General features: G+C 39.6%; 1 protein-coding gene across 1 annotated transcript; it reads left to right on the forward strand.

Moving 5' to 3' along the window:
• Nucleotides 1-3625: 3625 nt before the first annotated feature.
• Nucleotides 3626-485872, forward strand: LOC124721530 (protein purity of essence). The gene is made up of 83 exons (XM_047246550.1): nt 3626-3884; nt 26077-26174; nt 40791-41036; nt 52563-52765; nt 66580-66761; nt 97589-97779; nt 99092-99225; nt 106055-106203; nt 108531-108774; nt 112183-112381; nt 116922-117097; nt 136680-136854; nt 148598-148812; nt 149000-149123; nt 149236-149462; nt 149575-149775; nt 151150-151322; nt 158450-158591; nt 158925-159069; nt 170707-170839; nt 170949-171047; nt 180314-180527; nt 180621-180778; nt 182954-183184; nt 187928-188148; nt 193303-193726; nt 194536-194727; nt 194876-195128; nt 197842-198060; nt 217134-217323; nt 220504-220706; nt 222266-222425; nt 225109-225290; nt 231186-231431; nt 234716-234868; nt 238808-239075; nt 244701-244898; nt 245740-245829; nt 247360-247485; nt 259381-259514; nt 259725-259882; nt 265972-266118; nt 267980-268184; nt 268370-268547; nt 271966-272088; nt 287069-287302; nt 311145-311276; nt 322839-322987; nt 324187-324330; nt 347376-347558; nt 351790-351964; nt 352105-352255; nt 352351-352591; nt 354626-354778; nt 358785-359051; nt 371614-373388; nt 379311-379455; nt 382219-382416; nt 382511-382685; nt 383985-384219; nt 389071-389290; nt 389402-389569; nt 389888-390238; nt 390920-391131; nt 392851-392986; nt 406261-406419; nt 408031-408231; nt 416056-416275; nt 425211-425408; nt 425634-425824; nt 430390-430566; nt 430709-430900; nt 443359-443574; nt 446834-447115; nt 447252-447365; nt 447466-447600; nt 449907-450143; nt 450606-450838; nt 454287-454448; nt 455531-455689; nt 455997-456321; nt 462529-462688; nt 485189-485872. The coding sequence occupies exons 1-83, from the start codon at nt 3766-3768 to the stop codon at nt 485254-485256; spliced, it is 17121 nt and encodes a 5706-aa protein (XP_047102506.1). The 5' UTR covers nt 3626-3765; the 3' UTR covers nt 485257-485872.
• Nucleotides 485873-510599: the final 24727 nt, after the last annotated feature.

The raw sequence follows: 510599 nt of genomic DNA on the forward strand, positions 1-510599 counted from the left end.
ATCAGTGGATGTAAGATCCGGTGAACGTGCTGGCCATGGTATGGTGCTTTGATGACCAATCCACCTGTCATGAAATATGCTATTCAATACCGCTTCAACCGCTCACGAGCTGTGTGCCGGACATCCATCATGTTGGAAGTAAAAATGGCTCTGAGCACTATGGGACTTAAGATCTGTGGTCATCAGTCCCCTAGAACTTAGAACTACTTAAACCTAACTAACCTAAGGACATCACACACATCCATGCCCGAGGCAGGATTCGAACCTATGTTGGAAGTACATCACCATTCTGTTATGCAGTGAAATATCTTGTAGTAACATCGATAGAACATTATGTATGAAATCAGCATACATTGCACCATTTAGATTGCCATCGATAAAATAGGGGCCAATTATCCTTCCTCCCATAATGCCGCACCATACGTTAACCCGTCAAGGTTGCTGATGTTCCACTTGTCGCAGCCATCGTGGATTTTCCGTTGTCCAATAGTGCATATTATGCCGGTTTACGTTACCTCTGTTGGTGAAATAGAATGCGTGCAAAAAATCTGTCATCGTCACGTAACTTCTCTCGTGCCCAGTGGCAGAACTGTACACGACGTTCAAAGTCGTCGCCATGCAATTCCTGGTGCATAGAAATATGGTACGGGTGCAATCGATGTTGATGTAGCATTCTCAACACCGTCGTTTTTGAGATTCCCGATCCTCGCGCAATTTGTCTGCTACTGATGTGCGGATTAGCCGCGACAGCAGCTAAAACACCTACTTGTGCATAATCATTTGTTGCAAGTCGTGGTTGACGATTCACATGTGGTTGAACACTTCCTGTTTCCTTAAATAACGTAACTATCCGGCGAACGGGTCGGACACTTGGATGATGTCGTCCAGGATACCGAGCAGCACACATAGCACACGCCCGTTGGGCATTTTGATCACAATAGTCATACACCAACACGATATCGACCTTTTCCGCAATTGGTAAACGGTCCATTTTAACACAGGTAATGTATCACGAAGCCAATACCGTCCGCATTGGAGGAATGTTACGTGATACCACATACTTATACGTTTATGCCTATTACAGCGCAATCTATCACAAAGCGAAAAAAAGTGATCCAACTAAAACATTCATATTTCTTTACGTACTACACGAATATGTAATAAAAAAATGGTGGTTCCTATTAAAAAAAAAATGCAGTTGGTAGCCGTTTGACCTATGGCAGCGCCATCTAGCAGGCCAATCATAGCACCATCTGGTTTCCCCCTTCAAGCTAGACAAGTTTCGTGCTTTGTAGTTTTTTCGTTTGACGCTTATTTCGTGAGATATTTGGCACGGTCACGATCAGTTTACCACCCTGTATACAAATTGATTACAGTTTCAACTTTTAAGGGCGAGTATTTATAGTGTTATACGGCCACAAAATGTACATGTTAGCATGGCATCAGGTCCCCATTCTTGTGGATAGAAGCATCCAGAGATCACAGCATGGAGTTGTTCAGGATTCAGACGTAATCCTGTGGTATTTCATCCCATGCTGCTTGCACCTGAGTCTTCAGTTCCTGGCTATGGCTGGTTATCCACATCTGCAAAGCATGCTCGATAGATGGCAGCAGATGAGGACAAATGTTGTCCTGTTGAAATAGAGCATAGGCGCATATGTTTATGAATAGTAGAGCCAATGGTTGTATGACCTCCTCCAGTACCATTTGGCTGTCACAGACCCCATTAAGAATAGTAATGATGTACAAGCACCATAGAATACTGCTTGACACACCATCACACCAGGCTGACCAGACGCGTGATGAGAGACCATAAACCACTCTTCACTATGCTCTGCTCTGTGCATAGAGACACAGACCTGATTGTCATTGTTCCCAAGGTAGAAACAGGACTCGTCATTAAAGATGACCCACTGACGATCTGCAGTGCCTCATGTCCATAGCTGCTCACACGGAGTGAGTCGGGCACAGTGGTGTGTTGTTGACAGTGGCAGGAATGAAAATCGTCGGCATTTGATGAGCCCTACATCATGTAACCGCCTGCCAATGACACTAACACATATGGTGTGTTATGTACAAGACAAGACAGTCCACGAATTGCCGCTGCCATTGCCAGTCGATCTCTTTGCATGTGGTGGTGTCTGTATGGTTGGTGTGGGGCACAGTAAAATGATAAGACCACCCAGCCTTCCACAGCCCCAAAGTGCGGACGCTCTCAAACTTATCTAGATGGTCAACCTGCTGCTGTACACGTTGCCTGGGCATAGTGCACATTCAGGTGATGCTCTGGTGATACTGCCCACTGTTGTACTGATCGCCATGGCTGTTTGGGGACCTCTTATACCAACCAGTGCTCCCAATGTCATTTCCCTCTCATGAATGCTAAGTACAGAGCCAACTCTGCGGAAGTAATCATTGACATAGCTGATAGTGTACAACATACCCTCACAATTTGCAGTGGACTGGCTGGGTCCTTCTGAGAGAAGTTCTTTTTTATGATTATCAGTGTACTTGTTTTCAACATAGATTTTGAGACTTATGTATGATCAATATGAAATTGTCTGTTGTTGAATCTCTAGTAAAGTATTTTTTTTCTGAAATACTACTGCTCAATAATTATGGCTTTAATTTTGACATTGGTGTGTATTGTGAATAATAGGTAACACGTTTAATGGCAGAACAACTATTCACTGAGAAGTATTCACTGTCAATTAACGGCAGCTGTGTGTAATATATTGATTATTTGGACACTAAATCAGGAGACTTTTTAAATTAAGTGTACTTATCGCACACTATGGCTTGCAAATTCAAATTAGGTTCAAATGGTTCAGATGGCTCTGAGCACTATGGAGCTTAACATCTGAGGTCATCAGTCCCCTAGAACTTGGAACTACTTAAACCTAACTAACCTAAGGCCGTCACACACATCCATGCCCGAGGCAGGTTCGAACCTGCGACCGTAGCAGTCGAGTGGTTCCAGACTGATCGAGAATATCCGCTATGACGTTTGTCTTGGCCATTAATAAATTTCATTGTTGTTAGTTCCTCAAATCCGATAATATAATTCGAGTTTTGAATTACGGATGGTAATTCATAACATAATTACACCTTGTGGTACTGGGCTAAGCAAACTACGTGACGTGATATGGCGTAATATAACGTGACGTCCAGTGTGAATACACCATGAAGTTGACGAGGCGTGTACTGAAATAACGGTCTAGTCTGAATCAGCTTTTTCTTTGTGACATTTTGTTTACATTTGAGTGGTGTCTACTGATTTAAGTAAATAATCCAATATCTTACGGGGTACGTAGCAGTATGTTATACAGTCCCATTAGTGGATTGTATTTATTTTTACATTATACACAAATTATTCTAGTATTTGTTACAGTGAATTTCCTTCTATGAAGTCGAGTGCATTAGAGATTAATGTTTCTTACATTGTATTTGTATATTGATATAAAACATCACATTTTCGCTCACAGTTTTTGGAAACGTATAATTTGTTGTGGAGGGGCATTTGGCATTTGGTTACAGTGGATGATCTTTGCCGTTTTTGATAGATGTGTCTTTGGTGAAGATCTTTGATGAACAGTTAGTGCGATGACGGCAAGCTTTGTGGGAATGGTGGTTTAAGAATGCGATATGTGAGGTGAAATGTAATCGTTAATACGTTGATGTGAAAGTTTGATGTGATGCAGTATGGAAGGAAAGTAAAGAGTTCGCAAGATTCATTACAGAGTTTCATTTGATTCAGGAGAGACCATGGCATCAAAGAGCGGCGGCGGCTTTGATTTTCCAGGGATGAGGAAAACCGTTCTGGATTTAAGGGAACACCCTAACAAAAATGACGTAGTCGAACTTACGAAACATATTAAAAAAAGGTATGGCTTTATGTTTATTTTTGATGTCGTGTTCATCTGTTGTGTATGTTGTCATGATGAATAACAAGTTGCCTAGAACCGATAATTGTTTGTGCGCGTAGTTTGTCAGGTTAATGGAAAGACTTTAAACATGGTTGTGCTCTGTATTAATGCTACGTCCGATATATGTGACACTGCAGAACGAAGTAACATCATACTATAATTTCTGGGTTGTATCGTTGCAAACATTTGTTACCATATAGAACATATCTTATGTTAAAATGCAGTACTCGCAGTAGTTGCACATTGTGTAAATTGTACGTTGATTGTTATCGATTCCCATCTTTGCATGTAACTGGCGACCATTCTGTAGGACCACCCAGCTAAAATAAATGCCATACAAATCATTTTTCACTCCTTAAAAATTAAAAGTGCCGGACTTTCATGTATAACGCGTAATGTCTACATGTAGATGTTGTCAAAAATGCTCGCGCTTGTTCTGCTTTTTACCATCCAAGTATTAAACCTGAACTTGTAACTATTTAACTATGTTTTCGGAAGGAAAGTTATAGATCTAGTGAAGAGGAAAGTGCCTCTTTCCCCCAAAGAACATTTCTCAACCCGGGTGCGGTCAATTCATGGAAGTGTTATTTAGCGTGTTTTGAATCTTAGAGAAATAGAATGAGAATAAAAGTTAATTTTGTATGGTCGTTTTGGAGCTAACAATGGTAAGGTAAATGTATGTAGCTATGTCTTCATGTTTTTCCATAGGCAAGTGGGAGAGTCAATATATTTTATTGTATTACTTCATGCAGGCTTCATATATTATGTATAATAGTAGCACCATACTTTGTTAGTTTTTTTTGTGTTGCATGGATCATGTTGTGTATGATAAATTGTAATAATGTAGAACGAGTTGGATGTGAGTTAGTAATCCCTGTCTACCACCCTTTTCTCATTGCAGTAATAGAAATTCTTCTATGTAGCCCTTTTCTCATTGCAGTAATAGAAATTCTTCTATGTAGGAGTTGTCAATGAGAAACTTTTTCAGTTTGTTTTAAATTTTACTTTCCTGTCTGTAATACATTTTATATCAGTTGTTGTTGGTTGGTCGGTTCGATTTTTAAAGGAGCCAAACTACATGGTCATCGGTCCCTCAGTTGTTGTCAATGGGATGTTAAACCCCAGTTTTCGTTCCTTGTATCATGATGGATTTAACTGCAAATAGTAATTAGCAGTTGCTACTTTTATCATATATATGGTTGTAAAAAATGTTTTGGCTGTGCAACTTACATTTGGGAGTCTTAACGACTTCTTGTGTTTAGGGTCCTGTTCATGGAATATATGCACAACAGCAGATCATTGTGACTTCATGAGAAAGTACAGTAGTGTCGTGAACATTCTGTATCACATGTTTGGGTACCACAATTGACTCTTCTATTAAGACAATGTTGAGTAGCCCTGATCTGAGCAGTCACAGTGTTTGATATTGTGGCCTTTTATGGGAGGAGTGGACACTCAACTCCTTGTTCAACCATTGTGCTTTGTTGGTTGGTTGGTTTGGGGAAGGAGACAAGACAGCGTGGTCATCTGTCTCATCGGATTAGGGAAGGATGGGGTAGGAAATCGGCCGTGCCCTTTCAGAGGAACCATCCCCGCATTTGCTTGGAGTGATTTAGGGAAATCACGGAAAACCTAAATCAGGATGGCCGGACGCGGGGTTGAACCGTCGTCCTCCCGAATGCGAGTCCAGTGCCTAACCACTGCGCCACCTCGCTCGGTTGTGCTTTGTATTGCCTGTATTGTGCGTAAATCACTGTGACTTTTGGAATGGTTCGTTTGTGAAGTACATTGTTAGTTTCTTCCATTGCCCTAGTCCAATATGTGCTTGTGCTCCATCTGTAATTACCTAAGAAGTGGTGCAATATTAAAATCTAATCTTTCTTTTCTGGGAGCCTGTTTCCTCTGTTAAGGTAAGAACTGAGAAAAGCATTTGGTTAGATCATTGTGCAAACTTTGATCCTGTTGTAAGAAGTCCCAACATTTAATTGTTAATTTGACACCTTATTGTTAGCTGTGAATTGGACATTGTGAGCAGAAATGAAATGAAAACAGAATAATTTCTTTTGAACATAGTTCTTTCTGGTTCTGCCTGCCAAGACAGTTTATTGGTTACAAGTAATTGCCGTTATCAGGCATACATAATGAGTGCTATTGCATACAATGGCAATATTACAAAGTATTTGTTATGCAACTGCCACAGTGGTGTGTTAGTGACAAAATTCAGGCATTGGGTTAATTCTGAGAGTCGTTTCTTTGGAATCATTTATTAGGATTTGGCGCATGTAGTTTACTTGTATCATTATCAGTGTGCTATGGCACCCATTGCGTTTGCCTATTAATGACAGTTCAAATTAGTGCAACCAGTAAAATTTGTGGAAATATTGAACCTATGAGTACCGCCCCTCTTTTACCCATGGTGTCAAAAAATGGTGGATGTAAACCACTCATTGAAATCAAATGTGTTGTGAGAAGAACTGTAGTTACTGTCATGATATCACTTTCACTGGCTGTGTCATCTCGCAGCCAAAGTTCACCTTTTAAACTAATCTGTGCTTTGGACTACATTACACATCTGCCAGTCACCACAACATGCATTCAAAAAAATGAAATAGAAGCAAAATAAATATTGTCAGTGTGCTGTTTTATTTATTATTTTGCACATGAGGACACATGCCACATCATTGTCTTGGGTCAGAGCTGAAGTTGGGTATCAGTAGATTCAACCCACCCTAATTTGTTGGCAGCCATAAGTGAAAATGATCATTTTCTAAAGTTATATAATGTCTATATGCCCATTCCTCATTAAACTAGTAGAATAACTGCTGTTTAGAATAGAAATGTGACAGTAATTGTAGTTGTGATAATCTCTTTCTTAGTCTGTGATTCATGTTGTAGGCCTACTTCTGAAGTCTCTTTTTTTTTTATTTAATATTTGTGTTATATATTTTGTGTCTTTTGGGAGATTAGTTTGCTGTTGTGATATTACAGTCTCTTACTTGAAGATTTGTTGCCCCATTTGTGTTAACAGTTAGTATTTAGTGTTTCTCACTGCCACTTATATACTGTGTATGGTTTGGTGGTTTAGTGTGTTAGTCAGATTGCAAATTCAGATTTCATCGAATCAGTTATCTGTTGGTCCTAGGCTTTTATCTGTCACTTATCATTTCTTTGCCCTTTGGAAATGAGAGGTGTTTGTAATAAATTTCATATTACACCATGATTATGAATTAACTTCCAACTGTAGGTCTCCCTGTAACTTGCTGTGTACATCAGTTCAAAAGTCAGAGAAAAGCAAAGGCACACGACTTCCATAGGACTGCACTGTGATGTTAAAACCAACCTTCCAGTCAAGGAGGGATTTTCTTTATCTATATCTCATATTACAGAGAGTATTTGCATTTACTCTCTTTTTGTGAGCCACACTGGGGAGGGTTCACAGGCATCAGCGTACGAATTTTCTTGTCTGTTCAGACTCTTAGTGCACTCAAGCACTTCACCAGATGTATCCAGTAGACCTGCTGATTCAGCTCATCCATGACTCCTTATGGCGGCTCCAACACCGTGGCAAGGATGTGAGCTTTTGCTGGGTACCTGGCCACATTGGGATCCAGGGTAACGACAAGGCTGACAAAGCTGCCAAGGAAGCATGTTGTGAAAGCGCTGTCCATCGATGTCCCATCCCACTGCACGCCATCATCTTATTTTCTGACAGATGCATCATGCGTCAGTGGGAGACTGAATGGTTGCAGGTGACAGACAACAAACTGAGGTTGCTCAAATTGACCACAAAGGCTTGGTGGAATACATGTCAGCTTTGCTGCCGGAAGGAGGTTTTGCTTACCAGACTGTGCATTAGGCGTAGCCCTATCACACATTACTTCCTCCTCCGGCGGGAGGTTCCACCACTCTGTGAAGTGCCACTTTCAGTTCAGCATATTGTGGCTATGTGTCATCTCTATAATATTAGGGCAGTCCTTTGTCTCACTGGAGATCTGCCCACTATCCTCACAGGTACAAGTGTTACGAAAGTGGTGAAATTTTGTGAACTGTCAGGCCCATCCCTAAATTGGTAGGGAAGGGTGGCAGACTTTAGTATGTTATAAACTTCCCTGCATGTGGGTACAGCCTTTGTGCCCACCCATGAGATTTGCATGCTGATGACAATGATGTTGAGCACTCCCTCAACCCAAATAATAATAATCATCATCATTTGTGACCCATAATGGTAGACTAACTGGCATGTTGTATTGCTGTTGTGCTCATTTTTTTGTAATGATTCTTATATGTAATGTTAAAGTGAAATTGAGACAGCAGGATTACGTTTATGTGGAGCTGAGGACCTTGCTTTAATTTATATATGGTTTTCCTAAATTACTAGGAGCCTTTTAAGACAGGCAAGTCAGATTTCATGTTTACCAATGTTATCAACTGATACGGTAGGTTGGGAGATGTTTTTGCTGTCATACTGATATCTTACAGAAGGGGGGGGGGGGGGAACTAATCGTGAGAGGCTTTTGAATTGACTAGTTCGTTTTTCAGTGATGCAGGAGACTGTTTACCATGAACAATATGCATCCTTTCTGAGTTTAACACTGCTAATTTTTGCTAAATTAACTTCTGTAATGAGCTTACCAGTAATTGTATACCACAGTGTTGTTAATACTTATTTAAATCACATTTTCTGGAAAACTTGTACTTATTGTGGTTTATTATCTAAAACTGTAGAACAACTGTGGATTAAAGTGTGATAGTGGCCCTCCCCCTCTCCCTGAAATCTTGGTTGTGGTGATGGACTGATCTGTAGCACAGCCCGACGTTCAGGTTAGGTTGGGAAGTGACAAACTGACTGACAATGAGTTGACGAAACCAATGAATGTGAAAGCCAAATAAAGGTTGTGGTAACAAATTGACCAGTAATACAGCCTAATGTTTAGGTCCGTGCCATATTGAAAAGTATGTAACTTTTACAGAGTTGTTGATCTTAGTGAAGTGAGTTATTGCTTAGTTTTGTATTTTTACAGACATTTATCATTCTGTGCAGTTTGTTCATATGAAGCAACTAGTTTCAGTTGATTATTTCTGTTAAGATATTGATAGTTAGTAGCATGGATTACTTAATGCCATGTGCTAGCTTTTTTAATTGATATATCTTTGTTGTCACTTCGGAAATACAGCTGTAGTGCATTTTGTATTTGTTTTCATACTCAAAACACAATAAGATATTGCAGTGGTAAGACACAGGACTGGCTTTTGGTGCAAATTATTGTCTGGCATCCACATTTAGATTTTCAATGGTTTCTCCAAACTGCGTAAGGAAAAGGCTGAGATGGTTCTATTGAAAAGGACATGGTCATTTCTTCCCTCCCCCCCTCCCCCCCCCCCCCCCCATCTTTTGCCATCTGAGCGTGTATTTTAATTACCTCATTGTTGATAGGGTCTTAAACTCAAACGTTCAGTTCTCTATATATATTTGTGTCTGCTGTTGGACATAATGTCCGTTCTTTTATAGTTCTAGCAACATTTATGAAATCCTCATAGAAAATTAATGATAGGAACTTTAAAACTGAATGAAATACATTCTTTCTTTTGTGACTATTTAAGACTTTACTCTTAACTTACTTTCTTTACTTATGGTGCTAGTTTTTCGAATCAGGAATGAGTTACCTGTTTTGTAAGTGTTGCTTATGGAGTAATAGTAATTCTGAACTTTTGAGTGTGATTGTTTTTCTGCTAGACTAAAACCATGTTTCAGAAAGAAACATGAACTGTACAGTCAGTAGGTAGTGCCCAGAGATTTGATAGTGAAGTTTTGTGTTTGGGGTGCCTTTTTTTTTTTTAATACTTTGTCAAAATTTGTTTTATGTGTAACTGTGTAATGTAAATAGCACTAAAAGGGACAGATTTGGTTCACAAGTCCGTGATTGTGTTTAAGAATGGAGCTACACTTCAGAAGAATGTCCATAACACAAACTAATCATCAGTACTAAGAGATGGTGTTCTTGGGCCTTAAGACACTTTGCAGAAGTTGTAAATCTAATATGTTAATCAGTGTAAACTTCTAGCGGATTTTGCTGCATCATTACAGAGGCATATGAGGGTCTTCCCTCTTCGGGCGAAATGTACAGCCCGTCTCCTCATATAGACATCAGTGACGGTGGACATTTAACTCTCCACAACAAACACTTCATAATTGTTTAACTGCAATGACTGTGTCTTTGCATGGCTGACAGATTGTGCTTGCTGTCTCGTGAACTGCAGCATCATGTAGAGAACATCATATCACATACAACACAGCTTGCGCTCTCTCTCTCTCTCTCTCTCTCTCTCTCTCTCTCTCTCTCTCTCACAATACCATATTTTTGTGTTTCAGATTGTCTTTCCTTTGGCTTTCTTGTCCTAATGTGGCAATAAAGCTGATGCCCAGTTCTCAATGATGTTCGTTCCTTCTACCACTCCAGAGGATTTCTTTCTGCAGCTCAGTAGAACTGTGATATATTAGTTCATATTCTCAATGTTTTCAGTATCTCTTAGAATTTTTTCCATGCAGGCTGAAGTTAAGGTCCTATTGACTGAATGAGTGTCACCTAAGTGGAAACGTTGTATGGTTATGATTTTTGATTCTGAAAGCCAAGTACAAAATCTTATCATAATCATATATTGTCTGGATGTTGGAGTTTACTACTTATGAAATGATATGAAAAGGGAAAAAACAATTTTGAAGGTTTTCTGCTGCACCTTCTAGAAGACAATATAATTTACTTGATTGGTCAGTGTGACAGGGAACATTAAATACATACCGCCACAGTGGCCTCTTGTAGAATTGTGCAGTAATGCTCATTTTAGACAAGGGCAAGTTTTGCACTTAATTTTGGAAAGTTTGGGCGACCACACATACTTTTCCTGTAGATTATTGTACTGCACAACATTTATTTAGTGTCCTTCATATACTTCTATACTTGTGCTGACATGTAATTTAAATTCACATTCCTGACAGAAATTGAAGGTATTACAAATTACAAAATGTTTCAAAATGAATACAAGGTATTCTATCTAAAAGTTTTATACTTCATCTGGAACACTGTATTAGTTTCACAGAGAACGTGATTTTTGAATAATTTCGCAACACTAAGGCCAAGACTGTCAAAATATATCCTTTGAGATTTGACTTGGCAATAATGTGATGACTTTGAAGGAAACTGGTCCCAGTGAGATCAGACCATTTTCCATATTTTCATTGCTACTTTATGTGGTCTGTTAGCTGTTTTTCCCTGTATTATCTTCTACAATAAGAGAAACAGCTTTTAACTCCTTTAAAACTGGATTTAAACAACTCTCAATAACTTGCCGAACTCTTTGGGATAATAATTTATAGACTACAGTGTTATTCTTGTTGCATTTTAGATGTTAAATGTATGAAGAGCTACAGTTCCGACAAGGCTTAGTTTCACTAGCTGTCCTAGATATCTTTTTATTTTTAATCAAACTTAAAATCAATGTGTCTTGCCTGTTCTTTTTGCCTGTAGTGCAGAATCTTTGGAAATACAAAAGAGTCCAATTCCACCCGTCTACTTTGACCCACGATGTCACCAGTAGGGTTGAAACGACCATTCACAACTACTCCAATATCACACCTATGATGTCATTGCGTGGACATGACAACAAACACAAAAATAGATCAAAAAACCATCACACACATCTTCCTCCAAAAATATAGTCAAACTGACAGGACAAGCGTGGGAAATTGGGGGTTTTTGGGTGGGGACAAACTAAATATAAACACACATCACTGTACCAAATGACACAAAACAACAAAATTCCCAAATTCCACTACACACAATACCCTCTTGAATTGGTCACTTCCCTTCACCTATATAGCTCAACCGCAGTTGTTGATACCACATTATAAAACTCCAAAAATTACACCACCACCACAACTATTGGTACCACAAAAACAAACAAAACTGGAATGAACACTTCCCTTGACCTGTATAGGTCAACAGCAGCTCACAATATCAAAACATCCATAGCTACAGCCGCACATTGGAATCGAACACTTCACCTGTATAGGTCAACAGCAACTCACAAAGGCAAATCACCGATACCACCAACCAAACAACTCAGAAGTACCCCACCAACCATCATAACACGCAAAAAATACACTGAAAAGAACGACTACTTACCACAAAAAAAGTTCCGGCGCTGTACTCTAGGTCAGATATACAGCAAACAGCACTTCTATAACTTAGAAACAACAAAAACTAAATTGTTAACTCACTGAAACTAATTCCTGTCGAAGCACAGTCAAAAACAATACCTCACGGGTCAAGCAGTAACACGAAAATGAACCCAATACACCACATAACATGCAACCTATAAACACACCACCAAAGGGCACCACCAACCGCAACAAAACGACCCCTATAAATGCCCCCCACTCACAAACTAAACTCCGTGACGTCACACACCATAAAAGCTGCCGGGTGGAATCAGGCGCTGCTGTTGACCTGAATCTTTCGTGGATCTCGTCTTAATCTTTTGAGTTTATTTTCATAAAACATTCCTTTTTATAACGTTCTTTGCTGAACTCAGATTTTCAGAGAAACATATCATTGCCCAGAATTTTTCTTCTTCTTCTTCTTCTTCTTCTTCTTCTTCTTTGCAATCTCTTTTTTCCACTCCCCTTTTTGAATTTTTCATTTGTGTCAAATAGAGTGGTTCTCATGTTCTCTCTCTGCTCAGGATGTATTACCATAATCGTGTCCTATATATACACGTGTGTGTGTGTGTGTGTGTGTGTGTGTGTGTGTGTGTGTGTACGTACACATACACTATAGACAACCAACTTAGGTGCTGCCTGAAATGATATATATTTTAAAGTTTCTGTTAGCTTCCATTGTGATTTATCAAAAGTGTATAACATGTTAAAGATATCACACCATAATAAATAAGCAGAGCACACATGAAACACAGGTTTGAGCGGCATGTAAGTTGTTTGTCTGCTGTCTGTTGCAGTCTGTGGAATAACAACGTGGCGCTGCACAGCAGTCAATGTTTTTGGAGGATGCTATGTCTGTTGGAGACTTGTTGGTACAAATTCAGTATTTGCAGGAAATGAAAAAAACTCATTGGGCTTAAAGTTTTTGTTCCAGACAACACTCAGTTTTTGTAATATCCATCGCATAGTTCTAATGTGCGTGCCATATCACAATCCAACTTTGAATGACACAGTCGTAAGTTTCAGATCTTCGTTATGTCAGATTCATTGTATTTGATGCATGTGTCTTGCTCAGAAACTTGAGCCTCTATGTGCCCATCATATGCTCTGAACTTAGGGACTGATTAACTTCATTGTATGTTTGTTGTTGTCCCCAATAGTATATGGGGTGGATATGCTGTATGCTCATAAATAGCATGAATATTTCACATACTGTTCCGTTTATCAGGCACTTAAGTTTTCTGAACAAAAATCATCTTGGAATCTTCAGATTATTTTAGCCGTGTCTGACTGTCTTTACTAGACATTTTTACCTTTCAGTGTAGTGTACCTTGTTTTCACCTACTGTCTCCCACTTTGATTAGTAAATTTTCTCTGCAGTTATTATCCCATACATTATCAAAGATTGCTTGCAGGTAAAAGTGATTAAAGTTGTTTAGCATGAAATGACTGGGAAACCCCAAGGGCAGATTTAGCTGTGTAACTTTCACAAGCGCTACTACTTCGTGATCGTAGAAACACTGTGTTGTATAAGAGAACCAACTTTACACCTTATTGTAAGCCTTACCTTTGCTGTATGTTTGTCACATTTGTTACTTCATTGTCACACATTCTCACCATACCATTATGCTTAATTTGCAAGTCCTTTACTTAACTTATATATATATATAACTTATATATATATATATATATATATATATATATATATATATATATATATATATATATATATATATATATATATATATATATATATATATATATATATATATATATATCTCTGTGTGTGTGTGTGTTTTTAGAAACAGTTCCTTTAAATACCTATTAGAGCAGTTTGTTTTAAGATTCTCATTGTATACCCGAATTATTTGCATCTGAAGCTGGGATGATTTCTACAACAAGATCAGAGATTCCTTCCTTATCTTTCTCTTCCTACATCTACAGGACTACTATGCAATTCACATTTAACCCTATGATGCAATATTTCCACTGCAGTGGACAGCTTTTGATGGTCCCTTCTTTGGCATTTCCAATCAATCATGACACTGCAAATGCACGCAGAACACAAAACTTGGTGAGTACTCACTGCAGTGGGCTATGTGCATTTGCACTGTCAGGACTGAAGGACTGCCTGATAACACCAATGAAGTGACCATCAACTGCTGTCAACTTTAGTGAACTCTGTACGCCGCAAGGTTAAGTTCAAGCTCTGATTCTTCGCGCATTTGGAGGAGAAGTTAGTGCCTGAAATTTCATGAAAAAATATTGATTCAAGAAAAATGTCTATGTTTTAATAATTGCTGTCCCCAACTTGTGTATCACAGCCATGACAGGGTCGACAGAAGCGTCCGATCCCACGCGCAGGCTTTGACCCGTGACGTAAGGCTGCTGTGGTGTGTCACGTCACGACGGTGCGGAATTTAGTTTGTGAGAGTGGCATGTTTGTAGGTGTCATTTTGATGCGATCGGTGGTGCTCTCTGGTGGTGTGTTAGGTGATGTTTTTGGTTTAGTTTGCGAGTGTGGCGTCGTGTGTAAATTTTTGTAAATTGCTTTTTTTATGTCTTTGGTAGGTATGGATATGACTGACAGGGTCAACAGTTTTCGGTTGTCGGCTATGATAGGGGACAGTGCGTTGTCTCTAATAAAATTTCTTCAACTATTCGGATTTTTGGATGAAGTCGTGAAGTGTTCAGTATGTCGTGAAGAAATGAGGCTTACTTAAAGTTCCGCCGTCTCGGACCAGGGACGGCTGTATTTGGAGACGCCATAAGGATAACAGGTCAAGGGAAGTGTTCTATCCAAATTTATGGGATCGGGAGCTGCTGTGGAGCTATGTAGGTCAAGGGAAGTGTCAGATTCCAGATGACATTGTGTTTTGTGATGTCTTTTTATCGTCGTTTTGCGTGGGTTTGTATGGGGGCGGGTGTCTAACTTTGTTTATATTTAGTTTGTCCCCACCCAAAAACCCCCTATTTGCCGCGCTTGTCCCGTTAGTGTCATTAGGCTTTTTGTGGAATGTGTGTATGTTTGTTTTTCGATGTATTTTCGTCCTCATAATGTGTACGTAACGACTTTATATGCACCATAATGGAATCGTGGTTTATGGTCGTTTCTGCCATGTTTGTGATATCATGGGTCAAAGCAGACGGGCGGGATCGGACACTTCGTATTTCCCCATGACACTTTCTTCCCTATACAAAACAAGCTGCACTTCTCTGAACTTTTTTGATGTCCATCAGTCCTATCTGGTAACGATCCTATACTACACAGCAATAATCCAGAAGAGGATGGACGAGTTTAGTGTAGGCAGTAGATTAGCTGTATTCTCTAGGTGTTCAAAACTTTTCCCACACATTCTCTTCATTTTATGTTAGATACACTTTCCACATTACTCTGTTCTCATATGTATTAACTTAAATGAAACACTTATTTATCCTTGTTTCACAAGCTTTATCATTACAGTGCAACCTAGGTTTTGGGTTGTAAACCCATTTTCTAATAAGTAACTGGTCTCAAAGATGAGAACCGAGCAAAGAGAAACATGTCTACTTTTTAAACTATTGATTTTTTACTTAAACAGTAAAAGTTACCTCTGTTGACAATTTTGACAAAATTATTTATGAATTTACAAAATTCATTAGGACAGCACTGATGATAACTATGGTTAACCATACTTAGGAGTACAGTTATGCACAGGAATGGAATTTATGTGAATGAGGGCACCAAGGTTCTTCGGTGTAGGGGTTGCAGTATTGTCTAGAAGGGCCTAGTAATTGAACTGAGTTTGTTCATTCGGCAATAAATGTGGGGATACATGCATGTTTCTTAATTTCTGAAATTTCTAACTGAGTTAGTTTTTCACCCTGTCCTTCTATGTATAGGACTTCTGTATCTATAGATTGTGTGTCTGTAATTTTAATTTATGCAGTGTTTGGCAATGGATGAATCTGTCTTCTTTAATTGCAAAATTCTGTGGTATTCTCTGAGCAGATTGACCTCCCTGTCTGTCCAAAATAGCGATGCTGCCACTCTCAGCAAATGATCTTACAAATCCCTTCCTTTGTTTCATGGTGTCTATTTGTTTATCTTTTGAAATGTAGACACAACTACCTACTGTCTCTGGGACATAGAAAAGTAGAGGAAAATTCTTTTCTTTTAAAACTTTGTGCTTGTCCTGTTTGAAGTTTCACCTATAAAAGGTAAATTGCACCAATTCATTTTTGATCTCTGGTGTTCACTGGGTACAGTAGCGGTCTGGTTTGCTTCTTCTGTTTTTATTGAGAATTTTGTCAGTAATGGTGGAATCAAATTCATTATTTGTGCCTATTGTTCTCATTGTATTGAGTTCCTGCTCGCCGTCTTCTTATATAGTGGGGATAGAAAGGAGACAGTGGATCATGTCGTGGAATGCTGCATGTTTGTAGTATGTTGAGAGGAAGGTGGGAATGTGTTAGTGAAAACATCATTTCCTCTAAATTTCAAATTTATGGTTGCTGTTTCCTATCTGTAAGCTGATATCCAGGAAATTAATACTGAAACTTACTAATTCCACATTGACCTCTTTGCTAGTTGCTATTGATTCTTATTGTCCAAGATCTTATGAAGTTGTCTAGTGGAATCTTTCCACATACAGAGAATATCCTAGACATATATATACACCTATACAAGAAATTTTTATGTGGCCTTTTTGTGTTATCCAACATCAATGCTTCATTTATTGTATTGTACTGTATTTATCAGACCATGCCATGCATATTGTTTTAAATTTGTGGTTTTACTGTGCCTTATCCATCTGTTCATTGTGTTCTTTGTTAATACCTCCTTTTCTCACGTTTATTCCCTAAATATTCTTTTCCTATCTGTTTGTCAACTAATGTCTTACTTATACAGTGCTATTTCATAAAGTCATTTGAAGCTATTTGAGCTGGCTGCTATTACCTTATGCCTGTAGTGGCTACCTTCATACCAGTGAAGCCAATTTTAGACCCAGTTTTTATATATTTCATTTTTCTGTTAAACATCAAAAGTTTGGAAACCTGACTTACACACGTATCAACTGCTGAACATCAAATCTATAGAGTGAATAGTCCTCTTTACTCATTCCATTGTTGGTATGGCACTGAGAATATTCACTATCAGAACAATCTTTTTAGTATTTGATGAATGGGAGCAACATTGAGTATGTTCTGAGACAATATTGTGACTTTTTCTTTGACCATGGGAATTAAGTTGTATTTGCTTTATCACCTTTCAGTTACTATATTAAATATTTATTCTATCTCACCATTCACGAACGTCGATGTATGCAACAGTATGACCCATATTGTTACAGGGATTTCAAATGTTTTTCTTTCATAGAATATGGTATGGCACCAGCTCTGGTCTCTAAAAACTTCTTAAGTTTCGATGATTGACATATATACATCTGAATGGTAGTCATTGGGATTTTATACGTTCTGCCCGTAGAAAATTTTCTGCTAAACTATTTTTCAGTATGAACCACAGTGTTAAAAAATACGTGCACACATTATGCCCAAAAAACCAGTTGGTATGAAATATAGAGATGGCAGAAATTGGTGGCTAGGTTTATACACAAAAATACGTATTGAAATTGCATATTCTCCTGAATTAGCCCTTTTATCTATGTCAGAATGTTATGCAACAGATACTGGGAAAGCCATGCATATTTTTTTATTCATAAACAAATAGAGTAGCATACATGGTAGAGTACAAGAATTAAATATGATATTAACTTAGCTAGTACATATTCAGGATGATTTAGCTGAGTTGTTCACCTTAAATATTTCTGGAACCATTTACACTTTCGTAATTCTGTTTTCACTCATGTTGTGAGAAAGTCCTCACTAAATGGCATTTAGTCTCTTTTCGCAGTTATACACTACTGACATTAAAATTGCTACACCACGAAGATGACGTGCTACAGACGCGAAATTTAACCAACAGGAAGAAGATGCTGTGATATGCAAATGATTAGCTTTCCAAAGCATTCACGCAAGGTGCCTTTCTGGATACAGAAAATGTTCAACTGCTGCCCTGGCCAGCACATTCTCCAGATCTCTCACCAATTGAAAAAATCTGGTCAATGATGGCCGAGAAACTGGCTTGTCGCAATACGCCAGTCACTGCTCTTGATGAACTGTGGTATTGTGTTGAAGCTGCATGGGCAGCTGTACCTGTACATGCCATCCAAGCTATATTTGATTCAATACCCAGGTGTATCAAGGCCGTTACTACGGCAAGAGGTGGTTGTTCTGGGTACTTATTTCTCAGGATCTATGCACCCAAATTGCGTGAAAATGCAATCACATGTCAGTTCTAGTGTAATATATTTGTCCAATGAATACTCGTTTATCATCTGCATTTCTTTTGGGTGTAGCAATTTTAATGGCCAGTAGTGTATTAATTACACAGAGATCTTTATCAGCTTTGCTTTTTTGAATTGAAGTATAGCGATTTCTGCTATTATTGTATTTGTAAAATAGATGGATTTAGCGACTTTTCACTCTTCAAAATCTGAATACTTGTTTCGGAGTAATTCCAATATTTAGAACTTAGGCTATATAAACATCAAACCGATTGCTGTCTTATGCAGCAGTTCATGATTTCATGTCCAATCAAGGAAATAAGTTGCGTCCAGTAAGGGGGAAACAATTCCGTCCTTTTCCAAATAGTATGTCTTTCAATCTGGAGTAATACTGGTGCGTTAACGTGTAGAGAATAGAGAGACATAGTAATACACTAACTGACAAAAGGAATGAAGCATCCAGAAGGCGTAGTCACATGTCATTGTAACTATGTACATGTATGCACCTCCAGTGGATATGTAAATGATGAGAGTTTCAATTGCCTGTGACAGGTAGAACGGCCACCAGGGTGCATTAGTGGTGTTAAAGTTTAGTGTTATCAGACCCGATAAGGCATATAGGGGGTATGAACAGCATCAGATGTTTAGTGATTACCATGAAAAACATAAATATGCCATATGCTTATGTGAAACATAATTATCAACAAGTGATATACACTATGTGATCAAAAGTATCCGGACACCTTGCTGAAAATGACTTACAAGTTTGTGGCGCCTACCATCGGTGATGCTGGAATTCAGTATGGTGTTGGCCCACCCTTAGCCTTGATGACAGCTTCCACTTCCGCAGGCATACGTTCAGTCAGATGCTGGAAGCTTTCTTGGGGAATGGCAGACCATTCTTCACAGATTGCTGCACAGAGGAGAGGTATCGATGTCAGTAGATGAGGCCTGACACGAAGTCGGCACTCCAAAACATCCCAAAGGTGTTCTATAGAATTCGGGTGAGGACTCTATGCAGGTCAGTCCATTATAGGGATGTTATTGTTGTGTAACCATTCCGCCACAGACTGTGCATTATGAACAGGTGCTCGATCGTGTTTGGAGGTGCATTCGCCATCCCCGAATTGCTCTTCAACAATGGGAAGCAAGAAAGTGCTTAAAACATCAATGTAGGCATGTGCTGTGATGGTGCCACACTAAACAACCAGGGCTGCAAGACCCCTCCATGAAAAACACGACCACACCATAACACCACTGGGTCATTCCATGTCAGTTCAACCAGGGGCTCCAGCTCATAGTCTCAGATTTGACTGAAATTTAGTACACTAATTCTACCATGTGTGGAACACTCGTGTACAAAGTATTAGTTTCCCCTGCCAGTTAGTTCCAGAATTATGACTTGTGAAAGAAGATGGTGTGACCCGGAAATTGCAACTCGCATCTGGCAATGTATCTTCAGACCCAACTTCACGTCTTAATAACTTTGGAACTATTCCACACATTCCAGTGAAATTTTTACAACCCAGTAACATCCATTTAGAGAACACATCATGAATCAAAACACCAACAACATATTTCTGAGGGGAAAATAAAAAATTCCAAAATGTTATTAAAAAAATGTAATACGTTAAAAGGTACATATTGTAGGTGCCCTCTATGCCAAACATAATTCACTCAAAAAGGGTACAAATTTTTTTGTGGTTAGCTTAATGAGGCCTAAACACACACAGAACTCATCTTTCCAATATCAGTCACAAAAACTGAGTTACATGCACACAAAAATACAAAAATTTGAAAAATTACCTGAAAACATGGATTTTTGAAGTGTGGTAGCACAAAAGGGACAAGTGGTATCCAAGCCAAATTTCACACACTGCGTAAGTAGACCATAATGATACACATCTCAAAATTTCAGCATGTTATTGCAAGACATTTGTGTACAATGGAAGTTGACAGATGTATTTGGTGATGTGGCCATTGTTCCACAACACAATTTTGTAAAAACATATCGTAAACTGTTCCGCCTCTTCTTATCCTCTCCCACAACTGTTTAATCACTAAGCAACAACATAGAGACAGATTAACACAGCCTATCATTAATGTTTACTGCACCTTAACTTCTAAAAACCAGTCGATTGTGCTTCGAACAGAAGTTCTCCCACACTTTAACAACTGTACTCTGAACATTGAGTGGCAAATTGTACTCTCTTCCTGACACTGTGGTAGGAACTGGAACTGTCATAAGAATATGTTCGAAAGGAATTCAACATTTGTCTGCCAAGCGTGTCCAATGAAATGATCTTGCTGGTCCTGCTGTTGCCATGAATTTCACAAATACATCACCTTCTGCTTCACAGCACTCTGCAACACATCCTAAGTACCATTAGTCATCATAAACAGCAATAACATAGCAACCTGGTTGTATGGTGCTGCTTTTGCTTCTGAATCCTGTGTCAGACACACTGTGAAGACACATGTTGTGCATAAACCTATAGTTATAACCAGACAGTCTGCTCATCTGCACATCGTCAGAGTCCGCTGGAGAGAAGTGATGATGGCTCCTTGTGCCTGCAACAGTTTTAACGTGTTCTAGTCTGCTTTTTAGCAACCTTTCATCTGATTTCACCTCATCTTTCGAAACATAGAATGATTGTATGTCAGAGATATTTTTCTGTACCCAGGTAAATAATTGAAGAGGTGTTAGAATGTGACCTTCTGTGGGGTGCTGCAGACTAGCTCGTGATGACATGTACTTAATGGTAGCACCAATACCATCACATACATTTCTACCATGACATGTTGCGAAAAAATTCCATTCTGCGTGAATCTGAAAATCATGGTAAAGCATGCATAAATTTTCGAGATTTTTACAGTTTTTGTATTGACTAGTTGCCCCATCACTGAAGTATTTCGCAAAATGTATGTAAGGCAGCTTGTTTTTCACATATGCCCTGACAGTGCGAATGTGGGCATGAACTGCAATGGCATCATGAATTAAACAGTCACTAAAAATGCACAGGTTCGTGACAGACACATCACCTGATTCACTTCTATAGTAAATCGCAAATGGTTGGAGAGTTGCTTGACTTGTCCCAATGATATCCTTGGATGGCATCTTGAACTATAAATGCGTAATTTTCAGAAAAGTCTAGTATTGCTATAATTTCATCTTGTTTCAAATTATCCTTACAAAACTGGAGATAAGCCGATTGTGCTGTTGCTGTGAAGCTGTGTGTGGTCAGTTTGTCCGTTTTTTGACAACACATTTCAAAAAAATCTTCCACTGTACTTTGCTTTGTTTCAAGACTTGTGCGATCCATATGTGTCCATTGTTTATAAGAAACAAGTTGATCGTCATCCATAAGGAGTTCACCATACAGTTTGTTATTCATGTGTTCTGCAAGATTTGCCTTACCAGGACACTTTTCACACCTGTGTATCATGCACTGGTAGGAACTGCTGTCACACACTAGCAGCTTCATTGCATCTTTGTAATCCAGACCAGAATCCTTTATAGCAGCAAACATCAGCTTAGCATTTTGATGGGTCTCACATACACAAGCATTGTGTGTGCCCCTTGCACTTACAGGCACAACCCATTCTGGCCAAAGATTGAAAAACGATGATAAACCTACTTTGGTATTGGGATACTTTTCCTTGAATTCTGCATATAGTTCTGATATGTTGCATAGCAACAGTCTTTTTTGCATCTGTACACGTACATTTTCCATTTTCACTGTTACATAGTCTTTTTTTTTTTCAGGCATTATTCAGCTCTAGTCATTATTTTCATAGAACTCCAACACTAGCGCCTTTATTTCTGAACTCAATTGTTTACCCTGAGCCTGCTGACGTTGTGGAAGCACTCCTTGGGTTGCTTTTATTTTCCTAGCTTGCTTTACCATATATGTAGAAACTTTGAATTCCTTTGCCGTGTAGTCAATAGACCAGCTGGAAGGTGCAAGGGTAAGAATAGCTACTTTTTTCTGGCGTGTGGATATGGCACATTTTTCTTTCAAATCATACACAATTTTGTCCAAATCAGAGCATTTTTGGCACGATTTCTGTTCCTTTGGAACAGATAGTTCTTCCTATTTTATGTTTTAATTCCATTTGAGCGTCTTGTAGTTTTCGTCTACCATAGCTGGGCCTGTCTCTCTTCCCAACTTTGTGCGTCTTCATGGGAGACAAACCAAGAGCAGTCACTGAAGTATTTAATTGCTCATCCGCTGTGGTTGTAGGTGACTGGTACTCTTCATCACTGTCATGTAAATTATCAGAATATTCATCATTTTTTAGCAGTGTAACACACCTGGAACATAACCTTTGTCCTGGTTTCATGTTAAGTCCCATGCACTGATTCACTTTCAATACTGATTTTACATCAATTTCTCTGAGGCTACATTTCACTGTCTTCTTATGAATCTGAAATGGATCAAAACAACTTCTTTGTAAGAAAGAATACTTATCCAGAAACACTTTCATATGATGATAACAAACACTAAAGTTTCCTGGAACTGTACTTCTTGTGCCCACAGGGTGTATCTCAGATCTCCATAGCAACAAATCTTGGTCCGATTCATCCAGATCATACAGTACAAAGCGAATGCCGCATTTTGTTCCATACATTGTTTTATGACATTCAGATGCTTGTGCTCTACCAATACTGCAACTTGTTTGAACAAAAGCACCACTAGTACACTCTTCTGCCTCCGTACTGACTTTCCACAACAGTACTGACCAGTCTGAACTAGAAACTTAAAAACATGAGTAACCTGTAATTGTTACTTGTTTCCTTTGTTGTTCCTGCCTAATAATGACTCATTCTGTCCCTGAAAACTACCATTGTTTAACTTTGTTGCCTAATGGTTCCCAACAATTGCTGCAGCTTTATCTGAAACAATCTGTCTGCATCATCACTATTACTTGCTAAATCGTGTTAAAAGAAACATATCCAAATACATATGTCACCTTTTATTGTACACAAATGCCTTGCAATAACAAGTTGAAATTTTGCCACATATTATATTATGGTCTACTTATGCTGTGTGAAATTTGGCTTGGATATCACTTGTCCCTTTTGTGCTACCACACTTCGAAAATCCATGTTTTTCAGGTAATTTTTCAAATTTTTGTATTTTCGTGTGCATGTAACTCTGTTTTTGTGGCTGATATGGGCAAGATGAGTTCTGTGTGTGTGTTTAGGCCACATTAAGCTTAGCACAAAAAAATTTATACCCATTTCGAGTGAATTATATTTTGCATAGAGGGCACCTACAGCATGTACCTTTTACCGTATTGCATTTTTTTAATAACATTTTGGAATTTTTTATTCTCCCTCAGAAATATGTTGTTGGTGTTTTGATTCATAGAGTGTGTTCTCTAAATTGATGTTATTGGGTTGTAAAAATTTCACTGGACTGTGTGGAAAGTTCCAAAGTTATTAAGATCTGAAGCTGGGTCTGAAGATAGATTGCCAGATGAGGGTTGCAGTTTCTGGTTCACGCCACCTTCTTTCACAATCCATAATTCTGGAACTAATTTGCAGGGGAACTTAAAATTTTGTACATGAGTGTTCCACACTTGGTAGCATTGGTGTGCTAAGTTTCAGCCAAATCTGAGACTATCAGCTGGAACATTTTCTCAAATTGGTTGAATTGACATGGAATGACCCCACTGCCACCTAATTTTACTGTTGGTTCTGCACACGCTGGCAGATGACGTTCACCAGGCATTCGCCATACCCACACCCTGCCATCGGATCGCCACATTGTGTACCGTGATTTGTCACTCCACACAATGTTTTTCTGCTGTTCAGTCGTTCAATGTGCACGCTCCTTACACCAAGCGAGACGTCGTTTTGCGTTCACCGTCGTGATGTGTGGCTTATGAGCAGCTTCTCGACCATCCAAGTTTTCTCACCTCCCGACTAACTGTCATAGTACTTGTAGGAGATCCTGATGCAGTTTGGAATTTCTGTGTGTTGGTCTGGATAGATGTCTGCCTTTTACACATTATGACCTTCTTCAAATGTTGGCAGTGTGTCAGTCAACAGACGATGTCGGCTTGTAAGCTTTTGTGCTGTATGTGTCTCTTCACGTTTCCACTACACTGTCACATAGGAAACAGTGGACCTAGGGATGCTTAATAGTGTGGAAATCTCGCGTACAGACGTATGACGCAAGTGATACCCAATCACATGACCACGTTCAAAGTCTCTGAGTTCAGTGGAGCACCCCATTCTACTCTCACGGTGTCTAATGACTACTGAGGTTGCTGATGTGGAGTACCTGGCAGTAGGTGGCAGCACAATGCACCTAATATGAAAAACTTGTGTATTTGGGGGTGTCCAGATACTTTTGATCACATAGTGTAGTTTGAAAGGTGCCTAATTATGTTTCATTATTTGGCCCAGCTGGTCAAATTGTGCAATATCCGGATTTTTAGGAGCATTTAGATTTTACAATGGCTCGATGTTGAACTGCATGGGAATGTGGAACCAGGCATACTAGTTGTCAAGGTTTTTGTTTACCACATCTGACCACAGCAAGGAAGGATTGTTGTATTGTGCACCAAACACATTGTAACACCTTCGCTTTTACGCCTGTCATCAAAGAACAAGTAATGGACCCTGTGCAATATTCTGTGTCATCTCACCATTGGTTGGAAACTAGCAGCAGCAGGACTAGTGAATTGCCACCCCTGGTGTAGGCTGCTGTTGACATCACTGCACAGATTGCAGCATTTGAAGGGGTGCTGTGACTGGGATATGTGGACTGCTGACAAATAGCATCACATTGTGTTCAGTCATCAAACATGGCTGTGTACTACTCTGGATGACCAACATCAGAGTGCAGGGGGGTGACCTAGAGAAAGGAACCATTTTCCTTACCTCTTGGTGAGGCCCAACGTTATTAATCGTGGCATGATGGTGTGAGGAGCCATTGGGTATGATGTGAGGTCACAACTGGCAGTGAGTGAGGAAACTTTGATGGCATAGTGGTACGTCACAGACATCCTGCATCATCATACGTTACATCTTGTGCGACAGTATTGTGATGCCATTTTTCAACAGAGCAATGCTCGTCCCTGCTTGGCAAGTGTTTGAACTGTCTGCATTATGTTTAGGTACTCCTGTAGCCAGCAAGATCACCAGATTTGTCCGTGATAGTGTGTGTGGGCTAGCTTGTACTTCTACTCTGACCTAGTGCTAGTATCCTCGATAACCAGGATCAATTACAACATTTGTGGGGCATTTTGTCTCAGGAGACAATTCAGTGGCTTTATTGCATCCTTCCCAACCAAATCAGTGCATACATCTAGGCCATGGGGGGGTGGTAACTGAATTCATTCTGCCAGGTTATTTGTCTCTGCGATAATGACAGATACCATCTCAAACATGTAAGTTCCATTTTGTGTGCTCTTTCCCTTCTGAGAGCTTCACTATTTTGTCAGACAGTATATTTCAAGGGATACGTTTGAAACTTACCGTTAAAACACTGTTTTTGAGACTGTCCTCACTAAACCTTCACAAAAAATCTAATGAATAGTGGTAATTTCTGCAATAGTTTTTCTTAATTTACCCTTTCTTGTTTATTTTTTTCAGTGAGATAGTCTTCATGAACCCTGATCCAGACGATGAACCTTTCCTGACCTCATTCACCGTATTGGCAGCAGATGGCTTTTCTACTGCCATATCAACAGGTTAGTGTCGATAACAAAAATACAATTACTTTTTTGCTCCAATTAGAGGTATGTTTTTCTTGAAAGACGATTTTGTGTGCCATATTACGCTGTAGAATTTTTAAATTATGATTCTCTATCTTGGCGAAAGATGTTTGAGGCATAAGAAATTATTTGTACTGTAGTATTTATGATAATAAAAGCTGTATATTTGGTAAATCACTCGTGACATGAGGGTTTGCTTCCGTGGGGTGGTACAGTTCCACAGAGTAATGTAATTATACAGGGTGATTAAAAAAGAATACCACAACTTTAAAAATGTGTATTTAATGAAATAAACATGATATAACCTACTGTTATACATCATTACAAAGAGTATTTAAAAAGGTTTTTTTTCACTCAAAAACAAGTTCAGAGATGTTCAATATGGCCCCTTCCAGACACTCGAGCAATATCAACCCGATACTCCAACTCGTTCCACACTCTCTGTAGCATATCAGGTGTAACAGTTTGGATAGCTGCTGTTATTTCTCGTTTCAAATCATCAATGGTGGCTGGGAGAGGTGGCCGAAACACCATATCCTTAACATACCCCCATAAGAAAAAATCGCAGGGGGTAAGATCAGGGCTTCTTGGAGGCCAGTGATGAAGTGCTCTGTCATGGGCTGCCTGGCGGCCGATCCATCGCCTCGGGTAGTTGACGTTCAGGTAGTTACGGACAGATAAGTGCCAATGTGGTGGCGCTCCATCCTGCTGAAATATGAATTGTTGTGCTTCTTGTTCGAGCTGAGGGAACAGCCAATTCTCTAACATCTCCAGATACTGTAGTCCAGTTACAGTAGCACCTTCGAAGAAAAAGGGACCAAAAACTTTATTGGCTGAAATGGCACAGAAAACGTTCACCTTAAGCGAGTCACGTTCATACTGAGTTGTTTCCTGCGGATTCTCAGTGCCCCATATACAGACATTGTGACGGTTGACTTTCCCGTTAGTGTGGAAAGTTGCTTCATCACTAAACACAATCTTCGAAACGAAAGATTCATCTGTTTCCATTTGAACAAGGATAAAATCACAGAAATCGATTCTTTTAATCTTATCAGCTGCAGACAGTGCTTGAACCAATTTCAGACGATAAGGTTTCATAACTAACCTTTTTCGTAGGACTCTCCATACAGTTGATTGTGGAATTTGCAGCTATCTGCTAGCTCTGCGAGTCGATTTTCCTGGGCTGCGAACAAATGCTTGCTGGATGCGTGCTACATTTTCATCACTCGTTCTCGGCCGTCCAGAACTTTTCCCTTTGCACAAACACCCATTCTCTGTAAACTGTTTATACCAACGTTTAATACACCACCTATCAGGAGGTTTAACACCATACTTCGTTCGAAATGCACGCTGAACAACTGTCGTCAATTCACTTCTGCCGTACTCAATAACACAAAAAGCTTTCTGTTGAGTGGTCGCCATCTTAGCATCAACTGACGCTGACGCCTAGTCAACAGCGCCTCAAGCGAACAAATGTACAACTAAATGAAACTTTATAGCTCCCTTAATTCGCCGACAGATAGTGCTTAGCTCTGCCTTTTGTCGTTGCAGAGTTTTAAATTCCTAAAGTTGTGGTATTCTTTTTGAATCACCCTGTATTATTTTACCTGGTGGTGATTGGTTGGTCAAAACTGGTGGAGAATAAAGGTTTATTGCATCAGCAGCTCTTGGTGGTACTTAACATTCTAAAATATTTATGGCGCGTGTGTGTGTGTGTGTGTGTGTGTGTGTGTGTGTGTGTGTGTGTGTGTGTGTGTGTGTGTGTGGTACCACCAGCACAATAGATGTTGCTCAAAGTTAGCAAATTTTGGAAATCGGAGTTGTTGGTTTTGTGTCACAGCCTGACATAAACTAAGCAGTTCAAAGTTGTGAACAACATAGTGTATGGAAACCCTGATGCTAAGTTGACAGCCAAAAACATGGTGGAGTGAACATTACTGCAGTTGGCGACAGCATTAATGGTCTATAGTCGCACAGCATACCAGGAATGCTGCATTGTCAACTCAGCTGGAAGTGTGTAAACGGTAACTATGTTACAGACAGCTGCAATAGTGAAAGTTTAATCTATGTTGCTACAGTCTGGTTCATAGTGTGCTACAAACCGTCTTGCGATAAATGTAGTAAGTGTACCTGATAAATAAGTGATACATGTTGTTGTTGTCTTCAGTCCTGAGACTGGTTTGTTGCAGCTCTCCATGCTACTCTATCCTGTGCAAGCGTCTTCATCTCCCAGTACCTACTGCAACCTACAGCCTTTTGAATTTGTTTAATGTATTCATCTCTTGGTCTCCCTCTACAATTTTTACCCTCCACGCTGCCCTCCAATGCTAAATTTGTGATCCCTTGATGCCTCAGAACATGTCTTACCAACCGGTCCCTTCTTCTTGTCAAGTTGTGCCACAAACTCCTCTTCTCCCCAATTCTATTCAATACCTCCTCATTAGTTATGTGATCTACCCATCTAATGTTCAGCATTCTTCTGTAGGACCACATTTCGAAAGCTTCCATTCTCTTCTTGTCCAAACTATTTGTCGTCCATGTTTCACTTCCATACATGGCTACACTCCATACAAATACTTTCAGAAACGACTTCCTGACACTTAAATCTATACTCGATGTTAACAAATTTCTCTTCTTCAGAATCGCTTACCTTGCCATTGCCAGTCTACATTTTATATCCTCTCTACTTCGACCATCATGAGTTATTTTGCTCCCCAAATAGCAAAACTCCTTTACTACTTTAAGTGTCTCATTTCCTAATCTAATTCCCTCAGCATCACCCGACTTAATTCGACTACATTCCATTATCCTCGTTTTGCTTTTGTTGATGTTCATCTTATACCCTCCTTTCAAGACACTGTCCATTCTGTTCGACTTCTTCCAAGTCCTTTGTTGTCTCTGACAGAATTACAATGTCATCGGCGAATCTCAATGTTTTTATTTCTTCTCCATGGATTTTAATACCTACTCCGAATTTTTCTTTTGTTTCCTTTACTGCTTGTTCAATATACAGATTGAATAACATTGGGGATAGGCTACAACCCTGTCTTACTCCCTTCCCAACAACTGCTTTCCTTTCATGTCCCTTGGCTCATATAACTACCTTCTGGTTTCTGTACAAATTGTAAATAGCTTTTCACTCCCTGTATTTTACCCCTGCCACCTTTAGAATTTGAAAGAGAGTATTCCAGTCAACATTGTCAAAAGCTTTCTCTAAGTCTACAAATGCTAGAAATGTAGGTTTGCCTTTCCTTACTCTATTTTCTAAGATAAGTCATAGGGTCAGTATTGCCTCACGTGTTCCAACATTTCTGCGGAATCCAAACTGATCTTCGCCGAGGTTGGCTTCTACCAGTTTTTCCTTTCGTCTGTAAAGAATTCGCGTTAGTATTTTGCAGCTGTGACTTATTAAACTGATAGTTCGGTAATTTTCACATCTGTCAACACCTGCTTTCTTTGGGATTGGAATTATTATATTCTTCTTGAAGTCTGAGGGTATTTCGCCTGTCTCATACACCTTGCTCACCAGATGGTAAAGTTTTGTCTGGGCCATCAGTAGTTCCAATGGAATGTTGTCTACTCCCGGGGCCTTGTTTCGACTCAGGTCTTTCAGTGCTCTGTCAAACTCTTCACGCAGTATCTTATCTCCCATTTCATCTTCATCTACATCCTCTTCCATTTCCATAATATTGTCCTCAAGTACATCGCCCTTGTATAGACCCTCTATATACTACTTCCACCTTTCTGCTTTCCCTTCTGTGCTTAGAACTGGGTTTCCATCTGAGCTCTTGATATTCATGCAAGTGGCTCTCTTTTCTCCAAAGGTCTCTTTAATTTTCCTGTAGGCAGTATCTATCTTACCCCTAGTGAGATAAGCCTCTACATTCTTACATTTGTCCTCTAGCCATCCCTGCTTAGTCATTTTGCACTTCCTGTCGATCTCATTTTTGAGACGTTTGTATTCCCTTTTGCCTGCTTCATTTACTGTGTTTTTGTATTTTCTCCTTTCGTCAATTAAATTCAATATTTCTTCTGTTACCCAAGGATTTCTACTAGCCCTCGTCTTTTTACCTACTTGATCCTCTGCTACCTTCACTACTTCATCCCTCAAAGCTACCCATTCTTCTTCTACTGTATTTCTTTCCCCCATTCTTGTCAATTGTTCCCTTATGCTCTCCCTGAAACTCTGTACAACCTCTGGTTTATTCAGTTTATCCAGGTCCCATCTCCTTAAATTACCACATTTTTGCAGTTTCTTCAGTTTTAATCTACAGTTCATAACCAATAGATTGTGGTCAGAGTCCATATCTGCCCCTGAAAATGTCTTACAATTTAAAACCTGGTTCCTAAATCTCTGTCTTACCATTATATAATCTATCAGATACCTTCTAGTATCTCCAGGATTCTTCCATGTATACAACCTTCTTTTATGATTCTTGAACCAAGTGTTAGCTATGATTGAGTTAGGCTCTGTGCAAAATTCTACCAGACGGCTATCTCTTTCATTTCTTACCACTAATCCATATTCACCTACTTTGTTTCCTTCTCTCCCGTTTCCTACTCTCGAATTCCAGTCACCCATGACTATTAAATTTTCATCTCCCTTCACTACCTGAAAAATTTCTTTTATCTCATCATACATTTCATCAATTTCTTCATCATCTGCAGAGCTAGTTGGCATATAAACTTGTACTACTGTAGTAGGCGTGGGCTTCGTGTCTATCTTGGCCACAATAACGCGTTCACTATGCTGTTGGTAGTAGCTTACCCGCATTCCTATTTTCCTATTCATTATTAAACCTACTCCTGCATTACCCCTATTTGATATTGTGTTTATAACCCTGTAGGCATGTGACCAGAAGTCTTGTTCCTTCTGCCACCGAACTTCGCTAATTCCCACTATATCTAACTTTAGCCTATCCATTTCCCTTTTTCAATTTTCTAACCTACCTGTCTGATTAAGTGATCTGACATTCCACGCTCCGATCCCTAGAACGCCAGTTTTCTTTCTCATGATAACGACGTCCTCCTGAGTAGTCCCCGCCTGGAGATCCGAATGGGGGACTATTTTACCTCCGGAATATTTTACCCAAGAGGACGCCATCATCATTTAACCATACAGTAAAGCTGCATGCCCTCGGGAAAAATTACGGCTGTAGTTTCCCCTTGCTTTCAGCCGTTCGTGATACACATTACAGAATGGAATATGTATTCAATCTTTTGCAACCATAGTGAGATGAAGATAAACCGGTGATACAGATTCTTGCACAGCAGAATGGATTCTATAATAATGTTCAGAACTACTTTCTACTTTACAAACAGCTTGACAAGAAGGTAAACGTAGTGAGAAATGTACAAAATAAATTTACATTCCATTCACATACCTTTTTATTCAGATGTTTCTCTGCCACTGTCTTCAGAAATGGAGTCACTAGATGTGGGTGCCAGATTGATAATTAATGAATCCATTATTTCATCACTAACAGCTTCTTTCCAGTAATTTTTATGCAGTTTTTCTGTGTTACATACACACACTTCCCAGTCATTCATAACTTCACACATAAAACACAATAGAACACGCAGTTGTGACGGAACATTACACAGTACGAAATATGGAAACAGACTGAGTGCTGAGTGGCTAGCTGTGCAGCTGATAACAGTTCGCCGGTCCAGAGGCCACAAATACCATCGCGGACTATGATACAAGTAATGTGACCTTAAATCGGTACCAAGGAACAAAGCCAAAATTGTCTTAAACACATGCACAATTAGAGGTCAAAATCGAAGTTGAAGTCCGGAAAAGCAACCTAACTGTTTTATTCAGGATATCTGTGTAGCAAAGGTTTCAGATGAGATACAAACTAATGGTCCATCTGCTGCCCCAGGTATTTAGTTACTGTAACAGGCTGCTTAGAATACTGTGTGTACCATATTTCACAGACTATTAGGGGCACTTTAATTTTTAAACAATTTTTTGAAAATAATATTTTTACCATTTTTATTATTAGATTGCAAAATCAGACTACAAAAATTCTTAGTTTATATGACCCTTAAAAATCTTTGAAAATTGTCATTTGAACCTCCTCCTCCTCCCCCCTCCTCCTTCTTCTTTTTCTTCTTCCTCTTCATCATAGTTGTTCTCTTCATATATATGATATGATCTTCACTGCCATCAAGAGCATTACTTATGTTGCACTTCTTGAAAGATTTGAGGATAATGTCTTCTCTCGCTCTAGACAATGAATGTTTTATCTTCTGACACACTTGTTTGATTGTAGATTGTTTTAAAGCTTCCTTCAGTGTTAATACATGTTGTGTTTCATCTATAATTGATTTGTTCCATTCCTCTCTCATATAAACTTTAAATTGTTTATTGAGACGTCAAGAGGTTGCAGTTGTGAAGCAAGTCATCCTGGAATAACAGCAAGCTCTATCTTTCCCTGTCTCAATTTCTCTTTCACAGAATTTTTCAAATGGCTTCTAAACTGATCTTGCACAGGAAGAGAACTCTTCTTTAATAAAGTACCTTTCCTTCTCTCCCACCCTCTGTTAATCCATAAGTTCATACTAGCCTCATCCATCCAACCCTTGTCATTTACGTGAACAATATTGGCGGTATTTCAGAAGGTTTTGTCATTGTTTTGTGCTTGAAAATTATGGTTTGGTTTTTGTTTGCATTCCAAGTCCATGACGCTTCATAAACCTGTAGCATTAACCAATTTCACTCTTATAGTCTGTTAAGTTCCATTGTAGTGCTAGCTTACAAGCGTATATTTGACATTGTCCTTGAGTCCATTTCAATATGTCATCTTATAGTTTGTCATTTTGCATTCAATCATCTGTTTGCACATTTAGTCTTTCTCAGTTTTTTCAGTTCTGCTTTACTAGCCCACCAGCCATGAATAGTTTTTTCTGTTGATGGAGGTTCGAAATGCCACTTAGCTGCTCTTTTTCCACGTTCTGCATATGCTATTACTTGCAGTTCCTAGCCTATACTGTATGATACCTTTTATTGGTAGCTAGTTTCTTAATGGAAAAAATAAAAGTATTGTATTATTACCAGTAACACACATCACTTTCAGTTCAAGTTCATTGGCACTGTAGATTGCAATGACACATGGGCTACACAGTTTTCTGGGTTTTTGATGGCAGAGTGGGAGGGGGCAGTGTTAGAAAGCTTGTGAATCCTTGCAACTCATGTTCATCACATTGGTGCACTGGTGCTGCCAGTTGAATCCAGTATTGCCAGATACAGAGAGGTTTCCCGTATCATCAAATATAGGCCATTTTTAAAACTGGCAGGAATTTTAAATCAAACACTGGACATCTTTATATTAATTTTGAGTATGACGCATCTGAATTTTGGAGGCAATTTTTCTGAGAAAAAAGTGTGTTTTATAGTCCGTAAAATACAGTAATGTCTGTATTTGTCTGTGCTGTTAAAAATCAATATTCTGTATTAGAGTTGACACCAGCTTTCAACTGTGAAGCACAAGCAGCAGCAGATGAAAATAGTCTCCGAAAACCCATATTGATAATGTTTCGTTGAATGGTTGTAGATGACCCAGCATTGAAATCTGCAGCAATTTATGGTAGGGTCATACTTCTGTCACACTGGACGATTCTCTTCAGTCATTGTTGGTTTCATTCTTCCAGGGTGTTTTTCTGGCCGCAGCAATGTGTGAGATTTGATATTTTACCAGATTCCTGATGTTCACGGTACACTCATGAAATGGTTGTATTGGAAATCCACTCTTCATCACTACCTCGGAGATGCTGTGTCCCATCGCTCGTGTGCCATCTATAACACCACATTCAAACTCACTTAAATCTGGATAACCTGCCAGTGTAGCAGCAGTAACTGATCTAACAACTGCGCTAGACTCTTGTTGTCTTATATAGATGTTGCTGACCACAGCACCGTATTGTGCCTGTTTAGATATCTCTGTACTTGAATATGCGTGCCTATACCAGTTTCTTTGGCACTTCATTGTATATTTAACATATCAGACATTGACACACATGGTCCCCTAATTATTTTGAGCAATTTGTGTGTGTGTGTGTGTGTGTGTGTGTGTGTGTGTGTTCCCTCATTCTTGGTAGTATCAGCTTTCATTATATCCAGAAAGGCTAACCACAGCCCTCAGTTGCGTTCATAGTATTTTTACATTAATTGGCAGTGAGCAAATATTAAATCAGTTGTTGATCTTCCCTTTCTGAATCCATGGCGTACATAGCCTTGGACAACTGGGAAATTCAGGAAAAACCCTGTAATTTTTGCATCCAGGAAAAAGTGGGAATTTTTTGTTGTTTTAGTTTTCAATTAAATGTTTGTAATTTTGACAGGTAAGAACTGATAGTCTAACAAAGAATTTTACTTTAGCCTGCTACTGCAGAATAATACTGCAGCAGTAAAACGTAAATGAGAGAAGAATGCCAAAATGAAAGAGTAGTTGCAAAGAAAATGTGCCATGTTCAACAATAGAACACAGTGCACACACAAGCGTCTTCCAACAGCAAAATGTATTAAATGCTTTAGGACGAAGACTGTGCAATACTTCTCAACAATAAATTGCATTCTATGAACATGGCATCACAACTGTTGGCGCTTCTAACAGCTTGAGATAATATTGTGAATAATGGTTTGAGAAGTGTTGTACTTTCGAAGTAAGTTTCCTTTTACAGGAGACGAATTATGTTACGTGTGAGAACAATCACAGTGTGTTTGACCCTCATCCAAAACTTACCGCTTTGGGGGCAAGTCACATAGAATAATTTTCAGGTCCAGAAGAGCAGCCATTCATGCCATTATTTAAAATTTTACCGGCTCATTTGTGTTTGATGTATCTTGAAGGGTAACACAGACTAAAAAAGACCAGGCTTTGAGATTGGTCTTTCATATTTATTTTAGTTCTTTCGTAGATTACAAATTATGCAATAATTGTCAGAAAGTGTAATTATCCTTCAGAACAGTGTAAGGTGAGTTCTTGAGCAATGTCACACATAATTGGCTGTTCTCTTGAAAGATTGGAGTGCTCAATGGAATATGTATTCAGCCAGGTAACCACAAACCGTTCAGTGCACAGCAGTGAAATTTATAATCATGCTTGTCAAAAATATTCGGCTGCTGCAATTTAAGCTGTGCTCTTTTGGGTCCTAATTTTTGATGACCAATATTGCATGTGAAAGCTTTCCTTGTAGCAATACTGTATGTATATTAATTTAAACCATAAACTTGGCATATTTGTGTGTCCGTGCTTTTTATCAGTGATGTTGCTATTGGCTGACTACTACACATGTCCTGTGCTCTGAATATCTGCTGTCATTAGCTGGCGAGAGCGTGGGACATACGCTATGATTGACTAACAAAAGTGCTTCACACAATGCAATCTCAATTTCAGTGCTATGGAAGCTACCGTGCTGTATTTGGTGGAATTTGTATTTATACATAATATGAAAATATGCAGTGTACATGTTGTCACACGTCAGAAGTCTTTCCAAGATGCGGTGTTTTTTGCTGGGTTTCATTTCCTAAAGTGCTGGGAAGTTATATGCTAGTATGTAAAACTTTTATCATTCAGAGGATTTATAAGTTTTATAGCTCCAATGAAAAGTATACTATCACTTAACATGGAAAAAAATGTATGTTCACCAAGGGTGTAGTGTATTTTCACCCGACAAAAATGTATTTTTAACTGGGAAATTGGGGAATTTATTTTCTTTGTCTGCATATACACCTTGTGAATCTATACTCTTGTTCCAGGAGTTTTTCTTCCATGAGGGTTCTGATCATATGCTCTATAATTCTTTCATTAAGTTAAACCACTGGAAATGTTGAGATGATACCTCAAATTACAGCATTTCTATCTATATCCTCTCTTCACATTTGGGATTGTGATGTTCATTTTCCAATCAGCAGGTATCTTCCCTCCTTTCCATACCTTACGAAAGAGTAGATCGATTGTTTTCCCACAACTTCCATGGATTTGATCATTTCTCCATTCCTTGACCGCTTGACTGTGAGTGGCTTGTCAAATTATAGATCAGTGCATCCTGTACAGGGAAGACAGGGACCAGGGATTGCTCAGAGTATTAACCGATCCTCCTAACTGACAAGTTCGAGGTTCTGTCTTTCACTGAAATTGATACTGTGCCATTGATACTTACTTCACGTTTTGGGGAAACCTCCTTTTTCGTGCGTCATGAGGAGACAAATGCAGAAAGGGTAGGGGCCTATTAATTGTTGGCTGTTCAAACATACGGCGAATACTGGTATCCCTTAGTGAAATGGCAGGAAGGAACACCAGGTGCACTCTCTATGTATGGCTGGGAGCCTAATTTAACATATTGAAGAGGCTATCACGGCAGCCGTTGAGGAAACAAATGCTGGCAACTGCAGATTATGGTTCATGTTGGAACAAATGATGGCTGTTGTCTGGACTGTGACGTTATATTTGGATCATCCCAGTGTCTGGCAGAGAAGGTTGAGAAGACCAGCGTTGCGGACAGAGTTTCAACAAAGCTCACAATTTGCAGTAGAACAGTTCATAATGGAGAGGGGGGGCTCTCCTTGGTATAAAGTCACTGTAAAGAAGTTTGTGAAGAAAGACTATTGCATAGTAGGTGTGATACAGAGCATAGGGCTATAAGTAGGGAGATGCCAAATAAAATGTGTTTAGCTGTCAAGAGAGCAGTGCATATCGCCTTCAGTGAATACCCTAGTAAAGTATTGTTGAACAATCTACCACAACACCGTAACAAATTCGTAGCATATGTAAAGGCTGTTAGCGGCACCAAAGTTAGTATCCAGATACTCATGGATGAGACAGGAACTGAAAATTAGAGTTGCAAAGCAAAAGCAGAAATGCTTAACTCCATTTTCAAATGTGCCTTTATGAAGCAAAGCATATGAGAATCCCCCAAATTTAATCATCATACCACTGAAATATGAGTGAAATAATTGTTACGCTCCGTTGTGTTGAGGAACAGTTGAAGTTGTTAAAACGGAACAAAGCTCCAGGGCCTGATGAAATCCCTACCAGATTATATACAAACAAAAACCTGTGCTCCACAGTAGTAAAAAAGCACAGGTCATAACTGTTTACAAGAAGGGTAGTCGAAGTGATCCACAAAACTACCATCCAGTATCCTTCACATTGTTCGTTATGGAATCTTAGAACATATTCGGAGCATAAACATAGTGATGATGATATATTTCGAACAGAATGACCTCCTCCATGCCAACCGGCATGGATTCCAAAAACAATGATCATGTGAAACAAAACTTACACTCTTCTCACATGACATACTTTTCAGCGTTGGATCAGTGCAGTCAGATAGATCCGTAATTCTTGATGTCTGGAAAGCATTTGACTCAGTACAACATTCACACATATTTTCAAAAATAAGACAGGGTATCAAGCAATAAACTGTCCCTGGAAAGCCTACTTACAAAGTTTCGAGAACCAGCCTTAAATGATGACTCGAGGAATACAGTACAACCCCCTATGTATCACTCACATATGAATTGTGAGGGCAAGATTAGATTAATGACAGCATGCAGAGAGGCATTTAAACAATCATTCTTCCTGTGCTGCATATGTGAATGGAATGGGAAGAAAACCTAATAACTGGTATAGTGGGACGTATTCTGTGCCATGCACTTCAGTGGTTTGCAGCATATAGATGTAGATGTATATTCAACATCATTGCAAGTTATGTATGTCCCATTGCGTGAGTCAGATGGATGTAACACAACACTGTCTTCTTGTGTACACTGTATATAATGTACATTTAACATCTCATCAAAGTAAGACTTCAAAGTTTCTTTAATCATATAACATCCACAACGAAATTTCCATTATTGCCTGTTAGATATTTGGAATGTTCTAGTTTTCATCATCCCATATATCATTTTCTTATTTCCGTTAACTATCTCTCTCAGTTCATCATTCTTTGTGTTGGCCACTTCTCTTGTTCCTCTGGAACAACTAGCCTTGCTTGATTCTTATTGATTCTGGATTGTTCCTTATTATGATCAGTCTTGTCTCTAAAGTGTTTTCTAAACGTGTTGTTCTTATTCAGGACCACAGTTCTAGTTCTGTCATTCCACCATCGAGTTTCCTTCCATTTTCTTGTGCCACTGGTTCACCCACAGACCTTCCAGGTTATTGGAACAAGATTTCCTTTCAGATCTTTCCATTCCTCTTTGGCTGTTTTTGTGTTTGACCTTGGAAATAGTCTTGACATTGTCTTGGAATGTTACCACTTTATCACTGGCCTTCAGTTTCCATGTCCTGATTTTTTTTTTTTTTTTTTTTTTTTTTTTTTTTTTTTTTTTTTTTTTTTTTTTTTTGTGTCCTTCTTACTTATTTTAGCTTATTGAACATGATGTGGCCAATGAGGAGTCTTTGATCTCTTTCCATGGAAACACTAGAGGTCACTTTACCATCCAACAGTCTATTTTGCTTTCGTTTCTCTATCAGAATACATCTATAAGATATATGTGGTGTCTCTTTTGGACATGTTCGAATGTTCAAATCCCAGTCTGTCAAAAAATTTTCAGCTAGCCCCATTGGTACAAATCAATGCCGACTGGCAACTAATGTCTTTAGGTTTAATGATCTTATGGCTTTTTTAATTTTGAAACAGAGTTCCCTACCACAAAGTTCTTTTTCGTACTGAAGTAATGGAGTGTATTATCTTTAGGGTTCCCTGGACCACCATCCATGTTAGTCTAGAATATTCTCATACCCACCTATTGCAGTCCCCACTTGGGCATTCATATCACCCATGATAATTGAAAAACAAGCTCAAGCTGTAAAGAGTTCAAGACAAAAAACCTCATAGCATCTGAGATGGTATTGACATACGTGACTCATGGATACTACCAGCTATCGAGAGTAACATATGATTTAAAACTCTGAGACAGTTTCAGGTACAAGTGTAGGGTGATATCTGACATTGAGCAGAAAGGACATATGTGGACAGCTTCAAAGAGGCAGAGTAGTTGAATTGTAATTGCTGGAGGAGCCTCATTCGCCAACCCATCAAATAATATGGAACTACTTGGAATGGGGCAGTGGTGATGATGGTGGCATCAGCGCAATATGTGAATACTATCCTTTGTGGAAACATGACAACTGATGGGAACAGTCTTCTCTTGTTTGAAACAGCAGGATAATCCTACAGGCTAGACATCTTTTATTACTCTTCGTGATCAAATAACTTAGTTTCAACATGAAATTTAAGAATTTCCTAATATATTTACTGTTTTACAAGCTTGGAGTATAGTTGGCTGTAATTGTCAAAAACTGGCTGTATTTCAGTAAGCAAAATGTATTTCTCCCTTCAAGGCTTGAACTGTAAGTGTGACTTCTAGTGGTGTGTAGAACTTCATACTGTACCTGGACTATAATAACAGTCATTGACAGCTAGTAGCTAACATACCAACAAACAATCAGAATACAAGCATTGTGACACCTTCTGGTCTCTTCACTGTTTTTTATTTTCCTCCACTAACTCGGGTGCCAGTTAACATAATCAGTTGCTGATACTGCTTACAGCTGCTAACCTAATCATTAGAATTGTTTTCATTATTTCTCTGTGCTGCTCTGAGCAGAATGTCTGAAGCTATCACAGGAAAAGTACAAAAGAGTGATGAACTACTGTGATCTTAAGTAGTGAACTTAATAGTGCACATTCACAGGGGGCTGAGTAAAACTAACAAACATGGATCCACTTTGCACATGAGAGTACTGGTAAACTATAACTTCCTGCCACTTGCTCTATCATAATTTTCAAAAGTAAGTGTCATAGTGTTAACTATGCAGCTATTTGGTTTGCCTTAAAAATATTCCTCTGTGGTCACCATAATGGTCTTAAATGGGCTATTTTGGTGGTTGTCAGGGTAGGCAAAATCGGACGGTGCATTTCATCTGGGTGTGACTATTGCAACGGGGAATCATGAAAGTTTTGGGGCACCATTTGAGTCTGTAAGTGGGGGGACTCTTTATATGCGTAAGGAAAGACGACGAAGGAATCGCAGGAAAGAAATTGATAGAAAATGGGAGACACTAGTGAAGGACAGAAGTCGTATGGTTTCGGGATGGAAAGGAAATTGTTCAAAAACTTTTAAGCTAATGAATTCTCTCTCTCTCTCTCTCTCTCTCTCTCTCTCTCTCTCTCTCTGTGTGTGTGTGTGTGTGTGTGTGTGTGTGTGTGTGTGTGTGTGTGTGTGTGTGTACATGTACTTCCTAGTTTTAAAGTTAGTGAGGAAACAGTATGAGGCTGGCAATGGAATCGCATGAAAGATGATGGGTAGGGTTATCCTTTCTTTTTTCTTTTTTTTTATAATGGCCACATGAAGTTTTTTTCAAGTATAAAAAGTCATCGTAAGCATAATTCTTAGCAGACATGTATAGTGTGTATTCCCTGTGTGTGTTGAAAAGCTTAAGGGGGGAAATGTAATTTTTTGCAGTTTTATTGATTAATGTTTAGAAGTAATTAAGACTCATATATTTAGGTGATATGTAAGATGTACTTCAGCTTAAAACAAAACTTTGTAAAAGTACTTTCCTTTCCTATTTACAGGAGCAGTTTCTCAAACAAATTATGTGTTCCGCTCTACGCTCGTGTTAATCCAGTATTTGGTGCAATACCTGCGAAAACAAATTGACAATCCATCTGTCACACTCACATTGCCTTCGAAAAGAGTACTACAGACAATACGGACTATGTGCACTTTAGAATTTCCAGCAAATTGTGCTGAAGAGAGTGAAGGCATTACTGCTATTTTGTCATCATCAAAGGTGCCCGAGGCAACTGTGAAACATTTGAGTAAGTAATTTTCCCACAGTTTTAATATATATATATATATATATATATATATTTGTGTGTGTTTGTGGGGGGGGGGGGTGTGGAGGGGGGGGGGGTGGATGTGCGAGTTTGTGTGGATTGGTTTTTTGGACCTTTTTGTGACGCCATAATTTACGACCTTTGTAGTTTATTGCTCTGATGTCAAATGAAAACAAAACAGATTTCTGTGGCTGGGAACTATCGAGTGAATTAAAATCCATTCGTATAATTACCGAAGGATGAAATATGTTATTAGTTTCAGATTTTATTTTATTTCCACCTTTCTGACAGTCGAGCATCAATTGCCTTGCAGAAAAATGAAGTTATTTTTGTCGTTTTGCTAAAGTAATTTGGCTTTTATTAATCTTTCCCGCTGAGGCAGTCAATTTATTTGAAATGAAGTATTTAATTCCTCACTATTGGTTGGCTTCTACCGTTTTCTGCATTTCAGGTGCAAGTTTTTATCTTCTAGCACTATGGCACTATGCCATAATAAAGAACCAAACATGAGATAATACACTACTATTACTCCCAGAAAATCTACATCCGAATCTGGACGTACAAATGTACATTTTAAGCCGAATTATGCATTTTAGTATGGTTCACAAAATTCTGATGATCTTTGAATATCTTCCAATGTCTTGTTTCTTTTATGACATAATTTAAGATCTTTTAATGTTTTACACGTACAAACATATGGGCTTCCTGCATCGTCGTAGCTGTGGAAGCCTGGTGACACCTGTTATCTGGAGCTCTCTGGCAGCTGCTGAAACAAACTTATTTCTAACAGGCCGCAGGAAAATATTGCAAATTGTTGTTTGAAAAGCATTACTTTCAAAGCAAATTTCCTTTTACGCAAGGTAAACTGTGTGCAAGAATGTACGATGAATTTCTTAAATCAGAGCATTTGAGTCTCATTTAAAAATCAACTTTTTGAGGATGACTATTTAGAATAATTTTGAGCCCAGATGATCAGACTTTTTTGCCATTGTTAAAGATTTTACTGGCACATTTGTGTGATGTACCTTAAAGTGTACCACGCGCAAAAAAAAAAAAAAAAAAAAAAAAATCAAAATTATATGTGAAAGCTTAGCTTCTCTTGAAGCTTCTTAATCCCAGAGACTAATATTATATGTGAAAGCTTTTCTTTTCTTATAGCAACACTATGTATATTAATTTAAACCATTAACTTTTCTTATTTGTGTGTTCATGCTACTTGACAGTGATGTTGCTATTGACTCACTACTTCACGTGTCCTATACTCTGAATATCCACTGCAATCGGCTGGCAAGATCACATGACATGAGCTATCACTGACTTACTTCAAAGTGCATCGCAATCTTGATTTCAATGCTTCAGAAAGTAACATGGGGTGTTTGGTGGAATTTGAATTTATGCTTTCATAATACAAAAATATGCAGTGTACGTGTTTTTTTTTCCCCCTGAGTTTCATTTTCTAAAGTGCATTCTATGTCATTGTATAAAACCATAACCAGTCAAAGGATTGATAAGTTTTACAGTTTAGAGGAAAAGTATACTGTCACTTAACATGGAAAAAGTGTATTTTCATCTGAGAAACAGTGTATTTCTAACCAGGAAATCAGGGAAAAATCCAGGAACTCTTTTTTTTTCTTCCTCATCCACGTATACACCCTAGATTAACAAAAACATTGATGGCTGTTAATACATTAGAATTAATGGCTGTTAATACATTAGAATGTCTTAAACTACTTCCAAGAGCGGAACAACCCTAATGTATGAGAACTACTGCTACTGACCAATCATCGTGTTTTTTATGAACAAAGTACAGTTTTTAGGTTTTTTAGATCATGATCTTTCTACTGAAAATGGTTTAAAAGAGTTTGTAGAAGACCTCTTTTTTTTTTGCGTCGAAAATTCTACTTTCAGAAAAACTGTCAACATTGCCCTCAGCGTGGGAGCTATTGGAAAGCAGTAGGAGAATTAATTTTTTTATTCTAAGATCCTGTTTTGGTAAGTTTATATGTGCAGAGTTTCAAGTTTATCCCGCAATTTCTTTTGGAAATATAAAGAGGTAAATTTCACATTTTTTCATGTATATTTTTTTGACCAACCTTGCTTCAAATTATTCACATCAAAAATGGTCAGGTAATCCTTTTTTCTTTGTTATTTTACATAAGAGAGCTTAAAAGTTGTACAAGATGGCCTAGTTTTGTTTCTTTCGAGATAATATTGCCAGAAATATTATTTCTCAACTTGCAGGTGCACTGTCGATAGCTGTGCTATTGAGTCACACAAATGACTATATATCCGAAAGAATTCAATTAGTGATAGTAAAACTTTACCAATGCTCACTGGGAACATGTGCAAATGTTAACACACAATTTCAGGAACTTTCTGAAATTAAACCACTTGGCATGCAATGGCCCAAATGTGAAATAACCGACAAACATAAACCTATGGCTAAAAATAGATTCTAAGTATTATCTTTACTTGTGAAGGGCTGGTACTTATGGTAGCAGACAAATCCACATAATTATTTCCAGAATTTAAATATCCTGGTGTACAAGTTGCATGTAATAGTTTCAGAGTTCCCTTCTCCATGATGTGATATTACATGGCACACATCTACCACACAAATGCCTCATTAGAGAGGAATTAAAGAACATAACCCCAGTCACCACCATAAGTGTTACATAATGTAAATAGACATCAATTTTATTTTGCACACATAATGTGAAGTAACATTAAGAGCTATTGCCCATCTTTAATGATCTGGATATTGAGGATACATCTGTCCACATTCTTGTGCAACACGTTCCAAATTTGCACATATTCACCTATTAAAGTTTGGGTGTGCTGATACTTCACAGAAAAATATCTTAGGGCAGATACCAAGTTCTGGGCAGTTTCATTACACTGTTGCTACAGCAGCTTTTGGCCATTCCATAAGTGCAACACATAGTGAAATTGAGGCAGCAACTCCATTTTTTCATCAACTTTTGTGGAAGCAAACTAGATTGCTAGCACAGTTGACTTCTATGCAGGAGAAGTTCGACTCAAATTCCCATTTGGCAATAAAGATTTAGATTTCCTTAAATTGATCAGGGTAAATGCTGGGACAGCTCGTTTGGTCGGGAAGGGAAATGTCTAATTTCCTGCCATCTAGGGAGTATTTTTGTGAGTATGTGTGTAGTGAGATGGGTCCCCAAGCCATTTAGTACTTCTTCCATTCTTGTGCTGTAATTTTACACTCTGACCGCATCATTTCTCCACATTATTCTCTTGGACACATTCCCTGCTGACAACCTACCTCATTTGTGGGACATCAATTCTGCCGTATCCCTCCTCCCTCTTTGTTCCCTTATTTTACACCACATATTTTGGTTAACTTATGTTCAGTCCCCTTATCTGGTTTTGTGCTGCATCGTTTCAGTATTTTTTTTTTTTATTGTGGAGGCCCTGTGAGAAAGGTTGTTCAGTACACAGTGAGGTGTAAAGCCTGTGTGTGGGGTCATCAGATAACCTTATGGTAGTAGTCTGCTGACCCCACAGGTAGCACTATTTATGCCTGAGCTGTCACTTGACCGTGCATGCTGCGGAGTAGATGTCTGTTTTTGTAGAGGCATTAGGACTCTGGGCACTGGCCACTGCACTAGCTTGCCTTTGCTCTGCCTGGGTGGCACCCATGGGGAGACACTTTATTCGGAGCAGGCAGATATTTGGTATTGTGAAATGACTAAACTTATCAGATGGTGGCAGTGAAGCCCTGGCAGTCTCTTCAGACTGACGACAATTCGGTGTCAATTGCTACAACTCTAGAAACCTTCCCCCTTTGGCTACAACATGGCAGAAAAACAAAACAAAGTGACTTGCAGACAGTTATTCCCCTCAGCTCCTGGTTTGCACCTGAACATTTGGAGGGTCCTTTCCCTCTACTAACCCAATATTTTTTGTGGAGAATATGGGAGATGTGTTTGGCAAAATCTCTTCCCTCTGCAATTTATGAAGTAATCCCGTTTTGATTAAGAGGATAAATCGTGCCAAGTCCCAGGTGTTACTCTTGAAAACAACTTACTGACATATGTTACCATTGCATTCCGTAAGAACCTCAGCATGGTTCAGGGATTAATTTTTCACCAGGAAATAACACTGCAGACAGATGAAGACAAACATGTGGAGAGGTGAAGGATCAACTTGTTGAGACCCGCCAGATAACAAGGCAAACCTCAGTGAATTCATCCTCACTTCTTAGGGAGATTGGCTTCCAGAAAAGACCTAAATCATGTGTTACTGCTGCAATGTGAAACCATATTTCCTACCCCTGTAGAGGTGTATTTAATGCCAGCACTTCAGTCATGTGTGCCTGGGGTACATACTGATTTGTGGAGGCTGTGCTCGTCCACTTGACAAAAGTTCACCATGTGCGCTACCACCTGTCTGTAGCAACTGTGTGAACAACCAACCCACGTGATCCTTAAAGCCTTCTAACGTACGGAGGGAACCCAAAATCCAGAAGTTGATGGTCACGGGTCACCTCTCATATTTTGAAGCTTGGAGAAAATGATTTTTTAAAATCTTGTATTGATGATATTGACCAAATCAGAGTTGGCAGTAGCTGGTGTATTTACTCCCTCATCATTGATGTCCAGTTGTTGTGCAAATAGAATTGACCATATGGGCAATAGACCTTCCTCTCATGGTTCCTGTGGCATCATGTGTGGGAATCATTCCGTGCATCCAGTTGGAGAGGCAGCATCCTTGTCCAGTATATTGATGACAAGGCTCTCTTTTTGGGAATCCTCTCTTCAGATTCACACAGATTAGATATCCACACTAGCCATTGGCTGAAGAAGGAGCCACAGCTTGTGGGGTCACAGGGCTTCCTGCTCTTCTTCTGTCCATGCACTCACAGCAGATAAGCCCTCACAAGAATCTCTGCTGCTAAAAGTTGTGAAAGAGGGGGAGGAGGAGGATGTTCATTGACATTGTTCCATTCCCACATGTGACAAACACTGAAGTTGGGGTGTGACCTGCCAGGTCTCTTCAGGCCACACACCTTCAGGTGGCTTGCGGAGTATGGATGTAGATGTAGAACCCGAACACTGTCAGTTTCATGATCCAGTGGATCTGCAATGGATGTTACTGTCACCTGCCAGAACTACAAAAACTAATTTCCTCTTGGTCTGCGATCTGTGTTGCTATCCAAGAAACACAATTCAGCAATGATCATTCCCTAACTCTTCTCAAGGTTACTGTGGTTTCTTTCAGAACCTCCGAACCATACTTGGCCCTAGAGAGCATCAGAAGGGGTCTGTACATTGGTTTGTGCAGATTAATCAGTGAGTGTGCGGCGGGGCGGGTTGTTATCTCGCTATCCTTTAAACAATTAGTCCACCAACCGAGGTAGGTTTCAAGTTGTCTGTCCCTTCACTCTGCGATGTAGATACTGGTTTAGCCGACAAATGCAGTGTTGACAAAAACTCGACTAAATACCTACCACACACAAGCCACACAACTCCAGTCCATGGGCAGTAGCTGAAAGTTAGTTAAACAATCAAGTGTTCGGGATTCTTGCATGACTCGTGTGAAAAAATGTCTGAAATTTCCTTTTAGGTGGTTTATTATTTCTAAAACAAGGAAAATGTCTATCAAATCCGTATTTAATACCCGGACACTAATTATGCAATTTTACTGTCTTTGTAACAAGTTCACGCCCAAAAGCAGGCAGAAGGGATTTTTCATCAATTACACGAGAACTGATCAAACTTGCAGGTTTGTTCCTTTTGGTACAAATTTGATCAGTGCGATTTAACACAGAAGACGACTCCTGAATGACTATATTGACTGTCAAGGCAGCTTCATTGGGGAAGCCATTAAAAGTATCTTGCATTGAAGTCCGCACTAAATTTTGTGCTTCAGTAAAACATTGCCAATCTTGGAGATTTTGTGGTCTTTTAAATTTGGCACACTTTTTTCTTTGCTTCATCTACAAAAATGAGAAGAAAGATTAAGGCGTAATGTCTTACATAACTCACATAGGGCAAGCCTGGTGAAGGAAGTTAGGTTTGTTGGTGGTTAAGGGACTAAATAGCGAGGTCATCAGACCCTCAAGCAAGGGATAGTTTATTATGCTGTCTTGTTATCTTGTTGTAGCTTGCAATGGAGCCGGGAGGAGAGCAGGTTTCGGTTTTCACGCTTGCACAGCTGACACTGGCCACTGGGCCGAGCAAGCCGTTGTACTTGCTTAATGCTGTGTGCAGTATGTTACACGTACTCTGTGGATTTGAAGAAGTACTATTAAATATTAAGCGATCTTTTTCATTCTTAGTGTATCAAATTCTAAGGATAATAGAACCATACTGCTAAAATTTCAAATTGATAACTTCACATTTTTCAGCAGTATAAATTTTTACCTTAAACACACAATAAGCATTCTGTCATTGTGAAACCGAGTTAAGTATTGTAATGTATTCATCTATAGCATCAACTGAAACTATAACCTAGAGGATAGGCTCATGAATCAAATTTTCTGGAATTTTCTTTAGTTTTATTACTATAGATTTCTGACTTAATTAACAGTACATTGAAAAATTATTATTTCATTGTGTTTTCAGAGAGACAGAAAGTGAATGGAGGACATAAGTAAAGTGAGAATGTGACATTTGATTACAACTCACAAGGGAACCTCCCCATCGCACCCCCCTCAGATTTAGTTATAAGTTGGCACAGTGGATAGGCCTTGAAAAACTGAACACAGATCAATCGAGAAAACAGGAAGAAGTTGTGTGGAACTATGAAAAAAATAAGCAAAATATACAAAGTGAGTAGTCCATGCGCAAAATAGGCAACATACAGGATAGTGTGAGCTCAGGAGCGCCGCGGTCCCGTGGTTAGCGTGAGCAGCTGCGGAACGAGAGGTCTTTGGTTCAAGTCTTCCCTTGACTGAAAAGTTTAATTTTTTATTTTCAGACAATTATTATCTGTCTGTCGATCCATCCGATGCGAGGTAACTGCGCCGTAGTATGGGGACGCTACACCTAAACAAACGTCGAAACACATGTCAGTCGACTACAGGGCAGAAGGATCAGGCATTGTACAATTTTAGTGTGGGAGTAGACGTGATTACCATTCCTCCAGGTTGTACACCTCTTGTGTTACCGTTAGATGTGTTTGGTTTTCGGCAAGTGAAATACTTTGTGAAAAGATTCTATGATTTTGCGAAGCTGCAAAGGTACACAGAGCAGTATTGTTTACGTGATCGTGTGTCAATTATCAAAGTTCAGGCATAATCAACTTCGCTCTCCAAAATTCCAGGACATTTTCAGATTTGCTGGGACATATGCAGGATTTGATGACACACGGAAAAATTTGAAAATGTTAAAAACCTATGTTTTGACAGAGCACAGGGAAAACTGTGTGTCTGTGAAACTGTTACATTCATTTGTTGCAGTTTATGCGACAAACTCTTACGTTTTCATCACTTTTTTGGGAGTGATTATCACATCCACAAGAAAGCCTAAATCAGGCAAGGTAGAAGAATCTTTTTACCCATTTGCCAAGTGTACAAGTTAGGTGGGTTGACAGCATATTCCTGTCATGTGACACACATGCCGTCACCAGTGTCATATAGAATATATGAGACGTGTTTTCCTGTGGAGGAATCAGTTGACCTATGACCTTGCAATCAAATGTTTTCGGTTCCCATTGGAGAGGCACGTCCTTTCGTCTACTAATCGCACGGTTTTGCGGTGCGGTCGCAAAACACAGACACTAAACTTATTACATTGAACAGAGATTGAACAGAGATGTCAATGAACGAACGGACAGATCATAACTTTGCGAAAATAAAATAACTAAACTTTTCACTCGAGGGAAGACTTGAACCAAGGACCTCTAGTTCCGCAGCTGCTCACGCTAACCATGGGACCACGGCACTCCTTAATGAAATGAACCAAGATGATGTGTTTGGGTTTTTGTGCAGATTTGTCTTGGAACTTTATATTTTCACCTTAAGTAATTAATTTAGCTGTTCAATCGATTAGTGATTTTTGTGAAATCTTTATTCTACTAGGTCTTTCTCAGCTTTTCTAAACCAGTTGGGTTTTGTTTTGCAGTTGAGGAAAAAGTCAGATTTGTGTAATTAATATGTTAAGGGTTCATTCTGAGAAGATGCCCATAAAAATTTATCCTTCTTTTTTCCATTGTATCTGAAAATTTTTAGATTTTCTTGTAGAGAGTTTCATTTTTGATGTATATTATCTTATCTTGGAATTTTGGTTCTATGATTTTCCTTAAAATGTTTCTTTCTGCTATCTCAAGTTTCTCCATTTGACCTTTGATGTTTATGTTTAGTGTTTCCACTGCATACAGTGCTTCTGGGTTAATTACTGTCTTGTAAAGTGTAATTTTAAACCCCCATGAAAGGGATTTTTTGTTATACCTATCTTCCATTAGTTGGAAGGCCAGTTCAAGTCTATTTTTTCTGGATTCCATTACTGTGCTTTCCACAGAATTCCGACTAATTCATTCTCTGAGATATTTAAATTCTTTTTCTATTTCACTCTTTTGTTCTTGAACTTTGAGATGTTTATGCGAGTTCTTGATGTTTGTCATGGTCTTAGTTTTTTCGAAGGAGATGTGAAGACCTATTTTAGCTGCTTGTTTGTTTAATTCAAAGATTTACTCCTGTGCTTCTTCCATTGTTTCAGCAAACAGGGCCATATCATTTGCAAAGGCAATGTTCTTCTTTTTGCAACCCAATCTTATACCATGCTTTATATTTGTGTTACATTCTCTGAATACTTTCTCAAGTGCACAGTTGAACAGCAGTGGTCAGAGCCCATCTCCCTGTCACACCCTCATTTATATTTCGAAGGGTTCTGATAGTTCACCAATGAATTTAACTTTCAAAAATGTATTTGTAAGGGTCACTTCTATTATATTAATTGATTTGCTATCCAAACTCATTTCTTCCAGGACTCCTGACAGAGATTCTCTGTCAATCGAATCATGTGCTTTTTTCTAAATCAGTGAAGGAGATTACATAGGTCTTTGCCCTTTATTTTTGGTATGTCATAACGTTTTCGAGGTGTAGTATTTGTTCCGCACATGACTTGCCCTTTCTAAAACCTCCCTGATATTCCCCAATTTGTGGGCCCAATTGGGGCTGTGCTCTGTTCAAAAGGACTTTAGAAGAATCTTGTATGTTGTATACAGCAGTGATATTCTTCTGTAATTGTTGGGGTGGATAGGGCGGATGAGTTATTCTCCATTCTGCTGAGATCTCTTCTTCTTTCCAGATTTGATCAAAAACACATGGAAGGGATGCAGTTACAGTTTTGTAAGCTTTTTTTCCATAGTTCGGCCACTATTTGCTTTTCTCCAGGCGCTTTGCTGTTTTTTCAAGTCTGAAGTTACCTTTAGTAGTTCCTCAGTCATTGGTGGTTCTGAATCTGGCTTCTCACTGTTATTTGCGATGGATTCAAAATTTTCAAAGACTGGTTCTCAATTCAGGAGCTTGTCAAAGTAGCCTGCTTGTATCTTGCAGATTTCCGTGTTGTAGCGAGCGATGGTCTTATTTACATCTCGAAATTGGAGGGTGTGAGCTTTTTATCTTGATAACCTCTGTTTGAACACTGCGTTAAAGCTTCTTGTGTTGTTTTTAGTAAATTCTACATCAATTTGGAGAAGAGTTCCAATCTTCAACAATGAGTTTACATTAGAAGTTGCTGAGTACGTTGATTGTTTATGTTGAAATTTGGACTTGTCTTTGTGCAATGTTGCAGACTCCCCAGAGTCTGAATGTCTACTGACGTAATTGGATTGTCCATCTGGGGTAAAATAGTTTACATCACACACTTCCACGATTGATGAAAGTTATTTTGGGAGTAGCCTGAGGATCACAAGAAAATAAAACAAAGATTGAGAGCCCTGGAGGTAGTTCTTCTGTTCTCTCTCTCTCTGCCACTGGGAATCTTGAATTTCCTCTTCCGCCTTTGAGACAGTTGACCAGATTTCACCTAGTAACCCCAGGCAGAGACCCTTACCGGGTGCTACCATCCAGAGCTGAGTGGACCCAGATTTGTTCATGAAGTGTTATTCCTCCCCCCTCTTCCCTCATAACTTATGAGACGAGGCCCCAGACTTCAGGCCCAGCAATGATGGAGTTAATTTTTGTTTTATTGAGTATAAAATCATTTAGTATGGAGGCAAACTTTTCCAGTTAATTTGCTGTTATTGTAACATTTAATGATTTCCCTTATCTATTTCATTCTTTTATTTCTAAAATTTAAAAAGTGTCACCAAATATTAATTGAAATTGTTTGGTGGTGTCTAAATGATTTATTGAAAACAATGAAATAGCAAATCAATACATTTTGTATCAAAATTGGTGTCTCCATAAAGTAAGACCTTTTTATTCTACTGCCACCACTGTATTATTGTCGCAGTTCCGCACATTTGCACTCGTCTCTCTGGTTCATTGTCTTTCCACTGACGCCATTACAGCCAGATTGTTTAGTGTTTACATTTGTTCATGATTGTTCAAAATGCTTAAGAAAATCTCTCAGTAGACCGATTTTGAAGTGCATTCTGTAATATGGTGTTTGAATGCAAAGAATGTTAAGCCAATTGAAATTTACTGTTAACTTTTAAAGATTGATGGTGAAAACTTAATGACAGGTGGAATGGTGAAAAAGTAGGTGATAGAATTAAATGATGGATGAACCAATTTTAGTGACAAAGCACGGAGTGGGTAGGACTCTGTGTCAGTGATGGTTTCATTGAGAAAGTGAATGAGGAAATTTGTGAAAAAGATGCTATGAAGACACGATGCAGAAACTGCGACATGCCATAAAGTCAAAATACCCAGGAATGTTGTTGGACGGAATCATCCTGTTGTGCAGTAATGCCCACCCCATACTGCCAATCAGATGAAGGATATGCTTCAGCAGTTTGGTTGGGAAACAATGCAACATTTTCCATCCAGCCTTAATCTTTCACTGTGTGATTTTAACTTCTTTGGCGGCTTAAGAAATATGTATATGGATGCCAGTTTGTTGGATGAGGAAATGCGGGAATGGATGCAGTTGTGGATCCGTCAGTGGCCGATTGCATTCAACAAAATGGGAATTGATCATCTAGTCTCGCAGTGGGGCAAATGTTTTAACACATATTGTGATTACTGTTGTATGGAACTATTCCATGGTCCCATTGTGGTGGGTATTCAGTTTTGATTTGACTGCGTGTTATAGTTCTGAGATTAGCCTTCACGGATAGATAGACAGATGTGGTGGGGAATTTAATTTATAATATGTATAGATGACAGAAAAGTTCTATAGCGCTCTGATCATGATATTTCAGAAGCAGAAAGTTTATTCCCCTGTACTTACTATTTTTGGTGGAGTAGTGCTGTTACATTTTGATTCAGCTGTGGTATTACTCATAATATTTCCAAATAGTGTGTAATCTGGATGGTGGTTATTATTGGTTTTTACTTTTATACTTATTCTGTGTACTCTTTTGCAGCTGTTCCTGATTCTAATAGTGGAGGTTTTGCATTAACCAGACTCGATAAATCAAGACTGATTTTGGAGCAGCTCACTACCCCACAGTTTGATACAATGGAGGATCGTATAGAGTCCCCCAGTGCAGATACTAAAACATCTCCAGGAGGCTCTGCTGGTGGCTTGGCAGATGCACCACCACCTGATACCACAGCAAATTTACAGGTATGTCAGTATTTAAAGCAACAGTTCTGTCTAAATATGTCCAGAATGTGGTGGTGGTGGTGGTGGTGGTGGTGCAGGTGCAGGTGATGATTGGTATTCTTGAGCACCAGATGCTGTTACATGTTCCATGATTTCCAAATGTGACTGCTATGTTGGCTGTCATTTTTACCTGTTAGGCATCAGTAGTGTTTGCTAACCTAAAAAAAAATATAAGTTTTCCAAGTGTCACTTGTGGAACATAAATGGTGTTCCATCAAGTGAGGTGATTTTGGACACCAGGTGGGTTTTGGACAGTATGGTTTACTTGATCTTTCCTGCTGCAAAACACTGAATTTCCACTCATTTTCACTTCTGTGCACAAGTTATTTTAAGCACGAGATTGTATTTGTTGCATTCTGTGACTTTTATTTTGGGTTGATTGTTTACCTAAGTAAATGCAAATGTATTTGATGAACAGCCCCATTGTTGAAAGCTATGCAGTATCATCAAGTGAAAACTTTCAATTGTTGTGACTAGCACTAAAGTATTATGACTGCAGTTTTCAATGAGCTCAGTAGCCTGTGGCATTGACATGATTCCTGTACAAGTTTGTTGAGTTTTTCATGTAACGTTATAAATAGCAGTGGTTTTTACAAAACTATGTACTGCCTGGGGTGATTTCAGACAATGCCGAGAACACACAAAAGCAGAAAGGTGCTAAAGTACAGTGTAATTATGACTCGGAACTTTTAGATAAAGCTGTTCATGATATTCAGGGTCATAAATTATTGTCTAGAAAAGTGTGTTATTTATACGGTATACCCATATTGATCCTACAATATAAAGTACGGGAAATACATTCAAAAAACTTGGGAGGCCAACCAGTACCAAATAGGAAGAAGAAGAAATGTTGAAGCAAGACATCTTCAGGGCTGCACATTGGGGACTCCCTTTCCCTAAATTGGGTATTAGATATTTAGTGAAAGGCTACCTTCATAAATCTGACCAAAAAGAGAAAAAAATTCTTAACTGTTTACCAGGAGGAGAATGAGCTCATTTATTCCTCAATTGGCATTCAGATCATCTCTCCATTTGATTAAGTGAATATATTAAAAGAGCTCACGTGGAAGTGACAATAGACAATTGAGATGCATTTCTCCAACATCCAGCAAATGCTGGAAAATCTCCCACGTAGCATCTTAATCAACTATGACAAAACCAATGTGTCGTATGATCTGGACAGGCAGCAGATAATTACAAAATGAGGAAGTAAGGAAGCCGAAAAAGTGATGGATTCATCGAAATTTAGTGTTTTGATAATGAGAGCAGCAAGTGCCAATGGTAAACAGTTTCCTTCACATGTCTTTTATAAATCTGAGCATTTGTGGGACATGGTGCAAGAAGGTGGCCCACAAGGAGCCCGTTTCAATAGGAATAAGTGTGTATGGTTTGATCTTCCGGTATTTAAAGACACTTTCCTTAGAATCACATTGCCCTATTTGAAGAAGCATAATGTGCCAACAGTGATGATCAGGTCAGTTTATCCTGTCACATAGCTTTATGTTTCGTCGAAGAGTGTGAGCGGAACAATATTTCATTCTTTCTCTTTCTCTCTACTATCATCCACCTCCTTTAACCATTGGATTTAAGCTTGTTCAGACCAATGAAAGCAGCATGGCGAGTCATATTAACTGAATGGAGGTAGTACACTCGTGGGACCATTTCCAAGGATGTTTTTCCATTTATCCTGGAACAGACACTGACTAAGATTTCAGCAAATTCTGTTGAAAACATCAAGAGTGGATTTCACACCATAGGCTAATCCCAATTGATCCAGATCATGTCTTACAAAAATTGCCTGCTATCGAGGAGGACCAGCGAAGCAACACAGAGATATGGACTTCCAGTTTTGAAGAAATGCTCAAAGAAGTTAGTTATCCTCCAAATAAGCTTTGTTGTTCCTGCTGCCGCAAACTAGACATTCCTCCTGGGGAATCAGTTACGGGCTGTGACTTCGAGGAAAATAGTGTGGAAACAAGTGATAGTGTGTGTAGTAAGAGTGAAAGTGAAAACAACTCGTCATCCAATGAGGTTTTACTGTTGAAATGGTAAGGCTCCAGGACGACGATGACCTTCCTCCAGACATATGGAAAATTCAGGGACTTAACGACAAAGTGACCAACTGGCTGGCAGAGTTTTTTTAGCTCCATCATGGTCCTGTACCTACCGATTTGTCATATAGTATCACAGTAGCAATTTTTAAGGGTAAAGGTGACTGGTGAATGTACCAACTACAGCCCAATCTGGCTTCTCTCCCACATTGTGAAGATATTCAAATGAATGTGGAGAAAATGATATGATATCCTGTGAAAAACCAGATATGAGGCTGATCAGCAACCATCTTCATGAATTTCTGTCATTAAGAGATGGCCATTGCACCCACTGAAGGCAGCTGAATGTATGCATATTGACCCCACCCTACCAGTAGCTTTGCATGTCTGATTGGATACTGCCTATCTTTGTGTAGTGCAGTGTACCATGATAGTCTGATTCGTAGTGGAAATACTGCACAGTTCATTCAGCACTGTAAAGGTCAGAAATATGTGGAGCCCTGCTATTTTTCTCACCGAATTTAATGCCCATTTCGAACAGAAACGAGACTTACAGTATCTATCTCACATTAGTGCTCGTGAAGCTTTAGTGTCAGTATCTATAGAGCTACCTTCCATACGATGTTTTCTGTGGCGGCAAAAGCATCAGCCATCATTTCCTTTTTTTTCTCTTCCCCCCAACCCCAGCTAAAAGCATAATGTCCCTGATAAATGTAGACTACAAATATTATTTCTTGCAATATTACAGTTTAAATCTAATGACAAATGTTTGTATTGATCTGGCTCATGATGTGTGTTTTTATTACACAGCCAGAACTGTATTTCACATTTTAAGTAACTGGACGATGATGGTTTATTCTCCTGATTATTGTGATATGGAGTATTATCAAAAAGGTTATTTTTTGGAGCTAATACTAGAATAAGCTGTGATGCTACATAGTTTTGAAAATTTTTGATGTCAATTTCTGGATGATATGAAATTTTTCTTTTTGAGTCATATGGGGAGTGCACCTGGAATGAAACCTATGTCATCACCTGTACTCATAACAATTAATTGTTGACTCGCAGTTTTGTTTGTCTGCACTCGTAGCACACTGACTGCACCGGGGTGTATACATAGACAAGGAGAAAAAATTCCTGGATTTTTACTGGATCTCCCGGGTGAAAATATGCTTTTGCCATGTTAAGTGACAGTATACTTTCCCTCGGAAATGAAAAATTTATCCTTTGATAGGATATGGTTTTATAAAGCAACGTAGAATTTCCCAGCACTTTAGAAAACGATACTTGGGGAAAAAAACACGTTTTGGAAATATCTTTGATGTGCAGGAACATGTACGCTGCATATTTTCGTATTACGAAAGTATAAATTCGAATTCCAACAACAGGAAAAGTTAATGGTTTAAATTAATATACATAGGGTTGCTACAAGAAAAGAAAAGCTGTCGCATATAATATTTGTCTCGAAGATTAATAAGCTACAAGAGAAGCTAAGCTTTCACTTATAATGTTGATCTGTTTAGCACATGTTATACTTTAAGATACCTCACATAAATACGCCAGCAAAATTTTTAATACCGACATAAATCTCTGGTCTCCTGGGCTCAATTCTTTTAAGTGGCTCGTCATCAAAGAGCTGATTTTTAAGAGACCAAACACTATGTGATTTAAGAAATCCGTCGTACATTCTCGCACATAGTTCACCTTGCGTAAAATTAAATTTACTTTGAAAGTAATGCTTTTCAAACAACAATTTGCAATATTTTCCTGCGGCCTGTTAGAAATAAGTTTGTTTCAGCAGCTGCCAGAGAGCTCCAGATAACAGGTGTCACCAGGCTTCCACAGCTATGACGATGCAGGAAACCCATATGTTTGTACGTGTAAAACATTAAAAGATCTTACATTCTGTCATAAAAGAAACAAGACACCAGAGGATGCTCCAAGAGTGTCAAATTTCGTGAACCATACTAAAATGCATAGTTCGCCTTGCTGTGCACTTTCGTATGTCCAGATTCTCAGTGACGTAGGCCTCGACTAGATATGAAGCTTTTCAGTGTGGTTTTCGGGATGTAAATTTTCTTGGAGTACCAGTACTGTATTATCTCGTGTTTGGTTCTTTATTATGGCATAATGCCATATGTGCCAGAAAATGAAAACGTGCACCTGAAATGCGGTGAATAGTTGAAACTAGCCAATAGTTCATTTTGTAGCGCACATCTTTCTGAAGAATCTGATACATAAAAGATATATATTCGAGGAAAAAACGTGTGTATTTTGTAATGCATGCCATCAAACTATTTCAGGACAGTGCAAATTAAAATGTCCTGTGGCACCTCTCCTGCTTCCAGTCGGCCATTTTGACATTTGACATCCTGCCCCCCCCCCCCCCCCTTTATTTATTTATTTATTTTTTTTAACCCTCGCAATTAATACTGGATAGGATTATTTGTAACCAGGAGAACAAGAACTCTTCAGAAAAACTGGACTCTTTATTGCCTATTACCTAATAACTTGCTCTTCTGTGTGACATAAAATTAAATATAGGACAACTAAAACCAGTAAAGACAAGGGACAGGCAAGACAGTACACATTTCTTCAATTCTTGGGTCCTAGCGATTTTTCTCTCTAATCTTGCTACAGCTTTACATGGCGTGCTTTCATTTCTGCGAAAGGACTATTACCTAGTTCATCAAACGTTTTGCTACATGAAAAATAGAAATGTTGTCTAATACTGAAAAAGCTGTTAATACAATAGTACCCAAGACTGGTGTGGTTTCTTGATCCAATTAAGTCTATTTTGTCACTGTGTGCTGGAGAAAACAAAATAGGCCTTTCTTATATTTCAGCAATTGTAACACACACAAAAAAGCGAGACTGTTTTGGTAATAATGATCATTTTTATAATACGTCAGAATATAATTCACGAAGTACCAATACGAAATACCTATTTGGCCTGCTACAAGCAAAAAGCTTTACGTTAGGAAATAGTTTCACATTTAATTCATACACTCCAGTTTCTCAGGCACGAGACCGATAAGTAGTAGGACGAAATTTTTGTATAAATTTGGAATCGTCATATTCTTCCATAATTTGTGTGATGTCCTCGTTTCTTCTCCTTCCTAACAAACAGTCTTGTCATCACTAATTCTGTAACTGTTGCTACCACTGTCAAAACTCATTTTCTGGTTAACTTCACTAACCCTGCCACAATCACCGGTTTAGTTATCCAGCGATTATTCTCCGGTTAGGTGTTAATACGTGTGCGTCCAATGCGTTTTCCACGCTGCTACTAGAATGGAACTGAGGTGACTGCAAGCCAGGGACTACAACTGGCCCTGTCTCATGTAGTGATCTGGCCAAATCATTTCTGTCAAAATTTCACTTTCTTGGATACACCGAGAAGATAATACGTTATCTTTCTTACCTGCTAGTCGTTTATTTCCACTCTGGTAGTCTGAATCTATGGATTTCACTAGTAATTATAACAACGCTGAACATTCGCAAACCGAATCAACCACATAAACAAGCAGCACTGGGCATTCACTGGTTCGGCTTTATTCCGCTCAGCTCGTATAGCCCTGTCCCGTTTTGTCTGCAGGAAAGCTTATTTCTAGATGTGACAAGGATTCCCCAGGCAGAGACATCACATACACTATGCACGCATTCAAGAATCAACTTATAATTGATTCAGAAATCAACTTATAATGTGTTCAAAAACCAGCTGGGGTGCGTTTCAAAATCATATGAATAATTGATAGACCGACTGCTATGGATGCTAGGTGCTTTGTGAAACAAGGTTTTTTTTTTTTTTTTTTTTTTTTTTTTCCCCTCAAGAATATGAATTTGCCCCTCCTCCCCGAAATTGCTGCCCAGTTCAGATACCCTGGTTTGCCCTCACTCTCCACTAGATCTGGGCCTGCTGCACACGTGTGAATCTGCCAGCTTGGGCGCACCAGTAAAATTTTTCCGGGTACAATGTGGCTGGTTGCTGCTACTGCTGCTTACACAGCCAACAGCAACATTTCTGTAGCCATAAGTGGGAGAAGGTACTACCCATGCGCGACTCAACTGCGCGTGTGCATGAGCCCGCTCGTAACTGATTAAACAGTTGTGACGACACGCTCATCAAAGGCAATTTGTTGTTATGAAGCATTGCATAGTCTTCCGAAAGCCTTTGACACATTTTTCTGTTGGCAGATGCTTGTACAAGCACTGTGTGGTTTTATATGGTGCATTTCCTTTGCAATTCAAGTTTTATTTTTGTTTTTTTTTTTCTCTCTTTCATGTTTTAATGCTGCAGTATTATTCTGCAGTTGCGGGGTACAATAATATCCTTTGTTAGAGTAACGGTTCTTTCCAGTCAAAATTACAATAATATCCTTTGTTAGAGTAACGGTTCTTTCCAGTCAAAATTACAAAAATTTAACTGAAAACTAAAACAACGAAAAATTCCCGGAATTCTAAAAAATTCCAGGATTTTTCCCGATTTTCTCCCGGATGAAAAAATTCCCGGGTTTTTCCGGATCTCCCGGTTATCCCGGATCGTATACACCCTGCTGTACTCGTAGCACACTGTCACTTTGCCATCATTAATTTACAGTATAATATAGATTAAATTTAATCTATATAACTACTGCCGATCTAAATCTGATGTTTCATTCTTCTTAAAAACTGTGTCCCTTTTTCAACTGTCTCTGCTCATCTGCATATAAAGACTTATTTATTCTGGCACCTGCAAAACTATTTTGCCCTCTTTTTGGATGCTTGCTTTAAATCAAGATGCCAGTTACATCTTTCATGTAACTGGAAAAAAGAGAACCTGTTGATTTGATGCGAAGGTACTTTTTTCTTTTTAATTTTTCAGCATATTGTGAATTTGTGATAATAGAGTACTTACATGACTTAGTGTTCCAGTGGATATTCGGAGTCTTCATCAGTGTAATTGAGCTAAACAGCCATTTAAAGGAAAAAAAGCCGTTCACATCCCCTGAGATTTTTTTTAATAAGAGGTTTGACTGTATATTGTTTTCCTCAGATCTCTTTCGAAGTGAAGATATAGTCAGACTCTCTTTGGGGAGATATATTTAGCCAGTTGCTTCTTCAGGTATTTACATATACAGGTTGAACAGTTGTCTTTCTTGCCAAATTTAACAGCTGATCTACACAGATATATGCTTAAAAAATTCAAATCATTAACTCTCCCTTAAATGAAAAACAGTAGTTTAATGCTGTCAGAACTTTGAGACTTTTACAGATATCAGACACACAAAAAGCATCTCTCTTCTTTATTTGCATTTCTTTTCAGCTGTGATTTTTCTGACAAGAATGCAGTGAAGCACCAGCATTACAGTAGATAGGATTTTTGTTGACATATAATTAGTGAATAAACTATGTTTGATGCAGTTACTAAAGGGGTTATCAAATAATGGGACCTGATCTTGACATTTGCAGGAATTGCAAAAGAAACAAGGAGAATGTAGCTGTTCAAGAAATTTAAAATCACATACCCACTTGCCTATTAAACTTTTTAGCAGTAGTGCAATGCAATCAGCTTGAATGATACATTGTTGTTGTTGTGGTCTTCAGTCCAGAGACTGGTTTGATGCAGCTCTCCATGGAACTCTATCCTGTGCAAGCTTCATCATCTCCCAGAACCTACTGCAACCTACATCCTTCTGAATCTTCTTAGTGTATTCATCTCTTGGTCTCCCTCTACGATTTTTACCCTACACACTGCCCTTCAATACTAAATTGGTCATCCCTTGATGCCTCAGAACATGTCCTACCAACCGATCCCCTCTCCTTGTCATGTTGTGCCACAAACTCCTCTTCTCCCCAATTCTATTAAATACCTCACTGGGTTTCCATCTGAGCTCTTGATATTCATACAAGTGGTTCTATTTTTCCAAAGGTCTCTTTAATTTTCCTGTAGGCAGTATCTATCTTACCCTAGTGAGATAAGCCTCTATATTATTACATTTGTCCTCTAGCCATCCCTGCTTAGCCATTTTGCACTTGGTTCAAGAATCATGAAAGAAGGTTGTATACATGGAAGAACCCTGGAGGTACTAGAAGGTTTCAGATAGATTATATAATGGCAAGACAGAGACTTAGGAACCAGGTTTTAAATTGTAAGACATTTCCAGGGGCAGATGTGGACTCTGACCACAATCTATTGGTTATGAAATGTAGATTAAAACTGAAGAAATTGCAAAAAGGTGGTAATTTAAGGAGATGGGACCTGGATAAACTGAATAAACCAGAGATTGTACAGAATTCTACCAGGCAGCTTCCTCTTTCATTTCTTACCACCAATCCATATTCACCTACTATGTTTCCTTCTCTTCCTTTTCCTACTGTCGAATTCCAGTCACCCATGACTATTAAATTTTTGTCTCCCTTAGCTATCTGAATAATTTCTTTTATCTCATCATACATTTCATCAATTTCTTCGTCATCTGCAGAGCTAGTTGGCATATAAACTTGTACTACTGTAGTAGGCGTGGGCTTCGTGTCTATCTTGGCCACAATAACGCGTTCACTATGCTGTTTGTAGTAGCTTACCCGCATTCCTATTTTTTTATTCATTATTAAACCTACTCCTGCATTACCCCTATTTGATTTTGTATTTATAACCCTGTATTCACCTGAAAAAAAATTGTCTTGTTCCTCCTGCCACTGAACTTCGCTAATTCCCACTATATCTAACTTTAACTTATACATTTCCCTTTTTAAATTTTCTAACCTACCTGTCTGATTAAGGGATCTGACATTCCACGCTCCAGTCCGTAGAATGCCAGTTTTCTTTCTCCTGATAACGACGTCCTCTTGAGTAGTCCCCGCCTGGAGATCTGAATGGGGGAATATTTTACCTCTGGAATATTATACCCAAGAGGATGCCATCACCATTTAACCATACAGTAACACTGCATGCCCTCGGGAAAAGTTATGGCTGTAGTTTCCCCTTGCTTTCAGCCGTTTGCAGTTCCAGCACAGCAAGGCCGTTTTGGTTCATGTTACAAGGCCAGATCAGTCAAACATCCAGACTGTTGCCCCTGCAATTATTGGAAAGGCTGCTGCCCCTCTTCAGGAACTACACGTTTGTCTGGCCTCTCAACAGATACCCCTCTGTTGTGGTTGCACCTATGGTATGGCTATCTGTATCGCTGAGGCACGCAAGCCTTCCCACCTTCGGCAAGGTCCATGGTTCATGGTGGGGGGGGGGGGGGGGTGGTACATATCACACATTAATACAGATTTCTATCCCGATTTATGAAAGCTATTTCAAATTATAGTACTCACAGGTGACCTGCACTTGCTTTGCATGGGTAATACTAAATATCTATCGCTGGATGACTCACCTGGTGCAGCAGTAAATTTGTTGATGAGCCACAACATATAGTTATGATTAAAGGTCAGACAACAATGTTAGGTAACTGAACATCATCGCTTTCATATAAATTAAATGAAATAAACTGCAGATGCCACTTGCTGGCGTACTGCAACACTTATAGGTGTGAACGGGCTGCCCAACCGTAACCTGCTAATAATGCAACCTGTGCATCAGTGGAATTATAGCTCCACAGCCACTCAGCTGCATGTCTTGTACAAGATCGTTGTCTCTTTCTTTTCCTATGTCTCGGTATTCAGCAGAGATCTCCCTTGGTCTATCTACCATCAATTTGCCTACCAGGGAACATGTTCCGCAAACCTCATTTCATCTTAATTGTATTGTCCTAGTCTGTTCCTCAATCTCTATAGTTTCCTATCTTTCCTATTAAGTCCAGCATGCATCTGTGCATTGCTTAGTGAGCATCATTCAGTTTTTGAGTGGTTTTTGCATTAAATGTCCATGCATCATTGTCCAAGTCAAAATTACGAATTCGTACTGTTTGTAAATGTTCCTTTTCAGATGCCTAGATTATTTTACTCATTTAATAACTGATTTTCAGACATAGTTTCAAACTTTAAATTTTTGCATTTGCTGTCAAAGCTTATCTGCACTAGAAGCAATGCCATCAGCAAAATGTAGGTGGTTGAAGTACATTCCATTAACCTTTATCCATTCCTTGTTTTATCTGTTTATATGTGTAAAATGTTCTCAAAGGTTGTTGAGATAGTTTCAGTGAAATGAGATCTCTTAGCCGGACCCCCCCCCCCCCCCCTCCCACCCTATCTACATCCATACTCTGCAAGCCACCTGACGGTGTGTGGCGGAGGGTACCTTGAGTACCGCTATTGGTTCTCCCTTCTATTCCAGTCTTGTATTGTTCGTGGAAAAAAGGATTGTCTGTATGCCCCTGTGTGGGCTCTAATCTCTCTGATTTTATTGTCATGGTCTCTCCACGAGATATATGTAGGAGGGAGCAATATACTGCTTGACTCCTCAGTGAAGGTATGTTCTTGAAACTTCAACAAAAGCCCATACCGAGCTACTGAACGTCTCTCCTGCAGATTCTTCCACTGGAGTTGTTTTCGGATTGCATTTCCTTAGGATTCTTCCAATGAATCTGTCTGGCTTCTGCTTTACCGGTGATCAAATTTATATGATCATTCCATTTTAAGTCACTCCTAATGCGTACTCCCAGATAATTTATGGAATTAACTGCTTCCAGCTGCTGACCTGCTATGTTGTAGCTTAATGATAAGGGATCTTTCTTTCTATGTACTCGCAGCACATTACACTTGTCTACATCGAGATTAAATTGCCATTCCCTGCACTATGCGTCAATTCGCTGCAGATCCTCTTGCAATTCAGTACAATTTTCCATTGTTACAACCTCTCGATATACCACAGCATCATCCGCAAAAAGCCTCAGTGAACTTCTGATGTTATCGACAAGGTCATTTATGTATATTGTGAAAAGCAACGGTCCTATGAGACTCCCCTGCGGCACACCTGAAATCACTCTTACTTTGAAAGACTTCTCTCCATTGAGAATGACATGCTGCGTTCTGTTATCTAGGAACTCTTCAATCCAATCACACACTTGGTGTGTTAGTCCATATACTCTTACTTTGTTCATTAAACAACTGTGGTTCACTGAATCGAACACCTTGCGGAAGTCAAGAAACACGGCATCTACCTGGGAACCCGTGTCTATGGCGCTCTGAGTCTCGTGGAAGAATAGCGCGAGCTGGGTTTCACACGATCGTCTTTTTCGAAACCCGTGCCGATTCCTATAGAGTAGATTTTCTTACCTGGATTTTTTTTCCTCATTAAAAGATAGGTCACTGATAAGGTTGAAAATCAAAAACATTTGACACACATTCTTCTTGCCTTGACACATTAGCTGGAAGAGGCTCTCTGTGTTCTATGTTTGTTACTATCCTGGTGAAGTCTAATTGAAGATGTAGTAGCATTGATGACATCTTCTTCAGTGTAATAACATGTGTTGAATAAGTGTCTGGTTTCTCAAAGGATGCTAGTACAGATTTTACTGAAATTGCACTCAACATTCTCAAAACCTAGAAATTGCAGACAAAGCAGGCATTGTCATCGTTCCAATCTGTATTTTCATTTATGACTTCCAAAGAGTCTGGTGTACTATATCCACTTCTAAAGCCCAGTTATTCCTTTATCTGATTAAAATCAAACATTTTTTCTATGTGGTTGTGATAATTTTTGTGAATATCTTGTTCATTATTGAGAGGAGACTAATAGGTTTGTAATTTTTATTATTTCTCCTATCCTATGAATTTGAATAAATTGTTCCAGTTTGTGGAGGGGTTTCCACCACAGACATTGTGTAAACAGTTATACAAATTTCTTTTTTTACCTCTTTTTTTCTTTAACTGTAATCCTTTGTATTGAAACGTCATCTCCACGTGTACTTCCTTTCTCCATACCTCAAATGGCCTTATGCACCTTGTTTGTCACTGTTTTTGCACCATCATTATTTTTGTTGTTAACTATGCATGTTTCTTATTCATCTAGTGTATTATGCTAACATGTAAAGAAATCTTTGAATTCTTAACAATTTTATTTCTTTGTTAATCACAGTGCAATCTTCCAGCTTAACAGATTAAATGTGATATCTGTAGACCATAAATTTGTAATGGTTTTTTGTCTGTATCCATATTGATTTCAGTTCATTCTATTAGCAAATTTTCATCATACTTGCTCACAGCCTCTTGAAAGCATTTCCAAATAGTGTTATTAAATTCTGAATATTCTATCATGTTCTTGTTAATATTTCTTCAAAACTCTCACCGACATGATCACATGTTGGAAGTGAGCTGGCATATAACTGGGGAAGTATAATATGGGATGTTCCTCAGGGTTTTGCACTTAGTAAATTTTGTTTCCTGTTTTACATTAATAATTTGGTTTGTATAATATTAAGAACTGCAAAGAGAATTCTGTTCTTATGAAGGGTGTACTGTTATTATTAGTGTTTTTACTTGTATCATTTTAATTTTGTAGTTTCATTATGCCAACTTTTCTTATCTGGATTTTTTTTTACTCATTAAAAGGTAGGTCACTGATAAGGTTGAAAATCAAAAAATGGTTGACACACATTCTTCTTGCCTTGGCACATTATCTGGAAGAGACTAGATTGCAGTGTCTCTTCTGTGCATCCAGCTCTTACAGATGTTAAGTAATCCTAAACCTCATTTATATGCTCTGCATTTAGTTGCTTCCACAGTATATATTGGTGACCACTGAGGTTTCCAAGTACATTGATTCCTATATCTAGTGCAGCAATAATGATACGAGGGTTGCCCAGAAAATAGTGCACCGCATTTTTTTACTTGAACAATTCTTTATTGAACGTAATGAGAATCACATAAATGAAAGAATGGTGTTTTATCTACACACCCTATTTTCCCACGTAACCTCCATCCAGTTCTATGGCCTTCCTCCAGCACGAAACAAGGGTGTGTATGCCCTGTCGGTACCAATCCTTGTCCTGGTGGCGGAGCCAGTGCTTCACTGTGTGGTTCAAATGGCTCTGAGCACTATGGGACTTAACATCTGAGCTCATCAGTCCCCTAGAACTTAGAGCTAATGAAATCTAACTAACCTAAGGACATCACACACATAGATGCCCGAGGCAGGATTCGAACCTGCAACCGTAGCGGTCGCGCGGTTCCAGACTGAAGCGCCTAGAACCGCTCGGCCACACTGGCCGGCTTCACTGTGTGAATCACCTCCTCATCGTCCTCAAAATGTCTTCCACGAATGGCACCCTTTAATGGCGAATGACAATATCAGTCATCTGCAACATAACAGATGTGACAGCTGTGGATGATCTCCCCAAACGCCGCAAATAGTGGAACTCCACCGAACCGCCTTCTGATGACCTCATCCTCCGTGCCCAGCGACTAACTGTACTTCTGTCGACAGCAGACGCTCCGTAGACTTTATACAAGCGTTTGTGAATATTCCCCACAGTTTCTTTCCCTCCAGTGAGAAATTCAATGACATCACATTGCTTTTAATACATATCATCTACAGACGCCATTTTGAAACTGTCCTGCAACTATGCTATCTGTCGGGAGTGACGAAAACTTGGCGCGCTCACTCAGGAGACTTCGAATAATACATACGTAACGTTTCACATCCGTAGCATTGCTTTCGGCTGAGAGAAAAAAATGCGGTGCATTACCTTCTGGGCAACCCTCGTACAATGTTGTTTAATTTTCTTAAGGTACATATTTACCCATTAAGTTTTGATACGTCTTAAATTTCATTGTTGAATTTTAAATACTTTGTTACAGGCCTTTTACACTGACAGAAATATATGGATTTTGAGATCGCTGGGGGCTGGTGAAGTTTTGATTGATGTTTGCATGGCACTGCCTCACATCAATCGTTACGTTTTGAAAGCTAAGGAGTCTTTGAGCAGAAATACAATTTTGTTACCATTTTTGCCTAATGAGACTCTGCTAATTCGACAGAGGTAAGTTTCTGTGTATTTCATTGGAGCAGGAGACTGAAAAGTCGTAGTAATATGGCATGATTACAGTCAATTGTTGTTCATCAAAACAAAATTATTATTAGCCAAGCCTAGTCACAGACCCACTAAAAGACGTTTTGTCATAAGTAACGGAAAATCATTTTAGTTGCTATGGCACTTCAAGATTGCTTAAATTATGGGGAAAAACTGACTTAACTTTCTTCATCAAATTAGCATAAAATTTTAAGATGTTTACCATTTCCTACAGTCATGCAGAAAGGCACACTACTTTCACCAAGATGGTGGAAAACCACAAATATGAAGGCTGTAAATGTGCTTTGGGTGCCCAGAGATCACACCAAAAGCCATTGATGTCACTTGCAGCAATATGGTAGACATCATGATGCACACTGTGCAGCATATTCTCTGTATTTCCAACTTCAGTCTTCCATTATCTCTTAGTCCCAGTAATTTTATGTGTGTCCCTGAATCTGTCTGCTCAAATAAAACCTTGCGCCTGTTTATAAAGAGATGTTCAGCCAAGGCAGATTTTTCCAGATTTGTGTGCTTGATGCAAGACTGGTAATTTGGTGCAGTGCTGGGAAACACTTTTAATAGATTTCCCCACAAAACTTTTACCGTATTCACATGGATTCTAAATAACCATAACTGAGTCTGTGACCGTCCTTCAGAAAATTCCCTCATATTTTAATGGGGATGGGGGGGGGGGGGGGGGGGGACAAAAACAGGTTTTGATCAGTTAACTGTTCAAGCTTTGTTCTATTTTACTGGTGATTGTTGCTCCACAGGATGACTGTATACTGAATATCTTGTTTTGATTGAGTAGGTGAATATCTGTGTTTCCCAGAGACTGCTGACCTGATATGATTTGTCTGATAGCCATTATCATAGGAGCAGACAGATTGCGTATATCCTTTTGTAGAAAAAGTGATAATTATATAATACGGTTTTTGCTCGGTGTGTCATATGCTCACAGTTCTCAGAGCCAGCACCATATCAGACAACAACCATCTTGGCTCCAAACGGAACTTTTTCGTAGCTTTGTTAAGAGAGCTAGTGCTCTCTGGAAAATGCACAAGACTATCTTGAGTAACAGGAGAGGATCAATGTACAGAATTCAGTTATTCTCTGGAGCACAAACCAGTAAAGTAGGATGGATCTTAGATACAGTTTCACCTTAGGAAAATGAGATGATGTGCCTTGTGAAGGATAGTCATGGATTCAGAGCAATAGGTATATGTAATTTTCTATGTAAATTTGTTGGTGGTTACATGATGAATTTCTCGAATCATTTTCCAACACTGCACTATAAAAAAGTGCCATGCAAGTACAGAAATTTAGGAAAATAAGGAGTGATTAAATACAGCCTTGTGAATAAACACAAGATTATATTTGGGCAGATGCGGGTTCTGCCCCACTCTGTGAATTACTGGAACTAGGTCATCATGAAGACCATAGAAATTGGAATGTACATTAACAAGTTGAAAAGATATAAAGATTTAGAATTAAAATTCCTTATGGAGTAAGACTACGTACATGTGCACTTACGAGCCAAAAGCTTAATAGCTTGTTTGCCAGTCTTTTGAATGAAATAAATCCCTGTTCTGCATACGCTATGTGATCAGAAGTATCCAGACACCTGGATGAAAATGACTTAAAAGTTCGTGGTGCCCTCCATTGGTAATGCTGGAATCCAATTTGGTGTTGGCCCACCCTTAGCCTTGATGACAGCTTGCAACAAGTTCAATGAGGGGCTGGAAGGTTTCTTGGGGAATGGCAGCCCATTCTTCAGAGTGCTACACTGAGGAGAGGTATCGATGTCACTTGGTGAGACCTGGCATGAAGTCGGTGTTCCAAAACGTCCCAGAGGTGTTCTATAGGATTCAGGTCAGGTCACTCCATTACAGGGATGTTATTGTTGTATAACCACTCTGTCACAGGCCTTGCATTATGAACAGGTGCTCGATCGAGTTGAAAGATGGTCAATGTGGGGGGTGGCCGGCTGGCCTCGGCCATTCATCCTGTCAGTGGGGAGGTGGCCATTCTTTCAGCAGGGCCTGAGCAGGCTCATGGGGGCAAAGGCTTGCTGGTTATTGGGAGCTCCAACGTTAGGCGGGTGATGGAGCCCCTTAGGGAAATAGTGTACAGTGCTGGAAAGAATTCCAATGTGTACTTGGTTTGTCTGCCAGGGGGGCCTCATCCAAGATGTGGAGGCGGCCTTGCCTGCGGCTATCGAGCATACGCTGTGCAGTCGTCTGCAAGTAGCTGCTCACGTCGGCACCAATCATGCCTGTCGCTTGGGTTCTGAGGCGATCGTCAGTTCGTACAGATAGCTGGCGGATTTGTTGAAGATCGCTGGCCTCACATGTGGCATGCAAGAAGAGCTCTCTATTTGCAGCATCGTTCCCAGAGTGGACCGGGGTCCTTTGGTTTGGATCAAAGTGGAGGGTCTCAACCAGAGGTTTTGTCGACTCTGTGCCGGTCTTGGCTGCAGATTTCTAGACTTGCACTATTGGGTGCGGAATTGTAGGATGCCCCTAGATAGGTCAGTGGTGCACTACACAAAGGAAGCAGCTACTCAGGTAGCAGAGTACTTGTGGCGTGCACATGGGGTTTTTTTAGGCTAGGCAGTAGTGTGAGGTGTCCTGATGAACACTCAGCAGTCAACGTGCAGGCAGGGAAATCAGGACGCGCTCAGTGTACAGAAGTTAATAAAGTTAATTGTTGGGTGTTATGCTATCGAGATATTTGCAGTAAATTTTCAGTGTGTTCGGAATAAAGTTCCTGATTTTACTGCCCTCCAGGAAGTGTGTGGCTCGCAAATTATTCTCGGGACGGAGACCTGGCTGAACCCTGAGATAGGAAGTTCTGAAATATTTAGTGAGGGTTGGAACGTGTATCGGAAAGGTAGATTAGACACCGTAGGAGGTGGTGTCTTCATTGCAGTCGACAAAAATATTGTGTCTACTGAGGTCGAAGTAGAGTGTGATTGTGAAGTTATCTGGACACGTTTAGCAGGGCTAGGAGAAATAAAGTTAATTGTTGGGTGTTATTACCGGCCACCAGGTTCCACCGTGACAGTTCTAGAATCATTCAAAGGGAGTCTACACTCTGTATCGCAGAAGTATCCGGATCATGCTATATTAGTCTGAGGCGACTTCAACCTACCTAGTATAGACTGGGATGTCTATGGATTCATTACAGGTGGTACAGGCAAGCCGTCGTGGGAATTACTTTTGAACACATTATCCGAAAACTGTCTTGAGCAGCTAAATCGACAGCCAACACGTAATGGAAATATTTTAGATCTGGTAACCACGAACAGACCAGACCTCATTGATGGTGTCAGTGTTGAGACAGAGATTAGTGATCATGATGTTGTCATTACGACTATGGTTACGCAAGTTAAAAAGTCCGTCAAGAAGGCTAGGAGAGTATTCTTACTAGAAAGAGCAGATAAGCAGTTGTTAGCATCCCACTTAGTAAATGAATAGACTTTTTTACTTCCGGTACGATGGACGTGGAAGAATTATGGGCAAATTGTAAACACATTATAAATCACGCATTGGAGAAGTATGTGCCGAAAAAGTGGGTTATGGACGGAAAAGATCCACCGTGGTTTAACAGCGCAATTCCGAGAATGCTCAGGAAGCAAAGACAGTTGCACTCGCGGTACAAGAAACATCGGGAGAATGAGGACAGGCAAAAGTTAGTAGAGGTTCATGCTGCTGTAAAAAGAGCGATGCGTGAAGCATTCAACCACTACCACTGCCATACCTTAGCAAAAGATCTTGCTAAAAACCCAAGGAAATTCTGGTCTTACGTAAAATCGGTAAGCGGGTAGTAGGCTTCCATCCACTCACTCACTGATCAGTCTGGCCTGGCATCGGAAGACAGCAAAACGAAAGCTGGAATTTTAAATTTAGCTTTTGAGAAATCTCTCACGCAGGAGGATCGTGCAAACATACCGCCATTTGAGTCTCGTACAGATTCTCTTATGGAGGACATAGTGATAGTCATCCCTGGGGTTGTGAAGCAGCTGAATGGGTTGAAGATAAATAAATCACCAGGTCCTGATGGGATTCCAATTCGGTTTTACAGAGAGTACTTTACTGCATTGGCTCCTTACTTAGCTTGCATTTATCGCGAATCTCTTGCCCAACGTAAAGTCCCGAGTGACTGGAAAAAAGCACAGGTGATGCCTGTATATAAGAAGGGTAGAAGGACAGATCCTCAAAATTTCAGACCAGTATCCTTAACATCAGTTTGTTGCAGGATTCTCAAACATATTCTCAGTTCGAATATAATGAATTTCCTTGAGACAGAGAAGTTGCTGTCCATGCATTAGCACGGCTTTAGAAAGCATTGCTCCTGCGAAACGCAACTCACCCTTTTTTCACATGATATCTTGTGAACCATGGATGAAGGGCATCAGACGGATGCCATATTCCTTGACTTCCAGAAAGCATTTAACTCGGTGCCCCACAGCAGACTCCTAACTAAGGTATGAGCATATGGGATTGGTTCCCGAATATGTGAGTGGCTCGAAGACTTCTTAAGTAAGAGAACCCAGTACATTGTCCTCGATGGTGAGTGTTCATCGGAGTTGAGGGTGTCATCTGGAGTGCCCCAGGGAAGTGTGGTGGGTCTGCTGTTGTTTTCTATCTACATAACTGATCTTTTGGATAGGGTGGATGGCAATGTGCGGCTGTTTGCTGTTGATGCTGTGGTGTACGGGAAAGTGTCGTTGTTGAGTAACTGTAGGAGGATACAAGATGATTTGGACAGGATTTGTGATTGGTATAAAGAATGGCAGCTAACTCTAAATATAGATAAATGTAAATTAATGCAGATGAATAGGAAAAAGAACCCCGTAATGTTTGAATACTCCATTAGTAGTGTAGCGCTTGACAGTCACGTCGATTACATATTTGGGCATAACATTGCAGAGCGATATGAAGTGGGACAAGCATGTAATAGCAATTGTGGGAAAGGTTGATAGTCGTCTTCGGTTCATTCGTAGAATTTTGGGAAGATGTGGTTCATCTGTAAAGGAGACCGCTTATAAAACACTAATACGACCTATTCCTGAGTACTGCTAGAGTGTTTGGGATCCCTGTCAGGTCGGATTGAGGGAGGACATAGAAGCTAGATTTGTTACTGGAAGGTTTGATCATCACGCGAGTGTTACAGAAATGCTTCAGGAGGAAAGGAGGCATTCCTCTCGTGAATCGCTACTGAGGAAATTTAGAGAACCAGCATTTGAGACTGACTGCAGTACAATTTTACTGCCGCCAACATATATTTCACGGAAAGACCACAAAGATAAGAGAGATTAGGGCTCGTACAGAGGCATATAGGCAGTCATTTTTTCCTTCGTACTGTTTGGAAGTGAAACAGGGAGAGAAGATGCTAGTTGTGGTACGAGGTACCCTCTGCCACATACCGTATGGTGGATTGCGGAGTATGTATGTAGATGTACATGATGCAGTCGCAATCCCCGAATTGCTCTTCAACAGAGGGAAGCAAGAAGGTGCTTAAACATCAATGTAAGCGTATGCTGTGATAGTGTCACGCAAAACAATAAGGGGTGCAAGCCCCCTTCATGAAAAACCCGACTACACCATAACACCACCGCCTCCGAATTTTACTGTTGGCACTACACATGCTGGCAGACGACGTTTACTGGGCATTCACCATACCCACACCCTGGCCTTTGTTCGCCACATTGTGTTCCGTGATTCATCACTCCACACAATGTTTTTCCACTGTTCAATTGCCCAGTGTGTTTATGCTCCTTACACCATGCAAAGCAATCATTTGGCATTTACCGGTATGATGTGTGGCTTATGAGCAGCAGCTCAATCATGAAATCTAAGTTTTCTCACCTCCCGACTAACTGTCATAGTACTTGCAGTGGTTCCAGATGCAGTTTGGAATTCCTGTGTGATAGTCTGGATAGATGTCTGCCTATTACACATTACGACCCTCTTCAACTGTCGGCGGTCTTTGTCAGTCAGCAGGTGAGGTCGGCCTGTATGCTTTTGTGCTGTATGTGCCTCTTCACATTAACAATTCACTGTCACGTTGGAAACAGTGGACCTAGGGATGTTTAGGAGTGTGGAAATCTTGTGTACAGACTTATGATGCAAGTGACGCCCAATCACCTGACCACGTTCGAAGTCCGTGAGTTCTGCGGACTGCACCATTCTGCTCTCTCACGGTGTCTAATGACTACTGAGGTAACTGATATGGAATACCTGGCAGTAGGTCTCACCTAATATGAAAAACGTATATTTTTGGGGGTGTCCAGATACTTTTGATCACATAGTGTATAAGGGAGCTGACATTTAGTTGATAGGTTTATGGAGCCATGTGGCATTAGATCTCAATGCATAGTTCATGTAATTCACTTAAATAACAGGCCGCTGATTTGCACACTCAGTAATAGCGCCCGATAAGGACCCAGATCGGTTCAATAGGATTTACATCTGGCGAATTTGGTAGCTGAGTCATCATGAGTTCACTATAACGCTCGTCAAACCACTGTAGGATGGTTCTGGCTCCAAGACATGGACAATTATACTGCTGGAACACGACGTTGTTGTCAGGGAAGACATCGAGCATGAAGAGATGCAGATGTTTCCCAGCTGTCAGTGTGTCTTCAGTTGCTACCACATGTGCCATGCACCCACAGGACAATGTCTCCCATAGCCCAGCTCTTTCCGTGTAGGCTCACAACAGTAGCACATGAACGTTCAACCAACTTCCCCGTTTTCGAGATATTCACTCACAGGCCCTGTGTAATGATGATCTGCTCTCTGTCAGAGTCGCTTATTTCAGTAGATTTCCCCATTTGGAGCCCATATCCTCACTAGGGTGATCCTCCGTCTGTGTCTGCTCTGCTTACGTACTTTTGTTACCATTTCATGTGCCTGCAGTTCCACCAACTGCCACCCAACATTGCGGTGGGCAGTGGTTGTAATGTTTTGGCTTATTAGTTTATGTTCTCAGTTAATATCGTAATGAGAACCAAGATATTGGGGCCAGTGCGGGGGAACCTGAACAATGTTCCCATCTGTGAATTCCAAACATCTCTTGACAGCCTTTTTTTCCTGTCGAACTCAACTGCGGTACTTTGTAGTTACTAAATTCTGTTATCTGTAATGGTTATGATATTACTTCAGATTTTTGGCTGTCTGCTGTTACAGACATGCACACAGAAACTGTAATCTCATAAGCATTAAAACTGTTTGTTGTTGTACAGAATACTGTACTGCAAATAGAGGGATAGAAATTGAAATATTGGTGAAGAACTAAGTTGAAATTCTGCTCTTATTTTTGGTTCAGTGTGTTTTCTCTATAAATGTCTTGATGACTTCATCAGAATTGCCACAAGTATACCCTTTCTCATCAGTAGTGTTGTAATGCTCTACCTGTAATTTATTTATTGGCTGTAATACATGAAACTCCCAATAAAAAGAATATAGGAAGAAATTATTTTCAGCAGAGTCAGTATGATGGAACTAAAATGGAAACGCCAAAGATTATTGAACGAGTCAAATATGTTTGCAAAATAGTAAAGAAAAGATATTGAATAGTTGGAAGTATATGAAACATAAGAATAAAGGGTGATTGTTAATGTATTGACCACATTCCTTTATTGTGCAGGTTGAAAGGTTCATGGATTGAGAACAAATGAAAGAAAAGTAGAAGGAATTAAACATTTGTTTGTAATCTTCTGAAAAAATTTGGGCTGTAACTTCGGAATAGTAGAAGGCACTGAAAAAGAATGATGGTTGTACATTGGCCAGCACAATGATGACATGTGAAAAAAGGGCAGTTTGTTATTATCTAGTAGGTTTTCATGATTTGCATAACAGAATTAAATGTTTGATATGTTTCAGATTACCCTACATCTACATATGTAATTCACAAGCCACCATAGTGTGTGTGGTGGAGGGTATCTTGTAACACTGAATGTCATTTCCTTTCCTGTTCCACTTGCAAGGAGAGTGATAGAAAAATGACTGCCTATAAACTTCTGTACGAGCCCTAATTTCTCTTATCTTCACGATCCTAATCCAAAAAGTACATTAGCGGCAGTAGAGTCATTCTGCAGTCAGCTTCAAGTGTTAGTTCTCTACATTTTCTCGGTAGTGTTCCGAGGAAAGAATGTCATCTTCTTTCCAGAGATTCTCATTTCTGATTGCTTTGCAACATTACTCCTGGATATTTAATTGATCTGACTTTGTCAAGGAGTACACTGGTTGTTTTTCCTACTCATCTGCATTAACTTACATTTTTCTGCATTTAGAACAAGCTGACATTTATTGCATTAACTAGAAATTTTGTTGTCTCATATCCTCCTACAGTCACTCAATGGTGAAATCTTCTCACGCACCACAGCATCGTCAGCCGACAGTTGCAGATTGCTTTTTACCCTAACTGTCAGATCATTTATATACATAAAGAGCAAGAGCAGTTCTACCACATGTCCCTGTGGTACGCCTAATGGTACTCTTGTCTCTGATGAATGCTCGACATTGAGGACAGTTTGCTGGGTTCTTCTACTTCTGAAGTCTTTCACCCACTCACATATCTGGCAACCTATTCCGTATGCTCGTACCGTCATTAAGTCTGCAGTGGGGTACTGTATCCAGAAATGTAGGAACTGGAATCGACCTGTAGCCCTTCATCCGTGGTCCGCAAGATTCCAAATCTCTTCTGATTTGTGGAAAGAAACTCTTTTGCCTGAAGGAAATTCGTTATATTCGAACTGAGAATATGTTCAAGAATTCTGCAGCAAACTGATGTTAAAGATACTCTTGTGTAATTTTGTGGATCTATTCTTCTACCCTTTGTAGGTACAGGAGTCACTTGAGCTTTTTTCTAGTCACTCGGGATTTTGCACTGAACAATAGATTTGCGATAAATGCAAGCTAAGTATGATGCCAATGCCATAGGAGGCTCTTTCTAAAACCGAATTGGGATTACGTCCTGATGTGGCAAGTTAATTGTTTTCAACTCTTTCAGTTGCTTCTCCATACCTGGGATGCATATTACTGTGTTCTCCTGTGGCCTGCTCCTCTTGCGTCCACACACAGCATTTTCACATCTCATCTATCCTAGTACTATTAATGTAAAAATTAACTATTATAGCACACGTGGAAAGTTAAATATCCAACTTGCTACATTCCTGATATGTCACCAATGGAGGCTGCCACCTCACTGAGCTGTGTTGCTGGCAGTTTGAAAGAAAAGGCAGCTGTGCCACAGACTGCGCAATTCTACACTATACAATTATTAAAATGTGATATTGCACCTTGTAAATGCAAAAACACATTCAGAATTTAAGAATTAAACTATGAAAACCACAGAAAAAGCTAAATATGTAATTGCAGGTGTCCTAGTTTGTCACAGGCAGCAGCTGGAAACTGACTAGGGAGAAGGAAACGGTTGGAGACAAAGAACAGTTTAATTGATGTTTGTGATTAAACACATTGAGTAGCATTTAAAGAAACTTTCAGGGATCTGTTTCCTTTGTAGGAGGAGCACAAGGAAGTTATGTTTAATTCTGCTTCATGTGGTAAGGAAAAGAGATACATAACAAGAAGTCTAGGTTAAGTTAAAAGTGGTAAAATATGAGGATATTAATGATATGCTGTTCAAGCAAAAGTATAAAACATCTCATAACATGTAGGTGATGGAATTAATAGTATCCATTAGAGCCCTGTAATGGCGTGGCCCATCCGCGTGGCCCGCACGCTCCTATGGTGTGCGATAGAGAGTGCCAGTACACATCTCCAACACCTTGGGCCGCCATTTTGCAGAAATTTTGAGCTCTTCCCATTATCACCCTGCCTTCCTCCATCAGAAACAAGCAGAAAGGCCTGGGTGATACCCTTATCTTCTCAGAATCGTGAGTGCTACAATCCCAACTTTACTATAAGGGAGCTGGATCATGATCTGTTCATCCCGATCCTCTGCACCAGGGCCATACGCTGTCAACATTCAGATGTTGCAGCACCTTTCTCTTGGGAGCAAGCACTTTCTGCTTAATACATACAATCACATCTGGGCAGAGGGCGTATTTCCCAGATGTTGGTGTGAAGCCACCGTCATATCTGTACCTAAGGCTTGTAAGGACCACCCCATCTCTCTCACCAGCTGGGTTTGCAAGGTGGTGGCACATATGATTCATGCCCGGCTGGTATGGTGGCTCGAGTCTCGCAATTTACTAACGACTGCACAGTGTGTATTTCGAGTGCGCCATTCTCGTTACTTTGTCCACCCTCATTCACTTCCTAAGGACACTATTCCAGCCTCGCTCTATCACCTTCAGTTTCACGACCTTCGCATAGAATTTCGCGATAGTACAATTGTGTACACTGGTGGCTCTCGGACTGACCATGGTGTCAGGTGTGCCTTTGTCATTGGAGCCCACGTCTTTAGATATCGGTGTCCGGCACACTGCTCAGTATTTACAGCTGAGCTCTTTGCCTGTATCAGACCACAGAGTACATCTGGTGACACAGCCTTTTCAGTTGTGTCCTCTGCTCAGACTCTCTCAGCACCCTGCAAAGTCTGTGTGTGCTGTACACTGCCCATCCCTTAGTGCAACTGGTCCAGGAAAACTGTCACTTGCTCACTCTTGGTGGAGTCACTGTGAAGTTTATGTGGGTTCCTGGTCATGTTTGTCTGCCAGGAAACAAGGTTACTGATGCTGCTGCCAAGGCTGCAGTCCTTGTGCCTCAGCCCACTAGTTCCTATATTCCCTCTCTGTGTTGCTGTCTGCCAGCAGGTGGTGTCCCTTTGGCATCGCCATTGGTCCTCCCTTCATGGGAATAAGCTCAGGATTTTTAAGCCTCTCCCAGCGGCTTGGATGACATCCTCTTGGCCCTCCTGCTGGGAGGAGGTCATTTTAACTACGTTACGTATTGGGCACTGCCTTTTTAGCCATCATCATGTGATAAGTGGTGCTCCCCCACCACTTTGTACACATTGTGGACAAGTTTTAACTGTCCGCCACTTCCTGAGGGAATGTCCGTTTTTTAACCATTTATGTTCCCGCTTGGGTTTGCCGTCTGAGTTATCGGCCATTTCAGCAAATGACGTATGGGCTGTCGACTGCGTTTTACTTTTTATCTGTCAAAGCAATATGGTGAAGGCCATTTAATTTTTAGTTTTGGACTTCCATTTTTGTGTGGTGTCTTTTGTAGCCCTTTCTCCACATCCCTGTTTTTAGCTGTCTTCTCTTACATCAATTGTTGATGTTTAGCCATTCTTAACTCCTCTCTGTCTTCGTGTTCTGTAGTTTTGATGTGGGCATGTATGACCCCAGTTGGGTTTGCACCCTAAAACAAAACAAAACAAAACAAAAAAACAATTGCAAATTTCTCTTGAGTGTCCATTGAATGATGATAAATTCTCTGTTCGTCATTTATATGCCAGAGTGTATTCTATAAACAGGCTATTGCTAGACATTTGGCTTTTAAATACTCTTTCTTCTTGTGTGTTAAACTCCTTCCTCCATAAGGACGCATTAAAATGTCAGAAACACCAAATGTCTCGTCTCTGGCAGTGATGCATGGCACTCCCTTCACAGCTGATTACCTTCCCCTTCCTTCCCTAATGCGAACTTGTGCTCAGTCTCTAATGACCTCGTTGTCGATGGGATGTTAAACAGTAATCTCTTCCTCCTCCTCCATCGGTACTCCTTTGTTTGATATGGCGCTTTTCTCCAATATTTATAAATTTTTACTAACAAAATATTCATGCAAAACTGATCGCTTCAAGATAGATGAGTCACTATATTTTCTATGTGCTCCAACATCTATGGAAGTGAAATTATAATGCACAGTGTATAAAGCAAGTAAAATGTGGAAAAATTATTTTTATAATTATAGTAAAGTAAGTTTATTATGAGAAAAAAAAGGGGCGTAACATATTTTATGTCTATCTTGCGTGGCTGGTTGGTCATGAGTGACCGTCAGCTGCCTGACTAAATTGGCTGCTTAACGTTGTGGCTGCCTAGCACATTATAGCCCAAACTGCTAAAGCTGTCTGCCTATAAGCATTTTTTCGTTTCATTTGTTATGCTGTAAATCAAGTAAGGCAGTGCTCAACTTAAATGGCTTCAGTACTGCAGTGCTTTTGCTAGGTATGGTGGTGTGCCTGTGATTTCTCCCACTTCTGACAGATAAAGCCAGTCAGAGGAGGATCTATATTTCAACATGTACTCCAAAATAAGGTACAACTTTAGATTATTGTCATTGTTATAGGTGAAAGAAGCAATGAGAACAGAGAAATCGCAGGACCAACCAGGGATCGAATCCAAAGCCTAAGTTTTGTAGTATGGGACTTAAGCCACTGAGCCACAAAGGTCCATTTCCGAACAAACATTAATAAGTTATATATAAAACACAAACTCTACTTAGCCAAGGAAACAAATAATTATTCTGTATAAGTAAAAAAGCAAATGCGGTGGTATTATATGTTGTTTGTTATTTAATTTATTAGCGAATAAATTTGTTTGAATGCCCTACTTATTCAGATAATTATCCAGACAGAAATGTATTCAAATAATACTCATTTCTTTCCACCACTTCACATTTAACTTTTTAGTTAATTATGAACAAAGTTGATAATTATAGTCTGTTGAAACACTCTAACATAAATATTTTTAATTTGCCCTCTTCAAAATATGTCTAAATGGCAGTGAAATTTTAGCAGCTGACTGAAAGTGAGCATTAATTCATCAGCTGTTATTTCATGCCACAACTGAAACAACGAACTTCAATAACATTCAATATTCGATTATCACTTTAATTTTTGTTATACTGTGGTAACACTTGGTGAATCTTAGATATACGTTGCACACCATCTCCATAGGAAATGTGGGAAATTGACAGATAAAAATAAGTTCTAATACTAAATGCACCGTGAGTGAAGGCCATGTAATAGGGAGTGAACTGCCAGTTGCGTAGTACCGCATGCGTGTGGATGGCGAGTGATGTAGACGAGTGCTGTTCACATGGATTTGCTACATGGCTGCAGTGCTCTAGTATCTGCAATAAGAATTTAAACTTTTATTTATTAGGTACAAGAGTTGTTGAGATGCACAAGAAGTAATAAACATTCTTTTTAGGTAGTGTAGACAGACTGAATAGCAATAATGTGTAAAAACAAAATTACCATTGTTATCAGTATATATCTATTATCGCTGCATGCCATGTAAGCCAGAGGAGGTGTTTAATGTTTAGTGCATAATATTAGGGAGAAACTCATTGTGGTGTTGCAAGACTACAAAGATGATGTCTGGAATCATTTGGAAAATGTGGCTGATGTGTCAACTTTGCATAAATGCATCATATTACAGTGTGATTAAAAGTAACCAAACCTCCACTTGGCTTACACCTCCACTTCAAATAAGGAATTGCTATGTGGCTCATTGTTTGTTAGCATTGGTTGGCTGGCTGATTGATTTGTGTAGGAAGACAAAACAATAGTGGTCGTAGCAGAAACTCAGCTTATTGCACGGTTTATCTTCCTGTGATTCTAGTAAAGCCATCCAGTACACTTAGTGAGTAGCAGGAGACCCTTTACTAGTTCTTTATTGGACACAGTTTCTTAAGGAATTAATTACCAAATATTCTGTGCCTTTTGATCTCCGATGCTTCACGTTGGAAGATCAAGTGTGGTTGCAGTTTCATCTCCCTCACTGCGTAGTTGACACTTAGGGATTTCTTCCTCTATACCCATTGTGTGTAAGCATTTCTTAAAGTTTCTATGGTCAGTTATTATTCCTTCCGTCTTTTTAATTTGTCTCCTGTTCAAACCCATGATTACAGAACTTCTCTTGGAATATGGCTTTTGCATCATTAGCTTGCCATGTTTTTGTTTTTATATCTTAGTCCAGTACTCTAGGTGCTGCATTCTGATCCAGCTACATAGTTTTGATTTTACCGTTGCCTTAGTTAACAGGTTACAGTCCAACAAATGGAATCATAGCGCCTGTCCTGGCCAGCCTTTCAGCTTGTTCATTGCCACTAATTCTTGAGTGCCAAGGACTCATAGCAGGTTTACCCTGTCGCTTTCCCCTAGCCTCAAGAGTCATTCTGCAATGATCTTTGATCTTGTTACAGGGTCTGGCAGAGATTTCAGAGCCATTTGACTGACCAAATGACTGTACATGGCATAATTCTTGCAGCACCTACACATATTTTCCTGAGTGCATACACTCATAGCAGATACTTCCACCTAGAACACTGTGGCCATGGCACCCATCTAGTGCATATAAGAGCTCCTTTCACCTTGTGACATACATTCTTTTTGTCAGGAGTCTTTGATAGTTTAACTTCTCTGCCCACTCTACTAGTGTAGTTTCATTAAAAAGCTTGAGATTCCAGAACATGCCCTAGATATGTTTCCTTGTGGACACTACTACAACAGTTTCGTTGGATTGACCCTTAGATCCTCTTTCCTGCACCAGTTTCGCACAATGTGCATTGTTCTAACGGTACTTGCAAATTTGCCAAGTATTACTATGACTAAATCATCTGTGTATCCTTGGCAAAATTAACCTCTAACCTCTAGTATATCTACATCTACGTACATACTCCGCAATCCACCATACGGTGCGTGGCGGAGGGTACCTCGTACAACAACTAGCATCTTCTCTCCCTGTTCCATTCCCAAACAGAACGAGGGAAAAATGACTGCCTATATGCCTCTGTACAAGCCCTAATCTCTCTTATATTATCTTTGTGGTCTTTTCACGAAATGTACGTTGGCGGCAGTAAAATTATACTGCAGTCAGCCTCAAATGCTGGTTCTCTAAATTTCCTCAGTAGCGATTCACGAAAAGAACGCCTCCTTTCCTCTAGAGACTCCCACCCGAGTTCCTGAAGCATTTCTCGCATATCAAACCTACCAGTAACAAATCTAGCAGCCCACCTCTGAATTGCTTCTATGTCCTCCCTCAATCCGACCTGATAGGGATCCCAAACGCTTGAGCAGTACTCAAGAATAGGTCGTATTAGCGTTTTATAAGCGGTCTCCTTTACAGACGAACCACATCTTCCCAAAATTCTACCAATGAATCGAAGATGACTATCCGCCTTCCCCACAACTGCCATTACATGCTTGTCCCACTTCATATCGCTCTGCAATGTTATGCCCAAATATTTAATCAACGTGACTGTGTCAAACGCTACACTACTAATGGAGTATTCAAACATTACAGGATTCTTTTTCCTATTCAGTACAGTGCTTTTCAAACTTGTTGAGCTTTGGGCGCATTTAAAAGGCCGCAAATAATTGTTGGTGCTCTATATACACATTTGTGAAGAATATTTTACAACAGTCAATACAGGAAATAAATACTGTGATAAAATAACAAGTCATTTTATTTTGAATTTTGCATCCAGACTACAGAAAATACAACTTATATGAATGAAAAACATGCTACAATATGAACAAATAATTTTTGTATAAAAAAATGTGAGAGTTCATGAAGCACAATTGTCACCCAAATGCGATGGCCGAGCGCCGTGTTGCCTCCTACCCTGCTAAGACGAAAGGCAAGAGAAGCTATTAAGTGAAATGTATTGAATTGAAATAATACAATAAAACTAATGATTAATTGAGATTGCAGAGAAAACTAATAAATGAACTGTACCTTACGTGTACTCTTTCTAGTGTTTAAGAGAAACATGAGCCTGATGTGTCCTCGCAATTTCTTCAATGTTTGGTGATAAATTTGAAAGACAAACTCTCATTTCCTCATCAATACATTGAAAAGTTCCTCTCTTTTTACATTTAATTGTAATGATGCCAGAAAATCCTAATTCACATAAACATAATGTCAAAAATTGAAGTAAAAGGTTGTCATTTTAGATATTGACAATATTCTTCTTTTATATAAATCCAAAAGGCTTCAAGAGACAATTCCTTATGCTTAATCACCAGTCCATGATTATAGTTCAATTCTTTTATCTTGGCGGCTCACGCATGCCCGCCCAGACGCGGGAGGTTGCTGCGTTGTCAGTTCCACACGACGCACGCATCAAGAGAAGCAGTGCCATAGTATAGCGTAGTTCGCAAGCTTACGTTTAGGGGGGAGCGCGCAGTTCATGAAGTAAAGCCATCACAGCCGCATTAACCCTTTCGCTGCTACAAAGACGTGTGCGCCCTGCATTCCGCACTATGCGCAATTTTGTCACTGCACTGCTCGCCTGTGCAGACACATGGTGTTCCGACTGCTTTGACACTTATCATTCGATCCCACAAAAACTATTTGGCCCAAAAATTTGATTTTTACACATCTTCTTGACTGATAACTTCCCCCATAAATGACTTAATTTTGTTTCGATGTTCAACACGGTTATTATGCAGCATTAAATATAGTAAACCATTGCACGAAATTTTGAAGAGTTTGCAGAGGTAAAAGTCCATAGCGTATACTTTCCATATGGTCGATTTTAGTTGCCACAATGTTGAGAATGAAATGTGGACAAGTGCTTTAAAATAAAGCCAAAGGCGCACGGTGTAAATAAAACTTTTATTACAGTCGCGAAAGACGGAATATTTCTCAATATTACATACGACACCTATGTGGTACTTAAATTAAATGAGATATTGTTATACAGTAAATTTTATATGAAATTTAGGTATCTTGTCCACATTTCATTCTCAACATTGTAGCAACTAAAATCGACCATACGGAAAGTATACGCTATGGACTTTTACCTCTGCAAACTCTTCAAAATTTCGTGCAATGGTTTACTACATTTAATGCTGCACAATAACTGCGTTGAACATCGAAACAAAATTGTCATTTATGGGGGGAAGGTATCAGTCAAGAAGATGTGTAAAAATCAAATTTTTGGGCCAAATAGTTTTTGTGAAATCGTATGATAAGTGTGTCAAAGCAGTGGGAACACCATGTGTCTGCACAGGCGAGCAGTGCAGAGATGACAAAATCGCGCACAGCGCGGAATGCGGGGAGCACGTGTCTGCACCAGCGAAAGGATTAATGAAGAGACAAAGTACTAGAAATTTCAAAAAGCTGCATTCAAACGAATAAAATTCGTGAAGTAAGACACTTCGATATTGTTTTTAAATAAAGAAAATATTTTGCACCACAGAAGGTTTGAACTCATAACCTTTCGCTTAGTGGCCCAATACCTTAACCGTTACGCTAACGAAGCTCGTCTGGCAGTATAAGTCCATGAGGAATGTAACATGTCACGCAAAATACTGACAAACACAATTGCTACGACTATGAATTACTCATAGTCAAAGTACAATAGGAAATAAACAATTACCGCTGTTCTTTATTTCGAAAAAGCAGTTCGTGAGATTGATACAAACACCTTTCCTTACTATCGCCTGAATTAGGAGTCTTATTGCTTGTTTGGTTTAATTAATTAATAGAATATGAAGCAATTGATATAAAGAATGCTTTTTCCAAACTTTCTATAAAAGAAAGTCTGCTACCAAGACATTGCTTTTGTTCTATTACTTTAGTTATGACTGAACGTTTTTAAAACTGGAGACTCTCGTCCGAGCTCTGCAGTGCAGTCGAGATCTGGCAACGTCGTTCTCTGTTCATTGGCTGACTGTGTTTTGTGGCGTCAGATGCGCAGAACGAACTTAGACTCGGCCGCCAACATAAATGACGCGCACTTTAGTAGATGTAGCTGCCAGTTCTTCTTCTTCTTCTTCTTCTTCTTCTTCTTCTGTTAATGTTAAGCCGAAATCACCTGAGGTTTCCATGAATGGGTTTCGAATCCAGTCGTACTGTTTTGTATTGAGAGATGGAAAATATGAACTCAGTTTCTTTTTTAAACTTATTAATGATCTATAACTATTGGAAGTATTTCATTTATCCAAGTGCTCCTTACCAATGGGAACATTTCCAAGTTACCTGAAACAGCTTTTCTTTTCCATATTTGTAGTTTTCTGTGAAACACTTTAATTTTTTTGGTGGATGTGAGAATATTTTCTTCTTTCCCTTGCATATTAGTGTTCAAAATATTGAACTGCTGAAATATATCGGCCAAATACAGCAATCTGGCAGACCAAAATTCACTCGGAAGGAGGTAGCAAAAAGTAAATGTTTCATTTCTTCGAAAAACACGAAGTTCTTGTCGTACCTCATGCACACATGTAAGTACTTTCCCCCTCGACAACCACGTGACTTCTGTGTGTAAAACCAACCGTCTGTGTTCTGACTCCACATTGATACAAAGTTTTTCGAATAAACGTGTTTTGACAGGTCTTGTTTTAATGAAATTTACCATAAGAACAACTTGCTGTAAGACTTCTCTCAATTTTTCTCCCAATGTTTTTGCTATTAAGGCCTCCCTGTGAAGGGGGCAGTGAGTTACGATAACATCTTCATTTATTTTAATTTTTTAATTTTTACACAAAACAAATAATGCTCTTAACACAGCCTACCATTGAAGGGGCGTGACCTGTACAAAGGACTGTACACGACTTCCATATTAACTGCCATTTATTAAGATAATTATTTAAAATGTTGAAAATGTCCTCACCTTTAGTAGACACACTTAATTCTTTGCAAAAAAGAAACTGATTTACTGTTTGATCTTGATTAATGAAACGGACAAATGCTAATAGTTGTGATTGGTTGGTAATGTCTGTTGATTCATCAACTTGCAATGCAAAGTTTGAGTGCTTGAGTTTATTACAGCATACATTTTTCTCAATATTAGTAGACATTCCTATAATACACCTGTTAACTGTATCGTTCAACAAAGGAATCGTGCTTATTTTCGTAGCTGCTTCATTTCCTAGCATCGCCATGCTCATTTTTTTGCAAGCAGACAAAATAAGCGACTCGCCTATGATATGAGTTTTCATACTCTTTACTATTAGTTCAGGTACTTGGTAGGAAGTGATCAAAACTTTATCAGAGACAGACATTACACTTTTAAAACAATTTGCTGCCCTTGTTTGCTGTTAAGACAATCTCTTGAAACAGCTTACAGGTTTATCTTGTCAATAAGAATGAAATGTTTTAAAATGTTTGCTCAGTTCACTAAGAAGCAGAGATTCATTTGCTATTTTATACCCACATAATAAGCCTAGTGGTAAAGGATAACCCTCACTCCCAGCTCAAGTGGAACTATAGCTTAAGTAGCTTTCATTGTACTTACAAGTAGGCCGCTCTTTTGCAGTTTTCCTTGCACTTAGCATTTATTCATTTCCAGAATCAGTTTCTTCAATGGCATGTGCTTGTTTTTCAGAAATCTGCCCATTTTATATGATTGTATTTTGCATATAAGATTCGCTTCTAGTGCTTTGAAAATAAGCAGTACACTGTACACAAATCATGAGCCCCACGTACAGCATGACACCTCACTGACACATCACCTGAAAGCTCTGCGATAATGTGGAGCACACACCAGTGGAAACATGTTTTCCTTCTGGGCATGGAATCTTGTGCCTCCAAGGGTTAACAGTGCTGCCAACGATAATTTTCAAGTTCTGTTAACCTTGCTGGAAGCTTCTGTCTTGAATCCACTGGAGATCACTAAACTGCAGTGGAAATGAAGCTCAGAAGCAAGGCTTCATGAACAGTGATGATCATGTTCACATGTACTACTCATCTGCAGCAAAGAACATGAAATGAAATTCTTTTAGTCATGGATAGCTCGAGATCAAATAGTAAGCAGCTCTCATACATAATTTCCTCTCCCAGTTTCTCATTTCAATAATATTTTATTGACAACAGGAAGGCATCCATTTTCAATAAAATATTATTAAAAAGTGACTGGTTGTGTATGTTGTTTATAATTTTTTTATACTCTGTCACGGTACCTCAATAGGTCATAATGACCAATAATAATAATAATAATAATAATAATATGCAATTCACTTCCTACGTACTGTTGCAATGCCACTTGGAGTTAGGTGGAATAGGTTTGCAGTCATTGGGAACAAGAAACCTTCCGAATTCTGTGGACAACTCGTGATCACATATGTAGCACACAAGGCTCAATTTCAGCATGCCTACCGTCATAAAAGAAAAACATCCATACTCAAATCAACTGCTAAACAAAAGTACGACACAATCAGATAATATTCGTAAGAGTTTCCGTCGGAAAAATCCGTCAGTCCTCAAATATTTTTTCAGCCTTTTCTCCTGATTCTGAACATTTTTCTCTCATCAGAAATCCATTAATACTCGACAACACTGTGGATTAACTCAATGTTTATTTACAAATTTCAAGAGCGACACATGTTTCATACTGTTCGGTTATGGAAAGAAAGCTTGGAATGAGGCGTGCGAAAATAATTTGCACAGCGCCTACAGGGCGAGGGGTGGTGAGAGTGGGTATGGTTAGGAAAATTTCACAACCAGTGCTAGTCATCTTCCATCCACAGATGCCTGTGCACCTGGTACTGACCAGTGACTAAGATAGTTATATTTCACACACAAAAATGAAAAGGGTTCGCTAAAAGCACATTATTTCTATCAAAAATTGTGAAATTAAGTTCATGCTGTTGTAGTGCAGTTATAGTGCAAGGAGTTGAAGAAATTGGCATGTGAGGTATTTATTAATTATGAATGACCATGAAGCATTATATTGTAAGAAACTTGCAGTCCATGGTTGCAGTCTTGGACTGCAAGTTTTTTTGCAATGTATCAAATAAGTTACTGTGTTGGCCACGCCAAACTTTACCATGGATGAAGTGTTACATTTATAAATGCAGTTACAGTCATTATTAAATGCATTAATCACTCCCACTACTGCATATTGTTATGATTGTAGCAATGTGAAAATTATCTAACCATTCTGTTTCTCCAGACCACAGCATTGTGCCATCTGAATAATTATTTTTCTCGCCCCACTGCGAATTACACTTTCCCTAGAATTCCTTACACTTCTCGGTGGTGTAAGGGATGACCTCGATTGGCTAGCAATGGCTTTATCATCACTCATTATTTTGAAATACCTTTGCCCAGTACCCAAACATGTGCTACTGTTAGATAGCTAAGATCAGCAGCAATGGAAGAGAGAAGACAGTCGGTATGAAACGTTCTGAATACTGTCGACACTGCAAGAAGAATAAGCTACCTTATTTCTTAAGCAAACTGAACTATTCGACATAACTTAAGGACTCGTTCCATATTATACCTGTTGTGAAATGGATAAAACTGAGTAGCTATATGTTCTTTTATATAGCCATATGTTTTCCTAAAATATTGTAGGGCGCACCCTTAAGTGTTTTAGGGCACACCAGTGCACCCTGGCGCACACTTTGAGAACCACTGCTTTAGTATTTAATGTTTCGATGAATTGATTCACCAATAGGTTCCACTGTAGTGGGGACAAAACCTCTCCTTGGGGACATTCTCTGGAGGTGTTGATCACCAATAGCATGTTCTTCTGCATCTCTAACCATAGATTCCAAAGTCATATTATTAAAGCACCTCTCGCTATAGAGGAAATGTAGCGAGCAATTTCATGAAAGTTTAGAACTTTTTCCACCTTCCCAATGAGTTGAAGTTTGGCGTGGCCAACACAGTAACTTATTTGATACATTGCAAAAAAACTTGCAGTCCAAGACTGCAACCATGGACTGCAAGTGTCACATGGTTTGCCTGGTTGATGTGTGTGTTGGTTTGCATGTGAAGGAACCTCAGTTAACCTCCTTTCACTAACATGCACATTAACCAGTTTTTCTAAGGTCTTTAGGAGAAGGGAGGACAGATTGGTTAGTTTTGTATCCTTAGCCTTGGTATGAATAATTGTCCCTGGCTTTGGAATGAAAACTACCGTCACTGTTCTCCAACAGATAGGAATGACTCCTGCTGTTAAGCTGACTCCAAACCCTGTTCCTAATAAATTAATTAATCCCTGTCATTTGGGTTGCAGTAAAGCTGGGTCTAGTGAACTGACTGGTTGAAACATCCACCCAACCATTTGATTTTTTAAAAATCAACACCTTCTTTGGCAGACTCCCAGCTCTTCCTTTGGTTACTTGTAAACCAGTACCTTCCAGGGAGGTCTGTGTTATCTGCCACAGTGCATTGAGGGCAGTGAGTATTGAGGAGCACATCCAGTGTCTCAATTGCTGTTCTTGTTTACCCACCATCATGTCTCCTTAGAGTGCCTTCTGTCTTTAGCTGAACCTTCCAGGGTGATAGTTTTGCTTGCTTCATCACAAGGTTGTATTTGCAAGGGTATCCCAGTATACTACCCATTGTTCTTTCCTTCTTGCAGTGCTGAACAGTCTTCTTACACGCTTTTTTAAGAAGTTTCAGTATCCAAATTAATATCTCTGCAGCCTTGAAGAGTTCAGCTGGTTCAGCTGCTGTCTTGACCAGAAACTTCGCCTCCTCCCATGGAGATATTTGGGTCACTATTGCTTTGAGCCAATCCAGTCTGCTGTTCCCATCCCCTCAGGAAGAGTAGAGCACCTTCGTCCAGATAGACCTTTCTGATTATGGGGCCTGTACTAACCCCCCCCTCCCCCAATCTTATCAAAGAGAGCATCTGAACTAGTGCCTCATGCTGTGGGGTGATGTTGACTAGTGGATGATAATTGCTATCCTAAAAACAGGGACTGCAGTACTGCTTGTACACAATAACCGGACAATTTTAATGGTGCTGCCAGAAGTGGAGAAAATTGGCACTAGCTGAAAGATCTTGGTTTATCTCGGAGCACTGCCAATGTTAAGCTGCTCCCAGTTACAAAATATTACTGCAAATATTGTTAGGGATAAGGGTAACAATGCCAGCACTGTACCAAGGAGGCTACACTACCTTCCCCTCACCCTGCCTTTCACCTTGGTAGTCTTAATGTGGGGGTAGGGCGTGCTTCCTGTCATTCCTGACATCCGTAGCACAAATTGCCAGCTTCTCATGGACAAACAGTACGTATTATGTCTGATGTAATTGATACTCTGAATCTAAACTGGGAAAACGATGAATGCACATAGTTCTGAGCATAAAACTAAACATTAACAACAACAACAACAATGCAAAAGATGCTTCTTCAAGTGTCTTCCAAAACTTATCAATTAGCACCATAGAAATTAAACACTTCTTTAGAAAAATTACTGTGGCAAATCTTCTTGAACACTGTGGTAAACAGCACAGTCTTACAAAAGTCAGTAACTGGAAAATAAATAATGAATGAAATTACAATGAAATCAGACCATTAGCTGCTTGCAGGTGTTGATAAATATCAACGGGGACAGTTGAAAATGTGTGCCCCGACTGGAGCTCAAACCCGAGATCTCATGCTTACATGGCAGACGCTCTATCCGACTGAGCCATCAAGGACACAGAGGATAGTGCGACTGCAGGGACTTATCTCTGGCATGCTCCCCATGAGACCCACATTTCCAACTTACTGTCCACACACACATCATTTGTAGTGCCCCTGGCCACTATACTCATTACTCGCGGCAGTCAATTTACCGATTACCGTAAGAGTTTGAGCAATGTGAGTGCATCTGCACTGAAGAAGATAATTGGCTGGTAAACCTTATCTATATGAAGATATATCTGTTCTTTCGGACATGCCCGAAAGAAAAGATACCATTGGTGATCTTGCAGCTCTCGAAGAATGTAATCCAGACCATTAACTGCTTACAGGCATTGATAAATATCAATTGGGACACCTGTAAGCAGCTAATGGTTGGGATTTCATTGTACTTTCATTCTTCGAGAGCTGCAAGGTCACCAATGTTATCTGTTCTTTGGTACATGTCCGAAAGAACAGGTACCATATTCAGATAATGAATAATGAAGTCGCTTGCTGGATGTTATAACAGGTAGAACAAAAGTTAAAGTTCAGACAATCCACTGTAGAGCGCATTTGTCGTGAATGAATGCTAAGTCTGTGCTGAGCACAAGTAATGAAAAAGTGAATGTTCCTAGTTACAGTCAATGAAACAATGACAATCTAGACATGCTAAGCTGGCAGAGTCTGGTCCCTGGGGGCGCATTGTCTTGGTTGAAGAGAGCGGTGGATGGTGGACTAGACAGCGACAAAGGCAGTGGCTCTAGTGAAGTTCATCACTTCCGGGCTGGCGGTGTGCCTGCTGCCTGCTGTCCTGGTGCGAGCTTAAATCCTCGATGTAAGGAGTACTGCATTTTTGTGCTTGGCTGGGCCGCGGAAGCAGAACATAGTCTTGAATGATGCACTTTGCGCATGATGATTGAGATTTTGATGTGGCTGCCAGTGTTGCTTTTTACTGGTCTACTCCAGAGGTTCCCAAACTTTTGTTTGTCACGCCCCCCCTTCTGCCGAAAAGAAAACTTCCGTACCCCCCCCCCCCCCCCGCCCCCCCACACACAAAAAAAGAGATTTTTATTAATTATCAAGAAACTATTGAAAAATTTGTGATGGTGACGTCATGTAACATGGTGGGCTGTTAATGTATGGAGTCGCAGTTATTACATCATCAGTCTAGTCTTGTGATTATAAGCCACTCCGAAAGTAAAGAAAGTCCTTGGTAAACAAGGAAAAATATTTGCGACGTTTGCAGATTAGTGGATGCGGCTATTATTTTAAGTTGAGTGTAGCTTATTACTTTCACTCATTATCAAAAATAGTCACTCAGTCACGGTGTTAACGAACATCACTGATTTGTACGCCTATAGCGCTCCCCATTGTCACTGCGCATAGGTTGGCATTTATGTCAATGACGACAGCAACCGAACGGCGACAAAGGCCCAGTTCCCAGAACCAGACAAAAAATAAAAAAATTAGTTTTACGCAATAATCGTGCAGACTACACAGAACTTTAAAAAATATGAATAAAACAACTTCCTTACCTTGATTACATTCACTTGCTGCACACCATTTCTTCACCCATATACGATTTTAGGACTACTCTTCGCTTGCCATATCTAGGATAAACTTTCGCTGTGTCTTCATGCAGAAGAAATACTATTATTAGTTGAAATAACATACCACACGTAACATCAGAATCCATAAGGATCACACGCAGTATTTATATTTAAATCAGATTCACTATGTTTATTTTATATTGTTTCTTCGAAATAATTTTTTATAATTTTACAGTATTACCTACATGTAAGGATAGTTAGGAGGAAAATAACAAGTTCTCTTATAATGTGACGTATTTATTATAAAAATATTATTTCCACACACATATGGCAAGAAACAAACAAATAAATCAGTGTGAAGGATGAGCTTGCATATTTTTTACAAGATTTTGATTTCTTGGCTGAATAGTAGAAACTGCGCAACATAAATCTTTGGCAATACTGAGTTTGCTTCTAAACTTATTTTTTATCGCCACTACTGCTGAAAATGCTCTTTCGCACAAATAAGTAGTTGAAAATGGTAAATACAGTTTCAGTGCTTGTTCTGCTGTGCTGGGATACACCATGAGATATTTCACCCAAAGTAAAGGCTTATCCATTTTCTCAAAGTCATACTTCGCTGCAGAATCATTTTTAATTTCTAAGACTTCCCCTTGTAGTCTGTCTGGCAACACATCCATGCCAACGTGAAATGGATCCGTCGCTAACCTATAATAAATTTTATCATCACAACTGTTAGGGAAGTATCGTTCAAATTCATCAGTGAGGTGCTGCAAATGGTTTGATATTTTACTCTTAGTATCAGTATCCTTAAAATCGTTTTGAAATCAGGCTTCTTCCACGATTCCAAACAATCTGGGAAAGCAGGAATAATTGCAGGCTAAAATTTTACGTTTCCATAGTTGCAACTTATCAGTAAACGCTTTGATGGCATCCCGATGAAAAATTATGTTTGACTCTCCACCTTGTAATTTCAGATTCAATGTGTTTAAAGATTCGAAAATATCTGACAGATAAGTCAATGCAACATGAACACCGAGCTTTCTAAATTCCACATACAATTCAGTTTGTTTGTTATTTTCCAAAATCTGCGTCACTTCATCTCGAAGTTCAAATAATCTTCCTAGCATATTTCCTTTTGGGAGCCAGCGTACTTCTGTATGAAGTACTCTGCTCAGAACGAACACTTGTACTAGTTTCACACTCATGTCGTGCACATTTTTCTGGTGACAAAGGGCATAACCCTGGCGTCCAAATTACGAACCCGCCAGTTCATTTGAAGCGTATACAGTCTATTAAAGTCACTGTAATCACATCACATGGGTATCCGCGGGTTGACAGGATAATAAAACGGCATTTTTGCAGTTACGCAGTATAAGTGATTATTACTCTGATGAACATAGCCTACTACGGCTAAAAGTTATAACATGATTACGTTCAGTTCATGTGTACAAATGTGCGGAATAGTTAATACCTGACTTTCCTGTTTTCCAATTGTCAGAAGTAAGTTGTTTACAAATCTGATATATTAGAATTAACGCATATCGCCTTCGTAATTTTGAGAATTTCTGTGTGTGACATTCTAAACGTGACATTCTAAATGTGATCTTCAGAAGCTGTATGTTCTAGGATAGGTTATTGAGATAGGATTGCAGGAAGTGGGATGCCAAACGATTGCATTTAGCACCATAATCTATCATTAATACCTGCTCATTCATTTTTATTAAAATATCGATCTTAGAAGAAAGATTAAGGAAAGGCAAACCTACGTTTCTAGCATTTGTAGACTTAGAGAAAGCTTTTGACAATGTTGACTGGAATACTCTCTTTCAAATTCTAAAGGTAGCAGGGGTAAAATACAGGGAGCGAAAGGCTATTTACAATTTGTACAGAAACCAGATGGCAGTTATAAGAGTCGAGGGACATGAAAGGGAAGCAGTGGTTGGGAAGGGAGTAAGACAGGGTTGTAGCCTCTCCCCGATGTTGTTCAATTTGTATATTGAGCAAGCAGTAAAGGAAACAAAAGAAAAATTCGGAATAGGTATTAAAATTCATGGAGAAGAAATAAAAACTTTGATGTTCGCCGATGACATTGTAATTCTGTCAGAGACAGCAAAGGACTTGGAAGAGCAGTTGAACGGAATGGACAGTGTCTTGAAAGGAGGATATAAGATGAACATCAACAAAAGCAAAACAAGGATAATGGAATGTAGTCTAATTAAGTCGGGTGATGCTGAGGGAATTAGATTAGGAAATGAGGCACTTAAAGTAGTAAAGGAGTTTTGCTATTTGGGGAGCAAAATAACTGATGATGGTCGAAGCAGAGAGGATATAAAATGTAGGCTGGCAATGGCAAGGAAAGCGTTTCTGAAGAAGAGAAATTTGTTAACATCCAGTATTGATTTAAGTGTCAGGAAGTCATTTCTGAAAGTATTCGTATGGAGTGTAGCCATGTATGGAAGTGAAACATGGACGATAAATAGTTTGGACAAGAAGAGAATAGAAGCTTTCGAGCTACAGAAGAATGCTGAAGATTAGATGGGTAGATCACATAACTAATGAGGAAGTATTGAATAGGATTGGGGAGAAGAGAAGTTTGTGGCACAACTTGACCAGAAGAAGGGATCGGTTGGTAGGACATGTTCTGAGGCATCAAGGGATCACCAATTTAGTATTGGAGGGCAGCGTGGAGGGTAAAAATCGTAGAGGGAGACCAAGAGATGAATACACTAAGCAGATTCAGAAGGATGTAGGTTGCAGTAGGTACTGGGAGATGAAAAAGCTTGCACAGGATAGAGTAGCATGGAGAGCTGCATCAAACCAGTCTCAGGACTGAAGACCACAACAACAACAACATCGATACTAAAAAGAAATATTAGGTTTATACTGCTAACTCCACCCGCAACCCCCTTGCAACATCATCACGCCCCCCCACAGGGGGGCGCGCCCCCCAGTTTGGGAACCTCTGGTCTACTCACTGACTTCTTGGCCCTGCCACAGTTTAAAAGGAGCTGCGAGCATTTGAATCATGTGGCTGGCAGACATGCAGCTGCTGGTGTTCTTTGTTAGGAATGCCACAGTAGTACTATAGATCTGTTTTGCCATTTATCACCTCGGATTTTTCTGTATCCAAATATTTTGAGTATTGGGAGTATTTAACTTCTCCCTTGTTCTCTTGTTCCTTTTCTTTTAAGTGGAAGGGGTCTGTATACCCCCTTAATTCTGAAGCACTCTCTTTCCTGGAGGTCTTAGGTTTGAGTCCTTTCAATTCCTTCCATTTATGTTTTGGAAGGTTTCTTTTTCTTTTTATTCTTTGAGAAATTTTCTCTTCTGAACCCCAGTCATATATTTGATCTTGATCCGGTCCAGTTTGTGGAGTGGTCTGTCACCCAATCTGGCTGTTGAAACAGTTTCCATCAGTTCGAGCCCTGATGCTTGGGTGCTTGAGGTCTCATCAAGTCCGTCAGTTTTTGTTTTGTCTTCTGTGTTTACCATTTTGGTCCCACAAGAATTGAGGAAATACGGGTCAACACTAGCAAAGCCCCGTGCAGTTCAAGGCTAATTACTCAGGCAGGTTGCCTGGTATCCCTGAGCATCTATTCACAATACATCTTCCCATGTGCCACACACCCCTCGCCGGCCGGGGTAGCCGAGCGGTTCTAGGCGCTACAGTCTGGAACCGCATGACCGCTACGGTCGCAGGTTCGAATCCTGCCTCGGGCATGGATGTTTGTGATGTCCTTAGGGGACTTATGACCTCAGCAGTTGAGTCCCATAGTGCTCAGAGCCAAGCCACACACCCATCGGCATGGATCACATCATACTTTGGGAATGGATGTGGGAGAGATGGGGCATTGTGGGACATGTTCCATCTGGTTCATCCACTCGGACCTGTCGAGGGAGAGAGACCTTGGCAGTAACTGCTCTACAGCTGGCATAGCCCTCAGATTCATACGAATAAGCAAGTATCTTCATCCGTACAGCCGATGCTGAGACAATTCGGTGTACCCAGGAGAGGGTTTGTTGCCATACTAAGGATTTGAGTGTCAAATGTTTTCTGGGGGGTAAGTTTATCCCTCTTGCATGGATACGTTCAGTGGGCAAAGGCAGTGAATCTCTTTTGGATCTGACACTAAATTGATAATTTCTAGTAACCAATGAACTATTTTTATTAGAGTTCAATTAATATTTAGTTTGATTCACTGGCCAGTGAACTACAATTTATTATTATTTTCATGTTGCTATTATAGGAGGTGGAATCCAAAATTTTCGGGACTGGTGCTGCCATCTGGAAAGTGGTAGTAGTAGTAGTAGTAGTAGTAGTAGTAGTAGATCTTTGCACTGCTAGGTGGTGAAAGCTGCATATCTGGTGAGTCAGTGTGCGGAGTGGCATTCAGCTGGGAGGACATATTGTGTGTCCTCAGCGATTTCCGTAATACTCTATGTATGGTGTGTGGCGATTTTACGATGGATCCGGGAACAGAACAGTGTGTGTGTGTTGTAACAAATTCTGTGCGAATCTCGGGAAAAGTACTACGGAGAACCTTGCAATGATTCAACTGGATTTACGGTTATGAGCCAGACACAAAGCAACATTCGTCCCAGTGGAAGAGCCTGGGCTCTCCAAGACCCAAAAAAAGCGAGACGTGCAGAGCATGATCATCGTTTTCTTTGGTACCAAGGGAATTGTGCGCGAAGAATTACTCAGGTTGTTACAGTCTGTTCACCAAATGTTTTCCAAAATGACATGCAGTTATCAGAATTCAATGTACACAAGGAATTACTTGACTGTGATGCATGTGTTATGTAAGAGTAGTTACAAACAATTTTCTATGTGTAGACATGTTCTTCATACAAGCTGTGATAAAATACATAACTTCATAGAACATTCTGTTAGTGTGTGGAATATTTCAACATTATTAACCAAAATGGCAAAACAGTTTAAATGAGTATGCTCTGAGAGTTAAACAACTTTCTTACTGTCTGGATGCCACCTGTATTGTGCTCAGTGCTGCAGCACACAGGCTAAAAGCTAGTTATTGCTCAAAAAAGATATCTGAAAGTAGATTTTCAGTTCTTAAGATAGAGCTATTCTTTTTTATGCTACAACCTATACTTTAGGGTGTCATAATTTAGTAACAGTTGAACACTTTGTGAAGAGCTTGATTTCCAGCTTTTCGTGAGCAGATGCTGTACCGTTAGACACACTTAACAGCCTGACTCAAAGTCTGTGTCCCTCAATATTCTCTCCCACATGCTGACCATGTATATCCAGAGGTTTTCCCATCAAGGGCAAAAATTGAGTGTTTGAAAGTTGTTGCTAAGTTATTAATTTTGATGTGCTCCTCTAGTAATTCAAATCTACGCAGCCCCTACTCCACATAATTAACTTGATGGTGTGTTTTAGTGTAATTTGGCACCTCTGTATTTCTGTAAGATACTGTAAATGATACCAAGTATTCATATTTGGTGTAATTATTAGAGGTATTCTGATTAATATTGGAGAATATATTGAAAAACTGTCTTCATTCATATGGCAAACATTCTATACATGAAAAACTTTATTTTGAACACATTTTAAATTTAATTTATTGAGGACTTGCACAAATTATAAATTATTCAGTAGAACAAAAAACCAGTCCATGTTGCAAATCATTACTTTTTATTCATTCGGTGACTTGTTTTGGACTGAGACCCATTTTCAAATCAACAATTCCTGAAGATGCCAAAACTGTACACACATTTGGCATCTTCAGAAATGCCATTTTTGATTTTGTTGTGATGATTTGAAAATGGGTCTCACCTCGAAACTAGTCATCAAATGAATAAAAAATAATAACTTGCAACTTAGTCTGGTTTTTTGTTCTACTGACTAACAGAAGTTGCTGGCCCAAGCTACTTCAGCATGTTGGAAGTTTTTATAAATTGTAGTTTATGAACTAATATGAAATATAAAATATTTTACAGTTTGAGTTTACTGGAGAACGATTTGAATGTGTTACATAGTACACTGCAGTTACCACTCCTGGAGCCACTGACTCCTGACAAACTTGAAAAATTAACTATTCTGACAATGGCAAGTTTGTACATAGCTGTATCTGTAGCAACTGCTGCAACAATACATGGGATAATGATGTCTTCAGTTCCAAAGCAGTCTGGTAAGAATTTATGTTGGAAAAAAACTAAATTATTAGTAAATTCAAGACACTTATCTGAGTACTTTTTTTTCATCAGATTTGTTTTATGGTGTACATACATATATTCTTTTGTATTAATTTTGACTTTGAGTTGGAACACAAAAATAGTGTAACCTCACAGGACAAAAAATTAATCACCCCATTGCGCACGCACATGCGAATCATTAAGTACAGATGATGCAGTGATCGCGTCACATGCTTGACCTTGTTTGCATTGCCCCTATGTGAGTACAGGGAAGTAGAAGTCATCAGTGAGACATTTATGTTTCCAGTGGACATCGTATGTTAGCATGGGTAAATTTAAGGACTGACAGAGTGACAAACAAGGGCTGTGTCCATGGCTATATGGTTTGTGAAGTTGTTGGATTTGTTGGTGTTTCGTGGTGGACTGTTCAATGTGTCTACAAGCACTGGTTTACCACGCATGGCCACAAAACATGTTAGAATTATAATTGTGGTCAGAATAAGATATTGACTGAGAGGAACCGAAGACACATTCCACGGCTTGTGAATCAAAATTCCTTCCAAACCTGACAGGACATTGTGACGGGAACTGCATGCAATGAACGTTTGGAGTCAGTCACCTCACAAGAGGTGATTGCTCACATAGGCACATAAAGCTGTGTGTCTTCAGTGAGCCAGAAATCATCAAACATGTACAGTAGCTGACTGGTGGAATGTAATGTGATTCAACGAATCATGTTTTTGCCTATATTCAAATGACATACGTCATCGTGTTCTCCAAAGGCCAAATTAAGTATTTCACCCTGTGTGTGTGTGTGTGTGTGTGTGTGTGTGTGTGTGTGTGTGTGTGTGTGTGTGTAAGGTCAAGTTCAACCCGGAGGTGGGTCTGTGGTGCTTTGTGGGTGTGTTTCTTTCCATGAATTGGACCCCACTCAGGTGACCACTAACATGAACCAGCATGTTTATTTAAACATTCAGAATGATCAGACATTTTCTTCCAGTCAACATGTGTGTGATGAGTATGCTATTGATACCCCTGTTTTTCAAGGTGACGATAACAACAACAATCAAGTCCAGGGCAGAATTACGCACTGTTAAATGATGCTTGTTACACTTTCTCCAGTGGTGACTAATTTTTTTGTTCAGTGAGCTTCTATAATTTTTTCATGCCCGTTTCCTTTTACGATTTGTCTGTCACTTGTAGATTATACTGTTGTTTTAACAGTTATTCATCTTATTTGAACCTGTTGCAAAATCTGTTTAAAACCAATTTGGAAAAATTTAATATTTTCTGTGACTGTTATTTCAGGAACTGGCACGCAGAGACCTAATGATGATGAAATTGCGACTGATAAACATGCTGTGGCGATTGTGGAGAGAGCACTGGATTTCTTCAATTATGTGTCATCTTTGATGAAAAATTCATCTAAAGCTGGTGGGAATGTAAGTATTGAGATTCTGATTAATACTCTGCACCCTTTTTGAATAAACATCTGAATCAGTGGTTTTGTTTTACAGTGCTTCTGAACTATGGCAAGGTATCCTTGGATTTATTGTCTGTATCCCTTAATTTAAGGTCTACTATACAGAAACTTAAAGTAAATTTGTAATAATTTCTTTTGTTGGGACTTGAATGTCACCTGATAATTCTGTCAGATTTACGTGACTCTTCCAGATTACAGGCTCTTGTTAAGGATCTTTCCATGGGCTTTGGATGTCTTGTTACTGGAGTGTCTGGAAAGCAAATTATTGGAGGTTTCTCCTGTTTGGTCCTCTTTGTATTTGGAGCTACCTTTAATTTAATATAAGCTGGAGCTAACTTTAGTTGTTGGTAGACTTTGTGGACCCTACCTGAGTCTCTTGTCTGTATATATTGTCAAGGCTGAGATGACATTCATATTAAGTTTTACAAATACAGCAATGCCATTCCTCAAGCAGCAGCTTCCTGCAATGTATCTTACGTCTTGCTTTGCCCGTGTCCCTTGTTCAATAATGAAATCTCATTTACATTCTTTGGACATTTCAGTTAGTAAAACTGTCTTATCTCTGTACATTTCCTCAATAATCATCAGGGGCACAACAAAGCCCACTTTGGTAATCACTTCATACTTTTGACTAATAATGGAAAAATTAAACACTGACAATTTTTTTGGCCAAGATTTGACAGAAAGCTGGGAAAGACCAAAGAACCCGCTGAGACTGGATCGACCAGCCAGATGTCACCAACAGCGGTTCGCCAAGTGCAAACAAGAAGCTGATGACAAGAGGAACACAGACAGTGGAGATGTCACAGCAGAATAACAAAGCCCAAATGAGTAATCATAGAGTTGAAAACCTAAGACGCAGGGAAATCTGAGATCAAATAAACAATGTGCTGGTAGAAGAGCACTATGAATATATTACAGTGGTGCTGCTTTCTTTATAGTACATCCACAAGCACGAATTGACCAGCACTGCAGTGGTGATACTAGTGCTCAAAGATGTAACAGTGCTCTCTAGTGGCCATCATTGAGTTCCATGCCCTCCGACAGGCTTAAAGATCACTGGGTCGTCATACCACATCCTCCCCCAGAAACACGTGCATAGGAACGGATGGGACTTGGGCAGTGTTTCTGATGGAGAACTGGTGACACAGTAAGTGTCCTGACATGAAAGCCAGCTGTCTGGTGTGAGTAACTGGTAGCATCATTAAATGTGCTGGGATGCGTCAACATGGGCGACAGTAGTAAAGACCTCAACCCCCATGTCTGTGTTCACAGAAACTCTCGCTGGTGTACAGGACCGAAAGTCATACTTGTGTTGTTGTGGGACTAGCTAAGGTCGGCTTTCCAGGTTTGTTTTCACCACCGGTGGTGGCACAGTCAGCTGGCGCGGGTGGAGTTGGTTGCTATGACAGCGTTCCAAACCACTTGGGAGTGTAAACAGTTGTAAGGTGCTGCCCATGGATGGTAACCACTGTAGCTAATGTCCACCCATCTCTTGCCCCATACAAGCATGCCCACATTGGATATGTTTGATTCTGCTTGAGGTACAGAATTGTTCAGAATCTGCCACTGTCATCTGGGGCCCATTGTTTGACATGCTTCATGGAGGCCCTTCAGTGGAAAGAATGTGAAGGAGTGCAGTAATTGTTGCATCTTGTGTACACCATACTGATCACATAGGGGTAGTTAGGTTAAGCCTCCATCACAGCAGCCACATAAAGTAAAGAAATGGACCCACAAAATCCAAATGAGTTTGGTCACTGGAGGTGGGCCAGGGAGTGAAAGATTGGTGTGTATCAGCCTGATGGGTTACTCCCAGTGCTCGTGATGGAGGAGTTGTAAAACTTTAGGCCTCAGGGCAATTGGGATGATGACTTGGTGAGTATATATATGCCTCAGCGTCAATCAGGAGAACATTGGTGATGACTGACAGATGGTGAGAAAGGTGAGCCCACACCCAGAGCTCCAGATTGACTTTTTTTGAAAAGTATGTGGCCCACTCATAGAGAATGTAGTGCATAACACACCATAAGACAGGATTACAGCACACAGTTGCAGCAGGATGAGCAGCCATAATAGAAAACCCATCCAAGGTTTGTTGCCATTCCATGTCTATGTGGAAGCAGGAGATTTCCAGCCACTGGAACCATCGTGACGTCCGTTCCAGAAGACTGAACCGTAGTCTGACTAGTGCTACCAGCATTTGTGGTCCATCATTAAAGTGAACTTTGTCCTGAAAAGGTAAATGTGGAACTGTTTAATGGGAAACACAATTGCCAAAGCTGCTTCTTCAACCTGCAAGTAGTTTTTTTGAGTGGATGTTAGTGTCTTTGACACATAGGCAATTGGTTGCTCACTACTATCATCATTCCTATGCACTAACACTGCATGGATGCAATACATAGAGGCTTCCGTGACTAGAACCATTGGACATGATAGTGAGAAAGGGTGTAAAGTGTGGTGCTGAATGTAGAATATGCTTCAGCTGCATAAAAGCATGCTTACAGGCAGCTGTCCACTCGTACTTGGAACACCTTTCTTCCACATTTGGTTTCCCGGATGCTTGATATGGATCACTTGTGGAAGGAACTTAAAATAATAATTTACCTTCCCCAAAAAAGCTTGCCTCTTCTTTAAGTTTTGGGGGCAGGGTAGAGAGTTAACAGCTGTGACATTGTGGTCAATAGGATGGATCCCTTCTTTGTTGTGCAGGGGCCCAAGATACTCCTCTGGCTACTGATAAAACTGGTATTTGTGTAAATGACACATTGGGTCAGCATCATATGCTGTCGCAAATAGGGTGCAAAGGCTTCGCAGGTGGTCCTGACATTTAATGTTCGTGACAGTAAGTCATCAAGAAAGTTCAAGCTGGTAAGGATGGGGTTAATTGTTCCAGGTATCTACGAAAAATTACTGGAGCAGAAGAGATGCCAAAAGGCAAGCACTTTTATTTGTATAAGCCGCAGGTAGTGTTGGTAACCATGATGCATTGTGACTCTTCATTGAGCAGGATCTGCAAATATGCATCGGCAAGGTCTGTCGTAGAAAAATATGCGCCTCCAACAAGCTCTGTGAGGTAGCATTCAGGATGTTGTATAGGGTAGGTTTCCACTTATGCCAGTGTGTTGGTGATTGGTCTGAAGCAGGCCTGGAAAAGAGAGGCTTGCGAGCCATTCTCCTCCAGTGAGTGCTTCCCTGTTCAACTCTACTCGCACAGCTTACGGTTCACTTATTTATCAGCAATCAAGTGGCGCAGCCTCTCTTAGACTATTTCCTCAATGCATAGGCTCTCACACCTTCACTCACTGTCAGATTTTGTAGAGGCATTGCTGTTTTGGTAGTCAACTTGCTCTTGATGTTTATTCAGATTTACTCACCTTAACATTGTCCTATTGCTCAGGTTGTTAGTTTGGTTATTACTGTGGTTATTATTCTGGTTTTGTTTCCGGCTCTTATTGTGTTTTCTGTGACAAGAATTTAGGAAAGAAAGAATTCTGAAAAATATTTTCAGTGGGAGATTTTATTGTACACTATTCCTTTGAACAACCTCAATACTTAATATGTAAAAAATGCTGTAGTCAAAACAAAGGTAGTAATCTTGCTCAGTGTTTCTCTTGACTCCCTGAAGCAACACACAGACGTTACACCCATAACGACCAATGTACTTTAGTGGTTAAGAAGAAAGGGAGTTTATCTGCATCATATGCAGTATGCTTAAAGTTAGCAAATGGTCAGAAATGCTTCAGTGACAGAATGAATGTCCAGTAGAAATGGCAAAATCATTTGGTTATGATGATGCCGCTAAACATTTTAAAACAGCAGATTTGTTTATGAATATTAATGGATTCTAGTGTAAACTAATGTAGAAAGTCAAATTCTTGATATGGGACACAGCATAAACAATTTAGTTGCAAAGTCTCTGTATCAGGCTTTGTGTGTGGATGAGAGTACTCATTGAACAGATTTCAGCCAACTACCAATTTTTATGTGTTGTTATGGACGACTTTTCTATATATGAAGAGTTTTTCACTTTGGTTCACTGCTTAGAACAGCAGGTTTGGGTACTTTTAATGTAGTTAAAACTGGGTTTACAAAATTGGTGGTTTTAAAAAATGCCCTGTAATTTGTACCAATGGTGCACCAGTTTCATGGGTAGGATAAACGACTACATTGGTCAGTTAAGGTAAAATGAGATTAACTGTTTAACTTTCTGTTGCGACAAAAAGTGTCCACAGTGAAAGAGGTAATGAAAACTAAAATTATAATACATGCAGGAAATTGATTAAAATCTCACCGAAAATTGAAACAATTTTAAGGAAGAAGTTGAGGCAGAATACACACACACACACACACACACACACACACACACACTTCTTCAGTCTGAAATTCATGTGTTGAGTGCAGGAAAATGTTTGTTGTTTCCTGCTCTTAGAAAAGAACTTTTGAAGTCTGAATAAAGAAGTAAAACCTGGAATTTGAAGATAAGCTGAAGGACTCACTTTTCTAAAATCAGAATTAGGATTTCTGACAGATTTTACAGCTCATTTAACTAATTTTAATTTACATTTGCAAGGAAAGGAAAACATTATTTCTTACATGCTTATAGACATTGAAGGATTCCCATGTGATTCCCCCCCCCCCCCCCCCCCCCCTCTCCAATAAAGTACATTAAATCAGCTCAGTATAATGCAGTGATGAATGACTTGTTGGAGCTTCAGCTTCATTCCGCTAAAACCCAAATTAATGTTATAGACCATGTTGACACCAAGTTAAATAAATCTACCTAAATATTTAAATATATCATTAACGTATGTACAAGTGTTTGAGACAAATAGAACTATAAGTCTCAAAGTTTTAGCAATTAATATCTTACGAAGTTTGCGTGTAGGAAGTAGCTAAGGCTTACGATCCACGATGACTGACATTCTCCCCTGAAATTGGCCGGTGTGGCTGTTGCAGGCTGTGACAGCACCACACCAGTGGAGTTGGTGGGGGAAGCACTCGCTGGAGAGGAATACTTCACGACCATGCTTTGGCAGGACTGGTTTAAAGTGTCTGCATAGCTGGGGCAAGCCATTTGGTTTTGTTACTACTATCAGGGGCAGGACTTAAGTGCTGGATTTAACAAGTTTAATCACCCCAGACTTTTGAAGGCTATAGTTGATGCTTAATGGCCATCTGTAAGGAGACTGGAATAGGTTGTACCTGGCACAAACATGGCATAGTGTCTGAATGCAAGGAGATATGAACCTGCAGATCTATGGCAAACTCAGGCCAGGTATGAATAGATATGCAAAAGTGGCACAAAAATCATAGTTCTTGGAAGGGAACTGTGTCAGAGATAACCTGAACCTCATCAATAATGGAGAATCCAAACAACGAGAAGGCATTCAAACCCCAGCTGTTGCTGGCTGAGTGCTTATTGGCATCAAACAGTGGGACCAGCTGTAGGACCTTCTAGTGGATGGCAGTGATTTTGAATTGACTCCGGAGGAGAATCGAACTGTCACTATATGCGACCAACATATGGGAAGGTGGGTGGGGCTAGCTCTGGGGACTCTAGACAGGCGTACAGCTGTTGGTAGGTTCACCATGGAAATGGTTAGCTCCCATGTCCACATGGAAATGGATATCTTGGTTCGCATTTGAGAGGTATCAAAAGAAAATTTTGCTGAGAAAACTGAGAAATATGAGATAGAATTGTTGGCCAGTACTTACCTTCAGGAGGATAAATGTTTAATACTTCTGGCAGATGCAAATAAAAGTGATGACATTATCTTAGCTTTTGGAACTACTTTGTTTCTTCCTCAGAGAGGTGAGATTGATGGGGTGGGAAAGGTTAGAAAGGAAAGGCAAGTCACTCAGACCCCAGGACAAGAGGTATTATCCACCTGTAGTCCTCACTCAGTCAGTCTCTATCGATCAAATTCAGCAGTTTATTAATTAAGAGTACTGTGATATTATGTGATATATCCCTGATTTCCTGAATTTCAAAACCACAGGTCTCTTATTATATTCCATTTCAAACATTATGTTCCTGGAGAACAAAGATTTGTAAGTTTGTAAATAACATAGAACATAATATGCCATGATGTTGTCAAAGATGAAATAATTTATCTAGTAACCTTTGCGCCAAAGAAACCTGAATGAATGCAATTATGAAATGAAATGGATGGATGGATTTGGGGGGGGGGGGGGGAGGGGGGGTAGCATTGTGTAGAGAGATTAGAATAATGTAAATGGTATAATTTTATGGTGGTAGCAGAAGCTGTTACAAAGTACATGGACATAACTGGAGCATGTTCATGGCAAAAATGAGTATTTTACTCTCAAGGAGGAAAGCATTGCTACTTTGTGGGAATCGGTTATCAACATCCATGTTACACCAGTTAATGCTTAAAAATGTGAGGGACCCTTGTAATTGACCCAATTGTTGGCCTGAAACATGATCTGTGAGCAAGGACAAGAATGATGCAGTGAAAATTCAAGACTACGAAAATTAGATTCTTCCAAGCAGGGAGATAACATTGAAAATACAAAGAGAGAGAGAGAGAGAGAGAGAGAGAGAGAGAGAGAGAGAGAGAGAGAGAGAACTAGTCTCATGAAGACTACTGCTTATTTTCATAGTAGATTGATTGCATTTTCCCCAAATTTCTGAAGTTAAACATCTTGAATTGGTGATATTGAAGAATGTAATCTTCACACAGCAGTGAATATGATTGGCTTGTCCTGTTGCTCAGGATCCTTTTAACAGGAATAATTTATTTGTCTAATTTTACATGTTGCAGATACCAAGTAATCATGCCATGATAGGTATTATGGTCCTGCTAACAGGACTTCACCATCAGCTACATGTCTCAAACAATTTCCCACTTCCTAAAGAAGAAAGAGGGAAGTCACCCAGAAAAGCAGCTGAAAAAATGAACTTGACTAAACTGTAAGTAGGCCTAAGTTGTAAAAGTTGTAGCTGTAGTTAAAATGGATAAAGGAACATTATCTTTAAGGTCACTGGTCATAATTGTAGTAGTTCATAGATGTGTTTGATCATGTGTGTAACCTAAAGAATATGGTGAAATTTTTTCGTCTCACATTGGGTACCTATGTTGATGGTAACTTGATACTGTTCAGTAGGGAAGTCTCTCAGTAGAATGTTGAAGTGATACAGATACTGTGTTCAGGGAAAGACACTCGTGACTCGTGTTTCTGGAACTATAAACAGTGAAGTAATGAAATTTTGATGAACATGTTACTGTGTGAAAAAACTATATCAAGGTTGGCAAACTTCCATCATTGTTCATAAATTTACTGGAAAGTTCTGGTAGTCTGTAAATATCTTAGGAGTAAAGGAGATCACTCATCAAATAGCAGAGGTGTAGAGTCATCAACATGCTTACATAAGAGATGAGCAAAACTTGCTAGTCCTCAGAAGTAGATCGTTTCTCAAGTTAGAGGCACGTGCCCCCCCCCCCCCCCCCCTCCCCCCCTACACACCATACAAAGCCTATCTTGGATTTATTTCCGAAAACAGCAACTCCTTTCTCTTTTGTGTCTGCCAGTCAATGACTATTCGGCTAGTGGTCTCCTTTACTCCTAAATTATTTGCAACATTAAGGACTTAATCACTAACTTAAACCTCTCAGTAATGTCTTTGGTATTTGAATGTTGACATAAAGTGGCTGTCTTGAATTTGTGCTGCAAACTCTTTTGGCCTTTTAGAGCTCCTGGTGTGTAAATAATTTGCACCAACAAGTGAAGGTGTTATAACACATGTTACACACTCAGTGGAGGTGTAATAGCATGTGTATAGTTGCATACTCCAGTCCATAAAATTGTGTGAATGTTTGTCGGTGCTCAGCTATTGCACCGTTTTTGTATCCACTTGTCTTATGGTAGACATTTTAACAGATATATTTTACCATCATACAACAGTTTTACAGCTCCACTTAAACAGTGCACAGGAATATTAAAATTTTTGTGGAAGATTAAATTTTTTTGAGGTGTAATTTCTGTACCAATATTTCAGTTGGGAACAGTTGAGCCATTGTCAAGGCAGTTGTTTAAATCAAAATGAAATGCAAGCAAACTGTTATGTACTGTAACCAGCATATTTCTTGTTTCTCTAAGATTAACATTGTGTTTCACTCTAGTGTAATTTTCCAGTGTATCTGAAAATTTGATCTGACACACACAGCTCAAATACTCTGTTGCAGGGGTTGATATTGATTTAACCTTGTCCCATGTGTGTTTGAAGGCTGGGAACTATTACTAATGAACTGAAGCAATAAAGGAGTGGTCAACTTTACCAGACCTGGCATTAAGTAATATTTATAATCTTTATTAATGTAGAGGAAACTTAATAAGCTCTATAATAATCAGTTTACATACTGTGTTCTTACTTAATAAACTGCTGGTTGACTGGCTAGGTCATTACATAGTATGGTTGGAACACTAAAGGGCAGCAGATGTGAGTGAAGTGTTTGGTTGCAGTAAATACATTTCTGACTGGACTTCCTTTCTTGTGCACTTCTGTGTGGCATTAATGTGTGAATTTGCCAGGTAAATCGTTGTTTTCACTAAAATTGGAAGTAAAAACCATGAAGAATGTGTAATGTTTTCTCTACATCTATATGAAAATGGCATAAAAACAAAGATGATGTAACTTAACAAAAGAAAGCGTTGGTATGTTGATAGAGACACTAACACACACACACACACACACACACACACACACACACACACACACACACACACGTCTGCTTGTGTCTGTATATGTGTAGATGGATATGTGTGTGTGTGTGTGTGTGTGTGTGTGTGTGTGTGTGTGTGTGTGTGTGTGCGTGCGAGTGTACACCTGTCCCTTTATCCCTATAGGGTAAGTCTTTCCGCTCCCGGGATTGGAATGACTCCTTACCCTCTCCCTTAAAACCCACATCCTTTCGTCTTTCCCTCTCCTTCCCTCTTTTCTGATGAAGCAACCATGGGTTGCGAAAGCCTGAATTTGTGTGTGTGTGTGTGTGTGTGTGTGTGTGTGTGTGTGTGTGTGTGTCTCTATCTCTATCAACATACCAACACTTTCGTTTGGTAAGTTACATCATCTTTGTTTTTAGATATATTTTTCCTACGTGGAATGTTGGAATATTTCTCTCTCTCTCTCTCTCTCTCTCTCTCTCTCTCTCTCTCTCTATATATATATATATATATATATATATATATACACACAACAGTTATTTTGGGATCTGAATTGTTTTCTCCTTTCTGTTCCAGACAACAAGGTTTCAATGTACTGTCTGTGGCTGTAACAAGTTCATTGTTGAAATTCATGAAGTCACTAATGAGTGATATGATGACAGAGTGCTTGTCTTTGGAGGATGACACTGGATCTGATCAGCAACCAGCAAATCTAAATATTATGGGAAATTACACAGCATTGCAAAGAGTCCTTCGTCTCCTGTGTGGCGTTCCTGTTGCCCAGTTATTACTTAACTTGGCAACTGTTAGTTACAGAAAGGTAAAATAAGTTTTAAACATTTTTGGAAGGTTACTGTCAACAGCCGTTAAGTAATGTATAAAATGTATATTTGAACCAACAGCTGTTTTTATTTTACACCCAAACATCTACCAGTTTCGGTCTTCGACCATCTTCATGGATGAAGGGTTAAAATGGTTTAAGCCACCGTATTGCATTGGTCATTACTTACAATGTGTAGTGTATGCCATGAATGTAAATATATGACACAGGACTTTAAAAGCAAACATATACATTCTAAATGTATACAATGCAGTGTCGTATCGCTCGTGTGCTGACTATGATACCACATTCAAACATGCTTAAATATTGATAACCTTCCATTGTGGCAGCAGTAAGCAACCTAACAACTGCACCAGACACTTGTTGTCTTATATAGGTGTTGCCAACCACAGTGCCGTGTTTTGCCTGTTTACATATCTCTGTATTTGAATATGCATGCCTATACCAGTTTCTTCGATGCTTCAGTGTATATATTTATCCTCCCAAATTGGTATATATAATAACTACAACATTTCCAGCATGTCACCATTAAGTCCCTTCCTTTTAACAATTGCAAAAATGTGAAATAGTACTGAAATGTTCCAAATATATATTTTGTGTGTACCATGAGTGTCCAATTAAGAATGAAATTTGACAACTATTTGTAGACATTTTTTGACAAAAATGGATCAGAATTATGAATGAATTGGGCCTCATGCTGATATGTTTTGAGGAGTGCCATGCATATTTAATCAGATTTTGGAAATGAGGAGAAGAAAACTTTTCTACTAGTGATTGCAACTTGAGAACATTGTCACGGTGGTGGACTGGAAACTGCAATGATATGCCCATACTAATTTTCTCTGTGAATGTTCTTTAAAATGCTTTCCGTTGATGGAAAAATTCTCTCAGTTCATTTATCATATGAGCTTGGATCTGAAGTCTCTCTACCTCCTAGTCAGGATGAGCTTGAAATGCAGCAATTAATGATTCAGAACTTGTATAACTTGACAAGGGTGTAGGAGGAGGATGGCTTGTGTCCACGAAATGGAAGAGATGTGTGACACATTAAAAGTATTTTTCATCTTCAATTTTCCTGGTTTTGATGGGTTTACCCAAAGTACATCAGTGAAGAACATTGATATTTTCTCACGTAGTCGAAAATTTCCTTTCAGTTCTTGAAGGCAAAAATATATGCACAGATAGCAATGAACCAACCACACTGATTATGGACATCATGTGTGGATGTGTGAGTGCAACTGTGGACTGTGCAGTCACTGCTGTATAGTTTCTCCCTTCAGTGAAAACATCCTTTGAGCTCCCATTCCTTTTTCAAAATTAGACTTAGGTGCAATGTAAATGCAAGATTCTGGAACCCTAAAAATGTTCTACTGTGAGTTTGTAATAAAATCATTGACCACTTTAGTTACAGTCACTTCATTTTTGGTCTGTCTCTCAATAAAATTTTGTAATTTTTCCTGACACAATTTTATGCCATCATTTTGAAGTGTCCAGTTCCACTATCAGAAGCCGTAAATTCTTTTGTACCTATGTTGTTAGCAATATCTGGAATGTAGTCGCGCCTGATGGTATTGCTGAATCTTACTGACCACCCTAGAAGCTTCTTCCTCTGTGTCATGCACCTATGGAATAATCAGAGGCCTACAATTTTCCACCTCATAATGCTGGTCCAGAAATCTGTGACCGAGTCTTAGAATCAGTAGATCTACTGGTTGAAGTCTTCTAGTTAGATCTACATCAAAGGACTTCAATCACCTCTGCAAATTGCAAGCTCTGCTTGCACCTTGCAAGCAAGGCTGGCAGGCTTCATCTGTTCCACCAGCCACGTAGTGGACCTGATGATGGCCACAGAACCTAAGCAACAGGAGTCATTGGTGCCGACATGGGCCACAACTTGAAGATGATTACACATTGCGCACTTGGTTGCTGCAGGCAGGGCCGCCGCCTCATCTCGGGATGCATCCCCTCTGCAGACATATCAAGCTCACATTGCACCTCTTTCTAGCTCTGTCCTCTGTTCCCCTAAGGGGCTCCGTAAGGTGCCTAGCATTGTAACTCCCCCTGTTTGCCTGCCTGGACCCTGCTGATGGAGCAATCCTTTGTCCACTCTTAGGGCAAATGCATGAGGGCAGATGGGCAGTCTCCACATTCACCCTCCACCTCTAGTACTGCGAACGAGTTGCACACTGCCAGTGACCTTGACTTGAGCACTGGTCCCTTCAGTTGGATATGCTCTAAGGTGCCTCAGCAGCAGAACTCGTGGCTGAACTGAGTGACGCTTGTGGTGCATTTTGCAGTGCGTCAGTATCTCTGCCACCACTACACCCCAAGGCAGCAGCCTGCAGATGGCTGAGCATGGCCAACAGCATCTTCACCTGTTAATGTTTCAATGTTGATTGAACGAAATGAAGTAAACTTTTTGTTCTTGTGTGTGCCATTTTTATCGTCATACATGCTGTGTATTAAGGACAAGTTTTTGTTAATGGCTGCCCTGTACAAGGGATGCACAGCTTATTCTCTCTGTACGCCCTATCACCTTGTAACAGTCAGTTTGGTATGAGCTCTCTTCCTCTGCTCCTTGCACTTCCATATTGCAGCTCCAGAATGAATGTTTTAAAAAATCTTAACCCTTTGACAAGGGTATGCAGTAGGTGAAGGCACTGCAGGTACAGAATTTAGGCATGGCGCATTTCAGCTACTGTGGCAGTCCACCACACTCATAGCGTTAAACAAACCCTGCATTTTGATTCTCTTAACAACTCAGTTGTGTGACTAATGAAAAACTTTAAACAAACGAAAGGAGAAATCTCTTTGGGATCATTTTATGATTTTTTTTTCTCCTTTACAGTAAGCAGAAGAAAGTAAACATGTACATTATAATAACAGTTGCAGTATGCTATTACATATACAATACTGGTGACACAAGAAAGAGAAAATGTTGTTAAACAGAGGGTGGACAAATAAATATTATGATTTAAAAATATGTTATTAGTGTTAACAAAGAATGTAATAGCAGGGCAAATAATGACAAATTAAGGAAATTGCTAAAGCAGTTCCAAATGAAATCAAATGTAATAGGGAAAAGAGAGTGAGGAAAGGGGTGGACAGAAAGGGGAGGGGAAGAAGGAAGACCATGGTTTAAGAAGGTGGAGAGGGTCCAGTAAGGTTGTGAAAATGAAATTAAGGAAAATGCATTACTTAGTCGGGAGTGGAGGAAAGTAGAATATAACATGGGGTTCAGGGTATGTGAAGGAAGAATGATGTTGAGGGAGAGGAAATTAAGTGTGCTGAGCCAGGGCTATAAGGGAAGGGCTGAAAGAGTTACGTTAACATGTCTCATTTGAGTGTAATTTATATGTTTTGTAACACTCTGGTTTTCTTTTTAAGGCATGTGCTTTGAAGAGAGTTACATCTGTTGCAAACCAGGAGGAATTTGTACCTGTGGACGCATCTACAGATTATGATGATGATTTTTCTGCGGAGAGTGGTGAGCAGCCACAAGCCGACAGATCTAATGAAGAATCATCTCAGAGAGATGAAACAAACAGGGAGGACACTCAGCATGATAACCGTCGTGGAGAAGAAGGTATTTTCATGAAACGTGATAAAAATTTAAATCTGTACAATTTAAGATATTTATATTTTTGCTTAGGGGATTCAGATTAATGCTTTTTATTTCATCATTTTGTGGACTTAAGCAGCGAAATTTTATTTGGATAGTTGCCATGCTGGCTTTATTACCCTACAGATATACAGTATAGCTTAGCAAGAATTCAAAAGGTTGTCATTTTTAAGTACAGATAAAAATACCAGTTTGTATTGTGATTTAAAGAAAATATCAAAAATGTGTTATTTGACAAATGCAACAGGATGACCATACAGGAAACTAAAGACGATTCCTTGAATAATGTCTTTTGTTGCACAAAAAAAAAAACTGAAAAAAAATAGTTTCTTGCTTTTGGCCAATACAATGTACTGAGAGGTGGTGTTGCTACATCTGGTTGATATTGCAGAAACTGACTAAACTGGTGAAAAATAGTTCATTACGGTATCAAGTTCTTGCACAGCTACAGAAAAACTTCTTGCAGGTGAATCCTCCTTTTCATCATCATTGTCGACACCTGTGCCATAATATATTTTATCTGGTCCGTATACAAAAGAATTCAAATCTCACTTTTATCTATCTTGCATATGGAAGTCAAACTCCCATTATGAGAAACAGTCCTACACATTGTCTCCTTTGCTAAAATATCTGTGATGAGTTTCCATTCTGTACAGAAATCTACTTCAACTGCAAATAGTTTTATACCAAATCCAGAATTTACAAAACAGCTCAATGCTGTCTGTTCAGTCTCAACATAGTGTGTAGCCTGTAAAATGCTCATTTTCTTGACTGTCTTTCTCTCAAAGTATGAAATTCTGTGTTATGCAGCAATCAAAATTGCTTTCACAGATTGGAATACCCTCCTGATGTGCAGGTGACTTGGGCTGTTATGATAGCACGAAAAACACAAAATTAATGTTCATGATAAATGAGATTGCCTTGTGGTGTAGAGTCATAAAAACAGTGTTTTTTGCTCTGCTCCATTCTTGTCACCTAAACTGTTGGGCAGTCTTCCAAAAATGTCTGCAGTCATCTGTACATTACATTACAGCTCGAGTGAAAGGTAGTGTTTACGTAGTCTTATAGCATCTGATTGTACAGTTTCCCATTCTTTATTAATGGCCACAACTTTTAATTTCTGTCAATAGCATCACTTTTTCTCTGCGCATTTTGCCTCCTTCACATATTTCCTATTTGAAAAGAATAGATTTCTGAGAGAAACAAACTGTAAAAAACCCCAGTGAAACAAAATGTTTGTATCATCAGTAGCAAAATATTGTTCTTCCAGTATTCCACAGCGTCACGTTTTCTACGTAAATCTGACTTTTTTTGAACTGATCTACCCTTTCATTCAGTGGTCTTAATCTTCAGTTGCGAACTGGAACATGGTTTCTTGCACCTTTTCCTGCAATAAATTGCCACCTGTAGAAATGTTTCACTCCCTGTTTTGTGGAACCTGTTTAGGAGAATGGAAATCTCTGAGTGATGACTCACAAACATTTTTAGTTTTCAGAATGTTGAATTTCAGTATTTGTAAATGCATTTCAGTAGACTGCATAAAAAAAGGTGATGACAATTTGCACTTCTCTGCAATGGTAGTGAGTTTAAAATCATAACTGTCCTCAACATCAGGAATCTATATGTGCAGAACAGTACATTTTCTTCATTTACTGACATTATTATATCTCAGGTGCTGCATGACTGAACATTTTAATGAACAATAGACTGTGATAATTGTTTCATTTGTACCATAAAATTGTTTGATACTGCTGGACATTATTTTACTTTAATTTTTCTTATATCTGCTGCATTTCAGAAAATGATTCCCATTTCCAAAAGAATTTTTTGATACATTATGGTGAGTTAAATATTGTACTTCATGTGTGAGCTGTTGCTTCATTATTGAAAATTCATTGTAATATAAGCAAGTGAAAATTTATAGTTACTGATGCCCTACAGATTTGCACCCTCGGAAATGTGTAAGAAATTTTACTTTACAGTATCTTTAGAACAAAAAGCAATAATTTTTTGCATTTTTGGGTTAGAATGAAGTTTCCACGATGATGCAGTGCAGCAGTTCACACACAGCAAGAATTAAATTTAAATTGTGGCTTAATGAAAAATACATTTGAAATTTTGATTGTCTCCTGAAACACATTGTACATGAATTAAATAAAAATTACGACTCGCTGAAGCAAGTCTTTTTGATATTAAAAATGAAACTGTTGTTTCTAATAGCAGATTTCAATAAACAGAATGTATTGCAGTCACACGATTATTTTTCAAGGCAACATCTGTGATATTAGATTATGTGGTTACATCACACAGTACATTCAGGCGTAAGCAGCAGGTTTTGTGTGTGTTTTTGCATTCTGATTGTGTAAAAAAAAGAAATCAATTTTCGCCATTGTTACTTGGGATTGTGTGGAAAAAAAAAAAAAATTTTCGCCATTGTTACTTGGTCTCGTCTCTCTCTCTCTCTCTCTCTCTCTCTCTCTCTCTCTATATATATATATATATATATATATATATATATATATATATATATATATATATATATATATATATATATATCTCCACACTTAGTTCTTTGTTCCAACAGAAGGATGTTGATGAGTTTTGAAGTATCTCCAAACAGCATTTATGCTGTACAAATATGCATATTTCATGTTCAAACCTTAATGTGCAGTTACCTGCAAAAACAAATAATTCATACCCTGATGATTGTGCAACTGTTTAATGTGGTCTTATTAATTCACAAAGACTGATTTGGTCACTCTACTCCAGTTGAACTCACTGGGATGGAGTATGAAAATATTGACCAAAACACCTATGACCTACCTTTCACCTGAAAGAATAAACTTCAGATACTGCCATTTGCTTTGAATATGACCTGTTCAAAAATGTAAAAGGAAACCCTTCCAGCCGTGTTAGGAATTTTGAAAAATTTGGCTTTAATTTCTAAATTGTTTCATATTTATTTCTTAAAAGCAAAATTTCTCACCAAAGTCGTGTTTGTTAGAAACAAGTTTATGAATATTGTTCGTATGGCAGTAACACACAGACTGAAGGAACCAGTTGTCAAATCTGGGAATTTATTGAAAATACATTTGTTCATTTGGAGTTTTACGATAGTTGAGAATACCGTGAACTTTGGAACATGATAGATTTTTCATAATAGCACGTGTTAACATTTAAATAATTGTCTGCTGACCGAATTGAGCTGTAGTGTTAGTTGGCTCTGAGGAAGGACATTGTACAAAAACTTGACTGTACATGAACTATCACTAATCCTTCTGTTGTTTGTATTCCACTCAGAATTTTGGAAAGTTGCCAATGATCCATGTTTAAAATGCTCCTTTATCTGTAACTTAAGCTTCAAGGGTAAATATTTCTGGTCCTGTGCTGAGATACTACACACATACATTGCCTTTGTTTCTTGGTATTATTGAGCTAATCCCACTGCAAGTTTTCCCATATCATATTAGTCACACTTAAGCAAAGTAGACATGACTTGGGACGACGATCATCCCACTCCTCCTCCCCCACTATCTTGAGTGTTCCATTGTTATAGTTTGCCCACTTACCTTTGGGTTGTTCTTTGTTTTCCTTTCCTAGATTATTTGTTCTCTTCCTTTTTCACGTTGTTTGTGTTTAATTTTTCCTTCTAGTTTTCTTACAGGATTTTAGTTTTTTGTTGTCCTTAACTATATGATTCTTCTTGCCTTGTTTGATTTATTTGTCCATCTTTGCCTGATCTACTCTTCTGTAGTCATGCTCTTCTACCCTTTTCTCAACTGCTTGTCTACCGTTTCTGCCATTCCTTAAGCTCTAGAGGTTCAACTGTTGTTCTTCCCAATGCTGATTTTCCTTCCCATACCTTCATTTAACATTATGTTCATGTTGTTTTCCCTCTCATAGCACTCAATGTAGATGCCAACTTTCATAGTCAGTCTCCTGTTTTCCTGCACTCACTGTTTACCATGCATCTGCCAGGCAGTTGACAGAATGTTCGTGTGATCGTCATGTTCCAGAATTTTCCTTTAATGTTACTTAAGATAACTAGACTCATTAAGTCATGATACTGGCACAACTGTGTGGGGATTTTTTTATGAAGACTCTTAGTAGTGTAATTTGATCATCTTTCACCAAAACCATTTGTGACCTAATAAACATGCATCAAAACTGCTGTGGTGGTTTCTGATGAATATTAGCAAGTAAAAGCTGTGGAGCTCAAGATGATGAACATCAATTTCTTCTCCATCTATTGTTATTCCTCTATGGTCATGCCATTTTCCTTGTAGATACTTTGCTGGTAAACTAGATGTATAAAAACCTCATAGATGTTTCTATGTATGCAGTGGTGAATGAATAATTGTGTTGGATGAAATCTGAAGCCTATTTGCTGAGGATGATTGATATTAGTATGAAAATATTTAATTTAGAGTTTTAGCTGGGTCAGCCAAAAGAGCCATGGTTTCACTTTTCTTTTACTCTTCCTTCGTTTGCTGTTATTTTCCAGATGAAGACAGTGAACCTATATTGGGTCTTTGGCTTGAGGAAACCTTGGCCCCTGAATCTTCAGTTGCTGCTTTGTCAGAAAGCAGTAGAGAGAAACAAGATGGACCAGGTGCAACTGGTACAGGAGGGACAGGTGGCCCATGTCACACACACATTCCATCAAAGGGACCTGATGCTGTAAGTGACTTCTAATGCCAAAAAATATAACTGATATTATTTGTTGGATTGTTGGCTCATTGATTTAAGCATGAAACTACAAATCCAAAGGTTCAGTATACAATATTGGTTGAGCTAGTTCACAGTCGAAGGAAGACAGGTCCTTCCCACCTCTAATAGGACTGTGCTAAGTAAAACTATAGTGATGTTGCAGACATTGTAGGATACAAAATTGGGAGTATGTTTAATAATCATGTGCTCCTATGATATGGACTAGTGGGTAGTACATATATTTAAACCTTACTTACACAAGTGGCAGCTAAGGTAAAGTAATGCGAATTCATTACTATTTCTTGATATTATAGTAGCAATTTAATATGCAACAAAATATTCTCTCTCTTATGTTTACTGTAAGTAGTTGGTTCCTCAGTCACATCTGTTTTGTGATGTTTCTTATATTTCTCACTGCAATTAGCCCAACCACAAGTAGAGTTTTAGCTAAGATAGTTCTTATTAGTGTTCATTGCTTTATGAGTACAAGGATTTGTGAAAAGTTTTACCTTAGCGTTTTCTCTTTCTTGTATTTGGTAATATTACACCTGATTATGGGCATATGTTAGCCTGAAACTGGTCTTGATACTGAAAAAATAAAAACTTTTTACAGCTGAAGTGATTTGTTTTCAAATTCACTAAAATGCTCAGTTGTGGATGTCCATTCAACAGGATTAACCTGTGACTACAGATGTGAAACTACAGACGCAGAGTCAAATTGACTCCGTATATTCTGTGTGTCTTTTACTCCTTACTATCACAACTTTTCTTTATTTTATGTATTATTAGAAGAGTTAAGAAGACTTAGGGAAGGAAGTTACCACATTTGGTAAATCAAAGCCTATTTAACACCAAAATATTCCTAAGGCATAAAAACTGTTGCTAGTGTTATAAAAATATGCAGTTATCAGAGAGGAACTTCACATAATGAATCATTCATTCCTTAGAAAGCAGTAAGCATTCTTTGTCACTATATCAGGTATAAATAATGAAAAATAATACTCTGTTAGAAAAAAAATGTTATATCAGATACAATCGTGACACACAGGTGATTAGCACTGTCCACAGATTAGATGATTATAACATTTTCGTGTTGTATGTGTTTCCCTTTTTAGTTTCTTGGGACATATCGTGCAATATTTTTTAGTTCCATCTTATCTCCAGCTGATACTGTTTGCTCCTCTTCTTGATGAAGAATCTTCATGATTGATGATCTCACATCATCGTGAATATGAGGTTTAGTGGTTAAAAGATATTTTGTTGTGTTTAAATAATTAAAATCTTTCCCTAAGGAAATAAATTAAGCATGAGTCTTTACAGTTTTTTGTTATGCAATCAAAGATGTGGAGTTAAACTGACTCTGTAAAATACCAAGTGATCAAAAAGTCAGTATAAATTTGAAAACTTAATAAACCATGGAATAATGTAGATAAAGAGGTAAAAATTGACACACATGCTTGGAATGACATGGAGTTTTATTAGAGGGAAAAAAAACACACAAAATGTCCGAAAGATGGTGCTGGACAGCAAAATGTCAGTGACTGCGCATGACAATCGTATATAAAAGAAGCGGTAATGAGAGAGAAAATCAGATGCGCCAGCAGTCACAGCATGTTGACGTTACCTGAAAAGGCGCTTTTAGTGAAGCTGTATTATCAGAATGGGGAATGTGCTAGTTCAGCGTTATGATCCTATCGCCATACGAAGGGGATTCGAATGGGTAAAGGTCTGTTGACAGATGCAGCTGTGGCGAGAATGATCTCGAAGTTCGAAGCCACGGGTTGTTTAGACGATAGACCCTGTAGTGGCCGACCGAGCACAAGGCGTAATGCTGCTGAGACAGTTCAAATGGCTCTGAGCACTATGGGACTCAACTGCTGAGGTCATTAGTCCCCTAGAACTTAGAACTAGTTAAACCTAACTAATCTAAGGACATCACAAACATCCATGCCTGAGGCAGGATTCAAACCTGCGACCGTAGCGGTCTTACGGTTCCAGACTGCAGCGCCTCTAACTGCATGGCCACTTCGGCCGGCGCTGAGACAGTTCAGGAAGAAATGGAGACTGTAGCGGGTTCGTATATGCACGGGGAAGTCAGCGCTCGTGCAGTCACACATCCCACCGGCATTCCATACACTACTGTTTGGTTGGCACTGAGGCGCACCCTCCGATGCTATCTGTACAAAATCCATCAGCATCATGAACTGTTACCTGGCGATTTAGTGAAGCGGAGGGCATTTGCGGTGTGTGGGCGTTTCAAAAGATGGCGGAAGATGACGATTGGTTGAGTAACGTGTTGTGGACCAACGAAGCTCATTACACGCTCCGAGGGTCTGTCAACGCCCACAACTGCAGAATTTGGGCTATCGAAAATCCTAGAACTGTCGTGGAAACTGCATTGCATGACGAGAAAGTCACGGTATGGGTTGGATTTACCACATCTATTGTTATCAGGCCACTTTTCTTCGAGGAAATGCGTGATTCTGGTTTTGTAACTGCTACCATGACGGATGAGAGGTATGCCAATATGTTACAGAATTGCATCATCCCCAGCCTGGCTGATAAACGCCTTCTGGAACGTACGGTATTTATGCAGGATGGCGCACCACCCCATATTGCTAGACGCATGAAAGATCTCTTGGGCGCGTCGCTTGGTGATGATCGTGTGCTCAGCCGCCACTTTCATCATGCTTGGCCTGCCAGGTCCCTAGACCTACGTCCATGCGATTATTGGCTTTGGGGTTACCTGAAGTCGCAAGTGTATCGTGATCGACCGACATCTCTAGGGATGCTGAAAGACAACATCCAATGACAATGCCTCACGATAAATCTGGACATGCTTTACAGTGCTGTTCACAACATTATTTCTAGACTACAGCTATTGTTGAGGAATGATGGTGGACATATTGAGCATTTCCTGTAAAGATCATCATCTTTGCTTTGTCTTGCTTTTTTATGCTAATTATTGCTATTCTGATCAGATGAAGCGCCATCTGTCGGGCATTTTTTGAACTTTTGTATTTTTTTGGTTCTAATAAAACCCCATGTCATTCCAAGCATGTGTGTCAATTTGTACCTCTCTCTCTACATTATTCAGTTTTTAAATTTATACTGACTTTTTGATCACCTGGGACATCACTAAATTCAGCAACAAAAAACCCACTAAGAAACAGGTACCGAACCTCGTTGCTGCACAGTGCAGACTGAGAAAAGATTAATTTGAAGGTACTGATAGCAAGGTGTGGTTGACGTAAGTACAGCAATGTGAATCCGAGGAACAATGTGGAGTCAATTTGACTCCCATCTGTAGATACTGGCTAATATGACAGTATTTGCTTTTCACTATTTGGGGGAATTAGTGCAATCTTATTTGTTCTCTCTGAGTTACTGACTTCATTACGCCAGTAGTCCACTTAATTTTGTATTTTGTTGCAATTCCCTTCCCCCATGCATGATGATCATACTACATAATATTTCTTGTAGGCCACAAACAGAAAGTATGACTCATAGTGGTGCCACAGTGTATATATTTACTTTATAATTAATAAGCCGCCATATAAAATCTCTCCTCCTCGCCTTGCTCTTGGCCACACCCAAGCAACTGCGCGCGCGCGTGCACACACACACACACACACACACACACACACACACACACACACACACACAGAAAGAACCACTGTATCTGTGTCTGCAAGATTACACAAATGAAAAAGATGATTTGCACTGTTGAAGGAACTTACTTTTCCGTCAGGCAAGATAACCTTGGTGGTGACAAAGCTATGGTTGGGGTGGCATTATTCTTTAGTAACACATACCACTTCTTACCTGTCTCCCACACAACTGGCTTGAAGGCAGCACCTGTTGTCATTCTGCTGAAAATCACCTCTGCTAAGTGTGCTTCCCACCTAATTAACCACCTCCCCAGACTATTCCTGCTTATTGAGGATTTTAAGGTACATCATGTGATGTGCTTTCGGGTTCTTACACATGTACCCCAGGGGTCACTATTTTGAGAGCCTCATTGTATCAGAAGACACCATTTGTGAACAGGATTCAAGCAGCACATTTCAGATTCACCACAGGCACATTCCTGGTGATTGAGTGTACTTTCTGTCCCCTACCCTTACAGATAAGTGGAGGAGAGTGGGAAGTGGACACTTGCTGCACTCAAATGATCACATCCCTTTCTGGATATATTTTCCAGACAGAAGAGAACCCAAAAGGTAGTCGCCAAAATAGCTCAGCTTAGTGTACTGGAAACTGTTGCCAGTTAGTAAGTTTGAACAGAGAGACAGCATCTAGGAGTGGGCGGATCATGTTAAAAGTGTTAGCACTCGTGCAGCTAAGGTATCTGTACCAAAGACTGTAGAACTCCCTAATGCCAACATTCAGTTAGGATCACATGAGAAGCACTGTAAAGATTTAAGGTCAGACCATCAGGAGTGAACCTAACAGCCTTTTGGGTTGAGAAAGCAAAGGTATGGTGAACAATTAACGTCAACAGGAAGAGATTGTAGCAGGAGTTCATGAAATACATTCCACACCAGCCTCAAGAATATGGAAGTTGATAACGAGGGTTTCTAATAAAGTAAGTTTGATGTTTTTTCTTGCCAGAATGAATAATGGGATTATTTTGGTTTCTCAACCTGACACACACTATGTGATCAAAAGTATCTGGACACCCCCAAAAACATACGTTTTTCATATTAGGTGCATTGTGCTGCCACCTATTGCCAGGTACTCCATATCAGCAACTTCAGTTGTCATTAGACATCGTGAGAGAGCAGAATGGGCACTCCACGGAACTCAAGGACTTTGAATGTGGTCAGGTGATTGGATGTCACTTGTGTCATACATCTGTACGCAAGATTTACACACTCCTAAACACTCCTAGGTCCACTGTTTCTGATGTGATAGTAAAGTGGAAACATGAAGGGACACGTAGAGCACAAAAGCGTACAGACCGACCTCGTCTGTTGACTGGCAGAGACTGCTGACAGTTGAAGATGGTTGTAATGTGTAGTAGGCAGACATCTATCCAGACCATCACACAGGAATTCTAAACTGCATCATGATCCACTGCAAGTACTATGAAAGTTAGGTGGGAGGTGAGAAAACTTGGATTTCATGGTCGAGCGGCTGCTCGTAAGCCACACATCATACTGGTAAATGCCAAATGACGCTTCACTTGGAGTAAGGAGCATAAACATTGGATGATTGAACAGTGGAAAAACGTCGTGTGGAGTGATGAACCACGGTACACACTGTGGCAAACCAATGATAGGGTGTGGGTATGGCGTATGCCCGGTGAATGTCATCTGCCAGTGTGTGTAGTGCCAACGGTAAAATTCAGAGGCAGTGGTGTTATGGTGTGGCTGTGTTTTTCATGGATGGGGCTTGCGCCCCTTACTGTTTTGTGTGGCACTATCACAGCAGAGGCTTACATCGATGTTTTAAACACCTTCTGCTTCCCACTGTTGAAGAGCAATTCAGGGAAGGCAGTTGCATCTTTCAACATGATCAAGCACCTGTTCATAATGCATGGCGTGTGGCGGAGTGTTTACACGACAATAACATCCCTGTAATGGACTGGCCTGCAGAGTCCTGATCTGAATCCTATAGAAGACCTTTGGGATGTTTTGGAATGCCGACTTTGTGCCAGACCTCACTGATGGAAATCGATACCTCTTCTCAGTGCAGCACTCTGTGAAGAATGGGCTGCCATTCCCCAAGAAACCTTCCAGAACTTGATTGAATGTATACCTGCAAGAGTGGAGGCTGTCATCAAGGCTAAGGGTGGGCCAACACCATATTGAATTCCAGCATTGCCGATGGAGAGCACCGTGAACTTGGAAGTCATTTTCAACAAGGTTTCTGGATACTTTTGATCACATAGTGTAGCACAGACATAATTTAACATCTAGTCACAAAAGAGAGCCTACATTCCTTCAGAAAGAAGCCCCAGGACAAGATGCTGTTATGTATAGCATGTTCAGACAATGGTATATGGTCATAGGGACTATGCCCTCATTCATGGAAGGAATCTTGTAAGTGTACCTCTCCTAAAACTAGGAAAGGCATGTATGAGGGGACTTCAAAAAGTAAGTTACACTTGTTGTCCCATGCTAAGACTGCTGTGCAGCAAGAATATTGCATTGTCAGAAGAGTGTGCATGGTCAGTTTCCTGCAGACAGTTCTGTTATGGTATGGATATAGGTACATCACATTGTAGGAGTGAAATGACATGGCAGGTGAAAATGTTATCCAAAGTTGAAGTATACGGGACAGTATGATACTTGTGGGGAGCAGTATCTGAATTGCACACAGATTCATCATGAAATTCTGGTGATACAGTGGAATCTCATTAGTATATTCCTCATAATTGTATTTTCCTTCATGTTATGGCCAATTTTGGTGGTTCCAGTTCTTTAAATGTATGTTAAATGATTCGGTTTCATGCTTTCCCTCACCGCTGTGTGTTTTCAAGTTTGGTGGTATTGGTGCTGTTTGGCTGCTACAATGTTTGCTGCTGAGAGTTCTGCGAGTGGTGGGAATAAGATGTTTGTGGCCACGGGAAGCAGAAATGTACATGGAGAGGTGTTGTTCAGTGCTGGCAACTTCATGAGTCGTACAAAACTTTTGCTACTGTACAAATGTTTTGTATAGATTGGCAGTAGCTCTGTCTACTTCAGACTTTTGTTGCGACCAAACAGTAAACCAAATAGTGCGTAATTCAGTCAGTATTCAGAAAGTGGTCAAATATCCTCACATGAAATGTGTTCACATTATGTGAAAATTCATCATTTGTCCATCAACATCAAATATAATAGTCAGAAAATGATAAATAATTGAAGCAGCACGTTTGAAAGGATAACGTTCCAAATGAAAACGAGTACATGACAGTCACTTTTACTGAAATGGTGAAAACAAGCTCTTGTTTCGAATATTCCAGTTGATGGCACTGTGCTCTGTGCTAAGGCAATATACACTCCTGGAAATGGAAAAAAGAACACATTGACACCGGTGTGTCAGACCCACCATACTTGCTCCGGACACTGCGAGAGGGCTGTACAAGCAATGATCACACGCACGGCACAGCGGACACACCAGGAACCGCGGTGTTGGCCGTCGAATGGCGCTAGCTGCGCAGCATTTGTGCACCGCCGCCGTCAGTGTCAGCCAGTTTGCCGTGGCATACGGAGCTCCATCGCAGTCTTTAACACTGGTAGCATGCCGCGACAGCATGGACGTGAACCGTATGTGCAGTTGACGGACTTTGAGCAGGGCGTATAGTGGGCATGCGGGAGGCCGGGTGGACGTACCGCCGAATTGCTCAACACGTGGGGCGTGAGGTCTCCACAGTACATCGATGTTGTCGCCAGTGGTCGGCGGAAGGTGCACGTGCCCGTCGACCTGGGACCGGACCGCAGCGACGCACGGATGCACGCCAAGACCGTAGGATCCTACGCAGTGCCATAGGGGACCGCACCGCCACTTCCCAGCAAATTAGGGACACTGTTGCTCCTGGGGTATCGGCGAGGACCATTCGCAACCGTCTCCATGAAGCTGGGATACGGTCCCGCACACCGTTAGGCCGTCTTCCGCTCACGCCCCAACATCGTGCAGCCCGCCTCCAGTGGTGTCGCGACAGGCGTGAATGGAGGGACGAATGGAGACGTGTCGTCTTCAGCGATGAGAGTCGCTTCTGCCTTGGTGCCAATGATGGTCGTATGCGTGTTTGGCGCCGTGCAGGTGAGCGCCACAATCAGGACTGCATACGACCGAGGCACACAGGGCCAACACCCGGCATCATGGTGTGGAGAGCGATCTCCTACACTGGCCGTACACCACTGGTGATCGCCGAGGGGACACTGAATAGTGCACGGTACATCCAAACCGTCATCGAACCCATCGTTCTACCATTCCTAGACCGGCAAGGGAACTTGCTGTTCCAACAGGACAATGCACGTCCGCATGTATCCCGTGCCACCCAACGTGCTCTAGAAGGTGTAAGTCAACTACCCTGGCCAGCAAGATCTCCGGATCTGTCCCCCATTGAGCATGTTTGGGACTGGATGAAGTGTCGTCTCACGCGGTCTGCACGTCCAGCACGAACGCTGGTCCAACTGAGGCGCCAGGTGGAAATGGCATGGCAAGCCGTTCCACAGGACTACATCCAGCATCTCTACGATCGTCTCCATGGGAGAATAGCAGCCTGCATTGCTGCGAAAGGTGGATATACACTGTACTAGTGCCGACATTGTGCATGCTCTGTTGCCTGTGTCTATGTGCCTGTGGTTCTGTCAGTGTGATCATGTGATGTATCTGAGCCCAGGAATGTGTCAATAAAGTTTCCCCTTCCTGGGACAATGAATTCACGGTGTTCTTATTTCAATTTCCAGGAGTGTATTTGGCACAAAAGTTGGGACACTCAGATTTCAAAACATCCAGTAGTTGGATCAGAAGGTTCAAAAAACAGATATAATTTAGTGTATAAATTTGTTGGAGGTGAGGCTGGAAGCATGAGCATGACACTGTTCAGTCATGGAAAAATAAGTGTTCCATCAATCATAGAAAATTATAGCCCCAATGATGTTTTCAATGCCCATGAAATTGATGTATTTTTTCACCTTCTGCTTGACAAAGTTCTTGAGTTTAAACGAGGAAAATGCCATGGCAGAAAATTTGTTGCCACTAATAAGTGGAAAGACAAAAGAGTCCAAGATGCTTGAAAAGTGTGCAGACATTTCCATGTAAATATATGTCTAATGTGAACTCATGGGTAATAACTACTGTACTCGAACAATTCATGCTTGCCTAGGAGGCGAGGTTGTGTGTTAGGAATAGGAAAATCTCCCTGTTTATTGACCATTGTGCAGTGCACCCCAAGATATGTCGTACCTGTGTAATATAAATTTAGTGTTTCTTCCTCCCAAATATACAAGCCACCTTCAGCAACTTGACCAAGGCATTATAAAATGCTCGAAACAAAAATAGACAATGTTACTTGTACAGCAGAGGCAGACCTGTCTTGATACTATGATGAGAAAGGCTACAAACTTACATGCTATGCATATTGTAAGAGATGCTTGGAATGCTGTACAAATAAAGCACAATCTTGAGCTGCTTCAAGAAAGCTGGCTTTTATTGGATACTTACAGAAGATGCAGGAATTGCAGCAAATGATGCCGAAAGAAGAAAAGACTGACTACCTGACCTACAATATTCATGTTTAATGTGATGGTGTTTCTGTCTGTTATTCAGTCATACTTGATGGAGTCGTGCAGGAACAGATGGCAGAGATACAAGAAGAAATTGAAGACATGGACGAATCAGAACCTTTTCCAGTTCCTAAAATGTCAGAAGCTGTCAAAGCAATAGACACAGTGAAGCCTATGTTTTGAGTTTTGCAGTCGTCGAAGAAGCGATGAATGTATTTACTAAGCTGGACAATACATCATTAAAATTAATACAAAAGGAACAGTCAGCTCTTGATATATTTTTTAAACTTGTATCTTTTACCTTACTGTGTTATGTAATTAGGCTAATGTGATGTATGATATAATAGTAGTTTGCTGAAATGACGACCCCTATTCAGTTACTATACTGATTCACTAATGGAGTGATGCTAAATGAATGACTTTGGTTTGTTTTCAGAAGTGTAATAAAAATTGCAATTTTAGCATATTTTATTCTTTCTGCATCACATACCAGGTATGTACATATTTTGGATGGTGGAGGTTACATTCTTGTGCCACATGACATTCCTACACTTTGGTTGGCTGAGGGCAGAAGTATATATAAAAAATATTGTATCGTATAGGATTTAGTCAGTGCTGCCGTATTTAACATATTTTTGCCTCTAGCATAGTAACAAGTAATTCTGAGAGTTTCTGGGTGCAATATTCTGAATGTGTTCTTGAAAAGTGCCTTTTGAATCATAATTTATTGAGGTGCCGTGTCAGAAAGTGAGTGTTATGTGATGGCACATTACTCCAACTATGGTACCCGTAATTCTGCGTTTTCACTGACAAAATCGAATCATTACAAAAATATGCATGTTTTGGAAGTATGTTTTCTTGCTTATGGCATTCAAAATGTGTGGTCCTTTCAAAAACGTGTTAATGAGATTCCACTGTATATGGACCAAATGCAGTGTCGACTCCATCTGTCGTGAAATGGTTCCCACAATTTGATCAGGGCTGTACAGATGTGGGTGATACTGATCAGGAGGTAAAGCCATAGACATCAAACCAAAAACGACAATTTCCAGACATTCACGGAATTGATTTGCAGCAGTCTCAGATTTTCTGACAGTGAGGATGTTCATACAGCAGTACTCAAATGGCTCTGTGACCAAGGAGTGGATTTCTGTCATTGAGAATTTGAGCAATTGGTATAATGTTCCAGCCATTGTTTACAGAGACTAATGACTACACTGAAAAACAGTGTTGTGATGTATCTGTGTCACTTATAAGTATTGTGCCTAATTCAATAAAAGCTAATTAGCCAGCCATAATAAAGTGTAACGTACTTCCACAAGCAGTTTTCTTAGCGCTGTCCTTATAAACGGCATAGAAAAAAACCCATGAACAGATAGTTAGTGACTGTCTGTTTTGCTACATGGATAGTACCTTGTAGGGTTATTCTTTGATATTGAAAAGGCATATGACACAGCCTGGAGGTCCAGCATACTCAGCCAGCTTCATAACTGGAGCTTCCATGGAAGATTGTTAATTTTATTGAATCTTTCCATACAGAGCAATCAGTTTATTACCAAATAGGAGAGCATGGTCAAGAAATTTTTATATAGGAGAATGGTGTCCCTCAAGGGAGCATTTTAAGTGTAACCGTGTTCACCATTGCTATTACAGTAAAACTCCATATTAACAAACCCGCTTTTAAGGAAATCCCACTTTTAAGGAATACTTTCATTGGTCCCGGCAATAACACCATAAAAAAACAGTGTTCCTGAAATTCGGATTTAATGAATCGCTCTTTCTTTTAAATCCCGCTTTTAAGGAATATGTGTGTTACAATTCGCAAATTAAAATACGGTCTGCAGCTGCACTTCTAGTTTTCGGACATTAAATCGTAACGTTAGGCTTTGATCATTTGCATTCTTAAAATCGATGTCCGCATTAGCGTTCGGACATTGGTCTCATATCAATAGTTTTGAAGTTATCGTGATTGGTGAATGTTAAACTGATCATTTGAAAACACAATTCTTCCGCACTACCACGCTCCAGCTGTTGTGTCTGACGTTATAAAGTGAAAGCATGAAGTGTATACTGTAGTTGTGTAGTATACTTACAGTACTGTTTTTGTACGTGTAATATGGCCAGCAAACGAAGAAAAGTGACGATACAGCAGAAGCTGATAATTATTTGGTATTTTGAAGAGAATCGCAATGCCTGTATGAAATTATGCAACATTGCAAAGAAGTACGATTTGATGCCATCGTCTTTGTGCGGAATAATAAAAAATAAGTAGGCTTTATTAAATTTAGAAGCACAAGGTTCATGTTCATCAAAAAGGAAGAATATTTGTGAGTCGTCTTTCAAAGCCGTAGAAACTGCTCTGTTAGACTGGTTTCAGGGAATAAGAGCTGCAAATATTCCCATAGGTGGAAATGTGTTGCGTGAGAAGGTGCGAGAAATTGCACTGAGGATGGGATATGAGAACTTCAGTTCATCTGACGGGTGGCTAGATCGTTTTAAAAAAACGTCACAATCTCTCAACCCAAAATTTAAGTGGAGAAAGTGCGTCTGTGGACAATGAAAGTGTGGAGCATTGGAGAAGTTGTACTTTGCCACGTCTGATTCAAAGGTATGATTCCAAAAATATTTTTAATTCCGATGATACTGGTGTATTTTATAACCTCCTTCCATCTAAAACACTTTCAATTAAGGGTGAAAAATGTCATGGGGGACAAAAAAGTAGAGAGAGAATGACAGCATTATTGTGCGTAAACAATGACAGAAGTGAAAAGTTGCCATCATTAATTATTGGTAAATTTAAAACTCTGAGGTGTTTTAAGAACATAAAGACACTTCCGTGCAAATATGAGTTTAACAAAAATGCCTGGATGATGACAGATATTTTTATGAGGTTTCTGAGGAGCTTGGACTCAAAGATGGGTGCAGCAGGAAGAAATATTGTACTTATGGTAGATAGATGCCCTGCTCATCCCAAAGATACCTCATTTTTAAGAAATATAAATGTTGTGTACCTTCCTGCTAACTGCACAAGTCACTTGAAACCACTGGACTTAGGCACAATCCATTCAGTTAAAGCTAAATATAGAATGGCTGTAGTGCAGAAATCAATTTCATTCGTGTAGAGGAAGCAAGTTATGAAATTGAATATTTTACAGGCCATGCATATGTTTGTTGCTGCCTGGAATGCAGTCACACAGCAGACTGTCATAAACTGCTTTGCAAATGTTGGCTGTGGTGCAACATTGTTTGTGGAGGACGATATTCCTGAAGAAGATTGGAATGTTATAGATGTTCCTGAGACTTTGAAATTACAAGATTTTATTTCGTGTGATGATAATGTACTTACTTCTACACCCACTATGGACATGAGTGAGCTGTTTGCTGCTGATATTGGTGACAAAACTGAAATTGGTGGTGACAGTGGTGGTGACGAGGATGATGATGATGATGATGATGATGCTGCTGATGATGATGATGATGATGATGATGATGATGATGATGATGATGAAGATGTGGACTCACCAACACCAAGTTTTTCTGCAGCTGTGGAAGGACTTGAGACTGTTAGAAGGTATTTCTCATCCTTCGTTGTGGATGAGTCAGTTCTTAACAGTATTAACCAGCTGGAACGACAACTTCTAGGAGTACGCTGTGCTGGAGGGAAGCAGCAGACTACTCTTCTAGATTCTTTTTCATAAATAATGACAGTATAGCAGTTTTATTCATTATTGTGATATCTAATTCATTGAGTGCCATTGGCTAAATAAAATTTTCTCCTTTTAAATCAAGATACCAGTTGATGACTTTTGATGTGACCTAACATCCAAAATATCTTAAAAAAAAAAAAAAAAAAAAAAAAAAAAAAAAAAAAAAGTATTATAAATATATAGAGTATTTTAAATTTGCCAAGAAACATCTTCATGTTCACTGTATTTTTGTATGCAGCACAAGGTGAGTTTGTGATTATGGAGTATTTATATGTCCTAAATAGCCTAGGTTCCAATTTTGATTCTGGAACACTTATTTAGTGCATTTTGACCTAAACCCTTATTTAAGGAAAACCCTCTTTTAAGGAACAAATTTTTTGGTCCCCTGAGATTCGTTAAAAAGGGGTTTTACTGTAATAGCATACCAACAAAGTGAAGAGTAAAGTGAAAACTTATTTGTTTGTTGGTGATCTTACGCTTTACTTTTCCTCCTCCCATCACACTTAACAGCTCGTCAGTCACAGTTGACAAATCAGGAACTGAAAGATTGTACACAAAGGACAGGTTTTAAGTTTTCAGTGGATAAAACAGTATGTGTTTGTTTTAATTATATTTGTCACACTTTTAATGAGTCAGAACACCAATTTAATGATACCATTCTCCACTTTAGTCAGTCTTTCAGGTTCCTGGAATGAAAGTAAATCTAATCTAAACCTGGGGCACATATTTCATCAAAGGCTCATGTGATTCCACTCTTTATGAACTTCTTAGTAAAAGCATTTAGCTTTAGGCATTTTAAAGTGTCTCAGTGGGTAAGTCCTATGTGCAGGCAGTTCCAAGCTACAACTATTTTATAAAGCAATTGTCTCATCCAGTATAGACCAAAGGTGTAACATTTATGGTTCAGCCCAGCCTGCACGTTTACAGATGTTGTGTGCAGTACACCTCGTGGATAACAGACTGACAACAAGAACAAGCCTGTCCTTAGCCTTTGTGCCAAAGCTCGTGAGCCACCACTTTCTATCTAGTTGCAGCTCCTGACTGTGCAACGTGGGTTTAGAACTAAGTCAGTCAAATAATCTTTAACCCCCACCATCATTGCTTTATCTCCAGCCACAGAACTATACACAAATCGCAGAACATTAAGGAGTTGGGCAAATCAGCATTCATTATATTGTATTTTAGTAAGTCACGGTGGAGTGTGATAACATCTCAGTTTTTTTTTTAAATTCGTGTCAGAAGCACCATGGATACAGGAATATAAAAAAATGAATAGCACACAGCAAAAAAAAATTAATTACAGGCATATGAAAATATATATACAAATGTGTGTGCACAGAAACAAAATGTTATAGGCATTTGGCCCATAAGCGGGCTACGTCGACAGCATTTGGGGTTGTCAACATCAGATCCTCTAAAGTGCAATGTGAAGGACATTCAGGGCAGTTATACATGTGCTGGGTCGTCTGCACCTCTCCACAGTCGCAGAGATTAGATGTAGTAGAATATCCCCACTTCAGAAGGTTATCTCTTGACCGTGCAGTGTTGGTGCATAGCCTGTTTAGTGATCTCCAGACCACCCAGTCCTCATCGTAACCTGGTGCCAATTCTTCATTTGGTTCCATCCAGTGCCCTTTTCTAGACCGCTTCCATCTCTCCACCCTAGATCCAGGTTGGTCGCTAAAATCTTCGGTTGCTCTGAGAAAACTGCATCTAGATTTCAAGCGTTTGGTGGCTGGCTGAGTTTTGTGGAGGGGGTGGCTCTCTGCCATCTCAGCCCTCGCTCTTTCACTATAGGCTGCCGCTTCTCTTCGCACTGCAGGAGGTGCAATCCCAGCAAGATGGTAGAGCTTGTCTGTTGGCGTCAGTTTCAGACATCCAGTGACGAGCCTGCAGGTCTCGTTCAGAGCAATGTCGACCTGTTTAGCGTGGGTAGAGTTGTACCAGACACTGCTTGCATATTCGCCTGCTGGGAAGCAAACTGCTCTGGCATTGCGCCCCAGGAGGAGTTCGTTATTTTCCGAAGAATATTATTTCTGCCGCTCACCTTCATTTTGGTGTTAATACAGTGCTGTTTATATGTCAGAGCCCTGTCTAGGGTTACTCCTAGGTATTTGGGGTTAGCGCAGTGTTCGAGGAGTGTGTCCTTCCAGAAGACACGCAGCTTACGGGATGCCTGCTTGTTACGGAGATGGAAGGCGCAAACTTGTGTTTTGCTAGGGTTCGGCTTGAGTTGATTGTCGGCGTAGTACTGACAGAGCATGTCTAGCGCATCCGTGAGCTTTGTCTCAACATCCTCAAAGGAGTCACCCTGTACGGCCATAGCACGGTCATCGGCGTAGATATAGTTTCCCGTACCAGCTGGCTGTGGTTGATCGTTGGTGTATATGTTAAAAAGTAAGGGTGCCAGTACGCTGCCCTGAGGGAGACCATTTTTCTGGGCCCGCCACCTGCTATGCATCCCTTGGAATTCCACAGAGAACCTACAGTTCTCTAACAGACTTCTAACTGTGGATGTGAATTTAAAGTCCCTGGTAATGGCATACAGCTTCTTCATTAGCAGACGTAAGTTGACGGTGTCATATGCGGCTGTCAAGTCTATAAAGGCGACACCGGTTATTTTCCGGTTCTCATAGCCGTCTTCAATCAGCTGCGTGACGTTAATTACCTGAGATGTAGTGCTTTTCCCTGGGCGGAAACCTGCTTGATGGGGGATTAGGTAGGGTTCTATGGCACTGGAGAGGCGATCCTGGAGTGTTCTTTCAAAGATTTTAAAGATGTGGCAGAGAAGTGATACGGGTCGGAAATTTCTGGGGTCATCAGCATTTTTGCCTGGTTTTAAAATGGCAATAACTTTAGCCTTCCTCCAGATTGTGGGAATCTGACCTGTTTCCATGCAATTGTTAAACAGTTTCAGTAGCCATTGTTTATCGTTGGGACCAAAGTGTTTAATCTGTTCAACAAAAATCCCGTCCAGGCCCGGGGCCTTCCTTGGCTTGCATTTCGCTATGGCTTTGTCCAGATCTGCCATTGTGAGAGGGGTGACCAGAGTTGAATTTTCTTGGTGTTCAATCCTGTCTATTTTGGTCTCCGACTTCCTGATTTTGGTGTCGGGTTTCCCATTCTTGAGAAGCTGGTGGGCTATTTGGTCGGCTGTGACGGGTGCATGTCCTGGAGAGAAAGTCGGGTCATTGTTGAGACGTTTAAGGAGTGTCCAGGCTTTCTGACTGCTCCTTTTCATGTCCAATTCCTCTATTGTCCTAAGCCATTTCTCTCTCCTGGTTTTAGCTAGTGACTCGGTTAGCTGCTCGCCCGCAGTGATAGTTTCCGCGGATAGAGGGAACAGTGTCAGGTATTGCTGCAACTGATCCTCTAATTCTGGCGTAAGGCCTTCAACATAATTGCTTCTGCATCCACTAGGGATCGATTGCTTGGAACACCACTGCACAGCCTTCACGAAATTGTCATAGAATCTTGGTTCAAGTGGTAGGTTGTTTACAGAATCTTCCATGAGGTTTTGAAAGGTTGACCATTCTGCTTTCTTAAAATTGTACCTACGGCGAAAAGGTACGCTATGGGGTTTAACAACAGATGTGATCTGGCACATTATTGGACGGTGCTGGGTGTTTGGTATTGGTGAGCAAACTCCTTTTGAGCATTGGGACGTTACTTGATGGCTAACGAAGATGAGGTCCGGGTTATAACCTCTCCCCCATCTGCCACTGTTGTAGGAAGCAGGCAGTTTATTGTCATGTATCAGTTTTAGGTTGTTTAGCTCGGTCCAGCAGATCACAGCTGTGCCATTGTCGTCGTCTTCTTGGTAGCCCCACTGCGTACTGTGGCTGTTGAAATCACCGATTACAAAATTAATTCTGTCTTTATTAAAATTGTTTACGTTGGAGCTGGAAAAGTCCACAGTTGGTGGTTTGTACACTGATGTAACAGTGCAGTCACTAAGTTCAATGGTTAGCACTTCAGTATCATTGATGTCGTTTATACTGCTTGAAAGGATCTGTATGTTTGGCCTGGTAAAGATTGCGCTGCCATACTGTCGGTGTGGCCTTTCAGCTACTAGTCGCATGCCGTTTATGTTGGGTCTTTTGAGTGTGCTATCTCTGTGAGTTTCTTGTAGACACATGACGTCACATTTCTCTTTCTGACAGAGGTCTTGTAGTAGATGTTCTTTGCATGCAGACAGGCCTTCAATATTTACAGAGATAATTGTCAGTGCTGGGCCTGATAAGGCCCTTTTCTGTAGGATTGTCGTGTTGCTTCTGGAGTGAAAGGATCAGCCTGTATACAACCGCCCAGGGGACGCCCGAGTATGTGTATTGCATTCACATAGTCTTCGTGGAGGCTTCTTTCTTATCCCCCAACATCTCAGTAACAATGACTAACACTCCATGTGTTAACATCTCAGTAACACATGGAGTGTTAGTCATTGACAGTTGGTGACCGGTATCATCCTTAGTGTTGAACCATCACAGAAGACATAATACAATAGGTGTCAGTCAAATTAGGTTGCCACTTGAACATGTTATGAGGTGGAAACCAGACACACAAGCATTTGTAGTGAGATATGCTGAGAGATTTAAACTATACACCAGACCTATCCAGGCACAATTCATGATCCACATTCACAGTATCATTTCTGCCACTAACAATATCCTATATTCAAAATAATTATAATGTTCTGACTAAAATCTGAATGGTTTCCATTTATTTACATCATTCGTTTTGTGGAACATCAATGATATGAAAGCAAGTGAAACAACTTACTAGTCATACAGATTCAGCAGCCATTGATTGCATAACATGCAGTTTTTTTTTTGTGACACCTGGACACCTGAGTGACACATTCTCTTGAGTACCTTTGTAGCAAACAGTGTTGGTAACAATAGCTGAATTATTTATTGCCCAACTCCAGTGATTTTCTGACACTGGCACTGCTGTTGTAAATATTATGAATGTGTATGTGTATGCCTGTTTTCTGATGTCTGCATATTTGTTCCATCCCTTAGAATTTATTGCAGTATGGCATCTTGGGTTAAATATCAAGCAGTCGGTCAGAAGAGTGTTAGCTTATATCAGTTTGGCCCTTTTAGTGCAAATGTTGTCTTTTACTACTGAAATTAGTCCCATCCATATGATTTTGACTCTTAAGATACTGGGTCATTTGCTTGAAGAAGCTGATAAACACGCAGACAATGGGGAATTTAGAGACAAGAAAAATTTTCTGTGTACAGATAACAGTGATGTAGACCCAGGCTTTAAAGGAACAAATGATGAAAATGAGAAACTAGAAGAAGAATCCTTGGGTGAATGTGGAAGAAACACTGAGCTAGGTCTTGCTTAGATTATAATAATAGCATCTAAAGCAGAATACTCTACTCGTTCTGTGTAAAATATTCTTGGAGTTGTCGTAATTATAATAATTTGTAACTACGGTGAAATATAAATAATGACTTCTTTTCCAATAATATTTCGAGCTGTAAAATTGTCATTATAGCGTATGAAACAGGATATTTTGTACTTATTTTGAATGTATCACCATTGGAAATCTAATAATTGTAATTAACTGGTGCATAAAATATAAATGACGACTTCCTTTGAATAAAATTTTGAGTAGTGTAATCTAAGATTGTTTAGTAGCAATGTAACTTTCCCCCTTCGGTGCTCAAGGGGTAACTACAGATTCCCTGACCAACCATGTATTTCATATACCAAATATTGTTATGATACTACAGATGTTTACAATTTTAAAGGTGTTGTATGTTTTACACCACATCTAGCCAAGATTTGTTAAACATAGCAACTGTGCAATTTTCACATGAGATGTGTTTAATTTTGTAGAACTTGTGACTATCTCTAATAAAAATCGTCGATTAGCAGATCGGAATGTTTGTACAGTCATTCTGTAAAGGAATATACAATGTCAAGACAAAAGATTCTAAAATTATTCTTAAAATGACTGTGATTGATATTAGGCATTCTAATGAAGATAGTCACAGAACCAGTCTCCATACACACATCAAATAGACCTGAAGTCCAGAAATCCCATTGAATGAGCCGGTCTAATTCCTTATACAGTTTCATTGACTGTCGGGGTGTTCCTTAAACTAGGTAATGCTGCTGTGTCCACAATGCTCTTTTTACATATTATTCACACACATTGTGTCAGTGTATAACAGAGAACAACATTATTGCTTCTAGGACTTACTCAAATATATTTCAGTTCTTGTTTTTGAATTATCCATTTAACCATTTTCATATTTCTATGAGGGTACACACCTGGCATATTGTTAGTCAATAGTGTTCCAGTGAACTATGCAATAGTGTGATGGATATTTTTCATGGCTGTTGCTGCAAAGCTTTAAATATTATACAAATGAAGTGACAACATTTCAGTGACTTAACTGGTCTCATACAGATATGTATATAGACTGAAGCAGCAAGTGAAAATTTGTATGAAGGCTGGGAATTGAACCCACCCGTGGTACAAATTTTAACTCACCTCTTCAGTCTATATACATTTAAATATTATGCTTGCAGAAGCATGATACTTTAAGAAATTGTTTCCTGTAATTTTTTTATTTTTATTTTATTTTATTTTATTTTTTTCAGTTCCTGTCATTGGGATTACAAATTATACGATTCCTCAACAAATATATGGTCAATGTAGAAACACCTAGGCCATTGGTACCTAGCATTCAGGAAGGAATTGGAGAGCAACAATTGGCCTCAATATGTGGTATAATTAGGGACTTGGATAGAGAGTCCAGCAAGAGCAGCACACAAGGTGAGTTCCGGTGTTGTTTTGTAGTTACATTTTCGAATAATGTCTGTTTATTTTCCACAATTTCCCATTGACATTATCACGACTTTTAACATTGATTTTTAAACACATTTCTACAAAAGTGCATCATATTCCTGCTTAAAGTCAGCCTTGCAACAAAGCAGAAAATTCAGACTATGAGCAAAGTTGTTGATCATATAAGGTAGCATTAGCGCAGTAAGCAAGATTTTCATTGTTGGCATGTTGGGTCATGGATGCCTGTGTAATAGTTCTGCAGTGTTTGGAAAAACTTCCTTCTGTTCATTGTGTTGTATTAAAACAGCTGTAATTTAATTGCACAGTCGTTTATGTGGATTAACACAACTGTTGAAGATGACGGTCTCTGTAATAGGCATTCATGAATAGTTGTTACTTCCACATGAAATATGCTAATCCGCATTAGGCATGCAGTCTTAGGTTGGTACAACCCGATATCAGATGTAAGCATTCCTCCTCAAGGTGCTTTGTAACACAACAATAATTTCTGCCCTCTTTCTTGCCCAGAACCAGCTGACCTCCTTGTCAGCAGCAAGCTGTAGATTTCATGCCTATTGTTCTCTGTTTACGAAGGCTGCCAACTTTAGTGTTTTATCAATTTTGTGTTTCAAATTTTATGTAACATAATTTTGTAATGATTATGAATAATAAGTTTCACAGTAGGACACAAATATGTTTTTAATGTGGTTTAATGAGCGACTTCTACTTCTGTGCTTTATTTACACCATTGGACACAGTTGGGCCGAAGAGGGAAACCCACATGCACGTTCGTGTGTGTCAGTGTTCAGCCACTGCCTTTGTGATTGATGCTTCGTATACTGTGGACGGCATGTAGAGCTAATTGCTATTAAAAAGAAACAAAAACAATTAACTGATGTAATAACATTTCCCTTGAGACATATGAGTCTCAACTGCTAGTGACACGCTCTGGCTTCAGTATCTACGACTGGGTGACTCATCTGACTTAGCAGTAATAGATTATATACACATACCTTCCTTGTCAATCAGTCTATCAATTAGTGAAAATGCTTTAAAAATCCCTAAAGTAGTTTCTGACATTATCTTTTACTTGGGCAGAAAAACACAGAGGGAAGGCTGTAATTTACTAATATGTTCAGGCACACTACTGAAATAGTGTTTATTCAAGAAAATACTTAGGACAATGTTGTAATATGATAAAGCAAAGTTCCTGCATGATTATTGAATTCCACAGCTGTTGATACTGTTCTTGCCACTGTCTCATAATATGTTCAAGTGTTCTACAGCTTGCATTGACCTATGATATGAAATTCTCTTTCCATGGAAGAGCAGTGATGCATCCACAGATACCCAGGTAATGGTGAGGCATGACTTGTGGATAAATTGTACCCAGAAGTAAGGTTGTGCAGTAATCTCCTATTGAGTCATGACCTGTCACAGAGCGAATGAGTCATGCACAGATAACTCACCAGATTTGACTTTCATTCTTTGCAGCAGGATAATTCTATTATATGTGGGATAGTGTGTAATGTGCAACATCGTTTTGTAATAAATCGCTCCAAAATACTATTTCAGTTCATGTGATGAGTTCTAATACAGGAGTTAAGCATTTTATCTCTGTAAATTAGTCTATACAGACTATTGATACAATGAAAATGCTGAATATAGTGTGCTGATTTGCCCTTTTTCATCAATAATAATTCTCGCTATTCCTGATAGAAGTCGGGAGCTGCAATCATTTATATTGTTACTGCTGCGGAAGTCACCCTTCTTGATATCTAGCCAAAAATAGCATCATCTTGACTGTGAGGAAATTAGCTTCACTGTTTTACAATTTATGGTGTATTTAATGTATATTGAAATTAATAGATATCCAATTCTAACGCCAGACTTATTTGTGATTGGGAGGAGTTGAGCCTGAGATTCTTGTCATGACCCCACTAAACATTGACCAGCTATAGAAATTACCACTGAAAGGGAACCCCAAGCCCACTAATTCAGTTGTTATGCAGGGTGCTGTAAATAGTGATCACACATTCCATTTGCAGAAAAATTTTGTGCCATGTTGTCATACTGACAGGCATTTTTGTGTGATGTTGACGTAATAATACTCATTCTGTATCACGCCAAATAAATTGACTACCTGAATTGTGGCATTTCATATTTATAGTGCGGTAGTGGTCATGAATTATGGCATTGATATTTGCCAGCAAATTTTTGTAACAGAGTGGGATGTGCAATGGTTAACACACTGGAGTGGCATTCAGGACGACAATGACTATTCAATTTGCCATCTGGCCATGTAAATTTCTGTTCTCTGTGATTGCCCTAAATTGATCCAGGCAAACAAAGGGTATGATTGATTTCCTTCTGCATCCTTTTGCAATCAGAGCTTGTTTGCATCTCCAATAATCGTGCTGTCGATGGAATTTTAAACTCCTTCCTTCTTTCATTCAGTAAATTTTGCGCTGTTAGTGTATGCATGGTGTATGTGGAATTGATAACAAGAAGTCAGTACACATTTTACACAGGACCATTGTCATACAGAACCAAATAGTGTTGGTTATGGGGGGCCAGGCATGGGTTCAGAATGTATAAAATGAAATTTCTTCACTGTCACTAATCACCTGATTGAACTCTGTAGCAGGTCAGGTAGGTGAACCGCCGTGTAATTTAATCACCAAATGTCAGTCCCTTGATTTCCCCTGTGGCCGCTCCCTCCACCACCATGTCTTCCTGTTGGTTGAGAATACAGAGAAAGAGGTATAGGTTTCATACTACTTGTCTGAATGAAACGGACTATGTATGAAATAAATTGTTAAAAAGAACATACAGTTTCATGTACAATAGGTTTTGGTAAATGAAACACTTTCAATGTGGATAAGATGCACTGTTGGTTGTCTTTTGAACTTCAGTGATAATGTTCCTAATTTTGAATTTTGAATTAATTTTGAATTTCTCTGGTACTGGCAGTGTTTTAATTGAAATTGATCACATGCAGATTTTTCCCATGAGCCATGAGAAGAAGTTGTCAATGAAGCAAGGCAGAGTTTCCTATTCCATGTCTCTCCATTCTGACAACCAAGAATACAAAGATTTTGGCAGATTTGCATGTTTATGAATAAAATACATTGGATTCAGTTGCTATAAATAACATCAGGTGTTACGTTATAACTTCCATGGAAGATGACCATTACCTGCTTGACACTTGAATACAGAAGTCAAATCATGAGATGCACAAGGAAATGGACGAAAATCGTTTTTTCTCAATAAAGCATGTCATTAAAACATGCTTCTTTCTCGAGAGTTTGCTGGCTGCGGTGGCCGAGTGGTTCTAGGCGCTTCAGTCTGTAACCACGCTACCGCTACGGTCGCAGGTTTGAATCCTGCCTCGGGCATGGATGTGTGTGATGTCCTTAGGTTAGTTAGGTTTAGGTAGTTCTAAGTTCTTGGGGACTGATGACCTCAGATGTTAAGTCCCATAGTGCTCAGAGCCATGTGAACTTTTTTTTTCTCGAGAGTTTCAAATCTCTATCAGATTATGAACAGTTATCAGCTAACTCTGTTGAACAAATAGTGGTCTAATATAACAATAAAAATAATCAATGTTTCAAAATATAATAAAATGTGGATAGATAAAAAAAATCTACTCAACATGAAGTGGCAGGAGAAAATGCACAAGAGATGTGTAAATGTGAACCTGTGGCTCGTCTTCCTGGGAAAAGGGTTCAATGGAAATGAAGAGGGATGAAGGAAAAGGACTGGTTAAGTTTAGGAAATGGGAAGATTTATGGAAAACTCTGGGTTCTGGGTGGCTTTCTCGTTACGCTTTCCATTTCCTAGACCTCACAGTCCTTTTCCTTTATCCCTCTTCCTTTCTTTTCTGCCAGAAGCAGGAGTGACTGGTTTCAAAAGCTCACTTCCACATCATTTGTCTTTTTTTTCCTGCCACTGCTGTTTGAGGAGATTTTTTTTATCTACAATACATTTTACTGTGTTTTCGAATGGTGGTCTCTATGCTTTCTGAAGTTTGTGGTTCAGAACTCTAACTTTAGGATTCTATGGAAGAGCATCACAATTTTTGATGCTGAAAACTAGGTCTCAGTGTCATGCCTATTATCTGTAGCATTTCACCATCTATGCAAGTTGACAGTCTTATAGAAACTGAAATAAGTACTCTATTGCCTCCCTTCCAGGGACTCCCATTTGAGCTCCTGAAGCACGTCCATAACACATGCATGTTATGTGAATCAACCAGTAACAAATCTAACAGTCCGCCTCTGATTTGCTTTGATGTCTTCCTTTAATCTGACCTGCTACCTATACCAAACACTCCAGCAATACTAAAGAGTAGATCACATTAGCATCCTATTCGTGGTTTCCTTTACAGATGAACCACACTTCCCTGGAGTTCTCCAATTGCAGTTGACTATTCACGTTCCCTACCACAATCCTCAGATGCTCATTCCATTTCATATCGCTTTGCAACATTACACCCAGATATTCAAATGATGTGACTGAGTCAAGCAGGACACAACTAATGCTGTACCTGAACATTATGGGTTTGTTTATCCTTTTCATCTACATTAACTTACATTTTTCCACATACAGAACTAGCCGACATTCATCACACCAACGAGAAATTTGATGTAAGTCATTTTGTATCTTCCTATAGTCATAATAGCTGTGCTGTCACACTTCCCTGGTGCACTGTTGATGATACGCTTGTCTCTGATGAACACTCGCCGTCGAGGGCATTATACTGGGACCTATTACTTAAGAAGTCTTCGACCACTCACATATCTTGGAAATTATTCCATATGCTCATACCTAATTTAACAGCCTCCAGTGGGATGCCGTCTCCGATGCTTTCCGGAAATCTAGAAATATGGAATATACCTGTTGCCCTTCATCCATAGTTCGCAGTATGTCGTGTAAGGAAAGGACAAGCTGAGTTTCGCAGGAGTGATGCTTTCTAAAACTATTCTTATTTGTGGACATAAGATTGTCAGTCAAGAACATTTATTGCATTCCAACTGAGAATGTGTTCAAGGATTCTGCAGCAAACCGATGTTAGATATATTGGTCTGTAGTTTTGCGGGTCCTTTCATTTGCCCTTCTTATATACAGGAGTGACCTGCACTTTTCTGCAGTCGCTTGTGACTGTGCGCTAGGTGGTAGATCTGCAATAAATGCAAGCTAGGTAAGGGACCAGTGCTGTAGAGTACTCTTTGAAAAAGCAAATTTGGATTCCATCCGGACCTGGTGACTTATTTGTTTTCAACTATTTTTAGTTGTTTCTCTACACCATTGATGCTTATTACTATGTTGTCCATACTGGAGTCTGCTTGATGCTCAAACAATGGTATGTTTGTACAATTTTCCAGTGTCAGTGATTTCTTAAACGTGAAATTTATTTATTTATTTATTTTCCTATCTTCAACTGCCACCCTAGAGTGATCAAGAAGTAACTGGATGGAATCCTTAGGCCCACTTAGCAATTTTACATAGGCCCAGAATTTTCTCGTGTTCCCTGCCGGATCTTTGGCTAAGGTATGATGCTGGTAATTGCATGATAAATGACTTTCTGCAAATAAATGTTGCAACATTGATATGATACTTTACAATTGGCTTAATATTGCGAAAATATAAAATTTTCAGTGAATATTAATGTACCAAAAGGGATACACAAAATGTGAAGTTAACATATTTAGCATATTTTCATAATCTGATGAACCATTCTGTGCAACTATGAGGTAGCGCTCTCTCTCTCTCTCTCTCTCTCTCTCTCTCTCTCTCTCTCTCTCTCTCTTTAAGAATATTGATGTAATTAACAAATACCAAACTTCTGACAGAAGTTATGAATCCCTTACTGTGTTTCAGTGGGTATGGAAAACATAACCGTGAAATTATTTGGTCCACTAACCAAGGAAATCTCTCTCTGCAGACATTTGAAGCATGTTTAAAAAGAAGGTTACAGATGAGTTGTTTGGCAGGTGCAAATATAGTCAGTTTCATAATTTCCACTAGTAGATACAGAGCCATGTACAATGCTCAGGGTGTCTACAAAAAAACTTGTAGGAACAGTAGCTCTCAGAGAGAATGTTTTTTTGTCTAGAAAAAGTGCCTGTTTTGACACTTTGTCTTTCAGTTGTGCAGCCCCATGTGAGGCAGCTGAGATCAGTTTTGTCATTACATTACATTTAACTTGTTTGAATTTGTCTCAATCAAATCGGGTCAGGTCTTGGGTATCATAACATATTTTATAGTAATGTGGAATAAAACTACACAACATGTACACTTACATGTTTCTGGTATTAATGTACACAGAGTCAGACATAGCACCATTTTCAAACAAAACTTGTTTATGAGCAGTACAGCACTGAAGAGAAGACAGTCCTATTAACATAATAAAATTAAATACATTGTAGGTTCATTCCTCAAGTATCATTAGAATATTTTACAGAATGTTTTCAAAGTTTCTGCCCTGAAAATCATTAACAATTATCTCATAGCAGTTTTGTATACTCTGTTGAGGAAATGAGGTTAAATATAATAATATTTTTAATTCTCTTGTTCTAACATTTCCTGCTGAATTCATAGGCAGTTATTTCAGAAACGTTTTTCTGTAGTGTATCTTGTTTGAAAACTCATATGTATTTTTTTCTATCCCCCCCCTCAAACTGAAGTGATAGTCTCGAAATGTAGCATTGTTTTTGGGTTGTTTCCTGGCGTGACATTACTTTTTGATTATCATTAAACTATATCTGTTCAGTGATTACAAATTTCAGTTTCCCTGCATGCTATGTTACAGATTCTCTTCAAACTGTATGAAAAGTTCGTGTTCTTTCTGTTTAATGTAAAATCCATCCTGAATATGTATAAATAAATATAAAATTAAGTCATATAACAAATATAATTTTACGGTAATACTGCAAGAGATGGTTTCATTCACCTGAATAAGCTCAACACATTCTTTATAATGACCTAGGACATCACAAAGTTCTTCAGCCAACAAAAAGTTGTGAAAAACTATGACTGCAATGCGTGAGTCCCTGTCGGCACTACTCCCTTTGAAATAGCCAAAAATTCAGTATAGGTTCGGGATTAGGTTCTACTACTCGAAATAAGGACTGTAAAGAAGAAATGATGTCCCTAATGTACCTGTGTATAATATGTGGTTTTCCCCTGAAATTAGTCATTTGAAAAATACAGGGTCATCTTACATTTGCAGATTAAACTGTTGCTGCTGAGGTTAATGTTTTTATGTTGTTTAATAGATTAATATAGGTGGTTTTTTTCCCAGATGAAGCTTTGGTAATTGAGGTCATATGCAACTTTATTTTGAAGACTTTGGAAAGCTTGGAGAGGGAACAGTGACACTATCTTAGCTGAGAGCTAGGATGTGTGTGGCGAGAGAAGTGGTGAGCGAGCAACATATTTTGTTGTGCTGCTAACAACAAGGATGTGTACCACATACCATGGCTTTTATCAACACCTATCACACTTAAATTGCAGTGTGCCAGAATCTGTTTGCAGTCAGAATTGAAGTCTGTAATCAGATGATCCAAAGCATTATAAACCCCTACATAAAAGTGTGTTGGTTCAATTCTGGAATGCAATTCAGCAGTGATTCTGCGTGCCGTGGATTCAGCAAATGCTTGATACGTTTCCAGAGGTTTGTGGCATGAGGTGCTTACCCACAGGTCACACACTTCCCGTAATTTATGGGCAGTTGGTTTGTTAGTGTGGAGCTAGTGCCAGATAGCATCCCAGTTGGGTTTCAACAGACTCAGATAATTTGAATTTGATGGCCAAGACATCAGTGTGAGTTTGCTATCATGCTCCTCGAACCGTTGCACCACGATTCTGGCCTTGTGACATGGACACTTATTCTGCTGGAAGATGCCATCACTGGTGAGGAAGACGTCAAACATAAGGGTTTACAGGTGGTCCCTAATAATGTTCACGTAGTCCACAGCTATCGTGGCGCTTTCGATGACTACTGCAGGTCGCATGGAAGGCCAGATGACTGTTCCTCATAACGTAATACTGCCCCCTGTGGCCTGCGTCCACGGTACGCTGCATGCTTCAAGCAGTCATTTATCTGGATGACAGCTTATCTGGACATGACCATTGACCGAGTTTAACAGTAAACGGGATTCATCTGACCGAGAGTATGGGCAAGCCTCTGATCTCTATGTTGTGCACTTGAGGCATGGATGTTCAACTTCTTGCCACCTACTCGTGGTTTCAGCATTCTTCAACCACTTTCCATAGATGCTCAAGACAGTAGCATGCTAACAGCCAACCAGCATTACCATTTCCGAGATACTTGCCCGTAGGCACTGGACTAAAACAATGTGGCTTTGTCACTTATATCAGCAGATTTCCACATGTGTGCCTCTTATCATTGCTAGAATGATTCCCCATTCGTCTCTGCTCCACTCATATACTTCTCTTACTGCGTCATATGCCTTCAGTGCCACCAGGCAGCATGCAACTTCGTGGCGGCCATTGGTCATAATGTTTTGGCCCATCAGTGTACATTTCTGCACGAGACGGTAAAAGTTTACCTAGGGGTCAGTGGTGTACTTCTGTGTTTTGTGCAGCAATGTTGGAAATGCTCACTGGGGAAAAAGAGGTGTGTCAGCTGCATGGCTCTTCACCCCCATGGTGGTCTATGAGGAGGCTGGGCTTGCTTCATGCACTCTCTACAATCCTCCTCAGGCATTGGCTAAGTTACAGTCAACACACTGTAAAAATACATTGCGTCTGTTCTCACTTGTCATTAGTTAGATGAAACTATCAACTCAGATAATGATATCAGTGCTGTTGCTGCTGCTGCTGCTGCTGCTGCTGCTGCTAATGATGATGATGATGATGATGATGATGATGATGATGATGATGATGATGATGATGATCATAATTAGAAGTAGTGGTACTACAGATGGCTAGCCTATATAGTAAGCAAAAAAGGAAGCGAAGATAAAAGTTGATGTAAACCATTACTTTTTGTTTATTTTATTTCTCTGTGTATTATTTTAATTCAGAGTTACAGTAAAACCCTACTTTTACACCTTTCAAGGTACTTGAAAGAATGTGGGGAAAATGTAAAATGTGGGAAATAATGTTTTAAGTGTTAAAATTTACATATAGGATCCCCCCTTACATTTTTGTTGTTTATGTATGATGTACGTACATAATAGGCGTCAAAATACTCATAAAGGACTAATTAATTATCTAATAAAGTTTATCGGCATTTTATGCTATGCTTAGTCACTTACATGTCATTTACCAAACTTTAGCACAACAAATCACACTAAAAATTAGGCATTGTGGAGAGAGCAAACTGAGCAGCTGTCATGTTGATTTATTGGCTTGCAAAGTGAAGACGCCATATTGCAGCTTTTGTATTTATGTTTGCAGCCTATTAAAATGCAGTTAGTGTATGCTACATTAAAGATCTCTCCAAAAGATATCAGTTTTTCTGTAACGTGTCCTGCAAAAAAGATGCCAATGGGTGAACATAATACATTGAATTTATGTAGTGGTTTTTGATTGTGTAATGGAAAGCACTTGAAAAATTGTTAAGTGCATTGCATGTAGCACTACACTGTAGATCAGTCTTTCATCGTACCCTTTATTTCAGTCACTGGCTTCACCAACTCGCAACCAAATTGCAACCTTCAAATCATTGTAGACCTCGGCTAGGACACAGATCAGTCTGTCACTGCAGCTAAAATTTTAGGGGGAGGGTGCCATATCACACTTCATAAAACATTATAAGCCATTTTTTTATGGAATTTTTCATTATGGTTTTCTAGTTCGTAAACACAGCGTACAGCTTTGATATCTACATTTTCAGCAGAAATATTGTTTCTATTGCCTTCACTGCTGCTTTTACAACTGTGATGGAGGGAACACCACTATAGTCATCACTATCACTTTCTGCACTATCATTGTTTTCCTGTATATGACAGTCAATCACATCTTTAACAGATTTGCTTCAAACACTGAAAACATTTATTTCTCAGGTCTTCTGTGTCAGATTCATTTCCTTCATCTACTTGAATGAATCACACTTTTCGAAAGCATTTGGATTTGGTGGACTCCTTAACCTCTGTCCATGCCTTGGTAATATAGTGCAAAGCAGCTAAAATTTATGCTTCAAAAGAGACTGGTTCTTTTCCAGGTTCTGTCAAAGTTAATGCCTTATGCACAATGGCTTTCCTGTAGTAGGTTTTGACCCCATGGATAATAACCACTTCTCTTTACTGTGTTTCCCACCATGACTATTTTCACTTTTGAAGGCATGTGTTCTGTTTGGAAGGATGCTGAAAGACCAGTATCATATGTATTGAAAATATCCTTCAGTTTATGTTGATTTATAAGTTGTTATAATTTGTTATAATCTGCCATTCACTAGCAGTTTTTAGATTTACACTGTCTCCTTTACAACATACAGTTTAGTACACTACATTGTACCACATCTTGATCCTGTCACTCCCCCAATTAGGTGCGGAGAAATCATGGTTTTCAAGCACATTGTCCATGTTCACCACCTTTTCACACATCACACTATTCATAGGGATGTTCAAAGCACATGCTGTCTGAAACCAGTTCTTCGTAATTTCTTTCAGTTCTGTTTATTTAGAATAACCGAGATACTTAATTTTTTTTTCAATTTAATTTGTTCCACTGTTATTTACAATTTCCACAGTGGTCTTTGTTTTTGACAATGGTGTTCCGTGTAGACACAGATATTCCTAAACTCTGTGCTAATGCAATGCATGTTCCATGATGAACTTCAACTATTTCGGGAGAATTTTTACTTTCTCTTCCATCAAAAGGGTTTTCCCACCTTGTTTGGTAATACCTGTATTTTCCATCTTAACATTGCGACAGGATAAGACTAAACTTCTGCTTGAAGGAAATAACAAACAACACCATACTTCGATCATTTATGGAAGGCTACACACAATGCTACACAATACACACAATTAACACTTGGCATGACATTTGATGAGAGCAGCTGTGTGTCGATTGAAATTGAAAAGGGGGGGGGGGGGCAGGCTAACCAAATCACAAAACCGCTTCAATGCCTTTGCTTTAATTGTAACTACAAGTGTGTGGTGCACTATTCAAAAATTACTGTTCGGAGTTCTGCTGCAATAGCATATGTGACTTTCCCACTAGCATTCCGTAGTTACTTCATGTTTATGACCTGTTATTAAACAGTCCAAATTTCACTTGATTGTAAATATGTTGTTATGCATGGCAAAATATGTTACTTAGTTTCTGAGCAACTTATGCGTAATTTGCCACACAGAATTGTGACATGCAGTTATGAAGGTCTGTTTTACTTCATCAAAGTAACTTGTCAGAACAGTCATCCAAATGAGAGATCATTATATATGTCCAGTTTTTACTATTAGTGTCTTTCTCAACAGAGCCAATGCATACACAACTTTACACCATAGCGATAGATTCCAACTCGCTATTGTAGCTCATGCATACCTCTCCCATCTCCAGAATATGAGAACACACTCTTCTCTGACTGAGAACTGGTGGCAAATGAGTGTTTTTCCTTGTTGCATGTAACTAAGAAAATCCCCCAAATGAGCAGCCAGAACTGTTAATGTAATTAATGTTAATTGCCAAACCATTATTTCCAAATATTGAATATGCTTCAGACAACCGTATCTTTACTTGTCTTTCATTTTTACAGAAGATTCTGCAACTGAAACAATATATTCTAATTTGGAAGTGCTGTACAATCGTTTCTCAGGAGCTTTCTCTCAATTCACACATAATATGGTGATGAGCCGCATTCTGACTGACACAATGCAGAAGCAGTTTCTAAATCTTCTGGTGAAGGATCACAGTAATCCCAGCATGTGGCCACTCTTACTACATTGTCGCTCTTTGGCAGTTGTAGCGCAGGTGTGTACTATAAGTTCTGTCATGGACTGGGTATCCACTTTGACTCCCTTATGTCTTTCAATAATAATAATAATAATAATAATTACAGTGTTGATCATGTTGTCAGACTGAAAATATTTGAGTTTTTATTTTTTATTGTCATAATTATTAATGATAATTTTTTGTTGTTTTGTTTTTCAATTTTTAGATGATTATGTTAAAGCCTCTGCAGGAAAGAACAAATGCAGTATTAAATGTTTGGAAACGATTGATAAATACAATAGTAGAAAGTGTCACACGTCCAATTGGTGTGTATGAACCAGACTCTGAAGGTAAGATGTTTCAGTTTGCCACTATATGTCAATGTCTCACTTAAGAACATGTTCCTTATGATTAGGTCCTTATGATTAATCTGAACTGCTTGTATCTTTTCAATATTTGCAGATTTAAACATTGAACATGCTTATGTTCTCTTATATTTGTTTCACTCCCTGAACTTAATACCAAGGAAATCAGTTATGTTAATGACTGCCAGTGCAGCTATTCGTTGTGCTGATGCAGTCAAGCAGCAAATGAGTGACTTGCAAATCTTATATCTTTCAAGACTGATTCTTCTCTTTGAATATCAGCTGAAATATCTGTACGAAGCTCCACAGTCACTTTTGGAACGGGTAAGACCCTGCTGACTGATTTAGTTAAACAGTAAACTTATTTCACCTTTCATTTGCAGGAGACCTGCTTATTTTAGTGTATTAGAAATTCTTGAGTCTTTCATGCTTATAGGTTGACTGGATACTGTTTAGAGCACCAGCTGTTGTATATGATAATAGCAGAAATAAATCAGAGCATGCATTCATTGCTGCTGAAGTTGAAGCAACATTCCAAAGACTTGCAAACCAACAAGATAGCCAGTTCCGCCCAAGATTCTATTTCCTGACCATGCCAGAGGGAAGCAATCAAGATGTACCGAAATTGGATGGACTGGTAAGATATGAAGGGCTAAATATGTTACTTCAGCTGCTGTTTGTTCTTAAAGTTGACTGGAAGTCACATCAGTTTTCTTGAAAGACCACTTCCCTAGTAATGACAACATAATGCAACCTATGTATTAAGTCATTCTCTGTTACATTCTAGATATGACATTTGTTTTCAGGTAATAACCTTCTGTTTAGTACATTATATTGAGCTCTGCCTCTCAAGGAAAGCCCATCTAGTCTACTTTGTGGGGTCCTAGTGGAGGTGTGTTTTCCCTTAGAAACTCTGAACATTCTCTGTAAACACAGGAAAAATGCTTTCATTCGATGTAGTAGATGCTGTTTCAATTTATATTTTCCATGTCAGTATGCAAACACTGTCCTGCAGTGTGTGATGTTGAGAGCACATCTGACGAGTAATTGTACATTACCTGTTGTGGTCTGGCACATTGTGACTCACTGTATTACTGAATAACGTGATTCACATAATTATTTATTGAAGTTTCATGTGGGCTTTCCAAGACTGTCACTAGTTCTTGAAAATTTAATTAAAAATAATAATCAAATAGCACATGAAATTCACTACATCATCATGAAAATGCGCAGATCGTCCGTTTCCCCCCCCCTCCCGTTATATTACCCCTCAAATGTCATATAAATTAATTTGAACAGCGACCAAAAAAAAAAAGAGATTAAAAAATAAAAGGTGCCAAGATTCGAACCATCACCTTGTCCACAACCTCTTGCATTGCGCGAACGCTAACATCTGGACCACAATGACTTCTTATAAGTACCTGCTTCGCACAGGTACATAATAGATGTGTAAAACTTCTCTTGTGATTTTCTTGGAATTGCTGGAGTAGTGCACCTTACTACTTGCACATTATGTTGTTTTAATGGCCTACTAAAAGTGTACAAAGTTTGATGATGTAAATCCGTGGTCCCAGTGTCGTGGCCTCCCCTTGCTAGTTGTTGTTACTGCTGGATGGCAGTATTGCTAGGATATTCTTTCTAGGCTATAAATAATATATACTCATGAAAGTGTACATTTTCTTAATTCTAGAACTTGATCGCTGTTGCAAAACACTGTTAGAGTGTACCAGTGGACCATTTCTCCCAGCTCACCGTAATTAGTGGATGATTAGATTGACAGCAATTTGTTGTTGTGGATTCCTTTCTTCTAACAGATTTGCATTTATTTCTACTATTTGTGGTGGCTACCATAAATTGGGTTACTTGTTTGCTATCAATTCTGGCTTACTTTTTGCTAAAATAATACGCATTTCTTGTTGTACATTATATCAATTAAGTGTTATTTTAAACCATCCTGACACATCAAAATTGATACAAAATATTGATATTTCTTTTTGTTTTTTGTTTATAGGCATGTAACTTCATTGTTGGTTCACCTGGAAAGTGGAGTTATGACTCTCTTTTGAATTCAGTGATTGAAATTCTTAATGTAGCTGATCAGTTGTGCCCAGCAATGAAACGGGAGAAGGAAATGTCTGTTATTGGACATTGTTCAGTGAGATATTGCTTCACTGTCTGCTGGAGGTAGCTATACTAGATCAAATTCCTTGTTATAACTTTTACTAGGATTATTTTAAGTTAAAAGATGGTGAAAGGGATGATTGAAAGGACATTGTGGGGACAAGTAGAAAAATTAACATGGTGTTAGGTAACCTGAGCCTTACTCTGGGGATCTCTTGAAGACTAGTCAGTCGGATATGGAAATAATCAAGGACATACATTTCATTTAAGTGCAGTGCAAGTATGAAGTATTGTGGTGTTGCAGAACTGGAATTAGTTGTATTATAATGTAATACTTTAATATAATGGAAGGAAACATTCCACGTGGGAAAAATTATATATAAAAACAAAGATGAGGTGACTTACCGAACAAAAGCGCTGGCAGGTCGATAGACACACAAACAAACACAATATTTTGTATGTGTGGATGGATATGTGCGTGTGTGCGAGTGTATACCTGTCCTTTTTCCCCCTAAGGTAAGTCTTTCCGCTCCCGGGATTGGAATGACTCCTTACCCTCTCCCTTAATACCCACTTCCTTTCGTCTTCCTCTCTCCTTCCCTCTTTCCTGATGAGGCAACAGTTTGTTGCGAAAGCTTGAATTTTGTGTGTATGTTTGTGTTTGTTTGTGTGTCTATCGACCTGCCAGCGCTTTTGTTCGGTAAGTCACCTCATCTTTGTTTTTATATATAATGTAATACTTTAAGTTTATATGTCATTGTGAAGACACTCTTCAATTGATGATGAGTTGCCCAACAATGTTTTTTGGAGGTTATAGTCAAGGTCATTTTCCTTCCTAATATTACCATCCTACATCGTACTACTGCAGGATGTTCCAGTACTAACACCAAATACTTTTTATAACGTGTTACCCTGTAAGCAGCCCAAGTTTGCCGAAAATTGTTCCATAACTCATTATGGTGTAGAAGATCTAGAATAAACTTTGTTTTATCATTTTAAAATAAATCATCATTGCTGAAGGTGTAGTTGAATGGAGGCATTTGATTAATTCTGGGGTATGGGTTTTCCTAAATGGGTTGTGATCTATCTGTAGTCCCGAAACTGAACACTATATGCAATTTGTATGTCATTGTTTGAATGGACTTTGGTCATGGGTTGTGGAGTTCTGTGAGAAGTGTTGACGTATACATTATTAGTTTTATAAAAAATCTGGTAAGATCCACTTGCCTTGAATCATTTGCTGATGTTTTCAAATTTTTTATTAGCTCCACTTAGTGAGAGGACTAGTACCTCTTACTTAAGTCCTAAATTGGTATCATCTGCAGACAGAAAGGATATGGATTCTTCTGACAGTGCAAGTGGAAGGTTATTTACTGCCTACTGCCTATTGCTACATAATTAACATGAAACTGATACTGCTTTTGATCATTCAAATAAAATTAACTTCTCTGGATCTGCTGTGTGTATACATAATACTTTAAAATAATTTTTGATTTATTGATTCTAAATCCTTTGTGTGTAGAGAGAGAGAACCTGTTGACAGTCCATTTTGAAGTCTGTTTGTCGCTAATAATGTTTCTCTTCTTGACAGTACTGAGATGGGCCAGTAATTGTTTACTTTTGCGTTATTTTTTTTTCTTAATTTTCTTTTATTACTCTTCAGGTTTTCTACTTCGTGTTTATATCATAAATAATTATATTTAATGTCAGGGTTTTGGTTTCATGATCTAAGAGAAAATTATCTGTAGAATTGAAGCTATGGCCATATCAGTATGATCATAACAAGAATGTAAATAGAAGTGTTGCTGGTTCCCATAATGCTGATTTCAAATTGTGTGAGATGAGTTAAATAATATGAATTGGCAAAGGATTCCAGTATGGCTCTAGAATAGGTCTGCCCTAAAAAAATATAATTTAAAACTTTGCTGTAGTCTGGTAAACCTTCACAGTACATCCATATTGGTTTAACCCTTTCGTGACTATGGTCATACATGTATGCCCAGCAGTTAGTGCCCAAATGGCTTTGAATGCATTCATTTAAACCTGGCAGGTAGAACTTTCAGACAGCTATAGGCATTTATGTAAACCCATCAGATAGGAAGGTCTGGTGGCTAACGGTATTCATGTATGCCTGGGCATGGGAGCAGGTAAAAGTGCACAATAGAATGGCAACACTCTGCTTTCTGCATTTCAACATTCCTGCCAACTCTGCCATTGTCTTCTCTTATTTGTATTGTCAGAAAGTGCTACAGTATACACCTGCTCTTATCTCCTTTCTGCTTAAGAGTCAATCTAGTAGATAAAATTTGATTTCCTGACCTACACAAGACAAATGTCAGCAACATATATAATCTGAAGGGAATAAATTATCCTAATGAGCATACGTATCAAATATTACAAAAGGAGAACAGAGCAGTAGATACATGCAGATTCTCACCAACATTCGCAGCCATGTAGAACAGAAAATGGCACACATACATGGCCAAGTAAATGTAATTTGATTTCCTATTTTTCAAAGTACACACACACACACACACACACACACACACAGTGTGAAAGGGCATGAATTATCCTACAGAACTGCCATATTGGATGGTTAATAAAGGTGAACAGGGGAGCAAAATATGTGCCATTTCTCATCAACACTTACTGTCGTGTGGAACACAAGATGGTCCCAGTTTTGCAGGTCTTCACTAGGAACTGTTCACTTTTAAAACTATATCTTGAAAATTCTTGTCATTTTTCGGAAATAACTTCCTCAGCCAGGATGAATTTACAACAGAAACCATGTGTTAGTTTTGAAGTTCTCTTTCATCGTTATCAGAAACTGCATCCACTGTGACCACACATTGTGGTACTGATTGTTCTATAAGGTAGTATTGAAGAGTGGTTCTATGTAAGCTGGAATTTGTGGTTAGTCCACAGTGGCTGTAGCCTGCAGCAGTTGTGTGGCTGTGTAACCCACCTGCTGGTGAGGTGCACAATACGTTCACCCTTTTCAACCGGCTGGCAAGACAGGATGCTTGGTCCTTGCAGCCATGAAAGGGTTAATGTAGCACATCTTTGAGTGCCATCGTTTTGCAATATTAAATTTAAAGGAATTTAATTATATTCTACTTCGTTTTACTAACCAGACTGTAATTCAGTTTAGCTGCTGCTTTTAACTGTTAGTTGAATGCAGGCAATAATGTACTTACATTACCATCTATTTTCTAAGATGATCAGTTGCAGAGATTGAATCTGATAGTTGATGTAATAAATCATGGTGATCTAAATGGAAGATTGGAAGTGAGTTGTGTGTGTGTGTGTGTGTGTGTGGTGTGTGTGTGTTACATTGGTGTATCGTAAGACACATGAATGTAATGTAATCGTTAGTACTGGGGGGGGGGGGGGGGGGGAGAGAGAGAGAGAGAGAGAGAGAGAGAGAGAGGAGAGAGAGAGACAACCTCTTTGTCAGTTTCCATACTTAACCGATCGTTGTTATGAATGATGCTGAGTTGATGAAGAAACTCTATTAATAATCTTTTCCATGAGACCACACTATAAAAATGTGGTTTCACGGCAGCTGATTCAAGTGTTCTCTCCTTGAAATCCTCCATAAAAAGGTGGCCAGTAAGGGAGACAAAGGATGTCCATGGTCATGCCGTCAATCTGTTCAAAATATTCTTTGTTGAAATAAAATAGTTCAAGGAAAGAGCATGCCCAAAACAAACCAGTGACGTTCTTCATCTGAAACTTATTACTAATTTGTGCCAAAGAATTTGCAAGCGGGACTCTTGTAAAAATTCCCACATCAAGGCTAACTAAACAATCCAGACTGCACGGAAACAGAGCCCTCAGGCTGTTGATACAGTCATCTGAGTTAAGGTCTGAGCGAAAAAGCTAGGCGTTTGGCTAAACTGTATGAGCTCCATTGTTGCTCACTGTTGGATGTAAAGGTAGAGCTGTGAGTTTTTGGAAGGCCATACAGTCTTCGTGGTACACAAACATGTGGCCTTAACATCCTGATGAACTCTTGAGATTAGAAGGAATTCTGGAGTGCAGGAGTTTCTGTTTCACACATCCTGTTAGGTCGTAATCAGTGCCTCCATAGGTAGAATCACTTAGTAGTCCATATATCCTTGTCATTGTACAAATTAAGAGGTAATGAATATGTTTACTTTCCTTTGTCAGCCTTCAGTACTACATCAGAATCCTTTTGTAGATTTCGTAAGTACTGCGTTTTGTGCAGAGGCTGAGTTACTATTTTGAGGAACAGTTTTCAAAAAAGTGTGGCAAGTTTCCTGTCTTATTTGTTTTTGCAACATTCAAAGGAAGGTGTTGTATGGCTTCTTCGACACTACTCGCAAAACTTATTAAAGGTGGTGCTGTAGGTGTTGGTGCAAAATTGAATCACTTGCTTAATACATACAGCAGACCATTGTCCAAATTTTTCTCTGTGAAATTGACAACAGAATGTTGAGCATTTACTCTTTGTTGTGATGTGTGGCAACAGGTGATCAGATTTTGATATAATAATAAGTAGTTTTGTGAATGGTGTTGAAAAAGCCATACAACACCATCTTTTGAAAGCTGTACTTACAGTTTTTTCATTTTTTGATTATGTAAAATCTCTCTTTATGTGACTGTTGTTACTGTTTTTTGTGCACACTGAAGGCTTTGTCTTCATTTTATGAATGTAGGAATATCAAGAGTAGTACACCATGAAATATGTTTCTGTATCACAGTATATAATAATAAGTATGTTATAAATGTGTTATATGAAGCATAGCTACAGGATTAAACAGCTTTTATTTTTGTAAATTCCAGTATTAACAACACGTTTTTATGGTATCTAAGCCACAAACATTTCTCTCAAATTATACTGATTAACTATGTTAGTTAATTGACAGTTCCTTTCTTGACTCATTTATGATGCTTAGGTTGGTTTTTTGTGGATTGATATATTTATTTTGATGTAAATTATTTCACAAAATATGTCTTAACAATTTTATGGTATGCTTTCCCCTCTTCCTGCCTAGGCTGATTGTTTCCTTTCCTGTTTCACTATGCAATGCTTTGCAGGCAATTGTAACTGCATTTCGTAGAGATGAAGTGATGGATAATTCCATATACAGTTCAATATATCGGTAGGAGACACCACATTTAACTTGGTTTTATAATCTCTGCAGCAGTGTAGTTCTCTGTTGTAATACAGGAAGCAAAAGGCTATTTACAACTTGTACAGAAACTAGGCAGAAGTTACAAGAGTCGAGGGGACATGAAAGGGAATAGGTTGAGAATGTAGCGGGCAGGTTTGTATTGTAATCCCCATGTTGTTCACAGTCTGTACATTGAGCAAGCAGTAAAGGAAAGCAAAGAAAAATTTGGAGAAGGAATCAAAATTCAGGACGAAGAAATAAAAACTTTGAGGTTTGCCAACGACATTGTAATTCTGTTGGAGACGGCAAAGGACTTGGAAGAGCAAGTGTTTTGAAAAAGAGGATGTAAGATGAACATTAATAAAAGCAGAACAAGGGTAATGGAATGTATTTGAATTGAATTAGGTGATGCTAATGGAATTAGAGTAGGAAATGGCACTCTAAAAGCAGCAGATGAGTTTTGCCATTTGGGAAGGAAAATAACTGATGAAAGTCGAAGAAGAGAGGATATAAAACATAGATTAGCAATGGCAAGAAAAGTGCTTTTGAAGAAGAGAAGTTTGTTAACTTTGACTATAGGTTTGTGTGTTAGGATGTCTTTTTCTAAAGGTATTTGTTTGAAGTGTAGCCTTGTATGGAAGTGAAACATTGGCGATAAACAGTTTACACTAGAAGAGAATAGAAGCTTTTGCAATGTGGTACTACAGAAGAATGCTGAAGATTAGAGTGGTGGATTATGTAACTAATGAGGAGGTGCTCAGTGGAAATTGGAAGAAAAGAAATTTGTGTTATAGCTTTACTAATATATATAATAATCAGTTGATAAGACATTTTTGAGACATCAAGGGATCATCAGTTTGGTATTGGAAGGAAGTGTGGTGGGAGGGGAGGGGGGGATAAAAATTGTAGAGGGTGTGGTGGGAGGGGAGGGGGGGATAAAAATTGTAGAGGGAGATCAAGAGATAAATACAGTAAGGCAAGTGCAAATGGATGTAGGTTGCAACAGTTATTTGCAGGTGAAGAAGCTTGCGTAGGATAGGGTAGCATGGAGAGCCGCATCAGACCAGTCTTTGGACCGAAGACTGTAACACACAACACATTGTATTTATTTTTATTGCAGTTCATGAATATAGCTGCTATGCAGGAGCATCTACACAAGAACAATCTACATAGGAAATATTGAATGTCTAATATGGTTAGCAATATTAAAATCCATGCACTAGGTCATGGAAGGTGTACTTCGTTGATTCCATAAGAAATGAAAATGTTCTGCTGACTTGTTTGATTCTTACATTAAAGCTTCTTTGTTCGATTCTGATCCTCCTGTATGGAGGGCTTAGTAATAGTTAAACATGGTGCAGAGAAGCAACTGAAAGAGTTTAAAACAAATAAGTTGCCAGTTCTGCTTTGAATTCCTGTATGATTTTACAGGGAGTACTCTACAGCACTGCCCTGTAGGTTTGAACAACACACAAGTATTATGGAGATGCTTGGAGGAAGGTGATGTTCTTTTTGAACAACACTATTGAGAAAATTTGGAGAATTGGTATAATGATTCTGCTGCTGTTGACGCAAATTTTGTGTATGGATTGCAAAGACAAGATAAGAGAGGTTAGGGTTTGTACGGAAGCATATAGATGGTCATTTGTATGTCGTTCTGTTTGCTAGTGGAACAGGAAAGAAAATGACTTAATAGTGGTAGAAGGCCCACCATGCACCATGTGGCTTGCAGAATATGCATGCAGTAGTAGATCACAGTGTTCATTTTTGCACGAGTACTTGGAAAATGTAATACATTTTGAAGTCTTTTGACCTATTATTGCCTTCCAAAATAAGTCTATTTGAAATTAACTCCCCAACCCCAACCCCCACCCTCCCTCTCTCTCTCTCCCTCTCCCTCTCTCTCTCTCTCTCTCTCTCTCTCTCTCTCTCTCTCTCTCTCTCTCTCTCTGTCTGTCTGTCTGTCTGTCTGCATGCGTGCGTAGGGGAAGGAGATTGTTGTTGTTTCCCTTGTGGTGAATATTTTTTACCTAGTGTTGTTGTTTCCAGGATAGTTCAGATGCTGCCACCATCTATACAATTTATGGAGAGATTAACTAGAGCACAAGATAAATGTTGTGCTTCTCATGGACTTCACCATACGTTGTGGGCACCACGTTTGAGCGCACGGAACTTTAATACATGGATACTGGTATGATAAAATCCTCAATTTATTACAAGCAACCATTTTTTTTCCATTGACTTAACTATAGTGCTGTTAATGATAATTTCAGCATGGAATTTGAGGGGGGGGGGGGGGGGGGGGGAGGAAGTTAATCATTTTTATTTGAGAGGTTAGCATTACACCATAAAAGGATCCTAGCGTAGAGCAGACAGTTTGTGTGTGTGGGCACGGGCATTGCTTTAGTGGCCTACATTAGAAGCAACCTTGACAATTTTCACATAGTTTTATATCTGTATTGATCATGATGTTTTTGATAGTTTCTGAATTTCCACTTCCACATCATTTTTATTTTATTTCCAGGAATACCTTCTGAAACAGACAGCAAATGGTCAAATTTTGGAAGATGTTATTCAAAATGTAAATGTAAACATGACTACAACAAAACTGGATATTTCACTTGTGAAAGAATTTATTGCAAGATTTACACCCAAAGTCACTAATGCAAGTAAGTTATTCACGCAAAAAAATCATTTGTGTGAGTTTTGGTAACTTTTTTTTGCTAATATACTTTTACATAATATACTTCTATATTTCATCTTTAATTTTACTTTTCAACACACAATTGCTACATCTTGCCACTCCCTAGTTTTTGGTTAAGTCAGTCTATCTTTCTGGGTTTATGCTTGTTGGGCTCATTATAATTTTTCTTACATTCCTGTTTCTATTTGTACATTATTTATTCCTTTCTCAGTTCACTATATGCTTCTTGTTATGTTTTCTACCATTTCACTGCGTCTTGTCAGAAATCCTTTTGAAGATTTTTGTCTCTGATAAGTGCCTAGTTTCACATTCACTAATCTGCCCGCACATGTGCCTCCAGCTAACTCGCACAAAATGGAACCTTCCCAAATTTACACTGTACCATGTTTTAACTCTGCCCAGGTACCCAAGTAATTGCTTATGGTGTTATTAGTTATCATTTTCTTCAGATAGTCAGCCTTCTCAATGGTTTTTCCACTATGCTGTTTCTTAGATGTGTTAACAGTCCAAAATGGCGTCACTGTTTTAATGTCGCAGAGAATGTATAGTGACCAGAATAGTACAAGACCAGGAATGACTCAAGTACTAGTAAAAAGAGCCTGACCTGCCAAGGGACTCGCAGTAAGTCTCCTGAGAGTAAACAAGTGGGCAACAAGGAGAGGAAGACATACGATGGAGACAGCATACCAGAGTACAAAGGCTAGCAAGTAAACCCAATGATATGCTGGGAGAGCAGTACAGTAGTGCATAGAAATCCTGACTGTCTGCAGAGCTGCTGCGCTGCTGGCTTTAAAGGACAGCTGCAGGTGCTCCTAGGCCAGCAAGATGGGCATGTTCTGGTGGTGGCACTTGCATCAATGACACCAGTGTCCGCAGAGGTGCTGCACGGTCTAGTGGCTGTTGTCGAGTTTCATACCCTGTGGTGGGCCTTCAAGCTCACCCAGCCAAGATACTAGATCCCTTCCCCCTGAAATGGGCACATAGGGCTGGAAGTGCTTTGGACAGTGCATGGGAAGGCGAACTGTTGCATGGGTGGAGTCTTGGCACAGAAACCCACTGGCCTGTAGAAAGGAACCAGGGCATCTGGCAATGTGCTGGGGCACTGTGGTATGGGCAACAATGTTGTGGGTGGTGATGGACAAGAGGGTGAAGTGTGCTCTGAAACCACCACCTCTATGCCTACACCTACAGGAACTGCCTCTGGTGCTCTGGAGCACTATTGATACCTGTGCGGCTGTGGGAGCAGGAAGGGCAGGCGTTCCAGGGCCGACCAACTGTGCAACTGTGATGCAATTGGTAGGCACAGGCAGAGATGGTTGATATGCTGGCTCTCCAAAACCCTTGGAGTGTCCACTGTTGCAAGGCATCACCCATGGGTGGCAGCAACTGTGGCCTGCACCCATTAGCATTTTGCCCCATATTACCCTGCCCACAGAGCTGAACCCAGCAGAAAGCACCTGGAATGTCGAATCCATTATTTCGTGGGACAGGAGATGGGGGAAAGTACACGGCTTCCACTCACTCATGGAACAGTTATGCCTAGTTACGGTTGTGGACAAGGGTAGTCCTGTACGGGCTCAGTAAAATCATGACCACAGATTTGGCAGTGGAAGTGCTCACCATCTTTAACATTTGCTGTTTGTCTTCACATCATATGCTTTGCTACTCCATTGGAGGACGGGTAAATGGTGGGTTAAATGGGAGCTTCATGCTATTGGAGACACAAAACTGTTCAGAAGCTGTCACTGTGACTTGAGGCCCGTTGTCAGACACAGTGGTGCTGGCAAGAACTTTGATTCATAGAATCTGGATGAGTGTATTGAGGGTGTCGTCAGTGATGGTGGACACCATGGTGACCACATAGGGGTAATTAGAATGAACGTCAATGACAAGGCCACATAGACAACAAAGTCCAGACGAATGCATACCCAGGGGGTGACAGGGTGGGGGCTTGGGCCTTGGGGTGAAAGGCTGGGGTGGAGCAACATAGTGCTAGGTGCAAGCAGAGCAGCTGCACATTATGGCCTCAACATTCTTGTTCAGTCCTGCTCAATAGGCATGGCACCTTGCAAGGGCTTTCATCTGTGGCATACCCCAATGCCCATGATGGAGGAGTTGCAAAATATGAGGGTGCAGGGTAAGCAGGGTGACAACATTGTGATTATACGCTGCTGTGTGAAGCAAGAGAACATCAGAGATGATTGACAGGTGGTGTGAGAGGGGAGCCAAGGCCCAGAGTTCTGGATCAGTAGACATGAAAAAATGTCAGCCACACATGGAGCACATAGTGCATGACACACCAGAAGATAGGATTGTGGCATGTGTCTGCAGCAGTGTGGATGTGTAATAGGAAATCCTTCCAAGCCATGCTGCCATTCAACATCAGTGTGAAAATGGGATATTTCTCATTGGTCAAGTGCGGGGTCTGCTCCTGAGGGCAGGTAAGAGACAGAATCCACTTCTGCATGTTGTGCTGTAGACTTATACTTATTGGTGTAATTTTAGGAGCTGAGCAAAAGTGCCCAACACGAGCCATTTAGCTGTCCACTCGGGAAACCGAGAGTAGGGTCTAAAGACTGCTACCAATGATATGCGGTCTGTCATGAATGTAAACTTAGTCCTGGAAAGGTAAACATAGAACTTCTTAATAGCGAAGATAATCACTAAAGCTATATTTTTCAATCTAGGAGTAGCTCTTTTGAGCAGGTATCAGGGACTCTGGTGCAGTACTGTTATCACTCCTATGAGCCAGCACTGCACAAGTGTCATAAGGGGAAGTATCAGCAGCCAAAACCAGGGGACATCTGAGAACAGTGCACAAGGCAGGGCGCTGAGCACAGCAGATGCTTCAGTTGTGTGATGGATCCCTTCTTTGTTGAGAAAGTGTTCTAGGCATTCCACCTGCTCCTGAAGAAAAAAAAAAAAAAGCATTTGTATAGGCTGCACTTGAGCCCTGCTTCACGCAAAATAGTAGGGAGGGCACATAGGGTCTGCAACTGATTCTGAGACGAAGTGCTCATGACAATTGAGTCGTCAAAGTAATTGGTACATGCAATGGTAGAACCTACTAACTGTTCCAGGTATCTCTGGAAGATTGCTGGCGCGGAAGAGATCTCAAAGGGTAAGTGCTCATATTTGTATATTCTAAAGGGAGTGTTGATGACTAATGTGTTGTCATTCCTCATCCAGTGTGATATGCAAATAGGAGTCAGCAGGATCTTCGAAAAATATTAATCTCCAACAAACTTTATGAGGTGGTCCTGTGGGCATGGTATTGGTTAGATTTCCTCATGCGACTGCGCATTGATTGCCAATTTAAAACCTCCACATAGCCGGAGGGAGCCATTGGGATCCTTTACACAAGTGTGGCCGAAGCATTGGTTTTTACACGTTAAATAACCCTAGCTTCATGGGGATGAAAGAGTGCCTGCTTAATGGCTGTCTATAGGGAGACAGGAATAGGATGAGCTCATTAGAAATGGGGCACTGCATCTAATGTTAAGGAGATATGAGTCTGTAGATGTGTGGTACACCTCGGGCCAGGTATGAAAAAAGGCATGAATGCAGAGTTCGTAGAGTTTCTGGAAGGAAACTATATCAGAGACAACCTGAACCTCATCAGTGATGGAAATCCAAACTGTGACAAGACAACCAGACCGAAAATGGTGCCAGCAGAGTGACGATTGACCACAAACAGTGTTACTGTTCGTGTGGCATATCCTTAGGCCGTGATGATCGTGAATTGACCACGGAGAGGAATCAAACAGTCACCATATGCAACCAGTGCACAGGAAGGTAGGTCCAAGTCGGGGAACACTGATGAGCATATATTTGGAGGTTTATCAAGGATTAAAAATTGTTAGATTGCTAAACATCTTGGTAGCAGAAGGATCACCATGAGAAACAGCCACCTGAAGTCCATTCTTAGTTTCTTGGCACTTGTGGGGACTGGGATCTAACCGTCTCAATGCTTTATCATGGACTGTTCAGAGAAGCCCATGTCTCACACACAATGGTTGCAGTGCACCCAACATTCTGGACAGTCTGCATGCGAGTGTCCCATGAAGCAGTCGGGGCCACAATGGGAGACCCTGCTGCATACTGGCTGTTCAGAGGCCATTGACATGTCTGAAAGTGAAGAATCACAACTCCGCCTTTGGGTAAAAGACTTAAAGATAATTCCACCCCCAAGGCAGTAGCTGGATCCTGTGACCTGGGGACAAGCCATGAGGCATTTGCAATCTCAAAAGCGTACACAATTTTCAAGATATCGTACAAGGAAGGGTTGTCCACTTTCAAATTTGCAGTGTGTACTTTCGGGTGGGGAGGTATTTGGATCACTAAATTGTCAATCAAAGAATCTGCATACGAGGTTTTACAAGTCAGTTTCACGATAGTGAAATCTCAATGTTGAATCAACCTTTGCAAATCCATTGCCCACATTGTTAGGGGCTCTGCATTCGTTTGCTGGGCACGAGCTTGCCAACCCTAGGGCTCTGGAGCTGAGGACTGGTAAGTGTCGCTAGTCCTCTGTCACCTTAAGCTTTGGGCATGCTTCAGTGACCACCTGGATTGTGAGGATTGTAAAAACCTCTATAAAAAGCTCTTCAATCTCAAGGTGTGCTGCGCACTGATGAGATGCATGACTGTTGAGATGGAAAGTCACTAGTGGGCAACCTCTAAAGAATCTGCCACAACTCAGTTTTATTAGGTTTACCTAGGCATGCCTGGGGGGTGGGGGTCTCTGTTCTAGGTGGACCTTTATTTCCCTAGCAGGACTGAGATGGATCCTTCGAAATTTTCTCTTCATCTACCGAGCGGAAAGGGTGGACCACTGGTAGTCACCAACCCTCAATCTAACAAGTGAGCTCATGTAGCCAGTCTTCCAGATGCAGGATGTTCGCAGATTTCTTCTGTCAATAGTAACAGAATGAATGCTACTGGTCAGAATGCGTTTTTGATCATGAAATGGAAGGAGAGCAACTTTGAGAAGGTCTTACTTTTTAAATTCAGAAAGGTTCAGACAGCATTACAGGGACATTGAAATCAGTCAAGAGATTGCATAGTGGCACCCTATTGGTTGAAACTGCTAGTTTCCAACATGTCACCAACTTCCGGAAAGCTAAGTGGCTTGGGGAATATGCCACAGAAATGGAGCTCCACGACACCTTGAATTACAGCAAAGGTGTTGTGTTGAGGTCTGGTCGACATTCCCAAGGAGGAAATGAAAGCTGAAATGGCTCAAGAAGGAGTCGTTGATGTGGAAAAATATTTTGAAAAGGGCGGATGGGGATCTTGTACAATCTGACACATTCATCTTTACCTTCAGTAGCACAAAACTCCCAAAGTGTATCAAGGCAGGTTTCCTTCGCCTAAGCATACGGCCCTATGTCCCCAACCCAATGTGCTGATTTAAATGCCAGTGGGCACACCATCCTAGGATGTAAAGAAGGAGCCACTTGTGACAAATGTGACAAGGCCACCCATGATGAAGTTGGTTGCTCCTCTCTTCCAAAGTGTGTAAATTGCTCTAGGGATCACCCGTTCTGGAGTGGAGAATGCAGGATCTTCATTGAAGAAAGGAAGAAAAAAGGAAATTAAAACATCGAAACGCGACCCATATGGTGAGGCCAAGAAGATATATAAGGCCACATAGCCTCCCACATTCACTACATCTTTAGCTTCGACCCTTAAAAATCCTATTTTGACAACCAACACTTCTACACAAATGGAGTTTGCTAGTATCAGCAGTAGTACCTGCATTTGTCAGTGCACTTGTCAAGCTGCATTCGTTTCAGAGCCCATAGCACTCCTGAGAACATCAGATAAAGCCACAGTTGCCACCATTGTTGAGCTCCCAGTACCTGTAAAGTTTGTCTGGCAAAAAAAAGTCTGGCTTTGCCTCCACTGCTGCTGTGGTAGCTCCTAAAAAGTCCTCCCAGACTGAAAAAGCAAATGAGGAACTTCCACCACAGGTGAAAACAGGTCATGTCAACGTCATTCAACTTGATGATTCTGCTGCTTCTACCTCAGAGGCAATGGATTGCGAAGTCTGTCCAGGGCAACCATCTTGCGCCAAGGCTGAATCTCTACCTGTTGTGGGCTCCACACCCCAGTGGAAAGACAGTGTGAAAGTGCAACCCCCATGGTAAATGGCTTGCATACTACAGTAGAACATAATTGGGTTCAGGACTCATGTGGAGGAACTGAAACTCCTGACACAAGCATACCCCATGTGCTTGTGTTTACAGAAAACATGTTTCAAACCCACTGATGCCCCTATGCGACAGGGCTATACTCTCCACTGATAGGATGACCTGACTGGGGGGAAGAGCCAGTGGAGGGATTGCTGTGTTTGTTAATAACACACACCAATCTGCTGCTCTCTCCTTGGTTACTGACCTCCAAGCAGTAGCTGCTGCTGTTCATGTAGGTCAGAAGATCACTATCTGCTCCCTGTATTTAGCTCCACAGATGCGATAGACTCAGAGGCCCTACTGCACAACTCCTCCACCTGTTTCTCCTCATGAGTGATTTCAATGTCCACAATGTATTATGGGCCTTGAACTATACTTGTTCCATAGGTCAAGTTTTGGAGAATTTAACGGTGTCTCAGGAATTGTGCAGTGGGCAGTCCCAATCATTTCTCAGCTGCTACTAGGTCATCTTCAGCCATCAACCTCTCTTTCTTCTCTCCAGCCCTTGCTGATGCAGCACAGTGGGAAGCAACTGATGACCTTCATTCCCTCTGAAGACTAAGGACTCTCATGGATATGATGGAGTGCCTAGCAGAATATTAAAGTACTGTGCTGCACATGTTAGGCCTGTATTTAGCCATATTTGTAATTTTTCCTTTAGGAATGGTCAGTTTCCTGAATGATTACAGTACTCAGTAGTAAAGCCACTTTATAAAAGAGGAGGAAGGGACAGTGTAGACAATTTTAGACCTATTTCTATGCCAACATTGTTTGCTAAAGTTATTGAAAAGGTTGTGTATGTAAGGATAATTGATCATTTTATATCACGCGATTTGCTATCAAATGTACAGTTCAGCTTTAGAAGTTGTTTAGCAACTGAAAATACTATATTCTCTTTTCTCTGTGAAGTGCTAGATGGGTTAAACAAAAGGTTTTGAACACTAGGCATATTGTTTGATTTAACTAAGGCATTTGATTGTCTTGGTCACAAAACATGTCTCCAGAAGTTGGACCATTATGGAATACGGGAAGTATCTCACAATTGGTTCACCTCTTACTTTAGCAACAGACAGCAAAAGGTTATTTTTAACAATGTTGAGAATGGCTGTGATGTGGGGTCTGAGTGAGGTACAATCAAGTGGGAGGTGCTGCAGGGATGAGTGGTTGGAGCCACTCCTGTTCCTTATTTATATAAATGATATGCCCTCTAGTATTATGGGTAACTCTAAAATATTTCTGTTTGCTGATGACACTAGCTTGGTAGTAAGGGATGTTGTATGCAACATTGGCTCGGTTTCAAATAGTGCAGTTCATGGCTTGTAGAAAATAAACTAACGCTAAATCACAGTAACACTCAGTTTTTACAGTTTCGAACACACAATTCAACAAAACCTGATGTTTTAATTTCACAGAATTGGCATATGATTAGTGAAACTAAACAGTTCAAATTTCTAGGTGTTTCAGATAGTTAGTAAACTGTTGTGGAAAGCCACATTCAGGATCTTGTTCAAAGACTTAATGCAGCCATTTTTACTATTTGGTGTCTGGAGTGAGTGATCATTTGACACGAAAATTAGTCTGCTTTGCTTATTTTCATTCGCTTATGTCGTATGGTATTATATTGTGGGGTAACTCTTCCCATTCTAAAAGGATATTTTTGGCTCAGAAACAGGCGGTTCGGGCAATAAGTGGTGTAAGTTCACGAACCTCTTGCCAACCCCTGTTCACGAGTCTGAGTATTTTGACATTGGCCTCTCAATATATGTATTCCTTACTGTCATTTCTTGTTAATAATATTAGCTTATTCCCAAGAATAAACAGCTTTCACTCAGTTAATACTTAGCAGAAATCAAACCTGCATTTGGATTGAATTTCCATAACTCTTGTGCAGAAGGGTGTGCAGTACACTGCTGCGTCCATTTTCAATAAGCTACGACTCGAATTCAAAAATCTGAGCAGTTATCCATGCACTTTCAAATTGAAACTGAAGAATTTCTTCATGGATCGCTCCTATTCTGTTGAGGAGTTCCTTGAAAAATTAAGCTGATTCTTGTTGTATTGTTGATAGCATTTACTTAAACTCATGGATAGACTTTTTTGGGTTCATAAACATTTTATTTTTATTTGTTATTATTTTTATGTTGTAATTTCATGTACTGACATGTTCCATGGCCTTGGAGTTTTGCTCCTCAATTTGGTCCTATGGAACTTGATGTGTAAATAAATAAATAAATAAAATTTAGTGTAGTACAGGAGAGATAGCACTCCTGCAAATGTTGTAATACTCTGTTTTGTGCCATTTTAACTGAACATCACAACTCTACAGCTGTCTTTACGGATAGGTCAAAACAGGGGGGACTCTATTGGTTGCTCTGTTGTTTTCCCTGATTGTGTCCTCAAGGCCCGACTGCCTTGAGACTTTACTGTCTTTGATGCAGAGCTGTATTTAATCTTGCGGGCACTGGAGCAGATGGGGCATGCTTTGTGTGTTAAATTACTTGTTTTTTCCTATTCTATGAGTGCACTTTACTCTCTACAATGCTTGCACCCAGCAGATAAAGTAGTCCAGAATCCAGGGTGCCCTCTTTCAGCTACAACGTCTGGAGACGGAGGTGTCATTCTGCAGCATTCCAGGACACATGGATATTGCGGGGAACAGAAGGGTGGATCTCGCAGCCAAGGAGGCGTGTCCTGATCCTCAGTTATTTCAGTGTGCCATCCTCCTACATGCTATCACCTCGCTGTTGATGCACAGAGTCGTGTCGATTGGAAGAAGACTGACTGGAAGGGACTGATAATAAGCTATGTGTTGTAAATCGCATTCTGCGACCATGGTGTACCTCCTTTCGGTCACAAAGATGGATGAGGCCCTGCTTAATTGTCTTCACATAGGCCACAGTCTTCTAACCACATGGCTTCTTGCTCCAGTGAGAGGATCCTCCAATGTGTGGTGCTTGTGACATACAATCTGTGTGCACCAAATTTTACTAGATTTTGTTTTATTTTTGTCCAGAGGGCAGTGACAGATTTACTGGCAGATCTGCCCTCTATTTTAAATGATGTTGAAATGAATGTGGTTATAGTGTTAAGATTTTGTAGTGTGTCCAACTTGTTGTTTCCAAAAATTTTATGCTAATGTTCGTAATGTGTTAACTGGGTGACTGACTCACCAATGTGTTTTTTTGTAAGAAGTCAGCTAGTCACATTTCCCTGTGCTTTTCTTTTCGCTCTTCTGTGGTTTTACTTCTTTTTTAATCCCAGGAATAGCACCTTTCACTCTCCTTTGTTGTATTAAAGCTTGTGAGATAGTGTGATCGTGTGTGTCAATGCGAGTTGGGTGGGAGTGAGTGAATGATTGTCATTTTATAGGTTCCCTCCTCGTTTTATTGACATTTATTTCTTTTAATGTGTGCAAAGACAATTTTAGACATTTTATCGGCATTCATTTCTTGTGTAATATGTGTGAGGGAGCTGATAACCTAAGTGTTGGGCACCCATAAACTGTGCTTTCTTTTAATACGAGTAAAGACAATTTTAGACATTTTATCGGCATTAATTTCTTTTAATATGTGTAAGGGAGCTTATAACCTCAGTGTTAGGCGCCCATAAACTATGCGTGCGCTCTCCCCCCCCCCCCCCCCCCCTCTCTCTCTCACCCACGAGCATTATCACTACCCCAGCTGTGTGTGGTATTGATGGAACTCGAAATGTGATCTGACTGCATGGAATCATTACTAATAATAATTTGACTGCATCAATCACATCTCCTCAAACATGAGCACAACTTGATTCTAGAATGTAGCCAACTTCTTCAACAAGAAAAATGTCTCTGAGGAAACCCAAGAAAGGAAAAGCATCTCTTTGAGAGTTTCGTTGGAAACCTAAAAGTGGCAAAGTAATGTTTGAACCACTGTGAATACATGCCCCAATCCTCTTTGCTATCATTAAGCAGCAAAAGCACAGGTGGCCAGGTTTCCACCTTATAGTGACCACAGCCTGGAGGGGTTAGGTACCCCGAGCCTGCTGAATATCCTGACAGAGCAACGATGTCTGTAGCTGTTGTAATAGCTGTTGGAACTGTTGTTGGAACTACTGCTGCAGCTGCTGCTGTTCCATGAGTTGCATGAGTTTTCCATCACTGGAGCACCACTAACCTTTTACCTTATCGTCTATTATGTTGATCAGTGGAATTGGACAAGGCTGGAAACGACCCAAGACCCAGTAGTAACAGACCGACTGGCTGAGGGTATCACAGCAAGTCACTTGACAGTAAACAGGTGGACAACAGTGAGAGGAAGGCAAACAGCGGGAACGGCACAGCAGAATAACATGTCCAGCAAGTAAAGAATGTAAGACGTACCACTTTCAGAACAAAGACATCAGTGCGTAACAAGATCAATGCAGCAGTCCATATAAATCATGTGTGACTAGAGATGCTGTGCTGCTGGCTTTAAAGGGCAGTTGTGGATTCTGATAGACCAGCAAGGCGGGCATGTCCTTGTGGTGACAATCACAACGGCAACACCAACACCCATAGGTGTTGCAGTGCTGTCTAACAGCTGTCCTAGAGTTCCATACGCTCTGGTGGGCTTTCAAACTTGCCTGGCCAGGATACAAGAGAAACATTTACTTTCATACTCAATCAGCCATTTTGAACAAGATACACTTTTGTAAGGGATGGGTATATAGTTTCAGAAAATAAGCAAAACCACTGATTTACATGGCCATATTATTTCAGTATCTGACTTTTCAGAACTGTTTTTCTTGCTGGAAAGAAAAATAATCTGTGACTGCATTTTTTTTTGTCAGAATACCACAAAAAACTGAGACTCACAACAGTATAGTTACGAGTAAGCTCCTGAATAAGATCTTTCTGTCAATCATGGCTCATTATTTTGCTCGAATTAAAACTGATGTTTGGGTGAGGCAGATCTAGTTGTAATAGGAGAAAATATGAAACTTACTTTTTACATTTAAGAGAACTTTCTTTGCGGGATAGTTATTTCATAAACATATGACATGTATTGCATAAATTTTGCTACTATAGTTACAGTTTGACGCTAATTGTAGTTGTAGAAGAGATTGTTTGCTAATTGCAGCTATATTTCATTAATTAATATAAAATATGTGTAAATTTTCTTTTTTTTTGTTCTGTGTGTAGTAAGGTCTCCACAATTTATTTTGTAGTTATTCCTTATCCACTAGTAAATGTAAGACTTCTTATAGCATGTGTGTCCTAATGAATATAATGTAAAACATGTGCAATGCCTTGCCAGATGTTACTCAGGGCCTGGTGACCTTAATTTTACCTGGAAAAATAAATAAATAAAATATTGACAGTCAGAGATCTTTTTATGTAGAAAGTGAAATATGAAACTGTTAATGTCGCATTTCTTTTGTTATAGAGCAACTTGTTCCCAAGTCCAGTATGCCAAAATTGACAGATGTGTTCTTATTAGATGTTTTGATGACAAGGCTTCATGTTACTGTTGAAGATGGTTTCCTCGAAAATGAAGACTCTGATTCAGACACACAAGGGTAAACAGACTTTTAAAAATGAAGAGCAAACATGCATACTTTGTCTTAAGACATTAGTCACATTGTTTTATTTTTTTAGATTTTTATATATAATCTATCATTTTTCCAGCCCAGAGTCAGTTGCTGTAGCTACTGCTGCTGCACTGTATACTGAAGAGTTATTGCCACACATTTTTAAGCTTCTGGACTGTGTACTAGCCTGCATGAGGTAAAAACTAAATTCTCCACATATTACAGCAATCATTATGAAATATGTTGATTAATTTAATGTCCTACTGAAATCAGATATGCTTGAACATTGAATTTAGTCAATATTGAATTACTCCCCAAAAAGGGCCTGTAAACGTAGGGTAGTAATCCGTATTTAAATTTGTAAATTTTTTATGGTTTATGTAAATGACGTTAAATAAATGCTTAGTGTGCTGCTTTTCACATTCTTGTCTAAATTGAATATACACATTGTTTATAACAGCCTCCACAGTTAATGGGATAGCCTGACAAAAATAAATTTTCAAACATTATCTGGGATGCATTAAATATTATACAATCGATGTATATGTCATTAGTATTTGCTAAATTGTATTTATACAATTGTAAATTATAGAAAGACTCCTGAATATGAGAAACAGCCTGAAATTTTTTGATGTAGCGAAGTCTGGTTTTCCAAAAATTTTGTTTTACGCCTTCTAAATGTACACCTCTTAAGTTTTATGCACAGTCTCTTAAACTGTTTAATGGATACAGAAATAAGAAAAATCCCACTCAGAAATAATTAAATTCACAGGAGACAGGTGTATTGGCCATCACTTACCTACAGCTAGCATAACTCTCAATCCTGCTGATAAAACATGTAAGAAAATAGATAACAGCAGTAGTAACTTTTGGGACCACAGATGTCTTCTCTATGGAGGAAAGAGGAATTGGTTCAGGGAAGATACCCTGCCTCCTCCTTATTACAAGATGGAGCCCTCTTAGCTTGTGTTATATCTTGCGTAGTGAGATAATAGCATCTACAAAAATTACGCAGGATGAGCCCGGCATACCACAACACTTGGTGTCAGCAAAAACCCTGGGAGCCAACCTAATTGGCAAGTGAAGAGTCCAAAAGCATGATAAAAAAAACCTCGGAAACTGTAAGAGCGCAAAAGCAAGAAGAATTCACAACGCTAATGCAAGCGAGGGAAGGTCGAGTTAGCAGGATCTGTGGCAGCACTTGTGTGTGACGATTTGGAGTACACGTCTTTGAACCAGGAAGATTGCAACTCAAGAGGGACTGCCAAATGCAAGCAACACTCACCCCGCGTACGGTGGAGCCACAGAGCAGATATTTTGACCACAAGCAATTCCTTGCCCAACATATGTGCGTCTGATGGTGATACGGAAGCTGGATTTGGAATGACCTCAGATCCTTCCTTGTCAGACTGCTGAAGGGGATGCAGAATCATCTGGACTTTGTGCTCTTCAAGGAATAGTTGCATTTTGGGCACCTTTCAAAGAATACATTGAGTAGAATGATGTCCTAAGTTGATTTTCCTTTAACCACTTCTCCTTTATTCTTTGAAGAGGGTGTACTCAGGCACCTCATTCAGGTATGATTGTAGAATTATTTTCATGTTCCTTGCTCTCTCCACTTTTGTGAGATGTGCATTCTTGTTCGAGATCAATATGCATAACTTCTATTTCGTTTCCTGGGCAATTTGGCAATGGCTTCAATAATTGGGACTTTTACTGGCTGTATGAACGAACTTTGATCTTACAGGGAATTTCTTCTGCTTGAATTTGTTGGTCCAGTGTTGTCTGTTTTCATGGAATTGGCATAATGCTCGAATGAAAATTCAGTTATTCAACAAACCAATTCCCTGTCAAGCCCACTTTAAAGTCATAAAATTATTGTATGGAAGTGCCCCAATCGTAGCTTCATTGCTGACTGAATCTTGTGTTGATAGTGACAGTAGAGCCTCTATTGGTGTTATCAGTGGTAACACAAAATATTTTATTGAATGCTGTTTTTTTTTTTTTTTAAGTGAGTCAAGGAACCTGAATCCTTGAAAAATTTGGTAATTTATTATCTTCCAAGTGTTAATTGAGGCATTCTCTGGAATGATGACTTGACTGAAATCCAACTTATATATTACACAATCACATCTTTTATTCTGAAACCACAATATTTTGTTTATATTTGACAGAAATTTAGACCATGTAGCAGAGTTTAAAACAAATAAAAAAACTATTTAAAACATTTTATAATCTGTATCTCAGTCTCTGTATATTTAAGTGGTTGTTCCGAAGAACACCCAAATACTGGGAGAGGGTTAGGGTTGCACCATGCAGTAATTCATATTTCGTTATCTGTGGCTGCAACTACGTCTTGAAATTGCTTATTATCAAAAAGTTCCATCACCTAGTAGCTCACTTATATACTGACTTTCAGTGTGTTCTGCTTCTTGTTCATCTAGACTTGATTATTGTGTCATCAAAGAGGGTGTTTCCTGACATGGTTTCACTTCCACACATTTTTTTACTGTTTGTCTCTTTTGAACAAAATTGTCTTTTAATTTCTCCGTGTACACATTGGTGACCCTCTGCTTTGTTTTCTGCTTGCCTGTGATGTTCAGAGTCCGAATCTCACCTGCATGCACTCTTATTTCTTGTCCCCTTCATTGTTTTGACATTATCCAGGCTTCCCCAGTGCCCTTGCCAGTATTGTAATAGACTTTTACGCCTGGCAGGTCATTATCAAGATTTTTTCACTACCTCTTTGTGTTGCATTTTGTTGAAATGTTAATAATGTTTCAGTTTAATTTAGGGCTAAGCAGTTTAAATTTCAGTCTCTCGTGTTTAACTAGTGGGACATGATCATAATCTGTATATGTTCCAGGATGTATTGTTACGCATTTTAAGATATTGTTAAGTCTTTCCTTAACAGTGACGTCAGTCTGATGCTCTTGTAACTCTCCCAGGCTTAATTTCTTCCAGTGGGATCCATGTGCATAATCACTGTTTCTGGAGGGACATCAAAATTTCAGACACCTAGCCCTTTTCTCTGGCAAAATGGGTATAGCCTCTCTGATTTGGTTGACTTCGCACAATCCATAGTCTACTGTGAAATCAAATCCCTTACTTTCTCTAGTTTTGGCATTAGAGTTATTTACTATAGTATTAAAAATATACTTTTGTTCTTTACTTTGCTGCATACAACATACTAATCAAAAATGCAAGTGAGGTGGTGCAGTTGTTTGTACACTAGTCTTTCATTCGGGGAGAGCTAGTTTTGGGCCATAGACGACGGAGTATTGTCATCTTCCTGAATAGATCAAGGCATATATGAAGATGGTTCTTTTGAAATGCACATGGCCAGTTTTCTTTCCTGCCCTTGATCTGAGCCTGTGCTTCACAACTGAACATACTCCCTCCTTTCCTGTTGTTCATAAAATATTTCCAATGTTGTCTTCTTTGGTTCTGTTAAGGATGTGTGTTTATTTCTAGTAGCACTAGACAGCTTTTTGTGTAAGAAAAGTTGTGAACCACAACATAAACAAGATTCTCATGCATTAACTGGAATTGACTCTGGCTGAAATCCAAGATGAAAGTGAGATGATGATCCTACTCAAATTCCCAGATGTGATCTGTAGGCTAAACATGTGCTGAAGTTCCAGCAGTGTGAATGATACGGAACCACGAGTGGTCTAACACTTCCATCCTCGCATACAAACTATGATTTGTATCTGGACAAACCATTGAGAACTAGGCACTAAAGCAAGATGGTGACCTCGGAGAAACAGCAGTAGGCAATAGAAGAACTGTTAGCGCACAGCCAGAGGCTGGACAGGAAGCTAAAGGCACGCACAGACTCTGCCCACCTGAAGCCAGCTCAGGGAAACTTAAGTGCGCAAAGCACAGCCACACTGACACTTCCCACTGTTGCAGGAGATTGTCTTTAGGAGTTTCACAAGGCTCAGTCTTATACACTATGTGATCAAAAGTATACAGGCACCTCAAAAAACATACGTTTTCATATTAGGTGTGTTATGCTGCCACCTACTGCCAGGTACTCCATACCAGCAACCTCAGTAGTAATTAGACATTGTGGGAGAGCAGAATGGGATGATCTGCGGAACTCACGGTCTTCGAACGTGGTCAGGTGATAGGAAGTGAGAAAACTTGGATTTCACGATCGAGCGGCTGCTCATATGCCACACATTACGCCGGTAAATGCCAAACGACGCTTCACTTGGTGTAAGGAGCGTAAACATTGGACGATTGAAAGTGGAAAAACATTGCGTGGAGTGAAAATCACAGTACACAATGTGGCGATCTGTTGGCCGGGTGTGGGAATGGCGAATGCCCAGTGAACATCATCTGCCTGTGTGTGTAGTGCCAACAGTAAAATTCGGAGGTGGTGGTGTTATGGTGTGGTCGTGGTTTACATGGAGGGGGCTTGCACCCCTTGTTGTTTTGCATGGCACTACCACAGCAGAGGCCTACATTGAAAGCTTAAGCACCTTCTTGCTACCTGCTGTTGAAGAGCAATTCAGGGATGGTGACTGCACCTTTCAGCATGACAACATCCCTATAATGGACTGGCCTGCACAGAGTTCTGACCTCAATCCTATAGAAGACCTTTGGGATGTTTTGGAACGTCGACTTTGTGCCAGGCCTCACCAACAGACATCAATACTTCTCCTCAGTGCAGCACTCCGTGAAGAATGGGTTGCCATTCCCCAAAAAACCTTCCAGCACCTTATTGAACGTATGCCTGCTAGAGTGGAAGCTGTCATCAAGGATAAGGGTGGGTCAAGACCGTATTGAATTCCAGAATTACTGATGGAGTGCGCCACGAACTTGTAAGTCATTTTCAGCCAGGTGTCAGAATACTTTTGATCCATAGTGTATATGTCAACAGTCTTCTGTCTAATATACAAGAAACTGAAGTAATTCTTTTGCAGGTGACACTAGTATTGTAATCAGTCCACACATACATAAAGCAACTGAATAAAAGGTTGATAATGTTCTTAAAAGTATTATTTAGTAGTTGTTTGCAAATGATCTCTCTCAACTTCAAAAAGACACATGTTCAGTTCAACACATGTAAAGGTACTGCAGCGATGATAAATATAACGCATGGTGAGGAAATAATAACTCTATTGGAAACTGTGAAAATTTAAATGGGAAAAACAACATTTTTAACTCCTGAAACAACTCAGTTCGGCTCCATTTGCACTTCATATCATTGCAAGCAAATAACTAAGTTGCCATACTTTGCACATTTTCTTTTAATAATGTTGTATGGAATAATGTTCTGGATAATTCATCTTTCACACTAGGATGCCCAGCCTTTTCCTGTCCCCTCTAAGGCCCAGAGGAGTCATTTTGACCCCCACTCTGTGACAGTAATGTTTTGAATTATTATTTCAAACTGTCTGCAATTATTACATTTTAATGTTTTTACATGATTTGTAACCGTTTAAGATACAGAATTGTAAATGAAATTTAACAGATCACGAATAATATCAGTGTCCAAAAGAACATACACCATCTTAATATAGTCAAGGCTAACCGGCCATTGACCTCATCCTTCTGTGCTGGAAGCACACACATTGCCCGAACACATACGGGACTCGGTAAGATTGTCTGCCACGAGTAATGAGTGTAATGGGCAGGGGCACAACGAATGTAGTGTGTGGACATTAAGTTGGGAATGTGGGTCTCATGGGGAGCATGCAAGGGATAAATCCCTGCAGTCGCATTATCCTCTGTGCCCTCAGTGGCTCAGATGGCTATAGTGTTTGCCATGGAAGCAGGAGATCCTGAGTTTGTGTCTCGGTCAGGGCACACATTTTCAACTGTCTCCGTGGATGTATATTGACGCCTTTTGACAGCTTAGGGTCTTGATTTAATTATCATTTCAATAACATCATTTGTTAAAAAATAATCAAATTGGACTGGAACCTGTAAAACTCAAACAAGAGTTAAGCAAGTGAGGGGCATTTATGAAGTTTTAAATGCTTAGAAAAGTTGAATTATTCATGTTTACAGTAATTTAGCTATTCATACTTCCATACAATTGATACATGTCTATTCAGTTTTCTTGTCTATTTTCCACAAACCATCTTGTTACAAACAGTGAACTTGGAAATAGTTTCATTACACTCACTAAGTTTAAGAGTGTGACATTTTTTTGATGTTTCTGTACTATTTTGTCTCAGTTTTCATTTCCATTATTTTCATAATAATCTGTTGTCCCACAAAGTGAGTGACTCTTCAGACACTTGGTGTGTAGCTCCTGTGCAAGTTGCTGAATAAAATTTCTTCTTTTGATCTTCTTCCCAGTAACAGCCCTGAATACTACAGATGGATTTATTCCTACTGGATCAAGAGTGTTGTAGAATGGGTGTACTGGCTATCTTGTTGAGGAGACCTTGACTGAATACAGCCTGGCCATGTATTTACAATATCAACTGCTAACTTTGTCTTGTTATAATAACTTACAGTTTCTGAAGTTGTAGGATGAAAGGAACTCATTAAAAGCACATTTTTTTACTTTCATTCCTTGATAACACCACCAAGGAAACACCACCACATTTTAAGAATGTTGCCTAATGCAGACAGGCCTTCAAAGACTTAAGAGCATGTGGTATTTCTCTTCTTGCTCTACTTACTGTTCCTACAATGGAGATTGACTATTATGTCAATTTCTTGGTGAGTTTGACGGAAGTGAAGTAATTAACTATAGTGACATTTCCGTCTTTGGATGGAAATGGTTCCATAGGATGCATCACTACATAATCTGGAACCCTTTCATCTTTGGATTGTGCATTGTCCTTACTGAGATGAGGGAAACCATTGAGAAGGTACTTGCTATCAACATTTATCCAGTACTTTTGTCCAAACTTGTCAGGCTTTGAAGCCATGAATTGTACGGATGGACACACAGTTAGTTTTGTTGGGGAAGAGTTGCTTGTCTATCATTACGTCAGATCCGGCTGTGTAACACATGCAGTTTTCTACGAATTTGTTTCAGGCTACTGGAACCAATGCTAATTTATCAGTCTGTAAACATATAGAGTGTGTTGACTTCTCCTCTAACCTCATAAATCTCATAATTTCACAGAACCTCTCTCTACTCAGGGTTTCCACACGAAAAGGTAGGACCCAAGACACACTGTTGTTGTCCATTCATACATCAATATTATGAACAGAAGTTAATTATTGCAGCATAGAGTAAAATAGTTGAAATCTGGAAGTGCCTGAAATAAATGTAAGGCACACCAATAAACAAAATTATAGTATTGTCATAAAGGGTTCAGTATGAGCACTATGGGTGTTACAGGTGAAAGCTGGAAAATATCATAATCATTGTGCAAAATACATTGTTTTTCAATATATTGTTAATACATTCCAAATATATAAATTTTGTGAAAGGAAATGTTGCTCCAGTCATTTTGACCCCTCTGGGTGTTCTACTGTTGAGAAAGTAAGTTTTTATATTTCATAAACATTCAGTAAGAATTTCATGCTCACAAGCAATCACCTTGTAGGCATCTGTTTCAGGAATTAGGCATTTTGACTACTGCTTCACAGTATATTTATTCACTCACGAATTCTGTTGCAAATAACCCACAACAGTTCAACTGGAACAGTGATATACATAATTACAATACCAGAAGAAAAAATGATCATTATTCCACATTAAGGTTGTCTATAGCACTAGAAGGGGTGCACAGTGCTGCCACCAAAAGTTTTAATCACTTAGTTAGTGATATAAAATGTGTAATAGACAGCACAACTACATTTGAAAACAAATTAACGAAGTTTCTTTTTCCCAATTACTGCTGCTCAGTAGAAGAATATCTGTCTATGTAATCTGTTTCCATCAAGGGCTTATTTTTCACCCTGATGGATGTGGTTGGTAGGCAGTCATATTTTGCTGAGGATGCAAACAAGGGTTTATATTTGTCTCCAGCTGCTGCAGGCAGCATATCTTGATACAATAGAACCACTAGACCTGTTCCACTCTTATTATCTGTCACTTGCACTACTACTCAATCTGGAGTAAGTTTTGCACGAGTGGAAAGATTCTAATAGCTACAGTTCGGGACTTGTTTGTTTAAATTTTAGGCAAATGATGGCTCTCTTCACTGACACTTTCCAACTTTCGGCTGATATTTCTATAATTTAGTACCGTCTGTGTAGTTGGATGAAACACCTACATGTTTTGTCAAACTCCTATATACAGACTCGCTCAAATACAGACTTGCTCAATGGAGATCAGTGCCACACTTTATTATTGTTGCTGTTAGTAAGCTATGAGATCCTTTGATACATTTTTTGCCAATTTTTTCATGTGAATTTCCAGTATAGATCTCCCATCTCTTAATATTAGTTCTGGTGTTTAATTTTGAGTAATAAGGACCATAATCCAATGTATTTATTTCAAGTTTCATGTGCCATATTATTACAAATGTAGTCTTTTGCTGTCAGTATGGTTGGTCTTGAAGAGTATTGTTAATAAATTTGACATTTCGTTACTGGATCATATTAAAATACATAAATTTTGTCTCTAGTAGCTGATGGTTCAAACAATTGCCTTTAAAATTAATCATAACACACAGTGCAGTACAGTATTATATTCAGAAATTCCTGTACGGAGTAGGAACTATCAAGCAGTCATGATTTCAACGTATGTTTGAAGAGAATTCTATCGTCAGTCAAGAGTCATTGCATCAATGGATAAGTCATCTAAAATTTTAATGGCTGATACATTCATACATTCACTCCTTTTCGCGCCTCAATAAGGTTCAGGGACACATGGACTGTAATTTGTCGCAAAAGGTAGACTCCTTTCCTGTCTTTTTGTTGCTGATGAAGGTGTTTCAACCAGTTTTGAACAGCTCTCATCCTCCTCATTTCATTTACTAAAATCTGAAAAGTGTAGGTATGAGTGAAACTCAGTTATTTGCCAGGCAACTGATTATTCAAAAAATAAAAAGCTGTTACCTGATAGTTGGAGCATATGAGATCCCTGATGTGGACATTTTCTTCTTTTCATGAAATAGATATTTAATTCCAACATAGTGTTTTAGGTTCATCTCCAGTCACAATACAGGTAAATATTTATTGATTAGTATCCTTTAAAACTTAGTCTTTTGTGTTAACAAAGGAATGGTAAATTTTTCATTGTTTTTGTTCAACAGTTTTTGTCTTTTGTGTTTGTAAGCCATGTTTCCTTGTTTAAAGGTTGGTAATAAAGTAAACACTCTTACTTGTCAGTAATTTAAAAAATGAAGTACCTTATATTACGAGAAATCTGTAACAATGTATACACTTCATTTTCACAATTTTTCTGTGCTTGTTGTGAATGTGTTCCTTATTTCAAGAGTTGATATCTTGTGATTAAAAAAATGGAATTGTATTTTGTATTTTTGGCACACTAATAATTTTTAAAATTTGTCTGTAATTTCTTTCTCTTTTTAGGTCAGGCATTTTATATCAGATTGAACACATGATGAGCTCTGTAACTGATCGATTTTACCTACAGGATCTTTCAACCATTGGAGAAATGTTATTCATTAGCACAAACAGAAATGTGAAAACATTTGCAATTTCAGCAACGCTATTGGGTCTTCTACCTCACACAGTAATAAGCTTCTTGGACAAATGGGGACAAGACATTGTTAAATATGATTGGGTAATGATACATTTTATCCATTCTTATTACATTATGTAGTTCCCTAATTTACATTTGTCATAATTGTTTAAAATTTTGCATTTTATTTTGCAGGTGAAATACCGTGGTGACATCATCCCTTCTGAGAGTTTTATGATGGAAATATTAGGAAATCATGTCACAGCCCTCTCATGTGAACTGTCTTCTAGCCTTAATATGTCACTGAAATATTTAACAAATTCACTTGTGACTTTTATCACTAAACATATACAGTAAGTGACATTATCACAGTTGTAATTCCAAATCTCTCATTGTGTGAAGTGCAGCTATTATATTGTCACCTTTGTTAGATAAACACAAGGACAACTCAATTAAATTTCAGTATTTGGAGCTGGTTATCGTTTACTTCCAAGTACACTCTTTTGGGTGTTATTGAACAGTCATCTTCATGTGAGTCAACAAATACTGATGCAGCATTTCTGTGTTGTGCTGTTTATTAATGTATTGTATGTAATTTGTATATTGTTGATGAATGTAATAATGAGACTGACTGTGCTGTTCAGTGACATGGTCAGCACCATCAATGGTCAAAGTGCTAAACTGAGCTGTCTGATGGCCTTGGCTTTTGATGTTTTGTATAATTTGTGCTGAGAGCAGACAGTAGAAATAACATATTTTGTGTATTATGGAACTGATAACCACTGACATGGTTAATATAGTTTTGTAAAATGCTTATCTCAATAGAATCGCTACACATGGAACCCGAAGAATGTTGCTGTAACCAAAATTGGTGTTCGGTCATATTTCTCTTTGCACTGATCATTTTAAATTCTGTATTGTATGTTTAAGTATCTGTATTACCATTTGTATTATTGACTGGTTGTTCCATGCATGCATAACTGAATTCAATGACTTCCAAATGCAACGTACAACAGTACTCCAACCATTTATTTCATTTAAGCTAATGTTGCGGCCCTACTTCACCTTCCACATATCGGAGATCAGCAAACAAGTATTTACAGTACAACGACTGTTTGCAGTGGGTGATTTCAACTTATAATGTGTGTGTTCTTACGATAAACCGGATGCCCCAAAGAGCCATCATTCCTTTGCCAGCTGAGAATGTCCAGGAATTTCAAACAGTGATCTTTTTCTGTGTGTGTTTTGAGCTGGGTATTCTGATCAATAGAGTTAAGATTCTATTAGAACTCTATTCATTTCCGTTCTCCATGAGGCTGTACTGTGAAAGTATCAGCAGAGCTCCAAAACAAAGGTTCATTCAAGGCCTCTCCTCAAAGTTCACTGCTGCAAAAGTTGGCTGTGTTGGGAGACAGAGGACTTCCTGTGGTGATTCACTCATCTATTTAAAAAAATCATGTATAAACACGAAATATGTTGAGGAAATTCCATACAAGAACAAAGCAGACATGCCTGCTGTAAATGTATTGACAAAGACCCTGTAGGTGAAACTGCTGTGAAAAGCAACACCACATCAAATCCAAGTAAGTCATTGGCATTACAGGGATAGAGTTCCATTTACTACATGAGCGAAGTTTACAGTGTGCTTGTCCGCAGCTCGTGGTCTTGTGGTAGCGTTATTGCTTCCCATGCACGGGATGCCGGGTTCAATTACTGGCAGGGTCAGGGATTTTCCCTGCTTGGAGATGACTGGGTGGTGTTGTGTCGTCTGCATCGTCATCATCATTTATCCCCATTATGGTCGGAGGAAGGCAATGGCAAACCACATCTGCTAGGACCTTGCCTAGTCGGAGGTGAAGGTCTCCCACATCGTCCCCTACACTCCTCAGAGTATGGGACCCATCATCATCATCAATAAATACTGCAGTATGTATAGTTTGTTGGTCATTGCTAACTCATCTGAAGATGACTGGCAAGTGTCAAGTTGAAATATTGTGCTTGAAAGTAAGCAGCAGTTGGCTGCTGTCTAGAGACTTCATCAAATATTCAGGAAAATTTAAAGCTCAACAATAATGACAATTTTTATTCTGTAATTTTACATGGCAAAATCTGTAATTGAATTTGAGATTCAGTGATGATGTGTTGGTACTTGAATATACGCTAGTAATAAGCGTTTCTCCTATTCTCAGTTTAGTTGTAAAGAAAACAATACAATTTTAAAACCAATGATGTGTAATTTCTTGTGGTAGGGCAGTATGTTTAATTTTTAATGGATATAACTTTCGCCTTTTTGTATCTCATTATAAAATGCAAATACAAAAATTTCAGTATTGTGCAGTGTGTGCATCATCAGGTAGTCAAAACATTAATAACTGTGGGTGTGAAATCATTTCTTCTTTTCTATTATTAAGTTTTCTGAGCACTGTAGGAGTAAGAGTGATAAGGGATTCAATTTCTGACACTTAGTATGACAATTAATTCTGGGTTGATGAGAGGATAAGTGATATTTACTACTTTGTTTGTTGCAGGAGATGTCCATATAAAGGAGATCTGCAACGTCAGGGTGCAAAAATACTCATGCCGCTGACACTAGATATCCGCACAGAATATGTTGTGCGTGAAGTTCTTCCAATTCTCGAAGATATTGATGGTCCAAGTGATAATGAACAATTTTTAGTTCACTGTTACACCATTGTATTGGAGCATTGTGAAAATCTAATGAAACTGGTCGACCGTCGCATTAAAAACGGGGAGCAAATGTTAGTTCAATAAATATGTAGTTATAGTATTACTCATCTCCCCCCTCCCCCTCCCTTGTGTGTGTGTGTGTGTGTGTGTGTGTGTGTGTGTGTGTGTGTGTGTGTGTGTGTGTGTGTGTGTGTCCTGTTACTTTTTCAAAGGGTGATAGATAGAAAATGTCGTACATCCAGGATTTTTTAAAGAGGAAAAATATATGAAAAAGATCAGCTAAAATGTAAAAATGAAAATAGTGATGACAATAATAATCAAGCATTGGAATATGAAATTTTACAAGTTAAATAATAGGCTAGAATTTGAGGTAGATGTTGGCAATCTCCTCTACACAGGATACATCATGGCGTTCTCATAGAAGGATTTGAGAAAACCATAGAAAATACAAGTCAAGATGGTCCGGTAAAATAAACAAACCTGAATGCTCTTCACTTGAGAAGTGTTTCATACTTTTAAATTCATCCAACTATGGTAATTTCTTTCAGATGTGAAATCTGTGTAACTGGTGTTATGAGAGAGCTTTTAGGGTAATTTATATGCAAGAACTTTAGAGTCAGTTTATAACAAGAGTCAAGGAATGATCATTAAAGGTTATGCTTTTTATATATATATATATATCTTCATTCTCCCCTTTCAGTGACTTTACTGTTTGCATTCCTGGCATTGTCCTCACTGTATTCTGTAGTGTTCTCATTTTGGTTTGAGAAACATATACCTTACCTGCAAAGAACCTATTCTATCCCACTCTAATAGCATTCCTGTAGCTTTACTGTATTATCTATTGTGATCTGCAACAGATGGTTTGATAATTCTGTAAGCCATGCCCTTGTCCAATTAGTGCTTTCTTTTTACTTGAGATTAGAGTTCTTTTTCCCCCTGAAAGTTTTTGTTTTAAACAATACATTAAGATTTTTGTGGTTTGTAATGTTGTATTGTGAAATTTAGAATTTTTTCGGTTACTGAGAGGGTAAATTAATATTAAGGGCAGCAGTTAATGTTGGGTTTGTGGTTTGCAATATGTGGCAATCATTACGTCTCATAATTTGAAGCAGCATGTATTGAATTAGATCTCCATCACTTACTCAATTGAAAGTATTAAATTTAGCCATATTGTGTACAAATAAACTACTAGTACTGGAAAATGACGTGTCGACACCTGTAGGTAGGTGTGAAAAGATACCATGTAGAAAATGAAACCCTTCTTCCACCATGGAAGTTTGATTATTAATTTGCGATTGATATATAACTTTAAAGGTTGGTTCAGACTCGGTGGCACATTAGTGAAATGGAATGTCAATGTCAAATATCTTTTCATGAAATGTGAGTAATGAATTTCACACTGACTATCAACATAATTTGAAAAATTTAACTGTTGAAATAATTGGAAAAATTTGCCCATTGAGCATTCTTAGTAAGAGTATGATGTTAAGTCAGGTCCCAGTCATTATTGTGCATGTAACTCTCTGTTTAATGTAAAATTATTCCAGCCACTCTAATTTTGCTATTCATAAGTCAATTGAAGTCATCCCCGTGATACAAGGAAATGTTGTTATTTTCGTAAAGTAACAGATGACAAAAGCGCTTTTTTCCAGCTTGATGTTACAGTAATGAAGGCAGTTTGGCTCCCATGTTCATATATAAACAATAAGGACCTATTTTCCCAGTGCAGTGTGTTGATGGATGAATAGCACAATCTCGTGGAAGACTGCTCTCTTATTTTAAAAAAATAAATAAATAGTGTAGTTGAACTCCTTGCTTAAAATGACATCTTCTTTTTTAGGTTTAGCATTATCTTTTAGGTTCTCAGTTAACTATACTAAATGCAATGTTTAATACATGTAATGTAAACCAACAAAGGGAGAAAGGTGGAACATAAGTATCCTCTGTTACATGATACCATGACAAGGAGTGTAGATATAGACTTTTTTCAAGATACCTGAGAAAAATGCACAAAGAATGACCCAAAATGAAAATACATTATTGGAAAAAAAACCATTGTAACCAAAAAAAAGGATACACCACCATAATCTAAAAAAAGTTTTAAAGAAAGTGATATTTTCTTCTACTTACCAAAATTTCACAGTGCTCAGATCAGTGCTCCATCAGTAATATCACTTAAAAAGGTATAGGATCTATAGCTGTGCTGTTACTTTCCTATTTTCTTTTTAAGAAAAACAGTACTGTTGTAGAAATTTTATTCTTGTAAGTAGAACTTAGAATTTCAAGCTTGCTCAGATGAATCCTAAAGTTGGAGTTAGGGTATATATAAATTACGGTCACTGAAGGTAAGATTTAAGAGCACAAAGAAAACCGGTAGTATGTGTGCTGACTCACCATGGGGTCCTGTGCAGCTATGTGTGCCTGCAGATACATGCAGAAAATTACTGGTTAACTTACCGCTCAAGGTGCAGAAGTACCAGTACATCAGCTGCTTTACAATATGTGTCAAATGATTTAAGAAAACTGCTTTCCAAAATAATTTGATTATTTTGCATCTTGGACCATTTGTGAAATATGGTGGATGTTATGAAAAGTTAACACTCACTGCATAGTTGTGTGTGGCTGGGCAGATGTAATTGAGCTATATGTTATCTATTTTATTGAGATTGGAAATAGAAATATATGTCCCCCAAGTTAAAAAATAATATTAATATGTTAGCTACATACCGTACGTAGCAATGTATGACCTAAAGTGAACCGTATGCGAACTGATGTTGACTTGTAGATTGCAAACCATTCAAATTGTTTTCAGTGGGTTACATAATTTCGAAGTATTCTCAGTAGCTATGACCATTAATGGGAATATGGGCAGTTCACCATGTGACGTTATAAGATGCGAGTTTTTTTTGTTTCCCCAATTAATTTCTTTAAAGTAACCTGTGCATGAACATACTGCTCACCCAGGGTATTCTCTTGGCCACTGGCTGTGCTCAAATCAGCAAAAAGTGTTTTCAGCTAACAGTTCAGTGGCTCTGAGCAGCTGTCAGTGCTGGCACCTGACTGCCACTGTGTGTTTCGTATTTATAACTTGAATGTTCTTCCCATCGCTTCAGGATGATTCAAGTTGTCACCCAACATGCCAGTAACCTACTTTCTTTGTGTGTGAACCCTAACACCTGTTAAAACTCTACATTTTATTGACTAAGATTGTATGTACAAGGGCTGTTCAAAAAGTATCTGACTTTTATTTTTAAAATCAATCTTGATTCACATACAACTGTCTGACCCTAGTCACCTTAAAAGTAAGTCCCATTCAGCTTCTACAGACCTCTCCCAAGGCTGCTGCCACTGCTGAAAACATAGCTGGGAAGCTTCTTTTGATATGGTGTGCAGCTGCTCTGTGAAATTCTGCATACTGTCGTGCCTGTTCAGAAATATGGTCCTTTTGAGTCTTGGGAAAAGCCAGAAGTCACTTAGTGCTAGGTCAGGGGAATAGGGTAGCTGAAAAACCACAGCCTTGTTGTGTTTGCCCAAAAAACTCTGAATTAGTTGCGAACAATGAGCTTGTCCATTATCATGGTGAAAATGCCAAGCGTCCATTGCCCCACAAGTCTAGCCATTTGACCTCACTGCTACCCAAAGTCGATGCAGAACCTCTTGGTAGTACTCTTTATTGATATTAGTACCTTGTATGCCATATTCATGATGGACCATGCCATTAGAGTAAAAAAAAGATGGTCAGCATGAGTTTCACATTGCTGCAGAGTTATGTCACTTTTTTTTGGGTCTCTAGGGTTGATGGAAGCTTCCTTTGTGATGGCTAGAACTTTGTTTCTGGATCATACCCGTAACCCAGGACTTATCACTCACTAGTGATCACTGTATCAAGGAAGTTGGAATTACTGTTCACAGTATTCAATGTGGATGCCCAACCAAAGTTGCTTCTGATGTGCTGGTAGCAACTGTGGCAAACATTTTGATGAGATCTTCCTGAGGTCCAAATGTTCCATTAAAATGGAATAATGGGTTCAGTACTAATTTTAACCTCCTCCTGCAAATTCTCTGATCATGATTCGTCTATCTTGCATCAAGAGGGCCCTTACACGATCAATATCATCATCATTTGCAGATGTTGAGGGCCTACTGAATGTGTTTCACTCTTCACTAATGAGGGGATATCTTTGAAACAGTTGTACTATTCTTTTAACTGTGTGATACCCATTGCTTCGTCCCCAAACACTTGTCAAATCTTGTGGATTGTTTCAACAAGAAAATTAAGCATAAAACAAAATTTGATGCAATAAAATTACTCCGCTTTTTCTGTTATTTTGTCCACAACACAAAATCCAATGACTACCACATACATGTGTTGACTTGTTAGTGGCTAATCTGTGACTGGTTGTTTCCCTGGTAGGGAAAGAAATCATGTGTGTGCACTATGTATGCTTACAAACATAGAGAGTGTGCCTGCCCTGATACCATCTTTGGTTTTAACTGTAAAAAAATAGGATCGGATACTTTTTGAACAGCCCCAGAAACAGTAATATTTTGCTCTGTTTTTATAAATGCTAGTTTTACATACCATTATCCATGGAGCAGGATTTCAGCCTTGCATTTGAGAATTTCTGATATTTTCAGTGGTAGAGGGCTTTCATATGGTCTGTGGAACTACTTGTTAAGTCTGGGTAAATGTAATTTATATTGTTTTAATTGTGGCTTACTGAAAGAACATTAAATTGACACTCTGAGTTCTCTGTGGATGTAACTTCGTAGATTATTCTAATTTTTGCAAACATTAATTTGGATTTCAGATTACCAGCTGATGAAGTTGCATTAATAGAATGCCTTAAATTTATTGAAGTTTTGTTGGAGAAACCTTATGGTATAAGAACGTTAAACAAGTTCTTTTTTGAAGAAAGTTCAAAACATCCATTTTTGGACTTATTTCAATTTGTACCAACATCGCAAGGAACTCTGTCAACAACATATATAATGTTTAGTCTCAGGATGTTACAGAAAATGTGTGCTGGAGGTAAGAGCAGAATTTTGCCAGCTTTTCTTGAATGAAAATTTTCTTTCTGGAAGACAGAAATATGGTTTACATTATGTACAATGCAGACTGTGAAATTTTCATTGAGATGTTGGAAGTGAATATTTGGTTTTGTAAATGTATGTTAATTTTTTTGTATGAAGCATTCTAAAACTTCATTGCATCTATGGCAGTAATGCAAGAGTCATTTCCTGCTACTAACTGAAACATTTGTTGAGGGGGAGGTAGCAGGGGGGGGGGGGGGGGGTGACATGAAGGAGATGAGAATGGAGGAGGAGAGAAGGAAGTGAAGATGGAAGAGGAAGAGACAAAGGTGGAGGCAGAGAAGTTGTATGGTGGAAAGAGGATAAGAATATTTTGTGCTTAAAGCAACTGTGAAATTTAATGAGAGAGTTGTAGATGTTGAAGAATAATAAAGTTGTGGTAAATGCTTGTAGAAGTAGTTGCAAGATTACCCTACCTACCTAGTAAACCCCACTGTATTTACATAAATGATAATTTATAACAATCCATATGTTCAAAAATGGTTCAAATGTCTCTGAGCACTATGGGACATAACATCTGAGGTCATCAGTCCCCTAGAACTTAGAACTACTTAAACCTAACTAACCTAAGGACATCACACACATCCATGCCTGAGGCAGGATTCGAACCAGCGACCGTAGAGGTCGCGCGGTTCCAGACTGCAGTGCCTAGAACCGCTCGGCCACTTCGGCCGGCTAATCCATATGTTACTAGCAAAAAAATATGTGCCTCCATAGCAGAGGCTGTGAATACACATCTGGTGTCAGTCACCTTGTAAGGTTGCCATTTTAAGTAATACTGGAGAAATGGAGAAAAAATTTCATTTGCCAGTCACTGCTCAGCAAGGAGTGGCGTGGTGGTGGTGGTGGTGGTGGTGGTGGTGGTGGTGGTGTGCACACTTAATGATCACCACACACTAGACATTGACTGGAGTTAAATTTTGAATCTGTCTGCAGTGTGCCATAGAAAGACGGCATGTGAAGCTGTTGATGGTAATCTGTCCATCACATAAAGACATTCAGATAAGTGAGGTGCTCTCTTGGAGTTATTCAAGAAGCAGCAGCCACTCTTTTCTCTGATTGTTAACATCAGCAAGACAAACATAATATTTAACTCCACACTTACACTCTTCAAGTCACCTGAGTTGTCATATACACGTGACACAAAAATGCAAATGCAATGAAGGTTGCTCCCCCCTCCCCTCCCCTCTCTGGGGTCTCACGGCCAACAATTTGGGAAAACTGCCAACTTTCTATTGTAACAATAAAAAGGAAAAAAATACATCTGCCTAGAAGTGTAACTTTAACCATAAAGGTCATTACATCTGATTTTAAATGGTCTGAGAAAAGCTAATTGTGGAAATTTCAATGATATATGAAGTTGTGAAAATGACTGTCACTATACTTGGTAAGAGAGTATCTGGAAATGTAATATCAACCTGTCATTTTCTTTCTGCCTCTTGTGACTGGTGTCAATGGGATGTTAAACCCTGATCTTCCTTCGTTTCTTGTTGCATTCTTTCGCATGATCAAGCTAGACGGTGTAGGTGAGATAACAGCCCACTGATTTATCCTGGGTTACCACTGAAATCCCCCCCATGAACTATGGACCTTGCCGTTGGTGGGGAGGCTTGCTTGCCTCACCGATACAGATAGCCGTACCGTAGGTACAACCACAACGGAGGGGTATCTGTTGAGAGGCCAGACAAACGTGTGGTTCCTGAAGAGGGGCAGCAGCCTTTTCAGTAGTTGCAGTGGCAACATTCTGGATGATTGACTGATCTGGCCTTGTAACAATAACCAAAACGGCCTTGCTGTGCTGGTACTGCGAACGGCTGAAAGCAGGGGGAAACTACAGCCGTAACTTTTCCCGAGGGCATGCAGCTTTACTGTATGATTAAATGATGATGGTGTCCTCTTGGGTAAAATATTCCAGAGGTAAAATAGTCTCCCATTCGGATCTCCGGGCGGGGACTACTCAAGAGGATGTCGTTATCAGGAGAAAGAAAACTGGCGTTCTACGGATCGGAGCGTGGAATGTCAGGTCCGTTAATCGGGCAGGTAGGTTAGAAAATTTGAAAAGGGAAATGGATAGGTTAAAGTTATAGTGGGAATTAGTGAAGTTCGGTAACAGGAGGAACAAGACTTCTGGTCAGGTGACTACAGGGTTATAAACACAAAGTCAAATAGGGGTAATGCAGGAGTAGGTTTAATAATGAATAGGAAAATAGGAATGAGGGTAAGCTACTACAAACAGCACAGTGAACGCATTATTGTGGCCAAGATAGATACGAAGCCCACACCTACTACAGTAGTACAAGTTTATATGCCAGCTAGCTCTGCAGATGACGAAGAAATTGAAGAAATGTATGATGATATAAAAGAAATTATTCAGATAGTGAAGGGAGACGAAAATTTAATAGTCATGGGTGACTGGAATTCGAGTGTAGGAAAAGGGAGAGAAGGAAACGTAGTAGGTGAATATGAATTGGGGCTAAGAAATGAAAGAGGAAGCCGCCTGGTAGAATTTTGCACAGAGCACAACTTAATCATAGCTAACACTTGGTTTAAGAATCATGAAAGAAAGTTGTATACATGGAAGAACCCTGGAGATACTAAAAGGTATCAGATAGATTATATAATGGTAAAACAGATTTAGGAACCAGGTTTTAAATAGTAAGACATTTCCAGGGGCAGATGTGGACTCTGACCACAATCTATTGGTTATGACCTGTAGATTAAAACTGAAGAAACTGCAAAAAGGTGGGAATTTAAGGAGATGGGACCTGGATAAACTGAAAGAACCAGAGGTTGTACAGAGTTTCAGGGAGAGCATAAGGGAACAATTGACAGGAATGGGGGAAAGAAATACAGTAGAAGAAGAATGGGTAGCTTTGAGGGATGAAGTAGTGAAGGCAGTAGAGGATCAAGTAGGTAAAAAGATGAGGGCTAGTAGTAATCCTTGGGTAACAAAAGAAATATTGAATTTAATTGATGAAAGGAGAAAATATAAAAATGCAGTAAATGAAGCAGGCAAAAAGAAATACAAACGTCTCAAAAATGAGATCGACAGGAAGTGCAAAATGGCTAAGCAGGGATGGCTAGAGGACAAATGTAAGGATGTAGAGGCTTATCTTACTAGGGGTAAGATAGATACTGCCTACAGGAAAATTAAAGAGACCTTTGGAGATAAGAGAACCACTTGTATGAACATCAAGAGCTCAGATGGAAACCCAGTTCTAAGCAAAGAAGGGAAAGCAGAAAGGTGGAAGGAGTATATAGAGGGTCTATACAAGGGCGATGTACTTGAGGACAATATTATGGAAATGGAAGAGGATGTAGATGAAGATGAAATGCGAGATATGATACTGCGTGAAGTGTTTGACAGAGCACTGAAAGACCTGAGTTGAAACAAGGCCCCCGGAGTAGACAACATTCCATTAGAACTACTGGCGGCCTTGGGAGAGCCAGTCCTCACAAAACTCTACCATCTGGTGAGCAAGATGTATGAAACAGGCGAAATACCCTCAGACTTCAAGAAGAATATAATAATTCCAATCCCAAAGAAAGCAGGTGTTGACAGATGTGAAAATTACCGAACTATCAGTTTAATAAGCCACGGCTGCAAAGTACTAACGCGAATTCTTCACAGACGAATGGTAAAACTAGTAGAAGCCGACCTCGGGGAAGATCAGTTTGGATTCCGTAGAATTACGGGAACACGTGAGGCAATACTGACCTTACGACTTATCTTAGAAGAAAGATTAAGGAAAGGCAAACCTACGTTTCTAGCATTTGTAGACTTAGAGAAAGCTTTTGACAATGTTAACTGGAATACTCTCTTTCAAATTCTAAAGGTGGCAGGGGTAAAATACAGGGAGTGAAAGGCTATTTACAATTTGTACAGAAACCAGATGGCAGTTATAAGAGTCGAGGGACATGAAAGGGAAGCAGTGGTTGGGAAGGGAGTAAGACAGGGTTGTAGCCTCTCCCCGATGTTATTCAATCTGTATATTGAGCAAGCAGTAAAGGAAACAAAAGAAAAATTCGGAGTAGGTATTAAAATCCATGGAGAAGAAATAAAAACATTGAGGTTCGCCGATGACATTGTAATTCTGTCAGAGACAGCAAAGGACTTGGAAGAGCAGTTGAACGGAATGGATGGTGTCTTGAAGGGAGGATATAAGATGAACATCAACAAAAGCAAAACGAGGATAATGGAATGTAGTCGAATTAAGTCGGGTGATGTTGAGGGTATTAGATTAGGAAATGAGACACTTAAAGTAGTAAAGGAGTTTTGCTATTTGGGGAGCAAAATAACTGATGATGGTCGAAGTAGAGAGGATATAAAATGTAGACTGGCAATGGCAGGGAAAGCGTTTCTGAAGAAGAGAAATTTGTTAACATCGAGTATAGATTTAAGTGTCAGGAAGTCATTTCTGAAAGTATTTGTATGGAGTTTAGCCATGTATGGAAGTGAAACATGGACGGTAAATAGTTTGGACAAGAAGAGAATAGAAGCTTTCGAAATGTGGTGCTACAGAAGAATGCTGAAGATTAGATGGGTAGATCGCATAATTAATGAGGAGGTACTGAATAGGATTGGGGAGAAGAGGAGTTTGTGGCACAACTTGACCAGAAGAAGGGATCGGTTGGTAGGACATGTTCTGAGGCATCAAGGGATCACCAATTTAGTATTGGAGGGTAAAAATCGTAGGGGGAGACCAAGAGATGAATACACTAAGCAGATTCAGAAGGATGTAGGTTGCAGTAGGTACTGGGAGATGAAGAAGCTTGCACAGGATAGAGTAGCATGGAGAGCTGCATCAAACCAGTCTCAGGACTGAAGACTACAACAACAACAATCACTGAAATACTCGTAGTGACTATCTTTGCAATATGGAACACAAAATTTTGAAAGTTTTGTATTCCTTTACATTGTCAGTAATGTCTAATAATTATGACATAACTTTTAAAAGATGGGAGCTGTAGAGATTGATTGACTTATATTTTAAAAAAGTGACACATTAATATCATAGTGGCAAAATAAAATAATCACTGATTATTGGGGGTTTTCAAGGAATTTAAAACGTATTACATTTTTAAATTGCAGAATCTCCAGCCCACACCACTCTGTACTCAAGTGTGAAAGGAGTGATAGGCACTTTCTCCGAAATCACCAAGGTGAACAGTGCAGTTCTTCATGGCTGGCTGATGCATCTGTTAACAGGGCCTAGCAGTGATGAAATAGCGGATTTAGCAATGCAGCCAGTCGTAATAATGCCAAGTGTACAACCAAGTTCTACACAGGCTACACAGCCATCCACAAACTATGCCCCGGCAGATTGGAAAACACTGTCTCCCATTGGAGATTCACTATCAGCAGGCCAGTCATCAACACCTCAGAACAAATCTTCCACAGATGCAGCTCCACCTGACCCAGATGTCCCAGCCACAACTGAAGAACAAAGGAATCTTGTGAAGGAAAATTATACGCTCCTACAAAGTCTGTGTGCCTACTTTGTAAAAGAAGACAGGTAAGTTGGAATACTTACTCATCTTGGGTTTTGTTTGTGGTAGTGATGTTGCTATCACCACCTCTCTTGGGTGATAAAAAAGGAGATGTATAATTCCTCTTTAGGGCAGAAACTTTATACAAATAATAATAATAATAATAATAATAATAATAATAATAATAATAATAATAATAATAATAAATTCTTATTATTGTGAATATGTAATATCCTTATATTCCTCATTACTTTGTTGAATATTTCTTTCATAAAAAATTAGAATGGAAATAATTTTATAGATTCATTTTAACAACTTTTTACCTGGCAAGCAAACCACAATTAAACATTGGAATAGTTTAGTGTGAATGACTTTGGTTATTGTTCTACTAAGGTTCGGGTGTGCAGCTACAAGAATTCTCCTTCTTCCTCTAATATTTCGCCTGTATAACGTTCAGTCATCTTCAGAGTGAGCCACAAGACTGCTGCTCCAGTGCTAGCTTCGTCCCTTTATACTTATGTACCACGCGTTATACAGCCGAAATATTAGAGGGAGAAGGAGAATTCTTGTGGCTGCACACCTGAAACTTCATGGAACAGTCTTTACGCCGCCAGAATCTGAAAATTCACAACTTTGGTTTTGCTTTATTTAATACTTACATTTCAGTATTTTTATTTATTTATAACAGTAAATTACTATGCTATCATAACTTACGTGGTCATATTTAACATTGTTAGTATGTAATCTTGTTGCGTGCTCTTGGAGTCTTCATATCGTTTAGTAGTCTTGTATGTAGAGTACTAAAGAAATACTGTCTACAAGTTATATTTTGCAGTGGTATATCAGAAGAGGTTGCCATAACTTTATTAAAAGCGCTCATAAAAGTTACATCTACATTTTTGACATCTCCTTATGATGGCCAAGGTTTTGCCGATCTTATGGTCACGATGAGGACGCTTGCTGAAAGTGGCACTGGAAATGGATTCATTCTGCTCTTCAAAGCTGCTACGGATTGGCTTGACATATGGTATAGTATTCATCCTTTATGTTACTTATTGGTTTGCGGGTGTGAGCGTGCGTGCGTGCGCCCGCACGCACGCACGCACACACACTCGCACACATGCACACGCTCTTCACACTTAACCAACTTAATATTATTTATATTTTGCTTTCAGCAAGTCTTATTTAAACCTCTGGGAAATACAACAAGTGTTAGAAAAGGAACAATCACCTCTGAAGCACAAAGGAATGTGTGAGGCAGCATGTGGTATTATGAATTTTATGAGCTGTGTTTTTGAGGCAATCAGCCCTCCAAGCCTAGGACTGCAGAATCAAACGCCTTGGGATGATGATATGACATCAGATAGAGAGTCTGACCTCATTGAAGACATGGAACCAGAAGACGATGAAAGTGAAGAAGATGATTCTGTGAGTTATAGAATAATCTTTCTTCAGTACTTTAAAATTTCAAGCTTTGTATGGAAATTAATTGGTAAGGTAATAAAATGTATAACAGGCATGGAACAGTGTGATTATGAAGCAAACTAAACTACATCTTGATGCTGCTGGTGTGCTGTACCCCCAGGGACAATTATTTGGGGAACCACAATTCTTCTTCTTCTTCTTCTTCTTCTTCTTCCCTGTGACTTTTCCTTTGCCTCCATCATACCCCTCCCCTTGACCCTGCCTCACTCCTGTTCTTCCCCTAACCCCCATGTTACTCTCCTCTCTCCATAAGTCTTCCATTAGCCTCACTTGGCAGTCCTCTGACTCCAGTATTTCTCTCTTGATCTCTGTTATTAACAGAAGTGGCCTAATTGTAACCTGAGATCAGTATTGGAGATCAGAATGAGACTGAATAAATGTGTCATAACCCTTCCTCCCACCATGTCAATGGAGAATGAAATAACAAAAATGTATTTTAAGGGTGTATAAGACTCAACACCTCTCATGTGTAAGTCGTTAAAAATGATTTTGTGTTTTATATAAATAATATATATTGTGTTTTATATATATAATATTAAATATAATTTTTTCTCATCTGCCATATTTACCCAATTATAAGATGAGGTTTTTTCCCGAATGTGCCATTCGAAAAATACAGAGTTGTCTTATATGTGTAGATTAAACCTTTGCTGCTGAGAGCAACATTTTTGCGTAGTTTAATAGATTATTATAAAGATCGTCTTACACTTACAAATGAAGGTTTGACTATTTATTTTGAAGAATTTTGAGTGATTGAGCATAGCAATGCTTTCATCAAATAGGCTTGAGGTTTCTCAATGCGCCAAAGCACTTGATACAATATCAACCTTACTTGAACAATCATCTGACTGTCGACTTGCAGTGCTAGTGCAAGGGACATGCAAGAGACTACGAACTATCCACTACAACAATATGCTAAAAAATTGATGGGTTTGTGAAACGCAGGAGGAAATAGCATTAAATTCTATCATTTTGCAAACTTTTGTTGTATTTGAACAGGTTTGCAATAAAAATTCTCATTAATGTATGGATACCATATGCACACAGTTGCGTTCCTTTTTAAATAAAGGTGACATTCAAAGGCGAAAATCATGCCCTTCAAAAACCATTACTTCATTCTGAACTCAAATCAGTATGTTATTTGCTTATGAGAAACAGTAATGATTTCCCAAGTGCGTTGCAAGTGAGAGATTCGGTCACTGTTCACGTATTAGAACTCTGGGAAAAAATGTCACGAGCTTGTTAACCCACTTTAGAACAAGATGGTGGCATTCAAATGAAACTAGAAAGAAAGTTAATCTAGAATTAGATATTGTACAAGAGAAATCGACTGCTATTGTTATCACAAGAATAAATTACAACAGAAAGACCTGTTGTGGATATAGTACCACAGGTGTTAGTCGATTGCAGGATGAGCGAAACTTCGAGAATTGGACTGAATTGTGATTGCTGTATTTTATTTATGTATTATTTGCTGTTGTTGTGTACGACCTGTACCCCAGAAGATATTACCGTCTGTGGTTCACTGTGAAAGACACCATCTAGGCTGAGAAAGTTTCATCATGCAGCCACCCACGGGAATGTATATTGGATAGTTAGGCTTTTATGAACATCTACCATGTTTAAACTATAGTTTGCCTGAATCCATTTGCACTCTGAATCAAATTTACTTTCAAATTGGCAAATACTCAGCAACAGCATACATTTCTGGAGGAGATGCTAAAAATCTAGATTGGGACCAGTGGTGTACTTACAAATTTTTTTTAGCACTCTTGTCAGTGTTCACCATGAGGTATGACGAGGATGATAGGGGTGTCTCAGCTACCAATTCTACACAGCCAATGAGAGAGCAGCTGGCAGTCTATTTGTTTGGAAGCAAGAGAAATTGTAACTTTCTCATGTCAGTATAGAAGGAAAATCTGCTGTGTGTTCAAAAATAAAAAAATGGGTTTAACCACAACCTCAGAAATCACAACACATTCTGAAGAACTAGCCAAATATTTGTGACAGCAAAGGTACATATTTCCAGCTGTCCTATTAGAATGATGACATTCATGATTAAAAATAGTGATACCACCGACGACAGTAAACAAAACACAGTAAAAATAAAAATGGATTTTTGTTTATTTTATTTGTGCATGTTTTATCAAAATATAGACAACAATAAATGGCATAAATTTAGAATAGAGGCATTGTTAACTTTTTAGGCAGATATGTGACATCCATAAAAGTTTGTAATTTTGATTAGCCAGAATGTTAAAAATAAATTTTTCTCATGGATTTTCTTACAAAATGGGGTCGTCTTATATTTTGGGTCATCTCATACATGGATAGTATAGCAGCACATGTTCATTGAAGACAGTAAAGCCACTTGTGTTAGTGTTTCAAATAGTGTAGATTTTACCTTCGAGAGGTACTCACTGATTAAATTCAAAGAGGCAGTCTCTTTGCCATGCCAGAAAAGAAGTTATTTTCATAATTTCACCAGTTTGTGCAAATTCTTAACCTAATTTCACTAGGGGACAATAACTACATATAATTAAAGTAACAGTACATAATAACAGTTGCTATAAATTCATAGTTGTAAATGTAATAATTTAGTTTTAGTGGTTTATCTTGTCTGCTGCCAAAAAAATAACATAGATTTTATTTTCAGGATGAAGATAGTTTGTGTAACAGATTATGCACATTTACGATTACTCAGCGAGAATTTATGAACCAGCACTGGTATCACTGTCACACATGCAAGATGGTTGATGGTGTGGGTGTTTGCTCAGTTTGTGCCCGTGTATGCCATAAGGGACATGATGTTACTTACGCCAAGTATGGCAATTTCTTTTGTGATTGTGGTGCTCAAGAGGACAACTCGTGCATTGTAAGTTTTTGCATTTATTTGGACCAGGAGCTGATTAATTTACCTTGTACAGATATTGCTTTTCATAGGTGTATAAAAACGAAAATGGCCCAAGGTTCTAAAGGAAAAGATCCAGTTATTCAGTCATTGAATGATAACTGTTGGAGTATTATATACAACGAAGGGAACATTTTTCATTAAATAATTATATAGTGTATTATCATACTTGACCATACATTTGGAATTAGCTCTGACAGTTCTGATTTTTTAGTGATGTCCAGTTTAATGCTGGGGGTTTGAGGATTTTGACTGCCGAGGACATTTTTCTCTTACAGCCATGCCTCTCTCAGCCAATCATGGAACAAGCACTGTTGCCGGTGGTGAGGCATGGCTATTGCTTGTGTCACAACTTTTCAGTTAAACGTTTGCCAACAAAATGAGGACAATGACTTTATGTTGTTTTCATGTGTGAAGTTCCTAAGTTATCTATACGTTTCAGATCATTTAATCTCTATTTGTTTTTGTTTCATCGTTTGGCAACAGGCCAAAGAGATTGTGTGTTTAATTTTAACCTGCAACAGGAATGCATATTTCTGAAGTTGTATAATGACAGCAACAATGAATGTGTCTGTTGCACACTGTCTACTGTAGAATTTTCCATTGCACATAAAGGAAAGATTATTATTAAAGACTGATATTTATGTTGCAGTACTTCTAAAATGGTTGAGTTTATCAGGAACACCTGTTCCAGTTGAGAGGGTTTTAGGGTATTTTCCCTTTATGGGAAATATTTGCTCTATGGAAGCAGGTAAAACCTCTGTCAAATGTTAGAATTAATTCTGAACTTTCTTGTTGCAAATTTTATGATATAATTAAAACAAACTAACTTTTTTTGAAAAAAGTCATGTATAATGAAAAAAATGAAAAATACTACTGAAAAAAAAGTTCAATGTTTCAGGAAAGTTTTAAATTTCTAAGTAATTTCAGAATCATGTCCTGGGTTGCACCCAAAAAAATATTCTAATATGTCCGAGGTTGGCCAGTAAAACATAATTCTCATTACAGCATTTTAGACAATTATCAAAGCATTTTTCCCGAAGTAAATATACACAAAGAAGTTTAAGAGGTTATTGCAGTAGCCACCAGAAAGATCGCGGGAGGCGCACATCGGCACGGCGCATCACGGACGGTAGTTGCCCCAAGTAGAGTCCCGTCCACCAGAGGGCATGTGAGAATTCGGACGCGACCTCTGCCGGCGTAACAACAACAACAACAACAACAACAACAACAACAACAACAACTCAGGCAGCACGGGCCGTGCCCAGTCAGTTAACATCGGGCATGCCTAGGACACAGTCCCGGTCTATGCTAAGTGAAGTGCTACGTAAACGCGAACAGTGTTACTACACAATTGTCGACGAGTAGGGTCGCTCTTTCGCGTGTTGCGTCGTTGTTCCGGTTTCGCAGCTTCTCCACGGCATGGAGGATTTAGTGCGGGTTTTGGTTGAGCAGCAGACGGAGCTCATGGCCACCATGAAACAAGTGCTTCCGGCGTTGCTGTCCACACAGTCTGCTCCAGCGCCGTTCCCTCCTCCCTTCCCCCGTATGACTTGACGGCGGAGGATTGGGACGCATATGAACATCGCCTTCGGCAACATTTCCAGGCGTTTCATGTTGCCGATGCGGAGGTATGTCATGCTCTCTTCTTGTCTTGGATATCTCCCTCGCTGTATCACGTTTTGCGTCAGCTAGCGCCGTTGCAGGAACCCTCGTCCTTGTCTTTTGACGCATTGTGTTCATTGCTGTCTTCATATTATCGCCGCCGCACGCATGTTGTGGCAGCTAGGGTCGAGTTCTATCAATGCAAGAAACAGCCCCATCAGTCTTACTGGGCGTGGACTGCTACCCTGCACGGTCTTAGTCGCAAGTGTCATTTTGTCATGGAGCAGTCGCGAGAGTCGTATGCCCACGTTATGGTACGCGACGTCATTGTTCGTTCGGCCCCTGATAGGGAGGTCCGGCAGCGGGTCCTGCAGTTAGAAGACCCTTCCCTGGAGGAAGTCCTGTCCATTGCTCAATCGTATGAAGTCTCTCACGCCACAGATCAACAGCTGGAAGCGTGGTGCGATGTCGCGGCGGTTCAGGGCGGCGCGTCCACGTCCACTGTGTCCGGGGTGGACGACGTGCGAGCGGTACAATCCGGCCGTTATGGCAGCTCCCGCACGGCGTGTAAACAGAATTCTGGCTGCCGGCCCCTGTTGCCGTCCTGTGCGTCGTGCTATATACATCATGATCGGTCAGAGTGCCCCCAGCGTTGGGCCGTTTGTCGCAAATGTAATAAAAAAGGTCACATTGCTAAAGTTTGCCGCTCAGCCTCAAAAGAATCGAAGGAAGCAGGTACAGAGGACATGGACGTAGACATTCAGGAAGATTCATGGGGCCAGGCTCCCGGCGCATCGGCACGCAAACTCTTTATCGAGGTGTCGGTTCGGTCGCGCCGGTTACAACTGCAAGTAGATACAGGCGTGGCAGTTTCGTTGTTGAATGCACAAAGTTATTCCGACCTTGGATCGCCCCCGTTGGCGCGAATTTACCGGCGTCTACGCGGTTATGGTAAACAGTTCATTCCCCTACTGGGTCAATTCACTACCGACGTGACTTACAAATCAGTCACTCGGCCTATTACTTTTATTATTGTCAGTGATGCAAGCTCTGCTAACCTTTTTGGCCTGGATGCCTTTCAAGCTTTCGGTTTTTCTATCGCTGACACCATACAGTTGGTCTCCGAAGACGTTCCCTATCAATCATTGGAATCTTTGATCTCAGACTTTCCAGATATCTTTGAGGAGGGCCTAGGGCGTGTTTCAGATTTTGAAGCTCACTTAACGTTGAAGGCGTCGGCTCGCCCGCGTTTTCTACGCGCGAGGCAGATCCCCTTGGCTCTCCGCCCTCAGGTAAAGGAAGAGCTAGACCGGCTGACGGCCCTAGGGGTCGTTCTTCCCATTTCTTCTAGTGAGTGGGCTTCGCCCCTCGTTATTGTAAGGAAGCCCTCGGGAAAATTATGTCTTTGTGGCGATTTCAAGGCCACCATTAATTCCCAATTGGTGGTGAACACCTATCCTTTGCCTCGTGCTGATTGTTCTCCGCTGTGGCGGGAAGCCAATATTTTTCGAAAATAGATCTTTCGGAGGCTTATCATCAGATACCACTTGATGAGGACTCCAAACAGCTGGCGGTTGTCAACACCCCGTTTGGCCTTTACCAATACCAGCGGTTGGCCTTCGGAATATCCAGTGCCCCGTCAATATTCCAGCGTTATCTTGAGCACGTCACGTCGACAATCCCTCATTGTATTAATTACCTGGATGACATAATTGTCACAGGCCGCAGCACGAAAGAACACTTGCACAACCCTCGCACCCTCTTTCTCAAATTCAGGTCTGTGGGCTTGCGTTGCAACCTGCATAAGTCAAACTTCTTCCAACAGTCCATTGAGTATGTGGGCTACACCATCTCTCGGCATGGCATCCAGCCACTAGGAAGTTTGGTCCAAGGTATCGTCGACCATCCTCAGCCCGCTTGGTTGAAAGAGTTACAAGCTTTTTTAGGCAAGATAGCCTATTACCACCGGTTTATTCCCAGGGCTTCCACCATAGCCCGCCCCCTGTACTGCCTTCTGCGCAAGGGTGTTCCTTTTGATTGGTCGCCTGCATGCGAGCAAGCGTTCACCTCGTTGAAGGGCCTCCTCACGTCAGCGTCTTGTTTGGCTACTTCTGACCCCCATAAGCCGTTGGTCCTGGCTACAGATGCTTCGCAGTATGGGGTGGGGGCGGTCCTGGCCCATCGCAACGCAGATGGTTCCAAGCAACCACTGGCGTTTGCGTCTAAAACTCTTAGTCCCGCACAGGCCCATTACTCCCAGGTGGAAAAAGAGGCTTTGGTCATTGTCTACGCTCTTACCAAGTTTCACCCTTTCTTGTATGGCACGAAGTTTCAGTTAATCACTGACCATAAGCCGTTAATATCGTTATTTGGCCCCGCCTCTCAGATTCCGGATAGGGTGGCCCACAGACTACAGCACTGGGCCTTGTTCCTCTCTAAGTACCATTATGACATTCATTTTCGCCTACTGGACAGCATGCCAACGCCGACGCTCTTTCCCGTCTTCCGGTGGGCCCGGATCCTACGTTCGATCGAGAGGAGATTATGTGTTTTCATTTGGATGTGGTGTCCCGCCAAGCAGTTGACGGCTTCTCGATTACTAGTTCTCGAGCCGCCAGGGAAACGGCAGCTGACCCGGTTCTCCGGCAAGTAGTTCGCCTCATTCAGCAGGGGTGGTCATCCCGCCCTCCAGGCCGGGCCTCAGACCCTCTTTGTAATTATTTTATTCTACGAGACCGCCTCTCGGTCTTGGAAGGAGTTCTCCTTCTGGCTGCCGATGATACAGCTCCTCGCGTGGTTGTTCCTGCAAGTTTACGAAGGGAGGTTCTCACGTTATTACATGCGGGGCACTGGGGTGTTTCCAGTACTAAAACTTTGGCTCGCAGACATGTGTACTGGCCCGGTATTGACAGAGAAATTGAGCACTTGGTGGCCGCCTGTTCCCAGTGTGCGAGCCAACAGGCATCTCCCAGGGCAGCGTTCTCTTCATGGCCGCCGGCAACCCAAGCATGGGAACGTGTTCACATCGATTTTGCGGGCCCGTTTCTCAATAGCTTTTGGCTCATTGTCATTGATGCTTATTCCCGATTCCCATATGTGGTTCACTGCTCCTCAACCACTTCAGAAGTTACAATCCAGGCACTAGCAAAACTCTTTTCTGTGGAAGGTCTGCCAATCACCCTGGTCTCGGACAATGGACCGCAGTTTATTTCGCAGACCTTCCGGGATTTTTGTGGGCGCTTCGGTATTCGGCACGTTTGCTCTCCCCCCTTCCATCCACAATCGAATGGGGAAGCCGAGCGCATGGTGCACACATTTAAGACACAGATGAAAAAGTATGTGCACGAATTTCCTGCGGAGGAAGCATTGACGTTTTTCCTGACGGCATACCGGACCACACCAATGGGAGAACGCAGCCCCGCAGAGCTCCTCCATGGGGGCCAACCTAGGACTCTGCTGCACCTCCTTCGGCCTGGTCCTCGCCAGTCTTCGCAAAACGGAGTACCTGGCTTTCCACTGGGTATGTCGGTCTGGGCCCGTGGGTTTGGTCGCAATCCACATTTGATACCTGTGGTGGTCCTTCACCGAAATGGCCGCTGGCTCTATACCTTCCAGGCTGGGGACTGGGTCGTACGTCGTCACCAAAACCAGCCATGTCCACGTTTGGGCACCCACCCTCCAACCTCTCGGACACCGGCTTCCCCATTGCCGGCACCCGTGTTGGTTTCTCAGGGGACGTTAACGCCTCTCCCCGCTGTGACTCTACCGCACTACGATGGTTCTCAGCCTTGGCAGCCTCCAGTAGCTCCAGCACCGGCATCGCCATCGTTCGAGATGCCCCAGCGCGAGCCGGCCCCCCTCGCAGGCCCGGTTTCTCAGGAGGCTGGTTCACCTGTGGTCGTCCCTTCCCCATCGTCCCCGCCACTGGGTCTTGCCCCTCCCGAGGTGGAACAGGATCCGGAGTTCGACAGCTTGTCCCCGTTCTGTCCCGGGCTCTGGTGGTGGGACGACGGGGGCCTCTTCGTATGGGTCACTTCCAGCCGTATTCGAAGGTTCCGGCAGATCCCCTCGACTCTGGCCTTTCAATGGATGTGGAGGTCATCGCTCCTGCCCGACGCTCCACCTTCCGACACAGTGGATCACAGTGGCTTCACCCCCCCCCCCCCCCCCCCCCCCCCCCGAAGGAGGAGGAGTGCAGTAGCCACCAGAAAGATCGCGGGAGGCGCACATCGGCACGGTGCGTCACGGACGGTAGTTGCCGCAAGTAGAGTCCCGTCCACCAGAGGGCATGCGAGAATTCGGACGCGACGTCTGCCGGCATAACAACAACAACAACAACTCAGGCAGCATGGGCTGTGCCCAGTCAGTTAACATCGGGCATGCCTAGGACACGGTCCCAGTCTATGCTAAATGAAGTGCTACGTAAACGTGAACAGTGTTACTACAGTTATACAACCACCTTAAGCAAGTTAATGGCAATAAATCTCTCTCCAAATAAGTTAAATCAGTTTTTAGACCAACTGCCATTGTCTGTTGATTTTGTTCCTGTCCTCTCTTCTCCACATCTTTAAAATTTACATCTTATAAACTGGGAATTTTAAATGCTATTAGAGAATCAGCAATATAACATGATCTCTGTTGCAAAAATTGTATCTCTCTCTGCCTGCATTTCTGTCTAGCTCTAGCTGCAGTTTTGTTGTATGTAATTACCATATAGACAGTGAATTTGTAAGAAAAGACGCTGTTTTACAGGAACTAGATAATTTTCAATTAATCTTACTATCCAGATTATATTGTATGCCATTTTCCTTGGGAGTAGAATATGCAGAAAAAACGGTATTTGTAGAATTGATACTGTAAATTGAGAATGGAAAAGCAGGTGCTGCTTCAGCTGTTTTAAGGCCAGTTCACACCAGTTGCCACATCACATCAAAACATTCCACAATGCATTTCAAATAGTAGCATCCATAGTGACTGTCACATCTCATCACGGTTTCTTGGGAAGAAAGTTTTGATGGTTTCATCGTCTGATAACATCGGAAGTTGTCCTATGTTCACCACACTCACTCATGTTACAGCAGTGCTTTTGTGTCTTCTTAATATTTACTTTATTATTGCGCTTTGTTTTCACGACAAATTGCAAATGATCCGTGGTGACTTTGATATATTTTCCACTGAGTGTTCTTCGACAAGTGGGGTCAGATATCTGAAAGTGAAAAAATTATTTAAATTTTACAATAACAGAACAGAGCTGACATCCACATTTATGTAAATAAGAACATAAATTCATGAAGCAATTTTCATTAAATAATGTTTTAAGTGTACATGTCAGCTATAATGAAGGAGAGAAATACAGTTGTTTATGACATTATTAGTAATGTGAGGGGAAAAAAAATATAGGTAAGGTAGTCTGGATCTATTTATTTCCATATAAATATTGTTTGATGAGTTTGTACGTACTGTGGAATCTAGGTAGCATGTTTTTAAAGGACCACAGGTTCTGAACATTATAAGCGGAGAACATACTACCAAAAAATAACTAATTCTGTAACAATTTGATTTTTTTGTAATTAAAAATACTGAATTAAGGGTGCATATTAGGGGTAATATGCGAATTCATAACGCCACACTTCGTGCACCCTATCTCGATCAGTTATGATTGAGAATGTGCTTTTTCAAGAACAGGTTCAGAATATCGCACCCAGAATCCCTAAAAATTATGTATTAGAATACGAGAAGCAGAGATGTGTTAAGTACGGCGACATTGCTTGAATCCAGTATATTGAACATGTGACACTACTTCCGGTCGCACACTTTATCTTGGCCTCTCTGTGATTGGTGATAGTTGAACAATTTTATGCCACTTTGGAATATTTACTTTCTTTACCAACCTTAGCTATGAAACAATATTATGTGCCATAGCTGTTGTGATTGTAGTGTTGATTCGAGTGCTGTGTTGTGCGAAGTGATTGTGAATATTATTTTAAAAAATGAACGAAGAAGCTGTACCAGGTCCTTCTATTGACTCACCATCAACTTTCATGTCACTTCTATGACGCAGTAATCCATTACATGTTTGTTTCTTTTATAAGCTATAAGCTGGCAGCCCTGAGAGGAGGAGGCTGGCCTTTAATCAGCAGCCAGTTGCAGCCAATCAAATGATTTCGCTCTCAGCATCGTCCGTTAAGGTGCTAAGCAAAACTGTGGAATCTGTACCATCAGCCAGTTGGAATGCAGGAAAGTCATGAGATTCGAGATCAGAACCTCTAGTGTCCAAAATGTTTACGTGGCTTGTGATGCAGAAAAAAACTAAAATTGCAATTTAAAAAACTAAAATACACTAAAATTCAATTTTTATTACACTTTTCAAAACAAATGAACTTTGTTCATCTAGTGTCTCTCCATTGGTAAATCGCTACTGGTAACTGAATAGGAGATGTCATTTCAACAAACTATTGTTATATTTTACATCTTGTTAGTCTACCTACACTGTAACACAATAAGGTAAAGTGCATGGCCCTGTCTTCAGAAAGGTGTGGGAACATATCGATAGTTAATTATGTCGTTTGTCATAATTTTAATATTTTATTGTCCATCTTAGTTAATATATTCAACAACGAGTCTGGAAAAGGTTCTGGATTATCCTAGTATTCACTTCTTGTTTTTATGCCATCTATTCAACAACGAGTCTGGAAAAGGTTCTGGATTATCCTAGTATTCACTTCTTGTTTTTATGCCATCTATTCCCTCAAGGTTTCATTAATTGTCATGGACTGACAAACGGCACATTCAAAATATTCATTGAAGCTAAGTTAATCAGCATTTTCTTCATGCTCCAGTATTTGCTGCCATTATTCAGTTGCAATTTCTTCCTTTCCAGGTGTGAATTCTTCTGTAAGTTACCAGTGAAAGACAGCCTTCTTGAAGCGGTTTGAGATTGTACTTTCTTGGCCAGAATTGCAGATACTTCTTACAAAATGCACAGCTTTTAAGATCATAACTTTTCTCATAGTTAGCCAGGTCTGCCTCTTCTGTACAAGTTTCATCCTATATTTTTGTTCGACATTTTATAATGCCTTGGTGAAGTGGCTGAATGTGGCTTGTGCAATTGGGAGGAAAAATACACTAAATTTATGCTATGTACATATGACATATCTTGGGATGCACTGCACATTGGTCAATAAACAGGAGGATTTTCCAATTTCTAACACACAACCTTGCATCCCAGACACACATGAATTGTTCAGATATGGTAGTTGTCACAAATGCGTTCACATTAGAGTTATATTTACATGGAAATGTTCACTTATTTTTAAAGAATTGTGGGTTCTTTGTATCCCCAATTATTAGCTACTCCAACGTTTCTGTTCCACTTTCATTACAACATAATAAAACAGTTAGCCTCTCTATATTAAATTTTCTGCCATGGCAGTTTTCTCCTTTAAATTCAAGAGAAGGTGAAAAAATAAGCCCGTTTCATGTGCATTAGAAACATTGATGGAAGAGTATTTTTCCATGACTGAACAGTGTCAGTGTTTACAATTCTAGCTTCACCTAAAACACGTTTATACACTAAATTATGTCTGTTTTTTAACCTTTCAATCCAACCATTGGAAGGTGTGAAATCTGCGAGTCCGAGCTCTAGTGCCAAATACTTTGCTTTAGCATGAACCACATTGCGATCAGCTGGAATACTCAAAACACAAGCTTATTTTATCCGCTTCAGTAGCACATTTTCCAGTTGTGGAAGCTGACGATTGTGCATTCATTTTCATTGGCCATTTCCTCCTTCCAAACATGCTGCTTAAATTATTTTTCATTTGGGGAATATTGTATTTAATGTTGATGGAGGAATGTTGACTTCCACACACTATCAACACATTTCATGTGAAGATTTTTTTACCCTTTCCTGATTAATGTTCCACTTTCCTTCATTTGTTAACTGTCTCACTGACTTTATCCATGATTTATTGGTATACCATCCAACACGAAAAAATCACAGACCGAGAGTCAGTCGAATGCTAAACACCAACAAAGAACATCAGTGACAGAATTAAATGCTATTTGTTTTACTGTTAGGCCACTAAGAAGTCATCAGAACTACAACCAACCTATAAAAATTACTTCTGCACGTCATTTCTACCATAGCAAACAAAGTTGCTGGCACTAAACAACACTGTCTCCGTGCACATTTCTGCATCCTGCAGCTACAAACACTGCTACTCCCACCACTTTCAGAAGTCATGGCAGCAAAAGTTGCTATGGGCAGACAGTAATGGTACCAGTGCTGCCGAGTTTGTACACACTAATAGAGAAGCGATAATGTACAAACAAATTGTTTAAGATAACTGGGACTTTCAAAACTGGATGCACTAAGCTAGAAAACATGGTAATTAGGAATGTGCCAATGAGATTTCACGTAATATATTTTTGCTAGCAAATAATTGTTGATGTTTTGAAATGTTATTTCACTTCTCAGTGCAGTATCATATGAAATTGATGAAGGTCATACGTTACGAAGTTTGCTTTGGCCCTTGATAAACTTCTTCACCGTTAGTTCCTCAATTCTGCTACCACCCTTGGACATTTGATATCACAGATGGTAACTCATAACCTCACATTTGCAGTTGGGAATGGGCTAAACGAAATGATGTGACATGACAGACAGTATGAACACACCCGACATAACAGTGACAGTGCCTTGATGTGACAGCCAGTGTGATTTGGCCTACCCTGTTGCAGTGAGGCACATCCAAAAGACTCAGTGTTGAACTTTTAGTTTAATCATTGCTGTGGTGGATAATAATTCCAATTATGACATTAGTTAGGAAATCTTGTTACAAATATGCTGGCCCACTTGTATTTCTACAAAAGTTGAAGAAATTAAGTTTGCATCAGATTTATCAGTCATCTCTACAGAAATATGTCGATTGATAGAAATAATCAAGAAATTGCTACCTACTGTGTTTACTTCTAATATGTTTGCTGTTTTACTCACCATATAGCAGAGGTACTGAGTCACAGATAGGTACAACAATTATAGCATTTGGCCATTAAGGCACATACACAGGTGTGTGTGTGTGTGTGTGTGTGTGTGTGTGTGTGTGTGTGTTGACCACTGTAGTGTGGTTTCAGTTGCCTGAGACTGCAGGCGCACGCGTGCGTGCGTGTGTGTATGTTGTATGTGCGCGCGCGTGTGCGTGTGCGTGTGCGTGTGCGTGTGTGTGTGTGTGTGTGTGTGTGTGTGTGGAGAGAGAGAGAGAGAGAGAGAGAGAGAGAGAGAGATGTCCTCTTTTTTTTGACGAAGGCCTTAATGGCCGAATGCCATAATTGTGAGAGTCTTTATGTTGTGCCTATCTGCGACTCAGCATCTCCACTATATGGTGAGTAGCTACTTTGCTTCTCATAATATGGTTACATTCCATCCCGGGTTTCCATTGTTTGATTTTTGCCCTTTTACTAGAAACCAAATCCATGGTCTCACCTTACAAGACTGAATGTGGATGGTGATGCAGAACATTCTATTTCACTTTGCAATAACTGTCAGGTTTGGCAAAAGTAAGGAACATTGCTAATATCTCTTACAACTTGATACTGAGAGATTTATGGCTGGCCTTTGTGAGGTATTCTTGTAAGTAAAGGCATCAACAGGCCCTTGAGGGAACTCAACAGATAATATTTGATATTTCACATACATTGTCTGATATACCTATGCTGTGGAGGCGTGACATATTCCAATGCAGAGTTATTTGAAGTGGTTTTACTACAGATGGAGCCATGGAGCCTTCAGAGAGATAGGAGTTAACATTGAAGAAGTTGATAAGTTTATGTGGAGAGGATCAGGTGAAATGCATTAAAAAAAATGGTGCCAACACAAGAAGTTGAGAGACCATGATGATGATACTAGTGAATCTGAAGCAGATAAAATTTTGGAACACATATGACAATTACTATAAGGTGCTAAAACAGTTAAATGTATGTGAGTGCAGCATGTATACATGTGACAGTGGTCTAGGTTTGTTTGTAAGCAGGGTGGTATTATGTTTTAAGCACAAGAATGTAGAATTTGACACATTTTGTAATTGGGTACCTGTGATAATTATGACCAATGGTTGGTCCTTAACAGATGTTGTATGTTAGTAATTTTTGTATGTTCTTCTTAATTAGTGTGTGTAGTGAGTGAAATGTTATGTAACAGTGTGTGTATAGTGTGTGCAGTGACTGATAGTGAGATATGAGTGAACAGTGTGGCATTACATTATTTAAAAAGTTATTTGTAAAAAAAAAAAAAGTATTGTATATCAGGAGTAAATCTAATGATTGTCTCTAACTAGAAGTCTGTAAATATATGTGTATACGAATTAGTTTATTTTAAATTGATATAAACTTGTAAATATTTTGACATGTCCTATATCCTTGTAAAAAGAGATCTACGGATTAAGAAGACTACTACTACTACTACTACTACTACTACTACTACTAATAATAATAATAATAATAATAATAATAATAATAATAATAATAGTAATAATGATAATGATAATAATTACTTAATGAGTCCCAAAATGGGTTGCCAGAGATCAATTTCAAGGGAAAATGTCTTTGGATTATTAAAATTTGTTGTCAACTTTCCATTATACATCACTATTAATAATAAATTTTCTGAATGACCATATACAATGATCAACATACTCAGTCTGCAGATTTTAGTGCTAGATCCTCTGTCTGTCTACAGTTTCAGGAGACAAGTAAATCTTTTATCATGGTATTATAAATCATCTGCAGAATTCACAAGCCCCTCTGAATCTGATATAATTTAAGAGAACAGTAGAAACTGTTAATCAAAAAGTTCAGGCAGAAGTTAATTGTCAGAGAACACAGCTGCCCAAGATACACTATGACCAACCATTAGTGTATAGTCCACATATTGTGTGATGATTACTTTTTATCTGTTCTTTTGGTTCACATTTGTGTTTGTTTACATATCATAGAATTGGGTGAGATTGATATTACACGATAAGAATGGTGACTATATAGTTGTCTGTGGGGCAATTAATTTCCAGATAATATGAAGACAAATGTTTGCTCTCTTCATGTTGGCAGAGACTTACATGGCTTCAAAGGGGATTCCCATTGGTGAGCAAATCTAGTATTGACCTGTGCAGTCTGTTAAAAGGATAAAATTTGCTTACAATTTTACCCATTTTTGTGGTGCAAAATACTTTTGAATATAAGTTAGAATTGTTTTTGTGTGTTATTGTCTGGACATAGTATTTTATATTATTGTTTTCTGTCTATTTTAGTAGTCTTCATTATCTGCAGTGTGGTACAATTTCTTAGCTAAAACCATATAAGTCCAACAGGGTGAGACGGACCACACTGTAGTGCTATACAAGTAATGCAATACGTAGTCGTATAGCTAGTAATAAATTTTAAAGATAACCTTGCTAGTGTCCCTCCATGTATTGTGTTAGATTATGATTAAACCAACGTCAGTGTCGATCTTGGAAAATCATTTGTTACTGATAGACATGGTAAGAAATGCCATGAACAGATATCCAGTCACTATAAGTCTGAAACAAGCATCATTATCTTTGGGGTCAGCTGCTGGTGACTTACTCCCTCTCTATGTGATAGACAGAGGTATGAGTATTTTCAGAAACTGTGGTTGGAAAATGTTCACAAAGGCCAACCTTTGCTGCAACAAATCATGGTGTGCTGCTACGGCTTGATATAATTGTGCTTCACATAGTTGAATTTGAATGCCAACATTTATGGACTGGTTTGAAAAAACTTTTCTTTCACATGCCTAGCATCTGGAAGGTGTTAAAGTTATTCTGGGAGACTATTTACTATTTCACCTCAGTCCAGATGTTCGTTCTCTCTCTCTCTCTCTCTCTCTCTCTCTCTCTCTCTCTTTGTAGTGTTCATAGTGTAATATATTTGAATGCCACCAAATACAAAAAATCTGTCACTTTCTTCAGGTCTAGAAGAGATGTGTACTCAGAAGGGTCTTAGGGGGAGGTGGTGTCAACAAGTAAAGTGAACATAATGTGCAGGATCTTGCAGAAGCAGTTGTAGACAATTTATAGAAATGTTCATTTGTACCTGTGAATTTTTTTTTGAGAAAGCTATAGAAAATACCCACAGATTACAGATTTGCGTGTGTAGTGCCAGAAATTCTGGAAGACTGGGAAATCGAGGTACTCGGAATGAGACAAATTGGTGAGTCTCACAAATTGTTTAGAGTTGAAGAAACTGACATCTCAGTACAGCCTGTGCAGGTCATCTTATGCATCTTACCATTACCTTCTATCGAAGGATGTGATTGTTTAAAGTATGCATTTCCAAAGGCTACTGATGTTAAGGAATGCTAAACATTCATAGCCATAAACATCTCAGTTTTTCTCATTTTAATTTTGATATTATTTCTACAACACAATTGAAATAAAAAATCTGTTGTTGTTGTTGTGGTCTTCAGTCCTGAGACTGGTTTGATGCAGCTCTCCATGCTACTCTATCCTGTGCAAGCTTCTTCATCTCCCAGTACCTACTGCAACCTACATCCTTCTGAATCTGCTTAGTGTATTCATCTCTTGGTCTCCCTCTACGATTTTTACCCTCCACGCTGCCCTCCAATACTAAATTGGTGATCCCTTGATGCCTCAGAACATGTCCTACCAACCGATCCCTTCTTCTGGTCAAGTTGTGCCACAAACTTCTCTTCTCCCCGATCCTATTCAATACTTCCTCATTAGTTATGTGATCTACCCATCTAATCTTCAGCATTCTTCTGTAGCACCACATTTCGAAAGCTTCTATTCTCTTCTTGTCCAAACTATTTATCGTCCATGTTTCACTTCCATACATGGCTACACTCCATACGAATACTTTCAGAAATGACTTCCTGACACTTAAATCAATACTGGATGTTAACAAATTTCTCTTCTTCAGAAACGCTTTCCTTGCCATTGCCAGCCTACATTTTATATCCTCTCTACTTCGACCATCATCAGTTATTTTGCTCCCCAAATAGCAAAACTCCTTTACTACTTTAAGTGCCTCATTTCCTAATCTAATTCCCTCAGCATCACCTGACTTAATTAGACTACATTCCATTATCCTTGTTTTGCTTTTGTTGATGTTCATCTTATATCCTCCTTTCAAGACACTGTCCATTCCATTCAACTGCTCTTCCAAGTCCTTTGCTGTCTCTGACAGAATTACAATGTCATCGGCGAACCTCAAAGTTTTTATTTCTTCTCCATGAATTTTAATACCTACTCCAAATATTTCTTTTGTTTCCTTTACTGCTTGCTCAATATACAGATTGAACAACATCGGGGAGAGGCTACAACCCTGTCTTACTCCCTTCCCAACCACTGCTTCCCTTTCATGTCCCTCGACTCTTATAACTGCCATCTGGTTTCTGTACAAATTGTAAATAGCTTTTCGCTCCCTGTATTTTACCCCTGCCACCTTTAGAATTTGAAAGAGAGTATTCCAGTCAACATTGTCAAAAGCTTTCTCTAAGTCTACAAATGCTAGAAACGTAGGTTTGCCTTTCCTTAATCTTTCTTCTAAGATAAGTCTTAAGGTCAGTATTGCCTCACGTGTTCCAGTGTTTCTACGGAATCCAAACTGATCTTCCCCGAGGTTGGCTTCTACTAGTTTTTCCATTCGTCTGTAAAGAATTCGTGTTAGTATTTTGCAGCTGTGACTTATTAAGCTGATAGTTCGGTAATTTTCACATCTGTCAACACCTGCTTTCTTTGGGATTGGAATTATTATATTCTTCTTGAAGTCTGAGGGTATTTCGCCTGTTTCATACATCTTGCTCACCAGATGGTAAAGTTTTGTCAGGACTGGCTCTCCCACGGCCGTCAGTAGTTCCAATGGAATATTGTCTACTCCGGGGGCCTTGTTTCGACTCAGGTCTTTCAGTGCTCTGTCAAACTCTTCACGCAGTATCATATCTCCCATTTCATCTTCATCTACATCCTCTTCCATTTCCATAATATTGTCCTCCAGTACATCGCCCTTGTGTAGACCCTCTATATACTCCTCCCACCTTTCTGCTTTCCCTTCTTTGCTTAGAACTGGGTTTCCATCTGAGCTCTTGATATTCATACAAGTCGTTCTCTTATCTCCAAAGGTCTCTTTAATTTTCCTGTAGGCGGTATCTATCTTACCCCTAGTGAGATAGGCCTCTACATCCTTACATTTGTCCTCTAGCCATCCCTGCTTAGCCATTTTGCACTTCCTGACGATCTCATTTTTGAGACGTTTGTATTCCTTTTTGCCTGTTTCACTTACTGCATTTTTATATTTTCTCCTTTCATCAATTAAATTCAATATTTCTTCTGTTACCCAAGGATTTCTACTAGCCCTCGTCTTTTTACCTACTTGATCCTCTGCTGCCTTCACTACTTCATCCCTCAAAGCTACCCATTCTTCTTCTACTGTATTTATTTCCCCCATTCCTGTCAATTGCTCCCTTATGCTCTCCCTGAATCTCTGTACAACCTCTGGTTCTTTTAGTTTATCCAGGTCCCATCTCCTTAAATTCCCACCTTTTTGCAGTTTCTTCAGTTTTAATCTACAGGTCATAACCAATAGATTGTGGTCAGAGTCCACATCTGCCCCTGGAAATGTCTTACAATTTAAAACCTGGTTCCTAAATCTCTGTCTTACCATTATATAATCTATCTGATACCTTTTAGTATCTCCAGGGTTCTTCCATGTATACAACCTTCTTTCATGATTCTTAAACCAAGTGTTAGTTATGATTATGTTGTGCTCTGTGCAAAATTCGACCAGGCGGCTTCCTCTTTCATTTCTGTCCCCCAATCCATATTCACCTACTATGTTTCCTTCTCTCCCTTTTCCTACACTCGAATTCCAGTCACCCATGACTATTAAATTTTCGTCTCCCTTCACAATCTGAATAATTTCTTTTATTTCATCATACATTTCTTCAATTTCTTCGTCATCTGCAGAGCTAGTTGGCATATAAACTTGTACTACTGTAGTAGGCGTGGGCTTCGTATCTATCTTGGCCACAATAATGCGTTCACTATGCTGTTTGTAGTAGCTTACCCGCATTCCTATTTTCCTATTCATTATTAAACCTACTCCTGCATTACCCCTATTTGATTTTGTGTTTATAACCCTGTAGTCACCTGACCAGAAGTCTTGTTCCTCCTGCCACCGAACTTCACTAATTCCCACTATATCTAACTTCAACCTATCCATTTCCCTTTTTAAATTTTCTAACCTACCTGCCCGATTAAGGGATCTGACATTCCACGCTCCGATCCGTAGAACGCCAGTTTTCTTTCTCCTGATAACGACATCCTCTTGAGTAGTCCCCGCCCGGAGATCCGAATGGGGGACTATTTTACCTCCGGAATATTTTACCCAAGAGGACGCCATCATCATGTAATCATACAGTAAAGCTGCATGCCCTCGGGAAAAATTACGGCTGTAGTTTCCCCTTGCTTTCAGCCGTTCGCAGTACCAGCACAGCAAGGCCGTTTTGGTTATTGTTACAAGGCCAGATCAGTCAATCATCCAGACTGTTGCCCTTGCAACTACTGAAAAGGCTGCTGCCCCTCTTCAGGAACCACACGTTTGTCTGGCCTCTCAACAGATACCCCTCCGTTGTGGTTGCACCTACGGTACGGCTATCTGTATCGCTGAGGCACACAAGCCTCCCCACCAACGGCAAGGTCCATGGTTCATGGGGGGGGATAAAAAATCTAGAACAATTTATTATTCTAATTCATCAACCCCCACTTAATTTTCTGTATAATCTCAAAAATGGCTTAACCAAAGTTCCCAAGATATTTGAGGAATCACTTGTGGTTGCTGTAACAAGAAATAGATATGATCAGTCTCACTCCAAAATAAGCAAAAGATTGATGACTCATTTTATTTTTTTATGGTACTCTGATTAGGTGGAAAAGTATTGTAACACATTTTTCTGATGCCTTTTGTTTGGGCTCTTTGTGTGTTAAAATTTGTTTTACCATAACTAAGCATCATTAGTGGCTAGAAACAAAAATCTTTTAAAAGAAATTATCAGTCTCCTCTCATTTATGACTTGTTTTTGGTGGCAAGTTTTGTTAACCCATCTGATGGACACAGAGTCTCCTTTCTCGGGCTAGCACCACATTAAATCAGTTAGCATTTGTGTTCTGTACAGACTGGGCATTCAAATTACGTGTCATATTCTTTGTGAGGTTAACTTGTGCATGCTGGGCTTCTTAATGCCATAATTAAGATATTAATGACATGACATAGTGATTAACACCCTAGTTTTGAATTTGGGAGGACTGAGGGTCAAATTCCCATCTGACCACACAGTTCAATGTTTGATGTGATTTCCCTGAGTCGTTAAGTCAAATGTTGAAATGGTGTTTTTGAATAGCACATGACCATTTTCCTTCCCTACCCCACCATCCACCATCAAGTTTGTATTCCATCATCATCATCATCAACAACTGGATGTTAAACCCTAATTTTCCTTTTTCCACCTTTATGTTGGTATAAGTTTCTGTGCATATTGACAGTAACCTTTTTATTTGAGATTGTCATCTAATTACTTTTATTGTTATTATTATTATTATTATTATTATTAGTAGTAGTAGTAGTAGTAGTAGTAGTATTTCATTGTACCACAGATGTGGGTGATGGTGAATTTACAGCAATATGTACATAATTACTGAATTGCTGAACACAGTAATTGCTGATCTTTGCCAATATTCCATGTCTTGTGTGATTGTCTGTGTACTAATAAAACTTATTATTGATAAATAACAATATCTCAATCTTTTTGCTGTAGAAGTATTATCCACCACGTATCCAGCCTAGTGAAGTTGCCCCCTTCCAAAGCCTCCTCACCCTAGGCGTATTTCAAAAAAAGGCAGTCACATAAGAAACCTGGGCAGACATGCAGAAACATAAAAGCAAGGAGTATTGTGCTGCTGTGCATAATTAGGAGTTTTATAGAGCTAAACCATGTATTAAAAAGCTGAGTACAGAAATGTTACAAAAAAAATAATTCCAGTGCCAGGAACACATCTGAGGGCTTGGGTGAAGTGTGCTTATTGTAGAGCCAACAAGTCACTAAATTGTAAGCAATATCAAAATTGTTTAAAGTGACTGTTGCTGTTTTTGTTCTGAAATAAAATGACACCCATTTTGTTGAATTAGACTTATTGCAGGTGTGAGAGGGATCATCAAGATATTCCATTCTTGTATGATAACATTCTAGACCACAGTAAACATTCTGATTGAATCCACTTTCTGTTTTCCACAGTATTGATCGAAACACAAAGATGTAACATGAAGATTTGAATTATGTAAAGGTTATATATGAAAATAACTTGACAAAGGCAGTAAAATATGCTGTTTCCAAATTATTTCAGGCTTTATCAAAACGTAGCCGTCTGGCAAGTGAGGATGCCCATACACAGAACATGCCCTCGGCTGATCAGCCATTGTCATCCACTCCAATGCAGCAGCGGAATGTCTCTCCTGTTCATGTGGAATCTGGTACAGAAGGAACTGCTAATGCAGAAGCAGCAAAGCAGTCTCATCATACTTCAAAAATAATTGGTAAGTGTGTCATTTCTGTTTGACGACACTAAACATGTTTTACAAGGCTAAATATTCCATCCTCTCCTTTGTACTGCTTTTTAAAGTTTCAAAATAAGCCTTCTCCAAAGGGATGTTAGTTGTCACAAATGATTATATATTTGCTTTTGAAGTTTCAGACACTACCAAAGCTGTGATTCTTAGTTACATTGCTCCATCTTATGTTTCTGCCCTAAGCATCTTAATAGGATTTTGAGGATTATTTGGCAGTCATTTCAATAGTGCAGGTGTATATTTTAAAATGGCATTGATGCTGTTGAGTTCATCTTGTAGAGTAAATTAGTGAGGTTTTGTCAGAACTCGTGTGATAAGGATGGTTGATTGTAAAAAATGGATTTGTTCATTCAGAATTATAACGATCACATTTCTATTCATTATTATAGCAATAGAAATTTCATTACATTCAGGAAGTGTTAAAAGAAACATTATTTCTCATTGTCTGTGTAGAATTTCTGAAGTTATACATGCCTTGTGGCTGTTACCTTGGGGTGAGCTCCCTGGGAAATATGTCCCACATTGAGTGAGCATACAGTTGGCAAATACAGGGTCCTGGGATGAGAATTGGGAAGCATTATTAGGCTCAAAATGTGGCAAGTTCTGTCTGTGCTCATGGCTGTCCCTCATAATTTTGGCCTGTGGTAATTCCACAGTATTTAGGTGATAATTGAAACTGTAGCAGTCAGTCAGATTTTATAGCGTTTAGTGTTGCTGTGCTACTGTAGCTTTCAACATACATTATTTTTGAGAAGGCGATGGTCAGTTTACCATATTATTATCACAGGGGGTTTCATGACTCTTCTCAACTCATTTTCATACTGTGATGGCACTTACTCCATTTGAAACTGGTCATTCAAAATAGTGAAATGTATCAACAGTTATTAGCTACTGCTTTGTCTGTACACAAAGTATTTGCCAGGAATGATGCTGGCATTTTATATGATTGTCAGGAGAGATAGGTGGGCATAAGAATTCTGTTGGTGAGCTGTTGCTAATGAGTTCAAAAGTGGTTGCTAAACGCAAAAGAAGTAGCATATAGAGAAGATTAGAGGGGGAATAGTAGTTAGGAATGAAGTGGTGGTGTTCAGGGGAAGGGGATGGTGAAGTAAAAATAGACATAAATGAATATGTGTACACACAAACAAAAAATGATTAAACAATTTGAAACTTAAGAGACCTTGTACAGTATCAGTGGTGAAAGCACCTATGTCATATTTTCCAGTTAGGGTTTAGAAATCTGCCAGTGCTGGGTATATAGTGACTGCTTTTGCTTGTGTGTTCAGATATTCCAAAGTCATGAATATCTGGTCTTCTTCTGTCTGACACATTGCTATTGTGCCCCACTACTCTCCTGCTACTCCATTTCAAAAAATTTTCACATGGTATCTACATTTAATTCAAAAATCAAATATTTTGTAGCTCCTTGTTCTTTCTCCTTTATCATTCTTGTATCTTTCTATATTTTTGCATATTCTTGTAAACCACTTTTATTAACCTATTAGATTGAAAAATATGTACAAACTGCATATGGTTTGCCATATTTGCAGCTTTAATTATCATGGAGTGTGAGTGTGAGTGTGAGTGTGAGTTTGAGTGTGTGTGTGTGTGTGTGTGTGTGTGTGTGTGTGTGTGTGTGTCAGGCAGACAAACTTTCGAAATTACAGTAGTTACAATTTTCAACAACAGATGGCGCTGCGGTCTGGGAAACTCTATAGTACGATATTTTCCACATATCCACCATGCGTAGCAATAATATGGCGTAGTCTCTGAATGAAATTACCCGAAACCTTTGACAACGTGTCTGGCGGAATGGCTTCACATGCAGATGAGATGTACTGCTTCAGCTGTTCAATTGTTTCTGGATTCTGGCGGTACACCTGGTCTTTCAAGTGTCCCCACAGAAAGAAGTCACAGGGGTTCATGTCTGGCGAATAGGGAGGCCAATCCATGCCGCATCCTGTATGTTTCGGATAGCCCAAAGCAATCACACGATCATCGAAATATTCATTCAGGAAATTAAAGACGTCGGCCGTGCGATGTGGCCGGGCACCATCTTGCATAAACCACGAGGTGTTCGCAGTGTCGTCTAAGGCAGTTTGTACCGCCACAAATTCACGAAGAATGTCCAGATAGCGTGATGCAGTAATCGTTTCGGATCTGAAAAATGGGCCAATGATTCCTTTGGAAGAAATGGCGGCCCAGACCAGTACTTTTTGAGGATGCAGGGACGATGGGACTGCAACATGGGGCTTTTTGGTTCCCCATATGCGCCAGTTCTGTTTATTGACGAAGCCGTCCAGGTAAAAATACGCTTCGTCAGTAAACCAAATGCTGCCCACATGCATATTGCCGTCATCAATCCTGTGCGCTATATCGTTAGCGAATGTCTCTCGTGCAGCAATGGTAGCGGCGCTGAGGGGTTTCCGCGTTTGAATTTTGTATGGATAGAGGTGTAAACTCTGGCGCATGCGATGATACGTGGACGTTGGTGTCATTTGGACCGCAGCTCCAACACGGCGAACGGAAACCTGAGGCCGCTGTTGGATCACCTGCTGCACTAGCTGCGCGTTGCCCTCTGTGGTTGCCGTACGCGGTCGCCCTACCTTTCCAGCACGTTCATCCGTCACGTTCCCAGTCCGTTGAAATTTTTCAAACAGATCCTTTATTGTATCGCTTTTCGGTCCTTTGGTTACATTAAACCCCCGTTGAAAACTTCGTCTTGTTGCACATGCTTACAGCAGAAAGACGACGTACAGAATGGCGCACCCACAGACTGTGTTGTCTTCTATATCTTTCACATCACTTGCAGCGCCATCTGTTGTTGAAAATTGTAACTACTGTAATTTCGTAAGTTTGTCCGCCTGAAAATGTACTGTTGTCCCAAGCATATTGCAACAAATGGTGTATTTCTATAGCTGCTTGTTTAGTTTTTATTGCCGTTTCAAATATACCGGTCATTTTTGAAACACCCTGTAGTTATTATGTTATTTGACATTTATATTATCAAACCGTCCTGAAGTAACTAGCAAATTAAAACTTTTGCTCAGCAGATAAAAATATGTGTAGTTGAACGAAGTTGCTTTATCAGTGCTCTTTTATTGTAAAATCTTTGTTGCTTATAAAAATGAAATTTGTGTGTTCCAGCTAACCATAGAGAAGAAATTCTTCGTGAACTTAATGACAACCGTGTTATGTCATGCCTAATGGATTTATTGATTGGGTTTGTGCCAGCTATGCAATGTGCCTGTAGAACAAGCAAAGTTGTTGGCAGCTACAAAAGAGCAAGAGATTCTTTATTTACTCTGCATCTGACCCCAAAGAAATTTGAATTGACAGAGATGTTAATGGTAAGCAGTCAGGAGAAAAATTTTTGCTGGAATAAGAAATAGTTTAGAAGCTAAAGTAGCAGATAATAGTTTCATTTTGTAGTGCTGAACTCTTCAGGTGCCAAATATTGATGCCTTCTTACAGCTCTAACAACAGAATATTTATGTATTTGCTCCCAAAGATACAGAGTAGTATCTCTTCTCTGCAAATATAAATTGAAGTCCTCTGCTTGCTTCTTTCTGTGTGCTCAGATTAATCTCAAGAAATACTGTAGTGATTTTGATATGATTTTTAAAAATGGGTGGACTGATTTTCAAGGAAGGGTCGTGTATATAATTTATAAATATTTCATGCAGATTGGCTTTACTGTGGTGAATTAGTCGACTGCCACTGTGAAAACAAAGGCATAGCCATCAAGCATTGAATGGCAGAACTCGGACCCACAGCTCTCCACAGCATGACTCTTCCTTTCATTTATCAACAATTGGCAAAATGTGTTCAGCACTGTGTGTTCAGTGTGCATGTGCCTTAACTTATTAAGATAGTATTTGTTTGGACACGTCCATACTATACAGAACACTGGTAAAGGAATTTCTGCTGGCAAAAAGGAGATTTAGGTATTTTAAAGATCGTAAAGATGTGGACACGATCTTCTTGGATGGGATTCAGAAATTATTTGAGGTTGACGACAGAAGATTTCACAATGGTTTAACAGATGGTTGATGGACACACGTCAAAAAATGATAATTTCAGAGTACCGATTTCTGCTTCCCTCACATTAACAATCACAATTCACTCTTGTAATTCACTGCAAGTTTTTTGAACATACCATACCAAATATGACCTGGAGTGAAAAGAGTACCACCTCATAATCAGGCTGTGAAGTTTGACTTAAAATGTGAGTGAACCAGATATTTTTATCCAATAGTTTCCTTGCTATCATTTGAGAACAATTGTGTACTGAAAAAAAGTGAATCAAAAATCTGTGGGTTTTAATTTTTTATACTAAGAGTGAAAAGTTTTCCAAAAAACTGCCTCAGCAATGTATGCAGCTTTGCTTCATTTACATACAGTACTTCTTTCAGCAGCATAGCAGATGATTCAACTTTCAGCTCCCTGAACTCCTTGAATCATACCCATATGCGGTCATGATTCTTTGAGTGATGAAGTCTGCTGCAAAACGTTCGCAACAAAGAGTTCCAGTCCTTAGTCTGAACAGGGCATCAGTGCATACTTAACTTCACAAGAGGAGTGCTGTTACGGGCCACATAGCAACATCATTCTTGTTTCTGTTTATCTGGTGTTTCTTTTTGTACCCTCAGCCAGTGTCCTGTACATATCAAATCTCTCTCTCTCTCTCTCTCTCTCTCTCTCTCTCTCTCTCTCTCTCTCTCTCTCTGTGTGTGTGTGTGTGTGTGTGTGTGTGTGTGTGTGTGTGTGTGGTGTGTGTGTGTGAGAGAGAGGGGGGGGGGGGTTGCTCACAAATGCACATGTGTATGGACACTAGAACATTGCAAATGTACTATTCTGCTGAGCATTCATTGCAGTACATTGAAATCTTGCTTGAATTATTGTTCAGGTTCCAACACTTGGCTCTCAAGAAGGTGCTTTTGAGAATGTGCGTATGACATATTCTGGAGAGCAAGGTCAAACTATCAGACAGCTGTTATCTGCACAGATGATCAGGAGGGTAGCAATGTGCTGTATGTCATCCCCTCATGGGAAGAGACATCATCTTGGTAAGTGTTGTAACATTCCTTCATTTTCCATTAGATTCACTGAAAGAACATTTCATTTGCGTGTTGCATGAAATGTGGTGTTCCCGTCAGCATTGGGTTTTACTGTAACTGGAGAAGTGCGGGTGTTGTTTCCTGTGTAATGTAATGCACATAAATCTTCTCTCTGCAGTAGATGAGTGAAACAGTTATAGATGATAGCATGTGCGAAGTGCCAGCAGAAACTTGGATATGTGTTTCAGCACTCAGGCCATTATTAAATAATAATTTCTAGCATATCAGTAAGCAAATTTATTTACATCATCCACCTTAACTTTTGTTTAGCGAACTCGCTGAAGATGTGCTGTAATCTGTTTGAGGCTTTTGATGTATTGGACAGAATTTACTGTCCATCCTTGCTCCAGAAAGTCAGCCATAATCACATCCTCGGCATCACAAAATACTAGAGCTGAACTTTCTCTAACGATCACACAGTTTTGAACTTTTGTTTCTGTGGCGAGTTTTGTGATGCCATTCCATTGACTGCCTCTTTGATTGTAGTTCAAAAAAATGAATCCATGTTGCACCTCCAGTCACAGTTTTTTTTTTCCGGTAGACTGCAGAAGAAACCTTGCAGAATACTACCAAATTCAAATTTTGTACTTAACAAACTTAAGGTAAGGAGAAAAAAGGAGGTATTGCTTTTTGACTGACTCTTGTATGACAAGGTTATAAGTGCAGTGGTTTCTTATCTAATCTGCCTCAGACTTTTTATTGGCACTCTCTCTTCAAAGAACACTTTATGGAATAATGGAAAAATCGATGGATGATGATGTAGAAGCTAGTGTCTTCTGCTTTCACTTCTGCATATAATTCCTCATTACTTTCTCCCTCCCTTACAATGTTTCACACCATAACAATGTGCAGGGTGGCACAGATAAATGATAAAATTTGAAATAATTACAAAAAATGGAATAAACATTCAAAACTTTATTTGATGCTGAAATGTGTATTGTAAAAAAGTGGAAATTTTATTAGGCTTTACATTTTAAAAAATTACATCATTTAAGTGCTGCCCATTCTGTCACAACCATTCAGGAAGTCTATTCTAGAGATATGCACAGCATGGCACAATATGTTCTGTGGTAGGTTGATGATTTTGCCTTCAGTCTTGGTCTTGAGCAGGGCAAGGTTTATTGGTCAATTCAGGTACACAACGCTCTTCAGCTGTCACCGTAAAATATAGTCACAGGCAGAGGTCTGGAGATTGGCGCAGCCACAGGATGTCAGCATTCATAGAAATTACATGATCCACAAACAGATGTTACGCTGTAGCCATAGACAGTCAGGCAGTGTGTAAGGGGACTCTATCCTGTTTAAACCAGTATGCTGACTGTCAAGATTTGGAAGAGAATGGAGACTTTAAGTTAAAATTTGTTTATTATGTTGACATAGCATTGAAATGCCACACCAATAGTGGAGCTTTCCTCATCTTCAAAGAAGTAAGAGCCTATCACCCCATGACACAACAGTCCGCCCAGTAACGCATGTTCTGCTTATTCCTGTATCATCTTAAAGTGAAAATAGGCTCATCTGACATCCAAAAAATTTTAATGAATTAGTATTCTCATTGATTTTAGCTGACAGATTTTCTCATAATTATACACACAATCATTTGGTTTCAGTTCTTGATCAAGTTGATGTTTGTAAGTATGAAATTGAAGGCTATGGAGTTTTCTTGCATGCCCCAGTGATTGAGCGCAGTTGACAAGACAGTTTTTCACACCAAACAACAAGGATTCTTTACACATCATTGTTTTCTGGCTTCCATGCAGACAGTACTCACCATCTAGGACTACCCCCCCCCCCCCCCCCCCCCAAAAAAAAAAAAGAAGAAGAAGAAGAAGAACCAGTCTCTACAAAGTTACATATCCCCCATTTTGATTGTGTGAGAAGAAAAAAAACTTGATTTTGAGACGAGATCTTATAGTGATGCCAAAACAGTCTTTGTGCAGCTGTCACTACGTTGGTAATAAGCACTCACAGCAACAGCATTCTCTGCACTGCCTCACTACTCCATTACAGTGTCCATTACTACTCAGCAGTTTTTAATTTTCCCCCACTTCTTGAACATTTACAGGACTGCCAACATCAACTTCAAATGTTCCCATATCTCTATGCAAACCTGTATCACAAATATGGTCCATGAAACACGAAAATCACTAACTACGTTTCTGCTTCTCATGTTTTATCCACCTGCCACTTCCACATGTTGTTATACTGACACTTCTGTTTTGAGCAGTTTGCCTTTTCTCACAGTTTCTCTTATTGGGGAAGGTACCTATGCATAGCGATTTATTATGTTGCTGTCAGCATAAATCTTTCTGAATGTTTTGTAGTTAAAATTTACAGTCAAGTTATATAAAGTGTACTTTCATATACAGATTTGTACATGTACACAGGAAATCACAGGTTCATTAGTATTTGGTTAAATTACAGTTTTCTTTGTTTTGGGAATGCTAGACATAATTGTTTGGGGCTTTCATATTCACTAACCATATATCTATGTAATGTAACAAATATTACTGTTGAAAATGTAAAGATAATCCATATTAAGTTTAAATATATTGAAAACTAAAAAGATTATAGCCATTTAATTTTCGAGAATATGTTTCAATTTTTATGTTCGTAATACTACTTTTTCCAGCGGTTTCTCATGAGAAAGGAAAAATAACTGTTTTACAGTTAAGTGCATTGTTGAAACAACCAGAGGCTTCTAAGAGGAAACTGACTCTAACTCGTTTATCCTCTGCACCAGTTCCATTTACAGTTTTGTCAATAACAGGCAATCCATGCAATGAAGACTTTCTAGCAGTATGTGGACTTAAGGTAAGTAAATTAACTAATGTTATACATTACATTATTTTTTGTTTCATTTGTATAATATTCTGTAACACTCCCGTTTTCTAATTTTTTTATTTTATTTTTGAAACTGTGTTGAAATTCTTTTATTGTTCTTTATATGATATTCTTTATTATGTGTCTTATAAATAATGTTTTGATGTTGTTGTAGCACTTTGTGTCAGTAATTGTATGAGGTGAATGTTACATGGTTGTCACCTGTATTAAATACAGGCACAGGTCAGTCTGTTGTTGTTCAGTGCTCTTAAATTGGGCTTTAATTTGTTACACAACATAACATTTCTGTGAGAGTGATTTGATAATGCAAAAATCCAAAAAGTTGCTATTTTCAGAATCTCAAAAACGCTCCTTCTGATTTTTTTCAGAAAAGTGTGTGTTTTCTAATTGTGTTTTTGTTTGCTTTTGTTAAAATTTGAAGATAAAGGAAATAATGGATTGAAAGCGAAACTGATTTCTAATATAGAATTGCATTTTTCTTGTCAGCTCATATTGCAAGTAATGATTAGCAGTTAAAACATTTGGAATTTTTGTAGGAGCTTTTATTGTACATTTGGATGATAGTGTCTCCTCTGCAGTTTTTACAGATAAAAAGTATATTAGATTTGCTTAACCTCTCAGGGGTGGGTTAGTCCATTAAAGTACAAGATTCACCTGAGTATAAAATGACCCCCTGCCCCCCCCCCCCTTTTTTTAGAAAAAGATGATGATGTCTCCTTGAGAAAAATTTATTTTTAATATATGTATGCTGACTAAGCAAAGTTACAAACTGTTTTATTGACATAAAGTATCTGCCTAAAAAATTTATATTATACCACTTACTGATTGTGTATATTTTGATAATACAAAATTAATTTTTATAATAATTGCCTTTTTTGCTCACTAAGCCTGACATCTGTAGTATCACTATTTTTAATCATCACCATAGTTGTATAATTGTTATCTTTGTTGTCACAAATATTTGACTGTTTCTTGCAAAGACACTATGTGATCAAAAGTATTGGGACACCCCCAAAAACATACATTTTTCATATTAGGTGCATTGTGCTGCCACCTACTGCCAGGTACTCCATATCAGTGACCTCAGTAGTCATTAGACATCATGAGAGAGCAGAATGGGGCACTCCGCGGAACTCACGGACTTCGAACTTGATCAGGTGATTGGGTGTCACTTGTGTCGTATGTCTGTACATGAGATTTCCACACTCCTAAACATCCCTAGGTTTACTGTTTTCGATGTGATAGTGAAGTGGAAACATGAAGGGACACGTACAGCACAAAAGTGAACAGGCTGACCTAGTCTATCTATCCAGACCATTACACAGGATCTACTGCAGGTACTAAGACAGTTAGCTGGGAGGTGAGAAAACTTGGATTTCATGGTCGAGCAGCTGCTCATAAGCCACACATCATGCTGGTAAATGCCAAACGATGTCTTGCGTGGTGTAAGGAGCGTAAACATTGGACCATTGAACAGTGGAAAAACATTGTGAGGAGTGATGAATCATGGTACACAATGTGGTGATCCGATGGCCGGGTGTGGGTATGGCGAATGCCCGGTGAACATCATCTGCCAGCGTGTGTAGTGCCAACAGTACAATTAGGAGGCAGTGGTATTATGGTATTATGGTGTGATGGTGTGGTCGTGTTTTTCATGGAGGGGGCTTGCACCTCTTATTGTTTTGTGTGGCACTATCGCAGCACAGTGCTGCATTGATGTTTCAAGCACCTTATTGCTTGCCACTGTTGAATAGCAATTCGAGGATGGCGATTGCATCTTTCAACACAATCGAGCACATGTTCATAACGCATGGCCTGTGGCAGAGTGGTTACACAATAACAACATCCCTGTAATCGGCTGTCCTGCACAGAGTCCTGACCTGAATTCTATAGGACCTTTGGGATGTTTTGGAACATCGACTTCATGCCAGGCCCCACCGACCAACATCAATGCCCCTCCTCTGTGCAGCACTGTGTGAAGAATGGGCTATCATTCCCCAAGAAACCTTCCAGCACCTGATTGAACATATGCCTGCGAGAGTGGAAGCTGTCATCCAGGCTGAGGGTGGACCAACACCATATTGAATTTCGGCATTACTGATGGAGGACACCACAAACTTGTCCGAATACTTTAGATCACATAATGTATATTGTGATTTCTGAGGTGTTGGTTATGGTGAGAACTGAAAACTGAGCTTTTTTTCCTGAATACATAGAGGATTTTGCTTCTATACTCAAGTGAAAATATTCCCATCACACCTCACGGTGATCCTCGACAACATTGCTGCACGAAACATGTAAGCAATGCCACTGGCCCTAATCTATAGTTTTACCGTCTCCTGCAGCAATGTATGCTATTGTTGCGTATTTGTCCAAGTTCAAAGTCATTTCAATTCTATCTACAAATTGATTCAGACAAACTGCAGCTTAAACGTGGTAGATGTTCATAAAAATTCAAAGTACATGATATAGATTCCCATGGTTGGCAGCACAACAAAATTTGCTGCTCACTCACCACTCCCATTTCTGCACTCATCCTAGTTCTCAGCCAAACTGGTATCCCAGTTCCATCCCCAACCCTTTCATAGTACTGTGGTTGAGCAAGTGTGAAACATAGACTGCAGTGTCTTCTAGGTTTTGGGATCTATGTAACAACAGCAACTAATAAATAAATAAAAGATAGTAATCATGATTCAGTCCAGTTTGTGAACTTTCACTCATACAGGGATCTAGTGATGTCTGTTGGTACTATTTCCGTGACAGGTCTTGCCTCTGTAATTTTTTCTCACAATAACAATTATACCGAGTTTAATATGATTTATTTTGTTTGTTAGACAATTAATTCTGGCTTAGTTTGCATTCTTGTTTCACCTGAATGTCACCATGTTGTTGTAAAGCTGATTAAAAGCTAGTAATGTTTTTATGGTACTGTAACATGTGGACAGCAGCCGATTCATTTGCAACCCACTTGGGAAATCATTACAGTCTCTCATCATCAAATAAAATACTGAATTTGGTTTAGAATTGAGTAATGTTTTCTGAAGGACAACATTTTCCCCTTTCAGTGTTACCCCTACTTAAAAAGCGGCATAAGTATTTGTACGCAGTATCGATAGGTGTATGAGAAATTTCATTGTAAACCTGTTCAGATACAACAAGAGTTTGTAAGATGATAGAATTTAATGCTATTTTGTCTCATGTTTCAAAAAATCCTCAAATTTTAAGCAGAGCACTATATCATTGTAGTGGCTAGCTCATAGTGTCCCATGCATCTCTTGCACGAGCGTCATGTGAGTCAAAAGTCACATGATTGTTTGAGCAAGGTCAGTACTGTATCAAGCACTTTGGTGTATCAGAAAATTTTGATCCCGTTCAAATGAGAGAATTGTTTGCCCAGTTCTGCTCTTCAGAATTTTTCAAAATAAATCTGCAAGTGACCTCGGAAGCAAAGGCTTCATCAGTAAATGTAAGACGAATGCTATAGTAATGTATTAAGCTACTCAAAAATATTGACCTCTTCAGCAATAGTTTAATCTGTAACCATAAGATGACTATGTTTTTCGAATGACAAATTTGGGGAAAAAACCTCGTCTTCGAATCAGGTAAAGACAACTTACTAATGATGTTAGTCCCCCACAGAAACTTCTTTTGAAAAAAATAAGTCACAGCTCCTTTGATGGTTCATATTTAATGTACAAAATGTGATGAACCAGTTTTCTGGTTGTATAAAATAACTTAAAGGAGAAAGTTCTTCTAATCTATGATTTCGGTGCAAATTGCTCATTTGTGATTCAAGATCTGAATTACGTCTTTATTCCTGACTGCTTAGAACATGATAAAGTGACATTTAATATTTTCCATTCAAAGCTTATGTTAGTATTGAAAAAAAATGCCTAACATACAAAAGAGGTTTTCCTTTTCTAGTGGTAATGTTACACAATATGCACTCAGGAAAAAATTCTAAACATATACCTTACACAAGAATTACAAAACTTGCGCAGAATGGCACTATTTTGCCATACACATGGTGAAAGTGCATAGAATGGACATGGGGTAACTGTCAAGACCTGCTGCTAAAGCAAGCCTGGAAAAGCCATTCATTCCTGGTATCAAATGTAAATTGTTACAACTGACAAATACTAACAAAGTGAAATAAATTTACTATCCATATTCAGTAATTCACCCACCTGGCTATCCGTGTGTGTTTGCTTGGCGCTTTCGGGATTTGGGCAGGCACACAGGCCCGAAATTGAATTCGTATGACGTGTTAATGACAAGGGGCAGTGTGCCAGCCAGCCTGGATTGTGGTTTTTAGGCGTCACACGACATCAGACTAGGTGAATAGCAGGCTGGTACCCACATCCAGCCGCAGTGACATCATCCACAAACATTTAGAGAAGTTTCACGCAGACAACTGGTTTACTCAATTTCTCTTTCAAGGGGTAAGGGGTTGGTGAGACAAAGGGCATCCAGCCACACACTTAACATTAATAATCCAAATTCGATAATAACCATGCTGACCCTGTGTGTAAGTACAGGGTAAAAGCAAAAGAAAAAGGCGCTCCATATTGAGTAATTCAAAAAATCATCTCTAGGACTTGTACTACACACTCACAATCCAGTATGTGAATAACACATTGAAATTAAGCCTTAATCCTTGAGTGGAAAATAAAATATCCAAATTGATTGTAAACAGCATACTTCCTAAGATGATGTGAGTATCATGTAAATTGGATTGGTTACAATTGCCTTAAGCAGTGACACACAAAAGTTATGTAGTTAAACTGCTACACCAAAGCTGCATGATTGTGCAGACCAATGTGAAAAGGGATATAAAACATGAAACCTTAAATGTGCTAGCTGATCATATCTTCAGTAATGTTGAGCCCAGGATGCCTACTGGAAGAGGCTCTACATTGACCATGGATGAGGTATTATCAGTTCTTAAAAACAGGCCAAAATGAAAGGTATCATATGAGTGATACTTTAAGTATCATACTGCAAGTGATTCCTTTGTGGAGCTTTTATATTTAATTTTACTCTCTGTATCAGAATAAAGATAGCTTAAAATTCTTGTGACAAAAAATTAAAATGCTGTTATTTAAGGTTGTTCTTAAAAAATTGTTTCTTTTTCATGTAAGTTTTGTTATTTAAATATCTTATGGTGTTTATACTGTATGGCTAGATCTTAATAAGCCTAATATTGGAGCTTGGGTTTTTCAAGGTAAATGCCGATTTTATAATTTGTTACTAAAATCTCTTAGATTACATTATGTTCTTAATTTTATGTTTCAAAAAATCATGTTTTCTCCATCTTGACATTTAAACCACTGCATTTGTAAACACACATATGGAAAAAAAATATTCTTTATCAAGAAACAAAAGGGATGTTTTTGAGATTTTCAAAATTTATGTTTTCTCAGAATGTAGTAAAATCAACCAAATGTTACAACATTGTTGTGTTATGCAGCAAATCGAGGCTTAAACCAAACCACTGACACCAGTTTCATCTTCATAGTATCAATTGTTTTCAAGTTACAGACACGTCTGTTTTGTGGTACACTCACGTAAGTTGAATATTTTCATACCTTAAAAGTTGAAAAGCAAATGATTTGCGCATCAAAAGAGTAAAAAATTGTTCTTTTTTTTTGCTCTTTGGGTACATAAACTATACAAAGATATATATATATATATATATATATATATTAAAAAACCAGATATGAGGAATGTATTGTGGCTGTTATATACGAATTTTGTGTATTTTACTGATATTGAGGCAAATATTTTGTACTCCACTGAATATCAAATAATTTTTTGACTTTTATTTCACACTTAGCGCACACATTTTCATAATTATTTTTACAGGACTGCCATGTTCTGACATTTAGCAGCAGTGGAACTGTTGTTGATCATTTGGTTCTTCATCCTCAACTAGAGACTGGAAATTTCATCATAAGAGCCATATGGCTGCCAGGATCACAAACAAAGTTGGCATTGGTTACAGCTGATTTTGTTAAAATCTATGACTTAAGCAAAGACGCTCTTAGCCCACAGTACTTTTTCCTAATTCCTGCGGGGAAAGTTAGGGATTGCACTTTTGTCTCATCACAGGTGAGTGTCATATCTGTTAGTGTCATTGAAATTTTGTAATTTTGCACTGAAATAGTAATTGTGACTTACAGACTACCTTTCCTTACTTGTGTCAAATGTGAACTGACGTACAAAGAAAATACTAATAAGGATGCAAAGTACCTTTCATCCCAAACTCTGCAGCTTTGAAGAATACATACGTAAATTTTGTTTATGTAGTATTTCAGGTTGATGACAGAAAGTAGTACTCTTCTGAACTCGTTGTGCTTTTCAAATGTCCTGCTTAAAATAAATATACCAGAACTGAGCACTGTGATCTCCGTGGTTCCATCATGTTATCTTTCTCTGTAGCCCTTTAATGAGTTACTATGTGTTAATAATTCCCCCTTCTTAAACTTCACTCTACCCGTCTTTTTTTCAGTGCTGTGGCACACCATGACACTTCAAATTATATTCTAAATGTAAGGTTTAAGCTGTAAAGCAAGGTTGGAAATTCCGTATATGCTAAAAACAATTTAAATTTTTTATGAGAATTCAAACGTGACATTGAGTCTTACCAATAATTTCATATTCATGGACATTCATATACTAAAAATCAACATATTGAATATTCCATTTTTCCAGTCATTAGTGGCTTGTTGAATAATTTTCTGGGATCATTCATTGATTGCTGGAAGGTCAACCATGAGAAGCTGTCAGTGGTGATCCACATTCATATATTTTGGAAGAACCAGACCTGTTCAATTTCAATTTTGAATGCAGTTCATCATAAATAATCTATCGATAATTTCAGAAAAATCTTTATATATATGATTTTCGGTTACCACCACGACAGATTCTCACGGTTTAATTTCAAGCAATCAATGAAATACCCCAGGAACATCAACTTCCCTTATTTGTACAATAACATTAAAATTTTTTTAAGGTAGCAAAGTAAATTTTAAATCTAATTTCTTTTAATGTAAATTACCAGCACCTATGTACACAAACACATTAAGTACCTGTATCAATTACACGTACACTGTGTGATCAAAAGTATCTGGACACCCATAAAAACATACATTTTTCATATTAGGTGCATTGTGCTGCCAGGTACTCCATGTCAGCAACCTCAGTAGTCATTAGACATTGTGAGAGAGCAGAATGGGATGTTTTGCGGAACTCATGGACTTCGAACGTGGTCAGGTGATTGGGTGTCACTTATGTTATACGTCTGTATGTGAGATTTCCACACACCTAAACAACCCTAGGTCCACTGTTTCCGATGTGATAGTGAAGTGGAAACATGAAGGGGCACGTACAGCACAAAAATGTACAGGCCGACCTCGGCTGTTGACTGTCACAGACCACCACCAGCTGAAGAGGCAGACATCTATCCAGACCATCACACAGGAATTCCAAACTGCATCAGGATCCACTGCAAGTACTATGACAGTTAGGCGGGAGGTGAGAAAACCTCGAGTTCATGGTCGAGCGGCTGCTCATAACCCACACATCGCGCCGGTAAATGCCAAATGACGCCTCACTTGGTGTAAGGAGCGTAAACATTGGACAATTGAGCGGTGGAAAAACGTTGTGTAGAGTGACGAATCACAGTACACAATGTGTTGATCCAATGGCATGGTGTGGGTATGGCGAATGCCCGGTGAACATCATCTGCCAGCGTGTGTATTGCCAACAGTAAAATTCAGAGGCGGTGGTGTTATGGTGTGGTCGTGTTTTTCATGGAGAGCGCTTGCACCCCGTGTTATTTTGTGTGGCAATATCACAGCACAGGCCTACATTGATGTTTAAGCACCTTCTTGCATCCCACTGTTGAAGAGCAATTCAAGAATGGTGACTGCATCTTTCAACACGATTTAGCACCTGTTCATAATGCATGGCCTGTGGCAGAGTGGTTACATGACAATCACATCCCTATAATTGACCGGCCTGCGCTGAGTCCTGACCTGAATCCTGTAGATCACCTTCGGGGTGGTTTGTAACGCCGACTTCGTGCTAGGCCTCACCGACTGATATTGATACCTTTCCTCTGTGTGGTCATTCCCCAAGAAACCTTCCAGTACCTGATTGAACATGTACCTGTGAGAGTGGAAGCTGTCATCCAGGTTAAGGGTGGACCAACGCTATATTGAATTCCAGCATTATCGATGGAGGGTGCCATGAACTTGTAAGTCATTTTCAGCCAGGTGTCCGGACACTTTTGATCATGTAGTGTGTATGGATACTCTGCGTATCTCTCTCAAGTTCCTGGGAGATGGTTCGTCAAACCACCTTCACAATAATTCTCAATTATTCAAATCTCGAACAGCGTGCAGGAAAAATGAACATCTATATCTTTTCCTGCGAGCCCTGATTTCCCTTATTTTATTTTACTGATCGTTTCTCCTTATGTAGGTTGGCATCAACAAAATATTTTTTGCATTCGGATGAGAAAGTTGGTGATTGACATTTCATGAGAAGATTTCACCGCAACAAAAAACGCCATTGTTTCATTGATGTCCACTCCAAACCCTGTATCATGTCAGTGACACTCTCCCCCCTATTTCTCGATAATGCAAAACGCCCCGCCATTCTTTGAAGTTTCTTGATGTACTCTGTGAATCTTATGTGGTAAGGATCCCACACTGTGCAGCAGTATTCCAAAAGAGGACAGACAAGTGTAGTGTAGGCAGTCTCTTTAGTAGCTGTGTTACCTCTTCTAGGCATTCCACCAATATAAAGCGGTCTTTGGTTCGCCTTCCCCATGACATTATTTGTGTATTCTTTCCAATTTAAGTTGTTTGTAATTCCTAGGTATTTAGTTGAATTTACAGCATTTCTAAATCGTTTTGAAATTTGTTTCCCTCATCTGATGACTTTATTAACGATAAATGTCATCTTGAAACAATGTAAGACGGCTGCACACATTGTCTCCTAAGTCGTATATATAGATAAAGAACAGCAGAGGGTTTATAACACTGTGACCTCTCTGACAGGAAATCATGAATCCCTTCACATAACTGAGACAATATTCAGTCAGAGATTATAGTCCTCCCTCGGGCATGGGTGTGTGTTTTGTCCTTTGGTACCATAGGATCTTTCCACAAATTTCCCATTTCCTATTAAATGCAACTTTTTAAATGTAGGCTACAAATTTCCGTAGTATTCCTGGTATTAAAGTTCAGTGGTAAGGGAAGCACTTAATTTAACCAAACTGAGAAATTCTTTATATAGTTTGTAGTAATATAACTTTTTGTATTGCTTTAACTGGATTGTGTATGTAGAAAGGTAATTTGTTTCGTGTTTTCTCTAATTATTTTCAGTATTTGGAGAGAAATCCAGATGGCTGTGATCATATGCTTCTGATGTGTTCAAATGGTCATATATATGATCAGGTTATGAATGAGGAAAGCTCTGCACTGAATGGTCCGTTCTATGTTACCAATACATTGACACTTTGTCATCCAGAAATTGGCGTGAGTAATTACAGCTTATTGAAAGAAATTTCTGCACACTTTTTCTGTGCTTTTCTTAAAATTTACAAGTAGCATACAAGAATTTTGTGTATTATATATTGTTGCCTGCATATATTTATTAACACCTCAGTTTAGACTTAGGTTAAATGTTGAGTGTGTGTCTGTTTAGTGTCATGCAACTGGATCACAGGGAGCGCTAAGAGAAAGAAGTACTGCACATTATTTTTACCTGGAAATTACACTCGGGGATTAGGTGAAAAATGAAATGATTTTTAATGATACTCCCCTTAGTTTTCCTGGGTATGTAATAAATTTGCATTATGGTAGCTTGAGAAATTAAGTAGATGCGTGATTTCAAATCCGTTTTATTACAATTTATAACTGTGGAAAGCAAAATTTAAATCTGCCCTGGATAGAAGCATCTTCAATTCCTGTTTGTGTCCCATGCATCCGCTGAGGACATATTCCATGTGTGTCTTGAATTTTTTTGGTGGCTAAAATATTCCATCATCTTTTGGACATGCATCTGGAATAGTACTGTGTCAATTAGTTTAAATTCTGCCAGTGACTCACTTTGAAGATGCCCGTAAGGTTATCAGTCGAAATATTGGAAGAAGAAAAAATACAATCCCAGATGCACACCCAAAAGATGAAATAACATACCCCAGCAGTCCAAAAAGTATTGAGACTGAATTGATAAAAAAAAAATAGAAAAGTGTTAATATTGTGGTTTTAATGCTTCGAGTCCTACATAGTCCTTCTCCACTTAATTGTAGTGTGCACTTCCCATCAGAAAAGTCCTTTCGAATGTTTTTCAACTCCAGCATCACATTACTTTGAATGACAGTTATGTTGTCGAAGTGTTGACCCATCATATGAATTTCTACACTAGGTTTTTGTTGATAATGCCAAGTCTTGTCACCAGTGATGAATTTTTCCAGAAAATAAATGTCCACATTATGCATTTTAGTCAAGTCACTTCAGGCATCTGAGTGTCATCGTTTTTGTTCGGCAGTCAAGGTGTGTGGGACAAATCTTGCACACACTTGTCTTCTTCAAAACATTCTGGAGAATGTCTTGAACAAATGATTTTAGAAATGGTGCTCCATTGTGATTTGTGACACCACAATGTTGACACATTACTGTCACACATCTGCTGCGTAACACTGCTTCCTTACAACTGATTGGCTGAATGCACATCCGCTCCATGAGCTAGAACCAATATATTTCGGTGATGTAAAGTTCCAGTCCTACCCCCCTGTGACCATTTGGTGTCTGTTCCTTTCAGTTTTTTCAGGAGTATCAAAGTTTTACCATTATTTACGTTGATGGTTCTAAAAAAGTGGATAGGATTGGATATGCTTCTACATCTCCTGCTTACCAGGAAGTACATTTGTTTCTAGAAACATTTAGTGTTTTTGTGGAGGAGGTTGTAGCCATTAAAAGAGCTCTTCATTTTAGTGAACAAACCTCCCTTGACCATGTTTTAATTTGTACTGACTCAGTAAGCTGATTCCAGGCTGTTGTTGATGTTAATCTTCTCACTCTGTAATATCTGTTACTCACAATCCTCTCTCTGACCTTAGTCGAAATAGCTGCTCAGTTGTCTTTCTCTGGGACGTATGTCATGGGTATCCCGGGAATGAACTCGCTGCCCACTTGCTGATTACTTGTCCAGCTGTGACTTTGACAATGTGAAGTGCAGAATTTTGGATGCAGATAAAGCCTTTACTCACTCAGAGTTTAAAAGCACCTGGTGGGCTTCTGACTCCTCTAATAAATTTGGCACTAACAAGGAGACTAAGGCTGCATGGTGTTTCTCCTTCCAGGAGAAATTTCTGTTTTGCCTCTGTATCAGTTGTACCAGATTAACTCATTGCTTTATCTTACATATTATGGCCACGGAGCAAAGACAGTAACCTCCTCCTGGCTCTCCACACGGAGCCCCTAGTATTGGTGCATGACTTATGAGTAGTTGAACTAGTGATGTGGTGTCCCCCCCCCCCCCCCCCCCCCCCCCATTGAGAAAGCCATTTTCATTCTCAGACCTGACATTTTAAAATGCTTTTGGGATGGTTGGACATTGTCATCACCTGCCATGTGCTAGACCCGGGGATCCTTGACATTATCTCCTCTGTCAGCTGCCCTGGTCATTCGTTTTTTAATTACCTTTAGATGTGATTAGTCTTTTTTCTCCAGTACCTTGTTTTACTTCGTTAGGAGTGCCCTTTCATATAACACTCTTGACCGTAAGTATTCATTATCCCTCGTGTGCACGTAAGGCAGCTTGAGGGGCAGTGCGCAGTGGCAAGGAACAGTGTACAACGTAACACTCCAGCCAATAGTCGTTCTGCCATGCCGGCATGTAACATGTGCTTCTGGGTCTCTGTAGAACATATAGCACTCATTTTCTTGTTTAGACGTGGTGAGGTTACTTAGCCAGTGTAGTGTTCATTATGGGAGGCATAAAGTGAACACAACAAGTATTACATTACGAAGAGACTGAGTGAGTTTTCTGAGCATGTAAATTCTATGAGGGCAAGTCAGAAGCAGAAATAGCAGTCCAGTGCAGCTCTTACCGAGTGTTGTCAGTTATCAGGGTAGGCAATGAGTGGAATGGGAGGTGTGGGGGAGAGACAGAGAACACACTAACAATGCTGTAAAGCATTATTTCATGCTTCCTGCAAGAGAGTGTATTCTATTCACATTTATAACTCTTTTATTATATTGCATCTGGGCTGGGACAGTTGTGGGAGTGACACCTCCCGCCACATTCTGAGCCCCAGTGGCTCTTGACTGCACCCACCCACCCAGCTACCAGCCTGATTATTTCTCTCACCCATTCTTCCCCAGCTATAGAAATATAAATTGCACCAATTGTAGTTTATGAAAGAAGTTTGGTGTAAAAGTTTTGACTAACATTTACAGAATTTTCCCAAATTTATGCTTTCCTTCAGTTTAACATTGTGGGAAGCTGCTGTACATATAATACATTCCAGAAGGAAAGGTCAGTATTCAGGGGTAGGACACAAATTATTCATTCAAAGCAAAAAGTTGAGTAAACATGGGCTCTAAGTGCATACATTAAGAGCTATGAACACTTCTTCATATTTGATACTATGAAACAAATCTCTTCTACAGCAAGCTCTTTGGTTTCCATATTTTTTGAGGAAGTAGTATGTATCAAAACAAGGAAAATAATGTCTAATAAACATGGGCTCTAAATTGCACACCCTAAAAGCTATGAGCACTTGTTCAGTAGAAGAGATATTTCACAGTAACAAAGATGAACAAGTACTCACAGCTTTTAAGGTACGCATTTTAGAGTGCATATTTACTGGACATGGTTTTTTGTTTGTTTTTGTTCTATACTTCCCAAAATATGGGAAGCAAAGAGCTTGCAGTAGAAGAGATTTGTTTCACAATATGAAAGATGAAGTAGTGGCTCGTAGGTCTTATTGTATGCTTTTTGGAGCCCATGTTTAGTAAACAGTTTTGCTTTGCATAAGTGTGCCTGTCATGTCCCTCATTACTCCTGGGACACCGCGTATAAAAATGTATCGGAGATTGTGAGACTGTAACTTGAGTAATGCAATTTAGAACCGAGTGTATGTGTGGTGATTCTTTTAAATCTATTGTGGTAAGGTAACAAGGTGCTTTAGATGATTATGTTGCCATTTCCTCAGTAATCCATATTAATTACATTTGTTGCCAATTATTATGACGTGCTATTGTGACAATATGAGTTGCTAAGTTTTTTCAATCAGCATAATGTACCTCTTTTGGAACGAGGTGCTTGTTGCGTGGTGTCTACACCATACTCCAATTTAAAAAACTGAAATGTATAATTTCGGCAGATAACAATTTCTTCTATTTTTGTTTATCATCTTGTGCAATTTTTCCCTGCTGTAATAATTTGTTTCTTCTGTGTTAATTTAGGAAGTTGTTGGACAAATCGCATCCCAAGGTGGAGTTTCTGTTTACTACTCTCATAGCCTACAGATGTTATTTTGGAGCTACGTAAATGGAAAGAGCTTTATGGCACCATTGCGCTGTTTAGCTGACTGTGTTACAGCTGTATTTCCAATCCAGTTTGGAAAACAAACAACAAATGGCAATAAAGCAAATAATTCTCAACCTCAGCCTTTGTGCCAGTGGACAGAAGTGCCAAATCACCCCGGACTTGTTTGCAGCCTCATGCAAGGAAGTAAGTATAAATTCAGAAATATTTATTAAAGTACACATCATGAATGCAATTCCTTCACATCTCCACTGATTTTAATTTTAGTTTCTGTGTGTATTTCACTTCCATATATGGTTATTTTTAAAAAAAAGTTATGTTATTTAGTTCTTTGCCTGTCTCAAGTCTGTTTCCTTACCTATGAAGAATGCATTGGTGCAGTTTATGCCAATGTGTAAAAGGTATTCAAATTGAGAAATTCCAGTAGGTTAATGGCATTTATTACTCAATTTTATTTTTACGAACATATTATGATTTATTGGCTATCACAATCTTGTTTCATCTCTGGCAGAAATATTGTATTGAGTTGTGGCATTACATGTCCTGTGTAACATGGCAAAAAACACTACGTAAAATATAAATAAGTGATGTCAGTACAAATTCTTATGTAAGTACCAGCCATAAAGAGATTCCATAGCGTAAAATTAGAAAGGTATAGACAATAACTTTTTCCAGTAATAGAGTGGCAATGCAGATTTCCATCTTTTATAAAGTGAAATAAGCCATTGACAAGTATAAAACTAGTTATTATGATTGCAGCAGAGCTTGGTTGGGTGGACAATTGTAAATGACAACTGGCAGAAGTCAGTAGAGATTCGTGCATCTGTAAAAAGATTTATGCACAGATCATACAACTACTACCACTGTTGTACCTCAGTAAAAGATCTTGCTGAGAACCTGAGAAAATTCTGGTCCTATGTAAAATAACTAAGTGGGTCTAAGGCTTCTGGTCAGTCACTGGACCAATCTGGTGTGGCAGTGGAAGATAGCAAAAGGAAAGCTACAAGTTTTAAATTTGACATTTAAAATATCATTCTCACAGGTGAATCATACAAAGATACCATCTTTTGACCATCGAACGGACTCCTGTATGTGCGACATAGTAATAACTGTCAAGGAACAACTGAAGAAGTTGAAAACAAATAAGTCATCATGTCCAGCTGCAATCCCAATTCGGTTTTACAAAGAGTACTCTACGGCATTGTTCTCTTATTTAACTTGCGTTTATCACAAATCTCTCATACAGCACAAAGTTCCAAGCAACTGGAAAGAGTGCAGGTGACTCCTATATATAAGAGGGATAAAAGATCAGACCCATAAAATTACAGACCAGTATCCTTAATGTCAGTTTGTTTTAGAATTTGTGACATATTCTCATTTTGAATGTAATAAATTTCTTTGAGATGGTAAAGCTTCTGCCCACAAATTACATAGTTTTAGAAAGCATCACCCGTGCAAAACTCAGCTTGCCCTTTCCTCACACATACCCTGCAAACTATGGATGAAGGGCAACAGGCAGATTCCATATTCCGAGATATCCGTAAAGCATTTGACATGGTGCCCACTGCAGACTGTTAATGAAGGTATGCGCATATAGAATAGGTCCCAGATATGAGAGTGGATCAAAGATTTCTCAAGTAATAGAAACCATTATATTGTTATATAATGTACCTCTTTTGTAACGAGGTGCTTGTTGCGTGGTGTCTGCACTATACTCCATGGAGTCACCAACCATTATATTGTTCTCAACAACAAATTTTCATTAGAGACAAGGGTATTGTCACGAGTGCCCCAGGGAAGTGTGGTAGGACCACTATTATTATCTAGTAACATAAATGATCTGCTGGACAAGGTAAGCAGCAATCTGCAGCTGTTTGCTGGTGATTCCGTAGTGTACAGGAAGGTGACGTTGAGTGACTATACGAGGATAAAAATTTCTAGGTTGTGTGGTGAGTGGCAACTGGCCGTAAATGAAGGAAAATGTAAGTTAATGCAGATGAGTAGGCAAAACAAACCCACAATGTTGAAATAAGCATTATTAGTGAGTTTCCTGACGTAATCATGTCGATTAAATATCTAGGCATAATATTGCAAAGCAAAATGAAATGGAACAAGCATGTAAGGATTGTAGTAGGGAAGGTGAATGGTCGACTTTATTTTATTGGGAGAATTTTAGTAAAGCGTGGTTCATCTGTAAAGGAGAGTGGATATGAGACACTAGTGTGACTCATTCTTGAGTACTGCTCAAGTATTTGGGATCTGCATCAGGTTGGATTAAAGAAAGACATCAAAGCAATTTACAGGCAGGCTGATAGATTTGTTACTGGTAGGTTCAACAACATGCATGTATTACGGAGTTACTTTGGGAGCTCCAGTGGGAATCTGTGGAGGGAAGACAGTATTCTTTTTGAGGAACACAATTGAGAGAAGCTGATTGCAGAACGAACCTACTGCCAGCATACTTAGATTTCAAATAAGGACTACAAATATAAGAGAAATTTGATTTGGACTGGATGATTATTGGCGCAGGGATGTTTTCTGTAATTTAACATGACTGTCACTTCCAACAGTGATCTGCCTTTATGAAAAATGCCAGTTTGCATTCCATGGTTTGGATTTCATGTTAAATGAAAACCAGCAGGGAAAAGTAAAGGCTATGATTGAAAGTGCTGTTTTGTGGACAGAGTAAGAATGAATATTGAGTTTATAATGTTGAACTATACTCCATGGAGTCACCAACCATTATATTGTTCTCAACAACAAATTTTCATTAGAGCCATTGGGAGCCTTGATGGTCCTGAAGTAATCCCCAACACATTGAATGTTGTGATGTGTCTGCTATATTTAACAATGTCAGTAGTTCAAGGACAGTGCACATGTTTTGGTTCAGGTTGACAGACACATACAGATTCACACTTGAACCACCATGGTATAAAAGCAGCCATTGCTGATTACATTGTGGCTACAGCAGAGACTAGGACGAATTTTGCACGCAATACATCAGCAGTTGTTTGCTGTATGCTAGGTTATGAGCAGGGTACCATTCTCCAGGCTTCTGTTTATAACTAACCATTCTCTGTCCCACCACCTATGGTGCACCAAAGGGTACAACTGCAGGGGTAAGTACGCAAAACTATATTTAATCATAAGTGTCTGCCCTGGTGTCAGAAATAACCATTTGCAAGGGTAACATCAAACAGAAGAGGAGCATCTACTGGATAATACCAAACAGCAACGTATAGGACCGACTCGGGACATCATAGTGTGTGGAACCATAGTCTAACTAATGTTTTTGGAGGGAACAGTGAACAATGCAGCATGGATCTAGACTGCTGTCCAGTTAATTCTTAGTTTCAGGGAGAAGTAATCATCTGGCAGGAATATGCCCTTGAACACTCTTTTCGTGTTGCCCAAAGCATCCTCAAAATTATTTGTTGACTTTGTGGTCAATTGATCATCAGAGAAGCTCCTTCATTGAGTATATGTGTGGTGTATGGAATGGTGTCTAGTCTGGCATCCATTACATCATCAGGTGACCATTCATGACAACATGTGGAAATTTTATGGGACTGTATCTTACATATAGTTTCATGTATTCGAGATCAAAGAACTATGTTGTGAATAGAGAAGCCTGTTCACAATTGTAGAATTATTACTTAACAAATTACTTCTGAAGTGCATGAGACTATGATTATACTCATATGTGGTGCATGTCTGTATAATAGTCCAATTAAACCTCATTCATGTGGAACAATAGCTTTAGGTTGTTCATTTTCTGTTCTCCTGTGATATACATATAAAGCAACATATTATTGTTTGTGTGTTCATCATGACATAAAAAATACATCAGGCAGTGTCCTCTTCCTCTGGGAAGAGGAGATGGATGTCCCATTGAATAATCAAAATTCCATAGCATTGAATAATCACAATTCTATAGCATTTTGCTATGAGGTCTGGTATAAGATGTTGAATATCCATGTCCCGTGACTGTAATGGCTAAGATGGTACAATTGTTAGTGTTGATTTGGGGGGGACTGAGGTTCAAATGCCAATTCAGTCATCCACAATTATTTCATGGTGATGATTGTATTGTAAAGGTTATGGATACTTTTCTGCCTTGTATTTGTCAATCCCAGGCTCCCTCCCTAATGGCCTTGCTGACAACATGTTGAAACTCGTTTTCCCTTCCTTTTCCTGTGATTGGGCCTATATCAAATAAAATTGACAGGAAGGCTCCAGAGATTTCTGACTGACCTCATAATTGGGAGTAGCCAGTCCAGCTTACCTGATTTTGGAAATCTTGAAAGGTAAATGCTAGGTCAGGTGCATTAAGAAGGCTGTTAGTGACTGTACTTGCCTAATTGGCTTCATGCTTGGGTGTGATGGAATGTTGAACAAATAAACTCCCAAATTAGTAAAGATATACAGTTCTATAATTTTTAAAACTCTATTGATTTGCATCTAAATGTCATATCCACAAATTTTTCTAGTCACGGTGCCACATGGTTAATGAAAGTGAAGTAAAATGAAATGTATTGCATTCATTTAAATTATTGAAAATAAGCTTATGCTACAACACTATTCAAACTGAAAATAATCTTAGAACCATCCCTGAAATGCAGTATACTGAACCTAGCTAACACAATTTCCTTAACTTATGAATGGCAGCCATCTCAACAACCCTTAGCAAATAGGGGAAATAGCAGGAAGCACTTCCTGGTACTTCTCTTAGTGTTGTCCACAGTGGTTAGGGCAGCTATACATGCATGGTAAACTGCCACTAGGGAGAATCTGGGTAACTTGAGTCCCTCACAGAGTTCATGCTATTTAACTTTAACCTTGTTACCTTTCATCGTGCGGAGATGGGAATAAATCTGGTGTTTTAATATGCAGATAATGTCTTTTAAAATTATTCAAATCTTTAAAAGGTTCTTCATTACTTGCATACTTTGTGTGTGTTTTTTATATCAGAAACTTTTCTTTCAGTACTCCTTTGATCACACAAAATCGTTATGTACAGTCACCTGAGTAATGGAGGGAAAAGTAAACCTACATTCTCAGTACTGTTAAGTGTAGTGTGTTGCGTGCACAATCTGAAAGTTACCTGCTGAATTCGCATACACTACAGCGATGTCACTTCATTGTTCAACTGCTATTGTGACACACAAAACATTATAGACATACCCCTGAAGTTAACAACTCCAGCTGATAAAGTGCGACCTACAAATTATGGTACATGGGTATCATGAGGGGAGCTTAACAGAACTGCATACTTCCTTTTTTCGAAGCAGCTAGAAGGGCTTTGTTGACTAAGACAGTATGAAACCATCTTGACACGATCAATTTTGCTACTAGGTGTTCATTGCCAATAACAGTATAAACACCCTAGCCACCATCGTGTGTGAAGGTGGGCTGGGGAACACCATGAATGGAACCTAGATTAATGGCATTGGGTTTACCTCACTGACAAGTACAGGATTTGTCTTACATCATAGAAGAATGTGGAGGTGGCCAGGTAGCAATGCATGACTTAGGAATGCATTTGGGGGGTTCAGCAGGGTACTGGATCACTCCTGTTTTGGATGAGTTTTCCTAGTTTCGAAAGGCTTATTCTTTCACTCTCTGCCACCCTTAAATTTAAGCCCACAGACATTTGCGTATATGCAGGTAGTGCAAAATGTTTTTCTACTCTCATTTATAAATAAGTTTGCAAAGTCTGTGCTGCCAACATTCCTTAAAAGTTGTAATAATTCAAATAATTTTTTGAGTTATTGAAATATTATTATGTATGTATGCATTTATTTATTTCAGGTAACAATCCTGTAATACTGATGTTAAAACCAGATGTATTTCTGGTGCAAGAAATTAAAGTTGTACCATCAAAGGCTAAAATTATGGACATGGTTGTAGTTCGTCATCCTTCGTCTAGTTGTGAATATCGCACAACACTAATCTTACTTTGTGAGGATGGAAGTCTGAGAATATATATGGCTGGTTTGGAATCAACAGGTATGTGGAGTTCTTAGAGAGAGAGAGAGAGAGAGAGAGAGAGAGAGAGAGAGAGAGAGAGAGAGAGAGAGAGAGGGGGGGGGGGGGGGGAGAGGGAGGGGGAGGGGGAGAGAGGGTGGGAGGGGGGTGACATGGAGTAGTTGCAGGGCGTTAGTTGTTATCAGCAGTGGAAGCTGTAGCTAGAGCTGCTGGAGTTAGACCTGGACAGTGAATCTCGGAACGATAAAATGAGTTGTAGGCAGGTAACACTGAAAAGATACGTGAGATGTTCTACATCTTTCAGGGTACTCTCTCTATGGATATACTGAACAAAAAGGATATCTATCGAGTGGTCTAAGATGTTGGAGAAATGGGATTATCAAGATATTAGTGAAGAAAAAGTGTTATAAGTAGAATACAGGAATAAGCAGTAATATAGTTTAGGGACAGAAGCTCATATACGTCTGTGAAGGTTAGCTGTTATAAGGAGGCCTTAATTTCACTTAGTTTTGAAAAACATATTAATTTTAAATATCACCAGGAATGGATGGAAAGGTGATATTTACTTGTATTGAAATGAAACAAGAAATTAATTAAAACCTTAAATGCTTTAAAAAGCTCAGAATCCAATAAACACATGTAAGAAAAGTAAAACTGGTGTTTTTGCTAAAAGTACCATAGTGTTGTAATTACCTTATGCCCCCGCTCACTCTCTCTCTCTCTCTCTCTCTCTCTCTCTGTTCGTGTGTGTGTGTGTGTGTGTGTGTGTGTGTGTGTGTGTGTGTGTGTGTGTGTGTGTGTGTGTGTGAATCCACTTCCTTGTGAATTTAAATTTCTTTCCATGAACTTTCGAATGTTACAGGGTATTGGCTGTTACCTAGTATCAAAAATATTGCCAAGACACACAAAGTTCCTAAGAAGAAGAAACCATATAAATTAGGAAAAACAACTGGTAAGTTCTCGTTATATTACTTTTCAGACTATGCAAACAAAGTGCATAAAAAAGGTGAAACATTTTTAAGTGTATTATGCAGTGTATAATTTGCAAATGTCTTGAATAAAACCAAGTATATAAATATTAATAAGTTTTGTTGAAAAGCATATTTGGAAAGAAAGACACATGTATACCGCTTTTTCTATGTAATTGCCATTACATAATAATTATTTGATCTTTGCTGCCAATATCCGTGACTGTTACACCCAGCATTCTTCAATTATGTGGTCATTTGAAAAATGTTTGGTGCATATGTGTACCTTCAGAACTATGGAAAGAGAGTCATTTGGTGTTAGATCATGACTATGGGTTGGATGGTTTAGAACATGTGTACCTTCAGAACTATGGAAAGAGAGTCATTTGGTGTTAGATCATGACTATGGGTTGGATGGTTTAGAATATCTCAACAACTATTGAGGAACTCGGCAGTCTGTCATGCCGTGTTAGCCAAAAGAGCATAATCCTGCAACAAACTGACCTATTTTGACAACTATTCTCATCTCTTTCTTTGATTTGCTCATTGAAGCCTTGTGAGGGTTTTGCTGACAGATACATAGAATGTTTGCACTGTATCACTTGCTTCTTTTAATTCTGGTGTACAGTTCTCCATCCAGGTTTCACCTACTGTTGCAATAGATTTGGGGAATTCTTCACCCACTCTTAGGCTGGCATCCGCAAAAATTTGTGTGGAAGCAGCATGCCATTTTAAATTGTTTTATTTTACAGTTGCCTCACATACAACTTCCAGTGTAACATGTGTTAAAAAACAAACAATGGAAAATCCGGGATGGAATAATGACAGAATTATGAAAAGGATAGATTGCTACTTACCTTACAGTGGAGATATTGAGTTGCTGGGAGGCACAACAAAAAGACTGCTGAACAAGTAAGCTTTCGGCCAAAAGGCCTTCTTCTAAATTAGGCAACATACACGTACATTCATGCAAACAACTCACACACACATGAACACTGTCTGGCTGACCTCGGCAGCCATAGACAGTGGTCGTGTGTGTGTGTGTGTGTGTGTGTGTGTGTGTGTGTGTGTGAGAGAGAGAGAGAGAGAGAGAGAGAGAGAGAGAGAGACGTAATTCAGAAGAATGCCTTTTGGCCAAAAGCTCACTTGTTTAGCAGTCTTTTTGTTGTGCCTGTCTGCAACTCAACATTTCCACTAAATGGTGAGTAGCAATCTGTCCTTTTCATAATATTGTCATTTGTTTAAAAAAATGCTGTTTATTACTTCATTCTTTTTGGAGCTACTTGAAATACACTTTGAATTCCTCTGCTATCAGAATCTAAGTACTTCATCTATAAAAATGTGTTTCAAATATAGATAAGAAAGATTGTTGGCATGATTCAGAATTATATCAAAACTATCTGTGTTTCTTAATAACACTGTAATGTTGTAGATGTCGCAAAAAAATTAAAAAAAAAATTGTAAAAATATTTTTTGACGTAAGTATGACTATTAGCTTATTTCTTTCATTTTAGGCACGGTTGTGTTTCCAGTTGATTTCTTTGAACATTGTGAACCAATAAATTCAGTTGAATTTGGGGGTAATGACCTACTACAGATATACAGTGCTCATCAAATAAAACATCGACTCAATACTACAGGTAAGTACTGAAAGCAAAGGTACTAAAATTCTTCAGTGTAAATACATGGTACTTCAACCAATGCTGAAGGCTTATCGGATACTATTATGCAGTGTAACAAAGCTGACAATCACTTTAAATATTGGTAAATGAAAGTCCTTCAAATTTTGTTTGTTCAACAATATTGGTTGAGGTCTTGTGCTTGTGGAAAATCAATCATCTACAGGGTGTGGACCTTTATCAAGTTTAATTTTAATAGACTAGTAATTCCTTTTTTAGACATAAACTCAGTGTTAAATAAATTCCTGTTAAACAATACTTAAAACAATTTTATTGTGTTGAAAGTGTAGTTGGTAGTGTTTTTCTGTCCAGTTAATTTTCTGTTAGACTTATGAACTAAGACTTATAAAACAGCTAAATAGGTTCTGAAGATCTTGGGAAGATAAGTTTGATTTCTTCTGAAGTGATACTCCAGAAGTGTGTGCCTTCCTATGGAATTATAGTGTACATAGTAATTTAGATAATGCTAAGAATACACCAGTGAGCCAAAACATTATGACCACCTGCTTAATAGCACGTTATCCCACCTGTGTAACCCAATACAGCAGCAGTTGTGTGTGACGTGGATTGAAAAAGTCATTGGTAGTTCTCTGGATGTGTGCAGCACTAGATTTGGATGCTTAGCACACACAATTCCCGTAAATTATGGGCCAGTGGTGTGTGCGTTCTTTGCTGGTACCAGATAGTTTTCCAGATATGTTGCATCATATTTAGATCATGTAAATTTGGTGACCAAAATATCAGCATGAGTTCACTATCACCCACCTCAAATCACTGTTGTATGGTTCTGGTTTTGTGGTACAGACATTTGTCCTTCTGGAAGATGCCATAACGGTTGAGAAGGACATCAAACGTGAAGGAATGCACATTGTCTGCAATAATGTTTGTGTTGTCCATAGCTGTCATGGTGCTTTTGAGTAATACTACAGGTCCCAGGGAAACTCAGGTGACTGGTTGCTATTGCATAATACTGCCCCCAACAGTTTGTGTCCTTGGTATGGTGCGTGATTTCAGCTGCTGTTTCTGCTCTTTACCTGGGTGAAGGCATATCCACACAAGACCATTGACCTGGTGTAACAAGGAACATGATTCCTCCAACCTGACAACACATGTCCATTGATCCCCAGTCAAATCTCGATGATTCCATGCATACTGCAGTTGTAATTGACCATGGTGTTGAGTCAACATGGGAACACGTAGATGCCATCTGCTGTGAAATGACATGTTTTCAACAATGTGTGGTGAATGTTGTGCCCCGAAAAGCTTGTTCGTACACCAGCTTTATGATAAGTGGACAGATCTGTTACAGATCACTGCTTATCCTTTACCCAGTGGCAAGCCTCCAGCCTCCACATTCCGTGATGTGTGGACGTCCAACATATAATCCCTTACTCATGGATTCACAGTTATTCAGTCATTTCAAATAGATGGTCATGACAATGGGATGGAACAGCCAAAAAGATTCACTGCTTTCAAGATACTACTTTCGAGGTGATGGGCTACGAAAATGTGCTGTTTCTCAAAGTCATTTATATCAGTGTATTATACTTTGCACACTGGGATGTGCCGACAGTGCCACAAGCCATCATTCAATTTCGCATTGGCCAGTGGTCATAGCAGTTGGATCATCAGTGTATATAAGTTATGGTCCTTTAGTAACACAGCAACCATCAGTCTGTTGGAATATTGATGAATGAAATTTCCCAAAATTTTGTTTGAGAAATCATTATAGTTGTGGTCTTGTGCTTGGAGAAATACTAGTTATGGTCCTCTCTGAGGTCAACAATCAACCTTCAGTGCATTTACTTCTGAAGATTGAGTGATTAACACATTAGAGCAAGGCTAGTTCAAAGCATAGCAGACTGATTTCTACTGATGACAGAGAAATATCAAGAGAAGCAGTATATGACTGGTTCCTTTCATTATTGTGAATGGTGTCTTGCCTTGTAGCAGATCATCCTCTTAGTAGAAGGTTGTAAATTATGTGGAAAAATCTCTTATGTAAATTTGGTCTTGTACTTTTAGGCCAGAGCTTTCTCTGCATCTGAAATCATGTGTAACACACAATACAATATACTTCACTTTGCCATCCTACCTCCTGGCTTCTCAAAGTTGCCCATATTTCTACAAAAGAGGCAACATGATGATGTGGGTACACAGAAAAAGATCTGTGGTTGATGTCAACTTAAACCTGTTACTAGCCACAGAGTTTTTTAAAATTAAATAACCCTTCTTTTTCTTTCATCTCTTTTTTTTTTTGCTCATTATCACTCTTCAAACATTTTCTGAAAATTTAAATGCTTCTGTGTTTTGTGGGAATGGTGATTTTTCTTCTATGTTATTAACTCAAATATGATGGCATCCTTCCTCATTCTTGCCCTGTTCTAGCTTGTGTTTCATCTATAATGACGTCATCGTTGATGGGGTGTTGAAACCTACCTTTAGTTGCTTTCTTCTTCACCCTGTCCACTATCATTTTTATGATTGTAATCACATAAATAGTTATCATCCATCTTATCATTTCTTTCCTTTTGTTGTGTCCTTGAGACCCACTGGAGATCACCATATGACTAGCGCAAAGTTTTTATAAATGTGCACCATTATTTGTATTTGGATGAAGAACATCCAAATTAAACACTGGCGGCCTGGTATTCTCCATATATCTACACTTGCTGTGGAAGAGAACAGAGTAAAGGCTGACTTGTCATGACAGTAAGGGATTTAACTAAATTTCCTTTAGAGACTTTGAGGACAGGTTCCTTGCACTAAAACAAGGAAAAAGTCTATACATACATGGGCTCTAAAATGTATCTAAAAACGCAGATGATGTGACTTACTGAACGAAAGTGCTGGCAGGTCGATAGACACACAAACGAATACAAACATACACACACAAAATTCAAGCTTTCGCAACAAACTGTTGCCTCATCAGGAAAGAGGGAAGGAGAGGGAAAGATGAAAGGATGTGGGTTTTAAGGGAGAGGGTAAGGAGTCATTCCAATCCCGGGAGCGGAATGACTTACCTTAGGGGGAAAAAAGGACAGGTATACACTCGCGCACACACACACACATTTCCATCCACACATACACAGACACAAGCAGACATTTGTAAAGGCAAAGAGTTTGGGCAGAGATGTCAGTCGGGCGGAAGTAAAGAGGCAAAGATGTTGAAAGACAGGTGAGGTATGACCGGCGGCAAATTGAAATTAGCGGAGATTGAGGCCTGGCGGATAACGAGAAGAGAGGATATACTGAAGGGCAAGTTCCCATCTCCGGAGTTCTGACAGGTTGGTGTTAGTGGGAAGTATCCAGATAACCCGGACGGTGTAACACTGTGCCAAGATGTGCTGGCCGTGCATCAAGGCATGTTTAGCCACAGGGTGATCCTCATTACCAACAAACACTGTCTGCCTGTGTCCATTCATGCGAAAGGACAGTTTGTTGCTGGTCATTCTCACATAGAAAGCTTCACAGTGTAGGCAGGTCAGTTGGTAAATCACGTGGGTGCTTTCACACGTGGCTCTGCCTTTGATCGTGTACACCTTCCGAGTTACAGGACTGGAGTAGGTGGTGGTGGGAGGGTGCATGGGGCAGGTTTTACATCGGGGGCGGTTACAAAGGTAGGAGCCAGAGGGTAGGGAAGGTGGTTTGGGGATTTCATAGGGATGAACTAAGAGGTTACGCAGGTTAGGTGGACGGCGGAAAGACACTCTTGGTGGAGTGGGGAGGATTTCATGAAGGATGGATCTCATTTCAGGGCAGGATTTGAGAAAGTCTTATCCCTGCTGGGGAGCCACATTCAGAGTCTGATCCAGTCCCGGAAAGTATCCTGTCACAAAAGGGGGGCACATTTGGGGTTCTTCTGTGCGAGGTTCTGGGTTTGAGGAGATGAGGAAGTGGCTCTGGTTAGTTGCTTCTGTACCAGGTCGGGAGGGTAGTTGCGGGATGTGAAAGCTGTTTTCCGGTTGTTGGTGTAATGGTTCAGGGATTCCGGACTGGAGCAGATTCGTTTGCAACGAAGACCTAGGCTGTAGGGAAGGGACCGTTTGATGTGGAATGGGTGGCAGCTGTCATTATGGAGGTACTGTTGCTTGTTGGTGGGTTTGATGTGGACGGACGTGTGAAGCTGGCCATTGGACAGGTGGAGGTCAACGTCAAGGAAAGTGGCATGGGATTTTGAGTAGGACCAGGTGAATCTGATGGAACCAAAGGAGTTGAGGTTGGAGAGGAAATTCTGGAGTTCTTCTTCACTGTGAGTCCAGATCATGAAGATGTCATCAATAAATCTGCACCAAACTTTGGGTTGGCAGGCCTGGGTAACCAAGAAGACTTCCTCTAAGCGACCCATGAATAGGTTGGCGTACGAGGGGGCCATCCTGGTGCCCATGGCTGTTCCCTTTAATTGTTGGTATGTCTGGCCTTCGAAAGTGAAGAAGTTATGGGTCAGGATGAAGCTGGCTAAGGTAATGAGGAAAGAGGTTTTTGGTAGGGTGGCAGGTGATAGGCGTGAAAGGAAGTGCTCCATCGCAGCGAGGCCCTGGACGTGCGGAATATTTGTGTATAAGGAAGTGGCATCAATGGTTACAAGGATGGTTTCCGGGGGTAACAGACTGGGTAGGGATTCCAGGTGTTCGAGAAAGTGGTTGGTGTCTTTGATGAAGGATGGGAGACTGCATGTGATGGGTTGAAGGTGTTGATCTACGTAGGCAGAGATACGTTCTGTGGGGGCTTGGTAGCCAGCTACAATGGGACGGCCGGGATGATTGGGTTTGTGAATTTTAGGAAGAAGGTAGAAGGTGGGTGCGGGGTGTAGGTGGGGTCAGGAGGTTGATGGAGTCAGGTGAAAGGTTTTGTAGGGGGCCTAAGGTTCTGAGGATTCCTTGAAGCTCCGCGTGGACATCAGGAATGGGATTACCTTGGCAAACTTTGTATGTAGTGTTATCTGAAAGCTGACGCAGTCCCTCAGCCACATACTCCCGACGATCAAGTACCACGGTTGTGGAACCCTTGTCCGCCGGAAGAATGACGATGGATCGGTCAGCCTTCAGATCACGGATAGCCTGGGCTTCAGCAGTGGTGATGTTGGGAGTAGGATTAAGGTTTTTTAAGGAGGATTGAGAGGCAGGGCTGGAAGTCAGAAATTCCTGGAAAGTTTGGAGAGGGTGATTTTGAGGAAGAGGCGGTGGGTCCCGCTGTGACGGAGGACGGAACTGTTCCAGGCGGGGTTCAATTTGGATAGTGTTTTGGGGAGTTGGACCATTAGGAGTAGGATTAGGATCATTTTTCTTCGTGGCAAAGCGATATTTCCAGCAGAGAGTATGGGTGTAGGACAGTAAATCTTTGACAAGGGCTGTTTGGTTGAATCTGGGAGTGGGGCTGAAGGTGAGGCCTTTGGATAGGACAGAAGTGTCGGATTGGGAGGGAGGTTTGGAGGAAAGGTTAACTACTGAATTAGGGTGTTGTGGTTCCAGATTGTGTTGATTGGAATTTTGAGGTTTTGGGAGGAATGGAGCTGGAAGTGGGAGATTGAGTAGATGGGAGATACTGGGTCTGTGTGCAATGAGAGGAGGTTGAGGTTTGCTGGAAAGGTTGTGAAGGGTGAGTGAGTTGCCTTTCCGGAGGTGGGAAACCAGGAGATTGGATAGTTTTTTGAGGTGGAGGGTGGCATGCTGTTCTAATTTGCGATTGGCCTGTAGGAGGATGCTCTGAACAGCCGGTGTGGATGTGGGAGAGGAAAGATTGAGGACTTTTATTAAGGATAGGAGTTGACGGGTGTGTTCATTGGCTGAGTTGATGTGTAGGTGAAGGATTAGGTGGGTGAGGGCAATGGATTGTTCAGTTTGGAACTGGTATAGGGACTGATGGAAAGAAGGATTACAGCCAGAGATGGGAACTTTAAGTGTGACGCCTTTGGGGGTAATGCCAAATGTCAGACAAGCCTGGGAAAATAAAATATAGGAGTGTAATCTGGCTAGGGCGAAGGCATGTTTGCGGAGGGAATGTAAATAAAACTTAATGGGGTCGTTGTGGGGATGTTGTGAGGGTGACATGGTATTAGAAGGTGGAAAGTGTAACATGAGGCTGAAATGAAAATGAAAATAAAAATATATGGCGAGAGATAAGGTGAACTAGAAAGCAACTGGAGATCTGATGTGAAAAAAGGCAAAAAGGTGTTGGTTATAGCTGGGCTATGTTGATCCTGTGGTGAACTTGGGGTGGTAGACAACGATGTGCACAAAGGTTAAGTGGTTGGGCTCTAAAATGTATATATAAGAGTTATGAGCACTTATTCAAGGCATGTTTCACAGCAGTAAATATGAGCAAGTGCTCATAGTTCTTGAAGTTTACTTTTTAGAGCCTCCCAAAATATGGAAAGCACAGAGCTTGCAGTAGAAGAGATGTGTTTCACAGTATAGTAGAAGATGAAAAAGCACTCGTAACCCTTAAGGTAAGTCTGTATAGGGGTTGGTTCTCCGGGTTTGGTGCCCGTCATATGTTTACAGAAAGTATGGCACTCGCTACTGCACATTGGATGTTTTGTTTATGTAGTTATCATTGCACTGCTTTGTTTCCATAAACACTGCATCCTTTAGGTGGATATTGAGCACAGCAACCAGTTTCATAGTAGTATTAGTCTTAATAGAGGTAACAGTAGTCAATGCTAAAGGTGGCACCAAGTGGATGCTTTACACTGTAAACAAATCGCTGTGAAGAGTAGAAAATTTGATACACACAGAGGCACTATGTACATTTCATGATACATTGATAGTGGCTAGAATCTGTACAACAGAGGGATTAACCACATTAGGTTTTTTGTATGTGTTGCAAGCACTTGATCACATTTTTACAAACTTGTGCGAGAAAAATGATACCCAGAACTTTATTCCTGTGAAAAACAAGTACATAAAGGAATAATGTGCTTTACATGCAAGTCTCTCACTATAGTTGTGCGAGAGCTGATCCAAAACAAAAGATGATTTTTTACGAAATGCAAGGACAAGAAATTAGCCACGATCCTGAATGGAAAGAACTGCATAGGCACAGTTCTCTGTTCTATGAGAAGACACATCGATTTTAAAACAGAAATTACCAGGACATGATTTAGGGAGTGAATTGATTACAAGTAGGTGTACTAGTGAAACCAAGTCCCAAGAGAACACAGACATGATTGCAGCTACACACAAAAGTGAGCATGTTTAGTACTGTAAAAAGTTTGCCTGTTTCAAAGACTGGTACAATGTGTATCCAATACTAGCAAATGTAGCAGTGTTGGTATGGTAAGATGGATCCGCCTGTCAAAAATAATTCAGATTATCAAGTTTGTTTCGATAACAATTCTTCGCGGCAAGCACAGAAAGAAAAGGCAGTTTTGTTTACTAAACAGCTTATGTTCGGCAATGGAAATGTGAGTCATGCAGACCTCATTTAGATACAGTAATGGGACTATGCCTTGTCAGACTGTGAAGATCAGCACTCTAATGAAGTGCTTTTCTGATAACCCTCCTGAATGTACAGTTTTGGTGTCCTCAATGGGATAGCTTCAAAAAAAAAAAGGTTCATCAGACTGTCTTCAGAAAACAGTGTCGAGGTGATTGCTAGTAACTCAAATACAATATGAGATCTCCACCAGTTCTTCAAGACATTGACATGATTTCACTGTTGTCAGAAATTCTAGCAAAGGAGAGAACTCAGTTATTACTGATAGCCACGGACACAATTTGGCATCTAACATAACTGCTGCAGCATTCATCAAGCCAGGAATGCTGTTTGGTGAAGTTCATGAACTTCTAAAGTTATCAGAAGTCATCAAGCTAACTTCCAATGTTGTTTGGTGGTTCAAATGACATTTAAAAAAAAGGCATACCAATCGTCTGTCAAGAATTAAAGAAATGTCAGTTTCTCCTAGCTCCCTCTAATGTAAGATTGTTCAGCATTGCACATGAATGTGGTTTACTGCAGTGGTCCTGCGTAAACCAGAAAATCAGTGCAGAAAACAAATAGTATGTGAAAATATGTAAACACTCCAAAAATGCATCTGTTATAGATGTAAATTGTACAGGCTGTAGATTGCATACGACATATGGTTTTGCGTCTGAATGAACTAGGTAAGAAATTGTTAGCTAGTTCAGTCCGCAATGAAGTCGCAAAGAAGCACTAAAGAAATGTCCTGTTTTTCAACACAGTCATTCCGCAAAAGTCAGGGAAAAACCCAACATGTAATTTGTAAAGAGAAGGGAAAAAAGAAGGGAGGAAGGAAGGAAGAAAGAAAGAAATAGAAATTACAATGAAGGACATGTAACTAAATGCACCACAAGTGAGGAAGTTTTACTTCACATTAGAGTCCACTCAGCCAAATGTAAACTCAGTGAATTACAGTACTGGACTGAATAAACAAAATGTAGCATACTTTGTATTAATGAAACTTGCTAAATATTTCAGGTATAGACTTGTGTGTTTAGTTAGCTACTCAGTTGTCTATAGTTATTGGAGAACAAGCATTGCACATGTGGGATATCAATATAATTATGTTAGAAACAATCTACATGTGAAGTACTCAATTGTAGATATTAGTAACCTGTGTTAAGAAGGTATATTTGTAGTAGTAGTAGTAGTAGTAGTAGTAGTAGTAGTAGAAGATCCCCAAAAGCTTGTAAGTGTGTCACTCTATCCTACACGATGCTCTCATGAAAGAACTGTCCTAGATAAACTTAATACAGTAATACTGTTAGTCCCAAAATTCAAAGAGCATAGACTTTTTGTAGCTGCTGACATCAACACAGACATAAGGGAAAAAGAAAATATGTTTCACTTAATAAATACAATGAAGTATCTTAAATCTCTACTGCGTGAATGAAAAATGCATAAGACTAGGAGCACACTTAGACAAAATAATTACCAATGGACATAGAGACTATGTAGAATATAGTGTGGTTAAATTAGGTATAGCTAATTATTGAATACTCTATAAAAATTAGAAAATCAGTTTGTGAATGATACTAAATACAAACGACATTACAATATGATAAGGGAACTAAAACCAGTGTTGTCTGGTCCTGTAACTGGCCACCAAAAGAACTTTTAATGAACACACTTCTATGTTTCTAGCCATTGTTCAGTATATGCTAAATAGAATCTGACCAACCATCACTAAGAAAAATATTAACAACACTAAACGTAGGTCACAAAATACTAAAATATGGTGTACTCAGAAACTGAATAAAATAATAATTCTGCATTTTATACCTAAAGACAGATCTATTAAAAGTACTGAATTTAGAAAATCTACACAAAACTTGAAAAGTCTACAAAATTGAAGTTAAAATAGCCAAATGTGAAGCAAATAGTGACTACGTTTTAAAATTCAAAAATAGTTGTGATGCATCAAATGAATATTTTGTAAACTGTTGTGACCTCCCCATGTTGCCAAGATTGTTTTGACTATGCTGCAGAAGTTTTGTTGGGAAGCCCTTACACATCCTCCATACAGTGCCAATCTCTTCCCATTGTCGGTTTGCTTCAGAGGAAAAGGTGCACACCTGGGTACAATCGTGGTTCCATAGGCAACCACTAATATTTTTCCGTGAAGGCATTGACTGTCTTGTCTCACAGTGGGATAAATATACTAACATTTATAGCGATTACTTTTGAAATAACAACCAGTTTACTTACTTTTTACCATCTGCCTCATTTTCATTTGACTGTCGCTTATAGCACAGCAATTAATAAGTTGGTGGTGGTGGTTGTCGTTGTTCGTCGACCTAACAACTGATCCCTTGTTTTAATGAGTTCCAAAGCAGATGACTAGTATGGAATTAGTAACTTTATGACAAAAAGCATAGCAAATAAATTAAAATGCCATTGCTTTACCTTGCCAACAGAATTGTGGCAGATGGTATTTTTCCTGAAGCTCTTAATATCCATGTTTCATTCCAAGTGTTTAAGAAAAGAGAAAGACACCTCCATAGTAACCAGAGACCAACCCCCATTGTTCTAATTGTATCGAAAATAATAAAAATCTATATACACAAACATGTATATGAGTATTTTGAAAACAACATAATACTGAAAGGAAGCCAGTTTACTTCAGGTCAGTCTTGTGGACAATAAAAGGCATAGCAAACCTTTTAGATACCATATATGATGGGATGGTAAAATGGACAGATTACTTGTGCTATGTTTGTAGACTTGGGCAGAGCATTTGACATGGTGACACATGTGACTATAATAATAAAGTCAGCTTACTATGGCATAAGAGATAAGTCACTAAGTTTATTTGGAATGTTCGTCTGATGGGTTACAGCAAGTATGTACAAATAATCAAACACAATTATTCGAGATAAAATGTGGAATCTCACAAGGGTTGGTTCTTAGATCCTTTCTCTTCATTGTTTATTTAAATGATTTCTCAAGTCCTATCCATGTGAGAATGTACTCTAAGCTATTAGGTGAAAATGTACAAAGTGTTAAACATTACAACAGAGATCTAATTGAGATGACTAATTGCTGGTGTCTGGCCAATAAAACAAAAACCGAGCAGTTGAGTCTGAGAATATGAATGTGAAATTACTTGGACTTATGATTGATAGAAGATTGTCATGGAATGGACAAGTGAACTTACTTAAGTAGCAATATATCACAAATACTGATTTAGTTACACCTAAATTAAGGAAAAAGGACAGTATGACTGTACTACTATATCCTTCTACACACCCTTCCACTCACATCTGCAGTATGGAATACTGTTATGGAGAACTATAACGGAGTTGGCTTACATTTGCCAATTGCAGGGAAAAGCCTATTAGATGTGTTTAGGTTTGCCTCCCAATGACACTTGGTAGAATTCAATTCAGGTCACTTAATATAATGATAGTCCCCAACCTTTACGCCTATAGTTCTTTCAGCTATGCCAAAGAAAATTTACACAAACTTGGAGTAAGAAATAATGTTCATTTGCTCAATACAAAAATAGCGGCCCCCCCATCACACACACACACACACACACACACACACACACACACACACACACACACACACACGTCTGAAATTCTTCAACTAACTACAAAAAAAATAGTGCACTTGATGCCCTTGCACAAATTTAAATTTTTTTAGAAACTTCGGTCTGAAAGAGCATGAATTATACCCAGTGAATGAATTCTTGGCGAGTACTGTACAAGAATTATGCCTTATCGCGCGCGCGCGCGCGCGCGCGTGTGTGTGTGTGTGTGTGTGTGTGTGTGTGTGTGTGTGTGTCCACAATGTATTTAATTAACATTGTTAGATTTAAGCACTGAATTGTGCAAAGTGATAGTGTCAACTGTATTTGTGGACAAGGCGTGTTGTGTTAAAAAATACTGAATGGCTGATGATAAACATTCTGAACAATCTAGCTGCTTCATTGCACTTCTGTCAGTAAGTGTAGTTTTTCCTTTCAGTATTGTGTTTTCACGTAAACTCTGTGAGTTGTCAAAAGAACTACATGTAGTAACTTTAGGCAGCCTTGACTGATTTGTGATTGTTGCACAGATGTGCGAACTGCGTGCTTGCTGATTTATTGTCTTGGAAATGTATGTGGCCTTACATGACAGTAGGTCAGCACGTCATCATAGTGATTACAGGCACACTGTAACTCAAAATATAGGTTACAGTGCAAGGTGAAAAGAAAATTTTCATATTGACTCATCTATACCTTTCATTCAATGATGATTTTATCTACTACACCATATCAGAGAAATTACAGCTGATATTATTGAACATGGCATTATTGGTCACGTAAGCAAGAAATAATATTGGAAGTACTCATAATGCAAAATTCCTCTTTCAGTAAACGTATGTAATTTCACTATTCTAATTTTACAGGTTTGTATGTTGCATCGTCAAAAGCTTCAGGATTCAGTATTGAAGTTACCAACCCTGACCCTGCTACAATGATAATGGGGATAAGAGTTCTGCTTGGTACACAAGATGTGCAGAAAGCTCCAACTTACATTGAGGTACATAATAGTATATAATTTACAATTGTGAGGTATACTTGAGATTGCTGGATTGTTTTCATGCCAACATGTTCATGTACACACACACACACACACACACACACACACACACACACAGAGAGAGAGAGAGAGAGAGAGAGAGAGAGAGAGAGAGAGAGAGAGAGACACTCACGCTGTCTGTCTATAGAAATATTTTTTTTCTGTTTTCAGGTATTTGGTAGAACTGTCCAAACAAATCTGACACGTAGCAGATGGTTTGATGTGCCTTTCACTAGAGAAGAAAGTCTCCAGGCAGATAAAAAGTTCACCATCACTTTTGGACCTTCAGCAGATGTGGAACATATATCCATGGTTGACTGCATAAAAATGTAAGTATAGTTCTAATTATGTTTGAGAATAATCACTACTTGACCTTAGAAGAGCAAGAGGTATGTATGTGGGAAAAGGGATGAAATTTGCATCTATTTTTGGCAAAATTTGCATCTAATAAATATATATATATATATAGTGTAAATGATTAGGCACACACATTTGAAAGGTTGTCACAATATGTGCCCGAAGACAACGCCTTCTTACTTCGAAATTGTTTGTTGGCTTGGAAAAGCTTTAGCAGCTTTTCCAAAATGGCCTTTGCTTTCTTCTTTTGGGTGTATTTAAGCTTTCAATAAATGATTATTCTAATGAAGGTGTCTCAAATTTAAGATTTCTCTCGACATTATTTTTCTTTTCCAGCCCAATTCGATAATGACAAAATCTGCAGATTGTTAATTTTGACCCCTTTGTTGGCATTAATAGCCATGCTACCCATACTTGACAACATTACAGATAGAAATAAAAAGGCACTTAGCATAAAAATAGAAATCAAAATAACTCTACTTACATGTTAGGGGAAGAATTTTGGCACAGTCAAAATACAGTGACACATCTTGTGATCTGATCACTGTAGTGCAGAGTTTGGATACTATATGTGGGCAGACGCCTGCAAGTATAAACAAACTAGAAATCTGATCTCCACAGGGAGGAGGGGGCTGCAAGGAAACAATAGCGCAGCCAACCTACATCCATGTTTTGTGTTTCTGTGAAAGCAGAACTGGCACATGATACCAGTAATCACCGATCCATTCTGGTGTTGTGAGGATCATAATGGAAATCTCTGATGAACCAGGATGAGTCTTTTTCACTCATTTCAAAATAAGAAAAGAAAACAGCAAGCCAGCAAATGGTTACTTTGCAGTTAGTTGCTTGCTGAAGTTGGCAGTGTTTTAAAGAAAATAGTTACAGTCTGACCTATTGCAGTATTTGATGCAACAACAGTTCAAAACACCCACTGCCTAAAACTGCCATGTTAAAGGTATCCACATTAGTAAAACTTGTGAACTTTGTCTAGTAGACAAACATACACATGCTTTTGTTCTAAGATGTTAGGTTCCACAGCTGAGTACCATGTTGCATTAAGTGGCATGTATCTTTGCTGCTCACAGTTGGCATGGCACCAGACACTTGAGTCATTGATATGTCGTTGCATTTGTGCACTTTTTATTTTGCAAACATGTTCTTATGCACATTATCTTTCCAAATCAGGCTTTGCTAAATGACAATCAGTAGCAGTGACCATATTTGTATGCAGAAAAGAATGCTGTTTCAAAGTATCTCTGACAAAATAGTACATCTAGATACGGTTTGCAGTGAAATAGCATCTAATTAGGTACTTTCAGATTTTTCCATTTTGATGCAGAATTTGCATCTAATTTGCATTTATCGCAAAATGCAAATTTTTCAGGTTCTATCTATGGGTCACATTCTATGTTGAAGGCCTAGATGCAAGATGTGTCCCACACACATCGCCACTGATATTTACAGTATTCATCAGTTACGTCTTCTACCGACTTTGTTATTACCTTTGTCTGACATGGTATATAGGTATAACTCCCAAACTAACTATCCACCCAACTGAATGGTCACTACAAAATTGTTGCTAAGGTCCAGATAGCCCCCACCTGATTGAAGAGCATAATTATAACGGCTCTACATAATGTAGTTGATGTAAATTGCTGTTGCACAAGGCATATAATTGTGATCCTTGGCTTCAAAAATGGTTTTCTCAATTGTGCACAGCTCAGTCTCCCCAAGCCACTGACCTCCATCTGTCTCTTCTCCCTCTTCTGTTTCTACATCAATCTGTTCTCCCTCGCAAGCTTCACGCTCATCTTTATCTCCTTTTCTAAATTTTACGTTCTTATCCGTGATCCTCCGCCTTCTCTTTGTACTGTTTTCTTGCGTTTTCTCCCAGTAGCCCACTCTCATGCTCTTACTCCTTGTGTGAGTGCTAGCCATCTCATCGGTAAACACCCATCCCACTGTTATATAGACCCCCTTTTCATCGTTCATCACCACACTTCTCCACTTTACAGCTAACATTTGGCTGCCAATATGAAATAAACAAATAATGTCACTCATTGGCTATTAACACTGGCAGCAAATTTATACTGTAGGGATAGAGAAAAATTTTCCCCATTCTGATAAATTGCTTCACGTAAGAGGCAAAAATGTAAAATAAGTAGCAGGAAGGCATATGGCTGTACATTAATAGGTGAAAAGCGACAGGCACGTGTATTCTGCATAGATATTCACCATATGTATATCATCAGCATGAATGTAAAATGTTTTGCTGAACAAAGAGTTGATATCAATATTTGTTTGAGAGTTATGAAATAATCACATATAATACGTAATTATTCTACTCTTACCAGATGGCATCCATGCACCAATAAAATGCCACCAATGCTTAACATACAGAATGCACCATGTAAATACGGGATCATGTTGAGTCTACTTCACTACAACATGCATCAGTAAGGAGTGGGGCAGTGATCCTGTATCCACATATATCACACTATGCTGTACACACCAGTCACTCTTGACAGAGGCTCCTAAGGCTCCAATTGAGGAAAAACATGCTTAGCACTCACACCATTGCTTACATCTGTCATACTGCTTCCACCCGGAACAACTCGCACTCCATACCATATAGTCACTTCTGAAACATAGGAAACTCATATAAACTGCTGTCCAGCCACACAGCTGAGAGTATCGACCATACAGTCTGACTGCCCAGAAACAACTGATTTTCTGCTCACTCTACACACATGTCCACTTCAGTCATATGACCTTCTCCACACTTCTACTTTAGTAATGCTATTCAGCAATGGTGCCAACGTTTGGTGCAATATCAAAAGACTTAAAAATATTTAACTGTGTTTGGATATGGGATTATAGTCTTCACATGAACTATGTCAGCAGGAAAAATAACTAAGGTGTTTCTTTTTGATACACTGAAAAAATACTGAAACGTGAAGCAGTTGTGACAGAAAAGTGCAGGATTATATAAAAATAAAATCATGCAACTAAGAACGTGGTAGCAGCAGCTTTAAAAATTCGATAATAGTTTTCAGACTATTTTGGAAGACTGTGAACCACCTCCATACATGAACAGAACTTTTGACTTCTAAATTTTAGATTTGGTTCTTTTGGAAGTGCAGTGAAGGGTGGAGTATTTGCTTTGAAACCAAATTTTGAAACATGGCAACATGAAATACTAAATGGCATATGAAAAATGTGCATGTACATAAAACAGTGCATAAGGATGAATGGACATAGCAAAATATAACTCATAAGTACAAAACCTGTTTTTTATTTTTTAAATAAAACTGTTTAATGATGTAGAGAATGGACATTGGAAGAGGAGACAAATAATAGCATCTGTCCTTTTTCTCAGTACACACACACACACACACACACACACACACACACACACACAGGGTGAGGCAGCTAAGTCATAACACCCCCATTCTATCTCCCCAATCCTAATAGATACAAAAATGCCATTTGGACAGTGAATTGCAGGGACATGGGCTAGTTGAATACATCAGATTTCTTGTTTGTACTATTTTTTATTACAGAGATATGAGGCTATCTTTGGTTTTTTAAATGGAGCCCTATGTTAAATTTTAGTGTAACATGATGGGCTTAAAAAGATGGTTTCAAATATGTGTATACCATAATATTTAGGCGAATAGTTTTTGAGACACAGATACGTTCCCGTATCGTATTCATCCTTTGAAGTGGCGTTGTCCAATACAACCTTTCCTGTTCACCACTGAGGAACTTAACAGGGAAGGCGTTGTTTTCCTGCTTCTCGGTAATGCTGCAACGTATGCACATGGCAGCTGGAGAGAAGGGTATAAATGTGGTGCTGAGGTAATGAGACAGCGCGTTTCCATCACAGTTTCTTCGAGCAGACATATAAACCAACGAAAAAAAGCTAGATATGATTCTAGTGAATGGTGAAAGCAGAAGAAATGCTATTAGAGCAATAAAGCTATATGGAGAGCTGTATCCTGATCGTGAGCATCGTATGCACCAGCTTCTTGCACATATTTGCAATAAACTACTTGAATTGAGATCAAGGAACACCATACAGAGGACAAGGCAGAAAACTGCAACTGGTGAGGTACATCAAGAGGGCATTGTAGTGTTGACGCATAACAACTCTACTGTTTCGTCGCGACGTATCAACTTGGAATGTGGTAGAAGTCAGTGTTCTACGCATATTGCACCAGCCTAAATTTCACCTGTTTCGCCTCTCATTACATCAAGCACTCACCGGTGTGAATTTCGAATGACGCCAGGAATTTTGCCGGTTTCCTCTGCAGCGCCTACAAGATGATCCAACATTTTTTCGACGGGTGCTTTTTACTGATGAACCGACTTTCACCAGCCACAGTAATGTGAATTTGCATAATATGCATTACTGGTCAATAGAGTACCCTCAGTGGCTTCGACAGGTACAGCATCAGCAACCATCGAGTGCTAACGTGTGGTGTGGCATCGTCGGAAATATCATTGTGAGGGCCGTACATCATTCTGGGTATACTAAATGGCAATAACTATGCACAGTTCCTGCGAAACATTCTGCCCATTTTGCTGGAAGAGGTACTACTAACTATGTGTCAGTGCATGTGGTTCCAACATGATGGCTATCCTGCTCTCTCTTCCCGTGTGGCTACAGAGCTGTTAAATGAAAAGTTCCTGGATTGTCGGATAGGACGACGTACTGAAGTGAAGTGGCCAATTTGGTCTCCTGATTTGGCCCCACTTGATTTTTTTTCTGTGGGGAGCAATCAAACATAAAGTGTATGCTCAAATACCAACTACGCCAGATGATATGAAGCTATGTATCATCAAAGCATGGACTGATGTGTGTACACCCTCGCAGCAGTTCACAAATCATTTGACCGGCGGCTACGAATGTGCATTGCAGCAGAGGGGAAGCATTTTGAGCACATGCTTCAGTAAAGTTTTGTATCATGTACAGTATGTATTTTGCATCTTTGTGTGTATTTGCTTCATATTGTGATCAAAAGTAAATATTTTTCAAATAAAGAAACAAATACGTATGAAATAATTCTGACCAATACGGGCCTCCTCATTTACATTTGTATTTCTGTTACTTAAAATGTATTAACATCTTGTAGTATTTTAATACTGTATGTTGTCTACTATATTGGTATCATAGTTGTCAAATAACTGAATAATATTTGTGCAACATCATCAGTTAATTTTTGCACAAAATATCGCAGTATGTATTACTATTGTCGGGTAAATGGATGTGTTTGTGTACGGACGGACTCGCGATGTTTACCATGTACTCTACACGACAGGAAAGGTGGCATTGGACAATGCCACTTTGAAGGATGAACACGTTACAAGAACATATCTGTGTCTCAAAAACTATTTGCCTAAATATTATGATATACACATATTTGAAACCGTCTTTTTAAGCCCGTCTTGTTTGCTAAAATTTAACATAAGGTTCAATAAAAAGAAAAAAAAGGAAAGATCACCTCATATCTCTGTAACAAAAATAGCACAAACATGAAATGTGATTTATTCGAGTAACCCCTGTCCTGCAATTCACAGTCCAAACGGCATCTTTATATCTATTACGGTCGGGAGACAAAAGGGGTGTTATGACTTAGCTGCCTCACCCTGTATATAAAAGAAAATGGGAGAGGGGGGGGGGGGGGGAAGGAGAGATTGAAATCACGATCTGACATATTGTTATAATGTAATGGAGTTATTGTAAAATTATATATGAGATAGCAGAATGTTATTCAGTGCATAAAAAGTAGCAATTATGATATGACTTAGGTAAACAATTAAAGATATGTTATCCAATAATCTGAATTCCAGGCTTTAATGTCTTAATTGATTTAGTGTCTTTTTTAACAAATTTTGCACTCTTAACTGTAAAATTATTTTACTGTAAGCGTAGACAGAAATATTGAGTCACACATCAATTTGGAATAAACTGTACTTGTTTTGAAGTGTAGTTGGAAATTGATTAATTGACTGACTTGTTGTAACTAAAAAATTTTGGGACTATGTTTTTTTCTAGTTACGGGAAGCTAAAAGACATTTACAATTGGAGTGATGACACTGAAGAATTGGTAACCAGTGCCACGGCCCATCCACAAGCTGCAGCAGCAACTGATGGAGATGATAGTGGTATTGATGTACCACAGAATCTGTCATGCCTTGAAAAGTAAGTATTTTGGTCTCTCTCTCTCTCTCTCTCTCTCTCTCTCTCTCTCTCTGTGTGTGTGTGTGTGTGTGTGTGTGTGTGTGTGTGTGTGTGTGTGTGTGTGTGTGTGTCCCTCTCCCCCCCTCCCCCTCCCCTTGCCACCTAGTGTGTGTGTGGGGGGGGGGGGGGGCAGTTTAAATTTATGTCAAATAGTAACATCTGTAGTGCCTTGACGGTGTAAAAAAAGTCTTAATGTCAATGCAGTTGAGAGAAATGACCATTTGTCACATATTTTGAATCTCAAACTCGCCCATCAAAACCTATACATGAAACCACTATGTATGCATAATGTCGTTTGTGCATAACCGTCTCAGTGAGAGTCTTACTCACATTGGTCCCGTGTTTTCAACTTCACATCTCTCTGTATTGGAATAGCTGTCATCATTCTCAGGGATTTTGACATCTGTGCAAGATAAATGCCTCCTCTAGAGTGTTCCATGTCATCACAGTCTTCATCAGTTTATGTATAAGTATTTTCTATTTGTCAATTTACACCTTAAATCAGATTATCATTTCAATCTTTTATCATCATTGGGAGTTGAACAATGAACTTTCTTGATCTAGCTACTACCCATTTATCTGGTTAAATGTCGTGCACCCACCTTCCATTTCATTTTCTCTTTGTTCTTAAGTCTTCCATCCCAGGCTGTTTCTTGATAAATTTCTTTTTCTCCCTCTCCTAGTAATTCCCCCATGGATCTCCCTATTACTCAGTGAGCCTCCCCCTCCCCCCCTCCCCTCCCATTTATAATTGTTCCCAAATTAAAAGGCTGTGTACCACTACTGTAAGACAAAATTGATAATACAAGATGATTATAAACTTTCCTTTTCAAATAAATCAGAAGTTTCATTTTGTATACACAATTTAGTTTATCAAAAGTGTTCCAGGGCAATTTGACTCTTCTGTTTATGTCGTTTGCTGCCCCTTCCACTTTCCTTCAGTGGCCCTAAATACAGGTATTTATCAGTTGCTTCTGTGGCTCCATTCTTGATTTGTACCATTTTCTTACTATAGTTTACTTTCAGACTTAAATTTTACCATTCATTGTTAAAGTTTATCTGGACTAGAGGCAAATGGTATGTTATTAGGAAAACATAAGTAGTTAACTCACAGTCCTTCTTTTTCTCAGTTTACAGATTAGAAGATATACTCTATTGCTGTTGAGAATATATTTTGATGGGTACGGAATAACTGTGTCTGACTTTCTTTAAATTTTCTTTGAATGTACATGTTAATAAGTATATTAACATAAGTTGATATATGCCCTGTTTCTGACCTGTTTCTGAAGAGCTTCCACTAAAGGAGATCACACTGTCCAGTTTGTGTGTGTGTGTGTGTGTGTGTGTGTGTGTGTGTGTGTGTGTGTGTGTGTGTGGGAGGGGGGGGGGGGAAGCTCTTTTCACTGAAGGCGTAAATGTTTTGTAGTCTTTTCATTATGCCTGTCTGCTACACAGTGCCTCCTCACTGTGGTTAGTAGCAATCTATCCTTTTCATAATACTAAGTTCAATTAAGATGGATATCTTTGTAGCATTACATGAATCGCAGTATTAATCTGCATTTATAGCATCCTTTGTTGAATTGATATTCTGGAATTCTATATGCTCGCAGAAGAAATGGTACTTGAAAAAATGGTCAATATCTACATTTGTTGTGAAAGAGGCAGAGCCTAAGCTCAGACAACGAATGAGTAAGGTCTTCATAAATTTTGTTTTCAGGGGAAGACTTGATGTCATGTGACTGATTGAATCAATAATAAAGTTAGTATGCTCATGAGGGAATCAGTCTTTTCTTAGATTTACTGTACTCTTTTTATTTTTCAGGGTCCTCTCTTCTATATTGTCTGTTATTGACAACTTTTTTGGAGTTAACCTTCCAACTACAGATGATCTCCAGGTGTTCAAATCTCATGCTAAGGACCTTGTTACATTATTGTTATATATACCTGTTCCATCCTGTGTTGAGACTGCTGCAGAATCACTTCTGTCAACATTACATCCAACAAGGACTGCATATTTCAATTACAAAGTAAGTAAATTATATACTGTTACTGTTCATTTTATTGGTGATTAAAAGCAGACACCACATGTTTCACTTCACTACTCCCTCTCCTACTCTTCTACTACTTTTACCTTGGTCTCTCCTTTCCTGTTGTGTAAAATAACAGGATTTGCTCTCTCTTTAATTTTGGAACTTGTTTTTCTTGTTTGCAGGACCATGTTCTTCTAGGCCATGTAAACACAGAGTTTGCACTTATGAGAGATCAACAAGATCCTAAGACCATAGATGCAGAGGCATTTTACCAACTGGTTATGACCATAAGAAGTATAGCTGTTGCAAGGCCCCACAATTTAGCAAAATTTGAGAAAATTGTAAATGAAGAACATCCACGTAAGTTGGTTTTTTCTTGACTGTGTACAGATAGTTCAATATATAACACAGTTTGATTTTTCAGACAACTTTTTTTCCACCTGTATTGTAGCCATAATCCATTCAGCAGAAACAATTTGCCCCAAGTAATGTATTTTGCGGATTTTTTTGACTAATTGGACTTACTTGAGTTACGACACATCATGAAATAACTTTTTAATGATTGATGTAAGTAAATAAAATGGTACTTTGCAACTATTTTAATGGTGCGCTACTTTTGCCAGTTTCAGGGTGTTCAACACTAAAAAATGCAATTGAACAAGGGCTCCATGCTCTCCCTCCCTCTCTCCACCCCCTCCCACTCTCCCGAACAACCTCTCCTCCCCTCTCCCCCCTCTCTCCCCCTCTCTCACCTCTCTCTCCCCCACACCCACCACCCTCTCCTCCCCCTCTCCCTCACAATCTCTCCTCCCCCCACTCCTCCCTCACAATCTCCCCTCCCCCCTCTCTCCTCCCCCTCTCTCCTCCCCCTCTCATCCTCCCCCTCTCTCCTCCCCCTCTCTCCTCCCTCACCCTCTCCTCCCCCTCTCTCCTCCCCCTCTCTCCTCCCCCTCTCTCCTCCCCCTCCTCCTCCCCCTCCTCTCCACCCCCTCTCTCCCCCTCTCTCCTCCCCCTCTCCTCCCCCCTCTCCTCCTCCCCACCTCTCACCTCCCCCTCTCTCCCTCACACCATCTCCCCCCTCCCCCTCTCACCTCCCCCTCACACTATCTCCCCCACACCCTCTCTTCCCTCTCCTCCCCCACACCCTCTCCTCCCCCTCTCCCCTCTCCCCCCTCTCCCCTCTCCCTCTCCCCCCACACCCTCTCCTCCCCCACACCCTCTCCTCCCCCACACCCTCTCCACCCCCACACCCTCTCCACCCCCACACCCTCTCCTCCCCCACACCCTCTCCTCCCCCACACCCTCTCCTCCCCCACACCCTCTCCTCCCCCACACCCTCTCCTCCCCCACACCCTCTCCCCCCCACACCATCTCCCCCCCCATACCATCTCCCCCCTCCCCGTCTATCCCTCACACTATCTCCCCCCTGGCCATCTCCCCCCTGGCCATCTCCCCCCCTGGCCATCTCCCCCCCTGGCCATCTCCCCCCTGGCCATCTCCCCCCCGGCCATCTCCCCCCCGGCCATCTCCCCCTCGGCCATCTCCCCCCCCTGGCCATCTCCCCCCCCCTGGCCATCTCCCCCCCCTGGCCATCTCCCCCCCCTGGCCATCTCCCCCCCCTGGCCATCTCCCCCCCCTGGCCATCTCCCCCCCCTGGCCATCTCCCCCCCTGGCCATCTCCCCCCCTGGCCATCTCCCCCCCCTGGCCATCTCCCCCCCCCTGGCCATCTCCCCCCCCTGGCCATCTCCCCCCCCTGGCCATCTCCCCCCCCTGGCCATCTCCCCCCCTGGCCATCTCCCCCCCCCCTGGCCATCTCCCCCCCCTGGCCATCTCCCCCCCCTGGCCATCTCCCCCCCCTGGCCATCTCCCCCCCCTGGCCATCTCCCCCCTGGCCATCTCCCCCCCCTGGCCATCTCCCCCCCCTGGCCATCTCCCCCCCTGGCCATCTCCCCCCCCCTGGCCATCTCCCCCCCCCTGGCCATCTCCCCCCCCTGGCCATCTCCCCCCCCCTGGCCATCTCCCCCCCCTGGCCATCTCCCCCCCTGGCCATCTCCCCCCCCTGGCCATCTCCCCCCCCTGGCCATCTCCCCCCCCTGGCCATCTCCCCCCCTGGCCATCTCCCCCCCCTGGCCATCTCCCCCCCTGGCCATCTCCCCCCCCTGGCCATCTCCCCCCCTGGCCATCTCCCCCCCTGGCCATCTCCCCCCCTGGCCATCTCCCCCCCTGGCCATCTCCCCCCCTGGCCATCTCCCCCCCTGGCCATCTCCCCCCCTGGCCATGGCCATCTCCCCCCCCTGGCCATGGCCATCTCCCCCCCTGGCCATGGCCATCTCCCCCCCTGGCCATGGCCATCTCCCCCCCTGGCCATGGCCATCTCCCCCCCTGGCCATGGCCATCTCCCCCCCTGGCCATGGCCATCTCCCCCCCCTGGCCATGGCCATCTCCCCCCCTGGCCATGGCCATCTCCCCCCCTGGCCATGGCCATCTCCCCCCCCTGGCCATGGCCATCTCCCCCCCCTGGCCATGGCCATCTCCCCCCCCCCTGGCCATGGCCATCTCCCCCCCCCCTGGCCATGGCCATCTCCCCCCCCCTGGCCATGGCCATCTCCCCCCCCCCTGGCCATGGCCATCTCCCCCCCCCCCTGGCCATGGCCATCTCCCCCCCCCCTGGCCATGGCCATCTCCCCCCCCCCCTGGCCATGGCCATCTCCCCCCCCCCCTGGCCATGGCCATCTCCCCCCCCCCCTGGCCATGGCCATCTCCCCCCCCCTGGCCATGGCCATCTCCCCCCCCCCCTGGCCATGGCCATCTCCCCCCCCCCCCTGGCCATGGCCATCTCCCCCCCCCCCTGGCCATGGCCATCTCCCCCCCCCCCCTGGCCATGGCCATCTCCCCCCCCCCCTGGCCATGGCCATCTCCCCCCCCCCCTGGCCATGGCCATCTCCCCCCCCCCCCTGGCCATGGCCATCTCCCCCCCCTGGCCATGGCCATCTCCCCCCCCCCTGGCCATGGCCATCTCCCCCCCCCCCTGGCCATGGCCATCTCCCCCCCCCTGGCCATCTCCCCCCCCCTGGCCATCTCCCCCCCCTGGCCATCTCCCCCCCCTGGCCATCTCTCCCCCCCCCCGGCCATCTCTCCCCCCCCCCCCGGCCATCTCTCCCCCCCCCCCGGCCATATATATTTATAATATATATTCACAGATTTTCTTCGTAAATCAGTCTACCTATTTGTAGAAACCATATAAAAATCCCTACAGTAGTTCCTGAGATTAGTCCAAACATCCAGACAGATGCAGATGGCAAAAATAAATTTGTATTTGTTGAAGTGATTATTGAAACTACTTACCAGATTGGGACTTGAACCTGAGACTGTCCCCTTTAAGTGCCCTACTGACTAAGCTATCAGAGCACAACTCATACCTGCCTTCACACCTTCACTTCTACTAGTACTTCCTCTTCTATCTTCCAAAATTCACAGAAGCTATCCTGCGTGCCTTTTGGGAGTAGTTCTCATGGAAGAAAGAAACTGAGTAAGATGGGGCAGTAAAATAAAATTCACAGAAAGAATCAAATGGACATCAGTCAATTAGCATACATTCTTATTAAACACCCACATCTGCAGAGAGAGAGAGAGAGAGAGAGAGAGAGAGAGAGAGAGAGAGAGAGAGAGAGTGTGTGTGTGTGTGTGTGTGTGTGTGTGTGTGTGTGTGTGTGTGTTTTATTGTTACTTGTATGATAAGTGCTGTCTTACATTCTAAATTACTTTCATTACTTCCAGCATCATGTCCAAGTGAAGCTGCAGAAAGAGCAAAACATTTTATAGTGAGAGTAGTCGAAACATTGTGGCGTATTCATTCAGCCCGGCCAGTGAATATGACATTAGCTCCAGTGTATATAATAGGTGAGAACAAGTTACTTTGTATTATTATGTAGTAGTCATATAACTTCTGAATAGATTTTGGTAAGGGGGCTTTGATTTTGAAAAATAAGTTCTACTTTAATTCTGTATTCCATTTGTTACAGTGATACACATTTAGTTTGCAAGAATACTTGTGGCATTTAGTTTGTAAGAATACATGTGGCACATATTTTTACTCACAAGAGAAGAGTACTGCATTTAATATAAATCTAGTTTTGATTATTGCTTGACTTAGTTGCTGAGTTTGTAGCCACATTTCTTAAGTAAGATTTTTAGAATGTTAATCATGTCATAGGTACTTTTCTGGTGTCTTGGACTTGCTCAATATGATCGTCATTGGCACCCCATATTAATTTTTTTAATATTCCTTCCAATAAATTTTAAAATTGTGATCTGTTTCCATGAGGTCTTAAATGGCATAACAATTTTTTTTTAGCACAGAGTAATTTAGTGAATTTATGAAAGACATTGGATTCACATTCAGAAAAACAGCATTTCAAATCCTTTTCTGGCCATCTAAGTTGTGTGTTCCATGGTTTCCCTAAACCATATGAGCTTCGCGTTTCCAAGACAAGTTGAGCCTTGATCCGACACATGGTTTTAATTTACCAGTAAGTTTCGTATCAAAGCCCACTCCGTTGCAGAGTGAAAATTCATTCTGGGAAATTAGAACTGAATTGTTAATAATTTGTAAACTGTTGAAAGTAGTGTACATTCTTTTAAAATCCTTATGGAACCATATATTGTAGATATGAAACTACGTTTTTTTTTGTTTTCACAGCAGAGCGAGATCTCAAACATATTAAGTGTTCCATATATTTTACAGTAGTTTATATTTGACTGAAACATTCCATTCATGTTAAAATTATTCTATTCTTAGTTGTTGCCCCACACTTCTCCAAATGTTCAGCGGTGAAGCATGTAATTTTTTGTGGGGTAGGCTGAGAATTACGAATTTCGAAAAAAAAAAAAAAACTTGTAAAATAGAAATGCTGCAAATGTAACCTAGTTACATATTTGTACTCAGTTTGATACTACTACAGAAATTGTTATAAATAAATGCATGAAAATATTGAACAGCTACACATTTATAAAAATATAATACGCAGTAACTCACTGTTACATATTTTTATAAATTAGTTCTATTCTCGTGTCGTTTTTCTGGGTGTAAAAGTTGATAACATCAGATATGAACTCCTGCCTCTTGGTTGAAGATTTCACAGTTGCCTTCTCTGTAGCCAAAACCACGAAGTTTGACAGTCTGTCATTTGTCATTGTGTTGCAAAGGTAGGTTTTAACGCATTTTAATGTCCTTACGCTTCTTTCACAAGATGCAGTGGTTGGTGGAATTGTAAGAACCAATGACAGTAATTTCTCACATTCAGAGACCACGTTTTTTAATCCATTGTTTATAATGGATTTAAGGAGGCCCTGAGGCTGTAGACATTTATCCCCACTGCTGTTAATAAATGTAAGCTCCCTTTCCAGTTTTCACTGTCAAAGAAAGGATATATTTAAGTAGTTTTCAACTTCACATATTGTGAAATTTTTTGGCCTACTATAACCTGAGAGCTTTTTCTTGATTACAAGTTCTGTGAAATCTGTTTCATGAAAGTCCTGGAATCTAGTTGCCATGTTTACTACTACCGTATCAGTTATTTCGAATGTTAACCTTCTGAGTACTTGCATCTGTTTTGTTAAAATTAATTTCAGATACTCCTCCTGAATTTATAAGGCTATGCTTTGTCGATCCATTTCAGACTAATTTCCTCGCACCTTAGTCTTTCAACAGCCTTAACACAGTTTGCAGTTTCAAGCTTACAGTGTCATATGCCCACAGTTTTACTTTGCAAGATGACAAGCAATACTTCTATACTGGAAAATCGAATTGTACAGCCACAGTAGGGGGGGATTGATAATTTAGTATAAAATTTAGTTGAATTGCTTGATGTAAAGAATTACCATCCCAACCTACATTGTTCAGCACATCATTAAATGCTGCTTTCAGGTCTGTGTTGAAAAGAAAAATGATTTGTACAGCACATAAATGAAAATTCCACCTTAGGGCTTGGTAGTTTAAATCCCCTTTGCCTCAGACGTTCACTTATTTTACTGGAATGCCTAAAAAATGGGTGAAATCCTGATAGATTTGCTGCAACAATATTTACTTTTGTAATTTACTTACGAGCGTAGAGGAGGACTAGGTTCGACTGATGTGCGTAGCAGTGGATAAAAGAGCGCGAGGATATGCTTGTTTAACAATAGAATGGACAACATTGTGCTGCAGCCTTCATTTGTTTTCGTTACTAATTTGATTTATCAATATTCCAACTGCTTAGCACTTGCAACAAAACAATGGCATTGGCTTGTGCACTCTGACCTCTGGATACGTTACAAAACCTTAAGAATCTCTCTTGTATTTCATCTGATTCATTATTTGCAAAACAAAAAATTAACTCATTTGACTTATAGTTGATACATCCATTGTTTAGTTAGCTTGTATTGATACAAAAGGACTATTTGTAACTTCAAGTGAAGTTTGTTCTTCATCATCATCGATCGTACAAGCTATTGATGCTTTCTTTGACTCAGAGGAAGTGCCTTTAAATATTCCATCGGATGCTAAATGATTTTTCATATATAGTTCTTTTTTGCCAAGAAATCCAGAAGTTCTGATATAATTTCCTTTATTTACTGACGTCTCAGAGTCTTCGTGACCTCAAAGAGCCAACTCTTGCCATGCTAAGAAGCAGGTAGTCGAAATGTCTCTTCATTATATACTTTCGTTTCGATCAGCCTTCTCATTATGTTTCAAAGCTTACAGATGTGTCTCTTCTGAGGGAACGTTGTCAATTCTTACTGTATCTAGCTGATTGTATTTAACAGCTGCTGTGGTATGTGAAATGGAACATTCATAGCTTTTAGCTTTCGAAAGGAAATTGTGAAAATTCTTTTCACCTACTCGCCACTTATGCCATTCAAAGCCGCCATTACCCATTCCAAATAGTACACAGTAAAAACAAAAAAGTTTTGTTCCTTACAAAGCTGCCACTTAATGATGCTTTAGAATTGTACCATTGTGTTTGGAAATGTCATACAGATTTTCCATCAGATGTTTTTAATAGACAAACTCGGTGTCGGCTTTCACTCTTTCACCAAGAGTTTATCATCCAAAGTAAGACGAGTGAAGAACACTGGGTGTTCAGTTAAAAAATTCAGTGGATCTTGTGATCCAGTTTGAGGTAGTCAGCAATACCGTCCATTACAAGATAATGATTTAAAAATGTTAGACAACTTACAGTTTCCCTTCCGGCAACACAGTGACAAGACAAATTGATGATGATACCTCACACGTGATAGGGCATACCAAAATATACTTCACTAATAGGTTAATCACTAACTAGTAACTACATTGTAACTACAAAATTCATTAAACTTCCTGGCAGATTAAAACTATGTGCCGGACCGAGACTCGAACTTGGACCTTTGCCTTTTGTGAGCAAGGGCTCTACCAACTGGGCTATCCAAGTGCAACTCACGACCCGTCCTCACAGCTTTACTTCTGTTAGTACCCCGTTTCCTACCTTGCAAACTTCACAGAAGCTCTCCTGCGAAACTTGCAGGATTAGCAATCCTGGAAGAAAGATTATTCTAGAGACATGGCTTTGCCACAGCCTGGGGAATGTTTCCAGAATGAGATTTTCACTCTGTAGCAGTGTGTGCACTGATACGCTTGAGGTAAGGAAAAGGTCTCGAGTTTGACTCTTGGTCCAGCGTACAGTTTTAATCTGCCAAGAAGTTTCATATCAGTGCACAATCTGCTGCAGAGTGCAAATCTTATTATGAGGAAACAATTCATGTTCATTGTTTCAAAGCCCGTCTAGTACTGTTGATATGAAAACCTACAGACACGCTACGGAACTACCAACTTTTGAAATAAGTAAGGCCACTAAATTTTAATCTCAGGAACAGTGAAAATACATAGGCTATTTCCTATCATCTGGCAACAACATCCAGTGATGATGCACTCACATTTATTTTCTGTGGATTATGAATGTCTTCTTGTTCTTTGTGTCTTAAATAAAAAGTTTAATTAAGAGTTAATGGTTTCTCATTTTGCTCGGCTTGCTGCTAGAGTGATAGATGATGCAAAGTAGCACTGTCTGTCAGGGAACTGCTGAATGACTTGTCATTACACTGATGCATGTATCCACCTGCAGGCAAGAAGCAGAAACAAATCAAACACCAGCTTTTAAAAATCGTACCTAAGCTGTAGGAACCTCAGCCAGCCACAAGACAGAAACAAGCTTATGTCACTTGCTCGTAACATGCATGGGATTCCAAGCTGTTATTGGTTGCAGAGCTAGAGAAGTGATGCATTGTACAAGCGGATGCATGTACAAAGTTCAGATGTAAACTGTTTGGAAACATTTACGAGGGCGTGTGATCAAATTGGATTAAATTCAGTTTGAATGAATTACTTTGGAATTCTTTGGGTTAGCTCAGCCTTCAAGCATTAATGGATGCTTTGCCACTGCAATTGAGGAGAGACCCGACAAACTTGCTGGCCAAGGTAGGGTTTGGCAAGCACAAAGTCAAGCAGTAGAAACTCTCACCGTGTGCGGCAGGCATTATTTTGCTGAAATGAGAGCCCAGGAAGGCTTGCCATGAAGGGCAACAAAAAGGGGCATAGGATATTGTCAATGTACCACAGTGCTTTAAGGGTGCTGTGGCTGACAACCAAAAGAATACTGCTATGGAAAGAAATGGAATCCCAGACAAGATCCCGCTTTGAATTGAGCCACGATGACCATCGAAGATGTGTCTGGAGATGCCTTGAACAGCGTTAGGATACCGACTTCACTTTCACCCTCCATACAGCCTAACAACCAGAGGTGATGCTCTGGGCTGCCATTTCTTTTCATAGGAGGACCGATTTGGTTACAGTACAGTGGCACGTCAATGATATTCTATGCCTTGTTTTGTTGCCCTTCATGGCAAGCCATCTTGGGCTTACTGCACACGCACACAGTGAGAGTTTCTACCACTTGTCTTCGTCCTTGCTAAACTCTACCTTGTCCAGCAAGGTCAATGGATTTCTCCCCAACTGAGAATGTTTGGAGCATTACGGGCAGAGCCCTCCAACCAGTTCAAGGCTTTGATGATCTAAGATTCCAATTGGACAGAATTTGGCATGACATCCCTCAGGAGGACATCCACTGGCTCCATTAATCAATGGCAACCCTTAAAACTGCTTGCACAAGAGCCAGAGGTGGACCAACATGTTATCTCCTTGTTCAGTTTGTGAAGCTCTTTTTGTTAAATAAATAATCAAATTTTTCTGAAATTTTAGTCCTTTCTTTGTCTGTAAATGTACATCACATTTACTGATTTCCATCCCATTCAGCTATTCAGATAATTCCTTCGTGATGTGGCAGTATCTTGGCCAACCCCCTCCACCACTACCTTCAGAGTGTATTATGCAGTGAGGTAATCAACAAGAATGACATTGTGTATCGCACAACAGAATTTTTTTCTTTAAGTTAGAGAATCTATTTTCACGTGAAACTCACAATCTATTTCCACATGAAAGTCACCATAGTTAGTCATTACTAGAGACCGGATTATATGCATTTGCATGTTGCATATTCATTTGCATATTTTGCTCATTTTCATTGGTTATTGAATATTTCAGCTAAAAACTAGTGACGATGCATATTTTCACTCTATGTTTAAAATATTTTAAAAATTTAGTCAGGCAGTCTCTAGCTCAATCTAGTTTCGATGTCTCGCAGATTGACCGCAACCTAAAACGGCATGCAATCGCTAACCGAGAGGCCACTGCGTAGCGAAATAGTTACAGAAGAGGAACAGGAAGACAGTCAACACTCCTGTGCCTGCGCCCCCAGTTGATCGCCTCCACTGTTATATTGTATGCGTCGGCAACAATTAAATTAAACTATGCAAGCTTTCAGTTGCATGTCCATTGTTTCAGTTGAGCTTTCTATTTACTTGTACACAGTTGAACGTGTTTACAACATTTAGTGTGAGACATGTTGTGCGCCGTGCTGTGAGAAAAATGAAATATTATTCTGTGGGAAGTTGACCATCTTGGAACATTTACAAATGACAGAATTGTTTTATATTGTAGAGTTTGCGAAAAAAGCATTTCGTGCAAAAAAAAAATATGTTTCAATAGACCAGCATGTCAAGACAAGTCCTCATATCGCAGGAATGTAGAAGAAAGGATCACAATAACAACTTATGACAACAGCAAGTTGCAGTAGCAGGGGTCTGTCCAAAGGTAACAAAAAAAATCGGTTTAACATGGATCTATGTGAAGCAGTATTCCTCTTCACAAACTTACAAACCCTATCCTCAAAGGCTTCCTGCATAAATATTGCTTAAATCAAAATATACCAGATCAGTCAACATGTGTAAAAATTGCATACCAGCATCTTTAATTTTTTGGTCCTGTCCTCCTCAGTTGCGCGTAATACTACGGTATGTTGATGATTTTCACTTATGGACCGTCTGACAGCAACTGAATAAAACACAATTTTAGTGCCATACGCGTTTCGCCTTTATTTTCTGCAAGGCATCGTCAGTGGCAGGTTGCGTGGACAGTTTCTTACATATTACGCTCCTGTTGCAATTTTGGTCTTGTTCTTCTTCCTATGAGCACCAATTTGCTGTTTTTTTCTGCATTCCACAGCACTATGCACTGAACGCTTTTTTTTAATGCAATGTTTTGGTTTCTGTTGCCGACTGTCAAATGCTTTTGCCAAAGATCGAATATTACTGCCAAACTTATGAGTGTAACTATCGAAGTATCTGTGGTGTGTGTGTGTGTGTGTGTGTGTGTGTGTGTGTGTGTGTGTGTGTTATATACCTTTTTTATGTTATCATTTCCTTTATTAAGTGTAGTAAGGAGCCTGTGCTGATGTGTGTTTGTTCATTTATCACATGTTTGTTTTCTGCTATGGCTTTCTGGATGTGGAAGTTTTCTTGCATTTGTATAAGATGTTTGTCATGGTTGCTTATTCTCATTATTTTCATTTCTTGTTCCATGTTTGTAGGATGATGGTTGTAGTGTTTTAAATGCTCTGCAAATGTGGAATGGTTTGTTTCATACTTCCAACATCTGATATGTTCTTTGTATCTTGTTTCAAAATTCCTGCATGTCATGCCTATGTATACTGCATCACAACTTTGACATTCAAGTTTATATATTCCTGATTGTTGGAATTTGTCCCTCTTGGCAGCTGGCTGGCTTAGGTGTGATTGAAGGGTTTGCCCAGGCTTATATGCTATTTTGAAGCCCTGTCTCTTTAGAATGTTTGCAACTCTGTGTGTTAGTTTATGTGTGTAGGTCATGGTGTACCATCTGGTTCTTTTCTGTGTGGTGTTGTCATTGTGTGTGTGTGTTGAGTGTGTTTGTAAGTTTTCAGCTTGTGAGTTCTTTTGTATTGTGGAAATGTTGTGTTTGTTTTTTATTTGTGTTTTTATTTTTTGATTGAGCCTGTGTACCACATGTGTGTCATACCCGTTGTTCCTAGCTATTTGTATGATCGTGTTCATTTCTTGTTCATAGTTTCTCTTACTGAGTGGGATTCTGTTTAATCTATGTAACATGTGTCTTAGTGCTGCAAATTTCTGGCTTTGGGGGTGGTTGGATGTGGAATGTATTATTGTGTCCGTGGCTGTTGGTTTTCTAAAGATGTTAAATGTATGTTTTCCATTTTCTTTTTTAATTGTAATGTCAAGAAAATTTATTTGATTTTCTTTTTCTTTTTCAAGTGTGAATTTTATGTTCTTATGAGCTTTGTTTATTTCTGAATGGAGTTCATCTATTTTTTCACTTGGCTCGTCTACCTCCATCCCTATCACAGAAACAATAGAAATCATAGAACAAAATCTCTCATCCCACAGCAACCTCACCACAGACGCAATAAAAGAAATAACAGATATGCTCAGACTGACAACTGAACAAAACTACTTTCAGTTTGAGGAAGAATATTATCTACAAACTGATGGACTGCCCATGGGATCCCCAATATCAGGAACACTAGCAAACATTTTCATCAGTCACCTTGAGAATCAGATATTTGATAAGATAACCACAAATGAAAGTTTCAAAATCATATATTGGTACAGATACGTGGATGACATTATTTGTTTGGTAGACGAGCCAAGTGAAAAAATAGATGAACTCCATTCAGAAATAAACAAAGCTCATAAGAACAAAAAATTCACACTTGAAAAAGAAAAAGAAAATCAAATAAATTTTCTTGACATTACAATTAAAAAAGAAAATGGAAAACATACATTTAACATCTTTAGAAAACCAACAGCCACGGACACAATAATACATTCCACATCCAACCACCCCCAAAGCCAGAAATTTGCAGCACTAAGACACATGTTACATAGATTAAACAGAATCCCACTCAGTAAGAGAAACTATGAACAAGAAATGAACACGATCATACAAATAGCTAGGAACAACGGGTATGACACACATGTGGTACACAGGCTCAATCAAAAAATAAAAACACAAATAAAAAACAAACACAACATTTCCACAATACAAAAGAACTCACAAGCTGAAAACTTACAAACACACTCAGCACACACACACAATGACAACACCACACAGAAAAGAACCAGATGGTACACCATGACCTACACACATAAACTAACACACAGAGTTGCAAACATCCTAAAGAGACAGGGCTTCAAAATAGCATATAAGCCTGGGCAAACCCTTCAATCACACCTAAGCCAGCCAGCTACCAAGAGGGACAAATTCCAACAATCAGGAATATATAAACTTGAATGTCAAAGTTGTGATGCAGTATACATAGGCATGACATGCAGGAATTTTGAAACAAGATACAAAGAACATATCAGATGTTGGAAGTATGAAACAAACCATTCCACATTTGCAGAGCATTTAAAACACTACAACCATCATCCTACAAACATGGAACAAGAAATGGAAATAATGAGAATAAGCAACCATGACAAACATCTTATACAAATGCAAGAAAACTTCCACATCCAGAAAGCCATAGCAGAAAACAAACATGTGATAAATGAACAAACACACATCAGCACAGGCTCCTTACTACACTTAATAAAGGAAATGATAACATAAAAAAGTATATATAACACACACACACACACACACACACACACACACCACAGATACTTCGATAGTTACACTCATAAGTTTGGCAGTAATATTCGATCTTTGGCAAAAACATTTGACAGTCGGCAACAGAAACCAAAACATTGCATTAAAAAAAAGCGTTCAGTGCATAGTGCTGTGGAATGCAGAAAAAACAGCAAATTGGCGCTCATAGGAAGAAGAACAAGACCAAAAATGCAACAGGAGCGTAATATGTAAGAAACTGTCTACGCAACCTGCCACTGATGATGCCTTGCAGAAAATAAAGGCGAAACACGTATGGCACTAAAATTGTGTTTTATTCAGTTGCTGTCAGACGGTCCATAAGTGAAAATCATCAACATACCGGTGCATACCAGCAATTTACATAAATGTTCTGGAAGAAATACGCAATGAACTCAAGGACAGCATTATTTGGATTTCAGTTAATGAAACTTCAGGCACTTCTGGCCATTACGTTCTGAATTTCATTGTTGGTGTTTTAAAAGAAGATACTTCTTTCTCCGATTTAGTGGCCTGCAAAGAATTTGAAAAAGTAAATCATTCTGCGATCGCCAGATTTGTGAACGAGGGTATTAGAAAAATATTTCCAGAATCTTCTGCAGATGAAAGGGTGTTCGTGTTTATTTCAGATGCTGTTCCATATACGATCAAAGCAGGGAAAGCCCTCCCTCCCCCTCCCCCGAGTATTTTATCCCAATTTGATTCGTGTGACATGCTTTGCTCGTGGAGTACATCACCTTGCTGAAGAAGTACGTTCCATGTTTGTGAATGTAAATAAACTGATTTCATCCACAAAGAAAGTGTTTCTAAAGGTTCCTGCTCGCATCAAGACCTACAAAGAAAAACTTTACCTCCCGAACCAGTGGTAATTCAAAATCGGGGTATGTGGGTCAAAGCTGTGTTGTTTTACAGTGAATATTTTGAGGCCATTAGAGGGGTAGTAAATGACTTTGAGAGTGCAGAGGCTTTGGCAGTTTACCAGTGCAAGGAAGCTTTTAATGATATCGGTATTAAAAATATATATATTGCTGTGATTAGCACTCATTTTTCCCATATGCCTGTAAGTACCAAAAAGCTTGAAATTCAGGGTTTGGTGTAGAATGAATCTATTCAGTTAATGAATAAAATTATTCTAGTGAACTCTTCATTGCCCGAGGTGTTCCCAAGAAAACTTAAAGAAAAGTTTAAAAACATTTTAAACAATAACCCAGGCTTTGAACCCTTGAGCCAAATTGATAGTTTTATTAACGGGACGGGTAAACTTTCACCAGAAACAATAAGTGCCAACATAGCACCCAAATTCAAATACTGCCCAGTTACCTCAGTTGATGTAGTACGGTTCTTTTCTGCTTATAAAAATGTTTTGATTGATCAAAGTCACAATCTTACTACCGAACATTTGTAACAGTACTTGGTAGTTTGTTTACGGTGGTAGAAAAATGCAAAATAAACTGTAGATGATGCTTTGGCCCAATAGTATTAATTAAAAGTTAATACTATTCCAAAAAATTAATGATCGTGTGTTGTTTTTTAAATAAAATATTATGGAGTTTTTGTGCGTGCCCCTCTGCATGCTATATAGCTTCAATTTGGTCCTGTACATATCGATTCTTATGCTGCGACTATCTCGCATCGCATCTGCTTGTTACCAACAACAATAGCAAAGAAGGAACAATTCTTGAAACATGGCATGTGTCCCCATTTTGCAGATTTTTAGAAAATAATCCCAGAAAAGCCCCTTTCCTAAACTCTACCAGAAAGTATTCAGAAAATGATAGTAGTTCTAAATGTACCGATTTTTGCGTGGCCGGTGCTCTTCCTTGTAATTGATATGCACAGGTTTGAATTTGAGATATAATGCATGCAGTAACTACCATGTTTCTTTATTATTTGATCTTGCATATTTCGGCACTTTTCATGCATCTGTGAAGTATTTTTCATGCATATTTTGACACTTTTTGTGCATATTTTGACACTTTTCGTGCATTTTTGGCCGGCAGGAGTGACCAAGCGGTTCTAGGCGCTACAGTCTGGAACCGCACGACTGCTACAGTCGCAGGTTCAAATCCTGCCTCAGGCAAGGATGTGTGTGATGTCCGTAGGTTAGTTAGTTTTAAGTAGTTCTAAGTTCTAGGGGACTGATGATCTCAGATGTTAAGTCCCATAGTGCTCAAAGCCATTTGAACCATGCATTTTTCATGCACATTTTAAAGTTTTTATGATGCATATAATCCGGTCTCTAGTCATTACTATACCTAGGATTGATAGGTGCAAAAATATGATGGAAAAAGATATACCTGAAAATTGTTATAGATGAAGGCTAGCAACCCAGTGCCTCTTCTAGAGATGGTGGGAGAAGGTGGCTAAGAAAGTCCTATAATTTGTATGTCCTTTCATGTTCTGGCAGAAGCTCTTTTAAAGATTTTCATAACGCAAGATACAAATTCATTCATATATTGGTGTTTCTCTTTTAATGGCGACCAAACTCGAGTGTTTGCAGTTACATATCATAGGCTTGAGATTTGAAAATGCAGATAAGAAAGCTTGATCTTAAAGCACTATCCAGGACAGAATACTATTTTGCTCCACCAGGCCACAGCACAAAATGTGCATTATTGAAACATTGCATCCTCAAAGTGTTTGCATTCACAAGAAACTGGGTAAATGGAGGTATGAAATTAACTTATTCTCTATTTAGGGCTCCTGCTAAAATATTCAATACATATCTGTTCTTCCTGTTCGTAGTTTCATCTAGAATGAATTAACTGGATCATTAGCTGTTGTTCTTATGATTTGCGATACTTTTTTGTTCATATGGACAGTGAAGATGCTGTCCTAAAGTACACTCATCAGGAACAAACTTGCCAGTATACTGATCCAGATATTTCATAATGGGATCTTTGAGCTTGAATAGGCAGATACCACATGCTGCAAATGATGCTGCTGTGTTGTATATTTAGAAAAGTCATTTATACCTTTTTAACCTGAAGATACCTTGCCTCACTAATAAACTGCTATTTCAATGTGTTATTACCATATTGTTGTTCTATATTCTTCTCATGCTTAGTGCCTTTTACATGCTGCTGAACATAATTTTGTTTTTGATTTTTATTTGTTATGATTTAGACATTACAAATATTGCGTCTCACAACAAATCCATCACCCTGAATGCAGTCACTGCTAAATTATTTAACAATGCCATACAGCTATCCACCACTCATCTTGGATTTCAGCATCTTTGATGCAGACAAAAAAATAAAAATCAGATGAGCAGAATAGCACCACTGGCTGCTTAAGCTCTACTAGTTACTGTGTATGAGATACTGAACCCCAAACTGCGTCTGGTTGTGGAGTGGTCATGAAAGAAGCTCAATACAAACATCTAGTGTGGTGTCCATCTTTAGAACCAATGTACTCATAAGTAGTCAGCCTTTCCAGAAATTTATCAGATTTCAGGTTGTTTTTAAATTTTGGTTTGCTATGCATCACAATGTGATGATAGTAACTTGCATTAGCAAATTACATTTCTTTCTTCACTATCTCGCATATCAAAACATGTATGCTGGAAATTGTATGATACCTTTCAGTGGAAGTAATTCAGTAGCTTTCTGGAAATGAACATTAGAAGAGGAGGGGATGATAATGAGACAGCAGGCTTGCTATCGGACTTACAAGTGCCAAACAGGTGTCCAGTGAGGCTGAAAAATCACTGCTAAGAATTTCAGATGATGAAGCCTGACCTCAAAGGCATGAGAAGTTATTCTAAGTGCCTGTATGTATGGTTTCACTTTGATGATCCAGTTGGAAGAGTGGTACTTAACTGGAAAGCAACAGGGCTGAAGAAAGCACTTCACAGTAATCTACCAAAAAAAGGTGTAAATAAAGCATAAAAGCCAGTCAGTGCAATATTAATGAAATTTGCAGTTCATTAGCAGTGATTAAAACATTTATTTTCAGTCAGATAACACACATGTTTAGAATAACTCTTTCACATAACAGCCTGTCTGAAGTCTAGTGGAGCATTTCTGTCTCTCTTACTTTCTTTCAAAAACAAAAATGCTGGACAGCTTTGTAGTAGATAGGGAAACACTTTTAGGACAAAACCAAAACATTCTGAGAAGCATTTATTTCATGTTTTCTTTGCATGCCAAGTCCTAGAATTTTTTCCTAATGAACCATTTGACTGCTAGAGATGTACACTCTGCATTTTATACTGTGCACAGCTTTGTTGTTGCTGTTACTGCTCACCTAATGCTGCTACCCTTGTTGAGAGATGGCATTCCGGCTGTTTGGACGAAAAAATTTGTTTTTTGCACATTTTACAGTCTGACACCTTTGCTTAGTGAAGGACTGAATTTGTTTTAATTATTCGGCATTGTTACTGTGCTGCATCCAATTAATTAAAGCATTGCACAAAATTTTAAAGAGTTTGCAAAGGAAGAATGCACTGTGTAGACTTTTTGTGAGAGCACAGTGTTATCTCATTTTGTTCTCGAGATACTGGTTTATATATTCTGTCCGTGTGCATCGGGAATCAAGGTCAGGCAGTCATATTTCTTAAATGTGTGAAACGTTTTATGCAAATGATAGCCTGTAAAGAAGCTCGTATGTTGTATGATAAATACTCGAAACTTTTTTATTCACCAAGATATGTAAGTATCTCATCCACAGTAGTGAGAGCATGAATGTAACGGGACATGTATACACATCAGTAGCTCTTAAGGAAAACCCAGAGGCTGCATTTAAATACATCCCTGGCATGTAGGGAGCAGTGGACCATGACGAGTTAACTTGTCCGCAGCAGTCAAAGGTATAAATTGACACTTGGCTCTGGCAGGATGTTGAATGTGTACAAACAGAAAGTTGCTCCATGGTTTGGAATCCATGTTAAATTGGAATGAATTAGCAAGTGCTCAGGACAGAGTCCATCTAGGCAATGCCACTTCCAGTAATATGCCTAGTAAAGTGCTGTGACATTCAGAATAAACATCCAGTTGATACCAGCTGTACTTTTCCTTTACATAACTGGCAATATCATGAATGAGTTGTATGATCAAGGGCAGTCTGTTTTCATTTCAGCAAAATGGTACACAGTTCCTTCAGCAAGTCGTTATCAAGTGTTTGTCACATAATGCAACTGATAAAGTTATCTGTGTTGAAGAACATGACTATTGATGTCATTTAAAACTAACTTTAATGTACTGAAGGAGGAATAAGAAATGTTATGAATTTGTTTTCTATTCTGATGTGGTTGCGGGTAGAAGGTGAATGTGTTCTGTATATACTCTTGTAGTGAGAAACATTTAACATTCTTACACTGACCATTAGCCCCATTACGATTCATTGAATTATTACAATGACATAATTTTTACAAAATAAGGCTCAAAGTATGTATAGTACTCAAGAATGAGTTGCAGATGTGCCTTGTATATTACTTTTTCTGTATTCGAGTTATTCATCCTCAATATTCTCCTAGCTGTCATTGATACGACGTACAGTTGATTGCACAGGTACGTCATATGTCCTAAGTCTCCGAACTTGTACCTATTGAAGGAAGCCAAGAGATAAAGAAAACGTGCAAATAGGTTGTATGCTAGGTTTAGTGTTTGAATGTTTTATTTTCTTCTGAGCAGCTTCAATTACTGTTTACAACTTGTCAATGTGAAGAGTGTCCCCTACCTTATCTTGTGAATTGATACCTTTATTTACATTGAGCAAATTAGCAGTTGAAATTACATTTTTGTTTGTTTTTCATATTTCTTCCAGGATTAACACAGATAGAAGCAACTGTACAGGCTGTTGTGGAAATTATTCATGCATTCACAATTTCTGATCCTGAAAATACACTCCCAACTGCTGCAGCACTCTACTTACAACTTTTGTTGTGTGAGGATGTGCTAGTGAGCTTCAGTGCAAAACAGGCATTACTTAGAGTCTTAAGACCAAGAGTTCAGAGACAGCGAGGTGCTGTAGCAACACCACCAGTTTGTAGCACACCAGGTATGTTTAACTTATATTTGTACTCTTTTGGGATTGACTGTTTCAGAAAAATTCTAGTACATTTCCTGGCAAAAAAAAAGTGAAGCACTCAGAAGATACGGTCAGATGTCAATGTAACAGGTACATAAATGATTTAGAGTTGCAATTGTTACTGACAGGTAGGTTAGGCACTGGAGTGCATTAGTGTCATTTTGTGTTTGGGGTTGTTGCCAGTCCTGGTAGGGTATGTGAGGTTTGCAAACATGTTAGATGTTGAATGATCACATCAGAGGACAGAGATGCCACATACTAACATGAGACAGTTTTATCAGCACCTGATAGAGTTTAAATGGACCTCTTTGTAGGTCTCCATTTGGCTGGTTGGTCAAATTATGGCCATTGGTCCACAGTGTATGCTTCCTGGTCATGGTACTACTCTAAAACAGCTGCGTGTGGTGTTGTGTTGACTGCAGCATTTGCATGGGGTGGTGATAACCTAGACATGCTGCTGCTACTTTTTGACTAACAGTGCAGGATGACGCAGAGTGTTGCAAGGAATCCATTACTTGTTCTTATCTGTGCAAATTTGTGGGGCATTTGAATGTGACAACCACATCTCAGTGCCAGAAGGGAGGGTCTCCATATAGTGCACTAAGCACATTGTAGCCCCTTCACTTCTGCACCTGCAATCTAAGAACAAGTAATGGATTCCTTGCAACATTCTGTGTCATCCTGCACCGTTAGTTAGAAAGTAAGAGCAGCATGTCTCGGTTATCACTGTCCCATGTGTATGCTGCAGTCAACACAACACCACACGCAGCTGTTTTGGAGTAGTGCCATGACCAGGAAACATACACTGTGGACCAATGGCATCAAATTGTGTTGAAAAATGAATTGGAGTTTTTCAACAAGACAATATTTGTCCACACAGCATGTGTCTATAAATGTCTACATGTTGTTGAGATACTCCTGTGGTCAGCAAGATCCCCATACCTGTTGCTGTTCTTCTTTGGCACATGAGTGTAGAAGTGTACACAGAATCAGCTAAATGAAAAATCCGTGCAATACACATATTTATTTATATATAAAAATGAAATTACGAATTTTCCTTTGTGTGAAACCGTGTTCATAAGATCGTATGTCGATTTAAAGTTTTAAATTCGCATATTTTACTGTTCATGTTGTTTCTGCGTAGTCTTTCTTTCATTGATCGTACCAATACCCATTTGTATTGTGATATATTGTGAAATTTTGAACATTTGTGAGTGCTGCAATAAATTCTGGCTGTTATTGTTAATTCAGGATGTATACAACCGGGAAATCCAGGAAAAACCTGGGAATGTTATATAAATGAGAGAAAAAGAAGTAAATTTAAGTTGCAATGAAATGTGCCATTTACAACAACAAAACACAGTGCGCGTACAAGTGTCTACCAACAGCAAAATTTGTCGAAGGCATTACAATGAATACTATGCAGTACCCATAACAAACTGCTTGCAGTGAGCAAGATGTCACAACTGTTTACATTAGGTTTGTTTGAACAGTTGCTAGCAGGCTCATGCACGTGTGCAGTTGAGTCGTGTATGAGCAGTACGTTTTCCTACTTCTGGTTATTTGAAGCATGGCTGTTAGCTTTATCAGCAGGAGCAGCAAGCTGCCAGATACCACCCAGAAAAATTTTTCTGGCATGCCCAATCTACCAGATTTGTGCATGCGCAGAGCAGCCTGAGTTGTTGTTGGGAGGGGTAGTATCCACGTGACCCATACTTACGTCTAGTGATTTTGCTGTTTCCTCTTTGTTTACAGCCCTCTCATCAAATGAAAACAAAATGGATTTCTGTGGTTGGGTATTGTCAGTTGAATTAAAATAGATTCAAATAATTATGGAAGGCTACAATATGTTGTTAGTTTCAGTTTTCTGATTGTATTTTACTTCCATGTTTTTGGCAGTTGAGCATTAATTGCCTTGCAGAACAATTAAGTTTTTTTTGTTGGTTTGGTAAAGAAATGTTGCTTGTATTAATATTTTCTGCTGAGACAGTCAATTTACTTGAAACGAAATGTTTCATTCCACACTATGGGCTAGCATCAACTGTTCACTGAATTTCAAGTGCACGTTTTCATCTTCTGGTGAGACTGATGACCTTAGTAGTTTAGCCCCTTTAAACAACAAACAAACCAACCAACCATCTTCTGGCAGGTATGGCATTATGCCATAATAAAGAACAGGTACTACAACAAAATTTACATCCCGAAAGCCACATGGAAAAGCTTAATATCAGGTTGGGGCCTACTGCATTGTGAATGTGGACATACGAATGTGCACTTCAACCGAAATTATACATTTTAGCATGGTTTACAAAATTCCGATGCTCTTGGAGTATCATCTGATGTCCTGTTTCTTTTATGACCTAATGTAGGGTCCCTTAATGCTTTTCTAACAGGTCGTGGGAGAATATTGAGACTGGTGGTTTGAAGAGCATTACTTCAAAAGTAAATTTCCTTTTATGCAAGGCGAATTATGTTACATGTGAGAATATGCGATGAACATTCACAGATTGTTTGACCCTCATTTAAAGTTAACACTTTGAGGACCAGCCACTTAAAGAATTTCAAGCCCAGAGGACCAGGCATTTATGTCATTATTTAAAATGTTACTGGCACATTTGTGTGATTTATCCTAAAATGTAACACACTTAAAGAAAGACCAATATTATGCATGAAAACTTAGCTTTTCTGGTAGCTTACTAATCTTAGAGACGAATATTACATGTGAAAGCTTACCTTTTCTTGTAACCACACTTGTTTATTAATTTAAACCAAAACTTTTCCTATTTCTGTGTCCACACTATGTAACAATGATGTTGCTATTGGCTGATTACCTCACGTGTCCTATGCTCTGAACATCTGCTGTCATCATCTGGTGAGAACACACGACATGAGCTACGATTGGCTTTCAGAAGCACTTTGCAATCTCGATTTCAATGCTTCAGAAACTAATGTGCTGTGTTTAGTGGAATTCGGATTTATATTTTTGTGATATGAAAATATACAGTGTACTTGTTTTTGCCAGGCTTCATTTTCTAAAGTGCTGGGAAGTTCCAACCCGGTGTATAAAACCTTAACCATTCAAAGGATTGGTAAGATTTGCAGTTCCAAGGGAAGGTATACTGTCACTTAACACAGAAAGGTGTATTTTTAACCAGGAAATTTGTGAAAATTTCATTTTCCCCCCTTGACCACGTATACACATTATGATTGTATCAGTGTAAATAAACATGCATTTTTGAGACTTCTCGGAAGCTACCATTATCCCTTCCATAATCTATGAGCAATTGGTAGCTAATCAGCTTCTGTGATTTAGTTACTGTAACAGATTTTCTAGCTGTGTATTGTGTTGCATAAAGTTCCCTTAAAGAGAAGTAGCCCTATATATTACCTGTATTTATCATAAATTAACATTGTTTTCGAGTTAACTAACAGCTACAATTAACCTCAAAACATTTTAGGTGACAAGTAGTTTTTACCACAGGTTTCTGTGTTGCCTTAAAAGAAATCTCATTTTGTGTATTTACTTCAATTAACCAACAAGTTTGAGGTGCTGTCTTTCACTGAAACTGAAGCTGAGCTAGCGGGACTCACTTCACCTGTTTTGGGGAAACCTGTTTTGTCTGGTTTCAGAAGGCAAACGCAAAAGGGTAGGGCTCTATTAATCGTTGGCAGTTCAGATGTATGGCAAATGATGGTACCCCTTAGTTAAATGGCAGCAAGGGACAGGAAAGGACACCATTTGCACTCAGTATGTGTGCTTGGGGCCATCATTCAGCATGCAGAAGAGGCTATTCCAGCAGCCATCGAGGCAACAGGGTGCTACCAACTCCAAATTGTGGTGCACGTTGGAACAACTTATGCCCGTCATTTGGCTCGGAGGTCAGTCTTGGGTCATTCCAGTGAATGGCAGAGAAGGTTGAAAAGACCAGCCTTGCACAAAAAGTTTCAAGGAAGCCCACAATTTGCACCATTGTCCTCAGAACTGATTGTGGCCCTTTGGTTCTGAGTCAAGTGGAAGGACTCAGCGAGATACTTCGAAAGTTCTGTGACAAGCTAGGTGGCGACTTACCAGACTTGTGCCATAGGGTTGAGAACTGTAGGGTCCCCTAAATGGGTCAGGTGTGCACTACTCATCAGAGCCTGCTACTGAGATAGCTGACTGTGTGTGGGGTCCACACAATGGTTTTTTAGATTAGGCAACTGCCCATCCAATTCAGACAATGTTAGGTGTAGGAAACCCAGAAGTATCAGTGTAAGATGGAAAGAACTGCCTCCCACAAGTGAGAGTAGTAAAATCTGAATGGTAAACTGCATAAGCATTTGCAATAAAGTGCCTGAGTTTAAATCACACATGAAAAGCAGTGAAGCTCACATAACACTAGGTATAGAAAGCTGATTGAAACCTGAAATTGATAGCAGTGGTATTTGTGGGAAAATTTAGGTGTGTATTGTAAGGACGGGCAAATGGGAGATGGAGGTGGTTATTTGTTGCAGTAGGCAGAAATTCAAGCTGCATGTGAGGTTGTTGCACAAGACCCAGTATCTCGAGTGAGCATAAAATGATGATTGGATCCTTCTATCACCTGCCAGACTCATCTCCTGATGATGTAACCAAACACTTTAGAGATAACCTCAGGTCACTTTGTATGTAAGTTCCCCAGTCATACTATAATCATCAATTGGAGAGTTTAATCATCCAACAATTATCTGGAGAAAATTACAGTTTTTTAGAGGTGGGCATGATAAAACATGCTGTTAAACTTTACTGGATGCCTTCTCCGAAAACTAACTGGAACAGATGGTTAGGAACCCCACTCATGATGGAAGTATATTGAAGATAATGGCAACAAGTAGAGCTGACCTCTTTGAGGATGTCCACATCGAGACTGGTATCAGTGACTATAACAGGGTTGTGGCAACAATGATTACCATAGTACAAAGGACAACTAAAACAAGATTAAAGATATACATATTCAATAAACTAGATAAAAAATCAGTAGTGGCATATTTCAATGAGGAACTTGAAACTTTAAGCATAGGGCAGGAGCATGCAGAGGATCTATGGCTCAAGTTTGAAAGAATAGTTGACCGTGCCTTGAATAGATATGTACCCAGTAGAACAGTTCATAATGGGAGGGAACCCCTGTGGTATATAGTTACCGTAGAGAAACTTCTAAAGAAAGAGAGATTACTGCATAATAGGTATAAGACAAAGTGTAGGGCTATAGGTACAGATGCTGACTGAAATGCGTTTGGCTGCCAAGAGAGCAATGCATGGTGCCTTCGATAACTACCATAGCAGAATATTGTCAAGTGATCTTTCACAGAACCCAGAGAAATTCTGGTTGTATGTAGAGGCTCTTAGTGGTCCAAAGTTAGTGTCCAGTTCCTAGTGGTTAAAACAGGAACTGAAGTTGAGGGCAGCAAAGCAAAAGCTGAAAAGATTAACTCCAATTCCAAATGATCCTTTACAAAGAAAAATCCAGGAGAATTGCCCCAGTTTAATTCTCATTGCCTTGAAAAGAGGAATGAAAAAAGTATTAGTGTCAGTGGTGTTGAAAAAACAGCTGAAATCTTTAAAATTGAACCAAGCACCAGGGCCTTACAGAATCCCTGTCGGATTCTATACTGAATTTGCGGCTGAGTTAGCCCCTCTTCTAACTATAATCTATCATAGATCCCTCAGACAAAAAAATGTGCCCACTTCTTGGAAAAAGGCACAGGTCACACCTATCTACAAGAAGGGTAGTAAAAGTGATCCATAAAATTATCGTCCAGTATCCTTGACATCGATTTGTTGCAGAATCTTGGAACATATTCTGAGCTCAAACGTAATGAGGTATTTTGAACAGAATGACGTCCACAATGCCAACCAGCATGTATTTCGAAAACATCAATCATGTTAAACCCGTTTCATGATTTCCTCACATGACATACTGAAAGCTTTGGATCAAGGCAATCTGATTTTCGAAAAGTGTTTGACTCAGTACCACACCTATGTTTATTGTCAAAAGTATGACCATATGGTGTATCAAGTGAAATTAGTGACTGGATTGGGGAATTTTTGGTAGGGAGGATGCAGCATGTTATCTTGAATGGAGAGCCATCATCAGATGTAAAAGTAATTTCAGGTGTGTCGCAGGGAAGTGTGTTGAGATCTTTGCTGTTCATGTTGTATATTAATGACCTTTCAGGCAATATTAATACAGGGTGTTTCAGTTAAATTTTTGTAATTTTGACTGGTAAGAAATAATACTCTAACAAAGCATATTACTGCATCCCACTACTGCAGAATAATACTGCATCAATAAAACATGAACAAGAGAAAAAAAACTAAAATAAAACCTAAGTTGCGAAGGAAATGCGCCATGTAAACAACAAAACACAGTGCTCATACAAGTGTCTGCCAGTAGCAGGATGTGTCAAAGGCTTTAGGAAGACTATGCAGTGCTTTATAATAACAAATTGCCTCTGATGAGCATGACGTCACAACTGTTTACATTAGTTACTGAGCAGTTGCAAGCGGGCCCATGTGCATGCGCAGTTGAGTTGAGTCGGGCATGTACCTTCTCCCGCTTCTGGCCACAAAAGTGTGACTGTTAGCTGTATAAGCAAGCAGCAAGATGCTACCTGGAAAAATTTTACTGGCGTGCGCAAGCTGCCATATTCACTGGGAGCAAACCGGGGTATCTGCCCTGGGCGGCAATTTCAGCCAATCATTAATCGCCGCGCTGAACAATGAAGTTATTTTTGTCGGTTTGCTAAAGAAATATGGCTTTTCCGCTGAGGCAGTCAATTTATTTGAAACGAAGTGTTTAATTCCACACTATTGGCTAGTTTCAACTGTTCACTGCATTTCAAAAGAACATGCTTTCGTTTTCTAGCACGTATGGCATTATGCCATAATAAAGAACCAAAAATGAGATAATACAGTACTGGTACTCCAAGACAATTTACAACCGAATCTGGACCTACGAGTGTGCACTTTAAGCCGATTTATGCATTTTAGTATGGTTCACGAAATTCCTCTGATGTCTTGTTTCTTTTATGAAATAATGTAAGATCTTTTTATGTTTTACACGTACGAATGTATGGGCTTCCTGTGTCATCGTAGCTGTGCAAGCGCGGTGACGCCTGTTATCTGGCGTTCTGTGGCAACTGCTGAAAAGAACCTCTTTCTAACAGGCTGTGGGACAATATTACGAATGATTTATTGAAAAATGTTACTTTCAAAGTAAATTTCCTTTTACGCAAGATGAACTAAGTGTGAGATTGTGCAATCAATTTCTTAAATCACAGAGCGTTTGACTCTCATTGAAAAATCAACTATTTGAGGACAACCATTTAGAAAAAAATTCGAGCCCAGAAGATCAGACATTTATGTCGGTATTAAAAATTTTACTGGCACAATTGTGTGATGCATCTTAAAGTGTAACACGTGCAAAAAAGATCAACATTATACGTGAAAATTTAACTTCTCTTGCAGCTTATTAATCATCAAGACCAGTATTATATGTGAAAGCCCTGCTTTTCTTCTACCAACACCATGTATATTACCGTATATACTCGAATAATGCGCGCATGTTTTTTTCCGAATTTTAGGACGAAAGCTGGGGTGCGCGGATTATTCGAAACATTGTTGATACTGCTCCGCCTCCAACAATACATCCCATTATACTATTGCGTTGTTGCAGCCTCAGTCTGTGACGCATCAGTAGCACGTTAGGAGTGAAGTATTAACGTCTTCAAACTTGTTAATTATGGCTACAAGTTCTCGTTATCGCTCGTACACTGCTAAAGAAAAAGTGAAAATTATTGAAGAAGCCGAGAATATTGGAAACCGTGCAGCAGGAAGAAAGTACGACGTATGTGAGAGTTGTATTCGCGACTGGCGAAAAAATAAAACGCAGCTTCAAGAAACTAATAGTAATCGCCGGGCATTTCACGACCAAAAAGCGAAGCATCCGGACTCGAGAAAAGGCTCTGCGATTATGTAGATGAGAAGCGACAATACGGATGCGCGGTGACGAGTGAAATGTGCCAACTTAAAGCATTGTCTTTAGCCAAAGAACTAGGCATTACCAGTTTCAAAGCTGGCAGGCTCTGGCTATCAAGATTTTTTAACCGAAATGGTTTAGGATTCCGGAGGAAAACTGCTATTGCTCAGCGGCTTCCAGGCGATTACGAGGAAAAAATAGTGAATTTTCATCGTTATGTGATTAATCTGCGCCGTAAACAGTCCTATACAGTGTGGTTCATTGATCGTGACCGGGCCAAATATCCCACGAAATAAGCATTAAACGAAAAAACTACAAAGAACGAAACTTTGCTAAATGAAGGGGGAAACCAGATGGCGCTATGGTTGACCCGCTAGATGGCGCTGCCATAGGTCAAACGGATATTTCTGCGTTTTTTCAAATAGGCACCCCCATTTTTATTACATATTCCTTTAGTACGTAAAGAAATAGAATGTCTTAGTTGGACCACTTTTTTCACTTTGTGATAGATGGCGCTGTAATAGTCACAAACATATGGCTCACAATTTTAGACGAACAGTTGGTAACAGGTAGGTTTTTTAAATTAAAATACAGAACGTAGGTACGTTTGAACATTTTATTTCGGTTGTTCCAATGTGATACATGTACCTTTGTGAACTTATCACTTCTGAGAACGCATGCTGCTACAGCGTGATTACCTGTAAATACCACTTTAATGAAATAAATGCTGAAAAAGATGTCCGTCAACCTCAATTCATTTGGCAATACGTGTAACGACATTCCTCTCAACAGCGAGTAGTTCGCCTTCCGTAATGTTCGCACATGCATTGACAATGCGCTGACGCATGTTGTCAGGCGTTGTTAGTGGATCACGATAGCAAATATCCTTCAACTTTCCCCACAGAAATAAATCCGGAGACTTCAGATCCGGTGAACGTGTGGGCCATGGTATGGTGCTTCGACGACCAATCCACCTGTCATGAAATACGCTGTTCAATACCGCTTCAACCTCACGCGAGCTATGTGCCGGACATCCATCATGTTGGAAGTACATCGCTATTCTGTCATACAGTGAAACATCTTGTAGTAACATTGGTAGAACATTACCATGGAAATCAGCATACATTGCACCATTTAGATTGCCATCGATAAAATGGGGGCCAATTATCCTTCCTCCCATAATACCGCACCATACGTTAACCCGCCAAGGTCGCTGATGTTCCACTTGTCGCAGCCATCGTGGATTTTCCGTTGCCCAATAGTGCATATTATGCCGGTTTACGTTACCGCTGTTGGTGAATGACGCTTCGTCGCTGAATAGAACTCGTGCAAAAAATCTGTCATCGTCCCGTAATTTCTCTTGTGCCCAGTGGCAGAACTGTACACGACGTTCAAAGTCGTCGCCATGCAATTCCTAGTGCATAGAAATATAGTACGGGTGCAATCGATGTTGATGTAGCATTCTCAACACCGTCGTTTTTGAGATTCCTGATTCTTACGCAATTTGTCTGCTAGTGATGTGCGGATTAGCTGCGACCGCAGCTAAAACACCTACTTGGGCATCATCATTTGTTGCAGGTCGTGGTTGACGTTTCACATGTGGCTGAACACTTCCTGTTTCCTTAAATAACGTAACTATCCGGCGAATGGTCCGGACACTTGGACACAGGATACCGAGCAGCGTACATAGCACACACCCGTTGGGCATTTGGATCACAACAGCCATACATCAACACGATATCGACCTTTTCCGTAATTGGCAAACAGTCCACATCACGAAGCAAATACCGTCCGCACTGGCGGAATGTTACGTGATACCACGTACTTATACGTTTGTGACTATTACAGCCCCATGTATCACAAAGCGAAAAAACATTCATATTTCTTTACGTACTACACGAATATGTAATAAAAATGGGGATTCCTATTTTAAAAAATGCAGTTAATATCCGTTTGACCTATGGCAGCGCCATCTAGCGGGCCAACCATAGCGCCATCTGGTTTCCCCCCTCAAGCTAGACGAGTTTCGTCCTTTGTAGTTTTTACGTTTGATGCTTATTTCGTGAGATATTTGAACCTGTCACTATCAATGGACCACCCTGTATATTCTCGCAAATTGGTAATGCGGATCAAACGCCAATCTATTTTGAGATGCCGCTCGACAACACAGTGAACAGGAAAGGAGAATCCAGCATCACGATAGGAACTGGCGGCAGTGAGAAAGATGTACAGTGATGTTGTAACTGGCGATGAACGAAAGCTACCACCTTACGTGATATTTAAAAGGAAAACTATTCCGAAAATAACAATAAAAGGAATACCGGTATTAGTGAGAGCGAACTCGAAAGGGTGGATGGACAATGAACTTATAATTGACTGGGTGACACATGTTTGGCAACATCGTCCTGGTGCGGTACTGAATTTACGCAACATGTTGGTCCTGGACAGCTTCCGCGGACGTACTACTAAGGAAGTGCGGGACAAATTACAAAAAGGGAAAAGTGACTTGGTCATTATCAAATGGTTCAAATGGCTCTGAGCACTATGGGACTTAACATCTATGGTCATCAGTCCCGTAGAGCTTAGAACTACTTAAACCTAACTAACCTAAGGACATCACACAACACCCAGTCATCACGAGGCAGAGAAAATCCGTGACCCCGCCGGGAATCGAACCCGGGCGCGGGAAGCGAGAACGCTACTGCGGACACTTGGTCATTATCCCTAGAGGCCTAACATCCATCCTTCAACCACTAGATGTGTGTATAAATCGGCCATTCAAAGCTGCACTTAAACAGCGGTATACGCAATGGATGGCTGATGAAAACCATAAGTTCACACCTAGTGGAAAAATCAAACGGCCGGATTTGTCCCAGATTTGTGAATGGGTGAAAAGTGCATGGGACTCCATTCCGCAACCACTGGTGGAAAAATCCTTCAAAAAATGTGGAATCACAAATTCACTGGATGGAACAGAGGACGACGCTCTATGGGAAGATGGTGAAGACGACAATGATTCTCCCGCTAGTGATGACGATGGAAGTGATGAATAGAGTAGTAAGAGAGGAAACGTACCGGTATTGACTGAAATATTAAAGTGCACATACTGTATTAAATTCTTAAACAATATAATTCACATTTCTTTTTTGCTATTGTAAGTACGCGTAGTGTCCCGGCTGGCGGTGATGATGTTCACCGGCCGCCCGCCCGTGTAATGGGCCAGCCGGCCAGTTACACGCCGCTGGCCGTCCGCCCGCCGGCTGGCCAGCTGCACGCCGCTGAATCGGTTGTGTTTTAACGATGTATCAACCTGTACAGCAGCGTTGCTTCAAACTAGTAGTTATTATACATACTTTTGAACACATCATAACGTTGGAACAATTTCGTTTTGTAAATAAAACAAATTAAAGGAAAAAAGAAATTTTTTTTCCTCTTCCTCAAAATTGGGGTACGCGGATTATTCGAGGGCGCAGATTATTCGAGTATATACGGTAATGTACACCATTAACTTTTCCTATTTGTGTGTATGCCCCACTTAACAGTGATAATGCTATTAGCTGACTACATCACGTGTCCTAAGCTCTGAATATCCGCTGTATCGGCTGGCGAGATCACGTGACATGAGTAATGACTGGCTTGCAAAAGCGCATCGCAATCCCGATTTCAATGCTTTGGAAAGTAACATGCGGTGTTTGGTGGAATTCGAATTTATACATTCGTAATACGAAAATATGCATTGTACATGGCCTGAGTTTGATTTCTAAATGGCTTAGAAATTCTACGCCGGTGTATAAAACCACTACCATTCAAAGGATTGATAAGTTTTACAGTTTCTAGGAAAAGTATACTGCCACTTAACACGGGAAAACTGTATTTTCGCCCGGGAGAAAGTGTCTTTTTAACTGGGAAATCCGGGAATTTTTTTCCTTGTCTGCATATACACCTTGTAATAGTAAAATCAAGCTTTTTGCAGATGATGCAGTTATCTATAATCAATTACTATCTGAGAGAAGCTGCACAAGTGTTCAGTCAGGTTTTTACAAGATTTCAAAGTAGTGCAGAGTTTGGCAACTTGCTGTAAATTTTCAGAAACGTAAAATTATGCACTTCACAAAATGAAAAAACGTAGTGTCCTATGACCATAATATCTATGAGTCAGTGTTGGAATCTGCCATCTCATACAAATACCCGAGTGTAAAACTTTTTAGGGATGTGAAATGGAATGATCACATAGCTTCAGTTCTGGGTATAGCAGCTGGTAGACTTAAGTTTATGGCATAATAGTGGGGAAATGCAATCAATCTACAAAGGAGACTGCTTACAAATCACTCGTTCGATCGGTTGTAGAATATCGTTCAAGTGTGTGGGACCTACTCCAGATAGTACTAACAGGAGATATTGAATGTCTACAGAGAAGAGCACACAAATGGTCACAGGTTTGTTTGATCCATAGGAGAGTGTCAGAGAGCTACTGAAGAAACTGCACTGTGGAAGACTCTTTAAGATACCCATAAACTATCCCAAGAAAATCTAGTAACAAAATTTGAACAACTGACTTTATATGATGATTCTAGGAATATCTTACAACCCCCTACATATTGTTCACATGGGGATCCTGAGGATAAGATCAGAGTAATTACTGCATGCACAGAGGGATTCAGTCAGTCATTCTTTCTGCACTCCTTACGAGAATGGACTAGGAAGGAAAACCCTAATAACTGATGCAATGGGATGTACCAGCTGCCATGCACCTCACAATGGTTTGCAGATTGTAGATGTAGGTGATAGAACATGCATTGAACCAACTTGGATGTTTACTCCACCCCAGTACCAATAACCAGGATAGCAAGGGCCAGTTGCAATAATTGGGAACCAGCTTGCCTCGGGAGAGGATGTCCCGACTTTGATTCTCTTCAGTGTATGTATCCAGACCAGATGGGTCACAGTGTTCTACCAGTAAGTGGTCTTAAACTGCCAAGTTCTTCGTAAATTTGACTCGATTTTGTAATCACTGAAATAACGTCGCATACCCTCTCACTTTGCAAAATTCTGTTTCATTTCCTTGTCTGTTCTGGGTGCATCACTTTCTTTTGATGGGCAGTGTATTTTAGTGATGTACATTAGTAATGTATTTAGTAAATCTATCTGTAATTCACAAATTTTGTCAACTGAAAAATGACACCTACACATTAACTTAAGAAATGCTACTACTAAAGTTAAATAGCACTAGGGCAAGGGGAAAATTGCTCGGCCTGGCACAACATTCTTTCTGTTCTGTTGATGCCATCAAGTAGGAGAGCATTCAGGGAAGTAGAATGATCAAGGTATACGTTAACAAAAGGCAAATGAATCATGGAAACTTAATCAGTACACTGTTAACTTCAAACCATCACTATTCCACTTAATGTTATTTGTCATTATGCCAGTAAATTCAAATTAGAAAGAAAGCTGCTACTTTGAAGAAGAAGAAGAAGAAGAAGAAGAAGAAGGGGAATAAAGAAAAAGGGCTGCTGCTTTTGCACTACACAGCTGCTTTTTATCTTCCATTGGTAGCTTAATTTCTATCAGTTACATTGGTATTTCAGGATAAATAAGTGACCTATAACTGTAAATAGTGTCCTGTTCATAGCATACTGCTGTTTTCTATGTGGGTAACAGAACTTTTCAATCCACAAATGTAGCTACTCAGATAATTTCTAAAAAGAGTGGCTAGTGAGGTATGTTTTTAATTTTCGTATTTCTTGCTTTATGTTGGTTGGGAGCTTGTTCAGTACCTTTGTTCCAGAGTACGTATCTTCACTCTGAACCCTTGACAAGGGTCAAAGAGTAAATGAAAATTATTTTTGTGTTTTCTGATTGTATGGGTCATGGCATAATTGAAACAGACCATTAAGGAATAAACATCTTGGAAAGGGAGTGTGGGAATTCAGAGATCATTAGAAAGGCCTCTGCAAGAAGTGTACTTAATACAGTATTCTAACTGCTTGCTTCTGCTGAATAGATACTTTATTTACCTTAGGTGAGGTGCCTCAAAGGATAATGTCATAAGATGACAAGGAGTGAAAATATGCAAAAGAAATCAACACTTGTGTCTGTATCTCAACACAGTGAGGTATACCATTAAGGGCAAAAAATGCATGGATTCCATTTTAACTTGTTTTCCACCTGGATCTCAAGGGTTTCATTTAATTATAACTATTAATGCCTGTTTGATAGGAGCAAGTCATTATTACTTGTTTGAAATCATAAACTATGAGTCTTCGCGAGATGAAGACTTTTGACTGTTTACTATGAAGATTAGATCATCATTAATATATGTTAAAAACGGGTAGTACCAGTACTGATCTTTCTGGTACCCCATATTTTATGTTCCCTGTTTTTGAGGATAGTTTCATTCCTGTGACATGTTAGTGTGGTTATCTGCTTTCTGTTCTGGTGAGACTTTTATCTGTACAAAAGGAATTCCATTAATGCCATATAGTGCTGTAGTTTCCCAAATAGAATTTTGTAATCCACACAAAGGCTTTGGCAACATCATATAATACACCAGTGGGATATTTTTTAGCTTGCCAGGTCTTGTGAGGTCTTGAACTGCATTATCTGTGGAGAATTCGTGACAAAAGTCACACCGAGAAGCAGTTTACAAATTGTGCTCCAACTAATCTGTCAGTGTTTTATCATAGGACACTTTCTCAAAAACCTTTTGAAAAGACTGGGTGGAATTAAACGGGTCTGTTACCAGTTATGGTATGCTTACCAGTATCTTGTGTTGCCCTATAATTTAAATGGCAACTTAATCTGTAGAATAGCTTTACTTACACAATTTTTGGAAAAAAAGTCAGCAGTGCTAAAACCAATTTAAAAAGAAGCCAATTGATTTTGTGTGCGGATTTGTTGTTGTGCATGAGTCATGTTCACACCACAAATGAAATGTGAAATTGATTTCATCTATCAAAAAGGTTATGGAGAGTCTTTTCTGCCATGGAAAAGTGATTCTTCTTATTGATTACATCACAAAAAAAAAAAAACTTGCAAATACTGTACAAGCCCGTTGTGTCAACCAGGTTAAAAATTACAGTGGAAGCGGACTGAATCACAAAATAAAGTGTTGCCTTTCTTCAGATGTCTGCCTAAAGTATGTTGTGGCACTGGAAAAAGAAAGATTTGAAGTTAAATTGTTCGAACAGTCACTTTGACTACCACATTTGATATTTTCAAGAATACACTTGTTTCACACACAAAGAAATTTGTGGATAAGAAAAAAAGTTGAGTACAGTAAAGAGGTTATTACAGCTATATTGTATGAAAGTTGTGGTAGAATGTAAAAAATGAATTGATCGTATGGCATTGTTGGCCCGGTAGGCCCCATCCATGGAAGTTCAGCCACCGGGTTGCAAGTCTTTATGTCAGGTGACGCCATATTGGGCGACTTGCACATTGGTGGTGGTGGTGATGAAAGGATGAAGATGACAACACAACGCCCAGTCCATGAGCGGAGAAAATCTTCAATCCGACTGGGAATCAAATCTGGGCCCACTGCGTGCTAGACAAACATGTTACCATTCAGCTAAGCAGGCGGACAGTAGAATGTAAAAGAGACTACTCACAGAAAAGCAGAAACATTGATGTGTCTAGAGTCACATACAAAAAGAAAGAAAACATGCTAGCTTTTGTAGTAATCCATTTTCAAGCCAAAATACAAACAGAAAAACACTCTCGTGCCTATGCTCCAATATGTCTCTGGCTGGACACACAATACCAGAACTGAATTTCAGCAGGTGGACTAGGTTGGGGTGGGGGTTTGGGTTGGTTGGGTATGGGGAGGGGGGGGGGGAGAGGAGAATTGCAGAGAGAGGGGTAAAGAGTGGGTGGCTAGGAACTTTGAGGGAACCAGCCAGTTTGCCGCCTAGGAATGTGGAAGGGAGGGATGGCAGGTGCATGGGTTAGCCATATGATGCACAGTTGTCGGAGTGGTGCATGATGGGATAACTTGGGGATGTGAATTGAAAGGGGTTGACAGGCAGAGGGGGGGGGGGGGGGGGGAAGCTCTTGGTTGTGGTGGGTGGAGGCTTTGAGGGCAGTGGGTTACTGGAGGTTGAGGTCAGGACAATTACAGGAGTGAGGATGTGTTGCAAGGATAACTACCATCTGCATAGTTAAGAGAATCTAGAAAGATCCAGATGGCTCCGGTTGTGAAGCAGCCATTAAAATTGAGAATCTTGTGCTCAGCTGTTTCACTGGGTGGTCAGTTTTCCTCTTGCCAACAATTTGACTAGTTGGCAGTCATACCGTCATAAAAAGCTGTGCAGTATTTGCAGCAGAGTTGGTATATGATATGGGTGCTTTCACAGGTGGCCCAGCTTCTGATGGGGTAGGATAAACGAACCTGTGACTGGGCTTCTGTGGGGAATGGTGTGTGGGTGAGTTGGGCATTTCTTCCACAGGGATCATAGTAGATGTTTATAGTAGGAATGGCATAGAGGTGGACTAGGATGTTGTGAAGGTTGGGTGAGCTGGGAAACACCACTTTATAGGATGCTTGGTAAGGAGCTTGGGTAGGATGTCCCTCATTTCAGGGCATGGTGAGGGATAATCAAAGTCCTGTCAAAGGATACAGTTCAGTTGCTCCAGTCCAGGTTGGTATTAGGCGACAAGGGGGAAAAGGGTGCTCCTTCATGCTTTCTTTTTGCGTTGTGTGATGATTGGTGGTGTGTGAGGGTATGACACACAGGAAATTTCTTTGTTGTCCGGGGGGGGGGGGGGGGGGGGGGGGGTAGTGTGTGCCTGTGGCCTGTGAAGGGCTCCATGTGGCCTTCAGTATCATGGGCAAGGGAGTTCTTGTTACTGCAAATGCACCGCCCAGGGGTGGCCAGGCTGTGTGGGAGGGATGTTTTGGAGTGGAAGGGATGGCAGCTGTCAAAATGCAGGGGTTGTAGGTGGTTGGTGGGTTTAATGTGGGCAGATGTGTGGATGGGGCCATCACAAGGGTCAGTAAAGTGAAGTCGTATGGCATGAATAGTTGGGAGACTTCCCAGAACAGGTTCAAATGCCACATTAGAAAGGTTTTTCCCATCCTCTATGCCCACAGGCACCTTTCCTTTGTGAAGTACGAGAGCTATGTGTATTATTGTTGATGACTGCTATTTTGTGTGTGTGTGTGTGTGTGTGTGTGTTTTTGTTGAGATGATGAGAGAAGGTAGAGGGTGACCGGTAGTACATGACAATGGTGTCACGTGCTCTCATTCCACAAGATACTGTGGAGACATTTGGAATTTAATCAGGGGCATTGGTGCAAAGACTGGAGTTCAGGGTCTTCACCCCACCACCCGTATGATCCCCTATGCCATAAAGGCAAAGGGGAAATTGTCGACAGTGGATGGTGTGCACAGTCAGTCATGCATGCAAGTCTCGGCCACACCTGACAGTGCTTAACTTTGGTAATCCAATGAGAACCAATTTATCCAACTTGGTGTGGTCGTTGACATCTGAGAGGTGGAGGTCAACATTCAGGAAGGTGGCATGTTGAGTCTACCCGATGAAGCATATGGGAGAGAAAGTGTAGGGTTTTTGAAGAAATAAGGATAGGATGTCTTGGTACAGAGTCCAGATCATGAAGATATCATCAAGAAACATGAAACAGACTAGGGGTTCGGAGTTTTGGGAGGCTTCAAAAGTTCCCTCCAGATGGCCATGGCTCATAAAGAGGTTTGCAAAGGGGGGTGCCATGTAAGTGCCCAGGGCTGTGCAGAGGATTTGTTTAAATATCTTCCCTTCAGAGGAAAAGTAGTTGTATGTAAGTGTGTAGTTGATAAGACGTATATAGAATGAGATTGCAGGTTTGGAGTCTGAAGGTCATTGGGAGAGTAAGTGTTCATTAGTGGCAAGCCCATGGGCATGAGGGAGGTTGGTATATAGTGAGGTGGCATCAACAGTGACAAATGGGGATCCAGGAGATAAAGGGGTGGGGATGGTGGAGAGTGAGTGAAGGAAGTGGTTAGTGTCTTCGATATGTGTTGCTAGGATTTGGGGAACTGGTTTGGAGGTGTTGGTCAACAAGAGTGGAAAGTTGTTCAGTGACAGCACAATATCCCACTACAGTGGGGGGTCCAGGACTGTTGGATTTATGGATTTTGGGAAGCATGTAGAATGTGAGTACACAGGTTGTCATTGGGGTGAGGTTACGAGTGTTTTTCCCCCTTGACACCCAGTATCAACATGGACAGAAATAGCTGAACCTTACCATTCATCAGGGCTTTGATTATCTCTCATCATGCCCTGAAATGGAACATCCTATCTAAGACCCTTCCCAAGCCTCCTAAAATGCTGTTCCATTGCCCACCCAACCTACGCAATGTCCTAGTCCATCCCTATTCCACCCTCACTTCCAACTCCTTGCCATAAGGGTTGTATTCCTGTGGAAGACAAAGGTGCAAGATCTGCCCAATTCACCAACCCAGCACTTCATACTCCAGTCTCATCACAGGCTTATCCTACCCCAACAGATACTGAGTCGTATCATATACCAACTTTGCTACCAACGCTGAACAGCTTTTTGTACTGATATGACTACTAACCAGCTGTCCACCAGGATGAAACTCCACCACCAAACTGTTGCCAAGAACAAAGTTGCACACCTGGTGTCACAACATGCAGCTGTGCATAAAAGGCACAATTTCAATGGCTGCTACACAACACAGGCCTTGTGAATCTTTTCCTCTACCACCAGTTTCTCTGAACTAGGCAGATGGAAGTTATCCTTGTAACACAGCCTTCACTCCTGTAATCATCCAGGCCTTCACCTCCGGTAACCCACTGTTTCCACACCCACCCCTTTCTCCATCCTGTCACTCCTTCTGAATTCATGTCCGCACATCAGCTTCAGCGTGTGCTGCTCCACATTGGCTCTGACAACTATGCATCACATGCCTGTTCTGTGTACCTGCTACCCCTCCCTACCACATTTGTATCTGACAAAGCAGCTGCCTCCCTCAGAGCCACTAGTCGCACAGCCCCTACCACTCTTCCTGTGTTCCGCATCTCTCCCCTTCTACCCACCTGACACAAACCTCATAAGAACATAGTCCACCTGCCAAAATGTAGCTGTGGTACTGTGCATCCAGCCAGTGCCAGTTAGGAGCATAGGCATGTGTGTTTGTAGTCTAGCACAAAAAAGGATTACTTTCAAAACTAGCAAGTTTTCTTTCTTTTTGCGTGTCCTTGTTGATGACTCAATGCTTCTGCTTTTCAGTGAGTGGTTTCCTTCACTCCTCCTTCACTCCTGAAGTTATTACAACCATAGATATGTATTATGCAGACATTCCAGAATTCCACTTCAGGGATAGAATATACTCATTGGAGAAAGTGTCAAGTAAAAGGGGATAATATCTGAAAACAAGTGTGTTATTGACTTTAAAAGAATAGTCTTATGATGGGCTAATAAATTTTCCCATGGTTCATGCAGCAATATTTGATATTTTTGTGACATGCAAGTTCGCTTACCGTATAAATCATTACATCTTAATAGGAAAAATGAGTTTACACAATAACTGTTGCAGAAAATGATTTTCCTTTCGGTATACAAGCAGCAGAGCTAGTCCGTATTTTGCAGTTGGCACATATATTATGAATAGAGTGCTAAATGATAATGCTTATTTAAAAAAAAAAAAGAAAAGAAAGAGCTCCAGATGCCATCCCAACTTGAGTTATGTTTCAGGGAGTGAGTGAGAACAGCTATATGCTACATGTAGTAATATATGGTTCGGAGTTAATATGTAGGCCCCAGAATGTGGTATACTCTGTTACAAGATCTTAAAAGCTCTCATTGCATGAAACCATGCTGTAGAAATAGTATTTGGTGATAACTAATGCTGATCTTGTAGACATCTCTTTAAAGTGTATCTTGAACAAGAAAGTTTCACAAGTTCAGTAAATAACATTATTTAACTTCAGAAAATTCAGGGAGCAATAAGCAGCAGTAAAACCTGGGCAGAGGATATTATCAAGTTTTCCCAGTGCACTACGTGCAAACTTAAAGCATATTAGAAGTTTGTTCGTCACTGTGTATTCAGTCCATATCAAAACCTTTTAGCTGAGTCTATATTCTTTTTTGAAACCCTCTCTCCCTTGCCATATCCCCATTTCCCCTCTCTGGTACACGTACCATTTGTGTACTTCTCAGTATCAACAAACATAGGCATCGAAGACAACTTTTTGTGGCTTCCACTGAAAGGATTTCCCTGATCATTGACAAGTCACCTTTGATGAATTGGCTGCAAGGAGCCAAACCTATTACATCTTTCCTCATAAGCTGCTGTAAAAATCGTGGGCTAATGATTAAGACATACTATCCTTATTTCACCAAAACCTTATTATCAGTCCAATCTATTTAATTGGGTTCGATTTTGCATTCTAAGCTACCTCAATAGACTATATCCACAATCTGTATCATAACTTATTTAAAATGTCTGTCATTCATCAACCTACCATCAAAAGTAGTTTATCACCTTTTACATATTAAAAATTTACAAGTTTACTTGAAAATCTTTCAGAGATGTTTATGAGCAGGAACTGCCTTACAAATATGGCTCACAAAAGCTGCTTCTGTGCCATATCATCCTATAAGGGGCAAACAAAAAGTATCCATTCAAAGGATTCACAGTCCAGAGTCAGTATGCCAATGAGGCAGGCATCCCACCGCCGTACCAGGTTGAATATATCTGTTTGGTAAAACACAATGTCCTGCCGTGTGAAGAAGTTGCAGCTGCTTGCTACACATCCTCATTTGACAGGAATTGTCAACCCTTCAAAGGCCTTTTGTAAGGGACTGAAGGTATGATGATCACATGGAAAGAGATCAAGACAACAGGGCAGATGTATGAGTGTCTCCCACTGGAGTTGACATAAGTTTTGCATTTCGTTACTGGATGATGCTAGCCTCCCACATCAACTGGTGTTTTATGTGGAATCGCTTTTCCACATTACCACATGCGCATCAGGAAGACATAAATGCAACACTAATCCCTCCACTACATGTTGCTGCTTATATACCTGCATCTGAGTCATGCTATGTTGAATCTACGCTGCAGCAACACCCTCAAACAAACCCTTTTCAATCACCCCTTATACAATATAAGTACTCCCACTAACCCTCTAACCAGGCCCATCTTCATCATTACAGATTACCATTCTGGGTGGGAACATTTAAATCCCAATACCCCATGAAAGAGAGAACTATCTTTTACAATGCCTAGACATCCTGATCGAAATTGTTTCTATTCACTCCAAAGTATCTTTCCACTTCTACCAATTCACAAAGTATCCTTGTCCATTGTTATGCCTGTTGCGATCCCAGACTGTACCTATGTGTAAGACCAAACCACGAGACCTATCCTATGTATTTACATATTGCATACAGTTCCGAACTTATCACTGGTGTAACCTATCCTTTAAGATACAAGGCCACTTTAAAAGTAATTGTAGCCCGTGAGTGTGTTCACACACACGCACACACACGCACACGCGCGCGCGCGCGCCAGCCAGCCACCATATTACCAACCTGCAATACCCTTAAATACACTTGTGGAAGCTGTTCTTGCTCATGTATGCGCGCGCCACAATATTACCAACCTGCAATACTCTTAAATACACTTGTGGAAGCTGTTCTTGCTCATGTATCCTAATTCTCCCCCATTGCTCACCTCACCTGTATATACACTGAGGTAACAAAAGTAATAGGATATTTCCTAACATAGTATTGGACGTCCTTTTGATGGGTGTAGTGCAGCAACATGACTTGGCATAGTCTACAAACCGGTTGTGAACAATTGTGGCCCAGTGACATGTTTGGGAATGTGAAGTCTATGAATGATTGCTAATGGTCTCCAAGTAGACAAACATAACCATTTTCAGTCAATAACTGGTTCAGCTGAACCAGCGGACCCAGTACATTCCATGTAAACACAGCCTACACCATTATGGAGCCATCACCAGCTTGCACAGTGCCTTGTTGACAACTTGGGTCCATGGCTTTGTGGGGCCTGTGCCCCACTCAAACCCATCCATCAGCTGTCACCAACTGAAATCTGGATTTGTCTGACTAGGCTATTGTTTTCCAGTCACATGGCGTCCAACCGATTGTCTAGAGTCCAGGAGAGACACTGCAGGCGATGTTGTGCTGTTGTCCCTCATTGATTTCTGCAGTTGTTTCATGCAGTGTTGCTTGTCTGTTAGCACTGACAACTGTATGTAAACACAGCTGCTTTCTGTCATTACGTGAAGGCCGTTGGCCACTGCATTGTCCACAGTGAGAGGTAATGCCCAAATTTGGTATTCTTAGCACACTGTTGACTATGTAGACCTTGAAATATTGAATTCCCTAACAATTTCCAAAATGGAATGTCCCATGCATCTAACTCCAACTACCATTCCACATTCAATGTCTGTTAATTCCCACTGTGTGGCTATAGTCACATGGGAAACCTTTTCACATGACTCACCGAATACAAATGACAACTCCATCAATGCACTGCCCTTTTATATCTTGTGTACTTGACAATACCACCATCTTTGTGTGTACATGTCGATATTCGATGACTTTTTTGTCACCTCAAAGTACATTCCATTGTAGTTACGTCACAGCATTTAGAAAAAGAGAGGGAGTGCTACATGTTAAGTAGTTATATATCTTCTGAAAATGAGTTATGTTCTACATAGGAGTGTTTTCGTATTTGTGTTAGTATCCGTATCATTAAGAAACTGTCTCAGAACCCAGTACCAGTTGCAGGTTGCATATGTAATGGCTTCCAGAGACAGAAATTTGATTTTCAATATTTTGCATAATTATTGAGTGTATTAAAAAATTTAAAATGCAGTCAAATCTACACATTAAGAGGTATAATGCTAGGTTAAAAGCTTAATACAGTAAGTATATGTCTTCAGGCAGCATAATTCATGGTATGCAAATACCTGGACTTCAGTCATTTAGTATTTTAGAATGAGAGCACTTAGCAATTTCTTACAAGCTACACACACACACACACACACACACACACACACACACACACACACGATGAGAGGGAAAAGTTATTACTACTTCATTTTTGCTGTTCATACAGTAAAACTTCAGGATCAGACATGACGTTTTAATTTATTACTTTTCTTTACTACTGACTTCTTGCAACACAGTTTGCAGACAGTACCCACAAACAAAACTGAATGTACCTGCAAAATTATACCATTGTACAACACATAGTTCAGGAGATATGACATCATAAACATTGAAATGCAAGAAAAATTTGCTTTTCCTTATAATAGAGCCCAAATTGCTCAGTCTATATTCCTCTGGTGTTCCATAATGAGAGCACTTAGTGACTTCCAAAAATCTTCAAGCATAACTGACATTTGAATCTGTTTTATACATGGGAGCTCAATTCTTTAAAGAATCAGTCATTTATTATTTCTACACTAACGTCTATACTTGATTATGGTCAGCATCTGCTCATATATCTACTCTTGTAGAATAACCCATAAAGTAACTCATATCATAATCACAGTACATAGTGCCAGTTATTGGGGATAGAGAATAATTTTATATATGTTTATGTTTAACAAGTTGTATACTTGATTTGTTACATTCGCAATGCTAGGAACTTTTGATTATTTGTGGATGATCCAACATTTTTGTCAAATAAATTTTGTAATAGTTACTGTGTTCATTTGTTAATAATTACTGGGAAGTTGAGTCTACTGTTGTTTTTATTTTTTCCATGTCTTCCCATTGTCATACAAGGTCAGAACATATACTTCTTCCATTGCAGGTGGTCTCACTGTCACAGAAGTTACATATGAAAAGTCGCCAGGATCTGTACAGTCACAAGAACGCACACAGCAGGAGCAGGCCGAGGCTATAGAGCCTCCAGAACCGACTGTCAGCTTGGCTCCCGAACCGAGTGAGTGCTGTATCTAGATTATTTTATTACCATGCCATGTTATTCATGTTGTGGACCTCTCTGACAAGGCTTATCCCATGACAAGACCTGCTGCGTGGCAGAACACAAAGTGTAAGTTGTCTTAAACTGTGGGATAGTTTTTGAAATATACTTTCTTGTTCTTTAAAATTATAGGTCATCAAAGAAAATTAATATACTTTTTCTTCATGTTGTATCGTAATTTTCATGATGCAGTGAAACACGAGGCAATTAATGACAACATTTTCTTTCTAACTTCTTTAACCACAAAGAAAAAATCGGAGGAACTTTTTATAAGATTTATAACAGTTTTTTCCCCAAAATACATAGAAGATTTGATACAGATATTTTACAATGTGCTGACAAACACATCTTTAATTAATGACTGTGTTTAATATCAAAGATTATTACACAGCAGTTCTGTTGTGAAGTTAAGTCTTGAATTTGTTTGCTGTGTTAATTTGTATTGAAAGCCCTAAATGTTATTACCCCTTTTACCCCTTTCTTTCCAAATGAAAGTCATTTCATGATCCCATACATTTCACAGTAATTTGATACTTATCAGTAGTGTTACTTAATAATTCATTTCTTACATAGTCCTGCTTTGTTGTCTTTAAATTCACTCATATTCAACTGAAATTGCTCATCTGTGGATAATATTTCATTCAAAAACTATCGATTCAGAAGGAATTTAGGTCTCCATTCCTTCTGAAGTGAATGTCGTCATACTGTGCTTTTGGTGAACCTCCTGTACATGTTTCTATCCATGTAGATGAATCGCACCAAAATAAATAGTTTGCTTATTTTCATCTCAGTTGATATAGGTGATATAGGGTGAAAGGGACCCCTCACCTAATAGTAGAAGCACTGTATCATTGACACGTGAAAGAGAATTAAAACTTTGCTAGTTTTTGCACAAATCCTTTGTGCTGGGGAAGGGGGGTGGGGTGGGGTGGGGTGGGGGGGGGGGAGAGAGAGAGAGAGAGAGAGAGAGAGAGAGAGAGAGAGAGAGAGAGAGACCTCCCCTCTGAAGCTATATTGTGTTGGTAAGTCAAACGCACAATTGGCATACCCATCATCAGCATTTTTATCTTTCCTTGGAAAAATGAAATTGTTGTATGTGGTGTAGTTAGTGGTATTAGGTGCCTCCTTCCAGTTGTCTTCATAACATTTAATTATTAATGGTTTAACATCCAAGCTATGATGTGCATTCTTTAAAAAATTTATACTTGAGAAGAAAATAGTGTTCAGTACTGTTGTCACAGTCATTGGTGTAACATATCACTGAAGAGCGTTGTCTACTGTGTCAAATGTGTCTGAATCAGTGGCACTTTTTGCTTGTGTCATGATATATGTCTTCTGAAATCACCAGCTTTTGCTATTGTGGTAACTTTATTCCCTGATGTGGTGTATCGTCTCATTGTTTGAAACTAACACAGTAGTTTTCTTTGCTTATAGAGGTATCTGTATGTTAAGGCTTTTCACAACTTACGGCAGATTCCTTGTATAAAAAGGGGGGGTGGGGGGGTGGAGCCACAATGCAGTTAGTAAATATATATATTTTGCAGGGAGGTTTTGGAGCATTATAGCTCCATTTTCAATTCAAGAAGAGTCTGCTAAATAAACTTGTTTAGTACCTGCATGATGAAATTATTCTACACATACAGTATAAACCCTATTTTACGTTTCTACCTTTTTTTTACTTTTGTATCTCTCCCATCAAATGTTTAGAATGTTAATTCACACTTGATTTTGTGTTAACAAATTTATAACTTTCCCATGAATCATGCTTTAAGAAACAATGTCTGTGGAGAAAAATGATGCTATCATGGCATTGGCCTTCAAGTACTGTTTACAAATGTTACACAGTTAAGTTTAGATGCCATGACACTCTGCTCAGCAGATCTGAATAGGTAAGATTCAAACCAGTTCATTACCTCCTGCCACTTCAAAGTTCTACTCACCTTGGTGGCTGATAGGAGTAGCTAGGTTTGTTCAAGTAATGGTATTATGACTGATCACAACCATTTTCAACTGCTTTTACTCTGCATATGCAACTGTATGATCGTTATGATTTCTCAAATGCATATTTCACATGGTGTTTTGCCACTTTTGTGTTTCTTGCATTGCTCAAGTGTTTCTGGTTTAAATAATGAAGCACTGCACAAGTTACATATTTTTTCATGCTTAGCAAAACAGGTTTTGAGAATTTATTCTCGTAGTCAGATGCAAATATTTATGTAAGTATTTTTTGTGAATTGTTCGCACACAAATAACATGAGTGATGGTTTGTGTATGTGTGGTTTTCTGCATAATGGAGGAGGCATAGTACTGTATAACCTCAAATTGATGACTGCTGCAGTGCAGGAGAAGCAGAACAGCACATCTGCAAACATCACAAAAAATTCTTGTGTAAATATTTGTGCTTGACAGTGAGAATAAATTCTTTATATATGTCACACTAAACATGAAAAATATGTAACTGGTGCAGTGTGTGATCATTTAAATAATGAATGACACAACTGCAGGCTTTCTAAAAACATTGATTATGATGAGTGAAATTAAGTTGAACATTTGTGTGTCCCAAACAGATAGCCACTTCCACTTTCTTTAGTGGCTAAACATAACACAAAATTCAGATAACCTTTACTGGATGATAATAAAAAAAGTCCCTGATGAGTATTTTAATGCCTATCATGCACATGTATCATACATAAACTACAAAAATGCAAGGGGGATCTTGCACATAATGCTCATTGCTTAAAAAGTTGTTTCCTATATTTTACATTTTCCTGCATTTCACTCAATTCTTTGAAGTCGTGCACTCAGATTTTTTATTATTCATATTGACAAAAAGGTTCTCTCTCACTCTTTAGATTCCTTGATGCAGTAGAGATGCTTGCCCTCAAATCCACCTGTTAAAATGTTATTTAATAGTTTTGCAGAGAACATATTGTTTAGAACTTCTTTGTACTCAAATAGAGAGATTTTATGATATGCTCTCCAGTGAAACAGTGCTGAAAGATAATTATATATAGACAGACACACACACACACACACACACACACACACACACACACACACACACACACACACATACACCAAGATAACCACTGAAACAAGACTACTAGATGGAAAAGGGGTGGTGAATATCAGCTCAATAAAGAAGAAGAACTAGTACATTTTTGTGTGTAAAAATATTTTAAATATACTTACTGGGACTTGTTTTTGTCAACATTTGTGTAAGAAAATATTGTTGGGTTGTAAGAGAGAGGGTTGGGGTATAAAGGAAGCTGGGAAACTGTTAACTGTATAATAGTGGGAGTAAACGTATTTCTGGCAGACTAAAATTGTGGATCAGACTAGGGTTCAAATCCGATAATCTGGAGTTTTGTGGGCAGTGCTGTTCCAAGCTAAGCTACCCAGGCATGACTACCAACATGCCCTGGAGGCTTCACTTTGGTTCTTACAATACAGCACTATTTATTTCATTTACTCCCAAAATAATTTTCATCACACTCAGTATAGCTTTCCTCACTATTAACTTTCTTTGGCTTTCACTTTCTCAGCTGAGCATCCACTTTTGAAGAGGGTCAAAATTATTTTGTGCACACTCAGGTCTACAGAGAGCAGTCTCAAAACCGTGCTAAGTCTACTGCAGCTAAGTTGTCAGTACCAGTTTTGAGTAATATTGTGCAATGAATGATCCAACAGTTTGGTCTCAATATTAGATGAATCACTTTCCAATATAGAGCGAGCATGCATTTCACTTCCAAATGAGATTTAAATACGACATATGTCAACACTTCTCATTTAGTGAAAAAAGCAACCACTGTATTTTTCTTGACAATTAGGACTTAAAGAAAACAAGTTTTGTGTTTTTAGCCTTGAACACACATTCCGGTTTTCGTTCCCAACAGTGATTCAGGTTCCCTACCCAGATCGACTATTGATTTGTACTCAGATCGTAGCTTGTTGCCACGAGGGGTTCCACTGCAGGTGCAGACATATCGCGTGGGCCCATTCACTGATGCAAGTGTGCCAATAAATACAATATCCTGAGACCATCCAGTCAGTTCTGCTAGTTCATTGAAGACAATATTATAAAAAGGTTGGTTGCCACTGATTATATAGCTGAGATGCTGAGTCACAGAGAGGCACAGCAAAAAGACTGTCAAACAAAGCTTTCAGCCTGTTTTGCCGAAAACTTGGTTTGACAATCTTTTTGTTGTGCCTATCTGTGACTGCATGTCCGCTATATGCTGAGTAACATCTATACTTCCATAATATTGTCATTATTCCATCCCGTATTTTCCATGGCTTATTGAAGACTTAGATACACACCATTGATTAATAGTGTGTTTGATCTTGCCTGTGTAATGTTTTGATTCACATTTGTGTACGCTTACGATGACTTTCACTATGCTCTGGACTTCATTTTTGGCTAGACATTCACGTCATGAACTCCACAGTCATTGACCTCAGGAACCGTCTTTCCACCGGTCTCTGCATTAGTGCCATTGCGAAGGATTGTAAACTTTGTTCTACTTACACGGAGTGTGATAAAATATTGGTGACAAGGACTTTTACTCTGCAACTATCTAGTGAAGCATGGTCCTCAAGTTTCTACAGTTGTGGGAGTAGTGGTTGCAGCTACGACAACAACAGCTGCAACAACAGCAAGAAAAGCAGTGAAAATTCTAGAAACAGGAACAGTTGTGAGAAGAACAGCAGTGGAAATTCAGACAGCAATAACATAAATTGTTTTTAAAACTACTGCAAAGCCAACAACAGCCTAAAGCTAAAACTTCATCACCTCCCACTCTGCCATTCGCTTGCTCCAACAAGGCAGACGAGTGTTTGGAGGTCTGTTTATGTCAGTTTTTCCTTCACTGCAAGGCAAGTAAAATAACTGACGCAGAACCGTAGAATGCACTCTTATAGTCTTCTAGCAATAATATGTACAAAGTGATGAAGCAGCTCCACCCACTCTACACCCCAGCAGTTTGAGATTTCCTGATGTTTGTGGTTTGCTGACTATTACGGTCACCAAACCCACATAGTCGAAGCGAGGCTCAAATTTAACAAATGTGTTAAGCACCATAAACAAACAAATAGAGCATGGGCTGCTGACTTGCAAGGTTTCACACAGAGGTGTAATTATTTTTCCCTATAAACGTTGTGGTCAATCATATGCAAACTCCTTAATCCATGATGATGATATACATCTCTCTCCTGATAGAGAAGTAAGAAAGAAGGCTTTAGAGTCATCTCATCCAACCCAGAACAATTTTCTAAAAATTGCCAAACCTTAAGAAGTAACCGCATAAGCTCAAGCTATGTTTTATGTTACTTCTTGTGTCAACTTTGTTAGCAGTATTGGTTGCCGTGGTGCTCCATGATCAAGTGAGAACTTCCAGTCAACGTCATCATCCAGTTTACCAAACACGTGTTCATTTTGTATTCCAAAGACACGGGTTTCTGAGTAGTTATTGCAGTAGTTTGCGATTCACCGATCTCATTATTGCTAGATGCCCAAAAACAGAAGAACTTTTGTTTGCTGTTGGTGTACCCCAAAGCAAGCTGAGGCTCATACGTCAGTTTCCTTCCTGCTGTTGTTGAAGGCACCCAGAGGAGTTTGTGCCATCAAATTGTGTACCAATTGCAGCCCACAGCATCAGTGGAGTCACTGCTCTTTCTGTGACATAACCTGGTTTGCATGCTGAAATCCAGGGCATCTACAAATGTTTGCCTCAGTGGTGTGCAACAAAAAAAAATTACCATTGGTACACTGCATGCCAGTGCTCATAGCAGTTGCAGATGGGATGCAGAAGCACATGCTGCAGCTTGAAACTAATGAAGCAATGACAGATTTGCAGTTGGACAAGAGTGGCCATGTGACTGATGAACGTGGACAGGTATCGGTGCATCGGCTGCCCATAGCTTTGGTACCCTCAACACAGAGTAGTGATGCACAATGGTCAGTTGATCCCATTGCAGGGTCAGCTTTTAGTCCAACCTTATGTAGCTCAGCAACTAACACTGCTGGTAGTCAGCTCGTGGATGACAACTAACATTTTTTACTTAGACGCTTATGCACTTTTTGGTTTCCAAATTCCTGATCAACGGTTCTCAAAACTTAGTACATTATGTGTGTAGTATAAGCAGCTGCTTGAGCTTACATTAGGGTGTGCAACAGGTCTCCAAGTCTCTGTATACTTCAAGCAGTTGGCAGTGCATAAGTTTTGCAGAGCACATCTAATGCCTTTCGCCATGCGCAATCAAGTTGAAGCTGAACTAGATAGATTGCAAACTATGGGAGTAATATCCCTAGTATTGTCTAGCCAGTGGGCAATGCTTATGGTTTTAGTTAAGAAACCCGATGGATCACTTAGAATTTTTGTTGATTTTAAGTCTACTATTAGTGCTCAAGCAAATGTTATCTGTATCCAGTTCCCATGCTGAGGGCCATTATTTTTCAAAGATAGATCTCGCTGTCACATTCTTTCAGGTGTGTATAGGTGATTCAGATGAAACAGTTTTAAGGGGATAATATGCCATTCGGCTTGTATCATTATAACAGGTTGCAATTTTGGGCTCAAAGCTCTCCCGTGATATTTCAGAAATGCCTGTCTTAATTATTTAGATGACTTGCTGATTACCAGGGTCATGTGGGAGCAGAATCTGTGTAGTCTACAGATTTTGTTTGAGCTGATCCAGGTCCATGATATTTGTTGTCACCTCAACTATTGTAGTTTCTGTGAACCAAATGAAAAGTACGTAGGATGTGTATTAAGTAAAGATGGGCTCACACCCTCACAGGATCATGTGGGTGCAATCGCTCTTTTACTGGCTCCTAAGGACCTGAAAGAACTTCAGTCATTCCAGAGGAAATGAATTGTTATGCGACATTTATTCCCAACGTTGCCCAGATTTCCAATCCACTTTATCAATTGAGTAAAAATGGTGTGTAATTTGTGTGACCAGAAACTTACCAGAGGAATTTCATGCAACTTAAAAAGAACCTTATGTTGATCCCATGTTCAGCAACGTTCCATCCTTGCAAATGCTAAACGCTTGTGACTGATGTGTTAGATTGTGGCACTGATGTTAATGTTGTCCCACATATACCCCGATAAGCTGGAACAGCCCATTATGTTTGCATGTAAAACATTAAATGTAGCCCAGAGGAATTATTCACAAACTGAGAAAGAGGCATTGGCTATCACATACAGTGTCGAGAAGTCTCAAGTGTATCTCTGTGTTACTATGTTTCAACTGATCACCAGTCACATGCCCTTTGCTTTGCTATTTGGCCCTCATTCAACACCTCCCTGTAAGTCAGTGTAGCAAATGCAAGGCTGGGAATTGTTACTGAGTAACTATACCTATGACATCCATTATCGGCCCGCCACACAGCACTGATATGCATATGCCCTTTCCTGCTTGCCATGCATTCCAAATGCAAACTTTGATAGGCTCAAAGTGCTGTTTTTTGCCTTGCATGCAAGTCACTGATATATCCTCGATGAATTCCTGGTTATAGTGTGTGAAGTAGCAGCAGAAACAGGCCATGATCCTCTGCTCCTCAGGATGTTGTCTGCGACACAGCGGGGTTGACCAGAGCATCTGCCTAAGGGCACTGAGAAGGAGTGGTGCATCTAATTGTCATTATGGCACAGGCTTAATATCACTTGGGGTGTCATTTTGTTAGCTACAGCTGATTCTGAATGTCGGGTGGTAGTTCCTCCCATTCTCTGCCCCTGCATAACCAAAGTACTCCACACTGCACGTCAGCGAATGTGGAGAATGAAGGTAATAGTGCAGCATAAAGTATATTGGCCTGGTGTTGATACCACCATAGAATACACCATCGAGAACTATCAGGCCTGTACCCATAGTCAGCCAGCCCCATCACAGCAATTAAACCCTTAGCCGCTACCTGACCACCTGTGGCAAAGAGTGCATTTTGATTTGGCTGGACCATCCTGGGGAGCAATGTTGTTGCTAGTTGTTGATGCCCTCTCTAACTTTCCATATGTGGCATGAATGGCTACCACCACCGCAGTATCTACCATCCGTGCCCTCTCAGTCAGGAGGCACCTTAAACCCTGGTTTCTGACATTGGGCCTCAGTTCACAGCATCTGCATTTTAGGGTTTTTATCTATGAAATGGCTTTAAGCGTCTGACCACAACCTCTTTCTACCCTGTGTTGAACTCGGGAGCTGAGCAGATGTGCGACAGATTGTCGACAGCTGACTTTGAGGAACCACTCCCTTCCTGCACACAACTTATCGGGTGCCCCCACCCCTTGCGCGAGCATTTTTCACATGAACAAACATTGCAACATATGAAAGAAGTGATATGATACATCTCATTTCACCTTATGTAACACCTCAGGTTTTGCTGTTCTGCACAGGCACTTTATCGGTTTCAGTTACAAAATAATTAGACGTTGCATCTCTGTTTCTTTTTGCTGGCATTTCTTCTTCTTTCATTAAAGTTTGTGGCAGATGCAAATCTTTTTGCAGTAAATGCATCTTTGAGTTGGTAGCCAATAAAATTGTAACATACTAAAACTTTTGAATTATTTAGGAATAAAGAAGATGACTCGCCAAAAGGCAGAAATGCTAAATCACTGATAGGTACACAAACAAAAGGTACAGAGCTTGGCTAGCTTTCAGAATGCACTTCCTTTTTGAAGCTTGTATTTCTGGATCCCACCTCACCTTCCACAATGATCTCCAACTTTTCTGATTCTGCCAGTCCCTTTCCCACACAAACCTGGTTCTACAAACACTCATCTCCATAGCACAGCATCCTTGACCCACCTCCACCGCATCTGGAAAATACTGTTTTTGCGCAATCCCCACTACCTACACCTCATCACCCAAATTGAAATCCAGACACTCCATCATATAGAACAACATTCCAAACACCAGCTCCACAAATTATCCAACTTGCTGACATCGTACTCCCACCTTGGGGCACCACTGTCCAACCCCCATCCTACCCATAGTGTTCTTCCTTTTCAGTCCCTTATAGACTCTGCCTAGCTGATATTTCCAACCTACCACACCCTCCATAAACCCCTACCAACACTCCATGAAATCCAGAGCTTAAACAATCCCAGAACTCTGGTGTTAACCTTCCACCAAAATCCTTAGCCTCACAAAAATTTCAGTCCTATCCAAAGACCTCACATTGAGCCCTGCTCCCAGATTTAACAATGTTGGACCTGTGAAAGACATATTCTCCTTCTCCCGCTCCCTTCAGAGGAAACACTTCTTTGCCACCAACCCCTCCAACCAAAGTCAATCCAATCCCACCATCAAACCACTGCCTGTCTCAATTTTTACCACCATCCAACTATGACCCTCCTACACTCCCACCTAACAATCCCCTGGTCACCTTCCACGAGTTCCTAACTTCCAGCCCGATCTCATCATCCTTCTCCATGTCCCTTCCTAAGAACAACCACCTTTTAATAGAAGAAAGGACTGCCCTACACAACCAAAAAATGGATCCGGTCCTGATCATCCTCCCAGCAGATAAAGGTTCCACCACTTTTGTCATGAATCAGAGCGACTACCTGGCAGAGAGCCTCCGCCAGTAGTCCGACACCTCCACCTACAAGCTCTGCCAAAGTGACTCCATCCCAGAAGTGCAACATAACCTTCAATCTTGCTGAAATCCTTAAGACCTTCCTAGAACCTCTTCTGTGAATCCTTCTCCCTACTCACACTAACAACAGCTCGCAGACCCACCTTCTACGTGCTCCCCAAAATCCACAAACCTAACAATTCTGGGTGTCCCATTGTGATTGGTTACAGTGCCCCCACCATAAGAATCTAAGTCCTTGTTGATCAACATTTCCAACCAATTGTCCAAAACCAAGCCTCCCACGTTAAATACCAATCATTCCTGCATGGCTCTCCACCATCTCCACATCCTTACCTCCAGGATCCCTACTAGTCACTGTTGATGCAACCTCCCTATACACCAATATCCCTCATGTCTATGACCTTGCCGCAATTGAACACTGCCTCTCCCGACGTCCTGCAGATTCCAAACTCGCAACTTCATTCCTTGTACACGTAATCAACTACATCTTAATCCATAACTACTTCACACTTGAAAGGGAAGCAAACAAACAAATTCATGGCAAAGGCAGGGGCACGCACATGGCGCCCTCCTAGGCAATCCTCTTCATAGGCCACCTAGAGGAAACACACTCTGGTTCAGGTTTGTTGATGACCGCTTTATAATCTGGACCCAAGGCCAGGACACCTTATCGTCATTCCTCCACAGTTTTGACACATTCTCTCCCATCCACTTCACCTTGTGTTCCTCCACCCTCGTGCCACCTTCCTAGATGTCGATCTCCTCCTCTCACATGCCTCCGTCCATACCTCGGTCCACATCAAACCCACCAGTCACCAACAGTACTTGTACATTGACAGCTGCCACCCCTTCCATACCAAAAAATCCCTCTCGTACAACCTGGCCACCCATGATAGACACATCAGCAGTGATGAGAACTCCCTTGCCTAGTATACCAAAGGACTCACAAAGGCCTTCACAGACAGGCAATATGATCTAATTCACAGACAGATCTCCCGTGCCATATCCTCTCACACACCTGATCATCACAGTGATCCCAAGAACCGTCCACAAAGAAGTGCCCCCTCTTTACCCAGTACCATCGGGGACTGGAATGACTGAACCATGTCCTCCGTCAGGACTTTGATTCTCTATCATCATGACCTGAAATGAGAGACATCCTACCCAAGATACTTCTGGCCCTTCCAAAGTGATGTTATGCCAACCACCCAATCTCCACAACATCCTAGTCCACCTCTTTGCCACTCCCACCCCCAGTCCCCTGCCACTGAGATCATACCCGTGTGAAAGACCCAGATGCAAGACCTGCCCAATCCACCCACCCAGCACCACCTACTCCAGTCCTGTCACTGGCTTATCCTACTCCATTAGAGATCTCCTGTGAAAGTGGCCATGTTATATACCAGCTCTGCAGCAACCACTGCACAACATTTTACACTGGCATGACAACCAACCAACTGGCTGTCAACTAGAATGAGTGGCCACTACCAAACTGTTGTCAGAAACAAGGTAGACCACTCAGTGGCACAACATGCAGCAGAACACAACATGCAAGATTTCAATGGCTGCTTCACAATCAGTGCCATCAGGATCCTCCCCACCACCACCAGCTTTTCTGAGCAGCACAGATGGGAGCTATTCTCGCAGCGCATCCATCGCTCCTGTAACCTTCCTGGCCTGAACTTAAGGTAACTCGCTGCCCATCAAGAGGGAGAGCCTTTCATTACCAAAGATTAGACCTTAAATATTCATCACTTTTGTAAACCAGTGTTGGAAGAGGAGCTGAGGAAACACACACAGTACTGTTAACAACATGTCTTGTGTGAAACATTGATGCTCTTTATTAGAAAACTTGTAGTAGCAGTGACATTGTGGAAATTGTGTACCATTTAAGGTAAGACTTGTACTTTTTCTTTCAGCAGGTTATAGTGCTAGTTCAAGCTCAATAAGTGATGGGTCAGTAGAAACCCTGTTGAATGCTGCCGGTAACTTCCCAGCTTTGATGGACATACCTCCTGACACTGATGATGAAACATTAGTTGAACTGGCAATAGCACTCAGTTTACAGGTCTGTATTTAATGTATGTGTTTTTTTTATTTCTGATCAATTCTACCAAGCCGCTAATCCACTGTTTCAAAGGTGTACTTGAATTTGTCTGCAGCAATTGAAGTATTTATTTTCTTGGATGTGGGGAACTGCTTTGTAATGCACATATTGCTAGGCAGTGCTAAAGGATGTACTTTATAAAAATGGGCATAATATCCCGAGGTATCAGAGAAGTCAACTTTCCAGTGTTGTGTTTAGGGTTCAAAAAGAAAGTATGATGTATGAATGGTTCCTTCATTAAGTTTATGGCCTGTTGTGTGCCCCATTAAATCAGTTTTTGTGATATTAAAACAGAAAAAGTGTACATTACTTCAACAGTGGTTAGATATGCATCATAATTTGGTCCTTAAAGAATTGGAAGAATGAGTAGCGTTCCATTTGTATGTTGATGGTGGCATGGTGGTATATGTATGGAGGCACCTATAAAAGGTTTATTCAGTCAACTATTTAATGTGAACTTTTTAACTTTTCATCTTTTACCTTTAGTGATTTGCACTATCATTGTCAAGTTGATGCCTGAATAATCCTTGCATGGTGACCATTGTTCACTTTCAAAAAAATACTTTGTCCTCTAATTGAATGGGAGATTGTGTTTCATATCTTTAAACTTCGTTTTAATTGCGAATTTCCATGACTGATAAAATTTTTAAAAAAGGCATTCATAATAAACAGCAGTTCATACCATGATAATGATACTAAACGATGAGACACAAATATGCTAAAAATATAGACGTAATCTTGATCCTTTCTTCCAGAATTAAAGTGCATGAAAAATTATTATTATTATTATTATTATTATTGTTATTATTATTTATTTCTATTTCTCATGGAACTGAACTCATTGTATGATATGTATTTTGCCAATTGAATGTAAAGTATGGTGTGACTAAAGGCAAACACTCACTGTGGAATGAAAACATTGAGAAGTCTTTAGGGACACACAGAAGCAGATTATTTTAGATTTTGTATTAAACTTTTGTTCAGTCTTGGTTTGTGTGAATGGTACGAACAATCAAGACAACAGTCCCAGATTTCTTCATGCAATGTTTTCTTGACTTTCAAATTTCCATTATCATATTAAATTTAAAAGTGCACTTTTCATGTCAGTAGTATTATTTTGAAGTAGAACTTAAAATTAAAATTGTTCTCCATATTCATAGGGAATGGATCCTAGTTTAGCCCAAGGAACTCATCAGGAGGCTGGTCATTATTCGGATACTACAGCATCTGCTGGTGGATCAGATGATGAAGGGTCCACTGCTGCTACTGACGGTAGTACGCTACGTACTTCTCCCACTGAACAGGTGACAATACTAGTGCATACATTTTTATGATAATTATTTTTTAAACAATGTGTTGAATAGAATGCTGTCTGTAGCAGAGCTTTTCTATCCATGGTTATGGTGATAAAGATTTTGTTTGAAACCACTAGCATTGAGCAGCTTCATCAAATGTGGATAATGTTTTTGTTCAGTTGTACCTATTGTACACATTTCAAATTGAAGATACAGGGTAGCTGTCTTTTTGGTAGACTTCAGCATGAAATTGTTAATTTATAAATGTAACTGCTGGAAGGCATTTCTTCAAATATAATAATGGAAATAAATTTTCTGATGAACACATGATTTATATTGCTTCCATGTTATCAGTATAATTAACAAACAGTAATTTTGTGCTGTCATAAAATCAAGTTTTTAATCTGGTTTTCGCAGTTAATTATCTATGTTACATAGTAAATAAATGTTATAGTGTCTGTTCCAGTTCATAATACAAAAGTTCCATGTGTCCAGACATATTAAAAGTAAGAAAGTTTGTAAGAAGATAATTGAACTTCCAGGTTTAAATTTATCATAAACAGAATTTAAAATCTGCTTGCTTTATTTGTTTGCATTTCTGTTTCATGTAAAAGTCTAAGTATTGGAGTACTTATTGCCTGTATACAGAAATTAACCCAGGTTTAATTTTCATTGAGTTTATATAAAATTATTCGGTGTTCAAAGCCATGACTGGAGGACTTGACTTGTTTACACAAACATTGCACTGTTCTCTGAGAGTTGGGCATCGTCAGTGCTGAATTCCTCATTTTGTCGAGATTAAAACCATCATCACAGTCAATTGAATCATTTATCAAACATGTTTCAAAAGAATCCTTGAAAAACGAATTCTAGAAGAGCGAAATTTATGTTAAAATCTGGATATTTTTACAGTCCATTCTGTGGCTTGCCAGCATACAGTGCTTGACACAATAAATTTATCAGACTGTAGCAGGCAGATGTAGTGTTGATGTTTTGTGCCATGTTCTTCACCTGTATGTAAGGTATGTCCACATTGATGGTAATCATATTCATACCTGCCTTCCATAAAATCAGGTCATTGTATACAGAGCCAATGAGCATGGCTGTCTTTGTTGTTGACAGAAAAATAAACTCGGCTTTGTATTTACGTAGTATGTGACCGATTGTTGAAGAAAAATTCTCTACAGGTGGTATGAAGACAATGAATTTGATCCTTCCCCATCAGCTTCTTTAGGTGTGACATGAGCCTTTGGTTGGATTTGCAAAGCCTTGTACAGATTCCATATCTTCAAAAACTTTTTTGAGATATTAAAGTTCTTCTTGTGTGTGGTCCTTTCCAGCAGTAACATGCACCTTTTGTACAAATGTTTTCAGGACACCATTCTTCTGTGTAGGGTGTTGATAACTGTACAGATCTGAATATGTCGGCTTGCAAAAGGCACCATGTCACAATCTTTGAACTGTGATATACAAGAAAAAGGATATATTTATCCTTTTCCAACTCCTTAGTAAATTGGGCTTTAGAAGGTGGGTGTATTGCTCGTGTTGGATGCATCGCTCTTATACAGTGAATATAATCTTCGCCCACTGCCAGCTCTTGGGAGAACTGTGAAAGATCACCTGCTTTTTACAAAAGATAGGTATCCATGAAATCCATTGTCAGTGTGGTAGAAGTTAGGATGATGATATATTATTATTATTATTATTTTAGGAAGCCTGAAACTGTGTCATTAATGGTTTAAGTAATGAAATGCTGAACCAGTTATCTTTTTTCATGCATAACAAGGCACATATTGGGAATTTATTCTCATTATCAAGTAGAAATATTTGTTGTTGTTGTCTTCAGTCCATAGACTGGTTTGAAGCAGCTCTCCATGCCATTCAATCCTGTGGAAGTCTCTTCCCTCTGAATAACTGCTGCAACCTACATCCTTTTGAATCTGCTTACTGTATTCATCTCTTGGTCATCTACCACAATGTTTACCCCCCCCCCCCCACACACACACACACACACACACACACACACACACACACACACACACACACACACACACACACACACACACAGTTCCATCCACCACTAAACTGGTAATCCCTTGATGTCTCAGCATGTGTCCTATCAACTGATCCCTTCTTTTAGTCAGTTGTGCCACAGATTTCTTGTCTCCCCAATTGTAATCAGTACCTTCTCATTATTTGCATGATCTATCCATCTGATATTCAGTGTTCTTCTGTGGCACCACATTTCAAAAGTTTGTATTGTCTTTATGTGTAAACTGCTTACCATCTGTGTTTCACTTCCATACATGGCTACGATTCAGACGAATACCTTCTCAAAAGATTTCCTATTCCATTACCCTTGTCTTGTTTTTGTTGATGTTCATCTTATATACTCCTTTCAAGACATTGTCCATTCCATTCAGCTGCTGTTCCCAGTCTTGTAATGTCATCGGTACACCTGAAAGTTTTTGTTTTTTCTTCCTGAACTTTAATTCCCACTCCAAACTTTTATTTGGTTTCCTTTACTGCTTGCTCGGTCTATAGATTGAATAACATTGGGGATAGGGTACAACCCTGTCTTACTCCTTTCTCAACTGCTGTTTCCCTTTTATGCCCCTCTACTTGTATAACTGCTGCCTGGTTTCTGTACAAGTTGTAAATAACCTTTCAGTCATTGTATTTTATCTTTGTTACCTTCAGAACTTAATAGAGTATTTCAGTCAACATTGTCAACAACTTTCTCTAAGCCTGCAAATTCTATAAATGCAGTTTTGCCTTTTCTTAACATATAAGTCGTAGAAGCAGTGTTGCCTTCTTGAAGTCTCAGGATATTTTGCTTGTCTCATACATCTTGTTCACGAGATCAAAGAGTTCTTTCATAGCTGGCTATCCCAAGGCTATCAGTAGTTCTGACAGAATGTCATCTATTCCTGGGACCTTGTTTCATCTTTGATCTTTCAGTGCTCTGTCAGATTCCTCTTGCACTATCGTATCTCCCATTTCACCTTCATGTATGTCCTCTTCCATTTCTATAATATTGCTTTCAAGTTCATCTCCCTTGTATAGACACTGTATACGCCTCCCACCTTTCAGTTTTCCCTTCTTTGTTTAGGGCTTATTTTCCATGTGAGCTCGTGATATTCATACAACTGCTTATCGTTTCTCCAAAGGCCTTTTCAATTTTCCTGCAGGCAATATCTGTCTTTCAGTTAGTGAAATATGCTTCTAAATCTTTACATTTCTTTTCTAGCCATTCCTGTTTAGCCATTTTTCTCTTCCCATCAGTCTAATTTTTTAGACAATTGTATTCCCTTACACTTGCTTCATTTGCTGCCTTTTTATATTTCCTCCTTTCATCAATTAAATTCAATATCCTGTGTTATCCAAGGATTTCTACTTGGCCTTGTCTTTCTACCTATTTGATCCTGTGCTGCCTCCCCTATTTCGTCTCTTAAAGCTACCCATTCTTCTACTGTGCTCCTTTCCCATGTTCTTGTCAGTCATTCCCTAATGCTCCCTCTGAAACTCACTGGAACATCTGAATCTTTCGGTTTATCCTGGTCCCATCTCCTTAAATTCCTACCTTTTTTGCGATTTCTTCAGTTTTAATCTACAGTTCATAAACAACCAACTGTGGTCAGTCAACATCTGCCCATAGAAATGTCTTACAGTTTAAAACCTGATTCAGAAATCTCTATCTTACTATTGTATAATCAATCTGAAACCTTCCACTGTCTACAAGACTCTTCCACATATGCAGGCTTCTTTCATTATTCTTAAAACAAGTGTTAGCAATGATTAAATTATGCTCTGTGCAAAATTCTACCAGGCGGTTTCCTGTGTCATTCCTTCCCCCAGTCCATGTTCACCTACTATTTTTCCTTCCCTTCCTTTTCCTAGTATCAAATTCCAGTGCCCCATGACTATTAAATTTTCATCTCCATTAACTACCAGAATAATTTCTTTTATCTAATCATACATTTCTTCAATCTCTTCATCATCTGGAGGGCTGGTTGGCATATAAACTTGTGCTACTGTGGTGGGAGCAGGCTTTGTGTCTAACTTGGCTACAATAATATATTCACTATGCTGTTCATAGTAACTTATCCGCATTCTAGTTTTTTATTCATTATTAAACCTACTTCTGCATTACCCCTATTTGATTTTGTATTTATAACCCTGTATTCATCTGACCGGAAGTCCTGTCCTCCTGCCACTGAACTTAATTCCCACTATATCTAACTTCAACCTATCTGTTTCCCTTTCTAAATTTTATGACTTACCTCCGCAACTAAGGGATCTTACACTCCATGCTCTGATCTGCACAATGCCAGTATGTTTCTCCTGATGACGACATACTCCTGAGTAGTCCCTGCCCTGATGAATGGGGGAGTATTTTACCTCCGGAATATTTTACCCAAGAGGACCCCATCATTATTTAATCTCACAGTGAGCTGCATGCCCTTGGGAAAAATGATGGTTTAGTTTCCTCTTACAGTAAGGCTGTTTTGCTTGTGTTACAAAACCAGTTCAGTCAGTCATCCAGATTGTTGCCCCTGCAACTACTGAGAAGGCTGCTGCTCCTCTTCAGGAGCCACACATTTGTGTGGTCTCTCAATAGATACCCCCCCATTGTAGTGATGTGACTACATTTCGTACTCTGCAGTTATCTTTTTATGGTTTTACTGCAATTGAAAAATATAAATCTAGAATTTAAAAAAAAATGCTTATGTTAGAAAATAGCATTTTTGTTTATCTACTTTGCAGGTACTATGCCTCCTTCAGTGTGTAGAAATTCACACACATCACTCACACTGAATGAATGAAATTTTCACTCTACAGTGGAGTGTGCACTGATATGAAACTTCCTGGCAGATTAAAACTGTGTACCAGACCGAGACTTGAACTCGGGACCTTTGCCTTGCATGGGGAAACATCCCCCGGCTGTGGCAAAGCCATGTCTCCGCAATATCCTTTTTTCCAGGAGTGCTGCTTCAGAAAGTTTCACAGGAGAGCTTCTGTGAAGTTTGGAAGGTAGGAGACGAGGTACTGGCAGAAGTAAAGCTATGAGGACAGGTTGTGAGTTATGCTTGGGAAGCTCAAATGGTAGAGCACTTGCCCGTGAAAGGCAAAGGTCCCGAGTTCAAGTCTCGGTCCAGTACACAGTTTTAATCTGCCAGGAAGTTTCATCACTCACACTGTTTTGTCTACATGAAGTATTATGATAACATCAAAATAAGGGGGGAGAAAGAGAGAGAGAGAGAGAGAGAGAGAGAGAGAGAGAGGTGCAGACCTTTATTTTTTTTTAAAGGAACGTACCCAGAACAAATAATACATGCTCTACATGAATGACGAATCAAACACCAGTGACACTCCCACCTTGTACAGCTCAACAGATCTGCAATGGCTGAATATTCATTTCCACTAGTCCTGTGGATTATGGGAAAGTTGAAGATACTGGGCACAGCCTCATCCTATTGGGCTACAGAAGTCAAGAAAGCTCTGGAAATACAATTAGCAGACAATCTGCTCAACTGAAACAAGGGATTCCAAATCAACAAATCATGGAAACCACTTGTTCCTTTTCTGCACTCTCAAAGGAATTATGGTTCCAAGTCTTTGCTGCCTGGCGTTCTGACACACATCATCTATTTTAATATTTAATCACATAATTTCTAAACACTGTGGATTTGCACTTGGTATGTTTTATTCTTAGGTGCGTCAGGTTTTATTTATAATTGACACTCTTGTTGCAAAATGTTATCTCTGAAACAGTAGCATATACTCCATAGCATTCTACATCTACATCTACATGATTACTTTGCAATTCACATTTAAGTGCTTGGCAGAGGGTTCATCGAATCACAATCATACTATCTCCCTACCATTCCACTCCCGAACAGCGTGCGGGAAAAACGAACACCTAAACCTTTCTGTTCGAGCTCTGATTTCTCTTATTTTATTTTGATGATCATTCCTACCTATGTAGGTTGGGCTCAACAAAATATTTTCGCATTCGGAAGAGAAAGTTGGTGACTGAAATTTCGTAAATAGATCTCGCCGCGACGAAAAATGTCTTTGCTTTAATGACTTCCATCCCAACTCGCGTATCATATCTGCCACACTCTCCCCCCTATTACGTGATAATACAAAATGAGCTGCCCTTTTTTGCACCGTTTCGATGTCCTCCGTCAATCCCACCTGGTAAGGATCCCACACCACGCAGCAATCTTCTAACACAGGATGATCGAGTGTAGTGTAAGCTGTCTCTTTAGTGGACTTGTTGCATCTTCTAAGTGTCCTGCCAATGAAACGCAACCTTTGGCTCACCTTCCCCACAATATTATCTATGTGGTCTTTCCAACTGAAGTTGTTCCTAATTTCTACACCCAGGTACTTAGTTGAATTGACAGCCTTGAGAATTGTATTATTTATCAGCCATTTTTTAGAATTGTAATCATGTATACAAATTCTTAATTAGTGGCTTAATTAATTAGTATAGGAGTCATTGGATTCATAAAAATTATGGTGACAAAAGTATCGTGTCAAAATTCAGAATTTAACGAGTGTAGTGGCAAAATTTACGATAGAAAATATGATATTAATTATCTTGTAAGTTACATTAGTTTTGTGAAAATTAATGTATATTAGTGCACTTTATTGAAACCTGCCGTGCCTTGAGCAACTAGTTAGGCATTCCACACACAATGGAAATATTTTAGTCCTTGTAGCTGCAAACAGGCCTGACCTTATCAGTAGTGTCAGCATACAAACAGGGATTAGCACTCATGATGTCCTCATAGCAGTGATGGTTACTGAAGTTAATAAATTTGTCAAGACGGCTAGGAGAGTATTTACGCTAGAAAAAACAGATAAGCAGTTGCTTGTGTCCCACTTAGACAGTGAATGGATGTCAATTAACTCCAATATGATGGATGTAGAGGAATTATCAGCAAAATTTAAACTGATTGTAAATCGCGCTCTGGAGACGTATGTGCCAAGTATGTGTATTAAGAATGGAAAGGACCCTCCATGGTTTAATAATCAAATTTGGAAAATGCTGAGGAAATGGAGTTCATTACATTCTCAATTCAAAAAAGAATGTGCAAATGTTGCCAGGCAAAAGTTAGTAGAAATTCATCCATCCATAAGAAGATCGATGCATAAAGCATACAATTCCCCTTCTGTCATACCTTAGTGAAAGATCTTGCCAAGAAATCAAGAAAATTCTGGTCATACGTAAAAGCACTAAGTGAATCGAATGCTTCTGTCCAGTCACTCATCAACTAGTCTGGGGTGACAATAGAAGATGGCAAATGGAAAGTTGAAGTTTTAAGTTTCACATTTACGGAATCATTCACATAGGAGGATTGTACAAACATACAATTGTTTATCGTACAGACTTCCACATGGAGGACATTGAAATAGGCATCCATGGCACAGAGAAATAACTGGAAGTGTCAGTTCGCAATTCAAACATCCCTCTCCATAGAGCAAGCTATTTTTCAAATGAGAAATCAGATTATACAAAGCTTACATGACGAAGTATTGCGAGTAGTATTTTCTGTGGATTGTAAGAAGTATTTGATTATGCAGTTCACATTATTCTCCTAGAGCAGCTCAAATATTGTGGTATCATAGATAATTGTGTTAACTGGTTTTCATCTCTCATAGCTAAGAGTAAATGACATATTAAATATTTTTCTGTTTTGTGCTGCATACTGAAGTTATCATCTCATTATTCATGTTCAAGTCTCAACTCGGTGGTATCCCATATTCAGGCATTTCTGCAATATAAAATTAAGTTTTTTCATATAAAATTATAAGAATATTAATTTTGGTAGATATTTGTGTTTTATGCGTTACAATACTGGGTGTTCTAAATGAATATTGCCATTTTAAGGCTTTGTAGCGTTTATTGCATTCAATTTCCACAGCTGTAAATAGTACATCAAATGAAAGAGCTGCTCAGTTTATCTTACAGTTATTCAGTGTTAACACCATTTGTCACCTGACACACATCGATCCAGTAGGCACTGTCTTCCCAAAAGGTTATCAGTGCGTCTGAAGTAATTGTTGCAACAACTGCTTCAGTCTTGTTTTTTAAGTCGGGTAGATCAGCTAATAGTGGAGGTACATAAACATGATCCTTTTATGAACCCCCAAATGTGAAAATAGCACTAAGTGAACCTGGATACCATACGAAACCAGATCTGTCAAACAAGATCTGTTATCTGGCCCCTTGCAGCCAATCAGCGGTCGGATACAATGCTGTAAACTGTAATCTGCAGGCTTTACAGCTTGTAACAATTGCAAAAAATAAGGACATAGTTGTAAACCATATCTTAAAAGTATTCTCTCAGATATCAGCAGAATTGCTAATTCGCAACTAGCCCTCCAATCTGATTTCTTGAGGCTACATATAAAAGTCTCTGAAGCCTTCAAAACATTCTTCAGTCACTCCTGGTTGTCCCATACTCTTCCCTTAGCAAAAACAACTACTGTCCTCAAACTGATGACACCGTCTATGAATGTTACTATCATTTGGAGGACCACAATGAAACTTAGTATGGAATGCATGATGAACTGAAACAGATTCAGTCCAACACAATAAACTTTCAGTTCACGAGTTGCCATCTTTGCTACTAATGCTTTCTGATGGGTGGCACAGGAAACAGTGCACACACAAATGCACAGGTATACAAACAACACTGGTTCTCTTCCATTTGATGTACACACTAAGACAGAAATCGTGAGGCTCTATGAAGGAATTATCTGAATGATACAGATGTGATGTACATGTACAGACAAGAAAATGATTACAATTTCAGAAAAATTGGACAATTTATTCAAGAGAGAAAGCTTCACAAATTGAGCAAGTCAATAATGTGTTGGTCTGCCTGTGTCCCTTATGCAAGCAGTTACTCGGTTTGGCATCGATTGATAGTCGTTGGGTGACCTCCTGATGTATCTCATGCCACATTATATCCAATTGGCATGTTAGACTGTTAAAATCTTGACCTAGTTGGAGGTCTCGAAACATTCCCCATTGGGTAACGATCCAGTGACCTTGCTGCCCAAACCAGGGTTTGGCAAGCGCGAAGACAAACAGTAGAAACTGTCGGCATATGCGTACGGGCATTATGCTAAAATGTAAGCCCAGGATGGCTTGCCATGAAGGGCAACAAAATGTGGTGTACAATGTCGTTGACATACTGCAGTGTTGTAAGTGTAATGCGGATGACAACCAAAGAGGTCCTGCTATGAAAGGAATGGCACCCCAGACCATCACTCCTCATTGTCTGGAGTAAAATTGTCTTCATTGATGAGTCCCACTTCAAATTGAGCCCCAAAGATAAGTGAAGACAGACCTCAAGACACCCCAGAGAGCGGTGGGATACCAACTGACTGGGCTTACAATTCAGCAAGATATTTCCCACCTGCACATGGCGAGAATTTCTACTGCTTGTTTTTGTGCTTGCCAAACCGTACCTTGGCCTGCAGCTTGCTGGATCTCTTCTGAAAGGAGACCGTTTGGGGCATTATGGACAGGGCTCTCCAACCAGCTCAGGATTTTTATAATCTAAGATGCCAGTTGGGTAGAATTTGGCATGATATCCCACATGGGAACATCAAACAACTCTTATCAATAAATGCCAAGCCAGATAACTGCTTGCATAATGTCCAGAGATGGACTAGTGTGTTATTGACTAGCTCAATTTGTGAAGCTTTTTCTCATGACTAACACATTTCTGTGATTGAAATTGTAATCATTTGCTTGTCTGTATGTGTACATCACATCTAGCGATTTCCACCCCATTTGGATAATTCGTTTGTGGTGTATATTTTTTTCTTTTCCTTTTTTTTCCTAAGAGTGTTTTATTTGCAATTGTAAGTTAAATGTAATAAATACTACAAGCTGAATGTAGTAAATACTACAAGGCCTTAAAACTCCTACATTCATTTTGAAACACTTGATATAATGTGTGTGTGTGTGTGTGTGTGTGTGTGTGTGTGTGTGTGTTGAGACTCGATGTCAGTTTCTGTGCTGTTGGAGTTCGTCAGAACTTCGACTTGTGTGCACCTTTTTAATTGCACTTACCACATTTGTTTGGCAGCACAATCCAGTCCAGTGACACTTGTACAGGGCTATTACAAATGATTGAAGCGATTTCATAAATTCACTGTAGCTCCATTCATTGATATATGGTCACGACACACTACAGGTATGTAGAAAAACTCATAAAGTTTTGTTCGGCTGAAGCCGCACTTCAGTTTTCTGCCGCCAGAGCGCTCAAGAGCGCAGTGAGACAAAATGGCGACAGGAGCGTATGTTGTGCTTGAAATGCACTCACATCAGTCAGTCATAACAGTGCAACGACACTTCAGGACGAAGTTCAACAAAGATCCACCAACTGCTAACTCCATACGGCGATGGTATGCACAGTTTAAAGCTTCTGGATGCCTCTGTAAGGGGAAATCAACGGGTCGGCCTGCATTGAGCGAAGAAACGGTTGAACACGTGCGGGCAAGTTTCACGCGTAGCCCGCGGAAGTCGACGAATAAAGCAAGCCGGGAGCTAAACGTACCACAGCTGACGGTTTGGAAAATCTTACGGAAAAGCCTAAAGCAGAAGCCTTACCATTTACAATTGCTACAAGCCCTGACACCCGATGACAAAGTCAAACGCTTTGAATTTTCGGCGCGGTTGCAACAGCTCATGGAAGAGGATGCGTTCAGTGCGAAACTTGTTTTCAGTGATGAAGCAACATTTTTTCTTAATGGTGAAGTGAACAGACACAATGTGCGAATCTGGGTGGTAGAGAATCCTCACGCATTCGTGCAGCAAATTCCCAATTCACCAAAAGTTAACGTGTTTTGTGCAATCTCACGGTTTAAAGTTTACGGCCCCTTTTTCTTCTGCGAAAAAAACGTTACAGGACACATGTATCTGGACATGCTGGAAAATTGGCTCATGCCACAACTGGAGACCGACAGCGCCGACTTCATCTTTCAACAGGATGGCGCTCCACCGCACTTCCATCATGATGTTCGGCATTTCTTAAACAGGAGATTGGAAAACCGATGGATCGGTCGTGGTGGAGATCATGATCAGCAATTCCCCCCAGGGGGTCCACAACTCTTTCGTGGATACATGCGTGGCGAGCACGGGGCCCCGAGCCATTGCAGCCTTCTTTCTCTCCTGGGCTGCATTTCCTTTCCCTTCCCCTCCTTTCCCCTCCATACCCCTTTCCCCTCGCCCTCTCCTCTCCCTCTATTGGTGTCCTTGCTTATGTTGGCCCCCCGCTATCCTCCTGGTTCTGTTGGTTTTACACTCTGGCTTTGTTGCGTAATCATCTCCTCCTTTTGGCATTCCTTGGTCCCCCTCTGGGGTTTGACCTCCATTCCAAAATTTCTCTTCCGTAGTGTGAGCCATTTGGGGAAGAGCACCTTACCTAGTGTCTCCGACGTGTGCCCTCCTAGTATATTCCACCTTTTCTTCTATGTCGTTGTCTGATGCTAGGGTGCATAGCCAGCACGGTAGCCAGCCCGTGTGTTGGGGTCGCTATGTACCCTTCTGGTTGAGCCCCCTGAACACACAGGGATCACACTTCTGATACCTGAGCTGTGACCTCCTCATGCATGCCTTGGAGTGGTTGCTCGTCATCCTGGAGCATCGGAACTCCCGGCAATGGCCGCCGTGCCAGACGGCCCTTGCTGTGGCTGGGTGGCGCCCGTGAGGAGAGCCCCTGATCGGAGTGGGTGGTATCAGGGCGGACGCTATGCAGATGAAACGCATACGGGTCCAAAACTCTGGCCGCTCTTCTGCGGCCGTCTCTCTGCGTGGTACTGATTCCTCAAGTGCTGCTTCTCTTGCCCCTTCGGCCTTCCCTTCCATGGCTACCCCCTGGGAGGAGGGTCAGGCCCGTCGTCTAGGGGCAAAACCTTTCCCCCGTTATCTAGTTTGCACCAGGACTGATGGAGATACTTTCACCAGTGTCAAACCTTTATTCTTTGTGGAACACATTGAAGACAAGTTCGGCGAAGTGGACTCCCTGAGCAAGATGCGGTCGGGTTCGTTGCTGATAAAAACGGTTTCGGCTGCCCAATCTGCGGCCCTTCGTGCCTGTACCCATCTTGGCACAATTCCCGTGTCCATTACCCCTCACCAGTCTCTAAATATGGTACAAGGTGTGATTTTTCACAGAGACCTCATCCTTCAAACTGATGAGGAACTTCGGGACAATCTCGGACGGCGGGGTGTTCACTTTGTTCGGCGTGTTCAGAAGGGTCCTAAAGATAATCGTATTGATACTGGTGCCTTTATCCTGGCCTTTGAAGGGGATACCCTTCCTGAGAAAGTTAAGATTATGGTCTATCACTGTGATGTGAAGCCGTACATCCCACCTCCTATGCGGTGTTTTAAGTGCTTGCGTTTTGGCCACATGTCTTCTCGCTGTTCCCAGGACCCTCTCTGTGGTGACTGTGGACGTCCACTCCATGAGGGGAGTCCCTGTGTTCCCCCTCCTGTATGTGTAAATTGTCATGGTAGTCATTCTCCACGTTCAGCAGATTGCCCAGTCTATAAGAAAGAAAAAAAGATACAAGAGTATAAGTCCCTTGATCGTTTAAGCTACACAGAGGCCCGTAAGAAATATGCACGATTGCACCCTGTGTCCATGACATCTAGTTACGCCTTGGTTACATCTTCATCCCTTCCTTCCCCTTCCTTACCCCCATCCCGGACCCCTCTCCTTCCCCCCTCCCCTGTGGCTCCCACACCTTCTCCTCTGGGCGCTGCTCCCCCTCCCCAGCCGGAGAAGTGTCCCACTCCTTCGGCGTCTGCCGGTCAAGGGCGCCTCTCCCGGGATGCCCCTTCCCGGCACCTTCCAGGTCAAAGGTCTGCTGCAGCGCGGCGACCGCGAGAGCCGCGGTCTATAGGCCCCCAGGTCGCCCGGTCTCTTTCTGTTCCTGATCTTGCTGCAGCTGGCTCCATTATGCCACACAGCCCTCCTCGATCTCAGCCTGAAAAGAAGAAGAAACATAAGTCCCGGGACAAAGAGCCTCTGGTGTCACCGGAGGTCCCTTCCCCGACTTCACAACCGGATTCTGACCTGTCGTTTATGGATGTCGCCCCCTCCTTGTCGGTGACGGGTGGGGACCCGGCGGTATGACTGGATTTAGCGTGTTCAGCCCTCATTTAAACCATCGTTCTGTGGTTCTCCAATGGAATTGTAATGGCTACTATCGTCACCTTCCGGAATTGAAATCCCTTCTTTTGTCCTACTCAGCAGCTTGTGTGGTTCTACAGGAATCTCATTTTACTGATGCTCACTCACCGACCCTCCGTGGGTTCCGTGTTTTCTGTCGAAATCGGGTCGGACCCTTGCGGGCTTCTGGTGGCGTTTGTACGTTGGTCCGTACAGACATTGCTAGCACGTGGATTCCTCTCCAAACTACATTGGAAGCGGTTGCTGTTAGGGTCCACTTAGACTCTGCAGTCACAGTATGCAATCTTTATCTCCCTCCTGACAGGATTCTTACACCTGCTGCCTTAACCACCCTTCTTCAGCAACTTCCTCCTCCCTTCCTCCTCCTTGGGGATTTTAATGCTCATCATCCTTTGTGGGGCAGTGCCTTTCCATCTAGACGAGGTCTTCTTATAGACCAATTTATTGCAGACCACGACCTGTGCCTTCTTAATGATGGCTCCCCTACTCATTTCAGTGCTGGTCATGGTACCTTTTCTGCCATTGATCTTTCTCTTTCTTCTCCCTCTCTCCTCCCTTCATTACACTGGTCGCCACATGACGACCTTTGTGACAGTGACCATTTCCCGTTGATTATCACGCTCCCTTCCCGCTCCCCGATGGAGAGGTTACCTCGTTGGTCTTTCCACCGCGCCGATTGGCCTCTATATACTGCACAGGTCGAGTTTTCTCCCTCTTTGTCGGGTTGTATTGATGACGTCCTACGTGACGTGTCTGACGCGATTGTTCGCGCTGCTAACCTTGCTGTCCCGCGCTCATCTGGACAATTTCGTCGTCGGCAAGTCCCGTGGTGGAGTACGGCCATTGCCATTGCCATCCGTGATCGCCGTCGAGCTTTGCAACACTTTAAGAGGCACCCATCTGTAGCCAGCCTTTCTACCTTTAAGCGCCTTCGCGCTAAAGCCCGTTATTTAATCAAACAGAGCAAGCGGATATGTTGGGAACGATTCGTTTCTTCCCTTGGTTCCACTGTCCCTCTGTCACGGGTATGGGCTACACTTCGCTCTCTCCAAGGTTGCCATCGGCAGTCCACCCTCCCAGGCCTTCACCTCCCAGATGGCATTTGTACGGACCCATTAGTTCTCGCAGAACATCTTGCGACCCATTTTGCAGTGGCATCAGCGTCGGCCTCCTATCCAGCTGCTTTCCTTCATCAAAAACAGCAGGCTGAAGCTGTCACCTTATGTTTCACCACTTGTGAGTCAGAATCTTACAACGAACCTTTCACTGAATGGGAATTTCTTTCTGCTCTATCTTCTTCTCACGATACGGCCCCTGGCCCAGATTCCATTCATAACCAGCTGCTTCAACATCTCAGTGCTCCACAACGGCACCATCTTCTTCGGGTGTTTAACCGTATCTGGCTCCAGGGTGACTTCCCTTCTCAGTGGAGGGATAGCATTGTGGTTCCTGTCCTTAAGCCTGGTCAGAACCCCCTATCTGTTGACAGCTATCGGCCAATTAGTTTGACCAATGTTGGTTGTAAGTTACTTGAACGGCTGGTAGCCCGTCGGCTCACTTGGGTCCTCGAATCTCGGGATCTATTGTCCCCTTACCAGTGTGGCTTTCGAGAGGGACGATCTCCAATCGATCATTTACTTCGCTTGGAATCCGCAGTTCGGCAGGCTTTTTCCCAGCGCCGCCATTTGGTTGCAGTGTTTTTTGACCTTCGCAAGGCCTATGACACGGCCTGGCGCCATCACATCTTACTAACCCTTCATCAGTGGGGTCTTCGGGGCCCACTCCCGATTTTTATCCGCCAGTTCCTGATCCATCGGTCATTCAGAGTTCGAGTTGGTACTGCTTTTAGTTCTCCACGGACCCAGGAGACGGGCATCCCACAGGGTTCTGTCTTGAGTGTCCTTCTTTTCCTCATTGCTATCGATGGACTTGTGGCCTCTGTCGGTCCCTTGGTCGCCCCTGCCCTGTATGTGGATGATTTCTGCATTTGGGTTAGTTCCTCCTCGATGCCATCTGCAGAACGGCAGCTCCAGGTGGCTATACGGCGTGCCTCTGCATGGACCCTCTCACACGGGTTTCAATTCTCTCCTTTAAAATCGCGGGTGGTCCACTTCTGTCGCCGTACTATGGTCCACCCTGATCCAGAGCTCTATCTCGCTGCACAAAGATTGCCTGTGGTTCCACAGTTTCGTTTCCTAGGTCTTCTTTTCGACAACAAGCTCACTTGGCTGCCCCATATCAGACTCCTGAAGGTAGGATGTTTCCGTAAACTCAATGTCCTTCGCTTCCTTGCCCACTCCTCTTGGGGTGCGGACCGTTCCCTCCTCCTCCGTCTTTATCGTGCTCTAGTTCTGTCACGTTTGGACTATGGTTGTCAAGTTTATGGTTCAGCTGCTCCTTCCATGCTGCACGTGCTGGATCCGGTCCACCATCGTGGTATCCATTTGGCCACCGGTGCCTTCCCTACTAGCCCTGTTGATAGTCTCCTGGTTGAAGCTGGGATCCCCCCCCTTTCTGTTCGGCGGTCCCAGCTTCTGGTGTCTTATGCCCTTACTATCCGTTCTTCTCCCGCTCATCCTTCCTATTCTATCCTATTCCCAGACCATGGACGTCGCCCGCCTGACTCCCGCCCTCGGGCGGGTTTACCGGTTGGACTGCGCCTTGCGTCTCTTAACCGTGATTTTCGGCTTCCTTCTTTGTCCTGTCTTCCTCGCTCCCTCCCCTCCACCCCTCCTTGGTTAGTTCCTCGGCCTCGAATTCGGATGGATCTCCGCCGCGGTCCGAAAGATTCCATCCCCCCGGTGGTGTTCCGTTCCTTTTTCCGCCAAATTTTATGGGAGTTCCGGGATGCTGTTGTTTTTTACACTGATGGCTCTAAATCTGCTGATCGTGTTGGGTATGCCTTCACGTCCTCTGTTGGAACGGAAAGTCATCTGCTGCCACCTACATGTGGGGTGTTTACTGCGGAATTGATGGCAATTTCCCGGGCCCTTACCTTTATTCAACGATCCCAACACAACCGCGTTTTGTTATGTACGGACTCGATGAATGGCCTTCTTGCTATTGACCGGTGTTTTTCGCGCCATCCCTTGGTCTCTGCCATCCATGACCATCTCGCTGATCTTCACCGTGCTGCTTGTTCCATTGACTTCCTATGGGTCCCGGGCCATGTGGGTATCCCGGGTAATGAGCTCGCTGATCGTTTGGCTGGGGGAGCAGTTACTTACCCCCCGTTTTCTGTAACCCCTCCTGCAGCGGATTTACGGCTTCACATCAAATCCCACTTTGCACAGTCATGGGCCAATTCTTGGGAGGCTACTCCACTGTCTAATAAACTTCGTGCCATTAAAGTGAATCCAGGCCCATGGCGTTCATCCTTTCGCCTCTCCCGCAAGGATTCGACCACACTGTGTCGTCTCCGCATTGGCCATACCAGGCTGACCCATGGTTTCCTTTTGCGTGATGAGCCACCCCCGCTATGTGGTTGTGGAGCCTTCCAGTCAGTGGCCCACATTTTGGTTGAATGCCCCCTTCTTTTGGCTCTGCGTGCTAAGTACAGACTCCCCCACACTTTACCTTTGATGTTGGCTGACGATTCCCGGATGGTCTCTCTGGTTCTAGGTTTCCTCCGGGAGAGTGGTTTTTATTCTCAGTTTTAAAGTTTTTAATCTCCCTCTGGTGTTGGGGCAGGGCGGTGAGTGTTTGGGTGTCTCCCACTGTAGGCAGTGTTCAGAGATTCCCGATTCACCTCCCTGACCGGAATCCTCTTTTCTTTCCCTTTTACTCTGTTTTTACCCCTTCTTTTTAAGGCTTGGTTAGTTTTTCTATTCCCATACGTACTTTCTGCATTATAGCAGTTGTACCTTTTAAGTCACAGGTGGTCTTGCCTATGCTGCTTCAGCATAGTGTTGGGTTCGTTCTCTTGCCAACTTCCCTCATTTGTTTTTGCTATTGACAACGTGACTGCCCTTTTACGTTTCCCCTTTTTCCGTTTTCTTGTTCTGACTTTTCTGAGATGTCCCGTTAGCAGAATGGAGTCTATTTGAAACAAGGGACTGATGACCTAGCTGTTTGGTCCCTTTAACCTCAAACAACCAACCAACCAACCATGATCAGCAATTCATGTCATGGCCTCTACGCTCTCCCGACTTAACCCCATGCGATTTCTTTCTGTGGGGTTATGTGAAAGATTCAGTGTTTAAACCTCCTCTACCAAGAAACGTGCCAGAACTGCGAGCTCGCATCAACGATGCTTTCGAACTCATTGATGGGGACAAGCTGCGCCGAGTGTGGGAGGAACTTGATTATCGGCTTGATGTCTGCCGAATCACTAAAGGGGCACATATCGAACATTTGTGAATGCCTAAAAAAACTTTTTGAGTTTTTGTATGTGTGTGCAAAGCGTTGTGAAAATATCTCAAATAGTAAAGTTATTGTAGAGTTGTGAAATCACTTCAATCATTTGTAATAACCCTGTATGTTCACAATAAATTTACAATTCATATTCATAGAATTTCAGTAACTTGAGAAAAAGATCATATTATTCTGTACTTTCATTTACTGTGCAGATATATAATTCCATTGAGTGTTCTATTGTTTTGATTTATTTCTTGGCATCACGAGCTGCTGAAAATTATCCTTTCTCTTTTAGGAAAAAAAGTAAGGTTGTCAAAATATTGCTTGTGCTTTAATTCTGTTTGTTCATTATGAATTTTCTCTGGAAGTATATATGCTCATGTAAGCATTTACTAAGCGTGGATTCATGACTTTCACAATTTCACATGTGTTCTTTAAATCTAATAGAGTAGTTCCTAGCCATTTGTCCACTGTAAAATTGATTACAATCATCACATGAGATTTTATAAATTTCCTGGGTTTGAGAAAATTTGAATTTTTACTTTTACTTGTTATATTTTCATTTTACATACAATTAATACAGACATAAAAAAATGCAATGAAAATTCTATGGTTCCAACACACTATATTGTTATCCATAAAACATAAATATCTACCGACATACGCATAAGCAAGCAAATTTATGTTCATGTAAATTTATACGGTAAAAGCTATGTATTGTAGGATTATTTGAAAATGTTAAATTGCCAGGATGAGACTCATATGTAGGTAATGAGATACTGAAATCAGTCTGCAGCAGAAAACAGAAAAATATTTAATATCTCATTCACTGGCCTAGTGCATACTGTGGGGCCCCTTCTGAAAAGCAGCTCTTAAAGAGGGAAAAAAAACTAAGTGTGTTGCCTTGAGAAACTCTTGAGTGTACGCATTAAAACAGTGTCACATGTTAAAGATCATTTTAAATGTCAGTGATTCGTCCATTGGGTGGAAGTGACCTATGTGCTAGCACCGAGTTTTATCCTCCACGTTCCCTTCGTCAGCAACAACATATGCACAATAATACACTGTGCAAGCACTAATCACTCTCCTCCACACAACTTGGATACAAATATGATACTTTAAAACTTTTTACCAAGCTGGAGAAAGGCAACATGTAACCTACTCTTCCAGGACAATATTGCAGCATTCTTACATGTGTCTCCAGTGTGTAAAACTGATTACTAATTGTTATGCGAAGTGGTGATTAATTAAAACTATTTAATTTTGAAGTAAAACAGCATGACATTTTCGAAATAGTTTTCACTAATAAACTGCATCACGAGGAAGGTTTGTGTATATAACTACATATTACAGAAAAGTCATCAGGATGTTTAAAATAAAATGAAAGTGATGTATTAAAAATATTTTTTTTTTCACTGCCATTCAATAATAATTTTGAAACCAACACTGGCCAACTGCTGGCAAAAATTACATCTCTTGTCATATTGTATCATTGATTGACATGGAAAATACGTGCTCATCGGAACGAATCCAGCAACCACTCTGCATTACTTTCTTCCATAGGATCCTTCATTAATTTCATTTTAATTTATACGTAGTTAATATAATGATATAACTGACAACCACTATCAATCATTATATGAAATTTTATTAAATCTTTGAGCATTTATCCAGTGATGGTAAATGCCTTACAGATGGCAAAACCAAAATTGTAATAAAGCTAAAAGAGCTCATACAGTGCAACTTCATTGTATTCCATAGAAGAATTTGTGTTCAGTACTTGGTAGTTCATTTAATGTCAAAGAATTTCAGACTTGCTTTAGCTTTTTAACTAAATATTATTAGCAGCTACATTAACTCTTCTGCAGATAATTAGAATGTAGCTATATTCAAATACAAATGAAAATAATAATATCTTATTAGACCCTGTCCACATCATTATGATATATCGTACAAGTGACCCATGGAATGTGTAACTAATCTGTACCTGTAACACTGTTCCTATCTCTTGCTAATCCCCATAACAATTGCTACTTGGGACCTTTGTCAGTTCTATATTTTGAAAAGATTCTTCTCATCTTGAGTATAGGCAGTCCACAACTGTTGTTATCAATTTTGTTAAATGAAGCTAACACTTGAATAAAATGTAAATAACAAATTATAAGAAATGCTTGAATGGTGGACAAATGCACAACAATTTGAGCTATGTTGCAGGAGAAGTTTTAAACCAAAGTTTGCCTTCAAAATCCCAGAGGTCATGGTGTGACTTCTGGATGCATTAATGTGCTCTGATAGTCAAGGGAAGATGATAATGGAAATCGTCCCATGTAACAGCAGTTGTGAAGAGAAGCAGGATAGGGGAATAGAGTTAAAAGATCTAGCTCTCTGGTCAGTTAATTGTTCTAGATAACTTGCTTGATATACCATAATAATGTGGATGAAATCTAATAATACATTATTAACTTATTGAAGGCCATCATAGTCACCATTGCCTGTAAAAATTATTTATTTCTACTGTTGCAGTTTCAGCCTTAATCCCGTGCTTTAGCACATGTCAAACTTCAAAATTCTCCCACGTGTACACATTTCATCGTCGTGTCTGAGTCTTTTAAAGATGTTACCATGTTAAACATAAATTCTAACCAACCGATGTTCTTGTACATGGTTTAGTCTTTGATAATTGCCTTAGGCCAAAATTGTGACAGTGAAAATAAATAATTTTTGCAGCCAACGACTGTGAACCCAATCATGAGAAGTTAATCTACCATTAACATAATTTGTATTTAAATATGGCTGCATGCTGACCATCCACAGACAAGTGCACATAACAGAAAAGAAGACTTAGTTAAATAACTAAAGTAAGTATATTAATTGGATAGATATGAAAACCACCAAGTGGCGGCAGAACCCACACATAAGAGGAGGCTATAATTAGGCGAGCTTCTGGAGCCAGTGGCTCCTTCTTCAGGCAGAAGGGTTGACAGGTAAGGAAGAGAAGTAAAGGAAAAGAACTGTAAAGGTCTAGGAAAAGGGGTAGATTTCAGGAAAGTCGACCAGAAACACGCGCTGGGGAGTCTTACCACTCAGGATGAGAAGGAGAGACTGATTGTTGAGGACTGCATCGGACAAGATTTGGAAACCTGAGAGCTTAAAAGTGGAAGACAGTATAATATGCAACAAGACAGAGATTACTGCTTAAACATCATGCATGAGTTAATAAGAGTGAAAAGTTAAGTGCATTGTATGTAACACAGATGGGAGGAGGGCCACGATAAATAGCCAGGTAATACGATGAAAGATGAAAAATGTAGAAAACTAAAACGAAATGACTAAAAGAGTAGACACTGTGAAGAAGTGCTGAGATGGAAGAAATTGATGTAAATTAAGGCCGAGTAGTTGACGAAATCTAAGGACATGTTGTAGCACTAGTTCCCACCTGTGGAGAAACTGGTGTCTGGAGGAAGAATCTAGATGGTGCATGTGGTGAAACAGGCACTGAGATCACAGTTGTCATGTTGTAGAGCATTCTCTGCAACAGGATGTTGTGTGTTGCCAGTATACACTCTCTGCCTACACCCATTCATCCTAATTGATAATTTGGTGGTAGTCACTGCAATGTAAAAGGCCGAATAGTGTTTACGTATCACCTGGTATATGACAAGTGTTGTTTCACAAGTGGCTCTCCTTTTAGTAGTATATGTTTTGCCAGTTACAGGATTGGTATAGGTGGCGGTAGGAGGGTGCATAGGGCAAGTCTTGCAGTGGGGATGGTCATAAAGGTAGGAGTCGTGGGGTAGGGAGATGGGTGCAGAAGGAGCATAGGGTCTGACAAGAATATTGCAGAGATTGGGAGGGTGACAAAAAGCTATTCTAGGTGTGGTGGGCAAAATTTCAGACAGAATGGGTTTCATTTCAGGGCATGATTTTAGGAAGTTATAGCCTTGTCGAAGTAGCTGATTAATACATTCCACACCAGCAAAATACTGAGTGACTAGTGGTGTGCTCCAAAGTTTTGAGAGAGAGATCAGCAGTACCAGGATGGGATGTGATGGCCCAGTCAATCTGCTTTTGAACTAGGTTGGTGGGGTGATTATGTACAGTGAAGACTGACATGAGAATGGTGGTGTATTGCTGTAAAGAATCTGCATCCAAACAAATAGCTTTGCCTTGAGTGCGAATGCTGTACGGCTGTATGATCATTCTGTCAACACGCAATATCCTCTTGCAGAGCATGCTCTACAACATGATAATCGTGATCTTGGTGCCTGGATTCTACCTCCAGACTCCAGTTTCTCAGAACTATGCAGGTGGGAACTAGCATTACAATGTGTCCTTAATTCTCTCCACTCACCTGGCCTTAATTTATGTTAATTTCTTCTGTCTCAGCATTTCTTCACAGTAACTGCTCTTTTCTTCACTCCATTTTAGTTTTCTACATCTTTCATTGTCTTACCTGTCTATTTTAATGCTCCCTCCTCCCACTTCCGTTACATACAATACACTTAGGTTTTCACTCTTATTAATTCATGCACAATGTTTAAGCAGTAATCCCTGTCTTGCATATTACCCTATTTTCCACCTTTAAGGTCTCAGGTTTTCCAATCTCATCTGATGCAGTCCTCACCAATCAGTCTTTGCTTCTCATCCCATGTGGTAAGTTTCTCCTGACCCACAATTCTGCGTGACTTTCCCAAAATCTACCCGTTTTCCTAGACCTCTACAGTTCTTTTCCTTCACCCCTCTTCCTTCCCCTTCAACCCTTCTACCTGAAGAGGAGCCACTGGCTCTGAAAGCTTGCCTAATTAGAACCATTTTTAATGTGTGAGATCTGTCGCCACTTGGTGAGTATTTTTTATCCGTCCAATTAAATTATTGTGTCAAAGATTGATTGTTTTTGTTTTTATAAACCAAGTATATAATACTTAACAGTGAATAAGCTAAAAAGTCCTAAATAAAAGTCTTCTGTGGTATATAAGGAGTTGACCTATAGGATCTCTCTTTATTTTAACTTAATTATGAATTTACTTGTGCTATTTCGAAAACATTTAATATCATTCAGTAAATACTCACAGATCTTAGTAGGAGCATTATTCACATCCTTCGAAGTTGAAGTCAGTGTAATAAAAAAAGGAGGGGGTGGGGGGGGGAGGGAGGGAGGGGAGAGAGAGAGAGAGAGAGAGAGAGAGAGAGAGAGAGAGAGAGAGAGAGGGTAGGAGGAGGAGGAGGAGGAGAAGAAGAAATCTCATGAGTACACTTTTGCGCAGGTGTTACATAAGCAGGAGGGGAAAAATAGTCAGTTTAACTGTATGAAAGTGGAAATGTTGCTTAAAATCTTCGTTATCAAAATTGCTACAACCAACTGTTCGTATATGCTCTTGAATAATACAAACATAAGTAACTTTTGTTTATTCTACGTTTAAAGTTAATTTCTTCAAGTCAGTTACTTAGTATTGTTACTGTTTCCAGATGCAGGATGCAGATGAACCAGAACAGAAGGTGGAACAGGAACATGATGAAGATACAGATGCTGAAGAAGAAACAAGTAGTCCACGTATTCACTTTCTTCGGCTTGCACTACTGGAGCACTTCATTGGTGCCGTTTCTAAGCTCAAAAACCTGGGAGGAGTCAAATCTGTACCCTTTTTGCAAGTAAATATATTTATTGTACTAAAATGATGCTTTATGATATGATAAGTTTACTTGCAACTTGTTAAATGAATACAAAGCTGAACATCTTACATACATTATGAAGTGTCATAAAACCCAGAACTACTTTTATATTTGAATTAAATCAACAAATCTTAGTGCTGCAGATGACGTCTAGTATGGTCTGTCGTATCTTAAACTGTGTGTCCCATAACTGCATGTAGTCTTCATTTTATTGCCATTCCTTTTTTTAGGGAAATAATGTAAAGGACTTTACAAGACATGTACAAGCAATACATCCATGACTTTTTTGTAATCGTCATCCTCCCCCCCCCCCCCCCTCTCTCTCTCTCTCTCTCTCTCTCTCTCTCTCTCTCTCTCTCTCTCTCTCTCTCTTTTACACACACACACACACACACACACACACACACACACACACAACACACACACACAAGGGTGGTGTGTTGCAGTTGGTTCTGTAAGTCATTTATGGAACTGTACAGTTAAAAACAATTCAACAGCCAAGATGGCATAAAATTTTTCTTTGTTGAAGACAATCTATTTCAACAGGTTGTGCTGTCGCCTTCAGGTTTCAGAATCTTTTTGTAATAAAAGACCTGAAGATGACAGCATGTTGTTGTTGTTGTTGTTGTTTTTGTTGTTTTCGTTGTTGTTGTTGTTTTTGTTGTTGTTGTTGTTGTTGTTGTTTTTGTTTTGTTGTTGTCTTCAGTCCAAAGACTGGTTTGATGCAGCTCTCCGTACTACTCTATTCTGTGCAGGCCTCTCCATCTCGGAGTAACTGTTGCAACCTGCATCCTTCTGAATCTGCTTACTGTATTCATCTCTTATTCTCTCTGTATGATTTTTACCCTCCACGCTTCCCTGCTGTACTAAGTTGGTGATCCCTTGATGCGTCAGAATGTGTCCTACCAACCAATCCCTTCTTCTAGTCAAGTTTTGCCACAAATTCCTCTTCTCCCCAAGCCTGTTCAGTACCACCTCATTAGTTACATGATCTACCCATCTAATATTTAACATTCTTCTGTAGCACCACGTTTCGAAAGCTTCTATTCTCTTCTTGTCTAAACTACTTATCGTCTATGTCACTTCCATACATGGCTACACTCCATACTAGTGCTTTCAGAAAAGACTTCCTGACACTAAATCTTTACTCAATGTTAACAAATTTCTCTTCTTCAGAAATGCTTTCCTTGCCATTGCCAGTCTACATTTTATATCCTCTCTATTTGGACCAACATCAGTTATTTAGCTCCCCAAATAGCAAAACTCATCTACTACTTTAAGTCTCTCATTTCCAAATCTAATTCCCTCAGCATCACCTGATTTAATTACATTCCATTAACCTCATTTTGCTTTTGTTGATATGCATCTGATATCCTCCTCTCAAGACATTGTCAATTTCCTTCCAATTGCTCCTCCGAATCCATTGCAATCTATGACAGAATTACAGTGTCATCGGCAAACCTCAAGGTTTTTATTTCTTCACCATGGACTTTTAATTCCTCCTCCAAATTGTTCTTTTGTTTCCTTTACTGCTTGCTCAATGTACAGATTGAATAACATTGGAAATGGGCTACAATCCTGTCTTACTCCATCTCAACCATTGCTTCCCTTTCATGCCCCTTGACTCTTATCACTGCCATCTGGTTTCTGTACAAATTGTAAATAGCCTTTCACTCCCTGTATTTTACTCTGCCACCTGTAGAATTCGAAAGACAGTGTTCCAGTCAACATTGTCAAAAGCTTTTTTCTAAGTCTACAAATGGTTTGCCTTTCCTTAACCTATCTTCTATTAGAAGTCGTAGGCTTAGTATTGCCTTGTGTGTTCCTACATTTCTCCGGGATCTAAACTGATATTCCCCGAGATTGGCTTCTACCAGTTTTTCCATTCGTCTGTAAAAAATTCATGTTAGTATTGCTTTCTTTGAAATTTGTATTATTATATTCTTCTTGAAGTCCGAGGGTATTTCACCTGTCTCATACATCTTGCTCTCCCAAGGCTATCAGTAGTTCTAAAAGAATGTTGTCTATTCCCAGAGCCTTGTTTTGACTTAGGTCTTTCATTGCTCTGTCAGATTCTTCATGCATTATCATATGTCTCTCATCTTCAACTACATCCTCTTCCATTTCCATAATATTTGCCCTCAGGTACATACCCCTTGTATAGACCCTCTACACGCTCCTTCCACCTTTCTGCTTTCCCTTCTTTGCCTAGGCCTGGTTTTTCATCTGAGCTCTTGGTATTTATACAGGTGATTCTTTTTGATCTCCAAAGGCCTCTTCAGCTTTGCTGTAGGTGGCATCTATCTTACCCCCTAGTGATATATGCTTCTACATCCTGACAATTGTCCCCTAGCTATTGCTGCTTAGCCATTTTGCACTTCCTGTCGATCTCCCTTTTGCCTACTTCATTTGCTGCATTTTTATACTTTCTCCTTTCATCAATTAAATTCAATATCTCTCTGTGTTACCCAAGGATTTCTGCTCGCCCTTCCTATTTGATCCTCTGCTGCCTTTTGTATTTCATCTCTCAAAACTACCCTTTCTTCTTCTACTGTGTTCCTTTCCCATGTCCGTGTCAGTCATTCGCTACTGCTCCCTCTGAAACCCCTCGATCTTTCAGTTTATCCTGGTCCCATCTCCTTAAATTCCTACCTTTTTTTTTTTTTTTTTTTTTTTTTTTTTTTTTTTTTTTTTTTTTTTTTTCAGTTTTAATCTACAGTTCATAAACAACCAACTGTGGTCAGTCAACATCTGCCCATAGAAATGTCTTACAGTTTAAAACCTGATTCAGAAATCTCTATCTTACTATTGTATAATCAATCTGAAACCTTCCGCTGTCTACAGGACTCTTCCACATATGCAGGCTTCTTTCATTATTCTTAAAACAAGTGTTAGCAATGATTAAATTATGCTCTGTGCAAAAGTCTACCAGGCGGTTTCCTGTGTCATTCCTTCCCCCAGTCCATGTTCACCTACTATTTTTCCTTCCCTTCCTTTTCCTAGTATCAAATTCCAGTGCCCCATGACTATTAAATTTTCATCTCCATTAACTACCAGAATAATTTCTTTTCTCTCATCATACATTTCTTGAATCTCTTCATCATCTGGAGAGCTAGTTGGCATATAAACTTGTGCTACTGTGGTGGGAGCAGGCTTTTTGTCTAACTTGGCTACAATAATATGTTCACTATGCTGTTCATAGTAACTTATCCGCATTCTAGTTTTTTATTCATTATTAAACCTACTTCTGCATTACCCCTATTTGATTTTGTCTTTGTAACCCTGTATTCACCTGACCAGAAGTCCTGTTCCTCCTGCCACCGAACTTCACTAATTCCCACTATATCTAACTTCACTCTACCCATTTCCCTTTTTAAATTTTATGACTTACCTCTGCAATTAAGGGATCTAACATTCCATGCTCTGATATGTAGAATGCCAGTTTTCTCTTTGCTGACGACAATATCCTCGTGTGTAGCCCCCAACTGAAGATCTGAATGGGGGACTATTTTACTTCCGGAATATTTTATCCAAGAGGATACCATAATCATTCAATCGTACAGTGGAGCTGCATGCCCACGGGAAAAATTACAGCTGTAGTTTCTCCTTGCTCTTTGCCTTTTGCAGTACCAGCACAGCAAAGCTGTTTTGGTTGATGTTGCAATCATCCAGACTGTTGCCCCTCTTCAGGAGCCACAACAGATACCCCTCCATTGTAGTTGCACTTCAGTACCGCCATCTGTATCACTGAGGCACGCAAGCCTCCCCCATCAATGGCGTCGTCCATGGTCAAGGTCCATAGTTCGTGGATAGCATAAAATATTTCTTTATTGAAAACAACCTGTTTCAACAGACTATGCTATCATCTTCAGATTTTAAAATCTTTTTGTTGTGAAAGACCTGAAGATAACAACATAGTCTGTTGAAACCGGTTGCCTTAAATGAAAAAATATTTTGTGTGATCTTGGCTGTTGAAAGGTTTCTAACAGTTAAACAGATCGCCCTTCAGTTCTCTCAGAATGAGAAAATTCAGTCAAAATTTATAGCTTATATTATCCCGTGTCCATTTGACTAACATTTCTGATGTAGAGGTGTTTTGTGTTGAGAAAACTGAAGTCCTTAAAGTATGTTGCATTTATAGTATACATTTGGTTCTTTAAAGAATTTAACTTTTTCAAATTTTGACTATTCATCTATGTTTGTCGTACAGGTTGTGTTGATGCTGACAAGTGATCTTTATGGCAATGAAGAAAGAAGTCAAGACTGCTTGAAACAGTTACTATCTGCACTTTTAAATGAGTTAAACCTGAAACAGCCTGATACAAGCAATGTGTCGGAGCGCAATAAGAACCGTGAAGTGTGTTTAGTAATCATGAGGCTTCTTAGTAAGTTTCAAAGTGTGCATCTTCTAGTTTTGTTCAAATAAAGACATTATTGATTGAATGTGTGAAATACCTTTTGGTACTATTTGAAATCATGTATTCATTTTATTGTACTTTGACAGAAAACTTCATCTTTCTTTCAGGTGTTATGTTATCTCGTACCAAGTCAACCAGTAAGGTAACAACAGAGAATACATCATTTGTATCAAGTGTTACCTCCACCACCTTGAGGGAATCTGATCTAATTAACTATTGTTTGGCATTACTGAAGTCACTTTTAAATTACTGGAAGAGGTTGTTATTATTATTATTATTATTATTATTATTATTACCACCACCATCATGAAATTTCTTTCTGAACTGAAAGGTAATGCTTTCCCCTGTTTCAGTTCATCACCAGAAGAAGGAACTTCTATAGTAGGTGGAACCTTGCTTAAGGCTCGTCCAACTATCCCACCACCTGATATGGCACCATTCTTCCTCCGACAGTATGTGAAGAGCCATGCAGCTGATGTGTTTGAAGCTTATCCTCAATTGTTGACCGAAATGGTGTTGAGACTACCTTATCAAATCCATAAGAGTAGTTTGAATCAAGCAAAGACCATACTTGTTGATGAGGCAAGTGAACAGGTATTTTTGAAATTTCCTGGCACATTTAAAATGTGATATTTTTATTCATTTATTACTTGTTTACTTTGATTACTCAGAATGTTGTGTTCACCATCTACCAGGGAAATGTATACTTGTCAGTCATGTAGAGGGCACATTTTGTGATATAAAAGGTATATGACAAGAGTTTGGGGACAGAGAAAAATCTGTTAGTTGTAGGCAGAATGGTGGAGTCACCAGTTTTAGCAGTGTTGACAAGGGAAATTATGGTCAGGTGTAGTATTATGAAAACATCTGTCATTGGAAAAATGGCTGATTTCATTTGCTACTCGTGTCCAGTCAGAGATTGTACTCTATTTCTAATTGCTGTATTGTCAACAGTGTTAAACCCTGATATGTTTAAGTGGATGTGGGGAAACCTACGATCAGACACTGGAACGACAGTGAAATATCCCTATTCAGATGAATTATCTGTTTGATCGTGTTAGAAGGTGAAATCTCTCAGAGAGACAGTTTGAGATATTTCACTGCAGGACTTAGCGCAGGCTGTTAGTGCAAGTTGTTATGCTGTGGGGTGTATTTACTTGAGATACCATGGATGTTTGGTTCTTGCAGGTGGCATCATGAGACATTTTGACTACAACAGTATTTTATGCTGTTGTTTGCACCATTTCATGACAGATCTCCTTTTTGCAAAGCACCCTGATTTTCTGTATAATTACCCTATAAAATACATCCATGTCGGAGTGCACAAATCACTGCCATTTAATATGGGAGTTTGAATAGGAATATCGGTGGCTTTCTACCTCGTATAACACATCACAAGGAACTGTAGTAGCCATATTCCAAGAAATTGCTAATATTTTGCATGTGGAAGTTACCATTAGGTAGTTGGACACACATTTGTAGCTAGGAATTATGTCTGATTCTTGTATAGTATGCAAAATTGATGACAAAATGAGGATTAAATTTGGGCTAGTTGCTTATATTTGGTACAGCAACATTATGTACAAGGGGTAGTCATATAGTTCAATTGCCACCTCAAAAACATACGGTTACGTAATTAATGTATTGTGTGGTTACAGGTACTTATATGCAGTCCTGGTACACACTTATCCTCATGCTACAATATCGTAGCATGCTGCTAGAGAAACCAAAATGAAATGATGCAATCCATTGATGAAGTGGAAGTGTGCTGCACCATTTTGTTTTGATTGCTTTAACAGCAAATTACAGTGCTGTGACTTGGCAGTTTCAAAGTTTACACTTTAAGGCTTGTTACCATCTGTATCGTATTACACTAAGCCCAATCATAGAAAGTCATTTACATAATTTTTGCACTCAGCCCTATCATAGGATATCATTTACATAATTTATACAAGACGTGTTTTTTTTAAAGTAAGTACCATTTTGACATTAAAATAAAACAAGTTGCAATTTTATTTTTACATGAATTCCTGTGCTTTAATCTACTTTTTGACATAATTCCCACTGGCATTTATCATATAGTAAAACCAACTTTTTCAAAACCATCCTTGTAGAAATCTTCCTCTGTTTTGACATCTTCATCATCATCATCATCGTGCTGATCACCTACACACATTTAGCACTAAGAAAACAAATATCAGCGCATATTTCACAGTCGGCAGGATTCTCAATCTGACAAAACATATCAAGTACTCACAACCAAATGTAAACACACCAAATGACTCCGTAATGGTGTCTGTGACTTGCTGACAGAGTGTATTACACTGCATGCATACACCAAATACTGACTGGTGCTGCAACAGCAGATTTTCAACATGATACTTGAAAAAACATGTCTCGTAATTATTTCCATTCAAGTATTTAAACCTGTCTTCTTCTTCATCATCTTCTTCTTTTGTTTATCTGAATTTATATTATCAGATTTGGGAGGAATTGTGAGTCCCTTAGATGGATGTCAAAATAGTAGTTAATAGTTACTCGTGTGTTACAGCTATTATTGTAGTAATAGTAGTTACAAGAAATATTCGATGTAGTTATTTGTGTCAATGTTCTTTATTATCTATGCAGCAGGAATGGCGCTATTACCTCTGCGAATATATGATGACTCAGCAGACGCCTTTCGTACGTCGGCAAGTTAGAAAATTACTACTTTCTATCTGTGGTACAAAAGAAGAATACCGGCAATTGCGGGATTTGCATTCTCTGAACTCGCATTTCAATGTAAGTGATGACATTATTTCAAAATATAGTTCTCTCTCTCTCTCTCTCTCTCTCTCTCTCTCTCTCTCTCTCTCTCTCTCTCTCTCTGTGTGTGTGTGTGTGTGTGTGTGTGTGTGTGTGTGTGTGTGTGTGGGTGGGTGGGTGGGTGGGTGGGGGGCGTGTGCGTGGTAGTGGGGGGACATAAAGGGACAGTGGAAAATTAAAATTAGTTTATTGAAGAGTCCACGGGCATATTGTCAGTTCATAGGGTCCAACGGGCAAAATATTTCGGCAATCAGACATGTCGTCATCGTCAGGTGCACTGATCCCCTGAGGGCGGGAGGCTGCCTTACAGGCCATTCCCTATGTGGTTGGCACACGTTGGCAGTTGCGGAGTCGCAGAGGTCGGTGTCTGTGGCAGTGTTGGTGTAGTTAGACACTGTAAATTGACAGTACACCAATGGACTCTTCGATCAGCAAATATGCTGAAAGAAACTGAAGAATCACATTAAAATTAATTTGTGTCATCTGACATACATTTGAAAACTGAGATGGGGTTTATGACAGGCACACTTCCCTTCTTATTAGCAAAAATTTACATGAGAAGAATGAATCTAAATTACACTTGTTAATATATTTTTGAAAGTTAACAAGCTACTAAATTAACAAGTATGTGTAATAGAATATGTAACAGTTTGTGTGGTTTCTCTATGTGTGAGAATATTTGTATTTGTAATTATATATATATTCTTAATTTTGCATTTACACAAGCAATTTCCTTGTTCCATTATTAGAAGATCTTGTCATCAAATGCCTAGGGATTTACTCGTAAATACACATATAGTTCAAATTATGATTTATTATTGTTAAGGACTTGTATTATTCAATCAGTGGCACAGGATGGAAATGATTAATTGAGTGACTATGGAAAACTCCTGAAAAACTCCTTTTTTATTTTGTTAATCGAATGGTGGATCCCTTCTTTCTTTCAAAATAACATATTGCTGAGTTTTTGTTCAAACTACTTGATGCCGAAAAGAACAGACTCGCTCATACTGGAGAAGCAGAAGTTTCTCAAGCTACAGAAAAACTACAACTACCAACCCTATTTATGTCAGATGATTCATCTACAAAATCATTACACAGTTCAGATCTACCCATCTGGGATGTAGAAGTTAAGATGATGTCATTGTATGAAACCAAATCTTGGAGTGTCATACACTCACAGAAAAAACTTGTGATAGCATTCTATTCTCCAGGGAAATAATCTTCTACAGCAATTACATGTTGCAGCCTGCATCAAAAACAAAGATGTGTGTGGCCTGTAAAACTTTCACTACCTTATTTCTCTCAAGAATTGAAATTGACATCATGGTGTGTGCAAGTAGCTGGAAGAAACCTAACACTAACACTTCTGAGAAACCTTTGGATGTTCACCTCATGTACCAATAACAACAATCGTTTTTCCTCCTGGACCTATCTTCTTATCTTGATTATAAAAATGTAGCTTTTCCGTGTAGTTATACGGCTTGTGTTGAAACCGTAACTCCCTTTGTATAATTACTAGAAGGGAGACAGAAATCATCAACCAAAAAAACTACAAATTATCTAAAACTTTTTCTTGAACCAGTTTTGCAGTTACGCTTGAGTCGATAGGGATGTGTTACAAATGAGAATTTCTGAAAACTTTTTTAAATGTAGGTCTTTACTATGAACAGCATACATTATATTCTGATGTGAATTATTGGGTTGATGCATAAGTATGTAGCATTTTTCCAAAAGTTTAATAAACACAACAAATAAATGTAATGGAGACTTTAGTCATCAGTAATATATTCTCCTCCACTGTTTACAACAGTCTACCAGTCAGTAACTTTTTGTTTCCACAACTGTAGAAATCATGCAGTTTTGAGGTGAAAATCTGAGGGCATAAGATCAAATGAATAAGGTGGTTACAGAATGACTTCCCAACCCAACTCTTGTATAGTGTTTTTTTGTCAGTATGCAAGCAGGGGGTATTGTGGTGGAGAATCACTTCACGCAGTCTTCCTGGTAATTGTTGACACATTGGGTAACTAATTTGTAGTACACTACACTGGTGCGTTTCTGCTGGACACATTACATTGTTTTGTGGATGTGCACAGGTCTTTGTACGGGGAGTTGCTGTTTTGCTCAGCCATCCCTTTGTTTTCCTTATGTTACCATAAAGATGCCATTTCTCTTCACTAAAGTGCGCGTCATTTATGTTGGCGGCCGAGTTTAGGTTCGTTCTGCGCATCTGACGTCACAAAACACAGTCAGCCAATGAACAGAGAATGACGTTGCCAGACCTCAACTGCAGTGCAGAGCATGGACGAGTGTCTTCAGTTTTAGATACGTTCAGTCATAATAAACTAATAGAACAAAAGCAATGTCTTGATAGCAGACTTTCTTTTATAGAAAGTTTGGAAAAAGCATTCTTTATACCAATTGCTTCATATTCTATTAATTAATTAAACCAAACAAGTAATAAGACTCCTAATTCAGGCGATAGCAAGGAAAGGTGTTCGTATCAATCTCACGAACTGCTTTTTCGCAATAAAGAACTGCGGTAATTGTTTATTTCCTATTGTATGTCGACGAAACGTGAGTAATTCATAGTCATACCAACAGTGTTTGTCAGTATTTTGCGGGACGTGTTAGACACCTGATGGCGTTCTGTAGGCAGACGAGCTGCGTTAGCGTAACGGTTAAGGTGTTGGGCTTCTACGTGAAAGGTTCTGAGTTCAAACCTTGTGTGGTGCTTAATATTTTCATTATTTAAAAACAATATCGAAGTGTCTTACTTCACGAATTATATTCGTTTGAATGCAATTTTTTGAAATTTATAGTGCTTTGTCTCTTCATTAACCCTTTTGCTACTGCAGACACGTGCTCCTCGCATTCCGCGCTGTGCGCGATTTTGTCATCACTGCACTGCTCGTCTGTGCAGACACATGGTGTTCCCACTGCTTTGACACACTTATCATTCGATTTCACAAAAACTATTTGGCCCAAAAATTTGATTTTTACACGTATTCTTGACTGATACCTTCCCCCATAAATGACTTAATTTTGTTTCGATGTTCAATGCAGTTACTTTACTTCATGAACTGCGCGCTCCCCCCTAAACGTAAGCTTGCGAACTATGCTATACTATGGCGCTGCTTCTATTGGCGCGTGCGTCGTGTGCAACTGGCAACGCAGCAATCTCCCGCGTCTGGGCGGGCATGCGCGAGCCGCCAAGATGAAAGAATTGAACTATAGTAATGATACAAGACAGGAATGATCAGTATCGTTCACAAGCCAGTTGATAACAAACAAGCAGATAAACCCATATGGCCACCTCCCGATTTTTGTGATTTTGACTTAGAGCAGAGCGTGCAGTATTTGTACACCTGATTTTTAAACTTTCCCCATTGCATGCAAATAGAATGGATGGGGGAATGATCACAGTTCATCACATGTGCCAGTTCTCGTATTCACTGATATGGATCATTGTGGATTAATGTGTTTAAATGCTCTTCATCAAACCCCAAAGGCCTTCCTGAACAAGTAGAGTCACTAATGTCAAAACGATCCTTGTTAACAAAAGAAAAAAAAATTCTTGCCATGCTCTGTCTAATGGCATTATATCCATACACGTCGCAAATTTTTCTGGCTGCCTCTGTTGCTGTCACTGCTCTATTGAATTGAAACAGAAGAATGTCAGATCTTCAGATTTCTCTACTTCTCACTCTATTTTCTAGCATGCACAGCTCCACTCGCTATCTCCATGAGAAAATGACAGTATACAAACTGAAATAGTAACAGTGAACTACCAAAGAAAAAGACAGTCGATAAATAAACCCGTCACTACTTGAATACCAACATGCAAAACATAAATGTTATGAACTTATGTGCCAACCTAATATATACAATAGTATTTAAAATGTTAAGAGATTAATGTACAAAGTGAATTGTTAGTTAGTTTTCTCCAAAATCAATATCTTGTATCTTTTTGTTACAGTGGATTCAGCAAGTATGTTCTTCACACGGATTAGACCCACAGTCTCCATATCCTCGATGCAATACACTGCCTTATGATACTTTGGTGGAACTAGTTGAACATTTGAAGGCATGTGTCGAAGTTGCATCTTCTCGTGTTGGTCACTGGCAAACATACTGTGCACGTGACACACAACTTGTACCATTCCTCATTAAGGCATGTTGTTTGCTGGATGAAGGTGTTGCTCCAACTATATTGCAACTGCTACAGTGCCTTGTTTGTGACAAGGTAAATAACAGTCCATTGATGTATGTTTCAGGACATGATGTATTTTATAATTTGTATGTAATTTCTTTTATGAATTAAATCCAGTAGCTAGTTATTGCTCCAGGAATGTACTAAGCCATGTTTAGAAATTAACCTTTGCAAGCAGTTAACAACTTGCCAAAAATCCTGCACATGATTATGTATCATCTAGTGAAGTATGGCATTCCAGTAATATTTAACGCACTGGAGATAGTGCAATAGCTCAGTTTAATAAAGCAGTTTTAAGGAATCTTAATGACAAGATTTTGGCGCGTCGAGTGTAGCATTATTTGCAGCTGTTGTAATTAGTGTATGCTGAATAATCTCTGGAATTCTAGACATAAATGCTACCAATTTAAGGTATAGTCAGTCATCAGGCATTTTTATGCGATATTGTGGACCAGACAGTGCTCAAAGCAACATAGTGAAGCATGCTCAAACATATATCATGAATGAAAATTTTTGGGATGGAATTTATGATGTGGTAGTATTGCAAGTATCCAGCATCATGGCTTCACTGCAGTTCAGCAAGAAAGAGAACACCAGAAAAAAAGCTTACTACATAATGCCTTTAAATACCAATTACCATTTGACTTGAATGGCGCAAACAAAACCTTTAGCAGTTAGATGATGACTTGCAGATTCTACGAAACACTAAACATGGTTAACATTGTGATGTTTGTCTCTTAGAAGGATCTACACACTATCTCACAAGAAGACAGTTGCCTGTGCACTGTTACAGTTCGTTTGATCTGTGGTAGAGTGTCACAGAGATGCTGAAAAAAAATTAACTGGCAGACTCTTGAAGACAGAAATAAACTATCCCTAAAAAACCTACTTATAGTTTAAAGAACCAATTTTGAATTATGACTGCAGGAATATGCAACTACACCCTATGTGTGCTTCCTTAGGGACTGTAACGACAGGATTAGATTAATTACAGCACACTCAGAACAATTTAAACAACCATACTTCCCACGCTCCATATGTTAATGGAACAGGGGAAAAAACCCTAGTAACTGGTACAGTGGGACATACCCTCTGCCATGAACTTCACAGTGATTCACTGAGTATAGATGTACAGGATGGGGCAAATAAGTGGCCCAGTGAACAGAGGTCCGGGGTACAAAGAAACACAGGTGTTGGGTTGATTTGATAGGATTGATTTGATTTTGGCAGGGAAGCTAAAACAGCTTTGGTCTAAACCACCACTTCCCACACTGAAACCAAGTTGATTGTGGATATCACTTCCTGTTTATTTAGTAAGCCAACCAATGCCTATAAATTGTACAAGGAGTCCCTTTACCAGTTTTTTTTTTTTTTTTGTTAGACACAATTTCTTCATGTCTAGTTGTCTCGAAAATTCTGTGTCTCTTGCTTTCCAATGCTGTGCATTCGAAGAATAGGTGTGATGCAGTTTCTTCACTCTCATCATAGATCCTATGTTTAGGGTCTTCTTCCTTTATACCCATTGTATGTGGGTGTTTTTTGAAATTCCCATGGCTGGTCATCAATCCAACCATGAGTTTAATCTCTTTCCTGTTCAAGCCCAGGATTACAGAGCTTCTTTTAAAACATGGCTTTGGCATCACTACCTTACCATGTTTTTGTTTATAGACCTTGGTCCAGTATTCTCTGCTGACTTCTAAGCCAGTTCCGTAGTTCTAGTTTGATCAGAGCCTTGGTGATTGTCAGGACAGGTTCTGGTCCAACGTATGGAGTCTTCGCCCCCATCCTGGCCAATCTGTCAGCTTGTTCATTGCCACCGATCCCTGAGTGGCCAGGGACCCACACTAGGTTTACCCTATTGCTTCCCCCGAGCTCCACCAGAGCACTGTGACATTCTCCAACAATCTTAGATCGTGTTGCAGGAGCTGCCAGTGTTTTCAGGACTGCCTGGCTGTCTGAATATATGTGGATGCTACGTTCTTTGTAGCACCTACGTATACTCTCCTCCACACATTGCAGTAATTTCAGCTTGGAATACTGAGGCCAGTTTTCATAGAGATATGATGCCCTCCAGTCTTGGCTGAACCCCGTACACTCTGGCCCCAGCGCCTTAGTTTGATTTCGACCCAACAGTGAACCAGACAATGTTCCCCGTGCTGTGTCGAACTGTTTTATTTTATTCCCACTGCTCCCTACTTCCAATTATTATATTGTAAGGCTTGTTGAAGCAGTTGGGAGTTGTTATATAGTCGGCCGGCATTTCCCCAGCCATTCCTATATTTACCTCACTTACTATTTAATGTGTGATTCTGGATATCCCAATGGGATCCAGCTTTTACCAGTTTTGAGCTTGTATGCACCAGCTCCTGCCTTCATCTTCACCCAAAGGTGCAGTGGAGGCATGTCCAGCATGGCTTCCATCCCAGCAGTTAGTGTGCTGCTAATTCCGCCTGTTATGGCTAAGCAGGCCAGTCTCTGCACCTTAGCAAGCTCCTTAGCTGCAACCTGCTGTTTTACCTTTTTCCACCACACTACGGCCCCATAGGCGATCCTAGGTTTAACCACCATTGTGTATGTCCAGTGCATACCTCTATGGCTTAGGTACCAGTTTTTGCCACAAGACCATCTAATACTCACTAGAGTACCTTTCACATTGGAGCAGATGCTCTTAATGTGAGGGGCCCATGTTAATTTCTCATCTAAGGTTACCCCTAGATATTTCACTATCCCCTTCACAGGTAGAGTTTCATCGAAGATCTTTAGATTCCAACTTGGTTGTTGGATGTGCTTCTTCATGAATGGTACCACAACAGTCTTCTTAGGATTAACCCTTATATCCTGTTTAATGCATGAGTCTTGCACAATGTCCAGTGCACCTTGTGCCAATTTCCTAATTGTGTCAGTAAATTTGTGAAGTATTACTATGGCAAGGTCATCTGCGTATCCTTGGCAAAAGCATTGCCTGGAATTTAGTTTCTCAATGAGTTCATTCACCATTAGATTCCACAATAAAGGGGACAAAACTCCTCCTTGTAGACAACCTCTAGTGATGTTAATTACCATCTTTTCATTCATCATGGTGGCCTCTACCTTCCTTCCACTAAGCATGGTCCTAGGCCACCTACATATAGTGGTCCCTAGGTTATGCACCTCTGCTGCCCTAACCATGGATTCAAAGGTTGTGTTACTAAAGGCCCCCTCAACTTATATTTACATAACATCAGATATTATAGTATATACTTATATTAAACTAATAATGAAGCATCAGAACCTAATAAAAATGCAAAAGTTAGGGAAAAAAAGTTTGACGTGGTGAGACGTGAACCACCGCCCTGTCGTGCATCTTCATGTGGGTCAGTGACGCTACGCACTATGCTAAATCAACATAACAGTGTCGGTAGCCAATCCTAGCATGTTGCCACTTGCTAAAAGCTTTAATCATAGTTATGTTACTAATTGAAATTTAATTATAACAACTTGTACCAAGAACAATGCATTTTTGGTGGATCCTCAGTGTGTCATTGCCTTCATATAGCATACTCTCACAGCACGCAAGTTACAATAATTCTTTTGCCACGAATCTGATGATTCTCATTATTTTATTGCAACAAATCACACAGTTAACAATGGGTTTTCGAGTGATTCTCAATTTGCTGGTGCTCAGAAACAGCATATATACATATAGGCTTGAAATGAATGCCAGTATGGTGCCTCACAACTCTGTGCTGACTGGAGATGGAGTGCATGTGATGTAGGTGGCGTTGTGCCATCTCATTGGTCAATGTTCAGACACATGCTCAGAATATCTGACATGCTAGATATTGCTCTGCACGTTTGGAAAGACTCCTCAACATGCTATTGCACGCTATGATATCTGAAACTCGGCACGCTCTATGTTCAGATGTATGGTCTGTGTGCCAACGGCTTTAGATTCCTCCCTTATTCTCTTGTTACCTGTCTTCGACGTTGTGGGGGTCTGTTTATCCCCTTCAACCTGAGACAGTTTTTCTTGGGGGTCTTGGGCTAAAGCCCTTTTAATTCCCTCCACTTATGTCTAGAAAGCCATTCTTTGCCTGCCTTTTGTTTCTGTTCCCTGAGAAGTTTCCTTCTCTGGGCCCCAGACAAGGCTTTAATCTTCATCTGGTCCAACTTCCCAGTTCCTCTTGCTCAGGTCTAGACCCTTATTCAGTAGTGGGAGTGTATTCTGTCAGTTCTGACCCTGATGTTTGGATGTCTGAGGTCTCAGTTTTCTTTAATTTATTTTCGTCTGTCATAACCATCTTGGTCCCATGAGATTTGGGGATCTACATGGTCCACCCCATGGCAAACCCGCGCGGTGTAAAGCTACTTACTCTTGGAGGTCGCCTGGTATACCTGAGGCTCCATTTGCAACGCATCTTCCCACGTGCCACGCACCCCTTGGCACGGATCGCATCACACCTTGGGTTGGGAAAGGGAATTAGGTAAGGACTAGGAGTGGATAAGATGATGTGCAGCAACCTGTGGTGGGTGGTTTGGTAAGGCCCCTATTGTGCGTGGTTACTGTGCCCCCACTTAGGTTCTCTGTGCTCTTGTGGACCAATACCTTCGGCCTGATACCCATAACTACCCTCTTGTATAAAATGTTGTGGGACACTCTCAGGACGCAAGTGTGTGTGAATCATTGAGTTTGGTATATATGCATACATTCACGTCCAATTATATCGATTCGTCGAGGCCACTTTTTTTGCCCTTCCTCTAGACGTAGATGCGAAATATATAGCACACAGTGTACAATAGTACAGTCAGAGAGTTTCAGGGAAAATTTGTAATTTATATTTACAATATGGAAAGGATAAACTGCTACTCTCAACATAGAGTAGGCGGCTACTGTCTCCGGCTGTTGGGGCCCAACTGAGGACTGTGCCTGTGCCTGCGCCTGACATGTGCAGCAACCTGTGGTGGGTGGTTTGGTAAGGCCCCTATTGTGCCTGGTTACTGTGCCCCCACTTAGGTTCTCTGCGCTCTTGTGGACCAGTACCTTCAGCCTGATACCCATAACCTACCCTCTTGTATAAAAGATACAAGTCATTTCCTCCACCAGCTCTCCACAGTTTCTGTTCCTTTACCATCTAATGCCTTGCTCATCACTGTCAATGCCTTCTCCCTCTGCACTAACATCCTAAATGGCCCTGGCCTTGCCACTATTGAAAACTACCTTTCCTAACACCCAGCTGATTCCAAACGTACAACCTCCTTTCTGGTCACAATAATCAACTGTATCCTCACCCAGAATTACCTCTCCTTTAAAGGCATCACCTACAAAGAAATCTATGGTACAGCAATGGGCATCCACCAGGCTCCATCCTATGCCAATCTATTCCTGGGCTATCTAGAGGAATCCTTCCTAACCACCCAGAATCCCAGACCTGTCACCTGGATCAAATTAATTTGTGACACCTTTGTGATCTAGGCCGAGGGTGAGGACGCACTATCCACATTTCACCAGAATCTCAACACCTTCTCTATCATTTGCTTCATCTGATCCTCCTCAACCGGAAAAGCCACCTTCCTCGATGTCTGCTTCCACCTCAAGGATGGGTGCACCAGTACCTCCGTCCACATAAGACCTACCAGCCATCAACAATAATTCCATTCTGACAGCTGCCACCCATTTCATACAGTGAAGTCCCTTCCATTCAGTCTAGTCACCCATGGTCATTGCACCTGTAGTGATGAGCAGTCCCTCTCCAAATATACCGAGGGTTTCACTGACACCTTCACAGACTGAAAGTACCCTTCCAACTTGGTTCAGAAAGAGGATCTCCTATGTCTTTTCTCTCCAGTAACCTGCCACCACCACCACCACCACCACCACCACCCCCCCCCCCCCCCCCCCACATACCCATAGTTCAACCACAAAGGAGCACCACATTCTCCACCAGGGTTCCCTGTCTTACACCTATCTAACCCCTTCCCTGCTCCCATTCCAACACTACCCACGCCTTCTGTGACACCAACACATTGTCAGTCTTTTCCCCTTCTCTGTATCTTTCATCGCCCCTCCCAGCACATTCTCCAGAACTAGAAGCCCTATCCTGTCCCCACCACGTTCCTGCACACTTCCACAAACAGCACATCATGTTCCTCCACCTCTACCCTGCTATCCTGCCCACTACCCAGCCCCTGCCGCCTCCTTACCCCACCACCTACATCAGATTGCTGCACACATCAGATGTAGGCGCAACCCACATTTGGATTGTAGTGGCTGCAGACAGCAGCTGTGTGCACGTGTGCTTGCGCATGCATATGTGTTATTTCGGAAGGACCACTTTTTTCTCCAAAAGTGTGAATGTTTAGCAGTCTTTTCATTGTGTCTGTCTGCAACTCAACGCATCCTGTATGGGGTGAGTAGCAATTTATCCTTTCCATATTATTGTCATTCCATCCCAGACTTTCCATTGTTTCACATTTATAGCTGAGACATAAGTAAGTAAACAGGCATTTTACAAATAATGCTATTTATTGAAAATTTGATTCCTTTTATATTATCCACTACTATTATATTTAACTACTGGGTGGTTTGCTAGAATTGGTAGAAATCAGAGTAGTGTGATTCAGGAGCAGTTGAGGTGATAATGCCCAGAGGAAATGGCAATACTGTTTATGACATTGCTGAAAGATTTCAAGTTGTCGATTGCAATCTGTTAATGCTGAGGCTTTTTTTAAAGAGAAACTGGTGCTGCTTTACCTCTCACAAGTTGCAGTGCTACTCTAGATTCCACAAAGTTCATTGCAGGTTACTGTCACAAGCTTGAAGTGCTTCATATTCCTGAATGTCAAGAATGCTAAATGTTGTTCTGTCTAGTATCTGATGAAATATTGTGTGTTTTAACTACCTTTGCTGTTACACTTACTAGAACCACGAACTTGCATCAACAATGCTTTTGAATAGATTTAACGCACTTTATGTTGAGTGTGAGATGAACTTGATCATAACCTCCCTCCTATGGGCCTCACCACTCTTGGGTGAGTTCTTGCTTGGCTACCATTCCTTTTCCCCCTCCCTTGAGCAACATGTATGGTATATTTTTGGTAATTTGTTCTGAAGTTTAATGGCCTGACATCAGAACAGCCCCTCATCTGTTTCTTTGTTCTACACCTCCTACCCTTTCTCTGCTTTGGCATTTGAGGTCTCCCTACATTTCTTCTTCCTTCTTGCATGCTCCTGAATGCCAGCCCATGTGTTTGACACACAGCAGGTGACTGGGTAATGCATAATTCCCAGCCACAGGTTGACAGGTAAGTTTCGCACATACCGCTTTGTACAGCCCAGGCACAGTGAGGTGCGACTGCACGAGTTGTGTTACCTTCCCAAATTGTCAGTTGGTGCCTCTGTCAAGAGTTCGAGAGATGTGACCTGAGGTATGAACAATCACCTAAGGCAGGTGGCCCTCCTGTGGGGGGGGGGGATACTGAGCCATTGGAGACACTGGCAATCGTGGAGGATTTTTTCACAGTGAGCCAATCACCATCTCAGTCTATGTGTAATTAACGTAAATGGAATGATGCTAAAGATTCAAAGAATCTCCCAGCTGCACCTCGGTTCCTTGTTGTATCACGTACTGGAGGAGGTCAGTCCTTTGCTATGGTTAATTCATTTAGTATTCTGAAAGGTGTTGATGCAGTTGCAGACCCTGTGAAATTCTGCTCTCGTTTACGTAATGGGACTTAGCTTTCGAAGACCAGTTGTGGTTTTTCAAGCCCAACAACTGCTTACAGCTTTGGTCCTCCACAGGCACCCTATTCATGTTGAGGCCAGTCAAACACTGAATTCTTCACATGGTGTTATTTACGCTGAGCTGCTTGATGGTCTGATTTAGGGAGAAATCCAAATTTACCTCTTTGATGAGAGCATCACTGCAGTTCATCAGGTAATGGAAAAGGTTTATGCTACCTTAGTGCCTACAAGCACTCTTTTTCTCACGTTTGATCACGTAATGCTTCCATTGAAGATCAAAGCAGGCTATGAAGTCATCACGGTCTGACTGAACATTTCAAACCCAGTGAGTTGTTACCAGTACCAACATTTCAGCCACACTTGCATGCCCTGCAAAAATTCGGCCAAATGTGTTACTTGTGGTAGGGATGCTCATGAGGGTGATAGCCCGCCTCCTCCGCCCTACTGGATCAATTGCAATGGGGACCATGCAGCCTCATCCCGAGGTCCACAGCTCGCGGTCTCATGGTCATGTTCTTGCTTCTCAAGCATGGGGTCTCGGGTTCGATTCCCGGCGGGGTCAGGGATTTTCATGTGCCTCGAGATGACTGGGTGTTTGTGTTGTCCTCATCATTTCATCATCATTCATGAACGTGGCGAGATTGGACTGAGCAAAGGTTAGGAAATTGTACGGGCACTGATAACCGTGCAGTTTCGCGCCCCACAAACCAAACATCATCATCATTACCACCACCATCCCTAGAATGTCCTGTGTATCTCAATGAGGGGACATCGAGGAGATCCGGGTGAAGGAAAAAGGACCTTACCCTGTTGCTCACAAGTTGTTGGCTAGTCAAAAGCCCTGCATTTTACTATATGACATGCCTTGCTCCACAAAGGACATGGCCACACAGACTTGCGACCTTCAGTTCAGCACTGCAGCTGTAAAATTGCCCAGTATTGCGGTAGCTTCCCTGTCTCGTCCTCCTCCTCCTCCTCCTCCTCCTCCTCCTCCAGCTGCACAACAGATCACTAAATTTTCACTGCCAGCAGCAAAATCACCTGCTACACAACCAGCAGACCGGAGAGGAGAAAAGGGATATTCCCATGAAGATTTTTTGCATCTGTCCAGCCAACAAACATCCGAGTCTTCAGCTGCTAGCCGAAAAGGCTGTAAGAAATCAAAGACAAATGATGTTCTCCTTCCCCGTCTCAGAGATCGTCTTAAACGGTGTTGCCGCATGATACTCTCACCCAGCAGATCTCCATTTTGCTGGTGTGCACCGCCTGCCCTTTTTCTGCCCTGGGATCTGCAGGGAGAATGCTGACGCCTCTGTAGGATCCTCCAGTCTCTGCACCCTGTAGCAGTGAGTCTCCGAAGGCTGGTACTTGGCAGCCACTGAGGTGACTACCCTTCATTTGTTCCCTCCTCCCCATTCCTCATTATTACTCTTTTCCAATGGAACATTTGTGGCATTAGATCCAACAAGGAGGAATTACGGCTGCTCTTGGAACTGAAGAATCCGCTTGTTTTCTGCTTCCAAGAAACAAAACTGTCCCCTTGCAACCACTTCGAACTCTCACATTTCCTTCCAGTCCACTTTGACCTTCCCCCCCCTGAGGACAGCATTCAATCTCATGAGGGAGTCACACCGCTCATCCTGGATGACGTTATAGCCAAACCATCTCACTAAACACTTTGCTGCAAGCTGTTGCAGTCCGCATTATCCTTCTTTGCCCCATCATTTCTCTTTGCGACGTCTACATCCCTCCATCATTCGGTGTCACCAGGGCTGACTTTCTCCACCTTATTGGTCAAGTCCCTCACCCCTTCTTTGCCACTCAGTGACTTTAATGCATGCCATCTCCTTTGAGGCTCTCCCAGAACATGTCTGAGAGGTGCCCTCTTGGATGACCTTCTCAATCAACTCGACCTTATTTGTCTTAACACTGCAGCACCCAAATCCTTTCAGACTGCACATACACCTATTCCCATTTGGACCTCTGAGTGTACACTGCCTAGCTTGCCCGCCGTCTTGAGTGGTCTGTTCCCTCTGGGACTGTCTTTTCAGCCATCACCAATTGTTAGGAGGTGATCCCCCATTGCTTTGTGCTCATTGTCATCAACCTTCGATGGTTTGCCATTTCCTGACCAAATGCCCTTGTTTTAACCATTTGTGTTCTAGTGTATGTTTGCAGGCTGTTGACCATGTTTTACTTTTTAACTGTTGCAGAAATATGATGAAGCACCTGTAATTTTTAGTTTGGGACCTCCGCTGTCTCTGTGGCATATTTTGTGGATTGGGCTTAATGTGTAATAGCTTTTAAGCTTTTCCGTATTAGTGTTTTAAGGTTGTACATGGGTACTGGTGACCTTGGATGATTTCGTGGGGTGGATCTTGATCATAGACTCATCATCTGCAGAATTGCAAAGGGAAACTTAAGACATACAACAGAAACATTCTGAGGAACTGGAGGAGCGTAGACAGGAACACACAGCACTTAATGATGGAAAAATTATCTACTATTGTAAACAGAGGTTGTGAGGCGGAGGAAAAGGAGCGGAAGATAAATTAGTTGTTTTAGAAGACAGAAAAAAATTTCCTCGATGCTAGACATACAAAGAGATGCATCATGTCACAAAAGTGTGTTGTTGAATATTATTCTTGAAGTATGTAGTCAAAGATACACACACATGATGTACAGGTACACAAAAATATGAAGAGTGAAAAATGAATATACTTGCATATGTGTGTGATTTATAGAACTGGATGTTACTACAGTGGCAGTCACAAGTGTCTGAATTATAGTCTTGCCAAAATTCTTAAGAAATGTACCTGTGTCTAAAAAATTATATTATGTACTTTCTGGAAGTATGTAGACATAGTATTGACCTAATTGGGGAGAAGAGATATTTGTGCCACAACCTGACTAGAGGAGAGGAAGCTGCATCAAACCAGTCTTTGGACTGAAGACCACAACAACAACACGGAGTCATTAGGCTGTATGTGGAGATATCATAAGAGCATTGTAAATTTGGTTATGTCACCTGAAATGTAGTATATAAGACTGTGAGTAATAAATACAATATTCAGAAAAGACTATTAAATATTTAAGCCACAGTCTGGTCACAGCAGCCAGAGATAGTGGTGTGCTATTTCTTTAGCAGGAGAAGGCCTTTTGGTGAAAATCGTAAATGTTTAGTAGTCTTTCCTCTGTGCCTACCTGTGCCTCAGTGCCTCGTCTCTATGGTGAGTAGCAATCTTATCATTTTCATAATATTGTTATTCCATCCTAGCCCAGCTATTGATTGATTTAGTGAGCATAAGTACTAAAAATGAATAGTATTCATTTCTAAAGATCTGAGCCACTTTAAGAATTATGTATATATTGAAGATGTATGTAGTAATAACAGTGAAGTTTATGAAAAACTTATCATTCATAATGGTGAGTAGTAATGTATTTAAACTTAACATATGAGATGAGGCTATAAAATAGTGGGACTGACACTGTCACCAAGTACACATGCTTGAAATATGAACGATCGATAGCTGTGAAGTGTAAAGCTTTCTGAGTCGAATGTAGCATCTCTGGTGTTGGTAGACAAATCAGTATGGCCGTGACCATAATATTTGTAGGAACTGTTATTTTGTTTTGCCAGAAAAATAAGTGTAATAATAGAACAACATATTGTCATGAAGTTTTTCATGTGAAACTTGGAATAACTTCTAATGAAACCTATCTTTTAGTAGAGGAAGTGTACAGCGAAGACTGTTTATCACATAAAAGTTTTTGAGTGCTTAAAGTATTTCCAAGATGGCTAAGATGATGTTGAAGTTGTCCCACGCGTCAGATGCCCTTCAACATCAAAAACAGGTGAAAATATTGAAAAAAGTAGGTAATATTATTTGATCTGACCACCAGTTGAGTATTTGATCAATTGCTGTAGCTGTAGGAATTGACAAAGAATGTGTAAGGCAAATTTTATGTAACTGATTTAACATGGAAAAAGTGTGTGTCAAACAGGTGCCAAAAATTATCACGATAAAACAAAAAGTAACTTGTGAAGATGTTTGTACTATCACCTTTTATACCATTGAAAGTAGTCTTCATTTCTTGGAAAGTATGAAAATATGTCAAATCTAAGTTTTTCAGCAATCCATGCATTGTAAGCACCCGACTTCACTGTGAACAGAAAGAGCTCTAATGACCAGTCAAGATTCGAAGCTATGATGATGATGATGATGATGATGATGATGATGATTTTGATTTTTTTATTTTCATGGAATTGGGTATCTTCACTGGGTTCCTGAATGTCAAACTATTAATCAACTTTACTAGCTTGAGATTCTTGTTCAACTCCAAATAAAATAAGGAAAAATCATCTGAATTGCAGAAGAACAAGTCATGGGTTCTGCATCAAGATAACGCAGTGGCTCGTACCACATTGTCTGTTAAGAGGTTTCTGGCGAAATACAGCATCCCAGTGTTAGACGACCCACCTTATTTGCCTGACCTAGCACTTTGTGATTTTCATCTATTCCCCAATGTCAGATCTGCATTAAAAGGATCAAGATTTCTGTCCATTTAAGCAGTGAAAGAAAAAGTGGCAAGAGTCATAAAGAAGCTTGCAGAGGTAGACTTCCAGCAGTTTCCATCAATGGAAAATTCACATGGAGTGTTGTAGGAATAGAGGAGGGGGTATATTGAGGATGACAGTAACTAAATAAGTGTGTTTTTGAAATGAAATATTTTGCAGCAGTAGTCTCATTATTTTATAGCCAAATCCCCCCTCCCCTCCCTTATATCATAATTAGCTAACTTTATGTTTATAGTTGTCTAGTTCATTTCCATTTCTAAATTTTCATACATACTTGTTTCTGTGTGTTCTCCCAGGAATCTGTTCAGAGTGCAAGGACACCTCGATCAGTGGCATCAGCAACTTCAGTACCAGCAGCTACATCTGCAGGACCTGCAGCTGCTGCCTCAACACTGACGATTCTACCAGTATCTGCACCCTCAACTACATCCCTCGTGCCCTCAACTACTCCATCAAGTTCATCACTATCCTCATCTTCGTTATCATCTCTATCCTCATCATCCCTGTCATCAGCAGGAACAGCTCTTCCAGTGTCAAGTAGTACATCGTTGCCAAGTTGGATAGCCTCTTCATCTAATGCATCGTTCCCAATTTATATCCCACCTCTTCCCACTTCATGTAGCGCATCTTTCCCAGATTATAACCCATCTTTTACCACTACATGTAGTGCATCTTTCCCTATGTCAGTATCCTTTGTGTACCCCTCCCCAGGAACTCTGTCTTTCGTGACAGCAGCTCCTTCAGCAATTTCCCTTGGTGCACACACTGTTTACAGTTCGTCTAGTTTACCCTTATCACCATCCACATCGAGGATCTCAATTGGTAATGCATCATTGTCATCTAGTTCATCTACTTCTCTTGATTCAGTTCCTGTTACTGTAATTTTTCAAAGACACTCAACAACATCAACAACACGCTCCACTGCACAAGGTGTGTGTGCCACAAGTACAGTGCAGAGTGCACCAACAGCTGTATCGACCACAGCAAGGATGCCACCCACTACAACGCAACCTTCATCTGGCACCTTTGAGTCAGCCACCGCGGAAGACCAAGAAGGGGCTGCATTCAGAAATGTGTACCCAGATGTTGCCGCAAGAGCATGGCCTGTTCCAACAACTTATTTAAGAACTAGTACATCATATTCATTACAGTCCTCACCCAGGACCCAGCCAACATCAGGTGTGACATTGTCAACTATAACTGGCTCACTGTCTACAAGTCTCTTGCCCCCATCAAACTGGGCTGTCCCAGGTCCATCTACATGGACAGTTCCTGGTCCGTCCACTTGGGCAGCCCCAGGTTCATCACTTTGGCCTGTTCCGGGAACGTCTGCACCAACAGCTCCAGGACAGTCAACATGGACAGTTCCTGGTCCATCTGTGCCTGGTGCTTCTGGCACCTTCATTTCTAGGGCCCCCAGCTCATTGTCATCCAGAGCTCCTGGCTCTGCAATTTCCAGAGCTCCTGGCCCATCTTCTTCTGGTGCCCCAGGCACTTCAGTTCCTAGCTCTGTCGGACTGTCTGCCTCCGGCGCTCCTGGACCATCAACCTCTGGTGCCGCTGGGCCCTCTACTTCTGTTTCTCCCAGACTATCAGCTTCTGGTACATCTGGTACTCCGGCCACTGGTCTACCTGATCCTTCTACATCTGTAGCTCCTGGGCCATCCACATCTGCTGGAGCTCCTGGACCTTCCTTGTCTGCAGCACCTGATGCCTCTGGTGGTGCTGACCTAGGTCCTTCTACATCAGAAGAACAGCAGCCTTCAATTGTTATAGAATCTGGCCCAACAACATGGATGCTCCCTTCCTCATCCTCAGTGGAACTAGTAGAACCTTTCGAAACCGAATCATCGGTGACAGGTGTCACAACAGGAACAGAGGAAACTGAGAAAATAGAGAGTGTGCTGAGTGAAGCTAGCTTTCAGGAAGACCTCTGTAGTGTGTTCGTTAGTTCAGTTTTCTCTCAGGTCTCTAGGGATTTCCTCACGCGCTTTGTAAGGACATTCCTTTTAGAGACAAATGCCACTGCTGTTCGCTGGCAGACTCATGCACTGCTTCTGGGTATATTCAAGTAAGTAATTGTTAGAAAAGTTTTGTATACCAACAAGTGTTTGTTAAAATTTATTTTAGATACTTGATCATTTTTTCTAGTTGCTGGTTATTGTTGACAGAATGGAATTGTTATTGCTATACTGCTTGTGATTTTCTGACAAATATTTTCTCTGTTATTTGTGCCTCTACTACACCAAATTAGTATTACAACTCGAGTAGCTAGAACTTTAGCACTCCTTGGATTTAGCATATGAGGCAGACAAGTTACTGAAATCCATTTTCACTCTTTGTATTGTAAAAATGATACTTCTCCTGTTGCATCCTCTGTATATTTTCTAAGTGGTTTGCCGCATTTCAGTATGTAAATGCCACACAGATATCTCGTTTCTTCATAAATACAAGCTACAGTCTGTCAAGTAAGAGCATGATCGACATTATACAAAGATGGTAAAAGATATCGCCTTAGTTCTTTCACAACCTGACAGGGGGAACCTTTGTCCTTCTCGCAATGTCCATAAAGCATTAGCTTACTTTGAATTCTTGACTGAGATACACAGGAAGAGATGTGAGTGCAGCTTATGTGTCACATTTATCAACGATGTTTGATGCTGACTGCCAAATGTTAGTTCATTGTCAAAAATGAAGATTGGATACTGCAGGAGGACAATGATCTGAAGCCCTGTAGCAGGCTTTGCAGCGACTGGAAAAAGGAGAAAAGTGTGCAAGTTCTGGATTGGCTCTCACAGTCGCCTGATGCCAACCCTATTGAAAATTTCTGGTCTTGCATAAAAAATAAGTTGTAATTAAAATTTTGGTCTTCACTTTGAAACAGCTGTCAATCCAAATTCGATGCATTTGGAGATCTATTCCATATGAATATGCGGGGAAACTTTGCTTCGAGCAAGCGTCGGAGATGCCAAGCAATTATTGACGCTGTGGGTGACTGGGTGTATTATTAGTTGTAATTGTTTGTTTTTCTTTCATTCATATATGATGTATGTATATCTTTTAGTTTGTTACCAGATACATTTTTCTGGTGATTAACCTGACATGGTGCAGTAGTTTCATGCGGGCTATCTAGTCACAGTAACCTGACCACGATCTAAGTTAACAGACTGTACATGCAGATATTTGAAATACAAATGGTGCAGTAGTTTCATGCGGGCTATCTAGTCACAAAATAGGATTGAAAAGTTTTTAGAAATTACACCAAGGAATGGAATGATTTTTGAAGAAACATATTTAATGCTTTGTGCATTTGTGAATTTCTTTTGAACTAAACTTTGTTTTATCACAATTAGTTCTTTATTTCAATGCTTTCAAAAATGGAATATACAGTGCTCTTTTTCAAAAAACAGAAAAAGAAGGGGGTACTCTTGCATGAGATATAATGCGGTGACAATTGCTGAACTTTCCAGTAAAACTGATAACTTGTTTAACTATAAAACTACACTGTAATTAACATTACCTAGCATTATAACAGTTTCCAGATTGACATTAGTTCTGGCTGGTGAACCCTCTATTTTACTCATGGTATCAGTAGGTATCAGTAGGTTTCATAAACCTAGAGTGTACGTAACGCATAGGTTGAAACGACTGCTGTAGAGGGCCAACCAATTTAACGAGCGTGAGATTGCTGACAGTAAAAAGATGGAAAGGTGGGATAATGAGATTCATTTGCGAAAAAACACATTCACTAGTAGATATGGGAACACATTGCCCTGCATGATACGGGAACACATTGCCCTGCATGGAGGAGAGGAAGGAGGGATTCTGGTGTTTTCTTCTCAATCAAATACTCCCGAAATCCTCTAAGCATTCCTCTCTCTGGAAGACCAAAATGACAACAACATAAGGTTTTTATACTTCGTTTTATCATATGATATTCCACGATTTTTAGGCCACGTCGATTAGTCCAATACTTCTGCACATTCAGAGATAGCAATATCCTCTGTCTGCAGATGATGATTCTCCATCTGCTGTTTTAAACAACCATAAAATCTGCTTGGCTCAAGATGTCCTGTGTTGTGCAGGGTTGTTCTAGTTGAGGACAAATTAGCAGGTGGGTCTGGTCTTGTGTTGTTCCACACTCGCAGGATGTATCGCCATTTTTGCATGTTGGTCTTGCATAGAGGAACGCCCACCCTAAGATGATTGAGCGATCTCCAAATAGGGTAGCGCAAGTCGCTTTCACCTGGTGATGCAGTTAGACTCTGGTGTTCCCCCAGAACATAACTATGACATATCAATGACAGTCTCTAGGCAACATAAAATATGTAATGATACTCGTGTCCAGTTAACTGCATTTATCATCCAGCGGGATGGTGTACGAGCAACCCAATCATGATTTTCCTACCAGTAAAGTTCACTATACCTTATCTAAGCAACCATTTTCCTCAAAAACTGGTCATGATTTTCCTACCAGTAAAGTTCACTATGCCTTATCTAAGCAACCATTTTCCTCAAAAACTGGTCACGTGTGGTGCTTGATACAACTTAGTGGGAAGTGTGTAAAGTAAACCCGGACGATCTAAAGCAACCCTGGCTGACAGTGACATTATTTAGCTCAACTATATCAATGAAAACGTTTGTAGGTTCCCTCATGTCAGGGAGTTTGGTTCAAAAATAAATTACTGTAGATGATAACTAGGTAATTGTTGTGCTCTCACCAATAATTAATGATTTACTGTTGTCTCAATAATTGTTTTAACCACTGTTTTTCATTTATTGTGCAATATGATTAATGATGATAGTACACGCATTTCGAGAATGTGAAATGCTGCCCATGTCAGCGCATTAAGTTTCTTGAATGTCAATTTTGGTCTCGCAATCATTTCAAGGTTGATTCTTTTGTGCAACTTTAAAAGCAGTGTGAAATATATTTGCTGTCACCTCCTGTTCGTTTTGAAATGCCTTAGTGCAGGCATTTTCCAAAGTCTTCTCTTTAGCACAAAGTAGTATTTGCGCAGCAGCTTGATGAATGGAAGTTTGTTTTTAATATTCCCCCTCCCCGCGAAGAAATCATCTCATCTTTTCTTCAATCACTTGGAGATGCCGCAGGTATGGTAGCCAACAGTTGTGCAGCGTTTATGTCTTGTTTATTTCTTTCTTTGTCCAAATTTCTTACTACTTTGCAAATTTTGCAGTGAAGTTTTTTGTTTGAAACGATCAACCAGTCATTTGTCTCCCAAAATGCAATTTCTTGAGCCAAGGTCCAACATTCTAGATGATCACTTGACTTTCTGTTGTGCGTAAGTTCATTGACTGTATTTTCACCCATGGGTCCAGTATTCAGGTTTACATCTTTTGTCATCCACTGACAATGTCGAAATTCCAGACTTTTCCTTCATACAAGAATTATTGGCAAGTTTTACCTTTTTAGATGCAGGAGAACAAATAAAATAGTTCGTTATTTTGCTGCTCATCTTATCTGAAACTCTTAGGCTAACTTGCAATGAAAGGCAGGACACACTGTACAGTCATGCATATAACCTATGAGAAAGGAACGGTAAGTGAATAATAAAGTATGTAATGTCCCACATGTCGGCTCACTCACAGAACAATAAAGTTGACTCACTGACAGGGTGCTAGAGATTCAGTTATTGAGATTGGTTGCCTGCTGAAGCTCTCCAGCATTGTGAAGAACTTACTTTGCGGACAGAAAAGTTTAGGGGTAATCGTCTGCAATCATTACCCCAGAAAAAATGCTCTGGATGTATGTCAAATTAGAATACATTAAAATATGAAATATTGGACAATTTGCTGAATACAAGTAAAATTGCAACAGTACATAGCATTGGAGGGCTGTTAAACAAATTGGACTGGCCGGGCACCTTAGAGAACCAAGCCAAAATATTAGGTTTTATATACAAATGATCTCACTAAAGTTTTGTTTACATTAAGTTATGAGCTGGCCAGTGAGGATAAAATCCCATTTGTTCATTATTTCAGTTTTAGTTGTAGACAAAGTTATGAGGTAGCTGGTCATAAAAGGGAATAAAGGTTTCAGGAATTACTGCAACCAATCGCTGTTTTTTCTTCAGTTTTCATTTATTCATGACTGGTTTTGAATCGCCTGGCGATTCATCACCAGATGATACAATTTAGTTTGGAGTATTGTTGGGGTCATGCTCCTGTGGCAAATACAGAGACGAAAAAGTGAGCACTGTATGTGGGAAGAATATTAAGATTGTAAGATTAATTTGGTGGTATTACTCACTGTTTTTATTCTTGTTGCAAGCACTGCTCTGGAAAACATAATGTATGCTTTCCAATATCATTAAATATCAAGTGAAACAGACACTTTTCCACTGTTGGTGACTCCCACATACTTTACAACATATAAACAAACCAAAGAGTGTGGCTGTTGTCTCCAAAGAGTTTTTTTGAGGCAGAGATTTTCTTTGTTCATTTTTCCTTTTGTGTGACATTTGTAATGAAATATTTATTTATTGCATGACTTTCTTTAAAAAAAAATAGTATTATGTTTCGACATTGCAAATTTTTTTATGCTATTTACAAAATCTACAACAAAGTGTTTAGGACAATATTTCTGGTAGAGAAGTTCTGTTTGGCATGTTTCTCATTGCTAAATAAAGAGGATAGTATACGTATGGGGAGGGGAGGAGGGAGAGGGGGGGGGGGGAGAGAGAGAGAGAGAGAGAGAGAGAGAGAGAGAGAGAGAGAGAGAGTGTGTGTGTGTAAAAAAGAGGCAAAGGGGATGGTGTTTAGGTGAGCATTACCCCCACAATACTTCAAACTAAATTGTATCATCTGATGATGAATCACCAGGTAATTTGAAACAAGTCATGAATAAATAAAAACTGAAGAAAAAACGGTGATTGGTTGCAGTAATTCCTGAAACCTTTAACAAGAGTGTCACAGTGTTCCAGATCCAGAATGGATAAAAGTTTTATAAGAGGGAATGTTTCCCTTCAGTTTTAAAGATTTGAAAACATTGTTGGGCTGCTTCCTTCTAATTTTAAAGCTGTAAAAATAGTGTTGGAAAGGTTCCTTCTAATTGTTTCTTTCTTGGGACTTATAAGTTGAGTGCTATTACTTTTTACTTGCTCCTCATAGATGATCATATTTATGTATTTGAGAGATATTTGGCTTTTAAACAGAAGTGTCGTACACAGCCTGTACACTCACATCAGTTGAGAGAAATTTTGAGGTTAGATGATTTCTTCAAGAATAAGAAGAAGAAGATGGGTAGTGTATGGGAATTAATAATAGTGGAACATATCACTGACTAACAAGATTAGGCTTCCTGGATTCCTAGTAGCATACTCCCCCCTATCCTGCCCATCCACCCATCCCTGCACATTCTGCTGTCTTTCTTTTTTTTCTTTTATTCCAAGTGGGGAAATTGGAAGCCAAATTCCATTTTTCATTTAGGAATCTTCCACCAATAGTGTAAAGACTTTAACATTGTTTGTTTAACCTGCCTATTCTACTATGACTACTTGCATATTTTATTGTCATATATATTATACATGTAAAAGACCAAGATGATTATCTTTCCCCACATTCTTTCCTTTAAATTGTCATTCAGCAGTCCAAAATAACATTTTTATTGGTTTAGTTCAAGTAAAGAGTTTTTTAGATACCTGAATCATCCCAAAAAGGAAAGTAAAGTAATGTGATTTCAGAAGCTTGACATGACTTGGAAATGATTGCATGGTACATACTATTTGTTCACATTATCTTTATCTATTGTTTCCTTACATCTGTATCAAGAAAAATCTGTAGTCTTCAGGGAGGGCCTGTGTATGCTTTGTATTCTGCTAAACTTTGCTAACAAATGATGTAGTCGTATTAGCCTTATTGCCATTATCGTTCAGTGTTTGTTCATGGTTGAAAATATATCATAATGCTGTATAAATCACATCTACAATGACATTTTGTATTATGTGTGACATTACGTGTTTTGTTTTTACAGGCACTCCCAAGAAGCAGAGTGTGATATATTATTGGAGATTATGTGGAGCTTATGGCCTCAGTTATCAGCTTTTGGTCGGAAAGCTGCCCAGTATGTGGACTTGTTGGGCTATTTTACATTAAACACAGAAAATCTTCCTAGGGATGTAAGTTGTATAATTGTTTCAAATATGTCTTAAAATAATCAAAAAGCAGTGAAAGCTTTATGTAATGATCTGTCCCATTCAGTGGCATTCTAGTTGTGAGAAAATCAGCTATCTTTGAAAGAAACACACACACACACACACACACACACACACACACACACACACACACAAAGAAGCCTTTATCTTAATGGGTAACAGATATGTTCAGAATTATGACAGGTGTAAAATCAATATGTAAATGGTGTGCAGTTACATCGACCTTTACATTCTACAGCTTATTGTAGAGCATCATTAGATTTAGCAACAGTGGTGGAATTTTCAGAATATTTCAGTACCTGCACAATTCTTCACAGGTGATACTAATTAAAATAAAATTCAGTTACAAGAACATTTAATATAATTATTATCTCATCCTACTGTCATTGTTATAGTAACCCAGGTTCACCTTAATACAGTTGTTACAGGAACTTGTATTCAGGATGATGGCAGATAAAATTGTGCTTTGACCTGCCAGGTTTGTGTTTCCTGTGGTTTCCCTAAATTGCTTAAGGCAAATGCCGGGACAAATCCTTCCTTCTTGTTTCCAATATATAAACTATTTTATTGTTTTTTCTAAACCCATTGAATACAGATACAAAATTTCCATCTTTTTATGCAAATACTGATGTTTAAATGATCACTGGTATTATACAGCACTGGTGTCAGTGATTGTCCATGGATTTTAAAAATTCACACAAAAATGTTGTTGTGCTAAGTCTTCATTACATCAGGTTACACTGCCATAAAAGAAGCTCCCAGAAGGTGGGTGAAACAAAATGAAACTTCATAGAATGAGAAGGTGTGTGATATTACCTCATTGGTTACAAAATCTACTCATATTTACAGTGGAGTTGACAGTATGAGCCCACTTACCAGTATGGTGTTGCACCCCGTCTGGCCTGGCTACATGCAATGATTCAGTTGGGAAGGGAATCCGGGACCTGTTGTGTACTCTCCTGAGGCAAGTTGTCCCACAGCTGTTGTACCTGGTTCTTGATATTATCGATATTGGCACCGGGGCGGAGGACATTGGAACTGGTCCTATATTTTCTGTTGGGAACGTCTCTGAGGATCTTCCTAGCCACAGAAGTATCTCAACATCACATTGACAGTTCATAGAGAGACTTGCCAAATGTGGTAAGAATTGTCCTGTTGAGAAAATGGTACGATAATATTGTCACACAAGAGGTAACAGGTGAGGAGGTAGGTCGTCTGTGATACAATTTTGTGTCAGAGTTCCCTTGGTCACTACCGTCTATCATGTGAAGTCGTACCCAAAGGCTCCCCACTCCCTGATGCCAGGAGTAACACTGCTGTGCCTCTTCTAAACATTGGGAGAATGGAGCATCTCATCAGGTTGCTGCCGTACTCGCCGATGACGGGCATCACGGGTAGTGCAGAACTATGATTAATTGCTGAACACTATGTGATACCATTCATCTGCTGTCCATACTTGTTGGTCACAACACCACTGTGAACATTGCCATTTGTGTTGTGACGTTAACTGTGGTCAACACGAGATGTTTTTTTCCCAGTCCAGCTGCTGCTATTTCTGATACATGGGGAGGATGACACAAATTGTGCAGTGGGTCCATTACTAGTGCTCAGATGGCAAGCACAGTTGTGAAGGGGATGTGTGTGTGTGTGTGTGTGTGTGGGGAGGGGGGGGGGGGGGGGGGCACAATAAGGTGAGGCTCCCTTATGGTTGTCATATATGATCGACTGGTATCTTGACATTAAGTTTGTGTACCCTTATGCTCCCATGCAATCCAACATTGGGCCACTGTCACATCCGAATGCCCCACAAAGACTTACCTTAGGGGGAAAAAAGGACAGGTATACACTCGCACACACGCACATATCCATCCACACATACAGACACAAGCAGACATGCTTGTGCCTGTATGTGTGGATGGATATGTGCGTGTGTGCGAGTGTAACATTCGGATGTGACAGTGGCCCAATGTTGGATTGCATGGGAGCATAAGGGTACACAAACTTAATGTCAAGATACCAGTCGATCAGCAGACATGCTTGTGTCTGTATGTGTGGATGGATATGTGCGTGTGCGTGTGCGAGTGTATACCTGTCCTTTTTTCCCCCTAAGGTAAGTCTTTCCGCTCCCGGGATTGGAATGACTCCTTACCCTCTCCCTTAAAACCCACTTCCTTTCGTCTTCCCCTCTCCTTCCCTCTTTCCTGATGAGGCAACAGTTTGTTGCAAAAGCTTGAATTTTGTGTGTATGTTTGTGTTTGTTTGTGTGTCTATCGACCTGCCAGCGCTTTCGTTCGGTAAGTCACCTCATCTTTGTTTTTATATAAAATTTTTCCCACGTGGAATGTTTCCTTCTATTATATTCAACTCTATAATCATTTACGTACCTGCCAGTTGTCTTCTGGGTGAATTTTCAGGCAAATTGTTTGTTTAACCTCTAGAGCACTGTTGTTTATTTTGCCAGATATATTGTTTTTAGTGCCACTTTGCTATGATGTCAGGTTATTTAACTTCGTAACTCATGTGAAAGGGAGGGAAATCAGTACTTTTGCTTCTAACAACATATGGAGTCCATATAATCTGTCTCAGTGGAGGGAGAAACCCTTTATATTTTTGTTTGTACTTATGTATGTTCAATACTTTCTGTTGCAGGACTTTACAACATAAATGTTGTAAATAAGATCTTGTAAATTCTTGGTGAACCATGATCATTTTTGGCTGTTTCCACAGCTGTCGGAGTATGTAGAAGAGGCTGTAAATTTACTGCAAGCCCAGAACAGAGTTTTATCTTGTCATCCTAATTCCAATCTGTACAGCCAAGTGGCACAATTTGTGGAACTTGATGGTTTTTATTTGGAAAGTGAGCCATGCCTAGTGTGTAATAACCCAGAGGTACCATATACCTCAATTAAACTTTCTACTATAAAGGTAAGTACAGTAAATATCATTGTGTGTGCTATGCTACAATTGTGCTATGCTGTAATTTTTTAGTTTGTATTTTTAAAAAAACCTGTTGTTACAGATTGATTCAAAGTTTACAACTCATACTCAGATTGTGAAACTCATTGGAAGTCATACGATTAGCAGAATCACACTTCGTATAAGTGAATTGAAAAGGACAAAAATGGTGCGAACAATCAATATTTACTACAACAATCGAACAGTGCAAGCTGTTGTTGAATTGAAAAATAAACCAGGTGAGTCTGAAATTTGCAGGTGTACCAGAATACTAATTAAGGTATAAGGAGCCCAGTGAAACCCCACTTCTACACTTTTCAAGGGTCTTTTTAAAAAATGGTGTAAAATGCAGGAAAATGTAAAATGTGGAAGCCATAAATGTTATTTCCCATTTTCCATTTTTGTAGTTTGTGTGATATAGTTCCATAATAGGCATCAAAATACTTGTCAAGGGCTCCTTTATTATCCAATAAAGATTATCTGAATTTTGTACTAAATTTAGTCATTGACATAACTGGAACTGGTAACTGTCTGGGAAGCAGAAATGTTTTACTTAATTCGATTCATCATAATCAATGTTTTTGAAAAGCATGCAGTTGTGTCATTCATTATTTAAGTAATCAAATACTGCATTACTTATGTATTTTTTCGTGTTTAGCACAACACTTTTTGAGAATTTATTCTCTTTGTCAAGTGTGAATATTTACATAAGTATTTTGTATGATGATTGCACATGTGCTGTTCTATGTCTCTTGCACTGCAGTTATCTCTTTGAGGTTATAAGATACTGTACCTCCTCCATTATGCAGAAAACCACACACATGCAGACTATCACTCATACTGTTTGTGTGTGAAACAACAAAAAATACGTAAATATTTTCGCTTGGCAATGAGAATAAATTCTCGAAACATATTTTGCTAAACATGGAAAAATATGTAACTGTTGTAGTGTTTTGTTATTTAAACCAGAAATGTTTAAGCAAAGCAAAGACATAAAGAAATGCTACAAGTGGCCAAACAATAAAGTACATGAAATATGCATTCGAGGTATCATGATGATCATAACATTCATGAAGTTGCACGTGCACAGTAGAGACAGTTTGTAAACAGTCGGGGTCGGTCATCATTCAAATGGACCTAATTATTCACATCACCTACCACACCAAGTAGAGCTTGACAGCAGCAAGAGATAAAATATGAATTATTTAGACTTTCACTGATCCACAGTTGCTGACTATAGCATCCTGGTGTTAAGAAACTTAATCACGTAACATTCGCAAACACTACTTGAAGGGCAACACTATAACAGTATCATTTTATGAAAATTATAAATATGTTAACACAAAATTCAGTGCGAATTAACATTGTCCACATCGGAAATTTGTCGGGGTTGATAAAAAAAAAGTCATAGATGTCTGGAAAACGTTAATTCTCGGAATGTAAAAGTGGGGCTATGCTGTAGTTGAAAGTGTATAAACTGAAATTTTTGATATGCTGGATTGCGTATCACCTGCTAATTTATTTGGTGTTTCTTGTAGCTATGTGGAACAAAGCCAAGAAAGTGACGTTGACATCTGGACAGACAGAATCCAAAATTGACTTCCCATTGCCAATTGTTGCATGCAACCTTATGATCGAGTATGCGGATTTTTATGAAAATATCCAGGCCTCCACAGAAACACTCCAATGTCCAAGGTGTTCAGCATCTGTACCTGCTAATCCTGGTGTTTGCACAAACTGTGGTGAAAATGTCTTTCAGTGCCACAAATGCAGGTAAGATCCTAAATCTGTTTGTTGCTCTCCTGTATCTGTTTGTTGCTCTACTATGTTAGCCAAACCAGTGTGTCTATGTGGATGTGCTAAACATTACACTGAGAATACATATAACTTTTAGGTGAGAAGTTTCATTAATTTTCTGTTAGTTTCAATTCTTGAGAAACAGAGGTAGTATTATCTTGGTGGAATTGCATTTAGATTCAGGACTGACAAATCTGAACTTTCATGAACCATTTGATCATGTGAGGCTGATGTAACTGCTGTTTGTATTGTGGTTTTATTGCACCTAGATGTAAAATAGTATGTAGCTCTCTGCGTAACAATTAAATGAGTATTATCAGAGTTCAGTGTAATATTTTGTCGATTGCTGAAGAAATGCTAACCCTCTTTTTGTCCTGGTTCATTACTAACAATAAACCTTTTCAGTAAGTACACTGTCTGACAAAAAAAGTGAAGCACCTAGAAGTCAGGGTTAGATGTCAATGTTACTTCATTCACTTAAAACACCATCAGCTGGTATATAAATGTTTAAAGTTGTATTCTCTGTGACAGAACAGCCACCAGAGTGCATATGTGTTTGTATGTATTGTGGTTACCAGGCCCAGCAGAGTACTGTTATATAAGGGCTTGAACAGCATCAGATGTGGAGTTATCACTGTGAAGGAGACAGAGATGCCGTGTACTCACGTTAACACACTGTTATTGGCAACTAACGGGGGGAGGGGACTCATTGTGGGTCTCCATTTCACTGGCTGGTTAAAGTGTGCAGTATCCAGAATAATGGGGCATATGGATATGACAGTGGCCGAATATTAGACTGCTTGGAACGTGAGGGCAGACATGCTCATCGTCCAGCTTCCTATTGACGGCATCTGATCATCACAAGGAAGGATCTCTATATCCTGCACCAGGCACATTGTAACCCCGTCACATCTCCACCTGCCATCTGATAAGAAGTGATGGACTCACCGCAACATAGTATGACATCCAGCACCACTGTTCGGAGACTAGCAGTAGCCAGAATGGGGCATTACTGTCCTTGCCATCAACAACACTCTGTATTTTGAGGTGTGCTGTGACCAGAAAGCATGGACTGCTGATGAATTGCACCACATTGTGAACAGTGATGAACTGCAGTTCTGCACTGCACCAGATGACTATTGTCAACAAGTGTGGTGGTGACCTGGGCAGAGGTATCATTCTTCCTGTGTGTTGGAGAGGCACAACAGTATTACTCTTGACATGATGGTGTGGGGATCCATTGGGTATCTGTTCAGCTCACAGCTGGTAGTGAAGAGGGAATCTGACTGTACAGTGGGACATCAGAGACACCGTGCGCCCTTATGTGTTGCTTCTTCATGCGGCAGTATTGTGGTGCCATTTTTCAGCAGGACAATGCTTGTCCACATGACTCTGAATTGTCTGCATGATGGTGAGGTACTCCCGTGATTAGGAAGATCTCAAATGACAACTCAATCCCAGTGCCAGTTTCCAGTATATCAAGGACCAGTTACAACAGTTGTGGGCCAGAGAAGGTACAATGGTTTTCTGACACCCTTTCCAACTGAATTGGTGTATGAGTTCAACCTGTGGAATGCAACTTCAAACTTTTAAGTGGGCTCATGCTGCAAGCTTCTTTCTAAATTTGCCTCTTGTTTTGTAACCACTGAAACAACAGCACATACTATCTGAATTTGTGAAGCCTCATTTCGATTCCTTTTCCCATTCTGGGTAAAAAAAATTTTTGTCAGGCAGTGTATGTGTTTGGGGATGTCAATGTAGAATTGATAGACTTGAATTCTACTTCACTATGTGACAGTAGAAGATTGACTGTTATTTAATGTAATTTGAATAGAATTTCTCTCTATTTGTTATGATACAGATCCTGCTGAGCAAGGGGTTTATCATCAGAGGCACAGTGTGGCTCTCATGGATATATCTTAAGATTTAGTGAGTTGCATGTCCCATTGTTTCAGAATTCATTGCTTTCCATGCTATACTAATAGGAGGTCACTTTTAATAACTTTAGTGAAGTCTTGACCACACTTTTATTTTTCATCATCCTCATGCATTTTGACTTTCCGTCATTTTCAAAGGCTACAGAAATACAACATAAAACTGGTACCAGACGATATTAAAATATGATGTGTTTCACCATTGATAAGAGGCATATTACAATGACTAGAATTTGACTTCCTAGCTTACCATTTCTATGTTCGTCATACAAAAACATTAGATACATTGTATCACGTCAACATTCTCGAGCACGAGACAAGTGTAACCTGCTACCAAGTGAAAAAAACCACCAGGCGGCGCTGGGTGTGTGGTACATGCTGCAATTTGTTTTTGTTAACAATCAATTTTCTTGATTCCAACGTATAAAAAATTTCATCAGTTATTATGGGAGTTAGTTACAATGTTTTACTAAAGATCTTACTTTGCAGAACGATGTGTTACAGGTTCTCAACCCCCCCCCCCCCCCCCAATACAGTGGAAGAGCACGTTTATTGGCGCTGGGCCAACAGTCAGTTAACAAACAATTATTTTATTTACAACTTACAGCACATAAATTACTACCATAAGTAAAATTTTGTGAAGATTTAATAAAAGTTAAAATTATATAGATTACTAGAGGGTTGCAAGGGAATTGCTTAATGTTGGCCCACTTAAAATACCGTCCATAGACTTTCTGTAGTTGTATTACAATAAAATTGTTTTCTGTAAATAACGAACACTGTAGATCTCCATGTCGCAACTAAGGGAAGGGGAGGGGAGGGGTCAAGGGATTAACAATCAGAAGATACAATCAGGGCTGCCAAATGCTCCCCATTCACAAGTGTCTGCGTAGCGCTGTTGTATTCTTAGTATGTAGCTGGGATATGGACCATGTCTCGACAGGTAGTATATAGCTCCCTTGGTGGGAAGGAAGTATGTCATTCTTAACGTTCTTTTATGTTAGGGAGAAACTGGTAGATTCTCCTCCCTTTCTTACTAGGAACGTTCTGTATCAATTTGTTACTGTCCACCCCTGGTAGCTGCATGGTCATCGTGACGGAATGTCATACCTAACAGCCCGGGTTCGATTCCCGGCTGGGTCGGGGATTTTCTCCGCTCAGGGACTGGGTGTTGTGTTGTCCTTATCATCATCATCATCATCATCATCATCATCATCATCATCATTATTTCATCCCCATCAACACGTAAGTTGCCGAAGTGGCATCAACTCAAAAGACTTGCACCAGGCGAACAGTCTACCCAACGGGAGGCCGTAGCCACACGGCATTTCCAATTGGTTATTGTAATGGCAAATTCAGAGAGATGTTAAAATTCAGCAGGCTATGTTGTTTCTGAATCATTTCAGTTGTTCACCATTATTTTCTTGCAATATGAGTATAATAATTGTTTTGCATAAATTCCTCACTGTTATAGCACAAGATATTAACAAATTTGTCAATAGCTACGCAGATAATTAATAGATCACTTCTCATAGGGTAATGTTTGAAGGAATACAAATGTCCCAGAATGAAGTTTTCAGAATGTGTCCTGATACAAAACTTCCTGGCAGATTGAAACAGTGTGCCAGACAGACTCAAACTTGAGACTTTTGCCTTTCGCTGACAATGGTCCTGAGTTCAAATCTCAGTCCAGCACACTGTTTTAATATGCCAGGAAGTCTCATGTGTACCATGTGTGAGAGGGATGTAGACCATCCATATTATAGTTTACTATAAAGTGTTTTTGTAGTGCAATTTGTCCTATTAAGTCATGTGATGAATGAGATATGCAAACTGTTTGTGATATCACTTAATTTCATTGGCATTAATTTTGATCTACAGAAACTACTTTTTCATTTGATTATTGTTGTATGAGATCTCTTTGATACCTTCCTGTATGATTTGTTCCTTACAGTGTGAGCTCTTCATCACAGGAGGAACACACGCAGATTGTTAGGTAGGGTGTACTTAAAGTCCGGGGACACTTTCAATTATTTATTTATTGCACAAGAACTAAACATTGTACAGATGTCATACATATTGCATTTTTAAGAGAAACTCTGAAATCTTTTACAAATATTCGATAAGCGAACCATGAGTGACTCTGCAGACATCAATATGGTAATCGAATTCTTGCCATACCCCTCCCAGTATGGCATCGTCGACTGTGGCAGCCGCTTCCCGTGTTCTCTCCAGGAGAGAGCGGGTGCTGCTTACTGCGCAGTTGAGTGCCCCACAAACCAAACAACATCATCATTGTCACAGCTTACATTATATGTGGTTTTTTTAACTATTATTTTTGTAATGGAACCCTCAGTAACACATTTCCTATTTCCACCACAAATAAAACATTTATTGTTCTAATGTATGTCCCATTGGTATTGTTTTTAGTATTATATCCAGAGGTTCTCAGTCTGCATTGGCGTCAAGTTGAAATGACATTAAGTAACTAGATGCCAAAATCATGTTTTCGACAGAGGAAGTTCTGCTCAATTTTATTTAAATGTAAATATGTTATCCAAAAACAAAGATGTTGTGACTTACCAAACGAAAGTGCTGGCATGTCGATAGACACACAAACAAACACAAACACACACACAAAATTCAAGCTTTCACAACGAATGGTTGCTTCATCAGGAAAGAGGGAAATACGAAAGGATGTGGGTTTTAAGGGAGAGGGTAAGGAGTCATTCCAATCCCGGGAGCGGAAAGACTTACCTTAGGGGGGGAAAAAAGGACAGGTATACACTCGCGCGCACACATATCCATCCGCACATACACAGACACAAGCATGTTATCCCTCAGATTGAGTATTTGTAGATACTTGAATTCTCTAAATTGACACTTTTTACAGGGCAATTAACTATGATGAAAAGGACCCATTTTTATGTCATGCTTGTGGATTCTGCAAGTATGCAAAATTTGATTATTCCTTGACTGCAAGACCATGCTGTGCAGTGGACAAAATTGAAAATGATGAAGACCGTAAGAAGACAATTTCTGTTATAAACACACTCCTTGAAAAAGCTGACAGAATTTATAAAACTATCATGACAAATAAACCAGCGTTGGAGGTAATAATACATTTCTTTGGGTTTTAGGAATTTTGTAATGTAGAAGCTTGAAAGAATTGTTGTAAATGAAGTTTTCATTAAACCTTTATTTGCATCTTTCTTAATTTTAAGCTCCTGTTACTGAAAATCAGTGAGCACCGTTTGGACCGCACAGTTGAAGATGGAATACAAACTGGAAGTTCAGGAAGCACACAGGTTAATCGCGCTATCCAACTGTTAGCTCAACGATATTGTGGTGAATGTAAAAATTCATTTGAAGAACTAAGCAAAATTGTGCAGGTACTTAAGAAACTTTTTGTGTTTTATCTTGAATTTATATAGGCTCTATTTAAATATTTGAAAACAGGTGTAGTTACATTCATTCCGATATCATTGCTGTGAAATTGCAGCTACCCATGGAAAGAGAATAACATGTTACCTCTTTCTCTCTTTATGTAAATGACCATACTTTGCTCTGCATCAATATTAATTTGCTCTTCATCCTCTTAATTTGCTGTTCATCCGCTTAATTTTTTTCCTATAATTGCTTTTTTGTCAGCTTTGTTCTAGTACTGAATTGGCTCAATTGTTTCTCTTTCATCCAAAATTTTTTTCCAGAAAGTGCTTGCATGCCGAAGAGAGCTCTTAGCATATGACCAAAATGACCAAGTGTACAGTGAAACAGGTGAAGCTAGTAGTGTAACCGATCAAGAGTATGAATTGCAACAGCCTTGTGAATCAGAGGCACTGCCGCCTTTGCAATTACAAGAGGAAGAACTTGAAGTAAACATTCGTGGTCTGCCACAGCCTCTGATCAGCAGTTGTTATGGTTGTGCATCATCAGCCACTGAACTCTGCCTCACATTGCTTCGTGCTCTTGCATCTAAGGAGGAGTCACGACTTCTGCTTATCTCTGAAGGCCTAATTGCAGAACTTCTTGAATATAATTTGCGTCGTGGAACTGGACAGGTATTTCACTCTCCTTCAGTGTATTCAGTTGTTTTAAGATGATATGTGTATTATTTCCATTTGAATTCATGTTGATTGAAAGGTATCCAAATGTGCTGTAGTAGAAGAGTACTAAAGTTTTCTAGAACAGTGACGGAGATAATAATTCATGCCTATAGTTGATATTAATACAAGTATAAAGATATAGTGTCAGAAAATAAGTATTGAAAATATGCTAATATTGATAGTAGTAAATCATTTCGAAGTGTCACTCATCCCAATACCATGGTTTAACTTTTATATCAATTGAAATATGATTGTGCTCATTATTAATAATTGAAAATATAAAATGAAGGTATCCAGTTGATGTTGGATTCACATAATATTTACTTCCTCAAGGTTTAGTTATTGCATTGGATGAGGCCAAAATATGTTTCAGCAGAATTTTTACTGGATTTGAATTTAAATAACCAAGGCTTGGATTTTAATTACTATTTCTCTTTGCTGTAAAACTGCTACAAGAAAATATGAAAATCTAGTCAGCACAGCAGCTGTACACATATAAAGAAGTCACTTGTGACCTTCATACAGCAATATAACTTTGTAGCATTCTCTAATTTCGTCTCTGAAAATCCATGAACAAAATATGTCTGCAAAATGTGAAAGTCTGCATTTTCAGTATATTTTAATCTTTACCCGTAGGTACAAGAAGAGGTCAGACAATTACTGTGTTTATTAACTCGTGATAACCTACAAGCAACTGAGCATCTACGTCAGATGCTGATGGATCGTATCTCTCTAGCACTGAGAGGACACAGAGCGAGTGTAGAACTTACCTTTGCCGTTCGCCATGAAATGAATTTGTTGTCTACTCTAGTGCAAAAAGATGACTCATGTTGGGAGCAGAAGATAAGGTATTAACTTTTATTACTCCATGGTAAATTTGTCTTCAAGTTGTTTTTTATAGCTTTTAGGATATTTGTCACTGGTTTGATGATTGACGTTTTGGCAAAGTATTGTCCAGTAATTTCGTTTTTGTGTAACGTGAACATCAAACAAAACAGTACAAAATGGAGAATGCTGACTTTAAGTAACTAAAATGTCAAGGAAGTCATTTAAATTACATGAATTTATGTATTATTTATTAAAAATATCGTGAAAGCTTCCTTTGAAGCACAGGTGGCACAGCCTCAATAAATTGAAATACTTAAGAGCAACATTTAATAAATAACATTAAAATATGGTGAATAGTTTAGAAGTGGGTGATATGTAACTAAGAATGGATTGTGTGTAACTAGCTACCTTCTCGTGTCCTGAAATTACCTGCACTGAAATAAATTTCCTGTTTCTACACTTACCCATCTGAGCTTCACCTTTTTTTCTCTGTGTTCTGAGTCCTGACATCAAAACTCAAGTTATTGCATTTGATCTGACTCAAAGGTCTGATATTGACCACTAATAGCAGAACACTAAATTTCTCATTTATTAATGTTTCTGTCAGTTGCATATAATTTTAATGACATCTAGTTTTGAATATTTATGTTCATTTTCAAACCGCAGTAATGTTTGACTCTAACATAATTCTAGTGAACAAATCTTTTGAATGGTGCATAGGAGTTATGTTACAGTCAAACATTTCTGTTGCAGGTAATGGTTTGCAAGTGAACACAAGCATTCAAAACTAGTCACCATTAAAAATTATATGTAACAGTAATGGAAACATATATGAATAACAGAGTTACTGATATTCTATGCCAATGCAATTTTGGATACGCATACACATAAACACTAAATGGTCACGTGACCTACAAGATCAGCTGTGAGAGCATGAACAAAAAAGAAAAAAAATGCTGTAAAAAAGTCACCATAGAACCTGATGAACAATATGACACCAGTCATTAGAAGTAATTACATTAAATTCAATGTGGCTCGATTTCTCAGTAGGTTAGTTTTATACTTGAATCCTAATGTCCAAAATCAGTCCCCAGTTGGTCTTAGGTTTTTTATGTCACTAATCTCTCTTGCTACCTCTGTCACTGATTTGGTGATGAGAAAAAGTGTGAAGTAGCGCTATGGTAAAATACGAATGTTAAACTGTAAGTCCCCCTATAACTGGCTGGGTAATTTATTTCAAAGAAGGCAAGGACATATCACCCCCACATAGATCATATCTATTAATGCATTGTGATATCCAAACCAGCTTTTGTTTTGAGGGCAGCTTTACTTTAAATATGATTCACAGTAAATGGTAATATTTGATGCCTACAAAAATGGGGGAAAAAGTACCAAAAAAAAAAATCTGGTTATCCAGTAAAAATGAGAAAGAGAGAGCAATATCAAGTACCATAAAATCATTCGAGTTGGAGGAAGTGAAAGATAAAACAGCAAACAAAAAACATTCGAAATAAAACACCTTTAGAATATACGTATAATTCTCTCTCTCTCTCTCTCTCTCTCTCTCTCTCTCTCTCTCTCTCTCTCTGTGTGTGTGTGTGTGTGTGTGTGTGTGTGTGTGTGTGTGTGTGTGAAATCAGTAGTTGGATATAGAAATTATGTGTCAAGCTTTATTTTACTTTATTAACATGTAAAAATAGTCATAAAAAGCTACATAAGCTGCTATGGTTTTGTTTTAGGTGTGTGATGCAGCTGTTCATTATTGCGTGTGAAGATTCTCATTCACCTGTTGTCATGCAATCCATTATTCTGCCATGCCTCAAAATGCTTCAGAGTCTCATTAAACCTGACCAGCCGTTATCCAAAAAGAACAAGGTTGGTCAATAAAATACGAAAAGTTTATTATTTCTCTATGTGTAATGTTAAAATAAGCTAGGAATTTGTTAATTAAGGTTGAAATATTAGATCTTTTTGGAAAGTGCTTCAACAAGGTAAACAATATTAGTGTGATTTTTCATACACCCCTACATAGGAGCAGGTAAATTGTGTGTTGTCCATAAAATTGACTGTCTTTAATGAAATTTTGCAGAAAATAGCATTTTCCCCTCTTCCTGAATAAAAACATGTCATAAATATGAGGATGTCAGTGATGGCTGATAGCTATTTAATGTTGAAATTAGGTACTGATTTTATCATCAGCCATATAACCTAGTTTAAAGTAACAGTTCGCTTCATGCACCAAGAAAAGCGACTTAGAGGTGCTTTGTGTGTACTCGATGCCAACCTAGGCTATTACACAATATTGTATGTATGCTGCAGCATTGTGGCAGTCAAGGCTGAAAGTTGTTTTTAATTACCGCTAATGTGTGCTTTTGTAACAAAATTCCATTATTGAACATGTAAATTTAGTACATTATTTAAATTTAAATTGAATACAATATTCCAGCATCCATCATATGGTAAAAGGAGGACAAACTGCAGAACTATCACCATATATACTCAACTTGTTGATGGATACCAACTTTGAAAATATTATTAAATATTTCGATAATTGTTTGGATGATGTTTTCAAAAGTCATTTGAAGAGTTTCTGCATTCAGAGAAAAATTTGTGCGACTATTTATCAAGTCACAATTTGTCTCGTTGCATGTTTTTCAGTCATGTAGCTGTTTTGCACAGCTCTTCAAAATTCAAAGCAGTGTGGCACTACAGTTTTCTCTAAAATTCTTGGGAAATCTCAAGTGAGGACAAAATTCTCTCTCTCTCTCTTCAGAATATCCTAAACTTCATGACAATTGTATGCTAATGTTCAGAGGTGGACAAAAATACGGAAACATAGTGAGAAATACATGCTTAAACATCTAATCGGATCCTAGCCAAGCGTGCATGTTGCACTGTTGTATTTGACCACGAACGACACCTGTTTAATGTTGTCAAGACATTGCAATTGTCATTTATGGTCAGAATAGTGTTCTGTGTAATTGTGAGTGCATAACGTCGGAGCTAAGTGAATCTGAACACAGCAAATTGTTGGTGCTCCAGTGGTGAGTGCTTCCATAACATGATGAACTGAAGTGTTCAGTGTTTAAAGAGGCTACATATCAAACAATTAAGTCACATACAGGGAAAGCAGAAAAAGCAGAAAAAGCATCATCCACTAAGTCACAATGTGGGCAAAATTGTGCATTGAGCAATCCCAACCGGTTGTCATTGAAGACGATTGTGAGGAACAATTAGAGGATGTCAACTAGAAAAGTCACTGCAGAACTGAGTGTCGCACTCATGAACCCTGTCAACACCAAAACAATGTGAATATAAGCAGAGAATTGCAGGGCGAGCTTGAATTCCAAAACCACCCAGCAGTAATGGAGAGAAGTCTACAGACGTTAAAGTAACCTCTGGCGTGCCACAGGGGAGTGTTGTGGGACCATTGCTTTTCACAATATATATAAATGACCTAGTAGATAGTGTCGGAAGTCCCATGCGGCTTTTCGCGGATGATGCTGTAGTATACAGAGAAGTTGCAGCATTAGAAAATTGTAGAGAAATGCAGGAAGATCTGCAGCAGATAGGCACTTGGTGCAGGGAGTGGCAACAGACCCTTAACATAGACAAATGTAATGTATTGCAAATACATAGAAAGAAGGATCCTTTATTGTATGATTATATGATAGCGGAACAAACACTGGTAGCAGTTACTTCTGTAAAATATCTGGGAGTATGCGTGCGGAACAATTTGAAGTGGAATGATCATATAAAATTAATTGTTGGTAAGGCGGGTACAAGGGTGAGATTCATTGGGAAAGTCCTTAGAAAATGTAGTCCATCAACAAAGGAGGTAGCTTACAAAACACTCGTTCGACCTATACTTGAGTATTGCTCATCAGTGTGGGATCCGTACCAGATCGGGTTGACAGAGGAGATAGAGATGATCCAAAGAAGAGCGGCGCGTTTCGTCACAGGGTTATTTGGTAACCGTGATAGCGTTACGGAGATGTTTAACGAACTCAAGTGGCAGACTCTCCAAGAGAGGCGCTCTGCATCGCGGTGTAGCTTGCTCGCCAGGTTTCGAGAGGGTGCGTTTCTGGATGAGGTATCGAATATATTGCTTCCCCCTACTTATACCTCCCGAGGAGATCACGAATGTAAAATTAGAGAGATTAGAGCGCGCACGGAGGCTTTCAGACAGTTGTTCTTCCCGCGATCCATACGCGACTGGAACAGGAAAGGGAGGTAATGACAGTGGCACGTAAAGTGCCCTCTGCACACACCGTTGGGTGGCTTGCGGAGTATAAATGTAGATGAATGTAGATGTAGATGGATGTAGATGTAGATGTAGATGCCTGTAACAGGAAAACATGGTGCTGAAGCCATAAAACCTTAACTATGGAGCAATGAAAGAATGTTGTATGGCCGAATGAGTTAAGTTGCATGCTGTTTCCAACTTCTGGCCATGTTTACGTCCCAAGAGTGAAACGTGGTGGGGGTTCGGTGATGATTTGGGCAGCCCCTATTGGAATTTCATGAGCCCCATAGTTGCATTACTGCCCAGGATTATGTGACCATATTGGCTAATCTGGTCCATCCCATGGAACACTGTGTTTGTTCCCCAATGGTAATGATGTGTTCCAATATGACAAGGCCCCTGTTCACACAGCTAGCATTGTCCAGGACTGGTTTTGTGAGCACGAGGATGAATTGTTGCATCTACTTGGGCCACCACAGTCACCAGATATCAATATTATTGTGCCTTGTGGTCTACTTTGGATTGAAGGGTGCATAATGTCTTTCCACCACCGTCATTACCACAACTGGCCACTATTTTTCAGGAAGAATGGTATTCATCCTTTCTGAGATGACTGGAAGCTGTTTGACGCATGGTAATGTCTTGTGTTTTCAGTTTTTCCATGTTTTTGTCCACCCCTGCAATTTGTGACTGAAAATGCCAGTCTGCAGTGACTGCTGGTGATGGAGCACAGGAATTCAAAACCACCAAAGGGTTTTATGCTCCTGATAAATCAGGAGTTTTTTTAAATACTGAAATAGCAGAATTTCGAGTGTAAAGACATTATTTTGAAACATACATAGTGAAAGCATACAAAATGAAGTAGTCAGTTTTGCCAGCAAAGTGGCTCTCTTCTATTAGTAGCAGCTTTGAAGCTGTGAAAAAGAAGAAAACAACAGTTTTCGTTTGTCGCAAAGGACTGTGGAATCATTTTTTGATGGCCAACATTCCACTCGAGAAAATGGAAAATGAAGACATTTGGCAGTTTATGAATGAATTCATTGAAGGTGAGCAGTATTTTGTTCACAATAAAAACATAGTTTGACCTTCACACTATTAAAAGTTAAACCGTAATACTTAATCAAGTAATATATTTTACTCTTGTGTAATATGAAATTATTTGGTAACAAATAGAATAACTGTTCCTTTTTGGCTGATGGTAACATCCCACATGCAGAAACAACGAGGGAGAATATTGTGCCTTTAGTACAATGATGACGGAAAAATAATGTAGTGGAACAGCTAGCAGGTAAAGATTGTATTAGCTGATGACAGAAGAGGCCATGTGTTTTTTTGAAGACAGTTGATTTGTGAAACAAGTAGAAATATTTTTTAGCTAGTATACAGATTTTCAAGACAGAAAATTCAACACAGTGCGCTCGTGCAACCTTTTGGGGTTGGGGGTTCCTCTTCAGGAATAAAATATACAGTATGATAAAGTGAAAACAATAGTGAGTTACAATGTTAGATTCATGAACAAAAATAATTTGTTGACTCTTTGAAAACAATCATAAGTAGTTATCTAAAATACGTTCAGTGCTCGGCATATAAATAGAATGTGATAGTGACCTTTTTTGTAAAGGAATTTTTTAAGTGCAATATTAAAAAAAGCTATTCAAAGAGTGCTTTCTTGAACATAAGGAAGAGGAAACATTTGTACATTCTTTTTTTTTTTTTTACAAAAGAAAACAACAGAGTTTTAAAGGATTTTTGTCTTCCAATTTGACACATTCAAACTCATTGCTATCCACAGCAAATTACGTGGCAGAATATTTTGAAAAATAATTGAATTCTTCCACAGTGATAACCTATGGGATGCAGGCATTATTCACTGGCAAACAACAAAGTGAATCACTTTCTTCTGGAGACCATGTTCTGTAGGGTACGTTCCAGTGACTTATTTAATGTGACTGTCTGCTTCGAAATAAAATGCTTCAAAAGAACTTTATACAAGAGCTTGAAGAATGTTTCAGTATTGTGGATGAAGGAATTTTTGCTCATGAAACAAATAAGATTTTTAAAAGATAATGAAGTTAAGGAGGATTAAAGCACAAAAGGTTGCAGCTTCGGATGAGTTTTCAACTGTTTTCAAAACCTTGGATTCATGTTTTAACTGAGACATTAAGTTTGATCCCCTTTAATGTAGCCATCACAAAGATCTTACACTCTGTACCTGGAATGACTGGCCCCACTGGTGCGGGTATTCTGAAAAGGTATAAATCTCTTCAGAATTTTGTTGAAAATCAAATGTCTGTGCAATCAGGAAATGTTGGCATAGTCAAATGTCTGCAGGCAACAGGAGATGTTAACCAAATGTTTAATTGTGGCATTGAAGGCTACTTAGATTCAGTGTTCCAATGTAGACTATGAGGGGTTATTTTTTAATTGCGTTGACAGATTGATGCCACAGTCTCTCAGAGGGTAACCTAGAAACCGTGTCAGTACTATCATTTGAAAAACTACCCGCAGTGGGCTAAAAAACTACACTCTGAGGGAAAAAGACACACTACACTGAGGGCTGGGATGGAAATTGGTGTATGTGATGTAAATGTGTAGACAAGCAAATAACAATTTCAGAAAACTTGGATGATTTATTCAAGAGAAAGCGCTTCGCAAATTGAGCAAGTCAGTAAAATTTTAGTCCATCTCTGTCTGGCCCTTATGCAAGCATTTATTTGGCCAGCATTAATTGCTAGGGGTGTCATATTGTGCCAAATTCTATCCAATTGGCATGTCAGTTTGTCAAAATCCCGAGATGGTTGGAGCACCCTGCCCACAATGCTCCAGATGTTCTCAATTGGGGAGAGATGTGGCAATCTTGCTGGACAAGGTAGGTATTGGCAGACACAAAGACAAGTAGTATAAACTCTCTTAATGTGCAAACAGGCATTATCTTGCTGAAATCTAAGCCTAGGGTGGGCAACAAAACAGGGCATAGAATACACTACTGTCCATTATAATTGTAGTCCCTTAGGGGTTGAATTTCCAGAAAAACTGAAATATTTCTAACCTAGAAGTCCAATACCAATTGTCATAGATGTAACCTTAAAATCCTTTAATAGTTTGTTAGGAATTATTTATTTTCAAAAAAGCTTTCACCCACTATTTTACTCCCTTGGTGGTTGAATTTACAAAGATATTGAAACATGTATTTCTTATTTTCTGACGGGGAAACCAAATACCAGATTTCATAGTTCTAGTTTCAAAATTCCCTGAACAGTGACATAGTTCCAAAATGCCTTTCATCCTCTATTTCACCTCCTTAGAAGTGGAATTTCAAACAATCCGTTCTGAAACGATTCCTACAGTATAAGATCTGCACCCTCTCCAAACTTCAAGTTTCTATCCTTAGCAATTTGGGCTAGGCAATGATAAGTCAGTGAATCAGTCTGACCATATTTCACGCCCTTAGGGATTGAATTTCCAAAAATGCTGACATGTGTTTGTTTTATTTCTAACAGAGAAGCCAAATATAAATTTTCATAGATTTAACTTCAAAAGTGCTTGCACAGTGAAATATTTCCATAAAAACTTTCATCATCCTTTTCTCCACCCCCTAGGAGTCGAATTTTCAAAAACAGTGAAACATGTATTTCTTTATTTGTAACTGAGAACTCAAATTTAAATTTTCATAGATTTAGCTTTAAATGTGCTTTCATCATAAAATATTTTTCATAAAAAATCTCAGCCCGTATTCGGCCGTGAGGCGTGCTGAGATAGTCTGCGCAGTTGTGATAACACTGTCCCAGATGGCACAGTGGTTAATGCACCTGCCTGGTAAGCAGGAGATCCCAGGTTCGAATCACAATCCGGCACACATTTTCACTCTTCACCAATGATTTGCGTGATGTCTCAATGCATTAGTGTATCACAGTTGCAGATTCTATGTGGTATCAGTTCTTTCGGACATGTCTGGAACGACAGACACCATGCATTCATATGAGTTAGTAGTTCTTTAATAATGGTATATTTAAAAAAAATTCACTCACTATTTCATCCCCTTAGGGTTAAATTACCAAAAATGCTGAAAAACTTATTTCTTTTTTTCTGACTGAGAAACCAAATACCAATCTTCATAGGTCTAGCTTCAAAATTGCCTTAATAGTGAAGAGAGAGAGGAAAAAAAAAAGCCTTCACCCCCTAAGGGTTGGAATTTCAAAAAATCCCTTCTTAAACGATGCCTCCAGTAGAAGATCCAGACCTTTTCCAAGTTTCTATTCTTAGCAGTTTTGGCTGGGTGATGATCAGTCAGTCAGGACATTGCCTTCTATATATAGAAATAGTGTATTTTGTGAGAGAAAATGCTTCATCTATAACAAAACAAAAGTTACAGGTTTAGATCCTGGAAGCACGTTTAATGCTCTATAATCACTCTTGCAATCATGCTCCCCAATGTCAAAAATGATGAAAATAATCCAGCTGCATATATAAACAGCTGAGACAACTATGGGTTGGAATTATAAAATGTTGATCAAGATTTAGCATTATTTTCAACCCAGATGTGCTTTCTGTTTTGCACAAATAATCAATTGTTCTCGTACAGAATTATTGAGTTGATGTTGATAAGTATTCAGACTGCAGATGCTTCGAAATTGCCTTTGCTGTTTAAGCCACAATTCTTCTAATGGTAGTGTATCCTCAGATAAAATAAAAGGAAAGCAGGATATGTATTCAACTCTTTGAACACCTAAGGCTGAGTTCACATAAGTGGAGTGTTTGTGAAAAGTAAGCTGCATGGTGAAGTTTTGAGAAACTCCTAAATTTCTCTTATTGTTGGCATGTTGCATCATGCTTCTTTTGACACAATCTAACAAATAGAAAAATTCCATTGCAATTATGACAGAATCTGATACTGAGTTTTTTCTTAACACAGCAGTTAAGGTCAAGACACATAAAATAACTACAAAAATTCAAAACTATGAGATTTCATTGATTGACTGTTCCATCAGTTCTGGATAGAATATTTTGTACATTATGAATGGAACACATACAACACCTGGTGTGATTGATCAGAGGTTGGATACTGAGAAACATGTCTTAATACAATCATTTTTATATAAAGACAATTGTGTTGTAATTTGTGAATTACCATATTATGAACATGCATAACAAATTAAATAATGAAGGATAAGAATGAATCATTGGTTGCAGCATACGTATAATTTCTTACAAGGTGTGACCAATGGCACTGTTCCCACACTCATTTCATGAACAAGCAACATTAATGGTGTCGACTCCTTGGCATCATATGAAGTGAGCCACAGGATCTCCTTAGACAATTATGTTATTGGAAAGAGTGATACCTAAATCAGTAAACCAACAGCCTTAAACAAACCATGATCAGTAAGCACTGCTTTAAAATGGATTTTTGGATAGTGTGAGGAAGAGATAGCAATAGCAGATTAATTTGTTATACTATTTTTTAGAAGAATTTACAACTACTGGAAACAACAATAAAAATTTTACAGTGAAATCAACAAAATAGTATATAAAACGTACAATCAATGCCTTCACTGCACCAATAACCATGGCACTAAAGCAGAGTAACTAAACATGGTTTTCTGAAATCCCTTCACCAAAGAAAACAAAGTAAATGTTCCAGAATTCGAATAAAACAGCTGTCAATATGAATAACTTACAAAAGTAGTTATCCTCGGTGTAGCAAAGAAACTTGAATCACTCACCAAAGCATGTCTTCTGGTCCAGATAGGTTCTTATCAGAGTATGCTGATATCATATACAACCATTTGCCCAATGAAAGATCATGTGTCTAAGGACTGGGAAGTTGCATAGGTCACACCAGTATATAAGAAGGTAAATAGAAGTAATCTGATGAATTACAGACTAGTATCACTGACATCAATTTGCTGTAGGATTTTTTAAAATGTACTGTTTTTGAACATTATATCTTACCTTGAAGAAAATGGTCTTTCGGCACGGGTTCAGAAAATATTGTTCTTGTGAAACACAATGAGCTCTTTATTCACATAAAGTAATGAATGCTATCCAACAGAGAATCTCAGATTGATTCCATATTTCTAGATTTGTGGAAGGCTTTTAATACCATTTCTCACAAGCAGCTCCTAATCAAATTATGTGCCTAAGGAGTATCATCACAGTTGTACAACTGGATTTGCTATCTCCTGTTAGATAGGTCACAGTTTGTAGTAAGAGGTCATCGAGTAAAACAGAAGTGATAGCTAATGTTCCCCAAGGAAGCGTTGTAGGTCTTCTGCTGTTCATAATCCATGCACATGATTTAGGAGACAATATGAGCAGCCCTCTTAGATTGTTTGCAGATGATACTGTTGTTTACCATTTAGTGAAGTCGTCAGAAGATCAAAAACCAATTGCAAAGTGATTTAGACAAAATATCTGTGTGGTATAAAAAGGGGCAATTGACTCAATGTAATAAGATATATTAAACTGCCTATATTACACCTGTCCATGCTCTTCTGAAGTATTGATGCATGGTATGGGATCCTTACCCGATAGGTTTGATGTAGGACGTCAAAGAAGTGCAGCTACTTTTGTGTTATTGCGAAATAGGGGAAAAAATGTCACGGATATGATAGAAGAGTTCAGTTGGTAATATTTAAAACAAAGGTGTTTTTCTTTGCAGCGAGACCTTTTTGCAAAATTTCAGTCACAAAATTTCTCCTCCAAATGTGAAAATATCTTATTGATGCCCACCTACATAGGGAGAAATGATCAATGTCATCATTCATTTCCGTGTCCAGTCAGCTATTTCCAAAAAAAATAGCAGCTGCCATAGCTTTGTCCTTTCCTTCGTAAACATCAACGTAATAAAATAATAGGATTCAGAGCTTGCATAGGATGATTTGAGAGTTCATTTTTCCCTCAGGCTGTGAAAGAGTGGAACAGTAGATAATTAGTCTGAAGATGGCATGACGAACCCTCTGCCAGATGCTTAACTGTGAACTGCAGAGTATTCATGGAAATGTTGATATACATGCAAATGGAATGGCATATGACAGCTTATATTCTGCCTTATGTAACAATTCGGATTTTGCTGTCCTCTTTTCAGTCTCACTTACAAAATAACTGGCCACTGCATTGCATCTCTTTGTCTTACAGCTGACATATTTCTTCTTCTTACAGCCACGTTTGTGGCAGACTCAGAACATTTCACAGTAAATGTGTCTTCAAGTTGGTGGCCATCTCTCTCATGTATTGCGCAGAACACGGCATGCTGTCCAGAACACGGTATGCTTTAGTTATAGAAATAGTGAAATCCAATTTCACATGCATTGCTCACTATAACATGTGCCAATTGTTCAACAGTATTTGAACAAAAATAGTTACTGAATGTTTTGGGACTGGTGATATTAGTGCAGGCAAGGAAAATTGAGCATACTGTATACACTCCTGGAAATTGAAATAAGAACACTGTGAATTCATTGTCCCAGGAAGGGGAAACTTTATTGACACATTCCTGGGGCCAGATACATCACATGATCACACTGACAGAACCACAGGCACATAGACACAGGCAACAGAGCATGCACAATGTCGGCACTAGTACAGTGTATATCCACCTTTCGCAGCAATGCAGGCTGCTATTCTCCCATGGAGACGATCGTAGAGATGCTGGATGTAGTCCTGTGGAACGGCTTGCCATGCCATTTCCACCTGGCGCCTCAGTTGGACCAGCGTTCGTGCTGGACGTGCAGACCGCGTGAGACGACGCTTCATCCAGTCCCAAACATGCTCAATGGGGGACAGATCCGGAGGTCTTGCTGGCCAGGGTAGTTGACTTACACCTTCTAGAGCACGTTGGGTGGCACGGGATACATGCGGACGTGCATTGTCCTGTTGGAACAGCAAGTTCCCTTGCCAGTCTAGGAATGGTAGAACGATGGGTTCGATGACGGTTTGGATGTACCGTGCACTATTCAGTGTCCCCTCGACGATCACCAGTGGTGTACGGCCAGTGTAGGAGATCGCTCCCCACACCATGATGCCGGGTGTTGGCCCTGTGTGCCTCGGTCGTATGCAGTCCTGATTGTGGCGCTCACCTGCACGGCGCCAAACACGCATACGACCATTATTGGCACCAAGGCAGAAGCGACTCTCATCGCTGAAGACGACACGTCTCCATTCGTCCCTCCATTCACGCCTGTCGCGACACCACTGGAGGCGGGCTGCACGATGTTGGGGCGTGAGCGGAAGACGGCCTAACGGTGTGCGGGACCGTAGCCCAGCTTCATGGAGACGGTTGCGAATGGTCCTCGCCGATACACCAGGAGCAACAGTGTCCCTAATTTGCTGGGAAGTGGTGGTGCGGTCCCCTACGGCACTGCGTAGGATCCTACGGTCTTGGCGTGCATCCGTGCGTCGCTGCGGTCCGGTCCCAGGTCGACGGGCACGTGCACCTTCCGCCGACCACTGGCGACAACATTGATGTACTGTGGAGACCTGACGCCCCACGTGTTGAGCAATTCGGCGGTACGTCCACCCGGCCTTCCGCATGCCCACTATACGCCCTCGCTCAAAGTCCGTCAACTGCACATACGGTTCACGTCCACGCTGTCGCGGCATGCTACCAGTGTTAAAGACTGCGATGGAGCTCCGTATGCCACGGCAGACTGGCTGACACTGACGGCGGCGGTGCACAAATGCTGCGCAGCTAGTGCCATTCGACGGCCAACACCGTGGTTCCTGGTGTGTCCGCTGTGCCGTGCGTGTGATCATTGCTTGTACAGCCCTCTCGCAGTGTCCGGAGCAAGTATGGTGGGTCTGACACACCGGTGTCAATGTGTTCTTTTTTCCATTTCCAGGAGTGTATATCCAACTCTGTCACTGGATATGTGATGGTCAATCTCTACTTCTAAGATGAAAATAACTGTTAATGCAATGTTAATCAAAAATGTGACTGTAACTGACTTCATAAAGCACATACAAAAGAGAAACACATACCAGAAATCCACACAGCATCATTGAGTGTAGCACATTTTAGCCCATCATGACAGAATACCAGGAGTATCACCTATTTACTCGAGAGCTGAAATACTTATGACTCGTCTTCCAGTGTTAAAAAAATTTCGATGTGTTAGCTAGATTTTTTATGCATCCAGATATGGCCTAAAATGTAAACTGGCCAGCAGTTATATTTTTCACTGTGAACTTAACAAAATAGGTTGGTAGTTTACTTAATTTTGAAGTAGCATAATAACTACAAGCAATAACATAGAGCGCCAGATCATTGTCAAGCTGCAATGTTAAACATCAGGTGCAAAAGACTCAATTTTTTGTATCATATAGTTTCCTTGAAATAGAATGAGAAAGATGATTGCATAGTGGAGAACACATGTGAATCCAAAAACAATTGTTTTTAAAAAGTAAAAATTTTACGAGAAACTAATGACAGAGATGGATGTAGAATTGGTTCATTTGCATAAAACATTAAGTTGACTGAAGCCAGACTGCAGTCGTCATCCAAAGAAAACATGGCGCCTCGTTCCTTCTGTTGGCATATGGCCAAAAGAATTACATGTTGCTGACAAGTTTCTGTCACACCAAGTGTTACTTCACGTGACATGTCGCGTCGTGTCGCGTCAGTGGGTGCCCTGCATCAGATTCTTCTTACACTTCACACATAGCACTTGACTGTGCACTATTTACATCTAAGAATTTAATGGCTGTGTGCTTAACTGAAATGTATTAATTGCTTTCACCAGATTTACTCAATGAGAAATCTGTAACTGCAAGTTGATTTTTTGAAATGAAAATTAAATACTGCTAATTATAGAAATTTTGGAAGGCACAGTAGCAGTTTATATTGTTAGTTTGTCGTCATTATGTATGCTATAATGGGCATAATAAAATTTATGCTCTAATGTGTTGTTCTTGTTAGTACCATGTTTTGCATTTATAATGATAGATTTGTGATGTCTAGATTTGATTGTGACATCCTAAAATAACTCCAATTTACATAGAGTTGCTTCAATAGCAATGCCCCGACTGGGCCAGCCAGTAGGTTCAGAAACATTTGTAATATTTAGGATATGCTATACCACTTCTACAGAAAAGTCCATGAGGCCTAAAACATCACACACGTGGTGTGCATTGTAGCATTTGCATGCATTTCATATTGTACAAAATGGAGATGATGTGCAACAAGACGTACAAAGTAATGAATTTGTACATTTAACATCAGATGTAAGGTGGGGATTTACTACAACACATTTTCCCCATCCAAGTACCACTGAGAGAGCATAATAACATTTGTGCTGTGACACTGAAGAGCCATGTTTCAAAGAAATGACCCCAACTGTATCATAATGGGAGGGTACTTCATTGTGATGTTATGATATGAATCGAATTGTGCAATATTTGGCTAAATTCTGTGTGACCTGTACTCCATACTTACTTGATATCCAAGACCTTGCACTTTCTGGTTGACAATTAATAAAGGCAGGATTAAGTTAGAAAAAATCAGTAGTGCTAGATACTTTGTCAGATGAACAAAGGTCATCATCGTGTGTTTGAGACACACACAGTATGCAAGAGGACTGCTTCACATCTCAAAATATCAGTGGTTTTCGAGAATGTTGCCAAATTCCATTCTTTTAGGTTATTTGAATACTTGGTATGCCAGGAGGAGCAAAAGTTTCAGATTTTCTACACATTGTAGTAGAATAATAAAAACCTGTCTTTGTTTCTTGGTCAGTTTTCATGTGATTTCTATTAACAACAGATCACTTTTTTAATTATTATAATGCAGCTTCACGTTCTTAACCATAAACTTATGCTCACTGTGTGTATATATTAATCATATTACTTCATTCTATGTTGTTTAAAATGAACAAGCCACTTATTATACCCTCTTTTTATTTATTAGGATAAGACAGTGGACGCTCTGGCTAATATCAGCCCTAAAGAGGGAATCAATATAGTATTGGAAAAATATTTACAAGGAGATCCAAAATATTACTATGCCTACTGGTACATGCGTAAACCAGAAAAGATTGCAGATTTGTCATCAAGGAATCTAAGCAAAGTAAGTACTGGAAAGATTATCTTGTATATATAGTGCTCTGCAGCTTTCAGATATTCAAATATCACATTGGGGAAAAAATTCAAATAAAATGAAACTTCATCTTCAAATAACAACCTGGGAATAAGCTTCAGAACTCACCACCTAGTGTGATCAAGTACTTCTCATTCCTTATAACAAACCTGTGTTTATAAGCTAAACTATGATAAATGCAAGAAAATAAATGTACAACATATGGGAACAAATTTCAAAACAAGATTCAGAGAACATGTGAATTTCATTAGCACGAATCTATCTTCACCAAAGCACAGAGACAGTGATACAAGACAATGCTTGTCAGTCCTACACACCACCAAAGTACATTCCTTTGTCTAGATATTTTGTTAACACAAATAATTCAATTTAGAAATCAAATTATATTTATGATATAAGCAAGTCAGTCACTATCTTTGGATGCAAAGCACATTGCCATTCACTGTTGTACATGCTGATTATCACTCTCAAATAATTAGATATTAATACACAAAGGCATTACAGACATTGGCTATGGGTGGACACTTATTTAAATCAATGAGGAAAGCTGAAAATTTGAGCCTGACCAGGATTCAAACCTGGGTCCCCAGCTTAGTAGACAGATGATCTGGCCACTAAGCCATCCGGACACAGTGGTCACACTACATGGTATATAAAATTAGATGAACATTAATGGCAAGCGTCTTTGGCATATGCTAAGCAACTAGTGTATATATATCAAATACACTATAGGTAAATGTATTTTGAAAGATATTTTGTCTTCTATGTTGCCGATACCATTAATGATGGGCATGTGTACTCAGTATTAGTCTGGCCGTGAACAAATAAAAATACATTCTGTCGATACTAGTCTGGCAATGAATAAATAAAAGTAATGTCTATCGTGTGTGTGTGTGTGTGTGTGTGTGTGTGTGTGTGTGTGTGTGTGTGTGTGTGCACACACCATATTTTCATTAAGCTATGAAACCAAATTTGTGTTCCTTTCAAGTGAAAGGAATATAGTATAATTGTAATGATATTTTGGCCTACGATGATATCCTGTGGCATACAGATGTGATCAAAGAGAAGTCTGTGTGATCCCATAAAGTAGTTATACAGTTAAAAAAAGTAGAAAATGAGGGTTTCCCCATTGGGTAAATAAATCAGCAGACTGACTATACCATCACTTCTCTATAAATTCACATTTCTCTAATTTTATTCCCATCATCGTTAAGTGAGATGTATTATGTGAAAAGAAATATATTTTGTGATGAATCTTGGAAGATATCCTTTCAGGATTTTTATAATAAGCCCTTCAGTTATGCACTCTAGCATAATATTTATTTTCACTGACAACAGAAGTAGAGCTCCCATTGTGGAAAAATTATCTTGTGTGTGTGTGTGTGTGTGTGTGTGTGTGTTTCTCTCTCTCTCTCTCTCTCTCTCTCTCTCTCTCTCTCTCTCTCTCTCTCTCATCGTTTGTGATATACTGGGATCAATTAAATTCCCTGTATTCGATTTTTCTATAGTTGCATAATCTAAGAGAATATTATATATTATGACAAAATGGTAATTTGTTGTAATTACTTGCTTTGCTAACAGAATGAATGGAGGAAGGTATACCTAGCAGAAAAATACTTTGGCCGTTGGCACCGTAAAGTTTTTGGTGAACCAGAACCCTTGTTGTTATGGGAAGGATCATGGTTGAGAAATGTCCTGTTCAATCCCTGCAGCAGATTAGCACGACAAGTTACTTGCAACATGCTTGAAAGTTTTTGTCAAGTAGCTGTACGAAAGCGAAAGGTATGTTAATAGTCAGTAACAATATTTCATTAAATCTCTCTGCATGACGTGGACGAGATGACTCGCTCTGTGTTGTATTGCAACTGGCTTGAAACAACATCAATGAATTGCATGCATATCTTTACTGCTTTCTCAACCGAGCATGTCCCAACACATCTTAGGTATGATTGGTGTGTGTAAGCAGCTTAAAACCCACCTGTAAATATATTGCTCTGCTTTCATGATATGCTTTTTATACAACAAAAGTGTCATAATGTGTTAACTCAAAAAATTAAAAAAAGATTTTTCAGTGCCTTAGTTGGCAATTGGATATATATAATAAACATATTGTAGCTATGTACCTCGCAATACTGTGAGAATGTTTCATGTGATGTGAGTGTCTGTATAAATATTGCCATAAGCTATGCTGTATGCAGTGTGGTGTAATGGTTAATTCTGCTGGCTGGTGTGCTTTGGGGCACCAGTTTGAAGCTGGCCTCCATATTTGTTATTTAGTATATGTCATTTCTAGAGTGTTCTCAAAATCTCTTACGTTTGTAAGGCTTGTATCTTCTAGAACAGTTGATCTTTTCTATAAATAGCAACATTCTTCATGCATGAGTTCAGTTTTGCTCTGGCTGTATGTTGATGTAATAATGAATGTGCTTTATCTGCTAAGTATTATATTTAATTGATGGGGCATCACTCTGATTAACTAAACCTCTACAGAATACATGAAAGAATTGTGTTCAACCACACAAAGACAATGCCGCACTGCTATGTCTTTATGAAATGCCCGTGATGAGAATAGTGCAGCTTAATGCCAGAAGAAGTAGGCCCGTTATTGCAAAACAAACAAATGTTGATGTGGAACTCGATGCAAATGTAGTTTGCCCCAAGACCTATACTTCAAAGATGGTCAGCTTTCATGCCTTCCTTTGGGAACAATAACAATTACTGGTGACTAAATGCCAGTGGTTGTCATGATAGTACTCTATAAAAATGTTGCAACCGAAGTAAGTAAAAACGGTGGTGAGCACATGGTAACCATAGGACCATCTGGGTCATAGCCTGTGTCTATGCACAATACTCTAACAGTATAGAACCATATGTACATTACACTAGGAACATTGCACAAAACAAAAGCCTTTAAGTATGTGCAGACATTAAGGCAAAGTTGATGTTATGGCACTCCAACACAACTACCGATAGAGGAAGTATGGGGTGGTTGTAATTTAACTTTCATTACTTGAGCCAGTGTAGATGGATAGCTCTTTACCATATGAGTATCCAGCTTTGTAGGAATGATGTGCAGACTGTGGGTGGCAGGATTTGCAGTGTTAGTAGTGTTACTGTCACAACTTCCCATTAAGCTTTGGTACTGGTGTGGTGATGTAGGGTTGAAACACGAGCATCAGTGTGCATTCCAGTTGCAGATAGTCAAAATGGGTCCACTCATGATGAGCAGGGCTTCAGTCAAAGATTTTTTATCAAAACAACAGCAATAGTGCTGTTGCTCTTCGAGAGTATCAACCCACTAAAGGAAAACAGAGAGGTCCTCTTTCCACACTGGAGTTGAAGACTAATTCAAATGATCAAATTAACTAGCAAACAGGGACTTACTCTTGGGAGAGACCGACAGCCAATAGCATCACAGTTTGTTGAAAAAAATTACTGTTGCTGTGGTTGAGAATGCCAGACACAATGTGTGATCTTCACATTATTTGAACATTCCATGGTTCATTGGTGGAAAATTCCTATGAAAAATTGTGGAATGGTATCTCTTCTGCAGTTGCAGGCTGTTGTGGATGCAGATGGTCGGCACATTGGGCAACATTTGTAACCTTGAATGTAAACATGGTACACAATTAACAAATTTCATGTGAAAGTTAAAATTTGTTTCTTTCAGTGGTTTGTTCATTATTTCTCTTCTGCACGTCCTTGCAAATGTGTCCACAAAGTTTCATTGTCTTAATATCACTAATTTTTCATGAGAAACTCTCTCATGTGGCAAAAGTGTAATTATATCCACCCTGTGTGGTAAACAGTACACTAAAGAACAGAACCTACTGATTCTAAGCTACCACCTACCTTTCAAGGAATCACATGAAAGAAAACTAACATGGATATGTTTATTAATAATAAAGCTCACACAGAAATAGGAGACTGGGCCATTCTTGAAGATTGCCAACAAAGTGACCAAAACGTAATCACAATAAAAACCCAGACCAGCAGTGCAGCAGATGATGTCTCTGAGAAGAGACTCTTACTCCATAAGCAGACTGGGGTAGATTCTGAGAAATTGTATCAGATCAGCCTCTGCAAACTGCAAGCATGGACTACAAAATCCGTACACTGACTGAACTGACACAGACAGCACAAATGACAGAAGCACCACACAAACAATAAACCAAAACAACACTCTAAAATCCCATGGTAGCTCAAGCTTACAATCCTAAGAAAACAAACAAGGCAACCTAAAAATTACTACCAGTGAACAAACAATGCTATAGAAAGGCAGGCAGCACTGGCTATGCACAGAGAGGTGAAAAGTAGATACAGAACAGCCATTTTTCGTACAAAGAAATAACGTTGGGACAGCTTTACACAGACACAATTACAGGAAAATGTGTAAGGATTACCTTACAAAATTTCAGCGGAAAACATCAAAACCCAACTGGCCTTGTCAGCTCTGCAACAAGATGGTGGCACTCAAATGCAAGGGTGGAGAGGCACTGCTGAATACTTACTCCAAAAACTCCTACCTGATGATCAAAATACAGCTGTACATATACGCACCAACCTACGAGCAGAACAGCAGCTTTACTATGGAACTGAAACCATCACTTGTCCCTTTGTGCTAAAGGAGGTCACATGAGTAATCCGAGACTGAAGAAGAAATAAGCCCACTGGACCTGACAACATCCACTAGAAGTGCTACAGCAGATCACGTTGCTTATTATCCCCTTTCCAACTGATTCCCTGTGGCAGGGGACAATACCCATAGTGTGGAAAATAGCAAATACGTGCTCCTCATAGGCCTTGGAAAAACAAATCAATCGACAATGCAATAAATCAAGCAGCCTGCATAGTGGAAAACACAGTTCAGAAATATGTGATAGCCATAATGGTAGACATTGCACGTACATTGGACAGCCTCGGTTGGCCTGCTCTTTTTGCTCATCTAATGGATCTGTGGGTAACACCATGCTGTATTGCAGCCTATGGAAGTAATGTTGGAACAGGGTTGTTGAATGGCAAATGGAACCAGTAGTGGTCAAAAAACTCCATAAGAGATCCTCACAAGAACCAACAAGTATTCCCATCTTTTGGGATCTAGTAGTAGAACCTTTATTACATCTCATAAAGAGCATTCACTATGCTGACAGAATTACAGTATATGGCAATAACCTGTTCGTGGTAGTGTCAGCAGTCTCCCATGCACGATATGAGGAGAAAGCCAGTGGCATATTGTAACAACCGATGCACAAAAAATTAACTAACAATTACCTTGAACACAACACTTTGTCATACTTGAGCTTCTAATAGTGGACGAGCCTCCAATTTTTCTGCACAAAATCATGGAGTATTTTTATTTGCTAATTAGAATAGTTGTAAGAATAGAGTTAGGGGAATGTAAGAAGGCCAAGACAGTCTAAGTTCTTCTCCAACATATGGGAAAGATTAGGAATACAACACACTACTCCAAGCCAGAAAATGATACATTTACTAACCGGACATGGTCCATATCCAACGTGCTTAAATCGGATGAACATCCATCTGAGTCAAGAATATGCATGTAGTGAAATTGGCCACCCCAAACATGGAATACCACACCTCATCTCTCATACACAGGTTAGATGACAAAGGATAGCAAACGACAACACTTATAACTTGCGTAGGAATCTAGATCAATGGGCAGACCTAGACAAAACAGTAGACACTATTTTGAGAGCAGATCTGCTATGAGACGAAACATAATCATAACACTAAATGACAGTGATGATAATGAAAATAAAACATCACACAATGATACAGATGCAGAAGATGAAGCCTGAAGCACGCGCCCCACGCGCACACGCACACGCACACGCACACGCACACGCACACACACACACACACACACACACACACACACACAGAGAGAGAGAGAGAGAGAGAGAGAGAGAGAGAGAGAAGACCAGCTGTTGTTGCTGAAGGGCCATTTAAAAAATTGTAATGTGAAATCGAAAGAAAGAAGGTTGATGCAATTCCAAGGCTTTTCCTTCCTGTCATTGAAAGTGGCAGACAACTATTTGATCTGCACTTACCTATCTTCTTTTTTTCTCTTCTACTTTACTGACATTTTTACTTATCACACACTGTAACCTGTAACCTGTAACTAATTTGCAGTTTCTGTTTTGTTTAACTTTCTTTTCAACTCATTATTATTTCCTTAATCAGTTTTTGCCAAAAAATATCCTATTGGTGAGGGTCTTACACTGATGAACAATACAGTGGAATAATTTATGCCATTACATGATGAAAACTGTAGAATGTATGACATGTTTTAAAATACTAGGTCACAGGTCTTCGAATATGCAATAAATGAATAAATGTGGTTTCGACATAACTGTATTGTAAAATGACTATGGCCACTTTAGGATAGGATTGTACAATGAAAGTATACATGACTGAGCAGTATGTTCATTGCACAGTCATCCTGATTGTACAAATGCTACTATGATGTGTAGATACAAAAAAGGTGTTCATGGTTAACATACAACTTCTCCCACATCCATCATAGGGTCTTGGAAGACCGTGGTGAAACAACAAGAGGCATCCTTCTGGATTTCTTACCCGCTGTACATAAAGTTTCTGTTGAAATTATACATCATAGTTAGACTGAATGTATGTAGAGACTAAATAGTCTTTACCCCATTGTTCCTGACTGTGCACGTGTGTATCGGCACCATTTTGTGTTGGTCCAACAAATACTGTGGTTTAATTGTTCAAAATACATCGATACTCCACAAACCCATTTAAACTCATGAATTTTCCATTTGAAAATGGTTCTCAGTAAGAATGAGAGCTGATAAGCCTCCATATGAGTTCTGATCCCTCTGACTTTCCCATCATTATCATTTCATGAAATGTAAAATATCTCCAATCTCCATGATGCATGTGGCACTCCTGTAGTTTCTGCCAGTGTAGTTTAATGGGTAACTCCATAATGCTCTTGCACTTACTAAATGAAACTTCGATTAACTACGTTTTGGGTCTTCTCAAATTCCTCTATTAATCCTACCGGTAAGGGTCTTACACTGATGAACAATGCTCAAGAACTGTTCTAAAGAGAGTTCTGTATCCACTATAAAAATGAAGTTGCAACCATGAGACATCAGGTATTCTGTAAACATTTCATATCTAATCAGTGATCTTCAGTTTCTGATACAATAATGGTTTAGCCATGAGATCCATATACGAGAGCTACCATGGCTATGTCTTTCATGATTATACACTTGCATGAAAAGGGATAGGTGTCTTATGGCACTGTGACTGCTGATCATCTTGTGCATTTGTCCTTCATATGTAATCAGAATAAATTTCTGCTATCAAAAAATAAAACAGAAATACAGAGAGAGAAACTTTTCTTTTGTTGATTATTGAGATAAATTCACTAACGAAAGTATGGCCAATATATGCATCTGCCATTGCCCATCTGAGATTGAATCTCTAATAACATCTCTGTCATTGGGACACTAAACTCGCTCCTTTTTCTTTCTCGCGGATGGTAGTTATCTGCTGATGTAAGGGTAGACCATCTCCTGCTTCCAATATGAAGTGAAGTATTATATGCCAGATAGACACACAGAAAGTAGGACTCTGTCATTTTGTGTGCCTCGTTGCCACCTAACACTTCATTGGAAAGGTCAATGTTAAGCTGTTCTTCCACTGTTCTGCAAGTCTTTAACTGTTAAGAGAATTGAAATAGCATTTTAATACATGAACAGTGTCTATAATGTAAGCAGTTGTGTTGGTGTTGATTTGAACCAAGCGGAGTAAAAAGAATATGCTAATAAAACTGGATCACCAAAGTTTTAGGCTCTTGAATTTATTGGTACACAGCTGACCTGTCCAAAGATGTTTCACATCATCATCATCATCATCATATTTCCATTTTTTGTATAAATAAATTATGTAATAACGACTTTAAACGGTTTAAATGAGACAAAGTTGAGGATATTTCCAAAAGTAATTAAAGTAAATATGGATAACAGTGTTAAACAAAAAAAAACAATATGTATTATCATAAGATCAGTTATACCTGTCATTTAAAGTTGAATAATACCTTTCAGTGCTGTGCTACGATTGTCGTTAGTGCTTTAAAAATTCATCACCAACCCCTTCCCGAACGCTTTATATTGCTTGCTGTTAAAAGTGCACATTTCACTTTGCTTTGCATACTTATTTTGAACAGTGTGTCTAGCAAATTGTATTTAACATTATTTTCCAGCTTTTGCTGTTGTACAATGACAACATTCCCCTATTGTACCAAGAAGTAATCCCATTCTGTTATAGTAAAAACCCATTTTTACATTCCCACATTTTACGTTTCCGTCTTTTTACGTTCACTTTTGTCGGACACAACAGAACTCCTATTACCTCAATACAATGCTTTCCTGTCACTAACAATTCTGTGGTACATTTCCCACATTTTAAGTTTTCTTTGACGTTATCACGATCTTTAACACTGATTTTCATACAGATTTCTGCAAAAAGTGTATCATATTCCTGCTCAAAGTCAGCCTTGGAAAAAGCAGAAAACACAGATTATACACAAAGTTATTGATCACATAAAGCAGCGTTCGCACAGTAAGCCAGATTTTCATTGTCAGCGTGTTGCATCGTAGTCCCTGTATTATAGGTATGTTGTGTTGGGAAGTGCGCAGAAGTATAAATATGCTGAGTCACTGCCTTAATGGTAATCACAATCTGACAATAATGACTCTAGTAGGTATCTTCTTCTGCTCACGGTGTTGTAATACAACAGTTTTAATTTGATTGCACAGGCATGTATACAAATAAACACCACTTTTGAAGATGGCCATCTCCGTAATAGGCCATCATGAATAGTTGTTACTTCTGCATGAAATACACTAATCCACACTATGCATGCAGTCTTATGTTGGTACAACATGATATCAGTCGTAAACATTCCTCCTCAAGATGCTCTGTAACATAACGACAATTTCTGCCCTCTTTCTCACCATGGATGTCTCTGAACCGAGGGACCACCTTGTTGGCAACAAGCTTTGTATTTTGTGCTTATTGTTCTATGTTTACGTAGACTACCAACTTAGTGCTTTAACCAGCATTGTGTTTCAAGTTTTATGTACCATAAGTTTATAACGGTTATCAATAATAAGTGTCACATTAGAACAGGAATGCCTTTTTAGTGTGGTTTCATGAAAGAGTAGAGCTAATTGATGTTAGAAAAAAATAAAAACAATTATGTTAGAACCTTTAAAAAAGTACAATTTGTTTTAATTTCATAATTTGAGCATTATAAAGAGAATGACAGCAAGAGTAATTTATTCATTTTTGCTTGTTGTTTTTCTTATTCTTTCTTGTATTTTACGCTTTCCTACATTTTACATGTTTTTGGGTCAGACCACTGAAAAGTGTGTAAACAGGGTTTTACTGTATGTGGAAATCAAACCTTCAGGTGGAATTCATCAGGCTGCAGGGAGATTCCTTTGGTTAAGTATTATGAACTAGTATAGTAAGGGCTGTTTAATGAATACTCAACTTTTATGTGTACTAAATATTTTGTTTGATGATCATGTTGTCTTTATGTTGCAGATAATTGATCTCTTAACAGCATATCTTCGTGAGCTTAGTACTGCTGGAGAGAGTGCTGCTGAATATCTCTCATTGTATCAGTCCTTAATTCAGCCTCCTCCATGGAAAGAGTACCTAGCGTTGAGAGGCATATTAGTACACATAGCTGGCCTTCTTACACAGGAGATTGAGGAGCTACATCACCTTGAAGAGACTACTCTAACTTCGAACCTTTCTCAAGGTACTGTAATGGATGATCCTTGCTGTATATTGTCAATGCGTATAGTTTCGATTTACGAGAATCACCGTAAACTATAATTAGAGATAAATTCCATGTTAGATATTATTGACCTCCACATCCATAATCTTCAAACTAAAGTTTGGTATATATTGAAGTCTCTTTTTTTAAATAATAATAATAATAATAATAATAATAATAGTAAGGGGTTCATCGTTTTCAATTTATGGATGGTGTGTGAGAATAATTATTACTTATCTGCTTCTGTGCATGCTGTTATTAGTGTAATTTCATCTCCATTAATGACCTGTACAGGGCTTAAGAATATTCATATTTTTCTACTCTCTAAAGTGGTTTTTGAAAATTTTGCAAGTAAATTTTCATAAGGTATGTGATGTTTTTCTCAGAATGAATGCCATTTCAGATTTTTCAGTGTTTGCATTACACTCTCTTCTGAAATGAACAAGCCTAAAACTATCTGAAGATGGTATCTGTTCTTTTGGACATGTCCGAAAGAACAGATCTTGCAGCTCTCAAAGAATGAAATTACAATGAAATCCAGACACATTGTGTGCCAATGTGTGCCCCGACTGGGACTCTAACCCGGGATCTCCTGCTTACATCGCAGATGCTCTATCGGACTGACTCATGAGGACACAGAAGATAGTGCGACTGTAGGGACTTATTTGTGGCATGGTCCGTGTGAGACCCAGATTTCCAACTTACTGTCCACACGCTACATTTGTGGCGCCCCTGCCCACTATACTCATCACTCGTGGCAGCCAATATACTGATTCCCGTAAGAGTTTGAGTAATGTGAGTGCATCCGCACTGAAGATCATTGGCTGGTAAGTCTTGCGTATATGAAGATGGGATCTGTTCTTTCAGACATGACGGGACACACATTTTCAACTGTCCCCGTTGATATTTATCAACGCCTGTAAGCAGCTAATGGTCTGGATTTCATTGCAATTTATTTTTTTCCAAAACTATTAATGTTGTGACCCTCCTCCCCCCCCCCCCCCCCCCTCTTTTTCCCTTAATATGAATGCAGTGAACAAGGTGACACAGTGAATTAGTGCTGGACTTGGATTTTGGTGTAGTAGCACTCGTATCCCTATCTAGCCATTCAGATCTAGATTTCTTTTGTTTTGCACTAAATCAAGTAATGTGAATGCAGGAATGGTTTCCTTCAAAATGGCACACATATGGTCTTTTCATGTTCAATCAGTATTCCACTACAGGCTGTTAAAGTTATATTTAAGCAATTTCTTTCATAGACATAATGTAGTTTCCCAACATCCTACCAGTAAATTGAAGGCTAATATTATGTTCCCCTATACTTTACCTGTGTAATTATTCCACTGTGTGTATCTACACATTGCCACTCCTATTCCTGTTAACTTGGTTGGCTCCATTTGTGACCCCTTGAGTCTGTACTTCAAAATTCATGAAATTCACTATGTCACTTTGTGTTTTTGTACCAGGTTGGTACAGTGCCATAATTTACTGTTTGTTTCAAATAGTTTTGTATAGTAATGCTTCTCCATAGCTGTAAAACATCAGAGATGGCAGCTAATACACTGTAAGAAAAAGAAGCCTCATCACGAGAACTTTCCAAATAGGACAAAAATTGAAAGATGCGATTTACTTTTACAGGCAAACAAATAATTACAATGTCAGAAAAATGATATGATTATTCAAGAGAAAGAGCTTCACAAATTTAGCAAGTCAGTAATGCATTGGTCCACCTGTAGCCCTTATGCAAGCAGTTATTCGGCTTGGCACTGATCATGTTGTTGGATGTTCTCCTGAAGGATAACATGCCAAATTCTGTCCAATTGGAACATTAGATCATCAAAATCCTGGGATTGTTTGGAGGGCCCTGCTTATACTCCTCCAAATGTTGTCAACTTGTGAGAGATTTGTTGCCCAAGGTAGGGTTTGGCAAGCATGAATATAAGCAATAGAAAATCTCACTGTGTGCAGGCAGGTATTATCTTCAGAATGAGATTTTCACTCTGCAGCGGAGTGTGCGCTGATATGAAACTTCCTGGCAGATTAAGACTGTGTGCCCGACCAGGACTCGAGCTCGGGACCTTTGCCTTTCGCGGGGCAAGTGCTCTACCATCTGAGCTACCGAAGCACGACTCACGCCCAGTCTCACAGCTTTACTTCTGCCAGTATCTCGTCTCCTACCTTCCAAACTTTACAGAAGCTCTCCTGCGAACCTTGCAGAACTAGCACTCCTGAAAGAAAGGATATTGCGGAGACATGGCTTAGCCACAGCCTGGGGGATGTTTCCAGAATGAGATTTTCACTCTGCAGCGGAGTGTGCGCTGATATTATCTTGGTGAAATGTAAGCACAGGATTCCTGACCATGAAACGTACTGCTGTGTTTTAAGGGTGCCACAGATGATAACCAATGGGGTTCTGCTATGAAAAGAAATGGCACTCCAGACCATCACTCCTGGTTGTTGGTCTGTATGGCAGGTGACAGTCAGGTTGGTACCCTCTGCTGTATAGGTCAGCTCCAGACACATCTTTGCTGGATATCAGGGCTCAGTTCAAAGCAGGACTCATCACTGCAGACAATTCTGCTGCTATCACTGAGATTCCAGGCCAAAGACATGTCTGAAATGCCCAGAATGGCAGTGGGATACCAACCTGTCTGTCGCCATATGGCCAATAGTGCTCAGAGCCATTTGTCGCCATATGGCCCTGACGCCCAAGATAGTCTGGGGTGCCATTTCATTTAATAGCAGGATCCCTTTGGTTGTCATCCAGAGCACAGTAGTATGTTAATGATATTGTATGCCCCATTTTGTTGCTCTTCACGTCAAACCATCCATGATTTACATTACAGCAAGATAATGCCAGACTGCATATGGCAAGAGTTTCTACTGCTTCTCTTCGCACCTGCCAAATCCTACCTTGCGTAGCAAGGTTACCAGATCTCTCCCCAACTGAGAATTTTGTAGCATTATGGGCTCAGGATTATGTAATTTAGCATACCAGTTGGACTGAATGTGGCATGATATCACTCAGGAGCACATCCAACTCATCTTTCAGTCAATGCCAAGCCAAATAACTGCATGCCTAGGGGCCAAAGATGGACCAATGCATTACTGACTTTATCAATTTACAGTGCTCTCTCTTTGCATAAAGCATCCCTTGTCTGAAATTATCATTTGTTTGTCTGTACATGTACATCACATCTACCAATTTCCATCGCATTAGGATAATTCCTCCATGGTTCGTCAGTCTTTTAAAGCATATCATCCAATAAGTAATTAATGTATAACATGAACTGAAATAGCCACAGCAACTTCCCTGTAGTACACATAAACTTTTCTCTGTCTGTGAATAACTCTTGGTACAGGGTAGTATGCTGCATCTGTCTTGGAAGTAATTCTCAGTCCAGTACCAGACCTAGCAGTATATTCTTATTACCATATTTTCTTGGACAGAGCAGTGTATTGAGAAAAAAAAGAGTTAAATCTTTTATATGAATAGACATAATGCTCTTCTAGTGATTTTTCTCTGTTTTGCTTATTTTAATGCCATGCTCATATTTCCATCTTGTTCGTCTCTCCATCTGCAGTGGTTGAACAATGTTCTGCAGTCATTAAAATGCTGAACTTGCTTGTCGAATAAGGGCATTACAATTTCCCATCCAGATTCAGGTTTCCATGGTTTGCCTAAAATGCTAAGGCACATACCGTGATAGCGCTTTGAAAATGATAGGCCTCAATTTCCTTCCCTAGACAAAGCTTGAGCTATGTGCCAGTTGACCTTGTCATTAATGGGACATTATACCATAATCTTCCTTCTTCCATCTCCAGTTTGCAAGGTAAGCTAGCTCTCCACTGATATTCATCTACAGAGTGGCAAGTTAAATGTTCATCTTTTTCTATCTTTTCCTCATAGTATGTTTATTAATTTCTGTGCACGCTGTTCTGTTTTAACAGGTTAAATCTCATGTTTTTGTAAGGGTAAATTCATTGTCTATAGTGCAGTAGTTGCTCTGTGAACAGCCAGCTACATAACTCATTAATGCATCAGTGTCCATTGGTGACACATCATGAGGGTAGCAAGTTGCATGTCTGGGATTCTGTCTGTTTCTATAGTTCACTTCCTCAGGATGATGAGGACATGTGCATGCTATGTGCTGACACAGGAGGAGTTGGTTACAATTCACGAATAGCTGAATGCGCTTATGGCTGTCTCAGGATGTAGCAGTGGTGGAGAATCCAGCATGTCACTTGGGACACCTCAGGTGTCACTTGTTTTGCCCGTGGGCTCTGCTGCCGAGGCACCTTGGGAAATAAAATAAAATTTAAAAGAAAAAAATAATAAAATAATGGTGAGTTTATCACCCCCTGCACAAATTTCAAACAAGGGGTTTCAGCATTAACGGGCAAGAGCTTTGAAATATCTACAAGATCTGGAGTTCACAATCAACTCCACTGAAACATTCACATTTCACCAGAATTACTTATGAATATGCACTGCAATGGTTTGAAAGCAGATAGCATGTAAATACAGCTGAGTATTTTAGTGATTATGTCCAGTCACCATACAAATAAAAAAACTTGACACTCGACGGGTTGTGCCTTTACTATATTCAGTTTTGTGGGAGCTGATGTGACCTTGAAGGAACAAACTCCGCTAATCAACCACATCATGGGCAAAAGCAGAAGTGACACAGGGGCATTAGGATTGAGTCAGGGTTTTGCATTTTCAAATCACTTTACACATTAACACGTACAACTGGAAACACTTGTTAGTGCAATGAGAACTCAGAAACAGAAGAGGACAGTAGCAGGTGTGTTTAATTAATAACAACAAGAATTGTATTTATTTTAAAATGCATTACACAGTACAATCAGAACACTTAACAAACATTAAAATGTCTTTTTTTCCTCTACTAAATGCGTTGTATTACAACAGCCTTATTTACATTTGTATTCCTTACTACAAGTAAGCAAGCTCACACATTTGAAGATGAAAATCAGTATAACGAGCATTGACGAATCCATGTTATTTACGTGTGTAGGTTGTACCATAAGAATCTGATGATGAGTATGAGATGCACACAACTGTGAGTTGTCATCACTGGAAGACCAACAATTTTTCAGGCGCCAAGTCAAAAAGAATTTTATTATAAATGATAGGACTACTGATACTTAAACCAGACTACCGATAGTGATGATGGTGCAGATACTATCGATAGTTTATCGATGTTTAAGTAACACCAGTGTTTGCTGCACTGTGATGGAAAATTGAAAGCGCCACTTGTAGTTTTAATTGGTGCATGAGCTGTGGACGGTACAGTGGTAAATGTAACTGCCATCACAAAATCTTCCATGGTTTGTCACAATATTCCGAGTTCATGGATGTACCACTGTTTTTTTTATTCCAAGTTCATGGATGTACCCCTTTTTTTTTTTTTGAGCGGCATGGCTATATTATAGGAATACATTGGTATGATGAGTGAAGGTGGCAGGACTGCTGTGTCTCGCCACACCTTCCCTTAGTGTTCCTTAATACCATATTGTGCTTTTTATACCACTTTGCCCGCTTCCCCCAACAAAACTTCTACAAACTACAGGGAGGACGACGGTTCAATCCCGTCTCCGGCCATCCTTATTTAGGTTTTCCGTGATTTCCCTAAATCGCTTCAGGCAAATGCCGGGATGGTTCCTTTGAAAGGGCACGGCCGATTTCCTTCCCCGTCCTTCCCTCACCCAAGCTTGCGCTCCGTCTCTAATGACCTCTTTGTCGACGGGACGTTAAACACTAATCTCCTTCTCCTCTACAAACTACACACTTTATGTCGACTGCACTAAGATCACAAGTCCGATCTCAGAGATGTAGCAGCTGTAACACTGCGGTCGTGTGATGGCCCTTCTGTTTTCTACTGAGAAAAAACATAAGGAGTGAAGAAGCCGCCCTTGATCGCTTCAAGAAGCCGCCCGATCTCTTCGAGAAGCCGCCCTTGATCTCTTCGAGAAGCCGCCTTTGGTCTCTTCAAGAAGCCGCCCTTGATCTCTTCAATGCAGTTTGAATCTTGTTGTTCCCATGTGCAGTTTTATTCCCATGTGCAGTTTATACCGTACCTGCTGCAGTTCATCAGCAAGCATGTACACCTAAGGTAGCAGCATTGCATGGCAGACCAGTAAACACTCCCCCTCTCGCATCCCTATTCCTTATGGTGACCTTCTTCTTCTTCTTCTTCTTCCTCTTCCTCTTCCTCTTCCTCTTCATGCTTTCCCCATGCTTCTAGACACTGAAGCTCAACGTAACATCGACAATAAATACGTTCCCCAGTTTTTATGAGAATTATTTTTTTTTATATATATGAAAGTAATTTTTCAGATAACAAGATGTTGAAAAAAAAAGACATTTTTTGACAATATTATGCAAAATTTTGGACATTCTGGCAGGTTACTTTGACAGTAAATTACTTTTTTTTTAATTCAGGTCATCTATCAAATCTTACTAGAATACAATATCTGTGATAAGACAGTAGTAGTGGTTACAGACAACGCTGCAGTTATGAAAGAGCTGCCTAAATCTTAAGGATTCGACATTCACCCTGTTTTCCCCACTGCATCAACTTAACAGTACAAGATTGTTTCAGAGCAGAAATATTTTCAAAAACTTTTACTGAAAACGACGACCATTTGTGACTTTCTTTCATAACTCTACACTAGCCAGTGACAAATTGCACAATGTTTGAAAAAGAGCAAACAAAAAAGAACTGAGACTGGTACAAGAGGTGCCAACTCGATGGAACAGCTCATGCCACCTGGTCAAAAGAATTTTGGAAGTACAAAGTTAGCTTGAGATTGCGATCAATTAAAGTTCAAAAGCACTGCCTAGCCTCACAGCAGAAAATTACTTAGCTATACAAGAGAAGCAACAACAACCACAATCTCAGGGAAGTCGTACAGCACTGTTTCCTTTAATTATACGTCTTATACGAGGTATTGCTGCAAAGTTTTCAGACTTATAAAGCACCTTAACAACTAATGAAAGACAAAGTGTTCTGGATTCCCTGATTAAATCAGTCAGTGAAAGAGTGAAACTCATTGACTGTTAATATGCCTGTGACATTATTAGATCCTAGGTTTAAAAAACTTGTTTCAGGACATTTCACGAGCAACATAATGTTGCACAAGTACTTCAGAAAGAGTATGCTGCTATCATCGCATCAACTACAAGAATAATACCTGAAACAGGAGCATCCATGAGCAGTGCTGATACACCTACTGATAGTCTAACAGTTTGAAATCGGATGATCTACTTTCTTTGTCCAATTAGCAACAGTGTAATGTCGATGCTGTTACACCAGTCGGTGATTCCATAATTGACCTACATCAGTATTTTGAAAAACCTGTAACAGACAAGCCTGCTTGTGTATTAGAATATTGTGCAAAATGTAACAGTATGTTGCATGTAATGACCATTAAATTTTTGTGGTGTCCAGCAACTTCAATTCCTGCAGAAAGGGTTTTCTCCAAGGCAGGATATAATAATTACTTAAAAATGCAATGGACTAAAGGAGAAGAATTTAAACACCTTAGATTATCTTGTAATATTGTATTTTAAACAACAGACCAAGGGACAAGAATTTAAATACCTTAATTTTTATAAAACAAAATTTGCATATCTTGTATTGTTGTATTTTAAGCAATAAAAATTCTTAGAAATATATTTTTCATTTAAAATGCCTACCCAACACTATAAATGTTTAATAAATACATCGACTGTTTTAAAAATAAAATCGATAATATCGGATGTGTCAGCTATCGATGTTTAAGTAACACTAGGAAGCACTTGAGGATAAATATTTTGCCTGCAAGCTGATAGTCAACAACAAAGCAACCTCCCATGTGGGACACTGAAAATCCTTATGAAATTGTGGCACATTAACGAGATTCAAAAAAGGTTAATGTATACCATGCAGTGCCCCAGGCAAAGCTGTATGGGCCATTTTTCTTCCGTGAAAAGAAAGTGACAGCTCCCTCTTGCCTTGATATGTTGCAGTTGTGGGTTGTCGTTGCTCCCCCCTCTCCAGCATGACTGCTAATTTCATGTGCCGACAAGATAGGGCACCCCCATTATTGGAGCATCGATGTTTGTCGCTACCTAAAAATGAACTTCTGCATCATTGGATTTCTCATAGAGGTGAAAATGTGGCTTTATTCCCTTGGCCCCCTAGGTCACTTGATGTAACGTCTTGTGATTTATTTCTTTGGGAATACATTAAGAATTGTGGTTACATACCCCAACTGCCAAGAACACTGGCCATAGGGGCTCAGCAGTAACAACATTATTGGTTGAATGATTGCATATGGTACTTATGGTCAAGACATCTAGGAAAGTTCTAGTAAACTTGTTCAAATTCAGTAGTAATTCATTTTGTGATCCTTTTGTTGGGTAATCAGCTTCTCCAACACCTGATGATAAACTTCAAACTTAATCACTTTATTCTGTTCAGTTAATTCTTCCACATTACATTCATGTACTTTTTTGTATGTGGCCAATGCTCTTTTTAATAAGCACTAAACTTCCTAATTGTCATCATTCACAGTCACAAAGTGTGTTAACCTAGTAGAATGGAAATTTCACTAATAAGTACAACTGAATGTAAACAAATGGCCTCGCTTTCGTACCCTGTTCCACCTACTTCCTATTAAACACCCAACAGACGTTTCTGAGGCTAGATGACTTTCATGTTGGCTGAATTATACCAAAATTTATAGTAGGTACATTGAGATTTGCTGTGAGATAAGTTATGAAACTGAAACTTCCAAAGTAGTTCAATTTTCTCATTACCTGTGCAGTAGAGCTTTGTGAATTAACATTACAGAAGTAAAACTCAACTGCCTGTGGTTGTAATACTGAACCTACAAATTGTGCTTTTAGGGTATGCCCTGAAGATGCTTACAGAACTGCTTGCACTGTTCCTGGAACAAGACTGTATCAAGCAGCAATATAAAGGCCAGCTTGTCAGTGCTGTTCTTAATGGCTATGTATCTCTTCGAAGACTGGTGATCCAGAGAACAAGGCTTATTGATGAAACTCAAGAGAAGCTCCTTGAAATATTGGAGGAAATAACAACAGGTAAGAGATTAGATTACGCTTTAAAGAGAAATTGTATTTTATATTTCAAATTTGCAGCTAATACTAATACTTGCAATTTTGCTGTATTGATTTGTCAACTGCTGTACTGAAGCTAAAATTATGTCTCAAGCAACTCATGCTGAAAATATAGAGAAGTGTAGATACCCATGAATTATAAATTATGTTTATTTGAAGTAGGCTTAATGTATCAAAAATATTTTACAGGAACAGAAGATGAAACAAAGGAATTTATGGCAATTTGTATTGATGCTGTTAAAAAGTATAGTCTGCATGATATGCGTACACCAGTTTTCATATTTGAAAGAATATGTTCAATAATTTATCCTGAAGATAGTGATACAGGTGAATTTTATCTTACACTTGAGAAGGATCCACAGCAAGAAGACTTTTTACAGGTAAAACCTACACCCTTTAGAAAATTAGTGCTCATATAGTTTGTCAATGTGTACTGGCTGGTTGTGGTTCAAACTGCTGGTGATGGTGGTCGTGTGTGAGATAAAAAGAATGTTGGTTGTTTAGTGATTGCACATTCCAATTGCTTAACGTTCAGATTATTTCATGATGATATCTGTAGAGTAATTATATAGTCATTAAGTAATTTGAAGTGTGAAATTTTTTTATTTCTGTAGCCACAATTGTAACATTTTAGTTAAGGACATATCTTTGAGTATAGCTGCCTTACTGTTACATAGGGATTTTTCGTGTGCATATTCACTGTCACCTTGATAGATATTGTCAGGAATTTTGGGTTAACATGGTTTTATCCAATTAGTAGACTTCTTTTTTTCCAGGAGTGATGTTTTATGCTGTTAACTGGAGTCCTAATTTAGGGCATGCCGTTCCTGATTTTTGCATCAGTAATGTTGAGTTTTGGAGCTGCACTCCTGTCTAATTAGTATTTTCCTTTTTACATGTGAAGTACAGTTAAACACCGGTAACGCCCCATTTTTCCTGATGAGTTAGTGTTGCCATTAACTATTAACTTATAATTGTAGTTGGTATGGATGTTGATGTTTTTTGTCTTGTTTTGTAGTAGTCATCTGCATAGTATCCCCCTTTTTTATTTTTTTATTTTTTTTAAGTGTTCCATACAAGAAATAAGAAAAAAAAGGACATAGACTTGCATCAGTGTGTGTTTCTCCAATGTCTAATAAAGCGTTTCTCGTTTCTTCCATTGAGACTGTCTCAGGTTTTTAATTTCTTAATAGCAAATATTTTCTTCATGTCCATGATTCATAACTGTAACAGTTGTCCTTCAGTACAGTCAACGTGATGTTCAAAAAATTAATGACAACAAAATTCCTAAGAGGTTCTATAAATATTGAAGCATAGTAACTACCCTAAGTTTGCACACTTTGACTAACTTTAATTTCATAATTTCACTTGAATTTGTACAGAATTATGTGAGTTTTAATTTATACCATGAATGAAAAGTATTCTCACAGAAATTTAATGTACAAAATCTGCAAGTTTTGTGCTCTACATCTTCCACAACGCTTGATTGTTGAAGTAAATTTCTGAGTGTTAGTGATGAGAAATTTCTTTCGATATTACTTGCACTCTGCTGTTGTTGGTGTTTTTGTTGTTGCACTCATTATTAGAAATATTAGTCACAATTTCCATTGTTTATTTTAATTTTGAACCGTCTTTGCTTTAAACAGAGACACAGTTCTGTGTGTCTGATTATTGTGGTTTTTACTATGTGTACATTCCTTTCATCCTAGAAAATTGCCACTGTTGGCTCTTTCCGAGATTAAAAATGAAATGTGAAAATTATAATTTCTGTTGCACCACAGATAACCAGGGGGAGGGCGGGGGGGCAGTTTGTTCATATGTATATGACCTTTGTTAAGGTGACCGTCCTCTAGTATGGAAGTGAGACAAGGCTTGTTCCAGACTGAACTTCTAGTAGATATTACATTGAACATGCTGAGTGAATAGCCACTTTCAACATCATATTCATTGGGAATCTGTTGCACTGTGAATAGTTTCATATAACTGGAAATAGCACAAGTCCTCCTGTGTACAAAAAGGACAAACAAATGGATCCACAAAATTACAGACTTGTGTTGCCAACTTCATGCTGTTACCGTATCATAGAGCATATTTCGAACTCGGTTATTATGATATGCCCAGAGTAAAGAAGCTTCAAAGAATCTGTGTGGTATCAGGAAAAGCCACTTTAGCAAAACACAGTTTTCTTTGTTCAGACATGATGTACTGCAAGTAGTAGTCACAGGTAAACAAGTTTTTGTAGATTTCCGAAAGCCATTTGTCACATATGGGGTTTCCCAATTCCCAATGTCATGTATGCTATTGTCCTTCACATATGTAAATGATCTTTCATCTAATATACAACAAACAGAATTAATGCTTTTTGCAGCAACAGAAGAAATTGTAAACAAAGTTCTTGAAGTATCAATGATTGATTTCTCTGCAAATGGTCTTGCCCTCAGTTCTTTTTAAAACCTCTATTCAGTTCTCCACATCTAGGGGTACTAGATCAGCAGTAAGTGGAACACATGGCAAGGAGATAATGAATAGAGTGGAAACGTTCAACATTCTTAGGTGTCCATGTTGATGAGAATTTAAACTGGGAAAAAGCACATTTTGGAATGCATAAAACAACATAGTTCAGCCACATTTGCACAGAGATTCATTGCAAATTTTGGGGAAAGACAAATCAGTAAGTCGACATATTTTCATTGAATAATGTAACACAGAATAATTTTCTGGAGTAACTCACTTTTAAGAAAGTCTTCATTGCTCAAAAACATATGTGTAGACATCTGTTTAACACTGGAGTCGGGCTATTTAGAAGAATATTGGGCCAAGGGAACCAGCCATTTATGCTGTTTTTTAATGTGTTACTGGCACTTACGTAATTGATATATCTTTAAGAATAATAAATAGTAAAAAAGAACCTAGGTTCAATTTTCGTATTTACTTTAGTTCTTTAATAGACCACAAATTTTAAAATAATTATAGCAGAAAGTACAATTTTCCTCTCGAGAAAAAGTGTGGTGTGATTTATCGAATAATTTCTTCCTCTTGAGCTTCAAAAATTTCTTGCGCACTAGACGGACGTGATGCATTTGTAGCAGAATTACAGCAAACTGTGAAACCTAACGAATACACACATGAAATTATGTCATTGTAATCATATTGCGTCAGCCATTCGCATCAGCAGCTGTTCTGTTCGCTAATGTTTCTTTCAAAATAGTTCTAGAAATTCGCAACAGAAGGCAGCACCAGTCAAGGGGCAGGTCATGAGACATGCATATATCGTTCTCATACAGAATGAGTCCAGTTTTCACACGATAAGTGGCTCATACGTTGAGAAAATTGCAGCCTGACCTATGCTTGGGTTTGGTCTCCAAAGTGTTAAGGGTTAGGCATTCTGACCACTGTTATCCAGAATATTTTTTCCCTTGTGAAATTTTTTTGTAAATAATCCACTGTATGTACAGCATTGTCCCTTTTTAGGGACAATGCTGTACATAATTACGATACCAGAAGGAAAAACTACATTCATTACTCCATGTTAAGGTTGTCGTTAGTCCAAAAAGGGGTATACAGTGCTGCAACTAAAATTTGTTATAAAATGTATGACAGACAACAAAGCAAAAGTTAAAACCAAACTGAAAAGTTTCTCCTTGACAAGCTCTCCTGTTTCATAGAATAGTTCCTCTTACTGTAACATGTAGAAGGTGATGTGTAGGAATTACTTATCATTCTGTATATTTAATTTATATGTAATAAATTAAATAAATGTAAATGTTCAGCATGTACACATAACAACAACATAATTTGTGATGTGAATGTAAAATGACTCATTCCACATCATTTTAATTTATCATGCTTACGATCTATGGAACGGAAAAGTAACAGACACTGTATCACATTGTCAGCTTTTGATCATATCGGTTTTGCAGATACAGATTGGCTAGTATACTCCGATGTATGAAAGTGACAAGTTCAACAGAGATGAAAGTAATTTAATTGTGCATAATACAACCACTAATATTCTTAATATACATAAATGATTTATCAGATATGCTCCACACACCATTAGATTGTTCACTAAGGGTGCTGTTGTCCATAAGAAAGTATTGTTGCCAGTGGAGGATCATGACAAAATGCAGAAAGAATTGAACAAAATTTCTGCTTGGTATATTGAATATTAGGTCTCTAAATGTAGAAAATGCCAGATAATATCCATAACAAAGTCAAACAACCCAGTAGTATAATATTACTACATTAATGGTGAACATCTGGTGCATGTCCCATTATAACAATATTTATTGATAATGTTAAGAAGCCATATGAAATGTGACCAACAAGTAAGGTCAGTAGTATAGAGGGGCAATGGAGGCTAATGTATGTTCTGGATTCTGGTAGTGTTCTGAGTAACTGTAAAGGAATTCTCATACAGCACTTGAGTTCCACCAATTCCAGAATACTGGTGCAGTATTTTGATCCTTTGTCAAATATGTATGACAGTAGGTGTCAAAAATATCACAGATTTGTACTGGATCATAACAAATTGATATAGGCATATGAAAGTGGTAACAGAGACATTCAGGAAACTTAAGTGAGAATCTTTGCAAGAATTGGAACCTTTTCTTGCAAAATGCTGGAAGTATAATACCTTATTTTAAGGAAAATGGTATAAAACTTTTTATCATCTGTTTTGGGAGTTGGGTGTAGTGTGAGAAAATTAAAGCAGATGCCCCCCCCCCCCCCCCCCACACACACACACACACACACACACACACACACACACACACACACACACACACACACAACAGGTTTGAAGTGGGAAGTATGTAAATTATATGTAGCTTAATCCATTATTCAGAACCAGAATAATTACTTAATGAATTGATAATAGGATAATACATTTCTAAACTTTGTGAGTATGTCTTGAAATTTGTGATTAAAGTCCATATAATTACAGGGTAGAATGGTTGGGAACCCATATGCAAGCACAGAACCAGGACTTGGCCCTCTGATGCGTGATGTGAAAAATAAAATCTGCCAGGACTGTGAACTTGTGGCATTATTAGAAGATGATAATGGAATGGAATTATTAGTTAACAACAAGATAATCAGTCTGGATTTACCAGTGAGAGAGGTAAGAGAGAGAGTGAGTGAGTGAGTGAGAGAGAGAGAGAGAGAGAGAGAGAGAGAGAGAGAGAGAGAGAGAGAGACTAAAACAGAAACTTTACACCCACTACATGTAGGTTCTTTAAAAAACTTTCTTTTTTTTAATACAGGTTTACAAAAAGGTTTGGGTTGCAGAAGGGGGTGAGGGTGATGCTATGAGAGTTGTATACAGAATGCGAGGTCTTCTTGGTGATGCTACAGAAGAATTTGTGGAGACTTTGGATGCCAAAAGTGAACAGGAAGTAAATGATGAAGATTTGTACAAGATGGCCAATGTCATGGCTGACTGTGGAGGCTTACAGGTATGTAATGATATAATGTATTATGCCCTGCAGATTTAATGGGCCAATAAAATAAGTATTTATCTTTTTTGACTGCGTTCATTACGGTATCATATTTTATTACTTAGATATATGTCATTTCCATTTGATATGTACCCATATTTTCCATAAAGGTACTTCAAGCCAGCATCCAACATGCGCCTAATGATAGTGCTTAATGGACATTTTCCAAACTACCTCAGTGGTTACCTTTTTTGCTTAAAATGGTACATGTATATTTTATGGCACATTTGTTTTGTCCATCTTCCATATCACTGTATAGGGTCGAGCAGAGGAAACACGTTTTGTAAATTACTAGTACTCAGCAGGAACTGGGGCTATTCGCCTTGAACAGCATCAGGCAGAGAGCTCATACAACGCAGTTGCAACTACTATGGAGTGTGGAGCCTTGTGTGTTTGTTGTCGATCAGTTGGTGGGTATTTTTGAAACAATGGTTCTGTAATCACAGTTCAACATCTTTCCTGTTGAAATTTTGATATCAAATGTCAAGGTGCAGTCTCAGAATGAAACACTCTACTCAAATGAGCTGATGTGTTTTGCAACTAATGGATCTGTGATGAAGAAAAAAACCATCTGGTCTTCCTTATACAATCCAAACTCTGGAAAATATAGATAGAGTGAAAAGAACAGTCCAAAATGGCCAGTTAGGCAATAGGCTGTAACACTGGGTGTGTCACATCATTTACTTCATTACATCTTACCTGATAATATCAACTTTCACCTATACAAAATAATAATTGTCATACAGCTAAGTGAAGGGGATTCTGTGCAATGCAAAGAATTTTGTGACATAACGGACTCAATTCTTACGGAAGATGGGGAAATACTAATAATGATGGGTGTCAGAAGTCTATTTCCATCTGGGTGACTATGTTAATGTACAGAGCTGTTGGTACTGGGCATCAGACAGCTCATGTGAACTACACCAAAAACTACTCCACAGCCCAAACTTAATGATGTGGTGCAATGTCTCCAAGATAAGGATTGTTGGTCCTTGCTTTTTTTTTTTGGGGGGGGGGGGGGGGTGGCTGCAGTTACTCTGACATCAGCTTGCTACATTGAAATGTTAAATAACTTCATGCATTCAGAACTGAAAAGGAATTGGATGAATATGAGATAAATAGATAAATGTGGTTCCAACAAGATGGTGACATAGCTAAGATGGTGTCATAGCTCTCACTGCCAGAGCATCTGTGTAAGTGATTCAACAAATGCTTCCTGGACATAACATTTCATGATTCGGTGATTTTTCTGTGACCTGAAAATTTTCCAGACATTGCTTTCCAAACCTAAGTAATGTATGTAAATTAAAAAATGTAATAATACATTATTTTTAATGCAATTTTTTCTCTAAATGAAGCAGTAATTGTTATTCAGTAATGAAAAACAGGCATTTCCTCTGCTCCAACATGTGTGTATAGCACTCAATTTGCTACATGGAGAAAGGGAGAAAAAATTAATAGAAGAAAGCTATTATGGCCTCTGGCATCATGTGACACAAGATTTAGTATACTTTTGTTGAGGAAATTTGCTGATTAGGACTCAAGTTGTTTTGTCAACTATTCATTAATATTCTCATTTCTATTTTTGTTTAGAAATTATAATTGCTACTTGCCAAATCTGGATTGTGGGAGGCCAAAGCATATCTATGCAGACTGTTGCCAAAATGCTTCAATGTATATAGCTATTTGCGAGCATGTATCACCATAATTGGCTGCTTCACCTTTTGTTCTTAGTAATTCAACAAAGGTCAAATGTACAATATTAAAACTTGATTTTAATATGGGTTGCATACAATCCATCACTAGCTCTCTGTCACAGGTCTAATAAAGACTAGAAATAAGTTTTATTGTTTGCTTTATCATTGATTCATCTGGCCACAGCAAGCACATCTACTTTTTTTTGATGGTTTCTTTTGAAACAACTGAAACCTGTGCTTCATAAGCTGAAATGATTATGAGCCATAACAAGTCAACTATCTGACACCATAACAAAAAAGTACTAGTCACACTCATTACAATGTGTAACCATCAATGGAGTCTCCTGTCCACCAGTCACACCAGTTTCAAAACGAAGCATCACTATTGTAAAGCTTCTGATGGCAGGTCTTGCTTACTTGGCTCTGCTTATGACATAACCTCCTTACACAAGTGTGCTCCAGTGCAAGGGCCCACCCATTTATGGTGTTTGTGACATAAACATTTTAGTGTGTCATAGTTTATAAGTGCATTTTATATTATGATGACAGGATATCTGCAAAATTGAAGATGTGCTTCCTGTCTTGGGCAATGACAAGACAATTATAGTAATTTCTGACAATTTAGTGTATTATTTGGACTTGTGCCTAAACTTATAGCCTGTTCTGTGTAACATTAGGTCTGGCTCATGCTTTTTAAGTCTGGAGATCAGCCAGCCTCATTTTACGATTGCCATTTTTCATTGTTCTATTTCTCGTGATAACAAAAATTTCAGAGCTAGTTCATAAAGAGCTATTGGTGGGTTCATTGATAAATTTTTTAGTTTTATCCCCTTTTAAGCAACACTTGTCTCATAATAGTGATGTATGGACACTGAAAACCTAGCTGTCATGTGCCCACTCAAACATATCATCCTCATCATAAACATCTGCACGACTACTCTGTATTTCACACTCAAGTGCCTGTCAAAGGTTTCATCGAACTACTTTGACCATTTCTCTCCTGTTCCATCCCCAGATAGCATGTGTGAAAAATGTACACGAAAATATTTCTGTGCAATCTCTGATTGCTGTCATTGTATTACAGTGACCATTTCTTCTTGTGGTGGTGGTCATTAACAAAATATTTTCGCATTTGGAAGAGAAAATTGGTGATCGAAATTTTGTGGAAAGGTCTCACCACAACTAAAAACACCTTTGTTTTAATGAACGCCAACGCAGCTCCCGCATTGTACCAGTGATGCTCTTTCCCCTATTTCATGGTAATATAAGACAAGCTGCCCTTCTTTGAACTTTTGATGATGTCCTCCATCAACCTTATCTGGTAAGGATACTACTCGATCCAACAATACTCAAGTGGAGGACAGGCAAATGTAGTGTAGGCAGTCTAGTAAATTTGTTCTGCCAGCAAAGCAGAGTTTGTTGTTTGCTTTCCTCACAACATTTACTGTGTGAAGGTTCTAATTTAAGTAGTTCCTAATTGTAATCCAAATTGACAACCTTTAAATTTGTGTTACTTATCGTGTAACTGAAATTTAATGTATTCCTGTTGTTGTTTGTAAGGAGGACCTCACTTTTTATTTATTTATTTATTTATTTATTTATTCTTATGAGACAGTCGCCACTTTTCTCACTATACAGATATCTTGGCTGAATCATTTTGTAATAGGTTGTGATCTTCACCATATGATAAATGGTAGCATCATCTGCAAACAATCATAAATGATTGCTCAGGTAGTCTCCTAAATCATTTATATAGATTAAAAACAGCAGAGGGCTTATAGTACTTCTCTGGGGACCCGAGATATCACTTCTGTTTCACTCAATGCCCTCTCTTCAGTAACTACGATCCATGGCCTTACTGGAAATATGAAATCAATTTGACATCACATGTCAGGAGCACTCATTATGTCATGTAAATAATGGACCAGTTGTGTTATACTCAAGTTTCACTGTCACCATAGTGTATGCTGTTTTGTCACAAGTCACTGTAATGGAAACAAGACACAAATTTGAACTTACCCCAAGAACTGTATTCCATGCCTTGTCCAAATTAAATTATTACCTAATCCAACTCTGTAGCTTCCTTGAAGACAGAATCCCAAAAGGAAGAGGTGGATGTTGAGATCTCCTCATCGATGTAGTTCATGGAATGCCCTATATCACTACAATGTTTGGCCACGGCTCACTTGTCTGGCTGCGATAAGTGTGTGTATCTTTGATGTTCCACACATCTCTCATGAATGGAGTGTGTTGTTTGACCTACATTGTTGGACAACAATTTCCATAAGGAAAGCAATAAATTGTCCTTTACAGAGCCAAGTAAAGCTGCAATCTTCATCACCTTAATGCAGTGTTTCTCGAGAATATGGGCTGTCTTCAAGGAAAGAGAGCCCACATAGGGCAAAAACCCACTTGACCTGAAGGAATTACCATCTTCTTCCCCCATCACATATCTGCATTCTAGGTTTTACATTGAATGCTTTACGAATTTGCTGCAGAGAAAATGCATTTGCTTTAAAAATGCTCTTTAGATATGTGAGCTCTTCTTGCAAATTATCTTTATTGGATATACAGTACACCTTGTGCACTAAGGTCTTAAGGACACCTGTAGTCTGTGAAGGGTGATGGCAGCTTACTGGCATGTACAAGGGCATTTCGAAAAGTAAAGATACGATGGCTCGCAGTCCTTAAATAGAACATTTATTTAGAAAACGTCAGTTACATCTTATTAACTGGATTATCTGTTATTTTTTGACATAATCACCCCCGTTATCCAAACATTTGTTAAGTTGGTGCACAAGCTTTTGTATCCCACAGTCATAGAAGGTTGCCGCCTGTTGTCAGAGCCACATTTCAACTTCATCTTTGATCTCTTCATCGTCGTGGAATGATTTTCCACCAAGATGTGACTTCAGGTAACGGAAGACATGGAAGTTGGTGGGCGCAAAGTCCGGGCTGTATGGCGGATGGTCCAATATGTCCCGTTTGAATTGTTTGAGTAGTGCTTTGGTTACGAGCGCTGTGTGAAGCCGAGTGTTGTCATGAAGCAAGCAGACTCCACTTGTCAGCATTCCCCTGCATTGCAAAGTCTGGCAATATGCAGCAGCATTAATTGTCGTTCCAGGAGGCATAAATTCCAACAGGAGAATATGCCTTGTCTGTCCCAAAAAACAGAAGCCATGATTTTCTTCGCTGAAATCGACGTTTTGCATTTCTTGGCTTTTGGTGAATTCGAATGGTGCTATTGCATTGATTGTTGCTTGGATTCAGGTGTATGGTGATAAACCCACGTCTTGTCACCTGTCACAATGTGATCAAGGAACTCATCACGTGCTTCAGCATAGCATGTGAGAAAGTCGAGTGCAAAGGCCTTCCTTTTCTTTTTGTGTTCTTCCATTAACAGTTTTGGAACCCAGCGCGCACAAAATTTCCTGTGCCTAACTTGACAGTCACAATTTCATAAAGAGTTGTCATTGACACGTCCGGTATGATCTGATGCAATTCTTTCAATGTGAGACGTCTATTCGCACGTATTGCTTCCTCTGTTCTCCGAAGAAGGGCATCGGAGATCACAGATGACCGACCTGTTCTTTGTTCGTCATGGACATCAGTCCTACCTTCAGAGAAATGGTGACACCATTTTGTTACATTTTGTCAATTCATAATGTACCCATAAACAGAAAAAACTTCTTTGTGAATATCCGCTGGTCGCTGACCTTTTGCATGAAGAAAATGTATGACAGAGCGCACTTCGCATTTGGCGGGATTCTGAATCGGTGCAGCCATCTTAAACATGACCTACTCCAACCAGAAGCAATGTTCAACTGCCGAACAACCGCGAGGAGAAATCTAACGGTTCAAGGTTAACACCAGTGTTCCCAACTTGCTCGCCAAAACTCTTCTGTTCCTCTGGCATATGGTGTATCTTTACTTTCCGAAATACCCTCGTAGATATAGATGTGTGTGTGTGTGTGTGTGTGTGTGTGTGTGTGTGTGTGTGTGTAGGTTTATGATACATGGCATGTCCTAATGTGCCGTCAACTTTACAGTGAACAACAACATCCAAAAAGGGGAGGCAGCAATCTTTTTCTATTTCCATAGTAAATTTGATACAAACATGTATAGAATTCAGATGCTCAAGAAATTGATGTAATTCATCCATCCCATGCGGCTGTACCACAAATGTGTCGTCCATGTACTTCCAGAAGACAGTTGGTTTAAAACTTGCTGAGTCCAGGGCCTTGTCTTCGAAGTCTCCCATGCATAAATTAGCTACCAGAAGGGAGAGGGGGGTGTCCCATAGCAACTCCATCAATCTGCTCATAAAATTCACCATTAAACTGAAAATAACATGACAAAAGCAAATGTTCAAATAAGACCATGATGTTCTTATCAAAATGTTGGCTGATAAGAGACAGAGTCCTTTAAAGGTACCTTGGTATATAGTACCACATCAAAACAAACGAGCACATCCGTACTGTTTAGCCTGATTTTGCTGAGTCACTGAATAAAATCCATAGAATTACGAATGTGGTGACTAAATTTTCCTACCAATGGTTTTAATAAGGAAGCTAAATATTTGGCAGAAAAATATATTGGTGAGCCAGTAGTGCTCGTTACATGCCTCATAAACAGATCCTCTAGAAACTCATCCTGATCCATCTTGTGAACTTTAGCAAGCCCATAAAATCTCTGTGGTACTGTACCTCACACTTTTAAACTTCTTATGACTTCCTTTGGTAGTGATGAGACTTTCAGCAAGGCAGCAGTCCTTATTGTCACCTTGTTGTTGATCTTCCGGTATGCACCCAAACTAGGTAAACCACCTATCTTGGACAAATACTCAACAATAGCACACTTTTCTGCAGGAAATTGTAAAAGTCTAGATTGGAACTAGTGGCATAGTTCATGTTTTATGCAACAATGTTGTTGATGCTTATTATGAGGTGTAACAGGAACGATAGGGAGGGCGTCAGCTGCTGTTTCTACACAGCCGATGAGAGAGTGGCGGGCAGACAATATGTTTGGAAGCAACAGACATTGTAACATTCTCACATCAGTACAGAAGCAAAATCCACTATTTATTCAGAGAGAGAAAAAAGCTACTTTCTCAAGTTCCACTGTAACCAAAACCTCAGAAATTAACATATTTGGAAGAAACAGCTAAATATTTGTGACAGCAAAGATCTACCATAGTTCAATAGAAGTCTTTAATTTTTATTAGAAGGAATATGTTAAAAAGGTACACATTTACCTAGGAGCTTAAAAAAAAAAAGGGTGGGTTTTATACGTGGGTAAATATAAATACGGTAAGTGTTTGGATTTTTCCATGCACTGTTAGAGAGCGGTATGGTAGAGAAATGATCTGAAGATGTTTCAATGAACTCTCTGCCAAGCACTTAAGTGTGAATTGCAGATTAGCAATGTAGATGTCTATTTATTTTTGTTCTTACCATGTACAAACATTATAACAGGCTTATCGTAATACACTGAGGTGACAAGAAGTCATGGGATACCTCCTAATTTCATGTCTTACCTCCTTTTGCCCAGCATAGTACAGCAACTCAACATGGCATGGACTCGACAAAATGTTCGATGTCCCCTGCACAAAAATTGAGCCATACTGTCTCTATAGCCATCCATAATTGCAAAAGTATTGCCAGTGCAGGATTTTGTGTACAAACTAGCCTCTCAATTACGTCCCATAAATGTTCGATGGGATTCACATTGGCAGTCTGGGTGGCCAAATCATCTGCTTGAACTGACCAGAATATTCTTCAGGCAAGTCACAGACAGTTGTGGCCTGGTGACATCATCGTTGTTTGGAAACATGAAGTCCGTGAATGACTACAAATGGTCTCCAAGTAGCCAAACATAAGCATTTGCAATCAATGATCACTTCAGTTGGACCAGAGGACCAAGTCAATTCCAGTTAACACAGCCTACACGATTATGGAGCCACCACCAGCTTGCACAGTGCCGTGTTGGCAACTTGGGTCCCTGGCTTTGTGGGGTCTGCACAACACTCGAACACTACCACTGATTCTTTCCAGCTTAAATCAGAACTCATCTGACTAGGCTACGGTTTTCCAGTCATCTAGGGTTCAACTGATACCGTCACAAATCCAGGAGAGATGCCGCAGGCAGTTTCATGCTGTTAACAAAGCACTCACGTCCATTGTCTGCTGCCAAAGCCCATTAAGGCCCTATTTTGCCACACTGTCCTAACAGATGCATTATTTGTACATCCCACATTGATTTCTGTAGTTACTCACACAGTGTTGCTTGTCTGATAGCACTGACAACTCTAAACAAACGACACTGCTCTTCATCGTTGGGTGAAGCCTGTCAGCCACTGCTTTGTCTGTGGTGAGAGGTAATGCCTGAAATGTGGTGTTCTTGGCACACTCTTGACACAGTGCATCTCAGAATATTGAACTCACTAACAATTTCTGAAATGGAATATTCCATGCATCTAGCTCCAACAACCATTCCATGTTCAGAGTACTAAATCCCAGCATGTGGCCATAATCACGCTGGAAGCCTTCTCGGATGAATCACTGAATACAGATGACAGCTCAGCCAATACAATGCCCTTTTCTATCTTGTGTATGCAGTATTACCGCTGTTTGTATATGCACATATCTCTATCCAACCACTTTTCCGATGTGTATTATACATATAATACAAAATATGTAGAATGCGTGGTTAGATGTAAGATAGGGCTTGATGGCTCTAATCTTGCCAAGTTAAGTAAATTACTTTCTTCCTCCCTGCCATGTAAAGGACTCTTCAGATCGGAAAGCTATTATTGTTGCCACTGTGTGTGTGTGTGTGTGTGTGTGTGTGTGTGTGTTGGTGTTGGTGTGTTGGTGTGGGGGGGGGGGGGGGAGGGGAGGGGGGGAAGAGAGAGAGAGAGAGAGAGAGAATATGCCCACAAGTTTTCAGTTTGGCTGTGTTATGCCTCACATAGAGTGCTGTACAGTCATTGCATCATAGCTGATATATAACCTGGCTGCTTTCACACATGGCTCTTCCTTTTTTGGGTGGGAAATGCCTGTGATTGGACTGTGATGGGAATTGGTGGATGGGTTTATGGGACAGGTCTTGCACCTGTGCTGACCACAGGCAATTGACCCATGAGGCACAGGATTAAGAGCAGTAATAGGGACAGACAAGGACATTTTCTAGGTTGTGCGCATGGCAGAGCACTACTCAAGGTGGTGTGGGTAGGATTTGGACAGGATATCTCTCACCTCAGGGCACGAAGAGAGATAGTCAAAGTCCTGGTGGAATATGTGGTTGAGGCTTTCAAGGCCAGGGTGATACTGAGTGATCAGAGGAGTGCTGGCCAGTGGCTGTTTAACAGAGGAAGAGATGGCACAGGAGATGTGTTTATGGATGTGCTGGATGGGATATTGTCCATCAAAAAAAGGCTCTGATAAGATTATCTGTATATTTCGACAACTCCTGCTCTCCACTGCAGATGTGGTGTGTACATGTGAGAGAGAAACTTTTTGACATGGAATGGGTGACAGCTGTTGATGGAGGCACTGTTAGTGGTTGGTGCACTTCATATGAAATGTATACTTATGGAGCCATCTGAGGGGTGGAGATTAGTGCCTACAAAGGTGGCTCACTTAGTTGAGAAAGACCAGGTGAAGCAAATTTGGGATTAGGTGATGAGGTTATGGAGGAAGGTGCAAAGGCTGTTCTTGCTGTGACTCTAAATCAAGAAAATGTCATCAGTGAATCTGAACCAGAGAAAGGGTTTTAGGTGTTGATTGGATGGGAAGGATGGCCTGTAAATAAGCAGGCATGGGATGGTAACATGCAAGTACGTATAGCAGTACCACAGATTTGTTTATACATTTGGCCTTTGGAAATGAAATAATTGTGGGTCAGTATGTGATTGCTTGAAGGATTAAGAAAGAGGTGGTGTGTTTGGTATCGGAAGGGCATTGGAAAAGGTAGTGTTCCATGGCGGCAGGGCCATAGGCATGGGTGGATTTTAGTGTACAAGGACGTTGCATCAACCATGACCAACAAGGAATCTGGTAGTAATTTGACAGGAACTGTAGAGAGGCTGTGAAGGAAGTGGGCAGTGTCTGGGAGGTAGGATGGGAGGTTATGGATGGTAGTTTGGGCAGTAGGCAGACGTTCCTTCTGTGGGAGCATTGTAACCAGCCACAGTGGGATGACTGTTAGAGAGACCTGTAGGTTTGGGTTTGTAAAGTTCAGGGAGTAGGTAAAAGATGTGAGGACAGCGGTTGCTGGTGTGAGGAAGGAGATGGATTTCAGGTGTCAGGTTTTGGGATGGACCTAAGGCCTTGAGGAGCAGTTAGAGGTCATGTTGCACTTCTGGATTGGGATCATTGTCGCAGGGTTTGTATGCATAGGTGTTTGAACGTTGGTGGAGGCCCTCAGCCACCTAGCCACTACAATTCATGACCACGATGGTGAATCCTTTGCCTGTGGGAAGGATGATACCTCTTTCCCACTAAACCCTCCTTAATTCCTTCCCTAGCCCCTCCCCACTGCCATCAGCAGAGGAAACTGCTTTCAAAAATTGCTCATCAATAATCAGTCTCTCCATTGCCATGTGTGCATGTCAGCGCGTGTAACTAAAAAAAAGAGCTGAAAACTTGGAGTAGAAAGTTGGTGATTGAAATTTCATGAGAAGAATATGGTTGGTTTTTGTTTTTGTTGGACAGCTCATGTCCCTATGATTCCTTCAGAGTCTGAGTGAAACTCCTCTACATTCCCTACATATTTTGCATTTATTTGTTTCACTCTTACCTACCTACAAAGTGGTCTGAAAAAATGAAAAATGTGATTAACCTTGATATACCATTCCTTTTTCTTGGTCCTCTGAGTACCGTATTTACTCGAATCTAAGCCGCACCTGAAAAATGTGACTCGAAATCAAGGAAAAAAAAATTTTCCCGAATCTAAACCGCACCTGAAAATTGAGACTCGAAATTCAAGGGAAGAGAAAAGTTTAAGGCCGCACCTCCAAATCAAAACAAAGCTAAACTATGAGACACAATTTAGGTCGAACGAATGATGATACAGCTACAGTAGTTTGGTTCGGGTCATAAGCTTAGCAGTTAAGCTTCACCAGGTAGCCATTACTATGCGTCAGGCGCTCCGTCCGTACTTATATGGGTTCCCTTCCTTTTTCACGTGCTTCGTCTGATTTGAATCGATTGCTTATTTTTCTTTGATCTGATAAGTGCCGTTCTCTTTGTTATGGGTGTTTACATCACTCTAGCTGAAAATGCATTATTGTACTGTGTCATGCATTGTTTGTCACATTCTGATGATGTGTGTTTACGACCTGTCACCGCTCGTGGCATGGCTTGCTTTTGTGTGCCCTATCGCTGCTTACAATTAAAAAAAGAGAGGAATTGTCTCATTAGCGAAACAATGGCGAGAGACTGCTATTTGTTGTTACTTACACTGCTGCTTTCTTTGACAATGATCAACAAGAACCAAATAATAGACAGCGTATGATAGAAGATGTTCTGAACGAGAGTTTAGCTAAAATTTTTCTCCATTTGAAAATCTTTGCAGACGCCTCTTTTGTACATTACATTCTGCACAGAAATTAGTCATCTTAGATTTAAAAATCTAGTCAATTGCCGTGCTTCATTTCTGACTGTATCACTATTAGGCATAAGAATAATACGAATATAAACATGACATGTTATGTATATTCTTCCGCATTTGCTGTTGTCTCACACTAGTTTTGTAGTTTATTAGGCAGACAGAATTTAAATGAGATAGCAGCAAACACGAAAGAATACATGGCAAAATGTTTATATTCGTATTATTCTTATGGTGAAGAGAATACTGCATGTGATTCACAATTCATAAAAGTTCCTATTAGAAACCATCTCTTCTCACAGGGAGCAAAAAATTCAGAACGTAGAGTTGGCCATATTGATAAACATCCCGAACAGTCTTGCCAGTCGGATTTTCGTAGTACATTGAAATGCTGCTACATTTGAAGATGAACAATATGGAATTTGTATTTACTTTGTTGGATAATGTATGAAAATGCAGTGGTCGAAACTCGGGGCGGAGAAAAAAGCTCGTCTCCCACTTTTTTTAAATTTTTTTACTGACGCAGAAGTTTTGGCACCAGTATTTATCTTTATACCTGCAAAGCATGCCTGTGTAGTGCTACATATTTTCGACGGCAGAAGTTAGCTGTGGCGGCACCTACCAACATTTTTCATAACTTCCGCTTACTTTGCACTCGATTCTAAGCCGCAGGTGGTTTTTTGGATTACAAAAACCGGAAAAAAAGTGCGGCTTAGATTCGAGTAAATACGGTATGTGGCTGCAATGGCTTGATGTAATTAGTAAATAAACAAGCTTGATGAATGGCACTTGTAGCAGTGAGCAAAACATTATAGACACTATGCCAAAATGACTTTGGCCGTGCATCCAGACAAAATTTCATATTGGAATTTACAACAGCTACAGAAGCCTCCATGCATGTCCACCTTCACATGTGTTACAGGATTGCATCTGTTAAGAGTAAATCATAATGCATTAGTAGTAATTTAGCATTTACAAAAGGAATGTATTTGTGTATTATCAGGTCTTCAGTCTCAAAGAGCAGACAGGATTTCCATATTGTTGTGTATATTTACAGTTTATTGTTGAGACAATTATTTGTTCCGTGACTTATCAAAATTTTACTTTCAGATTATGCTTGACCGGTTTGCTGCTATTAAAGAGACAACAAAGTCAAAACCATTGCTTCAAGTACTATTGAAATTATTTAAGCTCTGCCTTAAGGTACAACGTAATCAGGAGTTGCTGATCGATCCTGAATTAGGAACTGTTCCTGTTCTTCTCAGAATAGTCCACTTGTGCTTGGTAAATAACTGTGAGAAAACCATCACAGAACAGCTATTACAGGTGAGGATATTTTTACTGCAAGAGCAGTGTACATTCAAATCTTAATAATATTTTGAGAATGAATATAATCTTGTGTCTGATATTACCAGCAAGGTATTTCTCCAGTAGAATATTTTATAAATTAATTCATATTTTCTGTTACACAATAATTTGAACATTGTAAACAAGTAAAAGGAATGTTAACACAGTTTGAGGAGATGGAATGCATATTTTTAAGTTTGTATTTGCCATCCAGGTACGATGTACAACACCCGAGAATAGTAGAAATCTATGCTAGAAAATTACTAGTTGTAGAAGAGGGAAATCATTGTTCTCAATAAAGTAAATCAGTGAGTTACTAATACACACTCCAAACAAAACAAAAAAATTTCTGTTATGTAATGTGTTTGTCAGAAACTGGTTCAGAATTGACTAATGTAAACACAGTATACCTATTGTGAAATTATTAGCCAACCAGTTTTCAAAATTGTCAACAGTAATACACTCTTGGAAATGGAAAAAAGAACACATTGACACCGGTGTGTCAGACCCACCATACTTGCTCCGGACACTGCGAGAGGGCTGTACAAACAATGATCACACGCACGGCACAGCGGACACACCAGGAACCGCGGTGTTGGCCGTCGAATGGCACTAGCTGCGCAGCATTTGTGCACCGCCGCCGTCAGTGTCAGCCAGTTTGCCGTGGCATACGGAGCTCCATCGCAGTCTTTAACACTGGTAGCATGCCGCGACAGCGTGGACGTGAACCGTATGTGCAGCTGACGGACTTTGAGCGAGGGCGTATAGTGGGCATGCGGGAGGCCGGGTGGACGTACCGCCGAATTGCTCAACACGTGGGGCGTGAGGTCTCCACAGTACATCGATGTTGTCGCCAGTGGTCGGCGGAAGGTGCACGTGCCCGTAGGATCCTACGCAGTGCCGTAGGGGACCGCACCGCCACTTCTCAGCAAATTAGGGACACTGTTGCTCCTGGGGTATCGGCGAGGACCATTCGTAACCGTCTCCATGAAGCTGGGCTACGGTCCCGCACACCGTTAGGCCGTCTTCCGCTCACGCCCCAACATCGTGCAGCCCGCCTCCAGTGGTGTCGCGACAGGCGTGAATGGAGGGACGAATGGAGACGTGTCGTCTTCAGCGATGAGAGTCGCTTTTGCCTTGGTGCCAATGATGGTCGTATGCGTGTTTGGCGCCGTGCAGGTGAGCGCCACAATCAGGACTGCATACGACCGAGGCACACAGGGCCAACACCCGGCATCATGGTGTGGGGAGCGATCTCCTACACTGGCCGTACACCACTGGTGATCGTCGAGGGGACACTGAATAGTGCACGGTACATCCAAACCATCATCGACCCCATCGTTCTACCATTCCTAGACCGGCAAGGGAACTTGCTGTTTCAACAGGACAATGCACGTCCGCATGTATCCCGTGCCACCCAACGTGCTCTAGAAGGTGTAAGTCAACTACCCTGGCCAGCAAGATCTCCGGATCTGTCCCCCATTGAGCATGTTTGGGACTGGATGAAGCGTCGTCTCACGCGGTCTGCACGTCCAGCACGAACGCTGGTCCAACTGAGGCGCCAGGTGGAAATGGCATGGCAAGCCGTTCCACAGGACTACATCCAGCATCTCTACGATCGTCTCCATGGGAGAATAGCAGCCTGCATTGCTGCGAAAGGTGGATATACACTGTACTAGTGCCGACATTGTGCATGCTCTGTTGCCTGTGTCTATGTGCCTGTGGTTCTGTCAGTGTGATCATGTGATGTATCTGACCCCAGGAATGTGTCAATAAAGTTTCCCCTTCCTGGGACAATGAATTCACGGTGTTCTTATTTCAATTTCCAGGAGTGTATTTTGGGAAAAGTATGACTAAATGAAAAGGATTCAGGTGAATCTTAACCAGTTTTCTACTGTATTATAAACATTAAGATAGTACTTTTTGACATTTCACAGTGGTGACAAATTCAGTGTCACAAGAACTGAAACTGTTGTCTGGCACTTTATGATGCATAGGATAGCATCACTTCATAGATGCATGTGACAAAAATTGTGTACATTGTTGTGTATCCCAGGAATGTGTGTCCATCATGTGTCGTCATAATATGCTACACAAATTGACAACAAAGGTGTTCATAATGTCTTCTCCAAATAAAAGTTCAGTATACGTCTTGTTCCATTACTTCATTTTGCCATTTCAAAAACCTGCTTACAATAAGGTCGTGCTTCCTCTGTCCCCTATGGGTGCTGTTAATGCTCAAAAATTTCTTGTCCTCGGCCATATGCCATTGGTCTCAGTGCTGCAGCATTCAAATCACAAGTGTGGCATGTTCCTTTTTCAATCTGGTGGAAACATAAATTACAGTGTGTTTTGAAGATTAGCTAATATACAGACACAGAGACAGACAGACAGACGTGTCTCCTTCGTTGGTGCTAAATGTTTTGTATAAATCTTTTGTTATTGATATATTCATGCCTGATGGGAAAAATCTTACGCCTGTATTGGAAACAGGTCATTAAACTGAAAGACCTGTTCCTTTCTGTGCTTTAAGTGCTTACATTTTGCTCAACTTTAAGAACAAGCACACTAATTACTTGCTTTTGTTTTAACACCAAAAACATTATTCTGTCTGGAATACACAATTTTTCATGATAAAATGTCTTACAAACAACCGGCTATTCATCAGTATACCCCAGCTCTGTTATTCTTGATTCCTTAGCCTGGTAAGGTGTTTTTAAATAGGATTCATTGTGGTTGAGTCCATAATGATAACATTTTAGAGACAAATCCATACAGTAAAATTCGGTGATGCCTTTACAATTCCCAGGATACTGGATTATTAGAGCCCTTTCAACAGCCGCATGCTGTTGGTGATACTGTCCTTAACCAAGATGATTTTTTTCCTAACCAATTTTTGTGATTGCTAGGATCTTTCATCTACATTTGTCCTTTGTGTGTTTGATCATTATGATATGGAAAAACAAAACAGACGTGTGACGTGGCAAGAATAATGACTGGTAGAACACTTTTGAATCCTTATCTGCAAAATCTGTCAACTAATTGTAGAAAGTAAGGTTGTAGGTGCATTAGTTATACTGCTAGGACTACTTCAAACAGGACAGTAGTCATATCTAAAATATAACTGGGAAAAGTTTTATCATGAACTTAGCCAATGTTTTAGTTTTTAAGGTTGTAGTTATTAATATTACATCTCGGTTCTGTGCATGTTGAGTTACTGACAAGTTAAATCTTTCAGATCACAGAAACCATACTGCTGAAGGCCACTTCACGACCTGTTGAAGACTTTCAGAGATTTTCTGCTTCTTTCGGAGGTACTTTACATGTAGAGGCACTGTTGCCTTTTACATCAGTTCCTCCTGTGACAAGCAACCCACCATTGCTGTTGCATCTCACCCGGATTTTGGCAGCTCTTACATACTGCAATGAGGAGAGAATGGCTTTGCTGTGTAATCATTTCAAGTCTGTGATAGACTTCAATAAGTTTGATTCTGAGCATACACCAGATGATGAACAGAAGGTTAGTTTGTGGTCATCATCATCTTCTTCTTCTTCTTCTTCTTCTTCTTCTGCTCATTACCATTTATTGTTATTGTCTGAGAAACTGATATTGTACAACAGCTCTTTGTGGCTACTATGATGATACTATGTTGCAGCTTGAACTTTTCTGTACACTAACGGACGGAATTGAACGAAATGACATTGGAAACACATTGAAGGATTACATTATAAGCCTTGGTATTGTACAGAAAGCATTGGACTATATAATGGTAAGTTATTCATTGCCGTTATGATTATGGTTTGACTGAATTAGTACAGTAACTGTAAAAAAGATTATTTTAAAAAATTGCATTTTATTATGTGCTTCAGGTTCGTGCACCTACAGATAAGCCAATATTGGTACGTAGTGACTGTGAGCTGTGGAAGGATTTTATTTCGAAACCTTCACTTAAATACATTCTAAGATTCCTGACAGGACTTGCAGGAAATCACCCTGCAACACAGGTGAGTTGCACAGTTAATTATAAAGTCAAAGTATTTTAAATTAATCTAGTACATTAAATATTGGCTCCTTAGAGACTCCGCTTGTTAAGTAACTGGAATCTAGTGTGTCGATCAACATAACTGTTGTTCCCAGAACCTATTTAATGTTTCATGAATCTGAATAGGTAACTTTTTCCAGTTTGTGCCACCAGTACTCACGTTGCAAACAGAAAAATGCAAATTAAATATTCATAAGTCTTAAATTTTTCTATCCTTAGTATTAAGGTGTTGAAAGTTAAAAGATTAAACTTAGAGGTTGTAAATACAAATATATGTGTATGAAATATCACAATTGAAAATAAAAGTTACATAAGATGTAATGATCACATGTACTGTGGGGAAAAATGTGGTGAAGATAGCAGAATGTGGGGGGAAAAAAATTATTACCAAGAAGATTTCTTGAAACTATGATCTGTATGTATTCATCCTCCAACAGTGTATGGAACAAAAAGTGAAATTCGCTTAAGAATATGGATAAAATTAGGAAGACTGGCCAGTACTAACATTTAGCATGCACAGCCACCTGCACTGCCAATACACACACCTCAAGCAGAAATCGGGACTCTTAACTTTTGCAGCAATACATTTCTTCTTAATGAAGAAGATCTGTGTGTCTGTATGTAGAATGCGCTGAGGGCTGTACATAGAGCATTTAGCATTGATTGTATATTAGTCTATTAGTCTCCGCTCCCTCTTCCCCAACCCCTCCGCTCCCTCTTCCCCAACCCCTCTGCTCCCTCTTCCCCAACCCCTCTGCTCCCTCTTCCCCAACCCCTCTGCTCCCTCTTCCCCAACCCCTCCGCTCCCTCTTCCCCCAACCCCTCCGCTCCCTCTTCCCCCAACCCCTCCGCTCCCTCTTCCCCAACCCCTCCGCTCCCTCTTCCCCAACCCCTCCGCTCCCTCTTCCCCAACCCCTCCGCTCCCTCTTCCCCAACCCCTCCGCTCCCTCTTCCCCAACCCTTCAGCTCCCTCTTCGTTGGACTGCCCGCTTTTAACTCTGCTCAGGCAGATGTTTGCGCTGCCTGATACGCTTCCTGCACTTTTATCAGATGACGTTGCAGTTGCAGATATAGTTTTATTCGTGCAGGGGGTTTTTATCGCTTGATCTAAGTGTTTGTCCTGTTTTTGTATTTAGTCTGGCCTTTGGCCTACGATTTTAGACTGGGGTTTTTGTGCATTTCTTGGTGGTTGGCTTTTCCTTTTTTGTTTCTGTGGTCGGCCAACCGCTGCCACACTCAGTGTGATTTTAATTTCTTTTTTATGGTCTCTGTCCATGTCTTTCTTTACCTGTGTCATCTCTTGTCATCTCCATTGTTTGTTTTTATTCTTTGTAGGTGTCTCAAGTTCGTGTCCCTCCCCCCACACCCTCTGCCCCTCCCCCCCTCCTCCTCCTCCTCCTATCTCCCTCCGCCCCCTCCTCCTATCTCCCTTCTCTCTCCCTCCGCCCCCTCCTCCTATCTCCCTTCTCTCTCCCTCCGCCCCCTCCTCCTATCTCCCTTCTCTCTCCCTCCACCCCCTCCTCCTATCACCCTTCTCTCTCCCTCCGCCCCCTCCTCCTATCACCCTTCTCTCTCCCTCCGCCCCCTCCTCCTATCTCCGTTCTCTCTCCCTCTGCCCCCTCTTTTGTCCCTTCTGGCCCCTTTTTCCCCCCTTCCTCCCAGTCTTCCCCTTCCCCTCCACCTCCCCTTTCCCTCCTCTGCCCCGTTTCGCATGCCACCCCTTGCCCACTTCTGTCCTATATTCCCTATTGCTCCCTTCTCCCCTTCCCTCTATATCCACCATTGCGCCCATCCCCCTCTTCTCAACCCTTATCCCTACCCCATCTCTCCTTTCCCCCCATCTCCTTCCTTCTCTCCCTTCCTCCTCCTCCCTCTCCTCACCCTGTCCCCTCTTCTCTCTCTCCTTCCTACCTACTTCCTCCTTCACTGTCCTCTTACTGTTCACTCACATTATCCCTATTTCCCTACTCCTCTTCTAACTCCCCCCCCCCCCCCCCCCAAAAAAACCCACTGTTCTACAGCTTCTCTTCACTATGTCCTATGGGCTTTCTCCTCCGTTCTACATTCCCCCCGTCCTACAGCTCCTCTCTCTCCTGTCCTTCTGTCTGTCTCCCCTCCCGTGCTCAAACTTTCCCCATGCCTGTCTTCTCTGCCACCACTTCTCTCCTAATCTGCCCCACACCCTCATTCCCAACTCAAACTTCTGTTTCAGTTTGTGGATTTCTTTTCTTTTCTTTTTTTTTTTTTTTTTTTTTTTGTGTGTTTCAGCTGGCAGTTTCAGCAGAGTGTGTACCAATCATCCATCAGCTCGAACAAATGTCATCAGATGAACATGTAGGTTCCTTGGCTGAAAACTTACTGGAAGCTCTGCGTCAGCATCCAGAAGTGGCTTCCCGCATTGAAGAGGTTCGGGAGTATACCCGTGCAGAGAAAAAACGTCTTGCAATGGCTATGCGGGAGAAACAACTAGGAGCACTTGGAATGAGAAGCAATGAAAAAGGACAGGTTTGAAGCTTATAAATTTAGAACATTATCAGTTTTATGTATTTAAGTGTCACTGGTTTCAACCAGTCCATGAAATTTCTTGGATGAAGTTACGGCATCGGTGGCTGGAAGATCTTTTGTTGATATGTTTGTAATAGCCTATTAATATATGAGCTGATTCTAATTTGTTAGACAATTTTTTGTAAAAAAAGCATGAGGTGGAATGTTTTATTTTGTTTTTAATGTAGTCATTATATTCATGTAACATGCTTGTTCTAGTATAGACTTCAGGCAGACAAGTGAACTTTGGAGATAACTGCATTTACATTTGTAATGGCTAGTGACATGATCAGCTGATTTTAGAAATGCTTCCTCGAAAATTTGTATACAAAGTATAGAAAATGTAAGAGAGAAATTTGGAGCAAGTAGATAGAATATAGTATAAATATTTATGAATGGTTCTTTCTTTTGTTTTTCATATAGGTTACATCTAAGAGCCCTCATCTGATGGAGGATCTTGGTGAAGAAACAGGTCTTGTGTGTGTTATATGCCGTGAAGGTTATAAGTTTCAGCCCAAGAAGGTCTTAGGTATTTACACATTTAGCAAACGATGTAATGTTGAAGAATTTGAACCAAAGCACAGGAGAAGTTTAGGGTATACTACAGTGACTCATTTCAATGTAGTTCATGTCGATTGTCATATGGCAGCAGTTAGGTAAAAAACTTATTATTATTATTATTATTATTATTATTATTAGTGTAGTTATTAGTTGTAATATTATTGTAGTTATTAGTTGTAATATTATGTAGTAGCACATTCAATAAGTATTTGGTTTTACTTAGCTCAAGAGAGAGGACTTTAATTGACCTTATGTCATCACTATTAGTGGAAACACATTGAACACATTCAAACTATGAAAATTATTTATGAAAGTGATGAACTGATAATATGCTTAACTTCTCTTTATGCTTTTGTCTTTTCCTTTCATTCTCTTCTCACCACTGCCACCACCACCACCACCACCACCACCACTATGGACAGCACTTCTGCAAGAAAAGTGAAGAATGAATCAGTACTTGATATGTGGCTGTGTAATATAGACTTAAAGTTGTGATAAAAAACGTAGTAGTCTTAGTCAGATCTGTGGAAGTGGGAGAAGTTGGGTGGAGTTTTCATACACTAAGTATTCTAACATTTTATTTCACAAGTAGATGCCAGTCCACAATTTTAAGTGTAATGGGAAAGATCTGTGTCATCTGTCCTATGCATTTTGCTTGCACAGGAAGAATAATCAAGAGTTTTGACAGTATACATTTATTCAACATTTCCCCCTTCCTTTCTTCAAACAAATACATTTGTATTGTCATTGTTGCAGTTCTTGTAATCCATTCAAATGAAGTCACATGACAGACAATCAAACCAGCTCTCAACAGCATGTTTTGACACCGTCAGTGTAATCACAATGATAACTTTTTGCTGCTTCAGGTGTCTCTTCAGCTTAGGAAACTGAAGCTAGTTCAGAGGCACCAGGCCAGGTGAATTGAGGAAGGGGGAGACAATGGTGAACAGGTTGGAAAAAATGTGGCTTTGATTTAATTTCACAACTTGGGAAGAATGTGGTGGTGTATTGCCATGCAACAAAAGAATTCCTTTGGTAAAATTGCCAAGGCATTTCATCATAGTTGCCCAAATCAGCTGGTTAAGAAAGCTGATGTAATACTCTGTTTATATTACGGCCCTTAGCTAGACCGACCACCAACAGAATACTATCTTTGTCCCAGAAAAATGGTACCGTTTGTTTTTTGACAGATTTCTGGGTGTTGAAGTTCTTCGGTCATAAGAACACATTATGCCATCATTACTTTGACTGTTCCTCGATTTGGGGATCATTAATGTAGGACCAGCTGTAATTCTCAGTCTCTAGCCTAGCCAAGAAGTCCATTAAATATCAGATTGGTCCAAAATAACTCGATGTCCCAACATTTACTGTCTTCTAAATGTTAAAACATTTTGGCACTCACATCACTGAAAACTTTCTCGTGTCAAAGAAATTGTTAAAAATGAAACCAACCCAACTCCTGGTAGATGTCCAGCATTTCGGGTATCTTTTTAATACGTATTCAGTGTTCTTCAAGAATCCACATATGGACAATAGAGATTGTTGCTTGGTCTATTGATGATGTGGGCTGCCCACAATGTTGTTCACCTTCTCCAGTGAAATGCACAGTGTGTGTGTGTGTGTGTGTGTGTGTGTGTGTGTGTGTGTGTGTGTGTGTGTGTGTTCCTGTAGTGTATCTCTGCAGGAATTAGATTATATGTACCGGAACATAATTTAAGATCATTGGGAAAATGCAAAGAAGAATATCTAATACATCCTGTACTAGTCCTTTTCTTATTATAATAGCAATAAGACATCATCACTGTGTGTGATAAATTTTGCAAAAATCTGACTGACACCACATTGCAGATGCCTGTTTTGTGTGGCAGTGCTACACATTGACGTACCAACATATCACACTGTATCCACCAGAATTCACACTCAGATGTTTTCTTTCATAGTCATCACAGACTCTCTAAAAGGACAAAAAGATTTTAAGTTAAACATCTTCAGTGACATACTTTGCAGCCACATTTCATTGCTACTTCAGGTCATATTGCCGAAACATATTTCACATAGTGGAATTTGGTCACATTCAAGTTGTAAACTTGGTAAAGGGCCTGTTTTATACAATATTTGTGTTCAGTTTCTTCTTTTGCTTATCCCTTTTCATTGAAGCCGCTTCAAGTAATTTTTGATTGAAACTGGTAAGTACAATTTGTTCTTAAAGTTATGTATGAATACATGCTTTCGCGGCGATAACCGTTGATAAAACATTCTTGGGTTTCAAGCCGCGTCAAGTGTTTACTGCCCACAAGCTTTCAGCAGAGATTTCCTTTGCCATTGTCAAGTGGACGACTGTCATGTGGTTGTCATTGCCGTGCTTATATAGCCACGCCCTTGCTCATGATGTCGCTCGTGACGTTGCTTGTGACGTCACTGGTGCTCGGTACCGCACCATATATGGTAATGTTTTGGTCTCACGACCGCCGGGCCCACTTCAACTCCCTAAACACCGGATCCCACGCTGTACTCAGGTGCGTTGCAGGTGGTGGATTTCAGCTAAGTACAGCATGGGATCCGGTGAAGGAGGAGTTGAAACAGGCCCGGCGGTCGCACGCCCAAAACATTACCATATGTGGTGCGGGACCGAGCACCAGTGACGTCACAAGCGCCGGCGCAGCTATATAAGCATGGCAGTGACAACTACATGACAGTCATCCAATTGACAATGGCAGAGGGGATCTCTGCCGAAAGCTCGTGGGCAGTAAACCACATGACGCAGCTTCAACCCCAAGAATGTTTTATTAATGTTCTTAAAGTTGTCAGTAGTGTCATTTTAAGTGTAATGATGTGCATTTGGTGTCAGAATATTTGTATTTCATGAGATGATCTCTGTAGAGTTCAGTTAGAAAATCATAAATAATGGCCCATTTATTTGTGTACACAGTTTCAACATCTATAGGACATGCCTGCAACCATCACCATGACTATTAAATCTGGAACTTACGGAAAACTATAAATCTAATAGTAACTGTGTTCACTCTTAACTGGGTTGGTGGGGAGTCAAATATAGGTGGGGAGAGCCAATGCCTGCTCTCTGACCTATGTACTGACTTGATTCATATACTGTTACTTCTCTTTAAATTATTTTTCAGCTCTGGCATCAATATTGCTTACAATGCCTACATTTTACCATTCTTACATAATTTCATAATTCAGTCAATTTTTTGGATGAAATCACACTCTCTTGACCAAGGGAGAGATGAACTCATTGTTTACTCCCTTAAACTCCTAACCAACCAACTATAAATGTTACACAGATATATAAAATAACAAAATGGGATTTATATAACAGCATAAAAGAAGTTCATGAGATTTCTCCAGCCCCTCCCTTCTCTACCCCCTCTCCTTCTCTTCACGCCACCCTCCCTCACTCTCTTCACGCCACACTTCCTCCCTCCCAGTCCCATTTCAGCAGTGTTTCATCAGAAGTTTAGCTACATCAGTGCTTTAACTACCTCCCGTTATCTTCCTCATTGAGTGTTCATCTCAATGTTACAGATTGGCTCGTACTAGAGATGAATGGGATTCAGCTGCATTGCAGAATGCCAACACAAGATGCAATGGATTGTTACCAGTTTGGGGTCCACATGTCCCAGAATCAGCTTTCGCAAGTTGCCTGGCGCGTCACAATACGTATCTTCAGGAAGGCACTGGACACAGGTTAGGTTCTTTGTAACAAATAAAATGATGCTCATTGTGATAAATGTTATTTCATGTGAACATTCATTGATCCTTGGCTGTAATTTTTCTCATTTAACCGCATATCTCTAAGAAAACATGGCAAAAGGATTGTCAGTGCAGGAATTTAGCCAGTGATATAAACAGCTTTCTGTTGAATGATGCACAACTACAGTAACTTAAGATTATCCTCCTCAGTGTATATGCATTTCATTCATTTTTGTGCAGTTTTTGTATTACGTATTAAATGAAAATGTGTTTCAGTTTGTTCCATGTCAGTGAGGAACATTTAACTTGGAATCTTTAAAATTAACATAAGCATGTCCTTTTTTGTAGTGTTTTTCCTTTTGAAAGTTCTGTGAGTGTACTTTTTCATTTCTGAAGATGACAATTTTTAAAAAATGGGTTACATAATAACTTGCGTATTGATTTTAAAAATAAATTCCTTGCCAAAAACAAAAGACACTAAAATAAAACTTATTCAGTTTCAAACTACGATGGGCAAGTAATTGAAGTTGAACACCTGAAGTTTCTGAGATTTGAATTAAACAGGGCATTTTCTTGGGAATCGCGCATTACAGAGTTTCACCAGAAACTGAACATTGTAACTTTTTTCCCCTCAAAAGAACCTCAACAGTTATCTAAACAATGAACAAAAGCTTGTCTATAATGCTAATTTTCATTTACTGTAGATTTATGATGTTACATTTGTAGGTCCCCACTGAATAACTTCAAATCAAAAACAATTTGTTGTAGCCGTTAGTTTTTGAAGTTTTGTTCATTAACTGTGGCTCATTTTGCAACATTTTTGGTTGATGTCTAAAATAAATGTTAATAATAGAACAGAAAGCAGCATACCTGTGACTTTTAATCCTAAACTGGGAAAGTAAAACACATTCCCTTTATTCTTTGTAAGACTTGGAGCTATTAATGTTTCTCATAATTTTTTGTTTTTACTTCTGTGTAATTGGGCTGGAGTGTGTTCATGGATAACTGTGCAGCAACTTTTTTTATAACTGTGCAGAAATTGTTTTTTGGTAACTTTGTTGTATCATTGTCAACAGGGACATAACATACCGTTCAACAGTGCACGACTTGAAATTGCTACTTTTGCGCTTTGCCCAGGAGAAGAGTTTCCATGAAGATACAGGTGGTGGTGGTCCACAGTCCAACATGTTTCTTGTGCCATATTTGTTGCATATGGCACTGTATATATTCACTACGTAAGTATTTTTACTGGAACACTGATTTTTCCTTGCCCAACTGATTTGTTGTATGCTTTTCTCTTTGGTCTTCCTCTTAAGTGTGTACTTAAATTGCGAGTTTTTAATGATAAATCAATCCACTTTAGTCACAATATTGTACTCAGTATTTTGGTACTGTATGTAGTTGGAAAAAAATCATGAAAAAAGCAATGCCCCAATGTAAATACTAAACACCTTGTGCATTACTGTGCAATTGAAATTATTCTTTTTGTGTGTGTTTTCAGTGAGTACTTAGTTTCTAAAAAATAGTTTTCTGTCTTTATAGAACACGTTCATGGGCACGTGAGGAAGAAGAAATGATTAGTTATCTTTCCAACCCACATGGCTGGATAAAAGACTGTTACATTGCAGAAGGTCCATTATATAAGTGTGTCATGTACTTACTACTTCATTCACCTGCCCGGTGGAAGGAGGATCGCTTCCGTCACCTTAACAGGCTCATAGTTTTGGCTCAAGCTCGTGCAACACAACCCAGTGGTCCAGGGCCAGAAAATCGACTGCTGGATCTGGAAGTCAAAGACTACTCAGTTTACAAACCTTACGTTGTCTTCTTTGGTCTTGTTGATGGCATATACAAATACATTTTGAAGGTTAGTAACAAAACTCACTCTTGTAAGAAATGTTTATATATACGGGGTGAGTCAGGAGGAAAGATACATGCTTTGAAACGCGATAGTATTAGTGATTCTGAATAAAAAACTTTTTATGGACATATGCCCTATTGCGATTGGTTTCCGAGATAGAACACATTTAGTATCACTTTTGTATGATTGTCTTTAATAACTCGAAAATCACACACTCCAACAAAAACGTGTCTCAGTACACAATTAAAGTAAATTAAATTTGCAGCAAAAAAGGTCCTATTTATTTTTTGTCTAGGACTAACAGTTTGCACGAAGAGATCGCGAGAATATTGGAAACCTCGTGTAACGCGCGAGCACTGTAGCTTAATTACTTTTTGTAGGCCAGTATGGTGTAGTTTTATGACTTGATAGACCACAAGCATCCTGTACCAAAATGTTGTTCTCAACTTCCTCTATACTACTGTGGTACATTGTAAATAATGACAATGAATAATACAGAAAATAAACAGAAATGTACATTAAAAGTGTTCTATCTCAGAAGCCATTCGGAATAGGGTATATGTCCAGATCAAGTTTTTTGTTCAGAATCACTAATGCTCTCACCCTGTATATGTACGTCTGTGTGGGAGGAGGGGGGGAGGGGGAGAGAGAGAGAGAGAGAGAGAGAGAGAGAGAGAGAGAGAGAGAGAGAGAGAGATGTGATTTGTGTATTAGTATTTCAGTAAATTTGCAGTGAATAGGTGTAGCTTGAAAGAACAGTGTATGCAGTTAAAAATAAGAATAATAATAAATAAGTTTTTTTGGTTGCAGTGCCTTGACCTGCAAAAAACTTGATATATTCCCAGAAATTTTACGCTCTATTCCTTTTTGTATGGTTGTATTGTCAATGTACTCTTCCACTGTCGTTCGTGCATTTGTATATTAAATTCCATGATCAGTATATTGAGCACTGTCTTTCAAATACTGTACAATACCAGTTCACAGCAGATCTGTAATTCAGACTGCACTTTTGTGAATATCAGACTGAAACGTCGATCAGTTGTAGAATTTTGGAACACGTATTATGTTAGAGTATAATGACTTTTCTGGAGACTAGAAATCTACTCTGTAGGAATCAGCATGGGTTTCGAAAAAGACGGTCGTGTGAAACCCAGCTCGCGCTATTCGTCCACGAGACTCAGAGGGCCATAGACACAGGTTCACAGGTAGATGCCATGTTTCTTGACTTCCGCAAGGCGTTCGATACAGTTCCTCACAGTCGTTTAATGAACAAAGTAAGAGCATATGGACTATCAGACCAATTGTGTGATTGGATTGAAGAGTTCCTCAATTGAGAGAAGTCTTCCGAAGTAAGAGTGATTTCAGGTGTGCCGCAGGAGAGTGTCATAGGACCGTTGCTATTCACAATATACATAAATGACCTTGTGGATGACATCGGAAGTTCACTGAGGCTTTTTGCAGAAGATGCTGTGGTGTATCGAGAGGTTGTAACAATGGAAAATTCTACTAAAATGCAGGAGGATCTGCAACGAATTGACGCATGGTGCAGGGAATGGCAATTGAATCTCAATGTAGACAAGTGTAATGTGCTGCGAATACATAGAAAGATAGTTCCCTTATCATTTAGCTACAAAATAGCAGGTCAGCAACTGGAAGCTGTTAATTCCATAAATTATCTCGGAGTACACATTAGGAGTGATTTAAAATGGAATGATCATATAAAGATGATCGTCGGTAAAGCAGATGCCAGACTGAGATTCATTGGAAGAATCCTAAGGAAATGCAATCCGAAAACAATGGAAGTAGGTTACAATACGCTTGCTCGCCCACTGCTTGAATACTGCTCAGCAGTGTGGGATCCGTACCAGATAGGGTTGATAGAAGAGATAGAGAAGATCCAACGGAGAGCAGCACGCTTCGTTACAGGATCATTTAGTAATCGCGAAAGCGTTATGGAGATGATAGATAAACTCCAGTGGAAGACTCTGCAGGAGAGACGCTCAGTAGCTCGGTACGGGCTTTTGTTAAAGTTTTGAGAACATACCTTCACTGAAGAGTCAAGTAGTATATTGCTCCCTCCTACGTATATCTCGTGAAGAGACCATGAGGATAAAATCAGAAAGATTAGAGCCCTCACGGAAGCATACCGACAATCCTTCTTTCCACGAACAATATGAGACTGGAATAGAAGGGAGAACCAATAGAGGTACTCAGGGTACCCTCCACCACACACCGTCAGGTGGCTTGTGGAGTATGAATGTGGATGTAGATGTAGAGGGAAGCTGTATTTAATGTTGGTAGTTTCAGATCATAAACTACTTGCAGGTTTAAGAATCATTAATTGTTTTTCTTGGGTGAATAAGATACAGTCCTGGAAATGGAAAAAAGAACACATTGACACCGGTGTGTCAGACCCACCATACTTGCTCCGGACACTGCGAGAGGGCTGTACAAGCAATGATCACACGCACGGCACAGCGGACACACCAGGAACCGCGGTGTTGGCCGTCGAATGGCGCTAGCTGCGCAGCATTTGTGCACCGCCGCCGTCAGTGTCGGACAGTTTGCCGTGGCATACGGAGCTCCATCGCAGTCTTTAACACTGGTAGCATGCCACGACAGCGTGGATGTGAACCGTATGTGCAGTTGACGGACTTTGAGCGAGGGCGTATAGTGGGCATGCGGGAGGCCGGGTGGACATACCGCCGAATTGCTCAACACGTGGGGCGTGAGGTCTCCACAGTACATCGATGTTGTCGCCAGTGGTCGGCGGAAGGTGCACGTGCCCGTCGACCTGGGACCGGACCGCAGCGATGCACGGATGCACGCCAAGACCGTAGGATCCTACGCAGTGCCGTAGGGGACCGCACCGCCACTTCCCAGCAAATTAGGGACACTGTTGCTCCTGGGGTATCGGCGAGGACCATTCGCAACCATCTCCCTGAAGCTGGGCTACGGTCCCGCACACCGTTAGGCCGTCTTACGCTCACACCCCAACATCGTGCAGCCCGCCTCCAGTGGTGTCGCGACAGGCGTGAATGGACGGACGAATGGAGACGTGTCGTCTTCAGCGATGAGAGTCGCTTCTACCTTGGTGCCAATGATGGTCGTATGCGTGTTTGGCGCCGTGCAGGTGAGCGCCACAATCAGGACTGCATGCGACCGAGGCACACAGGGCCAACACCCGGCATCATGGTGTGGGGAGCGATCTCCTACACTGGCCGTACACCACTGGTGATCGTCGAGGGGACACTGAATAGTGCACGGTACATCCAAACCGTCATCAAACCCATCGTTCTACCATTCCTAGACCGGCAAGGGAACTTGCTGTTCCAACAGGACAATGCACGTCCGCATGTATCCCGTGCCACCCAACGTGCTCTAGAAGGTGTAAGTCAACTACCCTGGCCAGCAAGATCTCCGGATCTGTCCCCCATTGAGCATGTTTGGGACTGGATGAAGCGTCGTCTCACGCGGTCTGCACGTCCAGCACGAACGCTGGTCCAACTGAGGCGCCAGGTGGAAATGGCATGGCAAGCCGTTCCACAGGACTACATCCAGCATCTCTACGATCGTCTCCATGGGAGAATAGCAGCCTGCATTGCTGCGAAAGGTGGATATACACTGTACTAGTGCCGACATTGTGCATGCTCTGTTGCCTGTGTCTATGTGCCTGTGGTTCTGTCAGTGTGATCATGTGATGTATCTGACCCCAGGAATGTGTCAATAAAGTTTCCCCTTCCTGGGACAATGAATTCACGGTGTTCTTATTTCAATTTCCAGGAGTGTATTTCTCAAGTCCCTAATTAGCTCCTTTATTAGTGAATTCAGACCAGATTAAGTAAGTACACAAGATAACTTTTCTGTTGATACCAGTTGTCTACATTGTATATGACCACAGTAGTTACAGTTTTATAGACATTCCTTTCCCATGGCATTCGCAGTCCGTATGCATTAGCAAGTCTCTAAATGTAGTTATGAAGCTATCATCACTTCTCAAGATCTATACAACAGTGATTATCAGGCATTCCATTTTTTCGATTTTAAATTTAGTGTCCTATAGTCTGCAAGCCCTTCAACCTATAGCTTATGACATCTGCTGCACACTGATAGTCACTAAGCAACTGTTTAGCTTGTATTTTCTATTGAAAGTGATGCAGTAGATCACGGATTGTGGGCTACAAGTGCCAATTACCGCAGTTTTGAATTATGACGAGTTCATAAGTTTTATGCTGTATCTAAATCTTTATACTTGATTCTGAGGCTTCCAAAATGTGTATTAATTATTTTAAGACTATTTTTTGTGTGTTGGATCACATTAGGTTCTGCCAAACTGTTCAAGTTACTCGGCATGCTTGCCTGGTTTCTTAAATTTGTCTGATTATTAAAATTTTCATGTATGTTTGGTTTATATTGTTCCACAGCAGTACAGTTATTAGCTGCCTCTCATAGCTCCTGTATTTAATTTACTAGCCTTTGTTTCCACAAGGTTAATGATGGTGCACTCCCCAATTTGTAAGGACCTGTCAGTTGGTTGGTTTTGGGGAAGGGGACCAAACAGCCAGGTCATCGGTGCCATTGGATTAGGGAGGGATGAGGAAGGAAGTCAGTCATGCCCTTTCAAAGGAACTATCCTGACATTTTCCTGAAGCAATTTAGGGAAATAACGGAAAACCAAAATCAGGGTGGCCAGACGCAGGTTTGAACCATTGTCCTCCCAAATGCGTCTCTAGTGTGCTAACCACTGCACCACATCACACAACGGCTTTTTGTATTTAAACTGCTTAGGCTGAACAAGTGTTGCATTAGGAAGATAAGTATGTATGCTTTTAAGATTGTCATTAGTTTACAGCTTTTTCTCCAGCAAACTGCCATATCAGATCACATCCATGTGGAATATTTACAATAATGACTTTTGTGTGAATTCACTTCCAGAGGCTATTTTGTAATGAGCTTATAGCTTAATTGCTTGATTTCTTGGAACCTCATTGGAACCTGTGTTATGGCCATTTAGTTGATAAAACACTTACATTGTCTTGCTTGCCAGGTTTCACAAGTTTGGCAAATGGTGCTGCCAACTTGAATGTAGCTTACAACTATAAACCATCTTGAATTTGCACTATGGTTTGTAGATTCGCTTTCACATCAAGAGCTATGAATTCTGTTGCCAATTTTATCTTTTGCTTACTGTATTTCTGGTGTTTGATTTAAAGCATTTGATGTTAGCAACTGTGTTTTGGCAGCACATTACTTTATTGATTAAGTTTGCTTTCAGAGCATATACTTTTATTTTTTTGTAATATGTCTATGTCTCTGCGAAGCTTTGTTATTTTGTCTTTGTTTAAGATTTTGTTTCTAAAACTTTGTTCACGTGCTTCCACAATATACACATCACATATCCACATACAGTCATCACCTATAAATTTCACACTTCCTTTTTATCAGTATTTATAGTTACTACACTGAACTCTTGTTAGGATCTTTTTGTCTGTGTTTTTAATTTCACTTTTATCATTGCTGTTTCTTAGTAAAACTTTATCCAGTGTCATTTTGACAACTTAAAACAATACTTTCTTGATAGTTTATTATCTTTTAATATTAAATTTCTCTCTTAAAAATATGTAATTCAGTGTTCCTGCCATATTAATCAAAACATGCTCTTCTCTGTTAAGAGGACCCTACGGATATCAAATTATTTTTTCCCCTTATAAAAGAGCTACTGCCCTTCACTTTATCAATACTATTTGTAGATTTACTTTTCAGTCAGATGTTATATTCCTCAAGTAAAGCACCATTAAAGTGTTAAAGCACCAGTTCCAGCATGGGGTGGTACACTGGCCCAAAATTGAATCTACCCAGTGGATTAACAATGAAGGTTGGTGTGCTGCTCAGCCTGCATGTGGTTTTTAGGATGTTTCCTACGTACGACTAGGTGCGTGATTCTTTCACAAGAATAACACTACATGCAGACAGTTGGGGTGCACACAACCCTTCCCAGGGGGTAACAGTGTGACAACAGGAAGTGCATGCAGCCACCCCTTAAATTAACCATGCCAAATCTGTCCATAACTCTGCTGGCCCTGCTCTGATCTGGGACAAAAGCACAAGAAAAAGCTGATGTTTTACAACATACAAAATACTAAATACTATTACTTTCATTGTTTTGTATAAAGTTAATGAAATTCAGTGATATTGTGTAATGATGTGTTGCAGAATTTGGCAGTGTCCTATGAGAAACTGTGGCCGTCGACTCTCTCAACATTTTTGCGACATAACGATGAGTTGTTATTGAAGATGTCAGAAAAAATTTTCGCCTTTTACACAGAGGACCTCTTACCATGTGCTTCGTTTGAAGAAGCGTTTGATGTGTTAGGTAAGTATGTTTTTTCATTTACTTTTCTTGGTTGCACCTATGAACTTTGTGATGAAAATGCTAAGTTTTTTTTTTTTTTTTTTTTTTTTTTTTTTTTTTTTTTTTTTTTTTGCATTATTTATTCTGATTCCACATCAAACGAAGTAATTCTTTGTGAAGAGAAAATGATAATGAAAACTCTCCATAAAGAAAGTACTTTGTGTGTATCCTTCCTGCACATGAGGGATACTATTTGAAGTTACAAATATAAAATGATATTTATGGACCTCACGGTATTGCAGGCTCTTAATAGTTACTACGTACAAGAAATCAGAGGACAAGAACAATGAAGGCACAGAACATCTCTGAAGTGCATTAAATAGGGGTCTTTGAGAGAAGACAGGATGTGTGCGCTCCATTTTCATAAATCTTTTGTGTTATTCTTGCTTCATTTTGGATGCTCAGTGTGCAGATAAGTATGACCTACATAGCCCAAAACCAACAACATTTTCCACACTGATATGATTAAGCTGGTCACAGATGCATGTAGGACAATTTAATAGACATCCTTTGTGATGAGGCCGCAGACATGCCATTTACCATGCAAAAGCAGATAGTGCATTGGGCATACAGGCTCTTTTATTCTAGAATTTCTGTCATTCCAAATGGTATCATTCCTTACCACGAAATCAATTTTCTTGTCCTCAGGGGGTTCACGTCTCGACTACATGATTGATGAACAAAAGGGATCCCAAGCCACTGTTCCATTACTAACCTTTGCACATGGGAAGTGTAACTCTGACTGTCCTATGTATTCCTCCCTTTAGAGGGCTAGCTAGTAGTAATGGCTGTGTAAGAGTGTGAGGACCCCAAGGCCACAAGCTGGAGGATGGCCAAATGCCACCAGTCTATTACCATTAATTTGGGGCATGTTTCAGTGACAACCTGTGGGAATGAATGTGTGACTGCCCTGGTTGCAATGAAAGTACAAACCTCAATTAGAAAAATGAAAAAAAATTTTTTTGTCATCAGAATGTTTGTTGACAAGATGGAACACTTTTGAGGCAAAACGATCACTAGTAGGCAACCTCTGGGGAACCTGACATGGCCCTGCATCGATGGACTCTGTACTCACCAGCTGCTTGTTGGAATATTCCTTTAGAGATAGTAACAGAACATACCCCATAATACAAAACATGTTTGTTATGATAAAAATGGAGGATCATTTGATAAAGTATTACTGTTACATAAATCCATTAAGAAACTAGGAAATAATGATCTTTTTGTTGAGACAATAGCAGTACAGGAAGTAATAAAGTTAATAAAAATTAAGAAAACTGGAAAGTACGCATTCATAGTTTAGCTGCACTTAACACGTAATTCAAATAAAGGGGTTGCAACGTGCTAAGATATGATGAATATAGACACAATAGAAAGAATGGGAACCAGAAGAGGATCCCTGGGATGCAATGTAAAAAAAGGTTGATGACATGCTGAGTGTCTTAAGCCAGCTTAATTCAAGTAGAAAGATGTAATTCTGGCACCAAGATCAGCATATGCAAATAAACATACAAGGCTGCATTTGAGAAAAAAATCCACACTCAGTTCTAAAATTATTCATGCAACTAAAGAGATCAATCACTAGTGGCTAGAACTAGTTTATATCCAAGGACAGTGCAATGATCTTTACTAAAGAAGAGGAAGGTTGCATCAATAGGAGAACCATGGACTAAAAATGTATAGTGAAAGCCGTAAGGCTGTGGGGGTATGAACTTAGAAGCACCAGTAACGGAACGACCTACTCATATTGCTCCTCTCTCTCTCTCTCTCTCTCTCTCTCTCTCTCTCTCTCTCTCTCTCTTGTTGCAGAGTTATCACGATGATGAAAGGAGGAGATACAGAAATCTATTGGAAAGATGGCACTGATAATTTTAGCAGAACTTACATGGAGAAATTGTAACTTCTACTGTGGACAACACTGGTCCATGTCCAAAAGAGAGATATTTTAGGCTCCCTGAATCTCCTGTACCACGGAGTTAAAATTTTTATGGGAATAATGACATAGGAACAATGACATCATTGATGAATGTATGGATGATGGCACCATTGTGTTCATCAGTGACTTAAATCACATACACCACTTGACTATGTGGTGTATCAGTTCATACTTCACCCTTAGTAACATTGTGCAGTGTCTGCTCACTCCCACATAATTATATTGATAGTGAAATCCTAAAGAAATCTCTGCCATTTATTCTCCTTGTATACATTAACGGACACAGTGTGCTTTGAGACTCTTCCAGCACCTGCCCCAGAGGTTGAGTTTTAGATCATCTGCTTCAATTATAAGAACTTCATTTTCTAACTGTGGATAAAATAATGGATTTCAGCACTGCATTGGTGTTATTCCAAACACAATCATATTTGCTCTCATGCCCTTGCAGATAATGCTTCATAGGAACTAGGAAGTGACTTCTTGTCCAGCAACACACAGCCAAGAAGCTTCAAGAGAGGAAAAGAGAGAAATTTCTGAATGACAGCAGCAGAAATAGATGCTCAGTGAGCCTAACAGTGACATTGTCCAGGAATGGGCAGACCATATTACAGAAGTAACCCACAAAGCCATTGATGGGTCCATTCAGAAATTTGCCTTTTGTTTTAGGGGACAACCTGTTCTGTGGTGGTATAGCAGTTATAATATTCATTAAGGAACAGACAGCTGATGCTATGAAGATCCAGAAGCAGTCCATTCATAGAAAATATAACAATGTTTCAGTTAGCCAGAGCTAAAGTTCGAAAGGTGTTTAAGGAAGATTTCTGGGACATCATAAATATACCCAGTCACAACTGCATTGAATAATGAGATCCTAGTGTCCAGTCCAACAGATGTGTGGCACAACACTTCATCCATATCACCAGCTTAGTCACAAATTTGATCTGCATCGTGACACTATAAACAGGGAGAGGCTAAATTTTTGTGTTGGACATCACACAGGTGCACACTCAACAGCAAAAAGACTTAGCCACTGTAAACAAAATTGTAGGAAAATCTGACCATTTGGCAATAGAAGCATAAAAACTGGGTCAGGGTGAGAGATCAGACAGAGGAAGTGGGTCACTGATTCAGGATATGAGAGATATCCGATGCTCACTGTGTATTCACCTATCCTTTTGTGCCAAGGATTGCTTATTGTACGACACAGATTATGGACCTGACTGAATGTTTGAATCGCAGCGACAGAGTCTGCATACAAACAAATATGAGGCACAGATATCTGTTTGTCGCTCCCTTATGTTATATTTATGTGACCCACAATTTTTCATTTAAGCAAGAGCTGATGAGCAGTAGTATGAGAAGACAGGTTGATGTTCCCAGTAAAGGTATGAGTGAAGTTTATGAGAAGACTTATGATGCAGAGGTTTTATGAATATTACTTGCCAGTTGTTGGTCTGGCAATTTAAAGAAGATGAAAAATGTAAATGCTAAGTAATAGTCCTCCAGTGAGCTTCAAACCCACAGCAAAAACAGCTATTGCTTTAGACAGTGGTCACATTTAAATGTTAGCAAGCCAGTGCTGTTTTTCGTGCTCTGTCATCGCCATAGTGACAGCTGACACATATAATTTGCGATGGAATGATGTTTCTGGACTCAGAACCATAAATCTAATAACCCGATTTTGCATATTAAATGAAAGTCGCTTAGATTATTTAATGCAAGTGACAGAAAAAATCAGGTTAATTTAGCAGGATAAATCTGTGCCATTCCTGAAAGCAAGTTGACAATCGCAGAGTAGCCAAACATATCATACAGTGTTGCCAGTTTTAATAGCCACAGGAGTAGTATGTTTATGCTGCCTATGTTTCCTTGAGCAGGCTTGAAAGTGCAGAATGTATCTTGCCTCTCAAAGATGCGTTTGGCAGTTGACAAAGGGCAGAAATATCACCAGTGTTAACCAATGACTTTTTACTCCCATTTCTGATACTAGACTTACGGGCTAGGATGTAGATACTAAAATCACTCAGGTGCACTGACTGCAAGCTGAAAATCCTTAATCAATAGCTGTAACAATTATTATTGTTTTTCTTTCTCAAGGATGCTGAAAACTGAAAAGTCAATCACTGGTTGTAGTGTAAGAATTATACACACTTAACACAACTTATGATCATTATAGACTTTAAAAAGATTTCATGAAAACAGTGTCATTGGCACTACCCCAAAACAGAGGAATGCAAAGCCAATAACAGAGCATTCATTGCAAAATGCAAACATCAACAATGAAATTCTGTAAGCTACTTATAATAAAAAGCCTCATATCATACAAGTTAACTGTGCAAAGGAACTATGCTCAATATTCGCAATTACTGAAAAAGTGCGGTGCAAAAGGTTCCAGAAATTAAAACAGAGAGTGTATGAGTAAAAAGGAATGCAGTATGCTGACTCCACAATCTTTTAATATGTCATTCTAAAGTAAAACTGTCAGTAATCTATAATAAACAGAACAATGCAAAGTAACTTCTGACCATAATGATTACAAAGCAATCATTGTTGATGGTACTTTCTTAAAAGCAAGAACATCCATATTAACAAACTGTTCAGTTTGCAGTAGGCTTATAATAGAAAGAGACAGAAATAGCAATAAGAAGTTTATCTAGTTGAGAGTAGAGCTAATTACCAATGTAGTGCCTTGCAGCCTGTCCAATTTTTTTGTTAGGTTATTGTCTGACGGGTTGATATTAACCTCTCTAGGCCATCGCAGTGTTTATGTGAGAATCGTCAAGGAGCAATTGTTAGAACAAACTGCTATATTAACTAGCAATTAGTGAAATAAGTTAGCGATCATTGTCCGAGCTCAACGCTTGCATTTTTCAGCATGTCCCAAAACAGTCATAAAGTCTGTACACTACTTTGTGGTTGATAATGCCTAGAGCACATTTACTTGTCTGCAGAAGCAGCCCACCAGCTACTTTTTAACTGAAAGAATTGTGCAGACAACTAGTGCAAAATCAGAATGACCAATATACAGAAAACTTAGTAATCTCACAGATGACACTAGCACAGACAAACATGAAAAAGTCATTGGAAAATGTAACAATGTCGTCAGAATTTTGGCTAAACTCAGAAGCAGGTCAAACAAAATAACATGGTTTATTGTCAGTGCAACAAGTCTCGTAACAGCCATTAACTCCCATAGCTAGTCATTTGCTCTGCAAGGCTACCTTTGCTTAGTTACACCATCTTCTTCTGTCTCCATACATTATGCTTTGGGGGAAAAACTGCTGAGCACCTGAAGCTCCCACTGTCAAGTCCAGCACTTCTGCACTAAATCACAATGCTCATATTCAGATGTTTACTGGTTATGAAATTCTGTGTCCACACACAGAAACAGAATTTATTCTTGTGGTACCCAGAATGAGCTCAAACAATTTCTGTTGATCCCATATGTCAGCTTTGATAAACTGATATATTGCAAAAATAAATCTGCATCGATTTGACCACAGACTTCTCTTCTATCCCCAACAAGGGACAACAACCAACTCGTCAATTCCATGAGTACCCACCAGTTCGCAAAAGTTTTAAGATTAATGCATTTTTGATAATTGCCACTGTAGCTACTATTTGTTTGGTGTCTTGATGCACCCATGAGGCTTTACACTACTATAGGCTACTTTGCCCCTAAAACTACTACTGTACAATTTTCCGAGTTCTGACCAAATCTCAGGTAAGTATCTCACTGTAAACATCAGAAAAGTTCTCATGATATCACAAGAAACTGTCACATCAGATCCAGGCCAACCCACATCATTAATAGTTGTATACAAATGGAAACATCCAGCTTGCCTACCATTCTCAGCCCATAGTTTGTTAGTGAGCAAAAGAGGTGGAGGGTTTGAACAAACATCAGAAGAAATCTTTTACATATTTTGGGTGGGATGCAGAAGGTGGCAGTAGAGGACAAGAAGAAATGAATTTGTAATAACAAAAAAAAAAGCCTTAAAAATTCCCTCATAATTTATTACTTTTCAAGTATGTATGCAGAGAACAAATGAAAGATAAATTTAATATTTAAAAATAAAGGAAAACTAACTCATATTTTATCACCTCGGGTTCAACACATTTCTGTCACAAAGTGATCTTCCACCAGCTATCACTGATGGAAAATTGAGAAAATACAAGTAAAGAAAATAAAATGTTTTCAGTGCAGTAATATCTTGTCCAGACTCTCCTCATTATTTGTAACTTTAATCATGCATCTTGACATGGACTCTGTGAGAAGTCGGACATAATGGCCAGAAGAGACAACTTTCTTCCAGGCTTCAAGAACGCAGTCTCAAAGTGCATCAAAAGAAGTTTTCCTTAGTTAGTTATTTAGTTTCGTGTTCCATGGACCATTGTGCCCAAAAGATCATAGTCATATGGAATGAGTCATTTTAAATTCACACCACAAATTAATGTGTACATATGGCTACATTCTGAACATTTCTGAGCTTTTTTCTTCCCTGCTCCCCACAAAAAAAAAGAAAAAAGATATACAGTTAGTAAATCCTACACACCACTTTCTGCACATTACAGTAACTGAAATTCTTCTATGGAATTGGAGGAGTTGTCAATGTGAAACCTTCTCAGTTTGTTTTCAAATCTTTCTCTTGCTGTCTGTTAGACATTTTATATCACTGGTTAAGTGGTCAAATTTTTTGTTGTAGTGTTGTGTCCCCTTTTTGTGCAAAAGGCAGTTTCATGTGGAGTTACGAACGTCACTGGTATTGTAATTATGTACATCACTGTTCCTTTTGAACTGTAGTGGATTATTTACAACAAACTTCATGAGGAAATAAATACAGTATGAAGCAGTGGTCAGGATGCCCAACAGTATGATCATGGGCAAGCATGACATTATATTCTTACAGCATGTTTTTCCTTCTTCCTTAAAGATGAGTTGTCCGAAAACATTATTCAATATGACATTATTGAATGAAAATATGCAAAATGTGTCAACTTACTGATTTTTGTCTCCCCAAGATTTGCAATGATTCTAAATGCAAATGTAGCTGAACTGAGTTGTTTTAGGAGTTCCAAAATATGCATTTCCCAATTTAAGTGCTCATCATTATGGACACCTTAAAATTTTGAAGTTTCCCTCCTATTTATTATTTCCTTGCCATATGTTACACTTATCGTTGGTGTAGTACCCCTAGATGTGCAGAAATGAATATGTTGTGTCTTTTTAAAGTTGAGGGTGAGACCATTCACAGAAAACCAGTCAATGAAACTTTTAAGAATTTTGTTTACAATTTTTTCTGTTCTTGTATATGTGCTTGGATTGATTACAATACTAGTGTCATCTGCAAAAGAACTAATTCTCCTTGTTGTATATTAGATGCAAGATCATTCACGTAGATGAGGATCAGTAGTGGACCAACGATTGAGCCTTGGGGAACTCCTGTGCGCGATTTCTCCCCAGTCAGAATTATGACCCTCAGACTGTATTGGTTGATATCATCAACAATTTTTCTCCTTTAGGCCCAACAGTATAATACGTGCCTTATAACGACATGATTATTAGAATAGAGTGGAACTTTGATGTTACATTCTCCAATTTTACTTTTTTCATTATTCTACACCATAAATTTGTAGTCCCTGTGAAAAACCCATTAGATCAATCATAAAAATCCCCTTTTTTTATGCTTCATCCTAGTAAGATTGACTCGATTCTACATCTCACTTGAATTCATCCCAATTTCTTCCTATTGACATTAGATGTGAATAAACAAGTTATAAGTGGCACAAACGATAGACAGTTTGCACTATGGATGATGGTAGAGTTAACGGAATATTATAGGCAGTTGCGGAGAGGGGAGACGAGAGAGAGGCCATGCTGACGTAATCTTGGTCTTGCCAACGCTACTTTCAGCATTTAGCTTCACCGCCCAGTGATGGTGGGTCAGGTACATTTCACACTACTTTTTGTAGGAACTAACATAATGATAACATGGTGACTCTGTGAAGGTGATAAAGAATGAGACTATCGGTTTTTGATCACTATAGTGTCAAGTTGATGATTATGGATGTATTAGTGACAGGAGAATCTCAGTTTTAGCAAGAACTCTGGAGGGGAATATCCTTGTGTTTGCACAATGTACGAAATATTCATGACAAGGAAGAGTATGAATGTTATTGTTCATTGTTTCACTTGCAGCAATTTTAGCTGTCCTTTTAGGTTTGTGCCTACAGCAATTTTAGCTGTCCTTTCAGGTTTCTGCCTAACCACCCACTTGGAAATCTTCACATGTTCGGAAATACATAGCAAAATATTTGTGACAAGGAACAATATGAATTTTATTGCTGCTCATTTAACTTGCAGGAATGTAAGCTGTCGTCCTAAGTTTCTGTCTAACACTGCACTTGGGAATCACCTTTCATTTGGAAATAAACAGGCAAATATTTATTTCATCATTCATTATCTAACCTGACAGAAATGTTTAACAACATCGAATATTGCAGAACATATTGTATTATGGCCATGGTTGGTTGGTTGGTGTGGTCTTCAGTCCTGAGACTGGTTTGATGCAGCTCTCCATGCTACTCTATCCTGTGCAAGCTTTTTCATCTCCCAGTACCTACTGCAACCTACATCCTTCTGAATCTGCTTAGTGTATTCATCTCTTGGTCTCCCTCTACGATTTTTACCCTCCACGCTGCCCTCCAATACTAAATTGGTGATCCCTTGATGCCTCAGAACATGTCCTACCAACCGATCCCTTCTTCTGGTCAAGTTGTGCCACAAACTTCTCTTCTCCCCAATCCTATTCAATACTTCCTCATTAGTTATGTGATCTACCCATCTAATCTTCAGCATTCTTCTGCAGCACCACATTTCAAAAGCTTCTATTCTCTTCTTGTCCACAGTAATTATCGTCCATGTTTCACTTCAATACATGGCTACACTCCATACAAATACTTTCAGAAATGACTTCCTGACACTTAAATCTATACTCGATGTTAACAAATTTCTCTTCTTCAGAAGCACTTTCCTTGCCATTGCCAGTCTACATTTTATATCCTCCCTACTTCGACCATCATCAGTTATTTTGCTCCCCAAATAGCAAAACTCCTTTACTACTTTAAGTGTCTCATTTCCTAATCTAATTCCCTCAGCATCACCCGACTTAATTAGACTACATTCCATTATCCTTGTTTTGCTTTTGTTGATGTTCATCTTATATCCTCCTTTCAAGACACTGTCCATTCCATTTAACTGCTCTTCCAAGTCCTTTGCTGTCTCTGACAGAATTACAATGTCATCGGCAAACCTCAAAGTTTTTATTTCTTCTCCATGAATTTTAATACCTACTCTGAATTTTTCTTTTGTTTCCTTTACTGCTTGCTCAATATACAGATCGAACAACATCGGGGAGAGGCTACAACCCTGTCTTACTCCCTTCCCAACCACTGCTTCCCTTTCATGTCCCTCGACTCTTATATCTGCCATCTGGTTTCTGTACAAATTGTAAATAGCCTTTCGCTCCCTGTATTTTACCCCTGCCACCTTTAGAATTTGAAAGAGAGTATTCCAGTCAAGATTGTCAAAAGCTTTCTCTAAGTCTACAAATGCTAGAAATGTAGGTTTGCCTTTCCTTAATCTTTCTTCTAAGATAAATCGTAAGGTCAGTATTGCCTCACGTGTTCCAGTGTTTCTACAGAATCCAAACTGACCTTCCCCGAGGTTGGCTTCTACTAGTTTTTCCATTCGTTTGTAAAGAATTCGTGTTAGTATTTTGTAGCTGTGACTTATTAAACTGATAGTTCGGTAATTTTCACATCTGTCAACACCTGCTTTCTTTGGGATTGGAATTATTATATTCTTCTTGAAGTCTGAGGGTATTTCGCCTGTTTCATACATCTTGCTCACCAGATGGTAAAGTTTTGTCAGGACTGGCTCTCCCAAGGCCGTCAGTAGTTCCAATGGAATGTTGTCTACTCCTGGGGCCTTGTTTCAACTCAGGTCTTTCAGTGCTCTGTCAAACTCTTCACGCAGTATCATATCTCCCATTTCATCTTCATCTACATTCTCTTCCATTTCCATAATATTGTCCTCAAGTACATCGCCCTTGTATAGACCCTCTATATACTCCTTCCACCTTTCTGCTTTCCCTTCTTTGCTTAGAACTGGGTTTCCATCTGAGCTCTTGATATTCATACAAGTCGTTCTCTTATCTCCAAAGGTCTCTTTAATTTTCCTGTAGGCAGTATCTATCTTAACCCTAGTGAGATAGGCCTCTACATCCTTACATTTGTCCTCTAGCCATCCCTGCTTAGCCATTTTGCACTTCCTGTCGATCTCATCTTTGAGACGTTTGTATTCCTTTTTGCCTGCTTCATTTACTGCATTTTTATATTTTCTCCTTTCATCAATTAAATTCAATATTTCTTCTGTTACCCAAGGATTTCTACTAGCCCTCATCTTTTTACCTACTTGATCCTCTGCTGCCTTCGCTACTTCATCCCTCAAAGCTACCCATTCTTCTTCTACTGTATTTCTTTCCCCCATTCCTGTCAATTGTTACCTTATGCTCTCCCTGAAACTCTGTACAACCTCTGGTTCTTTCAGTTTATCCAGGTCCCATCTCCTTAAAATTCCCACCTTTTTGCAGTTTCTTCAGTTTTAATCTACAGGTCATAACCAATAGATTGTGGTCAGAGTCCACATCTGGCCCTGGAAATGTCTCACTATTTAAAACCTGGTTCCTAAATCTCTGTTTTACCATTATATAATCTATCTGATACCTTTTAGTATCTCCAGGATTCTTCCATGTATACAACCTTCTTTCATGATTCTTAAACCAAGTGTTAGCTATGATCAAGTTGTGCTCTGTGCAAAATTCTACCAGGCGGCTTCCTCTTTCATTTCTTAGCCCCAATCCATATTCACCTACTATGTTTCCTTCTCTCCCTTTTCCTACACTCGAATTCCAGTCACCCATGACTATTAAATTTTCGTCTCCCTTCACAATCTGAATAATTTCTTTTATATCATCATACATTTCTTCAATTTCTTCGTCATCTGCAGAGCTAGTTGGCATATAAACTTGTACTACTGTAGTAGGTATGGGCTTCATATCTATCTTGGCCACAATAATGCGTTCACTATGCTGTTTGTAGTAGCTTACCCACATTCCTATTTTCCTATTCATTATTAAACCTACTCCTGCATTACCCCTATTTGATTTTGTGTTTATAACCCTGTAGTCACCCGACCAGAAGTCTTATTCCTCCTGCCACCGAACTTCACTAATTCCCACTATATCTAACTTCAACCTATCCATTTCTCCTTTTAAATTTTCTAACCTACCTGCCCGATTAAGGGATCTGACATTCCACGCTCCGATCTGTAGAACGCCAGTTTTCTTTCTCCTGATAGCGACGTCCTCTTGAGTAGCCCCGCCCGGAGATCCAAATGGGGGACTATTTTACCTCCGGAATATTTTACCCAGGAGGACATCATCATCATTTAATCATACAGTAAAGCTGCATGCCCTCGGGAAAAATTACGACTGTAGTTTCCCCTTGCTGTCAGCCGTTCGCAGTACCAGCACAGCAAGGCCGTTTTGGTTATTGTTACAAGGCCAGATCAGTCAAACATCCAGACTGTTGCCCTTGCAACTACTGAAAAGGCTGCTGCCCCTCTTCAGGAACCACACGTTTGTCTGGCCTCTCAACAGATACCCCTCCGTTGTGGTTGCACCTACGGTACGGCTATCTGTATCGCTGAGGCACGCAAGCCTCCCCACCAACGGCAAGGTCCATGGTTCATGGGGGGGGGATTATGGCCATAACGACCGTGATAACAACGCTAAGTTGAAAAAAAAAATTGGAATGCAGCGAGCTGCGAACATATGTGACATGCTTTGAAGGAAATAAATAATCAGAATGTGCAAAGTCCACACGGAGGTCGTTCACAAGCACTTGCAAAAGTCGATAGTCAAAAGCTCATTAGTGACGTCAGAACTGCAACAATGCAACATAAAGTAGTGTGAAGCTGCGTCCACAATGCCACTGGAAATGTGTTTCTGTTGAAAACATTTATTTCCTACAGTGTATCGCATCCATTTCGGACTTCATTTCTTGTCTCTGCTTCTATCCAGACTGGCAGTAAACATCTCTCAGGTTATTCACACCGTTTGCAACACTATTTGTTCTTGAATTTTTTCATATTGTGAGCGACATCATATCTAGAGACGAGGAAACTCTAATGTTTGCTGCTGCATTATCAATACTCAAAGTTACACGCAAACAAAATGAAATATGTCATCGTTGTTCATTCTTTTTTATTTACTTGTCATAAGCATATCTCAGTGTTTCATCAATTTACAGAATAAGTTTGCATTTATAAGATAATTTCGTAATTGGTTTTAAAACTATGATATTATTTTGATGGAGAGTTTGTGTAGTAGATGTTAATGGTTGATAAAATCAGACTAGTTGTTGTAATAAATCGATTTGTTGGTTTGCATCCAGTCGTCATCTTTGGTGTGTGAAAACAAACTATAGAACAACTGGTGGGAAAAACTTGGTATGTATGGGAACTGAGTACAGAAGACACCTCTAGTTTCTGTAATTTCACTTGGATATCATCTAATGATTTTGAATTTCTGACATATATGGTATCACCGTTCCTTAAAAAAAAGGATAGAAATTGCAGGAAAACAATTACACTCAGACGTGCTGTTAGTCTTAGTTTTTTGTCAACGGGAGATTCATTCCAGAGCCTTGAGTTCTTATTTCACATTTCGAAGCAAGCTACAACAAGCAACCCTATTTTCTATTGTACACAGTCTTTCTAAGTATTCTTCCAAATGTAGCAGCGGTTTTTTGGAGAGCGTTTTGTTTTATTACTGTTCCTGTACTGCTTGCAAACTTAATACAGCAACACCTAACAAGTCTATACAGCAGATGACACTATGCAACATATAAACATATGCTTGTACTTTGCAGTGCGCACCATGCATTGATGGCCTGAAACATTGTTTCCTTTGATCCATACCAACATTGCTGTGAATAGATGTTTCTGTGTTTCAAAAGATGTTTCCAAGCAGTGTCCACATCAAGTAGCCAGAAAAATGTTTCGAAAACATGCTTCAAGCTTAGTGTGTACATGGTTTGAAGTCCACTCAACCAAATTAAACTTCCATTGGCTACAGAAGGAAAATACACACAACCATGTGTTAGATTCCGATGCCATTCACCTTACTTCACAGTTTTCAGTTTAATTCACCATGTTCATCAATTTTTGCTTTTTTTCTGGGTGAACGGAAAGGAAGTGTTGGCTCAAAAATGTGTGTTTTGTTGTATAATTTATGGTCATAGCAGATCGGAAAATAGCTCGATTACCTTTTACCCAGAAAACAGTTTCAATTTTTTGATAAGTTTCTACTTGCTGTTACACGTCTACGATTTTTTAAGAACTGATGAAATTCATTACCACAAATTATTGTAGAAACCTTGTATTGTACATTTGATTTCCTTCACTTGTAGAGATTTTATACATTGTACTGGGGAGGATTGTGATTTTTGATCATATATGCCAATTACATATGTGTTCGCTTGTATTTTGGAAGTTTCACCGTTTTCCTCAATCCTGCAGTTTTCTCAGTTTTACAGTTTTTAAGCCTGGACCTAATGAAAATGTAAAATACAGGTTTCACTGTAGTCGCTTATAACAACAAATCTTTATTTATGACAGATTGTTTCGGCATGTATAGCCATTGTCAAGTACATCTAGACTGATGTGACGTCCATATTACATCGTTAGTGAACTGTCTTATTATTGTTACTGTTTTAATAAGATGGTAAATGATGTAATATGTTGAAAATAAGACATTAATTATGGCGTGACAGTAGTTTTACAGTTCTGCTCGTACTGTATTATGTCTTTATAGAGATTATGCTAATGAACAGTGATATTAATTTTATCAACTAAAATTTGTTATGATAGTATTTGCTTGTTGCATATGCTACTTCCAATTTAGCCAGTTTTGTGTTCTAAAAGTTCAATAAAATTTTTGAGGTTGTACTTGTGTCCAAATTCTGTATGCTCGTTTAATATTTCTTGTGGGTGTTTTCTCATGTGTGTATAAATTTCCAGTTCTTCAAAAACATTCAGAGCAAAATCTTTTGATATTCAGTGTAGAATCTGGAGTGTATTTTCGATTGTATCAGCAATATGGTTTTGATTTTTCAAGTATAAAAAGAACCTTGACCAATTATTTTCACTCTCTCTAATGTGTGCCTTTTATCTCACATTAAAATTTCTTCCTGTTTCTCCAATGTAAAAGCTATTACAGCTGCCACATGTAATTTTGTATATGCCTGGACTTTCATATTTCAATGGTCCAGTGGTGGTGAAAGTTAATTTTGTAGAAGGCTTTAAAAAAGTGCATTAATTTTGTTGGAGATTCTACCAAGGTAGACTGCTGGTACATATTTTAGTTTCTGTGTGGGTGATGGTTCTCATGTTAGGCATATCTCAGTATGTGTTGTGTTCTGCTTCGGTGTTTTACACTTCTAGTATAATTTGGTGATTATGTTGGGGTCAAAGTTATTTGTATAGGCTCTAAAGTGAAGTTTGGTAAGTTCTTTTTGAATTGCTGGTTTTTCTAATGGTTGGTTATTTAATCTAGTAATCATTGAATGGAAAAATGCTAGTTTATGAGCAATTGAATAACAGGAATTGGCATTTCTAACGTTGACAGAAGTGGTATTCTTTATATAGATATCAAGTGTGTGTTTATTATTTTTGCCAATTTTGAGGTCTAGATAGTTAGTGGTATTGTCTTTCTCAATTTCTATAGTGAAATCAATTTTAGGTTGTTGAGTTTTTGGTGGACATACTCGTTTCTGTTAAGTATGACTGCACTATTCCCTTTATCAGCTTCTAATGCTATAGCATCATTTAATAGAAGTTCATGATTTATATTATTCAGAATTTTGTGTTCTGCTTTGGGCTGGTATTTTTCTGAATTGTATTTACTGTGACACTGTAATTAACATTTTATTTTCAATATATTACATCATTTACCATCTTTTTAAAACAGTGACAGTTATAAGACAGTTCACTAATGACATAATACGGACATCACATCAGTCTAGACATATTTGAAAATGGCGATAAATGCCAAAACAGTCTGTCATAAATAAAGCTTTGTTATTGTAAGCAACTATTTTGGCACACTATTCTAATAATGATGTTGTTATCAGACATATATTGGTTGACTTACTAAGAACAACTTTCTACTTTCTTTTGGTTAGTTATGACATTATCCGTTGGTTGGCTGTACTGTCAATCCCATAAAACTTCATCTAGGAGAATACTGTGATGCAGTCAGTCAGATGCCTTAGATAGGTCTCAGAAAGTACCAACCAGCGCTATTTCATTATTTACTACTTGTAAAATCTGCTGACTGATCATTTAAATGGCCTTCCCAGTAGAACAACCATTCTAAATCCCAGACTGATTGGCTTGAAAGTATTATTGTTGCTTTCATTCTACCTCATCTTAAATGTTCTCCACTGGAATCATAGCAGCAGCCTGTGGCAGCCAGTCTACAACATGGATGCCCTTGTGGGACAGCTGCTGCTGAACAAATGCAGAATTATGCATAGGTCATCAGCTCATGGTTACATTGATAGATGGCGATAGATGGCTCTCAGTCATGGTGCTCCAGGTTCAATTCCTGGCAGCATTGAGGATTTTTTGTGCTCGGAACGTTTGTGTGTGTGTGTGTGTGTGTGTGTGTGTGTGTTTCTCTCATCATTGTCATGCAATTCACTGAAGTGGCATAAAATAAAAACGAATTGAACCGCAACTGGCGACTAGGGTCTCTTGGCCATTAATGCCTTACACACATTTCATTTTTTTCTTCAGTGCATACCATTTGCACTTAATGAAGCCTCACATTCTTCACTATATGAGCATACGGCTTGATACCAAGAGTTCCCTAGATTCTGTGAAGCCCTCCTGATTCTTTTGCAGAAATCCAGCTCCGTCAGGAAGCTGATAGCTACCGACTTCTCCTTATAGTCACTACATATTCTTGACAATGTCTTGCCGTTCATGACCTTTAAATTGCTCTTGAACCATCGTTGCGCATGAAAATTCTGTTTTCACATGCTGCGTTCAGGTGGAGCTCCACAAATGCCACCTGGTATTAAACATTTTGCTCTCTGAGTTCCTGTTTCACAGCAGGTCTGTGTGCATGCAGTCCAGTTTGCCTCACCCTTCAGTGAACAGTGCCACTTTAGCTGTAGGAGTTGATCTCTCACCACAACTGCTTCATGTGTAAGAAAGAAGCTGTCGGCTCTTCTGCACAAGTTCTCTGTCCTGGTGCATTTTCAGTCTGTTCCTGCCCGAGTCAGGAAATCTGTTGGTAGTGCATCTTTCAAAATAATTCCTCCAACATCTCTTTGCAGTGGTAGGTGGCACACCACACATCCTGCAGAATCTCTACCTGAAAACTTACCTTCTTCAATCAGAGCTTGACTCTGTCTTGAACTGAATGCTATCAGTAAGCAGTTGCAACTGACAGCCTGCAAGGGCGATTTCTGCTTGCCATTCTTATACTGATGCCTGAGGGAAGAAATAAACATTTATATCTCTGTCAAAAGGAGCAGTAGTTGTGTCATACCGAGGAAGACCTGTTCAAAAATTCTTGCTGCTTTAGGTCTGCCCTTAAGCCAATGTGGCTTCAGCTTGTGGAGGTTGAGTGAGCCAAGTTACTAAGGTGCTTTTTTTTTTTGAGATCGTGGAGTAGAATCCCGCCTATGAAATTGATGATTTTGTCTTGAGTTTGTGTTCACCCATGCATGCCTGTCTGTGTGTCCCTGAATAAACATTATTAAATTAGTCTTAAGAAACTTGCTTTTATTTTTAACAAATAATTGATAGCTGCACTGTAAAGTTGCTAAATACCAGTAATTAGCATCTATAGCAGGCATGTGTCTGAGGCCAATTTCTTTAAGAAATATACATCCAAGTAAAGAGATGCAGATGGAAATAGGCGGTAAGAATAAATCGCTGATTCAAATGTATTCCAAGGCACAGTGATTTTCACACAACGTTTGTGTTGTCTTTTTGCATACTCAGTAAGACTGAATCGTTGTAACACATATCTGCCCAACATTGAATACCTAAGCAAAAGGGAAAAGAATCATGTGTACTGGAAATACCTGTAGCCCACATATATGTAATGTATTTCAGGCCACTATTGGTTTTTCTTGAATACCGTGCATTTACTGGGTCCAGAGCTTGAGTCTAGGCATATGCCGTTGACGTTCTGAGGTTCCAGTCATCACAGAGGTGGGTATTTAATCCACAGTTTCCAATGCACAGGTAACTTCCCATAGTCATCCACGACGTGAACTTTGATAATAAGTGTTACTGCCACTTAAACACTGTCGCTTGGATCCAGGATACCTAAAAACTCATCAAGATGCCATATATGTGACAGGCATGGTCATTTTATCTGCATATTGCAGGTGTTTACTGACTCGTGCAGCTGCAGGCTAGGCACTTATTGGAGTACAGTCCGTGTAGTTGAATAAAACTGCTTTAATTATCTTCGACATCATCTGCATGACGAGATATATAAATATCAGATCAGTATGCCAAGTCTGACATGAGTTGTAAACTCCTCTAACACCACCTCATTTACAGTCATCCATCCACTATCAACACCACGAGCATAATACAGTTAAAGTGGTGGTAAATGATTGATTCAAACATGCATAATGACACCCAGTGGTGTGGTTGTTGGTTTGTGTATGTTTGTTACTAGCAATTAAGTGTCCTGCAATTGTTCAAAGGCCTCTCCCAACATTTTTCAATGTTGTGTGTCCCGTACTAATGTTGCCATAGTGGTCCATCACATGATTGGCAGTTATCTCCTGATCGCTGATCTTCTTCCTCCTTTTTTTTTTTTTTTTTTTTTTTTTTTTTTTTTTTTTTTACAGGGGCATCCACATGATATACAGGTCCTAGCATTCGCATCCAAGACAACCATATATGATATAAACCTGAATAATGTTACAAACCCCATGAAGAAATTCGAGACTTTTTTTGCCATAGAGGGGTTTATGGAACTGTATTCCACAGTGTTGACATTGCACCAGATACTATGCAAGCATTTTAGTCATGGTAATGGAAAGTGAAATAATAGACATATGTGATGGACCAAAATTGTTGGTATATAATGGTGCATTGTGATGCAGTTGCTACTTAACGACAGGAAGATACAGCGAATCGTGATTTTTACTGTTTTCATGTATTTGCTGTGATGTTTGGTTTGAATTTAATGAATATACCAAACAAAAAGCCCATTAGTTTGAACTTAACTCATTACTCAAGCTGCGAATATCTGAAGGTTCCAGTTACTTCATAGAGCTTTGAATTACTTCTAGAAGTCCATAAGAAACTTTGCATGTTATACTTAATATATTTTCTGACAAGTAAGTGATCCAGTAACGTTGTGGTACTAATTTGTTAATTCTGCTTATTCATGAGAGCATTAGCCCTTGCATAGTCACACTGGGTCAAAATTACCTGAGGTGTTTTTTTACGTGACATTCTGAAACTTGAGTGTACTTGGAGTTATTGTTGGCCCCATTGTTTCACAGTAAACTGCTGTTACTGAGTGTTTGACCTGATGCCACTATTAGCGTTCTGGCATTATTGCCTGTCGGATCCGATGGGAGTGTTTGCATTACACAGTTTTTTCACCTGTGACCCTACGTGAGTGTGTGTCTTCGGCCACAAATAACAGAGTTTGAAGAGGTGGGTGTCTTCTTTTTGGCGTAAGTAAATTTAATTACTTACCAATTTTATTTTTATATCACATTTTCTTTCTTAGCCAAAAGGAAAGAGACTGGCTGTTCTTCATTTCCTGTCAGAGAATGCCTAAAATATTGACTGATGAAGAAAGTATTGCAGAATTACTTCACAAAGATGATGAGAATCTGTGGGAAGATTCTCTGATTTTGAAGACAACTGTGTTGAAGAAAATGAACATGAAACTGATTCAGTCATTTCTGTTACTTTTGGTGGTGAAATGGTGACTCTAAAAAATGACACTTTTTTTTCTGGGCAGAGATGGTAAAAGCAAATTGAGCAGCCAGCCATTTAGTTGAAGTACCATGCTAAAAAGCACAATATTATTAACACACATCCGTCTAGAGCTTATGGCACAGCAAAGGGAACAAAAACATCGGAACAGACCTTCTTTCTTTACTTTGACGAGAATATAATTGAGAGATTAGTTACTTGCTTTATGAAAACTGCCACAAATTTTGAGAGGAGTCGTGATGCTCAAGTTACAGGTCAATTTGAAATGAAGGCATTGCTAGGCTTATTACTGTTTGCTGGAACCTACAGCTTACCATCTCCACTTCAGAGATACGCGTGAGCCGGACGGAAATGGAACTTTTTTCCAAGGCTATGTCTTACCAGGGATTTTTGTTCTTGCTTTTCTCTATTCAGTTTGATAACGCCACTGACTGACATGAGAGAAAGAAGGCTGGCAAATTGGCTGCTATTTGTGCATTTCGTCTACTCACAGGGGTAAACTTTATGAAAGCCTACACCTCTACGGATTATTTGGCGATTTATGAGCAACTCATTCCATTTCAAGGTGGTTGCTCATTTAGGCAGTATTTGCCTGAAAAACCTGAGAAATATGGAATAAAAGTGTTTGCCTTAGTATATAATAGAACATTCTACTTGCACGCATTTGAGGTGTATGCAAGAATGCTGCCTGATGGTCCATTCAGGCAGTGTTATAGTCCTTCAGATGTTGTTCAATGCCTTGTTGCTCACATAAGAGACTTGGAAGGAACATAACTGTTATACCATTGTCCCACTTGCCAGAACACTGCTGGACATGAAGCTTACTTTAGTGGAAACATCATGGGGGGGAGAGCATGAAATTCCTGCCAAGTTCCTGCCCAGTAAAAACACGAATGCGAGTTAAAGTTCATTTGGTTTCGCGAAAGAAATGTGCTAACATCATCAATTCAAAGTGATTCCAAGATAGATTCAGAGACAGGTGTTGTTACCCCCCTCTCACACACACACACACACACACACACACACACACACACATTGTGAATTTCTACAATCACACTAATGAAGCAGTGGACACATGTGACCAGGTATGCAGCAATTATAGCGTTGGCCAAAGAAGAAGATGACATCTAGCTGTGTTGTTCGACTTTCTAAATCTCTCTGCTCTAAACTTATATATCATTTACAAAATGAACGCTAATCAAAATATACAAAGAACAACATGTCTGGAGAAGCTTGCAAACAACTTCATCATGGGGAGTGTTATCAGGAGAACAGGTAACAGCCATATACCCCTCAATGTTAGGAACAGAATAACGTAGTTTCTGATGGCCATAGGAACAGGAATACAACAGCAGGATCAGCGACATCAAACACTGTAAACAGAAATTGGTCTAACATTGCACAAACAGAAGAGATGCCTCATCAAAGTACAAATGACAACAAGCATTAAACAGTGTGTGCTACTTGTATGGAACATGTATGCAAAGTGCATTCCAAAGTTATCTACATAAGACGCTTAGCTCACTGAAATATTCTGATGTTCTGAAAAGCTCTGTGTTATTGCTGTATAGCAGATTTAAGTATTAGGTTACATTTCTTTTGTTCCTCACATAATAAATCAAAGTGTCATTAAATGTTGTTAATTACATGCTGTTTTCTTCATTTATGTCCAAAGATCATCCATAAATCAATGCATTTCTTTTTTTTATGTTACTTCTTGTCATGCAAGTACTTACGGGTTAATAGCTGTTTTAGAGGTGTATAAGTACTCTTTAACATCCTTACTAGTGCACTGCTGGTCGAAGTATTCTACTGTTAATTTATTGGGAAAATGTAATCACTGCTTCCAAACACTCAGGGGTGTTAAGTATTAAGTTTAGCTGTACGGATTTATAAAGTTTGGTTCTGTCCTTTGAGAATAGCTCTCCAAAAGTTGCTTTTGGAGCTGGATATTTTCTCTGACACAAGGCACCATATCTTTCACAACATAAGCTACTGGAAGAAAAATGTTTGAATTATAGTGAAACTGATGTGCAGTAAGGTGAGCTATTTCATTACTCTCATACTTGATTTCAAAATTTGAATGAACATTGTCCAAGCTTTCGCCATCTTTTATATTCTAGTGAATTCATACAAACAATAAAAAAATAGAAACATAGAGCTTTGAACTCTGCACCTTCAGATTACCATTCCACTCCTTTAACGATTAGGTAATGAAATATGGGTGTTGGAGCAGTCTCCTTGAACATATGTTCATCTAATGTAATTTTGTGGCTTTGAACTTCATTCTAAAATGTGTGAATTTATCATTTCAGCTTGCAAAAGATGAGAATGAGCAATTTTAGGAAAAAAGAGAAAAAAAATAGTTTTAAAATTGATCTTTTATTCTTGATTAATCATGAATGGTACATAGTGAGGCCTTATAAGCACATTCTTAAAACTTTTGTAGCCTCTGTGCCTCATATTTGTAGTTATCCAGATGTTGTTGCTGCAGTTCAAACATTGTCAGGTCTGTAGTCATGTTGTAAAGTAAGCAATCCTTAGCACATAGGGCATAGGTGAATACATAGTGAGTGTCAGATATAACGTATCATCTCAATCAGTGACCCACTTTCCCTGTCTGATATCATGCCCTGGCCTGACTTTTATGCTGCTGTTGCCAAGTGATCCAATTTTTCTGCTGTTTATCACAGTGCTTCAGTTCTTTTGCTGTCAAGTGTACAACTATCCATTTACAATCCCTACTTTGCCAGAAACAGGTAAGATTCAGTGTAGCATTCTACATAATCCCTATTTGTGATCAGAAGTACCCAGCCTAGCTGCTTTAAGGAGAATGTGGAGTGATGACCACTACTGCAACGAATGCCTTTCCTAAAATCAAAAAAGGATAGTGTGTGGTATCACCCTTACATCTTGCATGGGGAAAGACTCTAGAACTGATCACTAACCATCATCTTGTCTAGGTTTTGGAATCCAGAAAGCTACGTAGCTGCTCCCAATATGGATTTAGAACATACCACCTTACTGCAGTCTTCTTTGATATTGAGAAAGCTTATCTTGAAAGCACAAAATTGCTGATCCCCTTGATCGATTGGGAATATGAGGACACCTTCCTCTTCTTATACTTCTTCTTTGATAAAATGTTACTTGCATTATAGTGTCAGAGACATGGTGTCAAATTGCTTCTTTCAGGTGAATGGTGTATCCCAAGCAAGAGTAGGTAATATCATTTTTTTGTCATTGCCATCAGCAGTATTAAATCAACAATAAGGAAACCACTGAAGCACCTGTATTTTGTCTATGTAACTAATACTTTAGGTCTCCTTTTCGATCCACATGAAATTTTTTAGCTTATAAATTTAAACTTTCCTGATGTACTAAGTTGTGATACCAGTTATTTCTGTTACAGAGTTAAGAGCATCATTGGATACAGAGCCATTAGCACACATCCAGCTCGTCCTTTCATATGGAGCCTAGTCACCAGCCCCGAATATCGAAAAGACGTTCATAATTTCCTTTGGAGAAGCAATTTGTGATTTTACACATTGTGTTTACGTAAAAACTGAAACCATGTGACTTCAAAAAATTAAATAGTGCAATTTTTTGTGAACAGATGTACATAATGAAAAGTGAACTTGTGACATGGACTGTGCAAATACAGCAAATTTGATGGTGTTATTTTTAAGTCCTTGGATGTTAGGAGTGTCTATAAAGTGTGGACTTTTTGGAATAAAAATTACAAAATTTCGTGTAGAAAGTGACATTTTAATAATAATTAGTGAACATAACATTGTGTAACCTTTCATGCAGTGTAGAGTGTAGTGTTTCAGCCCGAGTGAAAATTATTTCCTATGTAATTACTCCCAGTGATAAATTTGAGAAAAGGTGCTTCATCCTTTTGTTTATTCCACCCCTGAAGAGAGGAACCGACGGCTTCTGCCTTGCCTAAAATCAATGGTATGTATCCCTGATACTCAGTTTGCTTGTCAAGAAACATATGCAAAGCCCAACAAACAGTTTAAAAAAATCACTACTGTTGCAGTATGTCTAATCAGAAGTACCCCAAGTGTTGAATAAATTGTTTTTAAAGATATTTCTGTAGTGTGGCCTATGATTTCATCGATTTTTTTGAAGCAGATGCAGTTATGGTAAGGTCAATATGTTACACAATCTAGGTCTCTTGTGGCATTGATGTAGGTAACAATAGTCCAGTTAGTGATATGAGTGCATCACTGTAGCATATTAGTATGCTTACAAACACTCTATAGTCAAATACAGTATTCTTCAGAAATAATTGTTCAAATAAAGAAATATTTTTGAGAGGAAAGTGCTATTCAGAGTTAAAGCATCACATTGTGCACTATCATGAGTCTGTAGTCCTTGCAAAACAGTACTTATTCATTCTTTAAAGGTACTTAGAACTGATTATCATCATCTGAATAATAATTTGTCATATTATACATCTTAATGCAAAATTCTAAGTTCTTGTAGTTTAAGTCAAGAGCAGTGTCGGACTTCGTTAGAGAAAAGATGTGACCTTGCAGTTAAGTTTCAAGCATTCAGGAAGTTACAAAGGTTTCTTACGTGTGTATCTTCTGTTCAATAGTAGATAGTGCAGCCTCATCTTCAAGTAGGATTCATAGCGTGACTTTGTGTGCTGTCATTGTATGTGCCAAAAGTTCCTTAGTCAGATTAGTTGCAAGGCACCATTGGGAAGATAAGTTGCTTAGGAAGGTGGCTAACACTCTGTGGTTGATTAAACTGAGTGTTCGGCCGTAGTCTTCATCTTTCCAGCCATTAATACATAATTATATCTTCATATGGCGGTGTGCTATGTTGTAACTTAATGAGTTTTACATCATGATGAGGCCAAGAGTTGCCTTACCAGCTGAAGTGCCCTTATTTTTTAATCATACAATAAAATTACTGTGATACGTGTTTTTGGATTGTATGTTATCTCCTCCTATCTGAATCTCACTGTATGTCTTCAATGCTAGGTATATTCATTGTATGCTTCCATGTTAATATTAAAGCGGTATTGGGTGAACATTGAAGGGCAAATTTCTGTATATGAGTATGTCATGTACATCACCAGAATGAATGATAAATTTTATCAAAAAGACAGTTCTCTTGAGTAAACTATACAATAAAACAGTTTCTGACCAGTACTTTCCTTCGTGAGAAATGTGAGTACTGTCAATAAAAACTACTCTAGCTTTTGGAACTAATATGTGAAGAGAAAGGGCTAGAGATGTGAAGGTTAAAAATGAAGGACAGATCAGTCAGACCCCCCCCCCCCCCCCCCCCAGCTGAGAGGGACCCACCTATAGTGGGAATGAGGGTAGACCTACCCTCATCACATTCTCTTAAGTTTAATCAATGCCAAATTTATGCAACCTACACAGAACTTCATCTTACCACTTTCATCATAATTCTGATAAATAATTTAGGAGAAAAGGTAACAATTCATCGATTAGTAGAGGCATGGAGTCGTCAACAGTCACATAAACAAGACTGAAAATTTTGCTAGCGTTTGGACGAATCCCTTATCATGCTAGAGTACACATACACCCAGATCTGTACCATTTCATTCAGTACACAGTGCCAGGAGCACATTTCGACAGGTAGACTGGGGTTGAGGGGTTGTATTGAGTGGAGTTTGCGAGGGTGGGAAAAGGAGGCAGAGATCAGGAGGGAGAGTTGAGGAAGGGAGGAAGAGGTGTATGGGATGGGAATATAGGAAGAAGAGGCAGCAGGTGCACAGAATAGGAATGTGACACGTGGGCACCAGGGAGTTTGTGCATCGCACGATAATTACATGATCGAGCGGACTGGGAGGAGGTGACAGAAGGGAAACTGGGGCAGAGGTGTGGGTGGAAGATGAGTGAAGTTATGGTCAGGTGGATGGGGGGCAGACAGTTATCAGAGATAGAGGCTAGGAGGATTAAATAGAGAATGTGTTGCAAGTACAACTCCTGTCTATGTAGTTCAGAAAAGCTAGTGCTGTGGAGAGGGGGGAAGATTTCAGTTGGCATGGGTTGTGTGAAGCAGCTATTAAAATCAAACACATTGTCCTCGACACCATGTTCTGCCACCACTGGGTTGTTAACTCTTGGTGACAGTTTGGTGGCTGCCGTTTATTCATATGGGCAGTTATCTAGTGGTCATGCCCACATAAAATGCCATGCAGAAATTGTGGCTGAGCTTGTATAAGACATGGATGCTTTTACATATGGCCCTGATCTGCTTTTGATGGGATAGGATAAGCATGTGACACGACTGGGGTAGGATGTGCTGGGTAGGTGAATCAAACAGATCTTCCAACAGGGTCTCCCACAGGAATCTGAGTCTTGTGGCAGGGGGCTGAGAATGGGTGTGGCATAGGGATGGACCAGGGTGTTGTGTGGACTGGTGGGATGGCAGAATGCCACATTAGGAGCAGATGGGAGGATTATGGGTAAGATGCTCCTCATTTTCAGGCACGATGATAAGACATTCAAGCCCTGGTGAAGGACATAGTTCAGCTTTTCCAGTCTGGGATTGTATTGATTGGTAAGTGGGATGCTTATTTGCATCTGGTATGAGGATATGGCGTGGGAAATTTGCCTGTGGACTAGGTTTAGGGAGATAGTGCCTGTCTATGGTGGCCTTACGGAGACCTTCAGGAAGGAATTCTCATCAGTGCAGATGCACCACAGATAGGTGGCCAGTCTATATGTGATTGATTATTTTTTTTTGGGGGGGGGGGGGGGGGGGGGGGCAGCAAGGGATGACTGCTGTAAAAATGCAGGTACTGTTGGTTGTTAGTGGGCTCGATAGGTGTAGAAGTATGGATGGAGCCATCAGAGAGGTAGAGATCAATTCTGATATCTTCAAAGAGAATGGGACCGTGTGAATGGAAATAATTGATATCAAAATAGATCTCATTTAACCTGTCTCACAGTTGTGATTCATCATGGATACAAGTTATGATTGCTTCCAAATGAAATTTTTATTGTTTGGCATGCAATGTAGCACCTACTTCTGATCTGTCTAAAAGTCCTCAATTGTATTGTGTATTTATTGCTCCTGTTGTGTGCAAAAGCGTCTTTTGCATAAGATGTTGGACAAATCAAGTCATAAGTACACTTCTGAAAGTGATTTCTAGGCGTACTTATTTAAGGTTACAACTAAGCACTTCATACATTAAGTGTTTACATAACACACTTCATAAATTTAAATATTCTTCAATGGAGTAAAAGCAGAGTTACTGTAAGTATGATATTAGAATTTTCCAGAGGTTTTGACATCAGTAATAGCTTTTATGTTTTCAGGAAGCTTGGTATAAACTCCCATGTGGAAAGTGCCTTTTTGGCACAGAGATGTTATGATGTGGGTTGTATGTAAATTTTTGTTTTGTCTGGTAAAGTAATCATGTGGTTTGTTAGACCCGTGAAAATGTCAGATTTCATCTGTGTGTTGTTCGAACTTGCCTGACTGTGATTTGGGGCATTTTCATTTTGGTAGATGGCACCTTTATTATAGAAAATTATCTCTACTGCAGGATACACTTGCTGTGTTAAAATGCATAAAAAAACAGTTAGTACTGAAATTTGAGCTGGGCTTGCCATGGTACACAAAACCCAGTTGCTTTACAGGGCATCCAGTACTGCTCATTAAGAGTATTAATATTTGTAAATGTGAGCTTCTTGTTAAACAGCATGATGACACACCCTGCTAAATATACTAGAAAACCCGCACTGGCTTCTTCCTAGAATTACACTCTTTAAATTGGCATTTAGCTGGATAAGATTGGATGGTCATGGTAGTAATACTTTGTTTTAGCACATTATGGTCTCTCGTATATATTTTCAATAAATTACATAATGTATCATAACTGAACATTTGTTGTTGGGTGATCTGCCCCCCCCCCCCCCCCCCTTCGGAGCTTTATGCTTCCAACATGAGAATGGTGTTATATCTCCATTTAATGTATTTTCTCAGTCAGAGGATATGGTTTCCTTTATGCTGATTCTGTACAGATGTGAATGGGGGAAAAGCACATAAGCAAATCTTATTCTGGTGCAGTGGCAATGTTACTAGATGTTTGGGAGACCATCAAGATTTAGGTTTTCCATAGTGAACCTAAATCACTTAAGGCAAATGCACAAATACTTCTTTTGAAAAGGACATTGCCAAATTCCTTGCCTGTATTTCCACAATATCAGTTTTGCTCTGTGTATAATGTTCGTGTCATTAACAGGACATTGAATCCTATTCTTCTTCCGTTCTTCTATTCACATTCTGCAGATTGTAGTGGTAGTTCTGGGCAAATTGAGTCTTCGAACCAAGACGTATAGTTCACGTCATGTTGGAATACGGCCCTATTTTCAGCTGTTCTGTGCTTCCTTCACCATCAACTGCTATCAACCAATAAGAATCGTTCTCTTTCCAAGTGGCTAGCCGCGAATTACAAATTAGACTGCAAAAATCTCTCTTCCACATGCCGCGCAGTTGCCATATTTTGTAACAATGCAGTTTCGTTCACAGTGCGACCGAATTATTCATTCAGATGTTGATGTTACTTTCTTGTAGGAGTATAGCTATGAATGTGTATTTGTAAATGTTTTAGTGTGATGTGTCATGTGGCAGAATTAAATGAGAAGTTCCTCGCAAGCAACTTTAATTAAATTGCGTGCATATGGAGTATTGTCAGTTTTGTGGCGGGATTCGTGATTTCCAGTCAGAAAGGTCACTGTATGTAGTAATCGACTGAAAATAATCAAGTAAAACAGAATTGATGTCTGGTGTTTGCAAGGAAGTGTTATAGGCGCTCCTTTGTTCCTGATCTAATAAATGACTTAGGAGGTAATCTAAGCAGCCCTCTTAGACTGTTTCCAGATGGTGCTGTGATTTACCATCTTATAAAGTCATCATAAATTAGAAAACAACTTGGTCACGATATCTGTATGGTGAGAAGTGACAATTGGCTCTAAGTAATGAAAAGTCTGAAGTCATCCACATTAGTACTAAAAGGAATCTGCTAAATTTGGTTTACAGGATAAAACACACTATTCTAAAGGCTGTAAATTCAACTAAATACTTAGGGATTATAATTACAAATAATTAAAATTCAACTAACATATGGATAATGTTGTGTGGAAAGCAAACCAAAGTCAATGATTTATTTAATAATTTTTTCATAATGTGGGACCACAGTCATAATATATTTCTTTAAAGTCAGTACCACCATTAGACTGTTGTTTATTTACTGTGTTATATTTACACTTATACAATCATGATTTCGGCTTCAAAGTGCCATTATCAAGTGTTTTCTGAAAGCAGATTAGACAGTAACAGTGAAATACATAACAAGTGATATAACCATATAACAATCCATCCGTAATTGTAATGCTTACTTACGAGTGTAATAAATTGCCTAAGATGGTATACGAGGTGCATTCAAGTTCTAAGGCCTCCGATTTTTTTTCTCCGGACTGGAAAGAGATAGAAACACGCGCATTGTTTTAAAATGAGGCCGCGTTCATTGTTAATACGTCCCAGAGATGGCAGCACCGTATGGCAGATGGAATTTTACCGTCAGTGGCGAGAATGAGAACTGTTTTAAATACTTAAAATGGCAACGTTTTCCTTACTTGAACAGCGTGCAATCATTCATTTTCTGAATTTGCGTGGTGTGAAACCAATTGAAATTCATCGACAGTTGAAGGAGACGTGGTGATGGAGTTATGGATGTGTCGAAAGTGCATTCGTGGGTGCGACAGTTTAATGAAGGCAGAACATCGTGTGACAACAAATCGAAACAACCTCGGGCTCGCACAAGCCGGTCTGACAACATGATCGAGAAAGTGGAGAGAATTGTTTTGGGGGATCGCCGAATGACTGTTGAACAGATCGCCTCCAGAGTTGGCATTTCTGTGGGTTCTGTGCACACAATCCTGCATGACGACCTGAAAATGCGAAAAGTGTCATCCAGGTGGGTGCCACAAATGCTGACGGACGACCACATGGCTGCCCGTGTGGCATGTTGCCAAGACATGTTGACGCGCAATGACAACATGAATGGGACTTTCTTTTCGTCGGTTGTGACAATGGATGAGATGTGGATGCCATTTTTCAATCCAGAAACAAAGCGCCAGTCAGTTCAATGGAAGCGCACAGATTCACCGCCACCAAAAAAATTTCGGGTAACCACCAGTGCTGAGAAAATGATGGTGTCCATGTTCTGGGACAGCGAGGGCATAATCCTTACCCATTGCGTTCCAAAGGGCACTACGGTAACAGGTGCATCCTACGAAAAGGTTTTGAAGAACAAATTCCTTCCTGCACTGCAACAAAAACGTCCGGGAAGGGCTGCGCGTGTGCTGTTGCACCAAGACAATGCACCTGCACATCGAGCTAACATTACGCAACAGTTTCTTCGTGATAACAACTTTGAAGTGATTCATCATGCTCCCTACTCACCTGACCTGGCTCCTAGTGACTTTTGGCTTTTTCCAACAATGAAAGACACTCTCCGTGGCTGCACATTCACCAGCCGTGCTGCTATTCCCTCAGCGATTTTCCAGTGGTCAAAACAGACTCCTAAAGAAGCCTTCGCCGCTGCCATGGAATCATGGCATCAGCGTTGTGAAAAATGTGTACGTCTGCAGGGCGATTACGTCGAGAAGTAACACCAGTTTCATCGATTTCGGGTGAGTAGTTAATTAGAAAAAAAATCGGAGGCCTTAGAACTTGAATGCACCTCATACTGTCATATTAAAATACTCTATTAGACACATTGTCTAAGAGTCGATATTTCTGGCAGAGCCAAATTGCTTTGTTTAACTACTGAGTACACCATCTTGGCTGAATGACAGTTGGCTAAGTGTCAAATTGTCTTGGTCAAAGAAATTCCTGTTACAAGCAGGTAACCTTTTTTAGTCTTTGGACTCAGTGTCCAAAGGAAAAGTTAGGAGCAATTTATTTTCTTTGGGAGTTGTTACATCTTTGCAGTACCTGTTTATCTTAGTATACAACAAGTTGCCTGCTCATAAACATAAACAGTAACAAACCTCTTTATAATATTCGCTGCATCCATAAATATAAAAGTCCAGCTAGTCATTGACAATGTGTCTAATAGAGTATTTTAATATGACAGTATACCATCTTAGGCAATTTATTACACTCGTAAGTAAGCATTACAAATATGGATGGATTGTTATATGGTTATATCACATGTTACGTATTTCACTGTTATTGTCTAATCTGCTTTCAGAAAACACTTGATAATGGCACTTTGAAGCCGAAATCATGATTGTGTAAGTGTAAATGTAACACAGTAAATAAACAACAGTTTAATGGCGGTACTGACTTTAAAGCGTTGATTTATTGGTGGAACACTTAGAAAATGCAACAGGTCTGCTAAAGAGACTACTTACACTATGCTTTTCCACCCTCCTCTTGAGTATTGCTGTCAAGTGTGGGATTCACAGCAGATAGTATTAATCAAAAAAGTAGTTCTAGAGCATATTTCCTTGATGAAACATGGGTGAATCAGAATCATTCCATGAATACCTGCTGGAAAATGAGTGATGGTACTGGCGGTTTTAAAGTTCCCTTAGGAAAAGTTTCTCAGATACTTATTCTGCATGCTGGCTCTTCTTCTCATATGGTTCCTGATAGCAAACTTTTACTTACGTGTAAGAAAAACAGTAGTGACCACCATTCAGAAATGAATGCTGTCACTTTCAAGAAGTGATTCTCTAAACAGTTCTTGCCATACCTAGCTTCAAAGTCAGTCAGTCGTAATTACCGTACCAGTTGTCATTCAGCTGTTACAGAGAAAAGACCAAGAAAAGGGAATATTGTGCTCTGGCTGAAAACTGAAAATATTCCAGACAATATAAGCCAGGGTCATGCTGAACTCCAGCAGCTCATTAATTTATAAGAGTCATGCAACAGAATGTACAAATTTGACTTTCTTGCTTGTGAGAGTGGTCACACAGGTTACAAGCTATGTGAAAACAGAAAAAAAACACATTCAAGATAAGACACTGAAAGGCTTGTGCATGAAGCAATAGACAGCATCCCCTTTCAGCTTGGGCACACTGTGTGTGTCACACTGAAAAGTTTCAGAAATAAGATTCTCACAGGGAGGTGAAGATGGAAGATTGTGCGTATCATCCTAAATTTACTATCAGATGGTTCGTACATGGACTCATATAGCTGATAGTATTATGATGTACACTTTGGAACAAAGTAAAGTAATGATGTTTCATTGTTTTAAAGACTCATGATTTAAAAACATTTTTGTCAACATATCAATTGCATGCACTGTACCCGAGAACTTCTTAGCTTTTATTGATTAAGAATGTGTAGCCTGTGAAGTATTCAGATTGTAATGTTCAACACATTGTCAAAGGAGAAGTTAAGCTTTTCCCAGCCTGTTGTATTACTCGTGATAAGGTGGCTTGATAAATTCGTCAAAAACTCCAGTATTTCAACATGTAAACCCCCGTCATTTTCATGGCTCGAATTGGAAAATGCCTTAAAATGAGAGGGACAGTTACCTGTTGAGATTTCAGTGGTTTTTGACGTTATCTGCCAGCATTCTGTCAAGTTATTCACAGAAGATGGTAAGTTGTTAGCTTTTCCAATAGATCATAAATGTGTTCTCCCACTGTAATGTCGAATGAGTTAGTTTAAACTCATAATGCCTGTTGACACCAAAATATATGACAATATACTGACAATTTTTACAATCGTATTTTGCACAAGTGTTTGCTACCACTAATTCTTTTTTACACCTAGTGATTTACATTGAACTGCAGTGAAAAACAGCCACGCATGTGCATTAGACACATTTAAAAAATCATATGGGGGGAGGGGGGGGGGGAAGCAGTTGTCAAACAAATATAATGATTTCGGTTTGAGTCTGAAGTTTATTTTGTTATGTATTACATTTTTACTTATAATATATTCCAAATTTCAATAAGTGGCAATTATTGCAACTATTTTAGATTATTGTTGTTTTGACAAAAAATGTACTTGAGGTCTTAACATTGCTGTATCAATTGTTCTTGCCTTCCAACGTCACACAGACAATTGTTGTGGAGCCGTAAGAAAGATTTCTCTCATGTAGACAAATTATCGAAACTGGTTTTAAAATGTATTATTATGTCATAGATTTGAACGTATAATACATTGTATTGAAGGCAAATGAACCTGATTGTTGTCCACAGCAACATAGTTCGGCAACACAGACTTCGTATGCCCACACTCTGCTGCCATCCATGCCCAAGCCTCCATCCCCTCCATGCTTCCCTATAGCTCCACCTCTATGTACGGAAGTGCCGTCCTATGTAAAGTGGACTGTACTTATTGTTGGAGGTTGTAGCTCTGCTCACCATCACCCACTATTGCACTATTGATTTTTGGTGTGATCCGTACCTCCTACCATTCATATCCAGTTTTGAATTTATGCAGCCCTGTTTTTTGTTTTGTATATGTACATATATGTACACTCTCTCTCTCTCTCTCTCTCTCTCTCTCTCTCTCTCTCTCTCTCTCCCTCTCCCTCTCCCTCTCCCTCTCCGTCTCCCTTCCCTCTCCAGGTTTATTCAGCTCATTATTGAATGCTTCCTTTTGTCATCTAGACATCTTTCACATTATCAGTTAATGAGTTTAAATCGAAGCAAAATCTGGTAACTGAATTGAAATCCACTTCACTTGTAGTTAATCTACCCGGGTTTTTTTTTTTTTTTTTTTTTTTTTTTACACACACACACACACACAAGCAGACAACATGGCGAGTCAAAAACCTCATTCACTTTACCCTGTTCGCTCATGTCAAATAAGTGAGTGTTTGATCCATTGTGATTAATTGGCCCACCTACCATACACCTATGACTTACCAGTTTCTTGGATGGAACATGATTAAGAAGCTATAAAGCCTCTGAAACTAGTCATGTAATAAAAAGAACATTAGCTACAACTGAAATGGATTTTTTCATTCAGTTGTCATGTTTCTCAGTTGCTGATGTTCTCCAAATAAGATTTTGAGCAAACAAATTCTAATGCTTTATTGTACTTTCTTCATTCCATATGCTTCTCCACTATTTTTAAAATGGAATAGCTTCTTTCCCTTGCAACAGTGCCTTCAAGAGAATTTGCTACAGACACTGGCACCACCAAACTCATGATTTTAACTATCAAACTCATTTTAACAAATTTCATTGCTTCTGTTACAGCTTCTTGCAGGTCCTCTATGACTTTCAGTTTTTCTTTTAGAAAACTCTGTATGAAATGGAAAATGACATGGCCATATATTTTGTAGTATTTAAAAATATCTTAAATGTAACAGGGGTCTTGAAATTCTTCAGTTTCCATTATGAGTTGATATATATCATAGCTTCACAATTGACTGTGCTATATGAAGCCATGCCATATAAAAGTAATACAATGCTTATAGTTATATGCTAATTTGTTATTGACTTAGCATAGCTACGAATGCCCATATTTTTGCATAAGCTAGATGTTCTATAACTGTGAGTCAGAAAGAAGGGACTTACCGGATAACCGCTCTCTTTATCGGTTCAGCTAGTTCTCTGATGCCTGTATTATCTGTGAATTTGTAGGTATACCCCTTATTGTTCCAAGACTTGTACTTTCACATCTACAAGGTGTCCAGTGATGGATTTCCTGATTTCAAAATTACATATTTCAAAAATTAAAATCGGTAGATGAGTGCAACAAAGGGTATGTTTATTGCCAAAGCTGTAAGAATTTTATAAAGACATTTTGAAATAGTTGAAAAGCTGCTACCAGATGGCGCTGTAATAACACTAGATAGTGCCTATAAATAGTGCACTGCAGCTCAGTGTAATCCACCGCAGAATTGTGAATGAAGATTAATGTACCGAAGGAAGATGTTGAAATCGTGTATTCCATTAAACAATGTGTTTTTCTGGTACTGGAATATCACAGGTTAGAATAGAATGCTGTGGCAACAAGACACAGTTTTCAAACACAATTTAATGTTGTAAAAGGACACGATGCAAAAACCCTTCACAAACTCATCGCCAAATTCCAGTGGACGGGCAGCATGGCTGATGCTCAGATGGGGAACGTTGGCCCCAGGTAAACTTAATTATTCTTGAAATGGTCGCCATGGTTTCTGGAATTATTCTGCAAAATCCATCTGAATAAATGCGGCAGAGACTGGTTTAAAATGATCCAGAATACAGAAAATAGTGAGATAGAGCATGCACGTTTCCATTCAGAATCGAAAGCCACCATACCAGGCCATACCTGTACAAGATGTGCGATAGAGGGCCGAGTTTTTGAACCAGGTTCTCACAATGATTGATAATTAAGGATTTGACGTTTGCTGCATCTGTTTCTCAGCTGAAGCACATTTCCACCTGCATGGAGTCGTGGATAAACAAAGCTGGTGATTTTGGGGTTCTGAAAATCCCTATTTTTGTGAGGCAAAACTACTGTATTCTCCCAGAGTTTCTGTTTGGGCTGCAGTTTGCAACAGGTGGATTATTGATCCTTTTTTAATGTGAGAAATGAAGATGGGGCCGGTCCACATTGCACCGACCAAGTGTTTCACTTGGTATTGCAAATTTACTGGCACAGAGATAGATTGGCCTCCATATTTGCCCAATCTGACTCCTTTTAGGGCACATTGTCTACAAGAACCATCCCACCATATTGGATGAGCTTGAATCTTCGATCTGTGTGGATCTGAAACCATTTCTGCTGAGACACCACAGTTTGTGATAGGAAAATTCATTGTTCATTTGCACAACCTCCGTACTGTGAGTGGTGTAAATTTCAAAAAGATTGTGATGGGACTACAATGACTGAATGCAGAGAATGAGTTTAGCTATGCAAAATACTGTATGAACTGCACAGTATACAGCACCATCTGTCAGCAGCTTTCACAATGAACACCATTTTTGTTGCACTCTTCTGTTGATCTTAGTTTTAGAGGTATTTAATTTTGAAATCGGGGACTCCTTCACTGGGTACCCTGTATACTGAAATTCGGTTAACTTTCTTAGGCAGGTGTCACTAGGATTAATGGTATAAAATGTATTCCACATATGACAAGTGCCCCATATATAACAAGCAAAATGCTGGAGTGCATTCTCCATCTTATTCGTTAGGTGGGTTGAGTAACATTAAATGCCAATTCACACTTCCTGATTACAGGATTGGTATAGGACATTCAGCTGAACTAGATATCAAATGTCACTCCCAGGAAGCTGAATAACAGTGTTGTTGCAAATGCACTATCTGATTAAAAGTATACAGACTTTCCTATGTAATGCAGAACAGACCACTAAATGTCATGAGAGGAGAACTCATCAGTATAAAAGAAGGTGGGGAGTCTTGTGTTGTCAGCAAGAATGGGTCAGTCAGGAGACACATTGACTTCAGAAGTGAACTAGGTGTTGGTTGTCACCTGATGAACAAATCCATCAGGCATTTCAACCATTCTAAAGCTGCCAAGTTAACTTGTGGTGATGTAATTGTGAAATGGAAACCTGAAGGAACAGACACAGCTAAACCAGGACAAGGCGGACCTCATCTACTGAAGGACAGGAACAGGCAAGCATTGTGGAGGGTGGTTGTAAAAAGTCACATGAAATCAGCAAGAGGAATCAGTCATGAGTTCCAGAATACTAGCAGCAATCCTGGTAGCACAGTGACTGGGTGTAGGGGGTTAAAAAGAATGAGATACAATGGTCGAGCAGCTCCTAATGAGTCACACACGTCTGTAATTCGTGTTAAGTGACCCTTGAGTTGGTGTAAAGAACGATGCCACTGTCCCGTGGATGAATGGGAATGAGTGATTCGGAGTTATGACTCGCACTATACCTTTTAGCAATATTATGAAGGGTTTTGTGTGTGGGGAATGTCTGGAGAACGTTACTTGCCATGATGTATTGTGCAGGAGGTGGTGTTACGATATGAGGGAGTTTTTTGTGATTATGGTGTGGTCCCTTATTGTGTTTAAGAAAGCACCACAGTAGAGGAACAGTTAAATGATGATGATGATGGATTGTATGAACATGAAAATGGCCCCTGTCGTAAAGCACAATTTGTAAGACAGTAGTTTGTTGGCAAGAACACACTTGAAATGGACTGGCATGCCCGGTGTCCAGACCTGAACCCTGTATATCACCTTTGTGATGAATTAGAGCTCAGACTTCACTTCAGACCCCAGCGTCCAACATCACTACCTTCTCTGCTTTCAGCTCTTGAGGCAGAATGAGCTGCCCTGCCACCAGATACATTCAGATCCTCATTGAAAGTGTTCCCAGCAGAATTGAAGCCAGCATTAAGGCAAAGGGTACATAAACACCCCATATTAGTATCCAGTAATAAATGTCCAGATACTTTTTATCAGTTACTGTAGTCTGAAGTCCAGATTCATATTACCTTCCTTAGAAATGGAACAACTGATAATTCCTCTGCTGATATTAATACCTCATTGTTGAAAAGCTGTTTATTAATGGCCTTTATCAGCCTTTTCAGATCTTCCTCTGACCCTGAGATTAGCAGACCGTATAAATGCAGACATCTGCATATTGAAGAATGTGCATAAGAGATGGGGTGTACATGTGAAGATCCATTATATAAATAATGTAATCTGGGATTCAGGCAACTCCATATACCATGTACAAATTTTTGAAGAACTGCAAATGGAGTATGTATGTCAACATATGCACTTTTACATTATTGTAGGCTTCTGTGATGTTTTCGTGGTAAGAGGCAGATGAGATATTAACACTAAATTGGGTAAAATTGTTTATGATTTCTTTACCATTCTAAATTTGAACTATGTTGCTAGAAATATTTTGTGTTTCTAGCTACCATACTGACCTTTACTATACTTATCTGTCCAATGTCTTTCCAACACACAATGTTCCTGACTTTTGATAGATTAGAGTCCAGTTTGAGTATAGGCACACTAATTTTAGTGTCTTCAATAACTTCCTTATATCATTTGCATGTAGATGGTGTTTAATATTATGGAAAAACAGATTGATACCATTCAAGGGAGACACACGCGCGCGCACACACACACACACACACACACACACACACACACACACACACACACCATCTCTGAGGCCAGACTACCAGTCCAGTCTAAAGGTCAGTCTTTTGTTGTGCACGTCCACGACTCAGTACCTGCATTATATGGTGAGTAGCAATCTATCCTTTTCATAGTATTGTCATTATTCCGTCCTGGATTTTTTATTCCCTAATGAGTTATTGATATCCGATTCAATAGCACTACACACCCATGAGTGCCAACTAATTGTTACAGATTTATAACCACAGTTTGTTCAAATTTCCCTACTCCTATGCTACTAAAAGTTTTATGGTTTGTAATGATTTCCTTCCTGAGTACATAGTAAACCTGTCTATGTATGATTGCATCACTACATCTTACTAAGATAGTTCATGCTGAGTAATGGTGAAAATTTTCTGTTCTGTGCATGTCAACTTAAAGGGTAGGAATAAAATTGCCTTTGTACCAAGTGACGTCAGAAGGTTCAAGGCATTCATCTGTAAGCTCTCGCTGTTTTTTCTGACTAGCTGATGTCACAAGATATGCAATTTACCTATTTATCCATAATCAATAATACACAACATGCTGACACTTAAAGTAATGGCCATCTGCTTTCATTTCTCCCCTCCCCCTCCCACCTCCTCCTCCTCCCACCACCTTCCCCACCCACTTACCCCTCCCTCTCTACCCCTTTCTCCTCTCTCCCGCCATCCCTACCCCATTCGACTCCCTCCCCTACCCCTTCCCCTCCGTACCCTCTCCCCCTCCCTTCCCCTCCCTACCCTCTTCCCATCCCTCCCCCTCCTTACCCCATCCCTCTCCTCCATCCTTTCTCCTTCCCTTTTACTGTGCCAGGCACAAATTATTGTAGACAATTGAATTTTTTGTAATTTTGTGATGTTGTTTGTTTAGTGGCTAGAATTCAAGAACACTGTTCATATAGTATTAGCAACGTTTTAGTTGCTTTCTCAAAAATCCAAGGCATTGGTTGTCTTTTTTTTCCTTCAGCCACTGTTAAGTTTCTGTAAACACATCACAAAACAAATGATACTGCAAAATTATCAGTGAAAATGATGTCTGAAATGAAAGTGAAAAAAAATAATAAGATGGAAGCTTCTGTACATGTTCTGAGTACCAATAGTCATGGATTTACATATGTTGATTATATTAAGAAGGAAAGTGAAAAAACAATCACAATAAAAAAGTAAAAATAGGCCTAAGTACTGTAGCAAATTCAGATAGTAATACTGGGAAATACGAAAGTGTTAATGCAGAGGATGGTACTGTTACAAAAAAAAGTAGAACTGGACAGAAATTTCAGAAACAGTGTAGTATTGAATGGCCACGTTTGATAAAATCTAATAAATCATACCAGCCTGTGTTTCATACAGTGTATTCACAAGGCATTTCTATAAAGCACACTGGGGGTGGTTGTGATGATTACCAACATCATGTTTTGTCTATATCTACATCTTTATCTACATCCATACTCCGCAAGCCATCTGACGGTATGTGGCGGAGGGTACCTTGAGTACCTCTATCGGTTCTCCCTTCTATTCCAGTCTCGTATTGTTCGTGGAAAGGATTGTCGGTATGCTTCTGTGTGGGCTCTAATATCTCTGATTTTATCCTCATGGTCTCTTTACGAGATATACGTAGGAGGGAGCAATATACTGCTTGACTCTTCGGTGAAGGTATGTTCTCAAAACTTTAACAAATGCTCGTACCGAGCTACTGAACGTCTCTCCTGCAGAGTCTTCCACTGGAGTTTATCTATCATCTCCGTAAAGCTTTCGCGATTACTAAATGATCCTGTAACGAAGCGCGCTGCTCTCCGTTGGATCTTCTCTATCTCTTCTATCAACCCTATCTGGTACGGATCCCACACTGCTGAGCAGTATTCAAGCAGTTGGCGAACAAGCGTACTGTAACCTACTTCCTCTGTTTTCGAATTGCATTTCCTTAGGATTCTTCCAATGGCATCTGCTTTACCAACGATCAACTTTATATGATCATTCCATTTTAAATCACTCCTAATGCGTACTCCCAGATAATTAATGGAATTAACTGCTTCCAGTTGCTGACCTGCTATTTTGTAGCTGAATGATAAGGGCTCTATCTTTCTATGTATTCACAGCACATTACACTTGTCTACATTGAGATTCAATTGCCATTCCCTGCACCATGCGTCAATTCGCTGCAGATCCTCCTGCATTTCAGTACAATTTTCCATTGTTACAATCTCTTGATGCACCACATCATCATCTGCAAAAAGCCTCAGTGAACTTCCGATATCATCAACAAGGTCATTTATGTATATTGTGTATAGCAACGGTCCTATGACACTCCACTGCGGCACACCTGAAATCACTCTTACTTCGGAAGTCTTCTCTCCATTGAGGAACTCTTCAATCCAATCACACAATTGGTCTGACAGTCCATATGCTCTTACTTTGTTCATTAAACGACTGTGGGGAACTGTATCGAACGCTTTGCGGGAGTCAAGAAACACGGCATCTACCTGTGAAACCGTGTCTATGGCCCTCTGAGTCTCGTGGACGAATAGCGTGAGCTGGGTTTCACACGACCATCTTTTTCGAAACCCATGCTGATTCCTACAGAGTAGATTTCTAGTCTCCAGGAAAGTCATTATACTCTAACATAATATGTACAATTGATCGACGTTAGAGACATAGGTCTATAGTTCTGCACATCTGTTCGACGTCCCTTCTCGAAAACGGGGATGATTTGTGCCCTTTTCCAATCCTTTGGAACGCTACGCTCTTCTAGAGACCTATGGTACACCACTGCAAGAAGGGGGGCAAGTTCCTTCGCGTACTCTGTGTAAAATCGAACTGGTATCCCATCAGGTCCAGCAGCCTTTCCTCTTTTGAGCGATTTTAATTGTTTCTCTATCCCTCTGTCGTCTATTTCGATATCTACCATTTTGTCATCTGTGCGACAATCTAGAGAAGGAACTACAGTGCAGTCTTCCTCTGTGAAACAGCTTTGGAAAAAGACATTTAGTATTTCGGCCTTTAGTCTGTCATCCTCTGTTTCAGTACCATTTTGGTCACAGAGTGTCTGCACATTTTGTTTTGATCCACCTACCGCTTTGACATAAGACCAAAATTTCTTAGGATTTTCTGCCAAGTCAGTACATAGAATTTTACTTTCGAATTCATTGAGCGCCTCTCGCATAGCCCTCCTCACACTACATTTCGCTTCGCGTAATTTTTGTTTGTCTGCAAGGCTTTGGCTATGTTTATGTTTGCTGTTAAGTTCTCTTTGCTTCCGCAGCAGTTTTCTAACTCGGTTGTTGTACCATGGTGGCTCTTTTCCATCTCTTACGATCTTGCTTGGCACATACTCATCTAACGCATATTGTACGATGGTTTTGAACTTTGTCCACTGATCCTCAACACTATCTGTACATGAGACAAAACTTTTGTGTTGAGCCGTCAGGTACTGTGAAACCTGCTTTTTGTCACTTTTGATAAACAGAAAAATTTTCCTACCATTTTTAATATTTCTATTTACGGCTGAAATCATCGATGCCATAACCACTTTATGATCGCTGATTCCCTTTTCTGTGTTAACTGTGTCAAATAGTTTGGGTCTGTTTGTCACCAGAAGATCTAACATGTTATCGACACGAGTCGGTTCTCTGTTTAAATGCTCAAGGTAGTTTTCAGACAAAGCACTTAAAAAAATTTCACTGGATTCTTTGTCCCTGCCACCCGTTATGAACGTTTGAGTCTCTCAGTCTATATGCGGCAAATTAAAATCTCCACCCAGAACTATAACATGGTGGGGAAATCTACTCGAAATATTTTCCAAATTATCCTTCAGGTGCTCAGCCACAACAGCTGCTGAGCCAGGGGGCCTATAGAGACATCCAATTACCATGTCTGAGCCTGCTTTAACCGTGACCTTCACCCAAATTATTTCACATTTTGGATCTCCGTCAATTTCCTTCGATACTATTGCACTTCTTATCGCTATAAACATGCTTCCCCTTTCACTGTCCAGCCTGTCTCTGCAGTATACATTCCAATCTGAGTTTAGGATTCTCTAACGTACATCTAGACCTAACAGACACCATCGTCATAATTTGGAATAAAAACTGACAGGGATGACTGTCACCACTGCAGAAATGCTTTTTATTTCATTTATTGTTGAACATGGCCGTTCAATTTCTTGTGCAGATCATACTTCATAGTTGTTCAAAAGAATGTCATGATTCTCAGATTGCTAAAAAATACAGTTGTTGTAGAACTAAAATAGCTGCATTTGCCGTCATCTGGAACACACAATGAAGTATAATATTTAAAAGTACACATCTTTTCTCTTGCAAGTGATAATAGCACAGACACTAAAGATGTTAAAGTGTATCCAATTGTTCTTACTTACCTTGATGTTAGACAGGAAAAGATCAGTTTTAAATACTGGTGAAGGAAATTTTAATCTCTTGAATGACCAGCTGCAAAGAAAAGGAATTACCTGGAAAAATTTAATTTCGTTTGTATGTGATAACGCAAATACAATGGTGGGTCATATGAAAGGAGATGCTGCTTTTTTTAAAAAAAAGTTCAACCTCACGTAAGAATAAAAACTTGTTTCTGTTACTTGCTTCATTTAGAGCAACTAATGTTCTGGCCATATATCTTTTGGCTTACAGACTGAAGCTACAGCACACTTATTAAGGCCTAATTATATTACACATAAAAGTTACCCTGTAGTTGTGGTCACAGAATACTCAAGGGCCTGTGATGATGATCAGCAACAAACAGCTTTCTATTAACTGAATCTGTGGGTGGCACCCAATCCATGCTGGGATATTGGTGAGTCAGTAGAAATTACACTATAGCAACATGTTACGGAATTAATCTCACACATTGCTAGCTTCAACACTTTGATCAGGCTGAAGCCAGGACCTCAATTAATTACATACTTAGATAAACAATTTCTGCTACTTCCTTCAGCACCAAGTTCCTAGAGTTAAGAAATTGGTGTTAGAATTTTGACATTGTCATACAGCATAGAGTGACCAATGTTGATTAAGTATTCTGCCATAGCCTGTTTATTGAACTGTTAAAGTTGGATGTCTCTTCCTGAATTATGTGGTAGCAGTTGCAGGTGATTTTAATTTGCCAAATATTAACTGGAAAATTGTGCCTATGTTGCTAGTAGCATTAAGGACAAACAGCCTTGTGAAGTAATAATAAGTTCATATGGCTGAATGGACTGCTGCAAATCTCTCAATGGGATGACATTTCAACAACTTGGGTATTTCTAACCTACCCCAGTTATCCAACAGTGAAGTAATACTGAACAAGTTATCAGACAACAGATTCAAACAGATAGTCTGACAACCCACATCTGAGAGGCTACAAGCAGCCCTGATCTTTCTTTCACGAGAGAGATAAAGATCAGCTGTCATACTGACTTTACTGCACTGAGTGTCTGCCTGCTTAGCTGGGTGGTAATGTGCTTGCCTCCCATGCAGTGGGCCCAGGTTCGATTCCCGGCTGGGTTAGACATTTTCTCCACCCGTGGACTGGGTGTTGTGTTGTCCTCAACATCATTTCATCCTCATCATCGGTCACAAGTCGCTCTATGTGGCGCCGAATGAAATAAGACTTGCTTTTGCCGGCCATACCCGATTGGGACATCCTGGCCAACAATGCCATATGGTCATTTCATTTAATTTCACTGCACTGACTGTCGCCAAAAGTGAAAACATTCTCAAATAATTTAGGAGAACGTTTGCAGTTGGTAGAACTAATAGACAAGTCACTGGTACCCTACTTAAAAAAGACAAACTGAAAACTTATAGTCATAATACAATACATTTTGAATTATGAATAAAGGTCAAATGTACTGTAAATCACCCTGTAATTAAATATGTTTGAACTAAATTAATAAAAGGTAGCAAATAAAGCTCAAACATACCTCAAATTACTCTGTAATTAAATATGTTAAAAAAATGTGTTCTGATTTGTACCATTTGGATAATGGAGCAAAAACAGGTACGTTTTGTTATGTTCTCAATGCTAAAAAGTATATAAGGAAACTGGCAGAGAAAAGTTTGTGGCAAAAAATGCATGCATAAAAAGGGCTATATGACAAATCTACAATAAATTCCTCTGTCAGATCCTGGTGTAAGATCTATCAGAAAAGACTCGGAAACTGATCCTATATGGAATCAGTGGATTACAAACCTTCCAGCACATTGTATGAATCAGCCTGATGTAGAAAAACAATCAACAGACAAAAAGTTGAAATATTAAATTCAGTAGTAAAAAAATGTGTTCACAGTGGAGGTTACTGCCCTATCTCTGTTAGACTATCATACACACACACACACACAAATGAGAGGTACTGAAACAAGCATCTCTACTGAAGAACAATGAAGACCAATTTTCCAAATAGTAGATGCAGGTGAACAGGTATATCCAGTTCTTATAAATTCTTGAGATAGTTGATCAATAATTAATAACTAAGATACAATCATACAGCTTATGCTCATAAATATTTAATTGGCTCAAAGAATGTTTTACCAAATACACCAGAGGAATGAATGTAACATCAGGAGTTCCCCAAGATGGTGTAATAAAACCAGTAATGTTTTTAACACACGCAAATGACTTATCAGAAAAGAAATACCATAAATAAATGCACAGTGACTTAGTATTTCCAATTGGTGTACTAAATGGTTCTTCTGTATATTTGTAGATAATTGCAAGATAATATCTGTATCGAAGAGAGAGAACCTGATAGTATTTGATTATAAAGTTAGTGGTAAACTTCTTAACCCCATCACTTGGATTAATTATTTAGGGGTAATTCTTAAAATCAGTTGTAAGGAAGATGAATGGGATACTTAAATTTGTTGGGAAGATTCTGCAGTGTATGTGCAAAGGAAACCGAGTACAACAACCAAATACAGATCCAGCACTTTAGACATCATATCGGGCAAGCATAAAAGCAGACATATAAACATCCCATAATGACTGCTAGGATTTTAATAGGTAATATAGCCCATATGGAAGTGTCACAGAGTTGCTCATGAAACTTAAATGATGAATCTTTTGACGAAAGGGAAGTTTTTTGGTTCAACCCTGTTGGGTAAATTAAGAGACACTGTATTTAAGGAATACTATACAACAATTCTACCTCTGTTGTATCTCACATAGAGATGTTGAGAATGAGATACAGGTTAATAGAGTATGTACCGAGGCACATACACTCATTTCTCTCACTTTATGGACTAATGTTGTTGCATAGTGTCCTTTGCCATGCACTGTACAGTGGCTTGCTGAGAAATTGCGTAGATATATGTAAATGTGAACTCAATAGTTCTCATCAAGATAATGTGAATCCTAAAAAATTATGTGGTTTTCTTGCCTCAAAATATCCTGTCCAGCAGTCTTAACTTCAATGATACTCTAAATTCTATGAGAAGGAAGTCTATGAGATAAGCATTAAATCTCTTTTCTTCTTCCATCTCCTACGTAGACAGCTAGTGTGAAATTCCAGATGTTATATCCATTGCTGTGTAGAGTGTCACTGTCACCATCCATACATTTTCAATGGAGTTGGTCCATAAGAAGAAGATGGTCAAGAACAGCAGTTTCATGCTGTTTGCACACAATCACTAATGTTTATTGGAATGTGATTGAACTAAGGTAAATGGATGTAACAGTCTGTAACATAACTGTAACATAGTAGTAATGCTCCGGGGGTAACCAGCCACAATCATATATTGTCCTTGAAGCATGTAACTATTTTGCATAGCAAAGTAATTAAAATAAACAATTTTGAAGCATACTTGTGGCAAATAGACCACTATCCAAAAATACAGTGAACATTGGGGTAGTAAAAATTCAAACCTGCAAATAAACCATCAGGAGAATATAATGGTGTGAAATAATCGTATGGGGAAAACATTACATAGTACATACTTTACAAGAGATATGTTTGCAAATGTATCAAGGTGATGGCTAAAGACAGAAGTAACCTTCTCTAGATTAAATTTTGCAACTCATATTAGTTGCATTTCCATTGCTACACACTACAAGGCAACCGTGACTATACATCCACCGATACTCTAAAACATTATGACCACTTGCTTAATAGCTTGTTGGTGCACCTATGGATCACAATATAGCGACAATTTTGCATGGTGTGGATTCAACAAGCCATTGGTAGGTTTCTGTATGTATGTGGTATCAGACATTTATGCATAGATCATGCAATTCCTGTAAATTGTGGGCCAGTGGTTTGTGAGCACAAAGGTGGCATCCGATAGTGACACAGATGTGTTCCATCAGTTTCAGATCAAGTGGATTTGGTGGCCAAAGACATCAACATTAGTTCCTTGTCATGCTTCTCAAACCACTGTAGCACAATTCTGGCCATGTGATGTGGACAATTTCCCTCAGAAGCCCAGATAAGATTCTCTCATAGCATAATACTGCCCCCAAAGACCTGTGCCCATGGCACAGTGCAAAACCATTCACCTGGGTGACATTTATCTGGACACAAATGTTGACCTGATGTAGTGAGAAATGTGATTTATTTGGCCAGACAACACATTTCCATCAATCGTGGCCCAATATCAATGTTCACAGGATGCACGAGGCACCGATTTCTTTGTACTCCTTATGAATGTGTCTCGTACGTGCTCCACATTCACTTCCCTCGCATTGGGACGTCCGCTTCTCTTTACCAGGCACAAGCAACCCATCGCAACGAATTTGTTGTGGCAGTGGTAAATGGCCTTCCTTATTGGTGGCTTCTTACTGTACTTTGAGCTACCGTATTTACTCGAATCTAAGCCGCACTTTTTTCCGGTTTTTGTAATCCAAAAAACCGCCTGCGGCTTAGAATCGAGTGCAAAGCAAGCGGAAGTTCTGAAAAATGTTGGTAGGTGCCGCTACGACTAACTTCTGCCGTCGAAAGTATGTAGCGCTACACAGGCATGCTGTGTAGGCAACGAGATAAATACTGGCGCCAAAACCTCTACGTCAGTAAATAAATAAAAATAAAAAAAAGGTGGAAGACGAACTTTTTTTTCTCCGCCCCGACCACTGCATTTTCATACATTATCCAACGAAGTAAATACAAATTACGCATTGTTCATCTTCGAAAGTAGCAGAATTTCAATGTACTACGAAAATCCGACTGGCAAGACTGTTGCTAATAGGAACCTGATGAAATGTGAATCACATGCAGTATTCTCTTCACCATAAGAATAATACGAATATAAACATTTTGCCATGTACTCTTCCCTGTTTGTTGCTATCTCATTTAAATCCTGTCTGCCTAATAAACTACGAAACTAGAATGAGACAACAGCAAACGCGGAAGAAAATACGTATCGTGTCCTGTTTATATTCGTATTATTTTTATGCCTAATAGTGATATAGTCAGAAATGAAGCACGGCAACTGACTAGATTTTTAAATCTAAAATGACTAATTTCTGTGCAGAATTTGATTTACTAAAGAAGCGGCCGCAAAGATTTTCAAACGGAGAAAAATTTTCGCCTAACTCTCGTTCAGAACATGTTCTATAATACGCAGTCTATTATTTGGTTCTTGTTGATCATTATCAAAGAAAGCAGCAGTGTAAGTAACAACAAGTAGCAGTCACTTGCCATTGTTTCGCTAATGAGACAATTCCTCTCTTTTTTTTTTTAATCGTAAGCGGCGGTAGCGCGCACAAAAGCAAGCCATGCCGCGGGCGGCGGCAGGCCGTAAACACGCACTATAAGAATGCGACAAACAATGTATGACGCAGTACAGTAATGCATTTTCAGCTTAGAGTGACGTAAACACGTATAACAAAGAAAACGGCACTTAACGAGATCAAAGCAAAATAAGCAATCGATTCAAACCAGACGAAGCACGTGAAAAAGGAAGGGTACCCGTATAAGTACGGACGGAGCGCCTGACGCATAGCAATGGCTACCTGGTAAAGCTTAACTGCTAAGCTTACGTCTCGAACCAAACTATTGTAGCTGTATCGTCTTTCATTCGATCTAAATTGTGTCTCATATTACAATGGACCAACTTTGTTTCGATCTGAAAGTGCGGCCTAAAACTTTTCTCTCCCCTTGAATTTCGAGTCTCAAATTTCAGGTGCGGCTTAGATTCGGGAATTTTTTTTTTTTTCCTTGATTTCGAGTCTCATTTTTCAGGTGCGTCTTAGATTCGAGTGCGGCTTAGATTCGAGTAAATACGGTAAACATCCATTGAACAGCTGTAGCACACTTGTTTTTGTTGAACTCCAACACACAGAAAGGTCGCTACGCACCTGAACTCGCCATGTTTGCAACTTGTGCTGACTATCAGCAAATTATCAAACTACGCTGTGGCGGTATACACGGGGGGGGGAAAAAAAAAACTTTCAGGGTTTCTCATCAAAATGACGTACGTATGATATCTGTACGACGTTTGGTTGTTTGGTTCTTGTGCAATAAATAATTGAAAGTGTTCCCAGATTTTATGTACACCCTGTATTCTATAACCATAGGTAAAAAACAAATTTTTTGTCATGACTTGTATCCCACAAAATCAAACACACACACACCAATTCAGCAACTCCCGTGAATCACAGTTGCCTTTCAAAAGACTTCTGGTGCCCATAGTAGATGGCACTGGTATCATTCTTGTCAGTAATGCACAGTTATGGTTTCAACAATGTGGAAAAAATAAAATAAGACAGTGGACATTAAT

This window comes from Schistocerca piceifrons, chromosome X (assembly GCF_021461385.2).
Source record: "Schistocerca piceifrons isolate TAMUIC-IGC-003096 chromosome X, iqSchPice1.1, whole genome shotgun sequence".
In the NCBI taxonomy this organism is placed as follows: domain Eukaryota; kingdom Metazoa; phylum Arthropoda; class Insecta; order Orthoptera; family Acrididae; genus Schistocerca; species Schistocerca piceifrons.

Coding starts and splice junctions, on each gene's coding strand:
- LOC124721530 (XM_047246550.1), top strand. CDS start 3,766: ATGGCATCAAAGAGCGGCGGCGGCTTTGATTTTCCAGGGATGAGGAAA. Junction 3,885..26,076: donor ACGAAACATATTAAAAAAAG/GTATGGCTTTAT, acceptor TATTTTTTTCAG/TGAGATAGTCTTCATGAACC. Junction 259,515..259,724: donor AAGCTCCAACTTACATTGAG/GTACATAATAGT, acceptor TTCTGTTTTCAG/GTATTTGGTAGAACTGTCCA.